The 576,716-nt window shown below is 35.8% G+C and overlaps 33 protein-coding genes, 7 long non-coding RNA genes and 1 other non-coding gene across 91 annotated transcripts; 19 read left to right on the top strand and 22 right to left on the bottom strand.

Moving 5' to 3' along the window:
* Positions 1 to 31,936: 31,936 nt before the first annotated feature.
* LOC135267281 (uncharacterized) lies at positions 31,937 to 32,485 on the bottom strand. Its single transcript, XR_010335687.1, has 2 exons — positions 32,369 to 32,485; positions 31,937 to 32,162 (listed from the first exon to the last, which is right to left on the bottom strand). It is a non-coding gene; the product is annotated as an uncharacterized LOC135267281 (long non-coding RNA).
* On the top strand, positions 32,192 to 36,602 carry LOC656645 (dual specificity protein phosphatase CDC14A). 4 transcript variants are annotated; one of them, XR_511353.3, is made up of 9 exons: positions 32,377 to 32,527; positions 32,793 to 32,875; positions 32,920 to 33,392; positions 33,937 to 34,255; positions 34,302 to 34,440; positions 34,483 to 34,764; positions 34,814 to 34,942; positions 35,096 to 35,167; positions 35,708 to 35,841. XR_511353.3 is itself a non-coding variant. In XM_008192744.3 (8 exons), the coding sequence occupies exons 2-8, from the start codon at positions 32,800 to 32,802 to the stop codon at positions 36,066 to 36,068; spliced, it is 1,779 nt and encodes a 592-aa protein (XP_008190966.1). In that variant the 5' UTR covers positions 32,192 to 32,370; positions 32,793 to 32,799; the 3' UTR covers positions 36,069 to 36,602. The 4 variants fall into 4 exon arrangements, 3 of the variants coding, with proteins under 3 accessions (XP_008190966.1, XP_008190961.1, XP_968252.2); XM_008192744.3 differs by lacking the exons at positions 32,377 to 32,527; positions 35,096 to 35,167 and adding an exon at positions 32,192 to 32,370 and having other exon boundaries at positions 35,708 to 36,602; XM_008192739.2 differs by lacking the exon at positions 35,096 to 35,167 and having other exon boundaries at positions 35,708 to 36,602.
* Positions 36,603 to 36,672: 70 nt separating this feature from the next.
* On the bottom strand, positions 36,673 to 39,203 carry LOC656562 (uncharacterized protein). Of its 3 annotated transcripts, XM_015984404.2 has the most exons (8): positions 39,039 to 39,203; positions 38,738 to 38,987; positions 38,572 to 38,693; positions 38,180 to 38,524; positions 37,901 to 38,036; positions 37,725 to 37,851; positions 37,492 to 37,572; positions 36,673 to 36,933 (listed from the first exon to the last, which is right to left on the bottom strand). In XM_015984404.2, the coding sequence occupies exons 2-8, from the start codon at positions 38,871 to 38,873 to the stop codon at positions 36,831 to 36,833; spliced, it is 1,050 nt and encodes a 349-aa protein (XP_015839890.1). In that variant the 5' UTR covers positions 38,874 to 38,987; positions 39,039 to 39,203; the 3' UTR covers positions 36,673 to 36,830. The 3 variants fall into 3 exon arrangements, with proteins under 3 accessions (XP_015839890.1, XP_968180.1, XP_008190952.1); XM_963087.4 differs by lacking the exon at positions 37,492 to 37,572 and having other exon boundaries at positions 39,039 to 39,202; XM_008192730.3 differs by lacking the exons at positions 36,673 to 36,933; positions 37,492 to 37,572 and adding an exon at positions 37,056 to 37,193 and having other exon boundaries at positions 39,039 to 39,202.
* A 745-nt stretch (positions 39,204 to 39,948) lies between these two features.
* On the top strand, positions 39,949 to 44,709 carry LOC656480 (uncharacterized protein). Its single transcript, XM_963009.4, has 7 exons — positions 39,949 to 40,332; positions 40,380 to 40,611; positions 40,897 to 41,136; positions 41,182 to 41,826; positions 41,872 to 42,021; positions 42,072 to 42,238; positions 42,307 to 44,709. Exons 1-7 carry the CDS (start codon positions 40,153 to 40,155, stop codon positions 44,248 to 44,250), a joined length of 3,558 nt encoding a protein of 1,185 aa, XP_968102.1. The 5' UTR covers positions 39,949 to 40,152; the 3' UTR covers positions 44,251 to 44,709.
* A 26-nt stretch (positions 44,710 to 44,735) lies between these two features.
* Positions 44,736 to 46,623, bottom strand: CycG (Cyclin G). Its single transcript, XM_962933.5, has 5 exons — positions 46,466 to 46,623; positions 46,037 to 46,415; positions 45,648 to 45,926; positions 45,396 to 45,599; positions 44,736 to 45,346 (listed from the first exon to the last, which is right to left on the bottom strand). The coding sequence occupies exons 2-5, from the start codon at positions 46,295 to 46,297 to the stop codon at positions 45,164 to 45,166; spliced, it is 927 nt and encodes a 308-aa protein (XP_968026.1). The 5' UTR covers positions 46,298 to 46,415; positions 46,466 to 46,623; the 3' UTR covers positions 44,736 to 45,163.
* Positions 46,624 to 47,556: 933 nt separating this feature from the next.
* On the bottom strand, positions 47,557 to 85,431 carry LOC656314 (very low-density lipoprotein receptor). Of its 3 annotated transcripts, XM_015984398.2 has the most exons (13): positions 85,198 to 85,430; positions 72,968 to 73,093; positions 52,975 to 53,097; positions 52,804 to 52,926; positions 52,527 to 52,753; positions 52,217 to 52,481; positions 51,227 to 51,478; positions 50,297 to 51,171; positions 49,876 to 50,074; positions 49,730 to 49,801; positions 49,472 to 49,584; positions 49,265 to 49,420; positions 47,557 to 48,344 (listed from the first exon to the last, which is right to left on the bottom strand). In XM_015984398.2, the coding sequence occupies exons 1-13, from the start codon at positions 85,292 to 85,294 to the stop codon at positions 48,297 to 48,299; spliced, it is 2,676 nt and encodes an 891-aa protein (XP_015839884.1). In that variant the 5' UTR covers positions 85,295 to 85,430; the 3' UTR covers positions 47,557 to 48,296. The 3 variants fall into 3 exon arrangements, with proteins under 3 accessions (XP_015839884.1, XP_015839883.1, XP_015839885.1); XM_015984397.2 differs by having other exon boundaries at positions 52,804 to 53,097; positions 85,198 to 85,431; XM_015984399.2 differs by lacking the exon at positions 49,730 to 49,801 and having other exon boundaries at positions 52,804 to 53,097; positions 85,198 to 85,431.
* Positions 85,432 to 88,644: 3,213 nt separating this feature from the next.
* Positions 88,645 to 90,717, bottom strand: LOC656230 (shifted). 3 transcript variants are annotated; one of them, XM_962773.4, is made up of 8 exons: positions 90,508 to 90,714; positions 90,290 to 90,391; positions 90,006 to 90,163; positions 89,566 to 89,952; positions 89,314 to 89,514; positions 89,168 to 89,263; positions 88,914 to 89,120; positions 88,645 to 88,864 (listed from the first exon to the last, which is right to left on the bottom strand). In XM_962773.4, exons 3-8 carry the CDS (start codon positions 90,160 to 90,162, stop codon positions 88,854 to 88,856), a joined length of 1,059 nt encoding a protein of 352 aa, XP_967866.1. In that variant the 5' UTR covers position 90,163; positions 90,290 to 90,391; positions 90,508 to 90,714; the 3' UTR covers positions 88,645 to 88,853. The 3 variants fall into 3 exon arrangements, with proteins under 3 accessions (XP_967866.1, XP_008190892.1, XP_008190898.1); XM_008192670.3 differs by having other exon boundaries at positions 89,314 to 89,952; positions 90,508 to 90,716; XM_008192676.3 differs by lacking the exon at positions 90,290 to 90,391 and having other exon boundaries at positions 89,314 to 89,952; positions 90,508 to 90,717.
* A 1,320-nt stretch (positions 90,718 to 92,037) lies between these two features.
* Positions 92,038 to 135,579, top strand: wry (weary). 2 transcript variants are annotated; one of them, XM_008192660.3, is made up of 13 exons: positions 92,038 to 92,172; positions 96,002 to 96,429; positions 107,988 to 108,232; positions 110,491 to 110,660; positions 121,527 to 121,645; positions 127,697 to 127,850; positions 130,739 to 130,963; positions 133,269 to 133,411; positions 133,472 to 133,594; positions 133,646 to 133,748; positions 133,802 to 133,959; positions 134,312 to 134,424; positions 134,669 to 135,579. In XM_008192660.3, exons 2-13 carry the CDS (start codon positions 96,055 to 96,057, stop codon positions 134,796 to 134,798), a joined length of 2,058 nt encoding a protein of 685 aa, XP_008190882.1. In that variant the 5' UTR covers positions 92,038 to 92,172; positions 96,002 to 96,054; the 3' UTR covers positions 134,799 to 135,579. The 2 variants fall into 2 exon arrangements, with proteins under 2 accessions (XP_008190882.1, XP_015839888.1); XM_015984402.2 differs by having other exon boundaries at positions 133,472 to 133,748.
* On the top strand, positions 104,445 to 107,987 carry LOC107398860 (uncharacterized). Its single transcript, XR_001575594.2, has 3 exons — positions 104,445 to 107,512; positions 107,608 to 107,841; positions 107,900 to 107,987. It is a non-coding gene; the product is annotated as an uncharacterized LOC107398860 (long non-coding RNA).
* LOC103312313 (uncharacterized) lies at positions 115,298 to 118,759 on the bottom strand. The gene is made up of 2 exons (XR_010335696.1): positions 115,526 to 118,759; positions 115,298 to 115,475 (listed from the first exon to the last, which is right to left on the bottom strand). It is a non-coding gene; the product is annotated as an uncharacterized LOC103312313 (transcript).
* LOC135267259 (uncharacterized) lies at positions 124,112 to 125,757 on the bottom strand. The gene is made up of 2 exons (XR_010335654.1): positions 125,651 to 125,757; positions 124,112 to 125,585 (listed from the first exon to the last, which is right to left on the bottom strand). It is a non-coding gene; the product is annotated as an uncharacterized LOC135267259 (long non-coding RNA).
* A 199-nt stretch (positions 135,580 to 135,778) lies between the features above and the next one.
* On the bottom strand, positions 135,779 to 141,059 carry LOC656059 (xanthine dehydrogenase/oxidase). Of its 2 annotated transcripts, XM_015984401.2 has the most exons (15): positions 140,757 to 141,059; positions 140,662 to 140,705; positions 140,437 to 140,609; positions 139,881 to 140,385; positions 139,605 to 139,834; positions 139,454 to 139,556; positions 138,986 to 139,401; positions 138,767 to 138,935; positions 138,601 to 138,719; positions 137,209 to 138,552; positions 137,033 to 137,163; positions 136,638 to 136,987; positions 136,214 to 136,327; positions 136,077 to 136,160; positions 135,779 to 136,027 (listed from the first exon to the last, which is right to left on the bottom strand). In XM_015984401.2, exons 1-14 carry the CDS (start codon positions 140,774 to 140,776, stop codon positions 136,093 to 136,095), a joined length of 3,786 nt encoding a protein of 1,261 aa, XP_015839887.1. In that variant the 5' UTR covers positions 140,777 to 141,059; the 3' UTR covers positions 135,779 to 136,027; positions 136,077 to 136,092. The 2 variants fall into 2 exon arrangements, with proteins under 2 accessions (XP_015839887.1, XP_967707.1); XM_962614.4 differs by lacking the exon at positions 135,779 to 136,027 and having other exon boundaries at positions 136,040 to 136,160.
* A 167-nt stretch (positions 141,060 to 141,226) lies between these two features.
* LOC655982 (uncharacterized) lies at positions 141,227 to 145,987 on the bottom strand. Of its 3 annotated transcripts, none has more exons than XM_064359546.1 (17): positions 145,813 to 145,986; positions 145,728 to 145,767; positions 145,505 to 145,677; positions 144,962 to 145,457; positions 144,682 to 144,911; positions 144,529 to 144,631; positions 144,347 to 144,474; positions 144,017 to 144,301; positions 143,800 to 143,968; positions 142,766 to 143,758; positions 142,534 to 142,721; positions 142,330 to 142,488; positions 142,156 to 142,284; positions 141,980 to 142,110; positions 141,583 to 141,932; positions 141,424 to 141,537; positions 141,227 to 141,374 (listed from the first exon to the last, which is right to left on the bottom strand). In XM_064359546.1, exons 3-17 carry the CDS (start codon positions 145,595 to 145,597, stop codon positions 141,307 to 141,309), a joined length of 3,636 nt encoding a protein of 1,211 aa, XP_064215616.1. In that variant the 5' UTR covers positions 145,598 to 145,677; positions 145,728 to 145,767; positions 145,813 to 145,986; the 3' UTR covers positions 141,227 to 141,306. The 3 variants fall into 3 exon arrangements, with proteins under 3 accessions (XP_064215616.1, XP_008190865.1, XP_064215615.1); XM_008192643.3 differs by having other exon boundaries at positions 145,724 to 145,767; XM_064359545.1 differs by having other exon boundaries at positions 141,232 to 141,384; positions 145,724 to 145,767; positions 145,813 to 145,987.
* Positions 145,988 to 146,480: 493 nt separating this feature from the next.
* LOC135267287 (uncharacterized) lies at positions 146,481 to 146,879 on the bottom strand. The gene is made up of 3 exons (XR_010335697.1): positions 146,763 to 146,879; positions 146,667 to 146,710; positions 146,481 to 146,622 (listed from the first exon to the last, which is right to left on the bottom strand). It is a non-coding gene; the product is annotated as an uncharacterized LOC135267287 (long non-coding RNA).
* Positions 146,880 to 153,393: 6,514 nt separating this feature from the next.
* tos (tosca) lies at positions 153,394 to 156,244 on the top strand. The gene is made up of 5 exons (XM_962378.4): positions 153,394 to 153,730; positions 153,778 to 154,159; positions 154,620 to 154,835; positions 154,884 to 155,165; positions 155,220 to 156,244. The coding sequence occupies exons 1-5, from the start codon at positions 153,570 to 153,572 to the stop codon at positions 155,868 to 155,870; spliced, it is 1,692 nt and encodes a 563-aa protein (XP_967471.1). The 5' UTR covers positions 153,394 to 153,569; the 3' UTR covers positions 155,871 to 156,244.
* A 1,977-nt stretch (positions 156,245 to 158,221) lies between these two features.
* LOC135267289 (carboxypeptidase N subunit 2-like) lies at positions 158,222 to 161,928 on the bottom strand. 2 transcript variants are annotated; one of them, XM_064359578.1, is made up of 3 exons: positions 161,771 to 161,928; positions 161,015 to 161,422; positions 158,222 to 160,962 (listed from the first exon to the last, which is right to left on the bottom strand). In XM_064359578.1, exons 2-3 carry the CDS (start codon positions 161,389 to 161,391, stop codon positions 159,123 to 159,125), a joined length of 2,217 nt encoding a protein of 738 aa, XP_064215648.1. In that variant the 5' UTR covers positions 161,392 to 161,422; positions 161,771 to 161,928; the 3' UTR covers positions 158,222 to 159,122. The 2 variants fall into 2 exon arrangements, with proteins under 2 accessions (XP_064215648.1, XP_064215649.1); XM_064359579.1 differs by lacking the exon at positions 161,771 to 161,928 and adding an exon at positions 161,486 to 161,660.
* A 1,771-nt stretch (positions 161,929 to 163,699) lies between these two features.
* Positions 163,700 to 243,361, bottom strand: LOC655571 (chondroadherin). Of its 4 annotated transcripts, none has more exons than XM_064359580.1 (3): positions 243,205 to 243,361; positions 182,741 to 182,856; positions 163,700 to 165,989 (listed from the first exon to the last, which is right to left on the bottom strand). In XM_064359580.1, exon 3 carries the CDS (start codon positions 165,960 to 165,962, stop codon positions 164,241 to 164,243), a length of 1,722 nt encoding a protein of 573 aa, XP_064215650.1. In that variant the 5' UTR covers positions 165,963 to 165,989; positions 182,741 to 182,856; positions 243,205 to 243,361; the 3' UTR covers positions 163,700 to 164,240. The 4 variants fall into 4 exon arrangements, with proteins under 4 accessions (XP_064215650.1, XP_008190837.3, XP_064215651.1 ...); XM_008192615.3 differs by lacking the exon at positions 243,205 to 243,361 and adding an exon at positions 192,497 to 192,647; XM_064359581.1 differs by lacking the exon at positions 243,205 to 243,361 and adding an exon at positions 192,443 to 192,461.
* Positions 243,362 to 249,594: 6,233 nt separating this feature from the next.
* On the bottom strand, positions 249,595 to 258,166 carry LOC659434 (fibroblast growth factor receptor homolog 1). Of its 3 annotated transcripts, none has more exons than XM_008192524.3 (14): positions 257,662 to 258,166; positions 253,621 to 253,691; positions 253,269 to 253,571; positions 252,863 to 253,219; positions 252,685 to 252,815; positions 252,507 to 252,636; positions 252,153 to 252,461; positions 251,911 to 252,098; positions 251,392 to 251,527; positions 251,230 to 251,341; positions 250,823 to 251,175; positions 250,471 to 250,775; positions 250,178 to 250,415; positions 249,595 to 250,131 (listed from the first exon to the last, which is right to left on the bottom strand). In XM_008192524.3, exons 2-14 carry the CDS (start codon positions 253,682 to 253,684, stop codon positions 249,800 to 249,802), a joined length of 2,958 nt encoding a protein of 985 aa, XP_008190746.1. In that variant the 5' UTR covers positions 253,685 to 253,691; positions 257,662 to 258,166; the 3' UTR covers positions 249,595 to 249,799. The 3 variants fall into 3 exon arrangements, with proteins under 3 accessions (XP_008190746.1, XP_008190748.1, XP_008190747.1); XM_008192526.3 differs by lacking the exon at positions 251,911 to 252,098 and adding an exon at positions 251,653 to 251,813 and having other exon boundaries at positions 257,662 to 258,163; XM_008192525.3 differs by lacking the exon at positions 257,662 to 258,166 and adding an exon at positions 255,430 to 255,563.
* Positions 258,167 to 262,795: 4,629 nt separating this feature from the next.
* Positions 262,796 to 263,491, top strand: LOC659359 (uncharacterized). Its single transcript, XM_965672.1, has one exon. It carries the CDS (start codon positions 262,796 to 262,798, stop codon positions 263,489 to 263,491), a length of 696 nt encoding a protein of 231 aa, XP_970765.1.
* Positions 263,492 to 265,016: 1,525 nt separating this feature from the next.
* Positions 265,017 to 270,174, bottom strand: Synj (Synaptojanin). Its single transcript, XM_965611.4, is given in 16 exon segments — positions 265,017 to 265,898; positions 265,945 to 266,074; positions 266,133 to 266,678; positions 266,727 to 266,864; positions 267,365 to 267,990; positions 268,039 to 268,195; positions 268,242 to 268,394; positions 268,441 to 268,522; positions 268,575 to 268,741; positions 268,791 to 268,964; positions 269,015 to 269,044; positions 269,046 to 269,160; positions 269,209 to 269,373; positions 269,423 to 269,556; positions 269,610 to 269,836; positions 269,886 to 270,174. Coding segments are annotated over 16 exon segments (3,327 nt in total). The 5' UTR covers positions 270,013 to 270,174; the 3' UTR covers positions 265,017 to 265,542.
* A 1,293-nt stretch (positions 270,175 to 271,467) lies between these two features.
* Positions 271,468 to 273,170, top strand: LOC100142046 (uncharacterized protein). Its single transcript, XM_001812107.3, has 2 exons — positions 271,468 to 271,948; positions 272,001 to 273,170. Exons 1-2 carry the CDS (start codon positions 271,674 to 271,676, stop codon positions 273,124 to 273,126), a joined length of 1,401 nt encoding a protein of 466 aa, XP_001812159.2. The 5' UTR covers positions 271,468 to 271,673; the 3' UTR covers positions 273,127 to 273,170.
* Positions 273,171 to 273,573: 403 nt separating this feature from the next.
* On the top strand, positions 273,574 to 274,571 carry LOC103312279 (uncharacterized protein). Its single transcript, XM_008192528.3, has 3 exons — positions 273,574 to 273,814; positions 273,868 to 274,063; positions 274,290 to 274,571. The coding sequence occupies exons 1-3, from the start codon at positions 273,582 to 273,584 to the stop codon at positions 274,494 to 274,496; spliced, it is 636 nt and encodes a 211-aa protein (XP_008190750.2). The 5' UTR covers positions 273,574 to 273,581; the 3' UTR covers positions 274,497 to 274,571.
* Positions 274,572 to 275,415: 844 nt separating this feature from the next.
* LOC103312277 (uncharacterized) lies at positions 275,416 to 283,901 on the top strand. Of its 3 annotated transcripts, XM_008192522.3 has the most exons (10): positions 275,416 to 275,739; positions 279,659 to 279,884; positions 279,939 to 281,546; positions 281,598 to 281,867; positions 281,917 to 282,117; positions 282,165 to 282,450; positions 282,498 to 282,701; positions 282,817 to 282,963; positions 283,005 to 283,291; positions 283,341 to 283,901. In XM_008192522.3, exons 1-10 carry the CDS (start codon positions 275,647 to 275,649, stop codon positions 283,772 to 283,774), a joined length of 3,756 nt encoding a protein of 1,251 aa, XP_008190744.1. In that variant the 5' UTR covers positions 275,416 to 275,646; the 3' UTR covers positions 283,775 to 283,901. The 3 variants fall into 3 exon arrangements, with proteins under 3 accessions (XP_008190744.1, XP_008190743.1, XP_008190742.1); XM_008192521.3 differs by having other exon boundaries at positions 279,939 to 281,867; positions 282,829 to 282,963; XM_008192520.3 differs by having other exon boundaries at positions 275,417 to 275,739; positions 279,939 to 281,867.
* LOC103312276 (major facilitator superfamily domain-containing protein 6) lies at positions 283,877 to 288,427 on the bottom strand. 2 transcript variants are annotated; one of them, XM_015979178.2, is made up of 7 exons: positions 288,170 to 288,427; positions 287,410 to 287,514; positions 287,169 to 287,323; positions 285,619 to 286,691; positions 285,409 to 285,572; positions 284,992 to 285,363; positions 283,877 to 284,939 (listed from the first exon to the last, which is right to left on the bottom strand). In XM_015979178.2, exons 2-7 carry the CDS (start codon positions 287,507 to 287,509, stop codon positions 284,590 to 284,592), a joined length of 2,214 nt encoding a protein of 737 aa, XP_015834664.1. In that variant the 5' UTR covers positions 287,510 to 287,514; positions 288,170 to 288,427; the 3' UTR covers positions 283,877 to 284,589. The 2 variants fall into 2 exon arrangements, with proteins under 2 accessions (XP_015834664.1, XP_015834659.1); XM_015979173.2 differs by having other exon boundaries at positions 287,410 to 287,547.
* A 2,966-nt stretch (positions 288,428 to 291,393) lies between these two features.
* Positions 291,394 to 310,644, bottom strand: tgo (tango). Of its 8 annotated transcripts, none has more exons than XM_064359524.1 (9): positions 310,505 to 310,644; positions 310,218 to 310,266; positions 300,965 to 301,045; positions 296,702 to 296,859; positions 294,561 to 294,881; positions 294,318 to 294,512; positions 293,948 to 294,247; positions 293,615 to 293,899; positions 291,394 to 292,033 (listed from the first exon to the last, which is right to left on the bottom strand). In XM_064359524.1, exons 1-9 carry the CDS (start codon positions 310,539 to 310,541, stop codon positions 291,543 to 291,545), a joined length of 1,917 nt encoding a protein of 638 aa, XP_064215594.1. In that variant the 5' UTR covers positions 310,542 to 310,644; the 3' UTR covers positions 291,394 to 291,542. The 8 variants fall into 8 exon arrangements, with proteins under 8 accessions (XP_064215594.1, XP_008190739.1, XP_015834686.1 ...); XM_008192517.3 differs by having other exon boundaries at positions 293,948 to 294,235; positions 296,702 to 296,862; XM_015979200.2 differs by having other exon boundaries at positions 296,702 to 296,862.
* LOC103312275 (uncharacterized) lies at positions 305,982 to 311,098 on the top strand. Its single transcript, XR_010335689.1, has 3 exons — positions 305,982 to 306,215; positions 310,022 to 310,073; positions 310,231 to 311,098. It is a non-coding gene; the product is annotated as an uncharacterized LOC103312275 (long non-coding RNA).
* A 268-nt stretch (positions 311,099 to 311,366) lies between these two features.
* Positions 311,367 to 411,737, bottom strand: LOC100141763 (agrin). Of its 16 annotated transcripts, none has more exons than XM_015980390.2 (29): positions 411,133 to 411,737; positions 389,121 to 389,150; positions 378,996 to 379,046; positions 353,484 to 353,519; positions 326,332 to 326,541; positions 321,708 to 321,944; positions 321,063 to 321,278; positions 320,571 to 320,999; positions 320,171 to 320,271; positions 319,808 to 319,925; positions 319,259 to 319,498; positions 318,826 to 319,161; positions 318,596 to 318,748; positions 318,279 to 318,542; positions 318,076 to 318,222; positions 317,890 to 318,020; positions 317,724 to 317,832; positions 317,413 to 317,670; positions 317,109 to 317,288; positions 316,503 to 317,061; positions 315,386 to 315,753; positions 313,847 to 314,105; positions 313,620 to 313,784; positions 313,277 to 313,560; positions 313,152 to 313,224; positions 312,957 to 313,097; positions 312,696 to 312,878; positions 312,489 to 312,643; positions 311,367 to 312,440 (listed from the first exon to the last, which is right to left on the bottom strand). In XM_015980390.2, the coding sequence occupies exons 1-29, from the start codon at positions 411,632 to 411,634 to the stop codon at positions 312,286 to 312,288; spliced, it is 6,090 nt and encodes a 2,029-aa protein (XP_015835876.1). In that variant the 5' UTR covers positions 411,635 to 411,737; the 3' UTR covers positions 311,367 to 312,285. The 16 variants fall into 16 exon arrangements, with proteins under 16 accessions (XP_015835876.1, XP_064215345.1, XP_064215346.1 ...); XM_064359275.1 differs by lacking the exons at positions 389,121 to 389,150; positions 411,133 to 411,737 and adding exons at positions 358,428 to 358,678; positions 358,777 to 359,275; XM_064359276.1 differs by lacking the exons at positions 378,996 to 379,046; positions 389,121 to 389,150; positions 411,133 to 411,737 and adding exons at positions 358,428 to 358,678; positions 358,777 to 359,275; positions 375,152 to 375,330 and having other exon boundaries at positions 313,847 to 314,090.
* A 14,348-nt stretch (positions 411,738 to 426,085) lies between these two features.
* On the top strand, positions 426,086 to 430,239 carry LOC103312273 (hypothetical protein). The gene is made up of 4 exons (XM_008192501.3): positions 426,086 to 428,837; positions 428,889 to 428,975; positions 429,022 to 429,111; positions 429,160 to 430,239. Exons 1-4 carry the CDS (start codon positions 428,798 to 428,800, stop codon positions 429,345 to 429,347), a joined length of 405 nt encoding a protein of 134 aa, XP_008190723.1. The 5' UTR covers positions 426,086 to 428,797; the 3' UTR covers positions 429,348 to 430,239.
* A 131-nt stretch (positions 430,240 to 430,370) lies between these two features.
* Positions 430,371 to 431,650, top strand: LOC658555 (phospholipase A1). Its single transcript, XM_964933.5, has 3 exons — positions 430,371 to 430,497; positions 430,565 to 431,480; positions 431,531 to 431,650. The coding sequence occupies exons 1-3, from the start codon at positions 430,443 to 430,445 to the stop codon at positions 431,586 to 431,588; spliced, it is 1,029 nt and encodes a 342-aa protein (XP_970026.1). The 5' UTR covers positions 430,371 to 430,442; the 3' UTR covers positions 431,589 to 431,650.
* A 1,728-nt stretch (positions 431,651 to 433,378) lies between these two features.
* LOC103312272 (uncharacterized protein) lies at positions 433,379 to 435,272 on the bottom strand. The gene is made up of 4 exons (XM_008192499.3): positions 435,140 to 435,272; positions 435,000 to 435,090; positions 434,818 to 434,945; positions 433,379 to 434,760 (listed from the first exon to the last, which is right to left on the bottom strand). The coding sequence occupies exons 1-4, from the start codon at positions 435,239 to 435,241 to the stop codon at positions 434,665 to 434,667; spliced, it is 417 nt and encodes a 138-aa protein (XP_008190721.1). The 5' UTR covers positions 435,242 to 435,272; the 3' UTR covers positions 433,379 to 434,664.
* Positions 433,497 to 434,489, top strand: LOC658481 (inactive pancreatic lipase-related protein 1). Its single transcript, XM_964865.4, has 2 exons — positions 433,497 to 434,335; positions 434,379 to 434,489. Exons 1-2 carry the CDS (start codon positions 433,497 to 433,499, stop codon positions 434,434 to 434,436), a joined length of 897 nt encoding a protein of 298 aa, XP_969958.1. The 3' UTR covers positions 434,437 to 434,489.
* Positions 435,273 to 435,366: 94 nt separating the features above from the next.
* On the top strand, positions 435,367 to 436,823 carry LOC658329 (uncharacterized protein). Its single transcript, XM_964727.4, has 3 exons — positions 435,367 to 435,525; positions 435,572 to 435,849; positions 436,476 to 436,823. The coding sequence occupies exons 1-3, from the start codon at positions 435,367 to 435,369 to the stop codon at positions 436,657 to 436,659; spliced, it is 621 nt and encodes a 206-aa protein (XP_969820.1). The 3' UTR covers positions 436,660 to 436,823.
* LOC103312271 (uncharacterized protein) lies at positions 436,735 to 437,888 on the bottom strand. 2 transcript variants are annotated; one of them, XM_008192498.3, is made up of 3 exons: positions 437,754 to 437,888; positions 437,166 to 437,374; positions 436,735 to 437,119 (listed from the first exon to the last, which is right to left on the bottom strand). In XM_008192498.3, exons 2-3 carry the CDS (start codon positions 437,367 to 437,369, stop codon positions 436,853 to 436,855), a joined length of 471 nt encoding a protein of 156 aa, XP_008190720.1. In that variant the 5' UTR covers positions 437,370 to 437,374; positions 437,754 to 437,888; the 3' UTR covers positions 436,735 to 436,852. The 2 variants fall into 2 exon arrangements, with proteins under 2 accessions (XP_008190720.1, XP_015835927.1); XM_015980441.2 differs by lacking the exon at positions 437,754 to 437,888 and adding an exon at positions 437,443 to 437,581.
* Positions 437,889 to 438,008: 120 nt separating this feature from the next.
* On the top strand, positions 438,009 to 438,689 carry LOC135267226 (uncharacterized). The gene is made up of 2 exons (XR_010335598.1): positions 438,009 to 438,123; positions 438,183 to 438,689. It is a non-coding gene; the product is annotated as an uncharacterized LOC135267226 (long non-coding RNA).
* LOC100141910 (uncharacterized) lies at positions 438,159 to 439,022 on the bottom strand. Its single transcript, XM_001811639.4, has 3 exons — positions 438,704 to 439,022; positions 438,524 to 438,654; positions 438,159 to 438,399 (listed from the first exon to the last, which is right to left on the bottom strand). The coding sequence occupies exons 1-3, from the start codon at positions 438,828 to 438,830 to the stop codon at positions 438,190 to 438,192; spliced, it is 468 nt and encodes a 155-aa protein (XP_001811691.1). The 5' UTR covers positions 438,831 to 439,022; the 3' UTR covers positions 438,159 to 438,189.
* Positions 439,023 to 447,167: 8,145 nt separating this feature from the next.
* Positions 447,168 to 512,734, top strand: LOC658094 (lachesin). 3 transcript variants are annotated; one of them, XR_010335612.1, is made up of 10 exons: positions 447,170 to 447,505; positions 477,418 to 477,524; positions 490,921 to 491,128; positions 491,524 to 491,685; positions 496,510 to 496,638; positions 503,366 to 503,650; positions 505,602 to 505,664; positions 507,341 to 507,493; positions 511,055 to 511,417; positions 511,770 to 512,734. XR_010335612.1 is itself a non-coding variant. In XM_008192495.3 (9 exons), the coding sequence occupies exons 1-9, from the start codon at positions 447,430 to 447,432 to the stop codon at positions 511,147 to 511,149; spliced, it is 1,278 nt and encodes a 425-aa protein (XP_008190717.1). In that variant the 5' UTR covers positions 447,170 to 447,429; the 3' UTR covers positions 511,150 to 512,734. The 3 variants fall into 3 exon arrangements, 2 of the variants coding, with proteins under 2 accessions (XP_008190718.1, XP_008190717.1); XM_008192495.3 differs by having other exon boundaries at positions 511,055 to 512,734; XM_008192496.3 differs by lacking the exon at positions 507,341 to 507,493 and having other exon boundaries at positions 447,168 to 447,505; positions 511,055 to 512,734.
* LOC135267238 (uncharacterized) lies at positions 494,506 to 495,570 on the bottom strand. The gene is made up of 2 exons (XR_010335613.1): positions 495,062 to 495,570; positions 494,506 to 494,857 (listed from the first exon to the last, which is right to left on the bottom strand). It is a non-coding gene; the product is annotated as an uncharacterized LOC135267238 (long non-coding RNA).
* A 23,200-nt stretch (positions 512,735 to 535,934) lies between the features above and the next one.
* On the top strand, positions 535,935 to 538,331 carry LOC658016 (peroxidase). Its single transcript, XM_964430.4, has 8 exons — positions 535,935 to 536,128; positions 536,176 to 536,501; positions 536,550 to 536,716; positions 536,769 to 536,946; positions 536,992 to 537,334; positions 537,510 to 538,036; positions 538,082 to 538,187; positions 538,234 to 538,331. The coding sequence occupies exons 1-8, from the start codon at positions 536,022 to 536,024 to the stop codon at positions 538,289 to 538,291; spliced, it is 1,812 nt and encodes a 603-aa protein (XP_969523.1). The 5' UTR covers positions 535,935 to 536,021; the 3' UTR covers positions 538,292 to 538,331.
* Positions 538,332 to 538,465: 134 nt separating this feature from the next.
* alien lies at positions 538,466 to 540,498 on the top strand. The gene is made up of 8 exons (XM_964360.4): positions 538,466 to 538,694; positions 538,774 to 538,968; positions 539,018 to 539,143; positions 539,190 to 539,532; positions 539,578 to 539,716; positions 539,763 to 539,953; positions 539,998 to 540,139; positions 540,185 to 540,498. The coding sequence occupies exons 1-8, from the start codon at positions 538,641 to 538,643 to the stop codon at positions 540,327 to 540,329; spliced, it is 1,335 nt and encodes a 444-aa protein (XP_969453.1). The 5' UTR covers positions 538,466 to 538,640; the 3' UTR covers positions 540,330 to 540,498.
* A 66-nt stretch (positions 540,499 to 540,564) lies between these two features.
* On the top strand, positions 540,565 to 543,881 carry LOC657857 (protein ABHD8). Of its 4 annotated transcripts, none has more exons than XM_008192493.3 (6): positions 540,565 to 540,771; positions 540,819 to 541,232; positions 541,280 to 541,499; positions 541,548 to 541,798; positions 542,478 to 542,862; positions 542,911 to 543,881. In XM_008192493.3, the coding sequence occupies exons 2-6, from the start codon at positions 540,904 to 540,906 to the stop codon at positions 543,022 to 543,024; spliced, it is 1,299 nt and encodes a 432-aa protein (XP_008190715.1). In that variant the 5' UTR covers positions 540,565 to 540,771; positions 540,819 to 540,903; the 3' UTR covers positions 543,025 to 543,881. The 4 variants fall into 4 exon arrangements, with proteins under 4 accessions (XP_008190715.1, XP_015835690.1, XP_969381.1 ...); XM_015980204.2 differs by having other exon boundaries at positions 540,566 to 540,771; positions 540,835 to 541,232; positions 541,271 to 541,499; XM_964288.5 differs by having other exon boundaries at positions 540,567 to 540,771; positions 541,271 to 541,499.
* A 22-nt stretch (positions 543,882 to 543,903) lies between these two features.
* wal (walrus) lies at positions 543,904 to 545,235 on the bottom strand. Its single transcript, XM_964213.5, has 4 exons — positions 545,077 to 545,235; positions 544,607 to 545,024; positions 544,187 to 544,554; positions 543,904 to 544,139 (listed from the first exon to the last, which is right to left on the bottom strand). Exons 1-4 carry the CDS (start codon positions 545,110 to 545,112, stop codon positions 543,960 to 543,962), a joined length of 1,002 nt encoding a protein of 333 aa, XP_969306.1. The 5' UTR covers positions 545,113 to 545,235; the 3' UTR covers positions 543,904 to 543,959.
* Between the last annotated feature and the right edge of the window lie 31,481 nt (positions 545,236 to 576,716).

Below are 576,716 nucleotides of genomic sequence, written 5' to 3' on the forward strand. Positions count from 1 at the left end.
ATGATTATTTCAAATGAAGGGAATAAAGGAATTATTGGTTTGTGAAATGAAAAAATAGTACACAAAAATCAAAGCTTTTTCACTTGGCGTTAAATAAATGCTCTTACCTTTTGTACTGCATCTGCTACCATTTGTAGCAAAACCTAAAAAATAAATTAAAAACACAACCAACAAAAAAATTAATTTGTAGGAAAGTTACAACAAGCGACTTTAATAAATATTATACAGAATAAAGGATACACAATACGTTTGAAATTATTGGTTTGTGAAATAAATAAATACGACACAGCAATAAAATACACCTACCTTCATATCGCTTCCACGTTGGCTACCGTTTGTAGCATTAAAAAAAATAATAATAAAAATGAAACCAAAAAAATGTTTATTTGCATTAAATTTTGAGCAGCCACTTTCATTCATTGAAATTAAAGACAAAATTACGTGGCAATAAATTATTTGAGTGTTTTATTTTATTTATAGTTACTGTATTTAAAATGTGTCACTCAAAATATCACTTTTCAACACCGCATTTAAAGATTTTAATTGCAATTAAGTTTTATGAAATTATTGGTTTGTGAAATAAATAAATACGACACAGCAATAAAATACACCTACCTTCATATCGCTTCCACGTTGGCTACCGTTTGTAGCATTAAAAAAAATTAAAAACAACACCAATAAAAAATCTTTATTTGCATGAAAATTACAACAAGCGACATAATTTTACGGCTGTAAAAAACAGTCAACAATGTTATATTTAAGGATTGCTCTAATTGGTCAAATTAGTCAATAACTAATTTGTCCGGCAAGAACCACGTGGAGGTTTAGAGCATTCTTGCCAGGAAAAAAGGATATAAGGATGAGGTAAACAATGATTATTTCAAATGAAGGGAATAAAGGAATTATTGGTTTGTGAAATGAAAAAATAGTACACAAAAATCAAAGCTTTTTCACTTGGCGTTAAATAAATGCTCTTACCTTTTGTACTGCATCTGCTACCATTTGTAGCAAAACCTAAAAAATAAATTAAAAACACAACCAACAAAAAAATTAATTTGTAGGAAAGTTACAACAAGCGACTTTAATAAATATTATACAGAATAAAGGATACACAATACGTTTGAAATTATTGGTTTGTGAAATAAATAAATACGACACAGCAATAAAATACACCTACCTTCATATCGCTTCCACGTTGGCTACCGTTTGTAGCATTAAAAAAAATAATAATAAAAATGAAACCAAAAAAATGTTTATTTGCATTAAATTTTGAGCAGCCACTTTCATTCATTGAAATTAAAGACAAAATTACGTGGCAATAAATTATTTGAGTGTTTTATTTCATTTATAGTTACTGTATTTAAAATGTGTCACTCAAAATATCACTTTTCAACACCGCATTTAAAGATTTTAATTGCAATTAAGTTTTATGAAATTATTGGTTTGAGAAATAAATAAATACGACACAGCAATAAAATACACCTACCTTCATATCGCTTCCACGTTGGCTACCGTTTGTAGCATTAAAAAAAATAATAATAAAAATGAAACCAAAAAAATGTTTATTTGCATTAAATTTTGAGCAGCCACTTTCATTCATTGAAATTAAAGACAAAATTACGTGGCAATAAATTATTTGAGTGTTTTATTTCATTTATAGTTACTGTATTTAAAATGTGTCACTCAAAATATCACTTTTCAACACCGCATTTAAAGATTTTAATTGCAATTAAGTTTTATGAAATTATTGGTTTGAGAAATAAATAAATACGACACAGCAATAAAATACACCTACCTTCATATCGCTTCCACGTTGGCTACCGTTTGTAGCATTAAAAAAAATAATAATAAAAATGAAACCAAAAAAATGTTTATTTACATTAAATTTTGAGCAGCCACTTTCATTCATTGAAATTAAAGACAAAATTACGTGGCAATAAATTATTTGAGTGTTTTATTTCATTTATAGTTACTGTATTTAAAATGTGTCACTCAAAATATCACTTTTCAACACCGCATTTAAAGATTTTAATTGCAATTAAGTTTTATGAAATTATTGGTTTGTGAAATAAATAAATACGACACAGCAATAAAATACACCTACCTTCATATCGCTTCCACGTTGGCTACCGTTTGTAGCATTAAAAAAAATTAAAAACAACACCAATAAAAAATCTTTATTTGCATGAAAATTACAACAAGCGACATAATTTTACGGCTGTAAAAAACAGTCAACAATGTTATATTTAAGGATTGCTCTAATTGGTCAAATTAGTCAATAACTAATTTGTCCGGCAAGAACCACGTGGAGGTTTAGAGCATTCTTGCCAGGAAAAAAGGATATAAGGATGAGGTAAACAATGATTATTTCAAATGAAGGGAATAAAGGAATTATTGGTTTGTGAAATGAAAAAATAGTACACAAAAATCAAAGCTTTTTCACTTGGCGTTAAATAAATGCTCTTACCTTTTGTACTGCATCTGCTACCATTTGTAGCAAAACCTAAAAAATAAATTAAAAACACAACCAACAAAAAAATTAATTTGTAGGAAAGTTACAACAAGCGACTTTAATAAATATTATACAGAATAAAGGATACACAATACGTTTGAAATTATTGGTTTGTGAAATAAATAAATACGACACAGCAATAAAATACACCTACCTTCATATCGCTTCCACGTTGGCTACCGTTTGTAGCATTAAAAAAAATAATAATAAAAATGAAACCAAAAAAATGTTTATTTGCATTAAATTTTGAGCAGCCACTTTCATTCATTGAAATTAAAGACAAAATTACGTGGCAATAAATTATTTGAGTGTTTTATCTTATTTATAGTTACTGTATTTAAAATGTGTCACTCAAAATATCACTTTTCAACACCGCATTTAAAGATTTTAATTGCATTTAAGTTTTATGAAATTATTGGTTTGAGAAATAAATAAATACGACACAGCAATAAAATACACCTACCTTCATATCGCTTCCACGTTGGCTACCGTTTGTAGCATTAAAAAAAATAATAATAAAAATGAAACCAAAAAAATGTTTATTTGCATTAAATTTTGAGCAGCCACTTTCATTCATTGAAATTAAAGACAAAATTACGTGGCAATTAATTATTTGAGTGTTTTATTTTATTTATAGTTACTGTATTTAAAATGTGTCACTCAAAATATCACTTTTCAACACCGCATTTAAAGATTTTAATTGCATTTAAGTTTTATGAAATTATTGGTTTGAGAAATAAATAAATACGACACAGCAATAAAATACACCTACCTTCATATCGCTTCCACGTTGGCTACCGTTTGTAGCATTAAAAAAAATAATAATAAAAATGAAACCAAAAAAATGTTTATTTGCATTAAATTTTGAGCAGCCACTTTCATTCATTGAAATTAAAGACAAAATTACGTGGCAATAAATTATTTGAGTGTTTTATCTTATTTATAGTTACTGTATTTAAAATGTGTCACTCAAAATATCACTTTTCAACACCGCATTTAAAGATTTTAATTGCATTTAAGTTTTATGAAATTATTGGTTTGAGAAATAAATAAATACGACACAGCAATAAAATACACCTACCTTCATATCGCTTCCACGTTGGCTACCGTTTGTAGCATTAAAAAAAATAATAATAAAAATGAAACCAAAAAAATGTTTATTTGCATTAAATTTTGAGCAGCCACTTTCATTCATTGAAATTAAAGACAAAATTACGTGGCAATTAATTATTTGAGTGTTTTATTTTATTTATAGTTACTGTATTTAAAATGTGTCACTCAAAATATCACTTTTCAACACCGCATTTAAAGATTTTAATTGCAATTAAGTTTTATGAAATTATTGGTTTGTGAAATAAATAAATACGACACAGCAATAAAATACACCTACCTTCATATCGCTTCCACGTTGGCTACCGTTTGTAGCATTAAAAAAAAATAATAATAAAAATGAAACCAAAAAAATGTTTATTTGCATTAAATTTTGAGCAGCCACTTTCATTCATTGAAATTAAAGACAAAATTACGTGGCAATTAATTATTTGAGTGTTTTATTTTATTTATAGTTACTGTATTTAAAATGTGTCACTCAAAATATCACTTTTCAACACCGCATTTAAAGATTTTAATTGCAATTAAGTTTTATGAAATTATTGGTTTGAGAAATAAATAAATACGACACAGCAATAAAATACACCTACCTTCATATCGCTTCCACGTTGGCTACCGTTTGTAGCATTAAAAAAAATAATAATAAAAATGAAACCAAAAAAATGTTTATTTGCATTAAATTTTGAGCAGCCACTTTCATTCATTGAAATTAAAGACAAAATTACGTGGCAATAAATTATTTGAGTGTTTTATTTCATTTATAGTTACTGTATTTAAAATGTGTCACTCAAAATATCACTTTTCAACACCGCATTTAAAGATTTTAATTGCAATTAAGTTTTATGAAATTATTGGTTTGAGAAATAAATAAATACGACACAGCAATAAAATACACCTACCTTCATATCGCTTCCACGTTGGCTACCGTTTGTAGCATTAAAAAAAATAATAATAAAAATGAAACCAAAAAAATGTTTATTTGCATTAAATTTTGAGCAGCCACTTTCATTCATTGAAATTAAAGACAAAATTACGTGGCAATAAATTATTTGAGTGTTTTATTTCATTTATAGTTACTGTATTTAAAATGTGTCACTCAAAATATCACTTTTCAACACCGCATTTAAAGATTTTAATTGCAATTAAGTTTTATGAAATTATTGGTTTGAGAAATAAATAAATACGACACAGCAATAAAATACACCTACCTTCATATCGCTTCCACGTTGGCTACCGTTTGTAGCATTAAAAAAAATAATAATAAAAATGAAACCAAAAAAATGTTTATTTGCATTAAATTTTGAGCAGCCACTTTCATTCATTGAAATTAAAGACAAAATTACGTGGCAATAAATTATTTGAGTGTTTTATTTCATTTATAGTTACTGTATTTAAAATGTGTCACTCAAAATATCACTTTTCAACACCGCATTTAAAGATTTTAATTGCAATTAAGTTTTATGAAATTATTGGTTTGAGAAATAAATAAATACGACACAGCAATAAAATACACCTACCTTCATATCGCTTCCACGTTGGCTACCGTTTGTAGCATTAAAAAAAATAATAATAAAAATGAAACCAAAAAAATGTTTATTTGCATTAAATTTTGAGCAGCCACTTTCATTCATTGAAATTAAAGACAAAATTACGTGGCAATAAATTATTTGAGTGTTTTATTTCATTTATAGTTACTGTATTTAAAATGTGTCACTCAAAATATCACTTTTCAACACCGCATTTAAAGATTTTAATTGCAATTAAGTTTTATGAAATTATTGGTTTGAGAAATAAATAAATACGACACAGCAATAAAATACACCTACCTTCATATCGCTTCCACGTTGGCTACCGTTTGTAGCATTAAAAAAAATAATAATAAAAATGAAACCAAAAAAATGTTTATTTGCATTAAATTTTGAGCAGCCACTTTCATTCATTGAAATTAAAGACAAAATTACGTGGCAATAAATTATTTGAGTGTTTTATCTTATTTATAGTTACTGTATTTAAAATGTGTCACTCAAAATATCACTTTTCAACACCGCATTTAAAGATTTTAATTGCATTTAAGTTTTATGAAATTATTGGTTTGAGAAATAAATAAATACGACACAGCAATAAAATACACCTACCTTCATATCGCTTCCACGTTGGCTACCGTTTGTAGCATTAAAAAAAATAATAATAAAAATGAAACCAAAAAAATGTTTATTTGCATTAAATTTTGAGCAGCCACTTTCATTCATTGAAATTAAAGACAAAATTACGTGGCAATAAATTATTTGAGTGTTTTATTTCATTTATAGTTACTGTATTTAAAATGTGTCACTCAAAATATCACTTTTCAACACCGCATTTAAAGATTTTAATTGCAATTAAGTTTTATGAAATTATTGGTTTGAGAAATAAATAAATACGACACAGCAATAAAATACACCTACCTTCATATCGCTTCCACGTTGGCTACCGTTTGTAGCATTAAAAAAAATAATAATAAAAATGAAACCAAAAAAATGTTTATTTGCATTAAATTTTGAGCAGCCACTTTCATTCATTGAAATTAAAGACAAAATTACGTGGCAATAAATTATTTGAGTGTTTTATTTCATTTATAGTTACTGTATTTAAAATGTGTCACTCAAAATATCACTTTTCAACACCGCATTTAAAGATTTTAATTGCAATTAAGTTTTATGAAATTATTGGTTTGAGAAATAAATAAATACGACACAGCAATAAAATACACCTACCTTCATATCGCTTCCACGTTGGCTACCGTTTGTAGCATTAAAAAAAATAATAATAAAAATGAAACCAAAAAAATGTTTATTTGCATTAAATTTTGAGCAGCCACTTTCATTCATTGAAATTAAAGACAAAATTACGTGGCAATAAATTATTTGAGTGTTTTATTTCATTTATAGTTACTGTATTTAAAATGTGTCACTCAAAATATCACTTTTCAACACCGCATTTAAAGATTTTAATTGCAATTAAGTTTTATGAAATTATTGGTTTGAGAAATAAATAAATACGACACAGCAATAAAATACACCTACCTTCATATCGCTTCCACGTTGGCTACCGTTTGTAGCATTAAAAAAAATAATAATAAAAATGAAACCAAAAAAATGTTTATTTGCATTAAATTTTGAGCAGCCACTTTCATTCATTGAAATTAAAGACAAAATTACGTGGCAATAAATTATTTGAGTGTTTTATTTCATTTATAGTTACTGTATTTAAAATGTGTCACTCAAAATATCACTTTTCAACACCGCATTTAAAGATTTTAATTGCAATTAAGTTTTATGAAATTATTGGTTTGAGAAATAAATAAATACGACACAGCAATAAAATACACCTACCTTCATATCGCTTCCACGTTGGCTACCGTTTGTAGCATTAAAAAAAATAATAATAAAAATGAAACCAAAAAAATGTTTATTTGCATTAAATTTTGAGCAGCCACTTTCATTCATTGAAATTAAAGACAAAATTACGTGGCAATAAATTATTTGAGTGTTTTATCTTATTTATAGTTACTGTATTTAAAATGTGTCACTCAAAATATCACTTTTCAACACCGCATTTAAAGATTTTAATTGCATTTAAGTTTTATGAAATTATTGGTTTGAGAAATAAATAAATACGACACAGCAATAAAATACACCTACCTTCATATCGCTTCCACGTTGGCTACCGTTTGTAGCATTAAAAAAAATAATAATAAAAATGAAACCAAAAAAATGTTTATTTGCATTAAATTTTGAGCAGCCACTTTCATTCATTGAAATTAAAGACAAAATTACGTGGCAATAAATTATTTGAGTGTTTTATTTCATTTATAGTTACTGTATTTAAAATGTGTCACTCAAAATATCACTTTTCAACACCGCATTTAAAGATTTTAATTGCAATTAAGTTTTATGAAATTATTGGTTTGAGAAATAAATAAATACGACACAGCAATAAAATACACCTACCTTCATATCGCTTCCACGTTGGCTACCGTTTGTAGCATTAAAAAAAATAATAATAAAAATGAAACCAAAAAAATGTTTATTTGCATTAAATTTTGAGCAGCCACTTTCATTCATTGAAATTAAAGACAAAATTACGTGGCAATAAATTATTTGAGTGTTTTATTTCATTTATAGTTACTGTATTTAAAATGTGTCACTCAAAATATCACTTTTCAACACCGCATTTAAAGATTTTAATTGCAATTAAGTTTTATGAAATTATTGGTTTGAGAAATAAATAAATACGACACAGCAATAAAATACACCTACCTTCATATCGCTTCCACGTTGGCTACCGTTTGTAGCATTAAAAAAAATAATAATAAAAATGAAACCAAAAAAATGTTTATTTGCATTAAATTTTGAGCAGCCACTTTCATTCATTGAAATTAAAGACAAAATTACGTGGCAATAAATTATTTGAGTGTTTTATTTCATTTATAGTTACTGTATTTAAAATGTGTCACTCAAAATATCACTTTTCAACACCGCATTTAAAGATTTTAATTGCAATTAAGTTTTATGAAATTATTGGTTTGAGAAATAAATAAATACGACACAGCAATAAAATACACCTACCTTCATATCGCTTCCACGTTGGCTACCGTTTGTAGCATTAAAAAAAATAATAATAAAAATGAAACCAAAAAAATGTTTATTTGCATTAAATTTTGAGCAGCCACTTTCATTCATTGAAATTAAAGACAAAATTACGTGGCAATAAATTATTTGAGTGTTTTATTTCATTTATAGTTACTGTATTTAAAATGTGTCACTCAAAATATCACTTTTCAACACCGCATTTAAAGATTTTAATTGCAATTAAGTTTTATGAAATTATTGGTTTGAGAAATAAATAAATACGACACAGCAATAAAATACACCTACCTTCATATCGCTTCCACGTTGGCTACCGTTTGTAGCATTAAAAAAAATAATAATAAAAATGAAACCAAAAAAATGTTTATTTGCATTAAATTTTGAGCAGCCACTTTCATTCATTGAAATTAAAGACAAAATTACGTGGCAATAAATTATTTGAGTGTTTTATTTCATTTATAGTTACTGTATTTAAAATGTGTCACTCAAAATATCACTTTTCAACACCGCATTTAAAGATTTTAATTGCAATTAAGTTTTATGAAATTATTGGTTTGAGAAATAAATAAATACGACACAGCAATAAAATACACCTACCTTCATATCGCTTCCACGTTGGCTACCGTTTGTAGCATTAAAAAAAATAATAATAAAAATGAAACCAAAAAAATGTTTATTTGCATTAAATTTTGAGCAGCCACTTTCATTCATTGAAATTAAAGACAAAATTACGTGGCAATAAATTATTTGAGTGTTTTATTTCATTTATAGTTACTGTATTTAAAATGTGTCACTCAAAATATCACTTTTCAACACCGCATTTAAAGATTTTAATTGCAATTAAGTTTTATGAAATTATTGGTTTGAGAAATAAATAAATACGACACAGCAATAAAATACACCTACCTTCATATCGCTTCCACGTTGGCTACCGTTTGTAGCATTAAAAAAAATAATAATAAAAATGAAACCAAAAAAATGTTTATTTGCATTAAATTTTGAGCAGCCACTTTCATTCATTGAAATTAAAGACAAAATTACGTGGCAATAAATTATTTGAGTGTTTTATTTCATTTATAGTTACTGTATTTAAAATGTGTCACTCAAAATATCACTTTTCAACACCGCATTTAAAGATTTTAATTGCAATTAAGTTTTATGAAATTATTGGTTTGAGAAATAAATAAATACGACACAGCAATAAAATACACCTACCTTCATATCGCTTCCACGTTGGCTACCGTTTGTAGCATTAAAAAAAATAATAATAAAAATGAAACCAAAAAAATGTTTATTTGCATTAAATTTTGAGCAGCCACTTTCATTCATTGAAATTAAAGACAAAATTACGTGGCAATAAATTATTTGAGTGTTTTATTTCATTTATAGTTACTGTATTTAAAATGTGTCACTCAAAATATCACTTTTCAACACCGCATTTAAAGATTTTAATTGCAATTAAGTTTTATGAAATTATTGGTTTGAGAAATAAATAAATACGACACAGCAATAAAATACACCTACCTTCATATCGCTTCCACGTTGGCTACCGTTTGTAGCATTAAAAAAAATAATAATAAAAATGAAACCAAAAAAATGTTTATTTGCATTAAATTTTGAGCAGCCACTTTCATTCATTGAAATTAAAGACAAAATTACGTGGCAATAAATTATTTGAGTGTTTTATTTTATTTATAGTTACTGTATTTAAAATGTGTCACTCAAAATATCACTTTTCAACACCGCATTTAAAGATTTTAATTGCATTTAAGTTTTATGAAATTATTGGTTTGAGAAATAAATAAATACGACACAGCAATAAAATACACCTACCTTCATATCGCTTCCACGTTGGCTACCGTTTGTAGCATTAAAAAAAATAATAATAAAAATGAAACCAAAAAAATGTTTATTTGCATTAAATTTTGAGCAGCCACTTTCATTCATTGAAATTAAAGACAAAATTACGTGGCAATAAATTATTTGAGTGTTTTATTTCATTTATAGTTACTGTATTTAAAATGTGTCACTCAAAATATCACTTTTCAACACCGCATTTAAAGATTTTAATTGCAATTAAGTTTTATGAAATTATTGGTTTGAGAAATAAATAAATACGACACAGCAATAAAATACACCTACCTTCATATCGCTTCCACGTTGGCTACCGTTTGTAGCATTAAAAAAAATAATAATAAAAATGAAACCAAAAAAATGTTTATTTGCATTAAATTTTGAGCAGCCACTTTCATTCATTGAAATTAAAGACAAAATTACGTGGCAATAAATTATTTGAGTGTTTTATTTCATTTATAGTTACTGTATTTAAAATGTGTCACTCAAAATATCACTTTTCAACACCGCATTTAAAGATTTTAATTGCATTTAAGTTTTATGAAATTATTGGTTTGAGAAATAAATAAATACGACACAGCAATAAAATACACCTACCTTCATATCGCTTCCACGTTGGCTACCGTTTGTAGCATTAAAAAAAATAATAATAAAAATGAAACCAAAAAAATGTTTATTTGCATTAAATTTTGAGCAGCCACTTTCATTCATTGAAATTAAAGACAAAATTACGTGGCAATAAATTATTTGAGTGTTTTATCTTATTTATAGTTACTGTATTTAAAATGTGTCACTCAAAATATCACTTTTCAACACCGCATTTAAAGATTTTAATTGCATTTAAGTTTTATGAAATTATTGGTTTGAGAAATAAATAAATACGACACAGCAATAAAATACACCTACCTTCATATCGCTTCCACGTTGGCTACCGTTTGTAGCATTAAAAAAAATAATAATAAAAATGAAACCAAAAAAATGTTTATTTGCATTAAATTTTGAGCAGCCACTTTCATTCATTGAAATTAAAGACAAAATTACGTGGCAATAAATTATTTGAGTGTTTTATTTCATTTATAGTTACTGTATTTAAAATGTGTCACTCAAAATATCACTTTTCAACACCGCATTTAAAGATTTTAATTGCAATTAAGTTTTATGAAATTATTGGTTTGAGAAATAAATAAATACGACACAGCAATAAAATACACCTACCTTCATATCGCTTCCACGTTGGCTACCGTTTGTAGCATTAAAAAAAATAATAATAAAAATGAAACCAAAAAAATGTTTATTTGCATTAAATTTTGAGCAGCCACTTTCATTCATTGAAATTAAAGACAAAATTACGTGGCAATAAATTATTTGAGTGTTTTATTTCATTTATAGTTACTGTATTTAAAATGTGTCACTCAAAATATCACTTTTCAACACCGCATTTAAAGATTTTAATTGCAATTAAGTTTTATGAAATTATTGGTTTGAGAAATAAATAAATACGACACAGCAATAAAATACACCTACCTTCATATCGCTTCCACGTTGGCTACCGTTTGTAGCATTAAAAAAAATAATAATAAAAATGAAACCAAAAAAATGTTTATTTGCATTAAATTTTGAGCAGCCACTTTCATTCATTGAAATTAAAGACAAAATTACGTGGCAATAAATTATTTGAGTGTTTTATTTCATTTATAGTTACTGTATTTAAAATGTGTCACTCAAAATATCACTTTTCAACACCGCATTTAAAGATTTTAATTGCAATTAAGTTTTATGAAATTATTGGTTTGAGAAATAAATAAATACGACACAGCAATAAAATACACCTACCTTCATATCGCTTCCACGTTGGCTACCGTTTGTAGCATTAAAAAAAATAATAATAAAAATGAAACCAAAAAAATGTTTATTTGCATTAAATTTTGAGCAGCCACTTTCATTCATTGAAATTAAAGACAAAATTACGTGGCAATAAATTATTTGAGTGTTTTATTTCATTTATAGTTACTGTATTTAAAATGTGTCACTCAAAATATCACTTTTCAACACCGCATTTAAAGATTTTAATTGCAATTAAGTTTTATGAAATTATTGGTTTGAGAAATAAATAAATACGACACAGCAATAAAATACACCTACCTTCATATCGCTTCCACGTTGGCTACCGTTTGTAGCATTAAAAAAAATAATAATAAAAATGAAACCAAAAAAATGTTTATTTGCATTAAATTTTGAGCAGCCACTTTCATTCATTGAAATTAAAGACAAAATTACGTGGCAATAAATTATTTGAGTGTTTTATTTTATTTATAGTTACTGTATTTAAAATGTGTCACTCAAAATATCACTTTTCAACACCGCATTTAAAGATTTTAATTGCATTTAAGTTTTATGAAATTATTGGTTTGAGAAATAAATAAATACGACACAGCAATAAAATACACCTACCTTCATATCGCTTCCACGTTGGCTACCGTTTGTAGCATTAAAAAAAATAATAATAAAAATGAAACCAAAAAAATGTTTATTTGCATTAAATTTTGAGCAGCCACTTTCATTCATTGAAATTAAAGACAAAATTACGTGGCAATAAATTATTTGAGTGTTTTATTTCATTTATAGTTACTGTATTTAAAATGTGTCACTCAAAATATCACTTTTCAACACCGCATTTAAAGATTTTAATTGCAATTAAGTTTTATGAAATTATTGGTTTGAGAAATAAATAAATACGACACAGCAATAAAATACACCTACCTTCATATCGCTTCCACGTTGGCTACCGTTTGTAGCATTAAAAAAAATAATAATAAAAATGAAACCAAAAAAATGTTTATTTGCATTAAATTTTGAGCAGCCACTTTCATTCATTGAAATTAAAGACAAAATTACGTGGCAATTAATTATTTGAGTGTTTTATTTTATTTATAGTTACTGTATTTAAAATGTGTCACTCAAAATATCACTTTTCAACACCGCATTTAAAGATTTTAATTGCAATTAAGTTTTATGAAATTATTGGTTTGAGAAATAAATAAATACGACACAGCAATAAAATACACCTACCTTCATATCGCTTCCACGTTGGCTACCGTTTGTAGCATTAAAAAAAATTAAAAACAACACCAATAAAAAATCTTTATTTGCATGAAAATTACAACAAGCGACATAATTTTACGGCTGTAAAAAACAGTCAACAATGTTATATTTAAGGATTGCTCTAATTGGTCAAATTAGTCAATAACTAATTTGTCCGGCAAGAACCACGTGGAGGTTTAGAGCATTCTTGCCAGGAAAAAAGGATATAAGGATGAGGTAAACAATGATTATTTCAAATGAAGGGAATAAAGGAATTATTGGTTTGTGAAATGAAAAAATAGTACACAAAAATCAAAGCTTTTTCACTTGGCGTTAAATAAATGCTCTTACCTTTTGTACTGCATCTGCTACCATTTGTAGCAAAACCTAAAAAATAAATTAAAAACACAACCAACAAAAAAATTAATTTGTAGGAAAGTTACAACAAGCGACTTTAATAAATATTATACAGAATAAAGGATACACAATACGTTTGAAATTATTGGTTTGTGAAATAAATAAATACGACACAGCAATAAAATACACCTACCTTCATATCGCTTCCACGTTGGCTACCGTTTGTAGCATTAAAAAAAAAATAATAAAAATGAAACCAAAAAAATGTTTATTTGCATCAAATTTTGAGCAGCCACTTTCATTCATTGAAATTAAAGACAAAATTACGTGGCAATAAATTATTTGAGTGTTTTATTTCATTTATAGTTACTGTATTTAAAATGTGTCACTCAAAATATCACTTTTCAACACCGCATTTAAAGATTTTAATTGCAATTAAGTTTTATGAAATTATTGGTTTGAGAAATAAATAAATACGACACAGCAATAAAATACACCTACCTTCATATCGCTTCCACGTTGGCTACCGTTTGTAGCATTAAAAAAAAAATAATAAAAATGAAACCAAAAAAATGTTTATTTGCATCAAATTTTGAGCAGCCACTTTCATTCATTGAAATTAAAGACAAAATTACGTGGCAATAAATTATTTGAGTGTTTTATTTCATTTATAGTTACTGTATTTAAAATGTGTCACTCAAAATATCACTTTTCAACACCGCATTTAAAGATTTTAATTGCAATTAAGTTTTATGAAATTATTGGTTTGAGAAATAAATAAATACGACACAGCAATAAAATACACCTACCTTCATATCGCTTCCACGTTGGCTACCGTTTGTAGCATTAAAAAAAAAATAATAAAAATGAAACCAAAAAAATGTTTATTTGCATCAAATTTTAAGCAGCCACTTTCATTCATTGAAATTAAAGACAAAATTACGTGGCAATAAATTATTTGAGTGTTTTATTTCATTTATAGTTACTGTATTTAAAATGTGTCACTCAAAATATCACTTTTCAACACCGCATTTAAAGATTTTAATTGCAATTAAGTTTTATGAAATTATTGGTTTGAGAAATAAATAAATACGACACAGCAATAAAATACACCTACCTTCATATCGCTTCCACGTTGGCTACCGTTTGTAGCATTAAAAAAAAAATAATAAAAATGAAACCAAAAAAATGTTTATTTGCATCAAATTTTGAGCAGCCACTTTCATTCATTGAAATTAAAGACAAAATTACGTGGCAATAAATTATTTGAGTGTTTTATTTCATTTATAGTTACTGTATTTAAAATGTGTCACTCAAAATATCACTTTTCAACACCGCATTTAAAGATTTTAATTGCAATTAAGTTTTATGAAATTATTGGTTTGAGAAATAAATAAATACGACACAGCAATAAAATACACCTACCTTCATATCGCTTCCACGTTGGCTACCGTTTGTAGCATTAAAAAAAATAATAATAAAAATGAAACCAAAAAAATGTTTATTTGCATTAAATTTTGAGCAGCCACTTTCATTCATTGAAATTAAAGACAAAATTACGTGGCAATAAATTATTTGAGTGTTTTATTTCATTTATAGTTACTGTATTTAAAATGTGTCACTCAAAATATCACTTTTCAACACCGCATTTAAAGATTTTAATTGCAATTAAGTTTTATGAAATTATTGGTTTGAGAAATAAATAAATACGACACAGCAATAAAATACACCTACCTTCATATCGCTTCCACGTTGGCTACCGTTTGTAGCATTAAAAAAAATTAAAAACAACACCAATAAAAAATCTTTATTTGCATGAAAATTACAACAAGCGACATAATTTTACGGCTGTAAAAAACAGTCAACAATGTTATATTTAAGGATTGCTCTAATTGGTCAAATTAGTCAATAACTAATTTGTCCGGCAAGAACCACGTGGAGGTTTAGAGCATTCTTGCCAGGAAAAAAGGATATAAGGATGAGGTAAACAATGATTATTTCAAATGAAGGGAATAAAGGAATTATTGGTTTGTGAAATGAAAAAATAGTACACAAAAATCAAAGCTTTTTCACTTGGCGTTAAATAAATGCTCTTACCTTTTGTACTGCATCTGCTACCATTTGTAGCAAAACCTAAAAAATAAATTAAAAACACAACCAACAAAAAAATTAATTTGTAGGAAAGTTACAACAAGCGACTTTAATAAATATTATACAGAATAAAGGATACACAATACGTTTGAAATTATTGGTTTGTGAAATAAATAAATACGACACAGCAATAAAATACACCTACCTTCATATCGCTTCCACGTTGGCTACCGTTTGTAGCATTAAAAAAAAAATAATAATAAAAATGAAACCAAAAAAATGTTTATTTGCATTAAATTTTGAGCAGCCACTTTCATTCATTGAAATTAAAGACAAAATTACGTGGCAATTAATTATTTGAGTGTTTTATTTTATTTATAGTTACTGTATTTAAAATGTGTCACTCAAAATATAACTTTTCAACACCGCATTTAAAGATTTTAATTGCAATTAAGTTTTATGAAATTATTGGTTTGTGAAATAAATAAATACGACACAGCAATAAAATACACCTACCTTCATATCGCTTCCACGTTGGCTACCGTTTGTAGCATTAAAAAAAATTAAAAACAACACCAATAAAAAATCTTTATTTGCATGAAAATTACAACAAGCGACATAATTTTACGGCTGTAAAAAACAGTCAACAATGTTATATTTAAGGATTGCTCTAATTGGTCAAATTAGTCAATAACTAATTTGTCCGGCAAGAACCACGTGGAGGTTTAGAGCATTCTTGCCAGGAAAAAAGGATATAAGGATGAGGTAAACAATGATTATTTCAAATGAAGGGAATAAAGGAATTATTGGTTTGTGAAATGAAAAAATAGTACACAAAAATCAAAGCTTTTTCACTTGGCGTTAAATAAATGCTCTTACCTTTTGTACTGCATCTGCTACCATTTGTAGCAAAACCTAAAAAATAAATTAAAAACACAACCAACAAAAAAATTAATTTGTAGGAAAGTTACAACAAGCGACTTTAATAAATATTATACAGAATAAAGGATACACAATACGTTTGAAATTATTGGTTTGTGAAATAAATAAATACGACACAGCAATAAAATACACCTACCTTCATATCGCTTCCACGTTGGCTACCGTTTGTAGCATTAAAAAAAATAATAATAAAAATGAAACCAAAAAAATGTTTATTTGCATTAAATTTTGAGCAGCCACTTTCATTCATTGAAATTAAAGACAAAATTACGTGGCAATAAATTATTTGAGTGTTTTATTTCATTTATAGTTACTGTATTTAAAATGTGTCACTCAAAATATCACTTTTCAACACCGCATTTAAAGATTTTAATTGCAATTAAGTTTTATGAAATTATTGGTTTGAGAAATAAATAAATACGACACAGCAATAAAATACACCTACCTTCATATCGCTTCCACGTTGGCTACCGTTTGTAGCATTAAAAAAAATTAAAAACAACACCAATAAAAAATCTTTATTTGCATGAAAATTACAACAAGCGACATAATTTTACGGCTGTAAAAAACAGTCAACAATGTTATATTTAAGGATTGCTCTAATTGGTCAAATTAGTCAATAACTAATTTGTCCGGCAAGAACCACGTGGAGGTTTAGAGCATTCTTGCCAGGAAAAAAGGATATAAGGATGAGGTAAACAATGATTATTTCAAATGAAGGGAATAAAGGAATTATTGGTTTGTGAAATGAAAAAATAGTACACAAAAATCAAAGCTTTTTCACTTGGCGTTAAATAAATGCTCTTACCTTTTGTACTGCATCTGCTACCATTTGTAGCAAAACCTAAAAAATAAATTAAAAACACAACCAACAAAAAAATTAATTTGTAGGAAAGTTACAACAAGCGACTTTAATAAATATTATACAGAATAAAGGATACACAATACGTTTGAAATTATTGGTTTGTGAAATAAATAAATACGACACAGCAATAAAATACACCTACCTTCATATCGCTTCCACGTTGGCTACCGTTTGTAGCATTAAAAAAAAATAATAAAAATGAAACCAAAAAAATGTTTATTTGCATCAAATTTTGAGCAGCCACTTTCATTCATTGAAATTAAAGACAAAATTACGTGGCAATAAATTATTTGAGTGTTTTATTTCATTTATAGTTACTGTATTTAAAATGTGTCACTCAAAATATCACTTTTCAACACCGCATTTAAAGATTTTAATTGCATTTAAGTTTTATGAAATTATTGGTTTGTGAAATAAATAAATACGACACAGCAATAAAATACACCTACCTTCATATCGCTTCCACGTTGGCTACCGTTTGTAGCATTAAAAAAAAAATAATAAAAATGAAACCAAAAAAATGTTTATTTGCATTAAATTTTGAGCAGCCACTTTCATTCATTGAAATTAAAGACAAAATTACGTGGCAATAAATTATTTGAGTGTTTTATTTCATTTATAGTTACTGTATTTAAAATGCGTCACTCAAAATGTCACTTTCAACACCGCATTTAAAGATTTTAATTGCAATTAAGTTTTATGAAATTATTGGTTTGTGAAATAAATAAATACGACACAGCAATAAAATACACCTACCTTCATATCGCTTCCACGTTGGCTACCGTTTGTAGCATTAAAAAAAATTAAAAACAACACCAATAAAAAATCTTTATTTGCATGAAAATTACAACAAGCGACATAATTTTACGGCTGTAAAAAACAGTCAACAATGTTATATTTAAGGATTGCTCTAATTGGTCAAATTAGTCAATAACTAATTTGTCCGGCAAGAACCACGTGGAGGTTTAGAGCATTCTTGCCAGGAAAAAAGGATATAAGGATGAGGTAAACAATGATTATTTCAAATGAAGGGAATAAAGGAATTATTGGTTTGTGAAATGAAAAAATAGTACACAAAAATCAAAGCTTTTTCACTTGGCGTTAAATAAATGCTCTTACCTTTTGTACTGCATCTGCTACCATTTGTAGCAAAACCTAAAAAATAAATTAAAAACACAACCAACAAAAAAATTAATTTGTAGGAAAGTTACAACAAGCGACTTTAATAAATATTATACAGAATAAAGGATACACAATACGTTTGAAATTATTGGTTTGTGAAATAAATAAATACGACACAGCAATAAAATACACCTACCTTCATATCGCTTCCACGTTGGCTACCGTTTGTAGCATTAAAAAAAATAATAATAAAAATGAAACCAAAAAAATGTTTATTTGCATTAAATTTTGAGCAGCCACTTTCATTCATTGAAATTAAAGACAAAATTACGTGGCAATAAATTATTTGAGTGTTTTATTTTATTTATAGTTACTGTATTTAAAATGTGTCACTCAAAATATCACTTTTCAACACCGCATTTAAAGATTTTAATTGCATTTAAGTTTTATGAAATTATTGGTTTGTGAAATAAATAAATACGACACAGCAATAAAATACACCTACCTTCATATCGCTTCCACGTTGGCTACCGTTTGTAGCATTAAAAAAAAAATAATAAAAATGAAACCAAAAAAATGTTTATTTGCATTAAATTTTGAGCAGCCACTTTCATTCATTGAAATTAAAGACAAAATTACGTGGCAATAAATTATTTGAGTGTTTTATTTTATTTATAGTTACTGTATTTAAAATGCGTCACTCAAAATGTCACTTTCAACACCGCATTTAAAGATTTTAATTGCAATTAAGTTTTATGAAATTATTGGTTTGAGAAATAAATAAATACGACACAGCAATAAAATACACCTACCTTCATATCGCTTCCACGTTGGCTACCGTTTGTAGCATTAAAAAAAAAATAATAATAAAAATGAAACCAAAAAAATGTTTATTTGCATTAAATTTTGAGCAGCCACTTTCATTCATTGAAATTAAAGACAAAATTACGTGGCAATTAATTATTTGAGTGTTTTATTTTATTTATAGTTACTGTATTTAAAATGTGTCACTCAAAATATAACTTTTCAACACCGCATTTAAAGATTTTAATTGCAATTAAGTTTTATGAAATTATTGGTTTGTGAAATAAATAAATACGACACAGCAATAAAATACACCTACCTTCATATCGCTTCCACGTTGGCTACCGTTTGTAGCATTAAAAAAAATTAAAAACAACACCAATAAAAAATCTTTATTTGCATGAAAATTACAACAAGCGACATAATTTTACGGCTGTAAAAAACAGTCAACAATGTTATATTTAAGGATTGCTCTAATTGGTCAAATTAGTCAATAACTAATTTGTCCGGCAAGAACCACGTGGAGGTTTAGAGCATTCTTGCCAGGAAAAAAGGATATAAGGATGAGGTAAACAATGATTATTTCAAATGAAGGGAATAAAGGAATTATTGGTTTGTGAAATGAAAAAATAGTACACAAAAATCAAAGCTTTTTCACTTGGCGTTAAATAAATGCTCTTACCTTTTGTACTGCATCTGCTACCATTTGTAGCAAAACCTAAAAAATAAATTAAAAACACAACCAACAAAAAAATTAATTTGTAGGAAAGTTACAACAAGCGACTTTAATAAATATTATACAGAATAAAGGATACACAATACGTTTGAAATTATTGGTTTGTGAAATAAATAAATACGACACAGCAATAAAATACACCTACCTTCATATCGCTTCCACGTTGGCTACCGTTTGTAGCATTAAAAAAAATAATAATAAAAATGAAACCAAAAAAATGTTTATTTGCATTAAATTTTGAGCAGCCACTTTCATTCATTGAAATTAAAGACAAAATTACGTGGCAATAAATTATTTGAGTGTTTTATTTCATTTATAGTTACTGTATTTAAAATGTGTCACTCAAAATATCACTTTTCAACACCGCATTTAAAGATTTTAATTGCAATTAAGTTTTATGAAATTATTGGTTTGAGAAATAAATAAATACGACACAGCAATAAAATACACCTACCTTCATATCGCTTCCACGTTGGCTACCGTTTGTAGCATTAAAAAAAATTAAAAACAACACCAATAAAAAATCTTTATTTGCATGAAAATTACAACAAGCGACATAATTTTACGGCTGTAAAAAACAGTCAACAATGTTATATTTAAGGATTGCTCTAATTGGTCAAATTAGTCAATAACTAATTTGTCCGGCAAGAACCACGTGGAGGTTTAGAGCATTCTTGCCAGGAAAAAAGGATATAAGGATGAGGTAAACAATGATTATTTCAAATGAAGGGAATAAAGGAATTATTGGTTTGTGAAATGAAAAAATAGTACACAAAAATCAAAGCTTTTTCACTTGGCGTTAAATAAATGCTCTTACCTTTTGTACTGCATCTGCTACCATTTGTAGCAAAACCTAAAAAATAAATTAAAAACACAACCAACAAAAAAATTAATTTGTAGGAAAGTTACAACAAGCGACTTTAATAAATATTATACAGAATAAAGGATACACAATACGTTTGAAATTATTGGTTTGTGAAATAAATAAATACGACACAGCAATAAAATACACCTACCTTCATATCGCTTCCACGTTGGCTACCGTTTGTAGCATTAAAAAAAAATAATAAAAATGAAACCAAAAAAATGTTTATTTGCATCAAATTTTGAGCAGCCACTTTCATTCATTGAAATTAAAGACAAAATTACGTGGCAATAAATTATTTGAGTGTTTTATTTCATTTATAGTTACTGTATTTAAAATGTGTCACTCAAAATATCACTTTTCAACACCGCATTTAAAGATTTTAATTGCAATTAAGTTTTATGAAATTATTGGTTTGAGAAATAAATAAATACGACACAGCAATAAAATACACCTACCTTCATATCGCTTCCACGTTGGCTACCGTTTGTAGCATTAAAAAAAAAATAATAAAAATGAAACCAAAAAAATGTTTATTTGCATTAAATTTTGAGCAGCCACTTTCATTCATTGAAATTAAAGACAAAATTACGTGGCAATAAATTATTTGAGTGTTTTATTTTATTTATAGTTACTGTATTTAAAATGTGTCACTCAAAATATCACTTTTCAACACCGCATTTAAAGATTTTAATTGCATTTAAGTTTTATGAAATTATTGGTTTGTGAAATAAATAAATACGACACAGCAATAAAATACACCTACCTTCATATCGCTTCCACGTTGGCTACCGTTTGTAGCATTAAAAAAAAAATAATAAAAATGAAACCAAAAAAATGTTTATTTGCATTAAATTTTGAGCAGCCACTTTCATTCATTGAAATTAAAGACAAAATTACGTGGCAATAAATTATTTGAGTGTTTTATTTCATTTATAGTTACTGTATTTAAAATGCGTCACTCAAAATGTCACTTTCAACACCGCATTTAAAGATTTTAATTGCAATTAAGTTTTATGAAATTATTGGTTTGTGAAATAAATAAATACGACACAGCAATAAAATACACCTACCTTCATATCGCTTCCACGTTGGCTACCGTTTGTAGCATTAAAAAAAATTAAAAACAACACCAATAAAAAATCTTTATTTGCATGAAAATTACAACAAGCGACATAATTTTACGGCTGTAAAAAACAGTCAACAATGTTATATTTAAGGATTGCTCTAATTGGTCAAATTAGTCAATAACTAATTTGTCCGGCAAGAACCACGTGGAGGTTTAGAGCATTCTTGCCAGGAAAAAAGGATATAAGGATGAGGTAAACAATGATTATTTCAAATGAAGGGAATAAAGGAATTATTGGTTTGTGAAATGAAAAAATAGTACACAAAAATCAAAGCTTTTTCACTTGGCGTTAAATAAATGCTCTTACCTTTTGTACTGCATCTGCTACCATTTGTAGCAAAACCTAAAAAATAAATTAAAAACACAACCAACAAAAAAATTAATTTGTAGGAAAGTTACAACAAGCGACTTTAATAAATATTATACAGAATAAAGGATACACAATACGTTTGAAATTATTGGTTTGTGAAATAAATAAATACGACACAGCAATAAAATACACCTACCTTCATATCGCTTCCACGTTGGCTACCGTTTGTAGCATTAAAAAAAATAATAATAAAAATGAAACCAAAAAAATGTTTATTTGCATTAAATTTTGAGCAGCCACTTTCATTCATTGAAATTAAAGACAAAATTACGTGGCAATAAATTATTTGAGTGTTTTATTTCATTTATAGTTACTGTATTTAAAATGTGTCACTCAAAATATCACTTTTCAACACCGCATTTAAAGATTTTAATTGCATTTAAGTTTTATGAAATTATTGGTTTGTGAAATAAATAAATACGACACAGCAATAAAATACACCTACCTTCATATCGCTTCCACGTTGGCTACCGTTTGTAGCATTAAAAAAAAAATAATAAAAATGAAACCAAAAAAATGTTTATTTGCATTAAATTTTGAGCAGCCACTTTCATTCATTGAAATTAAAGACAAAATTACGTGGCAATAAATTATTTGAGTGTTTTATTTTATTTATAGTTACTGTATTTAAAATGTGTCACTCAAAATATCACTTTTCAACACCGCATTTAAAGATTTTAATTGCAATTAAGTTTTATGAAATTATTGGTTTGTGAAATAAATAAATACGACACAGCAATAAAATACACCTACCTTCATATCGCTTCCACGTTGGCTACCGTTTGTAGCATTAAAAAAAATTAAAAACAACACCAATAAAAAATCTTTATTTGCATGAAAATTACAACAAGCGACATAATTTTACGGCTGTAAAAAACAGTCAACAATGTTATATTTAAGGATTGCTCTAATTGGTCAAATTAGTCAATAACTAATTTGTCCGGCAAGAACCACGTGGAGGTTTAGAGCATTCTTGCCAGGAAAAAAGGATATAAGGATGAGGTAAACAATGATTATTTCAAATGAAGGGAATAAAGGAATTATTGGTTTGTGAAATGAAAAAATAGTACACAAAAATCAAAGCTTTTTCACTTGGCGTTAAATAAATGCTCTTACCTTTTGTACTGCATCTGCTACCATTTGTAGCAAAACCTAAAAAATAAATTAAAAACACAACCAACAAAAAAATTAATTTGTAGGAAAGTTACAACAAGCGACTTTAATAAATATTATACAGAATAAAGGATACACAATACGTTTGAAATTATTGGTTTGTGAAATAAATAAATACGACACAGCAATAAAATACACCTACCTTCATATCGCTTCCACGTTGGCTACCGTTTGTAGCATTAAAAAAAATAATAATAAAAATGAAACCAAAAAAATGTTTATTTGCATTAAATTTTGAGCAGCCACTTTCATTCATTGAAATTAAAGACAAAATTACGTGGCAATAAATTATTTGAGTGTTTTATTTCATTTATAGTTACTGTATTTAAAATGTGTCACTCAAAATATCACTTTTCAACACCGCATTTAAAGATTTTAATTGCAATTAAGTTTTATGAAATTATTGGTTTGAGAAATAAATAAATACGACACAGCAATAAAATACACCTACCTTCATATCGCTTCCACGTTGGCTACCGTTTGTAGCATTAAAAAAAATTAAAAACAACACCAATAAAAAATCTTTATTTGCATGAAAATTACAACAAGCGACATAATTTTACGGCTGTAAAAAACAGTCAACAATGTTATATTTAAGGATTGCTCTAATTGGTCAAATTAGTCAATAACTAATTTGTCCGGCAAGAACCACGTGGAGGTTTAGAGCATTCTTGCCAGGAAAAAAGGATATAAGGATGAGGTAAACAATGATTATTTCAAATGAAGGGAATAAAGGAATTATTGGTTTGTGAAATGAAAAAATAGTACACAAAAATCAAAGCTTTTTCACTTGGCGTTAAATAAATGCTCTTACCTTTTGTACTGCATCTGCTACCATTTGTAGCAAAACCTAAAAAATAAATTAAAAACACAACCAACAAAAAAATTAATTTGTAGGAAAGTTACAACAAGCGACTTTAATAAATATTATACAGAATAAAGGATACACAATACGTTTGAAATTATTGGTTTGTGAAATAAATAAATACGACACAGCAATAAAATACACCTACCTTCATATCGCTTCCACGTTGGCTACCGTTTGTAGCATTAAAAAAAAATAATAAAAATGAAACCAAAAAAATGTTTATTTGCATCAAATTTTGAGCAGCCACTTTCATTCATTGAAATTAAAGACAAAATTACGTGGCAATAAATTATTTGAGTGTTTTATTTCATTTATAGTTACTGTATTTAAAATGTGTCACTCAAAATATCACTTTTCAACACCGCATTTAAAGATTTTAATTGCAATTAAGTTTTATGAAATTATTGGTTTGAGAAATAAATAAATACGACACAGCAATAAAATACACCTACCTTCATATCGCTTCCACGTTGGCTACCGTTTGTAGCATTAAAAAAAAAATAATAAAAATGAAACCAAAAAAATGTTTATTTGCATTAAATTTTGAGCAGCCACTTTCATTCATTGAAATTAAAGACAAAATTACGTGGCAATAAATTATTTGAGTGTTTTATTTTATTTATAGTTACTGTATTTAAAATGTGTCACTCAAAATATCACTTTTCAACACCGCATTTAAAGATTTTAATTGCATTTAAGTTTTATGAAATTATTGGTTTGTGAAATAAATAAATACGACACAGCAATAAAATACACCTACCTTCATATCGCTTCCACGTTGGCTACCGTTTGTAGCATTAAAAAAAAAATAATAAAAATGAAACCAAAAAAATGTTTATTTGCATTAAATTTTGAGCAGCCACTTTCATTCATTGAAATTAAAGACAAAATTACGTGGCAATAAATTATTTGAGTGTTTTATTTCATTTATAGTTACTGTATTTAAAATGCGTCACTCAAAATGTCACTTTCAACACCGCATTTAAAGATTTTAATTGCAATTAAGTTTTATGAAATTATTGGTTTGTGAAATAAATAAATACGACACAGCAATAAAATACACCTACCTTCATATCGCTTCCACGTTGGCTACCGTTTGTAGCATTAAAAAAAATTAAAAACAACACCAATAAAAAATCTTTATTTGCATGAAAATTACAACAAGCGACATAATTTTACGGCTGTAAAAAACAGTCAACAATGTTATATTTAAGGATTGCTCTAATTGGTCAAATTAGTCAATAACTAATTTGTCCGGCAAGAACCACGTGGAGGTTTAGAGCATTCTTGCCAGGAAAAAAGGATATAAGGATGAGGTAAACAATGATTATTTCAAATGAAGGGAATAAAGGAATTATTGGTTTGTGAAATGAAAAAATAGTACACAAAAATCAAAGCTTTTTCACTTGGCGTTAAATAAATGCTCTTACCTTTTGTACTGCATCTGCTACCATTTGTAGCAAAACCTAAAAAATAAATTAAAAACACAACCAACAAAAAAATTAATTTGTAGGAAAGTTACAACAAGCGACTTTAATAAATATTATACAGAATAAAGGATACACAATACGTTTGAAATTATTGGTTTGTGAAATAAATAAATACGACACAGCAATAAAATACACCTACCTTCATATCGCTTCCACGTTGGCTACCGTTTGTAGCATTAAAAAAAATAATAATAAAAATGAAACCAAAAAAATGTTTATTTGCATTAAATTTTGAGCAGCCACTTTCATTCATTGAAATTAAAGACAAAATTACGTGGCAATAAATTATTTGAGTGTTTTATTTTATTTATAGTTACTGTATTTAAAATGTGTCACTCAAAATATCACTTTTCAACACCGCATTTAAAGATTTTAATTGCATTTAAGTTTTATGAAATTATTGGTTTGTGAAATAAATAAATACGACACAGCAATAAAATACACCTACCTTCATATCGCTTCCACGTTGGCTACCGTTTGTAGCATTAAAAAAAAAATAATAAAAATGAAACCAAAAAAATGTTTATTTGCATTAAATTTTGAGCAGCCACTTTCATTCATTGAAATTAAAGACAAAATTACGTGGCAATAAATTATTTGAGTGTTTTATTTTATTTATAGTTACTGTATTTAAAATGTGTCACTCAAAATATCACTTTTCAACACCGCATTTAAAGATTTTAATTGCAATTAAGTTTTATGAAATTATTGGTTTGTGAAATAAATAAATACGACACAGCAATAAAATACACCTACCTTCATATCGCTTCCACGTTGGCTACCGTTTGTAGCATTAAAAAAAATTAAAAACAACACCAATAAAAAATCTTTATTTGCATGAAAATTACAACAAGCGACATAATTTTACGGCTGTAAAAAACAGTCAACAATGTTATATTTAAGGATTGCTCTAATTGGTCAAATTAGTCAATAACTAATTTGTCCGGCAAGAACCACGTGGAGGTTTAGAGCATTCTTGCCAGGAAAAAAGGATATAAGGATGAGGTAAACAATGATTATTTCAAATGAAGGGAATAAAGGAATTATTGGTTTGTGAAATGAAAAAATAGTACACAAAAATCAAAGCTTTTTCACTTGGCGTTAAATAAATGCTCTTACCTTTTGTACTGCATCTGCTACCATTTGTAGCAAAACCTAAAAAATAAATTAAAAACACAACCAACAAAAAAATTAATTTGTAGGAAAGTTACAACAAGCGACTTTAATAAATATTATACAGAATAAAGGATACACAATACGTTTGAAATTATTGGTTTGTGAAATAAATAAATACGACACAGCAATAAAATACACCTACCTTCATATCGCTTCCACGTTGGCTACCGTTTGTAGCATTAAAAAAAAAATAATAAAAATGAAACCAAAAAAATGTTTATTTGCATCAAATTTTGAGCAGCCACTTTCATTCATTGAAATTAAAGACAAAATTACGTGGCAATAAATTATTTGAGTGTTTTATTTCATTTATAGTTACTGTATTTAAAATGTGTCACTCAAAATATCACTTTTCAACACCGCATTTAAAGATTTTAATTGCAATTAAGTTTTATGAAATTATTGGTTTGAGAAATAAATAAATACGACACAGCAATAAAATACACCTACCTTCATATCGCTTCCACGTTGGCTACCGTTTGTAGCATTAAAAAAAATAATAATAAAAATGAAACCAAAAAAATGTTTATTTGCATTAAATTTTGAGCAGCCACTTTCATTCATTGAAATTAAAGACAAAATTACGTGGCAATAAATTATTTGAGTGTTTTATTTTATTTATAGTTACTGTATTTAAAATGTGTCACTCAAAATATCACTTTTCAACACCGCATTTAAAGATTTTAATTGCAATTAAGTTTTATGAAATTATTGGTTTGTGAAATAAATAAATACGACACAGCAATAAAATACACCTACCTTCATATCGCTTCCACGTTGGCTACCGTTTGTAGCATTAAAAAAAATTAAAAACAACACCAATAAAAAATCTTTATTTGCATGAAAATTACAACAAGCGACATAATTTTACGGCTGTAAAAAACAGTCAACAATGTTATATTTAAGGATTGCTCTAATTGGTCAAATTAGTCAATAACTAATTTGTCCGGCAAGAACCACGTGGAGGTTTAGAGCATTCTTGCCAGGAAAAAAGGATATAAGGATGAGGTAAACAATGATTATTTCAAATGAAGGGAATAAAGGAATTATTGGTTTGTGAAATGAAAAAATAGTACACAAAAATCAAAGCTTTTTCACTTGGCGTTAAATAAATGCTCTTACCTTTTGTACTGCATCTGCTACCATTTGTAGCAAAACCTAAAAAATAAATTAAAAACACAACCAACAAAAAAATTAATTTGTAGGAAAGTTACAACAAGCGACTTTAATAAATATTATACAGAATAAAGGATACACAATACGTTTGAAATTATTGGTTTGTGAAATAAATAAATACGACACAGCAATAAAATACACCTACCTTCATATCGCTTCCACGTTGGCTACCGTTTGTAGCATTAAAAAAAATAATAATAAAAATGAAACCAAAAAAATGTTTATTTGCATTAAATTTTGAGCAGCCACTTTCATTCATTGAAATTAAAGACAAAATTACGTGGCAATAAATTATTTGAGTGTTTTATTTTATTTATAGTTACTGTATTTAAAATGTGTCACTCAAAATATCACTTTTCAACACCGCATTTAAAGATTTTAATTGCATTTAAGTTTTATGAAATTATTGGTTTGTGAAATAAATAAATACGACACAGCAATAAAATACACCTACCTTCATATCGCTTCCACGTTGGCTACCGTTTGTAGCATTAAAAAAAAAATAATAAAAATGAAACCAAAAAAATGTTTATTTGCATTAAATTTTGAGCAGCCACTTTCATTCATTGAAATTAAAGACAAAATTACGTGGCAATAAATTATTTGAGTGTTTTATTTTATTTATAGTTACTGTATTTAAAATGTGTCACTCAAAATATCACTTTTCAACACCGCATTTAAAGATTTTAATTGCATTTAAGTTTTATGAAATTATTGGTTTGTGAAATAAATAAATACGACACAGCAATAAAATACACCTACCTTCATATCGCTTCCACGTTGGCTACCGTTTGTAGCATTAAAAAAAAAATAATAAAAATGAAACCAAAAAAATGTTTATTTGCATTAAATTTTGAGCAGCCACTTTCATTCATTGAAATTAAAGACAAAATTACGTGGCAATAAATTATTTGAGTGTTTTATTTTATTTATAGTTACTGTATTTAAAATGTGTCACTCAAAATATCACTTTTCAACACCGCATTTAAAGATTTTAATTGCATTTAAGTTTTATGAAATTATTGGTTTGTGAAATAAATAAATACGACACAGCAATAAAATACACCTACCTTCATATCGCTTTCACGTTGGCTACCGTTTGTAGCATTAAAAAAAATAATAATAAAAATGAAACCAAAAAAATGTTTATTTGCATTAAATTTTGAGCAGCCACTTTCATTCATTGAAATTAAAGACAAAATTACGTGGCAATAAATTATTTGAGTGTTTTATTTTATTTATAGTTACTGTATTTAAAATGTGTCACTCAAAATATCACTTTTCAACACCGCATTTAAAGATTTTAATTGCATTTAAGTTTTATGAAATTATTGGTTTGTGAAATAAATAAATACGACACAGCAATAAAATACACCTACCTTCATATCGCTTCCACGTTGGCTACCGTTTGTAGCATTAAAAAAAATAATAATAAAAATGAAACCAAAAAAATGTTTATTTGCATTAAATTTTGAGCAGCCACTTTCATTCATTGAAATTAAAGACAAAATTACGTGGCAATAAATTATTTGAGTGTTTTATTTTATTTATAGTTACTGTATTTAAAATGTGTCACTCAAAATATCACTTTTCAACACCGCATTTAAAGATTTTAATTGCATTTAAGTTTTATGAAATTATTGGTTTGTGAAATAAATAAATACGACACAGCAATAAAATACACCTACCTTCATATCGCTTCCACGTTGGCTACCGTTTGTAGCATTAAAAAAAATAATAATAAAAATGAAACCAAAAAAATGTTTATTTGCATTAAATTTTGAGCAGCCACTTTCATTCATTGAAATTAAAGACAAAATTACGTGGCAATTAATTATTTGAGTGGTTTATTTTATTTATAGTTACTGTATTTAAAATGCGTCACTCAAAATGTCACTTTCAACACCGCATTTAAAGATTTTAATTGCAATTAAGTTTTATGAAATTATTGGTTTGTGAAATAAATAAATACGACACAGCAATAAAATACACCTACCTTCATATCGCTTCCACGTTGGCTACCGTTTGTAGCATTAAAAAAAATAATAATAAAAATGAAACCAAAAAAATGTTTATTTGCATTAAATTTTGAGCAGCCACTTTCATTCATTGAAATTAAAGACAAAATTACGTGGCAATTAATTATTTGAGTGGTTTATTTTATTTATAGTTACTGTATTTAAAATGCGTCACTCAAAATGTCACTTTCAACACCGCATTTAAAGATTTTAATTGCAATTAAGTTTTATGAAATTATTGGTTTGTGAAATGAATAAATACGACACAGCAATAAAATACACCTACCTTCATATCGCTTCCACGTTGGCTACCGTTTGTAGCATTAAAAAAATAATAATAAAAATGAAACCAAAAAAATGTTTATTTGCATTAAATTTTGAGCAGCCACTTTCATTCATTGAAATTAAAGACAAAATTACGTGGCAATAAATTATTCGAGTGTTTTATTTTATTTATAGTTACTGTATTTAAAATGTGTCACTCAAAATATCACTTTTCAACACCGCATTTAAAGATTTTAATTGCATTTAAATTTTATGAAATTATTGGTTTGTGAAATAAATAAATACGACACAGCAATAAAATACACCTACCTTCATATCGCTTCCACGTTGGCTACCGTTTGTAGCATTAAAAAAAATAATAATAAAAATGAAACCAAAAAAATGTTTATTTGCATTAAATTTTGAGCAAGCCACTTTCATTCATTGAAATTAAAGACAAAATTATTACGTGGCAATAAATTATTTGAGTGTTTGATAATAATTTTATTTACTGTATTTAAAATGTGTCACTCAAACGCGATCACTAGCCACCGAATTGAAAATTTAAACCGGAAAATTTAGATTTGCTTGAACACACGTCCGTTCGCGACAACGGCAAGTAACAAACTGAATAAATTGAACGAAACCGCACAATACACAATAATTTAAATAAACCGACTCACCTCGCTTCGCCTCGCCTCCCGCTCCCGCTCCCGATCTGACCCGTACCACTGCTCGCTGTCGACTGAACCGCCCTCGCCGCCTGCGCCGCACACCTAACCTCGGATGTGACGTCATCACACGTCTAAAACAGGTCATAACCAGAAACATTCACTGTCCAAATCCGTCAAATTTAGAAACATTCATACACAGAATTATTCAAAATAGAACAGTATTGATCTAGAAAAATTAATTATGACAAATGTATTTGTCTATAAACGTCTAAAATTATAAAAGTTTCGCATGCAGTTAATGGCAAAATAAAAATGCACTTTTATATTTAAACAGTAACTGGCAATGTGAAATTTTAGTGCGAAAATTAGTGGTAGAGCTCGGAAACTCTGTAAACGACCACGATAGGCGGAGCCAATGCGTACTTCATCGAGTGAGGAGATCGAGCAGTGGCGTAGCAAAAAACTATTCTATGATCAAGAAGGGTTTGAGATTCATAATTTGTAGTAGTTAAAATTTCCTCTATTCAATAATTGCAAGATGAAATAGTAAAAATCATATCTAATGCTAATACACGTTGATTTCCTAGAAATACAAAGCAGAGAGGTCGAATAAATAAAAATACACAATGAGTAAAGAGTAAAAACGCGTTTATTGCAAAAAATGTTTCTACTGGTATCTTTACTATAACTGGTAATATTGAAATGTTAAACTTTAAGACGAATTCCCTACACATGTAAGTACACGCCACGCCACTGTTTTCTGCCAACACCCCTAATTTAAAGATTGGACTCGTCCGAGACGAGTTTTCGTCTCTGCGCACTCCTACCACCGTGGACGATCTGTCATTTCGCGGACTCTACAAATAAATGTTAAACTGGTTACATACCCGTAAATTAAAGTTTAGTGATTATCATTTTCCCCCAAATACATTTTTTCTTAACAAACAAATTGTTTATCGAAATTGCGGACCAGACAGCCCATGGGGTTGACCAAATAAGTTAGTTTTGGTCAAAATTGGGCAATTTTGTCGCGAAAATGCGCGAGAATTTGTGAAAATCATACCGGTTGGTGCCCCTGATGTCGTTGATGTCGCCATTTTATTGATAAGTTTCTTGGATTAGATTTGGTGGTTGTTGTGTTATTAAACAAAAAATGTAAACGTTTTTTAAGCCAGTTTTTGCTTGAAAACAAAGTGAATTTGGCGACGTACCAACGAAATTGGTACGTTTTGTTTCAACTTCATTTCAGGCATTCGTAACGGAACTCTCACTACGATTTGAATTTATTTTTGTTTACTTTTTTTCGGTTGAAAATAACCAACAGCAAATAACCCCCAAGTTCAATTAACATAACAGATCTTGCACTTATTTCCTTGTTTTCCCCTGTTTGTCCGCCCACATTAGAAAAAAATTACACCTACTGGCGTGTGTGGGCTTCAAATAAAGCAATGTTTGTAAGCACACTCCTAATTAGCGGCATTTTAAAGATCACATATGAAGAGGAAGAGGGCAACTAAGAAAATGGAAGACTTTTCCAACGTTCTGGTCAACACTGGCGAATTCATACCAGGTAAGCTGGAAACTTGATAACTCACAGGTTAACATCGATTTTAGGACGACTTTATTTCGTCACACTTAACACTAACGTGGCCCCGAAATCCACCTCAACCGTTCACTATTTCGCCGTGGACACGGAGAAGTGCTACGACAGCTTCTACAATGACTTTGGCCCCCTAAACCTAGCGATTCTGTTTCACTACTGCGGGAAATTGGACCGGAAACTGTCGAATGGCACTCTCCAGAATAAGAAAATCGTTCACTACACGGGCCTTGATGAGCAAAACCGCGTCAACGCCGCGTTTCTCATAGGGGCCTATGCTGTTATTAAGCTGGATTACGACCCAGAACAGGCCTACAAGGTGCTCACAAGGGGGGCCCAACAAAGCTATATCGAATTCAGAGACGCCTCGATTGGAGAGCCCTACACCCTCTCCCTGCTTGACTGCCTCAAGGCCGTCAAAAAGGCCCTCGACTGCGGCTTCTTCGACTTTGAGAACTTCGATTTTTTCGAATATGAACACTACGAGGTACGTGCTTAATTTCCTAACTTATAATTTATAATCATCGACACAACGTTATTACAATTATTGTGCGGTAAAAGTCGAAGGTACAATTTTTTTTTTGAGTTTTCAACTCGGGAATAGCGCAATCTAGTGATGATCACATACGGGGGTGTCCCAGAAAGTTGGACCTTTAAATAATCGAAAAATAAACATTTTTTTTACAAAGACCATATATACTACCTCCCTGCATCACCTAAAATTATTTTTAAATATACAGGCTTCAGAAATGACCTACAATACAGTTTTGTTTTTTTTTTTAATGGAACACCTTAAATTTTATTGCATTTTTGTAAATAACTTTTAATACTGGTGATTTTGATCTAAACGTCTTATGTTAAGGAAAAGTGATAAATAAATAGAAATTATATTCGAGAAGATTACCAATTTTCAACCAGACAATGTTTTGTATTTTTTGCAGACGATATTTGTTAAGGTTATCTAAGCAAGGATAAAAAATAATAAAACCACAATTTTCACCTAAGTAAATAACTATTTCATTCCGTTCCAGAGGGTGGAAAACGGCGATTTGAACTGGATCGTTCCGGAGAAGTTCATCGCGTTCTGTGGGCCCCACCACAAGTCGATCATTGACAAGGGATACCCCATCCATTCCCCCGAGACATACTTCGCGTATTTCCGCAGACACAACGTCACAACCGTCATACGCCTAAACAAAAAGGCTTACGATTCGAATCGCTTCGTGCAGGCGGGTTTTGACCACAAAGACTTGTTTTTTATAGACGGGGGAATCCCCAATGACCGAATTTTGAATAAATTTATTTCGATTTGTGAGAACGCAAAAGGTGTGATAGCCGTTCATTGCAAAGGTAAGTGGCGCCAACGCAAAAACGTGGTCTAATTCACTGTGATTAGCGGGACTTGGACGCACTGGAACGTTAATTGCGTGTTATATTATGAAGCATTACAAATTCACGGCGCAAGAGGCCATCGCCTGGATCAGGATTTGTCGGCCTGGGTCCATAATAGCCCACCAGCAAACTTGGTTGCTAGAGTAAGTCGGGAAAATTTTAGAAATTGGTAATTTTTTGTGCAGAAAACAGGAACAATTGTGGGCTGCGGGCGACGAATACCGACAACAAATGAAAATGACGCGGCCTATAAAACACGAGGTGGGGATTTACGGCCTACGCTCGATAAATAACAACAAAACCAAGTCGAATGATAACGTGACGGGGATCATGAAAAAGGTTGATTCCATGGAAATCAGCGATGATAAAGACTTTGAGTCTGAAGAAAATAAAATAACGCAAGGGGACCGACTGAACGAAATCAAGGCGCAAAGGGCCAAAGGCAAGCCGCCCCTTCTATCAAATTTGTGAGTTTTGTTCCACGACTCGATCATTTATTTATCAATTTTTCCGAAGGACCGAACGTAAAGCGTTCCGCTCAAAAGTAATCGTAAACACTCCAACCACATCTCCCGTCCGAGTGGGGAGAATAATGACAAACACAAGCAAGAGCACAACTTCGACTACTAGAGTTCTAACAAAAAGGTTTGTTTAGGGTCATTCTAGCTTTCTCCAGTGTTATCATCACTATCACAAACTAGCATGACTTTTCTCCCCAATGCATGATCTAATCACAACGGGAAAATATTGATACACTAATAACCAAAATTTCGATTTTAAACCATCTTTTCCCTCCAGCCATATTAAGTAAAAGGGGTGGAAACGTGAAAATTGGCCGAAGCTGAACCAGATTTCCAAATTTCCGAACGAGTAAGTTGGACCAAAAACCGAAAATCGAGTGGAGTAAGATTTTGGCATGTCACCTCCCATACTATTAATAATCACCCAGTATTGGAAATTTGACTACAAATCCCGAAATTGCAAACGCTAATTCCGCACTAAAAACTTCAGTTTTTCATTTCAACACTCGTTTGAACCGTTTTTCTCGCGCTAAATCTACAGTCGAATTTTGATAAGTCGCAAAAAACATTTAAGTATCGTTTGTCTTTTTGATAACCTGAACTGTTTGGCTAGCAACTCCTAGTTGAGTTATTGAAGTTCGACTGTAAAAATTTGTAAGTTTTGGCGGAATTACTTTTGGGCGGTTGTTCAGGCTTGCGGTGGGTGTAGTGAGTAAAATCGGCTATCAATAAGTTCCTGTGTGTGTTCAGTGGTGTGGATTGTGTAATTTGATCTGATTTTGGCGTAGATTAGCGGTAGTTTTATGTAGCGCATGCTTACAGTGCACGGAGAGCTTTTTAAATATCGTAGATCGAATAATTGCAATCCGCGTTGTGGTTTTGTTAACAGAAACGAGTTGAACGAAAGTCAGTCGTCGCGTCGTTGCAGCCAACGAAAAGTCAACGCTTCGCTTATAACCCTCGGAAAAAATAAAGTACCGGAGGCGAAATCGTTGCCGAAGAAAAAAGAAAATTTAAGTTGGTTGATTAAAAATGGCGCACATGAAACTAACGTTGCTAAGTGCAGTTCTGATAATAAAGTTGAAAATACGGTAAAACGCTGTAAAAGAACGCTTGCCTTGGAGAAAGATAAAGCAAGTCCACGTTCGGTTAAAGTGTTGCGGAGGTCGCATGGACAGACGTCGAAAGACACTAAAAAGTCGGATGGGAAATTACATTTGCCATCGGTCAAAATCAATAAAACGATTTAACTTTTTCGTTTGTGTACATAACATTAAACTGTTGAAAGTTCAAAGTTTAATTGTAAACACTTTGTTTCTAAATATTCACACAAACACTCAGTGTTAGTACTTAAAATGCTATAAGTGTGGCTAGACTAGTAATGCCAGTATTATTTTTTGTACAAGGTTTTACGAAATTCTCAGCTTTAATCTCTTCAAACCTGGACTGAGTGTTTCTTTTGTTTACAAAAACTGTACATAGATGTTGAAATACTTTAAATAAATGTCTATTTTAAGTTAAATTTTGGACTGTTAATAAATATAAATATTGTTTATAATTAGCAGTACACGTTTTTATATAACTCACTAAACTATTCGTTTCGTTATTAATACGTTTCTTTATTATAGAAACCAACACGAATGTATGCTTTAATTGCCATGTTAGTGTCTAGGTTTTCACTGTTACAATTTCAACTTTTTTTTGTAATGAAATTGTAAATTCATCTTTGTAATCATTGTTCAGTATTTTTTGAATCAGTTTTGTCAATAAATGTTTCATTGCCATGCCTTGTTTCTCTACCCTTAAAGAAAAAACGGAAATTTAGAAAATTAGTTTATTGAGTAAAAAACGAAATAACTGGGATAAACCAGTCAAACTATATTTTGAACGAAAAACATCGTTAAAACATAACACAGGAACAATGTTAGTGCTTTGGCGTTAAAGTAACTGTAAGCACAATTTACGTGGAACTATGCATATTATAAAAAATCGAGAAGTTTTCTTAACATTGACTATGAAGCATAATAGTTTGCTTCTTCATCTAAGTTATGATTAAGAAGCCCTTCTCTGTCTTCGTCCATATGCCTTTGAGGGAACGTAACCCCGTCGCCCAAACTAAACAACAGAACAACAATTACATTTAAATCTAAGTAACAAACGGATCAAAGCTGCAACTAATCTAGGCTCCGGGAATGGTTAATGAAATGTTCTGTTACCAATAATAATAAAAACGAAACTAAATTATAAAAACGTTTATTACAAAAGAAAAAACTAAATGGTTGTTAACAACATATAAGTACAATTTCTGTCGAATTAATTATGTAACTATGTGTCCGTGGTTGAGCTTGCTTGTCTCTGAATCAACCTCTCGACTGCTGTTTAACAAAATTCAATTTTCATGTTAAAACAAAAGCTATCACAAAAAGCCTCATGCACAAACTACAATTAGCCAGAATTAGCGAAAGGTTAGTCGTACCAACACCTCGTAATTTAATGTTTTGTGTGTAATCAATAAAACTGGGTAAAACAGACTGAATTTATTAAAAAAAATACATGAGTGATGGAGTTAGTAAAAAATAACAACAAATTAATTAACTGAAAAAAATCAGGTGTCAGGCATCAAACTAATAACACTTGCTTTAGCTAGCGTTAGCTAATATTTATACGTCTAACCTGTTCTGTGTGTTCTCCATGGACTGATAAGAATTCGCCTGATGACGTGAGTTTAGCGGGAATTCAATACCGTCACCCAAACTACAAAAACAAAAGACTTAAAAACCAAACTCAAATTTCAATCCCCGTAACGGTGTTGGTCACACACGAATTAAACGTTTTTATATTTTAGTTAATAGAAAACAAAAAATAAAACGTGGGCCAGTGTTAATGTCAGTGCAATGATTACGTACCTAGTCTTAATCGGAATAAACCAAGTCCGAGGATTATCACCGAAAACCTCCTGGAAATTGTTATACCGTCCCAGATTAAAACCCCTCTTATCCGGACCGCTTCGGAAAATCGGCGGACGAAATGCTTCTACGGTTTTTACCACTCTAGTGCCACAATAACCAAACGAACGACTTACCGAGAGTTGTTCGATTCTCACTAACCAGGTAACAGTGGTAACAAAACAACGAGACCAGACTTACTCCAAACATGATCGCCACGAAGAACAGAAACAGAATGTGAAACCGCCCGTTCCCTTTCCCCTCCAGCGTGCCCTAAAACCCACAAATCACCATTGCCCACTGCGAAAGTTTCCATAAAGATTGCAAAAATATTATATAAATATTATTTAAATGTGTTAAGCACCCCCTGTGTTTTAAATAAGACGCTGAATAATACTCCCCTCGGCTGCACCTACCCTCCAAAACTCGATGAAATAGGGGAGAGACGTCAAGGCGACGTACACGCAATAGAACAGCGCGTAGCCCAAGAACAACAAGAAAAACTTATAATTTGTGAAACAAACACAATTGTTGATCCAGGGACAGTGATGGTCCATTTTGAGGACGCACTCGCCACAAACGGAGCAATGGTGAGCCCTGTCGGGCTTAATGACCCTACACTTGTCGCAAAAGCGGGGAAAATGTTGGACGTTTACGTTGGTGTTCGGCAAATGCCGCGAGACATTTTCCAAAATTTGGCGTTGCGCTTCCGCCGATTCGGTCACTGTGAGTGTGTGAAAGTCAGCGTCGTCGATTTTGTACTAAAAGCAAGTGTTAGACGAGCCGCCACTGGGATTCACTCACTCACTTTGATCGGCACGCGCCCGATTTCCGTGAAAATCGTCTGCCAGTAAGACCAGCACAGCATTATAAAAAATATATGGTAGAATACTAGGAAAATCACTTGTTTTGGGGTTGATTCGACAATCGCTAAAACAGGAATTAGCAACACAGCACAGCCGCTGGACTAGTACCTAGACAAAGCTGGACAACGTAGGCATAGTAGGACCACGCGATTATGCAAACTATGAATAAGACTGGTGTCCACTTGAGGGCCTTGATGCACCAGAAGCATGGTCCCCTGTTGTTAATTGTTGTGGGGCCTGCCATTTTCCCTAAACCTAGTTTTGATTTGTTTCAATTACGTTGAGGCATTTCAAAGGCTAATGAGATCGCACGGACACCTCCAGGCATCACAAAGGGGCGGGGCTCTAGGCAACTAACCTAAAAATACGACCGCCACTATTGTGACTCTATTACGACAAGCGCACTCACGAGTCATTCCCAACTCACTTCATTCACATAGTTCTTTGGAATTTCATTAATTAAACCACACACCTAACGCACACATCAACAATTTTTTATTTGCTATTTAGGAAAATGTCACCAAAATGGAGGTGCCATCTACCTCCAAAAAAAACCCTAGCCACGCAACTCAAAATTAATGGAAATATATTAAACGGTTAAATCAACTGATACAGGCTGCGTCCTATTATTACAAAACTCATAAACAACAAAAAAATATTTTTTTGCGATTGTCTTCGGTCCGGTCAATTTTTATATCGGTGAAGATCGCATCAAAAATGGTGCTGGACCATGAATATTACAGTCGACCAGATAATCGCTGCGCGATTATCTCATTTCACACCGGGAAAATTATCAAAATAATCGGAAATTCTTATAAAAACATCAATAAGCTGTTACGCTGACTTGCATATCACATTTATAGAACATCTCCTGACCAGTCTAATGTGTTTCTATTACAAATTAAAACTTAAAACTGTATTTAATTTCTGCATTTTTTATTCTCATATTCAAGAAATGCAAACCCCGTTATATCCTGCCATTTTCTTTATTTTTGCAGGAGATTAAGCCCTTCGATAGGGCCTTCGACTGTAAAAAAATCATGTTCGGACAAACACCCCTTGGGACCTTAATGAATTTTTAAAGATTCTTTTTGGTGCTATGTTCACCAATATCCACGTAACAACTATGCGGCGCAAAAAACAAAACGCATAATCCGATTTTCTAACAGCTACAGTTTTCAAAATATTTTTTCGGCAAAAAAACCCACTGATCTATTTTAATACAACGTAATGTAACAAAATTATAGTGATTTATTTTTAGTTAGAATAAATTATTGATGGCACCAGATTTGATCTTATGAGACTTCGAGATTCGTGAACAACATCCGAACATCGCCGTCATTTTGTTTGTTTACTGTTTAGAGGTTTAATTCTATCTGCCTAAAAAATGGGTAGATAATAAGAAAATTCACAGTAAAACCAGTAATAATTCACTAAAATGGGATGAGGTTGAAAGTTCGGTAGCTCCAGCATGAATTAGGGTGTCCTCTTTGGCTAAATTCACTATATAACCCTTATCAATAATGAGTAGTGTTAGTGAATATAATAGTGCGTTTAAAAGTTTAGCTTTAGTTTTGTTAATTATACCAATCTGTGTCTTTACAAGCGAATTAAATGATGTGTGGATGCGAAATGTTTCGAAAGAATTGGGTGAAGACTTGGGTATAATAAAAAACGAGGAATTGGGGATTAGTTACATCAAGGTGAGATGAATTCCTTATCTAATTGGTGTAAACCTTTTCTCTTTCAGAAATTGTACAAAACGTTTAATTACACCTCGGCTATCATTGATGCCAACAAGACGGTAAACGAAATTGTTTATAAACTAGAGAGGAAAATAGACGACATTTTTTCCGCGCTACTGACCACTAAAGCGGCAATTCAGAATTTGCAAATGCTGAATTACACACTCAAAATACGCTCTACTCTCCTCCCATGTATCAAAAATCAAACGGATAAGAGTGAAGAAGCAATAATATCATGTGAGTTTTTGCAATTTCTCAAATTTAAAAATAGTTACTACGTTGAAAAACCATGTTTGCATTATCCACCCACGCTGCGTTAGCACTTAATTAATTTGGTAAAGACTACGAGTTGAAAGCGTGTCAAATGAATGGCCGGGTAATCACTTGATAATTTTTTTCCAAGTCCAACGCATTCATAGAAATCGTTTTTTGTTACCAAAAAACATTCACGTTTATCCATTCATTCACAAATCGCTTCATTGATGTCTCGGGACGTACAATCAATGACACGGCAAATTTTAGTGTTGGACAAGATTAAAACCCATGTGATTACAAAGAATGACACCAAACAGCAGTATTTTATTTCAACGTCTGATCTCCAGTGCCATTATTCGCCTTTTATTAATTGCGAGAGAATTGACCACATGTTGTTGTGGAAAAATTTCATGTCTCGAAACAATTATGCTTCCAAAAACATTGTCCTGTTGCTGGACCATGGGGGCTCGCTCAACAAGCGCCACTTTGCCATAGTTTTATCAATTGGTAAGTCGCCAAAAAGTGGGAATTTGTCGTTAACGGAATTTATAGCCAAACAAATTGTTGAAAATTTGGACGAAGACGATAAAATCGCCATACTTGCCATATCAAACGACTGGTCATCTCCGCTCTTAAATGAGGAGTGTCCGGTGACAAACCAAGTTCCTTCAGTTGTTGACGACGTTCCGAACTTTACTCACGTTACCGCCAGTAGGAAGAAGTTATTGTACAATTTTATCGACGGCATGCACAAAGGGAGCGGTGCCACAAACCACTCGTTGGGTCTCCAGAAAGCTTTAAAAGTAATCGAGAACAGCCAGATACAAAACGAAACTGTGATGATTCTGTACATAAGCCGGGGTTTACTGTCGTCGTTGACGGAGGCCAAAGCCGTGCTTGAGACAATAGTGGAGGCTTCGCAAAATATCTCCTGTCCGTTTGTTATCAACACGTGTGCCGTTATTGACGATAGTAGACCCACTATTTACGAAACGCAATTCCTCGAAGACATTGCGTTACAAAATTACCAAAAGTATAACATCTCGCATCCCGGGAACGTATTCAGAGGGATTATGGTGCCGATTAATTCGACGGAAACGGTGGGCTTTGCCTTGGCTCGCTTTTACATGGACTATAATCAAAACTATAACTTGCAAAAACTGATTTCGCTTCCAACGTGGGATGAAAGATCGAACGGTAATACTAACACTACCATTCTAGTTCCTAATTTTTTACTTCAAGACTTGACAATCTCCTTTTCGTTGGGGTACTTACACAACAGTAATTTTGGGTTGTTGGGCCTTGATGTTTATTTTGCCAGTTGGGCCAGAGAACTTATTTATTTCAGCAATTCGCACAAAAACTACTACGCTTTTTTGACCGATATGGCAGGTAATAATGTATTTACCCGCCTGTCCATTGTTTCATTTTTTCTTTACCAGGACGGGTTATCTTACATCCGAAATTCGCATCAGTTATGTCAGTAAAACGGCAATTACAGTACGTCGATATATCATATTTCGAAAACGTTGCATATCCACATATTGTTAAAAAGAGACTTTTGAACGAACGTGAAGGGTTTCAATTAACTACTCAGTTTGGATCACCTGTAAGTCCTCAGTCTTGTGCAGGTTCTTCCGTCTTCTATATACAGGGTATATAGAAAGTTTGTTTTAGGTCAAATGGACTTGGAAGCGAGTGGGTGATTGGTTTATCGTGTGCATAGTCACACACGAGTCACCAACACCTCTCAAGCCTCACCACATCACGTGGCCTTTTAATACGTCGGACGACTACAGTATTAGACTTGTGTACCGACATTTATTGCCGTCTGAATCAAATTTATGTCGCCATTTCAACCAAGCTGCAACTCTGGACGCTGGTTCCCTCTACTTGAGTTCGTCGTGCTTCCAATCCGAAAAAAAGACAATCGAGGAGGACCTCCATATAACAAAAAACAATACTCAGCAATTGGAAGATTTGGGCTTGAAGCCTGAAATCAAGGACGAAGTGGCAGCTCTTGCTTATATTTTGAGTTTTTTGCGCAGCCAACACTTGTCTAGCTTCAAATCGAAGTATATAGTTCGCCGGTATGTGGCCTCCTACAGCGGCGTACTTCAAATGTTTCCGGGCAGTATCCTCGATCAAGGTCTAGATCCGACGAAGCGAGCCTGGTTTGTGCAAGCTGTTGAGCACAAGTCGAAGATTATTATGATTCCGCCGTATTTGGACGAAGGCGGCGCTGGTTATATTGTGACAATTGCCTACGCCACCTCGGATGTGGTTGTGGCACTTGATGTTAGTTACGGATTTGTGTTCCGCACACTTTTGAAACGTATGCCCTTTTGTTTGGCCACAAATGTCACTTGTTTTCTGATGGATGATCGGGGGTACTTGATTTATCATCCGAATTTGATAAATCCGAACGAGCACGGGCCGGTTGAGAAGCAACATATTGTGCATAAAGAATCACTGGTTGCTAATGATATTTTGAGCCATAAATATTTCATTAAGAAGGTGCTATGTAACAGTTACGGGAGTGGCACCGTCCAGAGGTACTACAAGCTAAATACTAGTTACAGCGATGTTTTGGTTAGTTCGGTCCAGGGAGAGCATTGCGTCAGTTACCACATAGCTGCGATACGAAATAGCAACGTTTTCGTTGGGATGGTTAACGCGACTTGTAACGTCGTGGTTACATTCTGTCCGTGTAGTATCGTGGACCGGTTATGTCTGAACTGCAACCGCATGGAACAAAAAGAATGTGAATGTCCGTGCGAGTGTCCGTTAGAACAGCTCAAATGTACGGACTATAACCACAGTAACAATCCGGTTTGTAACTGGTTTCCGGAGCACGTGACTCTCAAAGCTCGCTTTGTTGAGGATGCCACAAGTGAGATGAAGTCATGCTTTCCGGCCAGTTGCAAGCGCGAGAAAACTCATTTGAGGTGTCTTGGAGTAACCGGTTGCGAATGGTGCAAGTATGATATTGATGGTAGTCCACTGGAGAGTCCGTTTTGCGCCTCCATGGCCACTTGTTTCAATGGAATCATCGGGTCTGTGACACCCTACAGGAACTCCCTCCACGAAATTGATCTTCCAGAAGAGTCCTTCAGTGTGCCCATAAGTGTCATAACTTTGTTCATATTCGGAGTCCTCCTCCTCCTTTGTATGTTCTACGTGTATCATCGCTCTCTGGCGCCGCAAGCCACCGAAAGATTGTACCTTTCGTCCACTCAGGAGAATCATTTACGAATGAGTGATCTTAATTTGAGTGATAATTACCACGCTATGGGCAACCATAGAGATAAGTTGCTTCACGAGGACAAGCCGGATCCGATTTCGCCATACTGTGTGTCGAGCAATTACAAGAGAACGACTTTGGCGGCGGATTCGGATCATGGCTACTCGACGATGACTCAACATGACGAGTCCGAGCATATGTCTTTGGCTCCGGTTGAGTTTGATTCGTTGGATGACGATTTGGGGTCGGACAGTGTTTCCACTCATATCAGTGTGCCAAATAAGGGACATGTCGAACCAGCGCAGTTCACATGTATTCCCAGAAACAAATGTATTGTGGTTCCAGTCACGGTCCACAGAAACATGGAAACGACGTAACAGTAGATAATAGCTTACTTAATAATGCCTGTGTATATTTCTGCACCAGTATATTTATTTCCGTAGTGTACTTAATTGTATATTTTGTAAAATTTATTTATTTTAACTGTAGTTTTACCCTTGTAGCTTAATTTGGTATCCATCCATCGTGCGCATATAAAGGACTTACAAATTTTTTACATTACTTAACCGCCACACGTCCATGTTTGTACAAAATTTGTTATATTTGGACTTTGCGATAAATTGTTTGAGACATTCTGTGCCTTAGCTCCGTTTCAATGTTTGTTTCCTTTGCCACTTTCGAGTAATTTGTCGGAAATGTCCCATTTTGACTGTTATTGAAAAAATTGTTACGGATTATTGTGCAATACAAACGTTCAATCGTAGCTATCCATTGCATAAAGTGTACCTGTTTTTAAGGTTTGTGTACTTTTTTAAAAATAAATTCTGTTCAATTGATTGTGGTTTTTTAATAAGAGTCAACGTAATTTTAAGATTTTATTGAGAATGTTATAATTGGCAAATTTACTGTCCGACAGAAATGGTAACGGCACGACTAGTATTATTAAATTTATTTTTGAATTCTACATAACACTTTTAAATAAAATGGCACAAACTAATTAAATGCATAGTTCACGCCTACTTCAAGGAAAACGTAAAGCTGTACTTAAGATATTAAGCTATGTACCTAGCCAACATCTTTAGCATTGACATTTATTATAAAATTATTAAATAAAAATTTAACTATAAAAAGAATTGGTTTACAGTTCCTAAACATGGAATCACACTTAAACGAAAGCAACATTTACAAACAAATAAATTACTGGGGTGTAAACAAAACCAATTCTCTCGTTTTTTGATTTTTTTCAAACGTTTTTGTTTTTTGTTGTTTTTTTTTTTCATATAAAGTGTTTCACTCTTCTGTGATAGTATTGAGCATAGAATAATAATTCTGACTAAACTTAGACAAGGCAAGTGTGGAGATAGAAAAGCGCCAAGTCAATTTCTGACAATGAGTTGTCTTCGTCCTCCTGTCGTACTCCTTCAAGACGTTTGTGATGTTTTCAAAACAAGTCTTGTAATCACTTGAGTTAATCTAAAAAAAATCAATAAAAAACACGGTCAATTTTGGGCAAACATCTTACGTTGCATAACGTCTGAAGTTCAATCATCACTGCCAAAATATAGAACATTTCCGTTGAGTAATAATTGGACTTTTTGGGATTTTCCTTCGACAAAAAGCGATCCATTTCGAAGTGGATAAACGCTAAAGCGAGGACTGATGGTTTAAAAGCTGCACACGACGAATCGCAAAGTAGTATTTCGAGTCTTGTACATAGTTGTTGCCACTAAAAATGACTCTACCTAACTGGAATTTAATCAGGGGAACAACAAACCTGCAACATCCTGTTAAGCAAGCCCTGGATTTTAAACTGTACGGCGATGTATTTGAAAATGTCCATGAAGACTTGCAATTGGTCTAAATGATTGCAGTTTGTTAGGCTTCCCAAGTTAAGTTTTTCGGTGATTATTGCACTCATACGTTCCATATCTTTGACAGAACATTTGCTTTGAGACAGCAGCACTAAGTGACTAGTATTGATCTTAAAGCCGTGATTTTGGGCCGCCAGGTTGAAGCAACTCACAGTCAAGCAGGGGAGAAATTTTTCCTGGACCTGGCGAATAAAAACAATAGAGATAATGATAATTTTATCTAGATGATGCAATATTAGAGTTTAATGAAACAAACAAAAACAATTTTGTTTTTGTATGAAAATAATCTTACTTTCATGCGCGCCAAAAAGTTGTCAAGGTAGTAGACAGCGGAAAAAAAGACGCCTTCAGGGGCATCAAACCAAACTTTGAGAAACCTCAAAACGTGCGCGGCACCATCCCTGGCAGACATTGTAACTTCCCAAGGCTTCCTCTCAGCGTAGTTGCAGATAAACTGACTCTCATTACTTAGGGCTTCTTCGAGTTTGAAGATGATGTTTTTGATACCAGCATCCGGCATAGGCCAGCTCCTCCCTTTGCTATGTTTGTCCATCTTACTGAATGTACCTTACTTGAGAATACTTCTTATGCAAGAATCTTCATAAATAATTGTACACCATTACTCAACTTTAACAAGTCTAAACCAGCAAAAGTAGAAGCAGGCCTAGAACCTGTACAAACATGTTAGACATCGGTTTTTCGACGGGATTTTACTACATACCCGGATGCTTGAAGAAATTCGCTTGAAATAACTGCTTTTACGCGTTTATTTCTAACTGCTCCAGCGATCCAATCTACACATTAACGTACAAAACACAAAATGCGAAATGAAAGATCAAAATGACGTCATAATAAAACCGTTGAGCAACACGATTCTAGAAATCCCGCAACACGAACTCGAACTCCGGTTGCTGCGAATTTTGGAAATTATGGAACCAAGCGATTTTTGCTTAAACTTTGTACTTTTTAGCCAAACAATCGACAAAAATAAACGTTTCTCAAGGCTAAAATTGTTTAAATCTTTTTGTTTTTAAGTTTCGCCATTTTTTTTCCTTTTTTTATAACCACATAATTTTTCACTAATTATTATTTTTTAATAAAAAAAAACTAATAATAAAACGTGTTTAAAAAACGCTTAGTATTTACACATTTTATTCACTCGGTATAAAATACGAAATTGGATTAACTTTTTAATGAAAAAACTTAATAAAAGAATTTTTGGGTTTTCCTTTTTTGGTACAAAAGCTCGAAGCACTTAAAGTGTTTGATCATTGCTGATTCATTATTGTCTTATTTTTTTTTTTAAAGACTAATTACTGATTAGTAATAACTGTCACTTTTAATAATTGATTTTTCTTGTGTAAATTACCTCAGGCCTTATTTAATAAAGGGATTTTTAGCAGAAGCAAAAAGTTAATATAAAGCTTGTTATTTTAAATAACACTTTGTACGGGAAAATAGAATCCTGTTATGTAAAGCACTAAAAACAAACAGTTTTTAGTTTTGATTAAATAAATTAATATTTAATTTAGGAATTTTAGGATCAAACGAATTTGAATTAGTCGTCACTTACTTTGCAATTCCAAAAGTCGCAATTTGCATTAATTATGTTTTGTAAACCGGCCTTTAGAATTTAAAATAAAAAACGAGAGTAAATTGGTGGTCAGACTGAGTTGTTTGGAAATTTTATCCTTAAAAAAAGTTTACAAAACAACAGCTGGAAAGTTTTCGATTTACTAGTTTAAATAACGGAATATTTATAAATGCCGCGTTTGGTTTTTTAAAGGGGAGGCGTACGGAATAAAAAACGCATTATCTTGTACATATATTTATTTAAATTTTAATAATTACACAAATAAAACAAAAAGTTAGGATGTGATAAATAATCTAGACAGTAAAAATGTAAATTCCTAGAAAATTGAAAAGGAATACAAACAATATAATCACAGAATTTTAGAGCTACATTAGTATATGTTTATGACTGAAATATACAACTTTTTACATTTTGATTTCTCGCAGTAAAATAGTTACAAGCTTAACATCGTAGTGTAATAAATAATTTAACAATACAAACATTTCTAAAAAATTTAATATATACAAACATGAGCAATGAAAATAGATAAATTAAAAATATCGAGGTACGAATTCGAAAAATAAACTTAACATTGGAGAAAACGTGACTATTAAAAATTACAATTGGCTTAGATTAATTGCTAATACGACTCTTTGGACAAATTAACCATACCTCTCGAATCTCACTCACTTTCATCCAAATCGTTAAAATCCCATTTTCCACTGAGATCACAAATAGTAAATTAGGAAATCAGTTTACGAAAAATTTTGACAAATTCCTCTGGACTTTCGCAATGAACTTAATTCAGTCTGTGGTTTGACACGAAACTGGAATTTTAACAACACACTAATAGTTAGTTCTTTTTACGATGGTACAATAAATACACATCTATACAAAAAGAAATGATGACTTTGTCAAATTAAATCTAAGTCTTTAATTTCACTGTAATTGAGCACTTTGAGTAAAAAAATTTCACTGTTTAAACATTGTCATTTTGGTTGTTGGCACCTGTTAGAGGCTGTTGAGCCTGGAACACAAAATAAACCATTAGAAAAACATTTTTACACCTCTAAAACTACAAAATAATGATGCGAACGACCAAAAACAAAACCTTGTCTGGGCGGAAAAAAATAACAAAACATGTTACGGTTTAGTTTAGTTATTGATTTTAAGTGATGTGTTTATTATATTCCTGCGTCAGACGAAGCTTCATTATTGGACTAGTCTCTACATTGTCTACTCTGCTGAACATAAAAGTAGAAAAATGAAGATACTCACCAAGTATCGAATTCATGACGCGTGAAACAAAACAAAAAATACTAACGATATCTGAATGATGCAATGGTTAGAAGTGACGCACAATTTTATATAAAGAAAGCATCTGCCTTGCGAGCAAATGATTTCTTTGAACAAGTACTTTCTATAATAAGAGTTACAACTAACGGACTGTTTTTATATGTTATATATACAACAATACAACAAGTTAAAGCACACATACATAAAGTTAACTACAAATGTTATAGAAGGTGTAGTAGTTAATTAACATAGCTTAAAATAAGCTATTTTATGTTGGCACAGCGTTTTTATCAATAAAGTTGATTACAAAAATATTAGTTTGCAATCCAATTAGAAGCTAATACTGATGGACAAGAATATATTACCTATTAGTAAAAATGTTATGCTATTAACACTTCAAGTCTTAAGTGCGTTAATCTTCACTTATTTTAACCTAGTCAGTAATTCACTTTGATTTGAGCATGCCTTTGTACGAAACTGTTTTTCTTGGCAAAAATAAATCAGAGATGCTGTCATTTCATTCAATGATTCAAAATAAACGTGAATGATTAAATTTTCATGCAACACATGAATACTGAATATGTTAAAAGTCATTTAATGGACTGATTATCTGGATGTTATATTATTGTAATCCAACGTGAGTGCCCTTACCTCTTCACCAACTGTACTTAAATACGGTCGGGATGGCGGATATTGGTTTTTCTCTAAGGAAAATTGATCTTCGGTTGTTTTACGATAAACAGGATTATCGAAATTCATAGACGTCATGTTACGTTTCACATATTTTCTATACAGGAAGTACACCACCTGACACCAAAAAACAATCAGATCAAAAATTACAACTCGGAAGTTACTTACAACACCGATTATGACTATCACGGCAAAAGATATTCCAATTACAATAACAGCAACAGCACCGTCATCGGAACTTTCAGGGACTACGTTAGTTGTGTGCGACTTGTTAGTTGTACCTAAAACGGAAACAATCATAGTAAAGCCTCAAAAAATCAAAACACTCAAAGAAAAGAAAGGAAAAAGAAGCCAAAAACAAAGAGTGATCAAACAAGCAAAAGTGCCGAAAAGACCATCACCAACAAACCAAACTTTTGTACTCACTTTCAGTCATATAATCTGACATTGATGAATAATCTGTATAAGTTATAGAATTTACGGTGGTCGTATATGTTTCTGTTAAATACAAAAATAAAATAAATAAAACAAATCAAATCAAAAATTAATACAGACAACAGAAATTAACTCACCGTCTTGAACGCAAGTCAATCCATCTTTCAACATCCTTAAGTTCTCGGGACATGCACAGGAAATACGCGGAGATTTCGCGTTTATTTGGGGCGCAGGCAAGCACAGGTGCGAACAATGCCCGTTCACCGCCTGGCAATGGTTCTCCCCATCGGGCTGGCGGTAAGGGTGGTAGACGTGGATGACCATCGGGTTCTGGATCTAACAGTAAAAGTATAATACGTGCGCAGGCTTATTTAAACAACTTGAAAAAGTTATAGAAAATTTTAGATACCTGTCTGAAATTAATATAAAAAAGGGCAATTTAAACCTTTTTTAATAAAATGTAGCATTTTTTCTTTAAAAAATTGGTTAGATTGAACAAAATAAACCGAAAAATGCAAGTTTGAAAGTCGAGTCGTGGTGGCTGCACCTAGAACTTACCATAGCAGTGGCTGTAACGGGTTGTACGTCGCTTCCGGTGAATTTGTTGGCTTTGAAAACGGCGGCTTTATCCCAGTCGGTCCAATAGACCCAATCTTCGAAGGTAGTGATCGAAAATGGATGTCTGAGAGAATCCGGCGAGAAGAGTATAAGTCTCCTGTTCCTTCCATTATAATCACAGGAGGAAATCACATTTAGCTTAGCATCGACCCAATAGACCCGTTTTTTGACTAAATCCAGAGTCAATCCATTGGGCCATTTAACGTCATATGTTACAATAGCCTGTCTGTGTGATCCGTCCATGCCCGATCTTTCAATTTTTGGGTCACTTCCCCAATCCGTCCAGAACATCCAGCCTTCCAAAGGGTTAAGTGCGAGCGCTCTGGGTTCTTCTAATTCGTCTTTGATTAAAACTTTGCGCATTTTCCCATCGAAATTCGCCAGTTCTATTGTGTTCTTCCCGGTATCTGTCCAATAGATGTGGTTGTAGATCCAGTCAACCGCGAGGCCGTCTGAAGTCGTTATGTCATTACTGATCACGACCGACCTCTCATTTCCTTCATCAATCGGAGCTTTGTATATCTTTTTGTCCGTGACGTCGCTCCAGAAGATCATTCCAGTCCGAAAGACAAAATCGAGCGCTGTGGCCGAATTCGTCTCATTCACAATACTGGTCATTTCGTGATGATCCAAAGAAATCTTCCGGATGTCCCTCCTCCGGGCGAAGAGCAGGGAGGCGTGCCCTTCGATTGCTTTGCACTTGGTAAGGTCGCGAGGGTCGCGCATGTACCCGCTCTGGCAATCGCACTTGAAGCCCCCTTTATCATTGATACAAATCTGCGAACAACTGCCCGGAATCTCGCACTCATTGATATCTGCGAATTTCAACCGGAACTCATTACACGGAACCTGCTCCTTGCCGCAACTTACCTTTACACGTCCTGTTATCAACCAGTTTGTAGCCATGGTTACAGTCGCAGTAAAACGACGATGGAGTGTCGACACAACGCTGGCTACAACCCCCATTATTTTCATTGCATTCATTAATCCCACATCGGCCAACTGGCTCGTCCTCGCCGTCAGGACAATGCTGACGCTTATCGCAAACTTGGGAGAGAGGTATGCAATTACCTCCGCCGCAATCGAACTCCGTCTTCGGGTCGCACTTCGGCGCCGGAGAGCCTGACAACAACACCTCCGTCAACAATCACCCACCGCTTTTCGCACAATTACCAAGTTATAATTATTTACCACGATTATTTTTTCCTAACAAACGAATCACTCGTTCAAAAACTGCGATACATAACTTTAGAGACTGTGTTTCCATCACTACCTACACACGAAACTATTGAATTATTTATTGCAGCGGAATAAAGATTAACGAAGAAATTAAAAAATAAATTATGTGTCTCACTGTAATTTTTTTCGGTAACTCAATATTATTAATTAATTAATATTGGACATAAGAAATGTAAAAAATATGAAATAATAATAAGCAAAGAGAAAAATATGGTAGCTGTTTAACACCAAGTGCTCACCCTGTAGGTACATATTTTTGAAGAGAACAAAGACAGAAGTATGCGTTTAAAAAGTGGAATTATACGGAATTATTGTGTCGTTTGTTGCTCGAAAATATGAGCGATGGGCGTTTGCGAGCAATTCTGCATCGAGTGTTTCACCGTTGAATTAGGTAGGGAATTTTAAATTAATTGGATCTGAATCAACAATTAAGTTAGCTCGCGCAAAATGGCTTCTATTTGAAATAAAATTCATTCGGTGCGTCTCCGTTATTCTTATTAAGTAAATGAAGAGAGATCCTTTGAAATTCGTGGAACATCCTTGCGGTGCGTCGTTTCAAAGCCACCATTTGTGATTTTCGAGGAAAAATGTAGCATTGAAGTGCACAAACAAGTCACTTACCACAATTGAGTTCGTCGCTGCCGTCTGGACATTCCGGATGTCCCGAACAATGTAAATGTCCTGCAATACACGAGCGATCCTTACACTGGAACTGATCGGCTCTACAAGTGATGTTTTGACAATTGTCGGGAGACTCGTCGGAGCCATCGGGGCAGTCCCTTGTACCATCACACAACCAGCCTTTGTGGATGCAAGTTAAATGATCTCCGCACTCGTACTCTTCGGAGAGGCAGAAGGAACTGCTAGTCGCCATTTTCGGGCATCCCTGGAATTATAAATGAGCAAAAATTTTTTTTGAGTGCATCGTTACTTGTTCATCTTTTCCATCGACGCAGTCATACTCGCCGTCGCACCTCCACTTGCTCGTGATACAAAAGTTTTCAGCGCATTGAAACTCCGAATCGGGGGCACAAGTGACAGGCGGACAATCCTTCTCATCCGAGTTATCTCCGCAGTCGTTATCTAAATCACAAACCCATCTTTTCTGTATACATTTCCCGTTTTTACAAGTGAACTCATCCGATCTACAAGTCTCATCTGAAACAATTTCGATCGTTTCGTGTTTAGGGGATTATTAAACATCTTACTGCACGCTTTCTCGTCACTGCCGTCGGAACAGTCGGGGTTGTCATCGCACATCCATGTTAGGGGAACGCATTCACCTGACGCCGAGCGACATGTGAACTCGTCAACGCCGCACACTTTTTGTTCTGGAAGGAAAATTAAAATTTTCGAAACACACGCCGAAAGGGACTTACGACAAACATGCTCATCTTCGTCGCTGCCGTCGTTACAGTCTTGTTCGTGATCACATTGCCAATGGGCCGGTATACAGCGACCACTGCTGCATCGGAACTCATTTTTTTCACACGTTTTATTCTCTGAAAAGAAACACAAATCCAATAAACAAACGTGACGAATTGCTAACGAACACAAATTTGCTCTTTGTTAGCCACGAGGTACGCGAACCCTCGAGCTTATTCCCACACTGCTGCAGCAGGGCGTTTTTCAGTAATCTCCGAGTGCGCGGCTTCAGCCGCAACTTACAAATCTTATTTTCCAAGGATTATAAACTATTAGTATTAGGAGTCTGCTAATAATGTAATTAGTACGTAAATAAAAAAGTACAAAATTTGTAGCCATGGAAAGCTGATATCAATTTAAATGTTTATTTTAATTTATTATATTTTTTTGGAAAAATTCCACGGAAAGGGGCAACAATTAACACTGTTTTTTACATCAATATGCTACAGGGGGTGAGCTGAAGTTGATTTTTTGCATTAAACCAAAAGAATATGTTGTCCAGTTCCCTGTCTTAAAACATTCCGGAGAATGGAGTTTGAGATCCTGGAGCATCCTCTATATACTCCAAATGTGGCGATCTCTTATTTGTTTGGATCGAAGTCGATCAGGATATTTTAAAGCTTTTAGAAATTGGTTAGCCGCTTTTTAATAATTTTTAAAATAAAGATAACAAATTGCGGATAAATACCCCGTCCTCGTATTTTGTTGTTGTTTGGTGACTTGTTTACGTTTTGTGCAAATCTGCCATTGGCCAAGTCTGTTTTCGAGACATTTGGCGACACTTGATTGCTTATTATCAGCAGTCTTATTTTAGTGATTTTTTATCAAAGGAAGAAATTGTTTGCGTAATACCATTAACTCATTTTATTTTGAAAGTCGTAAAGCTGATGATTATCGGGGTGGTAGTCGCGAAACTTTTTTAATAAGATGCCTTTGAAATTGCGGTTTAATCTCCCTTTCGTCAAGTTATACGTAGAAACGATTAAAAAGTGTAATTAGTTATTTTGTTCGATGGCGAGTAATCTCCGCTGCATAATGTTTCCATTATTGTCCTGAAGACGTTTTGCAAGTTCATCGTGCCAATACCTAGCAACACGAGCGAATAAACTGGTGATAAAAATATTGAGAAAAAACTGACCCCGTCAAGTAATTAATTTAGAAATTGGCGCTCAAAATCACAACTTGTGATATTAAGGTGTGAAGGAGACTCGGGTTTAATGGAATTTGACACCGGAGGTCAACTCAATTCGAACACGGATTTGAACTGTTCGTCTCCACTTTAAATAATATTTTGATAAATTGAAATTGTTATTATTTGAAAATCAATTAAGAGTAGTGACCTTTTTATCGTCACGGTTTTCAAGGATTTGTCGAAGTTGTTTCGTGACGGCTCCCAAAATATTTTCGGATGTGTGAGATAAATTACCCACTTTATTACAGTTTTAATAATGTTGTGTGGGTACGCCGTTTGAAAGTTTAATCAGTGAATTACTGGTTGCCTTCCCGCCGCGAAATTTTATTAACAAAAAGAGAGATTACCGTGATTTGATCGTGAGTCGCATATAAAAGGTCGTAATTTCAATCCGGGTGTAAAACAAGCTTCAACAATTCATGTTATTGAAACTCTGGGTATTTGCACGTTTGTAAGACGTTAAATTAATTAATTGGGGTTGTTGAGTTTCGCCAAGTGAATTCGGGAGATACTTGTTTATAATTATATGTGATGAAAGCCTTGAATTTGTCGAAATTCGGCCAATTAAAAATTGAATAAATTCGTGTCACGTTTTGGACAAGGAGTAATATGTTCTAATAACCATGAAAAGGTTGGAGTTCAGGGAGCGCGGACACATTTCAAAGGCTTATCTGCGAAATGGTTGCAGAAGTCTGATACTGTGTCCAACTGACAGCCTTGACAGTATTATTACGGAGATAATGCTAATCTATCTGCGCCAAAAAGACACACCAACCCAAATTACTTCCACCATTGTCATAAAAGATACACCTATGCCAGGCTTCCCGACTTCCTTCCTTGCACGAGTTTTATTAAATATCAATTAGAAGTAAAAGCGATCAAGCATATCGAAAACATCATACGACTGTAATTAAGTAGTTTAGTAAACATATTCTTGCAAAAGCTGGCTTTATAATTATAGATAATGCGTCTAAATAATTACTAAAATCGACATAGCGCCACCATTAACGTCACGAGACAAAACATAATTTGCGTACACTTTCTATTTATTATTATTTTTGTCTCTTTCCTTTCAGTTTTTTCAACTTTGCTTTCAACGCTTAGTAGCGAGTTACCCAATTAAACAATAAAATTCAATAAATCAAACTTGTAAATGTTGCGCTCCCTTTGTTATCCACTAATCAATTAATCTGATGGTGTTCAAGTCAAAAATGGCGCTTCTGGCTTTAATTTTGTTGGTTTATTTGCACCTCGGGGGTGTCACCGCTGATAAATCGCATGTGGCGGCATTCATTAATTTCGCAATTTTTTGCACAAGATTTACCACCTCAAAGCCACTCAACAAAGAAAGATATAATATTGATCCAAGTTGATCAAGCCGAGCAAGACTCAAAATTTCTAATTTAATTTTCTCGCTCCTTGTATCATCTCATTTCTTTATTCATTAATTTTTGGAAGAAGTTTGGAATGATTGAACCCGAGTGGTGGAAGTTGTGTTGGCATCTTTCAAACCGGAATACAATCAGTCTCCTAAACCGCGACAATTCTGGAGTTTCCGTCGGTAAAGTGGCCGTGTTTGCAACTTGAGCGAATTATATAATTAAAGGGAGCCGAGTTAATAGCCAGTCTTAGTGCAGCTTGCTTAGGAATGATTTGAGTCGTCGACTTGTTTCGAGAACTGTTTCATTCCAACAGAACAATACCAACCACACATCGGCAAAACAACGGCTCAAAATTATTAATAAACTTAACTTTGAGCCAAGCCGAGGTGTTAAGTTAACGATATCGCCACGAATTCGTACTTATTCAAGAGGAAGCGGAATATAACATCGATTATCGCGGCAAAAGATAGAAAAGGGGAAAAAGCCATTCCAACTCCCGAATTTTGCGTAATTACGGGTTATGCAGATGCCAATTCTCACAAAAAATATTTTTTAATTACACGAGATGACAGTTCGAATAGTTGCGAGGTCCAGCTATCGAATTGTCCCCCCAGTGATAAATCTTGGAGTTGTGGGCCTTTTTGTTTGAGTCCCACGTCCGCCTGACGCGGGTGTTATTGTAGAAAAATTGTAAGTTCGTTCGTATTTTCCCAGGATGTGTTTGAAAGTTGCCGAAGTTGAAATACGCTGACTTGGAGTCGATATGAAATATTATATATTTAAAAAGTTTAGCTAAGTCGTGCCCCGTTTCCTAGAATATCAAATATTAACAATGGCGTTCGATTTACATCGCAAATTAAATTTAAAATTCATTACGTGTCGAGCGGAAATTGACCGAAATTTCGCGCAAATAGAAAATTGAATTTGTAGAAAAATCGTGAAACTTTAATTACAAATCGAGCGTTTTTTTAATATCGGCGAGGATTAGTTTTTAATATCGCAGCCATTTTGGACAAATATTGATACTTTCAGGACGTTGAGTTTGAAAACTTGGCAAAATAAACATGCTGCTCCTAGCAACGTGATAATATTGTGTTTCACCGGATCAAATTAAATTAAAATTAACTTTTAATTAAATGTCAGCAAAAATATAGCAAATTTTCATTTGGCCACAACAGATTTTCAGCAAATTACTTCTTTCATTAAAATTTATATTAGCCCGGTAACTCGGGCCATTATTTTTACTTAAGTGATATTAAACTTCTTCGACTCTTTTTTACCATTACTTTATTGCGTCCCACGGTAGCGAATTGACAGTTGGTACACCTGGGGCCACGTTTCTGCCAGACCATTAACCGAAAACACGAAACAATTTTCTCTACCATTTTATTTCATTTGAGTTCTACATAAATGTTTCGACCTTAACCTATCGGCCGGTTATCACTCCATTGTCAAGTTCGATGCTGGATGCCATAATTTCTCAGTACGGCATAAAAATGACTTATATGAGCACTAAATCAGAAGTACATTGGCGCTTTTGATGCAAATCACGCAGTCGTATTCAACAATTTGAAATCTAATCATAAAATGTTTCAATTAAATTCAATTCCCCCGTCTAATTTACTAGATAATAAAAGATGTTTACGTGTACTAATCGCGTGCAGTGAATTTAAAATACAGTCGGATTTGAAATTGTGTTTCGTCGTTTTATAGCTGACGAATGAATAGGGCTTTAGCTGTGTGAGCTTTAATTTAACTTAATTTTATAAATCACTTTGTAATTTGTGGCTGAAATGTATCGGCCTTTGATAATTCCGATTGCAATGAGGGAAGCCAACAGTAAGATCGACTAGATTGTTTCCCAATCCCATAAATCAATAGAGGAGACTTCCCCAAACACATAACATTACCCCAAATATCGAAAAAGCTGAATCAGCTTGATTGTCGGACTAACAATCATCTGATGGTGGCTCGTTAAGGATTATTCTTCAATCATAGTGAAAAATAATTAACATGGGGTGTGCAAAATTATGCTCAAGTCTGGCTGATTCGTGGATTCAATGGAGCACGTTCGCAGATAACCCCTTTTAGTCAATTCATAGCCGCCGCTCTTTACAGTTCGACAGGGAAACAAAAAGAAAAACTCACAAGGGTTGATGTTATTCCACGAAACGCAAACGCATCAACTCAAAGCGGTTTTTCCAAAAAGACACATTTAAATATTTGGAAATTTACTTTCCAACTTTCTCTAACTTTCCCTTCCATGAATTTCCAAAGTAAATCCTTCTAATTGAAATTTCATCCGTTTATGAGGGAAAAATTACGATCAAATCTGAATTAAGCGAAACTTTACGTTTCTGAAACCCGGGCTCTTCATTTGAGCGTTTTCGTCAATAACTTCGGTTAATTGCACGATTTTTGGGTGTAACCCCATATCTGCTGTATCGCATTCAAATCAAGATATCTCGTCATTATTCATGTTTGCTCATTTCCCCTGCTATTACCTTAGTTGAGACTGGGGCTCATGACATCCGAGTTTGATGGAATAATCGTAAACTTTGTCAATGGATCAGAGGTAAAAAGTCGGATCAAATAGATACTATCGAGGAAACATCAAACAGTGTTGCGATCATTCAGATAATTAGCGGCTTTGTAAATTATTAACGGGACCAATAATGGCTTATCCATTAATTGATACACTATTTAGCAGGCAGGATGTACCGCCACTGGAAAAACTTATGTTACATTACATGATTTATTATGTATTTAAAATTAGCAATTCAACAATAAATTATTGCTCCACTTTCATTTGACTTGTCGTGAATTCCTTAACAAGTGACATGAGTTAAGTAACATTAAAACTGAAGAGAAAAAATGGGTATTTAAGGGCTAGATCAGCGAAAACAGCAAATTAAAATGCTGCTCCCAACATGTACATTGAATTTTCCTTTAGGAAAATAAATGAAAAAATACGGCAAACGTGTGTTTTCCAAACGCAAATTTGCATCACGATCAATGTTTATTTTAATTTTATAAACGGCAGTTAAACACGAGCTTTCAGTGTTTTCTTAATAAATACGCGCCTTTTGTTAATAATCTGTGAAGTTTTCCACTATCCCGTGAAGAAGTTTTATATTAATAATTCCAAAGAAATAAAAGGACCTTTTGTCAAAACGACGCCGCATCTGCTGGACAAAGCAACAAACGAAACTTTGATGTCTGTTAGACACCTCCGACCCTATGCCCGCCGCCTCCGCCGCCCCCAACCTAGCCGATCCGTTTTCACTTTAGCTCGACAATGACTCCGAGTGAATCCTTTTATCGACTCATTTTCGCACTAGAAATTTTATATATAATGGACGCATCCAAACTGATATCATGGAAATAAAATATCTATTGGAAATGTAGTGCGGACAAAAAATTCGAAATCTCGTTACACGGAGAGCACCGGTGAAATTGTATGTTATGCATTGAAATAAAACGGGAGCTGGATAGAATTGATACAAGTTTATGAAAGTCCCGTCTCGACCAACACAAAATCAAAATTCAATAAATCAGGGAAATCGCAGACGATCTTCTGGCGCCAAGCGAAAATTTTCCGACATTAATTACGGCAATCAACGAAAATACTGATAAAAGTTTACTATGAGGTGAAGCGATACGTGACACCCTGTATCTCAATGAAATTAATTTTGGAGCAAAAAACAAAATTTAATTGATTTTATCACCACTTAACGACCGATTTGCGACACACAAGTCAAAAATAGGCTCAGTTATCCTAATGTGTTGCAAAAATATTTTCGAAAATTTTAAAAACTGACCTTCCACCAGGGCCGTGACGGCGTAGACGTTGAGGAGGGCCACGATGGCAATTTTGAGGATTAAATCCATTGTCACAATAATTGATGTGCACACCACGAGAGTTGTCAGGAATTTGAGTGTGGATGTGGAGTACTCCGGTTCTTGATGTTCTGTATGCTCCCTATTACTATCAAACCGATAACATATTGACTCGCTTAGCGCACATCAAGTGCAGAAACATAAGCTGAATGGACAGTATAAGTGGTGCATTGCATTTCACAGCCTCCGGCTCTTTTTCGTACTGTATCTGATGTAATTCTCCAACATATTGACTTGACAATTTGTACACAAATCCACGTGGTCCGCGTAATTTATGGCCTACGACACACCCCTCGGACTTCTATTGACGCAACTATTAGACTGATGCGTAGATTGATACGTCCTTATAGACACGCGTTCGGGGTCTTCAAAATTACGAAAAGGTCACAACCGATAACGGTTTTGCAGCGCAAATCTGCGAAAAATCTAAGGCCGTGCTGCGGAAGCCCATTTTTGTGTTGTTAATATAGTGAGAACAATAGACTTCATTAGCTTTTGTGCCAATTTCGTGTATCAAGCTCGAGACGTGGAACTTTGAAAATTCTCACCTTATTGATCGTGTGTTTTCTAGTTGTCAACCTACATCAAAATTTGCGCTCAAGATCCATACAAAGATTAAAACTTCCCCTGCGTGTAATTTACTCACACCTAAATAAGCATTTAAGAGGGTTAACTGAGTTTTTGTAATGAAGTTTCAACAATGTAATGTGTCGTACTCGGAGATTACGACAAAAAGTATATTAATGGTTCTATAGGCTTATAGTTAGACGCGCCGACAATGCGTCCTTTGATCCGTCCAAGACGAGACATCGTTTATCGATTGATACAAAATTTTGGCACAAAGTCAGAGCGATTTGTTACCCAATAACATTTCCAGACTTTTAAAATTTAAATACCCGTGTTGACTTATCATGCCACTGATAATATTTATCGACAAGAATGGGGGCACTGACATCTCGTGCAAATATCCCAATGTTTATGTTCACCGAAATAAATAATCATTTGCGAGTTTGCTCCTCTTTCGGCTTTTTTCACGCAATTATTCGCCGTTCTAATTTTCGTTCCTACCCTCGTTACGGAATATTATTTCTTGCTCAAGTAACTGCATAAACGACTCGGTTTGTTAGTCTATTTGTGCGAAAAAATCGAAAAAGTAATTCAGCCTCGGTTTGACCAAACGGTTAAAACTTTTCCGAGTCGAATTTAGGAAGGAATGTCGCTATCCTTTGCGGTCTGTCCCTTTCCGAACGCGGAAGTCGGTGCCCAACAAGGAAAAGAAAAAACCAGCCGCTGAATTAAAACTTTTATTTGAGAAATTTGCAACTCGTTAAACCATATTGGCCGATCGCTGTAAAAATGCGAAAATTGCATCATCTAGAGTTCATCGAATTCAGTTTCAAGGCGAGGCACGGTGCAGACGGCGAATTATGTCTTTTTACCTTTTAACTGGAAGCTGATGCAACCGAAAGACTATGAATATCAGATAAAGGCTGTGGAAAATTATCGAAAAATTACAGTGCAAGGATTGTAATCAAAGATAATTGCCTCCAATAGTTTCCTGAAACGTTTCAAACTTAATTATCTCAAAAAGCACAATATATTTAAATGGGAGAGCGAGTTTATTTTCGTTTCGTTCCAGGTGCCTCCACTAAATTCAAACGACTATTCGACTTTGGTCGTACTATTTAATTAAAACGTGGGTGGAGCGAAATCATGACAAATGCCCTTTCCAACCCTTAACACCCAGTTGCTAGTCGCTGTGTAAATAATTTTAACATTTAATTATAGACAAATATTGAATAATTCCTATTTCAAACACGAATTTCATACATTGATAAAACCCAACTCGATTTATTATTTCTATTTTTAGCAATAATCCTACAAATTCTAAAATCTTGAAAATATAGCGTTCATTAATTAAAATTAATTTAGACGAATTTTCAGCACGTAAAGGGTGCCGATATTGGCACAAAAATTTCGTGCTCGAGGTATCCTAAAAATGAAATTAATTATCTCGCTTTATAAAATATTTCTTGATTTGAACTGCAAACTCAAGTAGACGTATGTGGTGTCGAATTTTTAATTAAAACGGCGCTTCCCTCGTGATGTAAACATCAATACAATTAAGTAAAATTGCCTCCCTTATTTTAAGTGTAATTTAAATTGTAAATCGTCACCCCGAAACTCAATTGCTAGTTAATTTGGTGAAGCCCTAATTTGATGGCAATTACTTTTTATTCTTGACATTGTTTTCCTTGTCAACTCATTAGTATTTGAAGTCTTTGAAATGTTTTTGGGGAAGTTTTCCCTTTGTTTTTCTAGAGGGGTAATTTTTAAACACCTGACTTACACTAATTTGTGAAATAAGCGACCCTATTTCTGTAGTTGTAACTGAGAGAAAATCGATTTTAGCGACATCACAATGAATTAGGGTTAAAAGAACAAATGAACGTTAATGACGCTTCAAAAATTGATTGCCGATATTTTTCACCCGTTGTTAATCTAAAAAAGTACACGGAAAACTCCATTTACATGCTAATCCCACCAAATTAAATACGCAAAATCACAGGAACAAAAATTTACTTTTGGAAGAAAATAAAACTTCGGATATAGGTCCGAATATGAAAGCGTCATTTTTCTACTTTTTTCCCTCCAGTATCGCTTTAAGGCAGGACACCGAGTATTTAAACAACCAGATGGCGTGACGATACACCGCTTCAAGGGTTTACAACTTTTATTTACGACTGTCATAGAAATTGTTACAATTTAACCACACTTTGGCGTCGTGAAAAGAATGTGAAAAATTTGTCAGGTGTTTGGCAAAAGCTGGCCATACGTCATGTTTACCAAAGCTAACTCCAATTACACTTTTTGAAAGACACGATATAAATCTCTATTGTGTTCCTGTCATTTTTCACAAATAATTTATGTATTTAAGGCAAAACATTTTCCTCACGTGACAAGGAATTATTGTGCCCAACATTTATGTCGGGCTGTAAAACCAATAAATCCCAATGAATTTTTGCACAAACCAAATCAAGTCACAAAATGCGTTTAATACTTTCAAGGCGAGGAAAAAATATTTATTTGGGTGTGTCTACGTGGCTAATCGTTTTAGCTCCGTCATCAATTATTGCGGAAGCTCCTAAAGCTGTCAATTGCAAGATGCATGTGAATATCGGGCTATGCATTCGAACCCTTGCTGATCAAACTATTACTGAACTGTAACCGCGACCGTATATAAGGACAAGTGAAATGGGCCGCTCTAAGACCACAATTTAATTAAAACACGACAATTAATTATAATCGTTTCGGCACAAAATCTATACTAATTTGAAATGCTGCCTTTTACACGATTGGCTGCGAAAATTATAGTCCAGTTCCTATTAGTAGGCACGCCACAAGGATAATCACTGATTAGGCTGCATGAGAAGCTGTGTTGGCATTATTTAGTTGTTCAATTAATTCATTATATCCATGCTACAATTACATTTAGCACGTGAAACAGTGTCAGAACTTGTAACATCCAAACGTATGCAGCATTGTTTGTAACACGTCTTTGATACTTCCAAATGTCTAAGTTCTAGTTTACTGGAGATAAGCCACCCACGGGGAAATAGAACTTGCTCCATTGTGTTGCAAAAAATGACTAAAGTAAGTTAAAACGGTAACTAGCTTCATTTAGCGGAAATTGTTTAATAAAGTAGCCTTTCGATGTCCATTTTGTTAATTTTAGCGTCGCGTGGTTGCAGATAAGTGTCGTTTAGTTGCAAATTCAAGGTGAGGATGGAGAATTACAAAGCGCGAAATCCTCTTTCCTGACGTTTCATTAAGTTTCACGTAATAATTATGAGACTTAACGTTGCGTGGTGGTGTCAAAAATTGATTATAATAGAATTTAAATAGCGAGGTTCTAAGCGAAATCAGCAAGTTCGTCTCGTCGCATAAAACGTAGCGAAACTTCGCTGTTATTGGATGTAAATAAAACAGTGCCTTTCAAATCTTTACATTTTTCATAGAAGAGAAAATCGCATTAAATATTCAATTCGCATAGAAGCAGACATCTGTAATATCTTATCCCGAGCAATCTTTTCTTTATTAAAATCTTTTCAATCTTTTCATTTGCTTTATTTCATCCCTTGACTTTATTAACGTCAATTTTAAACCAGCACTGACCAGCTAATGTAAAATTCCCTGTCTCGAAAAAATGTAATAAAAACTTTGCTCACATTGTCCTGCAAGAATCGTGAGTTCGTGCTTTAAGTTATTATGAGTTTTCTTTGGTAAGTTTTTAACTCCGTCTTAACCCTTTGTGGAAAACATCGTGCGCATATGCTTTGATGGGAGTACTAGGAGAGCAAGGATTTTTAATAAGTATGCCTCTGAGGTAGGTCCGTAAAATTTACAGTGCACTAACATGAACTGTCAAATTAACTTCTCCAAAGAGATTGTAAGACGGGCCGTTTAGTCTTCATATTACATTACCACATCTAATGGTTTATACGTTTTATAAACCTCTAGAATACTTGAAGAGACGCTTCTATTGCCAATTATAACGAGACAATTTAATTTCATGTTGAAGTTTAGTACGGGCTCAGTATTACCTAATAAGGTAGACTTTAGAGAACCTCACTTAGTATTCAACTTGTTCGGTATAATATTGTCGAAGTATTATTTAAAGGCTAAATGCTCGTTAATTAAAACGCAAAACGGTTGGTTATCTTTACCACGAACTTACTAAACTGCTTTCAATATATTGATTTATACGGTCCCAAAAATGAAAGTGTTTCCTTTGAAATTTAGTGTGATTGTAATTTCAGTTCAATAACTCGAATAAAAATGATTTGCAGCTGAATTGAATATTGTATTAAATGTAAAATCAGAGTTGGAACAGTTTCGTAATTAAGGTAAATATTACATGAATCTCCCGGATTTTTTGCTTCTGAAAAATGGGATGGAAATTAGCTGAACGTGTTTATCAATAATTTATGCTGCGCTAGTGTTTACCGAGGGTCTACAGAACAAGGCATGCTTCTTATCAAATTATTATCTTCTTGAGAGATTTCCTGTCATGCCGCATTTCCAGCTCTGAAATCCCTACTTGTATGGATATCGTGCCGAATAATTATAATCCCCAAAAAGAGCATCGCACTTTGATGATTTGCGGATTCTGCATTATGTATAAGTGTCAGTCGTCAATCAACATTAAAGACGTGGGGTTTCACGGTTAAATCATGGCAATAAAAATTCTCAAAGTCAAAGCTTTTTGAACTCCTCGCTGCCTGATAAATAATTTATTACATGTATATTCTCAAAGATTCAATTTATTGGAGGTGTATCCCGCAAATAGGGCATTTTGTAAGCCCTGCTAGTGAATATGTGGAGAAAATTGCGTGATTACATATGCAGCCAATGTTACATTTCCATCAGGCGTCTTGTGTACTTGTTGCTGGTTTATATTTCATGATGAGCGAAAACGGTTGTTTATTTAGCAGGAGTTCGCGCAAAACGGGCTGGGATTTTCGAAAATTGTCACGATTGCGAAACGACAGGTCACACAAGTTAACGCGCGAATTCCGACGATTTACGGGCCCCACACCAATCGATCTCCGCAAAAATCCGAACTTGGAATCATGTGTCACACTTGCCAAGTTTGATAATTTTTTTCTTCGCAACTTTTGCCGGTTTTGTCATCCTGTCAAAAGTTTTCATGATAGCGGCTCACCTAATTCGTTTCCGGAAATAAAGTCGACGGATATTCCACTTCAAAATTTTTTAATTCAATTTGCTAAACAAGTCTTTACAACATTCAGTAAGCTTGGTTGCATAGCTACCAAATAAAATGGAATCCTCTAACAAGCGATCGCTCAAATCAGACTTCTTCGAAATAACAACTTATTTTTACGCAGTATTCGAAAACAATTTTTTGGAGGCAAACATTTACCCGTAAATAATTCACGAACGAAACATTTTTTCTTTCCACCGTTCATCAGCTTGGAACGTGATCTAGGAAACATTCTAACTTCGCTAAAAGCTGATTGATTTTCACCAAATCTGGCGTGAGTAAGTTAGGGATATAATAGCATCCAGTCCTTGGAAAATCAAATGGATTTCGCTGCTACTCCGTTTTTATTTCCCAAATTAAACACCAACCTTATCTTTCTAATGTACAACCTTCTTTTTAATTAACATTGTTCCGTTTCAGAAAAAAGCAACAAATCACCCACCACTTTCCCAAAATCCATTATCAATTAAATTATATCACAACATGGCTAATATGGCTAATTATGATTTATTGAAATTTGTTACAGCAGTGTTCACAATACGTAGAACAAATCGTTATGCTTTGTTGTATAGAACTAGAGATAAAACATTTCAGTCGATACGAATAAAAATAAAACAAACATACACAAGCAAAATCGGGTTTATTGTTGTCTCAAAGTATTAATTTTAATCTTAAAAATAAAACTCAACGTACGTTACTCCAATTATTTATATTTTTAGAGATGTATAGATAATTCTGAAGCAAATAAATATTTGGCGTATGACCAACCACGTTTTTCGTGTCCAAAATTAATTATTTGCATCATTACTTGCTATAATTGAATTTTAGAAAGTCAACATTCGCCCCCTCAATTCAAAAATTTGGAAACACCACCAAAACACAACAATTTCTGAAACCGGTAACGATTTGCGAGAACAACGAGCGCGGATCGGAACGTTTAAAAATTTATTTGTTTCTTATTGCTTTGGCTGTTATTGCAATATAATACAAACTTTTATTTCAAAGTTTCCTTCAATGTAACTAACAATACATGCAGCATCTGAATTTATTATGAAGCAACTTTTGCAGCAATAAAAATGTTTTCTGTGCCATAGTTTGAGTTCTATGAAATATTACATTATTTTTCATAATAAAGTTTTATTGAGTTGTTCAGCTGCGGTATGTAACAATGTCTAAAACTGGACAGTAGTTTTCTGATTGGAAATAAATAACACTTGTTCTTTTTATAGTGGACATTTCTATTATTAGAAAAACATTATTGCTTTCACCTTTAGAAGTCATTTGCTGCGATAATGCAGAATTCTAAATGATTTTATTCTGGAACAAACAGGGTCAATGCAAAAATGTTTGACCTTTGTTGTCTTAGGCAATGAATGAGTAGGTAAATCTTAAATTAGCAAAGTCACTCGTCGCAAGAATGTATTACCAATATTTGAATAAATCGAGTCAAAATGTTTGCTTGTTGAAGTTATTAAGTAACCATTAACCTTTACTACGAGATTCAAATATACAACAGTCCCTATTTGAATATTTCATTGTTGTAAGAGTCGTGTCGCTCGTTCCCACCTGCAAGAAATGGATTAGGAGAGCGAAGTTGAAAAACTCCCAACCTTCAAGTGGAGTAAATGCAATTTTAATAGCAGCGAGTGAGAGGTAAATTAACAAAAAATACAACCCTCTGGAGAGCGTTGACGTCAGGTTTGATTCCCGCTTTTTTGACGAGATGAAACTTCTTTTCGCAATGGCATACTTTAAAATCAAACAGCTCGAAGGAGTCGAAGGTTTATTGTTAGTGCATGCAAAGCGCGGTTTGTGCAGATCGATCGATCTGGGATGTGATGTTGTCAAGTTTCGTTTGAAAAAAATTCAACTTTAATGGCCCGCAGCGGAGGAGTTTATTATCAGTTGGGGAAGTTCTGCATTAGCGACGTACAATTGTACGTGTAAATTGTTTATGGTGCGGATTAAGTCATTGAGTGAAAGAAATGGCGTCTGGAATCGCATCGGACTTGTTTGAAAGCGTTATTCTTCGTTATCTTTACACTCCTCTGAAACTTACAAAAATAATTCCCCATTCCCGCGTTTATTTGGATTTACACGCAGCCGGATGTGTCTACGAGGTTTCAACTTTTTATCCAATTATGCGGCCAAAGAGGGCATTATTGCTCCTTTCAGTGCTTCCGCCGGTCCATTTGGCCACAATTACTGAGACCACGCGTCGTATTTGCATAATCAAACTATCCAGAAACATTTCAGGACATCATGACCCCACCATAAGCGCAAACAGATCATTTCACCCGATACAAGAACGGCGACTTTAATCACTAATAAACAACCCTGCGGCTTCGGAAAGTGCAATTCCGCTCGGATGCTAATCAATTTGAATGAAAATGGCGCGAGTTCTGCCATATATAATTAATGAAAATTTGTGTTAATTGTATTATTCTCGGCAGAATAAATTAGGCATCAATAATTCACTGTTAAGAGTGCGTGTTCCAATTTAAATCGAGCGAACTTATTAACTATGGCAGCTGCGTCGAAAAGGTCAAGTAACAAAACATTTTCAATAATTCATCGGCCCTAAAAAGGGCTAAGCTAATTATTAATATTTATGCGATCAACTCGATTACAAGCGAAATTTACAAAGCAAAATCAGAAGTAAGAAAGATTACGATCTCGGCATTCTGAAAGGCAATTTTCGCTTCGAGCTTCAAGCGTAAGAGTTTTAATTGACTATTTCCCACCATGCTAATTTCTTAATGGAATTAACGAAATCAAATTGTAACCCATCGATAACTAACAAACTCCGAACTAACTCAACAAAACTAAAACAAAAGTGGAGCATCTCCCTAATATCCAAAGCCACTATTCGGTAATTACAAATGCGAAAGTTCAAAATTCTAGTTAAAAATTCCAACGGATTTGAGCTAGAATGAAGAAACCTTTTCGTCTCGAGAGACTTATAAAAGTCGGACTGTTTTTCTCCGGATGTCGATAAACCAAAAGAAAAAACCGAATTTTCAAATTTAATTCATCAGTAAAATTACAGATTAGACGAATCGCTGAACATAAATTACGAAACAAGAAAACCGCAGGATTAAAAAAAATCCCAGCTCTATTTCGGTATTTCCGAGTTAATACCGCGCCAGGAGTGGGTGAAAGAAGTGTCGAAATCCCGATATTTGATTAATCCTTGGCGCGAGTATACTTTTGAATGGGAATTATCCCTCCTGATGGAGCAATATTGAGTTATTGCAACCCTCATACGGCAATATTTTTCAATTACAGACGACACTATTTGAATAGGTTTCTCCTGGCTAAATCTGGTGTATTCGTCAACAAAATTTCACTTCCGGTTACAGGCCCGATTGAATTTCAACGAGGTGATAAATCCTGCGCCTATTCTATTTTTTGATAGAATCCACTGATTTTAAATTAGCTTAGCGTTGTAATTTCTATCAAGATGAGCACCGGCTTTCGGTGAATTGTTTGGTTTGTGTCAAGACAAAATAAACGAATTTTGTTTTGTTTTTCTTTGTAAGCCATTGTTCGAATAAAAGACAAACATCGTAAATCCTTATTTATTGGTATAGTGAAGTCTTGAGGTTTTTTTTGAGAGAGAGATTCACTTTGAAATTCCCTTGCACGGAAAGAGTCAAAAGCATAAAAATTTTAAGATACCTACCGTGCGCTATTCTCCTTTGAAAAATACGCTAAAACCGGCTTGTTCTCGACTTCTCCCTAAGCAACGTTTTAATTAAAATACGGTTTTTGATAATATTCCAAGCTACAGGTGCAAATGTAGTAAAATGAAAAAGATCGTATCAGAGTTTTCCGTAACTCACTCCTACACGTTACACAAACAAAATTAAGACAAAAACAGAACTCTGTTATCTATTTTCAGCATCGTGTTGCCGCGTACATATCATATTTTATTGAAATTTACACCTTGTTGATATTTTGGGTTCGACTAGAATTAGGTCAATATTTGTAAAATGTCTTTTTTCATGTTGGAGGCAAATATTTTATTTTGAAGAAAAGAAGCACTTCTCACGAACGCAATATCCCTGAATGAGTTCAATTGTGCTGTAGTCCATCAAAAGGGTAACATTTAAGTGAGTTTCTGTGTTTGGGGAATGATTAAAAATTTGGACGAGTGAAAAAACGAAACGCGCTCTAAAGAGTCCGATTAATTGTTTTGTTTGTCATCAGCTATTGCGAATCCCTGATTTAGAAAGTAATTGATGCGTGTCAACCGCAATAATAGTGGTAATATTTACACGAAGTAACACTGATGGACTATTAGGAGAATTTAACCTGAGCTTTGACCTGTGGCAATTAGAGCTTAATACTAAACCGATGTTGAACGTGTCGAGGTGAAAATCCATAGTCGATGTTAACGTATCACTTTTGAATCCGACTCGATTTCGCTGTCAAAATCAATAAAACGAAATTGTGGAGACTAATAGCTTGATTGATTTCTCGAATGTGCAACTGTTTAAGGCGCTGTTAGTGTTTTAAAACTCGATGTAAACTCCTTCAATCTGTTTTAGATTACTTTTCAGTGCGTCTTCAATTTTGTTACCGAGTGAGGATGGCTTTGGATGATCCAGGATCTCAACAAAATGATCCAGAAATCCCAGGCCTCTTACATTTTAGACACTATTACAGAGCTATTACTTTCAGTTGAGTTGTTTACAAAATTTTCTCTATTATATAAATTGTCCTCGTTTTATTTTTTATTACGTCGTAATCCTCTTTTACACCCAAGCATAATCAAGTTCATACGTAATGCACACCAGCAATAATTCACAAACTTTGTCGGCCATCCCAGAATAGAACAAACCACAGCCGTGTATGTATCTTTAATACTAATAGCTTAGCAGGTATTACAACGCGTTTTATCTCCGCAGTTCAAAAATTTTGGCGTCCCAGCACCAAATAATTTCCTGATGATTCGAGTTTGTTTTTATTTCGTTCCGTTGATTTTAACCCTTCGTCTGTTTCCGGTGTCTTCCGTTTTATATCTTTATTTTTGTCGTAAATCCAACCCTTCTGAAGTTGTAAGCTTGAAATTGTCGGCATTCGGGTCGAAGCCGGATCTTTCCGGGTGTTTCGTGCATAGAACTCAGCGGTATGGCGGTGGTTAATGCTACAAAACTCTACGTTCGATTTTTTCACAAAATGCCGCCAGATATCCACGGAACTATGCTATGCGCTTTGCAAAAAAGTTAACTCAAAGTTGAAATTTACGGTAAAATAATGCCAACATTACGTTTCGTATTTTCCACACCATAGGCTAAGTACTCTAAGATCGTAGAGCCGGCATAAGCCATATTTTTAGGTCATTGGTTAATCTTTGTGGTCTATGGTTATAAATGGGACAACCCTTAACGTTTACAATAAACCGGAAGGATTTATGCGCTGTTTCCCGGCATATTCCAGAACACTAACGATCTTAATTATGCTATTGAATAGTAATTACAATTTTCTTTTCGTTTCAACAGTTTAGGCTTAAAACACGTTCGAACTGCTCCTCAAAACTAAACCGTGAATAGCACTGAAACTTTACACTAAAAGTGTATTAGCATAATTAGTTTGAAGAAACAAAATTATATGTTCTACGAAATATGCAAACATAAAACTACGAAACTTGGAAATCGTGTTTTCAAACAATTGTACACAATGCCATTATGCAACTTCAACTTTCAATTAGAATATCTAAATATTTTCGTACGAAACTTACAACTTATTAAAGAAATTTTAAGCACTTAGTGAGCAGTTCGCAAAATAAAACTGCACCTTTTAAATGAGTACAATTATTTCGTCTAGATTTTTAAAACAATTTAAAACTGCAATATTCGTCACAAAAGAAAAACTTGTTATTTAAAATAATAAACACATCTGTTGGAAAGTTAAATGTCAATTTACAATGATTCGGAGACCTCCAGAGCCCCATATGGTCTCTGGTGTTGTTATTAAGTAATCAATTGTTTTAAAATGAGCCTTGAAACTTTTTTCATTAAAACCTTGGATATCAGAAACATCGTGACAATTAATAAAATTTTCAGCAGGACGGTGCTCCGGGTGGTATAATACGCCTGCTTAAGATTTATTAAACGAGCTTATACAAGAAAATAAGAACTCTGAAAAAGCTAATAAGATATTTCAGAGATGTTGCGAATCAAATGAACATTTATAAAATACGGAATCGTTTATCGTTCAAAAGCGTCTACCATTCTTTTCCCTTTTCCATATAATTTTTGAATAGATCAATAAATAATGTATCTTTTGAGGATTTATTTTGTAAGATTCTGTGCTCGTCCTGCATTCAGGTATGAAAGCTGTGCACGTTAGAAACTGAAGAAATTTCTCTTCTTGTGATTACATTCTAATTATAAATTTTCTGACGGAATATTAAAAAGGTACGATCTCAAACGAGACAACACTCTTGTCATTTCCTATTTAATCTTCTTCAAAGATTCGCTGTTCTAAAATTTCGCTTTGAACGGAAGCAAATACTGTTAGTAAAAATTTTACGGAAATATGATATCGAAAATTGTGCTCGGAAAGGGAATACGTAATTAGGATAATTGACTCTTGTAGGGATTGCGCAAATCCTGGGTAACAATACATAAAAAAATACAAATTAAATCGTGTCCCGATAGGTGAGCCTTATTGGTGCTCCATCTATACACAAGCTGTCCTCCGAGAGCCCTAACAACTTACAATCTTGTTATACATCACACGCTATCACTTAAAGCACGTAATATATGGTGGTGTAGGAAAAAACTACCACGGAATATAAATTCTGATTAAAACCAACAGCAGAGCTTGTGTCGGAAAGCGCCATAAATGAAGATCACAGATTCGAAAAAAATTAACACACTTGTCATTCTCAAACAAAGCCCTCGATCAATTAACGTTAAAGCTGCTTAAAAACAGCTGCAAGTCAATAGAATAATGGTTCTGGGTCGGCGAGCCCTTAAAAAACCCCAAGCGATTTTAATAGATTGTCCGTAAAAAACCGCAGAGATATCGCCATAAAACTTTTACTGGGGCCTGAATGGAGGCTCATCCATTTCTCGCCGATACTCTTCCGATATGTTTTAATAATCTCCCCAGCAAAAACCGAACTATTAATCGGAAGAATCTGAATAAATTTCGGATGCCGGATTTCCCCTCGTCCCTAAAAATCCGTCAAAACATCCGCCTGAAAATTTTACTAGCTTTTAGGCTGATCCCGAAGATAAAGCCGTCCTCTTCCCATCGATACCTTTACGCATTAATTTTTGATAAATCTCTTTGTGAAACTCTCCGGCGAGTGCTCGTTTGTACGAGGATATTCCGTTTAATGAAGTAATCATAAAACCCATTCATACATGCTCTCTTGACAATTCCAAGATTGATTGGGTCACACTGGTTTTTTGCCTTGTGGTGGAAGCACAAGGCTAGTTATAATTTCGCCAAATCCTCGTTCTAGTGAAATTAATTTACGGCACGCACCAAACCTCGACGGTGAGAACGCTAAGAAAACAATGTCTTGGAGGTGTTATCCAAGCTGTTGGAAATTTTAATTTTGCCGAGATGAAGAGGATATTCTCTTTGAGATTATTATTCTTAAGTTGAGTGATCTTTCGTTTAATTTATATTCATAAGAGACGAAACAAAATCGATGGAGTACTTACTTGGGCATTCTTTGACGCCTTCGTCTGATCCGTCTTCACAATCGTCGTCACCGTCGCAGACGTACGATATCGGGATGCATTTTTTGTTGGCACAAGCAAACTGCCTTATCGAACAGGCAACAGCATCTGCAAGAAAAGTCCAAGATTTTATATTAAAATACAAACTAGCAACAAATCATGGGGTTTGACAGAGAAATATGGCGCGTCTGCTATAATTACGTTACGACTCCATTTTTTTCTAATAACTTGTTACAAGACGGGAGCTTCGGATAATCTCCCATTTTCATATAAATTGGAATGAGATTACATGAAGCAAAAGTTGAAAATGTCAAATTTTTTCGCGTAATTTTTCATGGAAATACCTAAAACACAAATACAACACGAAATTGTTTGCCAGACAGATTTGTATTGGTCACAGCCACCAAATACTAAGTTATCGCTTCGGTTGTCGTTTTGCTACCCTCATATATTTCAAACTGTGTAGAACAGCTTAGAATTTGAATTAGGGCAAGATCGAAAAATCGTGATCGCGTACGGACCGAAAAATTACACAAAACATGCATTTCAGGAGACAAACTAATTAAGAACTATAATTAAGTACGTCAATCAAAAATGCTATTAATTCTAGCCAGATCGTGAGCTAAATGCAAATTAGGAAGATTTTATGAAATGACATTGTTCACTGCAATGAGTTTATGCTGCGTTACACGGCTCCAGACAATCGATTATTCAGAAAATTTCATTTTAAAACAGACCGGTGCCGTTGCACCGTGCTATTATTTTAAATTTTGACTTAAATTAATGACACATCAAATGTCAAAAACTCTAGCATCCGTGCAGACCCTGACCAGATTCAGGCTGACCTTTGCTGTTTTTAGTCTCGTCGCGTTTCGGTGATAGTCCAATGAATATACTCAACTGAAAACAACTTTGGAATAGTATATTCAGGAGTTCTAATTTTTAGTTGAAGTAATACTCAACTCAGTAACATGACTGCAGCGCTCGGTAAATAGAATGTAACTCAGAAACCGAGTATTTAAACAGATTCAGAACTCACTCTAATTGTGGTCAGGTACCAATCGATTAGCCTGTTTTTGCAATTAACTGTATTAAAAATCCTTGCTTCCAAAGTGCCTCACTTGAATTTATCCAGATGTTCGAAAAGAGCGTCTATATTTGAATTCAATCCGTATAAAGATCAAACAATTTTGTAGCCCAATGCATCATAAGAAATTTGTAGACTGGTTCATGCAAACATCAATATTGCTCCTTTGAATATTCTTTCATTCAATTACCGTAAAAATACACAAACGTTCGCTTGTCCCAAAGCATGTTTTTTTTAATCCGCAAAAATATCTCTCGGTCTGAGACGACAACATTGCTAAGTCGGTAAAAGATTTCGCTAACATACATAGATAACAAAATGCGTTTTGCAATAAAAATAAACATTTCCCTCCTTGTCTGCTATTCGCCAGGGAGCAAGGGAGAATTGGCTGCAACTCTGTGGCTAAAACCACATCACCGGTAAGGAAACGGTACCCCATAAATCACAGTCATTGCAGTAGTGTCTCAAATTGTGATCTGTGGTCGTCCATTAAGCCTTTTTATAAATTCGAACTGTTGGAGTAATTCAACTATTCGACCAGTATCAGACGAAAAAGGGCCGAATTCGTTCGAAAAGGAAAACAAGAAACGTAAGCTAAAAAACTCGTTAGCAGAATTCGGCCTTTGATTAAAATCATCGTTCGAACTTTCCTGCGATAGATTCGATCTGGCGGTGTGAGTTAATTTATTGTATATTTTGCTCCAGCGTATTAAAATTTTTATGTTTCTTATTAGCAAGACGCGCTTTTCGTGGATCGATGGAGTGCCTCAAATGCAGGGCTGAGATGAGTTCGTACAAAAAATTTTAAACTTGAATAGCCTCAGCTTTATTATCGATCGTGTAAAGTTGCGGTTTGCACCATTCTATTCCAGCCGTCAACTTTCATCAATTGACAATATCAGACTCAAAAAGTGTATTAAAACTGCTTTGAAAGTCATTCCAATTTCAAGGAGCGAGGAAAGCCTTAATTTTATCTTATCGACAACAAAAAAATTGGATTCATCAAGTGATGGATTGGCAAGCTCCATTACAATACTACATCGATTTTACAAGCCATCGACGTTTCCCGACAATTTCAATTAATGCCAGATTTTCGATAAATAAATGAAATCGGAAAATTGTTTAAAAACCAGTTTTTAGTTTTTATATATCGTCCAAATAATCCGGTTTGCAAGTACCACACAGCGTCCTTGCTATTATCACACCAGTAAATCAAGGAAAACACTGCACACGATACACGAACAGGATTTATTCATTTGCATGATAAACAATTAATAATTTGGTGCGAGCCAACAATATTGTGCATTACGAGATGTTTGACGCAACCTCACCCACCAGAATAAATAATCCAACCCTCAAAATTACCGCTTATTCAGCTGCAAATTTCTGCAATCGTTTGCGTTAATACTTCCAAGTCGGCAAAAACAAATTTTGTTGTAAGAACACAGGGTGCTAAATTGTTAAATACCATCGATTGGGGTAAATTGTACCCTACTATAATATTCAGTGCCTGAATTTTGATGTTTGAAATACGCCAGCGTCATTTCTTCGAAAGCTCTCTGGTGTCACTGTTTTCAAACTTCTGTTTATTGGATAAAACAACCTTATTAAATTGCAGCATGTTATGAAAATATAACACCACCATCAATCAATTGGCGGGAAATTCGCGTCGCGTGAAATCACGTGTCAAATTCGCGCCTATCTCGTTTTTTTTTTTTTTTTGGTTGAAATATGCATATACGTAAAAATTACACAAAAGTTTCATTTATGTCAAAATCCGAGTTTATCATCGGTTTAATTGAGATCTCCGCTAAATAAACACCTACACAAATCAAATTAAAAACGCAAAAGCATTTTTAGCAGAATTAAACAAACCCGGCGTCGATGTTTGAAATTGACTTAATTCAAATCTAAAATTTAATAAAGCTCTCACATAATATTCATCCCCTAAGCCGAATTAAATTCCACCGATAGACACGGCCATCAAATTGAACAAAAATGAGCTGAGTTTTAAATTTCATAAAGTTGACAAGCTGCTTGTTGAGCACATATTTTGACGCTAAACCGCCAATAAATATTGTTTGCTTGAAATAATTGATTTTTAAACCCAAAATTGAGATTACACACACAACACACGTTCGTTCGGTTATTGATTTTTATATTTCATTCGAGAATAAAATATTGATTTAAAGACACTCGAATTTGAAAGCTTTCCATAAATTTGCATGACATTAGGGGGTGTCGAATTGCATAAATACTGACGGGTAAAAACGTGATTGAAGGCGCAGCCGAAGAAGAACCTAAATATTTTTTGGAGATTTATTAATGCCTCAATTATTTTATGTTATAAATTACCAGACAATGTAGCATTCAGTCGAAATCTGCGAAAGCACGCAGGGTAAAAGAATGCGGTTTGCACAGATCAATAGAGGCAGCACATACGAAACGCAGCATTTAAAATAAATCGATAAAAAATTAAACGGAGACGGTTTAGAAATTTGTGAAATTAAGTTTAACCGCCCATTATAGAAGACCTAAATATGAATTTTGACGTTTAAGGGCGCTTATTACACTTGAAGAGGGTCTGAAGTTTTCCTAGCCTTTACGATTCAAAGAACCCAATTACAGTTCCTTTGTAATGGATTTTTCTAAATGAATTAGTTGATTTATATCGGTTTTAAATAAAGTCGTTTTATTTATGACAACTCCCAAAGGAATACTTTGCGTTCCCTCTTCACTTTAATCTTCGTCAATTCCAACCTGGAACATGTCTTTATCAATTTGCAAAAACCGGAATCGCTGTTTCAAAATAATTTCATTAAGGTCCCAGCAATTTAAAGTAATGTACGAGACGATCCATATTTACAATTACAATTCAACGTGTTGTTTTTAATGCAATTATGTAAAATTTTAATAAAAGCATCTTTTTTGCTTCACAGCAACTGTAGAATTTTAGCACAATAATTGCGAGCTCTTATTAATATTCAGACAATCCGAATATCCATAATAATGAAGGAAAAGGGTCAAGTATTTCGGCTTGAAGTGTTTGTGAGAGCGTAATTTCAACAGTAGAAAACGTTAAAACTATTCCTCAGGAAAATGACTTCTTGAATTTTAATCCTCGACTGGGATTCTAAGTGCACACAATCAAATCATCAATTAAATTATTATTAATTACGTCAATTCATTATTCAGATTATACGCGTTTTTTCAGCTAAATTAGGAAATTTGATTCTGTAACAAACACTACGATTACGAAAATAAAGCGCTTTCAGGACATCCGATAATTATTTCAGTCAAGCTTAAAATATGCGAAAGGTTCAAAGAGCGTGCGAATATTAAAAATAAACACACAAAAATACCTTGGATAAATTAGCAAAAACTGTTTTTCCAATAGGCAATTCGCCGAATCAAACGCACTTCTATCTCTTATTTGAACCCATCAAGCTCACCAGTTGGTCGAATTACGGATATTTTAATACAAATATAAAATATGCCATTGTCAAAATCACCAAGAGCCTTTATAATGCCTATTAAAAGGAAATTGCAACGTGAATTTATATCGGAGGCTTTATGTCCTTATTAGAGCCTTCAACAAAGGAACTTTGTTTCAGACTTTGTTTCATGGCAACGTTTGTGAAATGGTTTCAATAACAACCCCAAATGACAAACAAATTATGACCACAGTTATTTTCTGTCACTTGGGAAAAACGCCATCTCGGGAAGCCTCCCATCCTGGTTAAAAATCAATAAATCTCTCCAAACACATCAACAAAATTACATTCAATCAAGTTTATACATATAAAATATCAATCACGTTTCCCGCGTTAGAATTTTTATTGTTCCTAATAAAACAAAAGCCGACATCGATACAGATTGCTGAAAATTAATTACACCAGGCTCACATTTCGCAACAGTTTTGTTAATTAAAATCAAAAAGCTCCTTATTGAAGCTCTCCAAATAACACTGTAAACTAATCTTGTTATACAACACACTAATTTGTAACTTTGCTTTAAAAATAATAAACAAATATGGCACGTAAAACACCACATTTAAAAGCAAAATTACGAACTTTTTCGTTGTTTTAATGCAGGTAACCTCGTTAGTATAGCTGGGAAGAGAGAGAAAAAAATTCACTGCATAATTTAAATCTATCTAATTAGCGGCTATGTCGTAAACTTAAATTGCATTTTTACCCGATTCTGTTCCACTAGAAAGAAATCCGATTAATTTAAAATTAAAAAAGCGTCTTCGGTACTATAAGGTATGTATTTGGTGTTAAAAAGAGTTTGAAAATGCCTTCAAAGCGATTGATTCAACAACTAACAGGAATGTTAGCTGTTTGAAAAAGTTGTCGGTGACTCCTCTACACAATCAATTAAAAGTTTTCTTTGTTCCTTTAGTAGAGACGCAGTCGCATATCTTCCCTTGTGTGGTAGTTTCGTTTGAAAACTGCAATATGGTCGATACTTTGTTGTATTTCGGAAATAAACAAACTTGGCTGGTAAAAAACCGTCCAAGTTGTAAATGCCAGTAATCGTTATCATTGGTTTTTGGACTTCAAAGGGCTTAGTGAAAAAAACAAAGGGCTGTAATGGCAATGTTATTGATCATTGTTCATTCCCCAAGCACCTTCAATCAATTTAGTCCCAGCAAAGGTAAAAAAGAGAATGTTTAAAGTTTCGTGAAGCGTGTGACTGAAAGTAACGCGTTAAAACACAAACACTACCTTGTTGGGTCGGTGTACACACAAGTTTTGTTTGATTTGAAACATTAATTAGTAAGCATAACAGCTGTTAAAAGCTAGTTGTTGTAAATTTATTGCTGTAAGTTGTGTATATGAATGAGCTTCAGTGTTAATCATAAAAAGTCTCAATTCGGCGCCTCATTTTCATTTATGATAACAGTCGAGCACGCTCGTATTTTTAAAAATCGCGCAAATCCCTGATGGTGTTTTTAACGAAGTTACGAAACCGACGCAGCTAGTATTTCGAGAAGGAAAATCCAATTTCGCGGACGTTTGAAGTTTAATTCCGACAATAGGTACAGTAATCTTCATTATTAATGCTCGTATTGGTACGATAGCGTTCCAAATTAATGTCAAAGTGACGTCAGGCGGTTCAAAACGCGGCGGGAAATTCAATTAATTGCCTAATCTCGCGGACGTGACCATAAACGAAATTTTAATAAAGAGTGTGAACGAAATAATCACATTCCAGGTGGATTATTTTTACGTGATTACGGTGCATTTGTGCCCTTCCTTCTTGAATAATTCAAACAAAACCTGTGTGTAATTATTGTTAATGTTACAGCCCTGCAACCGATCCTAATTTGGTATTCAAATGTTCTACAACATTATGGACACAGAACAATTTCCTACTAAATGACGCAATATTATTCGAAAATATGAATTCGCCCGTCTTTACATAAAAATGCCACACTATCGACCAACCTTTTATGTTGATTATTGCAAAACAAACCTCTCAAAACACCCTTAATAGAATAACATATTAGAAAATTTCATTTCTGTATGTTCGCTTTTATTCGATCAGTTTTTCGGATTGAGGCAATTTGCGTTCAAACAGAGCTTTTATCTGATTTTTTCGCCAAAGTAATAAATCAAACTTTGATGGATTTCAAAGCTCCTCGCCACTACATTATACGAAAGTAAATCCGATTAGAAATACTCCGATCGTAATTACTTCGTCCCCAATATTTTTCACTTCATAATAAGAAGATTGCTCTAATAACTTCTCGTAAACGGAACCATACAAAATTATAACATGTAATAAGAGTTTTATGGCAAATAATGACATAAAGGCATTACGGCTCATGTCAGTTCATTTTTAAACAACATAAACAGGAACGTACTTTTTATTTTTAACTCCCTAGTGACATAAATAAAAATACAGCGTTTTCAACACTTTTAATCAATTTTTATTTTTGTAGTCGAGTCTAGTAATAAATAGGGTTTATTTTATGACATCTTTCTGCTTTATTAATAGCAGCAATCTTAGTAAATCATTCCATAAAAAATCAAACTCCCTTAAAAATTATGAACAGGAGAAAGCTTTTTACTTCGGGAAAAGTCAGTTAGACACAACGGAACTTTTAATTGCTATTTCATGAAATTAACTACTTTCTTGTGGATGCTTTATCTAAGCTCTTCGAAAGTCGCTTTACTGTAAACACATTAAAACAACAAGATATTTAATTATCACAATCACTCCATCGATAATAATTAGTGATATTATCAGGCTGCCGCTAGTTTGATGTTATTAATATGAAACAATCCAAGATATTAAGATAATTGTAAATGATTAGATCTTTGTAACGTTAAAAATGAATTGTCAAACAAACTACTACCCTGTAAAAAACCTTTTAAAATAAATGGAAAAGAATGTGTTTCATAATTATAATAACACACTGTGTACACATGCACAAGACACTGAAGTACACAACCACCATAATTTCAGAAATTACTTAGTAACAAGATTTACAGTCCTGAAAAGAAAAAATTCAATGCAGTCGTGTTTTGTTTTTTAAAAAAGCACTCTAGTTGCTTCCAAGTTAGAACCCTAAGTAGCAGAAGTGTTGAACTACGCAACTAAACGGTTGGAAATTATCACAATATTATGCTTTGGCAGCACAGCTTCCTTGCTGTTTATATAATGTGGAGTTTGAAAAATTCCGACTTGATTATTGGCTATCTAAACTTTGCATTTCGCAGATCAATAGAGTACGAGAAAATAACTTTAGAGGAAAAAATGTAACTCCAAATGCGAGTGAGTCTTTATTATTCATGATATCGAGTTGCGGTTTTCACCACTCAGGCCCATTAATCAACTTCGATCGTCCCGAATACTTAGAAGTTAAAAAATTATTCGTCTTGTTATTACGTTTCAGTGTTATTCTTTGACAATGTTATATCAATTGATTGTGTTCGCCCAGTTAAACACAACAACTTGTAACTTCTTTATTATTAGTTAGACAAGAAATTTTCACCCTCACTCAAGCGTGCTCTCATAAAAAGTTTGTTTCGAGAGGAATATGCACTAAACTTTTACATTATACTACACTTAACATCAAATTTCAACAAAACTTTTATCTTATTAAATTACTATTAAGGAAAAAACGAGTTACAATAATAGAATCCATTTTCTTGGAAACAAAGGAAGTTTATTAAATTTCCTGTCAATAAATAGACGCGTAATGAAGGCAGGATATTGTGCTGAAAAGTTCTAGGTTTTTGATCCTTCCACAATTTAATGCAACGTCAGAGCACAATTAAAAGCGATGATAGAGTGCAATAGAGCCAAATTAAGGTCATTTTAATTATAGAAATTAGATTGGACGAGGTGGAGACGGGGAAAATTTGATTCTGTTGAGAGGTATCACGATGCAATCACAATCGCGCCCCGTCTCCCTATTTTTGAAGCATTTAAGCCGGTTTTAAAATTTACGTCGGCATTCATTTAGATTTATAAAGTGTAATTAAACACAATGTATTCCCTAATAACAATCCTCAGGAGCAATTAATTTCAATGTTGAAAACAGTTTTAACTGTCCTATTTAAAATTTGTTAACAAGTTTACTTACTTGAAATTAAACAACTAATGAAAATCTATTTCCCTTAAAACAATTATGGTTTCATTGGCACAACAAGTTTGCCAACTTAGTTTCGAGAAGAAAACCGCAAACGGTCACAAGACCACCAGGATCTCAACCCCAACCATATTTTTCAGACTATGACACCTGCCATAGACACTAACTAAGTTACGCTCCCAGTCATATTTGCCTTTCACTAATCTTATTGCTAAACATATCGAATCTCCCTTCAACGTACAATATCATCTCTAATTGTAATATTCTCAAATTACAACGTTAATTTCGCTCCACGTAAACAATATACAACAAATATAATAAGGTACGCCTAAAGATCCAACTTTATATCAAATTTCGAAGCACTAATTAGCTCCACAAGGAAGTTCAGTCAAAATGGCGACCTTCGGATTATGGAAATAGGAAGTGATACGTAATATTCATTCATCATGTGATTTCTAACTTCAGTTCTCAACATAAACAATTATCAAACAGTAAAAATGTATTTTAAACCAGCAAATATAATCCAGTCGGCAATACCCGGTTTATCGATTGATTAATTTGCATCCACGACAGAAAACCACTATAACAAATAACAATACAACAAAACGGTTATCAAATTTAATAATTGCTGGTGAAAAATCTAGATGCGGTTATTGATAATGATCCGATATGAATTAATTACGCAGAATAATTAAATAAAAGCTAATTAAACTGCACAAAAAGATAATAATGATTAATTATTTCCACTATTGTTTATTTTGAATAAGTTAAAGGTAGTAAAATAATGCGCGTTTCGAATTTATATAACATTGTAACTTATTGTTCCCGAAATAACCCAACTCAAACTGACCGAATACTTTCTTTAATATGCGTGGGCCTTTAAAAACAATCGAGACACAACCGGCGTATTTTTTGCTTTGTTTGTTCACTCGAAATCAAGTAATCAATAATAAAAATAAACATCTCGAACGGCCTTACTCCTCTTTTAATTAAAATTTTATTCATAAAAATGTTTTACAAGTTTATGCATGTATTCCCGGCAAGTTCTTTTCACGAAATATTTACGGAATATTTTATCAGTTGATTTAGTTTATTTGCCATATTTGGAAAATAAACAACACTGAACATCGGCCGGAGAATTCGTTCGAGGAAAAAGACCAAACTTGTGCTCGGGCCTCGTTTTGTAAAAATGTACAATAATGGAGTTATTGTCCCTCATTTGTGTATCTTTCCATCGCTGAAATGTGGAAAATCCCAACCTGGACACATTTTAAAAACGTCGTCATTGCATATTAACGAGATAATGATATCTTGCGCTATTCATGATCGACATTTCACCATTATTACTCGACGCTTTTATCGCGGCCCACCTGAGCATTTAACGCATTTTGATTTTTTGACTTTCGGTTCGACACGAAATTTTTCACGCGATTATGTGGACATCAGCGCTGGCGGTCTTTGCCGGCTGCCTACCTGGTTTTCTGTACCTGAGTAGACTCAAGCCTCATTTTCAATAATAATAAAATAAGAGAGAATTGGGCTCGGAATCGATCAGATAAACAAAAACACTTTAGAAGTAGTAAAAAAAAAATAATAAAAACAATAACAAAACACAAAAATAAAAATTATAACATTAATCAACAGAAAATTTCGATTTATTTTGACATTTCGAATCTAAACCTGCACCTGAACACGTTTAAAAGAATGTCGTTGGAATGATAATGTCATACGTACTGTAAATAAAATTTAAAAAATTTTGCTATTTTTATAATAGTATATTTTATTGTTTTGCAATAAACTTTAGTAAAATTTATACAATTTTGTTTTAGAATTCTGGAAAACAATCAGCGTCTCACTTTTTTTAGTAAAACTGCATTTCTATTTTTCTAATGTGTGAAATACGTCATAAAAATATTTTTTTTTAATTGGTAACTTTGATTTTCTTTATTTTCTTCATCCCACATCCCACAACCCATCATGGACGACTTTCTTAGTTAGAATTTGCCATTTTCCTGTACAAATTTTGATTAAGCATTCACTTTTTTACACTCGAAAACCCTTAGTTTTCAGCAAAAAAAGAGCATAATTTTATGGATGATTCGCTTAAAAAACAAGCAGTTCCGAAAAAAAAAATCATTACAGCCCTAAGACACTTTTTACAGTTGATTGGTTGAAGGTCCTTTGTCTTCAGCAAAAATCAGGATTTTAAGGAAGGTTCGCCTAAAATAAGCCAATTCCGAAATAGTTTAAGAAAAGAAAAAAATATATTACGGCCGTAAAAAACGATTGCCGTTTCAATATTTTTCAGTCGAAGGAAAAATATTTCCAAAATGTTAAACTATTCTTAAAAAAAACAAAAAAAAATAATGGCAATAAGAAGCGAAAATCAAAAATCAGAATTTACAGAAGGTTCGCTTAAAAATAAGCCAATTCCAAAATGGTTTAAGAAAACAAAAAAATATATTACGGCCGTAAAAGCGATTGTCGTTTCAATATTTTTCAGTAGAAAGGAAAATTTCCAAAATGCTAAAATATTCTTAAAAAAACAAAAACAAAAATCATGGCAATAAAAAAAATCAGAAATGTCCAAACAAATCAAAATGTGATTGTAGAAATCGATCAATTTATTATACATTTAACGGGTTTTTGAGACCGCCTGTTCAGTTATAGGGTTAAAAATCCTTATAACAGTACTGCATAAAACATTCGTGCTTTGTAATATGCAATACTCATAAAATAGTAATTCGGGTTAATCTGAAAAATTAAAAGTGCGTGACTAATTTGCTAAAAACGTGAATTTCTCGGTGCAAAGAAAGCATCCTGAGCAAATTTCGATTAGATGTGAATAAACCCGGAATACATAAATTTTATTGTCACACGCCTCAGTGTAATAAAATTGTCTTAACATTTACAAGTTAAAATATACGTTAAAATAGGTAAAATAAACCGTAACAATGAAGGTTAAATTGATAGTACCGTGACATAATTATGCCCGAAAGCAGAAAAAACGCTTATAACAATTATTAATGACCGGTGCGTTACTACGATATACAATAATAGTTTGTTTACAAACATTGTATTAAATTTCAAAACAGTTTACCTCTTGTAAAGCCGAAACTCACGTGTTGTGTAATTGAATATGTATAGTTGTTCCGAAGATTGTTAGCACTGTGCGATAAAAAAGTGGAATTAAGAAGCGCGAGAAAAAGCGCGAAAAAAGTTGGCGCTAATCGCAAGAGTATTTTAATATCAGAATTCGGAATAGCCGTAGAAATGCGGCGCTAATGGGCATAGAAATTTTTTGGAAGTATTTGTTATTTCATTCGTGTAAGACTGGCGCGTCTGTGTAAGGTTAGGTTTGTGATTTTTGTAGGTTCACGCAGGTAAATAATAGAGATCAGGTGATGTGACGTGAGCGACGGTGTAAGTGCGCTTAATTTCGTGTCCTTAGGCAAAAATCGCGACTTCACCCTCGGCCCTCTGCGGCCGGGGACGGAGGGTTGGAGCGCTCAAACTTACCCTGGTCGTTAAATTCCGAATTGGCCAAAGAAGCACCGATTAGACAACACAAAACCAAGCTGCATGCAACGGAAACATCGCATATTCGCGGCAGCATTTTCTTAAGGGTGGGCTCGCACGTGCTTTACGACATAACCAATTTTTCTCTGCACCGACTATGCTTATTTCTATGCAGACGACCGTCTGCCGTGCACAAGACCCACCTTCGTCGAAGACTGACGTGCTTTGAGACTGCGCAACACCGCCCTTGCCAGCAAATGCTCAGCGGCACAATTCAAAGCTGTTTTGTGGAGCCCCACCACTGTCCATGCGCAATATCTTGATTAGTTTTTTGATAAAAACATATTAACAGCCCGCCTTAAGGACCTATAGGTTTTTGGCGAAAGAACTTGCGAGAGCGCGGCTTTCATTCATTGATGCGGGAAATGGGAGAAAAAAGCACAAAGTGCGAGGATTTTAAACTTGGATGAATGGCGTGAGCCAGTGGTTTTTTATTACGTGTTGCGTAATAAAAAATCACACGATTCAGTTCACAGAAATTTTTAGCAGCACGTGGGATAGACGCTCCAATTGTCAACAATGCACAATGCGACAGTCGGGATTTCGACAAATACGAGCTTAATTTTATGGATTCCCAACTGCGGCAAGAATTTTCCGATCGAAAAATCATTTCAATACAAACACATGAGTCACGATGATTTTTAAGGAAATTTTCCAAAATGCTAGATTATTTCGTAACAAAATCAATCGGAATCAAATTAACCAATTCAAATAAATGAAAACACGCGGATTATTGTTTGCAAAAATTTCATTTGCAAACGAAGTCCATGTATTCAAAATAGAATAAAAATAAATAGCGCGGAATCCGCCTGCACATATGTCTACTCAAACAATTGCTATTCTGCCGCATTTAATTTCATGTTTGAATTGTAAATATCGAATCAATTCAAATTCGACACTTTTGCATCTACAGTAGAAGCCCGATTATCCGGAACAAAAACACATTTTATTATTCGAAATTCAGCGAAAATCAATCAAAGCTTTGGCTAGTCTTGCTGCATTTCCCCAAACATTCACAACATGGACTGAGTGGAACGGGCAAATGCCACAGCGACTGACGTCTTGCTCCTTTTAAAAGGACGAGCGATATTACATACCTTTACCCACTTCATATTACGTTAAGCAACTGAAACAATAAAAATAATACTTAGTCTTGCTTTTAAATGAAAATATATTAACCGGAACAGGTCCCGAAAATTTACAGAACCGTAAAATTTGGCTAATTATGCAAAACAAAATGTTTGTGATCAGACTGCGACACAGGAATTGCCAAGTATCATCGATAAGTTGCACACGTTCGGCGCATCTCTCACACGTACGTACATGCATACATTTATGCATTTACATGATGTAGGTACTGCAGGCAAAACACTACCTACATGATCTAATCATAAGCCACGCCGAATAAGTTTCCAAAAATGAGCTCGGTTTAATTTCAGTGATTGTAATTAGAGTTTACAATTTATGGTATGTGTTAAGGTGTAGGATGCTGCGTACCGTGGGTGGCTCTGTATATAGCATAAATTAATCGCGGTAATTTATGAGGACGATTTGTTTGATCAAGCTGAGAGACTGTTTTGAAAGACAAATACAACGTCCGTTTTTGTTTTCTTCCTGAACTGTCGTTTTCTGCGGTTTCATCGCCAGATTACGTGAACAAACATGTGGCCTCGTTAATGCAAATTGGGTTTTAATAGTTAGATTAGGTTAGTTAGTTGGGTCATGTCGATATTGTTTTGTCCTTTGATTTATTGACTTAAATATTCTCTCGTCAGAAATAATTTAAAAGTCGGTGTTAATCCTGCGCCATGCACACTTGAACCACATCCATGCATCAATAAATGCCAACTTTAGTATTCTTTACATGAATTATCAATTTAGTGGTATTATAGTCCCGGCGAAAAATTTACGACCTATAAATATTAAACTTAGTTAAGTGCGAATAAAATTATTTCAAGTTTATTGCAGAATTTATAACAAGGAAGCGTGTAATAAATAGATTTTTATTGTTCCGTAGACAATTACCTGAAACATTGTTAGGGGAAACTGCATTAGCTAATGGAAAAACTCTGTATGCAATATTTAGAGTAGGACCGGCGACAATACTAATTCGAAAATCATTTATTTTTATTAAAAATTTTGACGCTAAAATCGACCCACGTAGTGCAAGGTTGATAACAAGGCCTTGAATAGCTTAAATCGGGTGATAACAGCACTCGAGCGTGATTTACTTTATTAATAATATGAGTAAAATTATTCAGGTATATCTATGAATGATTCGGTATTAATTTTATCGCACTGTCATTCCGCAAAAATTGAAGATGAATTGACAAAAATGTCCAAGAACGGCCAGAAATCTTTTTATTAAGCTTTTGAATTTTTTCTAGAATTTCTCATTTGACCAAACCCTAAATTTTCTAAAAATTTCTTTATAATTTCCTTGTCTTATTTAAATGATTTCCCCACTTTTGTATACCGATTTTCTCTGCGGTTGCTTTTGATTGATTAAAAAAGTGTAAATACCGAAAAATTTTAATCGCATATTGGACGCGATTTGTTCAGCAAACGGTCATTTCCGTACGTTTTGTTTTTTTGGTTATTAAATTATTAACGCTCTTTTGGTGAGCAAAAAACACCTAAATGTAATTAAATGTGTTTTCGCAAGCAAGGCAACCTTGCGTGTTATTTACTTGAAGACCTTTCCAATTATTGTGATCAATTGCAGTCGCTTGACGCAAATTGAATTGAATTTGTTGTATAGTTTTCAATGAAAAAAAATTGTAAATGGCCTGTGGCCGCTCCATCGGGAATTCTTCCAATATACAACGCAATATTTGCTGTGATATAATCACGAAGAGAGTAAACTCTCTATTCATCAGTTCCACTGCAATAACTGCTTCATCAACGCACCGCTTTGGGCACTGTAGACAAAATGTAACTTCAAAAACGGCCTTGATTGATGGTTGATTGGAAAAATCTTGATGAAATTAGCTAAACTGGATCAGTTTTTTAAATAACCGCAATCAAAGTTCATTCATATTTTCTCGGTAAAAAACTGGTGGATATAAACAAGAAAATAAAATTTCCAATCAGCGATTATAATTAAGCGTTTTATAGTTCCGTAATGATTCAATTATTGTGTACAGCTAGGAAAAAATGCGCTGACGCTCGAGAATTATCCGCTCTCGCCGGTCAGCTCTATTCAATATGCAGTGAATAAGCGACGAAATTGTCAATAATGACACAATCCACTGTCCTTAATTCAGGTAGAATGCGAACTTCCAACTCAATTAAAAATGTCCAGTGCAGTCTGATTGCACTCGACGTTATCAAATTAATTATCAAAGTTATGATCCGGGCGCTTGGTCAGGTCAAACAAACACGGGGTCAAGCGGTTTTGCCAATTTTATTAAAATAGTTAAAAAAATACACATATTCTATATCACAAGCGATTGTCATACAAAACACTTAATTACAAACAAAAGCTTACATTAAAAATATACTATATATAAAATACAAACTTTACAAAATAATTTTAGTATAACAAAGTGATTAAAAAATCAGTGTTCGTCGTTACAACAATATGGCAAAGTCAGTTACATTGTCACTGAAAAAAAACCGGTTAGAACATTTCAATATGGCGACGTTGGACTTACTGTGATGGCAAAGTCGTCCGTACCATCCCGGGTCGCAAACGCACGTGTTGTCCACACAGGTGCCGTGTTTGCAGGCCAGTTTGCAGCTGCTTCTGTGCGGTTTTGCCTTGCCAATTTCGCAATGGTCGCCGCGGAATCCTTGGGGACATCGGCATTTGTTGATGCCGCGGCATTTCCCGCCGTTGAGGCAAGGGATGATGCATTTGGCTGCGGAAAATAAGTCATTTTTGCTTTTTTAACACTGGGATACTTACAATATTCGCAGTGGGGCCCGTAGTAGCCTTTGGAGCACTCGCAGGTGTCTTTCTGGACGCACTTCCCGCCGTTCAGGCACTTCTCGCCGCAAATACCTGTTAATGTTTCAGTTAGGCAGAGACAAAGGGCGGAAATGCGCATTTACCTCCTTCGCAGTGTCTGCCTTGGAATCCCGGGGGGCAGCTGCAAATGCCAGGAGAAGTGCAGTTTCCGCCGTTCATGCACTGCGGATAGCACAGTGCAGTTTGACAGTACTGTCCCATGTACCCTTCTGAGCATTGACAAATTTTTTCGTTATTGCACCAGCCTTGGTTGGCACATTTTTTATCACACTCAGGGTCAGGATCTATAATTTTTAATTCTTTATAACTGTATAAGACATTTTTTATGTTATTACTTCTCTGGGAACATTCTTTACGTAGTTTGAGACGCAAAGGCGTCCCATTGAGAGGTTTTCCCTTTCTACTTTCAATCAAAAGCCCTATTCCAAAGGGGGCAACCCCTGAACTGTTCCCTAAACATGGCAATAAAATACTAAATTCTTTAGGCCGTTTCGGCACTCTTCCTTTTGTTTTAATTGATATCACTGGAGCTTCTAAAATACTCTCATCAAATGACTGTAATCGATCAAAATTATAATAATACTTCTTCATCCCTGCTTTCCAAGTAAAATTAACATAACTAACTTCAGAAGGTATGACTGGTAAGTATTTTTCAAAGTTCGGATCTAATATGTATGGCAGTACATTGCCATTCACAATTGCGTAGATTTCCATCGACATACCTAAATAAGAAGCATTTTATAACTGGTTTAGGGTAAGGAGGGTAATGACGTACCACTGAACATTTTGACCTGTTTCTCGTCAATCCATAGGGCTAGGTCCCCGTTATTTCGGGGGTCGTTTTTAGGGTCATTGCGGGATGAGACACGAGTTACAGTCAGTAGAAAGGCGAAAACCAGCAATTTCAACATTGCAATTATCTTCAGCAACATGCTAAAACAAAAATAACATCTTACCGACATGTATTTTTAACTTCTGTAGCAACCTTGATTATTAATAGAAAGATTGCGAGAAAAAGAATTTCTTTTATTAACCAAACTGAATCAAATTTAAAATTACCATTAATAACGTAAGCTTCATTCCTCTTGAGAGTGCCAGAAATTTAGCACAAAGTTTAATGGATGGCAGAAAGCTACATTAAAGCAAATTGCGCCTGGTTTCCTATAAATCAAAGCGTTTTTAGAAGCATTTATTTACATTTCTAATGCTAATTCTACCCCAGATACAATAGCCAAAGCATTACTCTATAAATAGACACAAAACAAACCAAAACTTACCTATAGCGATCTATTCAAACTAATATTAAATTAAAGATGGAGAAGCGCAGCTCGGCAGAAATGCAGTAGTTTACTTAAGGCGACCATTCAAATTCAAGTTATGTTTGATTTACGATAATTCTCAGAAAATACAATGTAAATACAACTGATGTCACTCCCTTCCATGGATACAATACGTTTCTATAATATATGCATGCACCAAGTTCCGGCATTGGCAGCGACCTCTACTAAAAATGGCTTTCAAAACCAGCAGGCAACTTCCAAAGCTTGCGTGGTACAGCAGCACTAGTCGCTTAACAAGTGCCGCCAAAAATCAAATCTCACTCAGAGTTATCTAATATATAATATATATATTATAAATATATAATAATAAGATATATATATATATATATATATATAATCATTATATATAATATATATTATACATATAATATTTTTAATATTGTCATTATAAGTAAGTTTTTCTTCTTTCTATCTTCTATTAAAATCAAGTAGGTACTAAGCTTTGCTATTAGTGATAAAAGTGTTGTTATATATCTTAGAACATTTGCTTCTGGTGTTGTGTTTTTTATGAGAGAGAGGATCCAACTCCGATGGAGGTTCTGGTTTGTTGGTGCCGCGGAAGAGGTCGCTGGTTTGTGTTTGCTCAGATACAAAAGCGCGTTTCAAATCCGAAAATGCGAGAAATAAGGGTAGTTGCCTTCGGCTTATTGGGGATGTTTTGTTGTTGTCTGTTAGATGACGCTTTGCGTATTTAGTGGGTATGGGCGTAGGGGGCGTTAAAATTTTGATAAATTTGAAATTAGTTAAATTGGTCGTTAGTTTTTGGATATAAGCGGGAAATAAATTGGTTGGGGGAATGTGCGGAATAGGGTAGGTAAGTAGTGTGCTCGTAAAGATAATGAATGTAATAAAATCAAGTTTGTGGGTAGCGCCGGATATAAAGTTTTCCTGGCGGAATATGTGACTTAAGTTATTAGGGAATTCCCTTAAATCCCCACGCAGAAAAGCGCGTGAATGTCATTTAAAGTGTCTGTATTAGCAGCATCTGGTTTTGGGAGCGGTATCGTCACAGATTAAATATTTGTGGTTTCGCTGTTCTGAATGTTAAAGTGGTTTGTTTTATGGCAGATCATCAAGTGTCTATAAACTGGTCGTATTGAGACGACTGGAATTAGGAAAGTATTAAATAGTCGAAGTTTCAACAGTTGGGAGCGGATTAATTTGAAATATCGCGGAATTTCAATGAGCCTCCCCTAAAGGATCTCATCACAATTGCTAATAATAAATTTAAAATAACGTCTCAATCCTGCTGTGATGCACCGAGTTTCAATAATGGATGAGGCTATTTACATTTTGAATGTTTATTAACGGCTTGGCGATTTTTCATATCGGGGGTTGGGACTTTCAACCTCTTATCGGGCACTGCATGAAACTGTGTCAATTTAAGCGAGTGTGTGACGTCGCAGGATGCAGGAAAGGCGTCTACCGATCCAGCAGGAATAGGGCGCAGAATCCCAATCTCGCACGGATTCTGCGTTGGACCAATATTCATCGGGAATTATATGAAATGTTCACCAGAAGGTAATATTCAGGCAGTTCTGTTCTCTCGGTAGCAAAGCGCGTGTGTTTGTTTACGCAGGGCCGTTATCGGCGAGGTTATCGGTAAGTTGCAATGACAACTCTGAAATATTGCAAATTGAAACAGGACCAAACTTTCATGTATATTTCCGACGATTTCCCTCTTTTATTCCAAAAATTTAATTCGCGAAACTTGACAAAAAGCGGCTCGCACAACACGTGCTCATTTACTCGGCTATAACTCAAACCGCAATGTTTTGATAAATGAAGGATTAGAAGAAGTTTCAAAGTTGATTTATAGGTGCGCGGTTGCATTTGAACGGTTATATAAGCGACCGACACCACCAATTCGACCATTTATTAATCAGGGCCGTCAAATTTGTCAAAATTTTTCAAAGCCGCTTCATATTTTTTTAATGCACTCTACTTTAATGAGGTTTTAAGACGAAACTTGTTTTGGCAAATGGGCTGGAAAATCACTTTTCAACATTTAATAAACTAAATGGAACTTCAATTGCACAACTAATGCTCTTATCTTAAATTAAGGCGCGCCCTTTTACGGCTCTCCGGGAGAAAAATTCATTTTTAATTAATTAATTATGTGATAATTAAGTTAGGTGTGTGTTTTTGTAATAACATTTGTAAGTACTTTTCTGTTGGAAAATTAGCATACTTTTACAGCACATCGAGAATTTTAAAGCCGATGTGCACACGGTTGGTTTAAATGGCGTTAAATATGATTTACATATAGTTTTCGCGAATATCCTCCGTTATAGGAGAGTGCTAAAAGCCGGAAAATTCCGGCTGTTAAAGCGATCATCTCCAAATAAAAAATACGAATAAATTAGTATGAATAATAACGTGTTTTATTTTCTTCTTTCCAACAATTACAATGTCTTAACAACCATTAATTTTAATATTTATAACGGCTATTAATGGGGTAGGTATTAATTATTATGAAAAAGAACGCGCTCGTTTTGCTTCCTCTTAAACTGTTTTAATTTAAACTTCTTTGATACTGCAGAGATTCTCTTAAATTTCCCCAACTCTTTTATTCAGATTTTCGTGGATGAAAATGTTTAATTTTCTCTTTACACTAATTAAGTTAAAGCAATTTGCAATGGATGTTTATATTAATGTTGGAACTTTGTATGCGCTTTACCATACATAACTGTCAGCACCAATCAGTCGAAAGATGAAACGGCACGAATTTGTTCAGCGAACATTACATTTAATGAAATATCCAAAAGGCTGACACTACGTCTTAATTAAGCCCCTAACAAATTATACACAGCATAAATCCAGACGCCCTAACTCAAAAATTACACGGCCAGGCGCGAAACAAATGCTACATCTGTCAGGTGATTATATAACTCTAAGAGCCACTTGGCTGATGTCTGCAAGGAAACTCATCGAACCATATATTATAGTGTCACGGATACTCGAGATTTAGATCGTGGTCGGTTGGTTACATTGGACTGGATTTTTTTCGTATAATAGACGACATTCATAGCATGGGAGTCTCACTAAGACGATTAGGCGACGATTCAATATCCCCGACGACCACTAAATAAAATTTAGTTCGGCTTCGCTCAACTCAAACGGAAATTTTTGTGCCCATTTTAAGGGGTTTTGATGCTGTGGATATGTTCGAAGAATCTCTTAATGAATTATTTTTAATAGCACGGGAGTTTGCTTTTCATTTCGGTTGAATAATATTAGCACCAGTGAGGGCGATGTGTTGTTTAAGTAGTGAATATGTGGAGCATACAAATTATAAATAAATGTTTAACTTGCTCCCAAAAATGTGCCAAACATCAACACTTTTCCATGCAAATGTTTTGTTTCATTTTTTAGGTAAAATTAGAACAAACAGATTCTGTTTCACGTTAGCTGAATTACGGAAGTTCGTACTTCATTGTAGTTTGCGAATTGGAACTGCAAGCGTAATTTATGTAGAGAATATCTAGCCGATTCGTACTCTATTACTTACTGAAATAGTCTAATAATTTATAATTTTAAACCGAATTGTTTGGGAGCTTCCGGCGAAAAATGGTGGATGCGCCGGGATAATATCCATTTAAGCCGAAAGTTTGATTTAGTGATATGTGTGTCGGAGTATGATCGACTAATGCAATTTTTTCACATTTCGGATGAGCATCATGTTTGTTCAGTAATGCATAAAGCAATATGTACACGATGTTAGTCAGCAGTATTTGTGTGTGCATTGACTTGTGCATTACCTGTATTGCATATGTATCCCCATAGCCAGATTACAAATTATTAGTGCATGGCGTGTCTGATAAACGCACGAGATAAACAACGTTCGGCTGTCGATAACTGTTTTTGAAAAATTTGGTGGATGCGCCGGGCTGCGCCATTTTAAGAATTAGAATCGCGATAGTGTCATTGTAAAAAGTGAGCGAATCTGTCATTTGTGTGCGTTATCAGGCCCCTGTCTGCTAAAATCTGGTTTGTCGAATTTTTTCGAAAGAGAGTCGATGTTAAACGGATTATTTCGTCAGGGTAATTGTGAGTGGGCTTAGGAATGAATTACCTTAATTCGATGGTAAGGACGAGATTGAAATTATAGGAGTTGTGTAATAAATCGCTGAGAATATTGTTTCAGGGGGTTAAATTTGTTGAACAAGGAGCGTAAAGGGAGTGTATAGGATCCTTAGGGTGAATTCGAAACCTTTTTGCGAAGGGGCGTGATACATCTAATGCATTAATTCCAGTCTCTCGCCTTCACTCCCTATACTTCTCGGCATTGATGGTACTTCGGAAGCAAGAGAAGGTGAAAGGGATTTTCAAGTGCATAAGCGAATACCCGGCTTGTTTCTTATTGCGCTTTCAGCGACATGTGATTAAAATTGATAATCAATGAGGAGCACTAAGAGATTACCGCCTAATAAAGGGCGCGGAGGTTATATACCCCTTGCTGATTTAATTAACGGTCCTAATTGATCTGTCACGAATTTTGTTTATCAACCACTACGCAACAACGAACATTCATAAATGAAAAGATAATGTTCCAAAAAATAGTGGGTCAACCAATCGATAATGGCTATAGCAAGATAAATAAAATTTGTTCTATAAACATCATCTCTTTTTGTTGCTTGGACTCGATAAAGTGATTAAATATTTAGCTGATGCAAAATTTCAATTTTGTCACCGTGGACTAATCACACTCTGATAAACACGTTTTCAGATAATTTCGCCAAAACTGAAACTCGTTCGTTACATTTGACTGCCTGTCGCTGCTTCAGCACATCAAATCCACATTGTGAAGGGAAGGGAAAATTAATAATTTTTTACACCATGTTGTAACCGAGACTCTTGTCGAAATTGTCGATTATGTTTTGATTTGAACTCTTGCCCATATAGTTTCAGCACCTCATTTGAATTAATGCTTTGAAAAATTAAACCGCTGAAATAATCGGGCATTTAAAACCGAATAAGCGTCTTACAACTTAAAATTTGTTGCTTGAATTAGCGCGAAAAGATACGGCCTAATTTCGGATTCGCCAGTAACGTTTTACCGGTCTCGCCATTTAGGCGCCAGGATCACAATTTAACTCGGAATTAATTCCTCTGTACACTTAAAATTAGCCATTGTTTAATTGAACGTACTGATGGCTTTTAATGATTATGCGAGAATTTAATAATTAACTTATGTTTTCGTTTAGTACTGGTCGAGTTATTTAATTAAAATCCAGTAAGGTTGTGCATCCCGTACACTTTGACTTCTTTTAACCATTTCAAGCGTGGTTAATTTTAACCAAAAATTTATCAACTCATGTGAAAACCGTCGACCGGAACTTGTAAATAATTTCCTTGGCGGGGTTTCTGCTATCCCGGCGCCTCCACCATTTTTCCACGCTTCGGCTGAATGTGTTTCTCGTTGTTGCAGGAGTCCGCAGATGCGACTAAATTAGGTGAAAAGTGTAAATCGACTTAATCAAAATGAAATATCGGATCTTAATCGCGTCACTCTTCTTTTTCCCCTCGAGCGACTCTTTCTCGACTCAAAACCCGAATGTGACTTTAATTCCAAGCACTCCGGCCACAAGCTCGACTCAAAGCGTCACGGAAAGCAAGGCGGATCCGGTTGGCAACAGTCCGGTCACTTCTCCGGTGCCAACGACGACATCAGCAAATTTCAACCTAAATACCACGACGGAAATCACCGAAACACGGCCGCAGTATCCGCCTTTGCACCGAGTTCTCACACCTATCGAGGAAAAAATCCAGGCACTTGCCTGCGATGTGCCCGTTTTACCCACGGAATATCGCATCTGGAAGGGAAACGAGACGCACGAGCTTTTATTGCCGATAACGGTAAGTAGTAGAGTTGACTATATCTCCGCATATTTCACACGTCGCTACAACAAATTGGCCCGGGCGTTATCAGCCCGATTAATGCCGCCACCAAAATTTTCGATAATAGCGCACGACGTCCCGGAATTAACCAATTCCGAGGGGAATCAAGACAACAAGAGTTTTTTAATTGCAGCCAAACTCTTTTAACCGTAATATTTTGCGAAAGTTTAATGCGAAACTAAAAAATTAAAATTTGCCAAAATTATTTGTGCATTTTGAGATGCAAAAATAAGCCATTTAAATGCAACTGCTATGTAGAAGCTCTCTACTATTTTACAAATTTAAATTATATTCGCTCTGTTGGTTTGCTCTGCTTATAAAATAGCTGAAAATTTGGCTAATCAGCCTATAAAAATGCAAGTTGAGTTGTGAAAAATATTAGTAAGTGTAATTAAATTGTTCGGTTAATGAATATTGAGAGAGTGGGTGTGCTTTTACGTAACGTTTCAACTCCGAAATGTAAGGAACACAGGATTTTCGCGGCCTATAACACCCCAGGGGGTGGCTGATTGGTTGTCAAGTTAGCTGATATTATTTTTGAATAATTCGGGCGCTTGAAAGGCGTAAAGTTAATTAATATTATTTGAGTTGTTTTAGAGAAAGGAAGGGAAACTCCCTCCAGTGTTTTTAATCCAGCATCCGCAGAATCTATAACACGGTATTCTCCGCAGCGTTTAACATCGCGAAGTTGCCGCCAACAAAACTGCCTCTAAGGCTTTGGTTTTGCCTTCTATAAATTAAACGCTTCGGTTTGTGTGCGGTTTCTGTTTCCTTCCATTAAATTTTTGCGGAGAAAGTCGAGAAATGCACTTCCTGGGAAAGCGCGCATTCTTCGACTTTCCGACCGGATGTAAATAACCGTCTCGGTGATTTTTATTTAACAAGTGGCGCGTCGATTCGTTTCATTGCTAATTAAGAGCAATTAACGAAAAATGAAAGCTGTAATCTCAGTTCTAATGTCAGACAACCGCTGTGAATGGGAGTTGAATCCACAAACTTCGGTATTTAATCCAACACTTTACCAGAGGCCATAACGAGATAGCGCGATAATCTTCGTGCCAACTAGTCTACTGATAGCTAGGTACTGATATCGAAGATTGCGGCTTCCAGTTGCGTTCAAAGGAGTTTTTTCCCTTTCCGATTGCTTTACTGTTCTCCGGAATCAGCTTTGTCAAAAGCAGACCCTAATTATTAAAATAACATAAACCAAACGCACGCCTAACTATTCCGTTTAATTAGTTTTGGAATTTTCCACCAATTCACGGTTTTATTTTAATTAACTGCGGTTATAGGACTTTACGTTGCTCACAAGAACACACGCCTCGAGTAATTGCGTTTGTGTCTCTACTAAATTTCTAAATTACTTACGGGCGCTATTCTTACACTCAAAACACATCAGTACAATTGCGACTAACAAGCACGGCGAGCCAGTTTGATACTTGCTTGACAGAAGTAAGCAAATTTTTTGCTTCAAGGGTGTATTAATTAATTGCAATGAAGCCGCAGTTGAAAAATTGATCCAAATTGGCGGTTACATAATAATAATAACGCAAAATGAAAAATGTTTACTTTATCAAACATAATAAGTTGATCCAAAAGAGCGGAAAATTGGAAATTCCTTCGCAAACAAATAATTTGCTTTATTACTCGTACAGACATAAAAATAAAATGATAAAATGATTAAAAATACAATATCTTTCACATTCCCTGCAGCAAAATCTTTTCCTGCGTAATTTTTTTCCTTCAAGCAATTACACCAAAGCTATCAACATAATTGAAAATATTGCCGGAAAGATACGAGCACGTATTAAAATAATTCCCTTGCTAAGTTGGCAATCAAAAGTTTCATCAATTAGGAGTAATGAAACTAATTTGTTTCTTTTATTTATGTTTGGTGCTTTGATGTAGGTAGCGTTCAAATTTAATCGAATTTGGTCATTAAACCGGACGTAAAAAATTCAGATATATTAGATGAAAAAAGCTGATTTACTAAATACAATAACACGAGTCAAAAGAGCGGAAAATTGGAAATTTGTTTATAAAATGAGAAGATGATAAAAATGACGTGGATTGGCCCTGGCGGCTGAAGTTGATTAGCGATTGTTAAAAATTCATTCGTGTTAATTAATTTTCAAATTATGTTAATCAAATATTGGTTTAACCGCAGAAGTTAATATCGTTGGAAGGTGCTTTTCTAAACAAAATTTCTCTTAAAGTTACGTAGAAAATTATTGTTGTTAACAAGTTTATAATTAAAATATACATGATGTTAAAGAAAATTAGGTTAAATTTAAGGTGAGTAAATCTATGAAAGGAGGGTTGAAAAAGCCAGAATTGAACGAATAAATTTTGTATAATCGCCTTTGTCACCCCGAGAATTTAGTCGTCTCATTTTCATAATTCATGGCGATTTCTTTCGCATCTTTTCATTATAAAACCGCTTAATTTGGATATTTTTGAATATTATATTGATTGAGTGAAACTTTTGCAATAAATAATTCTACTTGTCAGAAGTTTCGTGCAAGGGTTTGTGTTTAGTGACACAGACAAATGGCAATTGCATTCAGATTTGACTCCTTTATTGTTAACATTAAAATAATTGCACTTGAAGCGAAATAAATTATTCGAAATCTTGGCATTAATTCTAAAAAGTAAAGGAAGTTATTAAAGGTTATTACTTTTAAATTGAATATTAACTCCGACGGTTTCCCGAAGGACTTGCTTTTGAATCTAGCACCTTTAATTTCAAATTTCAACTTATTTCATATAGAGTTATTAATTGAGTGCATTGAGAGCCAAAGTAAAGTATAAAACTTAGTTATCGGTTGAACTCTGATTAACTTTAAATGAAAGTTAATCATAATGGAGTAAATTTGACTCTTATGAGGTTGTTTTTCTTGCGCTGATGTAAAAGTTTTTAACAAAGTTGTGCTTCATCAGGACGACATTTGCATCGGTAATCTATACTCCCTGACGCGAGCTTTGAAAGCTCTAGTGAAAAACGCAAAAGCTCAAAGTCAAAGAAATCACCCGTCGATGATTTTTTAATTGGTTGTTTGTCTCGTAAGAAGTTCAAAGTGTGCGTTCTGTTGTAAACAATTTATTATGCAGCGAATGCAGACGGTAGAAATCCTGATAACTTAATATTCATACATCACGTTTCGCGCTAGCGCTGCACATAAATGCTGCAATAAAACTTATTCCCTCTTGCTGATGAGTGAATAAAATCGTGGATGGGATAAGTAAGTATTTTATTTAAAAAGTTTTATTTGCACGGAGGATCATCCATCATGGCTTTCTGGGGACGTTAGGTGTCAGAAACTCTCAAACGGCGGTCAGGTTTGAAAATTAATCCTGTCAGGAGGCCTCTACGCAGGATAACCATTTAAATGAAAAATAACCCCTACTACTTTGTATAAGATGCTCGTATATCCCGTAATACTGACACTATCTATTTAAACATGTTTTGTACGTATATTTCGCGAGGCCAATTTGCGTTTTTGCCATAATCATTTCACACATAGTCACCTACTCGGACAATTTATCTTCTCACTATTCACCCGCGCACAAAAATTTTATCTCGCGAAATACAAAACGAGACGGAAAAAGTATCCGACGTCTTTCAAACGCGATGTCCATAAACCAATATTCCACCATAAACGTGATTAATCTTTCAAACGGCATATTTCATGAATATAAAAATACCCAAAAGCGAGTAAATTATGAAAATTCATATATATCTTAGTCTGGAGCACTCCTAAGTCGATATAAAACCCTTAAAATATACACGATGCAGTATTTCTTTCCTGAATACGCTACTCCTGAAACGAAGCCTTCCGAAACACTCCAACACCATAGTAATAAAACCTAATTTCTTAACTTTCTCGTAAATTACACGCAGAATACAATAATGTTAATCTGCTCATAAATTCAGCGCGATTCATTCGAAAAAATTACATCCAATACCAATCTCCGCAATACACCCATTACAAATCTACACTTTTCATCTCACGAATTTTTATTCCCACTTTAGATATTTCTTCACTCGCAATACACCATATTTATTTCTTCCAATGTTTCTACTTTGCAGTTATGAGACTGTTTCCGCTCTAGCACGCATTCTGTGATAATGCAATAATACACAATAGACGTTTCAGCCCGAATCGACTTTATTTTCATTACGCGAAAAAGATCTCATCTCCTACAAAAAACCAACTCAATTAGCAATTGACTGCAAATCATTTTTAAAGTAAATGTTTGAGAGCAATTTTCTTGGCACCGTTCACAAAAACAGTCCAGCACTATTTTAGTAAAATAAATTGACTTAATTAACTTTTCCATGTTTCAATTCGAGATACCAAAATACACAAATTGGTGGAAGTTCTATGAATCCAACAAAATTAATTATTTTTATCATTAATTCAAATGATAAAATCACGGAGATTGGGTTGACTGTTTACGACTTCGAAATAAGTTCGTCTAGACGGAAAATCGAACGAAAACTAAATGAATAAACTGACTAAATGGATTTTATGAATAAAATCCTCTTAATAATGTCATTTAAAATAATTAATATAAAATTTCTATGTAAACGCGATTTGCGCACATGCATGTTTGATCAATAAATTGTAATGTTCTTTACTTGCCATTAAAAATTGTTAAATGGGAATTGCATTAAATATGTGATGCAGCGAATCTCTTGCGCTTTTGAAATTATTGAAAAAGTTTCTTGTTTTTTACTTTTATAAACGAACGTGACATTTTCTAGTGATGTGTGCCAAAGAACAAATCGATGGCTAAGTGTACGACTATGTTGAGTGCTTTCTCGAGATGTACAGCTCCAAAGTGTCACTTATTAATCTAAAATAGTTAACGTTGTAATTTCATCCAAGTGCAAGGAATTTGCAATTTTAAACTTATTTTTAATGCACTTGTCGGCTCGGTTTTATTTATGAAAGCAATTTTGAAATGAAATTGTGCAAATAATAAAGATAAAAGGTGCTAAACTTAATATGGCAAACACGGTACATTTAGATATATGAAACAATATACATATCTTGCCATTTGTTTTATTTTTGAAAGAAAATTTAATCAGTTTTCTCGGGAGCGAAGTCTACATTTCCGTCTATGATTATTGCAATTTTGTCTAACGAGGTTAGTTTTAATCTCGTGTTTCACGTATGTGTTTTTATCGAATATCGAGCTTTTTAAGCGAAATAAATTTAATTTGAAATCCGCGCAAGAAAGCTTAGCGGGGCAACCGGTTTATTCCGGGAGTGTTACAATTAATGTGTTTTTAAATTAGTGCGGATTATGCCTCCCTCACTCCCTTATAAATGCAAATTGTGTTCCATGATCTTTGATGGTTCCAACAATACGTAATAAGCTTCCAGGTGAGACAATGTCGGGGTTATTGCCTGGCTGTTTCGCTGCATCGTTGAATTAAAATTTTCTTTTTAACGGCAGACGATATGACGTGATAATATTTTATCGAATGAGAAATAGCCGCATTTCTCGCCACAGGTATGCGAAACTAAACATATGTCGGGAGGCATATAATATATGGTACCCCGAGGTGCTTATTTGCAGGAATCAGGCCGTAACTGGTTTTATTTGCGATGGCCTGTGATCCTTTCTGGTAATCCGGGCATTACCGGCCATATGACATGTAAAAATATCGTAAAATTTTTATTGTGGCAAGATGGCGCCGGCCACCATTTAATGCAGTAATCTTCTTGTGGTCGATCTGAACCGGATCGTTTAATTCCGGGGAGTAAATCTGGGGAATCAAGAAATTTTCTTGCGATTTAACGTGATTTATGTCTGAAATAATAATTTAAGGAAATCCTTTCTATCCTGAGGTAGCATTTGATGGGATGGCAGGGCCGGTGCAATTTATTCAATTCCGTGCGAATGGTTCTGGGGCAATAAACAGGAAATTTAATTTAAATATAGCTTAGCATAAATCATTAACTAGTCTGGCAACTATACAACTTCGGTAGGCTTTAGTGTCTATGTCGACATTGTTCCTCATACATCAAGATTCCAGGAGCTTGTAGCATAAATTAGCCCTATAAAATACCGGATATCCATGAACAACACGAAACTTGGAATCTGCGTTAATACTAAGAAACACGCCGCTTTGAAACGGTTGTAAGTATACCTGGTGTTACAACTTCATTAGAAATCCTACAATAACGATGTTAATTAAACGAAAACAATTGCTAATTTAACTTGAACGCACTAAATTTACTTAATTTCCTGGACTATTTCTATAAGCTAAAGCCTACTTATGGAGGACATTTGTTTCAATTAAATTACCTTCCAAGAAATTGAAATTACAACAAATAAAGCTGCGGGTCCTATTCCGGTTAACTAAATTACCGACATGCAATGCTGAAACGGAAACCTGAAATCAAATATTGTGTTCTCTCGGATACCCGGCTAAACTATCACAAAGACACGCTAATTACAGTCTTATGTGACTTTGCTACCTTCTGTTACTACCACCAAAAAACACCAAATCGGCTCATTTTCAATCTCATTTAACCACCGTTTAATGATTTCAGCCTTCATTTATTTCATTTTCGTGATTGAAATCGCTACATTTTTCGGATTCAGGCCCCAGGTCGTTAATTTTTTGTACATTACACTGATCATTCTGCAGTTTATCATTATATTTGTTGGTACAAGTAATTAAAACAAACAGATTAGGTTCTCCCAAAATAATTAAAAACTAACGGTCCGGATATTTTATATTTATACATTTTATTCATTTTTAACGGTCAGTACAAGCGATTGAACAAACAAATAATTAAAAATTAATAGGGAATGAAGCTTTAATAATTCTTCGTTTGGCAAAGTGAATAGATAGTTAAGTATTCATAATCTATGCAATTAATAATTTTCGCTCTGTAAATTACAGATATTTCGTGTAGTCGGCGGTTATTTATGCAAGCTGCTATTCATTAATCACAACATATTATAATAGCATCCGAATAACAAAAATATTTTCAGGTAATTAATTACGGTGAGATTTTAAATAGTGAAATATTCCTTCCACATCAAACAAATTAGACTGCGATGGCAATTTTAAACTATAAATTACCTTTAATAGCTACTTGTGGTCTCACAAAGGATTTTATGGATTTGGCGCACTACAAAGTTAATATAGAATCCATTCATTACAGGCTAGTCAAGAGTTTTTAATATCTCTTTGTGAATACAAAATGAATTTTTTCCAATATGTGATAACAAAATGCATCTGCATTGGAGCAGCATTTTTCTAATCGTTTCAATACCTGTCTGTGTTTGCTGAAATCCTTGAAATGGTGCGCTCTATTTTCGAAGTAAATGCCTTGTAAAATCAATTGGACTGTGACGAATAGTTCCAGTAGCAGTTTCCACAAATATCAGCTTTGTGTTCAAAATGTTTGCAATGGAGCTAAATAACATTATCCACTAATGCAGCAGTGATTTAGCAGTAGTTTGTTTTTTATGCGTTAATTCGGTTTAACAGCTTCGCTGAAATTCGTTTTGATAAACGATTCCTTCTTTGTTTGGAGGGATGCAAATTTATGGGCATTTCGCGGTTATGGTGCCAAACATCGGTGTTAGATTGGTGACATCTTCTTTTAGAAATTGAACTCAAACCGAACTCGAACAAGAACGGAACTTCTAGTAAATAATATAATATTCCGACCACGATCTCAACTTTATTCTTCAAGCTCACAGAAAGAGCGAATAAAAAGTGAAGTGACAAGGGCGGAATTATTATTACAAAAAGGTTTGCGAGTAGATATTTCTTTCCAAATTTATACAATCTTATTATTTTGATTGGTTTATTTTTCCCAGAGGGGTTTATGATTGCGCTTTAATTATCGTTTGTTTTACTCGGACAAATTTATACAACACTCTAATACAAATACGTGCACCACCTATACAAATCCCAATTTAAACACAACGTTAGATTTATTGTCCTCAGCTCGACAACAAAACCTACTCCAACGTATTTGTTTTTCGGTTTTTGTAACACGCCAAACCTTTTTACCTTTGCGAAATTTGAAAGTATCACAGCCAAAAAACATTATTTCGTTTGTGATATGATCTCGTATTTGTTGAAACGAGCTTGCAGAACCTGCATGTGCACCATACTAATTATATGATAGTGCTATTGCACCAAACAAAAATACAATACCAGCTGCAATCTAGTAAAACTTTGGATTTTATTTCGCAATCAGGATAATGCGATTTTTTAAAATTACAAACTTCAAAATGAATTCTGCCAGAGGTTAACTGTGTCTGATCCATGTCCATAGCATGATGGGGAAGTTATTAAACCGGTAGGTGCACTGTAGTGAGTTTTAAATAGCTTTCATAACAAGCGAGTGCATTTTAACAGTCTCATTTCGGCAACATCAAAACAAAGAGGAACACTTCCATTATTTAACGCTTCTATTGTTCTTATTTTACAAAACCCTTTACTTTCACTAATTAGTTTGCTCCGTCCAATAGTTTCGCCCGACTTCTAGTTTGAAGCTTTTGTCGATAACAGTCACCTTATTTTCCAACACTCTTAATTAACAAAATTTATCACCTTCCTCGTTATTAATCGTCTTTATGATTTATCCACTTTTGTTTATTACGACAAGCTGACTCGCAAATATTTCATTAAATGGCAGTATCAGCATAATAAAAATTAACTCTTTTATACTTGCTTCGCCTTTGAGCTTTCATCTTTTTGTGAATTATTTGCCTTTCACGGTAAAAACAGTTTTGTTGATAACATAAACGTCCCTCGTTATACCCAAATTGTCAGCAAATGATGTTAAGAAATATCAGGATTATTAATATTGCGCCTACACTAGGTAACAAAAGACTGTCTCGTAAATTAATTGACAAGGGCTCTATATTAAAAGTTGCGAAATTAATTAAGGTAAATGACACTTTTAACTCGATAATTGATTACGTTCATTTTGCTTATTCGCACATTTTGTAATATTGCCTGGCAAGATTAATTTATTCCGAAACTGGGAACATCTGTATGTATTATACGCAACTCATATTTTAGCGCAATATTTGAGAGGAGCTAAGCCGAAATTGCGGTACTCTTTTGATATCTAATCACGGCTTCTCGTGAACGAAAGAATTTATTGCACATTTGCTCATAACGCATTATAATTACTTATTAATATTGAATTCTGTCGTCATTAATCAGATTTGCAAGTTTGCATAATGAGGTTTGGAATGAGAGCGTAAGACTGGACAATAATGGATCAATATTGCATGTCCGTGGTGGACTTGGTATAAAATAAAGTGGAGTGAGATTGAGATAAATTTCTTTTGTGATGGGGATGGTGCGGTTCTTTTTTTTTAATTTGAGTAAGTGACCTTTGAGGAAGAAACGTGGAATGTGCAGGAGTCTTGAGATAAAAGCTTAATAACGATTTAGATGTATGAAGTGTCTTTGACGTAGTGGGAAAGCTCCCTTTGTGCAGTTGCGGTTGCATATGCACAATCCTAATTATGTGCCTGTAGAATGGAATTTAGCTAAGCTCATAATGGGAAAGAAATGGAGTTTTAAAGCGAAAATAGGAGAACGTATTTAGTAAACAGTAACATAACGCAGAATAAGTGCCGGAGGCTTAGCATATATTGCAGCCGACTTTCCGGCATGTAAGCTAATAGTGTTGTATAATTGATGTATAATTTGGGGCCCAGGTAAACTTTCCACATAACTGTAGATATTCATCGTTGAGAATAAATTAGTCTAGGGTGTGAAATAGTTGGTTTGTATTAATTTTGACAAACAATGCTATTAAGTTTTCAGTGGATATCGACCCATTTCCATGGTTATGGCTCATGATACTGAGCGGTTTTTGGTTAATTAATAAAACATGCAAGTGCGCAATCTAAATTGACAACGTTAACCCTCGGCGGCGGCAAGAAGCGGCACCGATTTTCTAAATTGCGAACTTGTCGACAATGGCGCGACTTAGCACTGAGTCAAAGGTGATTTATTGTTTATTGTGTTTTTCTTTAGGCGCAGAAGTTTGTCCTTAATATTGATTGGGACTATTTTCCATCACATATCGTTCACGGCTAAAATCACCACTGATCTCGGCCGAGTGGCCAACGTTTTACGCTTCACGGGTGGCCGCATTGAAGACTCTAAATGCGATGCTTGCGTCGCTCCAACCCATCACTTTATATTCTCAATTTTAAACCCGCTATTAAGGCACTAGAAAAACTGGCCACTTCAACAGGAATTTCAATGAAACACGGATTCCGGACGACGACCTGCTCGGCACAAAATTCCTTTTTGATTTTAACACCAGATACCGACAAGTCCTGCCCGATTTTCCCTTTAAACATTTTCCGTTTTATTGCCTTCAGCCCAAATCATGGGAAACATACACCCAACCACTCCAGACTTTTATCGCACTTGCGTCTCCAGGACCTCGATTATTCCGATGGTAATTGAAAAAACTTCTACACAAATAATAGAATTAAAACGAAGATCCTGTTTCTCCACTTTTCCCTCTTGTTTTCTGACACTTAACTCTCATCCATTTAATACCGCCACCTTTTCCTAATTTCTTGAATTTCTTGTCACGAGCTCACTACTTTGCTTCATACAAAATGAGCAAAAATTTGCGGCTACTTTTTCAACAGGGTCGCTAGGTTAATTAGAATTTTATTGATTTTAGACTTTTATTACAAAGCGACTTTAGAAAACGTTTAGACCTGACTAACAGTCTGTTCGGTTTTTTATCACACTTCAAATGTACGACGACGAGAAACAACACTACCCGAGTATTTTTCTTTACAACTTGGGTCGATCGAGATCCAGACGTGTACTGCAGTTACGATGCAAGAAGTCAATGAACAAATTAAACATAGTTAAATCCTTCAGTTTGAACAAAAGATGTGGTTAGCATATTCCCGGGAATTACAACCAACAATGAGCTTAATAATAAATTACGCCGATGTAAATACTCACATATTTATGACTCTTACCGTGCGGGTTGTTTTCACATAGGTAACAACAAAATTTAATATTATATGTAGCTGTTTGATGTATTATAAATTTTGTTTTGGGAAAAATAATTCCAACAAATGGAATAAAATATGTAGACATTTGGCAGCGTGGACCTTTAGAGATTATGTAGTATTAGCGATAAAAGCCTTTGCTATTAACACAGACTTGGCATCGGTTCAGAATTAACAAAAGTTCCAATATGAAAATAATTTTTTATTATGTTCCAACGAACATATCGGGAACACCTACCCTCGCATAATCATTAACTGAAAGAAAGTGCGTCCACGTGCTCGAGTGGCTTGAGATAAGCTATCTGTGTTGTTATAAGGGTTAGTTTATGATTGTTTAGCCCGTGAGGGTTTTGCAGCACTTATAAATCTGTTGTAGCTGACGTGTGATGTTTTGTTGTTAATGATTTCATTAGAATTAGCTACGGGTGGAAGGAATAGAATTTAACACTCGTCCTTGAGCACAGGTCCCGACGGACTGTTCTCAAACGTCGGTGGGATCTAAGAAGTTGGGTCAAGGGAATTCGACTGAACCTAGTATACTGAATACTACTGAAACATCGAATTGCCCTCATTCTACGGCGCTGAGCTGGGACGGCTCAATCGAGATACAAAGCGGAGATGTTCTTTTAGTCCGAATTGATGATTCCCATCTCATTCAGCATAACGCAATTATGAACCAGAGCAACGACACTGACCACACTCTAAACAGGTAAGGACAAAGGATGCGAAATAAAGCGGATTCGTCTCTCCGTCCACTAATACGCAGATATTCATTAAATGGAGATGAAGGTTTCTTTGTGGTCTTTTTGCCCCTCGATTGACATCCACTTCCTCTCATTGTTTTATTTTTTTCTCAAATTCGGGGCGCTTTGTCCTAATCTTTTGTTCGGTGTTTAATTATAATGTATTTTGTTTTGTTAATTTTGACATACCTGGGGTTGGGGCCTGAAAAGGTTTCTTTGTGGCTCCCTCGGGAGGCCGAGGTTTCATTTTTCCGGAGCTTATCAAACCAATTGCTGGGAAATTAATAAACTTGCGTTCAATTGTTCAAAATTTAAGGCGATGTATTAGGAGAGAAATAAAAAGTGGCAGTAAAGAAGCACTTTCATTCTCGCCGTATCCTCTTTGTTTATGTTTTCATTTTCATAGCAAGAGACTAGCGGCAGTAATGCGTCGGAGCATTTCAACCCCCCTTGGCACCATATCGCATAAAACGTAATAAATTCACTCACTGCACAAACAAGAAATGACGTTATTCTTATTTACTGCATAGCGTTTTCGGATTGATAAATGCTCTAATTTTTTATCGCACAACATTCGGTTTTATGTGGCGTTATTTAAAATTTCGGCTCGATTTAATGCTTTAAGCGGTGGGAATTAAAAGGACGACTGTTACCCCAAGTATCAATATGTAGATACTGCACTCATAAATAACAATTAATGACCAAGAAGCAATAAGCCTGCAACGTGAGCACACCACTAGTTAGAATTATTTTTATTATACCGCCAACATAAGCAATATATTTTCCTTAACGTCCAGGAGGCAGCAGGAAATTATTCACATTGGCCTGGAATTGGAGAAACCGAACAACTCAATAGTTGTTAAAAATTTTCACAAGAATACGGAGCAACAATAGTTGGGAGTTTAGAAGTGGAAGCGTGGGTTCGAAGTTTATTTTGGTCAACGTTTCTCTTTGGAGACACTTCGATGCATGCGTTGGCCTTATTATATCCACAGGGGCTTTAAGTATTGTTGTTATCAGCTGGATACTTGGCTAAAAGTGAATTTAGATGGAAATTTATTAAGTTAGGACTAGTTCTGCGTTGAGTAATTTCGCTAGAAAAAATTGTTTCTCTTATCACCCCCAACTTTAAAACAATAAAGATGAAATATGCACGTGATACTGTTTTTTCCTTTCCACATAATTTTATCAGGCAAAGTTGTGCTAAACTTCTTGAAAGTAGATGATGTAATTTTAAAGGCAAAACTTCGTGACGTGGTGTATGTTTTTTGAAATTTTGGAGTATTTCGAAGCCGACTCGTATCGTAAATCTTGTTGTGTGCGAGTGGATTTTAATAATTCAAATTTAATCATTAAACTTCACTAATTCGTATTTTTTCGAAAGCAGGGGATGAAACTTGGAGAATTTGTGGTGCTAATTGCACCAAAGGGAGCGTCTTTAATGTGTTGCCTCCCAGGACTCGCACCACGTTCGCCACATTCTCTCCCATTATACACACAAGACGAAATAAATAATCAAATAAAACTTTTCCATGTGGGTGCCCCGCTTTCTCGAAAATTTATAAGATCAAGTAAAAATATTTTGTGACTTTCTGGAACCATAAATTTATGAAGGAATTGGCAAACTCGTTGCGGAAAGAATGGGAAAATTCCAGTTGCAGGTAGAGCCTTGTCAATGCGAGTCGGCAGCAATATTGTAGCGATATTTTTCTCGTAAAAAACGTCATTTGCGTTTGTGAATAAATCAACACTTGCGTGTCTTTTTTTCTTAAGGGAGATCTTGTAATGAGATACATCCTGGAAACGAAGTGGAAAATGACTTTAATATTGTACATCACCTTCATCATCGTAAACCAATTCTCGGGAGAATTGTTCCTACTTTATGATAGAAGGCTTGCAATACGCCAGATGCCCCAAGGGTAATGCTTCTAAAAGGTCAGTTGAGTTTCGGGTGAATTCGCGTTAAATATTTTTCGTCTTGGACCGAAAACTGTTGTAATTCCGGTCGAAGCAATTGCATTCATTACTTTCGTGAATATTTAACTATGATATTTCCGGGTTTCATCCGGATAAATCTTTTTAGTTAATAAAAGTTTCTTCTGCAATAAACCTCCAACTTTGTCTTACTTTATAGACTAGTAACCTCTCGGGTCTTGTATTTAAGCTCTGCTTCCACTATTTTACAATTTCATAGTGAAACAATGGTGTTTTGCCTTTTTTATAGGTTAATGCACGAACCAACGACCGCCGTTTATCAAGTGACCAGAACGGGGCACGACCATTGCGATGTCACCGAAGGAATTTTACTAGACATCACTCCTTTAAAAGTGGATAACCAGAAAGTCGTTACGTTGTACGACAAGGATTTAACGTTGGGTATCAATCTTCTTATTGGTAAGTCCCCGGAAATCATTACTTTACCCTTCACTTACAAAACACTGCTCCTTAATCCCGGCATTGACAGCAGAAATATAAAAAGAAACTTCTCATTTCTTCCAATATTCACTCGCTGGAGGTAAATTATTCGAACGAAACTGAACATAGTGAAATATTTGATTGTAACTTCGTTAGGTCTTAACGACCCTGACGCGTCAAAATTTAACAGCAATCATCACTACTAATAAGGCCCCTATAGTACACAGCCACTTTTAAGGTAAAACACCCCGATTTTCAAGGTAGTTAAAAAAAGTAAAAATATTAAGCAAATTAGCCCCGGTTTTCAAGGTAATCTAAAAAACTAATAAGGCCCCATAGCACACAGCTATTTTTTAAGTAAAACGCCCTGATTTTCAAGGGTAAACAAAAAAGCAAAAAAAAACGTTAAAACACCCCGATTTTCCAGGTAGTTAAAAAAGTAAAAAATATCAAGCAAAATAACCCGGTTTTCAAGGTAATCTAAAAAAAAGCACAAAAACACCCCGATTTTCAAGGGTAAACTAAAAATCAGAAAAAATTGTGAAAACACCCCCGTTTTAAAGGTATATTTTAAAATTAACATTTTTAAGGAAAAGCACCCCGATTTTCAAGGGTAAACTGAAAAGAAAAAATTAAAGAATACAAATCCGGTTCGTTAATAAATACTGTTTTGACATCAATTTTCTTGACGCCCTGTTTTAGGGTGTCTGGAAAATCTATCTTTTTAAGGCCAACAACCTGATTTTCAAGGTAACTCAAAAAATGCAAAATTTATAAGGTCTCCCTCAGAACAATTTGTTTTTTTAAAGCATTTTGCCCTCTTTCTATTGGGGCTGGGGGCCATTTCAGCACACATATGAATATACGATTTCGGTCTAACAAATTCGGCCAAGAAAATTCACCTTTTTGAAAACACTTAAAATACGCGAAAATCTCTTTTTATTACATAGGTACTGTAGTGAGACCGTGATTGGTGATGGTTGATTGATGTTTAAATGATTTACAACTTATTTAATTTATTTATTTAATTAATCTTGAATTTTACTTTTGTGTTTTTTTTTTGAAATGATTTGGCTCGTCTAGTTAATTAATCCGCTACATGATCATTTCACTTACCTACGTTGTGTTGTTTTGATGTACGAAGTCACTCTTATAGTGATATCCCAATTTGATCTTAATTCTTATCAGAAAGGGTTCAGGATTTATCCGTAACGCAAGTCCGGATTCAAAGTAGTGTCAAAACGCCTGGGAGAAGAAATTTAAACCACAAGTTCCCTCCAAAGTTATTTATTACAAGAAGGATGAATATTCCGTTGGATGGATTACAATAATCAATGGTTATGAAAGTTTGATCAAATTTGGCCAATTGTTATTTGTGTTTGTATCGTAATGTCGTCAAAACATACCTCAGAGTCGTAACCACAATTCGTTTGATCCAACTAAATAGTTTCGAAGTTGCTGAGTGATACGAAAAGGTTTTATTGATATGATATGACGTTAATATTTAACATGAGTTAATTTAATTCGATAATGTCCAAATAAATTAACCTACGTTTCAGATGATATTGTTCGAACTCATAGGATCCAGGCAATTGACAACGCGTTTCTAAATTACTTGTACCAAAGGCGGATTATAACATGCTCGCGGAATCTTTGATACGTGCATCGCATTGAATTTTGCGCCCTAGTGCCGAAACTCCGTCTCCGGTAAAAGTCAGGTGATCAACACCTAGGACAAATTCCGAACAAACCCGGACATACAAGCTTTTACAAATCAATCTGAATAAATGTAGAAGTAATTTCTCTTTACGGGTTTCACGTACACGAGCTTTGACAAAGACTTGTCCAGAACTTTGCCATTTCGCGATATCAGTTTATTACAGATAACCACGGATGATTATGTCTGCTCGATCGTCCGTAGTAGCCTGCAAGTACGTGGAAGTACTTGCCGTTGGGACGGGAATTACAACGTCCATTCTAAGTACAACGGGCGGAAACTACGACCTGCCACCGCGTCTTAGACCTTGTTAAAGTTGGGGAAGAGCGTCCCCGAGGATTACGACTCTTCCCATGAAGATGGCCAACTCACGAGCCTGTAATTTCTGATCTGGACACAAAAGAGAAACACTCTTTTGCTTTATCGCCTAACGCGTTGCGGAAGAGAAATCGTTCTACTCTAAACCTATCCTTAACTAGCAACAAATCCTTCTATTTCGTAAGGTTTTGGTGTATGCAACCTTAAATTATCTGTGTACAACAGTTTGAATAGCACCGTGGGTTTTGGATTTAGACTTTTGTTGTAGTTGAATATTTGTTTGATGCCGTTTCACTCAAATTTGTCGTAACAGATTTATAAGTTAGAAGCAAAGAATATAAAGAACTTTTAATATTGTAATTTATAAGGTGTGATGGTTGAATTGAAAAATATGAAATTGTTTGATGCGAGTTATTTTAAGTAGAAAACGATTTATTTAAAATTTATATAGCTGACGTAGTACGAAGCACAAGAATTTAAATAATTACTGGTCTTTTCGGCATTTCCGATGCTTAATAACTTGGTGGTTACGAGAGAATTTATGAAATGAATGATAATGATCACTATTTCGAAATGACTTAAATGATTTAATATTATAATATTAAATGAATAAAAATTAATTAATCCTTTTGAGGGCCTACCTAGAAATTTTAATCCTCCTAACGCAGGGTGTTAGCTGCTTCCCAAGTGTTGCAGTTCGCAGCACTACCTAATCGAACGAACACTAAACTTGTCTCGTTTTTAACTTACTCACTAATCACTAACGCTATCACTTAATTCAAGAATTTAAATTAATTTAATTTAAATTACGATTAAATGCACTTAGTACAATTTAGACACTAAAAGGCAAACGAAGATGTTTTTTAAATTTATAAAAATTTAAAGGACAACACGACAATCGACTACCTCGAAAGAAAGTCAAAAATCCAATCCCTCCCAAAGTCAAGGGCTCATCTTGCGTAAGCTACACTAACTCGCTTACCCCACTACCCTTGTTAAGTAGTTTCCACATATGCGAAATTTTGCAAATTTGACTCTTATGATGTCTTGGCATTTGATCAAACCTTGTTTAACTTTCTAAATATTATTATTAATTAGCAGCTGGGGTGTTTTTCGATTAACAATTTCATTATAATTTAACATTAAATTTGGTAATCGTCGGTCTGAACTGAATACAATACAAGAACGCTATGGAATTTCCCCAAATATCCTGAAAGAGAAATTAAACTCCAAAATTGGTTGTTGTCAGGTCTGAAGTTGTTTTTGAGAACACAATGAAATGAATTTTGTGTAACAACAAATTTTGTTTGTTTAAATAACACAGAAAATATAGGGAAGAACCCCGTGAGGAAACTGTAATTTTGGTCGTACTACCCCTTGTTAGATGTCGCCCCCAGTACTACACCGGTACTATTTTAACATTTCCGCGTTTTTCTCCAATTTCCTTAGGGATTTTCCTGTCTACTTTCCTCTTAGGATTATGTTAGTATCGGGCAGCAATCGTGTCATGCAATTTTTTTGCTTACAATAATTTAATTAAATAGAATGATTTATACATCCGAATTTCGACGGCTGCGCCTTAAATATTAGGGTTAAATTTTACATCAAAATGTTCAGAAAAATTACGCGTGTTTTTCTAAACTACTGGTTTCGTGATCTGATTTTGATTTAACAAAGAAATCGTTAATTACGCTGCAATTTCTTATAAGGAATGCACATGTGTGCTTGTAATTTGATATTCTTTTAAAGGCTCTGTTCTGTAACGAATTTGTCAACACCCCCTATTCAAGCGGCACTTGACCAGCGTCGTTTTGGCTATACTAATCTAGTTAACAGACATGAATTTCAATCGACCAATTCGTTCTTGAAGTTTTGCAACAATTTGTTAACAATTACGCCGAATAAAATGAATTATTCAATTTTATTCGATGACTGAAGTACACTGCATAAAGACTCAACTTTTTGGTACGAAACATTTCGGGAATTTTGAATAAGATGAAATTTTGATTCTTTCTCGAGTTGTTTACTGATCATCAACGTGTCTTAAATTGGCTCATAACTTCCTTTCTTTTTGAAACGTGACTAGTTAATTTCTAAACAAAATATTGGATTTAATTTTAGGTTTATCAATAAATTTTGGCTATTTTAAACAAAAGTAAATTAATTATGCTTTTGTGAGAAAATCATTGGATTACCTGGGCGACTGTGGTGCAGAGCCAGGCCGTCGCCAACCCCCATATCTTTGCATATCCACTTGTTAAAACACATGGCCTTTCGACCACCCAATTTGGCGATTTATAACGTTTTTAACAGTTCTTGGAAAGTTTCGTGGGAACGAAAATTTTCTAAACATTTTAATGCTAACAAAGGAATAAATAAGTTAAATTAAAATTTGTTGAAAACTTTTGAATTGAAGTTGAATTAATATTGCCAAAGAACTAAACGTTTAAACTGACTCCGAATATTTTGCTCTGGTTAATAAAATAAAATTTTAAATACCGCGATCATCACAGTACCATAATTGTTAACAAAAAGATTTGTGCTCTTCTTGAAGATTGGAAAAACATCACTTCATCAAAACTCATTTTCATACTACAAATTTTTTTTATTATTGTACATTTTTTTACATTATTTTATTATTGTACAGTATTGTATTATTTTATTATTGTACATTTTCAACTCCAGAGTCAACGGTTGCAGATGTGGAGCTTGAAGAGGTCGCAGAGGCACTTTCATCTCCACTCGAACTCTCTTCAGCTCTGCAAGAATAAAACAACCAATATAATTACCTACCGTTTTTTTCACTTACAAATTAAGTTTGCCCAGGAACTCCAGCTTCTGATCCGCCGAGTCGAATATTAACTGAATCTTTAGTGACGGATGCAGGGCAATTACCACCCAGTTGAATCCGCTAGATTCGAGGCGTTGGGGAGGTATCCTAAATCCCATAAGCCCCCCTTCAAATAAGGGGAAAGGATTGATTGATATTACGCCATTGGCGGCCACAACACTTGTTCGCATAGGCAGGGCACTTATTAACAATGTACAGTTGCCTACAAAAGCTATCGCCATCGCTGCTTTCTTTCTACTAATTTGAAACTGTTTAAATTCCTCAACGAGATATGTTTTTATCCCATATGTCTTATCTTCCATTTTTTGTTATAGACAAAATTTTTAGCGATTAGATAGCTGCGTTCAACACAGTCACACAAAACCACAGCACAAAACCCAAAACGCCGGACGCTCACAGTCAAAGAATATAAAGGTTAAGAAGTGACAGCGCCGTGTTATTTTGAGGAAACAAATTAATGCTGATAGCGCTACGTGCGGTCGGGTGAGAAACTAAATCCACCATATTGGAAATTGAAAAACCGCGCGCAATTTGAACATTGCGTATTTTATGTATGTACCCTTATTAGTTTGCATTACTGGTTTTATACAAAAATTGAATAAATATACCCAAAGTTTGTATATACAACCTGTAAAATTATTATCACTAAACACGGGACTAACAAATTTACACTATTTAAAAAAAACGGTTTTATTAATTATAGTAGTGCAAAATACATTCTAAAGTAAAACATATTGTGTAATTTTCTCATGCACAACTTAATTTTAACAGTCCACAAAACTAGCACTTTACTTTTCCGTTTTATAAAACACTTCCAGTCTCACATAACATTCAAAGTGCACTTTACGAAGGTACAGGGGGAATTTGAAGGCATATACACTCTGACTTCTTGAATAATTGCGTTCCGTGATGAGGCAAACGCGATTTTCACACAAGAACCAACCTAAACGACAACATGCTGATCTGTGACCAAAGCCAGTCTCACGACCACACATGACACACAAAAACATTATTTTAAATAAACCGTCAATGTTGTCAACCGTTTTACAAAACTGCGCATGCTAATTGTGCTTTAAGCCTTATATGGGTTGACATTGTTGACAGTCCAGGGTGAACACACAGCGCGAAATTTAAAACATGTTTCCTCTTTCTCTATACAAGCGACACCCCCCCGTGCCCCGCCCTCCAAAGAAGTTTCGCCTTGACACCCTTGACGGTTGGCGCTTGGTGAAACAAGGCTGCCAACAGCGCCAAATTTTAAATTTTAATACCAATGCCTCCAATGCCGAGCCGATGGACAAAATTGATTGAGGGGAAAATGGGAAAACCGCCAAAAAAATCGCCAATCGCCAACTAATTATTTTGGACGCCTAATTGATTGCTGAAATCGCCCAATCTGGTCAATCTGCATGAGAGAAAATCTCGCGACAAAAAAACTTTACCGTACAAAAATCCCTAAATAGTAAGACGGCAGTGGCCCAGTGGCGTTGCTGAAGGAGAGTCCAATAACTTTTTTCGAGTTTTTTTCAATTTTTTTCATTCAGTTCACTTGTTCAACATTGATGATATTGAATGCATTTAAAAATTAAAATTTGTTAAACGGTAAATTCAAAATAGGTTCATTTAGGGAGAAAATAATATAAGGATTAATATCCAAGTCTTTGTTCGTCTTCGACTCTGGACCGGCTCTGATGGACTTTTCTAAAATATTATTTATACTATCGGAATTAATCTGTTCGGACGTTTCATAGTTTAATGTAAATCCTTTTATTTTACAAACAACTTTACCTGTGTTGGTTTTATAACAATAACTCTTTGGGCCTGTTGATATCCATTCTATTATCCATACGCCTTTACCTAATTCGTCTGTCCAATCCCCCAATAGACAGCCTGTTTTAACAGTGTTTTTTCCATCATCTATATATACAATACTATCTGTATCATAATATGCTACGCTTTTTCCTAATTTATCTAACATTTCGTACAATCTTAGTCTAGCATTTGCAGTTGTAAAAGCAGCTATAAATATATTGGTATTGAAATCATTTTCTATATAGCAATCTTTTAACTTATAATCAATTTGTAACATATTTTCATTTATATCGTTTATGCGTATGTTATCAAGTTTGTCGTCAAATAAAATTTCATAAAACCTTTTAACATCCGTAACATATTCTGTTGCACCCATATTTTGTCTTTGCCCAAATTTACCCCATAAGGAATTTAAGCATATTTTCGCAACAGCTCTCTTTCCAGGATTATTTTCTATTTTACCCAATTCGATACCTAGAATTTCTTTTACGGCTTTTCTATATTCTTCTTCTGATTCAAAATCATCCTGCCAAGGGCTTGTTTCTAATTTAATTTTCATAAACTCTTTCACATATCCTTTAAATAAATTTGATGATTTTTTGTAAAAATGCCAAACCTCATCAATAGTTATTATTTTGTACCCCTTTTCAATGGCTTCTTTTACTTCGTTGGTACACCAGGTTCCTCTGATAATTCTTTGAGATTCTGTATGAGAACATTTATCTTTTTGATTATTTAATTTGGCACACAATTGACATAATGGAAATGTTAGTTTTTCATCACCAGATTTGGTTTTATTCTTAACAGGTAAAACGGGGTGATACAAACCTTTTGGTGGTAAAATTGCACATTTTATTAAACCATACCAATTTAACACATTTTTAATAGCAAATCATAAATTATATATTTTCTACAAGAAATATGTCTGGATTGTTAATTTAAAAGACATGAGCTATGATAATAAACCAAAATTAATTACAGATTATTTAACTTTTTTACCAGATAATTTTCAAGAAATATCACAAATTTATCAGAGACCAGATGGAACTATTTTGTTAACAACAAACAACTTATATTATATTATTGATTTTCCTAATTTCGTTGTTAAAAACGGTTATAATGGAAGATCTATCACAAGTTTGGGTGTTCCTAGTGGAAAGAAAATTAATGCAATATTTAGTACTTATTCTGGTCAAACTTATATATTTTATGGCAACACAATGTTTATACAATTTGATGAATGTCTGCTTAGACCTAAGAAACATGGTATGATAGCTGAATTGTTTTCTAGTATTCCTTCTAATGTTGATAAAGCCTTTAGATATATTAATGGAAAAATTTATTTCTTTAAAGACAATAATTACTACGAGTATCATGAATTTTTGCAAACGACAAAATCGTATAAATTTGATTTATATATTTTTGAAATTAAATGTAGTATTATAGATAAGATTATGATTTTACTAAATAAACTTAAATAATTTTTCTTTTAAATGGAAGGTGACATACTTATAAATTTGAAAGAGACTGGAATATCTACTCTTTGTTGTAAAGTAAACGGGGAAGAATTTAAATTTGATATAATTGAAAATGAGCACATTGAATTACTTCGAAAAGTTAGTGTCATTATACTTATAAAATTACCTCCAGAAGTAGCACATAAACATCTGAATAAATTTTTGAAATTCGTCTAATTTGGTAAATTAATTTTTCATATCAAACTTAATAGTTAATAATTATTTTTTTTTTAATAAATGACAGAACCAAAAGAAATTAAATCAATCAGTGAACAACTGAAAGTTGATTGGAAATGCATATCACGCTATCAAAAATTATCTGAAGATTTTATTAGAGAATTTCAAGATAAAGTTGATTGGAAAAATATTTCAGAAAATCAGGAATTATCAGAAGAATTTATAAGAGAATTTCAAAATAAAGTTGATTGGGATTATATATCATGGAAACAAAAATTATCTGAAGATTTTATAAAAGAATTTCAAGATAAAGTTAATTGGGTGTTTATATCACGCGAACAAAAATTATCCGAAAGTTTTATTAGAGAATTTCAAGATAAAGTTCATTGGACTTTAATATCAGCCAACTAAAAATTATCTGAAGAATTTATTAGAGAATTTCAAGATAACGTTGAATGGATTTCAATATCTGAGGATCAGAAATTATCAGAAGAATTTATTAGAGAATTTCATGATAAAGTTGATTGGAAAAATATTTCAGAAAATCAGGAATTATCAGAAGAATTTATAAGAGAATTCCATGATAAACTTGATTGGTGTTAATTCTATTTCCATTTATTTATGGGCTTTATCAAAAAAGTTGAGTATATTAGACAGGGTGTTTTATAACCGGACCTAAAACCAAAGCAAAATGATTAAGAAAACTAAGTATTCTATCTACCTTGAAATCGAGACATTTTCACATTTTTTTCTGCTTTTCTATTTACCCTTGAAAAATCAGACTATTTTGTTGAAAATTAAACTTTTTACAATTACCTTGAAAATCGGGGTGTTTTACCCTAAAAAGTGCCGTGTCCCAAACTGTCTTGAAAAAACAGGCTATTTTGTTTAAAATTCGGACGAAGACCTCATGAGCGTAGCGAATTTTATTACTTCTACTCGTAGTTACCCTTGAAAATCGGGCGTGTTTTCGCGGTTTTTTTTTGCTTTTTTTTGTTTATCCTTGAAAATCGGGGTGTTTTGCTTGAAATTTTGATGTTTTTTAAGCACACGGGAAAATCGGGGGTATTTTAATGATTATTTTAACTTTTTTAACTACCTGGAAAATCGGGTTATTTTGCTTGATATTTTTTACTTTTTTTAACTACCTGGAAAACCAGGGTGTTTTGCTTGATATTTTTAGCTTTCTTAACTACATTGAAAATCATGGTGTTTTCCTTAAAAAAATGAAGTGTGCCTGATTTTCGCAATATTTTCTGCTTTTCTATTTACCCTTGAAAATCCGGTCATTTTCGCAATATTTTCTACTTTTCTATTTGTCCTTGAAAATTGGGTCATTTTGCTTGAAATATTTACTTTTTTTTAGATTACCTTGAAAATCGGGTTATTTTGCTTGATATTTTTAATTTTTTTAACTACCTGGAAAATCGGGGTGTTTTAACGTTTTTTTTTGCTTTTTTGTTTACCCTTGAGAATCAGGGCGTTTTACTTAAAAAATAGCTGTGTGCTATGGGGCCTTATTAGTTTTTTTAGATTACCTTGAAAACCGGGGCTAATTTGCTTAATATTTTTACTTTTTTTAACTACCTTGAAAATCGGGGTGTTTTACCTTAAAAGTGGCTGTGTACTATAGGGGCTTTATTAGTAGTATCATCTGCTAACTCAATAAGGTTGAAAAACTTATAATTAAGTCAGCGAAATTTTCACTAATCTAATTATTTGCAATATCGCTCGAGTTAATTATCAATCATCTTATAATGGCTAATGCTCTACAACTCAGGCAACTAGAACACGAGCGCGTGTTTACCTCCAAAAGCACGCCAATTTCAACCTCTCTCAAGCACACTCAAAAGAAAATCTAAAACTGGATACACTTCCATACACTTTGCTATCATTTATGTCAATAGCACTAATATTAATGGTGTGCACTCGAAATTTTACACAGCAATTTGAGTCTTGTTTGATGACTCCATCGAATCGAGAGAACCCGTCGCGTTCAAAGCGTCAACATCCATAAACAACGCGAACGTGCACTTTTTTATTCATTTGCTTTTGCTCATACTTTAAGAAGTCGATCAAGTCTTGCCACCTAATGGAAATGGAGTATCGCTCCAACAATTCACTTACTTTTAAATTGTGGCTTTCCGGTGAAAAAAAGGATTCGTTTTCCCAAACCCCGTTTTGTGGGGATAATATGACTTGCACATTCCAAGCTTGATTTAGTTTTTTCCCTAGCTGGGATGTTATTCGAAACGAGGTTCGGGTTCGCGGATCCGCTCTTGTTAGTGCACGAAACGAGCAAAATTCTGGTCAAAAACGTCAGCCCGAGTTTCATTAAAAGAGGAGGCAACAGCTTGAGCACTTAGGTGGAGTTCGAAATTTCTAAATAAAAATGTGGAGTGTGCGGTTTAAATCTGATGAAGTAGTGCAATAAATGCAAACATTCGTTACAGTTGTCTCGGAATTGTGGGGGAATCAGTGTATTCGATTGAAAGTCACTGTGAAATCTGACAACTGTGGGGAGAGCGAAGACTGCTCCGGGAAAGGCATCTGTTATTCCAACGATTCGATGGTAAGTCTTACTCTAATCTTGATTTGTACAAATAAATAAACGCGGATAGTCGATAACTCTTTGTACGGGCGGATAAGAAAAGAGGACCTTTAAGACATCAACGGGCAATTAGTCTTGGAGTCCTTTGGACCTGATGAATCGGCTCGGGCGCGTAAAACCTCCATCGATCACACAATGCCGACTTTTCCTCCACAAAGGTATCATTTTGCGAAAATTCACTTTTAAAATACGACAATCGCCACTTATTGTCTCGTCACCGCGAATTTCTGACGTTTTATTAAATCCCTTCAAACAGTTCCCTAGATAGGGCTATATATTAAGCGCCACTTGTGTTCGATCTATACTTTGGCACGTGACTTGTATGTTTGGCCCCCGAGCTTCCAAATTTACAGCCTCACCTTCGGTTTTTCGTAGATTTGTGCTGATAGCGAGAATTATTTCTAATAATAGCAACCTTATATCGCACCATCAGAATTCATTGAGCGCATCCTCGAGCCCAAAGTGCTAAAAGATGTGATCACCGCCCTAGAAACAACACATATTGCATTAGGCTCACCCTTCTTCCCTTTATTATCGCTTTTAATCAAGATCCCTCTCATCGAGGCCGCAACAATCCAAATTTTGTTTATGATATTGCGTTTTTCCCCAAGCACGCAACGCCGTATTACGCACTAAATCTTTTATTTTTTAAGTGAGGAGTATAATAGTGAGAGACTCATCTTCCTGTCTCCATTCTTAAGCGAGTTGTGACAGAATGAACGATGGGAAAATTTCGAGTTTGAGAATCACTTATTACATGGGAGGGGAATACGAAGCTAATACATTTTGGGTAAAAAGATTTTACGCAGATTTTGCATGTTAGGAATTCTTTCTCGCAGCAAGAAATTTCTACTATCACTATTAATCACAAGATTAGAAAATCGATGTTTCTGGGTCAACACTGACAGTTTTTAATCTCTTCTTTTTCGTTTTTTCGTGATTGACACACAATCTATAACAATGAACATGCAGTAGATAATTTGAAACAGCCCTAACACGGAAATAATTACTTGGACCGTACTTCAACAGGGTGTGAATAGAATTTTTGCTTGTTGGCCAGATTCGAATTAAATTTATTAGGTAACAAATCTGCTTTATTACTTGTCAGGAGAGGAATGTTATGGTGCTTTACGCATCCTCCTGTCTCAATTTTGAAGCGCGTTATGACAGGATGAAGGATTGAGGAATTTCAAGTTTGAGGGCTACATTTTATAATATTTTATGACTTATAAAAGCTCGCCTCTTTATATAAAAATTTGAATGCTACATAGACGAGATTTTCATTTCAGCCAGTCAGATTAAAATCAATTTTTTCCGAGGATACTGTACACGTTCCGAACTCGTAATATGTTTTATTAACAATAATGTTTTATAGACCACGTCGTGTCTTCGCCTTTAATTTTATTAGCCCAACTTTTCACAACAAGACGTGAAAGTTTTTATGGCAATTTTTATTTGCATAATAAAAATTGGAGTTTTCTTTGAAGTCCCGGTCTAAATGGCACAATTAACCGATTTAAAGTTTCATTTTGAAAGAAATGTTTTTTCGAAAATGCATGGTAGAACGGGTAAACTCATTAAAATGAAAATATTCCCTTTGGTAGAAGCATCCTTATTTAAAATGTTTATGATTTCATACAAGATGGTGATGAGAAAAGAGCAACGTTTTTAAATTTTACCTTTCAACGAGCATAAGCTTTACATATTTTATAAGACTTCTCACTTGAATTTTAAAATTCCCCATCTGTACTCTGTTACGGCTACTCCCCCCAAATTATTTATTCCGGGGAGCAAATCTTAATCCAAACATTGAGATCATTTGCGGCCTTAAATAATTTATCTTCTCTTAATTAAATGCTTTATTTTATTTATACTGAGCTGAGCGCGTCGCCAGCTCGTGACCCATTTACAAAATTACTTACCTTTTTACACTCACTTAAATAACCCCCACAAATGAGTTCGTTTTAGTGTTGGGGCATAACATAAAATGACAGTAGGAAATTTAAAAGATTGCGCTAAGATGGACGTCAAACTGTCGCAGATTGTGCCGTGCTGCAGACACAATAATAAAATGGATTGTTTTCCTAGACAGGTTAAGAATGAGTGTAATCGATATTACTAAAATGTCCAGTTAAACAATTCTGTCCTTTTAGTTAGGGCGACTAAATAAATTACTGCTGGCATGTGCTACTGTCAGTTCTTATCTAGATCGACTTTTCTGTCGATTTAGCTGCTTCTGTAACGTTTCCGATTTCTTGTTTCGGGAGGCCAGCTTCCGTTTTTCACTTCTGTAGGATGAAGTCCGAGCGGTCATAATTTTTTTTTTATTTTTATATTTTAATTTAATGGTAGTTTGTTTGTTTTTTTTACTTTTCGTCATAGATTAGCATGTAGATAATTAGGGTAATTAGTCAGTAAAGCTCCGAAAAGACCCCGAGACTTTTATTTCGAGAAACATAAACACTTGAGCCTAATTTATTAGCTAGTCAGGGTGACAAGCAGACCACCCCAAGTCGACCGTGAGAAAGACGCCTTCGAATATGCAATTTTGCATATGAGTTTTTAGTTTTCACCCACACTTTAGAGAGGTAGTGTGAGCTAGAGTCAGTTCCAAGTTAGAGTGACTTAAAGTAATTGCTTAAGTGAATCAAGGTGAGTTATCACTGAGTAATCCCAGTTTGTTGGTGTGTGAGGTTTTTCAATCCAATAAGGTGTAGAGATTTATGATAATTACCATATCAACGGTAGGGTGAGTCGTTCAATCATTATTTTAATTGCTGCGGTGTTGATTTTATAATTGTTGATAACGTTCATCAGAAACCTGCGTGAGTATTGAGTACAATATCAAACTGAAGTTGAATTAATGCGCTATTCATCAGTTGATAGTTTATTTAATTGGTTGATACTAAAGTTGGTGATATTTGATGAGAATGATATTGAATTGAGAGTTGACGAACTATGAATAAGATTGAGTTGAGCCCCGACATGTCGAGCTAAACTTTGTTAGTCTGTCTATCCTTAATTAATCCACGGTTAAGCTTGAGGCGGGGCGGCGCTCGAAAATGCCCATTGCACGCCGAGATTAACCCAACAGGGGACGCTGGAGGGTCGCGGCGTCGCGAGGCCTCCAGGTCTGGTTTATGTTTATTTGTGGACGCGGGGGATCACTAGGCAGCCGCGTTCATTGCACCCCCAGGTCTAGGTTGCAGAATAGGTCGTGGGGAGAGCGCTGGAAGGTGATCATTGCACTTGCTCGTTGGTCCGTGAGACGGCTTCGGCTATGAGGTTAAGGGACTTGTTCACCACCTGCACTATGAAGAGGGCTTCCATTGCACGCTCAGGGCTATGTGTGATTAGCAGTTGAGCAGGTTAGCCAAAAAGGTGTTCATTGCACTGCCCGGAACCGCCCCTGAGATACGGCTGCGGCCATGAGGTTTATAGGGACTTGTTCACCACCTGCACTATGAAGAGGGCCTCCATTGCACGCTTAGGGCTATGTTTGATTAGCAGCTGAGCAGGTTGGCCAAAAAGGTGATCATTGCACTGCCCGGAACCGCCCCCTTTTTATGTTGGTCATAGGCGAGTACCATGAACATAATATCCATTGCACGCTTGGTGTTGAATGACCTGCGGGTCTCGAAGTAGACGCTGGACGGATATTACCGGGGTACTCATTGCACAACCTAAGACAAGTGGTGGATGACAAGGCAGCGTTGCCTATTGCACGTCAGAACCGCGAGGTGGTCTCTCGATTGCTGCTGATCCAGAGACAAGCGGGCTGGATGGTATCTATGAGCAAAGGGGTAACCCTTTGCCTGGTTTCCCCTATGCTCCTGGAGTCCTATTGACCAGGACTGCGACTGTTAACCTTTTGAACCCCTTGGACAGAGCTCAACCGATTCTATTCGAATTACATATTTTATTGATGGTAGATTTGCATAATTATTTTGGGTTAACGACTGTTACATTTATTGGTTCACAAATGGCGATTGTGGACGTCTCACTCTGATGGACTGGATTACTCACACCCCCATTTTATTTTTCAGACGTTGTCTTAACTAAAATTGATGACCTGACCCCGATACCTCGGCACCAGCTCTCCTGACAGGATTATTTAAAGTGGTTGAGTACTTTCAAAGTTAGTAAAGTAGTGAGTTGCTAAAATTGCCGCCGGTCCAAAGATTTTCCTGATATTTGATAAGCATATGTTTGTAATTTGCGATAATTACGCTTCTGTACAAAAATCGGTTCATCAAAGGCCATTGTGATGGATTTTGCACGTGTTCAAATTAGCTGTTATTTTGCGTTTCAAAAATGGCCCTACACTTCTTTGATTATTATTTGGGTCACATCTGCGCTGATTTTATTTAGGGTTGTTTAATTAGATAGTCGCATTCGTTATATAGGTAGGGTCCAACCTAGAACGTGACATATATAAATTGTCTCATCCAAGATTTGTTCCCAACTTGTTTACTTCAAAGCTACGTATCATCCGAGCCCGAGCGAAGAAAAACAAATCAATGTTTTGTCTAGAAGAGAGTACAGAACTTTTCGGCATTATTGCTTTACTAATTGCTTGTTACTGAGATCTCCTTTTTCGTGAAGAGCTTTTTTTAATGTCTAGGTATCCAAGCATTTACCTTTTCCGATTGAAAATCATTATTCATGACGAGCAAATCCGTAATAAGAGCTTCAAATCGCCAATTAAGCCAAACAAAACACAATAATTGAAAATGTCAATCAAAAAACAGTAATCGTACCGCTTAAAGACCACTTAATTAACTCCGAGAAATGGTGGCAGTTCTTTAAACGTGCTTGCGAGTTGTGATACTCTATTCTGTTTCTATTAATCAAACTTTCTGCTACAAGAACTAAAAGCAATTGCACTTGATTATATGCTTCTGGGGTGGTAAATACAAACAAATCTAAACCTCTATCCTTCAAAGCCGAACCGCACGCTCAGCAACCAATCTGAATACGGACAGTTTAGTTTAGCTCTTCTGTGGCAACAAGCCGTCATTTATTAGGACTGTTTCATTAAAACTTTACGAGTCAAGTTGGTTTTTCCAAATAGTCAATTGCACTCGAGAGTTGATATCTTAATATAAGAGGATGTGTTGTTTTATCTTTTGCTTGACATGACAGAAATCCGAGAGTGCGCTTGCCTGGAAAATTCCTGCTGTCCTGTCTTGTTGTGTAGAATAAAATTTTAATCCGTTTTATATTTATTTCGTGACAAAGTGAGCTCACTTGATAATTAGATAATTAAGCTCGTAACGATCTAAGTTTTAGGAAAACAGTGACCTGAAAAATAATTGTGACGATAACGAGCTTAAAAACGAGAGATATTTTGATACGCATTCGGGATATTTGCTCTACAAACACGCCCCGCTAAACATTCATCTGTAAATGTACATATTAGGGCATAGCTCGCGTTGGACTTCATAACGAATATTTTTGGCCGGAATTACATTTGATGGCTAAAAACGGGGAAAGTTCTTTTCAGAGTATTTCAGACAAATCACTTTGATTGTACTCTTGAACACTTGGTTTAGCTCACTTCCTCCGAACGTTAAATAAGGTTTAGCTATGAGAACAAATGACAACAACAAACGCTGGAGTCATTTCGAAAGCAAATTCAATAAAAGGAGATTGCGGCGTTTTCGACTCAGGTCGGGGGACGACTTTATTCCAGAGTCCACCCTCAAGATATTTGCATTTATTCCGAGCCGGTCCGTACACTATACAGTCACATTCTCAAAAAAGTAGCTACGTACCGACTTTATTGAAATCAAACCCGGTCTATTCGATCTAGTTTTAATTAAACAGGATTGGAAACGTGAATAGAAAACGGAAAATGGCCGCGAATGCAGCTAATACATAATTAAAAAGACTTGAAGAAGGGAAGTGGTATCAAAAGTCGTTATTGTGTCATTGTCGATGGATGGATGGATGAATAATTTAGGGCGCAATTCATGTCAGTAATGAGGACATGTGGTGGTTATTTTGCAGGACGGATATGAGTGCCAATGCTGTCTTGGTTTTGTCGGCCAACATTGCGAAGAGCAGGACGCTTGTTATCCGTCTCGGTGCAAAAATAATGGAATCTGTGTGGATATTTCCCAAGGACATGAAGGATCGACTTTTCAATGCCTGTGTCCTTATGGTGAGTAAACTTATGAATATCTAAGTAATATATGTATATTCAGCGAGCGTATTTTCCATAAGAAAATTGCACTTTTTGTTCGACACCTTGTTAAAATCCAGCGTAATTCACTCAATCGGGCGAATTTTAAATAACACCCTCAAAGCAAGCCCGGCGCTGTTTTAAATTCAGATTAATACCGAATTATTCAGTGCTACACCGGGCAAAGAACGGCAAAAATATTTTGCGAAAAAACCAACTAAAACTAAGTAAAAACACAATTAATTCGTGGGGAATGTTTCGGGCAAGTTTGACTGCTAATTATACGGAATGATAATAAAATAAATGATTAGCCCCGTGCTCCCTTTAAGAAGTTTCATTAAACTCGATGGGAAATAAAAAGCTTTTAAAAGTTTCCCCTTCACATGATAAGGATCATTTATTTTTAGCACTGATTTAGTCGGCATTGCTCGGAAATCTTTTCGTTAGGAATTGATGAAAAAAAGTTGCTTTTAAGTTAAAATGACATTCGCGAGTAGTTTTATGAGCCCAATCGCGCACTCGGGGCAAAGTGTATGTACCTTTGAAGACTCGCAAGGTGGCATGTTCGGTGCATGTAAATTATTTGGACAAGTTGAGGGAAAGTTTCGCATAAAATATGGAACTTCAGATTCGTACCCTGACCACAACTCGCAAACTAAATAAGAAAGTTGAAGCGAATTTATGTGTTGGTCTAAATCGTTTCCTTATTTTCATATTTTCGTTTCCTGGAAATTCACGGATTTGTCAGCGGCGAGTAATAAAATTCCTTTTAAGTGAACGGAGTTTAATTAACGGATGAGTTTAATCGATTTTTGTCAAGTCGGTGCCAAAGATCTATAAAACTAATTAATTCTCATAATAGGGTTAATTAAGGGAGAAGATTCGGTTTATTTCCGGCGCGAAATACCGCCGATATATCTCGAACTGTAGTGCGAACTAATAAAAATTGACATTTCTATGACGACAAATAAAAGATAAGGGCGCTGCGACGCCACCGACGGCGACGCCAGGGCCAATGATTGGAATACAAGTGGAAATTTTACAAACACATGTAACACTTAACTCGACCCTTGTGAAATTTTAACAAAGAAAATTCTTCTATTTTGCAACTACTGGTCAATAGGTTTGTTTTGAAATGTTGTCCGCTATTGGTCGGTTCTTCGGTCGATGATGCAAGGGTCAGACCACAACTTCAGAACTTTGCGACCAATTTCAAATAATAACCGATTCATTAATTGACATGTATTGTCGACGATACAAAATTATATAACCTAGACATAAATTACGATTGGTAATTGAACGGATGGATGATTTCGAAAATTTATGGGTTCATGCCGAGCCGATATTGTTAACGCAGCTCATTGAACTGATTGAAGTGCTTAAAGCTACTTACTCAGAATCTCTACAAGATCACTCCGCCAATATTCAATCAGCTTAGATTTTTCATACACACGCAATCTTGGAGAAAAATAATTACAGTGCGCTTGGCGCCAGATGCTTTAAACTGCTTTTATTATGAACCGCTGGCGTAAATAATCGAATTCTTTGAGCCTTATCGCCGCATACAAATAACGCAAAATGCCTCCTGTCTAAATTAAGTGGACATAATTGATGGATACGTCGCGAGGAAGTTCGAAAGTCGTCGAAGTTTGTAAGTAATCCTCTCTCAGGTTGCTCAGAAAGTGTTGAATGAACACATGACTTTTCAAGCTTTCTGTTCTCTTGGTTTCCCTTGCGAATACCTAACTTCATGGTTTTGGTATTTGAATGTCACACATTATTACATTTTAAACAAGTTTGGAAGACGCCGCCTAAATATATTGCGTTGCTCGCCTGCAACCGATTCAATTTCTAGATTAAATTTTTAATACATGGGTCAAACACGACGAATTAGCCGCAATTTAAATTAATTCTATGTGTACGAGATTTTTAATAAAAGGGTCTCATGTTTCAAATGAAAAAACACATCCGTTCTGAGCTATTTGCATACACGGGAGCCTTTCGAAGAGCTCGATTTTTATTCCTCAAACACATGGAAATGATAAATCATGTTTTATTATTTCTTCGTTCGATAAATTGTACACTATTGAAAACTGCACGAATTGAAACGCAAGCACCATATAACATGGTTTTATTTTTTGAAGTCTTTTTAATTAGTACATATATTCATTAACGTGTTCACTTTATCAATAACTAAAAGCAAAATTTAATTTTATAAATCCATTTCAGTGGAAATTGGTTTTGTTTCAGATGTTCAAACTAGTTTGAATGCGCATTGATAATTATTGGCATATTTAATAATATTTTGATATCAATAATAAATAAATAATTTTATTGTTACATGTTTGAAAGCTTTGACCCAAAAAATTCGAGATAATAGTTTCTGGAACATCGGAAGTTTACAACGGAAGGATCGGGAATATAAGCGACCGGAAAAATGGCTTTAGAGCAAACTTTACAAAAATAGCTTTCCCTTATCTGGAGGTTTATTCGCTTGGTTGCAATTTTAATTAGTTGAAAAATATCAAATTTCGGCTTGCAAATAACATTGACCGCAGCATTAAACTTTGAAAACATATTTGAAATCCTCTCCATCCAACATTTTCGCCACAACTCCAATATACTCCGAATTTAAGTCTTAAAAAATTTATTTCAGGAGCGTAAAGGCTACAGTATTCCCCGAGCTATGCTCAGCTTATAAAAACCACAACTTAATTTAAAATTTATGTATATCTGATTATGTAGGACGCTAAATGCAAAGTAATTCTGATAAGTTTGGGGGAAGTTTTTACGTTTTTAATAATTTATCGGCTGAATTGGAAATGTGGCGCATTGTTGTTGTTAATATTTGAAACACCCCTTTCCAGGTTATACCGGAAAAACGTGCGAAGATCAAACGAATGCCTGCCTATCGATGCCTTGCCAGAACGGCGCTACGTGCATCGGGAATGTCACCCAGTTTAAATGCGAGTGTCTTACGGGATTTTCAGGACCGCTGTGCCAACACAGCCACAACGACTGCGAATCCTCACCTTGCGTCCACGGGATATGTGTCAATCAAGAGGAAGGGTATAAATGCTTTTGCCAGCCAGGTGAGTCCTCTCAACGGGATGCTCCGTAATGACTTCATTTCAACACGTTTTTTCACATTTACACAAAAACTGCGGCGTTAGTTTGTTTGAACCAGGAACATAAATGAGAAAAATACGCTTTTGTAACTGCCAGTTAAGTTTACCGTAAGTTGAGACGTGCTAATTGATTTAGAGAAGAAATATTTTCGCTAATTCGGAGCGAGGTGTAGGTCAGAGGCCTACCGGGCGTCGTATTTTTGCGATGATTTTGTTATTCAATTATGCTGGAATTAAGTACAAATTACTTTCGAGTTGAAACTTCAAAGCTGTTTTCACTTGAGAGAAGTGTAGGAATGCGTACTTTATTAATTTAGCGAGTACCCGGGCTTCTGAGAAGTTTGGTGGCCATTTTTGCTTGATCAGTCAAACCTATCTAAATCGATTTTCCTAACAATTTAGCTTTAATAGTAAACGTCTTTTATTGTCGAATTTCTCCTAGACCGTTATTTAATTTCATTAAAGGAAATTGTGTGCAATTTAGATTATCTTTACAAGAGGAAATAGAGGGAAGAAAATAAATTGGGGGCGTTAACTGGACGTTCTGCTCTGGCTTTCAGCCCGGCTTTGATTTTTCTTAAATTAGTAATCCGGCGCTTCCAACTGTTTAATTATTAAATTATTGCTTCTGGAGCCACAAAACTAATCCGTCTCTCCGACTCGACAGCTGCTTATATATCTCGGTTCATCCCTCAGTTGCGTCCTTTCATCCCCCTCTCACAAGCTTTTTTTAAATAATACGTTCCTCCGCTGCGGGAATTGCACCATTATCACTTTCCAAGCTTTCCAAAAACAAAACAGTTTTATCTCCATGCGTTTTAAAATTGTGTCAAGCGACACAATAGTTGAAAGTTTTCGCAACATTGACGTATTTCAAATTGGAACAAATAATACTTGGAAAGCTAAATGTCAACACGCTCGAATTTTTATTTGTCATTTATTACATTCAGATGAAACCTTATGGAAAACATATTTCAAGCAGTGAAAAGATAAAAACTTCGGATTGAAAAACTAGCTACACAACTCTTTCAAATGTTGCAAGCTAAACACATCGTGAAAAGAACCTATTTTTCAATATAGACCTTGTTTGTAAAGAAAGTATTCATCTTGCGAGTATAACTCACAATGAGCTATGCGACCCACAACCAACAAATTACGATGATACATAATGCCTTTGAGCTCGACCCAAAATAAGAGAATTTCATACCCGATTGGCGGAGTTTGCTGATGTTTCAACTTTAGGTTCGGGACATCAAACTCCCTCTTTGACTAAGAAAATCTCTCAATTGTTCAAATTCAATTTGAAAGGTTCAAGGCCCGAATTCGACAAATTCGACACAAAAAACATAATTAGCATTCCCTTCCCATCAATACTCAAATTCCGCAAATTTAGCTCGCTTCTCCAGCATTTCCTAAACAATAATAAATTGAACATTTTTCCATTTCACTTTGAAATTACTTTTGCAAAACCTGGATTTTTGTTTCGTTGGCAATTTGCGCCAGTGCCACTTTTGCGACATGATTCGCTTCCAATTAGGACTTTCATAAAAGTTGGAGCATGAAAGGATTGTAGGAATCTTTAAAATTTCGCATTTATTTTTTCCGAATGTGAATAAAATAGATTTGATGAGGAGACAAGAAAGTTGCTTCATTTCGACTTGGCGTTTTGTTTTGAAGTAAGTTAAGCTCATTTGAAATGAAAACGTCTGTGTTAGTTGGTTAGTTGTCAAAGTTTTCAAGTATTTTTAGTGATGTAGGAACTAATTAAGTTTGTTTCGAGGTCCAAGTTAAGTTTAAAAGATTTAATATTGCAGTTAATGAAATAATGGCTGTCTGGGTAAAACAAATGGAATTTTCGAAGCGGGCGTTTAATGAACGCGAGTTAATATTTTTGGCGGTTGTGGCACTAAAAATTTATTCAATAAAGTGGAAGCGAGACACAAAGGAATTGTTTTTGAGCGTGGGGATGTAATAACATGTTAATGCCGATCAGACGGCAAGAAAATTGAGAGATAGGGTAACATTGCATTGTGCATTGTAATAAACAAGTATTAGATGTAGTACGGTAGGGCAGGGTTGATAATGAAGTTTATTCCCTTCAGATTGCGTTTTATATTACATTAGCTGAGACATTATGGTAATTCCGGGAGACTAGCGATGTGATATTTAAGTTTTCATAGGATCGAGTAAAATCACTAATTAAGAAGCAGAAAAGGAAAATCGGGTTGGAAACTAATTCCCGCTTGATTAATCCGAATAATTGTTCAAGGATTTACTGGAACTCACTGCGAGTACGAGTATAATGAATGTCAATCGTCTCCGTGCACAAATGGGGGCACTTGTACCGATCACGTGGGACATTATACGTGTACTTGTGGCCGGGGCTTTACCGGGCGGAGGTGTCACATTAAGGTACAGATTTTGATCGAATCTCGCCGGGAAATAGCAATTAAATATGAATTATTCCACCAGGTGGACCTTTGCCAGCCCAATCCTTGCCCTGAGCCACGCTACTGCGTGGACCACGGCAATAACTACTCCTGCGAGTGTCCTAAAGGCTATTCGGGCCCCGATTGTTTAATTCCATCTCGGGCGGTAAGCTCAAATCAGATTGAACTTATCAGACTTATTTCAACGCACTTGAAGGCTTGCAGCACCAATCCCTGCACGAACGGGGGAACTTGCTGGAGCAACATGGACTCATTTTATTGTGCTTGTAAACCCGGCTACACTGGCAAAACTTGCGAAGGTTATTAACTCACTCCAATGGAATATCTGATATTAAAATAAATACTCTTCCAGATGAGTTTGTTGTTGAAACAATAACGAACGTTGATACTATCAACAAAGAGAATGAACTCGATCTGCAAATGCCGATCTCTATTCATCTTGATCATCTGCATAATGTTTATATCGCTGCTGGAACGCTAGCCTGCGCCTTTGTTATTGTGGCACTCATCGTAAGTATAAAAGCCCAAGAAATAAACTTTTACCCACACCAGAAGTCGCAACTATTTCCACTACTGCTGCACATTTCAATACACTTTGTCTTTTTACTAGCCCTCGAACAAACTTTCCGACACATTTAACGGGCGAGTGTCGTTTTTTGCCATTTGAACAGAAATTACAAAATTGAGACAGAAGTCCATTCAGTTTTCATTTTTGGCGGTAGAGGAAGTGATCGGGTTTTATGTCGGCGCCGCTGCTCGTTTTTTCGGCACACTTCTTGCCGGCGGGTCGGTTGTCGTAAATAAATGAAATGATAAATTTCCGCCATCTAAAGAAATATTACACATTAATCTGTCCGTGTAGGTGACAGTTTGCCACTGCCGGGTGAACAAAACGTATAAGCGTTTTATTTCGCGGGCGTATCCGCTGTGGGGTTGCAGGAAGAGGGTGTCCCAGCCGTCGGCCTCGACCAATAGGTGAGTACACCACTTTAACGACTCTCCATTCTCTCTAATTAGCACTAGATGAAGCCGCTGTCACGGCCACATGAATCACTACTCTCCAATACACTCATCAAAATAACGATCGGAATCAATTCAAATCAAAACATTTCGATTTGTTTAGATGGCACGGTTTGAGTGGATTGGAGAGTTGTAGACACTCAGGGACATCTGTCAGATGCGGTTGTTTTCTTTGATAATTCATTTTCTTTGGGGGTAGCGAATGGTTTAGCGGGAAGGACAAGGCGGCCACGGCAACTCCTAGTCGCAGTTTACCGTCGTTGGATGCGACTGATATGTACTACACTTTGGATTTCAGCGAGAGTCAATGCTCGCCATTGATCCAGTAATTGGCTTGTAATTGTAGATTTTGTAAGCCGTTTTACAAAAGTTTATTTCCAACTCGATATCACATTCAGTGTTATTTGTGTTACTTGTAGCTTTTTTGTGTGGAATCATCGCTGCATTTACTCGTTACCCTGATGCACCAACAAAATTTATTGCCGTTTCTACACGTTTATTGCGTATTTATATGTACATACAAAATAATACTCAAATGAAGAACGAATTTGCTGAAGGAGGTACTCATTGTTGATTGAATCGACTTAGATTTGGAGTTTTATTTAGGCAAAAAGTTGTTTCGTTATAGTTTTAAAGTATAAACATTGCTCAAAGTGCTTTGCGAAATTTTGATAGTAGTCGTTGAGCAATTATATATACAAAAAGACAGTAATTGTTAGATTTTTTGACATGTGCTCAACCTAGTCTTAATAAGTACTTGCATTTTGTAGCAGATATTACGAAATGTTTCATAGTCTCGATTGCTTTAATTTGGTGATAATTTGCTGATGCTGAACCGAAGTGTTGTAAAGTATGAACCTAACCGAACCTAACCTAACCATGTGCCAAATATAGAATGTATGTAGTTTAAGTATCACTTGTATCTCGACTTTATCATATAAATGGGGCTTTAAAAATTGTTACTGTAAATAAAACTTATTATGTAGATGTTTCTACTTTCCACAGTGCAATGCCATTCCATCCATATAATCGATCACTTGTTCATCACCAATCTGTTTTTAAAGCATATGATATTGGAAATTTCCTGTTTCTAATAAAGTATGTCTAAAAGGGCGCTGTTTTATTTACCCCAATCCAAACAAACCAATCGGCTGTTTTTTGTTGTTTCAAAAAAGCCTTTATAAAAAGATGATAGCGCTGGTATTGTCAGTTTTACGTTGTCTTTTGTACGCTCGTATGTTGTCGTAAAACAGTTCCACCAAAATGTATCGACCAGCCCCAGGTAATAAATAAAATCACATATCGGACACTCGCTTGACCAGCTCTTTCATTAGGTAAACATGTTTTCAAAATTCGGATTGCCGGTGCCGATGCGGACTACATCGAAATAGAAATGGATTCTCACAACTTGTCTTATAGAACCCTAATGGAAAGATGTTGTCTCGAATTGAATATTGATGGAAGTCAAGTTGAGAGAATACGGAAAATGCCCGATGTCAGGGTGCGATCGGATGAAGATGTTGGGAGGTTTAATACTTTCGAATCTTTCGAAATTTGCCTAAAGAAAATAAACGGATTATGAAGTAATTTATTTTACGCAAATTTACATAACCAATAAAATCTTCACAAAATATATTGCGCGTAATCATTCTTGCTGTTCATAAAAACGTTCTCCACATTCGTAGTCCCGTCTGTAAGAGCATAATTAGCAAAAAAATAACAATTTGGTTGGGGATCACGTCACCAAAAGGAAACCATTTTGAAGTAGCTTTCCCCGAATCCAATCTGGCCGAAGCTACGGCATTTCGAATTGCCAATGGAACCGATATCGTCATACACAAAGGAGGTTCCGCAGTCGCTGTTGAATGGAAAATTTATAAAAGAAATAAAAATAAGCCCATTTGGCAATAACGGAAGGGGAGATAACTGTTATGTGCACAAGTAATGTCCGCTTTAGCCTTGGGAACACTACAGTTATTTCAGTTTGATTCCGCTTGGTCACTCCCTTACCAAACAGGCCATATTGATTAGATATCAAATGCCAAAGGACACGTATTGTCAAGATTGCCATCAAATAAAATATTAGATTTATTACGACGGCGATTTTAGTAGTCTCAACCGTTCCGCGTTATTTATAGCCATACAGACTTACTGCAAGAAGCAATTACCTTTCGACTTCAATACACCCACAGGATTCGGATTATCCTTCGGGAATTTTACGCGAAAATCGACCGGAATATCTTTCGGTCCTGGCGGATAATAAGTCCAAGTGTTATTGGTTAAAATCTTGCCCTCGTAATTGTAAACAATTTTTTCGGTCGTATAATAACCCATTCCCATCACGAAAGCACCCTCGACTTGACCTATGTCAATAGCAGGACTCATTGATTGTCCCGTATCTTCAATTAAATCGACTCTTGAAATTATATGTTGTCCGGTTAAAACATCGACAAGTACTTCAGTCGCACAAACTCCATAAATTAGATACGTATTCACATTTGGCTCGTTAGGCGAAAACCTAGAAAAACGTAATAAGGAAAAATCATTTGACCAAAAAAATTACAATCCAATTGCCGATAAATTGACATAATCATTAAAACAAGCCTTAATCCAGTCCTCCCAAGTCCCGTTAGGATTTTCGTCTTGATACGGTTGGATCCGAATTAATAACTGATCGCAAGCTTGAATCACGCCCTAAAAGACGAATCAAAAACGAATCAATTTTCAAATCCAACCTACGTAGCAAACGGCCTCTGAAGTGACACTACCGCCAGTTGTCGTGTTATTTGGCGCAATAAAACTATTGCTAGGCAAAACCGCAACTTTTTCTAACGGAATCCCAAGTTTGTAAGCACACACTTGTGCCGCCTTGGTGTTGATCCCTTGCCCGACTTCAATCCCACCGTGGGAAATTTGCACAGTACCATCGCCGTGGAAAATTGAAACCATCACAGAAAACGGGCCTCCAACGTCCAAAAAATACGCCATTGGTACCACGGATAAACCTTTCTTTTTCCACCGATTTTCCTGGTTGAAAGTCGCAATTTCCTGCTTCCTTTTCTCTATATCAGCCCAGGTTTTTAGGTCGTTGACGTATTTCAAAAGCTGGGAGTCTTTCGGAAAATTTGCGATCCGCAAATCGAGAGGATCCACTCCGATTTCGTAAGCCACATGCTCCATTATCGATTCAATGGAGGCCAAGCCTTCGGTCGAGCCTGGAGCTCGAGCCCACGTGTTCGTGTGCGTGTCTGTCACGACGACGTCCATGTGTATGGCAAAAGTGTCATTAACGTAATTAGCCGTGAACAGGTTGAGTAACTCTTCGGCTCCGATTTCGTTAACCATGGCTCCTAAATCGGAGTAGTGGGTGCAAGTCAAATACTGGATGACTCCTTGGTCGTTGACTCCCACTTCGTAGTCGGTAGAAAGCGGCCACCTTTTCCCAATTGCCACCATGTTTTCCTGCAGCGAGAGGGACAATTTCACCGGCTGTCTCAGTTTCCACGCAGCCAAGGCGGCCGCACAGGACACTAAGCCGTTTCTGCTGATTTTGGCACCAAAGGCGCCGCCGAGTCTCCGAACTGTTACGTTAATTTTGTTGTTCTGGATTTGGAGCATGCGGGCGATGGCTGACTGAATCTGGTCCATCCACTGGGACGACGGGTAAACGTCCAACCCATTCTCGTTGGGTATCACGTTGCAGCATTGCGTCTCCATGTGGAAGTGGTACTGGTGGTAGATATCGAATGACCCAGTCACCACGTGTGTGACATCGTCGCCTTTTCGTGTTGGTGTTATTGTTTTGATTTCTTGGATGCGGTCAGTTCGACCAGCTGCCAGAACCTGACGAACTGACAGGAGAGGACCCACAGTTGGGGGATCGTACGTCACTTCAACCAAACTTGCGGCCTCTTTCAGAACGCTGGTGTTAGTTCCGACCAAAATTCCGATCGGTTGTTCGTAATACAGGACACGGCCGCTGCAAAATATTTCTTCCTTTGCTGGAAATATGTCAGTGGGGGTGAAATTATTGTCTCCGGGAATATCGTTCTTGCTGTAAAACGCAACAATGCCTTCGACTTCCTACAAATAACACTAAATTCAAATAATAACGTATTATACAACAAGTACCAAAGCTTTGCTTGCGTCAATTGTTTTTATTGTGGAATTTGGTGGCGCTTCAGCCAGGATCAAAGTGCCGTGCAACTGATGAGGCACTTCTGGCATATCGTGGATGTACTGCGCTTGGCCTAAAATTTCGAATCAAATTTTCGGCAAACTCAAATTCGGAAATTACCAGAAGTTTGGGCAAGTGCTTCCAATTTTGGCACGGCTTCGGTGAGTGGATACAATGACTCATTGGTTTCGTAGTCTTGTGTCCCTGAAGAAACTGGTCTTGTGAGCACAGGACCTCCTGATACATTTTTGGGGGATAGTTTATCAGGCGGAGCAACTGTTAATACTGCCTGAAATACAGAAATTAAAAAAAAAATGATAATGTATCCTCCCAACACACTTTGTAGAAAAGTGCAATTGCTAGTTGTTTCCTAAATTCCGGTGTCGGGTCCGGTGGAATAACATCGGTGATCAATTCCTTGGAAAGGGTTGCAAAAACTTGCTGAAGAGTGTTATTATCGAACAAGTTTTTCCCTGCTAGAAGCTTTTCCGACTCAGATGCGTGAATAAACGTCGGATTTATGTTTCCGTACACGATAGTCGCAGACTCAAGTATCGAATCAGTACTGAATTTGAAGAAAAACCCGGCATTTACATGCGCGTGCGAATTTTGGGCCCTCGGCATGATTTTATAACTAACGTACTTAACCGTGTCTGGATAGCTGGGAAAAGTGATAGTTTTTAAAACTTTCAGCGTCATATCGTAATTAATAAAGTCATGAGGGGTTAGCTCAACTTCTTTTCCATCAGTTCCAACTAAAATTCGTAGTGAATTTATTGCACCCTTGGGTCGGATAGATTTATTTACCAACTGTAAACGTGGCACCGATTGTTTCCAATATGAGAAAAACATCGGATGGGAAATCGTGAATGTCGTGTTTCATCATTAGATTTCCGGCCAGCGTTCCCACCTAAAATAGTGACATGGAAGAGGGCCGGAAAATTTAATTAAAACTCACATTCCTCACAGGGACGTTTGCGACTAAGTCAATATGATTAGCTAATTGTTTTAAGTAAGAGAATTGCGAGTTTTTATCCCCAACTTGGTTGAAAAGTTCCATCGCTGTTGTAAGACTAGTACCAGCGCCTAAGACAAAAGTCGTGTCTTTGACTTCTTGAACTTTCAGTTCCGGGACCGAATTCACGTCGATGTAAACACATACAGTGGTCCCATATGATTTAAATACTCCTGAAATTTTAACTTGAGTCAGAATTTTGCGCGGGGCTGAAGCTACCTTTGGCTGTGTTCCCCCCGACTAGCTTATAAGTGAGATCTTTCGACTGGTTCATGATAGTGAGCAAATCTTGTAAAGTGTAAACTTTAATCCATTTTGATTCCGCAAATTCCAAACAAAACGGCTCTCGATCACATTTTGTTATACGTTTCTTTCCACATTTATCATCCTTACACAGTCTTAAGTCTTCTATATCAGGATATTTGCCAAGTATTTCCGAACTAGCATCTGTGCAAAGCGATTTAAAAGCGGAAAGTATTGGTCTATAACCGGTACACCGACATATGTTGCCACCAAATGAATTTTCAACTTCTTCCATTGTTAGTTTCCCCGATTCGTACAACGCATACATGTTCATCACCATTCCAGGCGAACAAAAACCGCATTGCGTGCCATTATATTTCGCCAGAACTTCTTGAATTGGGTGATAACCGCTTAAAGGATTTCCGATTCCTTCGATTGTGTAAATTCGCCAGCCATTACACGATAAAAGCGGAACCAAACACTAGGATCAAGACAAATTAGAAGGAAGAGATTGAAAGGGCGAACATTCTACCGAATTCACCGCCAGGTAGATGTCTTTTTCCGTCGTGGGGTCCACATTGTACAGCACAACGACGCAAGACCCACAACCCCCTTCATAGCATAAGGACTTGGTCCCAGTCAATTGCAGAGTGTCACGAATGTACGAATTGAGGGACGTATTAGGGGTGACTTCATCGGTTTTAACTAAACGGGACGTGTTATTTATTACTGTTATCGTTTGTATTACTAAACTTACCGGTATACTCGACATCCTGTATATACAGTTTAATTTCGCCAACCCTTTAATTTTTTTTATTTAGAAAAGAGATAAAACTGGGCAAAAATACTCACTTTTTTAGCCCAGTAGCCATTTTAAAACCAGTTTATCGAAATTAATATTTTAGTCCAAGTTTAACATATTGGATACAAGGTGATTACTAGGTTTATAGTTAGTCACTCACCTGTTTATATATCTACGATTATTTGAAAGAAGATAGACGATGTGCGACGTTTTTATTTATCTTTCCAGTTAGTTGACCTCACCGGGGATTAAAAATCTTAAACTTTATCAGATATTTTTCTATTAGTTCCTTTGTTTCCAAAAATTAATCAATAGCATATACTTGAACCTTTATCTCTTAGATCTGTATAAGTACTAACCACTCGGCTCTATTATTGACTGTAATAACTCTAAAACAGGATGCGGTTATTATTAATAAAACGTATAATGAAAATGCATTTGATTTAATACTGAACATTTTATTTGATCAACACATAAATGATAAATTAATAAAACAAACAATTTTATTAGTTTACTTGTATTTTTTGCAAACAAGTGAAAATAAATATTTCACTGATAACTCCACTAGTTAGAAATCTTTTATCAGTGCATAAACAAATTTCACAAAACATATTGCGAGTAACTATTCGAGCTGTTCATGAAAACATTTTCGACATTAGTTGGCCCATCTGCAAAAATCTTGCGAAAGTTCAAACACTAAAATTAATAACAAATTACCAAAGGGAAACCACTTTGTATTGGCAGCATCTGCGTCGAGTCTAGCAGAGGCCACAGCGTTTCGAATTGCCAAAGGAACTGCTATTGTGAGACAAACCGCAGGCTCGCCGGTCGCTAAATAAAAATTTTGCAAAACCATTTTTTATAATTTAGAGCTACCTTTCGACTTTAGGACTCCAACAGGGTTGGGATTATTTTTCGGAAACTTGACGTTAAACTCAACCGGGATGTCCTTAGCACCCGGGGGATGATAAGTCCAAGTGTTGTTGGTCAAAATTTTGCCCTCGTAATTAAAAACAATGTGTTCCATTGTGTAGTACCCCATTCCCATAACAAAGGCGCCCTCGATTTGCCCAATGTCGATTTCGGGGCTCATTGACTGTCCGGTGTCTTCGACTAGGTCGACTCGGGACACTATGTGTTGCCCTGTCAAAATGTCGACCAAAACTTCACACGCACAGATACCGTAGATGGGGTACGAGGCCACGTTTGGCTCTTTGGGCGAAAACCTGGAACAAGGAAGCAGAATTTTGACACAACTTAGCGGCGGTGTTACTGGCCACTCGCCGATAGGTTGACATAGTCTTCGAAACACTTCTGGATTAGCTCTTCCCAAGTCACTTTTCCAGACTGCTCGCGATACGGTTCAATTCGGGCCAGGAGTTGGTCACAAGCTTGAATAACTCCCTAAAACCAATTGCGGTCACTTTTCCCCAAAATGAATTTTCTTACATAGCAAACTGCCTCAGAAGTGATGCTACTACCGGTCAGCATTGAGTTAGGTGCCACGAAACTGTTACTCGGAATCACCGAAACCTTCTCAAGAGGGATGCCTAGTTTGTAGGCACACACTTGTGCAGCCTAAAATAGCAAAATTTTGACTAGATTTACGGTTGTTGGACGCACTTTTGTGTTAATTCCTTGTCCAATTTCAACCCCTCCGTGTGATATCTGGACGGAGCCATCGCCGTGGAAAATAGACACTGTGGTAGCAAAGGGACCAGCTAGGTTCAATTCGTAGTCCATGGGGACCACAGCAAGGCCCTTTTTCTTCCATCTGTTATTCTGAAATAACTTGTAACTACTTTCACAAACAAATAAATAGTGTACCTGGTTAAAAGTCTCAATTTCTTTTTTTCTCTGATCAAGATTAGCCCACGATTTAATGTCATTGACATATTTTACAAGCGGTGAGTTTTTTGGAAAATTTGCAAGCCGTACTTGTAAGGGATCAACATTGACAACATAGGAAATGTGCTCAATTATGGCCTCAATTGCCGCAAGGCCTTCAGTGGTCCCTACAATTTTTTTCAAAAGCTGGTCAAAATTTTTGCTCACTTACCTGGGGCCCTAGCCCAGGTATTAGTATGAGTGTCTGTGATTGCTTTATTCATTTGAATGTGAAAAGTCTCAGGGTTATAACTAGCCATGAACAGGTTTAAAAGTTCGCCTGTACCATCCTCGTTACTTATGGCGCCAACATCAGAATAGTGGGTGCAGTCAAGGTACTGTATGACCCCCTTATCATCAACACCGACTTCGTAGTCAGTTGAAAGCGGCCACCGTTTGCCGATTGCGGCGATGTTGGTGCTCAAAGGCAGCGATAATTTGACCGGTTTTCGTAATTTCCAAGACGCCAAAGCAGCAGCACATGAAACCAGCCCATTTCGACTGATTTTGGCCCCGAAAGCGCCCCCACATCGGCGCACAAAAACATTGATTTTGTTATTTGGGATTTTGAGCATGTTTGCGGCCGAGACTTGGGTCAAATCCATCCACTGGCTTGAGGGGTAGATATCAAGCCCATCCTCGGTTGGTACAACATTGCAACATTGAGTTTCCATATGGAAATGGTACTGGTGGTGGATATCAAAAGTCCCTTTTATTACGTGTTTGATGTCATTGCCGCGTCGTTTCGGTTTGATTGTCTTGGTTTCTAGAATTCGGTCTTTTCGGCCCGCTTTCAAAATTTGGCGTACTGATAGTAACGGTTCAACATTTGGCCCGTCATAAGTCACTTCCACGAGCTTAACAGCCGCTTGGACGGCTTGAAAATTTTTGCCAACTAAAATGCCCAATGGTTGTTCGTAATATTGAACTCTGCCACTGCAAAAAATTTCTTCCTTTGCTACGATATAAGCGATATTGAGAGGGGTGAAGTTGTTGTCACCGGGAATATCGTCTTTGCTGAAAAAAGCAACAATGTCGTCTTGTTCTAGCGCTTTTTTGGGGTTGATGTTTTTGATTATTGAGTTTGGAGGTGATTCTGCAAGTACCAGGGCACCAAATAATTGGTTGGGTAGGTCTGGCATGTCGTCAATGTATTGGGCTTGACCTGCAAATTTGTTAATTCGGGGAGCACTATTTTTTTAATACCTGATGTCTGGGCTAGGGCTTCTAATTTTGGAATTGGTTGAGTGAGAGGATACAAAGACTTCTTGGTGTCGTAGTCTTGTACTCCTTTTGAAATTGGCCGTTGCAACAGTGAACCACCCGATTTATTTTTTAGTGTTGTTTTATCAGACGGCGCAATACTCAAAATTGCCTGTTAATTGGAATTTAAAAATGGTAAAACCCCAAGTGTGAAAATTACTTTATAAAATAATGCTACGGCCAATTTTTTTCGAAATTCTGGACTAGGATCGGGTGGTATCAAGTTTGGATCCAACTCTTTTGACAAAATACCATAAGCTTGTTGCAACACGCTATTGTCAAACAAATGTTTGCCCACTAGAAATTTCTCAGTTTCAGTGGCGTGAACAAAGGTGGGGTTGATATTTCCATAAATGATGCGAGCTTCTTGTATTAAATCTTTATCAAATTTAAACAGAAAACCGGCGTTGACATGTGCGTGCGTATTCTGGGCTCTGGGCATTATCTAAAAAATAATATAAACTCTGATTCACCTCGAAATATTTATTACCTTGTAGCTCACAAACTTAACATTACTTGCAAACTCGGGAAAGATAATATTTTGCAGAATTTTTAATTTCATGTCACTTTTAATAAAATCGAGAGGACTTAACGTCGTCTCTTGCCCATTTATTAAAGCTACAATTAATTACAATTGTTTTAATCAATTTTTACGTAAACGAGCGAGTTTACCAATAGTGAACTGGACACCCACTGTTTCCAGTATTAGAAAAACATCCGAAGGAAAGTCGTTATGATCATGTTTCATCATTAAATTTCCAGCTAAAGTACCTTTCTAAAACATTAAATTTGTAATGGAGTAATTGCAAATTTAATTTTACTCACATTTCTCACTGGAACATTAGCTACTAAATCAATATGTTGGGCCAACTGTTTCAAGTAAACAAAATTAGGATTTTTTCTTGACGTTTCGGTAAAAATTTCTATTGCATTTGTAAGTGTAGTGTTAGCCCCCAAAACAAGTGAATTATTTTTAAAGTCTTGGGATGTAAGTTCAGGAATTGAAGTTACATCTACGTAAAGATCGACAGGTTGTGAGTAAGTTTTGAACACTCCTGTAATAATTTTTACTTCGTCGAATAATAATATAATTGAATAAATAGACCTTGGGCTGTGTTCCCAGCAACTAGTTTATAATTCAAACTCGAGTAAGAATACAACGTTGAAAATAAATCCCTCAAAGTGTACACTTTAATCCATCTTGAACCCCCCACGAGGTGATAGAACGGCTCCTCCAAAATCTCGACACATTTCTTTTCGCAATTTTTTCGCTGACAAACCCTCAAATCCTCAATGTCCGGGGACCGCATTTCGGGACACGCATCAGTGCAAAGAGACTTAAAAGCCGCAAGTATGGACCTGTACCCCGTGCACCTGCAAATGTTCCCCCCAAACGAATTCTCGACTTCCTCCTTTGTCAATTTTCCCGACTCGTATAAAGCGTACATATTCATAACCATGCCAGGGGAGCAAAAACCGCATTGAGTGCCGTTGAATTTAGCTAGGATTTGCTGAACAGGGTGGTAGCCCACAAGTGGGCTCCCTATACCCTCAACTGTGTAAATCCTCCAACCGTTACATGACAAAATTGGAATCAGGCACTAGAAGCAAAATCTAAGGCCAAACTCTTCGATTTGATTTGTTATACAGAATTGACAGCCAAAAATGAGTCTTTTTGGGTGAGTGGGTCCCTTTTTTGCAAAACAACGACACAAGAGCCGCAACCGCCCTCATGGCACATTGCTTTAGTTCCGGTTAAGTTTAAATTTTGTCGCAGGTACGAGTTTAAAGTGGTGTCAGGGTTGATGCTATCTGTTTTGACTGAATTATCAAATTAGTGTTTGCCTGAACTTTTTTATTTACGTACCGACATGCTCGGTGTCGTGCAGATGAAACCTGATTTCATCAAGTCTAAAAAATTTTTTTCAGCTTTTGCAAAATTTTTATAATACGTACTTTTTTATGGGAACCGATTGTGCTGTTCCCATTTTGTCACTAAACAAACCACGTTGCCCGAACTAGTTCAAGAGTTCACGGTAACTGATCGCAACCGGTTGGCTTTCACGCTTTAGTGGCAGAAGGAAAGGTTTCAAAACTCAATTTCTAATAGTTTATTGACCGGTTGAATAAATTTACCAAACATACTGACTATATTTATTCAAACTGTTGAGAAAATCATTTTCGACGTCAGTGGTACCATCTGGAGAGAAAGTACTAGAACTTTGGAAGAACTACTGAAGACTTCATCTATGGGGTACCACTTGGTGCTAGAAGGGCTAGCGTCGGTGCGAGCAGAGGCTAAAGCGTTTCGGATTGGCAAGGGCACGGATATTGCCAGGCATATGGCAGGTTCTCCTGTGCCCTTTGATCCCAAAACACCGACAGGATTTGAATTATTTTTGGGAAATTTCACTCTAAAGTCAACTGGGATGACTTGGGCGCCCGGACGCCAGTAATTCCAAGTCCTGTTGGTCAAAATTTTTCCCTCATACACTCAATTGTAAAAATTCGCCAGTCGTTGCATGACAACAGCGGGACTAAACACTTAAAATTAAAAGTTTAGTAACTTGTTTTGGGTGAGGAACAAATACCGAGTTTACAGCCACGTAGTTAGCTTTTTCAGTAATCGGGTCTGTGTTTTGTAAAACGACAACACAAGCTCTACAGCCACCCTCGTAACACATCCCTTTAGTGCCTGTGAGGTTTAAATAGTTTCGAACGTATTCGTTTAAGGATGTCGAAGGGGTGACACGGTTTCAGTTTTGACTAGAACTTTTTCTATGATTTATGTTTGTATTTTTAGGACTCACCGGAATGTTCATTGTCTTGCAAATAAAATTTTATTGTCTTGATTCTAAAAATAAAAATTAATTTTTGTCACCTCTGCCTTTATTATTTTTACATACCTTTTCACTTTATTTTCTGGCGGGATCGACTGTGCGGCTCCCATTTTTATTAAAAAACAACAATTATTACAGGAGTGCAATTTTCGGCTCCTGATAAGCAGCAATGAAAATGAAACTTTTAATTCTTGTATTTGCGCAAATTCAGCTTTTAAGCAGTAAAGGTCGAGTGTTATTACAAACAGATCGACTTATCGTATTTGATTCGATTTAAAATTCAATTAATCAAAGAAAAAACGAACTTTAAATAAGCAATGCTTACAAAGCTTTTTTAGTTTTTGCCTTCCCAAGTACGTTTTCGAATTAAAATCAAATCACAGTTCAGAAGGAAAAATTACTAGTTCAAATATTCCTAAACAGGAAAAAAAATAACATTTCATATATTGACGTCCACCAGGCCCTAGGTACCGACCGTCTTTTACAAATGTTTTATAAAAAAATTTTTAATTCTTAAGTCACTTAAGGATTCAACGCTAAAGTTTGAAGTTATTTTTCTTCACTTTTACGGTCATTTCTTTTTCTCTCAAAACAAAAGGTATTTTCCTTTTACGTACTTAATCATTTTGCCGCATTATTTTCTTATTTCTCTCTGTTTTATGCTCCGCTTTACATTTATATGTCTATGTATCTCTCAGTCTCTTATTTTTGTTTACGTGTTGTTTCACTTACCTTTTCTATACTTTTTTTTCATAGAAAAATTCTTACACCTGATCCGGGGTTCGAACCCCCGACCTCCACCGCCGAAAGTGGCGCTTATACCACTGGGCCACGAGGCCCTAGGTACTGACCGTCTTTTGCAGATATTTTAACACAAACTTTTTAAATCCATCAACATTACAAACTAAATAATTGCAATAATTCACATAATACGCAAATACTTTCAGTTCAAAAGTCGGCGAATTAGCTCGAGAAAGCATTTTTTTCCACTTTTTTCAATTTAATTCTCTAATTTTTCATGAGATTCCATCAAAAGATACCGGGCGTATAAGTCAACTAGTTTAAAGTTATATTTCACCTTTACGTTCATCTCTTTTTCTCTCAAAACAAAAGGTATTTTCCTTTTACGTTCTTATTCATTTCGCCGCATTATTTTCTTATTTCTCTCTGTTTTATGCTCTGCTTTACATGTATATGTCTATGTTTCTCTCAGTCTCTTATTTTTGTTTACGTGTTGTTTCACTTACCTTTTCTATACTTTTTTTCATAGAAAAATTCTTACACCTGATCCGGGGTTCGAACCCCCGACCTCCACCGCCGAAAGTGGCGCTTATACCACTAGGCCACGAGGCCCTAGGTACTGACCGTCTTTTGCAGATATTTTAACACAAACTTTTTAAATCCATCAACATTACAAACTAAATAATTGCAATAATTCACATAATACGCAAATACTTTCAGTTCAAAAGTCGGCGAATTAGCTCGAGAAAGCATTTTTTTCCACTTTTTTCAATTTAATTCTCTAATTTCTCATCAGATTCTATCAAAAGATACCGGGCGTATAAGTCAACTAAAGTTTAAAGTTATATTTCACCTTTACGTTCATCTCTTTTTCTCTCAAAACAAAAAGTACGTTTACAATTTGGTGCCTTTACGTACTTTTACATTTTTGCTGCATTATTTTCTTATTTCTCTCAGTTTTATACTCTGCTTTACGTTTATTCGTCTATATGTCCTCTCAATCTCTTATTTTTGTTTACGTGTTGTTTCACTTACCTTTTCTAAACTTTTTTTCATAGAAAAATTCTTACACCTGATCCGGGGTTCGAACCCCCGACCTCCACCGCCGAAAGTGGCGCTTATACCACTGGGCCACGAGGCCCTAGGTACTGACCGTCTTTTGCAGATATTTTAACACAAACTTTTTAAATCCATCAACATTACAAACTAAATAATTGCAATAATAATTCACATAATACGCAAATACTTTCAGTTCAAAAGTCGGCGAATTAGCTCGAGAAAGCATTTTTTCCATATTTTTCAATTTAATTTTCTAATTTTTCATCAGATTCCATCAAAAGATACCGGGCGTATAAGTCAACTAAAGTTTAAAGTTATATTTCACCTTTACGTTCATCTCTTTTTCTCTCAAAACAAAAGGTATTTTCCTTTTACGTACTTATTCATTTCGCCGCATTATTTTCTTATTTCTCTCTGTTTTATGCTCCGCTTTACATTTATATGTCTATGTTTCTCTCAGTCTCTTATTTTTGTTTACGTGTTGTTTCACTTACCTTTTCAAAACTTTTTTTCATAGAAAAATTCTTACACCTGATCCGGGGTTCGAACCCCCGACCTCCACCGCCGAAAGTGGCGCTTATACCACTAGGCCACGAGGCCCTAGGTACTGACCGTCTTTTGCAGATATTTTAACACAAACTTTTTAAATCCATCAACATTACAAACTAAATAATTGCAATAATTCACATAATACGCAAATACTTTCAGTTCAAAAGTCGGCGAATTAGCTCGAGAAAGCATTTTTTTCCACTTTTTTCAATTTAATTCTCTAATTTCTCATCAGATTCCATCAAAAGATACCGGGCGTATAAGTCAACTAAAGTTTAAAGTTATATTTCACCTTTACGTTCATCTCTTTTTCTCTCAAAACAAAAAGTACGTTTACAATTTGGTGCCTTTACGTACTTTTACATTTTTGCTGCATTATTTTCTTATTTCTCTCAGTTTTATACTCTGCTTTACGTTTATTCGTCTATATGTTCTCTCAATCTCTTATTTTTGTTTACGTGTTGTTTCACTTACCTTTTCTAAACTTTTTTTCATAGAAAAATTCTTACACCTGATCCGGGGTTCGAACCCCCGACCTCCACCGCCGAAAGTGGCGCTTATACCACTGGGCCACGAGGCCCTAGGTACTGACCGTCTTTTGCAGATATTTTAACACAAACTTTTTAAATCCATCAACATTACAAACTAAATAATTGCAATAATAATTCACATAATACGCAAATACTTTCAGTTCAAAAGTCGGCGAATTAGCTCGAGAAAGCATTTTTTCCATATTTTTCAATTTAATTTTCTAATTTTTCATCAGATTCCATCAAAAGATACCGGGCGTATAAGTCAACTAAAGTTTAAAGTTATATTTCACCTTTACGTTCATCTCTTTTTCTCTCAAAACAAAAGGTATTTTCCTTTTACGTACTTATTCATTTCGCCGCATTATTTTCTTATTTCTCTCTGTTTTATGCTCCGCTTTACATTTATATGTCTATGTTTCTCTCAGTCTCTTATTTTTGTTTACGTGTTGTTTCACTTACCTTTTCAAAACTTTTTTTCATAGAAAAATTCTTACACCTGATCCGGGGTTCGAACCCCCGACCTCCACCGCCGAAAGTGGCGCTTATACCACTAGGCCACGAGGCCCTAGGTACTGACCGTCTTTTGCAGATATTTTAACACAAACTTTTTAAATCCATCAACATTACAAACTAAATAATTGCAATAATTCACATAATACGCAAATACTTTCAGTTCAAAAGTCGGCGAATTAGCTCGAGAAAGCATTTTTTCCACTTTTTTCAATTTAATTCTCTAATTTTTCATCAGATTCCATCAAAAGATACCGGGCGTATAAGTCAACTAAAGTTTAAAGTTATATTTCACCTTTACGTTCATCTTTTTTTCTCTAAAAACAAAAGGTATTTTCCTTTTACGTTCTTATTCATTTCGCCGCATTATTTTCTTATTTCTCTCTGTTTTATGCTCTGCTTTACATGTATATGTCTATGTTTCTCTCAGTCTCTTATTTTTGTTTACGTGTTGTTTCACTTACCTTTTCTATACTTTTTTTCATAGAAAAATTCTTACACCTGATCCGGGGTTCGAACCCCCGACCTCCACCGCCGAAAGTGGCGCTTATACCACTAGGCCACGAGGCCCTAGGTACTGACCGTCTTTTGCAGATATTTTAACACAAACTTTTTAAATCCATCAACATTACAAACTAAATAATTGCAATAATTCACATAATACGCAAATACTTTCAGTTCAAAAGTCGGCGAATTAGCTCGAGAAAGCATTTTTTCCACTTTTTTCAATTTAATTCTCTAATTTCTCATCAGATTCCATCAAAAGATACCGGGCGTATAAGTCAACTAAAGTTTAAAGTTATATTTCACCTTTACGTTCATCTCTTTTTCTCTCAAAACAAAAAGTACGTTTACAATTTGGTGCCTTTACGTACTTTTACATTTTTGCTGCATTATTTTCTTATTTCTTTCAGTTTTATGCTCCGCTTTACGTTTATTCGTCTATGTGTTCTCTCAATCTCTTATTTTTGTTTACGTGTTGTTTCACTTACCTTTTCTAAACTTTTTTTCATAGAAAAATTCTTACACCTGATCCGGGGTTCGAACCCCCGACCTCCACCGCCGAAAGTGGCGCTTATACCACTAGGCCACGAGGCCCTAGGTACTGACCGTCTTTTGCAGATATTTTAACACAAACTTTTTAAATCCATCAACATTACAAACTAAATAATTGCAATAATTCACATAATACGCAAATACTTTCAGTTCAAAAGTCGGCGAATTAGCTCGAGAATGCATTTTTTTCCACTTTTTTCAATTTAATTCTCTAATTTTTCATGAGATTCCATCAAAAGATACCGGGCGTATAAGTCAACTAGTTTAAAGTTATATTTCACCTTTACGTTCATCTCTTTTTCTCTCAAAACAAAAGGTATTTTCCTTTTACGTTCTTATTCATTTCGCCGCATTATTTTCTTATTTCTCTCTGTTTTATGCTCTGCTTTACATGTATATGTCTATGTTTCTCTCAGTCTCTTATTTTTGTTTACGTGTTGTTTCACTTACCTTTTCTATACTTTTTTTCATAGAAAAATTCTTACACCTGATCCGGGGTTCGAACCCCCGACCTCCACCGCCGAAAGTGGCGCTTATACCACTAGGCCACGAGGCCCTAGGTACTGACCGTCTTTTGCAGATATTTTAACACAAACTTTTTAAATCCATCAACATTACAAACTAAATAATTGCAATAATTCACATAATACGCAAATACTTTCAGTTCAAAAGTCGGCGAATTAGCTCGAGAAAGCATTTTTTCCACTTTTTTCAATTTAATTCTCTAATTTCTCATCAGATTCCATCAAAAGATACCGGGCGTATAAGTCAACTAAAGTTTAAAGTTATATTTCACCTTTACGTTCATCTCTTTTTCTCTCAAAACAAAAAGTACGTTTACAATTTGGTGCCTTTACGTACTTTTACATTTTTGCTGCATTATTTTCTTATTTCTCTCAGTTTTATGCTCCGCTTTACGTTTATTCGTCTATGTGTTCTCTCAATCTCTTATTTTTGTTTACGTGTTGTTTCACTTACCTTTTCTATACTTTTTTTCATAGAAAAATTCTTACACCTGATCCGGGGTTCGAACCCCCGACCTCCACCGCCGAAAGTGGCGCTTATACCACTAGGCCACGAGGCCCTAGGTACTGACCGTCTTTTGCAGATATTTTAACACAAACTTTTTAAATAAACCAACATTACAAACTATATAATTGCAATAATTCACCTAAAACGCAAATATATTCAGTACAAAAGTCAGCAAATTAGCTCGAGAAAATATGTTCTTCCACTTTTTTTTAATTTAATTCTGTAATTTTTCACCAGATTTCATGAAAAGATACCGGGCGTATAAATTGATTCTACAATTTTAAAATTGCTTTTACCTTTTTTGTGACTTTCAGCACGTTTTTGTTCGAGAATAGACTTATATTCTCTATAAATCACCAAATTTGTGTATTTTCTAGTCAAAAATAGTGGACGTGCGCAAATCCTACTGAATTCGCAGTGGCCATGATTTTTATTAACAATGTTTCTTTGGAACTTTACTAAACAAACTCAGTTAACTAACAATTTTTAGAGATAAATTAAATATTTTCGTTCAATTTTTTGAAAATTAAAATTTTGGAGTTATTTGAAGGTATTTTCTCTTTATTAAGGTGTGCTTTTACGTTTACAATTTGGCGCCTTTACGTATTTTTACATTTTGTCGCATTATTTTCTTATTTGTTCTCTCTATCTCTTATTTTTGTTTTAATTTTACCGGCAAAATTTTCGAATTTTTATGCCTTGTTTTAAATCTGAATGTTGATTTTAAGTTCAAAACAGTTTTTTTGTTTATGCTTAATACTTTTACTTAATAACAAGAAACTTTAAATTTTAAAATTCAAACTCCACATCCAACTTAACATCGTGCGCCACCTATGCACGAGTGGAAAATGTACAGAAAGGAAACTGCACCAACAACATAATTTTTTCTATTTATGTAACTCAGCAAATTGGCAATTTTCTATATGTTTTTTATTATTTACATACGATCCATTTGTTTTGTAGTGATAGTTTTTAAATTGTTAATCCCAATATTACAATACATTGTCGCCATATATTCAACACCAAATTCCTTAAAATTGTAGCTCACCTTTTATTGACTTATTTAATTCTAGATTAATTGTATTCGTTTTTAAATAAAAGAGTAGGTGTGGAATGCAGAAAAAATACCAATTTTTTCTTCAAAACATTTTCATATTCCTTTTTTAATAAATATTTGAGCTTTAGTCTAGTAGGCCATGATTTCATCTCCTAAAGTCACTAGTGAGGCGGCGCCACCTCTGTTTGTAAACAACATTTGGAGGGAAAGTAGTAGAAATGTGAGCTGAGTTTTTAGCTGCTTATTGCCCTTTAGAATCTTTAGATTGCTCAAAAAATTTGTGTTAGTGTTTCGTTAGTATTCCTTAGTGTTAGATTCAACAATTAAATAGTCGCAATGGGAGTTACACAACTCTTGCCCTTCCTGGCGAAGAGCACCCGGCCTTGCCATATCTCCGAGTTTCGGGGGCGCACAGTGGCCATCGACAGCTACTGCTGGCTTCATCGAGGTGCCCGAGGCTGTGCCATGCAATTGGCAAAGAACGAGGACGTCGATTCGTAAGTGAAACTTCGGGTAGGTTAGGGGGTTCATTTCCTAGGTTTAGGTACGTGCACTACTGCATGAAGTACATCAAGACGCTCCTCAGCCATGACATTAGACCTATAATGGTGTTTGACGGTCGGCACTTGCCGGCTAAAATGAAGACTGAAGAAAAAAGACGCGAATCGAAAAAACTGGCCCGAAAACAGGGCATGGAGTGTCTCAGATTGGGGCACACCAGCGACGCTTACAAGTTTTTCGCGCAGTCGATCGACGTCACCCCCGAAATGGCCCTAAAGCTTATTAGAGAGTGCAGGAAACTGCATATTGATTGCATTGTCGCCCCCTATGAGGCCGACGCCCAGTTGGCCTACTTGAACATAAAGGGGTTCGCGGACTGCGTTATAACCGAGGACTCCGACTTGCTCTTGTTCGGATGCCTCAAAGTAAGTCATGTCGCAAAGGCCCATTTACTGCACTCCTGAATACTACTACCTAAACATTGAATGCAACTACTTTCAGTACTGTTTTCAGTACAAAAGCAATCAATTATTTACAATACAGTAAAAACTCTTAACAACGGATCATGGGGAACCTTTAATTGTCCGCTGTGGAGAGGTGTCCGCTAATAAGAGGTGGAAATTTTAATATAGGTTTTATGTTCCTACAAATATGTCCGTTTAAAGGGGTGTTCGTTAAGGGAGATTTCACTGTAGTGCAAATATTATCATTTACGAGATAAATTTTTGCTTTCGTTGAGATTTTTCAGGAGTGGAAATGTATACTACTATATTCGCGGTTATGGCATTATTCTCTAGGTGAAGCGAAATTTTGGAGCCAAGTATCCTAGCGAATAATGGCTGCCATAATCGCCTATAGTAATATACTATGTGTTCTTTTCTGTAGGTCATGTATAAGATGGATTCACATGGGCAGGGGCAACTTGTTGAGGCCGACAAGATCCACATTTCAATGAAAATGAAGCAAGCGTGCTTCACTATGGAGAAGTTTCGTTACATGTGCATTTTGTCAGGCTGCGATTATTTAGATTCTCTTCCGGGAATCGGGCTTCGAAAGGCCTTGAAATTTATATCCATGACGGCGGAGACTAACCCGAATATAGTACGTTTTTTTGCCATGTTTTGATCAACAAACTGACATAAAATTTAGTTTTTAGACAAATTAGCGCGCTACTTGAAGATGCCTTCACTCATTGTGACTGATGAGTATAAACAGAATTTCCTAGTCGCTAACGCAACATTTTTGCATCAGATTGTATTTGACCCAATTCAAAGGAAATTAGTCCCTTTGACGCCGGTCACTACCGATGTTGACTACTGTCAAAACGCAGGGGAATTTTTTGACCCAAACACGGCCTTCCAATTGGCTTTGGGCAACCTGAATCCCCTCACGTTGCAGCCAATAGATAACTGGACTCCCACCAAAGGCATTGTAAGCATTTCGTTTTCGGCAAACAACCAGAAACCACTAATTTTGTTTGAGCAGGTGAGTGATTTCAGTATTTGGTCGCAAAGGTTCCGATTCCGCTCTCCGCCTCGTCGAGCCGCACCAGCGGCAAGTGCGTCGATTTCAACGCCCTTGTTCAAGTTCGAAACCTTTGATCGCGCTGCCATTGAAGCATCATTGGCGCAACACGACCAAGAAGTAGAGAAAGAGCTCGCTTTCTACAACATGCCTCCACCCGCCAGTGAGCAAAAAATGGATGTGGACAGCATCGAATCTCGCGAGTCGAGCTCTTCCGGCTCGCCCGTCTTGAATAAGAACCCATTTATGAAAAAGAAACTCAGCAAATTTCAGTCGACTAGCGCGAGCATGCCGAGAGTTGTTAGTCGCTTCTTCTCGTCATCTGATGGCTCGGAGAATGTCGATAGCTCCCCCTCGTCCGTGCAAACTCCCGAAAGTACTAGTCCTGTCATTTTGACGCCTGATAGTGGTAGCCCTTCCGAAGGCATTTCGACGCTTGTAGAATGCGAATGCATTCTAGAAGTGGAAGACTCGGTTTTGCTCAGCGTCGAAAATTTGCCAAATACTGAGCGCAAGCGGCGCAGTGAAGATGAACATGGTGGCAAACCGGGAAAAAAGGCCAAAAGACAACCTACGATTCAAGAAATGTTCAAGAAAATGCAGACTCGTTAAACATTTCTTCTAGTTCCTTAAATTACCAAAGAGCTTTAAATCAAAGTATTATTCCATTTTTAGTTTTTAGTCTTAAGACTTGTGATGATATTATTTTGTGATTTACTTTTTTGCATTTTTCACTTTTTGAAAGTTTTTGGTATTATTCGTTCAAATCATTTTAATAGTTGCTAAACAGTGGTTATGTACTCCAATATTGAAATTTCACTCCACTCGTTTTCATTGCAGTTTTAATAAATTAACTATGTATTTGTTCCAGTTACTCATGCCAAAGGAGTTTAGGCTAAGAATTTTGTTACATTAATATATATTTTTTTAATCGTTCGAATGTTCCACGTTTTGAAAGTTTTTAAATAAATTAATCTTTGAAATAATCACTCGTTTTTTATTAAACCTTACCTTACCTTTCCTTTCTATTTATATTTTTCAAGTAATTATAAAATTATTTACAACTATATTTATAGTTGTTACGTATTCGCATAATGCAGTTTATCAAGCAACTGGTTTTCATCGTAATTTTTATCTTTTAATATCGATATATTCAATCGTATTATAAATACATAGAACTGATCTACAACAAATTTTATAGAAATATTTCAACCTAGCACTTAAAATCTCTCTTATTAAGACATTATTAAAAAATATTTTGGTTCTATAAGTGGAAGGTAACGACTATAAATTTGAAAGACGATGGAATATCTACAGTTTGTTGCATATCAAATGACGAAGACATTCTGTTTGATATGACAGAAGGTGAAGTGTACTCAAGGGGCTCATATACTACTAATATTTGTTCCTACTTTCATCAAAAATTCCCATAGTTGTTCGCGAGGTAAACTAAAAATTGCAAAAAATCTGGATTTTGTTCGTCCTGCTGAAGTATTTCTAAAGTATCACTTGACATTATAATTTAGCATTTCTCCATTTCTGGAAAATAAATACCAAGTAATTGTTTCATTTAAACATAGATATTACTATATAGTTATAAAACTAGTGAAAATAATTAGTCTCCCTATACTAATTTTTGTTTAGCTATTATTTTGTTTTATATTAATTTTAGTTACGTACTTATTTGGCAAAATGTATTTTTTACATCGTACAAAATAAGTAATTTGGACGATGATAATATTTATGTGGACGGTTCGTTTTCAAAAACGTAATTTAAGGACAATTTCGAAATTCTACCTGAACGCCTACTTTTATTTTTAGCTAGGTGCCTTTAGGCTACAGTCTAGTTATCTATTAATATTTGGTAAAAGTTAAATGTGCGAGAATGTAAATGGTGGAGAGCATTAGGGCAAAATGTAGCTTCTCTTGAATTTATGTGGTCGGAGCAATGAATCCTCTCCACCTCTATTAACTAAATTAAAAAGAATAACAATGAAACACTTGAAGTTTTATCGTTCTTCGGCTAAAACAGTTTAGAAGTGAACATTTTTCCCGATTCCCGAAATCCATTCGGCCTTCGTTTCCGCTATCTGGACAGCTTGTCAATTCTGAGATAAGGCCAGGTATTTTAAAGTACTTTGCATCCCCGGCTGCAATTACTACCTGGTTATTGTGCCGTCCAGCACCCTGTTTAGTATTGGCACAACCCCAGTCGTGCGAACATCTCGAAGGTAAGCCCTTTTATTATTTTTGTCTTATAATTAACTCCCCCGAATTCAGATGGTGTTAACAAAGCGAACCCTTGCCTTTGCGACTTTGGTCCTAATTTCGTCCGTCGCAACAAGCCCCACGGAAAATCCCACCAAGAAGGATGACAGAACTGAAGTAGCGGGTCTTAACTGGTCATTTTATAAGTTTGCGGCAATTAGCGCCGTGGTATTAGTGGCCGGAGTTGGGTTTGCCGGTCTCTTGTCCCTTCTGTTATTACCGTTTACTCATAATGTGTGCTTTCTGCTCGGAACTTGTGATACGCTAGATGTTTGGGAGCAATTTTCTCTCCCGCGGAAAGTCAACAAGAGGTCTATTGAATACCTGGAGCCGATGATCACCACTCTCGCAAACGCTTACGAGAAATACGCAGACAAGGATGTAAAAAAAAAGTCCAGGAAACTCAGATCTTGAAAACGATTGCTTTCTCTATACAAATTGTTCCACTGGCTATTAATATTATACGAATTGCGACTGTTGTGTATTATTTAGTGATCCAATTGTTCAAGTTAGTGAGGGATTTTCTTGTTTTAGCTAGGAATTGGTACGGTTAAGATTGTAACTTTTCAAGTATCGAATAAATAAAATTATGAACGATTACTAAGTGTATTCTTTCCGATTGATTTCACTCAATTCGCTCAACTGTGCTATTATTTAATTATAGGGGAAGGAAGAAGGGAAATGAAAGACGACGCTTGAAAAAGGTACGTTTTAATACTGTGACAAATTACAACAATCTAATTACGCAATTGCAGTACAAAAATAAAACAAGATGCACTTATCAACTACAATAGGAAAAAAGGGACGCGTCTACCATGTAAATAAATTCATAAAATCAGCCTACAATTTCCTTGTTAAGATAATATGAAAATTGTCGTGTTGACATCATCTCGTTAAATTTTTCGAAAATTAGTTTCGGTCCATCCTGTAGGTGTCCCTGTTATCGGCGAGTAGGTGGTTGGGTTTAAGGGGCGCGTGTTCTAATTAGGAGAGGCAGAAGGGCCGAAACAAGGGCTGTTCACGTTCCACTTGCAATTACAGGAACTGCTGGAAACCCGCCCTCTATGACAGGGTAAGAGGTGGTCGTGGCCATTTTCGAGTTATAGCCGGTATAGCATTACATATTCCCTTTACTAAAAGGAGTTCAATTTAAAAATCGCCTTGGGCAACGAACATAATTCGAAGGGTCATAGAAAAAAAGATCGTAGTGCACGCACCAATTTGCATAGTTATTGTGATACGGAGGGGATCACACAAATAGGTGCGCAAAACAACCACGTTTATTATAAATGAATAGTTTATTAGCATAGAAAATAACAGCCACACCCAGTTAAATACAAAATCAACAAAAAACAGTCTTGAAAAAACGCAGTTCTCCGATTAACACGTCTACGTAATTAAACAAATACCTTTCACACTTATTGTTTACATCTCTATAATTGTTTTCTATGAAATTGCTGACTCGTGATTAACACAATTAACGGAAGTTTATTATTACGTCTTGGAGAAAACCAGCCTCTGTTGGCTAAACCTTGGGCACTATTAAGGAACGATTGGATGTATCACAACTAAACTACAGGAAAAAATCTCTCGCGTTTAATTATTTTTGTCGGGGGTTGTTCTGGGCGTTCGCCGCTTCTTCGTAAAAACAAAGGCAATTCCGACGATCGTCATTAGGGTGATATAGACAGCGGCAGCGCTGATGGCGGCCGCGGCCCAAGTGTTGGGCTCTAATTCCGATCTACGGTAATTCAGATCAGCGGCACGTGGAGACCTTTGCAAAACAGGGAGTTGCTCGCATCCCGATTCGCGCACATATTTGGCCCACGTACGGTTGGTGGAGGTTAGAACCCTTTGCGGCTTGATGAAGGGTCTGCGGCCGCGAACCGTTTTGGTGATAATGGGCAAAGGCTGCGAGGTGTCGTAATTGCACACAAGCAGTTTTTTGCGCTTGTTGGTTTTGCCCACCGTCACGTGCTCGGCTGCGATGGTTGAGCCCTCCAAAATGCCGAGACTGCCCTTTTCCAAATTGGCCCAATCCCATAATTCGGCAACGGTGCAGTCGCACCTCCAGGGATTGCCGATTAGTTTTAGTTTTTCCACGTTGGGATTTAAATAGATTGTCTTCGGAGAGAATGAGGATAATTTATTGTGCCTCAAATCGAGCACTTTTAGTTTAGGTAGTAATTCAAGGAATTGTAAATTATCGGCTGAGGAGAAATGGTTTCCGCTTAAAATCAATGTGGTGATATTTCTAGTCCAATAGAACGCATCCGGTGGCAGGAACGTCAAATTACAATTGCTCAGATCTAAAGTTAGCAGTCTTGATAATTGTCGAGGTAAAAGAGGGCCTGATTTCGATACTTGGAGCGGATTTCCGGCCAATTGTAGTTCGGTTAAATCGGTGTATGTCAAGTTATTGAAGAATAACGTTGCGTTGATCGATCGTCTTAAGCCGCAAGAATTTAATTCTAAACTTTCGAGTCTAGTTAAGTTGCCAAAAAGACCGGCCTCTAAGTTATTCAAGTCGTTTCCGGAAAGTACTAATCGTTTCATATTTGTCATTTTTGAGAATGACGTCGGGGCTATGTATGATAAATTACTGTAACCCATATTTAAGTATTCTAATTTATCGAGAGGCGTCAATAATTTGACGAATGCGTCATTGAGAGGATTATGGGAAATATCGAGTTCTTGTAGACTTTTGAAGTTACGGAAAGTATCCGGTAGACGAGTTAATCCACAATTACTTAAAGAGAGTCGCTCTAGATTTGATAATGGAGCCAAAGCAACCAATAAGTCGGACGCGAATAGGGAATTTCCTGATAGGAACAAACTACGAATTTTCGTCGCGTTCACGAAAGCATCTTCCGATAGAGGCAATGTTAAATTGCAGAAAGACAGATCTAGTGAGTCCAGTTGTTGGAGTTTGCCGACGGTTTGTGATACATCAAAATCGTTGAGCTCATTCTGGGCCAGAATTAGCGTCCTTAGATAAGTGTTGTTACGGAAGACAGATTCCGGCAAGTGACGAATTTGTGAATTCCGGAGATCGAGATACTCCAATCGGGGGAGATAATCGAGGACTGACGACCAATCAGTAGTAAGCATGTTAGCGCTTAATTCTAGATTTTTTAGATTTTCCAAAGAATTGAAGGCGTAATTTGCAATGTAAGTCAAATTGCAGCCGTTCATTTTCAGCGTTTCCAGACTAGACAAAGGCTCGAAGACTTTATTATCTATCACGCCTAAGGGATTTCCGGATAAGTCGAGCGTACTCAGTGCGGTAATATTGGCGAAGAAAAGTGGATTTAAATATTTTAGCCCGCAGTTGCTAATGTCCAAATAAAGCAATGACTTGATGGATAAAAAGATCCCATCGACCGGCTCTAGCGGATTCCCTTGAAGTTCTAAAGTGATAAAGCCCGGCGAATCACTGAAAATAACCTTCTGGAACCTCATCCACCCAATCATTCTCTGCTACTTACTCGAAGCAATCAGGCTCGACTCTGGTTATCATATTTCCCGAAAAATCGGCATCGATCAGGTAGTTAAGTCCTGCGAACGACTCCTTCTTCAGCTCAGTCATGAGATTGTCCGCGAGCTGCAACCGCCGCATTTTGATGTCGTGCGGAAACGGCCCGACGTCAGTTATTTGATTGTTGTTCAAGTCCAAGACGTAAACACTCAGACTCAACTCATCGTACGGTATCTCGGTTAGGTTGCTATCGGAACAATCCGTCACCCAATTGATCCGGAAGTAATGGCAATCGCAATCGTCCGGACATTCAAGTTCCGCCAACTGACCATTAAAACACAAACTGAGACCGATGCATAGAGCGTTTAATAAGACCACCAACTTCATCCTCGCAAATTCAGACGTGACGACAAACGTTCTGCAACAAACAATGGAAACCACCAACTATTATCTCCAATATCTCACGGGAATAACTATATACCCCTCGGTACCGCCTTTCAATTTTCACGCTACCCGTCTCGAACCTAGCTGTCAATTTTAGCAATTTGTGTAAAAATCCAGTCCTGACTCATACGGTCTAATTAAACTTCTGGATTTAACAGGTAATAACTTTGAAAATCGTGTGACGCGGTTTGCTGCGTGCGCACTTCGCTCAAAACCGGCGCATTGGACTAACCTCACAGAAAACAAACCCTGGATTTGGGTCTATGTTTTCTTATTTTTCTCTTATAAAAATTCATTTAGTGGAAAGGGAACAATGTCTTACCGGATACTGCACCAATATGCACTTCACAAAGCTCACCAAACGCATGACAACGCCACAAATGTTAACTGAGCTGAATAATGCACGAGCGTCGATCCATTTTGCAGGAGCAGCAGGAGTGGAAGCTTCGACATTCACGAAGGAACACGAAGTTATGCTTACACGATCACATCATTTATATGACAATGTAAATGGACACAAATTGAATTTGCCTTGTTTGGATTAGTAATTAGATGGGAGATATGCAGATAGTTGACGGACGTATTTTTTCCCAAGTGGGTTTAACGAGCCGAAACGCGGCAAGGGGTTTGACGCACGAGGAAAATAAGAAAGACAAAAATTAAAATCCGACTTGCCGCAGGCCGAATAATAATGATATTAATAAAGGAATGATTTTCTTTGTTACTTATTTATTCTGCAATGTTTTGTGTACGTGCTCGTAAGTTCCGAGTTCTTTGGTCACGTCAGAAAGTCTCCGAAGACTGGTAATTACGTATCTGCGTTCTTGAGCAATGCTGGATTTTTGCGTTGTGCCCTTATTCATTAATTAATTTTCAACAGAGAGATTATATATCAAACATCGATAATAGGCAGCCTCCTACTTATCCCGTTTTCTTTTCCGGCTCTCTTTGATGTATCTCTTCTTTTAAAAGCGGATACGTTTTGTGCATGAATTTCATAGTTAGTTTCACCTTTCGCGTTTAATTAACGTTACAAAAATAGTGACATTTCGTTTGGAGGCTGCGTTTTTTACGATTCCGCGCAAAATTATTTTAACAATGACTAAACTAGGAACTGGCGTTACTCCACTTTAAAGCGTGAATAAATGAGATTTCACGCTTGAAGAGCTAATGGTCAGTAAGGTTGTAGCATCATCAACCGGTCTACCTTGCTTTATCAGCTGATTTTGTCAAAGGTCGTTCACGTGTGATGTTCCTTATTCTTTCAGACTAAGCATAATTATGCTCACCTTGTTAGCATTCCTTATTAACATTTTTTACGTCTCCTAAGTACCCTACCAATTAAAATTAATTCCGAAACACCTTTTCGTTTATTTTTAGGAGTCCCGTGGGTAATTCCTTACTTAACATTAAATGTAATTAAAAAGTGAATTCAATTTAGAGCGCTTAATTGCTAAAGAAACGCCAAACACAAACAGGAGCGCCTTCTAATAAGAAGAAAACTGACTTATTAGCCACGCCAGAAAACCGCTCGTGTTCTAGAATAAAAATCGGCGATATTTCGATTGTGACAGTGATTGCGGATGTCGCGTAATTTGTTGGAAGGTCGTTTACATGCGACAATGGTAAATAATGAGTGGTTTCGCAACGGATTTTTGATTCCGTTGGCTTAAATAATACAGTCAGCGAGGGTTAAATTAGGCTATTGTGGTAGTTATTTTTTTAAGAGAGTGGCGGAAGCGGCAGAAAAGAAGAATAAACATACATATGCAAGACTCCTTTTCCGGCTTCATCAATATGCGAATGGATGGTTGTTAAACAAAGGCATGAATGTGCGGTCGATACAACAATTTACATTTCCAGCAGCTCTTAGTGTTTGACAATTTTCGTGATGAAACTGGAGTGACCTCATAAAAAAGAGTGCAAGAAAGTGAAAGTGGCATCCCTTTGATCTAGATGGAAATGACAATTGTTTAATTAAGCAGCAGGTTTACTAAATAGTACTAGATGCTGCTGAATATGCATGAAGTTGGGAAGAACATTGTTTTCACCTGTCTACAATCGTGATACTTGGAAATAATTTAATGTGGGGTCTGATCGATAACTGAAGTCGGGATGAAGTGTTATCTGTGTGAGAGTGTGTGCCGGTGGAAGAAAGGAAAATAATGAGAGAGGTGTTTTCGTAATTGTTTATTTCTTATAATTTAATAAACATTATGTAACGTATGGAGGAGGAAGTAAATAGTAGTAGTCATAATTAAGAACAGGTATTATTGTGAACAAATGTACACATGACAATATTTTGATTTTGTTAAATCTATATATGTAGTAAAATATTTTACTGCGTGTGTAAAGGTTCCTAAAGTAAATTGTGTTAGAACAGCTATACATGGTCCAGTACCGCGGTTGACAGCATGAAAGATCAGAAGAAAAATGAAGAGTAGTCAAATGCAATAAGATATTGCAGTCGGTTCGGATAATCTTTATTGCTTTAGTTTGTCACAACTTTACACATCATCATTAATTTAAAGCTATTTGACACATTTTGGAGTAGCAAAAACGGACACTTTAAAAACGAATCAGTCTTTTTGAATCTGTACTGAGTTGAATGTGAATCGAGCTCGATGAAAAGCTCCTGGCAGAGCGTTTTGTATCCAGACCGAGTCGAGCTCTTGGCATATAACATATGATACACGTGTTCTATAAAATATAAATGCAGGCGCACTCGCCAAATTTCTATACCCGAATTTTAGGAAGAACCTAGCGATCCGCACAAACAGATCACACTGGAGTTACACGTAGACGATATGAGGCCTCGTCTTGTTGTTTAAATCTAAATGTTCATAAATGTTCATATTGCCGGCACAGTCCGCGCTGTAGGGGTCCCAGGAGGGCAACGTGCGGTAGTCGTGATGTATGAGAGGTGGCGCGATCATGCACTTATCTGTCCTTATGTTCTCGAAAGGTTCACTCCTTCCGTTCGAACAAGCTCCGACGCTTTTATTCCGACACCTGCTCTCGACTCCTGCAAGTTCCTTCTCCTTGGCACATGCCCTCTTTATCGGGCCCCAATACAACAAACCGCCGACTATAACGACTATAAATAGGGCCGTTAGTGTTGCCGAAACGGCTGCAATCCAGCTGACAGAACAGTCCACTTGGGACTCGGTCGCGTCTGCCAAGAGGACATCACTCAAAGGCTCCGGACCGGCACATCTTATATCCTCCAAGTCTACAACCAATTCCCCGGGACTTACACCTTCTTCTTCCTCCGACGTGTCGTTACCCAAATCAAACAGTCGTTTCGATTTTTGCTCTTGAATCAAATGCCAGAGCCACGACAAAGAACAGTTACACTCCAAAGGGTTTCCGGCTAATTTCAAAACACGTAACTGGTCTAAAGGGAAATGGGTCACTTCTATGTTTGTTAATCGGTTGTTACGTACAGACAAGTGAGTAACACGGGGATTGCCATGAAATAACCTTGTTGGTAATCTATCTACCGCTATGTTATCGTCAAGCCAAACTCTCTCAAGGTTTATGTTGTCGACGAATGCTCTCGTGTCTATCCTCTCGAGGATTTCTTGGCGATCTAATCTAAGGAAACGCAAATGGAAGAGTCCTTTAAAAGCGACCGGTGGGACGGTACTTATGAAATTACCGCTCAACTTTAATTTTGTTATGTTTGATAATTTCGTCAGTGACGGCGTTGGTATTACTGTAAAGTTATTATCACTTAGATCTAGATGGTCTAGAGCCAAAAGACCCGATAAAGACGATTGATGTATCTCATTGATAAGATTCTTTTGTAGCAGTAGAGTTCGTAATTCGGGAAGGGGCGGCATTTGATTTTCCTTGATAGATTTGATAAGGTTACTAGCAAGTGATACAAATCTCAGATTAAGAGTATCAGTCAATGCCCCCGTTGGTAACTCCAGAAAGAGATTATGGTCCAGAAGTAGTTCTTGTAAATGTTTAGCAGATTTAAAGATCCCTTCTTCTAAGTAAACCAGTCGATTTTGTGATAGTTTGAGTACTTGAAGGGAGTGCAATTCCCTAAAAGTCTCCGATTTGAGTTCTTCTAATTTATTGTGGCTGAGGTCAAGACTGGTGACAGCCCTGAGCCCTTTGAACGAATCCTTGGATATCTTCTCGATGTCATTTCTGCTGAGATTGAGTTGTTTGAGATTATGTTGCATATCAAAGTTTGACGATCCGAGATTTTTGATCTTGTTGGACGACAGATCAAGCGTTACTAGAAAGTTGTAGAATCGAAAAGTGAAGGAGACGTGTGTGATTTTGTTGTCGGAAAGGTCGATATGTCGTACTTCGGGGTTGAGCTGGATGGGGACGACTTCGAGAGCTGCTGAGCCACAAGAAGCGGTGAGAGTGTCGTCGTTGCAGTGGCACCTCGCAGGACAGATGGCTCCGTCGCTGGCAGATCCGATCGTCGCCAGCACCAGCATGGTAGGTAGCGTCTGCCACCACATGGGCCGGGTCTTCTCACCCCCCATGCCAGGCTCGACGCTCCGTCATGGGATCTGAAACAACAAGTCGAGTTAGTGCATGTCATCAACGACGAGCCTCGTTTTGATGCCGTTGCCAGGAGACGCGTAATGTCCTCCCCGCCCTTATCCGTTCCGGTCACGGGAATTAAGACAAATGACTATACAAAAACCAGGAGATACTGCATACTTGATAAGGATTTGATGGCGGCGCATCTAGCGGACGAAGAAATTGATTATCAGCAGGCCCGGAGCGGCCCCAACGAGCCAATCTACTTGATAAATTCCCTGAAAAATTGCTCCGGACCGGAGTCACTGTTTTCGCAATACTGGGTCAATTTTACGGGAATGCGGCCCTGGCTGCCGTTCGGTAACGTTGCAGCAATTAAAATAAGTGACTCAAACTGTAATATAGCAATTTCAGGAAATTACTTCCACTTGACTCGGATTGAACATAGGCGGAAGAAAAACGACGCTCCTACGAAAAGTCTGCATTGATGACTTTTTGGATGAAGAAGTGGCGCCATTCATCTTAGCCGTCAGTTTCCTGAATTGTCACGTAATAACCTACAAGTAGTCATAATGATGTTTGCTACCGATCGGCAAAACCGTCTCGGGAAATATAATGGCGTATAAACATTTCATGAGATCGGAACGTCGATTTCAAGTTTCCCGTGTAACTAAAATATATGGCTTAATCGAGCGGGTTCATCGCGTTCATCTCCTTCATCCATTCGTCAAGCTTCATCTAGCCCAGATAAACTAGCACTCGCCGAAAATATGAATTATGATTCTACTTCAGACCGACGAAAAATCCTTACGATTTTTCATTTCTCCTTTCGCTTATATATTCTTTTCCAATTTATTTTCCCTTATACTATCTATCATTAGCCACATAAAACACATTGATATACGATTTAAGAACACGCTCCGCTATTTCATAATAAATCTGCCAATATTAAAACCAAACAACCCGACCGCTTCCTTCAGCCATTCTCAAAAATACCCCATGCTTCAATTCCCAAATGTAATTGAAAATGAATAGATTACGATAAAATCATTGAAGTGATAAGAAAAAAACGTAATTGTGTGAGCACAGGGTTTGCTTGCTCGTCCTGGTCTTCCGAGCCTCCCCGCCGTGTGTCTTTATTAGGCCTACGCATCGCAAAGTATTGTAAATACACCGCGGCAAGACGGAATATATGAAATATCGAAGGAATGCCTTATGTTAAATCGTCGAGGGGCACACCGAATCTTTTCAGAGTTGGAGATTGAAAGAAAGTTGTTTGAAAGTGACGAGAAAATTGAGCTTGGGACGAGTTTTTGATCGTAGGCAACATTAGCCACTAGAGAGCTATTCGTTACAGCTGGGTCATCACGTTTTCTGTCTACGAATTCACCATTTTTTTCAACACTGAGAAAACTCGCACGCATTATCTCCCTTCAACCATACCATTTCGCTACATTACAACTTCACTAATTACCGAAATAAAACAATTTTTAACGCAATCAAAGCACTAACAACAGGGATTTTGCTCCCGAGTTGGCTCAAGCATACGCAAATGTTGCCCCAATTTACATATTTAATTCAGTTAATATAAGGGGAAGACGGAGCACGGTTTTATTTAAATCGGGCAGAGACCAGTTCTTGCCGTTTTTGCTAATCTGTGATTAATAGCAATAGTGATTGATTGCATAGACAAAAGAAAAGCCGATTTGTCACTATTATCGACGCGTTAACTTAGCCGAAAATTATAAAATGTTTTCCCGGCTCAGTCAATTAATTTTCGCAGCACTAAAGCTAGAAAATTTCTGGTGTGGAGGGAGGATTTACCCAAAGAATCCTATTTTTGGCGGGCTAGTGTGCTTGTTGAGTACTAAACAGGTGGAATCGTGTTTGATATCGATTTAATTATCGTGAAAGTTCACCCATCTCTAGTGATTTCTAGGACAACTAGTTATATACCCGTCAGCTGCACCGATTTAAATTGAATTGTACTTATTCGTAGTGAAGAGAATTTGAATTTGATGGTGGTTAAAAATGTTTTAAAAGCTAGTAGATTCTATTCAACATTAATTTTCTCAAAGGATACACAACAATTGAGAATAGAAATTGAATATATAGTCGAGTTAACACGTTTTATCAGCAACTTAGACTGTGATTTGCTGAATTATGGCGCATAACTTATAGTCACAGTCTAATTTTAGCGGTGTAATAATAGTTGGCCATTAGCTTAGCCATGCATATGGTTACTGCTAACTGAATACTATAGAAAATGAGTGGCCGGAAGGATGGTGTAAGAAGTTAATGAGATAATAGATTTTCCAGTGAAATTTCCAGGGAAATAGCAGCTAAATTGCGGAAAAACGGGCTCGAGAAATTATATTCAAAGTATGGGTGCGCGTTTTTTCGTCTCAATTTTGCGAAAAATTTGTGTTTGATGTCCTTGGTGGTAAAATTATTTGTGGTTTGTGAAATGTTTGCGGTTGTTGTAATGTAGACAATATCGGGTGATCGTTAGTCCGAGTATCGGTTTGGTGTAATTCGGCGCGTAATTCTGCGGCCGGTTGTCCTTCCGGGTGGAAGTATCAGTAGTTTCCTCGTCCCTGATGGATGCCATGCCAGTCTCGAAACTGCTAAGTCGGAAGGCCGGCAAGCCTTTAAAGCTCCAGACAAATCGTTGTTTTATAGCGGAGCTCGCGTTAATTCCATTTGAAGGATGTGCGCCATAAATCCGGATAATTGTTATCAGAAAGAAAAAACGCTGTTAATTCCGGGACATGGCCTCCGCTCCAATTCCAAAACCGATAGTTTTCTTCCCCAACTTGGTATCTGTTCTGTCTATTCATTACCCGTCGTTATCTGGGATTAGTCGCGGCTGCGATTAATTGCACGCACCCTTTCTGTCTCCTGCCTTCTTATCGAACCAATGTATTCACATTCCACTGACGATACTTTTTGCCGGATTCGCACATCCGCCATCGGGGATACCCGACACTTAATGCACGCTTAACGACTTTATTGACCTCACCCTCTTTCCACACTTACACGGCCATGCAATGTCGATATTACCGAAACTAAACAAAATGAAAGTGAATGAAACTGGACTGGACGTAATTGAATTCATTCAAAACATAATTTCGAATCTTTCTACCAAACGCCCAATCTAATACAACGACCAACCGCACTCTTTCTGCTTTATTTTCACACAAGAACTCTATTGACCCGCGATCACGAGCTCCACTGCGAAAAACTGCACCTTGCAACGCTTTTTCTCTCCACTCAAAAAACATATTTACTACGTGCTGGGTTCCAAAGTTATGTCCTAAGACATAATAATAATTAACGCCAGTTTCACTGTCAAAGACATTCATTAATCAAAGATCGAGTATTTATTTATTAAAATAGAAAATAAGTACAATTCGCAACTTCTTGAAACACTGCTTCAAAAGAACTTGCAGTTCAGCAGGTTGCATGTGCGCAAATGACGTTCTACAAGACATGCCATATTGTTGAATGCAACTCAAGAGCAATATTTTAGAGTTCTTAAGGATTTATCTTTTTCCAAAAAAAGACATTCTCATTCAGAACCGGCACATTCTTGGTCTTCCTACATTATATGGTGTTGATGTTTTCATATTCTTGGTAATATTACGCTTTACGCGTGTAGCGGCTTCCCAAAAATGTCTTTTGGAATGGAATTATGAGCCATTTTAACGAGTAAAGTAACAATCAGCTTGACGTTTCGTTGGCAATTCGAAATGGGACCTAAATTTTTTCTTAATTTAATGGGCTTGTTGGGTTTCAAAATCTTCTAACCAAAAGAAGCGCATTAAAATTGATTCGAAATTGCTGGGCACGGTCAAGGCCAGGGGAAATTTAAATATTTGAAGTTAAAATTTTGAAGTTTTGGACGTGGCTGTATATTTATATAAAGTTTTGAGGGTCGGTTTGTGCCAAAGTTAGTCGTTCTTTGTGTTTTCCCAGTATTTTGTTATCGGTTGGGGTGCGCATTGCCGATTGGTTATTTTGTGTTGTTTCTTAATGCGGTTTTCGTTGATATTAAAAAGTGGGTGCATTGTTTTCTTTAGGGGTTTGAGTTTGGTCGCCTGCGTCCGGATAAAGCAAGCAAAAGGAGGACATAATGGTAGTCCTAATGCAATGTAATAATTTATCCGCGCTTGGGTCCGGCCATACCGGCCGACATTATTGGGCAATAGAAAACAGTTTAGTGGCGTCTTGTTTAGGTGGATTAATGCCGAATAAAAAACAAGACGTTGGTGAATCGTTCAAGCGAATGCTGAGCCTAACGACAAGCGGTTTAAGGAAGCCATTTCGTGGGAGATTTTCAGATTTTCAGCATTTCATCTGGCACCTTATCTCTTTTCCCGTTCATGAAAGAGTCGCCACTTAGGGTGCGGAATTGCTTTAGACGCAATTTACTATTATCCTGCGACCGATGCAATGGCCGGCCTCCACCCCCTGCTCGCTAACCCGGTCACGTGCCCTTAATTTGCCTGACTCGATTACTTTGTAAGCTACTTCGCAATTGCGTAAGTTTTAATTTGTCGGTTTCGAGTCCATAAATACGGCCTGCTGATCGACCGCCCCAGCTTTACCGACTCCAATTCGATTATTACCCCGACATTAACACTAAATACGCACAAACAACGCGGCGAAACTTATTAAAAGCTGCCATTATTTACGAACGAAATTTAAACAATCCACTTCAATCATCTGCTACACCATTGCCTTCTATATTATTATTTCCAATTACGCTGAGTGCATAATTTAATTACTTTTAAAAGTTTACTAAGTTATTAAACAGGGATTCCGAAAATACTCGGCCACAATTGCGATTTTTTAATTAATTAAGTACAAGCACCTCCGCCTACCACCTCATTTCTCAATTTACTAAATTCACTATATGCAGGTGCACGGAAACACCTCTAAGTAAATGGAATATAATTGGATATCTCAAGGGTTCCCCCTCACACTAACACAAAAAAACGAGACATCCCGAGGGACGTGCAACTATTTTCGTATGGGTGAGGTAAAGCCTCTCCGGTGCCTTGCGTTTATCTTACACCAAAACCATACACGCTCACATATTTCTTGCACTATAATTTTTTAACCATCCTCTTACCCTAATTTATAACCCTATTGTTTATTATCTCATTATGTTACGGCGCCGTCCTCGAGACGCTCCCCCAGCAACACCAAATCACCTTTTTAGCACAAAAACAATCCTGATAATTGAAGACGCTACAGCACAAACTTAACCAATGCTGTTTATTGAGCTAGCCCTTGTTTAAATATTTTTTCAGCCAATATTGTCTGAGAAATCACTGTTTTATTATCGTATGATAATGAGCCGCCTATATTGGTTTCCCGAGATAACGTTTCTCGATATTATAGTTTAAAGTGTTTGAACTTGGTGAATTAATTGAATATACGTTGCAATAAGACCGAATATTTGGTGAATATTCAGAGCATATCTGCAGTGGCAGCGGGAGAAAGATATTCTAACAAAACACCGAATGTAAGCCACTTCTTGGTCAGTTTGCACATCCTTTCCGTAATTTGAAATCAATACGTAAAATATTGTCGACGATATTGCATTGTTGTCTGCCGTTGCGACGAAGCTGAGCTTTTCCTTTTTTCGGTCCGAGCTCGTGTAACATGTAACTAATCTCCCGATTTGTTAAAATGGGACAATTATCGGATTAAGTATATATCTTCGTCGATAAATCACGTTCGGACACTTAGTGAACTATCTAGTTAGCGTCAATTAATTTGACTTTAATTAATACACATTTTGACAGTTACTGTCAAACGTTCCGAACATCTGATTTATGAAAATCTCGTTTGATATCGTCAATCCAAGTTCAGCTCCACACTATGATTAAAAAGTTTCAACTCCGGAATTTGTTTAATTAATAAAATATTCAGACGGTTGGAAGAACGAAGCGCCACGGTAAAAACCAAATTGCTTGTATTTCGTTGCTTTAGACGGCATTATTCTACAAGTACATTGTTGGAGAATTACATTATTAGATGACGTCTGCTATGGGAGTCTCGTACCTACGTACATATTTAACAATAAACAGGAAAACAATGACTCTAATTGAAACATCCCTAGTGCAAAAGAGGACGACTAGTTAAGGCTAACCTCGTTTGGAAGCTGAAATAAAATGTCTCCAAGAAATGACAAAGCAATGCACTTTTGGAAATTACTCCACTGCCATTATTTTTACTTCCTTTACTTTTAATTATAATAAGCCGTTGTGTAAGCTGTGGAATGTGTATCGAATCGTTGATAGAGACCGAAGTTTTGTGTTAATTGGTTGGGTTTGGTGGCAGCCGGCGTTTAATTCGCGTAATTGGTAAGAAAAATAGCGTTGTTTGAGTTGTCTTCCTGGTGTCAGCATTGTTATTTATTGTGTAAATGGGTCGGTGGAGCAAATTTGTGTTGGGTGGGGTGACATCCTGCTCCTGAAACTAATTGAAATGGTTCCTTTGGAGGCGTCGCAATGCATGTGACACTCGAGCTCGCAGGTCGGCACCAGCAAACAGTAATGTCGGTTGCAGTGAATTTGCGGGTCACGTTCCCTCCGTAACGGCGGTAACCCCTGCGGCTTACTCTCAATTACGGACATATCAAGTTCTTCAGTCCCGCGCGAGCCGTGACTCCTTTTATCCCTGAGTCAATCAGTGGCGGCTGGACAAGCCGGGCAAAGCGCCATTTTCACGAAATAAAAATATGTAGTCATCCAGGTCACGTGAGGGCTTTGTTTCGGCGCTATTTCGGGCGTGGAGCAGAAAAGGCGCTTCTTCAGCAACTCGGAGATAACCCGACGACCTTCACATTTCAAATATCCGATCTATTGTAACGACGGAGATATATAGCACTTGGGATAAATTGATTTTTGCTCCTCCTTTACGAGAATTACCGACTTTATGTTTATAATAAAAATTTATCGCCGCTTATCAAAGGCTACAAATTTAAAAGTTGGACCTTGCGAAGTTACGACGTTCCACACAATTAAAAACAATGATTAACTTTTTGACACGTTTACGATATTTTCAGTTAGATTCTCGGAGGGAGGAAATGGAATGACGGATATCTACCAACTCAGATTTAGATCGTATCATATTTATACATTTCGTTCCGCTTTATCTTTAAAGCAGAGGATGAGACTTTCTCTGATAATGTTTTCGACGGGATTCAACCTTTACGTTCTGAATTTACCAAATAAAACGCTTTCTCAACGTTGGGACAAAATATATTTAAATAGACGCACGTGTGCGGAATTTTTTTATTGCCACAAAGAAATCTAAACCACAAAGTGAAACTCACTTATTTACTTTTATAGACCCCATATGGAGAAAAATATTCTCTGCATTTATATTTTCCAATAGACCTGTCAGCGTTGTAATCTAATAAAAATACCAAATATTTATTATTACATTACTTGTTTCAACATCTTAATTAGAAACGATAAATAAGATCCATCACGTTATATATTTTCTACAATCCTTCGTGTTGTGGCGCTGTTCACACCAGCTATACATCATAAGAAAATACAGCTCTATCTCCACTACAGCAAATTCCTGCTAAACACACAGTCTGTTACAGAGCTAATTGCATTTGTCCTGCTCCGAAAGGAGTGACAAAATTTTCTCAGAAAAGAGCGAAAACCAAACGCAGCCTCGTAATTACAGACACGTCGGGTGGCTAGAAAAAAATCATCCCATCCGGCACACGCTTGCTATATCAGAAATTTAAGCATTATTAAACCACCGAACAATCTAAACAGATTCGTTTTTCTAGCCACCCGGTATTTTTGACGCATGATTAAAATGCAGCAGAAAGCTCATGTTTATGTATGTGGTACATAAAAATCTAATTTTGAAAACAAAAACCAGCGTCATTATAATTCACTTACTTTCATATGTGTGCAATTTTATTAAAAGTCATGCAGAATTTTTTGCGTTGTTTTTATCCAAAGTGAAATGGAGACGTAAAAGAGTTAATTAAGTTTAGTCAGAAAAATATATTTTTTTATCACCAAAGTAGCAAATTCGCCGGAAAAACCATGTGATGAACATTTTGCGATTTTCGGCTTTGTTTCACCCCCATATTCTAGAAATCTAAAAGGCCTCATATTTGGGAAATTCAATATTTGTTTGAAACTTTTTTGTATTGTCTGACATAAAAGAGGCTGATTGTCCGATGACAATAAGCGGTTGTGTGCGTTGCAAAGGTATTTAAATTAGTCGGTGATTTAGTGTCGCATGTTTACGGGATTTTGTGAAGTCAGCTGTCGTCGTTAGTATCCTTTTGGTTGAATTTGGATTTTCTAAATACAGTCTCTTGGAATAAATGTCGGCGTTGAGTGAAAAAAAGCGCGTTGTTGTTTTTTGTTGAGTATTAACGCAGCTTGAGGTGCATTGTGACGTCGTTGTCTGCGAGACAAGATGATAGATGGAGCGCGAGTGGAGTAATCCTCTGCTACGCTTCATCCGTATCACAGCAGTAGATAGCAGGAATCGTGTCGCGAAGTCCGCGCCGAAGCGTCAACAACACTAACTGTGAAAATTGCGATCCGGAGAATAGACTTATAAATCTAAATGACTGCGTTGGCATAATGAAGCGCTTTCAAGCCGGCTCCCTACCACGAGGCGATGTTTTCATTTCCACAATTAATCATCTCCATCTCTATCGAAAATCTAGCGGAGGGCCTCGCATTCACACTCGCTCGAACCAGTCCTGGCTAACGACATCCTTCATCCCGACGACAATCTGGAACGTCTTCCCCCATTTCTTATTTCCAAACTTCACCCTTCCCGGCACTTTCCCTAATCATTTCGAGTTTCAAATTACGCACCCGAACCGATCGCCCGACATGTTAATAACCCAAGAATATTTTCCACAAAATGACATTTACCGCGAAAAAGTCGAAAAACGTGCTTTTATGCACCAATATGATATTTTTATTTTGTGCAAAACAAACTCCATGACATGCGTTAATAAAGCAGCTTGCAGTTAAGAAGGGGTTTAATTAAGAGCAGTCCTAAATAGGGATTAGGGGATTCGAATGGTTATTGATTGTGTTGGGGCAATTTTTATAACTCGTGACCGAATCCTCGTCTTTAGTGAGCTTTTAAAGCCGTGCATATTTATATCGGTTCGGTTTATTCAAATTACCACAAAAAGCGCATTTCCAGCCGTGCGACTGATATTGGAAAACGCGTCCCTAAACCACAAAGGATCAGATCACCACAATATTATCCTGGTAATTCAAAACTAGAGCTTTTAGCAAGTTTTTAGTGTCCTTTCAAACAAGGGGATCAAGCTAATAAAATTCCCAACAAAAATCCGTCACGAAAACAAGAATAATTCGTGATAAAAGAAAGATCCGGAACCGTTTCTGTATATAGAATATACAGTTCAATAAAATAGCTGCTCTGAATACTTAAACTAATTGGATGACTTTTTCCCGATGCAGGATCTCACAGATTCTACATCCACCTGAGGGCTTATTTTCATAAAATAATGAAAATGCTTTATCAACAAAAACAAATTTTCGAGCTTAATCTCCTAATTTAGAAAAAAATATAAAAGACTTCCAGTTCAGTAATTCCATTAGCGGAAATTCCTTGATATCACAATACAATTTAATATTTCCCTGGATGGGGGATTAGCGCATCGAGGGTCAAGAGTGAGTCGGAATATTACATATTTGTAAGCAAAGGCTCTCAAACGTGGCGATAAAACGGACATTTCATCTCCATATTTTAACTCGTGACGCTCTATACGACCAAAAATCAATGCGGACGTGAAGCTTAAATCTGAAATTTTCACAAGCACTTTTATTTTATGGCCACTCGTGTTATCTTTCAATTTATAAAACTATAACATGGCGAAATTTATTGTTTTATATGGCGGCACCAATCGATGCAAGATTTTCCACAAACGCTAATTTCCATTAAAAAATTCGTAATTGTTTCGAGTTTGCAAATAAGTTTTTAAAACTTCCTGCCGATTCGAACAATTACGATTCTTTCATAAATTTACAGATTAATGTAACGTCAAAGCTCGGGTTTTTCTTTTAATTTTAAATCATGTTGGAGTTCGTACAACAAGCCGTTGACGTTGACAAATTACGTCGAAATTTACTGTTTATGTATTTTGCTCTAAATATTGCTTGCAACAATCGACATTTTATTAATGATCCGACCCCGACCACGAATTGATTAAACCTCAATTTTACAACCGAAACTGAGAGCCACACTTGGATAAAAAGACAAGAATTTAAATAACTTTGAAGAGATTTTTACGACCACTTTTCTCCCAAAAGTTTTTTTCATGCGTACGGATCCAGATTTTATTGTAGCTTCTAAACGTTTATTCGAATATTTTTGCGTCCCTCCTTAAAAATGATTAGTGCCAACGCTGAATTTGAGATGACCTCGTAGGTCGTAAAAATGTATGCATCTTTTTAGATTAATCCATTATGTCAAATGTAGCTCCCAACATACGGTCCTAAAAATATCCCCTGTCTATTTATTACCCAGAAACAAGACACATTTTATTGGACAATTTAGCCGAGATTAAATGGGTAGTGACTCCCGATGCCAAAATTTTGTAAACATGTTGTAAACTTTCTTGATGGCTTGGAGCTGGGAGGAATGTGATATTTTTTCAAGAGAAATATTTCCATTTCGATTGATGCATCGCTGCAAATGGAAACAAAAAGGGAACATATACGAGCTCCGACTGGAAATGATATTTAACGCGAGCGAAACACTGACATGCATTAACATAATACATTTCAAACTATTCTGATGATATTAGAAACAGGAGCTGAGTCAAAGGAATAAGACGTTTCATTTGTAATAAATGCGTCCATTTTTTGGAATGACTTTCATTCAAGAAAATTAATGATGTTCGAATGTGTGCTGTAAACTTTCAACACATCTATTAATCATCAACCGAGCCATCGACTAAAACACTTTTCAATATGCTGCGTACCGCGCTGAATTTTTCCTGATTAATCCGAGCATTTGGCATGATTTATCGGCGTGTCTAAGACCCCTAAACACGGCATAGATAATTAAATGACTGTCCCCGAAATAAAAGAAATTTATTTGCATTGTCCCTGCCTAATGGCCTGTTTGTGGTATTTAGGGCCGTTCTTTCGTTATTTGTCTTGTTTTATTAGCGCGGTGTCGATTTTTTTCGGAAAAAATTTAATCAAACTTTGACCAGAGTTTGGGACATGACTTGAAGGCCTAGAATTTACTTATGTATTGTCTGAAAGACCTGACTGTGACACCAATGAGATTCTAATATTGAATGGATTCCATTGAAAATAAAATGTTGACCCGAATTCCCTCATTTCTCTTCCGACGACTTACTAAATTAATTTTCTGCGAAATGTTTTGATATTCGACTCGAGAGACGAGCCTTAATTAGTGCATATTTTACATTTGTTATTTGCTTTTTTAGTTTTTAGGTCAGTCGAATGCAGCGTTTGTTTCCAATATTACCTACTCCACCGTATTTCTCTGCTATGATTTTATGAAATTTGTCGCTTTCGTCACAAGTTTGTATCCTGACGCACGCTGCTCCGAATTTCCTCCTCATATTTATATGATAAATAGCGTCTCGGATATTTAAAGTGTGACACCTGTTTTTACCTTATGAACGATACTTTTTCACAAGAGCGTTTTCCGTTCAAATTTCAACAGTTCATTGTTTCATTGTGAGATAATAGCTTACATAGCGCGTTAATAGATTATTGTCTAATTCATGAATGCTATTGTAGTCTCGACAACTGCCGCTTCTATTTTATTTAAAGACTTTTGTAAGGTAATATTTATTTACACTGAAATCCCATTATATTGCCGATCGAAGCTTTTGCTGACTGGATTTTTTCCAGCTTTTGTAGAATGTTTAATTGAATAGTGGTGGATTGTGGATGTATCGGCTTTTTTCACGTTGCATTGACTCGGTGATTTTTAAATTTTTGATGGCGAGCATTTGGTTCACCCATCGATTATCTTGATAATGGAGTGACTTATAACACGAAAAAACAATGCTTTTCCAATTAATCGTCTTCCACATGTTATTTTTGTGAAACGTGGTTGGTCTTCGCCTTGTGACAAAATTGGTGCATAATGAATGTAGGTGGTGTGGTTGTGGTGATTATTTTGAAGAATGCTTGTGGTGTATTGTGGGGTGTGCGTTGAATTTGTAGTGTTGTCGTAAGGCAAAGAAGTACGAGTGTAAATTCCGCGAGGGCGTAATTTCGTTATTCATCAACAGGCAGACCGGCAGTCTCGGTGTCATTACGATTGTGTATTATGCTGGAATCTGAGGGGTTGTCTCGGGGCGACATGATGTAATTCCCCGAAATATCGCGCAGGGTGGTGGCGGCGGCGGTGCGCCTTAGGTGGGCAACTATGCAAAATGGGCTATTATAAATGCCGTTTTATAAATTGCATTTTACAAGTCAGCGGGCACGACTCACATGCATGGCCGAGATCCGGCAGTTTTCCTTTACGGATGAGGTCCGCTCGAGAGGACACACACTGAAAAAGCGTGCCTCTCCTCCAACAACTAGATTTTTATCGCCGAATCGGATCAGACGGCAGGGATATTCGCCATTATGATGATATTCGATTTGGATCCGCGCTGCGCGATTTCCACGGCATCATATGGTCGGTCAATCGGAAATCCCTACGGATACGGCTCGTAAAATCAAAAGCTATGAATTAAACAGAGAACGCTTAAATCACAACTCTACTATTTCAAAGCTCGTTTCCATCCTCTTTAAAACCGGCACTAAAACACTCCTCAAATCAATCAATCTTCCTTCTCTATTAACTTTATGCTGCACCGATAACGTCCTGATATCTTCGCTTTCTTACAACTGCCCTGACACTACTCCTATCATAAATCACACCTAATCACCAACATCTAACTCTTTGATAAACGAAATCGCGCACCAGAAGCGACAACCGCTCAACCACACAAAACCCCACCGAAAACAAACAGCTATAAATAAGAAACAGAAAATGCCAACAGAAAAATACAGAGGAACTCTTACTTGCATCTTTAAACAGTGCGCCCTTGTCACTCCAATTGACCATTTCCTCCAACATTTCTAAAGTATATGCAAATTAAGTAAATAAAATTTTAATTTTAACATTTAGCAATCACGAAAAAATGCGCCATACAATTTTGGTGTTGCATTTCTTGGTAACAGAAGCTAACCGGTTTGGCGTAAAGTGGGATGGAGGGTTGTTTTTGGTTGCCACCAAAAAAGGTAATTACGCGTTGTGTGTGTGGCGGCGGCGATTGTGTGTGTAAGTGTATCGGCATGAGAAATGAGTTTGTTTAGTTTCGTCAGTGTGGCATAATGATGATCCATAGGATCGTTTAATGGTTGCGAGGGTCTTACGCATGTAGTTAGTTTTTGGTCCGCTGCTAGGCAGAGAATGTGGTTTTGCTAAGACAACAGTTGTAAATTTATAGGGTGTTTACTTAGGTTTTATGTGTAGACAAAGGGAACCACAATAATGGGAGCAAAGTTAGTCTATCCCGCGCGAATCTCTCGTTAGTCGATTTTTTCGTTGTTGATTGGTCCGATTTATGTCGAAGACAGCTAGGGTGCGAATTCTCACGCACCGTTTTACTCATTAATTATATAGCGGGAAGAAGCGACTCGTGCAACCGGCAAACCTCAATTACACCATTCCAGCAATTCCGGTGGTGATCGGTGACGGTCTTTGTCTCATTCCTCATAATTGTATTAGTCAGGATCAGTCTGTTGTTTCCCTAGTGGCGCATCGCTCACCGTCTCCACTGACCCTTTGCTCGCTTCGAATACAGATCACGCAACTTTGAACATCAATTAGTCGCACACCCCTATATTAATATCAGGATGAGGACGACAACCGTATCCGCTAAATACCTGGACTTCGCGTCTAAACGCCTGCCTAACTAATCACGGGATATAGCCTAATTTCAAACAATCGGTTATACACAATTCAAAGCTCCTGCTGCGGTACACCGGTCAGATCATCCCTCGGGGCCGCATTGACTTAGAAAGATCCACCGGGAATCCAAATTCTCACCACTAACACAATTTTTTCATCTCGCCTCTTTCACACATCGATAGTTTCACTCACGCAACATCTGCCACATTATCCGCACTAAGCGCGTAAAAATTACGCAAAAAAGAAATTTGGAAGGGAAGTCCTGCTCTTTAAAATTCTCCTCTACTCTCTAAAGAAATTATCTCAAGCTTAAAATTTTGGGGTCTGTTAATTTAACACTGTTAACACTCTTTCCTAAATGCCACAAACAATGTAAAAATATTTTTTCAAACTGCAGTTATCGGTTATAAGGAGAAATTCAACAATTTTTCAACAAGTCTAAATGTTTTGAAAACGGCTAAACTTAGTATAAGGAAAGCTGAGTAATCAGTTAATCCAAAACTCCAATATAACTTTCTTTTTAAAGTAACAAAGTTTTTGCCCACTTCTGGCATAATCGTGACAATGTTTCATTAAGCGGGACCTAATAAATTATGAATTATGATTGCATACAGGTTTTCAGATAATAATCGTTGGAAAATGTGAAGTTTAGGTGGAACAAGCTGCATACAAAAATTCAGACACTTGCATAGCTCTCGCACACAGTATTTTCTTCTCTAACGATGTAAAATTTAAGCATCTCCTACTAGAATTTGAAATTTCGGATAAGCGAGGTTTGCTGCGGCGTGACAGTGGTGCATTTTTGCGTTAGAGTATTGCGTTTACGTGTCGGAAAGTTCTTAGTTTAGCTTTTAGCGACAGATTGAAGACAATTTGGTTGTAAATAGTGAGCGAAGTGACAGAGTGATGGACGGGACGAGTGAAAAACGGATATATGGGCCGTCAAAAATTGTCTTCGTTATAACATCTGGTCTTACCCAAGCCGTCGGACGTGTTTTTATTTGTAACTTTTGTTGGATTCTCACACGACGGTATAAAAGAGTTGGGAGTTGGTTAACGAATGTTTCGGGAAAGTTGTTTCGTTGATAAAATTAAAAGTGTCGATTTTTCATGATGGTGGAGCGACGGTTTTGACATAAGGTTGGCTTCCCGATGGAAAAACAATCTCTAAGCTGCTAATTAGATTCAGATTGGAGTTCAGAGAGATTAATTACGCGGATTTGGGAAAAATTCAAAGTGTTTTTTGCAACATCTGGATATAAATCACAACAAAATATAGAAGTAAATGTGCATTAAGAGGGACTGGCACTTTCCCTTTTGTATGGAGGGAGATTTGAGATCTGTCAACGCAGATTTTAATTGCATTCATTTTGAATCTCACCCTGCTACAAATTATTTATGCAGAGTATCCCAACGACACGAAAATGTGCGCTCACGATTTTCATATTTCAGTTCACAGCAATACAGTTTTATCACATAGATTAACTCGGTTTTTTCGGAGTGAATTTCGGCTTAAGAATGAGTTTGTTAGGACTATGACGTTACAAATGAGTGTTTAGTGTCAATGCGTGTTTAAACAAAGGAGCTAATTTCGCGTGTAGCCTGACTTTATCAATAGGACTTATTTAAATGCACGTGGAATTTCGTGCTTAAGAATAAATGAACGTCATTAATCAAAAACAATACAGCGGGAATAAGTTGTTAACTTAATTGTGACTAGGATTCGGCGATAAATCTAGCTGGGAGCGTGCCGTTTTCGCGCACTCTTATCAAACCGCACTCGAAACCAAAAGAAATCACAATCTGCATCGGCATTTTCTGAAAGATCCCAGTTTCAGATCAAACCCTCGATATTTCTATTTGTAATCTCTTTTGAACGAGTTGCCGAGGCGTCTATCAAGATCCCTTGCGGCCTCCTTCCGTTTCACGTATCAAGTTCCGACCTTGCATACTTACTCAGGTCCGGACTTAACAACTCCCTCGATAAAATTTAAACAACCACAAATTTCCCAACTATTTTTATTGAAAACACTTCACCTATTTATTTTAACTTCAAGCTCATCGTGAACATATTCAAACTTTACGAGTTAAGAAACTTCATCCGGAAGTCATAGGAAATAACGAAATAAATATAACTGATTGCTTCTCGAGAGACTAAATTTTTGGAGAAGACGATCCGTTATTATGACCCATTATTTCCCAGCTTCGACGGATAACTTCAGATTTACAAATCGGTCGCTTTCAGCTGCTACATAATTATTCACGCAACAACTACCTTTTAACTCAAACGAAGAGGCAAAATTACGCGAGCACAAATTTAGAAGACTGCAAAAATTACACTTTATTACAAAAAGCACACACATGTCGGCGATTGCTGAGGTTTGTGCAAAACTAAGCGGGCAATATTAAAACTTTTTCTCCACTTTGTTTTCAATTAATTTGTAAGTCGGCGTAAACTCGTTCCCACGTTTATATTTAGATTGAGGAAGAAGTAGTGCAATGGGGAAAGAGTTGTTCGTGACGCCGCGATTGAGAATCGTAAAAAAATTAATTAAGCGAAAATAAACGAGATGGAGTTTGAATATAAGCGTATTTGGCGTGGAAGTTGTTTGGTGTTCTTTTGATGTATGAAAACCGACTTTGTGTCTGAATAAATTTAATAGAAATGTGGAATAGCCGTCGGCCGGCGTGTTGGATTCAAATAGTTTTGTAACGTTGTGTTTGCTAAGTAGACGTGATTTAGGCGGATGAAAATTTAAAATTAATTTGGGCTTACCTTTTCTATTTGTTCATCTGATTGCAAAACGATGTTATAGTCAATCCACTTATATCCGCCGCAGATATGGATTCAGGTGAAAGCGGCGTTTCAGTCGGAGGCTTTGTTCTGTTCACCTGAAACAAGCAATATATTTTAGGGCTAGTCCTTTATTTGCAGCATTGGCGCGGCTTGTTTCTGGTTTGATTTGGCGTGATCGCGGTTTGACGGTTGCAAAATGTTTCGCACGAGTGGAACTTTTGCAGGGAAAGGAGGTTAAACACAGACCTAAATGATAACAACATAACTTAATAACGGACCGTTCGATGAGTTTAGGCAACGTTAATAAGTTTACAGAGCGCCATTAAACTTGTAAATGAAGCTCCATTGGGATGCTGGAATAGTTACCGACAACACAATCATACGCGTAACGCGATTTCCGGATTACTCATTCACTCCGGGTTGCATTCTATTACGGCCAGTCTCCACCATAATCCTTCCATGTTACTGCATTCTTAACTCCCTTTTCGGCTTTCTTGTCAATGCAATCATCTCTCACTATGAGCTCGTAATTTAGCGTGACCCCAACCATAAACACAACGATCGCTCTTTATATTTTTTACAGTTTATTTTCACCCTAGAGTCATTTTTATGTTTTATGTACACGCACGACGTGTCCATATTTCTTGCCTTATGGAGTGGGACTTAACACATTGCGAAATATGGATGCACACTCCACACCTCCCCGACCTTTAAAAACACAAACGCATCCCATATTTATATTCCTAATGCACGCTCGCTACCCCAACAACTTCCAAACTAAAGCGCAAATATTTACCGAATACAAATCACACCGGAACCTACCCATTTCCAAAAAATACGCACTCCGAAAGTTCAGACTCACCATCACATTTTTTTGGAAAAAGTTTTTCGGACCATTCTAGACGAAATCCAAATACGCAAAGTTAACACCAATTTTGACATGCTTTTGGTTCAATTCAGAAACATCAAGCAAAAAATTGAGTTTTCGACACAAAGACGTACTAAAACGTAATGTACAAATGTAAGTAGTTTGTCTTCTTTTTACTTCTACTGGAAAAGTAGCAAAAATCGCGCGAAAATATTTATTTATTCTCGCGGTGGGTAAAAAATCACGAAGAGGGTTGTGCAGTCGTGCGAAGGCATTTTGACTAATCGTCGTAGGGTCGGCAAACGTGATATTTACAATGTGGATGAAAAATAGTTTTGTTCATTAGGTGTCGGGTCTGTTTGAAGCGAATGTGTTTCGCTGTGACAAAACTCGTACGCCTTTTCAGGAAAAGTGTTGTGGAAAATGTTGGTGGGGAAATAAAACTCGATTCAACATTGAATTCCCAATAAAACGAGAATGGTTAACCTAACAAAAGCACTTTGCAATTTTGTCCCATTGTTGAATTATTGCAGTTGTAACCTATCAGAGAGACTGCACAAGTATTGAACAATTACTCTAATTTAAATTGAATCGAGTGATAAATTTATTATTTCGCCGGTAGATATGTAAATGGAAATGTACTTTTTAAAGCCACATGGTGGTGAAAAATTTAATTTATTTTTTAGCCGCGTCCCGGCCTGGCATTTGTCTTTTGTTTGCGTCGTGAATAATTAAGCAAAATCGTACTTGCAACACAAATTTGTTGGTTAAATTTGAAATTTCGCAATCATCGATTCGGACAATATTTATCTTGATTTGCATGGAATTGCTGCGAAATTTGTTTAATTATACACTTTTCTGTTTACTCGGAACATTTTGAATCAATGCGAAAACGCCGGATTGGGATAAAGAAAGTTATTATCTAACTAGTCGGTCATTCCGACAGGTCGATTACAAATACAAGAGCGTGAAAGCTCGTCACTGGGACTATTATGATTACAGATTATCCTCTTATCGGTCGAGACAATCCTGCGAACACGAAGTATCAAGTAATTGCGAAAGTTTTCTACCCTAATCAGAAGCTCAAACGACTCAAATAATAATTCTATTTCGTCAAATTTGCGATGAATGTCTTGTCACGTTGTCAATAAATTAAGCCGGACGAGAGTGGATTATGAAAGATTAAAAAGAGATTTCGTCAGCTTTTATCATATTTTACAGGTTTGGCAGCCGGTAGGAAGTATACCGTTGCTATAAATCACAATCTAACTCGAAAATTCTGTCATTAATATGAAACTTTAACACCGTTGGAAGTAAATATGATAAAATGTAAATCACGTGAAAATTCGGCAAAAATATTCTTAAGTCTGGGAAAGTTACGTTCTTTTTTAAATGTAGGCCTGCATGGAGCTTTCCATGAGTTATGACCGGCTTATAAATATCTATTAAAACTTTTCTTCAAGTTTTTAAAGCGTGGAAATTAGGAAAAAACCTTTTGCCCGAATGACCGGCTTGTTAATCGAATAGTTTGTCTATGGAAATTCTTGTAAACCGACATTAAAGGTCAGATATTAAATTTGGAAGTTCGAGCCTCTGAATTCCTGTAAACTTCGGTCTTAAATACTTTTCTACACGAAACTATAATCCCAAAGGTCAGATTGTTGTACCTTATTTGTTTCTCTGACGAGGCCATAAAGCCGTTCATTCTCTTGACTATCGCTCCGGTTCTAATTAATATTTTCATGTCGAATAAGAATTTAATTAGGTCATTACTGTGACACTCTTGTGATAAATGACGCTAACAAGGTTAATTTATATTTCGATACTTAATTATTTTTCCATTGTTTAAACGAGTTTCTTTATTGAAAATGCTATCAAAAAGAAAATAATTAATTTTTCACTTTTACAGCGAAACAACACTAATAAATTAGCTCTGATAATACACTTTGCCAAGTATTATTACCCCAAATGTTTCATTAATAAATCATTCCCCATCTAATTATCGCCCAATAATGAAAATCAAATATCGAGCAGCTTGACCCCTTTTAACCCGAATTTTTATTACACTGCAGCGACTTTTTCATCACCATTTCTAAAATTATCCACGTGATAATTAAAATTTGCATTAATACATCAAAACTATTAAAATCGTGTTATTGCAGAATACTAAATATAAATAGGTATACCATTTCAATTGGAATTGAAGTAATTGTGAAAAACGGAATGTGAAAAAATGCTAATGGATGTTATAAAATTTTGTTTCAAAATATTGGAATTAACTAGAACCGCTTGGATTTGCAGTGGAAATTTAAAAATCGTGAAAACTAAACAATATCATGGACAATGAAAACAATGTAAACATACTTAGAATATGTAAATTGTAAAAAATAACATTGGGGAAGCGCCTCATTTCGAGAAATTGAAATGAAGTCAACTCTCAAGCAAGGATTCAGCTTGAAACGTTCTGGAAAGGACGCGCATTTATTCTGAATAAATTTCACCTAATAACACAACTAGACATGCTCCAGTATTAATTAACTTTTTACTAGCACTGTTTACGCAAAAATTTGCAAATCTAAGGTATACGTTCTGCAAATTGAATTGATAGGCAGCAAGGAATGTAAACCCTTTGCAAATGAAATTATGTTTGGGTCTGTGTATCTGCAGTGTATGAACGGGAACGAACGTAATATATTACTGGTGAAAAGTTAAATTTGGCGAGGACCTTAATAGGTTCCAGGTAATTGGAATTAGCAAAGCTGAATGTCCGTACAATGAAGGGTTCTCACAAGTTTGACGTTTTAATGCAAATTTCACACTCATGGAAAAACTTGAACGCCGTGCCGGGGGTTTAACTTCTTGCCTACTCAAGAAACGTGTTTGTTTGTTAGTAAAATCTATAAAACTAATCTGGGAAGACTGGTCCCAAAATTTCAATCTCTGTAATTACTGCGATCGTTTTTATTGTGATTTGTGGAATGTCTGGAGCAGTGTACTTCCCTGAATTAAAAAATCAGGCAATTTTTCCGTGCACGATGCGATTGTTCTGGCGAGTTTGATCTGAAATTAGTGGAACGTGACTGAAGTATGTGGGTGAAGTTTGGAAGTTAATAATCGTTAAGCGGTGCGTTATCGTTCATAAAAAGCAAGTCGATTGGCCAAATTATGTCGGACTTGTTGGTGCTTGAAGTATGTGGCATATGAGTGTCACACCGCGCTGATGATCGTTAGGAGGTCTCGTGTGGTTATAGGTCGTATTTCTTGCAAGTTGCAGTGCATAGTTGCGGGTGCGATTCCGAGCATTGAATGTGACATATGCTCCTGCATCGATCCATCATGGCCGGGCTGTAGGACGCAACTATAAATTCCTGGGGAATGACAAACGAGCGAACGGTTGACGAGTGACACGTATAGGGAGCAGGCGGCAGCTAACGTACTTGGTTAAACGCGGTGCAGCTGTACAAACATCTCTAATTAGAGGCGGGCGAAGTCCCTCGGCAAACCGCCGCGTCAAATTCGCGAAACAACTGTCACCCAAGAAAATACAGATCCGTGCAGAATGCGGCGCCATCGCCATCGCCGGCGCGCCCAAGACCCACATCACCTCTCAACCAACTCACCGCATAATTTATTCGCATCCTTCGTCACAATTTACACCAATTTTTACCCGACCCCGGCGGACCGCCGACTGCCCGCGCCCTTTCCTCCGATTAACTTTAAATTAATCCCACAATTTTCACTTTCTTACAACTCGAACGCAAAAAGACACCAAATTTTAGTGAAGGAACTAATCTCCTGATGTCTCACATGTTTCGCGAAACAGAAAAACTTATTTCAGCGTCGAGCAAACACAAAATCTTTAGTCGGTGAATGCTTGTTATAGTGGAGTTCTACTGTGTAGCTGCTGTTATCCATCTTGGAAATAAAGGCTGAACGGTGAAATGTCGAAAAATCAGAAACATTTTATATTTTCCGATTTATGTGAAAGTTAGATTTTTGATCAGAAATATTGTCGTTACAAATACGGGTTCTGATTTTTTGGTGCGGTTTTCTCAATTTTTTCGTGATTTGTTTTCATTTTACAAATTTTTTAGTTTCAATTTTCTATTTGCGCTCATTCGATTTCAGTTTAACAAAAAAAAAATAGAAAATTCCATGCAACTTTGACGTCATTTCTAAAAAAGTGCAAAGGTTCAGTTATTATGCAAATATAAGGTACTTAAATTTTGAAAAATTTAAATAAACTCGAACCAAACAAATTAGAACAGTCAAATACTTGACAAAACTTCAGCCTTTGTTTGAGGAACCAAAAATGAAATGATGGTGTCAAGTTGCGAAATAAAAATGATGGGACAAGCAGCCACTTCTATTTCGGTATGACTTCGGGAGCAATCTCGAATTTGCAGCTTGTGGCTCGGTTAACGGCTTTGGTATTGGGATTAGTGGCTGTGGTGGCACATGAATCTTGGCGTCCATTCTAAAGCACAAGGGCCGTCAGCTTGACAAGTCTGGCCGGTCAGTTTTGAATGGGAAAAAGGACGGGAAGGGTGTTGTGCACCGTCGCCTTATCGACCGCTCAACCCAAGCCTATCAAACTCCCGAATTCTTATTTCCATATCATGATAGATTTTACTATCCTCACCCCACATCCTTTTGCATCGAGTCGTGAAGCTGCAAGACTTCTTAAAGCATTGCCCTTCCCAGATTTGAATTTATTCATGCAATTGTATCCCAAAACTCAAAAAATCGAATGGAACCCACCACGCAAACTAAGCCTGGATTTGGTCAAATTAACGCGGTTGATCTGGGTCGGAAGATTATTCAGAAATCGATATTGAAACAGCGGTACCAGAAGTTGGAAAAATGTTATGCAAAATTATCGTTTCAATAAATCAAACCTACTTTTTATTATTTAGTTCAGTAAGCGGGATTAAATTTCATGGATGTTGTAGCATTTAGCGATCAATGAGGCTTTATGTGGTAGGTACACTTCAGTTCTTGATGAAATTTGGATAATGCCGAAGCATGTAACAATGCTAAATAAATACATTTTAATCGAGAATGTTTGGCTGTTAATTATCTCACAAAAAAATGAAAAGTTTTAATCAAATTGGGGATGAGAGGTAGGGATGGTGAGATGCAACTTAGTTACAGAGTTACAATATTGGATTTTTCATGCAGTCGGTGCAATGTGTATTTGATGGTTGGTGTAACATGTGAAAAGGCAGAATAATTAAGTTGCTGTGGAACAATCTGCATGAAAGTGTATTACATATGTCTCTGTCTGGGTTTCTAGCAATATCAGAAACTTTCGTGTGGAGATTAAAATAGAAAAGTTAAATTTTCTCTAAAATAGTCACAAATCTTGTCATAACCAGATTTAAGTGCTGTGTCGTAAACCCTGTCGGAGAATAACCCCACCACAAAATGATCAAAAACTTTCGGCGAGACTTTACAACTCGAAAAACTTTCCCGATGATCAATAGAAGTTTGACACTCCCTCAATTAAAACCAGCAATAAATAAGATTTGATTAGAATCACGGAAGTTGTTAAATAGAAGTGATCTTTGTATAAACCGGCAAACTGTTGCTTTCGAATTGAATCATGGTTGAGTGTATTTATTTTTGATAAAGCTTGCGTTTCGAAAAGGATTAATAAAGATTAAAGAGGCGGTGAAGAAGTTGTCGGATTTCAGAGCCGGTTATTGTTACGTCGGGATGAATATTAAATAGACAACAATAAATTGTGTGTTAAAATCCGCAAAAACGCGCTGTCACGAACCTAAGAACGTTTTTATGTCTTTGAACGTGACACCGGCCTTACGGACGACGTGCATAGCTGAGATTCTGGCTCAGTGTTTGCAACTTCCATGCTCAAGAGGTTTTCTATTCGACCCTTGTGATAAATACCTGGATTCCCGATAAAAAACTAACAAAAACATTGCCAATCGACAAACTTTAATAAAACGTCCGAATCCACAAACTTGCAATTTTTAGACGATCGCAGATAAATTTCTTTACGGCGCCTTTTGCCACATCAGCGGAGCCCTAACTCCATTTAATGGGCAGACGTTTTATTTTATCAACTTATTTAGCTTGCCGATTATCCAGAAAACCGCTGCAGAAAACTCTAATCGATCATCTATAAGCACCCGGTGATAATATCGTGTAATTACAAGTAGTGGTTTAAAGCCAGCATTTGCAATTTAAAATATGAGTTTGTTTCGGTGCACATGTACATAAATAATTTGTGTGAAGTAAATGTATGAAGCGTATGTTGTTTTAAATGTTTGTGTGTTAATCATAAAGTTTTAAATTACATTTTAACTAGTTTAGCGTTTATCCTTGGTCGAGTGTTTATCAGATGTTGTAAAATGCGTTCTGACTCTTGCACACTTGACCTTTGGTAATGTCAGTAAAGCTCGGCATCTCAATTTGCATAGAGCAACCGGTATCGGAGTGAGCTGAAAAGAACTGCTTTCGTTTCAGCCGTGATTCCAACAATTAAAATAAACTCCTCGAATCCAGAGGAGTGTTGGAATAGTGTCATTTGTATTGATTTTTCACGCATATCTATCCCATGTAGTGTCTGTGGCGACTTGCTTTGTCTGTGAATTGCAGAATTTATTTTAGAAGATAACATTGAAAATTATTCTTGGCGAAGTCTCGCGAAAAATGAAAATTTCAACAGTGGGAATCCATTCCAAAACAAGAAAATAATAAATTCGACATAAAGTATTTGGCACCATTTCAAATTCATATTGGGAACATGTACTCTTAATGGAACCCAAGCAGAATTTATTGTTAACTGGCGACTAGTTTACAAAAACGTTGACCAGATTCTGGTGGCATTCGAGCGCTAGAAATAGCGAGAAAATTGTTAGCATAATTACCACATCAGGGGGATTAACTTCAGATATTTACTAGTAGAGGATCATCTAATCACGCTGCTAATCACGTAATTAATTGGACAAGTTGAGTACAGCTCCCCACTCCCCTAAAATTAAACCGAGCCCACCCGGCCAGAAAAATCAAACCTAACCACACCTCCCAACTTTTCGTGCTCGTCAGCAAGCTCTGTCAAAAACTATTCCAGACATCCATAAAACATTTCATTCATTTCGCAGGCTGACGTGACCCGTTCAATTATCAAACAGTATCACCACACGTAAATTATTTCCGAGTTAATTGAAAAATGATCTCGAAACGGCATTCCGGTATCCGACACTTATCATAATTTCGGCTGATTAGGGTCACGTCTCGTGTCTAACAAGCCACGATGTAATTATATTTTTGCAATTACGTGAGAAGGGGCGCCGAAATTTAAACACGACCATAAACATAAACGCGTTGTATATCACTTTAAAGCTTTATGAAAGTTGAGTGAAGCGGTAAAAAAGAAAATTGAAATGTCTTTTCACGAGATAAAGGTAAAATTTAAATAATAAATCAAGAGCCTTAATTTTTCCCTCGCACACCCTCGCGTTTTCCCCAACAAGACAAAATAAATATTTTTTACGATCCCTAGACCCGCAACTAAAAATTATTTGTTTCGATGACAAAACCAGATTCCTCGGTGAAATGTGGTGGAGGCGCCGGGTCAAGTTTTTGACGTTTGTTTGATCAGAATTTGGCTTTTTGATTTCGCTGATAAATTGTTATGCGGAAAATGATTGCATTAAAACGGTTGATCAGTTCTGTTTTTTGTGCTTTTATGTGAAAAATTGGATTGGTTGTGTGAAGTAAGTGAAATATCAGTTTTGTTTGGCGTAGTTGGGATAAATTTTTTGTTTGTATATTTGCGGTTTGATTCTGGTTAGGTGTTTGAAGGAGGAAATTGTGTAATCGGTGCAAACGAATTTAATTTAAAAGCATAGTTTGGTGAAACCAAATGTTTACTTTGTTGTTGAATAATAATATCGATCGGCTACATTCAGCGAATTCAATCCCCAATTATCTGGAAGGCTTGGGTAGTTTTTAAGGTGGTAGAGGGAGCATTTATAACAATTCGCGGCACACACGAATTTCATTATTTTACCCTTGGAACGTCTAAATTCTCCAAGTGAGTGAAACTTCCCCTAACAATAGATGATAGCTTGAGTTGTCCGCAACGGAAATTAAGCAATTTGGAGGGAAAAGTACTTTTTAAAAAGAGCATCGTTGTTGAAGTGGAAATAACCGCTAAGTATCACACATTTGTTGCAAAACAATTTCACTTAAAAAAGTTTCCTTCGATACGCGAATTTTCCGCAAGAAACGTTTCGGGAACACTTAATTGTGTTATAAAATTAAAAGTGTGAAAGGAGTTTAATCCGGGGATGATGTATTAGGGAGCGTTTAAAAATAGTCCATTGTGAGGCGTGGCGATCAACCAAAAAACTTAATCTAAAATTTAAATGGAACCTTTTGAAAGGTTTCTGTTTATATCTTCGCTCACAATAAATCGCGTATCTCCAATCGATTTTATTATGGAAGAAACGAAGTGTTTTCCAAAGTTAAAAGCCCCATTCACCAATTTCAGGCCGGCAGGGATGATACCTTTATCCTCAACTGAATGAACGCTCGGACAAGCCGAAATGCGAATAAAGCTGCAATAAACACAGGCAAACAGTGCGGCTCGACCGCAACACGGATCACGGATATACAGGTTTTTGGTTTCAGACATCACGCTGGAACTCGCACTGGATCACGCAATACCGCTAAGGCCCCCCAAGAGGGATGTTACTCCACATGCACTCGCTATTCAAAACATCAAAATCAAAAATCCACCGTTAATAAGTCCCTTCACACTCTCAGAAACGATTTTTGCTCACCCACACACTTTATAATAGCTTTACAGAAACGAAACGGCCCACAGGAATACTCACTCATTTCCCACAGGACACGGGGGCACGAAACGACCGACAACTGCACAAAATTTCAATTACTCGTTTTCTGAATACAGAAAAACACAATATCATTACCAAAACTCGACCAACATGCTGATAACCTTTAACCAATTCGCGAAAATTCCGAATAATCTTGAAATTACAGACAGATAACTCGCAATTTCACGCAATTTACTCGGCAACCACCTTATAAATAATTGTCCACCTTATAGATTTTTTTATTTATTTCCAAGCTTTGTATCATTTATTAAATTTAACATTTTGTTCATGAGAGCCAAAATTTTAGACGAACTTTTATACGACAGAATGCTTAGTTTATCCGGAATCGAATAAAGATCTGAACCGCATCTGATTTCAAAAACCAATAGTCACACAAAATTTGCTACTAAATACTGTTTTTCACTACACATGGAAATGTAAAATTTTTTTTAAAAAACTGTTGCTAGTCCTAGAATTACGTTTATTTACTCATAAACTCAAATGGATTTATAGTAGACCTAAGATCCAAAATGATTTTTTATGGGATTCGAGATTCTGCGCTAATTTCGAATCCGAATTTAGATTTGACAGAAACGTGCACGTTTTCCGCATCGAAAGTTAGGAGAATGTTGTGGTAAATGATGAATTCGTAGTCCTGCATAATTTTGTTTGAGCATTTCCTGTGGACGGGTTAGGACAAAATGCTGGTATCAGAAATAATTAAAAGAGTCAAGGGCTTGTATTGCCAGTTTTATTATTAATTACGAGTGAGTCGGTAACAACATCGCTTGATTGTGTATTTTGAGAATAAACCCCTGTTTTAGAACAGCACAGGTTTTATACAAAGCTGTTTTATTGGTAAGCTTTGAATCGGAAACTAGGGGAAAATCAAACAAAGAATGTTGCTTTATTGTATTAATTACGCCCTACTTACACTACTAGAAACATTATTAACTTATTAATTTCTGTTTTGCCGTCACGGAAAAGACGGGGCCGGAATTATAATGCCGTTCAAGAAGAAACGGAAATTGTTGAAAGCTCTTCAAGGTGATGTATAATATATCAGAATAAATCTGATTATCGTTGTAATTGTGTGATCACCGTAATCGGATTGGGTCAGACCGACTTAAAAAGTCGCTGTTTGATGCAATACCAATTAAGATTTTTATTAAAACAGTGCTATGTGACAGCCATTATTTTATACGTCATACAGACAGAGTTTACAAAGACTCAATTTTCATCACGCCACGGTCCTGTTCATTTTAGATAGAGCGTTGTATCTCATTATATTTCATTTGAGTATCCACGGACACTGTCCAATATTTGCATATTAAATGTCAAACTGACATGACATCCTTCATTGTGTTTCATAAACGAAGAATTAATGTATAGCTACTTTGAAAAGGTGAAGTCATTTCCAGCCCAAACAGTTTTTTGAGTGATTATCCCGCATTGATCCGTTTTTGGAATCCTTTCAGCAAGTTGTCACTTTGTCCCGAATGGTTAATTTAGCTTTGATCCTTTCAATCGTAATCCTGCGAGGAAACAGATCGGCAGTCACATTTGTTTGGTCATTTCCGAAAATCCCCAATTTTTCTTATTATTACAGGTATCGGAGACAAGAGGCTGCGCCTTGCAATATTCTCGGAATGTTTTCTTGTTATCGCTGTGTCATTTTCGTATACAGAGTCTATCTTGGAACTATGCGAGATGTTATAACGGGAGATATCAAAAACGGTTATCGCAGGATTGTATGACGTCGTTTAAGAATATTTGAGAATATTATTACTTAGCCGGCTTTGGCGACAAACTTAGATTAAATAATCTGATGGTGGCGGCTTACGCCGACGAAACATGGCGTTTATTGGATGTTTTATGCACGCAAAGAAACATCATTCTTCAGGATTTTGTTTATTTCGTCTTCCACGTTCAGATAGCGGCGTGATTGATTGGAAGATTCGTTTAGTTTTAAATCTCCTCGCAAAGTTTTAAATAAAAATATCCGCCTTGTTTCTCAATTTATAACAAACTTTCATGAACATTTATTACCTTGAAAGTGTCCATAAACCATAATTAAGTCAATTTTGTGCTTCTTCGTGTTTTAAAGAAAGATTTTTGAATTTAATGAAAGTGAAAGGTCGGCAATTTACGTGACGTTAACTGACACCTGACGTTTTAATTAAATCGTTTGTTTATTTTATAAACTGTTTCAAGCATTCACAATTTTTTAAAGCCTGAAACAAAACGAATTGGGAAATGAGCCAGGAGTGGCGTGACGTCAGACTTTTTCATCAATTTCATTTGGGAGATTCCGCTAATGGCATTTAGAAAAAATATTCCAAGTTTGGGTGGCTTTCAAAAGTTTCGAAATTATTTAAAAATTAAGTTTAATATTTCAGCCGAGTTTAGGAACAGGATCAATCAATAACGAACAATCAGTGGGGACAAACTTTAAAACTTTATCATTAAAACAATCCCATTTCCCCGTTCTGTTAGTTTTTTAATGTTGTCTGCGAGAGCTTTTTACTGGCAATCTCAAACAAGCTTCTACCATTCCGATAATTCCTTTGTGGCCACTTGAACTCGGTTTAATAATCCAAATAGTTAATAGTGTTGTGGACTAGATGTAAGATAAGCAAAGCTGGAACTGGTGCGAGCGGGGCAAGCAAATTTTGCGAATTGCGCTCCCTTAAGATCATTTAATAATTAACGAAAAATCGATTCGATGATAAAAATAATTAAGTGTAAACTTTTGTTGCGTGGTATCCGGGGTTTCGTGCTACGTGCATAGTATTGAACGGCGTATAATTACGCATGCGGCGAAAGAATTAATATTTTAATACATAATTGTATTAAAATTTTTATGTAAATGTTAATTAGCGTCGCCGGTAATTTCAAACTATCCGGGTCCGGTATGAATTCGTGAGTAGTGCGCTCGTATAATTCTTGATTAAACCGCTAAAACTAAAACAAACTTAGAAGTGCTATGTCACGTATCTTTTTTATTTTTGCATTCAAATAAAACTTAAACTTGTTTGGCAGTTCTTGGATTTTTATAGCCCAATTTTGGCGTTTTTTCGGGCGACATCATTAAAATTTGCGGCATGCCTTTCTCTCATAATAAATAAGCTAAGAGACAAAAACATGACAGAGATTAAATTATGATTCGTAAAAAACTAAGTAGTAAAACGAGTGACACATTCCAGCTGAAATTTTAAAGCTTGCAGTTTTATTATGATACAGCGTGGTTATATATGCAAGTTGAATCATGTTGCACCAGAAACAAAAATTGTCTTCCGTTATTAACGGTCGGGTAATTTTTCATCCCCCTGACAAAAGAGAACAAGCAACTATTAGCTCGAAACTTATCTAAAGATTTGTGGAATATTCCGGGATGAAAGCGGGGTTTCGGGATAACATAAACGTTACCAATTCTATATGTTTGCATATAAATAGAACACATTTATCTGTCTAAATTTGTCAGCCACTGTTTATTCCATAAATGGTTTGTGGTTCTCCCTTAACCGTTCGCTAACAGTGTTCTGTTTAAAGTGATTACAAAGTTTTAGGCAGAGATGGATGTTGCCCACGTTACTCCACTTCCAAACATTTACAATTTTCGTGTAATTACAAAAACCCGCATCATTTCGCAATTGACACAATTTTCCGCCTAATTAAAGGCGTGATAAAAATTGCGGGATCTTTGCGTGTCAGGTGAGGGTTTTATCGGACTGTTCAATACAGATTATCTGTTTGTTTGAGGTGCATTAACAGTAATTGTTGCGTAAAATCGAATCGCTGGATAATAAAACTCAACCAGTATCAATCACGTCCCAAATTAATGCTTAATTTAGTATACAGTTTCCTTTTCTCGTTACCATTAATATTTTTTTAATTCTTAATTAAGAGGAAGTAAATATCTCCGCAAAGCCCTTGAGTAAAAACAAGAAGGAATATTGTTTATTGCCGCTTGTTTCCTCCAGAAGGATAAAAGTAATTTAAAAAAAGTAATTAATGAGTTTGTGCAAATATTTTTGCCGCTATGTGTTGGAAATTTAAGCGACCCTTTTGCTGTTCATCTCGTCGAGATTTTTCTTTAAACTTGAAAGCAAAACGCTGACAAATAAATTTTAACGAAATTATTTTGTCACAAACATAGAAATATGAATTGTAATTGATTTCTTTTTCCCTCTGTGAGTATGAGTAAATAATGGAGGATTTAAACGGCGGTTGGGGCTAAAACAATTTTGAATAATTAAGGGATTATTACATTTTTTAATTGCTATTGCATGCCACAATTAAATTTAATAAAACTGTTTCACGTATGAAAATAAAATAAAATCGCTGGCTTAATTAAATATACTATTCGAAATACGTTTCAATTAACAATAAATAATATCGGAAAACAGTAAATGTGTTTTGTTTAAAGATATTAAAATACGCTCGATGAATTTTACGACTGGTAAATATTTCATACCTTTTTTCACTGAAATTATCATCATGTTGCTAGTAATTTCCGCCGAGTCATATTTAGAAGAGATTCTCTACGAAGATAAACGGTATCGGAGCCGAATCTCCAAAGAAATTCATAGTAAAACGGAGCAACTGATACATAAATAATTTATAATCAATAATTGCGAAGATCATGATAATGCAGAGGAAGAGAACTAAAATAATGTTCCGCAGCTGCTAAAATCGTTAGCACGTAGTAGGTACTTTATTTTTGTTTAAATAATCTTGTATCGATTTGTCTACAAAGATAAATAAAACGGGGCATAGCACAGTACACAAAGAACACTGGAAATAAGCTGCGAAATATATCATAAATAAGCAGCAATAAATATTCTTTGAAATTATTGGTTCTATTTTGTATCTCCCCCAATCTCTCCGTGTTCACTTCGGGGTAAGCGGCCATAAATGTTATTTATTTTTAAAAAGATTAAATACAAAATTTCGAAACTGTATTGAAATTTTGCAATACTATTCCAACTTATGTTTTTGGTAAGTGAAAAAACGTTCTTATTTATGAGTGTGAGCATCGCGAGAAGACCGGAAAATATCACTTTTGTCTGTGGAAGTTTTAATACTTTCGGTTCGTTTTGGTTTTGTTATCGAAAATAATAAAATATGCTAGTCTCTCTTAAATCATTGGTTTTTCAAGAGCTTCGGGAGCCCGACTTTTTGGTTTCGTATGGAGAGCTGTAGGTGTGCTTCTGGAAACAGAGCTTTGGCCCTGAACTGTGTCGTGTATCGTTTAACATCAAACTGTCAAATTACTAATCTAGAGGACACGAACCATCCATTTGCGGAAATGTATTATTGAAAATATTTTTCTCTATTTCGAGTCGAGCGCAATTTGCGTATCAGTTATCACTGCGTCAGTTTTCATTATCACCCTCTGGAATAACATCTGATTGTTGAACAATAACACTTGGCGGAAACGACGTCATGAATAAAAAGAAAAATATCGCCGCAACCCTACGTTGTAACCATCTCGCAGAATTGGGGGCAAAAATTGTTTTTATGTATATATTCCCCTTATGCTGTCGACATGGTGTTTTCAGCTGTGATACCGGCATAAAAGAAAAGTGGAAATGTTCTTTGACGTGAGCTCAAGAAATGAAAATATCATGATTCGAGCTGGCAGGATATACCGAGTGGTTGAGTCAACTAGTTGCGTCATTAATTTTGCATTTAAACGAAATAATTCGGTCCAGATCCAGAGTCTGGTTATGCTGAAAGCTTGTCTGGAAATAGTTGTTGAGAAAGTTTATTGGTGTGGATCGAAGCATTTCTGGGAAACTTAGTGGGAGTAGAACAACTCCACTCAAAAATAATTAGTAGGAAATAGGAGTTTGTCCTATCCTTTTGTGTCGCGCCCGCAAAATTTCCAAATCATAACAGCCTTGGTGTGAATTTATCGGTTTAATTAATCACGAAAGCAATGCCTCCACATTTTAATGCCATTAATTCCGTTTTTAGTGTGAGCGGAATATTTTCTATTTATTTAATGACCTACACTCGCCATATTCAGCGTTTCTCAAACGGAAAATTTATTATTCTCGGCTATATAAATTCTGAAAGTTATTGGCAAAACTTTTATTACACACACTTTAATTTATCATATACTAATAAAACCCATCGAAAAAAATCAAGTTTGTTTCGGAGCACTTTTAAACTACCTTCAAAGATATTTTTATTCAAAGTAAGCTTCCAACTATTTTCCAAACTTTCGTAAACCGAGTTTGGAAACACCGTGAAAATTTAAATACTAAAGCACTTACAAAAAATCAAGTTTTTACCACATACCGGGTGAACCAACTAAAATATTCCTGCGTTCGGCAAACCGCGATTAATTATTATTGTGAGATCCTTCGCACATGCTTCACTATTATCTAATTAAAATTGGAATTGCATGCAATTCTCTTTGGATATGGCAACAATTAAACCATAAATGCTTCTATGAAAGTGAAATAGCGGGAGACAATGACTCGATCGATAATAAAAAAGAATTTAAGACATTTTAATTTTTTAACAATTAACGACCGTGAACAAATTACAGGGAAACTTTCCTTTTTGATTTATTATTGATACGTACAAAGTTCTGGTTTCTTGAATGAAAAAAGAAGAGTGTCTGTAAGCATGTGTTAATTAGTTTCGCGAAAGGATAAGTGCATTTACAATTGTTAAGCCTATAATACTCTTAGCGAGGATACTTTTGATCCCTTTCACTTAGCATTCCGCCAATCCATGCAAATAAAAAAATCAATTCAAAGACGGATTTATGACGTTGATAAAACGCTATTTCCCATTAATCTTAAACGATACGAATTTTACATATAACACGAAACGATTTTAGTTCAACAAGTTTGAAAAAAGTCGAAAATGTAGTTTGCATGAAATTAGCTTATATGGATCGTTAACGTTTCGCTCTTAATCTATATTATTAATTGTCGCAGTAAGATGGCGCCCTAAAAAAGGACCTGCTTCCATTACAACCGTCATCATCATCATTTACTAACAATTACAGGTCATTCAGCAAACGTCCATTTACTTTTCGGGCTATACATCTTCCAGGCCAATTTCAACCCGGGCTTTACAGAACGACAATTAGCCCCAAAGTTATATTCAAACCTGCAAAATTTATCCGATTCGTTACTCCACTAGGAGTTATCAGATTCCATTCGAGCAAATAATTATTATATGTAAAGATAATTAGACACCTAACTAACTAGAACTATCCGTTATACCACTGTATCTGCAATTCCAGATTTAAATAATTTATTTATAGTCACGCATGCGGTAATAACGATAATAACTCTAATATTTCCGTCGCCTGATACGAATCTAATTTACTACTTTTGTAGTTTGTTATTTATTTCTAATAATTAATTAAAGGATGATTGATTCGGGTCGTTACGTGTGATGGAGATGGATTCGTTTTATTTTTCTCGTCGTGAAGTTTAGTTTTACACAATTAGGGAAATCAAACAATTGGCGTTTTCCGCGTTGTTTGACGCACCGGAAAATAGAGCATGCGATATAAAAAGCAAAAAACCATAAAGCTCTGCCGACAAATGGAAGCTCGAGGGTGACGAAGCGAATGTTTCTGGTATAAATTTTTGTTTTGAGGTTTAAATGTCCCGTGAACATCGGTTGATTTTATTTCGGTCGGGAGGCAAACAACCGCCATAGTAATAAATTTCGTTAGCAGTGTGGTAGTCAATTTTAGTCGGATAATTAAGAGAACGTCATGAGGACCTTTTAAGTCGGCTAAAATCGATGGAATTACTCGGGAGACAAGGGAAGAGGAGAGAGAGCGATTATATACATTCATAACTGACACACGTAAACAATCGCGGGCAAGAGTGTCTGAATCCGGAACACATACGAGTCAAATGGATCGAAAACTGAGTCGGAACTCAAAAGTGATAGCGATAGTGAAACTTTGATTTATCCTTCTGTTTATGTTCACTTTCGGAACATTAAATAAAAAGTTCAAATGGAATTGAACTCCTTTTATTCACTTTATCGCCGAACTTGTCACGATGTTTCACCACGGCTCCGCTCTATTTACTCATATAAAGCTAAATTGGCCGAAATTTACACGCCAGTGTGCTGACCTATAAATCCGTTTTTCGCCGATTTATTGGCAAAAAATATCCACGATAATTAGAACTAATGCAACCACTGGTTCTGTCACCAACTTAAATTAACAGCACTAACAATGAATAACTTGTGCTCTACATCTCAATTCCGAAATTATCGATACTCGCTTTTATGAATCGATGTCATTAATAGTTTCGACTAGTCGGAGTTATTCACAGAGAAATGCACCACCACTAATAACCCAACTCCGGGAGTATTTCTAAGGAATTTCGGGAATTCACATTTGACAAGAAACGCTTCTTTTCATAAACTATTCCAACAATAAACAAGATTAACTTGCGTGACATTTGACCCACGGTTCTGTTAAATGACACAAATCGCATTCGATGTTTTCGGCACTTTTTTATCAAAGTGTTGTCAGAAATGATTACAGTAACTCAACCACTAACAGACTTTCTTGTTTGGAATTTCTGAAGAATTCGACAGAATAGATAGGCAATATATTACACTTCCTGACAAATTGAACCGAATAATTTCTTTTCCACCCGAACCCAATGGATTTATCAACTTCACGCTTTTTTGTCTATTGAAATCTTAAAACAATTTTTATTCCAACGGCATGCGTAACTTCACTCATCCACTTATTATGCAACGTTACGAACCCCTCTTTTCATTACAAATGGCTTGTCACTCCCTTTTGTACTATTGATGATGTGTGTTTCTCAATACAACAAATCACTTACAGAGAATAATCTAGAGTAATGTTTCTCAACCGGTGTTCCGCGAAATTCTGCCATTGTTTGCTACAATACCGCAACGATTTATCGAGAAAAGTTTAACAGTCGCGCCACAATGAATACAACAAGCGAAATTACAAATTTAATTAAGACAGCTAATAGAAATTTTAAACGGTAGTTATTTCGCCCGGCGCATCCACCATTTTTGCACCCACGATAATAAGAGCTATTCAAATTTTGGGTCGTCTGCGCCATTTATTTTTGGTGATGGGTCAATTTGTCGTGCGTGTGATATTGGTGGCATACCGATCGAAAAAGCGGCCAGCATTTTTGACTTGACGGAATACAAATGGAATAAGTTGGAGATGAATGGTGTTCCGATGTATGTAAAAAATTCGGAGGCACTTAGCTGGTTTAAGTGTGTAGGATTTCTAATAAATGTGAAATATGGTGTGTTGAAAATTTGCCGGCGCATCCGGCAATTTATGTAACCGGTGTGGATGGCTGTGAGGAATTGCGATTAAGTTTTTTCTCTCATCTTTGATATTGTTGAGTCGGAGAATCAGATTTGGGGATTTGAGATATGCATAAATTTCGCTAGGAGCGTGTAGGCAAATGCAATTTTGCGACGGTAGAGATTTTGGTTTCGAGTGGTTTTGGCTTAAATCTGGGTGAAGTTTGTTGTAATGATTGCGGAAAATGCACGAGTCGTTTTGGATGCGAACGGTACATCGGAGAGTAGTTTAAAAATAATGGAATTATTATGTGAATTGGATATTCGGAGGAGGCGGCAGAGATGCACGGCTTTTACCTTATGATGTCGAATCCGGTGGTTGCAGGCGATGAAATTCAAAGTTGACATTTGATTTCAATGCGAGGAGTGGCTGAAGTGTAAACGATAGAAATACATCCGTCGAAATCCCCTCGAGTGGATTCGTTACATACATGAATAGTGCAACGGTTAGTGTTTGACTACCAGGGCTGCAATCCTCGCAATGGTCTCAATCAATTTCATTTCTACGCGAACCGCTTTAATTTTCATAGAGAATTCGGAGCGATCGTGAATTTGACAGAACCGCCCGGAACTGTTATTTTCTTTTAAACGTTCGGGGTCTAGTGCTGTTCAATGAGGCATCGAACGTCGCTGAGATTAGGCAATAAAGCGAAGCGGTTAAATAAAACGGCCCAGCCACAATATGTTTTACCGAATCAGACACAAAAGCAACCGAAGCTCTCCTACACCACGTCCAATAAAATTTCTAACATACATTACGTGAATATTACATACGCGTTAAAGCCACCACACATAAACCTCCTGTCGTAACGATAAAATATATTGTTAGATTGTTTTATTTTATGTAGATGAGGTAATCAAACGAAGAATTTAACCGATTCATAGTCAGGATAGGTAACATGAACGTTATAATCGTAAAACTGTTCACCAGCTAACTGGAAAATGCCGGGTGTTATGTAAGTAAATGGCCATACGTTAGTGGAGCTTTTCGAATACCGAACTATCTTCATAACAATCAGAACTCAAGAACACTTGCCATTTGTCATAGTGAAAAATTTTATTCATTAAAAAAATTCATAAAAATTCATATTACACTAACATTTAACGAGATTTATAGTTATAACATTTTTTGCAAAAAATTAAGATAGATATTTCTTAAAGTGGAAAATTTTATTCCCTAAAAAAATTCATAAAAAAAAAACTAAAAGTCGTAGAGCATTGCGGTTTGTTCGATTGAATTCTACGGCTCATTTTACATATTATATCAATTTTTCACAAGAATTAAAAATTTAAAATTTTTTGCCTAAATTTAGGATAGCCATTTGTCATAGTGGAAAATTTTATCCAACAAAAAAATTCATAACTCGAAAACTAAAAGTCGTAGAGCAATGCGGTTTGTTTCATTGAATTCAGCGGCTCATTTTCTGTATTATGCCAACTTTTCACGAGATTTAAAATTTTCAATTTTTTTGCTAAAATTTTCTGAGTAATAATACACTTCCTTCAAAGAGGTGAAAAAAATTTTTTTATTTAAATCTCACTCCAGTAAATTTTTATGGACTTCTACATGTCTTAACAACCCACAAAAGTTGTTAAAAGTCCACAAAAAGTCCATATGTTCGATTTTTTGATGTTTGATTTTTTCAATTTTCGTCACAGTTTTTGTCGGTTTTGGGTACCCGGAACATTTCTCGAGCAATAGCTCCGGAACTATTAGAGATAACCCCATGAAGTGTATTATCGTTAGAAAGCTCTTTAAATTATCTATTTTTTTCAAAAAAGATTATTGTTCTCCGACTAATAGTTTTCGAGTAAACTGCTGTTAAATGCAAAAACTGGCAAAATTTTAAAAAATTCATAACTAAAAAACTATTGGGAATTTGGCAATTTTCTCGATGCCAATCGATTCCCCGGATCATTTTGCATAGGTATAGATCAAAACAGTTTCACTTTTTAAAATAGTTTAGCCGTAAATAATAAAATAAGAAAAAATTAAAAAACGTTAACACCCCCCCCTTAGAAATCGGTCAATTTTAAAGTGTCTCAAAATCAAATAAAACCGACTCTATCTTATAGATTTTGATGTGCTCTTTCCGATCTAAAAAGGCGTTTTCTCCTAGCTCTTTTAGTTTGGCCGTAATCGGCGTTTGAAAATTGAAATTTTTTTTGCGAGATATCGCCTTGAGTCCTATGCCATTTTGTAGAGTTTTTTATTCCGGTTATCCTCCATTTTTCCGTTTCTCGATAACTCTAATAGTTTCGCCGTAATTAGCGATTGAAAATTGAAAAAAAGTGAAAATGGAAACCTTTTTTTGCGTTTTTCTCGAAAACTGTAAGACTTAGAGCAACGAACAAAAAACCATCTGATAGCGCTTAATTTTCTCAATTTTTTCGATTAAACCCGGAGCCGCTCCGGGCAACGGTTCCGGCTACAGAGGCGATCAAAGTTTTTCACTAAAAAAATTCATAAAAAAAAAACTAAAAGTCGTAGAGCATTGCGGTTTGTTCGATTGAATTCTACGGCTCATTTTACATATTATATCAATTTTTCACAAAAATTAAAAATTTAAAATTTTTTGCCTAAATTTAGGGTAGCCATTTGTCATAGTGGAAAATTTTATCCAACAAAAAAATTCATAACTCGAAAACTAAAAGTCGTAGAGCAATGCGGTTTGTTCCATTGAATTCAGCGGCTCATTTTCTGTATTACACTAACATTTAACGAGATTTATAGTTATAACATTTTTTGCAAAAAATTAAGATAGATATTTCTTAAAGTGGAAAATTTTATTCCCTAAAAAAATTCATAAAAAAAAAACTAAAAGTCGTAGAGCATTGCGGTTTGTTCGATTGAATTCTACGGCTCATTTTACATATTATATCAATTTTTCACAAGAATTAAAAATTTAAAATTTTTTGCCTAAATTTAGGATAGCCATTTGTCATAGTGGAAAATTTTATCCAACAAAAAAATTCATAACTCGAAAACTAAAAGTCGTAGAGCAATGCGGTTTGTTCCATTGAATTCAGCGGCTCATTTTCTGTATTACACTAACATTTAACGAGATTTATAGTTATAACATTTTTTGCAAAAAATTAAGATAGATATTTCTTAAAGTGGAAAATTTTATTCCCTAAAAAAATTCATAAAAAAAAAACTAAAAGTCGTAGAGCATTGCGGTTTGTTCGATTGAATTCTACGGCTCATTTTACATATTATATCAATTTTTCACAAGAATTAAAAATTTAAAATTTTTTGCCTAAATTTAGGATAGCCATTTGTCATAGTGGAAAATTTTATCCAACAAAAAAATTCATAACTCGAAAACTAAAAGTCGTAGAGCAATGCGGTTTGTTCCATTGAATTCAGCGGCTCATTTTCTGTATTATGCCAACTTTTCACGAGATTTAAAATTTTCAATTTTTTTGCTAAAATTTTCTGAGTAATAATTATACACTTCCTTCAAAGAGGTGAAAAAAAATTTTTTATTTAAATCTCACTCCAGTAAATTTTTATGGACTTCTACATGTCTTAACAACCCACAAAAGTTGTTAAAAGTCCACAAAAAGTCCATATGTTCGATTTTTTGATGTTTGATTTTTTCAATTTTCGTCACAGTTTTTGTCGGTTTTGGGTACCCGGAACATTTCTCGAGCAATAGCTCCGGAACTATTAGAGATAACCCCATGAAGTGTATTATCGTTAGAAAGCTCTTTAAATTATCTATTTTTTTCAAAAAAGATTATTGTTCTCCGACTAATAGTTTTCGAGTAAACTGCTGTTAAATGCAAAAACTGGTAAAATTTTAAAAAATTCATAACTAAAAAACTATTGGGAATTTGGCAATTTTCTCGATGCCAATCGATTCCCCGGATCATTTTGCATAGGTATAGATCAAAACAGTTTCACTTTTTAAAATAGTTTAGCCGTAAATAATAAAATTAAAAAAAATTAAAAAACGTTAACACCCCCCCCTTAGAAATCGGTCAATTTTAAAGTGTCTCAAAATCAAATAAAACCGACTCTATCTTATAGATTTTGATGTGCTCTTTCCGATCTAAAAAGGCGTTTTCTCCTAGCTCTTTTAGTTTGGCCGTAATCGGCGTTTGAAAATTGAAAATTTTTTTGCGAGATATCGCCTTGAGTCCTATGCCATTTTGTAGAGTTTTTTATTCCGGTTATCCTCCATTTTTCCGTTTCTCGATAACTCTAATAGTTTCGCCGTAATTAGCGATTGAAAATTGAAAAAAAGTGAAAATGGAAACCTTTTTTTGCGTTTTTCTCGAAAACTGTAAGACTTAGAGCAACGAACAAAAAACCATCTGATAGCGCTTAATTTTCTCAATTTTTTCGATTAAACCCGGAGACGCTCCGGGCAACGGTTCCGGCTACAGAGGCGATCAAAGTTTTTCACTAAAAAAATTCATAAAAAAAAAACTAAAAGTCGTAGAGCATTGCGGTTTGTTTGATTGAATTCTACGGCTCATTTTACATATTATATCAATTTTTCACAAGAATTAAAAATTTAAAATTTTTTGTTTAAATTTAGGGTAGCCATTTGTCATAGTGGAAAATTTTATCCAACAAAAAAATTCATAACTCGAAAACTAAAAGTCGTAGAGCAATGCGGTTTGTTCCATTGAATTCAGCGGCTCATTTTCTGTATTATGCCAACTTTTCACGAGATTTAAAATTTTCAATTTTTTTGCTAAAATTTTCTGAGTAATAATACACTTCCTTCAAAGAGGTGAAAAAATTTTTTTTATTTAAATCTCACTCCAGTAAATTTTTATGGACTTCTACATGTCTTAACAACCCACAAAAGTTGTTAAAAGTCCACAAAAAGTCCATATGTTCGATTTTTTGATGTTTGATTTTTTCAATTTTCGTCACAGTTTTTGTCGGTTTTGGGTACCCGGAACATTTCTCGAGCAATAGCTCCGGAACTATTAGAGATAACCCCATGAAGTGTATTATCGTTAGAAAGCTCTTTAAATTATCTATTTTTTTCAAAAAAGATTATTGTTCTCCGACTAATAGTTTTCGAGTAAACTGCTGTTAAATGCAAAAACTGGTAAAATTTTAAAAAATTCATAACTAAAAAACTATTGGGAATTTGGCAATTTTCTCGATGCCAATCGATTCCCCGGATCATTTTGCATAGGTATAGATCAAAACAGTTTCACTTTTTAAAATAGTTTAGCCGTAAATAATAAAATAAAAAAAAATTAAAAAACGTTAACACCCCCCCCTTAGAAATCGGTCAATTTTAAAGTGTCTCAAAATCAAATAAAACCGACTCTATCTTATAGATTTTGATGTGCTCTTTCCGATCTAAAAAAGCGTTTTCTCCAAGCTCTTTTAGTTTGGCCGTAATCGGCGTTTGAAAATTGAAAATTTTTTTGCGAGATATCGCCTTGAGTCCTATGCCATTTTGTAGAGTTTTTTATTCCGGTTATCCTCCATTTTTCCGTTTCTCGATAACTCTAATAGTTTCGCCGTAATTAGCGATTGAAAATTGAAAAAAAGTGAAAATGGAAACCTTTTTTTGCGTTTTTCTCGAAAACTGTAAGACTTAGAGCAACGAACAGAAAACCATCTGATAGCGCTTAATTTTCTCAATTTTTTCGATTAAACCCGGAGCCGCTCCGGGCAACGGTTCCGGCTACAGAGGCGATCAAAGTTTTTCACTAAAAAAATTCATAAAAAAAAACTAAAAGTCGTAGAGCATTGCGGTTTGTTCGATTGAATTCTACGGCTCATTTTACATATTATATCAATTTTTCACAAGAATTAAAAATTTAAAATTTTTTGCCTAAATTTAGGGTAGCCATTTGTCATTGTGGAAAATTTTATCCAACAAAAAAATTCATAACTCGAAAACTAAAAGTCGTAGAGCAATGCGGTTTGTTCCATTGAATTCAGCGGCTCATTTTCTGTATTACACTAACATTTAACGAGATTTATAGTTATAACATTTTTTGCAAAAAATTAAGATAGATATTTCTTAAAGTGGAAAATTTTATTCCCTAAAAAAATTCATAAAAAAAAAACTAAAAGTCGTAGAGCATTGCGGTTTGTTCGATTGAATTCTACGGCTCATTTTACATATTATATCAATTTTTCACAAGAATTAAAAATTTAAAATTTTTTGCCTAAATTTAGGGTAGCCATTTGTCATAGTGGAAAATTTTATCCAACAAAAAAATTCATAACTCGAAAACTAAAAGTCGTAGAGCAATGCGGTTTGTTCCATTGAATTCAGCGGCTCATTTTCTGTATTATGCCAACTTTTCACGAGATTTAAAATTTTCAATTTTTTTGCTAAAATTTTCTGAGTAATAATACACTTCCTTCAAAGAGGTGAAAAAAAATTTTTTATTTAAATCTCACTCCAGTAAATTTTTATGGACTTCTACATGTCTTAACAACCCACAAAAGTTGTTAAAAGTCCACAAAAAGTCCATATGTTCGATTTTTTGATGTTTGATTTTTTCAATTTTCGTCACAGTTTTTGTCGGTTTTGGGTACCCGGAACATTTCTCGAGCAATAGCTCCGGAACTATTAGAGATAACCCCATGAAGTGTATTATCGTTAGAAAGCTCTTTAAATTATCTATTTTTTTCAAAAAAGATTATTGTTCTCCGACTAATAGTTTTCGAGTAAACTGCTGTTAAATGCAAAAACTGGTAAAATTTTAAAAAATTCATAACTGAAAAACTATTGGGAATTTGGCAATTTTCTCGATGCGAATCGATTCCCCGGATCATTTTGCATAGGTATAGATCAAAACAGTTTCACTTTTTAAAATAGTTTAGCCGTAAATAATAAAATAAAAAAAAATTAAAAAACGTTAACACCCCCCCCTTAGAAATCGGTCAATTTTAAAGTGTCTCAAAATCAAATAAAACCGACTCTATCTTATAGATTTTGATGTGCTCTTTCCGATCTAAAAAAGCGTTTTCTCCAAGCTCTTTTAGTTTGGCCGTAATCGGCGTTTGAAAATTGAAAATTTTTTTGCGAGATATCGCCTTGAGTCCTATGCCATTTTGTAGAGTTTTTTATTCCGGTTATCCTCCATTTTTCCGTTTCTCGATAACTCTAATAGTTTCGCCGTAATTAGCGATTGAAAATTGAAAAAAAGTGAAAATGGAAACCTTTTTTTGCGTTTTTCTCGAAAACTGTAAGACTTAGAGCAACGAACAGAAAACCATCTGATAGCGCTTAATTTTCTCAATTTTTTCGATTAAACCCGGAGCCGCTCCGGGCAACGGTTCCGGCTACAGAGGCGATCAAAGTTTTTCACTAAAAAAATTCATAAAAAAAAAACTAAAAGTCGTAGAGCATTGCGGTTTGTTCGATTGAATTCTACGGCTCATTTTACATATTATATCAATTTTTCACAAGAATTAAAAATTTAAAATTTTTTGCCTAAATTTAGGGTAGCCATTTGTCATAGTGGAAAATTTTATCCAACAAAAAAATTCATAACTCGAAAACTAAAAGTCGTAGAGCAATGCGGTTTGTTCCATTGAATTCAGCGGCTCATTTTCTGTATTACGCTAACATTTAACGAGATTTATAGTTATAACATTTTTTGCAAAAAATTAAGATAGATATTTCTTAAAGTGGAAAATTTTATTCCCTAAAAAAATTCATAAAAAAAAAACTAAAAGTCGTAGAGCATTGCGGTTTGTTCGATTGAATTCTACGGCTCATTTTACATATTATATCAATTTTTCACAAGAATTAAAAATTTAAAATTTTTTGCCTAAATTTAGGGTAGCCATTTGTCATAGTGGAAAATTTTATCCAACAAAAAAATTCATAACTCGAAAACTAAAAGTCGTAGAGCAATGCGGTTTGTTCCATTGAATTCAGCGGCTCATTTTCTGTATTATGCCAACTTTTCACGAGATTTAAAATTTTCAATTTTTTTGCTAAAATTTTCTGAGTAATAATACACTTCCTTCAAAGAGGTGAAAAAAAATTTTTTATTTAAATCTCACTCCAGTAAATTTTTATGGACTTCTACATGTCTTAACAACCCACAAAAGTTGTTAAAAGTCCACAAAAAGTCCATATGTTCGATTTTTTGATGTTTGATTTTTTCAATTTTCGTCACAGTTTTTGTCGGTTTTGGGTACCCGGAACATTTCTCGAGCAATAGCTCCGGAACTATTAGAGATAACCCCATGAAGTGTATTATCGTTAGAAAGCTCTTTAAATTATCTATTTTTTTCGAAAAAGATTATTGTTCTCCGACTAATAGTTTTCGAGTAAACTGCTGTTAAATGCAAAAACTGGTAAAATTTTAAAAAATTCATAACTAAAAAACTATTGGGAATTTGGCAATTTTCTCGATGCCAATCGATTCCCCGGATCATTTTGCATAGGTATAGATCAAAACAGTTTCACTTTTTAAAATAGTTTAGCCGTAAATAATAAAATAAAAAAAAATTAAAAAAAGTTAACACCCCCCCCTTAGAAATCGGTTAATTTTAAAGTGTCTCAAAATCAAATAAAACCGATTCTATCTTATAGATTTTAATGTGCCCTTTCCGATCTAAAACAGCGTTTTCTCCTAGCTCTTTTAGTTTGGCCGTAATCGGCGTTTAAAAATTGAAAATTTTTTTGCGAGATATCGCCTTGAGTCCTATGCCATTTTGTAGAGTTTTTTATTCCGGTTATCCTCCATTTTTCCGTTTCTCGATAACTCTAATAGTTTCGCCGTAATTAGCGATTGAAAATTGAAAAAAAGTGAAAATGGAAACCTTTTTTTGCGTTTTTCTCGAAAACTGTAAGACTTAGAGCAACGAACAAAAACCATCTGATAGCGCTTAATTTTCTCTATTTTTTCGATTAAACCCGGAGCCGCTCCGGGCAACGGTTCCGGCTACAGAGGCGATCAAAGTTTTTCACTAAAAAAATTCATAAAAAAAAAACTAAAAGTCGTAGAGCATTGCGGTTTGTTCGATTGAATTCTACGGCTCATTTTACATATTATATCAATTTTTCACAAGAATTAAAAATTTAAAATTTTTTGCCTAAATTTAGGATAGCCATTTGTCATAGTGGAAAATTTTATCCAACAAAAAAATTCATAACTCGAAAACTAAAAGTCGTAGAGCAATGCGGTTTGTTCCATTGAATTCAGCGGCTCATTTTCTGTATTATGCTAACTTTTCACGAGATTTAAAATTTTCAATTTTTTTGCTAAAATTTTCTGAGTAATAATACACTTCCTTCAAAGAGGTGAAAAAATTTTTTTTATTTAAATCTCACTCCAGTAAATTTTTATGGACTTCTACATGTCTTAACAACCCACAAAAGTTGTTAAAAGTCCACAAAAAGTCCATATGTTCGATTTTTTGATGTTTGATTTTTTCAATTTTCGTCACAGTTTTTGTCGGTTTTGGGTACCCGGAACATTTCTCGAGCAATAGCTCCGGAACTATTAGAGATAACCCCTTGAAGTGTATTATCGTTAGAAAGCTCTTTAAATTATCTATTTTTTTCAAAAAAGATTATTGTTCTCCGACTAATAGTTTTCGAGTAAACTGCTGTTAAATGCAAAAACTGGTAAAATTTTAAAAAATTCATAACTAAAAAACTATTGGGAATTTGGCAATTTTCTCGATGCCAATCGATTTCCCGGATCATTTTGCATAGGTGTAGATCAAAACAGTTTCACTTTTTAAAATAGTTTAGCCGTAAATAATAAAATAAAAAAAAATTAAAAAACGTTAACACGCCCCCTCAGAAATCGGTCAATTTTAAAGTGTCTCAAAATCAAATAAAACCGACTCTATCTTATAGATTTTGATGTGCTCTTTCCGATCTAAAAAAGCGTTTTCTCCTAGCTCTTTTAGTTTGGCCGTAATCGGCGTTTGAAAATTGAAAATTTTTTTGCGAGATATCGCCTTGAGTCCTATGCCATTTTGTAGAGTTTTTTATTCCGGTTATCCTCCATTTTTCCGTTTCTCGATAGCTCTAATAGTTTCGCCGTAATTAGCGATTGAAAATTGAAAAAAAGTGAAAATGGAAACCTTTTTTTGCGTTTTTCTCGAAAACTGTAAGACTTAGAGCAACGAACAAAAAACCATCTGATAGCGCTTAATTTTCTCAATTTTTTCTATTAAACCCGGAGCCGCTCCGGGCAACGGTTCCGGCTACAGAGGCGATCAAAGTTTTTCACTAAAAAAATTCATAAAAAAAAACTAAAAGTCGTAGAGCATTGCGGTTTGTTCGATTGAATTCTACGGCTCATTTTACATATTATATCAATTTTTCACAAGAATTAAAAATTTAAAATTTTTTGCCTAAATTTAGGGTAGCCATTTGTCATAGTGGAGAATTTTATCCAACAAAAAAATTCATAACTCGAAAACTAAAAGTCGTAGAGCAATGCGGTTTGTTCCATTGAATTCAGCGGCTCATTTTCTGTATTACACTAACATTTAACGAGATTTATAGTTATAACATTTTTTGCAAAAAATTAAGATAGATATTTCTTAAAGTGGAAAATTTTATTCCCTAAAAAAATTCATAAAAAAAAAACTAAAAGTCGTAGAGCATTGCGGTTTGTTCGATTGAATTCTACGGCTCATTTTACATATTATATCAATTTTTCACAAGAATTAAAAATTTAAAATTTTTTGCCTAAATTTAGGGTAGCCATTTGTCATAGTGGAAAATTTTATCCAACAAAAAAATTCATAACTCGAAAACTAAAAGTCGTAGAGCAATGCGGTTTGTTCCATTGAATTCAGCGGCTCATTTTCTGTATTATGCCAACTTTTCACGAGATTTAAAATTTTCAATTTTTTTGCTAAAATTTTCTGAGTAATAATACACTTCCTTCAAAGAGGTGAAAAAATTTTTTTTATTTAAATCTCACTCCAGTAAATTTTTATGGACTTCTACATGTCTTAACAACCCACAAAAGTTGTTAAAAGTCCACAAAAAGTCCATATGTTCGATTTTTTGATGTTTGATTTTTTCAATTTTCGTCACAGTTTTTGTCGGTTTTGGGTACCCGGAACATTTCTCGAGCAATAGCTCCGGAACTATTAGAGATAACCCCATGAAGTGTATTATCGTTAGAAAGCTCTTTAAATTATCTATTTTTTTCAAAAAAGATTATTGTTCTCCGACTAATAGTTTTCGAGTAAACTGCTGTTAAATGCAAAAACTGGTAAAATTTTAAAAAATTCATAACTAAAAAACTATTGGGAATTTGGCAATTTTCTCGATGCCAATCGATTCCCCGGATCATTTTGCATAGGTATAGATCAAAACAGTTTCACTTTTTAGAATAGTTTAGCCGTAAATAATAAAATAAAAAAAAATTAAAAAAAGTTAACACCCCCCCTTAGAAATCGGTCAATTTTAAAGTGTCTCAAAATCAAATAAAACCGACTCTATCTTATAGATTTTGATGTGCTCTTTCCGATCTAAAAAAGCGTTTTCTCCTAGCTCTTTTAGTTTGGCCGTAATCGGCGTTTGAAAATTGAAAATTTTTTTGCGAGATATCGCCTTGAGTCCTATGCCATTTTGTAGAGTTTTTTATTCCGGTTATCCTCCATTTTTCCGTTTCTTGATAACTCTAATAGTTTCGCCGTAATTAGCGATTGAAAATTGAAAAAAAGTGAAAATGGAAACCTTTTTTTGCGTTTTTCTCGAAAACTGTAAGACTTAGAGCAACGAACAAAAAACCATCTGATAGCGCTTAATTTTCTCTATTTTTTCGATTAAACCCGGAGCCGCTCCGGGCAACGGTTCCGGCTACAGAGGCGATCAAAGTTTTTCACTAAAAAAATTCATAAAAAAAAAACTAAAAGTCGTAGAGCATTGCGGTTTGTTCGATTGAATTCTACGGCTCATTTTACATATTATATCAATTTTTCACAAGAATTAAAAATTTAAAATTTTTTGTTTAAATTTAGGGTAGCCATTTGTCATAGTGGAAAATTTTATCCAACAAAAAAATTCATAACTCGAAAACTAAAAGTCGTAGAGCAATGCGGTTTGTTCCATTGAATTCAGCGGCTCATTTTCTGTATTACACTAACATTTAACGAGATTTATAGTTATAACATTTTTTGCAAAAAATTAAGATAGATATTTCTTAAAGTGGAAAATTTTATTCCCTAAAAAAATTCATAAAAAAAAAACTAAAAGTCGTAGAGCATTGCGGTTTGTTCGATTGAATTCTACGGCTCATTTTACATATTATATCAATTTTTCACAAGAATTAAAAATTTAAAATTTTTTGCCTAAATTTAGGGTAGCCATTTGTCATAGTGGAAAATTTTATCCAACAAAAAAATTCATAACTCGAAAACTAAAAGTCGTAGAGCAATGCGGTTTGTTCCATTGAATTCAGCGGCTCATTTTCTGTATTATGCCAACTTTTCACGAGATTTAAAATTTTCAATTTTTTTGCTAAAATTTTCTGAGTAATAATACACTTCCTTCAAAGAGGTGAAAAAAAATTTTTTATTTAAATCTCACTCCAGTAAATTTTTATGGACTTCTACATGTCTTAACAACCCACAAAAGTTGTTAAAAGTCCACAAAAAGTCCATATGTTCGATTTTTTGATGTTTGATTTTTTCAATTTTCGTCACAGTTTTTGTCGGTTTTGGGTACCCGGAACATTTCTCGAGCAATAGCTCCGGAACTATTAGAGATAACCCCATGAAGTGTATTATCGTTAGAAAGCTCTTTAAATTATCTATTTTTTTCAAAAAAGATTATTGTTCTCCGACTAATAGTTTTCGAGTAAACTGCTGTTAAATGCAAAAACTGGTAAAATTTTAAAAAATTCATAACTGAAAAACTATTGGGAATTTGGCAATTTTCTCGATGCGAATCGATTCCCCGGATCATTTTGCATAGGTATAGATCAAAACAGTTTCACTTTTTAAAATAGTTTAGCCGTAAATAATAAAATAAAAAAAAATTAAAAAACGTTAACACCCCCCCCTTAGAAATCGGTCAATTTTAAAGTGTCTCAAAATCAAATAAAACCGACTCTATCTTATAGATTTTGATGTGCTCTTTCCGATCTAAAAAAGCGTTTTCTCCAAGCTCTTTTAGTTTGGCCGTAATCGGCGTTTGAAAATTGAAAATTTTTTTGCGAGATATCGCCTTGAGTCCTATGCCATTTTGTAGAGTTTTTTATTCCGGTTATCCTCCATTTTTCCGTTTCTCGATAACTCTAATAGTTTCGCCGTAATTAGCGATTGAAAATTGAAAAAAAGTGAAAATGGAAACCTTTTTTTGCGTTTTTCTCGAAAACTGTAAGACTTAGAGCAACGAACAGAAAACCATCTGATAGCGCTTAATTTTCTCAATTTTTTCGATTAAACCCGGAGCCGCTCCGGGCAACGGTTCCGGCTACAGAGGCGATCAAAGTTTTTCACTAAAAAAATTCATAAAAAAAAAACTAAAAGTCGTAGAGCATTGCGGTTTGTTCGATTGAATTCTACGGCTCATTTTACATATTATATCAATTTTTCACAAGAATTAAAAATTTAAAATTTTTTGCCTAAATTTGGGGTAGCCATTTGTCATAGTGGAAAATTTTATCCAACAAAAAAATTCATAACTCGAAAACTAAAAGTCGTAGAGCAATGCGGTTTGTTCCATTGAATTCAGCGGCTCATTTTCTGTATTACACTAACATTTAACGAGATTTATAGTTATAACATTTTTTGCAAAAAATTAAGATAGATATTTCTTAAAGTGGAAAATTTTATTCCCTAAAAAAATTCATAAAAAAAAAACTAAAAGTCGTAGAGCATTGCGGTTTGTTCGATTGAATTCTACGGCTCATTTTACATATTATATCAATTTTTCACAAGAATTAAAAATTTAAAATTTTTTGCCTAAATTTAGGGTAGCCATTTGTCATAGTGGAAAATTTTATCCAACAAAAAAATTCATAACTCGAAAACTAAAAGTCGTAGAGCAATGCGGTTTGTTCCATTGAATTCAGCGGCTCATTTTCTGTATTACACTAACATTTAACGAGATTTATAGTTATAACATTTTTTGCAAAAAATTAAGATAGATATTTCTTAAAGTGGAAGATTTTATTCCCTAAAAAAATTCATAAAAAAAAAACTAAAAGTCGTAGAGCATTGCGGTTTGTTCGATTGAATTCTACGGCTCATTTTACATATTATATCAATTTTTCACAAGAATTAAAAATTTAAAATTTTTTGCCTAAATTTAGGGTAGCCATTTGTCATAGTGGAAAATTTTATCCAACAAAAAAATTCATAACTCGAAAACTAAAAGTCGTAGAGCAATGCGGTTTGTTCCATTGAATTCAGCGGCTCATTTTCTGTATTATGCCAACTTTTCACGAGATTTAAAATTTTCAATTTTTTTGCTAAAATTTTCTGAGTAATAATACACTTCCTTCAAAGAGGTGAAAAAAAAATTTTTATTTAAATCTCACTCCAGTAAATTTTTATGGACTTCTACATGTCTTAACAACCCACAAAAGTTGTTAAAAGTCCACAAAAAGTCCATATGTTCGATTTTTTGATGTTTGATTTTTCCAATTTTCGTCACAGTTTTTGTCGGTTTTGGGTACCCGGAACATTTCTCGAGCAATAGCTCCGGAACTATTAGAGATAACCCCATGAAGTGTATTATCGTTAGAAAGCTCTTTAAATTATCTATTTTTTTCAAAAAAGATTATTGTTCTCCGACTAATAGTTTTCGAGTAAACTGCTGTTAAATGCAAAAACTGGTAAAATTTTAAAAAATTCATAACTAAAAAACTATTGGGAATTTGGCAATTTTCTCGATGCCAATCGATTTCCCGGATCATTTTGCATAGGTATAGATCAAAACAGTTTCACTTTTTAAAATAGTTTAGCCGTAAATAATAAAATAAAAAAAAATTAAAAAACGTTAACACCCCCCCCTTAGAAATCGGTCAATTTTAAAGTGTCTCAAAATCAAATAAAACCGACTCTATCTTATAGATTTTGATGTGCTCTTTCCGATCTAAAAAGGCGTTTTCTCCTAGCTCTTTTAGTTTGGCCGTAATCGGCGTTTGAAAATTGAAAATTTTTTTGCGAGATATTGCCTTGAGTCCTATGCCATTTTGTAGAGTTTTTTATTCCGGTTATCCTCCATTTTTCCGTTTCTCGATAACTCTAATAGTTTCGCCGTAATTAGCGATTGAAAATTGAAAAAAAGTGAAAATGGAAACCTTTTTTTGCGTTTTTCTCGAAAACTGTAAGACTTAGAGCAACGAACAAAAAACCATCTGATAGCGCTTAATTTTCTCAATTTTTTCGATTAAACCCGGAGCCGCTCCGGGCAACGGTTCCGGCTACAGAGGCGATCAAAGTTTTTCACTAAAAAAATTCATAAAAAAAAAACTAAAAGTCGTAGAGCATTGCGGTTTGTTCGATTGAATTCTACGGCTCATTTTACATATTATATCAATTTTTCACAAGAATTAAAAATTTAAAATTTTTTGCCTAAATTTAGGATAGCCATTTGTCATAGTGGAAAATTTTATCCAACAAAAAAATTCATAACTCGAAAACTAAAAGTCGTAGAGCAATGCGGTTTGTTCCATTGAATTCAGCGGCTCATTTTCTGTATTATGCCAACTTTTCACGAGATTTAAAATTTTCAATTTTTTTGCTAAAATTTTCTGAGTAATAATACACTTCCTTCAAAGAGGTGAAAAAAAATTTTTTATTTAAATCTCACTCCAGTAAATTTTTATGGACTTCTACATGTCTTAACAACCCACAAAAGTTGTTAAAAGTCCACAAAAAGTCCATATGTTCGATTTTTTGATGTTTGATTTTTTCAATTTTCGTCACAGTTTTTGTCGGTTTTGGGTACCCGGAACATTTCTCGAGCAATAGCTCCGGAACTATTAGAGATAACCCCATGAAGTGTATTATCGTTAGAAAGCTCTTTAAATTATCTATTTTTTTCGAAAAAGATTATTGTTCTCCGACTAATAGTTTTCGAGTAAACTGCTGTTAAATGCAAAAACTGGTAAAATTTTAAAAAATTCATAACTAAAAAACTATTGGGAATTTGGCAATTTTCTCGATGCCAATCGATTCCCCGGATCATTTTGCATAGGTATAGATCAAAACAGTTTCACTTTTTAAAATAGTTTAGCCGTAAATAATAAAATAAAAAAAAATTAAAAAAAGTTAACACCCCCCCCTTAGAAATCGGTTAATTTTAAAGTGTCTCAAAATCAAATAAAACCGATTCTATCTTATAGATTTTAATGTGCCCTTTCCGATCTAAAACAGCGTTTTCTCCTAGCTCTTTTAGTTTGGCCGTAATCGGCGTTTGAAAATTGAAAATTTTTTTGCGAGATATCGCCTTGAGTCCTATGCCATTTTGTAGAGTTTTTTATTCCGGTTATCCTCCATTTTTCCGTTTCTTGATAACTCTAATAGTTTCGCCGTAATTAGCGATTGAAAATTGAAAAAAAGTGAAAATGGAAACCTTTTTTTGCGTTTTTCTCGAAAACTGTAAGACTTAGAGCAACGAACAAAAAACCATCTGATAGCGCTTAATTTTCTCTATTTTTTCGATTAAACCCGGAGCCGCTCCGGGCAACGGTTCCGGCTACAGAGGCGATCAAAGTTTTTCACTAAAAAAATTCATAAAAAAAAAACTAAAAGTCGTAGAGCATTGCGGTTTGTTCGATTGAATTCTACGGCTCATTTTACATATTATATCAATTTTTCACAAGAATTAAAAATTTAAAATTTTTTGTTTAAATTTAGGGTAGCCATTTGTCATAGTGGAAAATTTTATCCAACAAAAAAATTCATAACTCGAAAACTAAAAGTCGTAGAGCAATGCGGTTTGTTCCATTGAATTCAGCGGCTCATTTTCTGTATTACACTAACATTTAACGAGATTTATAGTTATAACATTTTTTGCAAAAAATTAAGATAGATATTTCTTAAAGTGGAAAATTTTATTCCCTAAAAAAATTCATAAAAAAAAAACTAAAAGTCGTAGAGCATTGCGGTTTGTTCGATTGAATTCTACGGCTCATTTTACATATTATATCAATTTTTCACAAGAATTAAAAATTTAAAATTTTTTGCCTAAATTTAGGGTAGCCATTTGTCATAGTGGAAAATTTTATCCAACAAAAAAATTCATAACTCGAAAACTAAAAGTCGTAGAGCAATGCGGTTTGTTCCATTGAATTCAGCGGCTCATTTTCTGTATTACACTAACATTTAACGAGATTTATAGTTATAACATTTTTTGCAAAAAATTAAGATAGATATTTCTTAAAGTGGAAAATTTTATTCCCTAAAAAAATTCATAAAAAAAAAACTAAAAGTCGTAGAGCATTGCGGTTTGTTCGATTGAATTCTACGGCTCATTTTACATATTATATCAATTTTTCACAAGAATTAAAAATTTAAAATTTTTTGCCTAAATTTAGGGTAGCCATTTGTCATAGTGGAAAATTTTATCCAACAAAAAAATTCATAACTCGAAAACTAAAAGTCGTAGAGCAATGCGGTTTGTTCCATTGAATTCAGCGGCTCATTTTCTGTATTATGCCAACTTTTCACGAGATTTAAAATTTTCAATTTTTTTGCTAAAATTTTCTGAGTAATAATACACTTCCTTCAAAGAGGTGAAAAAATTTTTTTTATTTAAATCTCACTCCAGTAAATTTTTATGGACTTCTACATGTCTTAACAACCCACAAAAGTTGTTAAAAGTCCACAAAAAGTCCATATGTTCGATTTTTTGATGTTTGATTTTTTCAATTTTCGTCACAGTTTTTGTCGGTTTTGGGTACCCGGAACATTTCTCGAGCAATAGCTCCGGAACTATTAGAGATAACCCCATGAAGTGTATTATCGTTAGAAAGCTCTTTAAATTATCTATTTTTTTCAAAAAAGATTATTGTTCTCCGACTAATAGTTTTCGAGTAAACTGCTGTTAAATGCAAAAACTGGTAAAATTTTAAAAAATTCATAACTAAAAAACTATTGGGAATTTGGCAATTTTCTCGATGCCAATCGATTCCCCGGATCATTTTGCATAGGTATAGATCAAAACAGTTTCACTTTTTAGAATAGTTTAGCCGTAAATAATAAAATAAAAAAAAATTAAAAAAAGTTAACACCCCCCCTTAGAAATCGGTCAATTTTAAAGTGTCTCAAAATCAAATAAAACCGACTCTATCTTATAGATTTTGATGTGCTCTTTCCGATCTAAAAAAGCGTTTTCTCCTAGCTCTTTTAGTTTGGCCGTAATCGGCGTTTGAAAATTGAAAATTTTTTTGCGAGATATCGCCTTGAGTCCTATGCCATTTTGTAGAGTTTTTTATTCCGGTTATCCTCCATTTTTCCGTTTCTTGATAACTCTAATAGTTTCGCCGTAATTAGCGATTGAAAATTGAAAAAAAGTGAAAATGGAAACCTTTTTTTGCGTTTTTCTCGAAAACTGTAAGACTTAGAGCAACGAACAAAAAACCATCTGATAGCGCTTAATTTTCTCTATTTTTTCGATTAAACCCGGAGCCGCTCCGGGCAACGGTTCCGGCTACAGAGGCGATCAAAGTTTTTCACTAAAAAAATTCATAAAAAAAAAACTAAAAGTCGTAGAGCATTGCGGTTTGTTCGATTGAATTCTACGGCTCATTTTACATATTATATCAATTTTTCACAAGAATTAAAAATTTAAAATTTTTTGTTTAAATTTAGGGTAGCCATTTGTCATAGTGGAAAATTTTATCCAACAAAAAAATTCATAACTCGAAAACTAAAAGTCGTAGAGCAATGCGGTTTGTTCCATTGAATTCAGCGGCTCATTTTCTGTATTACACTAACATTTAACGAGATTTATAGTTATAACATTTTTTGCAAAAAATTAAGATAGATATTTCTTAAAGTGGAAAATTTTATTCCCTAAAAAAATTCATAAAAAAAAAACTAAAAGTCGTAGAGCATTGCGGTTTGTTCGATTGAATTCTACGGCTCATTTTACATATTATATCAATTTTTCACAAGAATTAAAAATTTAAAATTTTTTGCCTAAATTTAGGGTAGCCATTTGTCATAGTGGAAAATTTTATCCAACAAAAAAATTCATAACTCGAAAACTAAAAGTCGTAGAGCAATGCGGTTTGTTCCATTGAATTCAGCGGCTCATTTTCTGTATTATGCCAACTTTTCACGAGATTTAAAATTTTCAATTTTTTTGCTAAAATTTTCTGAGTAATAATACACTTCCTTCAAAGAGGTGAAAAAAAATTTTTTATTTAAATCTCACTCCAGTAAATTTTTATGGACTTCTACATGTCTTAACAACCCACAAAAGTTGTTAAAAGTCCACAAAAAGTCCATATGTTCGATTTTTTGATGTTTGATTTTTTCAATTTTCGTCACAGTTTTTGTCGGTTTTGGGTACCCGGAACATTTCTCGAGCAATAGCTCCGGAACTATTAGAGATAACCCCATGAAGTGTATTATCGTTAGAAAGCTCTTTAAATTATCTATTTTTTTCAAAAAAGATTATTGTTCTCCGACTAATAGTTTTCGAGTAAACTGCTGTTAAATGCAAAAACTGGTAAAATTTTAAAAAATTCATAACTGAAAAACTATTGGGAATTTGGCAATTTTCTCGATGCGAATCGATTCCCCGGATCATTTTGCATAGGTATAGATCAAAACAGTTTCACTTTTTAAAATAGTTTAGCCGTAAATAATAAAATAAAAAAAAATTAAAAAACGTTAACACCCCCCCCTTAGAAATCGGTCAATTTTAAAGTGTCTCAAAATCAAATAAAACCGACTCTATCTTATAGATTTTGATGTGCTCTTTCCGATCTAAAAAAGCGTTTTCTCCAAGCTCTTTTAGTTTGGCCGTAATCGGCGTTTGAAAATTGAAAATTTTTTTGCGAGATATCGCCTTGAGTCCTATGCCATTTTGTAGAGTTTTTTATTCCGGTTATCCTCCATTTTTCCGTTTCTCGATAACTCTAATAGTTTCGCCGTAATTAGCGATTGAAAATTGAAAAAAAGTGAAAATGGAAACCTTTTTTTGCGTTTTTCTCGAAAACTGTAAGACTTAGAGCAACGAACAGAAAACCATCTGATAGCGCTTAATTTTCTCAATTTTTTCGATTAAACCCGGAGCCGCTCCGGGCAACGGTTCCGGCTACAGAGGCGATCAAAGTTTTTCACTAAAAAAATTCATAAAAAAAAAACTAAAAGTCGTAGAGCATTGCGGTTTGTTCGATTGAATTCTACGGCTCATTTTACATATTATATCAATTTTTCACAAGAATTAAAAATTTAAAATTTTTTGCCTAAATTTGGGGTAGCCATTTGTCATAGTGGAAAATTTTATCCAACAAAAAAATTCATAACTCGAAAACTAAAAGTCGTAGAGCAATGCGGTTTGTTCCATTGAATTCAGCGGCTCATTTTCTGTATTACACTAACATTTAACGAGATTTATAGTTATAACATTTTTTGCAAAAAATTAAGATAGATATTTCTTAAAGTGGAAAATTTTATTCCCTAAAAAAATTCATAAAAAAAAAACTAAAAGTCGTAGAGCATTGCGGTTTGTTCGATTGAATTCTACGGCTCATTTTACATATTATATCAATTTTTCACAAGAATTAAAAATTTAAAATTTTTTGCCTAAATTTAGGGTAGCCATTTGTCATAGTGGAAAATTTTATCCAACAAAAAAATTCATAACTCGAAAACTAAAAGTCGTAGAGCAATGCGGTTTGTTCCATTGAATTCAGCGGCTCATTTTCTGTATTACACTAACATTTAACGAGATTTATAGTTATAACATTTTTTGCAAAAAATTAAGATAGATATTTCTTAAAGTGGAAGATTTTATTCCCTAAAAAAATTCATAAAAAAAAAACTAAAAGTCGTAGAGCATTGCGGTTTGTTCGATTGAATTCTACGGCTCATTTTACATATTATATCAATTTTTCACAAGAATTAAAAATTTAAAATTTTTTGCCTAAATTTAGGGTAGCCATTTGTCATAGTGGAAAATTTTATCCAACAAAAAAATTCATAACTCGAAAACTAAAAGTCGTAGAGCAATGCGGTTTGTTCCATTGAATTCAGCGGCTCATTTTCTGTATTATGCCAACTTTTCACGAGATTTAAAATTTTCAATTTTTTTGCTAAAATTTTCTGAGTAATAATACACTTCCTTCAAAGAGGTGAAAAAAAAATTTTTATTTAAATCTCACTCCAGTAAATTTTTATGGACTTCTACATGTCTTAACAACCCACAAAAGTTGTTAAAAGTCCACAAAAAGTCCATATGTTCGATTTTTTGATGTTTGATTTTTCCAATTTTCGTCACAGTTTTTGTCGGTTTTGGGTACCCGGAACATTTCTCGAGCAATAGCTCCGGAACTATTAGAGATAACCCCATGAAGTGTATTATCGTTAGAAAGCTCTTTAAATTATCTATTTTTTTCAAAAAAGATTATTGTTCTCCGACTAATAGTTTTCGAGTAAACTGCTGTTAAATGCAAAAACTGGTAAAATTTTAAAAAATTCATAACTAAAAAACTATTGGGAATTTGGCAATTTTCTCGATGCCAATCGATTTCCCGGATCATTTTGCATAGGTATAGATCAAAACAGTTTCACTTTTTAAAATAGTTTAGCCGTAAATAATAAAATAAAAAAAAATTAAAAAACGTTAACACCCCCCCCTTAGAAATCGGTCAATTTTAAAGTGTCTCAAAATCAAATAAAACCGACTCTATCTTATAGATTTTGATGTGCTCTTTCCGATCTAAAAAGGCGTTTTCTCCTAGCTCTTTTAGTTTGGCCGTAATCGGCGTTTGAAAATTGAAAATTTTTTTGCGAGATATTGCCTTGAGTCCTATGCCATTTTGTAGAGTTTTTTATTCCGGTTATCCTCCATTTTTCCGTTTCTCGATAACTCTAATAGTTTCGCCGTAATTAGCGATTGAAAATTGAAAAAAAGTGAAAATGGAAACCTTTTTTTGCGTTTTTCTCGAAAACTGTAAGACTTAGAGCAACGAACAAAAAACCATCTGATAGCGCTTAATTTTCTCAATTTTTTCGATTAAACCCGGAGCCGCTCCGGGCAACGGTTCCGGCTACAGAGGCGATCAAAGTTTTTCACTAAAAAAATTCATAAAAAAAAAACTAAAAGTCGTAGAGCATTGCGGTTTGTTCGATTGAATTCTACGGCTCATTTTACATATTATATCAATTTTTCACAAGAATTAAAAATTTAAAATTTTTTGCCTAAATTTAGGATAGCCATTTGTCATAGTGGAAAATTTTATCCAACAAAAAAATTCATAACTCGAAAACTAAAAGTCGTAGAGCAATGCGGTTTGTTCCATTGAATTCAGCGGCTCATTTTCTGTATTATGCCAACTTTTCACGAGATTTAAAATTTTCAATTTTTTTGCTAAAATTTTCTGAGTAATAATACACTTCCTTCAAAGAGGTGAAAAAAAATTTTTTATTTAAATCTCACTCCAGTAAATTTTTATGGACTTCTACATGTCTTAACAACCCACAAAAGTTGTTAAAAGTCCACAAAAAGTCCATATGTTCGATTTTTTGATGTTTGATTTTTTCAATTTTCGTCACAGTTTTTGTCGGTTTTGGGTACCCGGAACATTTCTCGAGCAATAGCTCCGGAACTATTAGAGATAACCCCATGAAGTGTATTATCGTTAGAAAGCTCTTTAAATTATCTATTTTTTTCGAAAAAGATTATTGTTCTCCGACTAATAGTTTTCGAGTAAACTGCTGTTAAATGCAAAAACTGGTAAAATTTTAAAAAATTCATAACTAAAAAACTATTGGGAATTTGGCAATTTTCTCGATGCCAATCGATTCCCCGGATCATTTTGCATAGGTATAGATCAAAACAGTTTCACTTTTTAAAATAGTTTAGCCGTAAATAATAAAATAAAAAAAAATTAAAAAAAGTTAACACCCCCCCCTTAGAAATCGGTTAATTTTAAAGTGTCTCAAAATCAAATAAAACCGATTCTATCTTATAGATTTTAATGTGCCCTTTCCGATCTAAAACAGCGTTTTCTCCTAGCTCTTTTAGTTTGGCCGTAATCGGCGTTTAAAAATTGAAAATTTTTTTGCGAGATATCGCCTTGAGTCCTATGCCATTTTGTAGAGTTTTTTATTCCGGTTATCCTCCATTTTTCCGTTTCTCGATAACTCTAATAGTTTCGCCGTAATTAGCGATTGAAAATTGAAAAAAAGTGAAAATGGAAACCTTTTTTTGCGTTTTTCTCGAAAACTGTAAGACTTAGAGCAACGAACAAAAACCATCTGATAGCGCTTAATTTTCTCTATTTTTTCGATTAAACCCGGAGCCGCTCCGGGCAACGGTTCCGGCTACAGAGGCGATCAAAGTTTTTCACTAAAAAAATTCATAAAAAAAAAACTAAAAGTCGTAGAGCATTGCGGTTTGTTCGATTGAATTCTACGGCTCATTTTACATATTATATCAATTTTTCACAAGAATTAAAAATTTAAAATTTTTTGCCTAAATTTAGGATAGCCATTTGTCATAGTGGAAAATTTTATCCAACAAAAAAATTCATAACTCGAAAACTAAAAGTCGTAGAGCAATGCGGTTTGTTCCATTGAATTCAGCGGCTCATTTTCTGTATTATGCTAACTTTTCACGAGATTTAAAATTTTCAATTTTTTTGCTAAAATTTTCTGAGTAATAATACACTTCCTTCAAAGAGGTGAAAAAATTTTTTTTATTTAAATCTCACTCCAGTAAATTTTTATGGACTTCTACATGTCTTAACAACCCACAAAAGTTGTTAAAAGTCCACAAAAAGTCCATATGTTCGATTTTTTGATGTTTGATTTTTTCAATTTTCGTCACAGTTTTTGTCGGTTTTGGGTACCCGGAACATTTCTCGAGCAATAGCTCCGGAACTATTAGAGATAACCCCTTGAAGTGTATTATCGTTAGAAAGCTCTTTAAATTATCTATTTTTTTCAAAAAAGATTATTGTTCTCCGACTAATAGTTTTCGAGTAAACTGCTGTTAAATGCAAAAACTGGTAAAATTTTAAAAAATTCATAACTAAAAAACTATTGGGAATTTGGCAATTTTCTCGATGCCAATCGATTTCCCGGATCATTTTGCATAGGTGTAGATCAAAACAGTTTCACTTTTTAAAATAGTTTAGCCGTAAATAATAAAATAAAAAAAAATTAAAAAACGTTAACACGCCCCCTCAGAAATCGGTTAATTTTAAAGTGTCTCAAAATCAAATAAAACCGACTCTATCTTATAGATTTTGATGTGCTCTTTCCGATCTAAAAAAGCGTTTTCTCCTAGCTCTTTTAGTTTGGCCGTAATCGGCGTTTGAAAATTGAAAATTTTTTTGCGAGATATCGCCTTGAGTCCTATGCCATTTTGTAGAGTTTTTTATTCCGGTTATCCTCCATTTTTCCGTTTCTCGATAGCTCTAATAGTTTCGCCGTAATTAGCGATTGAAAATTGAAAAAAAGTGAAAATGGAAACCTTTTTTTGCGTTTTTCTCGAAAACTGTAAGACTTAGAGCAACGAACAAAAAACCATCTGATAGCGCTTAATTTTCTCAATTTTTTCGATTAAACCCGGAGCCGCTCCGGGCAACGGTTCCGGCTACAGAGGCGATCAAAGTTTTTCACTAAAAAAATTCATAAAAAAAAAACTAAAAGTCGTAGAGCATTGCGGTTTGTTCGATTGAATTCTACGGCTCATTTTACATATTATATCAATTTTTCACAAGAATTAAAAATTTAAAATTTTTTGCCTAAATTTAGGGTAGCCATTTGTCATAGTGGAAAATTTTATCCAACAAAAAAATTCATAACTCGAAAACTAAAAGTCGTAGAGCAATGCGGTTTGTTCCATTGAATTCAGCGGCTCATTTTCTGTATTATGCCAACTTTTCACGAGATTTAAAATTTTCAATGTTTTTGCTAAAATTTTCTGAGTAATAATACACTTCCTTCAAAGAGGTGAAAAAAATTTTTTTATTTAAATCTCACTCCAGTAAATTTTTATGGACTTCTACATGTCTTAACAACCCACAAAAGTTGTTAAAAGTCCACAAAAAGTCCATATGTTCGATTTTTTGATGTTTGATTTTTTCAATTTTCGTCACAGTTTTTGTCGGTTTTGGGTACCCGGAACATTTCTCGAGCAATAGCTCCGGAACTATTAGAGATAACCCCATGAAGTGTATTATCGTTAGAAAGCTCTTTAAATTATCTATTTTTTTCAAAAAAGATTATTGTTCTCCGACTAATAGTTTTCGAGTAAACTGCTGTTAAATGCAAAAACTGGTAAAATTTTAAAAAATTCATAACTAAAAAACTATTGGGAATTTGGCAATTTTCTCGATGCCAATCGATTCCCCGGATCATTTTGCATAGGTATAGATCAAAACAGTTTCACTTTTTAGAATAGTTTAGCCGTAAATAATAAAATAAAAAAAAATTAAAAAAAGTTAACACCCCCCCTTAGAAATCGGTCAATTTTAAAGTGTCTCAAAATCAAATAAAACCGACTCTATCTTATAGATTTTGATGTGCTCTTTCCGATCTAAAAAAGCGTTTTCTCCTAGCTCTTTTAGTTTGGCCGTAATCGGCGTTTGAAAATTGAAAATTTTTTTGCGAGATATCGCCTTGAGTCCTATGCCATTTTGTAGAGTTTTTTATTCCGGTTATCCTCCATTTTTCCGTTTCTTGATAACTCTAATAGTTTCGCCGTAATTAGCGATTGAAAATTGAAAAAAAGTGAAAATGGAAACCTTTTTTTGCGTTTTTCTCGAAAACTGTAAGACTTAGAGCAACGAACAAAAAACCATCTGATAGCGCTTAATTTTCTCTATTTTTTCGATTAAACCCGGAGCCGCTCCGGGCAACGGTTCCGGCTACAGAGGCGATCAAAGTTTTTCACTAAAAAAATTCATAAAAAAAAAACTAAAAGTCGTAGAGCATTGCGGTTTGTTCGATTGAATTCTACGGCTCATTTTACATATTATATCAATTTTTCACAAGAATTAAAAATTTAAAATTTTTTGTTTAAATTTAGGGTAGCCATTTGTCATAGTGGAAAATTTTATCCAACAAAAAAATTCATAACTCGAAAACTAAAAGTCGTAGAGCAATGCGGTTTGTTCCATTGAATTCAGCGGCTCATTTTCTGTATTACACTAACATTTAACGAGATTTATAGTTATAACATTTTTTGCAAAAAATTAAGATAGATATTTCTTAAAGTGGAAAATTTTATTCCCTAAAAAAATTCATAAAAAAAAAACTAAAAGTCGTAGAGCATTGCGGTTTGTTCGATTGAATTCTACGGCTCATTTTACATATTATATCAATTTTTCACAAGAATTAAAAATTTAAAATTTTTTGCCTAAATTTAGGGTAGCCATTTGTCATAGTGGAAAATTTTATCCAACAAAAAAATTCATAACTCGAAAACTAAAAGTCGTAGAGCAATGCGGTTTGTTCCATTGAATTCAGCGGCTCATTTTCTGTATTACACTAACATTTAACGAGATTTATAGTTATAACATTTTTTGCAAAAAATTAAGATAGATATTTCTTAAAGTGGAAAATTTTATTCCCTAAAAAAATTCATAAAAAAAAAACTAAAAGTCGTAGAGCATTGCGGTTTGTTCGATTGAATTCTACGGCTCATTTTACATATTATATCAATTTTTCACAAGAATTAAAAATTTAAAATTTTTTGCCTAAATTTAGGGTAGCCATTTGTCATAGTGGAAAATTTTATCCAACAAAAAAATTCATAACTCGAAAACTAAAAGTCGTAGAGCAATGCGGTTTGTTCCATTGAATTCAGCGGCTCATTTTCTGTATTATGCCAACTTTTCACGAGATTTAAAATTTTCAATTTTTTTGCTAAAATTTTCTGAGTAATAATACACTTCCTTCAAAGAGGTGAAAAAATTTTTTTTATTTAAATCTCACTCCAGTAAATTTTTATGGACTTCTACATGTCTTAACAACCCACAAAAGTTGTTAAAAGTCCACAAAAAGTCCATATGTTCGATTTTTTGATGTTTGATTTTTTCAATTTTCGTCACAGTTTTTGTCGGTTTTGGGTACCCGGAACATTTCTCGAGCAATAGCTCCGGAACTATTAGAGATAACCCCATGAAGTGTATTATCGTTAGAAAGCTCTTTAAATTATCTATTTTTTTCAAAAAAGATTATTGTTCTCCGACTAATAGTTTTCGAGTAAACTGCTGTTAAATGCAAAAACTGGTAAAATTTTAAAAAATTCATAACTAAAAAACTATTGGGAATTTGGCAATTTTCTCGATGCCAATCGATTCCCCGGATCATTTTGCATAGGTATAGATCAAAACAGTTTCACTTTTTAGAATAGTTTAGCCGTAAATAATAAAATAAAAAAAAATTAAAAAAAGTTAACACCCCCCCTTAGAAATCGGTCAATTTTAAAGTGTCTCAAAATCAAATAAAACCGACTCTATCTTATAGATTTTGATGTGCTCTTTCCGATCTAAAAAAGCGTTTTCTCCTAGCTCTTTTAGTTTGGCCGTAATCGGCGTTTGAAAATTGAAAATTTTTTTGCGAGATATCGCCTTGAGTCCTATGCCATTTTGTAGAGTTTTTTATTCCGGTTATCCTCCATTTTTCCGTTTCTCGATAACTCTAATAGTTTCGCCGTAATTAGCGATTGAAAATTGAAAAAAAGTGAAAATGGAAACCTTTTTTTGCGTTTTTCTCGAAAACTGTAAGACTTAGAGCAACGAACAAAAAACCATCTGATAGCGCTTAATTTTCTCTATTTTTTCGATTAAACCCGGAGCCGCTCCGGGCAACGGTTCCGGCTACAGAGGCGATCAAAGTTTTTCACTAAAAAAATTCATAAAAAAAAAACTAAAAGTCGTAGAGCATTGCGGTTTGTTCGATTGAATTCTACGGCTCATTTTACATATTATATCAATTTTTCACAAAAATTAAAAATTTAAAATTTTTTGCCTAAATTTAGGGTAGCCATTTGTCGTAGTGGAAAATTTTATCCAACAAAAAAATTCATAACTCGAAAACTAAAAGTCGTAGAGCAATGCGGTTTGTTCCATTGAATTCAGCGGCTCATTTTCTGTATTATGCCAACTTTTTACGAGATTTAAAATTTTCAATTTTTTTGCTAAAATTTTCTGAGTAATAATACACTTCCTTCAAAGAGGTGAAAAAATTTTTTTTATTTAAATCTCACTCCAGTAAATTTTTATGGACTTCTACATGTCTTAACAACCCACAAAAGTTGTTAAAAGTCCACAAAAAGTCCATATGTTCGATTTTTTGATGTTTGATTTTTTCATTTTTCGTCACAGTTTTTGTCGGTTTTGGGTACCCGGAACATTTCTCGAGCAATAGCTCCGGAACTATTAGAGATAACCCCATGAAGTGTATTATCGTTAGAAAGCTCTTTCAATTATCTATTTTTTTCAAAAAAGATTATTGTTCTCCGACTAATAGTTTTTGAGTAAACTGCTGTTAAATGAAAAACTGGTAAAATTTTAAAAAATTCATAACTAAAAAACTATTGGGAATTTGGCAATTTTCTCGATGCCAATCGATTCCCCGGATCATTTTGCATAGGTATAGATCAAAACAGTTTCATTTTTTAGAATAGTTTAGCCGTAAATAATAAAATAAATAAAATTTTAAAAAGGTTAACACCCCCCCCTTAGAAATCGGTCAATTTTAAAGTGTCTCAAAATCAAATAAAACCGATTCTATCTTATAGATTTTGATGTGCTCTTTCCGATCTAAAAAAGCGTTTTCTCCTAGCTCTTTTAGTTTGGCCGTAATCGGCGTTTGAAAATTGAAAATTTTTTGCGAGATATCGCCTCAATTTTGTGAGTATTAATTTATTATTAATGTTAACTCGCTGCAAAAAATTGTTACTTCTTATGTCATTTTAAAATGTTGCTGATCAAAAAATTGCAAAAATGTCACTAGTTCTATTTTGAGACAAACTTTTAGCAGATTAAAAAATAACTTCACGATTTTTGGGAAACAATTCCACGGAATAAAGACAAACCAAGATTAGGAGACTAAATTTCTTTTTATTGCGAATGTTTCAAAGCCTTGTGGTGCAGACTGAACATGCGAGGATACCGAAACAAAATTTAGAAGTGATTCATTTAGGATGAAATAAACCGTGTTACAACACTATTGTAATGTTAATCCTTTTTAAATTACTGAAGAATTTAAGTATGACGCATTCGTTTCTACAGATCTGTCTTTGGAATGCAAAAAATATATTTCAATTTACTAACCGTAAACATTTAGTTTAGTTTAGATGCATTATAAGATGTAGTAGTGTATTTTTTTGGTAAGAATTTATTTTTTAAGTTAAGAATTAGTTAGCGTTTGGTTCCGTGGGGCGGCGATTGCAAGATGCGTTCTGTAATATCACAGTAATGAAAAGTCAATCTTGACGTTTTGGGCGTGGAGAGTGGGTTAGATAGGGCAATAAAGCGAAGCGGTAGGGCCGCATGCAATATGTTTAGCGGAATGAGACAGAGGAAAGTGGAGGAGTTCCGGCGGAGCTAGCCATTGGGCATCCCGTGTTCCGATTCCGGTGCAGCAGAAGTGCACACGTTACACGCTCGGCGACGCCGTTTCAAAGTTGATGAAAAATAACCGGACCGGAATTAACTAATAAATATTCGACGATATTGAATTAGCTTGATACGGGAACCACAGAGAGATCCAATTTAGAAATAATTCTCGGTTCACCAAATCCACCGCTAAACTTTCGCCGAAAGCAGCTAATCTAGCGCCGGAATTTGCGTTTCCGAGTTACGGAAAGTGAAACAACCTGTGCTGTTCCGGCACTCAACCTTTGCGACCTTCAGGCTTCAATCTCGGCCAACAATGGCCGGGGAATAATTTAATTGGGGGAATTATTGAAATTGTGACTGGTTGAGTTGAGCGCCTCTATGTGTACACATCAGATAGGGGACGTCACGGGACGTCAAACAACCTACGTCTATCTAAGGTTAACAAGAGGAAATCTCCGAAATGTATGCAAATGACGCGCGCCACTTAGTCGAGCGCTTCATGTTAATTTGTTGGTGTTATTACTGGATAAGATTGCTCAAACATGCTATTTGATAGTCCCCTTTAGGAAAACATCAGATAAGAGTCGTTCAATTCAACAGTGGCAGCGGAGCCCCCGCCGCCGTCGCGCCGTCTCGATATCGCCTCCAAAAACGGCGATTCTGCTCTAAATGAAATAGGTTTGTTGCAATGAGAACTTCTGCATTCAGCCGATAAGGTCGTTGCTACATAAAAACGCACCAGATTGATGATTTAGAGGTGAAAGCGTGCTCAACGACGAAAACTGATTCGACGAGATCTCCGAGATGCTTTACGGGTGACGAAAACGCCCCAAAGAATGCCCTGCAGCTCCAGCGCGGCCGTGTAATGAGCTGTCGACCGACCGACGCCTTCTTTTAAATCATTCCTTCATTTCAGTTTCCATTAATTCGTAATTTAAATTTACACCGAACTAGATTTAAATGAATACAAAGGTAGCCCGGCCTCAGCAACCCCGCCATTGTACAGCTTGCCCAAAATACCAAATATTTAGGGGACCGCCAAATCAGACGAAAAACGCATTAACTGTTCTCTTACTGTTGGAGCAGATAGCGCACACAATTGTCGCAATTTTAACTTATGACAGGTGTATCTCTTCATGTTAACTGTCTGGCAAACAATACATTAAATTACGTAAATCCGTCTATGTATGGTATATTCGCAATTATATCTCCATCGTAAACTTACTGGCAATGTTGTAAACTTATAACAAACTTGTTAATGTTGCTTTGTTCAAGTTCGTATTAAGAACGTACACATTGTCTTATAATTGACTGCCATAAATTTAGATGATCATAAAAACCGTATAACTGAGGCTTTAAACAGATTGCCTTATTCATGTATAATTAAGACATCGTTATTTTTCAAATAAATTCAAAAATACCGTAAAACCGAAGCTAAAAATATACTGCTGCTTAAAACCGATATGAGAGTATTAAAGGATTGTCTTCCACTCAAATTTTATTGTGCGCTTTGTATTTTTTACAAACAATATTTTAATCTTTCGCCATTTGCGACAGCATGCAGATACACTGCTACAAAACGTTTTATGTCTCGATCTATACATTGAACTGGAAAGGGATTAAATTCTTTATTGGCGGGAAGTTATTAGCATTTTTATGCGCTTTTTGCGTACATGTGGATGGTTAATTCGCCAACTCCGATTTGACTAATTTATCGAAATTTGGGGGAAGAAACGGGGAGCTTGTTGATTATTTATGTTCTGTTGACAGAGGAATAGGGTTGATTCGTTTACTTAATTGCGTAAATGAGAAAACAGGCGCTGCGTTGCGTTCGCCCAATCAATATTGTCCAAAAATTGGGGATTTTCTTGTTATCATCCCACCGGAGGCCAGGTGTTTTAATTAATTTAAAAAGAGCACGAAAACTAATTTATCAAGGTGCAGACGGAACTCAATTTACGGCAAAAAGGACAATGATGGATTAAAGGCAAAATGCGCTCGTTGCATCTATGAAATGGCTCGACAATTTCTAATTAGAGCGAAGAATTTTCACCCATGACAATTCAAAATCCTGATTGTGCCGGCTTTCAATCAACACCAACTCGCGTCAAACTTTTTAATTCTATTAAATGAATAGTTAATTAAAACCCCGTTTGAGTAAACTCCTAAAACCGACCATAACCATCATTTACTGGTGCTTATTTCACCGTCTCTTTACGGTCGCCAGGTGGAGCGCCTATAACTCTAACCCTATACAGTTGCGACACTTGAATTAGCAAAAAAGGGACGGTTTTTTGCTCGTTTAAAATTTTCCCTATCGTCAACCGTTTCTCAAATAAACTTGAAAAAATCACTGCAATTTTAACGCACCCGCTAGGAAAAAACTATAATTTACAGCGCCCGCATCGCTGTGAATAGCAAATTGGACTGTTTAAAATTTCTCGGAGATTAGCAAAAAATCCACGAGGTCTGACCAGAATTCGTATTCTTCTGTAAATAAATAAGAGCGGTTTAACAGACTGCGAACTCTATAAATAGGGGAGCATTAAAATGAGTTTTAGAGGCTCTTTAGACACCAAACGTGGTCGTGATGATGATAAATCAGGGCTACGAGAATATCGACAACACACTTATCGCTTGTTTTATTGCCATTTAGTATATTTTCGTTGGTTGTTCAAAAGTTGAGACACATTAGGATAAGATAACGACCGGCCATAAACATAAAAATTTTGGAGAAAATCACTTGCCTGGGGAATGATTAAAAAATGATTATTTTAGGTCATGTTAAGTTCTGTGGGCCTCTCGAGCTTGTTTATGCATCAAAAACTGCGCGCAAACTTATAAAAGAGCTCTCGAGACCACTTAAATTCGGATGTAATATGAGTGTATAGTTTAAAGAAAAGTTCCAGTTGTTCGAGGCTACTTCGTAACACAATTTCAGTTCTTGGGATTCAGTGTGTGAATATTGCGATAATTACACACGGTTCGTTCTTTCGGGGAAAAAAGAACACGATAAGCGCGACAAAGTAAACCTTTTACAATGACGTCCGGTTGATTATTTAGGACTGGTAGTTTAAAATGCGAACGGAAACCAAATAAGTACGTAATCTCAACGTGACAGTCCGACAAAACAAATACTGCCGGTTTCTGTTTGCGCCCCGCTCGTAAATACTGAAACGTTATTGAAACGGCGGAATTAAATTGAGATTTTGTACGATTGCTGTTCAACGGACGAACGGACATTCAATGTCGCGATGGCGCGTTTCAACCTTTAGATTGAAAGAAAATGAAGCAGCGCAAACCGTTCATAAAACGAAACGTTAAACACGAATTAAGACGAGTTTTATTGAAAATCCAGCGGCAAAAAATCGGAATTAACCAGAAAGACGTGTGGGAATGTGATGGAATCCATTTGTTGTTTATTAAACTTATGTTTAAAATTTAATTCTGATAATGGATTTGAGTTAGTTCCGCTGAAACCGAGAGCTGAATTCGGATTTCTCCTGTTTTGATTCGTACCTAGTGGAATCGTCTCTAAGTTCAGTGCTCTCCAATTAATACGTTTCGTCAAAATCCTGCGAACATTAAATATTTATGGAAATAAGCAGGAATGTAAATGCCGTCTTAGTGAATACTTGGAGTTGGTCGGAAAAGGGGCGCATCACAATTAATAATCTTGTCTTTAATTTTTTAATAGGAGCACTAATTGAAAAAAGCAACGCCGAAGGGAAACTAAGCAATTCATTTTCACGAATGAATAATGTTGTGTTAGAAAATTCGACCCAAATGGCTGTTTAAGTTGAGTATGTGCCAACGAAACGGATTTCGCTTGTTGAAAAACAAATGAAGATAACGGGTTTATTTTGGAAAATTTGTATTGTGTAATGCCAACGGCCACTGTCCCGTCTAATAATAACAGACAATGAGCGGTGCTTAACAAGAAGATGGGGCCAGAGTTGTCGCGAATTTTCATGTCGGACGTAAAATATGCAGTTGCTGTATTTATAATGTTGACATCATAAATTAGGCCTGGTGTAAATATAAAAAGCATGATATATGCTGGTCGTTTTGTAAACCGAAAGGCATAAATTACTTTGATTATAGTCCCGCGTTATTGTGGTTCACGAGCCGCCGCTGCGTTTGATACGAAAAGATGTTAAAAGTAGATGTAATGAGTGTATGGTGTGTCGTGTTAAATAATTTATTACTCGCGCCTTGACATTTTGTACCTTCATTTAAACACGGAGCACGGTGGCAGAGTGCGGATGATTTATCAAGTGGGCTGTGGACCGCCCATCGGACTATTCCTGGTTATGGTATGATGATGCTGACGGCTGGAAGTTCCATTATCATTTTCGGTACTCTAATGATTCGCGTCGTGGCGCACAGCGACTATATTCGACACGAGTCTAGAGCCGGCTGTGTATCTGATGCTCCTTTATTGGCTCCGGAAGACTCTCAAAATGCCATCAAGAGGCGCTGCGTATACAATCTGCCCATAATTAGAAAAAACCGACACTGCCAGCTGCTGAACAGGGAATAAACCTAATTTATCTCGAACGAAAATGTTCACCCCCAAGTCCAGCCGTCTAATCACACATAAACACAAGACGATTGATTCTCCCTAGTGATTAACACGCGCGCGAAAGCGCTCCGAGTCTGGATCCACCTCCCGCCCGTCGTATAATTGGTTGCCTACTTTCCAGGCGTTTTGTAATTGTGATTTGAGCGATGCTATCGCTAATAGAGTCGGTATCTTTATTAGAAATAAGTCATGTTGAATTTGAAATCGGTCGAGGCGCCCCACGAGACACAAAATAAACCGAGGCCGGTATATTTGAGCTTGGAACAATTGACGAAGATAACGAGAAAATCTACGCTTGGAGGGGGACAGATGAACGTCTCGCGGAAATATGAATCTTGCGTCGAACACAAAGTCAGATGGTAGAAAATCACGAACTCAACTCTCGGAAATACCGAACGATAAATACAACGCCCCTGAAAATCTCCCGGACTTTGCTTCGCATAAACGTTTTGTTTTGATAACAAAAGACCGATTCGGATGAAGCCTGTAATATGGGAGTAATAAATATAGGGTCGATTCAGTATATTTTAACAAACTAGCGCTTGTACAGAGCTCGAACAACAGCAAGACTCGGCAATTAATTTGATTGAGGGTGATATTTTAAAAATGGTGAAAAAATTCGAGCCATGTATTGAATCTCGGCATCGCTGCTTGGAGGTTTTTATCAGCGTATTAGCCGTTACAAAACCTCGTCCACAACACACGCTAACAATATTTACCGGGTAATTCCGAGAACGAGTGAAATTGTTTCATTTTAATGCCACGATTTCTGTTGACTTTGATGAATTACTGTTCACTTTACCTCCCCCCTTTCCACACGCAACAATTTCAATTGTAATAAAATCCTCTCCTACTTTCGCATTACCCAAACAAATTAAAACACCTCTTCATCCATTATCTAACCGTTCCGGCAGTTATCGCTTTATCATACATCCATTTCATTACACACAACGTTTTTCCAGCGGCAATCACGCAAACACAGCTTCTGTAAATACTCCTTACGAACGTTGTTTGTCTTACCTGGATCACAATTCGCAAGGCCTCCATTTATTTACAAATTACCTGCCTTCAAGTTTAACGTATCTGTTGACTCGCATCGCGCAGAAATGAATCTTGATTTAATAAACCCCATTCTACTATTCCAACAAATGATTCAATCCCCAAGGCGATTCCAAATTATTAACATCAAACAGCCCAATTAGAATTTCGGAATGATCTTTCATAAAATCACATTTCCACCTCACACAGACACCGGTTTTAATATCCACATGTAGCTTACTTTCCCGCTGTGTCACTTCCCTTTTCCAATTAGAACGCTGGAATTTTTCGTTTGAATGTAATCGTTTTCCGTATCAAAACGTGAAATGTTGTGTACGCCACTTTTGTTCTATTTGCCCGGCGCATCCACCAATTTGTAAATCCGTTGGAACGCTTGTCAGAAGTCGCGATTAAGTTTTTGTTACAAATTTTATATTTGATATTGTTGAAGGCCTTTACGCGACTTGATAGCTCCAACACAAATACTGCAGGTTTACATAGTTGCAGTCAACTTCCGTAATAGCGCAAACTTCAAATTTAAAATGTTGTTTTGCAGAAAAAACTAATCCATTTACCAAAGTTGCGAAAACCCCGATTTTCGCTCGTGTATGTTCTGCTGGCATAATTAAACATGTACTAAATAAATAGTAGAGCTCCGGCCCCAAATTTTAAAATGTATTTACTCAAATATATTAACTTGTAAATCAAAAGCACGGAATTTGTAAAATTTCCCGACTTTGTAATTAAGAGTCGTTAGCAGTAATTTGGCGTCATTTCCTGCGCAATCGGAAAAACTGGAGAAAATTATCGTTAATTAGACCCGGAAGGACTTTTTCCAAATAGTTGCGCCCTTTCAATTTCTAACAACCCTGTGTATATATGGAACAAAATTTGGTCGTAATAAAAGAAACTTGTTTTAAATTTTTTTCCAATGCATATCAAATAAACTCCTTTGTCTTTACAAAACATGAAATTGCTTTTCAGGCTCGCAAATGTTCTCATCACTTTTTGATTATTTGCAACATGGGGAGACGAAATAAAACTCAAAAGTGAAATTCTAAATTTGTTTAAAATATTTTCGTTAGGATAATGAAAATACAATTTTGTGTACAGTCAATAATTATTTCATACGTTTAGTTTATTGATGTTATAATTATTTTCGTCCTATTTAAACACCATAAATAATTACGGTTTATCAATTGCATTAAAACATACATGGAATGATGAGATAAATTTGTGATAATGGGATTAAAATAAATTTCTGAAATTTTTATTAATTAGGGGATGATTTGTGACGGCGTAGGTATTTCCACGAGTTGAGTGGAGTTAATTTGTCGCAAACCGATATAGGTTTATGAACCGCGTCTGTTTGCTCTTGAATCCAGCATCGAGAGTAATTTGAAATAACAAGAGAACGAAATAGGAGCGTATCCAAAACCGGTGTTCCCTATCCGGGCGTACGTGAATATTAATAAGGAGCTTTGGTATTGTTTCATGTTTGGTATAGCGCGAAAATCCGCAGATGCAGCAATGACAGCTGAATATTTCGGCATGCGATTGTAGTAGAGAAGATTGATTCAGAATCGATATCGTTCCTTGGAGACTCGCCGGAGTTAAAAAGGTGGAATATTAGCCAAGGGCTATTATCATATGACACATAACAAGAATCCCCTTTTAAAAGCCTGGGACACGAAACGCATTGCGAAAAGGGGGAATGGTTACGGGCTATTAGCTGCATCGGTTCCATAATTATTAAACAATTTGACGATAACACCGGGGGCATTTGGTGTAAGGTTTGGACATTCCTTGCGCTTCCCGTTCAGCTAATTGTTCCATCTTGCATCTCATATTCGCATAACGAACTAATTAACTCTGGCGGTTAATCGGTATTGAGTTACTTTAATTACGGGTAACAGGGACGTTCTATCAACAGCTGCGACAAGATGTCGCGATAGCAACACATTTTTCGAAGATTATCGACCCGGGTTCCAACACTCACACAAATAAAATTATTTACCTAATGAAAAACAAACTTTTAGCTGAGTCGAATCCCAAGCCACAAAGCTCATTATTTTTACCCTGAATATCAATTTTACACACTCTGAATGTCCGATTTAACCTCATCTTAGTTCTAATTTTAGAAATATCGATCAATATGTTCACTCCTAATTAACTAGTTCGTGTCTAACTATACAAATAGTACAAATAGTCCGCGCTGCATAATTACACTGCCAAAATTGCCAGTTATGTGTTTAGTCTATTGGGATACAATTTTTTTACAAAGCTCGCGTCATAACCACGCGCGATAAAAAATTATTATAAAGGGACTTTGTTTGATGGAACTCATAAAACCGTATTGAGTTTGTTCAGATTCTGAAATAGCATGGGAATGTAGGTTATCTGTTTACCGGAAAATGCAATAAATTATTGCTATGCCCAACAATTTTCGTACTTGTAGTTTTCATCGTTTTGACTACACTTATTCGCTGTCATATCATTCATCATGCTCGCACCGACATATAAATAATGGCCTATTTCTGCACGATTTTCAAAATTCTGACATTATGCCACTATATTATCCCGATCACGGAAATCACTAGCACTACTTTAAAGCGGATAATTCTCTCTATCACTACATATATCAGACAGAAATGAGGATTCCGAAGCTTTGCCATGAAAATCAATAGCGGATTCTGGGTATCTAAAGACCGGGTTTTAATGGAGAAAAATTTAACCGCAAAATGATGGCTCTCCCCGTAAGGTGGATCACACTCTATCAAAACCTTACAAAAAATACTTTTGTTCTGATGGTATTAAAAAAAACAAATCTGGTCATGTGCTAGTTTTTAAATAAATTATTGTTCAATTCTTGATCCGCTCTGTTGCTAATGTTTCTGATAAACAATGCGAAACGTGTTTGTTTCTAAGATATAGTTTGATAGTTGTCTCTATTTGCAACAAAAATGTGATTCAGGTAGTTAGCGGAAATTGTCTCTAGTTAGTAGATTATAATTGTGGTTCGTTTAAGCTCACTGTCTGAGTTTGTTCTCGTTGGTTGTGTAATGAATGCGTGGAGTGGCATTATCAAAACATTGAGAATGTAACTGAAAGTTGTGGAGTTTGAATTGCAATTTAAAAGTTAGTGGAAGTAAGTGTGTCCGTTCCGTCCGAGTTGATAAACTAAACTTAAATTTTTTGCATGGGTTAAAGTTTCAGCGTGACTGGGGAATGGGTTATTATTGATTGGTTAGTCGGTTTATCGGTTGTATAGTTAATGAAGAGCGTCGGATGCGTATTGGGGTAAGAATAAAGACTTGCGGTCCCGTGGGCTTTTGGATGGGTTGGCGGCGTTTTTGCTGTCGGCTCATTTATCGAATTAAAGAGGCGCCGCCAGTGTCCAAATGGGGTAGACGTCGTGGGGGATTAAATGAGCCGGGTCCCAGCAGCGGCCACCTGCGGCCAGAGCGGTTTTATAGCCCCACGCGCCCCACACCTGAGCTAGAGAACTAGTCTAGTTCGAGTTCGAGATGATTTCGTAAGTCAGCGCCTGCGTGCATCGTCATTCATATTGACATCCCGAGAGTATTGCGGTTGAGGAGAAGAGAAACGCTTCCAGAAGTGGTACAGTTAATCAATTTGTAAGCCGCATTTCCGACACCGGTCCATGCCAACAGGACATGCCGCACGTGTGCATTAATTACCTGCCGTTCGGCATTATCCTGCAGGACGTCCTCTTTCACTCCGATCGCTTCCAGATCGAATAGTTCGCAGTAATTAAAACACTCTAATTGTCCTCACCGAACGCTTTGTATAAATAGTTAGCGTTCTTCGCTTGCCCTCTTTAATTAAACGCCAAAATTAACTTTTTTCCCTTTGCAAAAATCAAGAATTTTAATCAAACTCATTTCCATAACACTTACCCCTCGATGCACGGCCATCTACAATTTCGTGCATGTACAATAAACTCGCAAAACTACACCAAAAATTTTCGCACATTAAACATTCTCTAAGAAACGGAGCTGCATGTCAACAACACACCCTTTCATCCCGTTATTATAAATTCTATCAAAGGCAATTGGGATTAAAGTAAGAAGCCTTCATGGAGCAAAGGCGAAACACAGCATCAAAAGATTTTTTATACCAGCCATGACTATGCTAGTGGTGATAATGCTTTACACTTTCTTCCACCCCTCCCACAAATTTTTCAAAACACGACACTACATCCTCATAATCGTGATTTATCGAAAATTGTAAATATCTGTTATTTCTTCTACATTTCCAAACAATGTGGTAATAAAATAAAATAATGAGCGAAACATGATCTGCTTCCACTGTAATGAGTTTGAATAATTAATACGGTAGTGCGATCACTTGAATATTTGGATAGTTTAGTGTTGCTTATTGAAAAATTAATTCGCAAAATGATAGTTTGAACTGATTTCTGCAAAGTTGTAAAAATGTGGGTTAGTTCGGCGCTTTTCCCCAATCGATGGCAGCATTTTTCATGACAATTCCTGCGAGGAAATACTATGCTAATTACCCCATTGTATTGCAACACTTTCACGACCTTTAAATTAATTTCCTATTCAACATTGTTTCCAACTCCTTAACACACATCATGCTAACGTCACTTCCTCGATATTTCACCCCGATTAATTCTTCACTTCATTCAAAATTCCAACAAAAATATGCGAGGCAAGAAACACTCAAACCGATTTACAAATGTCAGAAGCAGGTAATATTTGTGAAACAGAGCATTCAACGAAACGTACGATTTCAGAATCGAATAATTTCGTCGATTCTTGTATTCTTTTCTCTATTTCGCCGTCGGTGGACGCTTTCACCCTTAGATTAAAACTCAAACGCCAATGTATCACTGCAAATATTCACTCTAACCCAATCGAAATTACCCACCAATGTTTACTATACTCTATCAAACAATTACAACACAAACTGAAATTAATTTACAGCTTACAGGACAGTAAATAATATTAGAGTTTTATTTCGAGGTTCGAAGATAAACAGTGGTATTGATTTGGGAAAAGCTAAATATTTTATGTACATGAATAAAATAATTTGTTTCCGTAATTGGTTTTGCAATTAAAATTTGAATAACTGGCAGGCTGGTCAAATTTCGTGCTGTTGTTTTTTGTGCTGTTATTCTTAATATTCGTTTTGTAATCCGGTCGTTGGGCGTTAAAAAGTCCTTTCAAAGCGAATTGATCTCATGTGGGAGGCAATAAAGACTGTCAATATTCAGTGGTCTAGTGGTGCTTGTTACAGATTCGGCCGTTCGAACGTCAGGACTATGTGCACGAGCCGATAAAGTAATATTAATGAGTTTGGGCCCCTCGCGGTTCTATCTGACATTCAGCAGGCTGGCAAGTCTGTAATGCTGGATTTCCAGCGATACAATTTCGCACTTACCAACATCTGTTACTTGCATTTTAAAAAGCAAAGGGTTAATCAAGGGACGCGACAAAATGAAATAATTTCGAGGGGGGATTTTTTAATGTGCGATCACCTATATAAAGTTTCGATGGGATTAGGTGTAAATACAGCGGAAAATGGTTTGGGTGGTCCTCTTGTTTTAATCAAGTGCAATCCTCGCAGCAATCTGCTCAATTACTGTTTTAACCCTCGTGGGGCCAACTGAGCTAGTCGCTAAACCCATCAAGCCTTATTTTTCTAAAAACAACTTCGATACCCCTCAACATTCCGTTCTATTCTCTGCACATGGTGAACGGCACAAAGAGATATTTGTAAGTTTGAAACTAAACACGAAAAAACTTCCAAATACTGAGAGGAACAAGTGTTAATAAAGAAGCCCACATTTCAATTTGAAGTGATTAATACGTTTGATTTTTTAATGCCGGGAATAGTTTGGTTACACGAGTCGACAAATGTATGTTTGTTGCTTATTTTTAGCCGCCACAATGCGCAACGTGCGTATTTTAAGCTCGTCACCTTGGAGGGATATTTGCACCAGGCGCAAATGTCCCCCCGGACGTAAATCGGCACTTACCGGTCAGCGCAGCCGATGCGGAAAGTGTGTTGTTATCGTCAGGTGTTCGCAGTCACGCGGCGAGCTTACGAACTGTCTGAACAACGCGCTATCAGCGACTAAAAGCCGCTAGAGTCGGAGCGTTTGGGCGACCCCTGAGCGTCGGTGGCGGTCGGCGGTGGTCGGCGTCCCGCGCACTGCTCTAGCGCCGCCCGGCGCCTATTTGGACCCCCAAAAAAAGGCGACAAACTCATGTGCGTCTCGTTAAGGTCTCATTAACCTGGACTGCCCGACGACCACCCCTCCAAATTACCCGAAAGCCCCGATACCACCCAGAGAAAAGATAACGCGCATTCAAATACAAGAATTTCTTATCGCGTTTATGACGCTTTTAGAGAAGACGGAGCTAATAGCCAGGTAGAGAGAGCAGTTGGAGATATGACCGGATGTGAGAAGACTTTGTGACCGTCATGACAATGACGACGAGACGGGAGAATTAAGCGACGGACAGGCACGGACCGGCCCGGACGACATCACTCACCGGCTTCCGGGGATCACAGGCGGCACTATTTAACACCAACTGCTCCAAAAAGGGACCCTTCTCTCTTTCTTCCATTAAATATCGGAAGAGTATATTTTTCTTTACAGTAAATTCAGTGATGTATTAGAGGTTTTAAGTCAAATATTTCACTTCTTAAGAAAAATTTTGACTTTTTCTTCTTTTGTTTTTGTTGGCCCAAAACGAATAATCGCACAATCTTTGGCAAAGGCGTTAGAAATATGGTAATGTCTATGAATGGCAAAAAATTTGATACTTTTTTACCGCAAAGTTTTTTGCATTAAGTGAGTTTCTGACTCAAAAAATCCAAAATTGGCCAAAAATTATTTCAAAAACTAAGGTGAAGCGACTATTTTATTTGCATCTAAGGCGAAATTCCCTTCGGTGAGAAAGACCGGTTCTTAAACCAATTCACTGTTGTCTCATTTGTCCCAAAAATAAGTTATTGACAAATAAAAAAATTAAAATCACCTACTTGTTTATCTGGTGCACAAAAAAATTGTAGGACGATTGAAGCATCTAAACTCAACAAAAAATTCTTGTTTTCTATTACATTTGGGTTCGAAAATCATGGATAAATTCGTGTTATTCGATTATTCGGGTTAAAATCGTGGATTCTTGCTATGAGTTCGTATTGAAACTCAAATATTTCGCAAGTTTTTCTGCAAAAACTCAATTGTTTTGCAAGATTTTTCCACAAAATTCAAAAATTCAACACAAATTTTTATACCTTTTTAGCTGTTATCTTGAACATTTAAAATTTATGAGTTCTTATTTAGACATTTTAATGACAGATAAGTTTAAGTTTTTGACAAAATGTAGTTCGTGTTGTTCGTTTGTTTCATTTTGTAATAAAATTTATTAATTTAATACATATCTCTGTTTTTGTACAACCATTTTTGAAACATAAATAAGATTTTTAACTTCCTAAAAATCCGATCTGTTTGCCGTTAATAGCAAAACCATCACCAATTTTGTGGTGTTCTCGGCGCCAGTCGACTCCTCGAGCAGTTTTCTTGCGCAACGTTCAAAACATCTAGATTTTGCGGTATTTTTCGCCGAAATTACCGAAAGGGTTTAGGCGTGCTTTTGTCTGAGCTCTTAGTCTCACAGCTTTTTAACCAGTGGCATGACTGGATTACAGAAAAAAGTGTGTGAGACAAGAGTCGGTCATAATTCAGAAATATTCAACTTTAGCATCTTTAATAAATTCATACTTATTACGGCTATTAAGCGTTCATTTTTAATTAAATCCGACATTTGTAGACTATAAAAAGTTGAAAATAGTTGGTTGAAGTTCGTGCTCCAATTAGATCACGCCCTAGTTAAAAACGTTGTAAATAGGATTTATAATCCCCTAATTAACTCTTAAAAACGGTTATTTGTCAGGTTTCAAACGTTTGAAAAAAGCATTTTCTTTCGGTGGGTGGTTCGAAGTCGAAGTGATGGCAAGGCGATTTATTGTTTTAAATTTTGACAATACATTTTCGGTGTAAAATTTATGTGAATAGTAAACGCCGTATAAAAGGTATTGTATAGATTTTCTAGTCAGTTTTGTTCACACCGATTCGATTCAAGTGCCTTTATGTTCCATATCTTGGTGTATTTTTGTGTTCAATGACGGAATAATTTAGACATGTGTAACATTGTAGTTCCACGTGCAATAAATTTTATAGAAATATGGCGACGACCAGGCGATTTCTTCTTCTTTATATCCTTTCGAGTGTCTTCTATTTTCCCAGTTATGCGTGGTAGTGATGTACAATCGCATATATGTTCATAAAGTTGTATATTTACGATTGTGTTCTCTTTTATTAACTGTTGGTAATATTTCTTGCATCCGAAGTTTATTTTTAAAGACGCTTCACAAATAATTACTTATTCTTCCAGTAATATTTTATTTATGACAGTAAATTCTGGATGGCAGCAAGCTTTAAAATGAATGCATAATAAAAGGGTAGTTTTTATGTGCGCTTTCATGTGAATCTCTCGAATTTATTTTTCCTGACATTAACGAGTGGTGCGGAAACGATGACTCGTTCTTGACGGCTAAAACGAAAAGTCCGGCCCTGAGTCCTTCGAAGTGTCGAACGTGCCTAGCGCCCCAGGTATCCGCCTCAGACGGCCTTCCGTTTAACATGCAAACGAGTGCATCGACTTCTTCTCGAGTCGGTGTTTATCAAGCGCATTGGCCCGCGAGATCCGCCAAATACCTGACCAGAAAAGCGAAATTAGACGGAAAGAACGGTCAGCGCTTATTGGCGCTCAGGTCCTCGGCCGTTTGTCTAATATAATGACGGAGGTCCTTGTCAAGCATACACAATGAAGCCCCTACACACGACTACACATGTAGGTCTCTGGAATCTGCAACGGGCGTGTCGCTGTTCACCAGATTTCCTAGTCCGGTCTAATTATTGCCCCCACAGCACCGCCTTTAACGACTTACTGATTTTATGCAACATACAACTACCCCATAAAACATAAGATAAAGTACACGGAAACTTACAACCCTCATAAATTTAATGTCTATTACCACGCCCGGCATAAATAAAATTGTTTTATTTTTCAACGACAATTTACTCAAATTGCCCACGAAAAACTCGAGGCGACGTATTAACACTATTATTCACCCTTTCCGACCACCGAAGGCCAAAGATTTAGTACCGAACGATGACTAAAGCCACAGCCAAGTTCGAGTTTATACGCTACATTGTTTCCAAAAATAATAAAAATCTAACTACGTGAAAGAAGTATTGTACGAGCTTCGTACGCCACTGGCAAGCCTTTGTGTAGGATTCAATCCGATCGTCTTATTCAAATTGTTGGTCTGCAACCAACTATGTCTACAGACCGTCAAACCTGGATTAGATGAGCAACTTAAAAAAATGTTTTGTAGGTATTTCCGGGTTTTGTTTTAGGAAATGATTTAATAATGGTTAAAAGTAAAATTTATGGCTTAGTTAAATTGGAGAATAGCGATGCAAAGGGATGGTGAAAAAGTAATTATCATTCCCAATCCCACAGGAGTTAATTCGTAGTTGAATAGTAAAGGGAGAGAAAATTAAAGTTTGTTACAAATGTCGTGAAAACTCCTGTTTGTAGTTACATTTCAATTATTTGTCGTATTTTTGTCCTTAAATAAAATAAAGAATTGTCAACAATTTGTGCGAACGAGCTCTAGGTAAACATTGCAAAATTACAATAGCAGTTGTTTTTTAATTACCGGCGCCGGGAAGGAAACGGTGGATTTAGGAAAAAATCCCGTTTACCATTGAGCGGTTTAATTGAGCCCGCGCTGAAAGCCAAATATATTATTAAGTGCTAAATTTTATAAAGCCATAATTCATCGAGGGTTGTGTACGTGTATCTCATATATTTAGCCCGAGTATCGCACTTGTCTTCGAAGCAAACGATATACGTGAGAAATTACAGCTTGCCGTGAAACGAAACTTTCCTCCAACCAGGATGGAAAAAATTCGGGAGTCACCTTAGGCGATCATAATTTACTTGTCTCGCTAACACCGACATATTATTTACGGCCGATAGATAGGGGTGATTTGTGACAGCGTGACATTTCCCACCCCTAATTATTCCAAACATAACCGATCAAATTGACCGGTCACCCTTTTCTCTGTCTTAATTACCCTAAATAAGAGGAGAGGGTTAAATGGAATAGAATATTGCTTTTTTGAGACTTGCTGTTCACTCGATAAAGTTCATCGTCAATGCGCAGTAATTTTCATTAGCACCCTGATTGTTAATTCAAGCTACGTAAATTGTACCCCAAAATCAAGAAACTCGCCGTCTACATTTACATACAAAACTAATAGAAATGCGAATTAGCCAATTGTAAATCTCTCAGGACGCATACATTTGCCAAATTTATTAATTAATATTCGATATTTAACACAACTCGGAACTTTTTCGCATTAACATAGTCGCCAAAAGACGCCTTCATTAACCAGCAGACTTTATGATTAAATTTGCAATTATTTTTGGAATAGTCAGAATATCAACACGTAATTAGCAAAGTGACTTTCGCTGGGGAGCCGCAACAAAATATAAATCACGTTTTAGTGAATCACGAACCCAATTACATCATACATTAAAAAAATAAGAAAACAAATACCATATTTATTTTTTACGGCGTTCTAATGCTAGAACAATTCGCAGTTTGAAATGAATTAATAGTCGATAAGGCAACAGTCGGAAGTGTTTAATTGTTGTATTTCGCGGCAAGCGGGAGTGGGTTGTTTACTAACCTAATTTGGAGCATCGAAATTCGGAAAGAGCCGAGGTAATAAGTGAGAGCTGTCAGAGTAGTCAAGTGCAAAATTTTATTTGGTGTGAATCAGTGACAATAAAGGTGTCGTAAAATAGTGGCACTCTTTTACAGCCGAAAGAAAATTATCGAATGGGGGAAATAAAGTCGTAATTACATGATCAAGCTGCTTTATTTCAGGATTCGAAGGAATTTCAGACATACGCAGGACACGTCTCGCATTACTACGTGACATTTCCACACGTCTCTTCTTCAGTGAAAAAAGAGCCGTTCCCTAAGCTCGGTCGTGTTCTGTCTCGATATTAGGAATATGTCGTAGATAAATAACAATAACTTTCACTTTGGAAGTAATCGGAATTAAAATGGTGGATGCGCCGGGCGTACACAATCGTTTTATTTCGGGCGAAATTATGAAATTTTTATGTTGCTGTGGGTAATTCCGGCGGTCTCCGCGGACTCATTAATCAGAGATGAAGGTGGAGAACCGTCTTAATTAAGCATGGACATACCCCACAACAAAACGGCTTCGATTCCGAATCGGTTTTTCTAATTATGTAATTAAGTGAAATGACGTCCGCCCGTTGCGTGAGTAATTGTATGTAGCGACACTATCAATGCGAGGGGATCTGAACGGGTTCTCCCTTGATTAGCGAACGAAAATTCACAAAGTTAAAATGGAAGCATCTTTGAATTGTTACTTTTAGCGAGCCATGAATTATTGTTTTACAACCTTAGATGCAAATTGGTGAATGCGAGCTCCAATTTATAATCGTAAAGCAGAGCGCATATTTGTGCCTCCTGAATCTAAAGTAGTTTTACGATACGACTGTCAACGATTCAACAAAGTATGCAAAATCCACCCATAACTCTTTTTTGTTGCTTCACTTTAATAAGAAAACCAATTTTGACGTGTATTTTTCAAAAGTTTGATGGATGCTGGATTAGATGGAATCCGCGGTATTTGAGCAAATTGCTTGCATTGCAGTTCAGCCAAACAATCCACAATTCATCTCCAAATAAAACTGTTTAATTAGAGTTTTAAGGCTGCCGTCACTTTGTTGATTACACATAACTCGAAAAACTATCAAATGCCGTAATTACGAAAATATTTCACGAACCGCAATCCACTTTATGTCTCGGCTATAATTTTCAGTGATGAATAGCGCCAAGTGGGCTAAATATACCATATCTTTACACCAAATTTTTTACGCTAGAATAGATTGAAATTTTATTACAACGCTTGGGTTACCATAAATTTTATTTTTATTATTTCAGCCGAGATAAATAAAACCACGCACAAGCTTCATTTCAACAACTACCTAAACATTTAATTATCTTACACCTTTCACTGCGTTGACAAATTACTGCAATTTACGGTAATTAATTTACCAATTCGTAGCAATTATTGGTTGGAATTTCTCTCTAATTAAGGTTCCTTGATGACGTTTACTCGAAAGGAAGCTCTCCCAACTGATATATTCCTACAGAATTTATCCCAACCGTTTAGAACCGGCTCAAGAAATAACCCCAATTAAATCAGCATCCCGTCATTGGCGACAGAAAATACACGTGAGTTACGAAATTTTATTAATACATAAATTTACAGTCTTAACCTTAACGTAACCACTTAACACTAAAATTGCATTTTCTTTGGTGGTATTAATAAAACGTGAACTGAAAACCATGAAATACACATGTGTAACATTTACCTCCGATTAGATTACAAAATAGTAACACATTTAGTAAAAAACGAGTCCGAATTTGGAATCAGTCAATCACGAAAGCTGCACGTTATTGAGACACTGACTAGTTAGACTATCGAAAGGGAAATCCTCCTCGTCGCCGCTCGATTCCTGGCTCGATGGAGGAGTGTCCAATTGGGGGAGCCCCAAATCTAGGTACTCTTCATTCGCTGTGATTGTCAAAATTCTGTCAAGGTCCTCCACCAGTTGCGAAAAAGTGGGCCTTTCGTTCGGTTTGTAGCTCCAACATTCGCGCATCAACATGTAAATTTCCAACGAACAACAGGGCGGCTTTTCCATACGGTGCCCATTACGTAACAGCTGGAAGAGTTTTTCGACACTCGGGACAGACGGATATGGAGTACCTGTCATTTGCTCACAATTACGAATTTTTTGCTAAATTTTACAAACCTCCAAGTGTCATTATCTCCCACAGCAGGATGCCGTACGACCAAACGTCTGACTGGGTGGTGTACACCCTGTGGAAAAGGGCCTCGGGCGCCATCCATTTAACCGGAAGTCGACCATCGGTTGTTTTTCTGTAATAATCGTTACAGTGGATGTCCCGGGCCAGGCCAAAGTCAGCAATTTTCAAAAAATAGTCATCGCTCACTAAAACGTTCCGCGCAGCTAAATCTCGATGAATACACTGGAATTAAATACAATTATTGCGTTTTATTAAAATAAATTTGAAAAGTTGTTACTCGTCGCGATGCCAAATATTCCATTCCTCGTGCCACCTGATAGGCAAAAGACACCAAATCTTTCTGAGTCAAGGTTTTCTTCTCTTTTTCTTCAAGTCCGATCGCTGGTTCGTAACCAGATGATGGTCTGTGTTGGCGAAGAAAATCCCTCAAGTTGCCATAAGGAGCGTATTCTACCACAACGTATAAGGGCCCACCCTGGGTACAACAGCCCAGCAAATTAATAATATTGTTGTGTTTGCCTATCATTTTCATCATTTCCATTTCCGACACCAAGTCCATCATTTCGTTGTCAGTGTGACCCTCTACCAATAAAAATGAATGATTTTGTTGACAAGAGCGTTTTATTTACCTTTCAACATTTTTACCGCGACTATACTTGATGCCCCAGGTTTGAGCAAACCTACAGCTTCAGCTTTGACTACTTTACCAAAAGCTCCCTCGCCTAAACTTTTCCCGAGACAAAGCATTGATCTTGGAATTTCCCAGTCGGAGTCCATTGGTAGCTCATACTCAGAGATCATTCCGTCTCCGGAATTGTTGTTTTGACTTTTTTGTTTTTCTATTTTAACGACCGGCATTAACAAAGGTTCGGAGACATCCTCGTTGGTGTTTTGTATTTTTTCAATAATAACTTTCTTAGTCCATTGAGTTACAACAGCTGCACGAACTGTTTCGATATCAATCATTTTTTTCTGCTTTTCACTACAATGAAAAACATGAAAACAATGTTTGTGTAATTATAATTACTCAACGTACATCTTCAACTTTCTAAAGAATAGTAGGACCAGGGTTCCAAAGGCAATTATTGTAAAGAAAATGATCAGAGCAGTGTAGACAATGTAATTATTTTTTGGTTCAACTTCTAAGCCTTGAAATTGTGTTTTTAGAAAAGAAATTGTTGGAAAATGCGTAACTTACTATCTACAACTTTTAGATATCCTTTTGAGGCCGTTTGGCCTAAGCTATTAGCTGCAATGCATACGTACCAGCCCTCGTCTTGATAAGTTACATTTTTTATTTCGTACACTTCAGGGCTGTCAGTGTCGCCACTTTTCTATTATTGGGAAAAAAATGTTGCAATTAGAAAAACAACGAGGGAGTTATTGCTCAGTGAAAAGTGCGGGTTAGAGTGTTAATGGGATTGAAAAATCGAAATTTGGTTAAGAGAAAGAAAAATACCTGTAGCACCACAACCGCACTCTTATTTGGGTATTCCCTAGTCCACTGAATAAAAGGGTTTAGATCAGCAAGGAAGGTACATGTGAGATTTATACTTGTGCCCACAACCGCAGTCGTGTTTTCTAATGGATGTGTAAGAACAGGTTTGTTGTGATAGCGTTCTAGAAAAGAAATGATTGATAAAAACCGCGAAAACCAGGAGTTTGAGAAGCAGAAAGCATTGGTTCCACCACCACCGCCCACAACCGTTTTATGTACCTTTAAAACGCTTTTGTTATAATTAGTGAAATTTTCGTAATTTTCCGATTCGTTGTATCGCACCCATTGTATAAACGGTTCTAGATCCGCGATCATTTGAGGACACTCAAATGTCGCGTTGGTGTTTACCAAAACTGTGAGGTTTTGCGGATAACCATCTTTAATATATGGTTTTGACGGGAAACGTTCTATTTAAATCATTTTACTCAACTTTCGCAAAACGGCAGGAAACTAAGACTTACCGATAACGTCAACTCTGTACGTAAAATTAATACAACCCAGTTCGTTGCACACTACACAAGTGTAGTCACCGGTGTCACCAGTGACGAGGTCCTCCAAAGTCAAGCTCCAGTGTTGGTACCGAATATCGCCCAACTGGCGGTTTGGAGGCTTGTCGTCTTTGTACCAAGTGATGTTGGGAGTTGGGTTACCCCCAGCTTTGCATTTGAGGTTCACCATGTTACCAGCTGGTTTCACCTGCATTTTGGACATTTTTTTCGGGTTCACCCAATAGGGGGCTTTCTTCTCCGTTTCACGTTTTTTCCGAAGAGCTAGAATTTACGTCACAAAAATATTTCCTCCAATAAAGTACTTACAGGATGCAGGCACAGTGTTCTCCTCCTCTTCACTATCTATAACCGTTAAATACCAGCTAACTCTTTGACACCTGTACCACCCTTCGTCTTCCTGAGATATATTGTCAATATTGAGGCACCTGGTATTATTCTAGCAAAATAAAAATTTATTTTTGGCAAGTGCTGATCGGAAACCTACTTTGATGACCTGATTTGTGCCATTTGGGTACGTCCTTACCCAAGCCGCCCCCGCTCTGCAGGCTAGAGTTACATTAGAACCCGAAACTACAGCGGATTTTTTTGAATAAATAGCATTGGAACCACAAAGTTCTGGAAAAAAATATTAAACTTAATTCTGGTTTAACAAACCAACAAACCCTTCGTCGATAAAGTAAACGTGTGATTGATACAATCCATAGAATTGCAAGCCACACAAGTATAATTTCCTGAATCTCCTCGATTGAAGTTTTTTACGAGCATTGACCACCGACTTTGAACAATTTTTCTCCGACTTTTCGCCAATGCTTCGCCATTTTTGTACCAGGATATAGTAGGACTAGGAGTTCCAAACGTTCTACAATTTAAAATTACTCGTCTATTGATCCGTACTGATAATGTTTTCGGCATTTTATTCGGTCTACGAAAGTGTAGCTTCACTTTTTGGGTCCGAAAGGAATCGGAAGTGGTTTTTTCTTCGAGATCATTGTTAGCAAAACTTTTTGCATAAAATGGTTCTAGAAGGTCGAGGTTACGTCCCGTGAGGCTTCATTTTGATGAACTTACCAACAACGAGGTTGTAATTGTGATGGATGCAGCTGACTTCGTTACAAACAAGACATTTGTACAAACCGTTGTCTTCAGATTGGAGGTTTAGGATTTTAAGGTTTTGGTGAATGAGGTGATACTTTTTATTGCTTTGGGTGATGAGGTTGGTGCCTTTGTACCATGAAATCTGGGGTTTTGGGGTACCTTTAGCCCCACATTTAAGTATACTAGATTGGCCTTGCCTTCCTGATACTAGAACAGGTAAGTTGCGTTTTGTAAAATATGGCGCATTGTCTTCGGTTTGATTTGAAGATGTGTGTGCTGGAATGGGACAATTACTTGTGTTACAAGCCTCTAGTGAGCTCCTTACGGTTTGATATCAGTGCCTTGGTGCAAGTCGCAAAGGCGAAGAGGTACCAAATATTGAGGATCATGATGTCTCTGAAAGAAGAGTTGCGTTTATTTTGAGGAACGGAAAAGCTTTTCGTGTCTCAGCTTGAGTGAAATAAATCTTATTAATGTCGTTAAGCTTTCACTAAATAGGTTTATGAAAAAATGTCACTAGTCCGCGATCCGTATAATAATTTAGAGGATTAATTTTAACCACGTCGCATCTGCCAAGCGCTGATTTTTTAAATTTAGCTCGAATCTTGAAGTTTGAGGTAAATTCGGCTTGAATTAACGTAATTAAAAGTTGTGACAAAGTCGAGGGTGTTTTTTCAGGTGTCGCGAGATTAATAATTCCATCCGCTGATTATGTAATTAAGACAAATTGTCTTGCATCTGTATAAATATTTTGGAGATGATTTGACAAATTCTCGAGTTGGCGAGACCTGGACCGCAGGTAGTGCAGCATTGGAGGGACAAGGAATGGTTATTGCTGACTAAAAACAGGCACACGTGTTTACCACATGTGCAGAACAGTAGACGGAACGGGCTAGGAGCGTATTTCCGTTACAAGTCTACCAACTTCTTCACCTCGCTGGCTTCGACGTGTTTTAATATTTAGAGCCCAATCGGGTTTATGAGGGATTATTAATAAGATTATTGCTTCAAAGTCAGATCTTGACCCGGAGATCAAAGCTTAGAGCTTCCAGAAACTCCCGAGTTTCATTCGTTTAGACAGCTTACACATAAATGTCTTTGTTGGCTGTTATTTCTTAAATTATTCAATCTAATCTAAAAAGGGACAATCGGAATGGCGTCACGTATGCACGAAGGTCGCGCCGAACAATAAATGGAAACGTTCTTGATGAATTTTAAAAGATCGGCTTGATCACACTAGGGATTTAATCACCGAACTGACCTAAATACATGGATGCTGGATGAAATAAACAGTTTTTCTCAAAGAATTCTTTGTAGCTGGGCAAAGCGAAGAAAAAGTGTGCCTCTCTGAGCACGGCGTCATAAAGCAATTTACAACAATTCAATGGAGTTACAAAGTCAGAAGTCTCTTCGGTACGAGATGACCGGAAATAAGGGATGTTGCCTTGTTGCCAACTCGCACAGCGCAAAATGGACATATGCTCGACCTAGAATTTTTACTACGTTGACTTCATTGTTATTGTTAAGACATTTGAATAATTTCCGATCTATTTAAAACGCGGGTTTACATCAATTACGGGATATCCGTGTCTAATTTATTTCTATTTTGGTGCGCTTGCAACGATTTCTGGTCATTTTCAACCTTGGAAATCAATCATAAACCAGACGTCAAACAATCCATATTTTAAAACGCGTTTCGGAGAAACTGTAAGTACCCAATTGCAAGTATTGCACATTCTGTGAAAATCAATGCAAATTGTAAAACAAATGGGAGGAAGTTTCCAGTATTTTTTGCGGCTGGCCTGCTGCCAGAGGGTTTCTTAAAATCCGTCTGAGATACATTTGTCAGAATAAATCACTATTAGAGCGTGGAATTTTAATAATTAGGTTATTGTTAAGTCGGTAATATTTCACTATGGTCAAAAAAGCCATATGGCCCTTTATCATCCCAGCTAAGACGTGTTCCTGTGCGGGCCCCGTCGTAAATTAATAGAGCCCCTTATTATATCAGATGTTATCTCGCTCCTGTAGAAAGCACAGACACGGGCCCTACACAGGTCTATTTATTCTCTTCTTCCTACCATGCAGTGTCATCCCATTTAAATAAATCCCACGCAATTCGAAGTCGACTTACCCACGACGCGGACCACACACTTTTCCAATTCGGATCGATCCGCCAATAAAACACTAATTTCAACACCACGGATCCGCGATTTCCCGCACACCCGACATTTTTCCCGTCAATTGTTCGCCCAAGAACAATGTTATTGTGCCCAGTTTGGCGCTCTGACGTACATGACAACGCTCGAAATTTTAAATAATGTACCCTGACACCCGTCCCAAACCTCAAGGGAAGCTATAGTTCATCACGCTTCTGCTCAACTACGTCCATCATAACACTATAAATAGCCAAAAATCCATAAAAATTTTAATGCTATTTTGTTATGTTCCCCGCTATTTTTACATTTTTGCCTCAATTCAACAATCAGAGATACATAAATCACCGATGCCCCTCACACAAGTTTGTCACTCTCCTATCTATTTAAAATTTATTACACAACGTGCATGAATTATACGACACTTCCCCCGCATACTGAAATCAAAATTTTTCGAAAAATCCACCTTTTCATTCGGGTGATTGACTCCGGCTGCTATTTTCGACGCGAATTCCGCATATGAAACACGGAAAAATTATTCACATTAACAGCCGGAAGTTTCTAAACAGTTGGAATTTTTCAATTATATTTTTCTTTTCGTCCAATTAATATAGCTAGTCACGAAAATACCTGTCACTTAAAATAGCCTGATATCCGAATTAAAAAAAATATTTGTCACGTGCATACAAGCTATTAGACTTTGTCTCACATTCGGGGTGGGATGAGAGCAATAAAGCTAACGCCGTTTTTAATTTACTACCCATTATTTGGGGAACAAAACAGAATAAGTGTTGAAATCTGATACAAATGGCTGTTTAGAAGCTAAAAGCTTGTGACAGATGATAAACATCGACGATCGGTAGATAAAATCTAAAGAAAAAATTTATGACATCAGATACACTACAAAATCCAACGTCGTGTGTAATTATCCTAGATCATTAATTTTCCACGTTTATGTTCAAGACACACTGCAGCTACACGGGGCTTAATCTCAGTTTTACTGCACAGAACAGTCAATCAAAATTGTTTAACATACAGCTTTTTGCAATTACTTCTCAGTTTCTCTCGTATTTATTTCACGTGCTAAAGGGCGGAAAACGATTTTACTCGTTTCACAACACGTTCTAAAAAATGCTAATTGAGTTAACCCAAAGGTGCTAAGTGACAATTTTAATTGTTCTAATATTATTTGAAAAATGATACAACGAACTTGCGCGTCCGGCCGGTTTCTTGATAATAGATAATAATTTCTGTCTTGGCCGATTTTGATCAGTGATTAGGGCGGAATTAAGAGGTGGGTTTTTTGGATTAATGCTGGGGTTGTAAAGTGTTTATTGTGTTGACACAGCTGCTTGAGTAATGGCTATTTAAATGTCTGGGCAATTTGTAGTGGAATGAAGTGATTTAGTGGAAACTAAACGAGTTGTGCGTAATCCGACACCGAGAACTTTTGGCGGTATTTTATCCTGGCCCATGAACCGCTTGGACACAACCACCGGATATAATTTAACAAGCAATTCAAACCTCAACTTATTAAGATGCAGTGCGACTAACTCACTCGGACCTATTTAGTATTCGAGTTGTATACAGTGTGTACCTTGCGAATGATTATGACGAGAACAATAGCCTTAAATAAAAATAAACCATTAGCATTCCTATTCGATAGTTGGAGCTTTTGCTCCGCGGCTGGTTGTCAATTTTAATCAAAAGTGCAGCTAGTAGACTAGGATCAAAGATGCGAAAATAAACCGAAATCCAGTTCATCGAAATTAATTTTTTCAGCGTAAACAAGCCGATTTTTAGGATGTTATGATTGGATTAAGCGTCGATGGATGAGGAGCAGTAATGGAAGCTAAGTGCAGCTCCTGATAAACAGATAAACAAGTGTTAGTCCCTTGGAACCTAAAACTATTAAATGCAACAATGAATCATTCATGTGCGAGGATTTTTGAATACATTATAGTGAATATGTCTTTTAGTATTGACCACACGAGTGCCATTTGTAAACCACAATAACGTAACAATTACGCAACGATTGGCCGTTGTATGATAATCGTAAGGACGCACATGGCCCATCGGAAATTTTTCCAAGATTCGATTAGTAAAGCGCTGGCGGGTCCAAAATCCCCGATTTGCATGGCGTCGCTGGACCGATGCCTTATCAATTGTCGGTAATTCGGCTTAATTGACTCAATTGGAGCCCAACTCACCCATCAGAATCGGTCGCAAATCGTCCAGAGTGCACAAAATCACTTCTATTTCGGTCCAAGATCACTCCGCACTCCTCTAGCTCCGCTCAAAACTGGCCGGGTTTAATCCCTCGGAAGGACCGCATTTTCGAAACATGCGGGTTTATGAATGAAAATAAAGGTTGACACGCGCGGACAATAGGCTGCGATTTACTCTCTGACTTTACTCTGGCACTCTCTGAGGAGTACTACGGACGCAGACGACGTCTGGCGTGGGCGAGATGCGACTTCTGTTCTGTTCTTAACTACAAGTCTATTTCTACCACTACTGTATACCACGAGCGGACGGATAAACAAACTACGGCACACTTCGCCAATGCGAAAACACAAAACAATTACACCAAACGACTTAAGTCACATCGGCTTAAGTCAATAAACACACCGAAATGACGACATGATCCTATTAACCGACCCAAAGTTGGAAAACCATTAAGCGCAACAAAACCAACTAAACTTAGAACTGCTCTTTTCGACTTTTTGCGCTGAACTTGAAACAAGGACAACGATTGCAGCAACACTTGGATTGTCTTTCAAGCGATAATTCTGCAGTTAGTATTCCTTTGTCTGCTTAAGTTTCAAAACACTGACTAAACCAAAGGACTAACACACCAAAACAAACGCATAAAACAATTGGTTTGTCGGGTGTGACAAATACATTATTGAAGTGTTCGACATCAAAATCTGAAATCACGGGAGGGCCCAAAGTACTCGGATTTTGTTCTAAAGCAGACGTTAAAGCGCGCTTTGTTTTATTCAAAATAATAGATCAAGTGATGGCTTTCTGACAGCAAGGGCAAATTGTTTTCCCAGTTTATCTTCTTGAATTTTGTTGTAACCTGGACCGTTTTTCAATTTTATATTTTTTTGATGGTTGGTTTTCTCTGTGTTGCATACCTTCAATAAGATTTCGGCCAGTAATGGGTACTTTATTATCGGATCAAAGACCTATTCAAATGATAAGCCGGATAAAGCTATAAATTTCTGTAAATTTTTGTTAAAACCTTGTGACAATATTCTTTGTAGTTCGTCCAAAAAAGGCAATGTAATCGTTAATATAATAATATTTTTTCCAAATATCTTTTCCAAATTTTACTCATAGTTCGGGAAATTTCAGTCAGCTCTTGGTGTCTAACACGTTCGTGACCAAAACCGGGCAAACAAACGCAATAAAATAATTCGTTCGCTCTGACTTCAGTCGTGTGACATATCGTTGTAAATATCAGAACTTGGTAACTTTGTAGTAAAATTTTTTACTTAGTCTCGAAGTTCGTAAGTGGTCATCTGGATGCCAATCAAATTTTAGTTTGTTATTGTTGAATTTGATAGCTGACTGATCCTGAAACATGTTTTACGATCTTGACAGCTGGTATTGATTTCAATTTCAATTTTCAAACATCCAACAATAATAAATTTAAGAAAATGGGGAGAGAAAAACACGTTTATGATATTTTGCAAGTCTTTATTAAACACAGTCATGGGTGCAAGTTTTTATTTTACAGTTAATTGTGTCTGTGTTCCCTCTTTTAATTTATTTACACCTACGAATCGCTAGAATTGTGGTAATTCAACCACGCAAATGTCGATTTCTCTAAATAAAATACCTCCTTCGCACAAACTAGTTAAACAGTTAACAGCACTTCAAAGTCACTTAAATTTATGAAATTATTGCATAAGTTAAGTCGTGTAAATCGGTACTTTCTTCCGTAAGCTACAAAAATAGAAGACGGAACAAATGATAAATTTTTGAGAAAGCAAGATTATTTTTCTAATGAAAGCGTTGGGGCCCATGTATTGGCGGTGTGTACAATTATTTTTGAACTGAGCAGTGTTGAAATTGATATATGAGTAACGTACTAAAGAAATTGATTATTCATAAAGGGTAAGGATTGTAAACGGACGTCGAGGTACTATATTTAACGTCACTCCAACATTCGCGAATCTGTTTATAGTCGATGTAGAAACATGAGTTCAGGGAACAATATCTGACGTATCCGCTCCATTAAAATTCAATAGTTAAAAGTGCCATAATAATAAAAAAGCGACAAACGATATTTTTAAATAAAACTTAACGAGCGTTCTCCCACAAGAAAATGCAGGTAAAAAAAGGTAAGAGGATACCAAAATAACCCAAACCGGAAACGGGAAACACCGCACGCGCCTTTCATATCTCTGTGCTGGATGTCACAGTATACGATGTGTCTAATACCAGCAAGTCTACAAGCACAGGTGCATCCCGGGTTTTAAAGACTGCCGCCGGAATTGCTTTCAGCGCGGTATATTATATGCCTTCGGCTGTTTTTCCAGGGCTGATTCTTAATTAACCTCAACCTTGAATTCCGACGGAAAAAAGGAACCCTCGTCGTGTATTTATACTCTTTTATTTTCGTCTATTACGGCTTTTTCACGAATGACGTCACGGGCAAGATCGCGCAAAAACTTCACTTTAAATTTCTATAACAACCCATCAGGGAAAGATGATGGGATTTTCCCTTTACCGGATACGTGACTACATTTGTACCAAGCAAATTTTACACAGCTGTGGCCGTAGCACAAATCGGATAATTCTCCACCAGACCCACACTTCTTGTGCCATAAGAATTAAAACCGTTCCAACATTGGATAAAATTATTAAACATTATTCAGGGGCGTCCAGACAATACACGCCTCCAACGCACAATAATACGCCCAGATTTTTTATAAAACAACGGACAAATAAAACATACTTTGCACATTTATTAAATCCATAAATGCACTTTCAGACGATCAAATAGTCATATTTGAAATTATTCAGCCGTTTTAATAAATTAATAGCTTGTACAGTTATTGACGAATTTAATCACTAATCAATTATGAACCGCACGCCACTGTAGCGGTTTCAGCCAAATTCATATTTGGCGCCACTGCAGCTCCATAAAATCCTTTATAGCTAAAAACAGACACATACCAAAATATTGATTCAAATTTAACACAAATGTTAATCTTTAAACTATTAATGATGAGTAAATGAGCTATTGACGTAGTTTTTGCATTGATTCTATTCTTGACTCCAAACGCGCTCCCTAAAATGCACAGCACGTATTATTTAACAAACTGAATTGTTATACAGATCTGGAATAGAAGCTAATAAAAAATTACAGACAACTTTATTAAATGCCGCACGCCACTGTGACGCCAGATTTTCCAAATTGAAAATTCAAGTTAATTAAAAACATCAACTTTGTGTCAATTTTAATTAAGTTCGTAGAATGTTAGTCATATTTTGTACGACAGGAATGCAGCAATGTCTTCATATTTAACAAATTTTCAGGAAAAATTTGTGAAAAATTGCAAATAGAATTTATCGTGCGATGATAGTCAACTTTTTTAATCCGAACTTCCTGTACTTAACACCAAAAATCCTGCTCGACTATTTCACACCATTTTGTAATTATTATTTTTGCAAGGTAGGCGGAGAAAGCTTCAATCGGTGTACGTGTTTTTTGTCCCTTAAACCCAAACTGTGGCCAATAAAATATGAAAACCGGTTTGGTTTCCCAGAACTGCAATGAAACTAATGTTTGGCATTGGCCCTTGCAGTGCACCAATCAATTAAAAAATAAGCGGCCAATCAAGTTCAAGACAAACAACTTCCAACATTTCCTTGCAATAAAATGGTAATTACGATGAGATTTTTTTTAACTCCGATTGGACATGTTGATAGAAGGAAGCCCCCATAAAAATCAATGTTCTTTCGATTGCTGCTGAAAAAATAGTGGCATTCCATTTGAAAAAAAGACTTGCAGCCGTTTTTTATTATTTTCCAAAAATAGTGCTGGCACTGTGACGCCAGATTTTCCAAATTGTGACACCACTGAAAATTCAAATTAATTAAAAACCTAAAGTTTGTGTTAATTTTAATTAAATTCCTAAAACGTTAGCAACACATTGTACGGTGGGAACGCAACAATGATTTGTATATCGTCATATTTAAGTAATTTATAGGAAAAACTGATTAAAATTGTATAAAACAAGTGAAAAAGTACAAATAAAATCTTGCGAGTATAGCGAAACTTCTTTAATCCGAACCTCATGTACCTACTAATCCGAACGTCTTCTGCTTAACACCATAAAATTGATAAAAGCCCCAATAAAAATCGATGTTCTTTCGATTGCCGTTGAAAAAATTGTGGAAAAAACAGAGTTGCGGTCGGTTTTTTTATTATTTTCGAAAAATCAAGCTGGCTTTGTAATTTGACAGGTGCCGATCTTGAGCCACCTTGGAAAATTCTACAAACCTTCAATTATCATTACCAAATACAACACTTATCATAAAAGATTATTGAGCTGTGATTTTCTGGATGGACAATTATTTTCGTTCACGTCACAATAATAATTTTTTTTGCCACACTAATAATTTTTTTGCCATGAACACGGACTCCATATTGTATGGTTGGCTGACGCCTGCGTAGTCAAATGGCGGGCTATAGTTTTGATCCAATTTTGTTTTATTGTTAAGCAGAGCTTACACAAAAAAATACCTGGTAAAATATAAACTTGTAATTAAGAAATTAATTAGTCCAAGAACAGTCAAACAATTGCTAAGTGAACGCATTATGAACAACACAGTCTTACGTCACAACTGCGTAGTAAAATGGCGCTCTAGATATTAACCATTTTTTTGTGAAGCCAATTAAAAAAAACCCATAATTAAATAGCGAATCAATTTAGTAGCCGGTAAGAGCTTGTTAATTTAACAGAAGTTGTTTAATTACAAATTTTGTTATGAACACAGTTGCGTCGCGTAATGGTGGTTGACGCGTGCGTCGTCAAATGACGCTCTAAAATTCCGATCAAAATTTCTTATTTTGTGCCAATAAGCAATGATAGAGTATTTAATAAAATATAACTTTGCAAATTGGGAATTAATTAGTTAAGCCGTTAGCTATTTCGACGCCAAAAATTCATATATACCGCGCTATGACCACAGTTGCTACTTTGACTTTTTCCCGAGACCACTCAGTAGCTGACGCCTGCGTACCAAAATGGCGCTCTAGACATTGAATTCAAGAATCGTGTTTGTGAAAAAAGTGAAAGTAAAACCGCAAATTTGCAAAAAATGGATAAGCGCAACGTGATGCCAAACTACCCCCCTGCCCCCAGCACCAGCTACGGGGAGCAGTACTACATCGTGAGAGTGGCTAACTTGGATTTCGGAACCACGGAAGCCACCCTGAAGAGTTTCTTTTCGAGCTGCGGCGACGTCCACGAATGCGTTATTTCGCGCAATATCGACACCAACACCAGCCGCGGCATCGGGCATGTGAAGTATCTCCGCGTGCGGGATGCTCTGGAGGCCGCCCGCAACCTCAACGGCGAAGTGCTGGACGGGCGCACTTTGCACGTTTATCTGCATGATAAGGCGTTGAGACGCCGTCTTGCCCAGCAGATCCGCGACCGCGCGAAACGCCGCTGCGAGACCGCTTCTGCCGACAACAAGCCGCCCGCCTTCACCGTCAAGATCACCAATTTGAATTACAAGATCGATGAGGAGGACTTGAAGAAGATTTTCTCCGGCATTGGCCCCATTGCCGACATCTACGTCCCGCGCTTACGCTACACGCACCTCAACAGGGGGTTCGCTTTTGTGAGATTCCACCGCGAAGCGGACGCGCTTTATGCGATCTCTAAATTGGATAGAAAAGAGGTACAAGGCCGGAACATGTGTCTTGCCATGGCTAGACTTGGCGCGCCGCCCCCGTTCCGCAAATATGCCCACGGGACCTTCGACCGCTTCCGTCGCAGGAAGTTCTAGGAGCATGGGATTCACTGCCGGCTGCTGCCGCACCCCCACAACAGAGGGCGCCGATTATGTGTTCAAATTTCTAGTCCTCTGGATGGTATTTGCTCAAAGTAAATTATTGTTCCTAATGTTGTTTAATCTGTTACTTATTTTTAAAATAATTGTAGCATGATTCCGTTTCTTATTTTGTTATGTTTGATATCGTTCCATAACTTATTCATTGTTCACTTGTTCATGTTTTCGGAGTTTAATAAAGTATTTTTTCAATTGTTTTGTATTATTTCATATTTGCAAACACGTAGTCATACTTAATCTTACACGGCGGCGCCCCTACTTGCTACACTTCTTCACTCTAACTCATTACTTCTTCAGAAAAAAAAAACAAATATAAATGTTTACCTTTGCGTTTCAGATTCTGAGAATGATTCAGTAAAATAATAAAATTAAAGAAAGAACATTTAAAATGTGCAGGAGCATAATGTTTTAAAGATCAAATTTGGTTTTTCCCCGGGTTTTTCTGTTTAACACTTTCTGTTTAACTTTCCTCTTTACACCACTTTTTGTGGTTCTGATAGTTTCTATTTTAATTTTTCTTAAAAAATACGGACAACCAAACCAACCGAGTTCCACTGTATTTAAAATTATGAAATGGATAAAAAAATAACCTCCTATGGTGAAAAATAAACATAAATCCTTAAATCCCAATATTCGAGCATCGACTATTTGAAACCATTTTGTAATTATTATTTTGCAAGGTAGGCGGAGAAAGCTTCAATCGCTATACGTGTTTTTTGTCCCTTATTAAACCCGAACTGTGGCCAATAAAAATTGAAAACCGGTTTGGTTTCCCAGAACTGCAATGAAACTAGTATTTGTCATTGGCCCTTGTCGCGTACCAATCAATTAAAAAATATGCGTCCAATCAAGTTCAAGACGAACAACTTTCAACAATTAGTAAAATTAAATAAACTAAAAGGTACACAGAGTAGTATAAAATCAAGTGTTTTGTGTCTAAACTATGTACCTTACGAAAAAAACAATTAGTACATCATCAAAATTATGATCAATTTTCAAGAATAAAATTTTTCAAAATTCCTTTTGGTTTTAGAATTATTAAAAAAAATTTTTCAACAAATTTTGAAATTCTAAAAATTAATAAGTACCTACATAATAATTGCTATTTAGCTGTTTAGTTAACCCTTAATAGTGTTTCTTCAAGCTACCAAATTTCGTCATCATATTGTATTTAATATTGTTTTGTCTTGTCTCAACTAAAAATTTTATTTTTAATTTATTACAAAAAGAAAAAAATCTTTTTTGTTTATTGTTTTTTTGTATAATTCGCTCCATTCACCCTGGCGCCGCGCTCGTTGAGTACAACCTAGGTGCCCAGTTGGATAATCCGGCCCTGCTAGCGTAAGTGTTTACGTAAGAATTTATTACTTACGTGTGATTGCTTTAATTGCATTTGAACTACTACATTTTATCTCAGTGCAATCTTATACATATCGAAAAAGGTTAGAGGTGAAAAAAACATTTTTATACTTTTGATAATCGGTTTATTTAATACTAAGAAAAGAACAATACTAAATATAAATTTAAACAAATGATATAAACATTTACATGAAAATTTTCTAAATATCAACATGTTTTACAGCATATTGGATGCAAATGCAGCATCTGTGTATTCTAAATATCTTTTATTTGCTTATGTGTTTTAAACTATTTAGTAGAAAACAATAAGCAACAGTAAAATTTCAATAGAATTATCTGAAATTCTTAACACGCAACATAAACTAGTTTTCCAAAACACATAAAGCACTAATTCTTGAATTTGCTGTTACAACTTGTGCTCGCCGCGTTTTGATTATCAACAATAATAAATAATATGGAATGTTCCCTAGCAGTCATTTCATAGAAAATAGGAACTAAACAAATCCGAAGCAAGAAAACTAATAACATCTAATAACAGCCAAGCTACAGTCACAGTCTAAGGCAAGAAAAGAAACCAGAATTTTACCTCGCGGCCACGGAAACGCAAACTTTGATCTGACTAGGAAAACTTATTGACGTGGCCGCGCAGGAAGAGGAGGGGGCGGTGCGGACCGGGCAGGTACAGGGGGCGGTTCTCTTTGTGGCGTAGGAGGCGCCGGTTCCGGCCGTGGGGGCGGCGGCGGCGGCCCTTGCGGCTCAGGCGCGCTCACAATATCGTCGTTGATCTCTTCGTAAATACCGGTGTCCTCTGGCAATTCAGGGGGCGGCATACTAGGGGGTGCGGATGAATTCGCCGTCGGGAGGCTTATCACCCCCACTCTGGGGGGCGGCCGCTTGGGCGTCGCCGGGGACTTCACCGACGGCGGCGGGGGGCGGCTGGGAGGCGCCCCCGACCGAGACGCCTTCACTTCTGGAATGCCTAAACCTACCAAAGCTTAAGTCAAGTCATTTTGGCCCCCATTTTCACTTACAGTTGTAGTCGGACTGGGTGGGGGAGGTGTACAAGGGGACGGTGTTGCTGGAGCACAGACCAACCTCCTCCTTCGCTTGCTCCACCCAGTTAGGGGTTTTCAATGATAGGGTTAAGTTATATTCGGGAATCTGTAAAATTAATAAATTTAAGTCAATTAGACGGAACATATGATATTTGATAACACACCCGTCCTTGCGTCTTGTTCATAATTTTGAGTACGGATTGGCCGTCCCGGAAAGTGATCCACATGGTATCGGCGATGAATCGCACCAAAATCGCTTCACCAAATTGAGTGAAGTCGTCCAGAAGTGTTGCGACAAGTTGGTCGTCGAAAACTTCATCGTTTTGAGACGAGTCCTCATAATGGACTATTATAGTACCATCAGGAGGCCCCATGTCAGCTATTACTTCGTAAAACATATTTTGTCGCTTCGTTTCATCAATTTTTCGAGCGGTTATATCGATAATTGCGATAACCGGTCTATGGTCACTTTGTTTCAATTCGGCGCGGCCATAGAACACTAATTTACCAGGATTTGAATCTTCTAATTGACTTGTAATAGCTAAAGATTGCTTGCGTCTCCGCCAAAGAACACGGTCTGTCCACGCTGGTGCTCGACACTTTTCACTAGTGTCATAATCGTCGCTAAATAAATCATACTTGTACGTAGGCGGAAACGTAATTTTTCCTTCAGTAAAATCCTTAAACACGTTTCCTTCTTGTTGTTGTTTCTAAAAAAAAACAGTGAAAACTCCCCAACTGTCTCAATTATGAATTACCATCAGTTGGTCATTCTCTAGAATCCGGTCATAGTCACCCAACTTTACTGATTCCTTTATTTCATCTTTATCCATGTCAACTCTGTAGTTAAAGTCGCCACACCAAAATAAATACTCGTGCGAATTCAAAGACCGGCTCTACGATAACTTAGTCAGAAGGTGTTTAAGGCTGAATTATACTAAGAATAGTCGCCTGCACTTGAAAAGAACCAGTCCACCAAGTGTTTAAATAAAAAAAAATATTAAACCATTACATCATAAGTCAGTTAGTCTCTCTCGTTAGTCATTATAAACGAAGAATGTAATTTTTTCAAGAATTTTCCCATTTTTGTAAAGCGATAAATTTTAATATTTACATTTTATTTTTGCAGAAATGAATTTTAGCAATAAATAAAGTTATTTATCTATCATGAGAATTATGGGATGTTAATAACATTAAACAACGTACTGTCCCTCGGGCCTAGCGGCCGTCTGGACAGTACACCCGTTGCCCACGTTCATTGAGACCCTTGTTATATAAATAACTATTAAACTATAGAATGTCAACATAAAAAGATTTACTATTTATCTAAAAAATTCACTTGTAACTTTCGTTTAAATGCAGGCGACCGCAACTTTAATCTGCGGTCGGTACTTACCATCGGGAACGTAATTTTCCGCGTAATTTCATTATAATCGGCATTTCTCTCGCTAACTTGCGACTGTCCGGCTGCAAAATGTGCACAAACGAAGCACAAAGACGTTGCGTGAAACACCAGTCTGATGGCAGCGGCCCCCTTATTGCCCGTATGCCCGCCTAGACCGGTTTTAACCGAGTCGACCGCAACGTCGCGGATGTAAGGCACATGTTCAGGCCTTACAAAAACGTACAAGCACACCCCAACTAATTGCTGATATGTGACCAAGACGTAAGGGCGATCCCGCGACAACACCTTCTGCAACTCCGTCGCCCAAGACTTCGCGTTTTCGCTGCTGGTGTTAACGATATTGGCGGCGTTCAAATCGACAATTTCCTCAAAACCAATCGCGTAGATATCGACAGGAATTGATTTATTTTCGTCGGTGTATCCCGTATCGACTAGCGCTCCGGGATTTTTTATATGAGGGTCCAGTAACCAATCAGATAGTTTGATATCTTTGAACACGACACTGCGGAAGTGTTTGCCGCCGTTGACATTGTATGTCCCGACGGCTATACGTATAGGGAGAGGGTCGGTATACTCGGTGTATCGTTTGCACATTTCCCGCAGGACGTGGGGTGGCGCTGGAACAAGGGCTGTTAGTTGTTTGGTTTTGTGACTGGGGGGTTTACCGTGGAGGGTGTTATACGGGAGGAGGGTTCGTGCCCGATCGGCAAGTTCCGTCGATAGAGTGGAGCCCACGAGCAAAATGTCGATCGCTTCTTGTTTGGAGTTGTCGAGGAGGTTGTTCTGGATTGTTCTAGCTGCGGATCGGGCCCCATCCATTAGCTACACTCAAATAACTATTAAGAAACAATTGAAAGGGTCACGTCACCTTTGATCCGCCTTGTATGGCGCCAGTCCCGGCGTAAATCTTACTAATTTCGTTCCCGTTATTGATCCACATTTGCTTGAAAACCTCCTCAAACCGCGAAACGGTTTGCTTCTTATCAACTAACTGCATCGCCTGCAGTTGTCTGCCTAAAATCTACGACTCGTGTTACTTCAAGCTTGGAAGTTAGTCAGTTAGTTACCTCTAACCCGAAAAACGTTTGAACACAATTAGTCCTATCTAAACAGTCTAAACAATTTGTTCGGATTGTGCCCGTTTGTAAGCTACAAATTATTAGTTGAGACGCTCACAACCTACGGACAAGCCAACACCTACCTGTATATTGTACTCCCAATTGCGTGGTAGAACGAAAATTCTTGTAATTGTTCGTCGACTTTGGCTTTAAGTTTTTGTAAATTTGCTTGGTTCCCACCGCGGCATTCCTGGTGGTAGTCAAACACGATATGCGGAATGTCGGTATGACATGATTCTTTGTGGTGTTTCTAAAATCGCAAAATGAGCCAAAACTCGCTCACCAAAGAGCAAAGTTACTTGAAATTCCTGACTTAAGGTAGCTTCGCCTTCCTTGCTACCAATCAAACTGGTGCCCAAAAGATTGACAATGACCTGTTTCCCGTATCTCTCTTTGATGGTCTTCATGTGGCGATCAAACGCAGCCTTTGAGGCTTCATACCCGCGCGAAATCCGAACTTTATGCGAACCTACCTACAAATAAAAACAAAATAATCGAAGGAGATGCGGGTTTTCAAACGTACTTGTACTCCCGGTTGTTCCCAAAAAAGCGGGTACCGAACCTCTAGTCTGCAAATACGAAGACACTTCATTTTCTAAATAAATAACTTGCTCCGTTTCGACAAAATTCGCAACGTGGCCTTCATCATTACTCCCTCTCACATTGAATCTACAATAGTTGGTTTAGAAAATGTATGATTACTTGACCATCGGAAACCTCGTCCCGGCTCTTTCACAGCTTAGGCGCGAAACAACAGCAGCTAAAGCCTTCCTGTGTCCGACGTAGACCGTCCTGACTTCAACCGATCCACACATGGCCCTCACCAGCCACGAATTACAATCAACCCCGAATCTAACTAAGTGAACGTGTAACATCCGGTTCCTAAAATACAAAATTTCGAAAAAAAGAGCAGTGGTTTAAAAACACATACCAGAAAAATCTATGATCAGTTGTGATAGTTTTATGCCGCCTTTGCGCACACAAAGTCAAGTCCAGTTGACTACCACCGGGCGTCCCAGAGTACCATGAGAAGTAAAAAGTTCCAGAATTGAGCAATTTGCGCACCTGAAACCGCAACGCATGATGGTAGATAAAATACAGTATGTCACACAACCCACTTCGGCTATTCTATCCTCGTTTTGTTGGTAGTGCAAAGGAACAAACTGCGTTTGTGTTATTCTAAAAATCTCCGAATCCCCGATTTTCCCCACTGAGAAACACCCAGTGACCATGACAAGGTATAGGACTGTCGAGTCTCCGGAATAGAGCTGGAGGACCCCTAAACAGCCATAAGCATCTAATATTTTGGTGTACTCCTTTTTGACGACTTCCATTTCCGGTGTGGCTGAAATAACGGCATTTAGAGGGCGTGAATCAGTTCCAGAGTCACTTACAAAGGACAGCCACAGCTTGGGATTCGAAAAGTAAAGTCTCATCTTTGCCCCTTCGTTGCAATAGGACACTATGGGGATTAGGAGGCTTAGATTTTTCAAGAACGGAAAAGCCCTTATACATAGCCATGGTGGAGATTCGCTTATTCGATCATTTTATTGGCGATTTTACACTGACTACAGCTGATCTGTTGATATTCGAGCACATACACCCCCTAATCCTAACCAAAATCAATTCCACTTGCGTCGCCGTAGAAAGAAACTCGAGTTTATGTAGCATGACAGTAATGCTACGTTTACGAAACGTAAAGTTATGTAACGCAAGGGGTTCAAGTGTAGGCAAACTGCCGCACAAGCCGGTTTAGCAGTTGCATAGCATCAAGGGTAGGGCCGCTTCGACAGCGCATCCATATCCTATCACATAACTCCATATAGTCTATGTTATAAATAATACCTAAGGGAAAGGTCGCAGGAGGTTTTGTTGATTCTTAAAATTAGGGAGCAGTGATCTAATAATTGCCTAATTACCGTTTCTTGTTGTTCTAGCCTAGAATATACACCTTTTCCAAAATGAGAAAACATTAGAATTGCAAATGATGACACCTAATTAGAGTTACTTAAGAACAGTTAGGGACTACAAACTTCGATGTTGCTAATTTTGGATACCTTTTTTGTAACGCTCTTATTAAAACATCCCATTCTACAACAAAACACGAAATTCCTCAATTTATATCGATTTTACGCTAACCTGGCACAAACACTATTTATTAAATACTTTCCTACTATTTATTATACCACTTATAATTTCAAAAAAGGACCATAAGAGGCCTTCCTGAAAAGATTTTCCAATTCCGATGACGCGCTGTACCTATGAATTTTAGCGGAGCTTGATTTTCTAAACGATTGCTAAAATTACATTACGACTTACGTTCGATATAATTTAAAAGGCTAGCAAAATCCAGACATGAAATATACTATCAAATTTTTAATTGTCCGTCCAGCTACTTTTTCACATTTCCGCCCCTATTTTTTTAATTATTTAAGACATTTTTGCACTTGTATGTTTCAGAGAAGACAATAAATCGTATTTACAAAACAAAGACTGTATTTTTGTAACAATGAAAAAGAAATAAAAATTGCACAATGCAAATCTAAAACAAAACAAACGACACGACCACGACACTCGTGTCACTTATTTTAAACATATTATGACCTCGAGACGAAGGTTCTATCACAAGATGAAGATCTGCGATGAGGAGAAGCTACAATTAATTATCCATCATGTAGTTAATACTTATTTATAGATAGTCGTTTTTTTAGTAGATTGTTATATATTTTATTGGCGAGGAATAACAACCTACACTTCAAGTTTTCGATTTTCGATTTATGGCTGCCCCAGAAACTCATAAATCTTTGTAACTACACAATTGTCGTATAAGCAAATGTCATAAATTTTTATGATCGGATTGATGTTTACTATCATACCACGTGAAGCTCAAAATTTGCGAATTTTCGAAAAATAGGTCTTGTTGTGGAATGTCTGCGTGGTGTGATAGATTTAGCATGAATGTGATTAGCAAGTAATTTATCAATTGTTGGGTTATTCGGGCTATTTATTAGTTTAATTATAACATATTAGTGAATATGGGTGACAAAATTGCGTAATTATTGACTTTGAGACGAACAACGGTTAAAAAAATATATGGGACACGTGGATTTGGTAAAAAATCGAATAACTGTAACAACAATAACTTAACCAATTATCACATTGGCAATGTTTGCAAAACAGGGATGAAATATAGACTCTTTCATTTAGTTCTTCTTGAATGTTTGAATCGTCAATCGCATGCGACGCTTCGCCAAATTAAGTGCAGAAAAATGATCTTAAACTATGTCATCCTCCTCGCGTGTGCGTTAATGGTACATTGCAAAAACATCCCCGACAATAACACCGCTATTATATCAACGTATGCCAAAGTGGCGCACTGGGGCGCCGTTCCATCCACGACGCAAAAACCGCAATCCGAGGGTAGAAGTCACAACGGCCAAACCCTATGGACCCACAGGTAAATCACCCAAAATCAAAAATCCCTCAGAAATAAAGTCCAAATTTTTTAGATCGGACGTTAACATAATTGGTGGTCAAAACCTAAAATCGTCGAAACCCTCCGTAGTCTACCAATACCCCGTCCAAAAAGTCGGCAAAGTCAAACCCGAAACTGTCCCAGCAGTTGGCGAAGTCCAAGAACGATTCAACCCCCGCCCTTACTTCGACTACACCCAAGTGCCGTCAAAACCCAAAAACGACCCAAAACCGAAGGACTCGCCCCCAACCCCAACTTTCGACAGTTTTCCCGTCTTTAACAAACCGCAGTCCCCGCCCCCGACCGATCTTTACTCCTCACAGTACAACTCGTACAACCCTCCCCACACAGGTCCTGTCGCACCTCCTGACGACAAACCTGATGTGGCTTACCCCCCAAACGGTCCTCCACCTCCCGACAACACCGACGCTACTCCTGACGACTCCAATGGCTATTCGTACAACCCACCCCAAGACACGCCTCCGGAACTTCACGGACCGCCTGCGTATCCATCGCTTGGACCCCCATTAGCCCCCAATGACGACCACTACCCCCCAAACGACAACAATGGGCATAAGGAGCAAGTCTACTACCCTCCCTCTGGCAATGGTGATAACGGCCACCAAGAGACCATTCTCGACCATCCTCCTCCCGGCTGGGAGGATGGTAAAGACATGGGGGGACCCCCGGCACCACCCCAAATGAACGGCCACGACATGGCCGAACACGACCTATCGCCACCCCCATCCCCCGATTTTGGCGGCCAATTTCCCCAATATCTCTACAACGGGCCAAATGGAGGCCATGGTCACGATATTGACTATGACTTTGACCACCACCACGTCTACAAGGAAATCACCACGACGGAAGCCCCCGAAGACGAACGTGTCAATAAGGGGCACTATAGTTACTATTATTTAGGCAGAAAATTGTGGTACATCCCTTTGTACTTTAGTGTTTATTTTATTATTTATGTAACAGTCCTAATTCTTAAATCGATCGCCAGACACAAAATACAGTTCAAACATGAGCATTTTCATCGAGATATGTCAAAAGATATGGACCACCATGGTCGGTCGCTGAAGATTGACGAACTCCATGAAAATGTTACTGAGGGGATTGAGAAAACTAGGAGGAAAATTGCTTTTGTCGCCATGTAAATGAACTTGTAAAAACTAGTTATAATAAAGATTTTGACACAAAATATGGGTTTTTATTTAGAAGTTTAGTACAGTCTTATAGAGAGTACAGTAAAAAGAGAGAGAGAATTTAAATGAAGTCTTGTTGCCGACGTCTGGACCTCCAGGGCCGGGGGCCGGAGCGGGGCTAGATAAATATTTGCCGAACAAATCAGGCGTGCTCTATATGTGGGCGAAGTTTCCCTTTTGTTTAAATTCGCCTATAAATTAGGAAATGTGTTTTGAAAACGTCGTTTCATTTATAAATACCGTATTTTAATTATCGCGTATGGTTTTACTCCAGTTTATTAATCTGTGTATATATAACTAACAGAATTCCAGCATTATTTGTGATTGCAATTATTACCTAATTCCGTTAGCCATATATGTGCTAAATTATTATAATTACCACACTTTTGAGACGTCTCCTTGAAATAATGATAGTCTCATTCGAGATTTACGACGACAAAGACATTTTTTCATTGTTTTTTCCCCAAATCGTTCCCTCTGAAAATCTGAACTTAGCCGGAGGTGAATCAGTGACAATGTTGTCTAGTTCCAGTGTAAAATTTTTCGTGGTTGTGTTTTTCGTGGACTTATCGCTCGCCAAAGCGACCAACTACCCTCTAGCGACGACGGTACAGCCGACCGAAACGTCGACAAAATCAAGGTATTTATCGCAATTAAAATGCTTTCCATGAGAATGAACGCGATTTCGATTAGATATGAGCAAGGCTTGGAGGACTACGACGAAGCCCAAGCTCGAGAAGGGAGAGGCATGATGGAATACGACGACCACGACCCGCATGATCACGATCACGATATGCAAGAGCAAAAAGCTGTCAAAGACGACCCCTGGAGCGGGTACTACGATTTTATTATAAACGAGGGCTCGTTCAAGTTTTGGGCCGCCTTCCAGGTATGCATTTCATTCAAAAACGGCTCACGTCTGGGCTTCCCCAGGAAGCCAGCGCCGGTACCTGCCTATTAATATAATTTTTTAATTGGACGTTTGATACGTCTTTGTGTTAGACTGGCGATTTTATCGCGCACAAAAGAATTAATCAAATTCTCATCATTTTAATAGCTAATTATTCATATGTTTCAAGCAATTATAATGTCATTTATAATTTTTTGCTTTTCAGCTTGTAACTGCTCTCCTGCTAGTCTATTCGGCATTCGCGGCTGTTTACTATGCAAAATTCAATGTCATTACTACAGATTATGATTATTACGACGGTTTCTTTGGAAGGTCAAATCAGGAATCATCCTCCAGCAGTTTATGGTCAGGTTTATCAGCTCAAACATTTCAAAGGATATTCGACGCTTTATCTTCGAAGAAATATTCATAAATGTAGACAACGAAAAGGCAGGCACGCTCCGTGTTTGGGCTTTTCGTACGTATAAATAAATAGTTGAGTTTTTAAAATTTGTATTTTATTTATAACCAGTCAAGTATTTGGTAACGGTACCGGGAAACAGTTTTTGTGTTTTGAGCGGACTGCAAAATACGACAGAGCAAGTAAAGCGTTGCAGGAATCTCATCATTCACATAAAAATCTTTCGCACTTGTGATCTGATACTGACTCGTCCAATTAAACCCTATTATAATTGACGATTAATTACCATACAATAATAGGTAATTTTTCAATTACATCTGGAATGTTCCCCAGTAAAAGACGTGGTCACTGCGTTCTGCAACTGGCCTCACTGCCGCCTAATAGGCATACTTATATTATTATATACATCCTCGTAGTTTCAATTAGGCGCACGTTGTAACAGTTACTTACCTGAAAAGAATAGTCATAATAGTAGATCACAAAGATCGGACGAAACGACTCCACGCTGCCTAACAGTAAACCAAATCCGGAATCCCTTATAAGTCCAACGAAACTTTGGTATTACCGAAAGTGAATTGATTGGAGAATGTTATAATTTGTAATGGCAGCGTGGGTATGTGGTGGAGACGCATAAGTATCCGCGATAACCTGTGCAGTGGGTACTTGGCGTGCGGTTTGGTGCCATTGAACCCGCTCTAAGGCACTTCCTCTACATTGTCGTCTCTACTCTCTATCCTCGGCTCATGCCAGGCAAACCCTGGAACCCTTGTCGAAATTTTCGAAAAATCGGCGCCTTTCAGCTTGTTAACACGGCGTTCCCACGCGTTGTTTAGCAAATTAATAGAGTACTATTGTAAGCAAACACGGCAAATAAGAAGAGTAAATCCCAGCGCACTCGCGTCTATGATAAATAAATCAAAAGGCTCACGCAACGGGGAAATCTTCTCAAAAAGCTCCCACGTTATCTAAAAAATGCATCGAAATTTTGCTAGAATCGCCTATCAGGTTCGCTTAAGACGCCTAAGCGCTGCAGGTGTAAGAAGATCGGAGATGGAAGTCAGAGAAGCTCAGAGTTTCTGGGGGCTTCGGCGCGTTCACATGGCTGCGGTAAAGAACTAGACGAGGTTTGACAGTGACCATGCTTGCAGTTTTGTGATAAGTGATGGAGACTTTTGGTGTTTCGGGGACACCCCAGAAGTTTCGAACCGGCAATTTTCATAATGTACCCTGTCACAGAAACTTGCGACAAATCGGGGTAAGTACCCAAAGCCCCGACTCTACCCTTGCCCAGGACGAGATGTATTGTCATGATGTCTAATGCATATGATTTTTGTCTTTCCCTTCAAGGTCTTGCCTCAATTTTGTTTCCTGTTTGGCGCAAATCAATAAAGTTCAATCTCATTAATGTCGGTAATTCAATGTACAGTAAGTGGATTATGAATTGGCAACATGTGGTCGAGGTGCAAGTTAATTGCAGCGCGATTTTTCCATAAATCTGCTAACTCCGTTAACGCTTTCAAGATTGGGTCTGAGTGGGCAAATATTGTCAAGGTTCACACGGGTTGACACAGGTGTAGCCGCGTTAAATAAATCTTGACCTACCTAAACACTGATTGTCGTCTAGTTTAGGAACGTGACGGGTTTTTGCCGATTTTCCCATAGAATGTGGGTATCAGGCAAGAGAGATATTGGCTGAGTCTTTTGTCTGAGGCACCGGAAGATCATTTAAATTTTTATTGTTGGCAGTTCCTCTCAGATCACGGCCAAAAATACCAGCCTTGGTATCGCTGTCACTGCATAAAGAAGATGAAGCTACAAAATTTTAATCAGCGTTTTTTTACCTTCCGACTCTTCAATATTTTTACGCTACGATGAAGCTAAATTAAGTGTTTTTTTCTCAATTATTTTCGTTTGGTTAAACATCAATACAAGGAGGATACCGCTGAATAATAACCAGCGATCATTTTGTGTAAAAATTTAAATTACAAAGTAGCGATGAGATTTCACAAAACTGACAACCATGATAACTAAATTACTCGGATTTTTCTTTAACTAAATCCGAATTAGAATTGCAAAAACTGATAACTAGTACTCGAATTGCAAATATCCAATTTCCCACTAAAACGCCTCATTTAATTCCAATTACAACGCATTTATCACTACGTTACGCGGGGAATATTTTTCCACGGCGCAGCTTCCATTTTTCACAGCCATTTGAGCCACTCAATTTGATTTTATTTGAAGAAAGGTAAAGTGAGTACTCATTCGCGTGTTTTTGTTTAAATAAAACCATTAGAAACATATTATCACTTTCAGACTAAACGAGACAAATAAAACATCTTTATTGCAAAATTTTATTGCTCCTGCTCGCACAGAAGCACATAATCTAATCGCGACACGAAAAATAAATCTCGGAGATAATTAATGTCCGATGGCAACAATTTGTTTCCTCAGGTGGTCGCAATAAAGTAAAATTTTGAACTAGTAGTTCGAATATGTCTTTGTTTGGTCAGTTTTATACGTTTATTATGTCCAATAAAAGCAGCTTAAGTCAACATTTGACTTGTAGTTATGTCACACACGAGAGAAGACCTGGCTTGAAAACAATATCATTGTTTAAGTTCTAGCGTATAGAATATTAAAATGTGTGGCAATGCACGGTTAAGCGCTTATCATTTTATTTCGTTCCACCTGAATACGTCATAAAACCCGACAAAACTCTAAAAGCTTCACCAGCGTTGTAGGTTTTGATTAATTCAACGTTTCATGTGTGCCGTTAGAGCGCTGTAATAAACTAAGGCGTGATAAATTCTTGCGTGTTCTTATCATTGTTTCTATTTAAAGACCACCACCGAATGATCGCAGATGAATGATGCGATAGAATCCAGGGTCAGAGGATCCTGGCAGTGACCGTAGAACTATATGAAGAGAGTGCACAATGCCGGCCTTGGCTCTGCTAAATCCACATTCTCCGAGATTCTTCATTTTTGGTCCAAATTAAAAATTCAGGCCGATGAACCTCTTATGGCCGAAAAATTACCTTTAATTAACACCGAATTTATGACGGATTTGTTTATGGACGGCCAATTATGACAAATTGGACGTTTCCGGAATTTAAGCGGATGGCCGATGTAAATCAGCAAACGCGAAGGTCTTCCAATGCTTGACAAACCGAAATAATTACAGCCGGCTGGTGCACAAGAAAATGCTTAAACATTTTTAAATCTACTTCCATTCAACAATTATGGGCCCTGAAATGCGTTTGATTGACCATGCAATCATATATCGCTGCAGCGAATTTCAGACAAACGCCCGTTAATGTTGATTTCTAGACCAATGACTTTGCTACTAGCGGAAAAAATTGCTAAAATAAAACGGTTTTTTGGTTTTATTTTTGGTTTGCAACTCAAATTAAAAATTCAAGTGTTTTCTTCTCGGTTTTAACTCGCCGCATGTATTAAATTTGTAGTTATTTCCATTGATTAAAAATGTAGATAATGAGTGTGCAGGTCTGGCTGAGACGGCCTGTGGAGGGTGTCGGCGTGTCCGCGTCTTTGTGCGTTTTTGCAAAATCTCGCGGTATGCGTAATGATAATGAAGGCAATAAGATTAGTGTGACGTAGTCTTAAAGAATCGAAGAATAAGTGCGAGTGCAGCAATTAAACCGGTCGTCGGTTGGCGGTCGTCAGAATGGACTAATGTAGAAAATCGCGTGTAGATGATGGGGGTAAGAACCTTGCAAGGTCGATTGCTCATCTCGATGGATCTTCAGTTGTCTTTTAAATAGCGGACGCAGAGAAAAGATCGCTTTTGGTTGGCCTAAAAGCCGCAACAATTACAATTTATCACATTGTTGGGCGCCAAAAACCAAGACCACCCGTGTTATTGCTGGAAATCGCTAATTGTTCTGCCCTACGTTCCCGAGATGCCTTCGAGGGACTTATTAAAATACCCGGGACATATAATATGCCGAAAGTATTTGGTTTTCATTAGCTACAAAAACCTCATCGAGATTTGTCAACACGACGGGAAAAATCACGCAGTCATGACTGTACCCAAAACGGTACTCGCTGTAATTTGTGAGAATTCACGTTTTATTTTATAACAACGTGAGAAAACGGAAATCTTGCAGGCTAATTAATTATTCGAATTTATTTGTAGCAGACTTCGTAACGGGACTCGATTCTAATGCCTCCAAAGGTACCATCTCTAACTTTATTAGATTTGTCTGGAAAAATTTGTGAATCCTCTCAAGCATAAAATAAGATTAATATCGTTTGAGGCCGGCTAGGGCGTTGCCTCCATATTATATAACGGGTTTAAATGTTTACGGATAAAGTTCTATAATCTGCATCATCTTAATTTGATGCGTTTTACGACCACTTTAACCGAAAACTGGTCACAATTAAATCAATTTCGTCACGCCGCTTTTAAATCAACATAAATTCTCGAAAAACTGTTGATTAATTGAGACTGGACCTGTTCCGGATATCAGAGTCAGAGATTCCGGATTACACGACGAATCGAATTATCTTGTTTTAATTAAAACTTAGAAACTGCGGATAACTCGGATTTGCGGATGATCGAGCTGAAGCGTACTGTACTTTTAAAATCGGTCACATGATTATTAATCGCATTTTTGCAAATCAGCCTCTGATATTACCTGCCATTACATGTAACTGTAGCTGTAGTTAAATAGGTAAAAAGAGATAATTTTGATAAAATCACCTAACCGTAAACAAAATCCATGATCAGATGATCAGTTTGAAATTCTTTGTTGCATTAAAACACCGCTTAAGCAGCAACAAAGAGCCTTACGATTGAATTCTCTACGCATTTCAACCCGACATAATTATTTCAAGTACGGACAAAAAGAACTTAACGATACATTAAGTTACGAACCTCGACTCCTTCGAATAAATGTGTCCTATATGCGTCTAGCTTTGACACTTCCTTGGGTAAATGAACTTTTTATTTCCGTTATAATACAGTGAAATATGAAACAATTTGTAAAAACAAAACGACATCGAGTTTACTGTTACCTGACATGAAACAATAAATTTGTTGCCCTTGTCAAATTATAGCAATCATTTCAAGTTTTTTAATGACCGTCGTGTCATCATTTCTTAACCCGATCGTGACACTCTTCATCAATAATCTCGATTCGGTTTCAGAATGATTACGCAATGCCGGTTTGTAATCGCCGGTCAACCCCTTCGGTTCACACCCTGTGGCAGGAGAGAATGTCACCAAGGTCTTGCACTGAACGCAAATCAAGAGGCCGATTATGTTCGGTCGCTTTAGCTATAGCCTCTTTTCTCGTCTTCGTTGCAGTATTGTCTATTGCAGGAATGGCTCTCTACATGGGGGCGTTACATACCGAACCTCCTAGTAGCAACAGTGAGTTGTGCATGCACGCATTAGAAAAACCTGCAAGTAATTCTCCTCTTCCAGATATTATTTCTTTTAGTTGTAGTGCAAAAATTCTAAGGGGCGACCGCTTTACTGGCGCCCTGCAGGAAAAAGCTCGTAGATATAGGCTGCAACTAGAAACACTCTATCAGAGGAGTGTCCTAGGGCCGGCCTTGACGTCCTGTATAGTAGAGAAATTTGGAAACGATACCGTAACAGTATTCTTCAAACTAGCATTTAACAAAAAGAAAATTTCGAAAAATGTATCAAACCTTGAAAAAACTATCCGAGATATACTAATAACTGACGCAATATCTCGAAAACCCGTCTTCAGAATGATACGTTTTGACCCGAAAAGTATAGAAATTAAACAAATTAGAGACGTAGATACGTACCAAAGAAGTGCTACAAAACCAAAAGACACAAAAAATAAAACAAGCGTCGTCCTTAAAACACCTCGCAAGAACACAACACTTACAACAACCCTACCTGTTAAGAAAAAAACCGACGAGATTGAAATCAAAGAAGAGGATTTACCAGTAGTTCAAGGCTCGTTTAAAATAAGTAAGACCGACGCTGACATTACTGAAAAAAAGACTGAAAACGTGTCTACCCCCAAACCCAAAATCACCACACAAGCGACGAAAACGACCACAATTAAAGAAACCTCAGTCACAAGTGCCTTATACAAAATCGCTGCCATAGAAAAACTGAGCAAAACTAGTACAGGTACACCCTCGACTAGCACAACGACTAAGAACCCCCTTTTCTCCAACCCTCAAGTCTTTAATGAGCAACCCTGGATTCCCATAATACCCGACTTAACCCCAATCACAGTTCCTACAACAAAGCCTCCTCAAATTCCGCCAAAACAACCAATCTATACGAGTTTCACAAACCCTAGTTTATCGTACCATAACATCGATATGGAACCTCTCGGTTCAACAAGCCTCAAAGGTCACCCAATTCCCGTTAACAAAATTCCGCAAGTGACTGAACCTTCTGTTTTTGAAACCTCGAAAAAACCAACTGAGAATTCTGGTTTTGTTGAAATTGAGACAGTCAAGTACGTCCCTGGATCGTCCGGCGATAAAATGAAGCAACAAAACATGTTGAAAAATCTTTCAAGCATTTTTCACGACTTAGCATCGACGTTAAAAATACCGGAAATGAATGTTAGCAAAAACGAGACGTTTTTGGGAGTTGCTGATGAGGATAGTGTGGGAGAAGGACAAGTGGAAGTTGTCGAAGCTGATGAGGAAACTTTGATGATGCAAACGACAAAGTTGCCTTTAGTGACGCTGATCCCCGTCAAGTCAAATTCCGGGATTGGACGGCCGTTGAGAAAGCGTCCGTTTAGAAATGAGGAAAATTCAACGGGTGACGTATCGGTTGAAAACCGGAGTTTTCCGGGATCGACCCGCTTGAATGATTTTTCCGCTCTGGAGAAAAATCCTTTGAAATTTATTGAGACTGAAGTAGTGACGTCGGTTAGTTCCGAAGTGAATAAAGTCAAGTTGAATAAAAATCAACTCGAGGACTTTAAAATAGTCGGAGTACTTAATTTCGCAACCGAAGCATCGGATACGTCCGAGGAACTCTTGAGGAATCCGAAAATGGATCCACAATCCAATCGAACGGAAGTTTTACGTAAGCATGAGCCCAGCAGCGAAATAACAGTTTACGCAACAAATTCTTCAGTTTCGAGCAACCGAAAAGAGGCAAACTTTAACATCCTGACTCCCGAGAAACTAAAACAACTATCCGAAATAAGCAAAATCCACGATAATTTAACCGTAATCGATAAGGAACCGGTTATTTCAAACAAAGCAATATCGTCGAGCTACACCGTTAATCACTCCGGCTTCAAAATCCTAACTAAAACTTTCAACAAAATCGATGAATTACCCAAAGATACTAAACTTAATGGCTACAATAACCTTGCGTTTACGGCCATCTCCAATAAAACAGGTAAGACCTAAACAATTTAACTTTAGCTTTTTTTACGTGTCAGTTCCAGAGTGTGGTAACTTAACGATAAAATGTGGCGACGGCCAATGCCTGCCCGAAACAACCAAATGCAACCAACTAATTGATTGCAACGACGGCAAAGATGAACAAGACTGCAACTGCGCCGATTATCTCAGATCTCAGTACCTCCTCAGGAAAATCTGCGACGGAGTCGTCGACTGTTGGGACTACTCGGACGAAAACCAATGCGGTAATAACCACCACCCCCACTTCAAAATTCTGACCAAAATCCCACAGAGTGGTGCGAACCCCAACAATACGTCTGCAGCAACTCGAAGATGTGCATCGACAAGACCAAAATTTGCGACGGCCTTCGCGACTGCCCGCAAGGCGACGACGAGCGACAGTGTGTCACAATTGCCGAAAACATCGACGCGGCCGACGAGTTCCCCTACACTTCCGAGGGGCTCCTCATGGTGCGGAAATTCGGGTCGTGGGGCAAGCTCTGCGTCGAAAATTTGCGCAACCTTGTTTTCCCGATCCTAGACTTGGGCAAAGCCGTTTGCAAATCAATGACTTATCAGTAAGTTTTATGACCAAAAGAAGCCTCTTGTAATTGGCAATTGGTAGGTTTCTTGATTCCGTCAAAAGTGTCACTGAGACGGACGAGCGGACACCGTCGAGATATTTCGAAATGGACTATACTTTTGAGAATAGCAGTAAATACAGTTTGTCTTTTTCGGAAACTGGGTGTGAGACTCGCAAGGTTGTGCGCGTGCGGTGCCAGGCGCTCGAATGCGGGGCTAGGCCCCAGGCCGTGAAGCACATCGCGAGGTAAATACCCCAGTCGAGGGGTAAACCGCCACCGAAATTTTTCCCGAGACTTCCTTTTGATTTCCTGTGCGGTTTACCCCTCGTCCCGCGTTCACTTGTGCCTCAACTGAAACAGGCGAGCTTATAGGATTGTCGGAGGAGGCAATGCGGGTCTAGGGTCATGGCCGTGGCAAGCAGCCCTTTACAAAGAAGGCGAATTCCAGTGCGGCGCTACGTTGCTCTCCGACACTTGGCTGGTTTCCGCAGGACACTGCTTCTACCAGTACGATTTAGACCCCTCATTGTCGCATAATCCCGCTTTAGTTCGCAGGACGAGCACTGGGTGGCCCGCCTGGGGGCCCTGCGGAGGGGCACCGCCCTGCCGTCGCCCTACGAGCAGCTGCGCCCCATTACCCGAATAATCGTCCATCCCGGATACGTGGATTCCGGTTTTATAAACGACATATCTTTGCTAAAAATGGAATTTCCGGTTATTTTCAGCGATTACGTGCGCCCGATCTGCTTGCCCCCGCCGGGTCAAATGGTGCCCGATGGCAGGTTGTGTACGGTTGTGGGCTGGGGTCAACTGTTCGAAGTCGGCAGAATATTCCGTGAGTTATCCCGACTTGTCTCAATTTGCAATAATCGTTTAAATTCCAGCTGACACATTACAAGAGGTTCTTGTTCCTGTAATATCAACCGCTGAGTGTCGTAAAAGAACGGTTTTTCTTCCTCTGTATAAAATAACAGATGACATGTTCTGCGCCGGCTACGAGCGAGGGGGCCGCGATGCGTGTCTCGGCGACTCCGGGGGGCCCCTCATGTGCCCCGAACCCGACGGCAAATGGCTCCTGCAGGGGATCACGAGCAACGGCTACGGGTGCGCGAGGGCCAACAGGCCGGGCGTCTACACCAAAGTGGCCAATTATGTCACTTGGATCGAGGCTCATATGAGCAGAGACGACCACAATAGTACAAAGAAGAAGAGTGTCTGCTTGGGACACCGGTGCCCTCTGGGCGAATGCCTGCCCAAAAGCAGGCTGTGCAATGGGTACATCGAATGTAGTGATGGAAGCGACGAAAGAGACTGTTAATTAATTCTTGAGTGTGATATGAACTGTATTTATGTACATAGCGTGCCTTACGTACTTACTTTTTGATATTTTTGTATTTATGAGGATATTTATAGACGTGTCTTTAGAAATAAAAACTTTTTTATTATATTGACAACATTTTTTTACAATTATTCGCTATATCACAGATTTAAGAGCTGTTCTGCTAGCACTGTCAACTGACAGACCCTGCTTTACGTACAAAGTGTGTGATTAGAATAACTAAATATACAAATTACCTACGACGCAAAAATAATTAATATGGTTTAAACGACCGAAATATTAATTAGGAACTAAGTACAGGTCAGCCAGTTCAATTGGGTCCGGAAGCAAATACAAGATAATGAAAGACCGGTTTTTCGGTCGGAAACTAAAAATTTAATGTTAAAAGCAATGTACGTTATTTATAAGGTCAGTTAGTCGACCGGCCAAAACCCGTTAAGTTTCCTTTTATGGAAATATTTAAACTTAATAATTTATACTCGTGCTTGTTATACAATTATATGTTCGCATCCTGGAAGGAGACGTCAAAACAAACGTTTCTTATGCAACGGTTTCAATTTCGCCGAAAACACTTTCGCAGTCGTTGTTGTAACCCTAAACCATGAGCCCCGATTGAACCGCTGACTTGCAATAACATTGTGTTAATTAAATTACATACAATAATAATAACAAACGGTGGAAAATCCGTTGAAATCACTAGATATAATTGGACTTTTCACTACTTTAACCTTGTCAAGTACAGAACAAATGTCTAGACTAGCCATGAAATATGTTCAAATACTGGAAAATAACGATTAGCTCGTGTTGGGATTGACGTCTTTGTTTTTCTCTTGATTCGTTTCTTCCGTAAATTCGGTGTCTTCGAAAGCAGGGTTCGCCAAAGCGTCTTCGTATACAGCAGGAACGTCATGATGGGCAGGAGCCTTGGCGTTTAAATCAACATCGACGAAGCCTTGCGGTGGTTTTTCAACATCTTTTTTTGTAATATCTGTACCGGCAGATGGTCTCTTCTTCATATACAAGTGATAAAATGCAAAATAGGCTAAACCGGTAGCCGCGGTAAACATTGCAAATCTTTGAAACGTTGACCGAATTCCATACATTTTAATCATATGCCCACCAATCAAACTACCAATGCCTTTACCTAAAACAAACATTTTGAAATTGTAACACCACGAAGGAGACTTGTGACTAACCAACTGCAAAATACAAGCCTCCTAATAATCCTTGTATGGTGGTGTCAGTAGTCACAGTCGATAACTTCGCAGCGTAAGTTACAGCAGCCGTGAAACTTAAACCGAAAGTAACCGATTCCATTGCCTCAAAAATCAGGCACAACCAAGGATTGTAAATAAGAGAGTAACCAATTAATCTGACGGCGTAGAAAGCGAAACCTATAAAAATAACGTTGGCATGTCCAATCTTCTTAATTATAGGCCCAGACAAAACTAAGAGTGGAATCCCAACAAGACCACCAACTGTTATAGTTAGACCCATCAAAGATTTAGAACCACCTAAATCTTGCAACAACCAAAACAAGAAACTCTCAATGTAACCCCACGCCGAGCCTGGAAACACAAATTTAGCACTAAACAAACCTAAAACCCACAAACCTAATATCAAGCACGCCACGAAAAGCACAATCAGTTCCATTTTTCTAAGTACCGCCAACACGTCCGAAATTACACTTTGCGCCGGCTTCTTGAACTCCAAATTAATGAAAAGCATCAGAAAACCACTCACGATTTTAAGTGTTGCGTAAAAGAAGAAAATTGGGCTAAAATACCAAAATACAACTTGGTTCCCAATTTTTGGAGACTTACGTAAAGTCCGTATACCCTTTCCCGCGACTGGCAAAGTCGATGAAAAACCCCGACAGCGGCGAGCTAATCATGCCACCAATCGTTGCGTAAATCCTTTGCAGCCCGTAATCGGCCTTATGCTCCCGCAGGATCGCGATCACCGCCCCTTCAAACATCGCGAAGGAGGTGCCGCTCACAATCCCAATAAACACCCGAATTACTAGATACGACCAAAACGTCAGTTGCATGTCAAGCTCGATGACTCTGTTTTGGTTCGAACAGACTTTTTTCCGGTCCCCTGTCACCAAACACCGCGTTGAGCAGCTCCCCAGCTCCAGGTGTTTGGAAACCTCGCTCGAGTTTGCTTTTCTTATTGGGATATTAACAGTGATGTGGAGTCCAGGTTGGGCAAAACCTGTCAAGCAAGACGTGTTGCGGCTCTTATCAAGCGCCAAATCGTAGATTTGGCGTTCCTCAAGTGTGTCGTCTTCGGAGGTTTCAACCGGGTGCAGGATTCCTCCGAACTTGGGGCCCAGTTTCAGGCCGAAGAGATCAATAGAGCTGCGGGTGCCAAAAACACAGTCTATCGACGAATTCGAGGAGAGGTCGCAGGAAAAATTAAAAAGGCTCGCCGTCGGGAAATAGTACGAGTTTTTGGCGAGTCGCCGGATTGATGTTAGGAATCGGTCGTTGTTTTTTAGCGTTTTGTGGTTGAGGCTTTCGGAGATTAGTTCCGGGATATGTATGTCGTCTTCTGTTAAGGTGTAGGTGTAGGTGTGTGTTGAGTTCTTCTCGAGGTTGTATAACTGCAGACTGTAGGTGTTTGTTTTAAGAATCGCCTCGGTCTGGTTTTCTGCTAGAACAGCATGACAAGCAAAACCGCAAGATTCAAGCTGAAGGTCCGTGCGATTTTGGTTTCCTAACGGTGTGCACTGATGGTGTTGGTAGAGTGACAGAGACAGAGGGCTGCCTGTACTGCAAGACATTCCAAATACTACTCGGTCAGGATAAGTTATTGTGATTCTACCGACTGGGACTAGCAACAAGAGGAGAGCCGAGGCTCCGCCGATGGCCGAAAACAGGGCCAACATCACCTGAAAGGACATTTTGCGTGATCTGTCTGGAATTTAAGACCGGGAGGAAGCCCAGCTTCCGCGCAAATGCAAATACAAGTTTTGGCAAATTCATAACAAACTTTTGTTTATGAAATGTGGATTATGGTGGCTGAGAGCGGGCTTTAATTCTGAGCAAATAATGATAAAAACGGGGCGTGATCGGGCACCTTGACTTATCCTATTGGCAATAACTGCATGGAATAATTGTTTGTTGTGTGATTATACAGTGTGCTATCGATGTTGCGCAAAGTGATTTAGATGCGATACGTCAGAGGCGTCCTCAACATTTAACGCGGCCGCAAGGCTCCCGAATTTTCCCCATTTTGCACAGGTGTGCGAAGTATTGATGATATGGCAGTTGCGAAACGAGTAATTACGAAAGTGGTTACTTTGTTATGATAATTGGTCCTTGAAGAGTTTTGTTTGAGATGGAAATTCCGCGCGACTCGTCCTTACCCTAAAGTTGCCAATCTTGTCGGCAATCAGTCCTGCCAAAGGCGGCATCAAAACAGCTATAACAGGTGCCACAGCGGACATCGTCGCCGCTTCTTCAACGTTTATCCCCAACTCGCGCATGTGGATGGTCAAATATGGGTACAAGACCAGCACGGCTATAATTAAAAACAATGAATCGAAAAAAATAAATAAACAAACGCTAAGGTCAAATTTGGCGGATCCGTGAATTGTTTTGACTTACTTGAGGAATGCATGAAAAACAGCAGCTTGAGTGGCAGGAGCTGCTTCTGCTGGAAATCTTTCGATATCCGGCGAAAAAATAGCTTGAAGTAGTTGTTCATTGCGTCTGAAAGTACGAATGGTATCGAGTTACGTTGAACTGAAATCGTAGATGAATGGGAGTCAAGTGACAGAATTTTGTTTAATTTTTATCACACAAATAATAACAAAGTTCAGTTGGAAATATTTCTTGAGAGGATATCACCGTTATAAAATTGATGAGGAGAGCGTCAACAAACATTATTAAATTAGCTGAAGGTGAATTTGCTATTGTATAATTTGATGCGTTGCCTTTCTCTTTTAGAGATGTATCAACCGTATTGATATTGCAAAAATATCTATACCGGCAAAATTCATGTCAATGTTAAAAGTTTCAAGGAATTTGCAATTTCTTCAGCATAGACGGAAAACTACAAATTATGGAGGGGCTCTAGAAAAGTATGTTAATCGTCCATTATTCGTTTAATTGTTTATTAACGTGACTAAACCAATATTATGTGGTATGTAATGACTTCGATAAGAAAATTTGCTTTGGTACCAATCCTTCAAACGAGTGATTAACTAATTTAAAATAAATCTCTCGGCTTTGATATTTTACTTTCTACTGCGAAAATAAAGCAGTGAAATTGGAACACGATACGGAAAAATCTGTTCGGTAACGAATGGCAATCGAGGGTTGTTTTGGCGGGTAAAGTCTCAATTTGAAAAAACTGGAAACTTACCTTAATAACACCAAACTTGCCGGATTTCTATAACGAGTCACTTTAAACTTCACAATTTGATTAAATCAGATGCAAATAACAATAGTTTAGAGCACACCTAGAAATACAATTTGAAACTCGAAGCGGATGAAAGCAATTGGTGAGTGTGTAATCGAACAGTGACGGTTCAGAAGGCAAGTTGCGACCATACTAGTTTGGAACTCGCGTTGCCATCATGCTTCTCACTAAGAGTCGCCGATTTCATTACGATTACTGTAATTATACTCTGTGATATGATGGCAAGTCTGACCTAGGTCAGGCCGAACCTGTCCTCTCTTCGCAAATTGTATTTGCATTTCCCTACCGTTAGTACTTTCCGCATAACATTGACCGGAATACAAAAAGAAAAGCCATTTATCTAGGCTACAACTCCCAAATTATGCAATTCGGCTCATTCTGACACTAGAATTAAATAAAGGTGGAGTCTAATTTACATAGACGCTTGATAAACCTGAATTTTTCGCCAGTGTCAAGACTGCGCATGGAGTGTCAATTTGACTGGATTTTGAAAAGCTATGGAACATTCCGACGACCGCAGACGCGGAAGCATTCCTCAAGTTTCATTCAATAATATTTACTTTTCATTTAAGGAACTTTGGTTATATAAGAGAAAATTACGATTCAGGCTTGGAAAGCGCGTCTTACGTTCATTATTGTTATTGCCGCCATCCTAGCTTTTGTTATTTATTTGTTTATTCGCGTAATAACATTCACTTATACAGTCTTAATCCTAACATCCGCAAGTAAAGATTTTAATTGCTTTAATAGATTTGTTCCTGTACTTTTCTGATAAATGTCACAAAGACATTAATTACCGCCAGAACCGGACGGGGCAGTCGGGAATCTAATGTCTCTTTATTTGGTCAAGGAAAACGTCAGTGTTTTAGGCAGGCTGGATAGTAATAAATATCTTTATTTATAAATCTCTTACAGTCACTTAGATCTACAGAATTTTAATATTAATATTTTTTAGCTTTTTTTGTATTTCAGTTTATAAATTTTTTAGTTTTTCATTCTCTTAGTGTATAGGTTTCTTATTTAGAATCTAATTTTTCAATTATTAGTGTTTTTCTTTTCCAGTTCTATATTTTTTCACTTTCTTCAATTTCAGTCTCAAGATTTTTTAGGCTTTCGTGTTTTTAGTTTCTCAGTGGTTAAGTTTCTTTGTCAGTGTTTGAGTTTTTAATTTTTGAAAATATGCATAAGCACACCAATACTATATTAAATCATTTTTTAACTTTAAACAAGTTTTGTATCTTACAAAATTTTTGTATATCAGGGTTGATTTTGGAATAAAAAAATATTAACCATTTTATTCGCATTATGGCCAATTCCCGTTCTGTGAAAAAAACCGCCCTTAAACCGGTTTACTGGTCTTATTTATTCCTGGAGTGGGTAATTTGACCGATAAAAATATAAAATTACCTCCTTCTTGTTTATCTAGTGCACAAAAAATTGCAAAACGATTGAAGCGTTTGTCATTGGATATCGGAGTGGGATATAGGATAACGGACCAATCATAAGGCGATTAAAACTGAGCAAAAAATTCTATGATTATTTTAAAAATGTCGTTCAAACCATCTAGATTTTTGTTAATTTTTTAAGAAAATTTCAAGTTTTCTATTATACTTGGGTTTAAAAATCGTGAATAAATTATGTATCAATTTGTTTTTGACAAAGATTGATTCTCGTAATTAGTTCAGTCTTCAAGATAAAACATTTCGCTCATTTTTCACCATAAACTCAATTGTTTCGCATGATTTCCTTACAAAACTCAAAAATGTACCAAGTTAGGTCAAAAATCTTTTTAGTTTTAGTTATTAAGTTGGACATTTGAAACTTATGAGTTAATCTTGAGAAGCAAAAACCAAAAATCAGCTATTTCATTAAAATTTTTCAAATCATTCAACTTTTAACAAAGTTTTATTTTTTTATGATCTCAGGCTTCACAAAAAGTGTTTTTTTTTTGCAAAACATTGCATTAAAAACTTAGTGAATACAGAACTCTAAAGTAGCTTAATAAAAATTAGAAAAACGTAGAAAAAAAAACACGTCAGGTCAAAATATGTACCAAACGGATTTGGTTCACTTAGCACATATAATTTTGCTCTGTATTTAAATGGGTGACTTCATTATTAGGTATTTTTCTTATCGGTACATGAATTGCAAAAAACAGTTAATTATTTTAATATGATTTTTGTATTTGGTTGGGAAATTATTGAATAAAATTCAAACATACGAAAGTGTATTATTCTAACACGTGTAAAAAATCGGAAAGGGTCTTGTGTGTTGTGGATTCCTCAGATCTTCGGCGTCACTCTTCACAGGCCCTATTGTTCGGGTAATTATAGTTTAAGTCTATATTCATATCTGATTTGCAACGAGAACACATATTTTTTCTTGTGATATTTTTATGTATGATAATAAAGGTTTTTTATTCTGTGAATTACTGATTTATTGTTTGTTTTGTTGTTGTATTTATAGTATCTTTATTGATGTGGTAATTTACGCAGTGTGTTATTTTTTCACTTCTGTAAAAAACCTTGTGGTTGGGGTTATAAGCCGTTTGAGCATAAACAGACCCGAAACCAGCCCTTGCAGTTCGTTTGCAGAATGTAAAGATATTTATTTTTATTTTAAAAATGTAGACTAGTGTTCAATAGCTAGGCAACATATAAAATCACTTGTCGCACAATATGCTGCCTACACCTCAGTCCATAAGACAACTCTTAAGTCCCGCCCCTTTCACTTGTAACTCAAAAAATTGTTTCATTTTTACAACAACTTAATTACAAAATTAGTTATTTAAATGACTTTCAAGTGAATTACGCATTTTTATACAAGTTCTCATAGCATTATTCTCTTTACACATGAAATATGTTGCACAAAGAGAAAAAATGTATACATAATTCTCGTCATTACGTAATAAAAAGCGATTGTGTTTAAAAAACTCCACAACTGTAAGGCAAAATAGTTTATTTTGTTGATGGCACGCTTGTAACAATTGCCAATTTACAAAAAAAGTAGAAAAAGCGGAGAACAAATTGCTTGTTTCTCGGAATCTAAACTCAAGTATTTACTCAACAATTACCTACTACGAAGCGTATCACTGTAGCTCGCAGTAGTCACAGTTGACTAGACACGGTACAGGTCACCACCATCCCACCCCGAAATAACGTGATAAATAAGTGTACTAAAATCGTATTGTTTAATTTACAAAATAAATACACTTTAGCACTACATTGACAATACATCCAATAACAAAAAGAAAAAATTACAATGGGTCTTATAATCAGTTCAAAAACAATTGCTGAAGTTGCACGATAAAATATAACTACTCGAAGGTAGTGTTGAACATGTTCAAATCCTCAAACGAAGCGGCGCCCCCTTGATCGAGCATCTGCAGCATGTCGCTGAGCTCGTGGGGCTGCGGTTGCGGGGGCGGCCCCGAGCCGCTCGAGCCGGGCCCCCCCGACTCCGAGGTCTGGCTGGAGCTGCCCTGCCAGGCGTTCCACTGGTAGGAGGGGCCGGGGGCGGCGCTGGCCCGCGACCCGCCACTCAGCTGCGTGTAGGTGGGGCCGGGGGACCGCGGGCTGGGCTGGTTGTACTGGTACCCGTCGGCCGCCGGTTGCGCCTGGCGCAGCGTCCAAGCCGCGGCGGCGGGCGTCGGGCTCGTGGTGCTGCCCTTGGTCAGGCGGCCCAACACCCCGGCGCTGCTGCTGCTCGCGGTGGCTTGCGGCGAGCCGTAGGCGATGGGGGACGCCGTCGGCTCGTAGTTGCTATATACATTCTGGCCGCTGCTAGGGCGCGCCGTCTGCTGAGGGTCTGAAACAACACATTTCCTCTATGACACACTCGAAAATATAACAATATTACAATCATAATTGCCTTTATTAAAGAAAAACAAATTCTAAAATAACATACATACAAAGAGAAAAATACAGAGCTAAGAATTGGGGAACTACAAGCCTGGAGAGAATAAGAGAGTACTAACAGAAAAAGTATATAAAACAGACAATCAGAAGACACAATGAAGAAAAAAGAGAAAACAATGGGCGGCGATACGAGAAATAAGAACAAGGAGAAAAAAGAGGTAGGAGAACAAATAAGCACGTAAAAAAAGAGAAAGAATAGAAAAAAGAATAAACAAAAAAAAATAAATACAAAAACAAATGAGAAAAAGTAAAGAATAGACAACAGAGTGAAAAGAGATTAGTATTAATAGATAGAGAATAGATAGGAAAACAACGAAAAAATTAAGAATATACTTTTTCTACAATATTCTTGTTTGATTTCTCAGTAATAATAATAAAACAACATTCGTAACGTATTAGTAAATATAGTGGTGTACGGTTATAACGAACTCAACGACCTCAGAAAATCATCAAAATCAGTTAAACGTGTTGACAAAAAGACAGAACAGAGTTTTAAATCATAACTGCATAAAGGAAGAAGAAAAAATGGAGAAAATATTAGACAAGTGACGGAAGATACTGGGAAGAGAACAATAGCAATAAGAAGATATAATAGAAGACGGGTAACGCAAGCTAAATAAGCACGTAAAAAAGCACATAACAATAGAAAAGATAGAGAATGGAGACAGAATAAAAGAATAAAGAAAAGTATAAACAAAAGAAAAACAAAACAAAGTCGGATATAATTTGTTACCTAGGAAGGTAAATAAAATTATCTACCTATGAAGGTCATTAAAAAATTCGGAAGAAACCGAAGTTATCATTTTGGCCTTTTTTGATGTGAGGTGTTTAGAGTATTTTCAAAAAGTTAATTCCTATTACGTTTAGAGTCGTAAAACTTATCAGTTATACCACATTCCTGATGGACGGAATAGTCGATGCCACTTTTCTGAAGGCCAAAGAATATGTTGGAAACAAGAGCACCAAGGTAAGTAATAATGTTTTTAATAGACACAATTATTTTGTTATGTTTTGCCATTAAAATGAATAAATTGTTTTGAATTTTTTCATTACCCATGAGACAGAATAAACACAAAGTATTTTGATTCATTAATAAAACTTGGTTAAAAAAATTGTTGAGTGGAAGCTTCGCCGAGGATTATTTCCACAAAAAGTGTTTAATAACAGTAATTTGTAATACAAATGAGACGCTGGTAAAAAAACACTTCATATTAAATTAGAGTATTTTTAGGAATTGTTGTATTAGGAACACGTGCCAATTACGGTTAGATAAAATCGAGACCATGAGACGTTGCGTCTTATCGTTTCCAAATTTCGTCCTAGGATTCTAAACAGATAATACGATTCGTAGAGTACCTTAACTGTTATCGTTTTTTCGGAAGCATGAGCTAATTAATAAAAAAAGAGCGTGTAATGATAATGACCGGCTAATGATTTCCTTTCACACATTTACCGTTACGTCCGTACTCACTTTGAATGTGTGTAGAGGGCAGCATGTGCGAGTAGAGTCCCGCGTCTCTGCGCTGCAAGCTGTAATCAAGCCCCGGCTGCTGATAGGCAACTTGCTCGGTTTCAGTGGTGCCCTCTTGGCCACTGTGTAGCGATTTCGCCGTGGTGTTTGTACAGACGATGTACTCAACATCGTCGGTGTAGGGGTTGAGGAAGGCGAAAGCGCTGGTGCGCAACCACACCCATTCCCTGTTTTTGGCTCGGAATCTGTACATGACGGACAGGACTTGTCCCTTTAGCTTCAGAACTGGAAGACGGGAGTTAGCTTGGCGTTGGTTCTACTTGGAGTGCGTACCTTGTTCGAAACTGTCTTTCATATGAGTTTGATCCTCGGGATGAAAGAACTCGAAGCAGCTCTTTCCTAAGAGTTCGGGCGGGGAGTAGCCCAGCAAACCGATGACTCGTTGATCGACGAAACTAAATTTGCCGTCCATGGAATGTCGCGAGATGAACTCGGCCGCACTGTTTGATCCTGACAGGTCACTAGTGTTGGGAGTTGAGGTCACTTGGAGGCGCCCTATGGCAACAAGACAGCAATGCGAAGTGTGGATCTCGTCCTCGGTCTGGCGCTCCATTTGCACTCCTGTGAACATGTCTGATATTTTTCCCCATTTAGAGTAGACTTACATTGCTGAGCAATATCTAGTGTAAAGTACTGTACTTACCTGTGGGCGGCCAGTTTTTTATATAGCCTGTACAGTGAACGACGGCGTAATTCTGACCGTCCCTCCCAGGCCCTAAACTATTTCGTTGCTTCAATCTATTCAAGTGGCCCACGGCCATGTTTTCGGGCGTCAGGTTTCCGACTTTCATGCGGCAAATGAAACCCCTACGAGAGCCCATACAGAGGCGCATCGAGGCTATAAATAAATAAATGTAACCAAAATCGAGTCCAAGCCAATACATACATTGGTGCCCCTCTTTCTTGACTGTACCAGTCTTCAAATCGAGGATTCTCCCCGTGTTTTGAGGTTCTTGCGTCGACAACTGTTCTCGGACTTTTTCGACGTCTTCAGGGTGGATGTTGTCGTATAAGCAGGACCCGTACCAGTCGCTCTGTGAGTAATTAAGAACAGGAGCGACTGAATCGGAAACATATATTACTCTTCCGGTATCACAGCTTACAACGAATAAAAACCCGTCGGCAGCTTCTAAAATAAGATGCTTCAATTCCTGATCGGTCAGGAATGAAGGTTTGTACGTTCCATCAGCACTGGTATTGCCCGTCCCTAAAGAAACAAAAGGCTCTTTCTTAATTCAAGTTTATTTAAAAAATTAAAAATGGCATTTATTTGCTGTTGATAGTGTCAAAAAAATACATATGTGATGACAAGGAATCTGATAAGTTTCCTTATCTCTACGTGTCTTAGGACCATTACCCGTTAAGAAATGTCAATATTCCCTTTCAAGCGCCGATAAGTTAATATCGTCGAAATGAATAATTAAATAGAGTCGAGTATGAATACGGTTTCCGTCGAATAAAAGAGACGGAAAAACAGTTTACTATTGTTTATATATTACACGGAAAAACATGAAGTCATGTTCTGAAATACAAGCACAAAGTTACAAAGTAACAAACATCGGAGCAGTTCTAAAGTAACTGAAAATAAATTAGAAAAATCGTATTCAAGTTATTTGTAACCTTTTCGTAATAAAGATTTCACTGGCGAAAGAAAAAGCAACGCAAATCAAAGTGGAAAATTTACAACAGTTAAAGATGAATTATTTAGAAATCGTTTATTATTCAAGAAGGTGTTCATGTTAAAACGGACGTCGTCTATTGTTTTGTAATTTATATTCTATGAACGGCTGTATAAAATCGGTACTTTTGGAAATACCTGTAATAACAGCGACGATACGTTCCACATATAGCAACAAACAATTCCATAAAAAATAAAACGGTTAGAATTGTTGAAATAATTGAATCGTTTGTAAGTCTGCAATAATTTATTGAATGGAACAACAATTCCAACAACAAACAAATATTTTAGCGACCATTCTTGGAATCCTTTATCGGATATGCAAAACGCTAACTGCATAAAAATTAGTTTCGAACGCACACTGCCTCCTTTGTATGACCAATTTCCATAGCCACACCATCCTTCTGTTGTACGTTCCGTCGGCCGTTTCGAAACTTATCATTATCAAATCATTCACCACGCAAAGTTATTAATATCGAAATTATATTTTGATACGTACAATCACCCTAATTACTTAATAGCTATTCGAGAAACCATCATTATAACGTTCGTGTTGGAGAATTCGGCCAGACGAAGTACCGTATTTTTACACCGCTTTTGAGATAATCCCTCCGTTTTTTCAACACAATACAGCCCGCATCAGACTTTCTACCAATCGAACTACACCAACATTAGTAACAAAATAACACGCTCTTATCGCAGTCTGAGATAGATGCCGACGACACCCCTCGAGAGACATAAACGGCATGTATCTGAGACTAGTGTTTAGTGATTAGTAAAAAATGGTAGATACAGGCACACCCTATGGACCTTTCCTACGGTTGATTGTTTCGTTGCTAGAAAAGGCCCATGGTAATGTGTCTAATGACATGCAAACTTAAGGTCTGCTCATTACCGTTTAAATGGCCAGAGCTTTTAATGGGATCTCCGCAGATCAAAGAACACGTCGCTGTCGTCTTCTCTTTAGTCAATTCCACCTCTGGAAATGATAAGACATTTGATGCAATCAGTGGATGAAAAGCAAAGTTACAAAATGTTTATTGCATCTGTTTAAGAAAAGAGAGAGTCATGTTTTTGTATTACCGAGAACACGGCAGTGATGTTTTCGCCTTAGTTATTTTTACGATTAAATAATAAGGGCATTAATCCTGGTTAGCGAGAGTGAGCATTCTGTGGCCCATAACTAACATGATAGCATCAGTTTGTGCACGGGCCGTGTAAGCAGCTACGCCAGGTACATAAAGCTACCAGCGTCGAGACCACCGTTACGAACGCGGTTTTGTCATTATGGTCCTCGCGGGAAAATTCCCAGATTCCTCATCAAGACACCCAACGCGGGCCATACTCACCTCGGAGGGCCTTCATGTGGGCTACGGCCATCCGGAGGATCGTGAGCTTGTCGGGCTTCCTTGCGAGGGCGCTGCAGGTGGGCACCATGTCCGACAGCTCCGTGATGTAGGCCGTCATCTTGTTCCGCCTCCGGCGTTCAATTTCGCAATGATTCTCCCTACAGTAAGTTGCAAGAAAAGTCACAGGTCATTACATTTTTTTTCCCAAGTAAACCATCACTACTTAGAACTAGTTAGACTTCATGCGAGACTTTACCAAAAGGAAACGCTGAATATTTCAGGACTCGCCTCATGTCCTGCACTTTATAGGTCCAAACAGCGGCGACGCTTCGGTTCGTCAAGTGAGATTACCGGTATTTCCGTTGAACGTTTTACGACTTTGCCGCCGAGTAAATTATCCGGACACCATAAAACTAACTTGCCGGAATCGATATCACTGATGTCATGCCGCAAACGGGCCCTTGCAACAACTCACCCCATTTACGCCAAAATAATACACACAATAAACTCCAGTACCACAGTACTACAACTACGATCGGACTACCCAACCCAATCTTCCACCCTTTTATCTTCACATTAATTATTTTTAAGAATGATTCTAATATGATAGAGGACACTTGGTTCTCTTGTTGACATAAAAATATACTTCCTTAATTAGTCAAGAAGATGCTACGGATGATCACTATATAGTACGTCATATTATGTCTACTGTAACCGCCAAGAACAGAAAGCATTTAAGTAATAATGCAATCCCAAGGAAGAAAAAAGTACAATTAACGAAATTCAATGTGTTGAGAGGTTTTTTTCTAAACTCAAAATTGATCAAAATATATGATAGGTGAATTAATGTTAAGGTATGGAGTTGACGAATCGACTTTCGGTGCTTATGAAATTACTGTTTTCCAAGCAAATAGGAACTAGTTCTTGAAAACAGCGAAGAAAATTCTTAAAATTTCTTGAGGGACGCTTAAAGTATAGTGAGGTGTGTGAGAATGAGCAAATTCCTCTAATTCCAGCATGGGCTGGTGGGTTGTCCCTGATGATAAGTAAGCGTGGCACGTTAATGCCTTTGTTTGTAATTAGACAAATAACCCATGTATGAAAATAACAAGTTGGCAATTATTTAGCGTTCGTACGTTAACGGTGTTTTAACGCCCTAGCTGGCAGTGATGATTAATAGTAATGAGTAAAGACGTTATTTCATCAGAGTTTGTCCGTGGCGTTCTAAAAGTACCAGTATTGCGGTAAATAATCAATAATTGAGGAGAAACTAAATAACAATGATTACCCCTGCAGACGTGGAGTCGCGGCCCATCGGCCGCTACGGCGGTAGAACCACAGAGCCGCAGACCGGCTAATGGTCGTAATGGAGATTACAAAGGCACACATAATCGCAGACTCCGACCATCTACTCGGTCCCATTATGTAGCATCGCCACCGACACCCGTCTTTACCGACTTAATGAAATTCGGGATTTGAAGCCGTCATGCGAAAAATCGCACAATAATCGAGTGAACAAATAACATAATAACTCGGTCGGCTTGACGCGAGCTTTTCTGATAGAGGCAATTAACATTTATGCTAAATATTTCAGCAAGTTCTCACGATTACTTAACCATCAGGGAGTAGTAGGCAGTGGTAATGCAGAACCGCTTTGAAAATATCGCATGCTGATGATTGGCACTTTCTAAAACGTTCAACTTCAATTTTCTGAACCAATTACAACCAAACTTCGAACAGATTATAGACGAGTATCTTAAGTAACGAGCTCATTTTTCTACCAAATTTGCTCAATTTATATCCTCTTTTTGCCTTCCGTGTCGGGAGGGCTGGAATTCGCTACTTTGGCCATGACATATTCCACTTTCAGTTACTCTTTCACACAACTATAAATACGAACTTTGTGCATTATCATCGTTGCGATATTGCCTGACCACATAAAAATAAATATAGCTATTTCGAAAAACACAACAATAGATTTGCAATTCTATAAGTCTTATTTCAAACGGACTGCCTGCACCCATCTCATACTATAAAGTGATTAATACCTATAATTAATCACCAGCCATGTAATACTCGTTTCCCATTACCACTCGCTGATAATCCACACAATCACGAGATTTTTATACGGAATATATGCATTTTTGCAAATCATACATTTTTTCAACGTGACGACGCACCAACACCTGTCCTAGCATCAAATTCAATTTTGTTGACAACACCACAACACCTATGCACAAATTGCGAAAGAGCGCACGCCAAAACACAAAGTCAGCACCTTCACAGCCACAATAGAGATGCCACTATGAATATCCATCTAATTACTCGATACCATTATGTGATGAATTATTAAATTATTGCCTGACGATGGCCATTAGAAAAAAGCCGAAACATTTAGCAATTTAACTGAACATTTTAAGAGAAAAAGACCAATTAAATTTCCGTTACTATCTCACACAAAGATGGATGATTCAATAAGAAGCAAAAGTGGTGGACAGTCTTCAAAAATTTTGTTGCAAGTATCTATTGATTAGTACCTTTGGAAACAAATTGTGCTCATGACAATAAACAAGAGTAGTAAGTACGTGAATTGGTTCCGGCAAAAGTCCGAGTCAAAGTTCTAAAAAATAAACAAGACGAAACCTAAATGAAAATAGAGGAAAAAGCGAATTCTATGTTGATTGAGTCCTGTAGCTGGTTGTTGATTGGCTGTCGTCAGTTGGTCCGTTTTGAGTGAGTGTGTAAAAAAGTGCGACAAATTGAAAAGTTTTTGAGCGTCCGATGATGTAGTATAGCTGCGTGAAAAAATGGCTCGTTTCGTGCATGTCGGATCGAAGAGTATTGGTGGAGTGGCAACGATGGCCTAGGGCCGCTTCCCATAGCGCTTTGGCGAATCGATTTGCTCGCGAAAGAGTTCGTCTAGGGGCCGTAATTGAAAATCGCGAAGATTGGGACACTAGGAAATGTAAGAGAGTACGATCAGATCGCGAGAGCGCAGCGCGGAGCTCGCCGGTGTTCCACTGGGTGAGCGGGCGGGGACGGAGGCTCGGCAGCGTGGGAACCTCTGGTCGACGGTCTGTGTTCTGTGGTCGATGGTCGCCTCCCCCGCGGCGGGTCACGACTGCTCGGGAACACGATGCTCCCTTTTAATGCACGGCCCTGGCCGACCTCCGATGGATGCAGCGCTCGCTCAGCGCTCTCCAAATGCCAACGCTCGGAGAACGTCACCGTCTTGGCCGGCCGTCGAAATCTCCCGCGAGATGTATCGCGACCACCCGCACCAGATACTCTTCCAAGAACAAAGCCATGCGGAAGCGGGCACGAGGTCAGAGAACCCACTTTTGGCAACTGACCATTAGCCATTTTGACTACAACTAACGCAACGGTGCAGGGCCGGATCACGGCGGTGCCCGATACGCTCAGAAAGCACTCAAGTACTGGACTTTGTCAGAAGCACGGAGCAGCTCCTCTTTTACTCAAAACTCAAAAACCAAAAATTTCAGAAACAAATCTCTTTGCCTTTACCGCCCAAAAATATAAGATTTCAATGCGGAAGAAACTTGTGAAAGTTTTGAGAGCTTTTTAGCTTTTTAGATGATTTACTGCCAATAAACGTGATAAAAACAAAAATTTGTTCGTGTTTATCATTTTTTTCTCTGATAGGTCTCCCAATTTAAGTTTATTCAGATTTCCCTTCAGAGCATCATTTACTTTACTTATTTGCAATATTTAGTAAAAACAACACGTTGTACACAATTCTAAACTATATAGGAAAGTGATAATGTAAATATCGTTTTTTTTTATAGAAAGTTTATTGTATCCATTGTAATTGGAATCATTTGTTTGATACTTTTTATTATTTTTCACATAGTAGTAATTAGTGTTTTTTTTTCAATTTTTTTTGTTTGGCGCTGGGTTATAGCCCATCGGGAGTGGTGGGCAGTCCGGCCCTGGGCGCGAGTCACGTGGAGTGAGTTGTTGCGCGATGGGGCTGATCTCAATTGGAACGACTGGCAATAATTCACCGAATCAGTTCCATCTGAAATATTTAGTAATTTGGATAGTGCTCGGGGCCGCATTGTTCCATGGTGGCCATCATATTTCTCCGATCGATTCAATAGAAATGAAGATATTGAGCCGGTAATTTTTCGACGATCTTCTATATCCCCGAGCAATTAAAGATAATAAATGGTTTATTTTTCGGTCGAGCGATTGTTGGAACTTTACGAGTTTCGTTGTTGCTTTCGTAGAGTTGATAGTTACCTTGCAAAACGCTCCTTGTCTTGTATTGTGTCGTCTTCCATCCTTGTGTATTTGTTGCCGCTTGGGTCGTCTTCATCTGACCTGGAAGGGCAGAGAGTTGGGTTTTAGTCAGGTTGAAACGTTCCAATAATGCTAAATTTTTGATTAGGGTAGGCATGAACGTGCGTCGTGACGGGAGAGACTCGTGTGAGCTCCCGTTGGCCAGAGGCAATCGTTTAATGCCCACCTAATTCAACCTCAGCCGATCTTTTGTCTGCTAATTAATTATCAACAAGCAGAACATGAGTTTGCATTTACGTCCACCAAAATTGATACGTACACCTTCCGACAACCAAAATAATCACACAATAGGCGACGCGTGTCGGCTGTGGGAATCTTTCTTCTTTATAGGCATAATCAAAACATGCTTTCATTTGTCAGCGGCTTGAGATAACAAACAATTAATGATTCTGTCATAATTAGCGGCTATTTTTCGACACTGTAATTTATAATTGCGGTTTGCGAGCGCCATTAATCACACACTGTTTGCTTTTCGGGGATCAGAGGAGCGTAACATAATTTCGAGAATAGGGACTCATTTGTGGCGCCAATTGGTACTTTCTACTGAACTATGTAGGTTAGAAAATCCATAGTCTTTGTTAAAGCATTTATCGATGACCATTGCTTAGCGTAACAATTATACATCCAACAATGCCAGCACGACATGAAATTTACAAAGAGTTTGACGTGCGGCACAAGGCATGAATTTTTTCCTCCATAACGTGAAAAGATCCAACAAATAGTTAAATGCCATTTGCTACGTATCAACGATTCGCGTGTCTTTAAATATCAAGCGCCATTATTGTAGTATCTCATATTCATAGTTTTATTTGAACCATTGCTTTTTATGTTGTAATAAACGGAATGACCTTAACGAATACTCAGCCGACATAAAAAAGTAACTACATTTGTTGCTTCCACCCATTTTTACAATCCAACTGTTTTAATTTCCATAAGCAGTAAAAGCCGAAGGAATCGATCGATGGTGGAGTAATTATCTTAAAAGATCGTTGATTGTGTTGGAGTTCAAAGACCACCCTTTTATCATAACTCGTCGGAGATCCAGCAAAGGCGAGAACTAATTTTGTAAGCCCCGCAGCGGAGGCAAGATATTTACAAGTTGTGAGAATACAAAATGTCAGTTACATCATCGCAATATTTTTAATTATATGCTTCTAATATGTTTATAAATATTATAATTATGAATTACAACAGCGTTCGTCATTGTTCGATCGGTAAACAGATTAATTCGTTTTGGAAAAAATCCCTTCGGACGGCTGGAACAGTACGTGGGAGTGTTTTATTTGCACAAGCCAATTGTAATTGTTCACAATTTGTTGAAATAGATATATAAAACGGATGATGGTCGGCAATTGGTCCATATTGTCTCGATTATCGCGGTAAGTTCGCACGTCCCGATCGGTGATATCGTTCGAAACGGTTGCTATAAATGATAAAGCGAGTAACGCGATGGGGTTGGAGAGTTTGGAATGATGGCGGTATCTGAGGGCTGGGAGAGCGGGGCATACTATCGTCCGATTTACGGTTTACTAATGAGACCTTTATCGGGCCATCGTAGCACGTAACACAGATTTAGAACTACAACACAGTAACTCTACAGTAAATAGCAGATACCATGCGCCCTTTCTGTTGCAAAATTTTAGGTAAATAATGCACTCTGTTTGCCGGTGTTCTTCACCGATCGACCCCTCGACAACTTAGTCTTCATTAGCCGCCGAATTCCCTATTCCGGCAACGAATCCTTCGGAACCTAGCGCCATTTTTACTCATTAAAAGGTTTTCAACCGATAAAGCTCAGACGTGGACTGATAAACCCAACGCCGCCACCGAACTTGACGATACTGCCGCCACAAACTTCTCCATAACTTACACAACTTTTTTTTAATTGCTACTTTCAATTTAAAACGCGACAGCGGAGATACGCCTAACTGTAAAGCTAATGGCTTCTCAAATCTTCATCCCGTTACCAGGACCAAACGTTTTTCACCAAAGGTCAAAAAGCTAACTCTGGGAGACGCAGAGCAAAAAGAAAAAACCTTCGATAAGAAGCATAATTAAAATACATTGTTTTGAAATGAGCCGAGTAGAAAAGCTGATAAAGCATTCTGTTCGTGCTAGTTACACACATGTTTAATAAACAGCACCTTTATTAGGTTAATTATACACAATGCATTTGGAAATACGGAGTGACAAAGTCAAACAACCGTCATCGAGCCAGAAATGTGACAGATCGGTGACCTAACTAAAGCTCGAATTTGGGGCGAAGGCGGAACAATTTGCCAAGTTTTTAAAAAAGTGGTTAACTAACTCGCCGAGCTTTCGCACGCTGCAAGCTCGTTGAAATATTTTAGCGACAAGTTGCGAAAAAATGTAGTTTTATTGGGGCAAGTCATTCGTTGCAGTAACAATCCCCAGGAGAAGACTAAACAAATGCGTAGCTTGGAACAATAATCTGCCCGAGTTGGCTGTAATGCTGGCTTTACAGCTAGCATTTTTTAAATGAAATCGGAGCTAGCGTAAGCGAGCATTCTTGTTCGCGAAAAAAGATGGAACGGTATATCGACGAAAATTACAATTGCAAACTCGGCCGCGTTTGGAAAAACTTGTGAAACTCCCTCAACTATCCATTATAGGCTTGACATAACAATAGTATTGGAATTTGTGTACCCGAGAAAGTCGGACGTTGGAACAAGTTCAGGTAATGTCCAATAAATTTAAGGAGTAAAACAGGGTTTGGGCCATTGTTGACGAAACTTCAATGGCGACTTCCTCTGTCAACCCGGACTTGAGTTACCGAACATGTAGACGATTTTACTACTGCAGGAAATGAGATAGAGACAACATGTAAATAAAGTAATAAAAGACCAAACGCATCACGCATAAATATTTTTATCGCTTAAAAAATCTTTCTCAGGTAAAACTAACGTTGCTAGAATTCTGATCATTTAACCCCTTATTTTCGACGAACTATCGTTGCAGTTAATTGCAGCCGGCCATTGTAAATCATATCGACTACAAATTAAAACTGAATTTTAACGGTAAAGGTCGATTATTATCACATCATGATTCAGATTTATCGGTGCACATCCATTCCGCCTTCATTAAAATGGTTCGAGCTACAAGCAACCGATTGTTCTTCCGTAATTTTATCTCCTTGTTAAGTATTTCCAAATCTAATCCCTTATCATTCCTGACCCGATTCCAAAGTTTAGTACAAAATTTATGAACGGTCAGCAGGATAAACCTCGAGGGATTATAGCCCATAAAAAATATTTTAGATAGTGAAAACGACACGCTCACCCTTCGAAATTGAAACAATTGCAAATTAACAAGTCTCTCCCAATCATACCTCCAAACGACTTTTTAATGAATTTTCGTCTGACGCAAATACCAGACAAGAGAACAGTGGAAAACTTGTTGGTATTTAAGAAATCAACGTTACTCCACAACTAACCCCCCAAACTTTCTAAGGGTGGGCTATTTTTAAATTAGATTCCCCTTTGTCGTGCTTTATTTAGCAATGAAAATTTATGTTTATGAGCTTTAGATACTCGGCCACGTGACGGCGAGCTTTGATAAATTGACCGATCGACTCAGCGCCAAGAAGCGAACCAGTGGTCCCACAATAATTACTGAGCCCTCGATTGACCAAAAATTTATTTTTTACACATTTTTAGTTTCGTTAAAGCAAAATTTGAGACAAAACTATTAATTTTCTCTGCACCACGGACTATATGAGAGGGTGAACAACATCTAATGAACTCTACTATGGACATATATACGGATTTAGCACATCATAAAAAGTATATACAAGGTGAAATAAAGTAAACATCGGTAGAGCTATGTCGGCAAAAAGTAGGCATTGAAATGAAACAATAGAATAGAGTTGGACCCAAAATAGATCCTTGGGGGTATCCCCACATTTCTAAAGCGGATTTCACACAATTTTTGACCACCCCCACAAGCATATTACGTGAAATAAAAAAATTAGACAAAAGGGTGAACATCAAAAAAAAATATTTTAAAGGAACACTAACTAGAATGTTATTTTTCCCAGTTAATAAATATCATTAAAGAACAGATTTTATTGTATTTATCAATTTTACCATTTTCGTATTTAATACAACAAAATTCAAAAAGCACATTTTGGTCGACTTGTTACGTGTTGAAAACGTGTCTTTACCAAAATGTAGGTTTAGTGACTATAAAGTCACAAGTATATTTGGATCAGATTAATCAAACGTTGTAATTTTTTAATTAGAGCAATTTGTTTCAAGACAGCTGCTTCACAATTAGCACAATTTTGTGATGTTTCATAAGGACCCACCATTTATCGTATTTTTGAAAACAATTTTTCCGTATAGAAAACAAGCAAAATATGAAATTGGACCCAGCGCAGATTATGGAGGAGATTTCTCTTTAAAACGCACCAATTATCTTGCAGTTCTGACTGTTATTATGTCGTTATTTTTTCAAGCGACGTGAGGATCTTTTGAAATTTGTTTCACTATTTTAATTAATTTACGAAGAGCGGGAACGGTTTTGTGTTTTTCCTGAATTTTGGTGGAGCTTTGCTGTCACGTGTTACCTTCGCCTCTTGGAGTAGTGCGCGACCGGCGTGGGCTCCTGGCCCATGGGCACGGGCGCGACTTGGGGGTGGTGTGGCGGCGGCGGATGGGGCTGGAGGTAGGTGGGGGGCGGCGCATAGTGCGGGGGGCCGCCCCCGGCATACGCGTACATATCCACTGTGGCGGCACTGCTGCACCCGGAGTACGGAAACAGAGTGGCGTCGCGACGTCTTCACAGGGGGCAGCGGGCAGTGGCGTGCTTCCGCTCTCTCGACAGGCACATGGCACGGGGGCACCGGCGGGAGGCACAGAACGACGCGCTCAGAACACTGTCGCGGACTGACGATGCGGCGATGGCGGCCAACATGACTACGGCCGACGGAGAGTCGGAGAGATGAGCATTGGTGGGGTATGCCGAGATTTTAACTACATGCAGGTACGCCGCCCGCTCCGAGGCAAGGGCCCGCAGCCGCCGCGAATCATCGCTTTCTGCCCGAGCTTAGTGCTCAACAGCCCTCGGAGGTTTCCTCCTCGCCGCGCGGAGCAAACACGCGATCCTTACGCACGGTACGCGCTTTCACTACCCCTAGTGCACATGTGACCGACGGGGAGCACACACGACTGTGAGTACTCTTGCGGCTAACACATCCACACCACGACCGATTCAGGGAACAAAATTTTGGACGGTCAGCGCGATTTTAACAAACTTATTCAACGCAAAATTCAAATTTTCGGTTTTTCTCACTGACGCTACCGACGGTCGCAGGATAAAATCCAATAGAAACAAAATACGCGTCAAATACACACATCCAAATAGAATTTGCTGAACGATTGCTGTTTTAATATTTTTTCTTTCTTGTGTTGCCGGTAATTTTGCATTTCTTATTTTTTTAAACAGATATTTCAGGAAGCAAAGTTTCGATTCTCCGTCCATATTGTTCGTTTTTGCGCCATTCCATGTGGAATTATATTGATAAAAAAATAAAATGAAAAATTAAATGAAAAAGATTGAAAAATTGACAATGAGTCTCCTTTCATTTTTTACGTTTCTCTTTACTTTGACAATAATTCTGAAACTTTTTTATATCTTATAACTCTAAATTTTTAAATAAAAATCTTTGAAATAGGTCATTACTTGAAATTCCAATTCAATGTGTTTTCAGTTTTGAATATACAAAGTGAAAAAAGAGTCTAAAAATATTTTTTTCCAAATATTAAAAATTAATAAATTTTTACGCAGAAACCAGCATTTGCTAATAAATACCTTATATTTCTCTCTTTGCATGCGAATATTTTCAGTAATTTCTTAATTAATGAATTAGTACTCCCTTCCTTAAAAAAATATTATTTTGTATTATTAATTTTGTGCAAAAAAATCGTAGAAAATTGGCGCTAGCTCCCAGAATTCAGTACTAAATAAATAAAAAATTGAAATAAAGATAACTGGGGCTAATCACATTTTTTTTAATTATTGGTTTGTTTTAGAATAATACATATTAGTACAAATTTCCATTAATTAATATTTTAATATTCCTAATTAATTATTATTTATTATAAGGAGTTGTAGAAAAGTTCTGGAAAAAACTACATAGAGAAAAGTATTACGCATTTATTTAGTAACACACCCTGCTTTCTGTGTGATTAGTAGTTTTTAAGATACAGTACTGTAGTCTTGTGGAAAACTATATTTTCCTAATAATTTTCTTTTAAATGTACCGATCTTCTTTTTACTTTTTTACATTTTACTTTAAGGATGTTTCTTGAGATGCGTTTCCTTAGCACGAAAAGCCAACCGATTCAGATCTTCTATACGTAATTATTAAACCAAATACGTATATTATAGTCAGTAATTTTCATCTTGAACGCGTTATGTCACTACTTTTTGTAGTTCGCCCAAGAAAATATTCCCATAATTTCAGAATTACAGAAATTTTCCAATAATTTTAGTATATAAAGTTTTTTAAAAATATACGATTCGGTTTATATTTAATGTATTTTGCAACAAAAGAGTTTTTTTTTGTTGCAGATTTAAAATGGAAGAGGACAATCATCTAAATTAAAGCAATTTGTGGGGTTTTAATTTTTTTAATTTCAAAATTTACGCACATTGCCTTGTAGGGCAATAACATAAAATACTGTTGACTGCTGACGTACTACAACTGTTAAAATTAAATAATAATCAAATTAAATAAAATCTAAAAATAGTCGGTATATAATGCTGAATTCCAAAATAAAAATTTCGGAATACTCAGCTCGCCCGTTGGTTTTTAAAATTTGAAATACTGTTTTCTATCAAGCTTGTCGGCAATCCTCTATAATTAAATTATAGCGTTGAAAAATCACGATAAAATGTGTGCGAGGCGCTTTCCATGCGTTTTCTCTTTAATTATTGGGGTGTCCAAAAGTTGCGGCAAAGCTTTTCATTTATCTAACAGCTAAGTCGCTCCGATGTATTCGTCAAGAAAAATCAATAGTCGTAACGCTTACAGGTTTTTATTTAAGAAATGTGCTACAAAGTGCTTTTTATGAGGGGAAAACTTCTAAATAGTGCTAAAGACGTGCCGTAAAAATGGCTATCAAGATGAAATTTTGCACTAATTAATGTGCATAGCTGATTTTTGAAACACATCACGTAAATTGATTCGAAACCGCAAAAAAGTACAAAATAATATTTAATTACTAAATAGGTCCGGCCAGTATCTCAAGTCACTGGAAAACCGCAAATACTCAAGGAAGTTGGTAATAAAACAGAATTTCATCACTTGAAATTGAAAGTAATTTGAATATAAGAAAAATATCGAAAAAGAATTTTTTCTACTGTAATCAAGTAGACTTCACAAAACGGAACGCGGGATGTCCTAAAAATAAAGGACAGGAAACCGCAATTTTTTATTACGTTTTGTAATTTGTTGAAACCATAAAACATTTATTACATTTACAGCTATAATTTGTTATCACAAGTGTAACACATAATATGTTTTTTTTCTTAGGAAAGCATGCACAAAAGCAATTATATTAACATATCTATTACTATTTTGGTCTTAAATTGTTGTCAAATAAATACAACAATAAATATTTGAATTGCTATTGTTCCGACCAGATAAATCAAAATTCATTCAAGTGGAAAAATGGTATGTTCAGTTTGACCTTATACAATTCGGAATAACTTACACATTTCTAATACATGATTGCGTCATTTTTAGCGCTTAATCATTTTTTTAATCATCGTTAATTACTGATCTCGGTTGAAAAAAGCTCGTTCCGGGATGATCAATTATGAATTAGCCTTGATTAATACATTCATAATATAATTTTCAACCAGCGCGCAGGGGTTGTTTACACAGCGAAAGGTCTATTTACGTGCACATTATTTGATTAAAAGTGAGGTCACAAGCCTCGGAGTCTATTTCTAATCTCCGCAAAAATGGAAGAAAAAGTTCATTTTGCAGGACATTGGTAGTCTCGATTGTTCGTGCAGTAACGGTGATAAATTGGTAAACAGTAGAACGACAAAGAAACATTTCAGTTCAAAGAACCGAGTTTTAAGGACATGTCCAGAGTCGAAATAAAAATTAAATAAAGTTCCGTAGTGATGTATGAATGGGCCACCACCACATGGGCCTTTTCAACGAGTTGTAAAATACTGTCAGACAGGCAGGTAGTTCACGGGTCTAGTACCGTTATAATTTATCACCTGTCGTGTTTTTGGTCACTGGGAATGATGGATCCCCGAAGACTACAAGAACTGTGTTAAATATTTCCGCCCCCGTCATTTCCCAGGATCAGGGCCATAAAAGTGTAAATGATTCTTCGAGGTTATTCTTTGACTAATCCGCCAAATAAAAGAATATATTCTGAATTATTGTAGGGACGGTCGCACCTTTGCCGCGTCACAAAACCTTGTCCCTTTGTGCCGTCGTTAATAATTCCTGTCCGTCTACACACTCTAATCTTCTTATCTCTTTGAAAGCAATTGCGTTAAAAAAGAAACACCAAGATACAATCTTGCTAAATTATTGTTCTGAAAGACAAAACTCTTGTGTCTGAATCCGTCTAACTGCGTCGCATTTCAAAATATCCAGGGATCATCTAAAGCTTTACAAATGACATGTCTATGAAGATGAGGCAGGATAACAGAGTTTTATTCTCCCCTTAGCCGCCCCGAATTTTTTAATTGCCTTTTTCCTATCCACGCGATAGGATCGAATTTTTCGATACTTTACAACAGAATATGACACGTACGTACAAATTACAATCTAATAACAAGAAAATAATGAAGCTGGTAAGACACGATAAACACGAGATCGTACCATTTTTAATATAAGTGAGAGCGTTACCCGCTATTTATTAACTGATAAGACCTAATAACGGACTTATCATAATTGAATCTCGAAAACACTCTACTTTGGTCTGGTTTTTTTCTTTGTAGACACTACCAAGCTTGTGCCGAAAGTCCCGACTCGAAAACAGTAATTAACTAAGTAAGTCATCAACGACATCTGGCGTTGCATCAACACACTTACTGTAGAACTCTACACAAAATCATGCAACATACATTCATAAATATTTATTACAGAATTAATATTCATACATAAGATATTTTGATGTATGTAGCCATAACTCACCCTATGCTTCCAGCTCTACGCTTTTGGATACACTTCGTAGGATCAGCACCTTAAAAAACAGCCCAAATATTAAACGCAGCTTTAAATAGCCCCAAAAAGGGGGGCAATTCGTGGAAATGACGTTGATCACACATATTTTTCACGCGTTACTTGGAATTTGCCAAATTAAAGTAGGATACAAATGAGAGAGATTAAGAAAAAGGGAAAAATAGTCTACAAGCGGAAGTGACAAAAAATGACGACTGTATTATTTTAAGGGCAGAACGAAAAAATCCTATAATACTAACCTGGTACCGAATGTGTAACAGCTGACATCTGTATCATAAACCATGCGTTTTATTCTACAACTATATTATTAAAAACACGAAACACTAACTTAGATTTGTGTTAAAATCAAAATTTACAGGCATTGACTAAATTAAACTAGACTGTTTACAACACAACGGCCGCCATGTTAGAAAAACTGTTAGGGTGGGAGAGTCTGCCATTTTATTAAGGGTAGTTCACAGCCAACTTAGTGCAGAGTTGCCCTTTAATTCTTATTTTAACTACAACCGTAATTCCGCAACCGATTTTCGGTCAATCACCGAAACGACCTAAATTACGCTCGGACTTTTTTTTAGGTGTTTTAGGGGAACTCTGTGTTTACTTTTTGTTAAACGGTTCTGGTTTTTTAGGTGTGAAGCGACATAGCCGCGCCATCTATTGATATGGACTGGAAGAGTTTCACCAAGCGAAGACACCTATCCACATCTACCTCCTGTTACCAGTGATATTGAATTCTCTTGAGTTGATGGCGCTGTGGTTCACTTTTCAGAAATTTATCTGATTATGTTTACTGTATTTTTATTTAAATTTTCAATAAAGTAAAATCCTCTTGAGTGCCTTTTATTTAAACTAGGTACGTAAGTAACAGTTAATATTGATTTTCTTCTACATATTAAGCGTAAGGGAAAAACACGTAAGTAATATAGAAATAGAAATTAAATTAAATAATTAAATTTTTTTACTTCGTTTTTAACTTATCTTAAATTTTTGTCTAAAATCTTTAGCACTTCGTTTTTCCTGGAAAGGCTTTATTTTGTTAAAAATTTTGAAATTCTTTAAACTGTTTTTCTGGTAGGGTTTGTGGGAATGAAATGAAGAAACTAGTAGGAAAAAAATATATTTTGTAGCATTTATAGTACAGAGGTCTACAATAGAAACAATCAGTATACTAAACAAAACTTATCATTATAATTAATTTAGCTCATCAATCTATTCATTACGTAATAAAATTTTTACTATAAATTAACATTACCTAAAATAACTATCATTTCGTATTGGCTATTTACATAACATACAAGCATATTAACTCCTCTTATGTACCATAAAAATTATTGCCAGAAAACAAGTAATTCGACTTAATCAGTAGTTACAGATATGAAGTTCACACAGTTGTTACTGGAATCGGGTAACATCTAAACATTTTCAAGATAATAAATTTCAACATTGGCCATACAAACAATTTTAGTCCACATTTCTTATTTAAGCATTCATTATAAGTATCAAATTAAAGCCTCAACTATCGATAAAGTGTCAGTCCACGAGAACTTAGAAATGGCAGGTTTTACGTCGTCCTTTACAAAATCCAAGACCTAATTCGGAAATAAATACAAGACTAGATACAAACAGCTTTGTAAAAACACTCCTATTTACCGTGTCTATTTAATACATTGACTGCCAACTTCGAAAGATATGTTTTAATCCAAATTACAACTACTAGGAACAAAAAATATTTGTACACTTTTAATTGGCTCCAATGTTTCCAGTCTCTAATGCTTACAACTGAAGACATTTGAAAAATTAAGTAAAAACTTCCCGTTTGATATGTTAGTAGGTAATTATTGTACTGGCAGCCAATGTTTCAAAGTTGCTACATAAAACTGCTGTAATTTATTAACAGTACATTTATATACAACATCATCTCTAAGCTAAATTCTGTAAATGGAAAATTGAGGAGTACAATATATCAGTCTCACAGTTTTAAATTATTTAATATTGCGCCGTGCAACATAATTTACATCATTTAAATTTCGTTATCGTGGCAGAAGTTAACTTTATTTAATTCATTATTTGAAACCATATCTAAGGGTTTTGCGTTAACTAAAATATGTTGGATGCATCCTTCGAAGCCTTTGTAGTACGCCGAAGGTAGGCCTTGGGGCAGATTCGCCGTACCACCTTTAAAAAAATCAAAAAATCCCCACGTTACAGTCATCATCGTCATACCTATCCATAATTTAGAATTCGTTCTCAGTGAAATGGCACCGTATTTCGAGAGGCCCTTAATAGGCGGCTCCCCGTCGATTGATATAAAACCTACTCGTTTCCGTCTCCTTACTTGGATTGTATGCCACTTGCCGTCGTCGATTTTCGTCTTCGATCTGAAAAACATTCGCTTTGGAGTTAAGCCAAGCGCAAAGCGCGGGGAAATACCTGATTGCCCAGAAGACATCTTGCTTGCCTAAATTATAACTAATTTCAGGGTAACCATTAACAACAGCTATAGAAAAATAGTCTTCTCTTATACTTCTACTTTTACTCCTCCACAAGAGAAGAGCGTCGCTGGCAAAGGTGCGCAATTTGATTTCGTATCTGTTGCCACGTTCCGGTTTTCGTCTGAAAAGTGTTTGTGGTAGAAAAAACGCAAGTGTAACACGTTCCGCGGATTAGTTTCGTTAGTTGTTAAGGCCCTACCTAGCGGTATCGTAAAAATCGAAGTAGTATTCTTCGTCGTCGTAAGCGTCGTAAGTGTTATTATCGACGACGTCTTCTTCAATATTGTCAATATCGTCCTCTTCGTTGTCGGGATATTCATCACTTATTGTTAAATTGTGACTGTTAGTACAGTTTGGGGTTAGTTTGGTTAATAACGGGAGGAGAAATTGTTACCTTCTGTATCCTCTGTTCCTAAATTGGAGAAAAGTGGCACCGTTGAATTTAATAGCGGGGGTTTCTTCTTGAGCTGAAATTTTTTCGTTGGAATTCGTGAATTAGGGGGGATGAGGGTGACTTACATATCTCGCAATATTTTCCCTTTGTGTTAGAAGGGCATTTGCATATAAACTGATCGAGTTCTGGTACACATAGGCCGTTATTTAGGCAAGGATTTTTGGAAATGGGACATGGTAATCCGTCATATGAGCCGACATTGAATGCGCATCCGTTTCTATTAGAATCAAAAGAGCAATCCGGCAATTTAGCCGAAATGGGAAGGGGTTTTCCATTTAGGAGAATCCTTTGTATTACGCCCTTATATCCCTTAGATGCGCCAGATAAACGATGCACTTCATCCCACTCCCTGAAACGTATACAGCAGCCGATGATCGAGCCACACCATTTTACAAATAAGTTTATTACGATAAAGATCCGATGTAGAACGGCAATTCCAGATTAAGTTCTGTTAGTGGCGTGCCGGAATAACCACGAACTATGCTAGAATTATCCAATTGTAAAATTCCTTCTCGTCCGTCTCGGAAAATACGGGCCCAATGCCACTTCCCAATATTTACAGTCTCTTTAGTTCTGCAACATTTGAGAAACATCGCGAGTAATTAAGTTCTAGCGTCTCGCGAAAAATCACTTACGTTAAATTCGCAATTCCGCTTCCCAAATTGAATCTAAATTGTAAATGACCACGTGCTAAGTTCAACGAAATAAAATCACCGCGGCCATTCTTCAGTTGCCCGTTATACAATATCAGACCGTTTGCTGCCTTTGGCATAAAATACACCTCAATCGAAAACGTCTTCCTAACACCCTCTAATCGAGGAAGTCGGATATAACTTGACCCACTAAATTCCGGATTTACTATACCCATATATTTATCTTCTGAAACAGAACAAACTTAAATTCATACCACCCCGCCTTAATTCATTCATTTACTGCTTACGCAAACAATGACCTATTAGTATGCGGACACACATGGCGCCCTTTTTCATACAGCCCACGCAAACGACCAAACATCAACACAGACATTGCATTAACAATATTTTTTAAAAAACCGGTTTGGCGACTAAACCGGTTTATGTTAGATGACGTGTTTATAAAACCGGTTCTTGGATTCATCATGTGCCAAAAGAATTACGAGTACGCGACTGCAGTTTACAACTTAAGGACGAGGCCAATTATTTCGTTTGCATAAATTGTAATTCAGATTAGTCACTGTGTCGTAATGCTGCTTTATATATCAAGTGTAGTAAAGCTGTGACATTTTATTTCTCTTTATTACCATACCAAATGTACACTCTTATTTAAGCACTTGAAGCAAGTGGGATAGCTACAGGTGTCTCAACGGATCAGGAAAAAAAGATTGAATTGACTGAATTTTCCTCTCTGCAAAGTCTGGATATCGGATGTAAGAACACCATTTTTTTTTAATTACGAGGCAGGTAATAAATTTCATTTTTGACGTTTACTGCAAGACGAATAATTCTTTGTTTTTTAATTTCTCAGCATGAGTATCTAACTAAGATTAACAGTTCAGAAGTGTACGCGTTGTAATATAGCCAACCCTTGCCGGCAAGAAATTATTCTAGACCGTCTCTTTGGTCGATGGTTCTGGTTTAATACAATTTGTTATCTCTTAACAAATTGTGTAGAACAACTTCAGCCATAAACGTATGAAAATTTACTTCTCTCTTGTCCAGAATATTGATCCTCCTTGAATTAAGATCGCGGCGGTTTCATAACAACAGGATAAGGGAAACTAGGACATGTTTTTACAATAAGATTACATACTCCAACCGTTAAAGAACCTACTTTATGCGATTTCGGGATAGAATGTAAACTTGAACTTTCCCTCGCTCTTCCAAACATACGATAACGCCAGTAAACAATTTTGCATACGCGCTCGTAGCAGGAAGAATTACAATACGCGACAAGATTTCAACAAGGAAACAAATTGGTCCTTATTCATTCGTATTACAGATTTGTAAAGTTGTGTGCGGTGTTTACCGATTTCGCGAAAAATTGTAGTCGTGACGGCTTTGTTTTATTATTGTTATTAATAATTCTGAGTTAATTTGTAAAAATCGGGCAAACAGCGCGCGTGTAAATTGATTATTCGGCGGGCGCTCGTGGAAGTGGGGCAGTAAAACCGGAAGGCCATTAAAAGTTTAACTTACCCATTTCGCACCGAGTTCCGGTCCGTCCAGGTGGACATTCGCAGATGTAAGCGTCGGGGCTGAGTGGCGTGCACGTCGATCCGAATTTGCAAGGGTTGGATCTGCAAGGCTCGATCGGCTTCTCGCAGAACTCGCCCCGATAATGAGGGCCGCATTCGCATCGGTACGTTTCAGGTGTAATTAGGGCGCACTTGGCGTCGTTGGCACAGGGCGCCGCCGAGCAGGGGCTGTCACCGCACTCGGATACCGCCTCAGCGCCCAAGACCCAATCGTCTCTGTTGACGTGCAGCTCGATCGGTCTTCGTCCAATTTTTAATTTTCTGATGCAGCCCCGAAAACCCTTCGCGGTGCCGATATTTTCGTAAACTCTGCGCCGCAAAACAATTCATAAATTAACAATACGATCGATCTTATTAAAAAGGCATGCAATCATGAACAAACCTCGAGCTGTATGAACCAAAACCGAACAACTTTTCCGATCAATTATTACTAAATTTGCTCTACCGAGGTTCTAATACGGAGGTCTGCCGGCCTAAAAAATTAATAATTGATTCAATTAACAAACTAGCACGGATACAGTATTTGATTAGAAGCCACCGATATGCGCTCAACTGTTCCTGTTTTATCAACTTGACTATAACTAATCAAACACAACTCTGCTCGCAACTATTTCACCACAATTTAACCCCGAGGCTACATGAATCTTGTACTAAGTCATATTTAAGACTCTGGAATTCGGGAGATCTATGTCAGATCGCAGATTGTTTCAGTTATTACACAATCAATCCGGCTTTGATTCATTCCCGACATTCGGATATGCCATCTCTCCGACTCAAACAATAAAACTCATAAAAAAGAGCTGATTTCATTCCAGTTGCTTTTGTTTAAGAGACACTCAACTTCGTTCCTTCGGAACACAAAAACTCATAAGTTGCCGATGGTTAATAAAGGAAATCACAAATATAAACTCTCTGGTACTTATCACTTGTTTTTTTGCTGCGTAGGTTCGCGAGGTTTAATTTGACGGTGGTCTTAGAATTCGTTTTAATTAAATAAATAAGTTAAGTGCTTATCAAAGTTTGTTCAGGTTTGCGTAGCGCGCGTAAAAATATGTTACCTTGTGTAGTTAGAGGGTAGAAATCCGACGTATGTATCTTCAAGTAAATCGAGAGCTTTGAGTGTGCCTTTGGCCTGTCCGGCCACGTCTTCCCCTTCATCAAGTTTGAGTATTCCGTCTCTGTGATATCTCTTAATGACGACTCGGTGGAAGACGCCGAGCTGTATTTTGTCGACTGAACGGATAAGAACGTGTCCGTTGCCTAGATTGTATTTGAATTCGACAAATCCGTTGACGATGGCAAGAGAAACGAAATCGCCCAACCCGTCAGGTTTCTGCTGGTTATAGAGCAGCAATCCGTCGTGGGAATGCGTTTTGAACTCGACTTCGATGCTAAGTTTGTGGTAGGCTTTGAGAGGTTTGAGTTTGACGTAAGAACGCCCATGGAAAGCTGGAGTGTTGTATTGTTTGTGAATGACTTCGGTTTCGCAAAGAGACCCCGTAAAGTTTGTCTCGCAAACGCAAGTGAACGTGGCGGCGGGAAGATCAACACAAGTGCTACCATGATGACAGGGGGATGAGCTACATGCACGATATTCATCGGTCGGATTCGGATCAGCTGGAAGCAGCCGTTAGGTCAACACGTCGACAACCTGAAACCCTTACCTATGCACTCTTGTCGGTCGGACGATTCAGAGTGATTCGGAAGACAAGTGCACGCTCCTGATACGCAGTGGCTATACATTATCATGCAATCGGAGTTATCGGAACAGAGATCCCCGAGAAGGGCTGTTATTACGCGAACGGTTGCGGGGGTCGGACGGTAAGCCGGGGCGTAGTTTCCACCTATATAGAGATAACGACACGTCTTTTATCTAGTCATTTTATTGAAACTGTTTACAGCACAAATGCTACATTATGTCTACGTTAATTTTTATTGATACAATCGTTTAGGGCATATCAGTCTCACCGCGGGTATTGTAAATGGCGTTAGGTCCTGTAGCAGATACGTTTATTTCGAATGCGGCTTTATTATCTGTTTCAGCGGGATAAGAGACTCCTTGAACGGGTCGCATAATAGATCCGCTGCTCCCGTAGTAGTAACGAGGATCGGGAACTAGTAAATGTCGTGTCGATTTTGATAAAGGCGAATTAGAATCGTCGGGTTGTGTAAACTGGAGAGGAGTATAACGACGAATTGGCCAATCCGTACTTGGAAACATATCATCTATAAAATCAATCTTTCAATAAGCAAGCCCGAAGCTCCCAATGCTAATTCACCTTTACACGTCCCGAACGCTTGGACGACTATATCTTTTTGCGTCCGACATGCGACTTGTCGCAACTCGCACGCCGACGCGTACGTCTGTCCGTCACTTCCACACACGACCTGTAAAATTTAGATTTGTCGAAAATAAATGACACAAGCATTATTCCAAGAACGTACTTGAGCGTCATTTTCTTGAGGGCATTCGGTATGACATTCACATATAGCAAATCCACCCCGTTCGACGCATGTTGCTCCAAAATAACAAGTCAATTCTTTGCACGTCGTCGGGGGCGACGTAGTCAGATCCGCTGTGGAATTTCAATTGAAATGAAATATGTCACTTAAATCCATTATCATTCATACCTGGTACGCACCCGTTCGGTCCTAAGACCTTGTCATGGCTGGTGCATACTGTGCATTTTTGGCCTTGCACCCCCGGGTTGCACACACATCTCCCCGTCATCTGCTCGCAATCGTCTCGCACGGAGCCGAACGTCGAACAACCGCACGCTATCAACACCAACATCGATGTTTCCTTCTGTTTTATCAACAAATAAGAGACTTACGGATGCAACCGTGATAGCCGGAGGAGATTTTCGGTAAACCCCAATATCCAGGTTCGCATCGATCACATTTGGCACCTCCTACGCCCGGTCTACACCGACACTGTTGCGTTTCGGGATCGCACGTGTCGGAATATGAGCCGAGTTTATTGCAGCCGCAGAGGGAAGGACATCCGGCGTGATTAGGGCCTTGGGCGGCGGTTTTTCCGTCAGGACAACACCCGTGCCAGCTATCCTCGCAGCTCTTTTGCTCTAAAAGGCCCTGGTCTGGAAAGAGGGTTTTGATTTGATCGCTGGCTGCCGATCGGCCGGAGGTTTACCTTTTGGACAACAACGGGAAAACCGCGTGGTTTGATGGCAGTAGCTGCCGGAAGGGCAATCTTGTCTTTTCGGGCCGCTTCCGCAATCTAATTCCTTTCCTGTGAGGGGGTCTGTTAATGGTTTTTCGCCATTGCATGGTTTTACCTCCATTCCTGCGTAGAAATTTGATTTGATCGTGTAATGGATAAATTAGACGTAATGAATGAAATTAGTATGGTGTTAATCAAACCTTGACAGAGATCGAGTGGCCTCAACCGCAACTCCTCCTGCCTTTGACACGCTTCCATCTTCATAGCGCAAAGCGAAGGATAGATTTGCAAATCGGAGGCGCATACTGGTTTCGAGGCAGAGACGAGTGCGGCACTGGCACAATCGAACTGACAGGTGCAACGTGGGAAGTTGTCTGGACCTAACTCGCACGTGGCTTCGAAATCGCAATGAATATCACGGCAGGCTTCTTTCTCGACCGTCGATAAGTCTGGAATTGTATTCTCCGGACCGACAGTGTCTAGATCCGTGCCCGGGCCGATGTTGTTAGTTTGAGCCGTGAAGGGGGAAAGAGTTGCTGGAGAGGATGTTAGATCGTTGTTAATGAGTTTCATTAGTCGGTTGCTCGGTAAAGGGAGTATAAAACAAGAACATGACAACTTGTGAGAACTTACTACTGAGAGATCCTGCTACTGGGAATTTCTCGCGACAGTCGCCATAGAACACTACGCTCAAGGGGGGAGAATTTGTCGGCTGTAAACACATCGCTTTCTGCAATTCGCACTCGTTGGGGAACGTCATCATGTTTGATGCACACACCGGCTCATCGCCGGAACCTTCGCAATTCGTCGGACATACGCATTTGCCCGCTTCGCATCTACCCCCGTATTTACATTCCACTCCCTGACATAGATCTGAAATTATCGACCTATTACTACCACCCGACTTTTTTATTAAATCTATTGTTTCCACAATTTTAATCAGAACAAAACAATTATTCCTCTCAGCAGGGCACCTCCATCAATAAAACCACCCCCTGCTGGCCGACTTCTCGATTAGACTTCCATCACACGTTTCATTAAAAGAGCCGACCCGCCACATCTTCATCTCAAAGAAACACAAATCTTTGTCCCCAAAAAATTAAACCCCACCGACGCGTGCAATGTTTTACGAATGGCATGGATTTGCGAAATTAATTAGTAATGTGAGGGTGGTTAACTTACCGCAGTTTCCCTTATACGCGACCAAAATGAACTGCTTCATTTTGCAAGAGGTCATGCGAAGTTCGCATTCGTTTGCGTAAGTCACTCCATCTGTTCCACAAACCGTTCCGTCGTTGAGCTTTAGGGAACAAATGTGTTTAACTATCATCTATACACTAGCCGGTAATATCTGAACAAGAACGGAATATAAATACACGATTTCAATAAATCGGAACGTGTTCCAAATCTACATGGGTTCATTTAAATAAAACTCTTTTTCATTACTGAAATTTCGCAAAGCTGACCGTCGTCAAGTTTAAACGGCGATTGTTAAAAGCTTTGAATTTATACTCCGCTATTGTGAGTTTGTTTTTTTTTTTGTACCTCAGGGTCCGTACATGACTTGGGGCAAACACAACGTCCCTCAGTTGCACTATCGCGCTCGCAAACGGAGTAAAAATCGCATTTTTTAGTCTCGCAACCGTCTGGAACAAATGAATGTGATTTGAAGTCTCTTCAAAATTATTTATTGGAAGCTCCAACACTTGTCAGCTTGGAATAAAAAATCATGTGCAAAATTTCGAGAGGATTTGTGGGTTTTAGTCGAGAAAATGCGTAAAAATAATGTTGGGAGCAAACGTATCCGACCGAGAGATGTAGATATTTCCTGGAAACATAAAACTGCGCCTTGGGGCACTTATATAATATACTGTGTCTGTTTATTTTGAAGACTAATATAAGACGTTACCCAATATAGCAGTAAGATATGAAACTTTAAACTTACTACAAGGACCGTCGTAAAGGACTGTAATATTGCGCGGATGCTTGCAAGCTTCCAGTCTTAGCTTACATTCGTTGCCATACGAAATACCGTCGGATCCACAGACGGGTTCGAATTCGGCCGGACAGACGGGACACTCGCAGTGGGCAACACCGAATCGTTCGACGCAGGTCGCTCCATTTTGACACTGGTACTCGCTACACGGGCCTTTCTCCCCGCAAACGCCACTGTAAGATATCTCAATAGTGGTCCGAGTCAGACAAGCCGTTCTTTTCAATTCGCATTCAGATGGGAAAGTTCGGCCGTCTTTCGAACAAACGGGCCTCATGATAGGCTCGCAAGACGGCGGGCATTGACAGCGGGCGATGCCGAATTTATTTATCGCACATTCCTCCCCTAAGGTGCACCGCACGCTCATGCACGGGTTTATGCCTGGAAGAAAGCGAGACGTTTTTTATTTTCGCGATGTTCGATTGTCCGGATGAGTCATTAAACCTGAGCTGCATTTTCCGCGATATATGATATGGAGGTTTTTCCGGGCCCTGCAGGCTTCCTGCCGCAGCGTGCACTCATTGGAGTAGGTTTTTCCGTCCGATCCGCAAACCGGAGTAAATTCTAAAGGACAACTGTCCCCACATCTACAAACAGGATTGCGATGTTCGTCCAACTGGCATACTTCGGGTTCTGCACATTCCACTCCGGCACAAGGATCTGGAGCAATTTAAAATAATGAATTAAGTGGCCGGAGAGGGTCAATTAAGCACATTTAATCGAATATTTACGAGGGAGATGCAACATTTAGTAGAGGACGATTTTCTAAAAGGACGATTAATCCCATTTCCGATCTGTAGTTTTTTCTTCGAATTTAATTATGTAATTGTGCACGACGGCGTAAACCGTTTTGTCTTAAAGCGATTGCCAGTTGCTCGCTGATGCGAGTCTTACTCTCGCAAAAGTTAAAATGAAAAAGTTGAAAAAATTTCCCAGCTATCTCAACTTCTATAAAAAAGTTTCGGCGCAACTTATACACTTTAAAGCATTTAAAATATCATTTTGTGTAGTATGTTTAGGCTGGCAGATTTCTTTCACATCTAAGCTCATTTTGTATTAAAAAAAGTTGGCTTATTAAAAGACTCTCACCGCACTTTCCGAGAAACTTGATGGTGATGTTTGTGTTGGAAGTGCAGGCGGCTTTTTGCAGCTCGCATTGGTTTCGATAGTCGATCCCGTCGCTTCCACAGACTGGACGCGAGGTGGTATGATCTCCATAGCTGGGGCATTTATCCGGACAGACACAGCTGGCATTGCGGCCATCAGGGGAAACCACACATCGAGCCCCAAAACCGCATTGCTTGTCTCTACATGGATCGTTTTGTTCTGAAATTCAGAAAAAAGTTCATGCATATCAATCGAATTCAGCTTAAACATGAACAAACTCCCATTCCAAACGAAGACTTCCTCCAGTCATGCGCACCAACTAACGGAGTTTAAAACTTTCAACTTACCCTTAGGGAATACGTAGCAACATAACGATATGTCAATGCGACTATTTAGAAGTATTAACAATGACAAGTAGTTTAGCTTTAGCTTGAGACTAGCCATTGGAATGGGAGAAATTTATCACAAGTTATTCCTGAGCGGATAATTCAAAAACTACTGACTAATTGGCTAATTAAGATTCTTGCCGAGCTAGTAACGAAATTTTTATTGTAAAAATGCCCCTCTTGGGTACAAGCCCTGTGATGTTGAAAAATTTTATTCCTGAAAAGTTGCTAGACTAGAGGCAAAACATGAGCAAAACTCCTGAAATATTGAAAGAGTTTCAGCGATAGTTTGGAGGAGGTGATGAAATGTATCAAAAGGTCTTATTCCAGCTTTATGTATAATGTAAACAGGTGCAAGAGGTGTGTGTCTGATTTAATTCGAGTGGTGTTATAAGGACTAGATCCCGAGATCCAGACACATTTCAGGACTTTGGTGCCACGATACTGTACGAAGTAATACGATCGATTACGAGGTAATGCGAACGCGCGAACACCACAGGGGTCTAAACGTCACTGAGGTAAGTATCCTGTGCTTCGGCTTTGAAACAGACTAACTTGCACTGCAGGTAGCGTTGACTGCACACAGCAGAGCAGGCGCCATATTGATTTTAAGCTCGCAAAGCTCCACAAGAGACTATGTCGCATAGGTGGCCAGCAACGTTTTGCTTTGTTCTGATAAATTTCTATAATCTACTACAAATTCTACCTGCTGCGGCTATCTGTCTTACTTTTAGACGCAAATAGGCTTTTTATACTGCCTTGCCACCAGTTTAATGCAATATTTCAAAAACGCTGTTAACACTCACTTGAAAACTTGCTCTTTTGATAGATGGCAACCAACAGAAGGTTTGCGACCCAACTTTCCCTCTGACAAAGCAAAAACATTAAAACTTTTTCCCGAACTTATGGGACCGAAATTAATAACTCCCAAATTATTAAGCCTGACTCGATACCAAAAAATGGATATTCGAGACAGCCTGTATAAGCAGGAGGCTCAAAGAGTTTTTAATAAATTTGTGCTCTGTAAAGTCAAGCAGAAATTCCATAAATTTAAATAACAAAACTGCCCGAAAAAAATGTTATGCTATCTGAAAGAAATGTGTTTATCCACATCGATTTGAATAAATGAGTTGGTAAATATTCAAGGAGTCTCCGCTCTGCACTTTATAATTACCATCTTCTCCAACTTTTTAATCTAAAATTAAGATGAGCAGCTAAATGAACATTTTCAAGACTGACATAATATGCAAGTCGAGCAGCTAATTAACGTAATATTGTCTTATGCGGTTCTTCGTTATCATAACCACATTCCACAATTGCAAAATGTTATAACAACGATAATTATATATAAATAAAATCCAGGAGATTAGTTTCCGCTAAAATAAACGAATCGCTCCTCTCCTCACTCCACCGTCGGAAACTTACAAGGAATTAGATTTCATCCGTGCGCTATTAAACTTTTCTAGACTCTTTTTTAACAAAAACATCAACTCCACTTTTCGCCGGTTAGCGTTATTTATACGTGAATAAGTCAGAAATTTAGTTAAAGCTCCTTTTTATCACTATTCAAGCATATTTCAAAGGAAGATTTAAAACTTTTGAGAAATAAGAAAAAGCGACAATGGCAAATTAAAAACAAAATCGAACAAAGTCATTGTATTGGAAATGAGTTGTCGAAAAGCGACAGGATATGATAAAATTACAGCCAAATGATTAAGAAGGGGAAATGGGAGCGAGGCAGCTGATTAAGCATTTGATGAAACTTACAAAGACAAAAAATACACAGAAATGGCAGGTGGTTGCAATCATTTCCGTATTAAAGTGAAGGAAAATCTGTTATTTGTATAAAGATCGGCATGAAAACGGCGGAATTAAACACTAAAAGACCATTTGCTTTGAAAGAAATCAAAGGGCTTGGAATTTAATTTCCGTTGCAACTCGATAAGGATCATACAGATCGCGATATAGTGTAAAAATTTCTGGGATTAAAAATTATCCTAGAACGAAAAACATTAATTTAGTTGATGGATTTCAGAGGCCGAGGATCTGTGTCAACAAAATATTTAATTTCTAGAGGAAAATATTTAATATGCAGAGAATGTTGCTTAACCAATTTTTCTTTTCCAGGTTATTTGTTTTGCGTTTTTGTGCATAAAACTGTTATTAGTTTGAGAAAAATGCTCGCGCGGCATAAATAGCAATTTTTGTGATTAATTGGAATCAATATGGCGAGCCATAAATCGCAAGTTTCTAATATGGAGCGGTTGCGGTAATATCAGCAGTTTGATAGAGTTCCGGCCGGTTAAATGTTTATATATAGGGAAATGTAAGAAGAGATAATTCCCTTCTAGGTCCTTTATAACGAGATAATATTTTTACGAGGTCACACGCTGGGCAGTAACTATCCATTTAAGGACCTGCGAGTCGAGAAATAGTGCCTGTTTAGTCTCGAGGGAAATGAGAGCCTCACATATTTGGCATTATCTCTAGAAAATATGTTCAAAACTCGGGGGATGGTCATCGTTATACTTTTTCATTTCATAATAAGATTACGTCCTTTGAATCTACCCTAATGAGTTTAAGACGTTATTACTTCTAAGAGGATTAACCAGAGCATTTTATATCTCAATTAAAGTTACGTGCATTGCGAGATTTATAATCACCATTTCATATCTCCGAACGAAACTTCCCGATGCGCAAAACTCGATAAAACTTGACAAATAATCGGCGACCGACGCGACATTACCGAATTAATTTTTAAGCGACTACAGGAAAACTAAATTTTGTGAAAATTTTATCGCCCTGACACGGCACGTACTTAACTCACATCACTGCCGTTTTGGAAGTAAGCTCATAAAAAATTCTGCAACTTTGTTCCCATTTCGAAAATGTTAAAACGCTGCGTAGAATTCGGGCCGCTTCACCTCTAATCCTCATTGTTAAATGGCTTTAGCTTTTATTTGGGTAATTGTGTGCGAGAATATCAATAATTCACCCTTTTCTTTCGGGATTTACATGGGTTTCTCTATTTTAACATGAAACGGATCGTGGATTAATCGTAGTTAATTTTAATTAAATAAAGCATGCCTCGTATTGAGGCTAATATTGTTAATTCGAACTTTTTGATAAGTGTGTTATTTAAAACCTGTGCTGACACTGTGCTGGAACGGTGCCAAATAAATGTATCTGGTTTGACAAATGCGAAAGAAAACTTTTTTCATTTCATATCGTTTAAAATACTGTCGGCGGAAGAATTTGATTAAAGTATAAAGTGAAATTTGCCAAGAAAATATTTGTTGAACACTGCAACTCACTTTAGTTGCTAGTTCGCGATTTTTATTCAGACTAGGAAAAAACCGTTTTAATTAAACTCGTTAAATATCAACACAAAGATTACGCTTTGTTTACAAAATACTAAACATATCTAACTTGTTTCATGCGATAATTTATATGGACATAACTAACAAACTTGCAACAATACAAAACAAAGTTTGACAATCACTAGGTGATAAAATGTTTTGTTTACTAAAGCGACACGAAGTACGGTTTCAGATTAACGAATAAAAAGTCGACGACTCAACGGCACGAGTTGTTATTTATAATGCGTGATTTAATATTCACGAGCAATTATTTACTCTTCATTCGGTTAGATTAAAGCAGAAATGTGGGATTTCATTTTCCTGAAACTCACAATCCGGGATTCATAGCGTTAATAGCTTCACATGAATAAATCTCTAATTTAAGTAAATAAAACGCCAGAAAAGGAACAGATTTAAAGCCACCAACTCAATTTTAATTCATTTACTTAAAAGATAAGAAAACGCTAACATTTTATAAGCATTTCTGTATCAAACTCTGGCAGCTTGCAAGTGTCTCATTCACAGCACCTAAATTAATTTTTTAGCTCCTCGAATTGAACAAGGAGCCGTGGCGGTGCAAAACGCGCACTTGTAAAATAATTACAAAATGGGCGTAAATTTTAAAAGGCAAATATTTGCCTGGTGCTGGACAGCAACTAAAATTTTAATTTAGGGGAGTGTGGCAGTGGTTGTCATTTCGTGTGTAAATCGATAGTCTTTTGATCCAGGAAGCAATTAATTCGTGCTAGAATTTGCATGGTCTTGTTATACAAGCAAATATTTTTTTGATAGTTCCATCCAAGCTGTTACATGCAAAATAAGCAAAACATGCCCGGTTTTAGTTGTCAAAATGTCGCTTACCGCATTCCCCATCATGTTTAACCCTGGTGTTAAGTCGAGCTTTGCAAGATGCCACACGAAGTTGACAGCGATTAGCGTAAGTCTTTCCATCAGTTCCGCAGACGAGGTCGACCTTCTGCTTGCAATGGGTTGGACATTGGCACATGGCCCTGCCGTCGGGGCCGGTGATGCACTGGGCCCCCCAAGCGCAGAATGTCTTCTCGCAGGGCTCTAAATCGAACGGTTAGGGTTAGTATCATGCAAATTTCATGTTAATTGGATGGTTAGTGGACGATTTAGAGTTATGACTTTGGAAATGTGAAATATCATCGCGTGAGATTCGATACGAAATTAACACACACATTCATCACATATTAATGCGATTCGTTTTAAAAATATATTCTAATGAGGTCAGCTGTATGGCATTTAGCGCATACATTATACTATATATCTACACAAATAAAGCATTTACATTTAACTGAAAGGAAAGTTAATTGCGCTTCGTTTCCTGCAAATGTTTCATTTGTTTGAAGAGCCCCATTGTAATGGTCAATTATTCAACGACAATTTATCGATAAAACATGGGTAATTTAATAACGCATTAGTAATTTACCACCTCAAATAACACACCAAATTGCCAAAACAACCAACAGATGTTTGATTCTCTTCTCCAATGCGCTATGGTTCCGAACAATAGATGTGAAATTTAAAAGTCAAACCTCGCATGCGTGAGCGACTGAAGGACATTTTTCCTTTAATTATCAGCAAACTAAAATTAACTGTATGGCACCTGAGGGAGTATTCTAAAGCCTTACAGAAACATATCGAATAAATTGTGAAACAGCGTTTTGCATCAGTTAAAGTTTTAAAAGCATTTGAGCTCATTTTGTTTTTTTGGTGGATGCGCCGGGATAATTCAAAACGTAATTACTTTAAACAATTATTGTACATTAGCAAAACAACAAAATATAAATAACGTTAGTTTATTTTGACAAAAACTGCGGCGTATGAAGTCAGAGTGATAAAAATTTCAAATTGCAATTATTGAAGTGGAGAGTTAATCATGTATAAACTGTATCAGTTAAAAACTAAAGCGGCAATCAGTTAAAAGTGGCCACTGCTGTACGTCAGTTTCGCATTTTTTTCGATAAATTTGCGCTAAATGTAATTAAGTTTCTGTGTGAGGTTTAGTTTGCTTAGGTAGTTAAAAATTCAGTTTAATAAATGATCCCCGAGAGAAGTTAATCTGGCCGTGACCACACTAATTTTCTTGCTTAACCCTCTATTGTTGAATCTATTTTATTTAAAGTGCTTGCCGTGATAAATCCCGTCGGTTGGCTTATAAATTATACATAAACATTTAGTACGAGGATATTAACGAATGTTTGCCGTGTTATTAAACAACTGTTAGTACTTGCGTTAATTATTTTAATATTTCCACGCAAATATGCAAATACGATTTTGGTACGCAACATTAATATCTCGGAGAAGCGCTTTGTCGTGCCGGAATTAAATATGAACGTTATTTATTAGAGAAAATATTTGTTTCCAGACGCCTGAAATGACGCGTGTCTATTCACCATGACATAAATGTCATTTAACAAGCATCAGCATGCTAGACATATCAACGCAGGTGAGTGGTATGTAGAGCTTGTGGAATTCCGAGATATGTCAAATTACAAGACTGTATTCAGGTATCTCCCTCTGGTGCCATGTGTCTTCATTCAAGATCCAATACGATTTTTGTCGAGATATTACTTTTAAAAATGCAATGTGACATAGCACACTTGATATTTTGGTAGAACACATGCATAATAAAAAAACAAAACAAAAATACATTGCTCTACCTCGTTCTGGCGTCAACTCTCGCTTCAAATATTTAAACGGACTCGACCCACAAACACTAAATTTAAAATCAAAACACGGCCACAACTATTGCAGTAAAATATTCGCTTCACAATTGGTGGATGCGCCGGGAAAAATCACACGCTTTAGACGGTTGCAAGTATAAACTAATTGATTTAAAAGTGAAAACTGGTAAATGTTGTGCCGAGTTAATCGACAATTGAAACTAGACGAAAATCGGTTTAATTTTTTCAATGACTGGTGTTAGTTGGCATTTTGTGGCCTCACTTTCAAAACTTTTAAATGCACCGCGAAAATAACAAACACTAGATGGTTGTAAGTCAACATTAATTGATTTATAAGTGAAAAACTGGAATAGGCTTGCGATAGTTTGGTGGATGCGCCAAACGTAGAACCAGACAAAAACAGGTTTAATTTTTGAATAAAGTGTTCTTGCATGATTGGTGTTTAGTTGGTATTTTGTGGCCTCACTTGATTAGCACTATTATGTGTTCATTATTGCAGAAAAGCTATTGATTTGCTGCATCATTTAGCTTGGAATGGTATGAGAGGGTTATCAGTGGGTTATGTAAGGGTGTCGGGAAGTTGTGGGTCCGTTCCCATTTATTGTCAGGGTTTTATTATTTGGCATTTTTATATGGTCAGTCATTCGAAAAAGCGAAAACCGCTTATTTTTGGAGTGGTGTATCGTCCGTATAAATTGGTTAGATCTCGAGTTTTCTTTATTCGTTATATTACGGTGCAGGGGTGGATCTGAACTTCCGCAATAAGAATTTTTTTCTATAATATCAGGAGTGGAAGAAATGGAAAATCCGGTCCTGTAGTCATTGTTATATCGGGAAATTGATCGAGTCTAGTGATTGATTTGCGGTTTAGTTTAGTTTGTGATTTAAAACAAAAATGTTTGGACAGATTTCATCGGAATTGAGATTGGCAGTGAACCAATTCTCTGTTGGAGTTTATTAGTGACCGATGTGTCGTCAATAAAGTGGCTCAAGCTCAGATTACAATATTTAATTAGAGCACTCAATGAAAACTTGACTGTAACTGTATTAATTAACTCGTTCAAACAATATTAAAGACTCTGAAGAGATAATTAATCTCATTAATAAATAGGAAGGATAAGACTATCAGAGCCTTAAGTTGGTTTTATTGGATTAGAGAACTTTGTTTTAGTTTAATAAATTTAGCCAATCAAGAGTTGGCGAATAATTCGTCGTTATTGGTAAGAATCGTGGCGATGGAAGTTTCTTATTTCTTTCGAAAAGTAGCGCATAATTTTATCGCCGCTTGGCTTGAAGACGGGCGCCCTGGTCGTGACCAGCATTAATATTAAATTTCGTGCATAAAAATAAAAACAGTTCAAAAAAGGAAATTGATATAAGATATCAAAGAAATTTAATAAACCATCGGGATTTAAACGAATTTTTTCTTCTCTTCCCTGATTTAATAATCCCACCCCTCGTTGTTTTTCAGTACGCAAAGCGATGCATTTCCCAGAAAATCCACATACTCCCCATACCTGAACAGAGGGTCGTCTGTGATTAATTAAACGCACGTCTCACCATATATCAAAAGCTTCTGTATACTAAAATACCGCATGTTTCCCTGATGAGACATTTCGTGACGCTAACACTTCAAGTAATTCCCGATAGTTCGGCTACACACACACACCTCCCCATTTAAACAGCATACAAAACAGATTTACGAGTCAAACCCAATCGATATTTTAACAAGTGAGCACTTGCTGAAAACGTTACAACAAAAAATTATAATATCATTTATCATCGTAATTTATTCGTTATTCGCCCTGGATGAGAAGACTCGCCAAAACTGACAACAACCCTCATGACGGTTGTGTATGCGACGATGAATACGAATATGAAATATAGATCTAGCGACCCAGATAAATGTACCAGCTGTGAACTTATACCCTTAAAATTTATCAATTGAAAACTACCCCCGCTAAAATAGATATACGATTCCAATAAATCTTAGCCACCATTCGCAAAATTACCATCCCGAGATGAATCTCGACAAAATTATGGAGATTTTTCACCACGCGCCTCCAAACAACCCTTATACAGTGTGTTTTTACCCAAACACGCTATTATTTATTTCATTAATAATTATTTCCGCGTGGGGTTTAATTTTTTGTATTTTCTGTTCAAAGGCTGCCGCTTTTTTATCGGGAGCCGCGAGATGTATTTTCATTAGGAAAGTTTGTAGTTTGGAAGTAATGCTCGTAGTTTTGCGTCTTTTTTCCACATGGTATGATATTCCTTTGACGCAATTAGAATTTTCGATAAATTCGCTTTGATTCGAAGGAATGTAATCGGATCGAGAAAATCCATTCCAGAGGCATTTTTTCATCTACTTGATCAGAGTAACCCACATCACATACCTCATTACCTTTATAAAGATAAGTGAAAGAGAACGAGAAAACGCAAAGCTATTCTTGATCCAGTTGGCTGCTCGGTATCACCAGTCCAATTACTGACAAACCAATTAGATTTAACTGGCCGTACCTGTAAGTCACTAAGCTTCGCAATCAGGCTGGTATTTGGCGTTATTTGGAGAGAAATTCACCACCGGGACACTTTAGCGATGCAGTCGTTTTACTTTTCCGGCTAACGATCAAAACACAGAGTGAGTATTGATGTTTCTCGCATTTAATTAATAAATAACTGGCTACATAATTTATTAATTACTGAAAATGAGTATCAGGAGCTGCGCCAATGGCCTCCATACACGAATATTTAACAAAATTGTGAATTATGAAAAATTCTTGTGAAAGTTTATTAATCATGCGGAATGTCGTGGTGACCTTTTCGGGGCTGGACAGCAAAAAATGTGGCGAGCCTGCTTCGGAGATCACTCATTTGGTTTGCGAAAAGTTTGGAGATTCTTGAGGAGTTTGGCGTGATATTTCGGTATTAGAAATCAATAGTAACATGTTGGTGTGAATGTAATATATGAAATTTATTAGTCGACAGTTCGACAAGTCATTTGTCGCAGATTTCATTAAACAACTTAATGAGCAAAGAATGTTGTCGAAGGTGCGAGAATGTCACACTCTACTAAATTTGGAGGAAATTTATGGACCGGGGAGAGGTAGATCCGCTTAGTTCTGCGCCTTGTCTAACTTACATGTCTATAAATCTTTATAATTTGCCAGGGAATAGTGTAGCATTCACATCCATTCCAACTTACCAGCTCGCTAGTGCTGAATGTGACGTAATACATCACTCCACTCTTTACACATAAAAACACCTTTACTCCCGGGATTACACAAAATTTATTCAAATTATTCTAATAGCGACATCATTCCGTCATAAAAGCCGTGATACTACTCCATCTCTCCTACTATTTACAACTAACCAAAACTAATGATTTTCTTCGTTCTTACACTCTCTCTTATTCCCTGCGAGCAAATTTGAATAATGATACATAAACCTCCCGCTTTTAAAAATTAAAATATTATTTCTGATGTTCTTTCCCGGTTTTCCATGTTTTCTCTTTAGGACCACTATCATCCATTTTATCCGCGAGCTTTTGTCATTTAATATTTCATTGCTGGATCTTCTTGTCGGCTGCAGGCTGCTACTTTTTATTAAGTGGTCAAATATTTTTTCCTAATTTTTCATGCCGCCCCTAAATCAATTCAATTTTTCGGCCGGTTTTACCGAAACTTGTCAAAAATTTCTAATTAACTTTAGACGGCACGGTAATAGTCTCTATAATAATAAAAAAGTGTGTTGCTTTTCGTTTATGAGAAATTCCTTTAGCCGGCTTTTCCATTTTCCTTTATAATACAATCATAAAATTGTGGGAGTATTAAAATCGTTTTCGATTTCGGTTTCTGTTTCGTTTTCTGTGAGCGTAGAGCTAGAACAGAGCCCGTATATCCCGTGAGATTTTCTAAGTGTCAAGTTTCAGTAAGATGGGCAAAATACAAATAAATTTTCCTAATCACGTATTTTGCAGTTTGGCAAGTTTTCGTTTGTGTTTTTCGAGTAAATATTATATCAGATCGAGTTGAGTATTTGTTGAACGTTCACGTATTCAATATAAATTTTAAGCAACAAAAATGTCGAGCCGTGACTGAAATGCGAATGTCGAAATTTTTGTTTCCCCAATTCGGAATTAACACGGGGTGTGTATATGAAAAGTTAGTGTGTAACGATGGGAGTTTGGTTTAATTTCGTGAATAATGGAGAAAATTGAGTGTTTGTTCCCGGTTGTCAGTATCAGATATTAGTGGTCGAGGACGAAATAATGTAAGCAGATATTTCATTTTGTGAATCGGTCTTTGATGTAGCGGCATTAGTTTTCGCGTGGACAGAATTCCGATGAAATAATTTAATTTTTGCGGCGTATTTACCAGGAACAATAGGATTTAATTAGAAAATCACTCGGGGAGCCATGCAGCTGAAAGCATTTTGTTTAGCTGTTAAAACATGCCAATCAGGCGCGAGTCCAGTTAATGACAGGTGAATTACACTTTGTTGAATGATACGATACAGGACCCTTCACACTTCAGCTTAACACGCCCTCATCAGGTTCACAACCAAAGCACACACATACAAACCGTTATATTTTGAACGCTAATTATAACTTGAATATATTATCAAAGCTTTATGTGTTTAGGATCCCGGATCCCTACAAATTTATTTCCCCACCTTACAATGTATATACATTTTACCGCATAAAATGAAAATCACTCTCAATTTACACCCCAAAACGACCACCGAAACTTTCGCTCACATCCCGTTTTATCCCACATGACAAAGTTCAAGCGCTGCATCTCGGTCACGACATTTCTACAAACGCGAAACGAACGCCCGCACCTGAGCTGGACACATTCGACTAATTAAACTTTTATAGCATTCCTTCCTGAGCTAATAACTCCATCGCTGTCTATCACCATCCTCAGACATCCTTTAATTGTTTTTATTATACGTCACTCAGAAACGCTCCCTCCAGCTCGGAGCCATCCAAACACGCGAAAATAGTAAACCAAAGCTCCAAATCCAAAAGTTTGTGTGCGTTTCCGGAGTTAGATTTTTTTCTTGGTTGCACCAAAAAAACATACAAAGCGTGGAAGAAAGGGCCAATAACAAATTAAGCTGCACATTTTATCCTGCGCCAATTATTAACTGCAATGAGATAAAATATTTATGTGTACACTAACCGATAAAAGTAATGACGTAACGGCTCCTGGAAAACAGCCAATAAAATTTGCATACGCCATTGCACGAATTAGATTTTGTCTATGCTGCACCAACCATGTTACATCAATTGCATTTATTTGCAATGTCCCTACGAAATTTCACAAATTTAATAATACCATTTCATAAAACCGTAGTGGCGCGTATAAAAGAATTTTCTCAGCATTTTTACCAATAAAATTTTATATTTATCGTTAAAACAACTACTCGATCTTCATCCAATGCGACGTCTTCTCACATTTATCTCAGCTAGTATTTCTTTATATGGGGAAAAACGCGCTCACACGCTCCGCGAGTAAAATGTTAAAAATTATAAAAATGATTATAAAGTCGTTCAACATTTTAATGCCTTTAATATCTAAGGATTTTTGGTGGAGCGTCTGTGAATGTTAAGTAGTTCCATAAAGCGAGGCTTTATGAAAATTTCCGCGTTTATTGTTAATATTGGTAGTGCTGTAAAAATAAAAAACCAGTTTCATAAATCGATATGACAGTGTAAAAGCGGCCGAAGAGGGTGTGAATCTTCGAATTTATCCCGCTTTTACCTTTTGACACGGACTATTAAGCTGTAAAGCTTTCCTGTGCTTTTAATCCCATTTATGAAAAACCGTATATTTGTGGAAATAGATTTTCTAGTGTATCCAGCGTGTGCAACAATCTCTTATTACAACAAAAGCACGACCGCATTTTCCATAACCGGAGATACGTACAGTTTATAAGCATCTAAAATAAATTAAAACTATGGAATGTGTACTCGCAGGTCTGCAATATAATTCCGCAATTTTTGCAATTTAGAAATGTCTGTATTTTATGACTTGAACAGCATGTTAGTATTGTAATAAAACTAGAGTACGGTGCTATTGACTTAAAAATCGATAACACAAATAAAATTTGAGATAATTCTCGAATAGCGACAGCTGCTTTAAATATTTCGTTGTTTTGTTTCAATAATTTAAAATTTTAGTTTTATTCGTGATGAAAAATAAAGGTCGAGGAATACAGTCTCGTAAACTAAAGCTGCCGCCAGACTGTAGTTATAACAGACTGTAGTAAAATGAGCAGGAAAATTTTCGAATTCCGTGCGACTGAAGTAACTACATTCATGAGTTTGCACGCTAGTTTTTACCTGATTTAAAAAATCGCCTTTTTTCTCGTTGTGTATTTGGGTAATTGAATTGCCAAACATTCAGAATGAGCGAGAAAAGCAAATAAACGTTGATAACACAGGATCCGGTTCTGATTGCATTATTTCAAAATTGAAATTATTAATAGTCCCGAGTTGAAAAAAGCACGTCGATTTCGTTGGGAAACAGATCCAATATAAATTTACTTTTTTAAAGAGAGGCTTCCGCCACCGGATTTCGAGCCTGAAAGAATTATGTACACCCAAGAAGGGATCGCCGGATAAATAAAATATAAATAATTAAATACCTAGTCAACATAGGGCCGTATTTCTTGTAAATGAGACATTTTCCATGCCGATGTAAATTGAAGTACAATAAATTTTTGACCGCGTCAAGCTTTGCTGTTTTCCGCGTTTCTACGTCGGAAAAAATGCGTCCATGATATATGGAAGAGCGTTAGAGGTTTCGCCCGAATTGTGGGCCCATAAAACCGGATCAAATTTAGTAACAAATTCTTAAATGAAGTGTGCACGAATGCTATTGATTTCCTGTTTTATTTAATTGAGAAAGTTTTATCGATAGTGAATGTTAAGCGTCAGCAGAACGTACAAGAAAATCAAATGTGAAATAAAAGAAGTTAAGTTGTAACCCATCTCTTTGTTTCACTTATCTATCGCAAAGTCGACGAAGTCTTGTACGTGAGAATAATAACCATGTTAGAGCAAGTCAGCAGTGTGCCGCCTTTACCTTGTCGACAAATGGCAATACCGGAATTTCACCGACGAATTTCCAGGAGGTATGTTGTCTGGAAAGTTAATAGCGACGCCGAACAACTTGCTCGAATTTTTATCCCCACGTGGAGGGCAAACAATGAGTACGTGCGCGGACCTCCTCCTCCCACACTTAAAAATTAATCTCTATTGTTGGCCGCATAACTAAATCGAAGCGCTAAGTAAATGCGGGAAGAGTTTGTCGGCTGAAAATCGCATTAAACGACTTTTAGCTTAAGTGTGTTATAAATATTGAATGTGAAATTGAGAGAATTTATGAGAGAGGCGGAGGATAAAAAAGGGAGTTCCGGAGTCTGTTGCAAATTCAACTTGTTTGTCCACTCTATTGAGCAGATTAAGTTTGTCAGGAGAATGATGGCGGTTGTAGGTCAGGAGCCTGAGTAAATCAGAGTGACAGCTCGGGATTATGATATTGACCGGTCGAATGTTTATTCATTATGCACAAAGATCGTTCAAGAATAATAGGCTGATGCCTTGTTGGACAGAAAATCATTAATGTCGCCGTTTCAGCTTCATTAAGAGCCTAACGACTATTCGCCATAAATATTCTTCAGTCTTTAAATACATCTGGTCGTGTTCCCCGACTTCATTACGTTCCTTAATTGTTAATAAAATTTCGTTATGTTTTTTCAGCGTGCGTTAGAGGGAACGAAACGATTTTATTAGTAGCGCGCTTGATAATCCATCCTTGAGGTGGTCATAGATTTAAGGATGTGATAAAGCAAAATAATGGAGTGAAACGTCGATATCTTCATCGCTCCGAAAAGACTTTTACTAATCCCATGAATTTGTAGCTGGGAACTTTCGGATTGGGCTTTCCTACTTGTATGAAATACTTCGGAAAAAGCACAAGTTTTGCTTAAAAACAATTTAGATTGGATTTTAGTGAGTAATCTTCTTGGTGTAAAACATATGCGGAGCTGAAACCGACGCAGAATTCCTCCGTAATGCTTTAAGCTTAGGTTAATCCGAACGACATGAGATATAAATTGAGGTTTGCGCGATTTCGACAAAATCAAATATTTATGTTTTTAATAGATTGTTTTGTTGCCGCTTAATTATAACTATCAATCTCTGGCGAGACACAAAGAAAATCGATTTATGATTTGTGGTGTTTTGATCACATGTGAAACCAACATCTGGTAAACTCCAGGACGCTGTTTTTTCAAAGGAAATCCACGATTAGCACAATCCCCTCAACTTAAATTATCAGGAACGATGATTTGCACAACCTTCGGCTTATGACGCCGCTCGAGGTGTAAATGATGCGAAATAAAAAGTGCTACGGTCAAGATACTAAACGAATTTAATAGTAAATATTGCTTCTACGTGACGTCCTTTATAAGTACCCTCCATTCCGCACCAACAAATTTCTAAGACATCAATCAATACCGCCAGAAATGTGTGACCAGTTTTTTCCTAATAATTCGAATAAAGTGAGACGAAACAAAATAAAATGGAGTGAAGACACAAAAATGCATTCCCGGCTTTGAGTGAATAGAACTTTCATTTAGAACACTTCATTCGTCATTAATAGGCTTCTTTAAGGTGTCGAACGTGATGAATATGATATTCAACCAAATATTCGTCGGTTATTGATTTTTCCGACAGAAAGGTTTCATCAAAATTTTTCTTATTGTGGGATTGAAAACTTTAATTAGTCTTTAGATTTTTCGGGAACGAGTATAATAAGTACAACATATTCAGTTGCATTTAGGTCACGCATTGTTAGTGAGATTTTATACAACAATACACACATATTGATTGTTTGGATGCTATTATACAAGTTATTGTATTTTACGGCAATAAAAGTTTTAATAAAACATTTATTGCACATGATTTGTTTATTATGGCAGTTTCAATCTGAAAGAGTGAATTTTTTAAGGCGGCATATGGAGACCAACAGGTTGACCTGCTTTAATGAGGAAATTTAAATATTAGGAGAAGCAATGTATGCATGATCTTTATTTGGCTTGAGTAAATTTATCGTCGTAGGAAACAATTTTATTACTTTGGTACGATTTTATGCAGCGTGTTAATATAGGAGTGTCGTTTTTCTACGAGAACGTGAGGGTAGTGCAAAGTAATTTTTGCATGCAGATTGCACAATAGATTATTATTGTTCCGTTTATTAATTATGCAAAACAGCTGTGTTTTCATTAGAATTAATTGCAAATGAACTAGAAAAAATTGCAAGAACTGTGTTGGTTGTGTAGACGGTAATTGTTATGAAGCATTATTAAACTTTTGTGCGCATTGTAAGAAATCGTTTCGGAATTCGCGTTGAATGCATGGGGGATTTTTGCTTGGTTCTATTTATTCTGGTTAAGTGTCGGAGGAGGCAAACCTAAGCTATTTCGTTGATAAATTCATCGGATAAATTACTGAGTTTATCATTAGGTAATTCTTCAGTGTAGCGTTCACTGATAGTACACATAGGGCTGATGCTTTGATTAATTACTTGGCACTTGACGCCCCTATTCCTCTTATAAAAATTATTTTCAATATTTAGATAGCTAATCAAAATCGATGCTGTTTTAGACCGACTTTAAAGCAAACAAATAGACAAGATATATCAAAGAAAGCTTGGTTAAGGACATTTAGAAACGAATGCCGGTACTTTAAGAAGGAAGGAACTGGGATAAGATGAGATAAACGATAGAGTGAGTGGATTGAACAGCGAAATAAAGTGATGAGAAAATTTCAAAGTTGGAAAGAAGACAATTACTGCTAAAGTGAGATAAAGCCGTCCCTATGTACATAAAGTGCTATAAAAACATTTGCCACATGGCGAAAAAAGCTCAACACCCAGCTAAAATTTTCGAAAAAAATATTTCAAGTACGTAGCACCACTTCATCATTTTTAAGTAGTGCTTTAATTTGTTTCGTGAAATTAGGCGAAGGGTTTGTTGCTACAAAGGGAAAGGAAACCCCGCTTTAGGCCTACAAGGTGAAATACAAAACGTTGATTTCTAATGTAAAGACTGAAACGTGATCTGGTTTTGAAAACAACAAGCGTATTGTATCTCGTAAAATAAATAATCGATTATTTATAGAAGCAAACACCTGGAAAAGAAATTCCTCACTAATTTGTCGTTAAATCCGTCGACTCGAAATAGGTGGATAATTAACAACCAACTCAATCGGCTCAGCCCCTTGTTGTTTGCTTTCGCAAGAGTATTTGAAAAAAATAAATAAACTGGCTTTTTCATTAGAATCAACATCCGATTGTATGATTCCGGCAAATTGAATAAGTTAGTGATTTACAAGGATCGTTTCGAATTTATCAATCATGTCTGACAATACGAACGTGCACCCTTGTCTTGTCTAAAGTTGTTACAAATTTCAACTGCTATTTCACGAGATAATTAAGCGTGTCAGTGCAACATTGCTTCTACCAGTATCATCAAACTCAACCCTAACATCCTAATTCGCACGAACTTTTTCGTAGCTACTTTTTAACATAAACAGATGCATTATTATCCTGAATTATCTCCGAGAATAATCGCTGTTGTGCACGTATTAAAATTCCGAAGATTTACACTCTTTTACATAATGGGCCAACGTCACGAAATACCAGCCTATAAAATTTATTAGCAACTCTAACTGTGTAGCGTTTTAAATTTGTGTTAACACCTTACTTAGCGCCAATTAAAGATTTTCCTTTCGGCGAGCTTTTATCTCGGTTTGTTCTTTTCCACTTCTCTTATTAGATTCGATAAATATATCAAGGAAATTTTTCGATGTATGTGTGTCCTTAACACACCACTTTAAAGCCAAAACGTAACGGTTTGCAGTTGATTTATTGATGTTCCTTCGCTGCTTCGGCGACACACGAAACTAGACTTTAGGAGCGAATTTAGCTCGGACAACAGTTTGTGACCAATCCAATTCCAATGTAATGCCTTTCTCAGCTCCCAAATCATTTCGTCGAGAACACATCTTTATTAATAAATTAATCTCGCAACAAGTAAGGCATAAAAAGCCTAATTTACTAATGGACGGACGAAATCGAGTTTCCGCGGCCAGGTAGTGTTTGAATGAGTTTAAAAAATTGCTGTCAACTTAATGGAAACATTTTAGTGGGGACATGTAACAGAAAGTGATATTTATGATACAAAGCTGACTTTTAGATTTGTTGGAAAAACTTTTGCACAAATTCTCTCGGGTTTGGTGCATATCTTAAATACAAGCGCCACCTGCGGCCATATATTTTGTAGAAAGTATTCCAACTTTGAAAGACAATCCTGTTTAAAAAGAATCCCATAATCAATGGCATATTAAGTGCACAAACCTGCCGATACATTTGGAAAAAATTCACTAAAAAGTGAAAAGTTTGGGAAAGTTTGCTTTTTTACAAGTAGATAATTGTGTTGAAGTTTTATGAATCCGAAAGTTCTTTCGGTATTGGAGGCTGCAACATAGGAGAGGTTGCACATTTTTCAATCAATAAAACCATCGCTGCCGTTGGCAGGACGCGCCCCTCAATAATTAATGAGCGAGTGTCGGTCTTATCACTCGTGAAACTACTCCGCTATAACCTGCACTACTCAAACACTCGTTTAGCCCTGCTTTACCAAGAGCAACTTCATAATTACAGCGAAATCTTTGCTAACCGAAATTAATTCTCTCCACTCTGAATGGAGGCTCAAATCCGCGTCTATAATCGCTCTTAAAATTTGTTTCCCAACTTCCGGTTACACTGGGCAAAAACCCAGCCTCTGCCATTTTTTATTTCCCGGCCATCGCGCGCACTGACCGAAAGGGGCACTTTATGGGGCACCTTCCCATTTAACAAGATCGGAGTAGCTTCGTTACCTTTTGTTACCCCTAACGTCATTATAGCGCCCCGTATCATTTACCAAATTTTGCCCATAAACAAGTGCGGCGATTCTTTTGTGGCGGCGAATGAAACCATTCGTTACGAGGCAAAGTGAGTCCCTTTCTTTGATTATGGGGAGAGGAGCGACGTCTTAAATCCTGGTCGCAATTTGTGAGTTTAAATTATGCACGGTGTTCTATGGTGTGCGAAATAGAATTGGCTTATGTAAAAGCATAACTGGAAAGTGCGGTGCGTCTAGACGGTTGACAAATGCATCCCGTTAACCCCGTTAGAGGAGTTTATCCGTTGTTTTTCTCTGACCGATCTTTCGCACCTCGACTGACACCATTTTCTACCTGCCTGCTCCCTATTCTTACTAATTTATGTCAGCTCTAACAGATCGCACTCATCGATCATGATTTCCCGGATATCTTCCGCAGATTAAATTATACCCGCAACGGCCCCAAAACCATCCACAACAAATCGACCGGCAAATTAGCGCAATTGCGAGACAATAACCCAGTTTTCGGGACGGCACTACCTCGTAAATTGACTATCCCAAAGTGCATTCCGACACTCCGCACTCTCGTCTACACTTATTTTTCATTCTGATTTCTGAAATGTAAGGAAGGAAGAGAGGAAATTGTGTGCGAATTGCTCACTATATAATCCAATTCTACGTCCCGTGCTCCCGCGAATTTTCATCCTCCGCAATAATAGCCTGATGAACATGAGCAAACCAGTTTTTCACACCACGATTGACGCTATCGACACGTAAAATATTTCAAAAAAATCCGCTTTATTCAACTCATTGCTAAAATTCACAAAGCCATTCTCGACCTTATCGTGCACACAAATTGAAGGGACGGCACGAGATCTGTCGTAAACTTTAGGTTCTTTGTTGCCCTGACTTTATAGCCCACTAAATTACTGACCACTCATCGCCAAATCCACCACTCAATTGCTGCAATTATACGCTGACCATCATTGCAATAACAAGAAAAAAACAGTGACAGACACGGTGTAAAACTTTTGAAAATACTCTTTTATTACGTCCATCTACCATTTACCAATCTTTAGATAAGCTTGATAGAAATATAAAATTATCTGTTGTCTCACCTTCGCCAAATCTATCAGGAGAGTCGAAAAGAACCTGCTTTAAGTTATAATAAAATTAACAAGAGTCACAAGAGTCTTGAGTCTCGTCATTATAGTAATAATACTAACAATTTCTTTTCCTAGTTACGATAGTATGGCCAGTTTTATTGTGAATTATTGAATAAAATCCTTTGTAGCTGTAATCACAATTACCTACAAAATTGAGTTTGTCAAATAAATATCATAATAATTTAATATACAAGGTGAGTCATTGATACGGGCATTTCTTTTTGGTAAACTTTGAACAACCATAACTTGATTTTTTCAAATAGCACCCAGTATTTTATTACTGAGTATTATTCAGCATCTCATTTTACATCTTTTTCACTGTTTAATTTTTTTCCAAAAGTTAATAGTTCCGGAGATAATTCGGTTTTTCTGAAAAATGCACATAAAATCCCTTGTGTGCCAGGTAAAACAATACATTCTGACATAACAACATCAGACTGGCGTTTTTTGTAAATTTTTTATTTTAATTTTAATTTTAATACTATTTTAATAATAAAAAACTATTACTGCATGTCCTGCACAAATGGTGGATGCGCCGGGATAATATTGAAGTCTTTGAAGTTTTGAGTACAGTTGCAGTTTCCGTCTCTTTGTAATTAAGTAATTACTTATTTTGTACAAGCCCACAATGAAAGATTTTACTTTGAATCGGCTAAAGTAATCGTCCGAATGATATGAATTAAAACTCCAGTCTCCAGAGCGCGTACGTTTGGTTGCGTGTCTGCTAATTTTTAGAGGAAATCGTGCATTCTGACGGCTGTAATTATGAAGTTATGTGGGACTGTAATAAGTGTCTGGTGTTTGGAGAATAAATAAGAAGTGAAAAATGTTGTTCAAGGCGGGGAACGATTTATGCCGAATACATATTAAGAAAGTCTAATTTACTTGGCTAATTTAACATTTAATGTCAAAGACAGACGGCGTTCGTCTGCGGCCCAACTTTGCGGAAGTATTTTATATGCGACAGCCAATAAGAAAGCGCGCTTGTTCTGGTAGCATTTGGGTTTATCCAGAAGTCGTACTGATAATTTACAAGGGCCGGTGATGTGTGTGTGTCGGGAAGTAAATAATTTTGATCGGTCATAATGTCCGGGCAATTAATCCGCGTTGAGCGAATTGAAAGGGCGAGATGATCGCGCGAAAAGAGAGACGGGAGTTAAATAAGATTGGAAATAAAGATAGAAAGGGACAAAACAAGAGAGTTTTCTTATGATAATGGCGGCTGAAGGAACGGGGAATAAGTAAAAATTATGCAGTTCCATAGCCGACATCGGATAAGGCAAAGACATTTCCAGGACGCCCCACTCCCGGCTCCCCGGCCGGCAGATTGATTCATTTTCGATGAGATTTCAAGTAGAATTGAACGAGCCGAACCTCCAGGATGATAGAATACAAATAAGGACTGCACCAGATAGACAACTCTCGAACACCATCAATTACTAATGCAGATCGCCGAAAGGAAATATTTTCTATTAGGGCTATTGTTGGCTGCAGAAGAAGGCAATTAATCGTGCTCGGGAGCAAGGAAAAATCACTCGTCCAATTTAATCGAGTTAAATCGAGCAATTTTTCCGAAATTTTAGGCCAAAACTATGATTAGGCGTTGGGAAGCCGCCGCGGGTTGAGGGAATTAATCAACCAAATGGACATTCTAATAGGAAACTCCCTTTATCTTCCCTACATGGACCAATTTATATTGATTATGTAAACCGAACGCAACATTCAAATGCTGCTCTTATCACAAGCTATTAACATTTAAATAAATAGCCCGTAAAGAAAAGATTTTTAATGTTTTTCCGCGTCCCCTATTTGCATTTGGTAATTCCGGTGGCGGCGTGTGCAACTTTTGCGAAAAAGCCAGCTTTGAGACGAGCTCACGCTCCAGCTATGTAATAATTCTAGTAATAATAACTAACATATCTCGCACGATCACGTATTTAATCGTAATGCAGATCATTCTCACAGGTGCGAGCATTGGCAGTAGAGCTTATTGCCTATATCGTGATTGATTTGTGTGCACACGATACTATTTGGCATGTTAGTTAAACCGTTTGTAAATATTCGGACCGATGCTTCTTCGTGTTTGTATTTTAATCGAGATAGAGGCTTGTCGTTGCCGATGAATTCAACACTGAATTTATTTTCCTGGCCAAATTCAATCGAGATTTGAACGAAATGATATCGGATTTGGTGTCACAAATGACTGAGAAGAATTTCATCAATGAACAATCATTCATAGATCAATTTTAATTACGTCAAAAAGTCCCACTGCCATAAATTCGGCTCAGTCCCTTGTGTGTCGTTCGCGTCATTTTAACAGACCCTTTTTAAAGAAAAATGATAATACATATTTATTCCTAATCATTTTCCAACGACGACAAACACGAAAATACCGTATTACTGAAAGGATAGATCAAATCCTCGCCGAAAGTCGTTCCTTTTTTGACCTGATCAAGTTTCCGGATTACAGCCGGCGTCGCTCGATTTGTTGACTTGACGTCCCACTTTTTACTGTGTAACCTCCCAAATATGTTATGAGATTCGACTCGTCAAACGGAGTCCTGATTAATTGAAAAATCGTATTCATATTTGCAAAATTGTTAAACCCGGACACAACAATAATAAACTGAAATGACTCAAGAACAGACAATTCCCGTTTTGTGTATATGCCTTGTGGTAACGTCAAATTTATTTTGTAATAAAACCAACACAAATATGTTCAAAGGACACCGCAAACAAAGGAAAATCACATCAAAAAATGATATCAAGTGCTGAAGCATACACGGCTTCCAGGGATGGTGCGTGCCTCACCATCTGATCTCTCCGAGCCCGGATAAGGTAAAGCAGAAATCACAAAAATTGATTGCTTATAAATAAATAATTTCACAAATAACATAAATTCGGTTTTGGTTCTTTTTACAACGAAAAGTTGAATTTATTTAGCAATTCGAGTCGGTTTCAAATATATGGCCAATGATCACAGCTTATGGTTTTTTTATAAGTTATATTTATAAATTTAAAGCGACTTTAAGCGGAAGCGAGGGACACCAATTCCCGGGGGTGTAGTTGGCGACAAGTTACCTGCCCCAGATCTGTCTGGGGAAATACCAATAAAATTACACCTAAAGAGCATTATTTGCATGCGCAAAAATTGCGAATTTTTCTTCGGAACGAATGGCCTGACGAACATTTCGGTATTTGAGGGTCAGTCGTTTCGGAGACGCATGACGTCACGTAGCCTAGGCCTGGCAATGTCCAGACCTTAATTGAAGAAAATTCTTACCGTGAAGAATGTTTGGCCAGGCTTTGAGCCCGGTGTTAATTTGTCAATTCCGTTTGGTTTCCTGAGTTCTGTTATTAATGAGTAAGTGATGACAACAGGTTTCTCATACATATTCCAGTGTTTTGTTCGTGACAAAGAGCGTTTATTTGGAAACAATTTGCTTTTATGCACAGTTCCGTGGGTTGAATACATCCCGCAATAACCTCATTTGGGAGATTGTTTCTAGCATTAACGGTAGTGTGCGCAGCAAAAATAATTGATGGAAGATAAATTAATTCCGAGTGTGGTGACTTGAGCTGAACTGTTATTAAATTTTGAGAACCTACTAGCCAATATATATTCAAAATTTCGCTTCAATAATTCAATTCTATCTCCAACACGTATCTGCTAAAATCCGGAGTCGAGTGAATTGCGGTGAAGACGTGTTTCTTTCGCATTACCCTGCCATCGGGGGTAAATAATTTAATTATATATTCGAAGGTAATATAAAATTGGAGTTAATCTGTGCGTTTTGGGGAGCGTTCGACTGTGCTCCTTGAGGAGTCGGCGCAAAAATCGATATCGAGTGGATTAAACCGTAACGACCTAATTGAGTAGTCCCGGTATTGTGGAAGGTGAAAAATTATGACTGCTCCGAATGTCACTAACTGAAACTTGATTATTTACTGACACCGAACGTGCTTGTGAAAGAGCGCACTTTACAAGCTAATGGTCCAACTTCACTGTTGTAAAGTGAAAACTTTCTACATTAATCTATTACAGAGGAGAGCCGTCTTAGCAGAACATGTGGCTGGAAAAGTTCTTTTGCTGCAATCAACCACACGTCATGCGTGATGTCTAACTGTTACCTCCGGATTTTCTCTCAAGAGTCTCCAGGCATTTAATATTCATCGACGACGGCGCTTGCACTCAAATTACTGTTTTAAGTCCAATGATGGCGACGATGCCCTAACACAATTATTGTTTTGTCACTTACAACTAGTTACCCAAAACCAATTAAATAGTTTAATTGACAATTAAGTCGGCTTAGCATGATAATACGATTGCATTTAATTTTACTGTTATTTTACTGTCAGTCAACAATTAACTAAACTGTTTATTTTACCAATCCCAAATCGCAGCTGAACTTGCTACGCATATAATTAATTACAACACGTGAACTCGATACTAACGCCTCCAGCACGGGAGACGATTTTTTAAATTTCAGACTATCCCCTCTGGATCTTACACGATACAGCTGCGAAAGGACTTTAAGGATTTGACCTACGCACCTATTACAATTTATTACCAACAGACTCCACATATCGAAATTTTCTGCACAGAAATATGCGGATAACGGGGCAATAACAGAAACTCAAGTATTTGGGTCGACTCCTTAAGAATGCTCTTTTAGCTTGTCTTGTTCTTTCCGCTCATTTACCTTAATTGCTTTTATTTAATTTTTAATAACTCACAGGATTTTATTCTTGTACTTTTTACCTTCGGGCTAATTCTCTTTTAGAAGTGATTATCTTTTATTATTATTGTACGGAGGTGGAAAGGATCCTACTTAAGGAGATATGTGAAAACATTTGCCCTAATCTTACATTGTCCCTTTACGTGCTCGTGCCACCACAACCAATTCCTCTAATTAAATTACCTTCCCCACAACAAAACATTTTCTTCAATTTCGAATTAATTAATTATAAAAAGCTCATCTTTTTTCGACATTAAAAGAACCCCGTAATGAACCAAAATAAAAACACTGAAAAGATTTTATAAACCGAGTTCGCTAAAACCGTGTACTTTTCAATTAGACATCACTTCGAGCTAAAGTATAAATTCAGGGATATAGAAGGAGAAATAAATTCCTGCCAAAGAAACAAAGATAATCTCTGCGACCGTCAATACTCAGCTGCACTCTAAAAATAAAACCCGTTGAAACCATGAATAAGGTGTGTAAAAATAAGTAGCTGCGCCTTTTTAATCCATGTCCGAGCTAATTAATCACAACGACGAAAAATAAATCAAAACTAACGATGTTCAACAACGAGAACACGAATAACGATTCGGCAAAAAATGTGCGGACATAGCTGAAATATTTACATGACGGTTTTTAATAAATTAGAGTGTGCTCTTGTAGATACGCAATTAATTATGTGAGTTTTTTAATTACGGCGGATCGATGATTTTGGCAATTAGTGGCCGTCGCATAAATTGAGTAAAACTTGCAAATTCGACTGCAGTTATTATTAGCGAGCGCAATTAATATTCATGGAATTTGGTTGGTAATTTTTTAGCGGGTAATGCAATTTCCTAGTAGTGAATGGTGTCTTCCTGCGCGTAACAGTATAAAAAGAAGTTCAATCAAGATTAGAGAGCAAAGAAATTGGGTTAGAACAGGACACGGTGTGTAAAAAGTGTATAAAAAGGCAGGCGCAAGCCGGCGTTTAAGTGCAAAGAGGGTGATTGATAATATAAAGTGATTGATTGAATGTAAACTCGTTGTTCTCTTAGTTAAAGCTCGATTCTTTTAAATGCGTGATGTAAATGCACGGGAATGTATAATGACTCCCCTTATCGGTCATCAACCCGATGGTCTCACTTTTACATTCCCGTTCCGGTTGCACGAGAAAATTCTATTTCCTGTCCGACGATCACTTAATAGAAAATACTTTTCAAAATCGTTTGTTTTCAATTAGGATTTAATGAAGAAAACGCGCACTGTGATTATGGCGCAGCGTTACGAACAGGAAAATTGGAAAATGAGATTAGTTCTATATTTGCGTTTTTCGAACCAATTTGTTGCTTTGTTTGCTTTTCTACTGCCAACTGAAATTAACGAATCTTCAACTTTCTCGAAGGTCAGGATCACAAACGCAATTAACCTTCAACGTTTTCGTTTCCGGCCGTTGCCCGGTATTAATAACTCCTTCACAAGCACACAGTAGACTGAAACAGACAGTATTAAAACGCTTTCGTTTGTTTACACGTGCTTGAGAGCTCCTTATTAATGTATCGATCGACTCAATTTTTGGCACTAAATCATCGACTTCGATTTATTGGAAAACTTTGTACGCTCTAACTAATATCAATTAAGCCAACAAGGGCTCCAGATGATTTACCTGAAATTTTCAATAAACTACGCGACATACCAAATTCCTACTGAAATAACGCTCGAGTTACTAATCGAGTCGAGGAACTAGAAATAAAGAATGTCGCGGGAAGGAAGGAAAGTATCATATAAGAATGAAGTACTCTGGGGTGTTGTAAGGCAAGTTCTGCGTTGTCGAATATACGGGAAATCATCAGCAACAACTCCGCAGTGTCTGGGAATAGAACTCCACATAAAAAATTGCCGTAATAACAGGAATATGTGTCTCTAACCAGAAAGGTCACTACTCGTGGGAATTTTAATTGGCTAGGGCCTGCGGCAGAGTCATTCCACCACAATAATACTTTCATACAGCAGCACCCGCACGTGTAAAACAAATTAAAAAAATCACGAGTACTTAGAGACCTGCTATCGACTCATAACTCCCGATAAGGCAATTTCAGCAATTCACCCGTTGTAAACTCACAAGTGCCACTTTCGTTTATCAATTAATTACAGTCTCGTCGAACAAATAAAATACATTGTTTCAAGCCGAGAACTCTCGACTCTTTTTACTACGTAACGCGAAGATTTCATAATCGTAGCCATGTCAGCATCCGGCCAGAATTAACTCGACAATTTATATTCCACGCAAGCTTTCTAACTCCAACATTTTGTATAACAATATTAGTTAATGATTGATACAAAATTACGAAACAACTTGGAGACGTTCCAAGTTGGATCTATTGCAATCTAATAGTAAACAAATTTGAATGACAGCTTTAATAATATTTTTATGCCAGAATTAATCTACGATCTGATGTAGCGATCGATGCCCAAACCACCAAATTCTACACCGATAAAATACCAAAAGTTGCAAATTGTTTTAAAACGGCCAAATTTTTTACTTGTGCTATTTATAACACTGATGGAACGTCACGTATTTCTTGCGCAGATTGATACAATTAAAAGTAAATTCGGTCTGGCACAAGTCGAAGCAATTAACCCCCAAATCTATTTTAAGAATGTTTCGTACTTTTTCGATCAATTAAAAAGTTTCTTTTAACACAGCAAACGTTACATTACTTGACATAATCCCGTAATTGTTCGATCGATTTAAAAAAACTGCACCCTCCTGCTGCGATCATTAATATAATCATTTAAGACCATTACTTCAGCATCAGTGCTCTTTCCTCTTTATTTGGAATTCAAGAGATAAGAGATAATGCTCAAATTTCAAGAATCGTTTCACGATTTAGTACATCCAAGTATAATAGTTTTTTAAATACGAATTTTTTCACAACAAATCATTAAAGTATAGAGAATCGGATTATTAGTCCTTGAACTGGTCTCAGTTTGAAGAAATTGAGGTAAAAGCGACTGCGAAAACGCCAGTAAGGCTCTTATTTCCGGCACCAGATAAAAGATAAGTGACCCTTTTTAAAAACTTTGTTGTAATCTGACTTCAGTGCAGCTAAAGGTTGCCAAATTTCTGAAAAAATAGCATCGTATCGCGGGTAAAAATGGTGGATGCGCCGGGAGAAACTATTAAATTGAAAAATTCGTCAATAACATTTGTTAAAACTGTTATTGTTTTCTATCCAGTGAAACCCACTTTGTAGCCTGGTCAAGTGTTTTGCTCGTGTTGTTACTCACAACATGCAATAAATGGATATAAACTCGTTTGGCTCATTTTCGGGACGGATTTAATTTTGTTTGTCAGAAAAGCACTGTGCACGAGTTTAGTGTTATGTATTACATGTTGAAGAGATAATCTTGACGTTCGTCTTTATTACGATTAATGGTCTAGATAGACTGGTATAAAAATTGTTTCGATCGTTGAGCGTTGTTGCATTGCAACAAACTGCTGAGCAGTCTGCAGTTTAGAGAATAGTTGTTAACTTCAACGGTTAGAGCTTGAACTTCTCGATCTGATTACTGTTTGGGCCATCAAAGCAAATCACGATGGCCATCGATTAAAGCGCTGTGACAGCAGTAAAAACCCGCTGTGTAAACAGCAGTCTAAAATAACAAAAACTAACTGATTTCAAAACTGATTAAATAATTGTGTGCCCGGCGCATCCACCATTTCGCCTCCGCGTAGGTGTATACTAATAAATTGGAAATAAATTTTTCGGGGCTATTATACTAGTGAAATGGACTGCTAGTGAGGTGTGTATTTGGCATTGTGCATGCAAGGAAATAATAAAGTATTGCCTCGAATGAAATCGATTTAAGTACATCCGTTTTTCCTTTTTTCCCGAAGCACTCCTAATATCATTTGTATAAAAGTATTTCCACGGCAAGCTCTTAATGTTGATTGTCATTCATTACGTGGTGCATGTCGTAACGTATTTTGTCGCGCTTTACGCTAAGTATAATTAAATCATTAAAAAGTAGCGCTTCCTCAAAATTTAACACGTTAGCAAAATTCCTTGAACATTTGTAAAATACTTTAGTCGGAAGTTAAATACATTCTAAATATTAAATCTCCTTTAATCCGAGACGACGCGCGTTATCAAGCCGAGGGTAGTTAATTATCCCCCTTATCTCTCTAATTTAATAAAAAAACTTAAAAACTTAATAGAACAAAATGTTGCGATATTTATTAGAACAGGCGGTAGTTTTATTAATAAAGTTAAATTAAAAAACTTTTACCTCATGCCGTAACTGAATATCCAATTAACATGAAATAATAATTGAGATAAATTTTTCAAAAAAAGAGTATACATTTCATCGGAAAATTAAATTATTACACGTCATCAATAATTCATCCGTAATATTTCCATATTATTCTAAAAATGGTGCTCTTTATTTGATTAAGCCAAATGAAAGCTCTCAGTGTCACCGAGCTTTTAATGTCAATAACATTTGCAGTGGAAGTGAATTTTTAATTAATTTTAAAAAACGAAACGCTTCCAAAGAAAGTTTGAAATATGGCAAAAAGTGTTTCCCGAACCACGAAACTTCATTTATTTACATTTATTTCTTGCGATAAATTGTGGAAAATATGTTTATCGAACAAATACTCCAAATCGTAAAATTTTTATCGATAAACGAAACGCTAATTATTATAGATTTTGCATTAGTTTGCTAATGCGTTCAACAGATGTTGCCAGAAAAATTGGAACTGTTTTAGTTGCTTTGTTATAGGAGAGTCTCAAACTGAATACAAATAAATAATAAAGCAAGTAAGTTTAATTTGTAAGCAATTGGGCGAAATATCACAACTTTATTCAATCCTGTGCCGATAAAAAAGTCGAATTATGTCACCACTATGAAACATTTATTTTTAAAGCTTGATAAACATATATTTGAATTTTGAGCTGTTTGCGCGTAAATGACATGCGGCATCTCCCATCAGCCCTCTTCCGTTGGTAATCCTCGCAAATGGCATTTTTATATAATCGTATCCGCTGTGTATTACGTCCAATAACAAAACTGACAATATATTCATATATTCGTATTGTATTTATAAATCACGGCGCCGTACATCATAAAAGCTTTATTTAACAACTGATAAATGAATATTGATAGCTTCCATAAATGCGTATGAAAAGTATTATTTCGAAAGTGATTTTTCGAAAATGCATTTCCACGAGCAAGCCGCTACACGCCGAGAATTAAATCGTTATCTCTCGTCAAGTAAACGGCGACGTTATCATTAATTTTCGTCAAAATAAAGTGTTCCCATATGGTCACTCTGACGCGGCACATTCAAAATCATTTAGGTCATTTAATGGAAGCAATGTTGGCAGTTTCCATCTAATGATTGCGAACGCACAAACTACAATTATGTATTTGCGTTTTATTAATGGGCCAAGGGAGAATATACGGTCGAGGGTAATATATAACTTGTACATTTCTAACAGTCTCCCAGGTCATTTTAAATTTGCTTCAGAAATTCTTCTTCATAAAGCAACAACAATAAATTTTCTTTACCAAAAATATTTGCACGATAAATTAGAGAAAACTCATCAAACTTTGCCAAACTCGGAAACTAACTTCCGAAATGAATATTCTCACAATTAGACAATTAGGAGCTACGGTATCAAGGACACAGTTCCGAAACCACACATCAAAAGACGCAGGGAAGAAGGAAATATCAAAGAAATGCATATAAAATACCTGTGTATTCTCTAGAGTCTCCAAAACCGATTTTTTGAAAGGAACCGTTTACTCTAAATGCAAATTGCAATTGAAATACGTGCTGACAGCTGACGAATTTATAATTAAGAATTTGGAGATCAAAGAGCTTCACGTATTAGATTCATAAACGGCGATGAGCTGCATCGATCGGCTTTATTTTTATACTCTATCTTTAATAAATTATGAATAAGAAAAGCATTTCTGACAAAGGAACAGCTCGCAAAAACAGAAAGGCTAGCCTGGAATTCATCCATTATTATTAAAATGATCCCCATATCAAATTTTAAATTTAGCAGTAATCAATTCCACCTTTTATTTGTACAAAACGTTATTTATTCCCGGTTGCACCCGTGTAAAATATATTTGCCAAAACCATCCATTTCAAACCAATTTTAAACTTTAGATAAATATAATTACGTTTGTTGACTCGACCAATTTCCCCCCAAGTAATTTGCTTTGGTAAATAAAAAAATTAAGCGGGTTTGGTCTTGTTCACTGTAACGAAAACTGAATCGCTTGATAAATAAAGAAAATTAAAGCGTTCAAGCGAGGCATTTTTGTTGTTTAGTTGTTCGCCGTCAGTGGCTATACGTCCAAAGCAATTTTTCGATGCCTTTCACCCCTCCGTCATCATTAGTTTTGACGCTAATGACATGTAATTTTATATATCGTTTTATTCATCTGTGGCGAGTTAGGCTTTCTAATTAAACCTTTCGGTCTGAGGGGACCCTCGAGCTTATAAAACCGAAACTGTAAATTGGATGCACTTTCAGCCGGGATATTATGGAGAAACCGAGACACCTGTTTTGTCAAATTGTTAGCAGATTTTTCAAACGTGCATTTCCAATGTTACAGTGGTTTATCTGTGGTTCAAAATCCGACTAACGTTTGAAAAGCGATTATTCCGATATGTTTAATTAAATTTAAATAGGGAATAATTTTAATATTAATTTACAATAGTCAAAAATGGTGGAGGCGCTGGGATACAGCTCCAATTTATTTATTCATTTTGTTCAAACATTGTTTGTTGTCAAAATTAATAAATCAATATAATAAAATGGTTTATATTTTCAAGTGGCGCAAACATAAAAGTAGTTATTGATTAGTTTAATTTTCAGCGGCGAGGATTTATGTTCCTCTACACCACTGAGACGTGTGTGATACTTTTGTGTTACGTTATAGTCGTGTTAAATGTCAAGTTATTGCGGTTTTTAATGGCCGTAATTTTTATTACGTTTTCCTGCAATTAAAAATTTTTACCAAAATATAATCTTTCGACGTACTAAATTACAATTAGGTAGGTGAAATTGCGACCCGGTGGAGTAATAAACAGTTGTTATACAGGCCAGTGAAAGAGAGAAAAAAATCTGAGTAAAATCTACATTTAGTTAAAAATAATCACTTTGTACTCTTAGCGAGTTCCAAAAATGAATAAAACCATATGGGTGAAATTATATTTTCATGGATTTAGCAAGTTTGAAATATAGGGCAGATGCATAGTTAATATTTTCGAGAAGTCGGTTGCAACTAAGTTTGCAATGAATACCTCGTGTAATAATTTGCATATACAGGCAACGAGTCTTTCATATTTTAATATTTGCCGAAATTATGCTAATGAGACATCGATTTTAATCTAAAGCAGCGCCATAAATTCAAATCCGACTTACCTTCAATGTAGTGCTGTCGAGGTTTGTGCATCAGATCTGAAACAAGAAGAGTTGCTAATTTCGTATTTTTCCAAACGGGAACTCGAATAAAGACATCAGTAAGAGGGTAAACATGTTTACGTGAGTGGCAAATCTGCATTTGGTGCAGAGATTCGAAAAAGGATTCTCTCGAAAATGCTTGTCGATTTAACCGAGAGAACAATGATACTAAGTAGTGAAAGAAGTGCAATAAGTGCAAATGTGTTTGTAACAAACACTAATGCATATGCGGACTGTGTTCGAGGCTAATTAAAAGCGCTGCCACCATCTCACGTCTTTATTACCGCAATAAATTACCATTTGTTTCACTGTGGAGCCGTGAGGACTTTTTTCAAATACGCATAAAATTAGAGCGAGTTTATGGCCCCTGGCTAGAATAGCCCGTCACAATAATTGTTTCCAGAAATTCCCCCAAGACGTAATGTTTTACATGTTGACAGACAAAGCGAGAGCTGAAAAAATTTTCAATTTTTATTTTTCGAACTTGTCTCAAGGGGACGACTTCCAACCCCGAAACATTTGGCTGCTGCCACATTACGTGACACAAAACTCCAGTTATCTAAATTGAAATTAAATCAATTGGCACGGATTAAAACTGCTTTATCATGCAGTCCATAATCGCTAGAACTTGTTTGGAGCTTCGGTTACTTGTCTTCCCAGATAGGTATCCCAATTTCTGCGTATCACAAGCAATTAATCTCGCTCAGATGGAACCACCACATGTCGATAAACCGACGTGATCCGATAAATATTTTTGTTTGTGTGGACGTATTTTAAGATTGAACGCGGATGAAGATAAAATTTGCGGTATAATTTTTCAGTGTCATTCCGTATGTTCAGGTAACCTGAAATTAGTTGGGTTATTTTCGTAATAAATGTCTCGGTGATAAATCTTTTGTTACGTTGAGAGCTACGATGTTATCAAGAGACCCGAAGAAAATCAATTTCATGGCTATAAACCGAATCAATCAGCTAGGGAAATTATTGTAATTTATTTATGCATTGTCCGTTTATTACATATTTAAATGCGATTTATGTAAAGTATGTCTGATTGGAGAAAAGGGGTGTAGTCGGAATGTATCGATCACCAAATAAATCTCGAGACCGTAAATAAAATATTGTCAGAATTTGGGATAATCGAGATTACTCCAGATAACTTCACAATTGAGGAATGTTCTAAAGTAACTTCATCAAAAAGTAATTAAAGTTTATTTTGAAAGAAAATGAGATGCCGTTCGAAAGCATTTTTTGAGTTATGGAATTGATGTTGTCATTGAACGATTAGGCTTAAGTACGTTTGTTGGATGCATTTCGTGAAAGCCATAAAAGCTTTTGTGTGTGTCGAGTGAAACTTCATCAAAATAAAAGTAACTTTTATTTACAATAGCAATAAAACTGATTGGGCACTTCACGCCTTAACAATATGCTTTTATGCAAAGTTGAGTGACATAAGCGAAATGAGAAAACTTGGAAAAGTGGAATATAACGGTAGAGAAAGTGCGGATTAGATCTAAAGCTGTGTAAGCTAAAATGCTACGATATGAACTTATAGAAGCTGCTTCGAAACGATAAGTCACTGTAATAAACTGAAGATGCGGCAGCATTTTCAAACAGACACTTACATCAAGAAATGGAAAGTTTCTCGGCTGATTTACGAACTTATCCGCCTTTATTCGACCAAACCGGACACAAAAGCTTCACATTTAACATAAACTGTTTTCAAATTTCTCAACTCGAGCAATTCCCGTTTAAGCGTCTTTTGTAAAAAGTCGGATCAGAATAGAACCTATCAGCTCGTTCTTTTTAAACCATATAGTTATCGGTTTTTACACGATTGTGTTCTATACACAAAACAATTTTTACTCGCACATCGCGGAAAATATGTTCCCATACACGAGCCAGACTGAAGCACTTTATTTTCCACCACTGCTTACAATATAATTTCAAAGCAAAAAAATCTTTTATCTTCCACAAGCAAGCTGAAAGCCTTTCAATTCAAACTTCAAAACCATGTATACATTATTCTAACGCAACTACGAAATATCAATTAAATTAAATCGTTCTAATGCCCAGAGCGAGGCATTTTTTACCGAACATAATTAACGTTATCCTCTGACTGAATAAGAGCACATTCAATTTATACTTCTATAAGGTAAAATAGCTTAAGGAAAACCAAGATCAGAGCCCTTACTCAAAACGATCTCCCGTTAGCGTTGAGCGTCATGAGCAGGTTAATAAAGGAGAAGATGAATTGTTATATTGCCTCGAGGAGGTTATATTTCTCATGCAAGTGTCTCAAGTTATTTGCTTAATATGAGCATAAGAAACACCCACCTTAATAATTGCTCCACTGGACTCTAAACGATAGTAAAAACATTTCCACTCTCCGTCTCACATGCAAAGGCGCTAAGCGCGTCTAAGTTGAGTTTTCGCAAATGCAAATTTCGCAGCAAGCTTTCACGAGCTCCACTACTTTTATTGGAAAAGGGAAAAATGGTGTGTCTTGACAATGGCGGGATATTTGTTTATTTACGAGGCATTGTTTGTCGAGATAAAAGTTGGACGTTTAGCTTTAGATTAGTCGATAAAAACAATAATTATGATGATATATGAGCTATTTAATGGAAAAGCTCCGTTGAAAGCGTAAGCTGGGCAACATCAGGTTTCAAAAACGTAAATATTTTCAATTGTGCTTTTTGGAGCTATACATTAGCAAACCGGACAGTGGAAGGGTGAATAGGGAACACATAAACCGACACGTGCTACACAGTGCCATTATATAGACATCACGATTTATACGATAAGGGTGATCGATGTGCATGGACGCCTGATTACTTCTATCTACGAACTCACTATTTACACCCTCTCCACACAATGCGTACCTAACTGAAATACCCGTCAATAATTATTGGCTTGCATGCAAGAAAATCGATATTAATTAATAAAGCGAAAGCTCAAGAACCTCGACCGCGAGTCGATCCGGCGCGTTTATCCCACCAACCAACTGTCGATAAACGAATTAAAATATATACTGTTATCAAGCCCATAAACAAACTTTGAAAACAGCCCGACTGTCCTTCATGTTGTAAATTGGTCCGGGCATATCGAACACGAAATTTATGTCTCTGCATGGTTTTTGGTTCATTAATCCGATTTCAGCCGGCTTTCCGATAACAACTGATCGCTTAAAATTGTTTCGTGCAGCTGGAAATTTATTCTATTAAAAGAAAGTAATCAACAGCGATCTTTGGTTAGCGATTCGACTCGTGTTGGAAACAGATTTATTTAAATTGGGTATTAAGTCAATTATGAGACATTACACCGTGTCAGCAGCACGTGAGTCCATTAATTTTCGTAAAGACAAAAACAGTTGGCGTTGTTCTTGCATCCACGTAAGGGGCAAAGAGTTGATGAGAGAACGGCGAAAAGGCGACGTGACGAATGTGCTTCCACAGCTTGACCTCACTCTAAGACTTTAAAACGTCTCTCTAACATTTTTATTTATGAGTTATTACTTAAAAAATGCGCGACTTTCAAAGCTGAGGAAGCGAATAGAAGATAAGGACCATTATACAAACAACTCTATTGACCAGAAAGACGCCAAGAGCCCACATTCGCTCAAAAGAAATAAATCTTCAAACGAAAATGTGCCAGTTGAAAGTTAGCACACTCGCCGGAATGTTTCAAGCTTATTAAAATTATATTCGACTTAGAGTCTTAGAGTTATTTTAAATTTCCCGCATTCCGCACTCTAATAACTTTCAAATAATTTCATTTAGAAACGTATTAACTTCAACTTAATTTTGAGTTAATATTACCTGTGGCGTACCTAATATTAACCATGCATAAGTCCGTGATGTTCGTGCTCACGCCTGACTTGTGCTATGATACAATATCAGGCGATTAGTTCTACCTAGACCCCTAAACTTGGGAGAAAGCGCTACGCAGCTTGGCAATTACCAAAGCTACAACGGACGATGCTTAATCAAGAACTTCTAATGACACACCTATTAACTAAATTAACAAACTCGTGTAACCGATTAACGGTGTCACCATAAACGCTACTCCCACACTGCAGCAATATTACAGAACTAGAAGCAATAACCAGCATTTTTCGCAACTGCATTCAAGCTAATTCACACGCTATTTTTATACATCCCGTTATCCATCGGGGTTTTGTATTTTTTACAAAACTACAAATCAGGTCCATACGTGCCACAAACATCTACTAAAGTGCAGAAATATAACATTTAGCGTTTTTCCTCAAACTCCCGGTAGGATTATTTCGAAGTTGTCCTTTATTTAAATGATTTGTTCTAAGTTAAATGAGATAGTTTGTTCTTTAATTTATAAAAAATGCACGTCTTTACTTAAAAGAATGTATTTTTTGCGGTTGAATTCCAATAAGTCTAATTTCTTGATATCTCGAACTTCTGGAGCACGGCTTATGCCGGAAAGGTGGGATTCCATATGATATTTTCTTATCTTTGATTTGATTAGTATAGTGTGCGTCCTGTGTGTTAGGACAGGTTTGGGTGAAGAAAAATAAAGTTTTGTTGAAAGTGTTTTATTTAGTTCGTTGCATGTTTAACAGAATTAAAAAAAATAACACCGTGTGTCTTTTTTTAAATGTGCAACCTGTTTCGCTCTTATATCTGCGAATTTTCAAGCAGCCGGGCCGTCTAGTTTCCATGCGGTCGTTCTGTTCGTAAGTTATTGAAATAAAAATCAATGTTGTGTTGTATGTGGCCGATTTAAGTGAAAGTACAATATCATAAATAAATGTAGGTAGTGTGGAAGTTATGTTTGGTCTAGTTGCGAGCGCATGTTCTGGCAAATGTGCAAACTACAAGCAAACATCGAAACTTTGAGTAAACATGCAGACATAAAAACATTTCAACGTACAGTTGAAGTATAGTAGAATCCCGGAGACCAATACGAAAACCACAACGAGTAAGACTAAAATGAGCAGGAGGATAGTGGGCCGACACCAGGAGATTAAGCAGGAGTTCCTGTTCGAAGGAGTGGTGGTCGTCGACCTCGAGCCGAAGCACCAACCACACGAGTATGATTCAGCAGGAGCCGCTTCCTGCCCTCGTCGCAGGACGCTACTATCGCCCGCTGCGTTCACCACAACGCCGGGATACACGTTCGCCCTGAAACCGTCAACTTGAGCCCGAATCGGAGGCGGTTTCGGGATTCCTCAGTGCAGGTTAAATGTGACTTTAACCTGGAGTGAGGAACGAGCGCGGACCTGGGGATGAAGCCGTCCTCGTCCTCGTCGGCCCGGAGCGTGGCGTCGTTGTAGACGCCGTAGGAGGCCACCATGCTCGCCGCCGACTGGGGGCCGTTCGTGTACCTCATGGCGGGTTCAGCCGCTCCTGCAGACTTCGACCAGCACCAGCAGGAATGTCTCTGTTCTTTATCGACCGTCGCGGCCGAACTGCTGCCATATGTGGTAGTTTCCCTTACGTACCAAGAGTCACTATACGTCTGGGGCGATTTAGACTGACGGCAATTCGTATTGTCACGTGTCGCGTAGTAATTCGTATTTATTCCCGTTTCTCCTTTGTAATTAATTTTGTTAGCGCTCAAAACCATTCTTCACACATTTTTCACTTTTGTTTTATCGCCGCGAAGACATCACAAACGTAAACGTATGTAACGCAACATTTTTGTCGTACAACAACAAATTAAAGGTTTTTAAGCACATGACCGGTAGTTTTTGCTTAGCGCCATTCCTTTTCCAGCATCTGCAAAATAAACACATGGGAATCGTTATTAAGGAAATGCAGCTAATTAACATCCACTCTCGCCGGCCAAAAAATCAACAATAAAACGCAAATTTTTCATTTAATTAAAAATAGTTGGCTCGCTGCTCTCTCAAACGGGACTTCCTTGCATTCGAGGGCGCGTAAAAAATTGATTTTGTGTATTTTTAGCGAAATATTTTAGAGTCAATAATGCCGGGTAATAGGTAATTTTATTTCAATCAAAATCCGTGATGTTTCCTCGTTCGAACTCGTCCCCGATTTCGCGACCTGACAACATCCAGACTTACATTTATTCCAAATGTTTGTACAAGAAAAGTATACAAGAACGCATTTTAAATAAGTTTAATAAAAAGAAACAACAAATTCTGTTTATTTTATATTGAAACGAGTATCTCGTGCCGCCAGTATTAGATGTAATTTTAACTCATCGGACCGTTAAAAGGTGGGGCTGCGCTTAATAAATAAACTTAAAAAGTCGGATATTTAATTGAAACGACGCTCCTACGAAACTAAAAATTCTGTTGATTTAATAATCACGTTATTAATTGAACAACTTTGTTCAGGGTTAAGTAACGCAGCACATTTCCGCTTCCCTGTGTAACTTTAAAAACTACTTGACACGATGAGTAATGCTACCTTTATTTCACCACGTTATCAGCAAGCATGATATTCGTGCTGTTACTTTTATCACAGCTTTGATAATTACTCGATTTTTAAACATTATACTTTCGGGGTGGTAAATTGCGAACTTGATCTCATTCCGTGTTCAGCATTTGTTTTTTGAATCGATTCCGGTAAACACATGTTGAGTGGTTAGATTGTTTCTCTTTTAATTAGTGATCGAGAATGTAATTGTTTGGTGTCCGGCCAGATTTGGAATTTCTGTGAGGTGATTTGTCCCGGTTTGTAACTTAATTAAAAACGATTGCTGTTTAGGATGGAATTTATATGTATGGGGAGAAGTCGTATAAACTACGTGCAGATTCATGTAAGAATCTAGCGCGCCACCTGATATCGGTGTCCCGAAACTCGTTAACATGCTGTCATGTTGACTGTCATGCTGTTTTACTTAACACGAATAAACGAAATATATCACAAGGGTCTGTCGAGTTTTCGACTAAGAACTTGAGATAAGGAAAGAAATTAATTAAAATGTCGCTGCTGTAATATCACTACAAGTTAAATATTTATTGTTTGTAATAATTTTTCAGCTGGCAATTAAAACAATTTCAAAATCCCAGCTGTTAAGTCTTGATTAAATTGTATCACTATCTCGTAGATTGCATTTTGCGGAGATAATACATCACAATAGAAAATTGCCGTATTATAAAGCTTTAGTGGCCGATAAAATAAAATTCTACCTTAAACCTTCAAATGAAAAGTATTCATCAATATATCTCTCGAGCATAGTGCAGCTTTATCGCAACATGTAACAAACACAAAAACTACAAAGTTGCGATGAGAGTATCCTAGGACAGATAACATTATCCGTGGAACGCTACAGAGGCTACGCTGATGCAGTTGCAGCTGTCATACATACACTATACGACAAAATTAATGACCAACAAACCCTTCGGCAATTTTCCCAAAATTAACACTCCAACAAAATTGGGCGATCAATAATTTTTAAATTCCGACATTGATTTATTCCCCGAGATAAATTTCGACGTTTGTTTTTTAAAAACTGCAATTACTCAAACTTTTTTCATTTACGTTCAATTTTCTTCAAGACGTTGCATCCCTCGAAAAATAACCTTCTGTCAGTCGTATTGATACATGTTTCACAATTTTTCATTTATCACAAAAGTGAAATAATTGAAAAAAGCAAAAGTACATCGGCGAAAATTTAATATTGTAGAGTGTTTACAAGAAAATGTATCATTTGTGGCTTTAGAGCCGTGAGATAAAGTATTTATGCGAAATCATATTTGTATTGATTCGAATTTGTCTGGTCCTGTTGGTTTTATTTGCTGTCGTTCAATAATTTTGTCGTCTATGTGACGAGACCGGTCGAGTGCTTTTTGGTTTTGTCTCGCCACGTCGCAATAAAAGGTGGCGTACTACATGTGTATGTCGCTGAAATAATCTTGTTACGCGCAAAATAAATAGTCGGGGCAGATAAATAGCGAGGTTCATCAAGTGTGGAGCTCATTAAGTCGTCTCTATGGTGCAATAGATTATTCGTTTTCGTAGTAGCGCAGGGACTGCGCTTCATTGATCAACGCTTATTGCTCTTCATTACAAGAGTGCAGCAGTGCGATCCCCGATTTCATCGCTATTCAAAGGAGCGAAATTTACGCGAATGAGCAGCATAACAGCATTCCGGACCACAATGGTGCCATAAGTATCGGATTCTTGCTCGGTCCGTGTATTTCCGCATCGACACATGTATCTTCCGAGCTGGCGCCCAGCGTCCCAGCCACTATACCGTGGCTTCCATCAATCTTGCTCTCCGTCACGGACCATTTATCTCCGTATTTTTCGCCTGTCCTTGCCTTACCTTGCAACCAAATGTTTCCAACTTCGAGAATTGCCGATCACGTATGTTCTTTTGTTTGCTTTTAAACAACCAAGAATAACCTTTTAAATATATTGAGCATATGGATGAAACGCCTGCGACCTACTGATAGCGCAGACACGAAACTAACCGGAACACCTACTTTTCTTCTTCCGCACTTCCCCAATTTAATTTTTTCACAATCAATACGCCCTACCCCAAGCCTCAACACGCGACTCTCTTCTACCCCACACAGACTCAATCGTTCCTCAAAGCCTACTTATGCCACGTATTAATAAAGAAAACTGCAAGTGACTCCCTATTCACATTTTCTGAAAAATAAAACCAAAACGTACAGCAATGTTGTATTTTCAACAGAATAATTTTGAAAAAGTTCTTTTAGCCAAGCTAAAGTGTAAAGTTACACGATTCATATTATGAACTTGATACATTTATAAAATGAAACACCAGTGTAGTTTTACCTTTTAGATCAAGGTAATTTTTTCCAAGAAAGTTTCCATTACGTCAGGTACTTTTATACGCCAATAATCTATTTTGACTTCCGAAATTGGAAATAAACACTTTTACTTGACTCGATTTTACGATCGGTAAATGCAAAGCATCTCAAATTTTATCGATCGAAAAACTGCTCCACAACTACAACAATATAAATTCATAATCAAATCGTCTATTCACATTTTCTGCCATAACGTATTATATATCTTGACGCTTCTCAGCTCAATAAACGTATTCACACTATCATATTATATATCCTTCTTCCTTTGCAGTCGTTTAGTTACAAATGTTAACTCACGTTTCACTTAGAGCAACCGCCGGGAGTTATTTACCTCTTTCTGGCTAAATCAAATTCTGACAAAATTTTGCAAATACTCGTGGAAGTCGGACAGTTTGTCAAACACACAGAAGGAAATGGAATTTCAGTGACTTGTCACAGGTGATCGATTTGGGCAAAAATAGAAAGCAATTTTACTAACTGAATTAGAACCGAAATAACAAGCTAGGGTCGCTGTAATATCTGTTTCTGGCAATTAGTTTCGCGTATTGGTGTCGGGTTACGTTGTTAAACCCACACGGAAAAGTTGCGAAATGCGTGGAACAAGTGAGCTGGATTTGTAGGGGAAGATGTTCGAAGCAAACTGGGTTAAAAAATAACTTAAATCGTACATTATTGTTTTAATAATGTCAGACTAACACGAATAGCACGAACGAATGCACACGTATGCGGTATTAAAATATTATTTCGAAGAAAATTTGATTTTCGTGGCTAGGATTGCCTCGAGTGCTTTATTGAGGTTGTACCTAATTCCGCGACAAGCAAGCGAAATGATGTTATGTTGCTATACGGTGGAACATTGATAACTTTCCTGATTCTCAAAACAACACTTCAATTCTACACTTCGTTTAAGTTCCAACGCAACTTGATCAAGTCGCTTCTAACGCTCCAATAAGTTAAGGTCGAGTACAGGCCCAAAGAACCAAAGGAGATGACGGTTTAAATCTGATCTGTCGTATTGATCTCTTTGCAGGTGACAGTCTAACGGGAAAATTAATTATTGCTAAATTTGCTTTGTTTTATCTTGAAACTCATTACCTCAGCACAGTTTGTAAACCCCTATATAGTGATTAATTTTTACTTTGATCCAGGCTTTGAAATATTTATACTATTTTTAAATAAAACGGATCTGTCCGCTTTTATTAAAACTCTTTTGAATAATGGATGCAAATTTGAACAAAGCGCCCCATTTTTTCCCGATACAAACGTCTTCGTCAAAAGAATAGTCTAAACGTAATTTGTGTGTAAAATATCCGAGTCTAAGTAATATAACGGCATCAGAGCAAATCGTTTTAGAGCCACCACCCCCAGTAAACGAAGTTATGTAGTTTTACGTGTTTTGAGAGAAGGAGGGCCGAGAGTTATGCAAATCACTTTCCAACATATAAAATTTATTTTTATCACATAATTGCGGCCCGAAATTTGGACAACTTCGTTAAAGTGATTAAAAGGGTTCCGCGCTTAAACTAGTACTTGAAGGAAACGCGTGATTTGTCGTTTTGCTTGCCAGAAAAGCGAATTTTTTCCCACATAACTTGACTGCCGCCTGAATTATTAATACCGCGAGCTGAAAATGCATCACTTCCACTTCTGCTGCTTGTTTATATTATTATGCAATGAAATTTTGAGCGAATATGCGGATCTCGTAAATTTTCAGGTCTGAAATGAACCATAACCAGGTATTTTCTAGCAAGATGCAACCATCGAGCTCAAATAAAGGCGAGATTCGCATTTCTATGCCTTGCAAATTGTGACTGGCGACGATTATGAGAACACAATTAAGTCATTTAGCAATTTTCACGTGAACATTATTGACACGTAAAATGCAATGTCCGAACTGGATTTATTGTTAATAAATCCCGAAAGCAAATTGCTGTTGCACGAGATTTATAAACTTGGAAGATGTCAGGTAAAATTTCAATTAAAAGTTGGAGACGTCGTACCAAACACATTCTACAACGTCTTATGAAACGTGATATTGCAGAAAAAATCGTACTTGAAAATAACAAAACCGCTGAAATTCGAGATCATTGTCGAAAGTTTCAATTCGGCGACATTATTATAATCACCGTCTAAGAGAGAAAATTTTGCGTACTTATAATGGGATGTTTGAACAGCGTTCCTACCGCTATTTAATTGTGCGGCGTTTCGTGATGTGTCTATTGTTTAATTGTTAGGGGAGTCTTGTGGTTGCTCTCTAACAACTTTCATTTTCGGCGGAATTATTCAAATTGATTTAATTTGTTCACTGTTTACATGACAATACACGAATTTATTTCGCCGAATTTTTGACTTAACTACACATTATGCTAATTTCCAACTACACCGGAATACGCAACTCGCTTGCCTCCTTTTTAATAGGATTAAGCTGAACGCTATTTTCTTTCAAACTTCTAACGTCAATATGATATTTGAGAAGCTTTCTAATGGGACCAAATTTATCCCCGGCCTTATAAAATATCAGGTTTGCGTATTCACTCTTCTTTGTATTCAAATTGAGCTTTCATTTTTATTTAATAAATTTTGGATGAGTGAAAAAATTCTAGAAGAAAGGGTTAAGTGCACGATAGAGTTGTCTGAATTATCCAAAAAGGGAAACCTAAAACCTCACGACAAACCCAGCTCACAACCGATGTCTACAATTTTAGATTCATAAAAATAATCCCCAATACTGTTTCACGACAGTTATTGCTATCTACTTGAAAATCCTCCCACGTACACACTACCACTTTTTATTACTATTTTCTTGAATCCTCTGTACAGTACGGTCGGAAGATAATGCCAACATAAACGAGTTTCTACGAGTTACTACTAAAATAATTAAATTTCGTACAAACTCTCTGTCCAAATTTGTGTGAATAATTTTCTAATTAAGTTGTAATTTGATAATTCAATTCCTGTATATGGTGTGTTTACAAATTATGATAATTTGTTTGTTTGTTGATATTTTTGGGACAGCATTAGCTAGAAATGACCAGCAATTTACCACAATAAAATTAACATAGGAAATCTATAACCACACTTGGCGTAGTCTCTTGATATCAACTGTCATAAATAGAATTTTTGGTGACAAATATCCGACGTATCACGCACGCCGCAAAATACCGGACTAATACTTTTAATAAAAATAGTTTTGTTGTGATATTCGATGATTAATAATTCTGTCGAAAATAAGCTTTTTAAAAATTCACCAGCGGTGGAACCTTTCATGATTTATTAAATACTCCCTTTTGCGATAAAATTCCAAATGTATTGGTTTGAACAAATCCGATAAAAAAATAAAAGCTCACATTAAAAAAATAATAACGTTTAATCTCCCCCTCAATTAAAAAAATCACAATTAACGAAATCTGCTTTCGCTCCGCTCGGATTTAGCTTGACTTTAGTGTGAATAACATTCGCAATTTTGGTTATCATTTCTGTTCTTATGACTGTTCTGTTCCTTCTGCTACATCACTCCGTAACAGGCAATTCCGGAGTTCTGGATGCTCTCACATAAAGTACTCGATATATCATTGAATCCCAAAGCACGTCCTAAAAAAATGAAACTCCAAAGCATGTAAATTGTAATGACTTTGGAAAAGCCATTATAAACAAAAGAACTTCCAGTTTGACCGGAAATGGAAATTGTGGTTTAAAATTGAGTTAAAGAGTTATTATTCATTCGGACAAACCGTCACTTCGTTTCAAAGATAAGAAAGAAATACAACGGGAAATCGAGGAAATTTGTGTTGTTCGCTTTAATTGATATCCTTTGTAATTAGTCTGGTATAAAAGTGTTGTGTAGGAATCAATACCTTTGATCCTCTCGGAAGCTTCCCTTACAACAATTAGACCGATAATGATTTTCTTTCACAAAGGTTTTCGCCTCCAATGCTAATCTCTACGTCAGATAATCACAACACAGACATTTCCCTTACTTTTGTCTTTTTGTTGTGTTTTACTTCTAGTTGAATTCAGGTTAACGTCAACTCAGCACTTGGCTCGAAATAATTAATGTCGTTTAACAAAAGAGACCGGTTATTGATGCAACGAAACGGCTTCACCATTTCAAATTGGCAAACACTTGTTAGAAAACGCTCGCTCAACGTGAATATATTATATTAATTGTCTCGTCTAACACATGTACCGCCGATTGTTTCTCCAGACACCTCGCAAAAAGCTCGTTCTTTCGAGCTTAGGAGCGTTCTACTAAAGGTTAACAGACGTGATTAGGAAACACTGCTGCGTTCCATATTACGAAAGGTTAATAACAAAGTGGTTGCGGTCCAACCTTTCTATGACCTAGCGCGATAAGGTCTGTGCTTTGTAAGCTAGGTACGCGGTGTCTCGCGAGGAGCGCCCTCTATTTGCCCCTCTCCCAAACCCTATATTGGTATAGCTTGTGCTTATCTTAAACACTGCCACTCTACATGCCGAGATATTTCGAATTAGACTTTTCCCCTTGTTTTTTCTGCCTGACAAAACAATATAATTTATTAGAGACGCAGTCCTCGTTGCCGGTGTTGTTATAGTTTGAGCGTGGATTTGTGTGCATTTTTCATAAACAATAGGTTAGGTAAATGAAGAGTTTTAATATTGTATGGCGCAGTCGGTAGGAAGTTGCATGCCGTCGCTCAACTTGTTTAAATAAAAGGAGTCGTACAGCAAAGTTTGTTGTGTTTTCTATACAAGTCAAAGCAATAAAGCTGAAGAGCGTTTAAATCAACAAAAACAGCTAGTTGGAGAAGAATAATTAAAATGAGATTAAACGTGAAGTAGACGGTGATATGGCCTTCATGTATTATGCGCAGTTTGTCACAGTCAAATGGACTACTAATGTTAGTAGCTATTAACTTTCATTATGTATACGACTGTTAAGTTGCAGTCTATGTATAATGGTATAAAACGTCCGCCTGATACTAGGGAAGTGAGAACATGTTATACCTCACGGTTCATGTTTGCTGATAAGTTATCAAATAATTTGAGCGAAATACGAATTTTACTCCATTTTTATGTAAATGAGCGGTTTTCAGCTAAATTAAACAATAAATGAGGGGAACCAAGCCGCGGATTTAAAAGCAAAGATTTAGTGTGTATGGATTAGGTATTTTCTAGGGACTTATGGGGGAAAATATTCAAATTGCGGTGAATTGATTATGCGTTGGTTGATATTTTCAATTTAAGGTCGTCATGGTGACTTAGTCTTGCTCGCCTGGTAACGGAATCCCACTTAACACGAATTGAATAATAATAAATTATCGCCTCACCCCTACAAATACATATGTTATTTTCTAATTTAATTGAGTAATAACTCATGACTGTGAAGAGACGCAGCTTCAAGCTAAACTCACATTTCATTGTCAACCGATGTGATCTGTTTGCTTACAATTTATCAAAATATTATTGTGTACAGAATATACATCAGTTTAGAAAGCTTCCCCTAGAGAAACATCTCAGTTAACTTTGTAGTACGTCTAAAATTATATCACAATATTTTCTTGAATACTCCTTATCGACTTCAATTAATCTTTCCATTTATTTATCAAAATTGATTTTTATTGTTTGTAACGCTTACCTGGAGGTACCACCAGATTCCTCCTTTTTTCGCCAAGAATCCATTAACATTGATGATATCTCCCGACAAAAAACCTGCACGCAAACACCTTTTCCGCTAGTTTCCTTATCGACGTTCCTCCATCAATAATTGATTAGTCGTCTTATTGTTTTATGTAAACACATCGACTTATCAACCCCTATTACTGCTTCAACAGCTCAAGCACGAAACTCTCCAATCTGGCCAAAACCCGGCGCATCCACCAAAAATACAAGCACTTGCTTAAACGGTTGCTTAGTTACTCTGAGATAAGATCAATTTGCCTCCATGTATTTAATTTACCAAAGTGTATTTGCTCGAATTTTCAATAAGCAAACACACACGACGAGGTATTTCTATACCAATCTACCTAAATTTAAACCAAATAATAAATGGCACGCTATTTTTGCATTTATGGTGAGTCTAAAAAAAGCAGCAAAGTTAAGTGACTCTATTCTTAGATTTGATTCACAAAGTCAAGTTCATACAGTGTAAATTTTTCCGCAAGTGCATTTTGGTGGATGCGCCGGGATAATATTAAAAATTAGTTACCTTCCGTGTTTGACGCAGTTCTTATCTCAACAAAAATACATTCGCCTTTAATTAGGACGAAATGTTGGCGAACAAGATTGTCTGATGGAGAAAGTTGATAATTGTCATTATTCAAAGGTTTGTACAGTTGGGATGACATCCATCAACACAACCGCTTCTAATTTGGAAGTTTTGGAGTTTGGACCGGTGGAAAATTGTTTTTGTGTTAAGTAAGATTTGATAAGGAGTGTGTGGAAGTTTTTGCGAGTGTAACGAGAGAAATAAAGTGTCGGAAAAGTGGGTCGCCATCTATTTATTAAGGCGTAAGCGCCTTATCTGCTGCAAGAGATCAAACAATGGGAGACGGTTGACACCTCATGGTCATTACAATAATTTAGAGCATCTTCAACGCGAGCCGTATTTTTCCGGGAAGTTCAGTGAGACAGGTTTTTGTTCACTTCACATTAGTTTTTCGTAATAATGGATTAAGGTTATTGTATGACCGCAAAGCGGCAGCACCGTACCACGAGTCCTGGTAAAATAAACATTACGGAGTACATTGTATAGCGCTTTTTGTTTTCCGTGCGGCGGTGTAATTAGTTAAACGCGCAGTGCTCATAAACGCTGAAGTCGCTGGCACGTATGGGTTAAGTCTAAACGTGTCGTATTTTTAAAACAAATCGATATTACTTAATCAACAAGCGAATGCGCACAAATCGACTCAAACATTTCTATCGCTTAATCTTAAACGGATAAAACATGACTAACAACTTCCTTCACGGATGTTCATACTTCATATTTCCAAACGTCGGTTTATATTGTAATGAAGAAACCGTAAACCATCCGCATAAACTTAAGCCGTAAACTTTTTACGACGTCTTACCTATTACATTGAATCATTCTAATTTTCTCCCACTCGCTGCAAATTTATTTAAAATCTGATAGTTTAACTCTACAACACATTAAATAATTCCATTCAACTGAAACTTTATCTGCGCCCGTCTTCCGACAACCGCGCCATCTACAAATTGTCTCCGTTTGCCCGACTCAAAAAAATCATAATAAAACTTCCCCAGAAATGGGTCAAGTTAAATTATGCAAACCAAAAATACCCAATTCAATACTGTTAAACTTAATTTTACGGAAAAACTTCCAAACTTAAACTACCTAACTTCCATTCAATCTTTCAACTGAAACTATTTCAAACTCAGCATAGCCAAAGAAATTTCCATCAGTCCACACATTTTAATAATAAAACAAAACGCTATATCAACAGCAAAATTTACAATCCGTTTGCTCGAAATGAAACAGACTAATTACAACTTAAGTCAAGTTTCAGCATGCAACTTTCTATATCATATTATGCATTTAATATTAAGTGTGGAATGGAAAAACGCACGCACATAACTGTTGATAAAAGAGAAATCGATAGCAAAATACCAAAGATTAGTAAATTTCCAATTTGTTCCTTTTATAAGTCGTTTAAATTTTTCGGGAAGTAATGTAAGGATCAAAAGCTTTCCTCTAAGAAAAACAATTGAAAAATTGCTTTTTCCACACTTTCCCTTCGCACCTTGTTATTGTTAACGATTTCTGATCGGTTCGCTTAACTCGACAAAATAAATAAGAGTTTACTTTTGAAAAAATAATACTTTTCCAGATGCAAACGTAATGCAAGAGTGGCTTTGCATATACGAGGATTAAACCTGGAGTAATACTGGAAAATGCTGCTCGTTTTGTTACATTTATTCTGATCCCCTACCTACAAGACTATTAAAAATATTAGGGACAGATTCATTTCTTTTAATTTGAAAGAATTTCCGAGAGTAATGAAATTGCAAAACAGAAAATAATTTGATTTTATCCACTTGTGCGTTTAACAAAAGAAATATTGTCTGAAGTTGAAGGAATGTAAAGTATTTGGTACAAAAGACAACAGAAATCGAGTACAAAGAAGGCAGGAGTTAAATTGGATGACCTGCCATATAGATTTGACGGAGAAAGTTATAAACATAGCTTATATTAATTTGAGTGGTTTTTGGGCATCTGGTGGAAATAATTGTTGTATTTCGGTCGCATTGTGACCCATTCCTGGGAGCATCTCACTTGAAAAAGCGTGAAATTACGAGTTAAAAAGAATGCAGAAAGTGGCATAGTGGTCTCTAGAGTGAAGAGAAAAGCCAGTTCCGTTGTACACAGACACTTCATTATCATTGCGGCATCCTCGTTTGTAGTATGTTATATCATGGAATATTTGAAGCCTCAGCAAAAGGCTGAAATTTTTATCGCGTCGGGGATATTCAGATATTGCACATCAAATAAACACGCCGTTCCTCGCGCCCATCCATATAATTGATCTCCCTTCTTACTAGTCCTCTAACGTCGTCAAATCCCCCGCGCTCCATGCGTTTTACTTTGTAAATTGTAATTTACATACGCTCCTTATTATCTTGTGTATACTTCAAATGTATGTGAAAGCCACTTCGTCTTAACCCATGCTCTACCGCAGTCTACTCTACGCGGAAAATCAACATATCATATATTAAACCCGGATGAATCCGGGAGAAAAGCTCGCCATGATGAGAAACAGAGATTTGACTTTTTAATTACACACAAGCACGCAGATCCCAACTTAACCATTATCCGCACATAAACATAACAAGTCTTATCTTAAACTTTCTTTGTTCAACAACAAAAAATCCCCACGTAAGCCAAAAAGACGTCGTTTGTTTTTGTTTATATTTAGAATTACGATGCTCGATACCGAGAAAGTTTGATACTGCTCCAAAGTGTGCAAATAGATCTCCTGACTTTGAACATAAAATTTAAAGAAACGCCAACAAAACGCTCACAGCTATTTTCAATTCCTTTCATCAAAGACCTACTTATCCGAAAATTAACATCCAATACACAAAAATAATAAATGAGACGTTTTAAAAGGAAGGATGTGGAAATTAAATTCGATCTATCCTTAACCACGTGTCATTTAAAATTTAGCGTTCTTTCTTGTTTCAGACATCGCAGAGTTATTATTTACGCATTGTTCCCGTCTACGTCTAAAATGCCAGAAGCGGGGTTTCAATTATTAAATTGCTATAGTTTGACTGTTTCAAGAATCTTCCAAATTAGACGAGATTTTTTCTCAAAGCCATTAAACGCGTTTAATAACTTTATATTTGGCTATTAATATTGTTAAAGCAGATAGCACTCAAAGGCGACGCAAAAATTCAACTTCCGCCTCTCATATTCGCCTCTTTAAGTTTGTAATTTATCTATCATCGATAATATTGAAGAAGGGCCTACCCTTGCATAAGTTTCGGTTGTTTGGAAGGGTGGCGCATAGGACAGGACGTGAAGTCGTCAACTCTAAAAAGCAAAAGCAAAACTCCTCCAGATTTGCGTCGTCACAAAGATAAGTCTTTTTTTATTAAACTCGGGAATAAAACTTTCCAAAAGCTCCACTCATAATTTTATTATTTTTCTAGTCTCATCAACTCGCAAATATCGAATTTAACTTGCGATGCATTTAATTTTGATAAAACAATTTCCCGTCATGGGAAATACCACCTGACGGAACCGAAAGTTTAAAATTTTCTGAATGATTTCGTTTTTCTAAACTTTGATACAACTGACTGAAAAACACAAAATTCGCTCCATACGGAACTAATGGAATATGTCGTTTTAAAGTTTTATAGTTGTATAAAACTCGGATTGCTGGCAATAGTCTCCAAGTAACAATAAACAACGAACGAGGAAAGAATTATTTGTTTTTATACGAAACGTAATAAGAGAAAAACTCAAAATATCAACTATGATAATAAAAGAAGAAAGTAGGTACATCAAACAGAACATATATTTTTTCTCACAAATATACTTCCGTGTCGTAATAATTTTACAGAAAATATAAAATTTTCCACGTCGGAGCAAAGTTCTAGAAATCAATGAAATTCCAAATTGTGTACATTAGATTAATGTGCTCGGGTGGTTAAATGTTTTACGTTTAGATAGAGCGAAAGCAAAGAAGGGCAGTGGAATCATGAGACAAACAAACACATCAAGTTTTTGTCCTTTAAAGCCGAGTAAACGAATACTTTTAAGTGCTCTTTGTTTGTCAGGTTAATAGCATTAGGTTGCAAGCGAATTGAACATTGAAATAAATAAAATATGCTTTTAAGTTGTGTCAATAATCAATATTGTCAAAGTGAAAAACTAGCCCAAGGAACAGTGTTTCTTTAATTTGACAAAACATTTGTTCGCTAGTAATGCAATTAGGCGGAGTAGTAGCTGTGTTCGCGTTCGTCAGAATGAGCTCAAGTATCGACACGGACAGCCCCCTAACATCAAGTCGTCGGCTACACATGAATGCGTCGATACAGGGTGAAGAGGTCGGACGTAACAAGGGTCAATTGTAACAAATCAGTGCAGATTTAAATCACAAACCGGTTTCGATTATTACCAAACCGGTTGTTGCACGCCGTCAGAACCGGTTTATAATTAAACAAAACCGGTTCTGCTGGTCTTAAGCGTCGGAGGCTAAATAAATAAGGATGGCGGTATTAACATCATCCTGACGAGTAGCATGCGAGTGATTTAGCCTAATATCCTCTATCATTACCGGTTGCGCTCACGTTTAGTACGTCGGCTTATTTTTGATAAGTTCATTCCGTAAATTATTAAAGACGTAATCCCCGGACGGCGGACAACTACTAAAGTACATATGAGTAACCCCCATGCGCCAATTTAGCCTTCTCCCAAACACCTCCATATGCTCGAGAACAATATCAAAGTCGGAAAACATATTTACGAAGTTAGTGGTGTACAAGACGTGAACTCGGGACACATAGTGAATATCAAATAAGAAGTTGAAGACTTCAGTAGCAGCTGGCAACGACCTGTCAACCGCATTTCTCGCTGGTCCTTTCTAAGCGTCCCACCTCCCTGCGGCTACGGTATGACGCGAATCGACAATTTCAAACTATCCTTCTCCCTTTCTAAACTCGTTTTCTTTAAATTGTGCACGAAACCTATATTACATGCCACCTTTGTCATCCAATCACTGATCTATCACCGCCACCGAAATAATTGCTAAATAATTCCACCGGCCCCAGCTGCCGACAAGCGCCTCCACCATTTCTAGCCTCAAGAAACCCTCTTTTTACAAACAGATTCGGCGACCCTCCCAAATCCCAAATATATGTAGATCTAGAGCGATTACATTACAAGAACTCATTTTTAATGTTACTTCACATCCGAATGCATGCTGAAAATTTTAATAAAGAAACTTCATTCACTGTGTGTAGCTAAATTTATGCAAACATTTATTACAACTGAATTGATCCATGGAAAGACATTGATTTCGAACGTAAAACTGCACAACAGTTGTAGATTATAGATCAACAACGAACTAGGAAACACCAAGATAAAGATTAAAGTCTTTAATTTGTTCGAAAGCAAAGAGATGTAGCGCTGTTTGAATATCGAAAACTACGGTTTGTGTGACAAATGCCGAAGTTTTTGCGCTCGTACATTTTTGATAGGAAATGTATCAATAGAAAGTATGAAAACATCAGCTATTGATTTATACAAAGTAATACAGTTTACATATTTAATTAAAATTTCCAATTTTAAGCCCCCTTTATACCGATAACTTTAATAAAAACTTCATTTCCGTACTCGTTGAAATTTTAATTTGAAATATTGCCTACGAACGTGGCTCATTTAAAAAACAAAGCTAGTTCAAAAGAGTCGTCTTCATGCAGGCATTTGGTGTTTTAGGTAATTCAAGATTCATTAATGAGTGAGAGGAATTAATGATTTACGCTGTAGTAAGAGTGTTGAATTATGAATATAATTATTTATCAATAAGTTTAGTGGTGTGTAGAGCTGTATTGATTTGAGTTAATCTATTAGAGGGGATTATGGAGAAACCTTTCGTATTCAAGTTCAGGTGGCCGTCGACAGGGATTTCACGCGGGCAATGAAATAAATCGACCTATTTTGATCACTCACTAGAGATACTATCCCCGGTTTTTCCTTTTGAAATTCCAGGAGAAAAAATTATAATAAAAATTTAACACACACTCGCATTTTAAATTAGAGCACGAAATTAAGTAGCAAAAAATGCGAAGTAAAACTTTTTAAAATTAGGTTTGCAGGAAACAACGCAAGTATAATGTGTTTATACAGAAAAAAGCAACATTAGGAATAATTTACAAAGTTTATCCTTAATTGCAGCAAAATCATTTTTAGCACCAACTGTAAATTTTTTATGGGTGCTATTACACATCTTTATTGTACAAAACTTCAGAACATACCTGTATAATTAAATTGCACGGTCATTAAAAATTTTACTACGAATAAATTTTGGAATTTCTTTATTTCAGCCCGAAAACAAGTCCGCTATTTTCCGGCAAGCCCCTGTACTACTATTAAAAATCCTACAGCCCGGAAAATGAAACAAAATCCATTAATCACATATTTCGTTTTCTATTAATTAACATTGCATGATTAATTACAATAATTAATGGCGCCAATTTACGGTGTCAATCGTATCGTTATTAATTTTTTAAAGCTGCGAAATAGAGCCACCCGTTGGCGTTTTTAATGTCAATTTAGTCGTTTTTTGGCCGGACTCGCACCCACACTTCAGGCAAACTTTCGAAAGTTCCACTTACCCACCTGAAAACCCCCGATTCGTGCCTCCAAACCGCGCAAATAAAAAATTTCCAGCCGAAAAGCTGCGAGTGTTAGCAAGTCATTTTTCTCAATATCACGAAACACGTGGTAAGCGCGCGCGAACGATATCCTGCTAAAAGCTCACGTCCTTTCGGGTTGCAAGCTCGCGGGAGACTGGCGCTGTAGTCGGAGGCTTTCAGGACGGTGGGGGCGACGCCTTCGTCGGACCCCGGCGGTCACTTTGACACATATCAAGTGAAAACGTCCTTTTGTTGCTATTGTTGCAATTCAACTTAGGTTTATTCCGTTACGACTCAATCGGACACTGAACCAAATCACTTAATGCATCGCAATCGACCAACAAATCCGATCGAACCACTTGTTTTCCTACAATATCGCAGCCAAACCGATCACCAAGGTGCCGCAAACCACAAACAACCTAAAGACGCATTACAACACCTATTTACGACGACACCCAACCCACGAATTTAATAAAAATCCGAACGAGTCGCGTCCTAACAAAACAACAGTCGGGCCATTTTTAAATGCACACACGCTTATTTATGCGCAAACTTAATCGGATTTATTAATGGCTTAAAATCTGAAAGGTGTGACAATCCCCACTTAGAAAATTAGCTCCGTTTTTAATTATATAAAACACCCACACGCTTAATGGGTTAATTACTAAAAAGCTCGATCACGCCGGTAGATTATTGTAAATGATACCAGTTCCAATTAATCGGATAATTCTCCGTTACTTCAAGTTTGATCAACTTACTGTGAAGAAAATTCGCAAAAATTTGAAGAAGTAAGACGATGAGGGTTGGTGTTACTGTGGAAAATTTAATGAGAAACGGCAAAAATCCCAGCTTAGGCTCGGAATGGAACTTCGTTGATCAAGTTTGGTAATTGTGATTATTGGCAGCCATCTTTAATTATGTCGTTTGTTTTCTTTGAGACATCGACAACACGTGACTCCGCAATGCGACTTACAAGCTCACCCCTATCGATTGATTTAGAGATTCAGTTGAGACACTTTACCCCAAACAGATTTGACCTTGCAAGTTACAATTTTCATATTATATATCAAAAGTGACAGCTCCAAAAATCCGAACTTGAATAATAAATGAAACGAAAAGCAAGTTTGTGTGTCAGATTAAACTGTTTTTCGAGTCCAAGAATCTAAAATAAATTTTTTGATCGAAGTTAGTTGGAGTTGTGAATTCTATTGAAGCTAATTCAAATTATCGACAAGTTAAATGCCTCATTGGAAACTTAACTAGGAAACAAGTTTAATAACGGCAACTTCTATTAATGAATTGCTCAACAACAAAATGTTACAAAGTTAATTCGAAGTAGTCTAAGCCCGATCGGTGAATTCGCGTTAATTCGATCCATTTTGAAGAGTGAACTTATCAACAATTTCATCAATCTGCCAATAATTGGACTACCCTCATTAAATCAGCAGTTTTCGAGCGTTGGAGCAATCTAATGCTGTATCTAATTGTAACTGACGAGGGAGATGAAGGAGGAGGATACGGATTAATTAGCTTCGGCATACATTCCGTCCAGCAAGAACAAACACCAACACAATGGGTTTTAGACGCTTTGATCCATCTCTCATGTACCTTAGATTAGCCAAAATATGTAGCTACCAGACAAACAAGCGCCTCGATCTGCGCTAATACCCGTGTTAATAAATATTTAATCGAACGCCGATGAATATTTAAAAATATACAAAAATTTTATTAATTATTCATTCACCTTTAACTGTTTCCCAAAACCGGGAGGACAGTTCATGTAACGAATTGCTGTTTGACGTTCATGGTTTATTCATAAATTTTAGGCAAATACAAAACGGTGGCTTGTTGATACTGCGCACAAAAATATTTAAATAACTAAACCAAAATGATCATTTTCGAGCCAAGAAAAACCTTGCACAAATTTTGGCAAAAATTAAAACGCGTGTTTGGTGAATGTTTTAATTCCCAGCTCTTCGCAGTTGATCGATTCAGCCCAAGGCATTCAATTGGATTTTGCGTTTGGAAATGTTTCGTCAACATTTTTATTTAGTTCCTGATTCTTGAATAATTTTACTCTGAAAACTTAATCACATTTAATGGTGATATTAATGTCAACTTGGTAAATATTCCGTCATAAAAGTAAGAGAATAAAGTTAAGCTGATTATCCACAGTCAACTTCTAGATATTACGGAAGAGCTCACTACTTAATACTTTAAAGAGAGATTTCATCTAACTACTCAACTACCTATAAGCATACTAAATCTATACGCCCGTAATATTAAGGACTTAGAATGGAATTCCTTCGAAAATAGTAAATGTGACAATATTTTTTTGTAAAACAATCTCGGCGGAATAAATTATTGAGTGGCTACGAGAAGTAGGATTAAGTGTCCAAACAAACAAATAATTTATTAACGAACGGCTATCACGAATAGTGAGGTGAAAATAAATATCGTTAAAAAATGAAGAAATAAATAATTGATGTGATGTGTACGTGATCGTTGTGCGTCAAAAACGTAATTTGGTCGCTAATTCGAGTGTAAATAATAAATGTGTTAGAGAATTCGGTTCGAGTAAGTTGTGATTGGAGACGCTGTATTGAATCATTAAGGTTAAATTCGGAGTTGTAACATGTGTAGCGTGCATGATTATCGCATATTCAGATCGATAACAATTGCGGTTTGCATCATGAATGGGTATTTGCGGTATCGTTAAGAATTCATATGTGAAAAATCGCTTTCCGCTTGTAATATATAAATAGAAGCGTGAACGGAATTCGGTAACAGTGGTGTTTAATCTGCGAGCTTGTTAGGGCAAGCTGTGTCGTTTAACCGCCAAAACGAATCAGCAAAATGGCTGTTAGAAACTAAGTTGGATCGAAAAACTTGAAGAGAATAGGGCTTTTAAAGGTAACGGCTATTAAATTAACCAATCGAGGCTAAAAGCCAAGTAATGAAGTCAAATATGGACTTTATTGAAATCTCCCGTTTGTCCTTATGTAGGAATGTCTGTTTTGCTAAAGCTGGAGCTAATAGACTTTGGTAGTGTTGTATAATGAAGTATGCATTTGGTATACTGGGGATATTAACCAACATAAGGATAACGCGCGTGACTGAGATAGATAAGGAGCTCCCGTTTCAGGAATTCCTATTATCTTCACCAGAGTAGCAGCCACACTTCGTCCTCAGTATGCCAAGATGTCCAATGTTAACACTATACAAAAAACAATTTCGAATACCTCCCGAGTATGCGTTTTTGTTCTCTTTCCACCCAAACCCCCAAAAAACACTAATTCAAATAAACTCCCCTAAAACATCGAGCCCAGTTTTTGTCAGCCGCGACCCATATAAATAAATTTTAAACCATAATTACGCAAAGCTCGCAACTATGACACTCCAATATACCTAAATGTTTAAATGTGTCAGTTACGGCCGTATATTTAGCAACAGCATTGAATTGCGTTATATCAAAGCGGTTGAATTGATTCATTAAACGTCATAGCCGGTTAAACCGGGCTCTATTACTCCTTCCGTTCAAATTTCATTTAATTGCTGCCTTAAATTTGTTGCTTTACTCGTGCGCCAGCTGATGTGGTTACCACGACACTCAATAATTTTTAAACAATTTCCCGCATCGATTCAACCGCCAAACTACCATAGAAATTTTAGTCACATAATGACCTCAATTTCTTTGCTGATTGTTTAACACTCTCTGGAATTGTTCCAAATTCTATAACAGCCAATTTAATAGCGAATGGCGTTGATAGAGGTCGTTAGGTGCCGTTTTTCTCTTCTCACGAACACTTAGATATGCTAAAACTTACTTGCATGCTGCTGACTGGCCAAACTACTGTCCAAGAACTCCCTATTTTTATCTGGAAACAAAAAAATCCATTTTATTCTCGCTCGAGAATAAATTCATAAAAATAGTCTTATTATTTGACGTTCCTCCTCCAGCACGCCTCTTTAAACTCAGATATAATCACAAAACATAATTACGACTGAGAAGTTCAACTTGAAGATGACAGGTAATTATTAATCGTCAGCAATTCAAAGAAACAGAAAACTCCTTTGATTCTTCTCCCTCTCGCAATTTTTACATTCTGATGCTAATAAGGGGTTAGTGCGCCGATGGCTCGATGCTCCCAACAAATCCTCAACAATTTCAATAAAATTTAAATCAACTATATTAATATATTTAATTTCAGATTCCATCACGATGGAATTTCTTCACACCTATTTCCCAATTTTCACTACGCCCGAACGTAATTTGCGTCATGCAATTTACATAATTTTATCACTCACACATACATGCGGTGACGCGACTAAACCATTTTTTCGATAGCAAAAATTGCACCACAAAACCAAAAACTCATCTAAAACCAGGTCTCTTCTATCCACTGAATTCGAAAAAGTCGGTATCCTTTCTAAATATAATTTAGAGCTGTGATTTGTTTCGTATTTGAAGGCGCGAAGTCTTATAACTGTATATAATAAATAAGCAGTTTTGCATAAACAATAGCTCAAAGTGGGGTCATTTCAATTTCACACGATGCGAACACGGTGAAATACGTAAATTAAATAGATTAGCGAAGTGGCTCATAGCTAGAAACATATCACATGCGCCTAAATTTTTAATCGTCCATTTTGGTGCGTCAACAGGTGTCACGGTAAAATTAAAAAATAATGAAGTGTCGATTTTAGACGTCAAGATAAAGTAACGTACAAAAATTAATATTCTGGAAGAATATTGAGAAAGTTGCGGCGCTCAAAACGCGTTCGAGCGTCTCAAACGATTTCACCTAACAAACCTTCAGTAAATTGACTAAATTACTATTAAATTAGCTATCAAACTTAATTTAATTCAATTATTGATCGCGTCTGAGTGGATTTTTTGCCCAATTATAGAAACGTCCTGGAGCGCGCCTTATTCGGAAAAAACAAGAGATCATCTAACAAATAAATAATGTGTTTGGAAACAATCTTAGAAAAGTTTCGAAGCTTATTGTGAGTAAAATAACTTTAAGTATAGGGCCATCTTTATTCCTTAGGGAAAAGAGCTCGCCAGGCGCATTTTTTCTTTAGCTGGATTTCGATTAAACTTGAACACAATGATAATATTTCAAAATTCGTTCATTCCGAATTCAGGCCGGGTAAGCACTAAACAATTAGGCATTCAATCAGACGAAAACACGAGTCATTTTTTATGTGCGGAAAATCGATTAATAGCCAAGACCCAAGGGTCTCTTGAGAGTTTTTTATTTCGCCGAGGAAAGTCTGTTTTATTGTTGTAGTGTCCAGAAATTACGAGCTTTAGAAGTTAATTGTACAGCCCCTAATATAACTTCCGATTCGGATTGACAACAATAAAGCAAACGAGGAAATGTTAAATTAACGTGATAAAAATGATGTTTAAAATAAGAAGCGCGATATCGGATGTTATCAGAGTGCTCATCCATGTTTGTGACGCACGAGTTCCCGGAATGGCAACCAAAACTTAGAAATAAAAAGTTTGGTGGCGGCACCGTTCGGTTTAATGCAATTTCTGTGTTTGTTCAAGATAATTTTATTGTATAGTAATGAGTTACATAAGAGCTGAATTAATTAACAGTGGCGATTAGGAACGGCTGCGAAATATGCAAAGTTTCCGAAATAATGCTAAAGTATATATAGTAGAAGTTCATTATGAATTGGGGAATGTAGGGCGCTAACTAATTTCAAAGCTCCTTCGGCGCCAATGCTCCACGGCCTGGTGGAGAGAATAGCTTCTATTTTTCTCGTGTAATTCCATTTCGAAGGACTTTCAATAAGCCTTTCTACAGTGACCCTTCTTCAGTGATCCTGGGAGGCTGAGCTGCACCAGCCTAAGCCCCTCGGGCCTCTCAGCTGCATGTGAAGCACGCGCCCTTGAAGGATGGCACGACAGACGAGTATAATTGCGCCTGGACGTGATCAGAGTTTAACATAAGACGCGATCATCGCTCCAAAAAACGCTAAATTTGATTTTTTAAAAGACTACAACAATTAGCACGCCACTGACGCGCCAAAACCATTACTCCAACAACAATTAACTCAAGAATAATAAGCCGCATCGCTGCGACCGGAATAGTTAAAACCGATGAAATGGCGCAAAGCCCGCAAAAAGTGTCTTCTATACACGCATATTTGCAAAAAATATTAATTCCATTAATTAAACTAGGGGAGAGTGGGCCAAGTCGCGCGACATATATTTAATTTTTTGTTGTGTGTTTGTGCGATTGATTATGTTTGAGAAGGTGATTTTGATTAGATGTTCGTGTACCGACGTCGTAATTTCAATTAGGTGTGGAAGCGATTTCCGTTGTTAGGATGCGCGCTTGCCGAATTTCGCACCTAAAACAGTAAACAGCGTCTCCAAGCCAAACAGTTCTTTGTTGGAGTTTAGTGAATTACAAACGTTGAAGTTTATCGAACACGTGGGATACGAATTCCAGATATTTTAAGTCGTGTGGAAAGAATGAATAATGAACGATTGGCGCGAAATTTATGACGGGTCTCCCAAAACTCTAAGATATCTAGATTCATAGCGTAGTGAAATAAATTGATGTAGATGTTCAAAATGTATTATGTTGGACATGAACAAATTTGCAAGTTTTATTTTTACTTCTTTAAAGAAATAATTCACATAAAAACTTGGAGAATCTTGACTAGAGAAAAATCTTTGGTCAAAGATCACATTTCTCAGAGGTAAGCTCCCTGGGGTAACCTAGAGGATGGTATAAATAGAATTATAAAACTTCATCACGACACACGCAAACACAAATTGAATTTTGGCGAACCCTTACCTTGGCAATTATCTCAGTTTAAGAATTACAATGGCGGCTTTGTGGTGACCGTACATCAAACCTCAACTCTTTCAAAGGAGCGAGTTTTAAAAGTAATTGCGACGGGTATCTCGACTCCATATCTAACTTATTGCCTTCCATTACGTACCATTTCTCAATTCGGGGACGTTATAAAAGAGGGTCGTGAGAAATAGCTTATTTGCAAACTGTTTCTCTGATCTTAAGAGTGCCAGGTTAACAGACAAGCGAAATTTATTCGGCCATATTGCGTGTGAACTTCCGATTTCATGGTTCAAAAACACGATAAAGATGTTGCGCCGAATTTCTGCTAATATAAACATAGCGTGTGTGCATCTAATATGTGGAACTCGGCTAAAATTCAATATTCGGAAATCTACTTATCTAATTATAGTTAGTTGTAGGTTGTAGTGTACCAACAAACCCTAATTTAATTCTATGTTTCCATTAATATTATGCAAAACGTCGAAATGAGCTCAAAGATTCGCGGAAATTGTAATTCAGCGAATGCGTAAACTCATGTCGAACATAATAGTTTCACAGTGGCTTGTGTAAACTTACACGGACGTCAAGATAGGGTATCTGATTTTATATCAGGCTTGCGTCAGGAGCAGCTGAGACGAGAATCAAATCTGAACTGTACGTGTCCTGTACTGATTTTAAAAGGATGGCTTGTTGGCTGAAGGCTGACGTTAACATCCAGGCAATTCGCGTTATCTATTCTTAAATAAACTGATGAAAACGTACAATTGTCATAAAGCCTTTAATAATTAACTTCTAAGACTAGGAGATATATAATCACGATCTTACGACCATCAACTTGCTCAACCTTACCCACTTTCACCCCGGCTAAATTGTCGAATCACCGTATTTTAGCAAAATCACAATTCCGTTGAACTCAAATGAGTCATTAGTGCTCTAGAATTCGGCGGGCTGAGGAAACAGCAAAGTACTTAAATTTATTTGGTTATGGATTCACTAGGATTACAATATCTTACTGTAGGCAATACAAGAAATTTTACGACGCCACTTAACTTAAGTGCCAGCGAAAATTTCGATAATTATCAATCAGAATTTCCCCTTTTTATTAATTGTATCGAACCTGAAACGTACCCTCATTATCTCCGAATTAAAGCGCCTAATCATATTACGATACGATTTCGTTTTAATTTAAGAATATCGATTCGTCTAAATGATTTCTGCAAGGCTAAATAAATTTCATTATCTCATCGATCTAGCGCTTTAAATAAAAGTAAATTACAAGCAACGAACAGCAAACACATTACTCTTGAAGCAAATATTTGATTTGCGGAAAACCTATTTTCACGAGGTTTGCTGAAATCATCAGTATTTTACATCTATTTTATTCTTTAACGCCTATCTGACCATTCATGCATCAGTTAGCGTAATTTACGAACAAAAAACCTACAAATAAGCAATTCCAGACTCTATTAAACCGGCACTCGGAAAAATAATTTCCTAATTGCTTATATCAAATCCCGCTATACTAATAGCGTTGTTGATCCCTTTACGCTTTTGCTGTCGTAAACTTATATATAAGACAAGATAAACCGAAAGATTAAATAAGATCCGTCGAAGATAAACCGAAAATTCGAACTTGAGACTGTTTGCTAAATATAAATAGGCCCACCATTTCGATACTCAGATCGATCTGGAAATTCAGTAATTGTCTGTCCAGAGCATAACATTCAATTACGTTTCTAATAAATTACTTTCAAAACAACGAAAGGGTTAATGTTTGATGGAGACAAATTTCAACGAACGACGTCCTGGGATAGACCGTATCATTCTGCTACAAGAAAGCGACAACTGGTGGTACCTCAGGGACCTCGTCAGACCTGTAGTGACATTTCGTTCCGTTCCCTCCACAATACGACCCTTTCACGGCTTCTTCTAACACACAACAGCTAGTTCGAGCCGCCGCTGACCCCGGACTCAGCGCCCCTAATGAGGTCGCACAGACCTCACCCCCAGCTTCATAATTCTAATCACCGATGTCAAAGAAACCAACAAAAACGAGTGAATATTTGTTTCTTGCGGCCGAAAAGCAGGAAGTTTAAGGGTGGATGTGTTCGATTAATCGTCCATAAAACTGCAATTATGGTGCAGTGTAAAGTATGGTCTGGCACAGCGATACAAGCTACTAATTATCGGCAAAATTGTTTTCGAGTGCCCGAAAAAACTGTCGAACAATTGAATTTCAATTAAAAGGCGATTAGTTTACAATCAATTATGGCATGAATTCGATAATCGTAAATATTTATACTTGATGTTAGCGGAAAAAATTTATACACAGTTGGAATATTTGCATTCACATTTGCAGTCTGTATTTGCTTCTAAATGATCATTACGTTTAACTAATGACTGGTAGTGGGAATCAAACAAATTTAATGAATTTTCGAACGAAGTTTAGCAGTGAAATGCAATATTTTAGATAAGCAAGACACGTAAAAACTGCCACAAGAGACAAGATGAAATATCATCCCTTCCGGGAATAATAGTGTAAAAGGCTGCAGAAAAAATAAATTCGGAGGCTTAGTGGGTAATTGCAAGAAAAAATATCAACTCTATGCGGGCGTCGTTTAGGAATATGTTTGTTAGTCACCGAGCACTACTAAAAATAACCATCAAAATTTCAGGACGTGGCAGGACTAGGATAATTACTAGTGGAGAGGGTGCTAAATCGATTGTTGGTTGAATGGTGTTTACTTTGTTGGAGGGAATTAAAGATAACACTCTGAGTTTTTTGTAATTTAATAGGAAAGTTACTAGGTAAATCTTTAATTACGTTAGAGTACAAATACCCACAAAATTCAGTGAACCCAAAACTCAATTTTCTGGGTTCGAAAGCTTTATATTAATCATACAAACTTCAGGCGGCGACTTAAGTTAATGAAAATTCAATTTTAATGTTCGAATTATGTAAATTTATTTCAAAAAATTGCGGAAAACTTTTGTTTTGATCGCGGAGTTAATTCAAGCCGACGACGATATAATTGTCGGGTTACGAGTACACTGTCAAACTGTGTTACCGAAATAAAACAATGGTTATTGGCAAAGTTTGAAGAGATCTTGTGGTTTGTTCTGATAAGTAGATTATGAGGACTACCGGCCGACCCCTTTTGAACTCCGTGCTTGGCACCTCTACAGAAACCGATATCCAATTAGGATTACGCCGTACAGTTTGATGTTATCGAAACTACGAGTAGGATGCCCTATTTCTCCAACGTCAAGCCATACCTTCACACAATTCGATAAATTGAATAAAAACGAGCGCCGAATTAGCAGCAACTTTCCTCAGAGTTAAATCATAAAACGCTGATTCCGCCAATTTTTCAACCGAAATTTCCAATAGCACCCTTCAAATAAAGCGATGCTGGAATTTGACACTTGATAAACATTTTATAAGCTAAATGAATTTGATTTTCATGTAAGTTTATTATGATTGATATGTGCAAACGACGACTTCGAAATATAGGAAATTGCCGATCGAAGCTCTACGCTTTACGTTCATGGAAATGTCCTCTTTCTCTGATTACTTATCATATATAATGTATAAAATGTTCGTTTTTGGTGAATATTTTAGTTACACACCTGTGTACTATCGACGTCCTGACCTACAATATTTTGCTCCTCCCATCTTTTTTCCCTCCACGATTAAAAAATCTTCAATAAATAAATTATATTACAATTCGACTTGTTTTCAAGCTAAACCGTACCGGGATTAGAATCAGATAACGCGTGGTTTAGTATCGACAAGCAATTCTAATTCACTATGACCGGGACATTTATTCTCGGTCACACGCATTTGATACGAAAACTATTTGATTAGAATAATTTGCGGAAATGGCTACTCTAACTGCTATTACTGTAATTATTCGGACTCTTCAAATCCATTTCCTCAAAATTCGTTCCAAAATTGGAACCGAGCTGTGTATTTTATTACAGTCTAGATGGAGAAGCATAAACTAAAAATTACTCCGAAAACTATTATTTTAAAAGAAACTAAGTACCTACTTTTCAGAGTGCCCTATTTTTTGTAAATAGTATTAGCAAGGAACGCTTGGCTCCTTACTTTCTATTCACTCTGTATAAAGATCCTCCCATGTAAAGGCTTTTCAGGCTTTTTGTGTTGCCAAGGGTTTGGATAAAAATAGCCATTTATGTAACCAATTAGAAACGTCAGACTTTCTGTAATAACAAGCTTCACAAAACCCTATTTCCTATTACAGATTGACGCACAAGATTCTTGATATTCTTTCTAGTTCTCGTAAGTTGAGAAGGTTGTGTTACTTATATCTCCTATAACAGATATGTGGAAAATGACCCCGCTCCAATTGCATACAATTTCGTAACGAAAATAATAAGTCATCTTTTAATTATGTGTCAGATTGAAATATAAACTACGTGTTCTTTACAATTTTTTAAATAGAAAAATGTGATATCCTGATTTTACAAATTAATTTCAATCTAAACCAAGCGGGATGAAGTTCTCCCTCCTTATGTGCGAAGTTTTGCTGGTTAATTTAGTATTTTTGTTGGTAATTGAATTGAGCGTGTTGTGGTTGTGTGAGTATGTTGAGGGAGGGTAACAATGAATTGATAAGAGTTAGCGTTGCACATTCCGTGTTCGTGCAATGGCTTTGTTGATTTTAGGCAAAGCAGTTTAATCTAAATGTGTGTGTATTCGGCAGCGTTTCGAGAGTAGAGCGTGATTGCCCCATAGCGCCCGACTCAATTTGACGTTGTAAAGTAATGCAAATGATAGTCAAGTGAAACGAGCAGAAATTCGCGGCCAACTAATCCGGAGTCTTATCCTGAAGTAAGTTCGTCAACTACCTTTAATAAGTGGTACAAACCTGGAAAGTGAGCTTTAATGAATCAGGGGTACGGATATTGCAATGTCTGCGCCCTTCTCTCAACCAGTACTTCAGTCGGCTCAATTGCATGCCATTACACACAACATTCAGCATTCTACAATGATACACAACTCATGAGGAATTTAATCAGCGATACGGCTTATTACAATCGATCGGCAACATTTCTTAAACAAAGGGATGAAAAACTTAATAAAAGTACTACGCGAGATATTAAATTACAAATTTTAATACCTGCGGGACAGAAGGCGGCTCTGTGCAACTAGTATGTAAAAGAAGTCGGTACCAGGCAGCCTGTCTTCTTAATAAGATTCACAAACTTTCATAACACCACGTCTTCGTCTTTTTCTCAAACTTTCCAAACGTCGCTTATTATAATTTCTTAACGTCAACTCGAACGACATCAATCTATACAATCCCCAACCAATTACCACCATTCTATCAATCATCCTCCATTTCGTTCGAATTAAAAACTCAAAAACGCGTGTGTTAAACAACTCGAGCATTGCGATGAAAACGCAGCAGAAACGGAGAAAAGACCACCGTGACAGAGATGAGAAATCAGGCATGAAATGTCACGAAAATTAGGACGGAAATTTTCACGTGCGAGCGAAATGCATTAGATTTCCCACTGTCAAAAATCGCGAAGGGAAATAAAAATAATACTATTTTGGTACGAAATTGATTGAAGTGAATATTTCATTGCGGCGGTTTGTCGGACAAAGGTGATGTCGATATTGAATAAAGAAAGTGAGTTCAGGCTTTCGGGGTTAATGTCAACAATTTCTTTAATACATCTCGGGGGATGAATTAGGCAAAGTCCGGATTTATGGATGTGGGTGCGAAAGGTTGTCGGAGTCGTTTATTTGACGATGAAAAAGAATCGATGTGGTGTTGTTCATTTTGAAGTTAATGTATGCTGTGTAAGTAGATTTGAGTCTATAAATTTCCAAGCAAGACGGGAAAGGGCAAAGGAACCGTTAGTGAGGTCGTCATAGAGATTTTAGGGTCGAAATGTACACAGGAAGGGATCAACAAGAGAGCCGATGGAGAATATATTTAATTTATTATTCATAACAATTGTGTAACAGTTGTCATTTACATGTTTGATTAGCGGATCAATCAGGAGCGGGATGAAAATAAGTCGGAGCTACGAGTAGAAAACGTCGTCCGAGATCGAAAGGAGCAAGTTGTTTTGTTTTGCCTTGGGTCGGTTAGGGCGAAGTTAATCCTATGGGAGTTGGAGTGACGTCAGGACAATTAGAAATTGTGGTCGCAATCCTCCACTGCTCGTTCACAATAAAGCTGGGAATACAAGCACAAACCCAACGAATTCATTTCTTACTAATAGTATGAATAAGATTAGGTACATTCAAATTTACAAGAGTCATTATGCTCTGAAGCAGTTCTCCCGATTTGAATTCATCCGATTCCAACTTCTCGTTGCTTTTGATAAAAAGCGCATTTTCTCAACTTACTTCTTCACTTATCTTAAATTTATTTAGCTCCTTGGTGAAAGTTTGTTTGGGCGTCGAACCTTATTATTCGTTTTGCCTCATGAAATTTGTCGAATTTCAGATTCCTTGATTGAGCTGTTTAGAAAAAGTGCGTACTTTACTCAACTGGATTCGAACCCTCTATTCCGAGCCGCTTTTAGTTTACTCTCAAACATGCGGGTTGAATTTGACACTCCCCTTGAGGTCTGATATTCCAGTACTAGCACCCACTTCTTTGATGTGCAGTTTATTATTTAAACACAGGATCTTTGCTCTATACTAGTCTACTCTATTTCCATTTTCCATAATCTGGCACACCTTTGTTGTTGTCTAAATATACATTTGCGTGTTTTTATCAAAGTTTCCTAATACCTACACACGCTTCAGATATTTTTACTCAAACACAAAACAAACTTCGCACCCCCTATTTTGATATTTTACCTAAAAAATTAATTTGCCTCGAAACAACCAATAGGCTTTTTTATACCTTGGGCGAAAAGATAACAAAGGAAAAATTTCTTTTCTTGTAAATGTTCCCCAGCATTTCAGAAAATGCTTAAAAAGCCGATTAAAAGCTATGTACACCTACATCTAGGTAAGACAAGAAAGTCGTCCCGAGCTAACGACTTCTGTTTCCTTAATTAAGTTAGTACAGTCATTTGGCATAGTTTAGTATATTAATTAGACTAGAACTAACTTCATTTCAAACTTACCATTAAGGAAAAAAGAGACTTTGAATTTGGCTGAAAACAAAAGAATGGCCGATTATTAATAAATCCAGAAACGTGAACCGGGCATCCACAAAAATACGACTACAGTTATTAGAATTTTTGTGGGCACCCGATAATTAAATAGGGTGTGTTTTGTTATATTAATCGTGCCTTGTACGTGTAAATTAGTTAAAACCTCAAACTCGAATGTGTAAACCGTATCAAGGAAAACAGGCTTTTAGTTCAAAATAATTTAATCTATACGAGGCTAAGAACCAAGCTGAACATCGCTATTGTACACTTATACAACCCACAATACAGTTAGGCGAATGCGTGGTGGCTTTTAAGACTACGCACCGTCTATCTCGCCTGATAAATACGGGCAAGAAGCGGATTAAAGACAATTTCCGATCACGTGTAAAACCAATTTATAAGTTGATTCGATTTAAGAAATGCAATTAAATGTTAACTCCGTTAAGTCAGAATTGACGGAAAATAAAATAATAGGAATTATGGCTTGTGGTGGTTAATTGCGCGATCAAAATTCTGCAGTTTGGTTTAGAGGTGACTTAAGTTATTAAACCCGCAGTGGTGACATTATTTTGTACATTATTAGTGGCTGCGAGCTCGTTACGGACTGTGGCCGTAATAACAAAATTATGGTTTCAATACCGATTTGGCGCACTAAGTATATTTCTTTGTTTTAGCTTAGTAGTCTCGCGAATACATAAAAAATTAATTTAAAGAACATTACTCCCTAAAATCGCAACTTTAGCAATTTCCCAAGTTTCCCGAGCTTAAAAGGAAAATTCGCAACACAATGAGACTGAGTAAATCCTTGTAATTTTTCGATCTTAATTTAATATAACAATAAATTTTAAAATCGATACTGGTGTCACAGTGGCCGCTTTGTTATAAATACCTGAAGAAAAGTGAGAATAAAAAACAAAATCGACAAAGGGCTCGTAGCTTGAAAATAGAACTTTCAATAAGTGTTCAGTGATTGTCACCTTTATCAAGGCCCGGTGTACGACAGCATATACCGTGCATTCTGTGCCTTTGAGCGATTTCCGGGAAAGATGGGTCTCTATGACCTCCCACACAATAGGGAGTTGTATTATGTGACAGTTTTGAAAAACTGGAAAAACACTTATGTAACCCCAATTAACGGAGCAAAATCAGTCTCACAATACGCACAAACCCTTGCTTTGGCGCTTTGGTAAATAAAATCGGTCTATCGAACCCTTCAAACTTTCAACTTACAAACAAATTTCTTATTCGTACATGAAAACTCACTTAAAACCAAGTTCATGTTAGCATATGTAGATTGCGTAGGTACGTCATCTTTCATACAATACCACTTTATATTTCCGTATCACAAACCCAAAGAATGACTAATGTACTAATGGAAATGTGAAGGCACTATTATAAATTACTAATCGTAGAAAAAATTATTTGTGGGTTTTACAGACTCCGATGATTGCTTTCGCAGACCGTGCAACTCCTATTTCTATTTTCTCCTCATGTACTTTGCGAGTGCATTTATGATTTATTTCGTGCATCGCAAACTTTTAAAATCTGACTGGATGTCCCCGTAATCTGATCTTGACATACTTAAGATTATATTTCTTGAAACTTGTCGGTGATAAAGTTTGGATTATAAGAGTCAAGATTCGAACTGAGTGCTGTATTAAGTTTTATAAAGTGTTGATAAAATCCATATTCGGGTGAAGCTTTTACCTTTTAGGTGATTCACGGTAGAAAGTTATGTTTAATTAATAAAAACTTTGTATCGATTTACGAGGCCCGATAGCGTTTATTGCATCTTTGGTATTGATTTGGTGGCATTCACGCAGCAAATGTGGACAATGATAGCATAATTAATCTTCTCGTATGTATAATATATAACAAACACGTCAAAACATAAACGATTAAGTGCTTTGATGGAAAACTCTTTGAAAATATATGTGCTTTATTTAATTTATTTATGGAGGAAAGTTTTTCTATAAAACTTTTCAGTATCTACATGTGGCATTTAATTAAAGTCGCAGATTGATTGATTAAAAAAATGACGAGGACAATATTAAAAGACACGAGAAAAACTCATTAATTTTTCGAAAAACGTCCTGTAAATCTCTGGTATTGGTGCGGGCTGTTTTATTTTTATATTCTTAACGACTACTAATTAAAGTGACATAACATTTAAAATGCAAAGAGAACCAGTAGGATGTCCACTAATGATCCAGCTGACATATTTATACGATGATTTGAATATCACACATCCGAGCATCTAACTGCAATCCATGAGCATTACAAATTACGCAAAGTGTTGTGTGAAAATAGCGATAAGCGGAATAGTTGGTTTGTTTGTTAAATTAGAACAAAACGTTTTTGATTTATAAAAATGTGAGTAGCGTAGGACTTTTGCGGACGATTTATCTGAAACTCCTCTGGAAATGACAAATAATAGAAGCACAGTTCTTGTCAGTATGGCCTCCGTTCGGCGCACAGCTTATCATGAAGCTGAATCCAGAACCCATAGCGAAATTTTCATGAGGATTTGGCAAACTTCTACAAACGATGATAGGCGTCAGTTTACGCTTTTCGTGACAAGCTCATAATTTTAAAAAATGCTTTACTTCACCGGGGTTTGTATTCATATTGCTACGTGTCTCCTTTTAACCGTGAAATGAAAGAAACACATTTCGCATCAAATGATACGCAAAGCTCTATTCGCTTCGAGCTATTTTCAAAAATTAAAACCAAAGTCGGTACACTATTTATCTGGATAAGGCCGAGCTAAAGCGTTATTTAAAATTAAACGAGAAAACGAATCAAATGTGCCTCTCGCTGGTATTTGTATTCTTCTCCGGCGACGCACATTTATAAGACCACCCCCTAAACATTCTATTCAACGTTGGAGACACATTACCCATTGTTGTCCCTAATAAAGGTAACATAATGTCTTACATCACCGATTTTACCACCAACATGTAAAAAATGTAGGCGGAGTGTAAATTATACACGCGGCCAGTCACGGCCTGCAATTGATTCCCATATTACGGTTTTTCATAATGTATTTTATTGCGTCATTATGTTTACAGGGGAGAGATAACTTGGAATTTTTTCCTTGTCGACGAAATAAAACAAAATCACAAAATATTAGACAATAAAACTCGTTCATTAAGTCAATAAATTTCGATATTTCTAAGATGCGACATGATCCTTCACTTAGACCTTTTACGGTTTTATTTTATTTACTTTTTAAGATTTACTGTCGAGATTCACGAAATTTTACGGCTTTTTTGTTACAAGATGTAATTAAAACACTTCCATTTCCACAAGAATTAACAATCTCTCTATTTGATTAAACGATATCCAATATGTCGAGAATGAAAGACAAATGTGATTCACGTTCCGGCAATGTTTGAATGTTTGTACAAGTTGATTGCTGACTGCTTGATTCCAAGTATATTTTATCATTTATCATCAACAAATCCGGAACTTCGGCCAAAAATCGATCAATTTGGAGAATTTTTTCAACACGAAATGATTCATTTTGTCTGGTAGGCTCCTCTAAAATTTGCGGCTTGTCTGGCACAGCTTTAAAGCTCATTGTGCATTATGTGGGAAGCCGTTTGTGAGAATGGACACACCTAGCCCAATAAAAAATAAATTTTTAGGGCGGCTAATGTATTCAAGGGTAGATTTAAACACTTTAAATGCTACATTAACGTTAAAATGTTTTATTAACAAAGGACAATAAAAACAAACAGTTTAAAACCGAATTCCGAGTTTATGCGATGATTTATTCAAACATAATGGCTCTGAATAAAAACGTCACTACTTTAGTTTATAGTCGTTATATATTTTTTGGTGTTTCTAAACCGACAAAAGCTGGACATTAACCAAAATTTCGACAACAATTTATCGCAGATCTAGCTCGGACTTTGAGATAAAATATGTGCATTTTGCGTGTCCGCCGCACTAAAATTTTGTGTAAAGGAGGTGCTATCGGCCATTCGTCTCCCGCCCATCTATTAAATTAACCGTCATGTTAATGTCACTTGAGCTTGGGCATTACCAATGTCTAATAACAAATCTGGCCTTAGCGACTTTGCGTAAGCGCTAAAACAAATGTTTAATTCTCCTTTCACGTTATTTGTCTCGGCAGTTACAAACTACTCGTATTTCGAGCAACAAAAGATGATTTGTTATGCGTATTGTCTGGCCTCCTTCTTTTATGCATCGAAGACAGCGGTACATAATATACGAGGGTTACGCCAACTTTTACGAATCGCCTCGAACCGAACAAATATTGAGTAATACTGCTCAAAACTGGATTACGTAAAGCACTTTCGGGACGCCTTAAATGACCGAAAACAATACTTAAACCTTGTAAGTCGCAAAATTGCAACGTGATTATTGCCGCTTAGGGCGACGCTGAAACAGAAGTGTCTTTTCACGCATACGCTACACTAACCGTAATGGAGTAATACGGCCAAAAAAGACAACGCAACCACAGACCCATTATAAAGTAATTCACCATTAAAATGACAAAGCAAGGACGCCGGACTTAAGGTCGGCTCCAGATCGATTCACTATTATGGAGCAACAATACCCCAATCATTATACTCCGGAATCCGGAATTAAACAATTGAAAATCGGTTTTAAACAAGTAACCGGCTTGTGCAAGTTCTGGCAAGCTCATAATTCACCTATTTCTAATTCCGGTTGCATATAATCCAATCTAAAGTGCGAAACAAGACTGATTGTGCGCGACATATAAATCATGTTACTAAATGTGCAAACTTCGAGATATCGAAATAAGCTATTGGAAAAACTAAGCACGCTTGAAATCGATGCGCAACACAACTTTGATGATTTTCAGCGAATTTCTATGATCGACGCTGTCGTAGATTCAATAAACGAGGGATAAAAATCGGAGCGCTGCTGCAGAATCAAGCGTTACTTAATTTCGGCTAATTAACCACCAAACGGTGGTTTGGTCCTAGTTTTATTAGTGCGATTCCATGATCCCGTTGATCTACACAAACGTGCCTATTTCCATCATTCTGTCATATAGGATTTTCAGTTTAATGTTAAGGTGATGTATCTCCACGTTTATCTAACTTGTCTCTTGTTTAATCCAAACATTAATCAATCCATCCACCTGCCACCGTGTTGTCCTCGATGTGTTTACTGTCCCTGATTTTTGTTATTGTGTGCGTGTTAAATAGTCCCTAAGGTATCGAATGGTAAAAAGCATGTTGACATTTTCGATTGCTTCCGCTAACAGAGAGCCAGATGCAGGATACCGACTTGACCGATCTGAACACCGTTGAAAATATTTAGGTCTTGGAGCGGCTAATGTCGGTTTTTAATAACGTTTTTAATCTGAATTATTTAGCATATTTATGCATATTATTTGAGGAGAATAAATAACGCGACACCGCAAATTGGCTAAAATCGATATTAAGTTGTTGAGAGACACTGGATTAATTTTGGGATTTAAAGAGTACTTGAATTCGATCACTTAGTGCAGAAGTGGTCTAAACTATAACTTAGTTTCCGAATTTTTCTTATCAGTTTCCCTCCACTCAGTTTTGCATTAATTACTAGAGTTGAGCATTAGGTAATAAAACAAAACCATAAACCTACAGTAGAGCATAATACAGAAACATAAGTAATTAATTTTCTTTATGACTGCCTTAGATAGTTAACGTGGCACTAACTTACTCCAATCAAACTAAGGGTTAACCCTTACCGCCGAAGGATCTGCACAATTTTTGCGTTGTAAATAAATCGTTAATTAGGCGCACCGTAACGAGCAAAACTCAAAGTGGAAAAATAATAATAATAAAAAACGGCGTTGAAATGGGGACATAGATCACCGGTGTTCTTTATACTGATTGGAGGATTTGTAGAACGTCGTAAATAACTGGGGTATGCTTCACCTGATTCGGGTCTCCCTTACAACCCCGATGGCCCCACTGCCTCCTCTGACACCCATACTACGCCCACGTTATATATAGCTTTACAGTGACTGTTGACTGCATTTTCATTTAGTTTTGCTTTCTTTTAAACATTTCCAACCTGTTACATAAATTCTATCAGCGAAGTAAGAAACAATTCAGATCAAATTTTTAAAGTCTTTCAAGCAGAATTGTTCGTTATTTGTTCGATGCGTTGTTGTTTTGCATTATTCGTTTCGGAAGTTGGCGAAACTTCGATGCCACGCCAGTAAATAAATGATTTGAATGTGGGGTAATTTATTAGTTTTGGGAACAGTGTAATTATGCATATTAATATTGATTTTATGCATAAATTGACCGTAAATAATAGAATTTTCTGCTTGATATACCCTGACTCTTATCTAAATATATTATGTTAATGCACTAAATCGTATACAAACGTGAAGTTTGATTTATTGTTTATTAATGGACTGAATCGGAAACATTGTGTTAGTAAGTGAGAAAAACCGTGTTTGTTTAAATGTTGTGTTTAAATATCACGTCAACGGTTTTATCTAAATATCTAAAAACCTCGTTAATGACGAAGTAGGACAAAATAAAGCAATTAAAGGGAAATATAACGCTCAAAATCTAGATAAAAATCAAATAATGAGCTTTAGAGAGAGACCGAGAAGTTTAATTTAACAAAACGTTCAAGGAAGCTTGATATTTTGTAGTGAAAACTAAAATCGTGTAATTGAACAAATTTGTTCCCAGAAAATTCCGTTCGAGTCAGTGTTTTCCGTTCGTTTCCGGGAAAAAGTTTAATAGCAAACTATAATTAAAACTACAATTTTAATATTGAATGTTTTTCTTTACAAAATTCAAATGAGAGATATAATTAACAATTAAATTAACACTCGGTTTAATCCAAGACTGCTAATGCTGTAATTGCATATTAAATTTTTGGTCTCTCCCTTTTCACATTTTTCTCATTTCCTAATTAAACGGAAAATTGCTTTTAGAAATATAAAGTATAAAGCGGTCTGTTCTTTTTGTCAACTTCCCCTCCTAAAGATTAATATTATCTTTTTGATTTCAAGAAGAGAAAGCAAAATCCATTTACATCATTTTTGTTATTACTCGAAAAAAATTAATAAAAAAATCTAATTAGGCCATGATCTACTTTCCTAATTGCTACAAAATTCAATTACTGCAACGTTGTATAAAAATCGCGCGAACTTAAAACGACTCTCCATTTTATTAAATTCACATTCCACTTACAAATTACTCGACTGATATCCACTCGAATCCCGCACCTCGCAATTTTGTCCCTAGTGGCCAGATATATTACAAAACCCAGAATGCTCTGTTACCTAGCAATACAACTTGCTCCTATTGATTCCCCGGAAATTGATGCATTTTTCCAATTCCTCAACTAATTCACTAATTCATCAGTTCCAAGAAACAACGGAAAATGCTACGAAAGGGATAAATTACACCGAATTTATTACTTCGCAAGACGGAAAGTGGACTGGTTTAAGATTAAGAGGTTACATCTTAGAATATTATTACTTCATCAACACCCAAACCCCATTCGCACACCAACGGGAAAGTGCCGTAGCTCGGCCGAATTGATTTCCTCGAGCTCGGGCGCAACTTCGAGACATTTTTCACACACTAGTGACCAAAAGCAGCTTAATTTAGGCAAAAATTTCAAATTTATGTGTATCAATAACGGGGCTCTATTTGCGAAAGTTGTAAAAACTGCAAGGAAAAAATGGCAGTGTAGTCTGATTTGTAGCGTTAGCGATTCATCAATCTTGAAAATCGGCTACAGGAAATGCAATAAAAAAGGTAAATCAGGGAGAATTTATTACCGTCATAGTGTAGTAGCTTATCTAAATTAACGGTTTCCAGTTTATTGCGTTTATACCAAAATTATATGAAATAATCAGGTCTTAAACGCATATCCTGAAGCTACTATTATTCGTTTATCAGAAGTTTGAAAGAAAGTTAGAGCGTTTAATATTTAAAAGGCTCGAAGCAAGGATGCCTGTTGATAAGTAATAATTTATTTTGAGTACAATTACCGCTCCAGCGTAATGATTCTTTCATGGGTTTATAAATGTTTGATGGTAAATTTTGGCACACTATTACTCGAATGGTTGTTGTTGGTGAGATTTGAAGGGTGACTATAAATGTTTGAAGAATGGGTTATTAATACATAAATTATGAGAGCTATCTGAATGGCTATAAATACGGTTTAAATTGGTTGTGGTAATATTTAATAATTACCCCAATGTCCGTCCGATAAAACGTGGCTGATGTCATAAACGCCACATAAAATCCAACAAATCGTACCATATGGTTTTACTAGAACCTATAAAGCAAACACCATTAGCGAGACATCGTACGAACAGGTAATTTTAATATAATCATCGGTTTAATTTAATGCTCAAGTTTGCGATATTTACGAAAGCTCTCTGTTTGTATATTTCCAATAAATATTTTCTATTTCTCACAGATGGTTTTTGATATTCATCAAATGAGGTGAAATGCATTTCCGTGGGCGTCACTAGACATTCCATGCACGCAGTAACGCCGTGAGACGTTATTTCATTTCTTGGTTTCAGTCTTTTACCTTGTCCAAGACGAATTTCCCGACCTGACATTCCGAAATATTTGTTGACAAGCACTGCCCGCGCAAAAACCCATCACAACATCTTCATAATGATCCCATCTGCCGAAATTAATTATCATTTGAATAATTATGTTAAGACATCATTTAAGGAGAAAAGTCGTACGTCATGTCTCTGCAAACTGACACAACGCAAGACATAAATCAAAACTCCCAGCCACAATATAATTTTAAACACCCTCTTTGCCATTAATGACTGCACGATTTAATTGTAATGAAAGCGTAATTGTCAGTGTAACCATCAATCACCGGCTGTATTTCTTCTGCAGCTGCTGTAAGTGATTTCTGCAAGCTTTAAGAAAAAACCCTCCGCGTGTGAATTGCGCGATCGTGTTTATTCCTGCTCGTCCCAATGTAGGTGGTCTTGTTGACCTTTTATTTTCGTGCCATTATATGGCGCTTGAAAGTATTAAATGTGTGCGATATATTAGACTTATAAACCCATTGTCGTGCGTCCAGGACGCCTCGATGGGCTTTATTTCCGTTCAGTGCATTCGTTACGTGGTCACGTGTTAATATTTATTCCGAATTGTATTTATGAACCGGGGGATGCGTATTTGTACTGCCAACCTACTAAAAACGTGACAATTCTGTTTTGATACAGGTGTCAAGCGCCAACGCAAAGCTCACATTAACATTGTACGTTATGTTAAGAAGACGTCACTGGAAAAAGGGAGCGGTGTCCCCGAACGCTCCTAAAAAACTATAATATAAATCTCTCGATTCCCAATGCTTGTCCAGATAAACAAATGAATTACTACGAAATTGTCCTTTAAAGGTAGTGCCATAAAGATTACCACAACATGATAACCCGATAAAAAGAAATTCCAATACCGGCTCAGCTTTTGAGAAAATTCACCCAACTGCGAATCTATCACCGAAGCATTGTTTGTCGACACGCTCAATTACATTAAAACACCAGATAAGATTCTCTTCATTAAGACTAGCGAATTCAATTAACTTATCTGTAAGACGTGTAGTATCTTTTGTTAGGCAAAATCGGCCAATTAAGCAAACTGTCATTATGATCGTCGAGACCACACCAGAAACCGACTCCTATCGTGCAGAAATATCAGGTAACCAAAAACTAGCTCTAAAAGTCATTTATAGGATCTAACCATATCCTCGAGCAATTAACACAAGATCGATGGACGAGATCGAATCACAGCCAAAGCTTAGAAATTTTCTGTCGTTGCCACCTGTTTACAAGCCAGTGTGTTATACTTGTACGTCATTAAAAAGTGGCAATTATGTGCCTACAAGTGATGGCCGCTACTAATCAAGCAAACAAGCCGACTGGTGCACCTAGAATTTTGTTAATTTAGCCCAAGCAACAGCATTTTTGGCCATAATTGGAGTCGATTAATCAAAGCATCAATTAACAGTATTAGTTTAACAGAATGTTAGTTTATTCAAAACATCGTGTAAGCAATTTTCCTTTTCGTCTCTGAAATATTTTGATATCAATCTTTGTAAAAGTGGATGCTTCGCATTGTGTTCTTTCATATTATGCCATGAGATAAATCGTTTTGTTAGTCGGCAGATACAGTGCACCACGAGCAAATGTGATTAATAAGAAATATGTGTAACAGATATTTAATCAGAACAATATTATCTGCGAATCGCGTACAATATGTATAATTATAAATTGTGATGCACCCTGAGGGTTGCAGCATCATATCAATTGTTTTAGCATAATTTCAATATTCGTGTTTTTGACACCTAATCTATGAGAGTATTAATTTAATAGTTGAAACGTTGAATGCACAATAACCGATTAAAATTGGCGAAATTTGATTAAAATGCAATCACTTTTGGCCACATCAAGGAGTCAAATTTGATTGATTTTGATGTGTTAATAATATGACGTCGCTTCCCAATGATGTCAGAATATGAGAAAGAGCTGTCGAGTTCAATTTTAAGTCGTTTTGGACACGCAGGGGTTTCGACCTACAGAATGCTTGTCAGCAATGCATTGATGTCAACCGCACCTGCTGTCTAGGAGATAGTTGTCAATTATAAAAAGATCAATATCCGACCCATACTGCGCCAAATTATAAAACCTAATTTTTATACGGGGAGCACGATTTTCACGAGATACATAAATTAATATTCAAAAAAGATGACATCTTTCGACCATTATTAATCACACGAATATCGCTTCCAATTAATCTTTTTGCCAACCTGAGGCTGAAACTCACGATTTTACACGATCGATTATACGCATTACAATTGATTAATAATATACATGCACTGTATAATGAGGGAAAATTTTAATCTGACCAGTAGCACAGGTTTCGGTTGAAAAAAGCTGTCGCTGTCCACTCCCACATTGCAGCCGATGAGAAAAACCACATCCATCAATTTCTACGCCAATAAACTAATTTGACGCTTTATTTTATGCCTTGTAACGTTTTGTCCACTATACACACTATTACAAGCTTATTTATTACGTTGTACTTTCCTTTAGCGTATTATAACAAATCAGAGGAAGGTGAGAGATACTCGGAAAAATAAATAATTAAATTCTTGAATTACCCACTAAATTTATTCTATTCCGTATTAAAACCACGTTAGTGTCCAGTCGACGTCAGATTTATCGACTAGCGTAGGATTTCCCATATGCACCATTGTTTTCTAGTATTGGCTCAGTTCTACCCGTTTCCTCTAAATTCCTCATAAGGCTTGTAATTAAATCCGAAAATAATAAATTCCCACCATGTGTGGAAATCTCAAACGATATGATGATAAACTCCCAAAAATTATAATAACCATAAAAATTATTTATAGTACAGAGACTCGGTCTTTATGATCAATTAGTACCGCGCTTATCGCAGCACCTACGCCATTTATTAAATATTCGGTCACCTCTCATGCAACGAAATAAATAAAACTCGTAATCTCGCGGGAGGGAAATAATTTATTTTTCGAATCGGTACAATTAAGTCGTTCCAATTGTAAAATACATATTTGTGACTGCGAGTAATTTATTGCCGACTGTGGGAGTCTCCATTTGTTGTGCTATCGAGCAAGATTCTTCTGTCTATCGCCATCTCTCGGCAAATAATTCTTGCGAGTTTTTTCAAGTCAGGTTAACCGGACCACGCTTGATTACGGACGACATGTACAAATTTATGTCGCACGCTGCTTTTGCTCAACATTTTCCCTGATATTTGCTTTATCTAAATATCACGCCTCATCACCTCGGCGATAAGTTTCTGTAAAAACAGGATCATTATCGAGCGCTTCGTCTTGTTGAAATTTTGAAACAAGTATCCGTCTGCCCACGACCACGAATAAGAAAAAATTGCTTAAACTGGTCGCTTTAAGCTGGTCTGGAATGAGATGGGGTGGTTTGATTTGTTTAAAAGCTTGTCTTCTTATAATAGGTTTGATTTGGGAGAAAATATGATACTAGGTTGGTAATAATCCGCTTTTACAGTGACATGTGTCACGGGTGATTACCGCCTGCTATATATAGGAGTCTAGTAGAGTTGGCCACTTTATAGTGGTATAATTTGTTGGCTGAGATAATTGCAACAGGAAACTTAATATTATATTAGCAGAAAACTCTATGGTAAATAGGAATAGAGTCATTAAATTCGAATATTTATAGCGGCTGTTATAATAACCATGTAATTATAATATCATTTCACGTTTTATGTAAGGGAGTTTATTTCCTTTTTCCACAATAAATAAGAAATAATGATGGAGAATGTGGAGTAATTTTTGTTCTATTTATTGTGGCACTAATCATGATTAATAATAAATGCTGGCCAGTAAGAGTTTTCAACACATTGTAAAGTTAGAGTTTATGATTATAAGTTGCATTTGACTCCATTATCATAATATCCAGTGCAGAAGTTTAGTCTAGTTTAAATAAAAATGAAACTTGTTACATTAGTAGAACGTAATTTAATTTAAATTCAATTCCCATCTTCACTAGCAGCACAATAAGACAAGTGCAGTTTAAAAGTTCCTGAAGAAAAATTCAAAGTAACAAATAGCCAGCTCAGCTGTGCAGTAAATTTTAAACCCTACAACTGTAACAAAATTAAAAATTCACTTTCAAAAGAATGATCGTTGGATCTTTTGAATATTAATGGAGTTAGAAACTCGCTCGATAAAACTCCCCAAAGACTAGCAAATAACAAAATTAACGAGCATAAGTTTTTGAAATTTGTCATGACCGACAATGGGCAATATTAATTATTCTGAAATTGTTAAGGGGACAAAATTTATTATATTAGCTTTCACTTCATTTATTTATATGCATGGCAATCCCACGCCGATTTTACGCTTTGATAAAAATTCTTATTGTTACGTACCCGTTACTCGTAATATACATTAAATTATTCCGCCGCGCATTCATTACAAATTTGTCTCAATAATTTAAATACAGAATTTAAAAAATTCTCAACGCTCGAATAAAGCCAATAAATAATACATCGATAAAATCACTAGTAATTGGTATTTTAAACGCGTTATTGTGTACAGCTTGAAAACATGTGAGACTTAAACCACCCAAAGTCAAATATGTTAAGTGGTATGTGGGCAGCACAGGTGCTACGAAAGGGTCCGAACAGGGTTTACGATAATTAAACAAAGGCTGCGTTCAAGTAATTGCCGCTATTATTTATTTCTCATTAATTAGTTGCATATTTTATTGAAACAAAAAAGCATTCCTCGCGAAACTTGTAATTTATCGACACAAGTGCGTTTTCGTCGCTCCAAGCATCGATCACTGAAACAATCAATGTCTTAAATCATATCAATAACGCCGGAATATTATAATATAATAATACGCCACCGGTCCGAGCGGCTCTTTTCAGATGCCAGATAGACAGTTATTAACATATGTTTACAAGGGAGATAAAAATATTTATTTCTTTTGACCAGATCATTTTACATAATATGAGCCGTTTTAAATCGTTACACAGATTTCAAAACGTGTTTAACATTTATAGTTTCACTTATATCACGCATGTCCATCAGGACCCTACGTGCGATTTTAAAAAGACATTATGCTAATATTGCTTCAAGAAATAGTTGAGTCTATTAAACAGAGGAATTTTAATTCGATATTTGCACAAGACACGTGCAAGAGAAAACGCACACAAAGAAACCTGGCGCCGCTTTTTCTCTAATCGTGCCAAATTGAGACTTCAAACCTATACGTAGGATGACAATCTAGCATTATAACTGTACGTCTTCATCAATATGCAAGATTATTAATTAGGCGTAATTAGGAAAATTAAGAGACTTGCATGCTACCGGATCAATTAAATCCTCATTAAAATATTCGGCGGTGCAGATATATGTTTGTGTCACTATCGATTTAACCACGCTGTTGTTTTTCCTTTTCTCATCCTTGATAATCCTAAGTCAATTATGCTAATTACCGGACAAAATCCGACATATGTAAATCGAAATGCTAAGGAAAATTCCTCCACTTGATTAAGTTCGATAAAAACACACTCCTTAGATTTCCCCTTTAATTGCCATAATTCGAATCGTCACGCTGGAAAGATATACAGCACAATACGCAATAAATAATAAAACAAAGCGACGTTAGACAATTTGGGATTTTTCGCTGCGTCGGAACGAAAGAAATAATCGGAGCTAGTCAAAGGGTGACGGTCTGTATTTGTCGCGAGTAAATAATGCAAACAGCTTGCTGTAATTTGTTTGGTTGTAATTAAAACGTAATTTACTACTTGAAATTTTGCCCTTGTCCGGCAACTGCACAATCAACATTTGCCTAAATTAACAATAAATCCATCCTAAAGGGAAATTTTGTGAGTGACGGATCGATGCAGTTTTTCACTGCCACTTAAGGATTTAATCACAAGTGGCACTTATTTTAATAGTGTGGAGTACCTCAATTATGGCTGAGAAAGGCGGTGTGTGTGATACCAAATGGCGTTACTGACATGTTTATTTCGAATTCGTTCGCGCCACTTTCAAAAACTACCGGAAAAACTTGTAATAATTAATTAGAAGATTAAAAGTTCTCATGTTAGACTTCAGTGGTTTTATTAGATAATATATTTCAGTTAGCCACGGGTTAAGCCAACGTCAAGTAGTAGGAAACGAATGGCTTGTTTTACCTAAACAACATTACGTTAGAAATAGCTTACATTTAAAGGAAAATACTAGATCCATTAGTCAGGGAGCGTGCGTTAAAAATCGCCCTTTGTCTCCTATCTGTTAACTTTTTTGGACCCTACTCAACCTCCACGATTAACATTAAATTCACCAACAGGTTGGTTCACACAGTACAAATCCATCATTTTGACAAATCACGATTGAGCGATTTCACAGCCTCTTTAATTAATTACACCGTGGGGCCTAAAACATATTCAAGACAAGTAGGCGGCGACCCAAGAGTTAGCCTTGTCACTATTGTAATGTCGCAAATGCATTATTTTATTTTTTCACAAAACAACTCGCAGCTGCGCGAACTGTAAAAAGTAAAAATGACGCGACGATTATTTTAAACATCCCACTTGCGATAGGATTCGCGACAAATTCAGGAAGACGGGGAAATATATTTCATTATTGCCTGACTCGTCTTCGGATGTTTAAGTTTGCGCGAACTAACTTGAATTATTCCATTGAGGCTGTTTGTCTTTTTTGTCCCTGTTTATACATGAGCGTTATTAAAGTGGATAAACAAAAGACGACTTGGATTTAATTGAATGTCATTTATTCGGATAATTTAATAATAATTTAGCGAATATTCAAAAGTACTAATTAATAAATTGCAAAGGGTCCTAATTACCGCTGACTGCTATCGACGGATTAAAACTAATTGGCACATTCGTCAATTATGCACAAATAAAAAATAGGTGCATCAAATAACCTGTTTGCAAGCATAATTTGTTTTGGTAAAATGGAACAGCAATTTTTGAAAGTAATCCACTTTTCACAGCGGCAATTAATTTTTCTAATTTGCATAGCGGGTAAAATCAATGACCGGTTTCTCGCGATTAAGTACCGTCTCAGCCACCGTTTTAAACAATACTGAATAAAAAATGGCACAGAGGTGTGTAACGGTGGCATAAACATCGTTAAGCTTCCAGCTTAGAAGAGATATACACTAAATATTTTAAGACACTTTGCAGATAAGAAATATTTCCCCTCATACCACAGAATGTTTGTGGTAATAAAATAACAAAGTTGGAAAGTTGTTTTTTCCCGGCCTTACCGCCATTAATATATAAGTTTGTGTTAATAAACATGGAATTCTGACTGAATTCTAGTTTCGGTAGCAGCGATTAAAATGAGAAAAAGTGGGAAAGTATTTATTTTATTTAGCCGTGTTTATCTTGACCATCGGCTCTAATGGAAATAGTAGGGGAAACCGGACCCGATCGAGCCGCGGTCGCTCTTCATAGCTATGACAAAATTATTTCGGAAATAGTTAGTCGTTATTTATACCGTGTAGTCCGTGTAGTCGAGTAGTGTTTTTAAATTTTATTAGAGACGAGTAGAATGGATGTAGTGGATTGTAGCATGTAAGACTAATCAGCCTACACTCTGGTTCTGTGTGGGATGCAGTCGAACCGCCCGACCGCTCACTGTCAGACGTTCATTTCAATTTCATGTTGATTTCATCAATAATCATTCTCTCTTATCTTTATTTTCTTAAGTTGTTTTACTTAAACACTCCGAGAGTAAATTATTGGGCTTCCATGTGTTAAAACACACTCGCGTAAATTTCACTTCGATTCGTAGAGTTGTGTCCGAAACGCCGCCTATCGTTGCAATTATTTCGAAGATCATTCAGCCGATAAGCCCGCGATATTCCCCATATTTAACTCCAATTACTCCACTTGGAACAGTAGTGTTGAATTCTCCCATTTAGATGTTTATTTATTGTCACGTTTTACGGCCCCTTTTATTCCCTCATTTACAACGGCAACTTGTCTTGATCCGTTACAATTCTATTTTTATCAGGATACTCCTAATTAATCTTTATAGCGAATTATTTCCCTCTGCGCGTCGTTATTATTAATGCGGGAAGTAATGAATTCACAAATGCAACCATTTTTCTTCGTACACAAAGAACATTGTGTCTGTTCCACACAGATTCCATCATTAATAAAAACATCCAAATGTGACTGAAACACATCTAAGACATTCTCATTTGCGTGTTCGCTTAATATACAACATAAATCCAATCGGCTTAAAAATCACCCCAAAAAATGCTGTTTATGTGCTTAACACGATCAAAAGTATTCTTCAGGCTCAGGTGTCTGGTCGTTGCGAAAGTCGTAATATAGAGACAAGGTCATCTGTGGAGTTTATAATCGCATTTTACCTTGATAGAGACGGCAAAGGCATAAACAGGCATAATTTTGCACTTCACTCGTAGCCCTCAGGTACGAACCGACGCATTGTCTACGCTGCATCTAAAATTGCTGACTTATTTACAAGATTTTACAACTTCACTGTCTTAGCAGCTGTTTTAACAGTCCTTGTAAAATTGACAATATATTTCGAGACGGGCATAAACCTGAACAATGAGCTTTCGAGCAATATAAAAATGTTCCAATGCCCTCATCGTACTCCACACAGACCTTATTTTTCTCTTTCGGAACTAAACCTGTTCCAAGACCCCAATTAATTAAAAATGTATCATTTTTGACCGGATCATAAATTAAAACTGCAACGATTAACTCTTGGAAACTTCACCCCAGATGAATTAATGGACGAATCAAACCAGACACTTGTCTTGGGAATATAAATCTGCCTAGGAAAGAATAGAACGATGATGACTACCGGCACCGTGCGCTCGCCACAGAGTAATAAAACTACCATAAATTTGATCTAAACATTTTATGTTCCCGTATATTGTGTACTAAGTCTCGATGTTTAAAACGCGTAATTAGCAAACAATCGATTAGGGATTTCTCGTGATAAATCAGATACAGAAACGAAGAATCCGTAATGAAATTCTGCATGACAGTGATATGAATCCGGCCGGAGCCGGAAAATCCTTCAATTAATTGGAGTGTGCCAGATATAAATTTCCTTTAGAAATTCGTGTTGATCTGTTATGTAGAGCAGGCAAAGAATGACTGTAGGTGTAACAGGTAAGTCATGTCCGAGTCTTAATATGAGACCGTCACGCCTTTAGTTTCGAATGAAGAAGTCGAGCTTTAAACATTGCCTAATAATGCCGTAACAGCAGTTTACCAGTGATCTGGTCGTGGTACAATGCCTTAATCGAAAAAAATCATTCCAACTAGCACATTTCCAATCCCACACGACCCATAAAGACGTCCCAATAAAATTCCTCTCTGTTTACACAAAAAACAATCGTACGAGTGCACCGCTTTATTAATAATTAATTATGGCTTATGTGGGATCCTGTAGAAAACCGTAAGCTCAAACTTTCTTATGCTACACGACTTATAAATTATTCCCAGCTTGCATGAATATTACAATAGCGCCCACCTTGCTATGCATCAACACAACATTTTCACCAACCACACGACCATATAATATAAGAAAAAACTCGCAAGGCGCGCACTAATTTTATAAATTTATAGAGATGGTTAATTTTTACAAATTAATTCAAATTAGACGCTTGTAACCGCGTGATTTGTGTGCAGGAAACGGCTCCATTTTACACCAGATACAATGCGGAGCCATCTATAATTCCTAATTCTCAGGTGCAAATTGACACATATTACAGTTTATAAGGTGGCACTGTAATTATTTTTGTGAGCTTCTCGCGTTATAAATAAAATACTTTACGAGCGGCTCGAACCGGTCAAACTCCTGGATAATTATAACTATATTGTTGACAAATTCCATTTCGATTTATGGGACGTAACTGGATTAGTGGTTCGATGGCGGATTGAATTTAAATTTTTCGACCAGTTCCCTCCAACATTGACATAAATCTTGGCGTTTATGTGAATCATCCCTGACAAATGAAAACGTCCGACCGTCTTCAACAATACTGTTCGAATTAAATTTATTTACAGCGAGCTCGATACCTAAATTATAACCCAATATAAAGATCTGACACAATTTAAGTGTCCATTTTATAGTTTGTTTAAGCCAGTATATCAAAGTGGCAGTGTTGTAAATTTCCTTTTCTCCAAATGCATAAAAGAAGCCACGATTTTTATAATCACGCCATAAATAAGGAAAAATCGCAACGATTTATCGTGCTAATATTTAGAAGTTTGCTCAAGATGCGTGTAAATAACTTGCGACATGAGCACAACACCGAAAGGCCTGTTACTGTTGCGAGAGTAATAAAGCGGGAGTTTTATCGTGATTGTTTACTAAAATCGAGTTTTGTTCTGTTAATATTTTCGACGTGGATTTTCGAATAAATGTGTCGTTAAGTTTTTATGCCTAACCACTGCCACAAATTAGTTAAGGTAACTGTTATGGTGCCACGCACCTACACGTTTCCTAATTTCTACAACTATTTATAGTGGTGTCTAATTTAGCTCACAATAAATACACCTAGTCAAAAAAACTTGCGAGTATTTAGTATTCACGAATTCATTTCACGGGTGTCCGTTTCCGTTAAAATTCTATTACGGTAACGGTAGTTGGACTTTTCCGTCAATAAATTCCCAACCCAACATAATTGTTGGGTGATGTCCCAGCGGGAAGCTTCAGTATTACAGATATTGAAATGGTGTTTTATCAGGGTCGCGGATGACCTATAAGTGCACCGAATTTGCATTATTATAGTTAATTTATGGAAAGCTACGTTCAGATGTGGCCAAATTTCAAAGCCTAGGAATTACCAGCTACATCCCTTAAAATGAAACATTAAAAGCGAATTTCGTTGAAAATATTGTTATTAAGTAGTACGTGTGGTGCAACAATGAATAATTAGCAGAGTGCGTCATTGTAACTCTCTCGAACAAATGTTTCTTGTAGGAGAACCGGACTAGAAGTGATGAGTTGGATTTAATCGCATGATAAAATAGTAAAGTTTCGAGATGAATCATTTTTAATGTTCGATTAGTATGAGGAATGAAATTTAGTGAAGTAATAAATCGATTTTTGAGCGGTTGTGCTTAAGGGATAACGAATGCCGTAATGAAAAAGTTGGAAGGTTGTAATTAATTGTTTCGGCAATAACAATCAAAGCATGCAAATAAAAATGTAAGTGCTTGCGCGAAAAGGTTATATATTATTTTCGGTGTAGTCCGAGTATACGAGCCTCAATATAAATATCAGTATAGCGGACTACTTTATAAAGATACCTGGAGCGAATTAAAAAGTGTGTGCCGTAATTTACAATATTTTTTCGAAACACGTCGTAAATGGAACTAGCCGGGGACGTAAAATCATACATTTAGCGTTATTTATTGCATCGGTTATGGCCAAATTGTTGGTGAAATAATAAAGATTTCATTGTAATATCAGCTTCATATTTTATAGGTTGTTAATTTTTTTGTTTGTTTGGCTATCCCGAAGGTAAAGGTAAATAAAGCTTGTAATTACCGACAAACGATTAATTATCAATTAAATGATGGCCATAAATAAGGCCCTACATACCTGTTCTAGATGGCGCCACATGTTTTACATATCAAGGTAACTCTATACACGCCGTATTACCCGAATACACCGATAATGCTAAATTAAATCACTCAATTAATATTTAAATAACAACGCTTACACCTGCCGACATTCAGACTTGCAGCATTTGTTAACAAGACCATGTGCTAAAACGTAAAAATCTTATAAACACTGTTTTTCATTATCCGAGCGACAACTTTGAAAAATTGTAATTATCGAGCTTCAAGGATGCAATAAAATATTTTAAATCGTCTCAAATTAAACGTAAAGTTCCCAGTTTTACATAAAATAATTGGATTTCCATTATCAAACTCCATAAATAACCCGATCCAGGTTACTCTATTACATAATAATTGACAACAAAACAACACAACACGTGTGCTACATCTAACGGACAATGTAATCGTTACACTAATTTATGCTTACAATAAACCCAGCTCCAGCTCTAATCAGGACGATGCGAGCGAAAAATCCACATTCAAGCGCCGAAAGCTCCGACACAGCTACTGTATTTAACACAGGAAATTCGTAAAATTTCTATAATCACAGCGGGCTCAAATTTATAGCAACATTTTCTAATACTCCCTAGCGCGATAATATGCCTGTCACATAAACGTAAGATACTGAATTGAGCCCAGGAGCCGATCATGTTACACTCTTTTACAATACACTTTTTCACCTTTGCTGTAACCTTTCCCACACGAGCATATTTTCAAAAATTTCATTCGGCGCCTCTCTCACTGCGACATTTAACTTTGGGCAAATTTCAGATTAAAAACCACCGTTTCTAACAATCGTCCCACGCCATCAAAATTTCAATACAATTTTGGCGAGATGATGCAATGGCGCTTTGTTTACTTATTTTCGTATAGAACCATGGCGCTTGAATAGTGTTATTGTTTCAAAGACCACCTGAAAGCTGTGTGGTGGCCTGCACTCAATTTTTCGAGTGGTAAATTGCAAAATAATGAGATGAAAATACGTTTTCGTATCTCATCGACGCTTTATAATTTATTAGGTGTTGGTATTTTATTAAAAATGAGCAAGCGCAAATTGAGTGTCACAAAATGTCTAAAACAACATTTTTGTCTTCTGGCGATACGAAAAGGTCAGAGACTGGCTGCAACGGTTGCCGCCAAAGTTCAGCCTCAGGAAGTAAAAATGCAAATTTTACAACTCCATGTGAGGAGCAATTTTATTATTTTTCCCGTAATTACTCGACCCAAAATCGGCCCGCCCACAAAAATTCGCGATTTTTAAATGACAACACGACAAGAATTAATTGCACCTCTAAGCGTAATTATATGGCACAAGCACTTACAGTGACTGGTAATTTCATTAAGTGCATATAAAACACAAGTCAATTACGGCGTTTCTGTAGGTTTTGTTGCGCTCCACGTTGCGAAAAACCTGATAATTAGACTAAGTGTCACAATAACACCACAGAAGGGCGCATAATGAAATCAATTTAATCCATTTTGACGGAGCCTCATCGGGGGGCGACCGCTGCGATTATTTATTGCTAAAATCTGGCCAGGATTTATATTTTTCCTAACAATTGCCATAAATCTGGACGTAGCGTGCGAGAATGAAACACGATTTAAACTAGGATTGCGCCGAGCGCAAGCTCGGCTTAACTCCTTTAAACTGTGCTAAACGCCAGGTACAGGTACTTAAATAACATAAAAATGTTTGGATTTTAAGGGGCAAAAGCCACACTTAATCGATGAAATTGATTGAATTTTTGTGTGGATTTGGTGTTGTGGTGATTCTGGGATTTTCCCGCGTCACTTACCTTTAGTGGCGGCGGTAACCCTGTCAAGATTGGTTAAAGTAACTGGTACGGGGTTAATAGTGAGTTGCACATCCGCGTCGAGCTTTTGCGGTTTTCGTCCAATAAAGATCGCCGTGTACCTATATCTTAAAACTTGTCGACACTTAACTCCTTCGCCGTCATATAATGTTTTGAGCACTCTCACTTCCTGATTGTCGCTGAGGCCGGCGTTGTTTTTGAAATAGCGCCTGACATAAACGCTGAAGACAATAGTGCGGTTGTCGAGGAATCGTATGTCACTCGTCACTTTCCCCGTGAAGACGAAATTGGCGAGATCGATCTGTTTTTGGAGTTTATCCTCGCTCTTAATTATATGCTCGTCGTATTTGCATCGGGGCAGGAAGACGGGGTGCGCTGAAATTTGGCGGCGTGCCAGCGCCGAGGCATGGCTGTGCAGCCAGAGGGTGGCGAGGAGGAACAGTCGCAGGATTGTGGCACGTGGCCTACACCCTTTCAGTGCCATGGCAAGAAACACGCACGACTAAAGACGCGGCATGACTGGCTCAACACTCTACCACGCACGGTACCGCTCCTTCCTTCAGCTAGCTTAGCACTAACATCTTAAAAGATTTCCTATCATAGCTGGACCCCATTGCTCATACCCACAGCCCACACATTCAAATTAGACTTTAATTAACCGGTTAATGTTTACACGATCTTTACTTCAATAACAAACCTTATACAGATACTCAGCCCTCGGACACTTTTACCTCATTTACCGAACTTAAGACTTCAAACAAATCATCATGCCATAATTACGCTATTTAGACCGAAAACACACTACCATAACTCTTCGCCTCTTCACACTTCACCCACAAACACACACCTAGTCATCCGATCGTTTAAATCTCATAAAATCTTTCATTACTTGTACCAGATCACTTGAATATTTCAAAAACAGGACGCCATAAAATCGCAATTTTAACCCCACTCGCGCCATCACATAAAAGGCATAAAACACAAATTAAAAACCTCACCAGACAATCTTGCAAAACTAACCGGTGCAAGAGAAAAATATAAAATTTGAAATCTCTTAGACAATACTTATTTATGTATCATGGTAAAGTGAGAGCAAGTTGTCATTTGCGAGAACGTTAATTTCTCGACCCACATACATAAAGGATTTAAGGATTTTGTTTTATGCTGGCCTCCAAAAACCATTAAAGCATACAAGATTTAAAAGAATATGAGTTAAATTCTATGTAATAAAAGTAAAAGGTGCCTAAGCAAGTTGTAATTTGTAATATGCACACTCTTTCATAATATAAAATTGTAAATGTAAACGTTTTGTAACTATTAGAAAATTGAATGAATGACATTTTTTATTTTTGTATTCTTAAAGATTCTACTGAGAAAAAAGTGGCTAGAACCTCCTTATGTCGATTTTAAAAAATAGTAAAATAGTCGATCACCTGTAGATCGCACGAACGTTTAAAATATGCTTGGCATGGAAGGATAATAGCTCCGGGCATCACACATCCACCAAGATTAAAAAGCTCGACGATAAATAGTTTTCGAGTGCTTTTTTACAATAATTCTACAGTGTAGACCTGGCAGTCATTACAGTTTATATTTTTTTCGCTAAAATTTCCTGAGTAATAACACTTACCTTCAAAGAGGTGAAAAAAAAATTATTTTAAACACACTCCAGTAAATTTTTATGGACTTCTACATGTCTTAACAACCCACAAAAGTTGTTAAAAGTCCACAAAAAGTCCATATGTTTGATTTTTTGATGTTTGATTTTTTCAATTTTCGTCGCAGTTTTTGTCGGTTTTGGGTACCCGGAACATTTCTCGAGCAATAGCTCCGGAACTATTAAAGATAACCCCATGAAGTGTATTATCGTTGGAAAGCTCTTTAAATTATCTATTTTTTTCAAAAAAGATTATTGTTCTCCGACTAATAGTTTTCGAGCAAACTGCTGCTAAATGCAATAATTGGTAAAATTTTTAAAAATTCATAACTAAAAAACTATTGAGAATTTGGCAATTTTCTTGATGCCAATCGATTCCCCGGATCATTTTGCATAGGTATGGATCAAAACAGTTCCACTTTTTAGAATAGTTTAGCCGTAAATGATAAAATAAAAAAAATTAAAAAAAAGTTAACACCCCCCCCTTAGAAATCGGTCAATTTTAAAGTGTCTTAAAATCAAATAAAACCGATTCTATCTTATAGATTTTGATGTGCTCTTTCCGATCTAAAAAAGCGTTTTCTCCTAGCTCTTTTAGTTTGGCCGTAATCGGCGTTTGAAAATTGAAAATTTTTTTGCGAGATATCGCTTTGAGTCCTATGCCATTTTGTAGAGTTTTTTATTCCGGTTATTCTCTATTTTTCCGTTTCTCGATAACTCTAATAGTTTCGCCGTAATTAGCGATTGAAAATTGAAAAAAAGTGAAAATGGAAACCTTTTTTTGCGTTTTTCTCGGAAACTGTAAGACTTAGAGCAACGAACAAAATACCATCTGATAGCGCTTAATTTTCTCTATTTTTTCGATTAAACCCGGAGCCGCTCCGGGCAACGGTTCCGGCTACAGAGGCGATCAAAGTTTTTCACTAAAAAAATTCATAAAAAAAAAACTAAAAGTCGTAGAGCATTGCGGTTTGTTCGATTGAATTCTACGGCTCATTTTACATATTATATCGATTTTTCACAAGAATTAAAAATTTAAAAATTTTTGCCTAAATTTAGGGTAGCCATTTGTCATAGTGAAAAATTTTATTCAATAAAAAAATTCATAACTCGAAAACTAAAAGTCGTAGAGCAGTGCGGTTTGTTCTATTGGATTCAGCGGCTTTTTTTCTTTATTATACTAATTTTTCACGCAATTTAAAATTTTCATTTTTTTTGCTCAAATTTCCTGAGTAATACACACTTACCTTCAAAAAGATGAAAAAAAATTTTTTTTTTAAACTTACTCCAGTAAATTTTTATGGACTTCTACATGTCTTAACAACCCACAAAAGTTGTTAAAAGTCCACAAAAAGTCCATATGTTCAATTTTTTGATGTTTGATTTTTTCAATTTTCGTCGCAGTTTTTGTCGGTTTTGGGTACCCGGAACATTTCTCGAGCAATAGCTCCGGAACTATTAGAGGTAACCCCATGAAGTGTATTATCGTTGGAAAGCTCTTTAAATTATCTATTTTTTTCAAAAAAGATTATTGTTCTCCGACTAATAGTTCTCGAGCAAATTGCTGCTAAATCCAAAAATTGGTAAAATTTTAAAAAATTCATAACTAAAAAACTATTGGGAATTTGGCAATTTTCTCGATGCCAATCGATTCCCCGGATCATTTTGCATAGGTATGGATCAAAACAGTTCCACTTTTTACAATAGTTTAGCCGTAAATGAGAAAATAAAAAGAATTAAAAAAAAGTTAACACCCCCCCCTTAAAATCGGTCAATTTTTAAAGTGTCTCAAAATCAACTGAAACCTATTCTATCTTATAGATTTTGATGTGCTCTTTACGATCGAACAAACCGTTTTCTTCTAGCTCTTTTAGTTTGGCCGTAATCGGCGTTTGAAAATTGAAAAATTTTTTGGGAGATATCGCCTTGAGTCCTATGCCATTTTGTAGAGTTTTTTATTCCGGTTGTCCTCCATTTTTCCGTTTCTCGATAACTCTAATAGTTTCGCCGTAATTAGCGATTGAAAATTGAAAAAAAGTGAAAATGGAAACCTTTTTTTGCGTTTTTCTCGGAAACTGTAAGACTTAGAGCAACGAACAAAATACCATCTGATAGCGCTTAATTTTCTCTATTTTTTCGATTAAACCCGGAGCCGCTCCGGGCAACGGTTCCGGCTACAGAGGCGATCAAAGTTTTTCACTAAAAAAATTCATAAAAAAAAAAATAAAAGTCGTAGAGTATTGCGGTTTGTTCGATTGAATTCTACGGCTTATTTTACATATTATATCGATTTTTCACAAGAATTAAAAATTTAAAAATTTTTGCCTAAATTTAGGGTAGCCATTTGTCATAGTGAAAAATTTTATTCAATAAAAAAATTCATAACTCGAAAACTAAAAGTCGTAGAGCAGTGCGGTTTGTTCTATTGGATTCAGCGGCTTTTTTTCTTTATTATACTAATTTTTCACGCAATTTAAAATTTTCATTTTTTTTGCTCAAATTTCCTGAGTAATACACACTTACCTTCAAAAAGATGAAAAAAAAAATTTTTTTTTAAACTTACTCCAGTAAATTTTTATGGACTTCTACATGTCTTAACAACCCACAAAAGTTGTTAAAAGTCCACAAAAAGTCCATATGTTCAATTTTTTGATGTTTGATTTTTTCAATTTTCGTCGCAGTTTTTGTCGGTTTTGGGTACCCGGAACATTTCTCGAGCAATAGCTCCGGAACTATTAGAGGTAACCCCATGAAGTGTATTATCGTTGGAAAGCTCTTTAAATTATCTATTTTTTTCAAAAAAGATTATTGTTCTCCGACTAATAGTTCTCGAGCAAATTGCTGCTAAATCCAAAAATTGGTAAAATTTTAAAAAATTCATAACTAAAAAACTATTGGGAATTTGGCAATTTTCTCGATGCCAATCGATTCCCCGGATCATTTTGCATAGGTATGGATCAAAACAGTTCCACTTTTTACAATAGTTTAGCCGTAAATGAGAAAATAAAAAAAATTAAAAAAAAGTTAACACCCCCCCCTTAAAATCGGTCAATTTTTAAAGTGTCTCAAAATCAAATGAAACCTATTCTATCTCATAGATTTTGATGTGCTCTTTACGATCGAACAAACCGTTTTCTTCTAGCTCTTTTAGTTTGGCCGTAATCGGCGTTTGAAAATTGAAAAATTTTTTGGGAGATATCGCCTTGAGTCCTATGCCATTTTGTAGAGTTTTTTATTCCGGTTGTCCTCCATTTTTCCGTTTCTCGATAACTCTAATAGTTTCGCCGTAATTAGCGATTGAAAATTGAAAAAAAGTGAAAATGGAAACCTTTTTTTGCGTTTTTCTCGGAAACTGTAAGACTTAGAGCAACGAACAAAATACCATCTGATAGCGCTTAATTTTCTCTATTTTTTCGATTAAACCCGGAGCCGCTCCGGGCAACGGTTCCGGCTACAGAGGCGATCAAAGTTTTTCACTAAAAAAATTTATAAAAAAAAAACCAAAAGTCGTAGAGCATTGCGGTTTGTTCGATTGAATTCTACGGCTCATTTTACATGTTATATCGATTTTTCACAAGAATTAAAAATTTAAAAATTTTTGCCTAAATTTAGGGTAGCCATTTGTCATAGTGAAAAATTTTATTCAATAAAAAAATTCATAACTCGAAAACTAAAAGTCGTAGAGCAGTGCGGTTTGTTCTATTGGATTCAGCGGCTTTTTTTCTTTATTATACTAATTTTTCACGCAATTTAAAATTTTCATTTTTTTTGCTCAAATTTCCTGAGTAATACACACTTACCTTCAAAAAGATGAAAAAAAAAATTTTTTTTAAACTTACTCCAGTAAATTTTTATGGACTTCTACATGTCTTAACAACCCACAAAAGTTGTTAAAAGTCCACAAAAAGTCCATATGTTCAATTTTTTGATGTTTGATTTTTTCAATTTTCGTCGCAGTTTTTGTCGGTTTTGGGTACCCGGAACATTTCTCGAGCAATAGCTCCGGAACTATTAGAGGTAACCCCATGAAGTGTATTATCGTTGGAAAGCTCTTTAAATTATCTATTTTTTTCAAAAAAGATTATTGTTCTCCGACTAATAGTTCTCGAGCAAATTGCTGCTAAATCCAAAAATTGGTAAAATTTTAAAAAATTCATAACTAAAAAACTATTGGGAATTTGGCAATTTTCTCGATGCCAATCGATTCCCCGGATCATTTTGCATAGGTATGGATCAAAACAGTTCCACTTTTTACAATAGTTTAGCCGTAAATGAGAAAATAAAAAAAATTAAAAAAAAGTTAACACCCCCCCCTTAAAATCGGTCAATTTTTAAAGTGTCTCAAAATCAACTGAAACCTATTCTATCTTATAGATTTTGATGTGCTCTTTACGATCGAACAAACCGTTTTCTTCTAGCTCTTTTAGTTTGGCCGTAATCGGCGTTTGAAAATTGAAAAATTTTTTGGGAGATATCGCCTTGAGTCCTATGCCATTTTGTAGAGTTTTTTATTCCGGTTGTCCTCCATTTTTCCGTTTCTCGATAACTCTAATAGTTTCGCCGTAATTAGCGATTGAAAATTGAAAAAAAGTGAAAATGGAAACCTTTTTTTGCGTTTTTCTCGGAAACTGTAAGACTTAGAGCAACGAACAAAATACCATCTGATAGCGCTTAATTTTCTCTATTTTTTCGATTAAACCCGGAGCCGCTCCGGGCAACGGTTCCGGCTACAGAGGCGATCAAAGTTTTTCACTAAAAAAATTCATAAAAAAAAAATAAAAGTCGTAGAGTATTGCGGTTTGTTCGATTGAATTCTACGGCTTATTTTACATATTATATCGATTTTTCACAAGAATTAAAAATTTAAAAATTTTTGCCTAAATTTAGGGTAGCCATTTGTCATAGTGAAAAATTTTATTCAATAAAAAAATTCATAACTCGAAAACTAAAAGTCGTAGAGCAGTGCGGTTTGTTCTATTGGATTCAGCGGCTTTTTTTCTTTATTATACTAATTTTTCACGCAATTTAAAATTTTTATTTTTTTTGCTCAAATTTCCTGAGTAATACACACTTACCTTCAAAAAGATGAAAAAAAAATTTTTTTTTAAACTTACTCCAGTAAATTTTTATGGACTTCTACATGTCTTAACAACCCACAAAAGTTGTTAAAAGTCCACAAAAAGTCCATATGTTCAATTTTTTGATGTTTGATTTTTTCAATTTTCGTCGCAGTTTTTGTCGGTTTTGGGTACCCGGAACATTTCTCGAGCAATAGCTCCGGAACTATTAGAGGTAACCCCATGAAGTGTATTATCGTTGGAAAGCTCTTTAAATTATCTATTTTTTTTTTAAAAGATTATTGTTTTCCGACTAATAGTTTTCGAGCAAGCTGCTGCTAAACGCAAAAATTGGTAAAATTTTAAAAAATTCATAACTAAAAAACTATTGGGAATTTGGCAATTTTCTTGACGCCAATCGATTCCCCGGATCATTTTGCATAGGTATAGATCAAAATAGTTCCACTTTTTAGACTAGTTTAACCGTAAATGATAAAATAAAATAAAAATAATAAAAAGTAGTTATAAAGGGGGGGGTGCCCTTAGAAATCGGTCAATTTTAAAGTGTCTCAAAATCAAATAAAACCGATTCTATTTTATAGATTTTGATGTGCTCTTTCCGATCTAAAAAAGCGTTTTCTCCTAGCTCTTTTAGTTTGGCCGTAATCGGCGTTTGAAAATTGAAAAATTTTTTGCGAGATATCGCCTTGAGTCCTATGCCATTTTGTAGAGTTTTTTATTCCGGTTATCCTCCATTTTTCCGTTTCTCGATAACTCTAATAGTTTCTACATGTCCGCGAGACAAAATTTCGTTCTTTGCACAACCACTTTTTAGTCTGTCCTTTACAAGACGTAGTTACGTTTATATTATTATATAAAGTTTTATATAATATTATGTAATTAGGAAATTTTGTGTCCGTTGTGAAGAAGTGCCCGTTTTTCGGACGTTAAGATTTCACTGTAATAATAATACTTCAGAAATCCGATTCGTTTAGTCCTATTTTGAATGCTTAATCCGGCCTTAACTCACCTTGCATATTCTACTTTTTTGAAATATTCCTATTTTTACAAACATGACAAGATAATGCAATGATCTTCCATTCCATGAAGCTTTTGTGTTAATTAAACGCGATTTATTTTCACGCACATGTAGCGCTGAGTTGATGACGGTACTCTTGAATGTCTGAATAATTAAAAAATCTTATTAGATTATTACATCATATTGTAATACATAAATATAATTGAACAAACAGAGATTACACAAATATTGTTTTAGTGGCTGATACAAATTAGAATAAGTGATTTCATTAATTTAAACAGTCGTAAAACAGAACATTGTTAGTTTCACCGGCCGGAATTTCGATAATATTAATTGAATTCAGTGATTGTAGCTATCAATGTAATAAATCACGTGGAGCTGATAGGATCCTTTTGTTGGCCAATAAAAGAAAATAAATGAAAAGTGAGCTGATTTCATGTTTGTCAAGGGAAATTTTTCTCATCCATGTATGGAAGAAAATTACTAAAGCGATCACGAAATCAACTAAGAGCACCAGAATCAACACTGCGGCAAATTATAGTCATAATGTAATAGCTTAATAAAAGCCACAACCGAAGACCTGTAATTTGAATATTAGGCATTTTTAATGATTGTTGTAATTATCTCCAAAAGGTGAGTAAATTTTCGACGCGGTTTCGGATGGGGCGGCATCCGCTGCATAACACACCGAAGAATAAGCATTAGTTTATTGACAGGTTGTTACAAATTGTACATTACCGTGTTTGACATGCTATTTATCTGCTTACATGCAGGACCATATGTAGCAAGTTGCGCTACCGGGGCGCACAGTTCAGAGTTCATGTATATTTACATAATACCCATAATTCATCTATTATTTTATATAATACGATACACAACATGATTAATGCCATTACACTAGTGCACCAGTCGAGACATATTTATATTTGAACGATCTCTAAATCATCACCAACAAATTTCATCGATTTCGACCCACACGCATTTTTTCCAAAGAATTCCGCAGAGGTCCACTTTAAATCCTCTTCTATTTATTAACCATACATGTACCTGGAATTTTACGATTAGATGACCCACACAAATATGTTATTGTACATGGACGTCAAATAAATAAGGAAGCTAATAACTTGCGGCTTCCTTATTCGTTGAATTCGATGCAACAAAGTGGTCGAAATGCCGCATAAATATTATTGTAGAAACTTCGTGTGGCATTTCCGGTCATTTTCCCACTTTTGTCTTGCTTGAAATTAAATCTGTATCTGTGAGGTGTGGTCAGTTGCCAAAATAATAGCAAGCAGTTCCGACTTCAATTAAATTGGTTGCGGGTTTAGTGCGACCAAATAGACTAACTACGTGTTACACATTAAATTAATAGATGTTAACAAGCGTTTTATAGTTTAATAATTCAGCGCAAATTACAGTAGTAAATATTTCAAAGGGCCTAAACAGGTAAATCATTGTCAAGTATTCTATGACGTAATTTAGTAAATTATGTACAATTATGCAACCTCGGCCATACTGAATCCTCTGTTATGGTACAAATGTTAGCGGCAAATTAACGAGAACCGCATTAACTATTTTAATTAAATATTTAGCCGGCTCTGTAACGCTATGGTCGAATTTTTAACACACACAAAGCGCACCCAACCCTCTTCCAACCTTTCAAATAACCAAGAACCGAAGTGGTAGACTGTGTTTACTTTTGAACTTCGGTCATGACTTGGCAACTTCTTTTATATCCCTCTTGTAGGATTCACACAATATCTCTATCAGAGGAGGGCTTGATGGTCGTGGGCGTCTCAAATTAAGCAATTAAACTTGACGATTTCCAAATAATTCCTAAACCAATTAATTCGAAATTTCTGTGTTTTCGTAGAGGATTTGTCAGACAATGCCCTACCATTTCGTTATTAAATTTAATTCATAGTAGTAGTTTGCAGACATACAATAGCACTGTACTTACACGTCATACCTTCCTCTAATTGAATAAATTACCACACAATACATACAATCTCGGCGGTGAGTTTTCAGGTGCTAGATCAATAAAGATTCAAGTGCCAATTTCGACTGTCAAGTGAATTGTTAGAAAAATTTATTTTGTGTGTTTTTATCGCTCTGTAGTGTCGAATAAAAATTAAAATTACTGGTGACGGGGTAACGGCGCAATAAATTTTTCCCTGTAATGAGCGTGATCACACCATTTTAAGCAGTAATGTTAATAGGTATTGAATTAAAGGGTTTCTGACTAATTTAGAAGCAATAAACTGCAGCTTTTAGAGCTTTAGTATTATTAGCTCTAGCTTTTAATTAATCGATTATAATTATACGGTTCAAGTGATAATTCGGTTTCATTACAAAGTACTTATCGATTTTAATAAACTTTGTATAAAAATTTCATTCGTGCCATAAAGCGCTAGGAAATAAGTACGTTAGCAGTGGTATCATTGCTGTAATTACCTTTCAAGCGTAGTGCGCGTATCCTTGCTCAAAGCAGCTCCTTCGTCCTGTCTAATCAACTATTGGAAGCGGAGTTTTACTGTTCTATTAGCATTTATCGATTAGTCACGGTTGATTTAAGCGCAAACTTAACTGATTTAATTCGACCATTGAAAGTCGACTATTTTGATTTTCTCTGAGCAGAAGTTTACAGTAAACGAACACGAATTTGTCACAGGTAATCGTACTGAATACAAATTATAGATTTCTCAAGATGAAAAATGAGGATCGGATGGAACAAGTCGTATTGGAGTCATTACCTTGTCCGGGTTTTTCATTGCGCGTACCCAACAACTATTAATCTTACTCAATTAGTATTAATCGATATAAAAAGTAATGATATGTCTACAGTCCACTTTCGTGTGGCAACGAAGCTCAAACGCTTCTTCTGTAATTGATTGATACATTAGGAGTTTTTCAGGGAGGGACGATATTAAATTTTTAAGATTAGCTGTAAAAGCGCCTGTTGATACGTGTTATAGCCATCCACTTGTCAAAACTGTCCATAATAATATATCTTGTTTTAATTGCACTATAAAAATAATCTAAAAGCATAATTGTGGAACGCTTTCGAGTAAAAATTGACCGGCTCATCCTCGGATACGTGTGACAAGAACTTGGTGGTGATCCTATTTGTCAGTGCTGACTTGTGTGGGCATTATAGTACGTGTTTACAAAGCCCTGTTCATGAATATCGAATGTTAAGGTGTGATCTTTCAAACTACCAACTTTACTATATTTGGAATTATTACAAGTACCCGTCCAATACACTTAATTGGCGTCCCCAAAACCATCCCAGGAATCTCCCAACAATGGCCCACTCATTGGACTTTTTCGGATAATTCAATCTCAAGATGAAAATACTCAATCAATTTTAATAAAGCGGAAACATGTTCTGAACTCAACTCGCACAGATTGCATCCTGATAAATCGTCACACTTTTGATTCAGCAAACTTAATTAATGATAATTACATTAATTACGGTTTATACCAGAATACGACGCGCCATTTTCTAATTGCATGACATATTACTTCATTTAATGCGTTATCTCCCACTTAAAAAAATCGCAACGCGAAATCATGTTCATTATTTATCATTACAAACATTAACACCGCATTAACATATAATAAAATAACAATTTAAACTTCTCCGAGGCGTAATTGCCTTTTATTTATTGCTACATGCACACGCATTGATTGACATCGAGGAAATTCACCTCTCGATTGGAACCTCTTTTTCAGTATTTCCAAACAACTAATAACTACATTGCACGCAAAATATTTCAATAAATTCCATTATTCGGATTGTAATAACGCCGGAGTTATGTTATTGTTTGATTCTTCAAAACGCAGAGTTATAAACTCTTGTTTTACTTTTATGTATGGCATTATATACCCATAAATACACGCATTAAGCCTTAAACAGTACACGTACGATAATAAATATTAATATCATTAATAAAACCCAACAAAATAATATTTACGCGAAAATAGCTGTGCTAAACAACTGAAATAAAATACAATTTAAAACAAATTACCATTAATTATTATTGAACAAGTCCCATAGTTTGTACACATCAAAGCTGGGCGGGCAAAATTTATTTTAATAAAAACGGGCGGTGATTTAGGGCGCTAATATCGTATGAATAAATTCTAGTCCCCTTTTTGAGGAAAGGTCCGAACGCACATATTTGACTGTCTTGGAACTGTTTGAGAGCGTAAAATTTATAGCAGTGTCAATACGCTCCATTGTCCGAATTTTATAGTGTATGTTTAGTTGTTTTAGTGCAACATTTGGTAAATCTGCGAATGCCGAACTTCCTTTTCGATGAGGCTAGGCACAAATTGGTAAATACTTCCACCCATGTTTGTTTTACCTATAAAGTGAGAGTCGTGGGAATTCCGCATGTAAACCGAAATATAATGTAAATCACGCTGATGTATATGGCACTCTAACTAGCTTCTGTTTGAAAAGCGTTATTTACACTTGGGAAGAATTGTTATTTCAGTTATTACTCAACGCAATTAGAAAATCGCCGCTGCTACTGCAGTTACTTCGTCAAATATTCGCGCAAAAATCGAAGCTCGAACAGAGAAATCTATTTAATTGTGCAAGGAATATTTATGGAACAAGTCGTAAGCTCTAGCGTGCATTGTATACTGTTATTACGATGACATTTATGAGTTACTTAGCCTGCGAATTACGTACTAATGCCACTCAAAAATGTGCATTTTTGCGGCAAGAGTGGCGCTTGCAGGACTAGGAGGAAAAAATAATTTGGCATATTTTTGCAGCGCTACGCCCCCTGTAGAGTGGGTTATTAGTACGATCGGTCCCGTGTGTCTCTCGGAATGGTCATACATCTCGTGTAAAAATATTCAGCGGTGTCTTTGAAGCACAATTTTATGAATTTTTGTAGGCAGGTTATAATTAGAATTGTGCAATGGTAAGTGAACATTTTTCAAAAGTTGCGCAACAGTTTGACAGGAAGGAGGGATGTGGACTGTGGTGTGTAATGAAGTTGTTGAAAATATTAATGAAAGTAGGAGCTACTGTTAGCGGCCCCTCCTTCTCGAACCGATCGTTAAGTTAAATGCCTATAAACATTAGTTCGACGCAATTAAGATGATTTCTGATGCAAGGCGTACCATGTATTATCCAAGGTTCGAAGTACAATAGTAATAGTAAAAAGCTCTTCGGGATAATCGAGGGAGTAGAAGTTGGTGGTTGCGGTGGGCGTGTCTTGGTCAGTGATGTTGTATTTGTGGTTGATTGTGACAATAGAACGGGTTCAAAACGGTGGTTATTTATTCGCTTTATAGAAATGAATTACGCCGGCAGCATTAGATTCATGAACTTGATTCATAAATTATATTAGAACTTTACAAATGTGTGATGTCACACAATCATAAATTCAGGCTTTGTAATCGTCAGGTCTCGTTAGCGAGAGAATTGCCACAATATTGAATTGTGTATGACTTGAGTTACAATAACCGATCAAGTGGGTGCACGAAATCAGTGGTCTTCCGAACCACTCCTGTAATTAATTACGGCCGACAGCTTCACGAATGGCAACCACAGACGTCTTAAATATTAGAACGAGTGGGATTCCTTTTGTGTTGAATCAATCATCGGTAATAGGCAGTGTGTGCAACCTGTTATTATGTCCTCACAACTGTGGCCGTAAACGAACAATGTAATTGACAGCGAAAAAGCGGCTATTACTTGTATTCCAATACATGCGAAAGCTCTATTCAACCGTTGTAAAGTATTACCGCTAACCAGCACTATCAATACGATTTACTACAATTCAAATTTCAATCACAATGACCAAATTACTGCCACTTTGTTGACTCTGGCATGATTCCCATGGCCATTTCCCGACTTCTTCGAATTTATTTTCATGTGTAATTTACTCACTTCATAACGTACTGCTTTCCAACCTGCCCACACTGCTACAAATCATCGAGGAGCAGGGAGAAGCCGTGTCGGCGGCTCCAAACACCAGAAACAAGAAAGTGCAACATACAACGGATATACACAAACGAGACATTTTGCACGGGAAATATTTTAGAATTTTGATCATAACGTGGGCGGTAAGTCCGGAATAACGACCTCGTGAAGCAACAGACAATCCAGAGTGGTGAAACCATGCTCGCACCGTTTCCACTTATACAGGATTATCCTTTTGTGCGCGAAAATCACAATTTGAATGCGATTGAAGTGCGATTTTTTCGCATTCGAAAGGAGAGTGTTGCGGTGATTCTGTGAAGTTGGAGCCGTCCCTGAGTCCGACATTGGTACGACGTGTGTAGTCGAGCGTTTCCCCTGTCGTCTCAGTTGTAGTAAAGCCTTAGGTGAAGCAATAATTTCCCAATCGAAGTGGATCCGCGATCGATCCTGGGACCAAATTGATCGGTCATACCGCTTATTTACAACGCAAACTACCCTTTTGCCATCACTTGAGAAAATCGGTGCCTTAGAAGCGTCGATACGAAACCAACAAATCACATGTGGATATGGCGGGCGCCATGACAAAGAACTTCTAAACAAAGACAGGAACACGTAGGAGTCAGAAGTGCATATTTTATTACTTATTGGCAGGATAGCGGAGTGTGGTTCGCTCGATCGAAAAACTAAAGCCTTTCTGACACGTGAACGGTGATACACAAACAAATGCTGTTTTTAATCACATTTATTTATTCATGCACTTGAATTATCCTAAGCAAACAGCGCTGTATCAGAACCGTGTCTTACTCGATTCTGGTACCCCAAAGGAAATATTATTGATCACGTATCAATTTCATACTGTACACACATTATGTTATATTAGCTCAGTATACAACCAACAACTATTCAAACATTCGACTGCGAACTCCCAACGATCAAAACATTGCCATTTCGGAGCCAAAAACTAAAACGACATAACGAAAACAAGAAACTTGCTATAATATTCATAACGGAACCGAATGTCCAGACACAAACTGGGCAAAAACTGTTACTCAAACTTTCACAAGGAAAATTACATTCGCGTCCCGTCAAAAATGTGCATAAACTGAATATGTGAAATCGCTGCATTATTTATACAACTTATCTAAACATTTTGATTTTATCTCCATAACTATAACCACAAAACGCAGTTTTGTTGTGTACTGATGCTATTTAGATTATTTCCACTACTGTACGTTAAATCAACACTTCATTCAGAAACGAATTTGTTGATTAAAATCAATAATTAATCATTCAGCCAAATAAAACAACAATACAGAAGGCTAAATCCCCATTTTCATCCGACTTCCATCTAGAATTTTGTTGATACATCAGAGGAATGATTTGCGTTATACACCAAACCTGCTTATTCAAAATTCCTCCTCTATTCCAATGATTATCTCTTTGACCAATTTGTTCAAATTTACAGTAAACATTTATTGGATACAAGAAATTCGACGTCTTCTAAAAGGATTCAGTTCAAGGACGATCGCTTTAAAAAACCACTGGACCGTTAAAAAGAATCGACGACAGTTTTCTGGTTTGCACGAAATTTTCGACGTAATAAAAGTCGTTACTGTCTTATTAAAGACTTTGTATCGATTGTCGTTTAATTCCTCTTTGTTTCGGCCGTTTCAAATCACTCTCTATATTGAAGCGATTTAATGGGGACAACGGCCCAAAGTAAAATTTTAAAGAAAAGTGGATAATTGACGTCGGCACAGTGCATTCAGTGTGTATCGTCGTTCCTTTTGCGGAGATATTTGATTTTGAAACAAAACTGTGAAGACACATGTCTAATTAGTGATGGCAAAACCTCTTCATGTTTGTCTTAGTGTTTGTTTAGAACCAACTGCAAAGTACATTTAAAAGCTTTTTGCCTAAAAACAATGATAATGGGTAGAAGTTCCAGGTACATGCAAGTGCACAAACACGAAATAATTTCGTTTTGGCCGAATAACATTTCTCGACTGCATTTCACAATCAGAAGCAACGTTAAGTAAATTGACCCAATTAGGACGGAAAAAATGAGAGCGAAGTTGCATTAAATCACGAATAATATTAATAATTAGTATAGCAAAACGTGCTCATTTTGTTGTTGTCACAACGCGATAGACAAATGTTTTGACAAAATGTTTGCTGATTGAATTATGGCGAAACAAGTAAAAATGATATGAAGTTTTGCGTTGTTGTAAACGAGTTATTTAGCGGCAGATTGCCTAAATGGCGAATGCAATCAAAATTACTTCATTCGAGACTATGGAAACGTTTAGCAACAATTAACCACCCAATTGAAATTTGTTTTGGCAGTGCTGAGTTAATTCATTTAAGTGTCTCTGGTTCATAACTGCACTGCTGCAACTAACTGGCAGAATTATTTTCAAACCGGTAAGATATTTGTTAAAATGTCACCGAATGAACGATTATATTACGGACATAGATCGGTCAGCTATTATCACCTGTTCGACTCCGCATGGCGCCTTTTCAGCCCACACAGTCTTTCTCTCGCAAGCTATTTTACAACTGCTCTCACATTTAACTTTTCATAATTGGATGTTATAAGCGACTTAACATTCCTAATTAAGATACGAGAGAAATTCCCACTATGCAAAAATCCGGAAATGCTGAGTTTTTCTAGCACACGGCATTATTTACGACCGAATCGCTGGACTAGTCCGAGGGCCCAGCGGGGGCCTCTCCAAGGCTCTTGCACCGACCTTTTTCGGCCATTAATTATCCATTTGATGAAAGGTTTAATCGACTTTCGTTTCCAATCGCCGAAAAAATAAATCACGATATTAGTTGTTTTGCAAATGCAAATCTTAAACAAATCCAAGGGCGAAAAAGCTCCAAATTCGGATGTTTGATGTGGTTTGAACGGGTTAATGTTGTTTCACTTGTTGGCTTGACTTTGTTTTATGGGTGACAAAAAGTGAAACGTGGATGTGTCTGGGTTTCCAATGTTTGAGTTGGTTCGTAGTTGTCAACCCTTTTTCCGGTTTGATAAATTTTCATCAAAGTGAAAATTTCGGTGTAAAGGTGGTGTAAAGGTGCGAGAACATTGTAGGGCTGAATTGTTACCCCACATGTACAACTGTAAATCAGCTAGTCTATCTATTTGTAGACAGTCCAGGGTAACGTTAAGTGACTAATGGTGTCACAAGTTCCTTTAATTAATTCACCACACCGCTGTTGATAACGTAGATAAGACCTCCCTTGTCACACTGACAAACCCTAGAGCTTGACACTGTAGTAATTATAGGACGATCCACAGAATGCCTCCATTATTTCTTTATCTTGATTTACCTACGAAAATCAACTTCCTAAATTAAACCGAGACATTTGCCATCGACGTGTCCAATATCCCGCCCATTAATCAACAATTTGACACCCCATTTCGCTCACAACCTCCACCGCGACCCTTTTTATTTATTCTTTTAACTACACGTAAGAAAAAAGCGTTCCAGACTTCCCCTAGATAGGGCAAATATTCTCGTTATTCCTTGTTATCAAAACACCTCTGTCACAATTTTTCCCGATCTGTCTTGTCAGATTTGCATTGATGGGAGCGATGTCAACGATTTACAATAGCCGATTTTCCCCTCGTTTGCCAACAAAATTTAACTTAATCCAATAAATTGTAACAATAAGTAAATCACCTGCTAACACCACTTTCAAATGAAATATTTTGTGTTTGTGTGGATAATATTCCACGGTGAAAGGAAATATGTACTCATTGTGCTTTTATATGCTTTTAATATAATGCCAATTCAGATTAAATAGTTAATAACATGCGATGTCGTACTAGCATTGCATGACTTTCCACTTAATGAAAATAATACCAATTATGAATTTCCGAGTAACAGTTTTATTATTACTCTTTTATTGGCTTGTGATTGACCACATCCAACATGTTAGTTTTGGTTGGCCTGTGCCTGTTGTTAATTTCCCGTAAATATTTTGCAAATTTAATATTTGGAAAATTTGTCCTTAAATTTTCAGACGGCAGCGCTACAATTGCAGAGTCGTGTCAGTGTTCGGGCCTGACTTGCATTTGCTGCGGCTCAATCCCAGCGATTCAGAACAATGGTAAAATAATTTTTGCGAAAATGCGTGCTTTATGGTGATTTCTTAGCTTGTTTGGAGGCGGTCTACGATCCGCATAATTTGGAACTGGATTTGAATTTCCTCGCAAACGGCGAGTCGGTGTATAAGACCAAAATAAGTATGTCCATTTTCAGTTTCGAAAATCGATTGTGTTAAATTGTTGTAGACTCGGGGAATTTTCCGATCTGTGCGCCCGTTTTTCCTCCGGCATGTTGGGCTTTCAATCGCATACATATAGATAAAGACAATGCCCAAGTCTGTTCCGAAGTTAGGATTGGACCAGTGCCCATTCTGAAAGTGCCCTGTCTCGCATACGCCGGAGGCAATCTCATTGCAAGTCCCAACATATACTGATTTTTTCCGACTGAACTAATGAACATTGTGCAACAAAACGATACTACTATTCTAATCCACCACACTTATCACGGACAAAAGCCGGGCAAAAATTATCTCCCTTGTTTTGCAACGCGGATTTATAAAGATTATTCCATTATTTTAACAATGACGGATTTGACTACGCCAAATTAATTTTAACAAAAACAGGACAATTAAAAACCTTGCACACATGTGAATGCAAGCTTGCACGCACAACTCGGCCTATTTTTAAGTTTGACTGGCATTTGCTGCGACCATGGCCACAAACGATAATTCACCGAACGACGAGCAATTTGGAAAAAGTGAAAATACGGTAGATACAAGCTCAAATGCTTATATTCCAAGATAAAAGCTCGCTGTTTCATTATTCCGTGCGTTCTATTGAAACGAAACGAGTTGAAATATCAGTTTGTTCTACATAAAGACATAAATTATAAATGTTACTTTGCTACATTATTTCCTTGCTGATGTAAACATTGTTTTAAAAAATCGATTAATGTTCATGTTTTCGAGAAGATCGTAACTATTCAGCTAAATACGGACAAAATTCCTGTAATTCCTCTTAATCTAGCTTTGTTTGCTTATAGAAAATATGCATTTGTTTGCACGATCCAGATAGGCTTGAGATAACATCAAGTACCTATTCTTTTTTCGGCATCTTTTGAATGAAATTCTATTTTAGGAGGCTTCCGTGTTAGGGAAATTTCCGATATTCCAATTTATAAATAAATAATCAAAAATATAAAACGCATTTTATTTAATTGCACTCCTGTTACAGCAAAATAAACAATAAATTCCATTGTTTTACACATACAAAAATATTTCACTTTTGTGTCGTCATAATTACAAAACATATTTATGGCAAAATAAATGGATTAAATTCTCCGTATTTCGACACACGGGGAGAGTTCAATGGTAAAAGTCACCACACGTTTTTTTCAAATCCCTTGAGATTAAACTGTCACAAACAATTAGATAATTAAATTACAATAAACGATTTTTTATCAGATTTTGACTGATAACAGTAACATATAAATTACCAAGCTGCTCAAAGCTTGGCAAAATCGAGTCAAAATGAAACTTCTCACAACTATCCTTCTTTTGCTCCCTTTCGCCCTCACAGGCCCTGGTAAGTATTACAGTTTTTTGAAACTAACGACCAGATCAGTCAATAATTATCTATTCCTTTCGTCAAGTTGAGCCGGTCAGACGATACGTAGTCGAGGAAAATAACCCGGAGTTCAAACGATACATTTACGTTGAAAATAAGAATGGCCAGTTTGAAGAAATCGACTTGCTGGCCGTTGATCCTGAAGAAGTCCAATTCAAAGTGGTCCAATCGGACGTCGAGTATGACCTATACACGCGAAAAAGCCAAGACTACCCTGACGTAGTCACAAACGGAAATGTGGACCAACTTGCGAAGTCCCATTTCGACCCCAAAAAGATCACCGTTTTCGTGGCCCACGGCTGGAACAACAATCGCAATTCCGCGGTCAACACCCACATCCGACAGACAATTTTCACCCATCACGACGTCAATTTATTCATAGTTGACTGGAGCGGCCCCGCGAACAAATTCTACCTCACTGCCAAAAACTCCGTAGTTCCGGTTGGCGAATACGTCGGTGATTTCATCACAAAAATCCAAAACGCGTACGGCTTGGACGGCTCCAAATTCGTCCTGATTGGGCACAGTCTTGGGGCACACGTGGTTGGCAGTGCGGGGGCCACGGCCCAGGGAAAACTCGCCCATATCATAGGACTTGACCCCGCGGGACCCCTCTTCTCGCTCAAACACCCCGAAAATCGCTTGGACATCTCGGACGGAGAGTTCGTCCAAATTATCCACACCAATGGCAATTTGCTCGGTTTTGCCAGCTCGATCGGGGATGTTGATTATTTCCCCAACGGGGGCATGTCCCAGCCTGGGTGTGGGTGGGATCTGGCCGGCACTTGTGCCCACAGCAAGGCCTATTTGTACTTGGCCGAGGCTTTGAGCCGAGGCCCGGTTTTCCAAGGAGTCCTTTGCTCGGGTTATAAGGACTTCCAAAAGGGACGATGCGCCGATAATCCCAAGGCTGTCATGGGACAACTTAGTATCCCAACAAGGTTTGTAATTTTTTATTTTTTTGTAGCGTAATTTTATTGGGATTTTCCAGCAATCTCGGCGATTACTATTTGGACACCAACTCAGACCAACCCTTCGGACGACATTAATTTAGCTAATGCTACACTTTATATTGTTGTATTTGTTCAAAAATACATTATTTCTAAGTAAACATTTTTTTATTATGCTTCCGCCACCAAAACACTTTCCAATTTTGACCACATAACTTACACAAATACCGTAATTAACTGATTAACGCCGATTTTGTAAGTGCTTCGCTATAATCGGCGCTTGATAATGATAAGTCATAAATCATGAATTATCAAAAAAGTTTAAAAAACTAACGAAAATCAATAATAATAATACTACAAAAAAAATAATAAACAGTAACTCTGTAGATCTAAGTGACTGAAAGAGTGATAAATTAAAAACTACACACCTTCAAAGTAAGAACATTAAGAAAATGGAAAACTGAAATTATAAGACAGTAAAACAACAAAAAACTGTTTAAGAAATGAATATGAAATATGAAAAATTAAGAAAGTAAAAAGCTTAAATACTGAGAATAAACTTAAGAACTGTGTGACTGACACTGGAACACTGGAAGCCTGAGAACTTAAAAAAATAAGAAGTTCGTTAAAAGTTGAATAACTTGAAAAAGTTAAATGAAATACTAAACTTTTGTTTTTGCTTCTCAAAGATCATTAAATTGTTTAAATAAAAACATAATTTTTAATTTTTTGTGAGGGAATATTGCAAAACAATTGAATTTTTGCAGCAAAATTTGCGAAATGTTTTGAGTTTGAATACGATCTAATTACGAGAATCAATCCTAATTAAAAACAAATCAATTCACAATTTATCCACGATTTTTAAACCCAAGTGTAACGAAAACCTGAAATGTTCTTCGAAAACAGCGAAATTCCAGTTGGTTTGGCCGACATTTACAAAATAATCAAACACAGTTTTTTGCCCAGATTTCAGCGCCTTATGATTGGTGCGTTTTACAGTTGGGAGTGTAATACCCCACCGCTATATCCAGTGACAAGCGCTTCAATCGTCTTGCAATTTTTTGTGCACCAGATAAACAAGTAGGAGGTAACTTTATATTTTTATTGGTCACATTACTCACTCCAGGAATAAATACGATACTAGGAAACCTGTTTTAGGGCTGGTCTTTTCACAGAACGTAATCTCGCCTTAAATGCGAATAAAATGGTCGAATCTGCTTAGTCTTTGAAATAATTTGATTTTTTTGGCAAAAACACGCTTCATTTTAATTTATTAAATTATTACACACAAACTAAGAATGCTAGAAAAGCAAGTAGTAATAGTATAGGAAATTTACCTACACTGTCTGCCGGTTTGAAAAAAAATATATAATTATAATAATTAAAATAGGTACATAAATTTTTAAAATCAAAATTAACTGCAGTTTTGACACTACGTAATTTATTTTTTATTTATTATTAAAAAGTACAAAATTACTTCTGCAAATCCTACTGACTGCGCCAATTAGAAATAAGACAAAAACGGCAGCAAACGTTTGTGTAAATAACTATTCTTATTATCAAATTTCCCCGAAATTGTGTATATTTACAACAATAGCGCCATCTGAAAGAGCCACAAGAACTCCTCACGATCAATAACTGAAGGCCGCAGTTCTGCGTGTGTTCTTGTTCCCAGCAAACAACAGCAGAGGACAGCACAAAGCTTCATTTGGAATTTAACTTTCAAAGCTCCAATTTCGAAAACTAGAAAATATTTTTTTCCTTGCTAAATAATCGAGTGACGCCATACCATAAATTAAAAATCTTATTTTTTGCATGAGAGCAAAGTTTCGGAATTAAGATTTTGTCTCTTCTGGGGTTTAAAAACGTCAAAGAAATATACGACTGGATTAGTTTTTATCACGTTTGATTTATTATTAACTTGATAGTTTTATTATCATTGAAAATCGGATTGGCGGAGAGATATAAAAAGAAACAATTTTAAAACAATGTAGTACAAAAAATACAATGAGAGTGTTGTGTTTTCTTGTCGCCCTGTTTGTCGGCACCTTCGGGGATCCTGAAGTGGCAATTCGCGCAACACCCGACGATGTCACTTACTACCTTTACACTAAACATAATGTAGATGCAGGCCACAGTTTCCAAAGACTTAGCTCGAGTCTTCCTCATTTCGACGCGAAAAAACAAACTTATATTTTGATCCACGGCTGGATGGATGGCTACAATGCCAGTGTTAACAACTACGTCAAATCTGCGCTTTTGCAAATCCACGATGTTAACATTTTTGTCGTGGACTGGAGCCCCATTGCCAAAACTCTCTACTCAACAGCTCGCAATTCTGTCACAAGTATCGGACAATTTGTCGGTGATTTCGTCAACGATCTGATCGAAACTTATGGTGTTAGTAGCTCCAAAATTGTTTTAATTGGACACAGTCTCGGTGCCCACATTGCCGGAAATGCTGGAAGCGGGGTGAAAACCCCAGTGGGGCACATTATCGGGTTGGACCCCGCAGGGCCTGGATTTTCGTTGGAAGAGACGGGAGATCGCCTTGATCCAAGTGACGGGCAATACGTGCAAGTTATTCACACGCATGGGCGTCTTCTGGGTTTTAGTTTTTCTATTGGACATGTTGATTATTTCCCCAATGGTGGAAAGGTACAAGCTGGGTGCGGACTCGATCTTGCTGGTGCTTGTTCACACGCTAGATCTTTCCAATATCTGGCCGAAGCGATAACTGGCGGAGAATTTGTAGCAACGAAATGTGATAACTATTCGGACTATCAAAACGGTAAATGCGCAAACAACCAAAAGGCACTTATGGGCTCTCTGGTCGCCGACCAAAGGTAACTATCGAAAATTTTGACCGAAAACAATGTTTTGTTGTAGCGTTTTCGGAGATTATTTCTTGGACACCAACAAAGCAGAGCCATTTGCCCAAGGATAGACGACTCCACCGTTGTACAAATGATAAAACAATAAATAATTTACGAAAACAAATGCGTTCTTCTTTCAAAACTCAACCGTGTTTTAGACAACTATTGAGACGCTTTGTTTAGTTTTTTTGAATGCAAGTCACAAAAAAATAGAACAATTGTTGTTTAAAATAATAAATATCGAAAAAACTGTCGCGATAACAAAGTTACACGAAAGAAATTTGATATTGTAGTTATCGCTAAGTGTTTTGAATTTCATTCAACAATTTGCGTCTCACTTCTTCTAACGTGATGCTACCTTGTATTTTTAAGACTTTATTTCTTGATTTGAAACCCTAGAAACAAACTTTGATAGCAATTCTTCTGTGGAATGTAACTACCCAGTTACTAACCCTATCTAACGTAACATCACTTTTTCTGAGCCCTAATACAGACGCCATGTACTTTACTAATTCGGTATTTGCCTCGCCCTCACTTGGGGGTGCATTAATTTGGACTCCAACTCCGTCTGAGTTAATGCCTTTAAAAAACGAAGTATATATATACTTAAGTGGAAACATAATAAAAATTTTACCGGTTATAGCGTTTTGTTTTGCCCCTGGTTTGGCTAGTACTGAAATAATTATATTTTTTGACTTATTTAAAGTGATGGGGCCTTCTTCCTCCTAAAATTGTGTTATTGTCAGTTTTTGTTTCGAAATAGAAAAGTTATACTTTTGTTACTACTTCTTTTTCCTTCTGAGTACTTTTACTTTTAGCTTTTTTCGACATTTCTCTAACGAAATTTCGCCTTTTACTGAAAAACTGACAAATCATGAGAATTTCTAACACTCTTCTAATGCTTGAAATGAGGTTATGTAACACCAGCGATAAGTGACAGGTTGAGGTTACATATTTATTTACAAAAGTATTACTTTACATTTACATTGAATGACAAAAAAATGCCAAAAAAATTCTCCACCGAAAATACCAAAGCTGTGGCAGCACGCGAACGTAAAAAAGCTGCAAAAGACGCCGAAGTGGCCAAAAAACAGCAACAATTAGAAGAAGCCTACTGGCAAGATGACGACAAATTAATCAAAAAGAAGCAACAGAGAAAGGTATAGCCGCTAAAAAGCCGTTTTGTTTCTAATTTAACTACGTTAGGAGGAGCAAGAACGTAAAAGGGAGCAACAATTAGCCAAAAAACAGGAAGCCAAGCAGCTCCTGGAACAGGAAATGAGCTCTATTAAAAAAGCCGGAAAGCCTGCGCCGCCACCCAAAGTGACACGATCCCAAATTTCGGACACCATAGCCAAAAAAGAGCCAGAAAAGAAGGAAAAAGTTGTAACGCATCTGGACGAACCCTTGCAGGAAAACATCAACAGGCTCAAGATTGAGGGGGAGGAGGCCAGGACTGTGGACGAGGCCATTGGAATATTGAGGTATCATTTTTTTTTGCTTTTTTACATTCGAGATTTTTAATTTAATTATATAAAGTCGCCGGTTGAAATGGGGCGGTGGTGCTTCGATTATCCGATCTTTGATAATCCGTTACACCTACGGGTGTGCAAATTAACAAAAACGTGTTTCTACAAAAAACAAGAAAAATATGAATTTGTAAATAAGTGCTGTATAGCTTTGTTTTAAAATTTTCAATTTTCATACCACCGTCTCGATAATACAAGTTTTTTTCAGATGCGAGAGGTCTCACCTAACCGGATTATTGATACTCCACTGTATTTCATTTATTACAGTAAATAATATTAATTAATTAATTAATACCAAAGTTATGTAGGTAACAAGTACCTACGTATATAGTAGTATTTAAATGTACTATTCAGATTCTGTGTTAATTAATACTCGTAATAAGGGTGGAAGGAGAGATTAATACTCCTTTTCAAAAACAAATTTTATTATTTTATTGAAATACGACGAAATTTAAACGTAACGGCGTCGGGGTCGGGTCGCCATTTTGTCGTGTTTTCGTGAAGTGGTAAACATCCTTGGTACATTTTTGTGTTTTTTTTTTATTTTTATCAACCTTATTATTCAAAATAATTATTTTAAGCTCGAAACCGGATGATATCGACAAGCACCCCGAGCGTCGGATGAAGTCTGCATTTACAGCGTACGAGACGAGACGTCTGGAGGAACTGAAGGCTGAAAACCCCACACTTCGCCTGTCCCAGTTGAAGCAAATGATATTCAAAGAGTGGCAAAAATCGCCGGAGAATCCTCTGAATAAACAATAATGTCGCAACCAAGTGATCATCATCGTGAATATGCCGAAATAATTTCTTACGCACTAACCTACTTATACTTGACGCTTTATTGTTTTACCGGTTTTATTAGACGAATTGTTATGAAGTCAGTGTATTTTGTTGGTACCGTTAATAGATAATTTATGACACACAAATATTTCATTTCATTGCATAACCCTATAAATCATGTCGCGTTTCGTGTGGGTAAGGCTGGAGGAGGGACGTCGGGAATGTTTGGGTTTCTCTTCAGGTTTGCGATCTCGTGTTTAGGATCATCGGCTTTTTGGTAAATTTCTTCGGGTAGTGTTTTTGGCTTTTCGGGCTGAGTTTCCTGCGCGTAGTAGCCCGGAGGGGCGTAGGCGTATGGTACGAACCGCTCCACAGGTAGTGGTTGTAGCGCACTTTGTAACTCCTCATTTTCTGGTTTGCCTACTTTCGGTGGTGTCGCAACCTTAAAATAACAACTCGTGCTGTTCTCCTGGCAGAGTCTCACTTACGAAGGTGGCGATCGGCGATTGATAGAAAAAGGGCGGTAGTGCTATTCCGAGGGATGTTGTCCTCAACACCGGCTCGTAGACGGGGAGGGCATGACTAGGGGATAAATTCTTCTTCGTGCTTATCAAAACGTTGTATATCTTTGGGGTTCTCGGATCAGCACGTACCAGGAATAACAGTGCTGACAATGAAAACAATCTGTACATAGTATCTGCAAAAAGACATTGAATTAAAGGTCACCGCCTTCATCAAGCAGATCTCCGAATTTTTTAGGTAAACCTGTTTGAGTAATGATGCAGTGAGACTAATCTCTAGTTACGGTTGGCTACGCTCTTCAGTAACGTGGATTCAATGATTTTCGCAGGAACTGAGTAATGCTGAATTTAATTTTTGCCAAACCGCACGTCCCGATTATAATTGCAAATCGGAGACTGTAATTGATCCAGTTTTTCGGCTGCGTGTTAATTACACCAAGGGTGATTAATTGTTAATTTACACAGGCCACTGAATGGACGATTTATGAAAAGGTCGCCGGTGGACTTAGCGCACTTGGAAAAATTGAATGAACACTAGCACATGTTATTGTTTACCTTGTATAAATTGTTTCACGTCACAACTGCAAATAATTGCCTTGATAGAACAGAGAGGTCTTATATAGTTCTTGAGGTTGTTCTTTGTGCCGCTCAACTATTCGTGTTCACTTGTGAAGTACATTTTTCAGATAAATCCCTTCACTGGGAGCCTTGCATACGACCAAGGTATTTGCAATTAATTACGTTGTTGTGATCACTCCGAGTAAATTTTCCCACGGATGAATGAAAATTTTTTTGATGGACCTGACTTAGGCGTGGGCCTGATGAAATATTCCAAGGAAAAAGGCATTAGCCAACTGGAAGGAGTGTCGGAAATCATCCGAGCCAGGTGCACATTGTCTCAGTACCAAGCCTCTTACCAATTCAAGTACGAGCGGGAGATAAGGTGACAAGAAAAACTAGTTTAATTCGCAAGAATTTATTCAGGAAAAAATCAAACAGCGTTTTCGGTTTTGTTCTTCAACTCGTAGCCGAAGATTTGCACAAAGAAATGGAATCCTTTCCCGTATTCGGTTTCCACGTTGAATTCGATGTAGTTGTGTCCGACTCCGCCTCCCGCATACGACGGGTACCCTCCTTCGCCATTGGGCACTTCGTCGTAGATATTGGCACAAGTGATGTAAACCTCACCTTCCACATTGATCTAAAAAACGACACGTGCTCTTAATAAGGTCACCCGAAGCACAATTTGTTCCTATCGCACCCACAATCGGTTCGGAAATCGTAACCTTGTCACTATTTCCAAACCCTACCAAAAGTCAACCTACTCTTATTCCGGCACCGACGTGACTTTTTCCGTCATTATACAGTATGATATTCTCCTGGTGGAGGACACTGTCGGTGGGTTTGCACCGCCCGACGAGCAGATTGTGCGGCTTTTTTAATACTTGGTGTACGACTGCAAATATTTTGATAAAAAGGATTCTAAGGGTTGTTTTATTACTCACTCGAACCCCGAGCCACTTTTCGCGTTTTTATTGTCGTATAAGCTGATGGTGCAGAAATGGGATCCACTGCTGGTGCACACTTGATGAAAGAAATAAACGCCAAAAAAACGATCACCCGGATATACATTCTCGGAAGATCTTAGGACTGGGTTTAGTGAAGAATTAATAGGATGGACAAAGGGTTATCGACTGACCCCGAGATACGACGCTTTTGTTCCGATTGACAAAAATTGTGTCAAACATTTTTATTTTCGTCCAAACATCATCATTTTATTCATTTTAAATAAACGTATTAAAAAAACGAAATAACAATTTTGGGAAGAATAATTTGAAACGGGATAACGTGGTGCGTAGCGCCGCCACCTGCGACCAAATAAATAGTTAAAAGATCAAGTGACCTGCGTTCGAAACCGTCTTGTTTCAGCAACGGCGGCTAGATGGTGCTATTTGGTGTCTTTTTTTCTGAAAATTTTCCAAAACAGAAGTTTTTGATTTTATAAATTTCTTTCACTTCACTTATATTACTACAGCATTCATCAATAATTGGCCTTGATGTTGCGGAAATTCCGCTTAAGTGATTTATTTCGTCGCTAAATGTGTTTGCAACCGGAAATCGTAATTTTGCCTAGTGGATATTTAGTTTGTTTTTTGGAAAAATCTCGGTTATTATTTCGCGCTCCATTGGGACAGTAATAAATGGGTTTCATTTTCTAGCGCGAGCTTTTGTTGTTTTTCGAGCGTCGTGCTTTGTTTTAAATAGTTTAATAAAATTTAAAGGTTTAATGAGGTAATTTAAGTGGTGAGTAAAATAAGTGGATTGAGTTTGGAAATATTATCCTGGGCGCCAGTAAAAGGCGTCATGTACCTCGAATGCAGATTATTTGGGAGAAGTGGCGTATTTTGCGTCAATAAACGGACGGTACGCAAGGCATTCGTTTGGATTACCGCTAATAAAAACAAATGTTTAAGTATTAGATTAAAGGTTTAAATAAAGACTCCTTTTTTGTAATGGGCGTAGGTATTAATGAAGACGTATTGGAAAATTTATTGCCGAGCCAACAAAAATATATATTATAATTAAAATGAGAGATTTTTATTAAGCGTTTACATTTGCGCCGGCGAATTGTTCCTTTTTTATTAATTTAAAGATAATTTTGCATTCGACCGTTTCACTTTATATTAATAGCCTCACTAACACAGCTCAAGCGTCAAATAATTGGATTGCTTAAACAAAAACACGTTTCATCACCAATTGACGCTAAAACGCGCGGTAAAGCCTAACATTTTTATTTCATTTTAATGAAGTTTCTTCAAAACATAATCACGCCGAAACGCATCCGATTCCTGCAATTCTTTTCTAAATCAAAATTTATCGCCCAAAATAAAACAGAAATGACTTCATCCAACTTTTCACACGCTCACGGGACACCACCTCTACGTTAATCCTAGAGCGACACTAAAACTCCAAAGTATGTTTTATAAAATATTCAGAAAAAATAAAACCGAAATGGTTATCACATAATAAAATTGGCCGGAAGTTTGGATAGGCCATCGTGTATCATGAGAACGGTTAATTATCCGGCAATTGTAACTGACTGGTATGTAGTGTTGTAGTTGGCGATTGATTAAAATAGTTTAGTTTGTTCGACAGCCTGTTGGTTATTTAAGTGATGTTATAGCAGCAAAGTAGTAAAGTCTGTTTTCTGCGAAATATTTTTATTTTGCTTTTGAGCGTTATAATGCAAGCTGGCATGCATATAGCTGTGCGTTGGGCATTAAACGACAAGAGAAAACGTACAACAAATATGTAAATGCAAATTCTATTAGCTATTTAGAAGCAAAGAACCGTCTTTTATTTGGACGTGCATTTGCACGAGCAAGTTTTTTATTGTTTGAAAGCCGGGACTTGGACAAATGTAACATAAAAATCCTTAATTTAGCAAAATGATAAACGGATCAAAATGACGGTTGGCCGCATTTCTGCGTTAATAAATATTAACATTAACACCAATCATTCTTTATCCGCGTTGTGCTCGTTGGAAACTGACGTTCGTGATATACAGTCTACTTGTATTAGAAGTTCGCTTTATTATTTATGTTTAGCTGTGATGTATGATTCTATATTTCTCAGAGAATATAAGTTAACATCTGTAGATCACCTGACGCGTTGCAAAAGCGATCCATGATATTGAATTCGGATAGCGTGAATAATACATACAATAATTGGATTTCAGAGGGGGTGGTGGCTAAGCTATATCAGAAATAATCTGAGCATACACGTACTCTCGTTCCGATTACATGATTCGTCACGTACGCGGAATTAAAAATCGCCCCAAAAATATTAAATTTGCTTTAGCCGACAAGAATAGAATCAGTACAGTGTTCCATTCGGCGAAAAAACGGCTTTTTAAGTCGCTAATGAAGGCCTGATAGATCGCCTTATTCTATTAGCACCATCAATCAATAGGCGAGGAATTTTTTCCGATTTAAATTAACCGGACGACTTGAAAAATTCGCTCCGTATTGATTGGCCACTCTCAATTATGCAAACCAATTAGTGATCTCTTTTGTTTTGAAACTAGTTTGATCTAGTTTTAGAATTTATGGACCTATCAACCGAACAAAAAGTCCGAATCGAACTTTTTACAATTTTATGCAAATAACTTTGATTTTTATCGATGACGCGTTATCTCTCTTGCATGTTTCACTGACTACGGCGTAAAGTTCAGTTAGCACAGATGAAGAGTTTACAACATGGTTTGACCGTATATTACCAGGATAAGGTTTACGAGTTAAACTATGAGGAATATTATGATGTGTTCGCCAATGACAAACGACACTTTTTAAACGCACAACTCGACTTTAATTACACCACGAAAATTACCCCACATTACTATTTTTATTAAATTTTATAGCTTTATCGCTAATTGAAAACTCCACATTCAAACACTAACGATTTACACAAAACAATTTTCTTTTTAATATTCCATCACACGAAACACGCGAACATTTTCATTACAAAAATTACACCTTTTTAACAGCCCACCATTAAAAAATCATGCTACGCCAACAAGAAACTTAAACAGCTTAATCCAACTACAGATTTATCACCACTGAAATATTTTTCTCCCAAAATTTCCACTTATCTTCAGAACTTGTTGTTGGTATTTTCATGGATTTTCACCGCGGCTGAAATGGCGGAAATAAAGCCAAAAATTATACTAAAACAGCAAACACACATGAAAATTACAACAATATATGGCGGCTAAATACATAAATTTTTTCCTATCTTTGTTCTCATCTTTCAGCGAACAAGAGGACGCTACCATTAATTAAGTATATTAAAAAATGTCACAATCGGAGCTGAAAAATTCTCCCGCTTTATTTAACCGACTACATCCTTCTATTCCCTTTTACCCTCACAAGACCAATTAAGCTTCAATCAAATAACTGACATCAAAAAATAATTGGCAGTTTAAAAAATTATATATTTCCACGATATTTTAGCGCCCGCGGCCTCACTATTGTGGGCCCATAATAACTTTGATTTTTACTTTTTTTTTCAGAAACCGTCTTTGTACAACAGTTTAAAAAAATAACTATAAAGAAAACAGATTCAATGTAATTCCCACCGTTTGTGAAATAAATAATCAAAAAATAAATAAACGTTTGGTCTTTGCTGAAATGTTAAGTATGTGTGTTCTCCAATTGGATTTGGTGTCCACAGGGCTCTACGTGGGGCCAATGGTGTGCGTGTTAGTTGGGCTATAAAAGTGGGTTTGTATTTATCCTGCGGGCGTGGAAGAGGTTGGCTGTCGGCGAGACCTGTTTGCGATTTTTTGTGGTAATACCGTCTATAGCAGGAGTATTTGTGCGGCGGGGTGCTCTTATGAAGATTGTGTCCAGAAGGCAATATGCATTTTGCGTGATTCATGGCTCTTTCTTCGCGAGAATGGTCGAGAGGGGTTGGTTGAGTTTATGACTTCAGTGCAAGTGGAAACGTCTGAAATAAGTCGGGAGTTTTGCGAGTTCTCCGATCTTATTTAGAAGACGCATTGGAGGAAATGACAAATGCGGCCGGTAAAAATGTACAAGTAGCATAACTGCGAACTATTACCCTTAGTTCGCATGATGGTAGAACAGAGGGCGACGGCAAAACGTAAGATGGATAGGTCGTACATGCTGTGACCCGGATGAATGTTTGATGGCCCAGCACTACTGCCACTATATGTGGATTGCCGTCTCGAGCTCAAGCATGTCTTATGCAGCGGCTACATGCATAATCCAAAAGCTTCCATCCCGGGATTCTCTCGCTGCTTTTCTACAGTTTGAGCCACTGGAACATCCGTTTAGAGCGGTACCGACCCGATAATTAGTGCGCTCCGACTCGATCAACCTCTTAAATATACATTTCTAACCTCGCTGAAATCCACTGAATCCGCACCAAGACACTCAACTCAACTCATCCCGACTATATTACTTTCTTTGTATAATACAGACGACCAAACTTAACGTACGTTTACGTCCTTACCCACTTTATGATCACATTCAACGGACCGCCTCTTTAAATTTGATTTTATTACAATAGATGCACACAACTTTATTGCCCATGACTAACATCGGACAAAATGATCGTATTTCATAAACACAAAAATTGAATTTATCGCGAACTCCAGCCAAGATCACGTGGCCTTAATCCCCTTGAGACCACGTGCTTTCAACGCGTATCAATTGTTTGTATCAGAAATGATTTCAAAAATACAACCCTATCTAGAAGAATTAGAAATTATACAATTGGTTCAACAGCGACTCGGGTTTCACAAAATTTTTAAAAATCCAGTAAAGAACATTTTCCCAAAAGATTCATTGGAAAACCAAAATAGAGGAGGGTTTCCCAGTAAGCCTGAATAGATCCAGGATCCATCCCAATATGCAATTCTACTATTGAGTAGTGTATAACATGGGTTTTTCTGCCCCGATTTTTAAGGTATATTAAAAACAGTTAAGGCTCTAGACCCTCTGGGAGCTGGCGCATACGTTTTACGTGTAAACTGTTTTCACTGTTTTTAGCCGCAAATTTAGACTTGAAGAGTTTCTTGACATTTGCAGTGTTTCTTTATAAGTAAATGTAGGTCGAAGAGTCATTTTTGATTGAAATAAATGCCTAGATATTTTTTTATTAAATAAAATAAAATAAAATTAAATTAAATAAAATTCGAATGCGTAGCTAGCTGGAAGAAGATTTATGACGGGTTTAGGACGCACTGCTGGAGGTAACCACCATTGGGGTGACCCACAAGATAATAATTTTATTGCATTTGTTCAAGACAGAGAAATGTATCGGCACAAATAGGAATTTTAGTGATTTCTCTAATAGTGGTATAAAATTAAAGCACATGATTTCGGAATTAATTTTTTTAATAAAATAATTAGGTACCTATAGATTTGCATTACGTTTTTCTTGTAGACACTGCTATCAAGGTATCTTATGAGATTTTGAAATACGAGTAATCACGCTCGCTATTTTTTTGAATACTTTTAACAATAAAATTATTCTTGTTTTAAAAAAAAATTAAAAAAGATGATTAAAACTTTGGTTGTACTTAGCTTCGTTCTGCACAGGTTTTGTGATAGAACTACTGAGCTCCCTCACCACGACAAGGTGTCAACCCACTGAGGAAGTTTTTTTTTACTTTTATTGTTCAAATTAAAAATTATAATTATTATTAAAATGCTTATCATCATATTATGTATTTATGTAAAAATCTCTAAAACTAAACTTGAAATATTATTTACAAATCCTTTTTTATTATGCTGCGTAATGGTAAATTGCGACTATGTCTTGAATCAATTATTTCTGGTAACATGGCATTCATATAAAAATTTTCAAGACAATCTATCATTCTTCCGTTCCAATGTTTACTATCGTCTTTCTCAATAATACAATATTTTAAATCTGTAGAGGTGTACACTATAAAATAACAAGTTTGGCGATTAGTAATGTGGAGCTGACCTTGTACTTGATACATGTAATTATCTTTTTCTTTTAAAACTATTTTACTATCATCTTGAGAATCTATTTCTAAGTATTTAATCAATTTTTGTTCTATGGCAGTCTTAATATTTGTGTTTCTTGCGCTAAATGGACATTTAATTTCAACAATATCATTTGAACCCACTAACCCATCTGGTGTTGCACCTAAAAATTTTTTTTCTTTATCAACAAAAAAGCCGCATGAATCTACCTTTATACCTGTGATCTGTTCAAACTTCTCCTTTGCTTTCTCTTCATTATCAATTCCCCACTGTAGTGGTTCGGGTAATTTTTGAAATTTAGATAATCCCACACGATACAAGATATCTTTTTCAGCATTTGCTGTATTGGTCGTACATTACATATTAATAATCTGTCTTTGTTGCACTGTGGCGGTCGAAGAAAGAACGACATTTTACAGTGATACATGGTTTTTTGAACTGATAAGTTCTAAAATCTGAATTGCTTGGCAGCTTCTTAAATGCCTCTATTTATACAGAAGTAGAAACACAAGTAGTCGGAATCAGAAACACGCACTACCATCTTACGGAGAAACTTTCAATGTAAATCACTGCTACATCACCAGTACCCAGTACTGTTGAACCAAGCAGGAAATCTCAAGGTACTCGGAATTTCTGGACGTAAGAGAAAAACTCTTCACTGATTGATGACGTTGTTGCTATTGTCACATACGCGAAGGTGGAGGCGCCGTTGTGACTTATGGTGGAGGCGCCGTTGTGAATTCAGAGATTACTTTTTATAAAATTACGTGGACCCAGTTCTTGAATTCGATCATTTGTCCATTCGTTTTTTTGTGTACCGTTGGATTTTTCTTCTTGGATCATAGTGTACATAGGTACACAAAGTTTCCAAAAACGTAATTTAATTTAAAATAGTGAAATCTTTCTACAGTAAAACCTTTAATGGGAGGTGGAAATTTTAATATACAAAAATGTCCGTTGTGAAGAGGTGTCCGTTATTCGGAAGTGTCCATTAAGAGAGGTTTTACTGTGTCACATGGTGGTACATTTTGGATAGAAAGGAAAACTCCGAAACAAAAAAGTTTAGAAAAAAATGAGTAGTTTGTAACTTTAACATTTTAGCGAAAACTTAAAAAATAATGTTTTCCTTAGTACAAAAATACATATTTGTATCTATAACACTAAACAAGCGTATTTTAGCTAAATTATTAATTTAGCTACTCATTTTTTCAATCATTTATTTAGCTGTAATATCATAAATTTGTATTTTTTTAATATAAATCATAGACATTTACTATGCTTATGACATATATCAGGTGTCAAGAAACTGGATCCGTGCGAAATAAAAAGAGCTAAGCTTATTTTTTTCTAGGAGTTGTCTGAAATTTGTAGAAATTTTGGATGGTTTAAGGAAACGTATTGTCATATAATATAATTTCTGATAAGCGGTAGCTAAAGGCTCCACAAAATTTTGTTATTTCAGACTGTTAAAGAACATCAGTTATGTTTATCTGCCTTGTATGTGCGTACATACATATGTGGCATGTGTACAAACCTGTTTAAAAAAATTTTGTTCATGGAGAACATTTTTTTATTATTCGGTAAAAACTTAAAAAATTTAATGAAATGGGTGGTCATTTTAAACATCTCCTGTACATCGGTTTTTGTGTTCTGACTCAAAATGTATCAATCTAGTCTTAGTTTAAAAATAAACATTAAAATTTGTGTTGCGTATTTCACACAACATTAGAATCATTAGTCAAAGGGTACATGTAAAAAATAATAAACACTTAAATTCCGAGTGAAACTACTATTTATTGAGGAGATTTCTAGGAGATTGTTACAAACGGATAGGTGGCTGGTTAAAAAATTACCCTGTACGTAAAAGGCATATTGATTATTTTAAAAATAGTAAAGTGGCGCGTAGGTATAACATTTACTAGGATAAATATTAAATGATGTGAGCAAGCAAGTGTACGAAAAAGTGTTGCAGTCGGAGACGTTTTGGTAGGTAAATGAACTGGGACAAGTAGTTCGAGAGGGGTTGTAGATTTAAGAGAAGTTGAAACGGTTTTGAATCGGGTTTTGGTTGGAAGTGATTAGGCGAGTGTCTCGCTGTTTAGTGAAGGAGTGAGCAAACAGTTGTAAGTTTTTTATTGTTGCAGAGAATTTGCAGTTCGTATCGAGTGCGACGTCCTCCTGAGAGGGTTGTTGATCGTATGTATGTCTTGGTACAAAAAGGGTCTGGAAGATTGTTTCGTGCAGTGCATTTGAGAAGTGGTTTGGGTATGAGTGTGGCTCTCCACGGAGCTTTGCTCCAGTTGTGTCTGTTATTGGTGTAAAATTGAAAGTCTGGCAAGGCGATACCCGGTCATGCGGCGCTCTAAGATGCGATTTATTAGCGGGTGACTGTCATATACAAATAGCGCGAGATCAATGATTGACGCCGAAAGTTAGCGATCGAGCTTAAAAGCATGTGGCATCAGACGCACGCGGCAGCGCAGTTGAGCTTACGAGATTCTCTGTCCGCATGTTTCCGCACAGTTGCAGTCCGACTGTGCCCTTCGCCGGATAATTCGCGACGCTGCGTCACGTGCCGACGTCTTCTCACGCACCCGTCTCCCGAGTGCGAGTGATTTTTCACGCACAGATGTTTTAGTGGCGCTAAGCCGGACCCGTCTCAAGGTGCGGACACGCAAGTGACTTATGCGATGGTGGTGAAGCGGAAACAGCACAACCGGTACTTAGCCATCGGTATTGTGTACATCGCCACTATCATCAGTCAGGGTGAGTGTCCGTCGGTTAAGTGCAGCCCCGTATAATCACGATGAGAACAGGGCAGCTCGTAATTGCATAAATTAAATTGCAAATTCCGACCGGCAACATCCAAAAGCGAATTAAGCCACTTAACACGTGACCAATTTTCGTTTTATTCGCACCTTAGAAACGCACCGGACTGACCCGGAATCAAAACACTCCGCCTTATACTCTGTCTTAACCAGGATTGAGCGCAAACACCTGCACCCAAACAATTCCCTCCCACTTTCTTTAAATAAACTCAGCTAACAAATTTTACACAATTGTAAACACCCTAAGATTTAACCCTTTTACACTCCAGCTTTAGCGCCTTTGAAGTGCTAATTGACGGTGCCGACCAACTTTTTTAAGCATTTTTAACGCGTTATATCGCTCGCGTAGATAGAGTTAATAACGGAAGAATACATTACCCATTACACGATCCAACACCAAAACTATTAAAATCGATTTGGTTTAAAAAATTACGAAAAAAGTTGTTGAGGAAAATATATTCGCACGGAGAAATCAAAATTGTTTTTGAATTCTTGAGGTGGTTGGGATTAATTTTTTGTCAGTCACGCCGCCCCCGATGGCGCGCCGCTGGTGTAATGATCGCAATCAGTTAAGGGTGTGTTTGCTTGGAATAAAAAAATCCTTGAAATGTGCCGAAGGGTTAAGTGAGTAAAGCGAAACCATGAATACTGTTTTTATTATGACCGTGTAGCCTGTGATTTAATTCGTTTGACGCCGTTTGTTCCAGTGAAACTGCAATGAGTAAAAATGCTAATTACAATGAACTAAATAATTAAACGCTCGTTGAGATTGAAATGCCGCTAGCGGTCGGAAATTCGCCGATTTTAATATTAGTTTTCAGCAACCTAGAGTTTTTGCCCACACCTGCGCTTGCATGCCGCCAAAGTAATTGCACTCATTATTTGGATGGCACACGAAAATTGATTACACCTCGAAATCAAAAGAAACAAAGGCGGAGTGATATTTATTTAAAACAAAACAGGTATTACGAAGTTAATTTGTCTTTTACATCTTTGGAAACTTAAATACGTCTCAGTTATGACGTTGAATGAGCCGTGAAACAAATTCACCAAAGATTACATTAAATTTATTGCTCTTAGAATCATAAAGAAAAGGTGGAGGTATTTTCCGTACTCTCTTTCACAACTGGCTGACTTCGTTCAACTTATTTACATTAAACTAACACCTAGTGGCTTAATAATTAAAAAGTTGAAAGCTGCTTTTGACGTAAACTACTTCAACAGGAATTTAGAGATTTTTTAACGTGTTGCTAAATATAGTGGAGTCTTTGTCAACGCAAATAATATCATTTTCAATGTTGAGAGCATTTCAACTCTTTCTAAATCTTAAAATTTAATTCCGCTCGAATTTTATAGTTTTATGTTTCGCAATGAGCACTGAATATTTTATAACTAGAGATGGGATTTCAAGATATAAAATTGTAAAAGAGGAAATAAACTACGAAGGGAAAAACTCGAGGATAAAAAGATTAAACGTATTACGCCCTCTAAGACTTTCAGTGCAACATATTTTGTTTAAAAAGCCTGAAATGTGCCGCAGCAGTGTTTTATTCGAGTAGATTATTAACATATTATTAAAAGCTTAATATGAATATGAAGGTGGTCGCTGTAAGTTCGCAAAACAAGTGTGAATTCTGTATGAATATTTACATTAAATTAGGCTGATACACAGCAAGCTTACTGCAAACAACGTGAATAAACAACTAATTTCCATGTATATATAGAGGAGGTGCGTAGATGGGTTGTTGAATTAATTTAAAAATTAAAATCTCACTAACAAAGTTGTACGATGTCTTTAAAACTAATCAAACTGATTGCTGGACTAACATTCCCGATCTATAAATTGTTCAATAATTCAATCTTCTTGAAAAACAAACCGAACTCTGTTTGATTGGTAGTTTTCTGGAAATGTCGTGAACAAACGTAATTTCAATTTGTTTGGATAGTAGCACTAAGACCAAATTAATATTGGACAAATGAAATTATCAGGGAAATTTAATTAAAATTCCAGATTGTCTTAAAAATCATAATTAATTGTTAATTAATGTTTAAAATACTACTAAGCTCGCCCCTAACAAGTTTGGTTTTCATGGAAATGAGTTATGACTGGAAGTAAAAACCTCGTGAAATATCCAAATGTAAATTTGTCTCCATTAGATATAATCGCTCCAAGAACCGTGTTAGAATTATTTTTTAATTTAAACGTGCATGCAGCACTTTGTAATAAGTTATCAAAAAGCATGATAACCCCCGCTATCGCTGTTTGTAATAATTAAAAACTTCACTTAAATTTTGAACGAACGCGAAATACGCATACGAAATTACAAATTATGCGCAAATGAACAAATTTCCCAAATCGATTCGGTGAAATTATTTTAGCACGTTACACTTCCCGAGCTTGGCAAAGTTTTTCTTGCGCTCGAAATATTAAATTATGTTTTAATATTTTTAATATTCCCAGCATTACATGCATTTTTTTCAAGTAAAACAATTTTCCTGTATTTCGGTTATATTTTTGTTTTATACGACTTCTTCAATGTTTCCAGTGTTTTGTAATTGAATAAATAATTGCTTTCAAAGTGCTTTTATCCATACGTTCTTTGAGGAATTGCTCGCAGCCTGGAACCGATACTGATTTTCTAACATTAGCATTAACTTTGTGTTACAATACATGTTTAATACTTTTTCTTTTAATTAAAACTTTCTAATTAAAATAGTGGCAAGAGGTTCGAGCAAGGCAGAACTCTATTAATGAATTAATATTATATTTTTTCTTGCGGGCCTTTTTAGTTTAGTTTAGTTCTGCCAGAGCGAATGTGCTAAACTTTATGACCCGATGTAGATTTAGTTTATTTGTCCCAAGCAACTGCACCGACTAATGTTATGCAATTTGGGGTCGCCATTCTCACGGTCTCTTTATCATTGCAGACATGTTCAGTGTTAGACCAGTTTTGCTAACCTGGTTTAATTTTTGCTAAAAATCGGGGCAGTAATTGTTGCTTAATAGTTCGGTCGAGGTCGGAGCATAAAAAATGGATGGAAGGAAATGGCCACAAAGCCCTGCGCCGGCACTAAAATTGGGGATATTAATTTACAAATTTATTGTACTTTAAGACGGAGCGCAACATCACGAATATTCCTAATCGGGAAGAACAAATAAATGTAACGGGATAATCGATAGTCGACGAAATTGGGTCTATTTATATTTGGTACTAGGTTTAATATATGAAATTAATTTTCGGATGACATGCGACTATAAATTATTTGATTCAGTTCGATGCAGATAATTTAAAATTGAATAATTTCGATGGCTTTTAAAAATTGATGTTAACTGATAAAATATTCAAAAACTGATGAGATTTTCTTAGTTATATAGAAAAGTCGTAAAATATATTTTATGCCCGATATAAACCTTATTGTGATCGAATAAAAATGTGCTGCTATAAAGATTGACATATAGAGAAACTAGGAATATATTTCTGGATGTTTTATTAATATTACCCTCATATATGCGGTAGCTCATTAAATTGACTATTTTATAAAAGGTTTATATAGGCTCGCAACGAACAATTGTATGACTATTGCCAAGAATATCCTCACTCACGCTTCATAAATAACTAAACTGGGGTGAAAACGTATGCTACATTTAAGGAAACCACTCCGAGTTTTTTTGCAAAGTAAGACAAATGTACGAAAGTACGCCAAAGTTAATTCTTTATATGTTGGCCGCGTTTTATGACAAGTCCCTTGTAATGCTTATAACATATTTATTTAGATTGTCCTGGTGTGTAGAATGTTACGAGGCTATTCCCGAACTCACTGTAATTTAGGGTTACTTCCTCAAACAACTTTATTGTTTCTATTAAAATAGACACGTGCCATAAACTCCATGTATAAAAATTACTTTGTATTTTCAACCACTTAACTCGTTTTAGCATTCAACTGTTACTGTTTTATTGCTCTCTATTTTAATTTATCGCCCCGTTTACTAAACAGCCACAAAACTGACACATTTCGAATTCCGACTTTGATTATAATTTAACTACAATTTAACCACATTCCACACTTCCGGAGATAAGGCAATTTTTCCCAACCGAATCTGACACCTACACGCGCCTTATCATTGTCAATTCATTCGGAATTTTGATGAAAGCGAACTTATAAAAAATACATTTTGCCCAATGCCCAACAAAACCGAAAATTATTTACAAGTTTCTCGAATTACGCCTCGCAGGTGTCGTAAACTGGCTTTATATTTTCACACCGGATAACTAATTTTTGCGGCGCTTTATCCAAAACTGAACTAAATAAAGCTGGTTTTTGATATTGAAGCGGCCGATAAAATCTCTCTTTTGAGCAAGCTGCTGATAAAAAATTCATTACAAAAGTTTTTCAGATTGACTTTGGCCCACTAAATATTGATGTTAGGAAAGTTTAATACTAACGCGTCTATAATCGGTGACATTTTGTGATTTGAGTCATTGCTTTGCATTTTTGTGGCAACAGATATAATTATGTGTCAACAACCTTTTTCCATTGCCTAAATATCAGCGTCGCTGACGCGGGTGGACTTTATTAATGATATAAAATTGTGGGGATTGCGACTAATTAAGCTTTTTCAATAACAATTCATCAAAGTTAATGAGCAAAAATTTTTCACCTAATACAGATCACTGATCGCAATCGCAAATGTTCGAAATAAACGCTCCCGGAAATATTTTCGGATTACAGCCATTCAAATATCGCATTGTCTGAGGAAACGACAAAGACGGAACAAAAAGTTTGCGGAAAATAGATAATCATTTCATGATGGCTGGAAGTTTTAGTTACCGAGTTCATTAATGTGATATTTGAACTTTTCGCCATATTATGTTTGTAGGCTTCCAAAACTATCAAGTTTATCATTTCAATTACAAATTACTTAAAATAATTTATTAGAAGTTTTTGTGCGCCGAATAATTAATTTCTCCTAATATATAATAATGTCAAAAACTGCGGCAACGTTTTCATTGTTTGTTTTAATTATATTTTAATGACTAATTATGACCCGAGTCTTTATGTTAAATATAACAATGAATCTCGAGTAACCCTTTTTTATTCATTGTTGATCTTGCACAAACAATTTCGGACAACACATAGGTAGCTAGCACTGACACGAAACGAACTGACAGAAATCACCGAATTGATGCGATTCCCCGGATTCAACTAGCACCAAACTGCGATAAAAATACCAAAGGAGCATTTGCATCAATCATAGTAAATTAATACCGACCCACATCGAGTTTAATGTTGTAGAATGGTTGCTAATTGATGATAAAAGGGGTAACACACATAATTTTCCAACAGGTAGAGGAACCTCGGGAAATCGTTACGCGCGTTTTTATATACGTTTCCCGGAACCGAGTGTCTGTGCCTATAGGCAGTCACAAATTCCTGAGGATGTATTGATACACGCCGCTTCAGCGAAAGGGTAAATCTTGCCTTTATCGCTGATTCAAAACTAATCGGTGCCATTTTTGTATATTACGCTTTTCGCTCCAAAAGTCATGTTGACAGATGATTAGTAATATTATCAGCAAGACTCAATGCGGGCACGCGAAAAATACATTACATGCCGTGATTTATTATGTCATTATTTTAAATAAAAATTTCAATGTGGATCATCATGTGACCCACTTCAATCAATCCCGCAAATAAAACTTTGATTCGGATTTGCACACTGTGTTGCTTGCGCTGATTCCGCTATTTCTATGCAAGATGCAATTTAGACGAGTCTATTAAAGTGGGATAATTATGGCGAGAACGAGTTGTTACGCGGTGTTTATGGACTGCATCGACTGCTAACTCGAAAGGACTTCATCTGAACGCAATCACCACTATCACAACAAATCAATAAAAATGTGTAAGGGGGCATAAAAAATGAAAAAAGCTCCAATAAAAATCAAAAATAAGCAAAGGGGGCATTTTTTGTTTTTGTAAAGTGTGTAGTTTAACTGGTTTCGGGATAGAGTGGGTTGAAAATAATTTATTATTTAAATCTGGTGGGATTTGGTAGAGCAATGGGGCCCAGTGTTTGACGACCGCTTGATGCAGTGGGGGTGTGGAATTCGTAATGACAAGCCGAGCCGGAAAAGTAGCGAGTGAGAATAGAACCGCCCCCAATACTATCAAGCACTTGAGCAGTTTCGTGTATTAGGACATGCACTAGTTGTGGTCACATCTAGCGCCTTAACACCGTGCGATATTAAGTAAACAGATTAGTTTATTATCCGGTTATATTCCATTTTAATACCGTTGGTCAACAGTTCAGATATAATTAATGTGGAGATTATTATTCCTACTGGTTCATTATTCGTTGCGTCGTAACCGTCGTAATCTGCTCGGTACTCTTCAGACCGCCCTTGTTGATATTGTTAATACAATTACTTTTAATAACACTCCAACCCTTACACCACAAATACACGACTAAACCCCACCGACGCATGTTCACACATCATTCTACCAAATTTTACATAAAACTCAATAAACACAACGACTCTTTTTAACGACTCTATTTACGCCGCCGAAATATTCACCCTATCACCAAACACCGAAGATTATTCCGCCACATTTCTTTATTTTTTCCCGCTTTTAAATATTTCACACACGAATTCGTACACCACATAAAATTCTAATAAAATCCACTATCGTTGATCAACATTTTATATCCAGTCTTGCACACTCATATAAATATTCCTTCTTCATGCATTTTATAAACTTAACCGCCATTTTATTCGCCCAATCTTAACCGACTCAACAAAATTGAAACCGAAGTAACAGAGCAGACAAATCGGAACCATCACGTATTGATCATTCACCGACGACGGAAATTGTTGCAAAAGCAAATTAAAACAAAAATTAAAAACAAATTATTTGATATCGTTGCTCGTAATGGAGCTGTCAGAACAGAAACCCAACTTTGCTCTATTTTGTTCCACATAAGCCTAACAAAGCAACATTATTTACCAATTTTTCAGCAAATTCATTCCGAGTGATAAAATATTGTTAATACCGACTTGACGTCAGGGCCGAAAGTGTTGAGATTCGTGTTTCCTCGATACTTATCAGCGAATTAACAGGTCGCGTGAGTTTCTGACAATGGGTCTCACGATTATTGCCGTAGGCACTATCACTAATTATAATGTTAGGCTTGTGTGCGCTCTTGAAATATTGGCTAAAGTCCTCCGAGTTTTAAAATTGCTTGAATAAAACGCGCTTGCAAATATTGTGCATTAAAAGTGCAACAAACTCATAATAATTCATAACAAAACAACGCTTGACACACCGCAACACATTAATGATTCCACAGCGTTTGCTACTGAGCCGAATAAATAAAACAATTTTTCAGAAGGAAAGTTTAAATTGCATTGTGAAAATCGTAAATGTCAATCATGGTTCTACAGTTCGGAGGCTAAATCCTTTGAGAAATGATGAATTTTAAACATGCATTTAATGATTATCCGTCGACTCCTGACGCAATTTTTATAAGACGTGCTCTAGAAACATATTGTTATAGAATAAGAGGAGGTAACTGCATTGGAAGAACAAGAACACGGCCCTTGACTGTAAATAGCTGATTATGAGGAAACAACGCTCAAATCGGCAAATACTCGCAGAAAGCGAAATCTTGCATTCGGATAATTACAAAGCTACTTTTGTTATTTTTTATTGCAAGGTTTGCTTAACAATCGGTTTAGTTTACACTTGCTCCAAGTTTCGAACTCCTAACTATCGGAGTATTAAAAGTTGGAATTTGTTCTAGCTGATTTGTTATTTAGAGTTTCACAATTGCAATTGTGTATTGTTGAAAAATTTGTAAACGGGAAGTTGATCCAGCCTAGTGCAAGCCATTAATAACAACTAACCCATATTTGAGTCATCGTGGGAGGAAAACAAAACGAACGATATGTAGCTAGTACCGGGGCTACATCCATCATAAGTCGGTGATGGTGATGCATTCCAACGCAGAGCCTAGCCTATGCAATAGTAACACAAGTCGGGAGATTGATCTGGTCGCAGGTGTCAAATTCAGCAAGGATTCATCATGCATTTCGGTCACGATTCGCACATTTCCAACGTATGTAGTTCAGGAAAGACATTTATATATCTACAATTTTTTATGTGTCATGGGAGTTTACATAATACTTTATTATCCCCACTCGAAGCTTGAATGGATGAGGCGATGAATGATTTGACTTAGCCCCATATTCATATTTAATTTATTGCCCAGTAATGACGTCTTTATTTATTTATCAGCCAATATCGTTTGCATTATTCGCATGAATTATGAAAGCCGCAGAACCTGTCAACAATCAACATCAAACATCAATTATACCATTATTAGCAACCATCAATAAAATGCGACACTGTTAACAAGCATTTTTTTATCTTATTAAACTTGAAAACCTAACAAATCCCAACCATCTGCCGCATGAATTTTGCTCTTGACACATCTCAGAATAAAACTCCCGAGAATAACCGGACCACAAGGATCACACCGGATTTTTCACTAACGTCGACGGAAACAAATAATTTCTTCACAATTACACACAACACTCAAGTCTATTTGCATGTCTTACACAAGCGTCTAAATTGGTTAAAAAGCGGCTGTTGTGTATCTTAATTTAGCCCGATCGTGTATCTGTTTTACTCCATTCGCAGGCCTATCACAAACTTTGATCTCTAATATCTGGGAGAGCATTAGCGCTATTGATCATCAAAGATAAGAAAAATTGGACATCGAACCAGAAGTTATATTACAACGGACAAAGGTCTCACGACACCCTTGTTGTTCCTTCTAATAAGTCGAGGATATAAAGCGACTTTTGCGAAAATGCGCTCTCAAAAATTCCTTTTAAAATTAGCTGTTAAGTCAGTAATCCGTAACATCAATTTATAAGACAACTCATTCAGAATCTATAACTGAGCGGATAATATGACATCAGCTTTTTTGTGATGGGTTTTGAAGACCCTTTACTTTAAAATTAGAAGGCTAAAGATAGAGTACGGGGCTCATCAAACTGGGATCAATTTAATCAATACTCGGCCGGTTTTTAAAATTGCTAAAACTAGTTTAAAGTCGAAAGTTTATCATTTTTAAGAGCGACCAGAGATGCGAAGAATCGTTACACCTTTAACCTGCCTGACCTCGGACCTATCGAAAACATTTGGAATAGTTTCAAGACCTATTAAATAGTCATCAGTCGTGCGAACTTTCGGAGTTTGTGAGAGAACGTGCTTTAGGTACGTATTGATAATGCAATAAACCGTGCGCCGAAGAGGTAAGAGAGCTATACTTGAAAACAAGAGACACTTTATTCGTTTCTAAACGGCTGATTATGCGACTTAGCGGAATTATCCGAGTAATTTCATTTTTTGTGTCCATTGCAGACACTCTGCATTGTTTAATTAGTTTCCAGCTTTCAGAAAACAGAGACGCTTTTTTGGCGGAGGCGCCGGGCTATTCTCTTATTATTTCAACGCATTGATTCCTTTGCGGTTGGCAATTTCGGTTCTGTTCTTATTTGTTTGAGAAATCGTGTGTTATCAAACACAAGTGTGTTTTTATGACAGTTTGACTTTATATGGGCTAGAAAGATTGATGTTCTTGAAATCGCAACGTGTTTGGAATATTACAATTTGGAAAAGGGAGTCTCAAGGCGTCGATTTTTTCTCTCAATGAATTAAAACCGCTTGACACTAAGATGACGTAGCAGAGGTGCGACCTTTCTCCAAAGGAAGTTTTTATGCGAACACCTGCTGCACAAATCTCGGTTTGATATCAAGAGTAAAAATTAAAGAACCAGTTGTTTAGCATGAAAATTATTGGTTTTACGACCAAATCGATCGTAATGGATTGGATCTGTTAGAAGGGACGAAGATGTCGCTCTGGAAGTAAAAATTTTATGATCGGGCTTAATTAAACTGCGCCAGAGTTGATCAATTAATGCGAAAGTTTCTGATAAACATCGTAGTGTTAATTACGCGTTTTTGTTATGTCAGAAAAATGGCCTTAGTGGGGCGTTTGTGTTTATACTAAACGGGAGCAATTTAAACGAGTTAGAATTTTAGGGCGGGCTGGATGGCAGTAAAAAGCTGCTTTCCGGAGTGCAGGGCCTTTTATAGTGCAAGCTCCATATTGTGTTGATTGAAGATGCCGCGGTTTTTTAAATTGTCTGCTTTTCGTTAAGGGTTTAAACACAATTATCCTTTACGACCTACTCTACTAAAGAGAAATACTGGCGCGGCGTTTCCTTTGCGAATATTATCTCTAATATTTTGACGGATTAAAAATATTGCGGGGGCGTTATCTAATTGAACTGCTCGTGTTTGTTTGGGAAAATAACTTGTGTGCAAATTACTTGTAAATTGAGATAAAGAATTAACACAAGTTCGGTTGGTGGGAAAATGCGACGCTTTCTGGCGGTGGAGTATCTAACAAGAGTTTGTCTTGGGCCGTTACTTACGCTATAATACTAGGTCACAGTCTGTGAAAAATAACGCGGCCGTTTGCAACACAGAAGGTTGGGATTAAGACACTTGATATTAATTTCCCTAGTGTACAATACATTTTATTAGTTGTTTCTCTCTTCAGGCTGGCACTTTCTTGCACGTGTAATGCAGTTAATTGCGAAATGCATAAATATTTAAGCTTATTTTAACAACAAACAAACGACGCGCTTTAATAAAAACCGTTTATTTACATTTAAAAAATTTACAGCCCTCGCACCACAAATTTATTAAATATACACGCAATCATTATAAGGGTGTCGTAGAAATGTTTACCGGGACGCAAAATAATTAACAATTAGTCTTTGTTAATTTGAAAACTATTATATCCAACATATTATCGCGCATAATCAACGCTAGTTCTATGTTAATGTCATGATTATTTTGCGACAATAGGTGTATTACTAAAGCAGCTGTCAGATACATGAATGCAACCGTACTGGTTTGCTTACCGCACACATACGGCTCTATTTAACGTATGTCACAATCAACTTGCTAAAATCCGCTTAAAATATGGCAATCAGGAGAAATGCAACATTTTAATGAAGCCGCAACTTTTTAACACTAAATTTAACAGCAAATATGCAATCGACCACAGCGCGGTTAAATCCCATCACAACTAAATAAACCTTTATTTCCAATAACACACCATTCAACCACCAATCTTCGCACTTCATATTCATACAAAGCGAACAACATAATACGCCATAAATCACTCAATCAAATCAGCCAAATTTGCTTCTGTGTCACAAGACGTATGAATGAAAAAAGGCGCAGTGGTCGAGTAACCTTGAGACAACTCGCCGTGAAGTCTCGGAAAGTTGAGCCAACAGAACCCATTTCGTGTTTGAGTACGTCCCTTGCCAGCCCTAATCAACATAAATTATTTAAAAAGCTTTATGATTTTTTTACCGCCTTCCTGCAGTGTTTTAAATACTGCAGGTCCGCAGGATCGTCATTAATTTATTTCGAGTTGTATCGTTTTTTATTATTCGAAACTTCTGATGGAATAAAGATGGATTTCAGTTTCGCGACTCGAGACGCGCTGCGGCTGTGTTGGATTTTAGGGAGAATTGGACAAACCACTGCAAAGTTGAAACTTACCACAAAAGCTTTTAAGTCACACCAATCGTGATGGTTTGTCCTTTTATCCCCAAAAAAGTAAATAAGCATCATTTTTTCTTGTGACTGCTTGAAAAATGGCCGCTTTAATTAAATGGCGCGGAGAAGGGACGGGAATTTATCTAATTAATTATGGATTGGTCGCGATTAATTCCATTCCAAGAAATAATCGATGTTTTTTACGTTTCTTTCCGGCTATGAAATTTTTAGCAAGTTCGATTTTTTGTTTGTCCTTATAAAGAGGATTAAGTATTTTCAGCGGTTAAATTCGTTCCAAGTCTTAAAAGATTACATTTGGAAAACAAGGGAAAATCTATAAGCCGTGATTATTTTTCGGTAATTAAATTTTTAGGGTAAAATATTTCGGCTTATAGTGGCACAGCGAGGCGCTTTAACAAACAAAAAGGAGTGGGATAATGGGAAACATTTTGGATGAATTTTTTTAAGGCGGCGTTTGTTGGGAATATAAGAAGATTGGGAATAATTCAGGCGTTGGTGTAACTGTAGGTACATTCTGATTCAAATGAAATGGCCAAGAACACCCGGCATTTAGCAAAATCGCTCGCATGATGAAAAATTGAAAGTTTGCGTAATAAATTCTCTGTTACACGGGTGTAATAAATTTTAATTAAATTAATATGAAACCGTTCAATAATAAGTCTACTGAGTTTGGATGTAATAATTAATATTTACGTTTTTGGAGGTTATCAGAGGGATTTCCTTGTTATTAATATAATTAATGAATGTGTAATTAAATTAATTTAACGCTGTACTCGTAATAAAGTGGGGTCGTATTTTTGATCTGTTTTATGTTTGTCGTCCTCAGGATAATTAATCGAGGCTAATCATAGAGTGATGACAATGTACGAGAGTGTTTACAAAATTATTAGTGTAGGATGATCTGTACTGTAATGTCTCGGAATTGATAATAAGCTGTGCCAACCCGCAGATCATGGATATGAATAAGGGTTAGGGCTTATGAGACACATGTTGTTTACACACATAAGTGACTACCAAACAAATTGAGATACAAGAGTGAGCTGAATCCACATTCTAAATAAATCAAAATTGAAATTATTTGAGAGGAAAAGAAAAACAAACAATCGAACTGGGTATATGGCTATTTACATTAGGACTCGGTCAGGACGAAAATCCCCTGCGTAATAATTTATTTATTGGCTGATACAAAACAAATTTTATTAAGCCTATACTGTGTTTCATTATTTTTTCACTGGTGCCTGGTTAATTTCGTTCGAGGCCAAACTTTCGACCATTAATTTCGCCAGACGAGGACTTGAAGAAAGTATGAATTATTAGGCAATTAGTAGGCGAACTTCTTAGGTATCATAATTTCGCGTATGAAGTAATCGTTGTTAGTGGCGACAAATGTATGCTGGCGAACCGCTATCACATCGGCCCAGTGTACACTTTATTCAGAACAAATGTTTCAACTGACATAATCTAAAGTGCTATATTACATATACCAGCCGCACGGCCCGACCAGCGATTCACATAAATAATAAACTTTCCTAAATACATTAGTCTTAATTATGCTCAAATTAATAACGCGCTCCTCACTAAGTCACAGCCGACACAAAAACCCCAATTGTCACCCCAACTTTACTCTCAGAACAATTTTTAGTTCCACCTTCAGATTTGGTTACTTAGCGCTGATTGCGACTGCGGTGTTGACTATTTTTCTTTTCAAGTCTCATTACAAATAGAAAATGTACTTCGGGAATGCTCCTCCGAACGCATGATTTATGTCACTGCTGTCATACTACACCATTTAAAATATTGCATTGCAAGTTAGAGCAGAAGGCATGTATTTTTAATGAAATCGATACTAAGAGAAAAAATTTAATTTATTAAATAGCACTCCATGTTTGAATTTACAAATATTTCAGTGACAGTAATTCGACAGAGAATTGCGCCAAGTACGATTTTTTTAATAGTGGAATCACTCCTATTAAAATGGGACGAGACGATCGGTGTTGAATAACGTAAGGGTTGGTATGACATGTGTTTGTGTATTCAATAGGCGACTTTCTCTTGCTTAGATCAGGAAATATGGATCCCTAAATATTGACGTATCTTCCTCGTGAATAATGGGAATTCTGGAGCGCCACAAAAAGAAAAATTCCTCCCGAATGTTAAAAGTTAACAAAAATACGTTTATTACATTTGTAAGACGTATTTTCGGTTATTTACTTCAATAAAGAAACAGTTCACCAGCAAAGATGCGGCTTCCGCTTAGGCAATATGCCACTAAATAGAAACTCACGGACGCGGAAACGACCTTAATGATTTTGCCTCAGTACAAATAAAGTTAAACATTTGTTGAAACAAAAAGTAATACACCAACTACACATAATTGCAAGAAATTTCCTAATGGTCTGACTCACAATCCGACGTTATCTTTTTGATTCGTAAAAAGCGGCTTCTGTTACAAATTCAATTTATCATAACTGAAATATTTCGATGCAACTGGTCTATCAACACGTCGAACTTAACACCGCGGGTTACACCTAACTTCATCAATCTTCACAAAGAGAACACTTAGCTTCATCACTCCTCAGCAAAGGTGTTTATACAAATTTCTAGTTTAGTCGAACGGTCGTGAAAATAATAATTGAAGCCACAAATTCCAAAACTCGGCTTTGACGTTATAACATCATAAACTTTCGATATTAAACTAGATAATTATACCGTTAAAATTCACTATACCGCCGCTTTATTACCCAATGTATCTGACTGTCACTGGAAAGAATCGCCGCAAACTAACGTCCTACGCAGGGTGAGCCCTATTTTGGAAAATACCGTATTTCTGTGAGGCGCTGCTCACGAAAGAACGAATCGGGAAACAAGCAATTTCCGCTCATTTGCGAAATAATTAAGTCATAGACTATAAGCACGTCTCTAGAAAATAGGTTGACCCCAGTTGCACCAGTGCAAAGTAGCGAGATATCCTGAACATGTAGTCGTGTTCAGCATACGGTATGCTCTTAAAGCGACAACTGGTACCAGCATCATGCGGCACTTTGAAGAGCTCTTGAGTACACGAGAGCGTCGAAAGGCCTATCCCTCCTAAGCTCTGTTTATTCGAGAGTAAATACTTTCCACACTTGGCTGCAGAATTTTCCACGTCTGACCATAAAAACGACACTAATCTCCGTCTATGTAATTATCCTTTGACTTATCTCTTCATTTTTAACTTGACGCTGGATTCGCGCCGGTCGATAGCGGACGGCACGACAAAAATACTAGTTAATCACTTGCAAGACTTTCAATTTTATACGAAATCTCTTCGGCATTTTTCCCGGCGCCTCCACCAATTTTAGCATCATGGCTCATACGGGACGGGAATTAAATTACCAGAAAGTTGCTATCTTCCTCATTGTCCGCTTAAGAATTCCATTTGATTAGCCAAATAGTGCTAAATCACGTTTTATTCGGCGAGGTGTTCACAAATTCTAATTGCATATTCATGCATGCGAGCCACACCTTAACAAATAATTTAAATATTGTGTTTTTTATTAATGCAAATACAGGTTTTTGAATCGTTAAGTATTCCGGAGCGTCTTTTGGTTCCAACCGCGAGCGGCTGTGCTGAAATAAAAATGTTTGTTTTGAAGCTATCCTCTTGTGCCATAAATTTTGCGAGTTAATATGAGCTTTGTTGATTGGTAAGAATTTTTAATAAGCCGGCGGTGGTGTCCATAATTGATCATCAATGTGAATTTCGAGTTAAAAAAGTGGATATGAAGAGTCGAGAGCTAGCAGATATTTGCCCGTCTGCACATAAACGTATATTAAGCGAATACGAGCGTTTCCTCTCTTAAGTTGAGTTTTATGTTCGATTTTTTCATTGGGACATTATGAAATATCATTTTTCGGCCGATATTTTTATACGAAAATTTATTCTTTTTGCGAATGTTCCTAAATATTGAAAGATCAGAAGTTAATTCGCTCCAAATCCCTATTATTCCGAATAGATTGGTCGCGACGTTTTAGTGCAAGAGTTTCGTTGCGAGGTCCCCATAACTTATGTGAACGGAAAGCGATTTTTGAAGTGCATTTATGTTGAAATATCTATTCTTTATATCTAAAACACATGCTATATCGGGTGCTTTTAAACTTTTCTGCTGGCGGCACGAAATTTTAACCCCGTTCTCATAAAACTTGAATGTTCTATGATAGCACAAATTTATTAGCTCTCTTTTCGACAAACTGTGTCCTGTGTTGATGCAAATTTATACCAGATTCTACAGCTTACATCAGTATTTATTCAAGCTCCCTCAAGAGCAATCACAATACATATGGAGGCACCACGTGACCACTCAAAATCAATAATGTTCCTCAAGGCTCTTCTCTAAGACCCATCCTGTTATTATTTTTCTACCAGTCAGTTAGGCAATTAGCCAACACAGCTACTTTGATATCAAGAGAGGAGAGACATGTATTCTTTTCAGAAAATTTTGACATTAAAAAGGCTTTGAAAGAAAACTAGTCAGATTATGTCTGCGGAAGCCTCCAAATAAAAATGAATGTCACAACAATAATAATGTGTGAAAAAATGTTCAGAATATTGTTGTCAATAACAGAACTGTAAATAATTATTTGTCCTTACCCTTATCTCATGGAATCAGTTTTGAATATCTAAAAAATGTACATTTAATATTTATTCCAATAAAACTTATACAATTTATCGCTGATTTCTACTAATAAATTTTGATAGTTTTATTGAATTTTTTGAACATCACGTTGTAAAGGTGTGTGTGTTTGCGAGAGGGAATATTTTTTGTCTCTCGGGAGGAAATGGCGTTCTTTCATTGAATATTTGTAGGGTGGAAAGCGATATTTTCTGATGGGGCCGTCGAAAACGCGTATTTGTGTACCTGATTGTCGCACGGTTCGTTAGTTTCAATGTCGTTGCCCTTTGCAGATCAAACAATTAAGTTATTTAGGGCTGGAAGTATTGGTGAAAATTAAATGAGTGCCTATAGATTTTCTGGGACAATACCACAGTATGAGTGCGCTTTAAATAGATTAACAGCTATGTCCACTCTGTAAAGAAACAAATCCAGTGCGGGTTTCGCAACAATAGCCGCTTTTATTGGGCTAATATTTCTTTGTCTTGCCTTTGGAAATTTATACGAATTAAGTATAGTGTTCGAGTCTTATAGAAAACGAAGTATATAAATTGAGCAAGGATCGCTAGTTTAAAGGAAAGAATAAGTGCTAGTTAAGTATATTTTAAAACTATGTTTGAGCTTTGAGCAATCATTTTAAGCTCAGGTGTTTCTGAAGGTATGTTTGGGTGCTCGGGAATGAAATGTGAGGCACTTCATTGGAATATTTATAACATATCATTCAATAGGATATATTTTCTAGTCCATATCTGATATTAACTTTAAAATAGGTGCGCTATTAGAAGATTGGTAGACATTGGAAAGTAATAAAACGCATCATTCCAGTCACAACTCGGTGAATTTAAAATTCGGCGAGTTTCAATAAATTTACAAAACAGGACGTTTCACTTTGGTTTTTGCATTTTTCATTTCGCTAGGAAAGAGGCCACAAATCTATGCATGAACAAATATTTATCAACCGTAAGTTTCAGTGCTTTCAGGAATGACTGACCCCGTAAAGTGCGACCGAAATTCGCCGAGACCACCTGCAGAACCGACAAATTTCCCGGGAAGCGAGCCATATCCCGAATGGGTTATATCCTTTATGGCCTATGTTTATGGCTTTATATTTTTCAGTACGCCTATATTCAAAGTATTAACATTACGATTGCACGTCACAAGGCCGAACAAAAAAATCGCCCCTAACGAACGATCCAAATAAAATTTCCTAGTCGAGAGGCTCGCATTTATTTAGGCGAGATCTCGTTTTTCTAAAACAGTTCTACCGTAAAAACTGATGTTGAAGTTTGTTACCCATCATAAAAAATATTAATCGAGACTCGAGTCTTGGAATGTCTTGAAACGTCATTTAAACGTCACCGGGAATATATCTCGCATTCTCTCAAAGGAACAGAAAACACACAAAATGTAAATAAGTATAACGTAACCAAAACACTACACATTAGTCACCCAAGCACAGAACAATAAGTCATCTACATCATTTCCCAGCGAACTCGTTTTTATGACACAGTCACAAATTCTCATGCAAAATGGACCGCTTTTGTAATTATGTCACATATTTCCAAAACGGACCTACTGCCATTACGCGATTCGTTTTAACGGCTCCAAACGACCAGCCCTTCAAGTATTATAATCTGCAAATCAATACTGCTAGCAACAATTATTTGCTAGATAAACGCTTGTGAAATGGAGTATGTGGCAGGATCTCCCGGTCCCAGGTGAATGAGGAAATGGTCGGAGATTTGAAAGCCCGATACGAAAGAAGCATTTTTAGAAAGGGGATAATTTCCTTAGTTTCAAGTACCCGAGTGATAGACATCGTAAATCATTCGTTAACTTAATCGAACGGAGACAACCGAATGAAAATTACACGTGACCTCGAACCTAATGTCGGTAATTTGGGTGCAAGAAGGTAGGTGAACCCTTACGTTTGAGGGTTGCCTCCTGACCAGACAGCCGATGCCAAACCCAAAAACCGTTTCTGTTGGGTGTATTACGAGCCACATTAAGTGACGATTTGGTTGTCAAGTGAATTATGAGAAGTTAACGACACTGGCAAGCGTTGCAGCTATTTTGATGGAATGTGTTATCCTATGGAATTACGGCGAGTCGCTTTAGCCGTTTCGCGCTTTATATCCTTAACCAAGAAATTACTTTTTAATTGATTCTTATCGCCCCTTTCAACTTAATTCCGCGATAACGTGCTGATTTCAATTGAAAGCGTTTTATCGTATCAATTGGAGTTGTTTTTTTATGGATGCGGTGAAAAATCGGAACTAGAAAACCCGATATATGTCGGCAATTAGTTAAATTGGTAAATATTTATTTAAAGCAATATCAACGGTGCATTAGTATAATGGCAAAACAATGCCTGTACATTTACGCTATTAGAACGTAAGTTATTAATTAGTTAATATATAATATTGATTTAAAGCTCTTTGTGAATGTAATTTATGCATGAAACTATTATTAAATTTTCGTCGAGATACCTAAACAAATTACTTTTCATTCCCTTTCAAGGAAATCGGTTTTTGTACGACATGGAGCTTTTGGAAACTTCACCAAACTTATTTTAATTTATTAGAAGTATATTTTATTTTTTAAACCTACGAGCTTTAATTAGGCTTTGTGATTGCAAAACTCTTTCATCAAGTTGGATAATTACGAATTTTTAAACAAGGGTTAAGTCCAACTAAAAACTTTTCAAATAAATAAGCTGTGTAGCTTTCTTTGATAGAACAGAAGATATTGATAATGAGATTGAAACGAGGCATCTAAAATTGAATTTGTAAATAAAGTACGGTTACGGAGTCACATTGACTGTTAACATGAAAGAAAGCTATTAAAATTTACAGAATGAGCAGCATTGGAATAATTTGGTTTATTTCTGTAAAAAGTTCCGTTTAGATATTTAATCACGGTGATGCACGACATCAATTTATCGGTTTTGCTAATTTCAAAGTTTCGCTTAAATTTATGTAGGCAGACAAATAACCGACTCCCTCCGAGGCATAATACAGAAATTACCATTCTTTTTACTCGCACTGAAATACTGTTTTATCTTCACAACCGTTAATCACGTGATTACCAGAGAGAACATCTTCACCTTTTCCAGTGCCTATTCTGATGAGCGTGTTATAAGTAACGAAAGAGCTTATTCTCTGCCAACACTTGCTACATGATTACACAATGTTTTTGTTGCACTTATTGTCTTCCTCGTTATGTTCTTCAAGTTTAATTTGTGTTACGTGTTGCGTACGATGCGCCAGTTTCCTACTTAGATTCGGGCGTCGAAATGACGCAGTAATTCCTGCACGCCACCATTTTTCTCTGACACTTGCAGTTTGTCGGGAATGTAACTGTAATCGATTTATGACGCTTGCCGACACCTACAACTCATTCCTAACATTTCCTGAAACGATAAGCTCTCAAGAATCTCAATTGCACGTATTAGAGCGGTGATCGATTGGGTTAATTGCGGCCTTTTCTAGTTTTTTAATTAGCCGCGCTGAATAATACACATTAGGACGCGCTCATTAGACGGGGATTTTGTTGTAGTCCTTCGAGGGTTGGATGTATAGAGTGAGCTCCAGAACACGTGTTTCCTGCTTTCGGCTTTACATGCATGTTATATTAAAATACATTGTTATGACAGCTTTGGGACTATGCAACATATTTAACATAGTGCGCTCATTCCGTATGCAAAACTTGAATCTACCATAAGTGGCAGTATCCCGGTTGCATCCTTCTTCGACTAATCCCGAGAATTAAGCCGGGAGACAAATTATTCGTAATTTATCGATGATTACGTAGAATTACTTGCATCGCTACAATAATACCGGGATCACATCCGTAAGAAAATAAAGCGCGCCTTTGTATCCATTCCGTTTCTCTTTCGTTTATGTGGGCCCGATGAGTCGTAACGGCGCTAATTTCGAGTTGAAACACCTGAATGTATTTCCTGAAACGTGCATGTAATTATTGCACGTAATTCGATTAACACTTGCTAATTTGGAATGGTGCACTAACAAATTACTGGACAAAACTTAATAACCTTGGAATGTCGTTAGTTCACGGCTCACGAGACCGACGGAAATGTCTAGTTTTAGTGTCGCAAACATGGCGTATTTTCCTACAAAGTATACTGGAGGAGCACGCTGTTACCTTGCAAAATATGTAAATTCAGTTAAACTGTTTTACATATATCGTAGATGCGTAAACCTACTAAACCATGTGATAACCTACAATTTGATTAAAATGTTAACACATCCAGACCTCAACTCTTACACTTAAATCCACCGATTTTCAACCCGAATAATGGCCTCAATCAAAACTTTTCAACTAATCAACTACTGCCCACTTCCACGATTTATTGAAATTACTTTCTCTAAACCATTTGTCACCTGTCACACATGCATTTGGCCGTTTAGAACCATCCAGCGCTTTTGACAGCTTAAATATCCAAAAGATGGATTATTACCTATTGTTAATATGAACTGTTTTTTTCATATAACATATTCGAGCGAATATCCCGACCAGATTTGAAAACTTTGTGTTATAAAATAATGCGATGAGCGAATTTATTTATTTGAATGTAGTGTCATTTATTAAATTGCGTATTAATTCCCGGCAGCGCGACATTTTTGCAAAAATAATTATATTTATCCCACGATTTGTGCGCTCCGCGAGTCGATACAGCGTTTTTGGTCTTTTTTCCGTAAATTTTAACAGGGTTGAGTAGCTTGTTAAAGTATCGACTTTCGCAATTTACATCGCAGCATATGTGGAACCCATTTTTGGTAAGTACACGGTGGTCGCCTCCGGGGCCTAATTGTTAGATAATTGAGCGCTATAGGTCCAAAGGGGAGGTGATTAGACCTGAATAGAACGACTCAACATTGTGACGGTTCGAACTAACCGAGTCCCACACGATTCTTATCTACCCTTATTTGTTCAGAACGCTGTTTACACGGCAATTTCTGTCATTAGAAATTTAAAATTCTTTTTCATCGCCGATAGTGCCGTTCGGGGTGGACAGACGTGGCCTTGGCTTAACTAGAACCGAAAGCGAAAACTCCCCCGAGCCTGATTTCTTCCGCACTCATATGTGCGCACCCGTCCCACTTTTCCAGAATCGAATCGTCAAATCACACTCCGACCTAATTGTTTGGAGATTCCGTCGGGACATTAAGAGAATTCACTCAAAACAACGTCGACGTCGACTCCTGATACACCTGAATTTTATTTATGAATCAATAGCCTTCACATTGATAGATTGCCCGGACCTAACTCCAACGCCCGTCAAATTGATTTTAATACCGGCTGACAGAATTAAATAACTAAACGAGTTTAATGTTATAACTCGGCCGACTGGCGATTAGAGATTTTTAAATGCAATGAGGACGTGGAGGGACAGGGCTACATTTTTATGGCACGTCCGAGTAATGATTTAATTGCCGTTATTTGCAAGTGTAAGCGCTTCGGAACGACCGAAGCCTCAGTCGTGAATTTCGATGTTTGTTAAATTTTATGAGGTTTTTGCTTGTTAAGTTCGCATGCATTCGATTGAAATCGTGTTAGTTATTACATTTAATCAAGCGAATTTTGATTTTCATTAAAAATTCTTATCGCTCGGGCTATCACAGGGGCGGAATGGCGTGTGTTGGAGCGGCCACTTTAACTAAATAAATCGTTCGGTCAGTGTTGTAATACATGAAAATAGCGGAAAATAGACTAGGTGTTTTAATATTGGAAGAGTTTGGGAAGAAAAGTCATCAAAAAACTTTGACGAAAGAAAAGTAATTGGCGCCATGTTGGACAGATTGTAATACACGTAAACCATTTACAATCCTTTTATTTATCCTTCCTGACAGCTTGGAATCGATGTGTTTAAAGTTCTCTGATTACGTACGCGAAATACGAGCTTAATGAATTTCACGGCTGCGATTTATCTTCATCTGCAGTTCTAACTGTATGCAGTATATGAACGAAATTGTCGGAAATAAAGGAAGTGGAAAGGTGGAACAACAACGTAAGCAGAGAGAAAGTCGCCAAGATCTAATTTTCCCTAAGTCACTTCGTTCCTCGGAGAGTTGCAACCACAACACGTCGCAGTTTACTCATGCAAAATACAATATTCCGTACGAGACATAATAGAACCGTCGCTAATGTGACTCTGTAATCGTGCCCCGGTATTAGATGCATCGTACGTACGCCGGTAATTGATGTGTGCTTTACACAAATTTTCTTTCAAGCCTGCTCGTCGCCGATTTGTGACAATAACGTTACCTTCAATTGCAAAAATATTTGTTGCTGTTTGGTAATAACTTAATTGTTCTCGAAGATTAGAGTTGTCTCGAGTTAATGTTGGTTAGAATAGCAAGTAAACCGTGCGTAAGGAAACGGGAAAACGAAAAGAAGAGGTCGAGATTCTTAAATGTTTCACTAGTTTAATCGCTTCTTGAACGCAATCTAAATTAAGAATTTAAATTCCTGGGCTTGGTAAATATTTGCAAGTATCCGCATGGCGGGTTTTGTGCGTTTTTTTAGTGTCTAGGGTAGTAATCGGTGTGAAATGAAATAATCAGAGCAATTGTCTTTGGATTTATACGTAAAACAATCGTTCGATGAGAATTAGAAGTTTGTAGGCACTTTGCGAAAGGAAGACGTATTACAGTTGCTTTAATACTACCCTAATCCCTAACATGAACGTTTCAAATAAATAATGTTTAAAGGTAGAGAAGCGGGTGTAAAGTTATTATGACAGGCTGTGCGTGCGAGCGATGTAGGGACAGGTCGGCAAATCGAGAATAAAAAACTTTTCCTACATATTTCATCCGCGATCAAATTTCAATTACTCGTAGAAAAAATTCATTTCGATTACTCCTTTAAATTTATTCGAAGAAAGCGTTTTATCAAAGTTAAGGTTTTGTTTAAAACATACGCTTTAAAACAAGTGGCGGAGGAATTTTTAAAAGATTTAAATCAGCTAAAAGTTGTCTTGAAATACTTGAAAGTGAAAAGGTCCATTAAAAGCTTAAAGCTGTGTTATCAATCAGCTTACAATAAAAAGATCGATAATTTCCCCGACTAAGGGAAGCAAAAAAGAAATTAAATCATTATGATTCGAGCTTTTTAAAGAATTCTACAACTCCTTTCTCTTATTAGCAATTAATTTTCAACGATTTGACAAGTTTTGCACTTGCATTCGTGCTTTTTTCGCCCCTTCGGCTTACTCCAACTTGATCGTGACGTGTCACTGTATAAGTTATGGCCGGGTAAAGACATGTGTAAAACAGAAAAGGCCCTACCCCGTTCTTGAGAATATTAGACAGAACGACGATATATCATAGAGTGGAAGACAGGAGCTCCTATCGATGACAGCACCGCCTATACCATCCTCACCCATCAATTTCTCGCAACTTTAATTTTATTGATAACATCTGTTTGGCTGGGTTTATATAATTATAATTGAATTATATTCACACTGCGATGAGCTAACCGTTGAATGAATTTGATTTCTATTCAACTTCGAACCGGTATTGACAATCAGTTTGTATATTCAATTATAATAACAATAATAACTGTACAAATTATTAATTATTGAATTACACATAACCGCCACACGATTCGCGTGTTTATTTGAGTGTCGTTGTGTGGGTAACAACCAAAGCTTGTTCACTCAATACAAAATTAATAAATCCAATTATTACAAAACGCTTTCGCACACAAAAAATAAAAAATTAAATTACAAGAAAAATGAAATGGAATATAAAATGCGGTATTTGCTTTGATAAAATATTGTAAATGCAATTGCACAAAATGAAAACGAAACGTTATAGAAAAATTGCAAACAAAATAATTTATAGTGCTATTTTATTTTATGATTCGATTTTTTTCCCATCTTTGCTTTGGAATGATGAATCGAGCTTTTGTGTAATTTAAATATAAATTAAAACGTAACCGAAACGCTTACATTATGATTTGCAGCACATGTTTGGAGAACCTAACGTACGAAATTATATACAATGTTGTCGACATTTTATTTGCTCTGTTTATTTAGTCAATAAAGTAACATTTGTTTTCATAATGACCGTATTAATTGCATAAAATAATATTTTCTTGTTTCCGCCAGTACAGTTTCGTATTAAATCCAGATTCAGCAATCAGTGAGATGTTTGTCAATAGTCTCGTTTTAATTAAAACCATTTTTGAGAGCGAAATATCAAATCAATAAAATAATCATAACCCAGCGAAAAACTGTTGTCTGTAATTAACTTTATTAAGTCTCAAAGTACATAATCTTACCAGTTTCCGCTCCTAATGAACGCGAGAATTTAGTGCTTAATTAACGCCTGTTAAGACAATTATCTTTTAGTTAATTATAATAATTATTGTACACAGCGACATTCATTAATGACCAAACAATATCATTTTTGATTCCGACAAAGTATCCCGTTTTATCTAATTTCAGTTTTTTGCGCCCCATGCATAAATTACGGTTGAACTTTGAGCTCTTATCGGGACCATTTAAAGCTAATTTCAGTCGAGAATTGCGGATAATTGCAATTATTACTTTATATCTATACATTTTTACACAAAACATCGTTCATGCAGGTTAGAGACCAATTAATGATGTTGAGTGGAAAACTTTTCTGATATTTTCTGTTTGCTTCGCTTTGAATTAAACAGCTCGGCTTTTTAAGAGATGACAAGATGAAATTTTTTGATCTTCAAACTTCCGTAAGAGTGAAGATCTCTTTGAAACACATTGATTTAAATATATTGCTTTTAGTCTTATTAATTTTAATTCACTTTTGGTGGATGCGCCGGGATAATGTCGCTGCATAATTTGTTGTTTGTTTTGAAAGCTTGCCACTAGATCGGTAAAAGCTTTGTAGTGACTTGTGTTAATCCAGTTGTTAGTTTTGTAATGGAGCGCCGTTATCAATTAGAGTTAGAGTTGAAACAGTAACAATAGAAAAATTCAGTGCACAAGACCCCGGAGGATAGAAAACTTAGAAGAGTATATAGATCGATCCCAAGCTGATCGGGAGTTGTGATGTAAGCGGTCTCCGTCATTCATCGTGTTCCTCATGAGTGCACATTTCTGTACCGGTCGTCGCCCGCCTCTCTGTAAACTTTGCATGAAACCTCTTACAGGGTAAAGATCTATTCTACTGGAATAAATAGGTGAATCCCTTTTTTTGTTCGAGTTCCAGAAGAAAAATAGGTTACGTCCTAGTGTAATAAATATATTGAATCAGTATACAGCGCGTTAGCGCTCCCCAAATACGCATCGTGTATCAAAGCGAAAATAATAAATATCATCTTGCATAGATTTTATATTCAATTCGGCTAAAGTAATAAAGCGGCCGTGCGTAAAATCGCCAAGTCAGGCCAAAATGCAAATTCCCTCACACAAAATAGCCATTCAAACATGTCACGAGGTTTTCACTCGAAAGAAATAACGCAATTCGATAAAGTTACCCCGCACTTTTGCCTACACCAATTTAGAACAATAGTTCCTCCTCCGACAAAAAACAAACCCCGAAATCAATTTAACAAAATCATTAATCATTTATGTGTGAAATTCGATCAATTTTCAGATAGTATTAAGCTCGGAATAAATGATTTTTTCACTAGGAAAACTATTATCGGCCGTAATAGAATTTCCCAACTCTAATAATAAACTAACATCAGCTTTAATGCATTCGTTTCTTTTCTAACGACAAAAGCTATTAATACAATAAATTAGATGAAGCGATTAAATTGCGGAATCCCTTAGTCAATTCGAGTAGAATGGAAAAGGATGGCATAAAATCACAAAAACGATCTCCTGAAAATCCGGTTGTAAATTTCTGACAAGTAGTGGAGATACATTTACGCCCCAGCGATATGACACTGTGTTAAATTACGCTGAGCTAGTAACTGATCCTGCTCTATTTCACAGCAACGCTCCTACCTACATAACCCTACTCACTACCCTTAACTTCAACACACCAATTACTTTTACTTTTACCCTCTCGCAAATATAATAGCTCTACATAGATTAACCAAAACACGACGAACCGCCCTCGCTTACAATTAGAACAGAAAAGAAATAACTCCACACGCAACCTCCACACCTCCGCACAAATTATACAAAACAAAATGGAAAATATTTGCTTTTGCATCTTTTATTTTATTCCAACATGCAAAGCGCAAAATTAATTAAAACACCTAATTTCAGAATTGAAAAATAGTGACATATTTGTAATATGTGTAAACAGAACTAATTAGCTTTGCTTCAGTATTTTTATTTCTTTCAGTGTTTGGCTTTAAAGTTTGTCGGAAAAATTAGGAACTTTAAGCGCTGCTAAGCTAGTTTTTAGCGGGAAGGATTGGGAAGATGGTATCAGGATACATAAGTTTTACCGAACTGAACAATTGATTTTTCCAATTGCACGTGTCTTGAGCTGGCGGAATATAAATTTTTGTTATGTTTGTGTTTTGGAAGCGTCAGATAAGCGTTGATTTGGTCATATTGAAATTTTCAATTTATTCGGGAGAAATAGCGCAACCAGTAATAATTCGGGAAACCATATCCATTCTTTAAAATAACACTTTTGTAGACGAACTTTATTGACAAAATCCCCCATAACTAAAAATTTGCAATTTATGACCGACCCCTGTCAGTGCGTGAGCACACAAACAGGATAGACGAACAATGTTCCATTTTAAAAATTCAGTTTTAGTTGTTTTAAATGTACGGAGCGAAAAAGGGATCTTTTAAAATAGAAAAATTGATTCGAATTTATGTGACTGATTTAATAATGAACCGGCACAAATTTAGGAAGGATGTGTTTTTTCATATTTAATTTATAGTGATTTTATATTTATGGGTTATAAATAGAAGTAGTGCCAGGTTTTCGAAATCTTCCGGAATTTATACCTTCATCTCGATACCTTTTAGTGTATTGCCAATATAAATATGTAATCGATACGTGAAAGTACTTTACGTCGGAAAAGCAGTTGTAGCAGCCAACTTCCGGTCTCTGATCGAGAGAAGATTCTCCGACTAACCCCACAGTTTGATATAAGTATAGATCGGTCAATTTACTCAACTCTCTTTTGTTCCTACTTTTTTGCATCAAACGTATCTCACAAATGTTGTAAATAATTCGAGAATAATTTACTAAACTCCATTTTCAAATAAAGAATACAAAACTAGATAAAATGTTTCACCGAAACCTTCCTTACAAAAGACTTATTTATTTCTACCAGAGCGATTTCACTGCTGCATCGAGAAATATATGTACTTTTCGCCGTTACAATAAAATGCATTCTTCTTAACCCAACTTCCATAACCTACAAAGAATTATCCTCGCCATCACATGTATAAAAATGTCTACACTTAGTCTTCTCGGAGCTTAAATTAAGAATCTGAAGCGCGAAATTTACCCGCTTGGCATGCATTATTACGTAATGCATTTCTCCCCAGCCCGGCGTTTCATTTTTCAGGTGCACATTCCACAATGCCCTTTTAGCATTTATCATTATGTTATTGCTTCAAAGCTGCACTTTGATCATCTTCCTCGACAGAATTTTTATAATTTTGTTCCCTGGCAAATAGGAATTACAGTATCTTGATGAAATCTCGGCGATTTCGCTCTTTCTGGTGGCTAATTGTGTAGAAGTCAATTCGGTTAACAACAGTAATAAGGTCGGAGTTGGTGTTTAAGTGATCGGTCTTGTGCAGGTAATGCCTGCGTTGCGTGCCGTTTGATGTAAACGAGTTGAATTTAGCCGTGCTCTGTTCAAATTTGAGTCTAGCAACAATAACATTCTAGCAATAATTTAACGAAAAGCGTACGCGGTCCAGCATAAATGACTAAAGCTTGTAATGCCCGCGTGTGGTTGATTTTGATGGATGGCGTAATCAAGGAGAGGACTGGCTAATTTAGTGTACAACAGTATCTGAGCAGAAACACATAATTCTGTATACAGCCTTCCTGGTCAATCTTTTTCCCCTTCGTGCGCCTCAAAATAGATCGCAACACACTAGAAATACCCTGATAAATGATCCGTTTTAAGGGACCAACTTGTACAAATCCGGTACCGTTCAATCAACGTTACATTGGGAACGATGCAGCGGTTTATGTTAAGTTTCGTCAAGGGGATGATTTACTCACATGCGTAATTACTCTCGGCCGTTAGATGTGATGAAAAATAATTCTAGTTCCTGGCGAGAATCAATTTTTTCGCGAAGGGGTGCTGGATTGATTCGGACGCATTAACCCTTCGGTTCGTGATAAATCGGGGGAATTTATAGTTTTTAACACCTTTTGGTAAAAAATTAAACGCGCGACAAGTTTCATTTAGAAACGCGCTATGAAGGATTAAAGCTGATTATTTAGAGCATCCTGTGTATTACTGCTGTTACTTGAATGCGAAGCAGCTCAGTCATTTTTCTTCATTTCTCACAACTCATGTATTTTTTCTTACATAATCCATCATTTTCAGTTTCCTTGTATTTCGCAAAACATAATCGTTTTCATATCTAGCAAATAAAAGTAAGCGTTAAAATTTATGAATAAACGTTGAAATAAAAGCATCATATTTATTATTGACCAGGCATTCATATTTTATATTTATATACAAGCAATCTGATATTGGCACCATAAAACACATTAAGTGGTCACTTCAAATATAAAGGATAGAATAACAAGCACATAAAGTGGGAAAGGACTGCTTTTTTCTCCGCTCTTCGAACGAAATCGATTCCGTAATCTCCTTTGAGGGGTTTACCTCTATGTCTCCCGAATGCAGTTCCATCTTCGTACTACCCATATTGTATTCTCCCCTACCTTAATGACATTTTAGTTTCATCAATCCTTAATAAACGTTCACTTAATTTACTTTTATTATTGGGGGTTTTCAGAAACCGCCGCTTAAAAAATCACTCCCGGCTTAATCCCGTTATTTGTATAATCCACATTAATTTGACATTGTGACTAATGAAACGCCGACAGTTACAATTTTCTCATTTGTTATCCCATAACGACAGTTGTTATAGACGTTCTATTCACTGCGTCACCTGTATCGACAAATTTCAAACTTGATTGCATGATAAACACTAAATAAATGCACGACTTTTATTAAAACTATGAGAAAAGAAAAATTAAAATTTTAATTTCATCATGGCCTTTGAAGCTCTCGCGCAAACAATCTCCCCTCTTACGAATAATCTTCTCCCAGGTGCTTACTTAATAAATACAAAGCCCGTAATTACAATTTTTGTAAAAATAAACAGAGTTATTGATGACATCTTTTTTGAACGATATGAGCCATCAAATCTGGGAGTTGGGTAAGAGGAAAACTTGTCCACTTTTCGTTAACGTTTAAGTTTCAGACAGCTTGAAAGTCGCAGAGTATTTAAGACTTAAAGAAAACAAGCTTGCTCGCTAGACTGGAAGTTATTTTCTATATTATATATTTTTCCCAACAATTTCATTGCGATTGTTTAAATTGTATCGTTCTGTTGCAGCGATGACAGATGATCCTCGATTCGCAGAGCCCATCCCTAACGTTACAGTGGCCTTAGGAAGAGACGCTAGTTTACCGTGTGTTGTAGAAAATCTCGGTACATACAAGGTAAGATTTTATTTCCGACAACTAATTTATGACAGTCGTCCCGGTATCGATGACACGTCGACACCACTATACGACAATTTCTTTTTATTGTCACCAACACAATTTCCTACTTTTATTTCTAAGGTGCAAGACACTTTATCGATATTACCATCCTCCCTCACACATGTTATCAGCTCAAGAAAAACGCTTGTTTTCGACACACCCCACCAAGATCTGTTCATTTACCTCCGCCGAAGATCCAATTTATTATTCATATATACATATTAATTTAAACCCCGTATTCATACACGTCGAACTCGCATTAGTAAAGCAAAGCACAGAAAGCTTATTACTTCAATTAATGCGTTAAGCTTAAATTAACAATCTCATTTATTAGAGTTTAATTAATTTGTTTACATGCAGTGTGGATGCGGCCGGATAACCATAAATCATACAGAAAAAATAAATGCGATTGAAACTGAATTAAAATAAGTGTTGGCGAGAGGAAGTGGCTAAATCAAAAGAGTGTGGCCGGTGGAAATCTCGAGGGATCATCGTTGATGCTTCACCAGATTTTATACGTTTTTCTCTGGGGGCTAAGAAATAGCAAAAATAAAAACACGCTGAAATTAATTCGGTACATATGTAGCGACGGTACAAGAAAATTTAATGAGGTATTGCAGTTGTTTGTGAAATGGATAAATGGTGGATGCGCCGGGCTACTCATTAGCAAATTAATTAATTTCAGTACTTGCAAAATCAAAATTAATTAATTTATGTTTAATTATTTATTAGTGTACTTACTGTTTTTTCGGAGTAAATTTTCCGTTAGAATGAATTTAAATAATTGCAGCCGAGTTAAATAAATCTGTCCAGTGCGCGATTGTCTATATTTTAACGTCTAATGAGCAAATGTAATTAGTAGAATTTACATGACTAAAAATTTGATGAATCCGAATGTTTTTACATGCCGTTATTGGACTCGGTTCACAATTGTATTTGCATGATTTGTTGAACTATAATGTAAATTTAGTAAAATTAGAGCATTATTTACGATTACCGCAACTGCCCAAAATAAATACCTGAATTTATACGATAGCATATATCCTATTATTTGTTTTATTGGCAGCAATTTTTTTATGACAGTTGCTATTAAATATTGAATGTACATCAATAATGACGTAATCATGCAGTGCCGTTATGGAGTTATAAACTAAATTCCTGCATCTGACAACATCGGTTATTTATAATTGTTAATTGAAATTATTTTAATATTTAAATTAATTGAGTGATAAACATAACTAATAGGATATATTTCATGATCGTTTGATTTAGTGAAAGATGGAATGGAATCGGCATTATAAAGCATTTGAAGGCAATAACTCAAAGTAATTGGTGAATTAAAATGTCCCATTAAAATAACTTATGTGTATGTAAGGAAATTACGAAATCCCGTTAAATATAAGTAGTATATCTCTCCATTAACAAGGTGCTTGAGGCTCTAATTTAGGCATGCAATGTAAATATCTAAGATAAGTTACATTATTTCCTACCCCATCTAATCTTCGCTAAGACGAAGACTGGGCCCATTTGAGCTCAGGATTTGCTGCGTTAATCGTTCCAAGATTGCTGTCACGGTCGTACTCGAAATTGTTATCATACGTACGATAAGTTTGAAACGGCTGAGATTTATAAACACGACTTTGCAGGCCATGAATGAGTTTTTCCCACGATAACTGTATCCATTATACTCACCTCTATCAAAAGTTATAATTAACTTCATCAAAAATAAAATTTGAATAGCTAGTCTTTGTAAAGTTTTTCAATTAAAAACCATTCTTAGATCCCGAAGAGGTCAAGTATCTAATCCAGGAGGCTTCTTTTAATTTTGAGATTATTCCCGGGCGAAATCCCGGACAACTGATCACTGTTCATATTGTAATAAATCTCTGATTTGTAACGCGCATAAGCCAACATCCATCTTAGCAGATTACCCGATGCGTCGTTGCACGAATGAACATTGTAAAGAATGAAGCAGACATAAATAATGGCACTATTTTTATTTATTTGCTCCTTTGACGGGAAAATTTCGAGCAATTTGTGTTAAAATAATAAGTGGAGGAAATAATCCAATAAAGGGGCGTGAAGGTGTTTTACTTGCTTAATTTTCGTAGTTTCCATGCAAATATGAGATTCGCAGTATACACTAATTAGAACAACATGATCAACATACTTGAGTGAAGCCTTAGATTTCCGGTTGTGACACGAAATGTTCGTAGTTAAATTAGTTCTTATCATACTCTCATTTGTAGACCTGTTCCAATACACAACACCGCGCTGAAATAACTGCAGACTTAATTAAATTAGAGGTCGCACTTATTTTATCTTGTTTTCGATAACTGCAGGAAATTGCGAAAAGTCTTCCCAAATCGAAAAATCTTCACGTACTCGAATCGAATATGTATCAGGTTATAAAAAGGTCCTTTATTCGAATCGGAAGATTTTATGGATAAGGTTTAGTGCATTTTCGTGATGATTTTGTTTGTAAAAATTTCGTGTTGGGGAGGGCCCTGCTTAAATATTCCTTATCCCGAATTGGGTGTAGTGGGCTTAACCACTATAAAAACCACAATAATCGCTCGAAATAACGTATGGCTAAGGGCTCCACCCCATCCGTTATTGCCTCGGCAACGGCACTTGCCGCGTTGTTCAACTTTAATTTACAGTCTGCGACTACTCTTCGAATTATACCCAACCGGCAAAACTGGAAACGCGTTTAAACCGAGGCAAATTGTTCAGAAGACGCAAAACCACTGGCCTGTACACCGTACCAGTTAATTGCTTTGAGAAATTTGACACTCAAAACTACAATTCGTCTAATTGATCAACGTCGCTGCATCCGCTGATAATCAACAAGTTAGTCGAAACATTTATACAGCGCTTTGCGGCCTAACAACTACTCTTTCTGCGCCTTGGTGACTTCATTGCTCGTTTAGTTTGATTACAGCCAGCTTCTTCGAGATAATGGCCAGTCGGGTCTTTTCGTATTTTTCTTCTTTTCATATCTAAGTTTTCAAATGAAAAAATCCACCTTATCTGCCCGAGCAAATATGAGATAATATATAAGAACGAGAACATTCGCGCTTAATTCCTGATATAAATATATTTTGATGGGCTCCCCAAAATCATTTTAAACCGGCCTGACCCAAGGGATTTTATCTCGCAAAACAATACAACCCAATTTTCGAAACGCCCCGTACAAGATTTCACCTCGTTGATTTTAAAATGCAATTCTCACGATTCATATCCAATGCACACGAGGAATTTTTTCATAAAATCACGTGTTTAATATGAAATTGCTTCTCACACCTAATCCGATTTATGTCTTAACCTTAAGTTTTTCTTTTATTGATTAGGCAAACATTTCATCGGATTGTCTACCGGAAGACGTATTCTCTTTGATAAACACCTCTCCAGAGACTTACTGTTGGGGAGTTCCGCTACATAAAGGGTGTTTTTTCCATGTTTTTTTCGATTAAACGCAATATTTATACAACGAAAAATACTCCTCCAAACTGAATTAAACTTATCCAAATAAATAAGAAAACAACGCTTTTATTACACGGGCACTGGCGCTAAACACGTTTTAATCTATAAAAAGCAGAATATTTCATCAGGTTTATGTGGTTGGAAAAAATGATTATATTACTTAAAAGTTGTTGGTTCGTCGAGATTTAATGAAAAATAATGTTGTGAATGAAAGTGGGAAAGCTTTTAAGAGATAGTATCGGCCAATTAATTTAAAGCTAGCAATATTTTACTTTCGTGTTGATTTAAGAGAAAGTCTAGTCTTAATTGGAACACATCAGAGGGCGAAACAAAGAGATTCTATTATGCGATTCGAGTGCGAATAAAATAATTCCTATTTAAATTTGTGTTGAATATTCGCGAATGCAAAGTCGGAAGTGATCACTTCCCGGACACGTTGAAATAAAATGTTCGCAATGATATTGCGGCAAAGCACATTCTTATACTTATTTACATTTATATCTAAAGTCAAGTTTATTATAAATATTCACGAGCAATTGCAATAAAACGTGGTGCAGTAAATCTCTCCGCATGCGCCAATGTGGATTTAGTTTACAGCCATTGCGTTATCCCGCCTGAAATTCGCCACAGTTATTCCGCGGCCCGGCGAGGGATTTCGACAAAATTTGTTTCGCTGGCTAATTTTCTTAAAATAATTATGCAAACCCCTCGCGACATTAAACGCGACAATTTGTATTAAAGCCGCAAATTCGGCTTTTTCAACTTCGAATTCGGTTCTTACGCTCGACAAAAGTTGAGCATGACAAATGTATCGATAGAGGCCTTTCCGACACGGAGGGAACAAACCACAATTCATACTCAAGACAGTTTCGCTGCCATTATGGCGCGAAGAATCGCGAACGGTTGCGGCTTCTCCTCTGTATAAATATTAACGGATTTCGACTCACATAACGTCGACTTAATGCACCCGACAACGACGACGACTAATTTATTTATTATTATTTCGCTGAATTGCACTGCCATTTCACGGATGCTACAACAACCGCGTCTAACCTTTCCTTCAAACGAACAAGTGCTCCACTCCATTATTAAATCGAACCGAGGCTTAATTGCAAACCGTCTGATAAATTCTTTTTAAACTAGTCTTAATCGTGCATGGAACGATGCATTTATTGAATTTAGATTATAGAATTTTTAAGCAGGAAAAATAACATTCAAGAGCGATGAGGAGATATCAACGACTGGCATAAATTTTTAATCCGAAAAGGTCACAAGTTGTGCGACTTAGAAAATAGTTACTTTGGAAATAAATCTAACAAAACATTTATGTTGAACTTTTATGGCAACTTGTTACGCTGAAAGTTTAAAAAATGTGTGAAACTTCGGAAAGTTGCAACACACATCCAGTAAATAACCGGCGTAATTAGTAATCATGTTTTAAAATATAAATTAAAGTGTGTTTAATTTTAAGTGGCATTTAATTCGCTTAATTCGCACAACAAAGGCATGCAAATGAGCATAAATCAGTTCACTGTAGCTATATTTGCGCACACATTATCCATTCGATTATCCCTCTATGTGTCGGTAAAACATGAAGCAAAAATGCGGTTCGTCACAAGTTTTTCTTGGCTGTTAATTTCAGTGGCGCGGCGTAAATTTATAAAATTGTTTCCGGTTTGAATAAAATGTTGGTCTTTTGGGGGTAGTGGGTGTTATCATCGTGGCACAGGTCTGTTTTTGCAGTCGCGTTTTGCTGCTAGAACAATGGCGGAGTTATGGGGGTTGTTCGGGTTACGCTCCGTGCCCAAATTAGCCAACAAATAATAAGGAGTATTTGTTGAAGAACCTGAAGACGACGGCCTGCACGGCTTGCTTTAGGTATTTATCAAGGAAACTTTGGTGTCGGATATTGGAGCGCAGCTGTATTTCCCGAGTTATGATAATGCATCCTCCATTAACATAAAACACATAACTAAAAGCGCGCTACAAATTCGGCTTTGTTCGCGAGATTACCTGTCGCAATTAGCGCCAGGTGTCAACTGCCACACGACTGACAAAACCCGATTTGATCTGACACTCGCTGCGCAAATCGCGACACTACACACTCAAGATTACAACAGAATTTACCACTTCTTAACCCGAATTATCATAAAACGGAAGACGCATTAATCTCATTAGGTTTAACTGAATTTATACAATAAACTCCGAATTAGGCCACGCAGCGTCCCAAGGCGACGCTTTGGGACCCATCCAACATATTTTTCACACCTTCAACATAATCACACCAATTTAAACCAGGAAGACAAAAAGAAAAAAAGGAACAACACATTTTGCTGACTTCGCGGAATCAGCCCCTCAACTTCTTCAATTTGTGTGGGACTAGGCATATAATTAAGATTAAAATTATAATTTGTATTCAAAAGTGATTAAATTCACAAAATACGCAAATAAACATAAATTTGTAATACCTACCTATGTTTAAGTTGGTGTTTTTTCTTGAAAATTTTGTAAAATATGGTAAAAAGGTATAAATTTGTTAATATCTTGTATTGCTACTCTCTAAAAAATAAGGTTTTTTTTATTTCAAATCAGTTCTTCCTCGGAATTAAACTATTGGGCTCCAAATAATTTTTACTTTAAGAAGAAAGTGTTTTTAGTTCTTACGCTTTACGTGTACGTTTTAAGTCATATTACGTTCTTTTTCTTATATTTACTTGATAATCACGTTAATTGAACGATATTTATATTTTAATAAATAAGTTGTGGTCTTATATTTACAATTTTGCGCTTTATGTACTCATCTTTCGCTGCATTATTTTCTTATTTCTGCCTGTTGTTGTTTTCTTACACTTCTTTGTAAATGTTTACGTCATGTTTTATTTATTTTTACTTTTAAGTGAAAGTTAAATTAAGTTTTTCAAGCTTCCATTGCTTTTTTCGGTCATAAACTCATCTATTTTGCAAAATTTAAAATACCAAGTTGGGTCAAAAAATATGATTTTCTAAATAAATTTAATTAGCAAGCTTTAATTAGCTTGTAAAATACTAAACAACAAATTAGGTCTAATTCGGTCTAAAAAACAATTTCTTGAAGCGTGTTTGCGTCTTAGCACCTTTTTCAATTTGAGACGCTTAAGTTTTCTCCAAATTGTATCAAAAAGCACTAAATAAGGAAAAGGAGACAATGTTCTGAAATTTTTCAAGCGTGTAAGCTTTTTTCGAGAAATTCTGAAAAAATTAAGTCCAAAACCGCCGTTTTTTAAGCATTTTTATACAAAAACTACTACAGCAACTTCACCATTGTACAATTTTTTTATTTTTCAATCCTCTACTCACCTATTTCTGAAAATCAAAAAATAATAAACTAGGTCGAAAAAGACCATTTTTTTCTTTGTTCAAACCGTTTCTGCACTTTTTCAGACTGAAACACATATGTTTTGCAAAATTTTGATCAAAATTTACTGAATCGTTGTTCATTTTTAAGCAAGAAACTCATTTTTTTATTTATACAACAAGTTTTTGATTGATTTGCTTATGCGAAAACAAATTTCATATTTGGTGGCCAATTTTGCATTAGATGTTTGAATTAAATTTTTTTCTTGAAAATTTTAAACCATTTATCTACCATTAGACAATTTTTTTAATATTGTAAAATGATAGAAATTTGTTAATATTTTATACAGCTACTGTCTAAAAAATAAAAGTTTGCTTTCCTCAGTTTTTGTTCGTTCTTTTTCTTATGTATTTCCAAATTGATTAAACAATATTTATACTTCTATTAAGTTGTGGTTACCTTTGACGCCTTTATGTCAAAGTGCTTACCTCTTACTGCATCATTTTCTTATTATTATTATCTATGTATTACTTTCTTATTCTTATTATTTTTTTCTTCTTTCTTTTTAGACTCGAACGTCCCACTTAATGTCTAATTAAATCAATATTACAAACTATACTTGCTTTAGTTAGCCTAAAACGCAAATATTTTACACAAATTAGTTCAAAAGTCGGCAAATTTGGTCGAAGAAAACAAGCAACAAATTTTTGATTTGCCACTCAAAGCGCGTCCTTTTCACCGAGTTTTTTGGAATTCAATTTCTTACTGTTTTATCTGTTTTTCTTAATCTTTCTGTTCCTGTTTACTTAAATAAATCCATTTAAAATGGCAGAACTAAGTTGATTTGGCCTGTTTAGAATTAGAACGCTTTGGTCTTCTGCGTCCAAAATGTGTTCTAAGTTAGTTGTTTCAGTCTCTTTGCAGATTTTTTAAAAATTTAAACCGCTTCAGAGTTTGAGAGCCGCTGATGTGGGGGCCGTTCCAGCGCTGGCATCTCTGGAGTGCGCTTTATTTTTGCGTTTTTCGGTGGATTGCTTCGGGCAATTAGGGGCAGGTGTCAAGTGAGTCTGTCGTCTCCCGGATTTGATCTGACAGCCGTTACATATTCCTGCATTTAGCAGGCGAGTTTAACAGAATGCAGTGCCAGCACTTTGGGGAAGCCGCAGCGGTAATGATGTAGTGTGCGGTCGGGCCCGAGGTGATGGCAGGAACTGTGATATTCAGCAACCGGGAGGAGTTCTCACAATGTTGTTAAAAGATGTAAATTTGGAGGTTGTGTATATGCGTTGCGGAAATTCTTCTGGCTTGGGGCTCACCCTGTTTATTCTCCAAATAAGTTTGTAAATATTTCAACTTTCTAATAACGTATTGTAACTTGTTCGAGTTCCACATAAATTTTATTTATGCTAACACAAACACATGTTTACGAATAAGACGCACTCCTCTCCCTTATTTCCATACCACTCAGCATCACTGTTCTAACAAAAAGCGCTTTTTACATCAAAACACAACACCACCAAATTCACAAACGCGAATACACCGAAAAACGCTCTCTGTGTCAGGTCTAGTCAGCGAGCATTTACGTTGGAAATTATTAATTCACAACTAAATTAAATATTATCAAAACTTTTTGAATATTCGTTAAACAAAATCCATATGTTTAATTAAAACCCTTTTATATATTAATAACATTTAAAAATCGCGCATAAATAATCTAGTTTCAAAGGTAGCTTTGGCTAATTTCCGTTTGTTTTCTTTGTGGGTACGCCACCGATTTAAGTAATTTGGCATAGGATAACAAAGATGGCAGTAGTGGATTAATTAAATATTCCACGCTATATATAACATGATAATGAAGTTTAATACAGAGTTCAGACTAGAGAAATTCACATGGCAGCTCGGAGCTTAGTAGACAATAAAATGTGCAATGTAATAAATTACCAAGTTTTAGTTATTAAACTATTTACAATTCCTCTACTTTCAGTGTAATTGCTAATCGATCCATTTGGGCCAACAAATCGCTGCAATTTAAAAATGAAAAACGAGACAGTTTTCAATTTTTTGTTACGAAACCTATTTTTGATTACAAAATGTCTCTCGAGACACTATATCATCGGACTTAAGTTACGATGTCTCTGGTGTTTACAGTATTGTGACGTTTAGAAATACCTCAATTTGAAGCAGACGGTGAACATGTAATTCCTTGTCACAAGCTAAATGCTTCTGTCTTATTAATAAAGTAATCAATACTCCAAGATATTGTTCTGACTTCGACTGATTCTAAATATTTACATACCTACTACAATCTGGCTCTAAGCCGTGCCCAATAATTATGTTGACTTTAGTTGTGATGACTGTGCAAACATGTGCCCATATTTGTGAAAAATATCAATGAATCAAATGATTAAATTAATTTGTTTCGCTTAAGAACTCAACGCGCACGAGATGAATGAATTGCTTGATTCATTAGCCATAATATAGCACTAATGTCACTGGCACGTAATGTTTGATTAATAAACGGGCGCTTAATATAAACTCGGCACTAGAGAGTGGCAATTAGAGCTAGCACCTGTTTTCGTAAAAAATGTTGTACAAAGCGGTGCGATAAAATCAATAAGGCGAAATGGGTTTTTGAGGCACTTGCTTCAGACTATTATTTTATCTTGCAATGTTTACTGAAGCCAAGCCACCACACTGCAATCACCATTTCCCCCGTGAATGGAGAGTCCTCGAGTAAGAGTCAATCCGCAATCGGCCTAAGGGTAGATACTATTCAACCTCTCTCGTTTCCTTTTTATACTAGATACAAACAATACTGTCGTTATTGCTTGCTAAATGGATTACAAAATTTATTTTCAACTAAATAAACATTGACAGACACTTTGGAACAAGTTTGAATTATTTTACGCCACCTTGCATGGACCATCCGTTATTACAGTCATATATCAGACCTCTCCAAGGAACACAATGTCCGTTAATTTCTCTTTACACTTTATTGTTTGTTTTGCTATTATATTTACTTGGCGGGCCTAGACTCGTTAGAAGGGTGCAGCGCCTCACTTTCACCGACACAAAATGCCTAATAACCAAATAATTACCCACATTCCTCCTAATTCAAGCTCGGATCACCAGAAGATTTTTGATTTGATCCGCCGGAAATAGACTTCCTGAGATTCCGCGAAAACCAACCATAAAATTGCGCAATTTTCCTGACATGACAACTATTATTTTCGGCGTAATTTCTCCCATTGCCAATACAAATCACGCACAGAACTAGTTTGCTTCCAGACGGAACAAGTTTTGGGACATGCTGTATAATATTAAACGAGTCCCAGCGTTCAGTGCAAATTTTTGCAATTACGGGTGAAATTTTCAGCTGAAATGATTCATCACGTTTGTTGTAACAGGCACATGTCGGTCAGTAATTGCTCCCTCAACTAACAATAATGATTCACTGGTTTAATATTGTGTATACGTTTTGAGTGTAAGGGATCGGAGGCATAAATCATTACTATTTACTTACAATCACATGTAAATGGAAATTACAAGATTATGTTTGTGAAACCACTGTGCATTACGTTATCTCATTAAAGTAAATAATAGGTAATACAGCGATATCGCTACGGAGGGCGTTCAACCCCTTCCAGGCTATTACAATCAAATTGTAACGTCAAGTTGAGATGCAATTCAATATCAGGAAGCAAATTCATGATTTTGGTGTTTTCTAGCATCCTCGAATAGGAATTACATTAAAGAATTTTCTTTTATCATTTATTGTATAAACGGAAATGACATTTTGTTATTCGGTAATATTTGGATATCCGAGAAAAGCAATTTTCTACTTTATCTACCGGAATAAATTGAAAATATCACAATTAAAATAAGTTGGGAACCTTTCAAAAGCCATATTGAGTTTTCGTGTAATCCGATAGCCGCTATTTTTCCCCTTGCAGTGATCTATAACAGTTTCATAAATTTGTTGCTCCTGCAGTGTGGTATATGCGGACTTTAAACCATTATGATTTTAAAATAAGAAGTAATAATTAGCAAAATACCATCTTCTAACTTAATAAATATAAATTACTCGCTTATCAGCGTGTTAATCAAATTATTGAAATCCCGGTTTATTTTTACTTCATTGAGATTTTCAACAGCCTAATTGGTGAAATGGCGATTTGTAAACCAGATTTATTATTATCAAGTCAAATTATTTTTAGAATGTTTAAAAAGGCCACTGCTTTCTCTCGTTTGCGGTCGCGGATTATCGTTTTGACGGTAGTGAGCTCAAAAATTATTTAATATAGGGTAATTCAGGGAGAGATGACCCACTTTTTTTAAAATTACAAAAAAATAATTTTTGACACTACAGAGGCGATATTTTTTTATTTAGAACAAATACATAACTACATTTCTGTTGAGAACAGGTAATTAACAATTTATCGAAAGCTTAAAATAAAGATAAAAAATTAGGTGTTGGGCTATCTTTACCATAATGCCAGGGTGACCTGACCTGACCTGACTCACTAACTAAGATATTTAAACGGTTTTAAGTCATCCGTCACACATGCTCAGTTTGAAACAATCCCTCATAGAACACCACTTACAATTGATATATTCAATCCAGTCCACTTTTACCAACAGATTCGATATTTTTACTTGAATCCTTTGTTTCAAAATTGAATAAAGATTTTTCTGACTGAATTATCTATTTTTTTTAAATAAGCGGTTTTACTATTCGTTTTATTTCTTTTACACTATTTGCTTTTCACTTTTGCTTATGTGCTTCCTTCTCCGGTTGTTAAATAAAGAGTGGTATTGCGGTATCTTATATAAAATTGGGTCATCTCGCCCATTCTTGCGGAAGAGATGGCCCGCTGATTTTTTTGTTTAAAAAATAAAGGTAACCTTATCTTCATAACTGGAACATACTGAAAGTATGATGAAACAGTTATAAATCAATGAGAAGAATTCGTTTAGGATTTTTTTCAAAAAAGAAACCATGGTCTAGCTAACGATAATAAATTTTAAGCATGTATTAAAACTTATATTAGCGCGTTTACATATTACTATTGATAATGACATAAGCACTATTTCCTGGTGTGACAAACAGGCGTCTAATTTGCCTTGTAACAGAATAATGTCAATGGGTAATCTTACCCGCTGGCTTATCTTTACCGGAATTACCCTATTATTGTCTTACTTAAAATCAAGTTGAAATAAAACATAGAAAGCCTATTTGTGTGTTTAATTAATGTTTTTCAAACTTCCTTTAAAAAATGAGAAATGGTTTGTTAAATCTCAGCTTTCCTCTGCGCTTATTCCTCGATTTTTTCTTTTTTTTATTTTTTTTTGCAAAGTTACTATAAGAGTAAGGTTTGTCTTGATTTCTGTTTTATATTTTCGTGCTCTATGTTATGTCGCTTTTATGTTTGGGGCCTTTTTGCATTATTTTGACGGATCCATCACTTATGACAGCATTTTCAATAAATTTAGTGGCACATCATGCAATGAGATAAGATCTTGTTTTGCGTAATGTAAATAATGATACTCAAAACTCAAAAAACACAGCCCAATATTCGGTAAAAATTTGAAATAAATAGAAGGTGTTGCCTTCTAAATTTTTGCAGTGGTTTGTATTACAAAGGATGCTACAATTTTCAAACGTACACTAAAAGGTGTTCCCTTGTAAATAAAAATTGACCCGTGTGGAATTTTTTGTTAAATTTTTGAAACGTTTAGTTGAGGCGGTTCCACCCTTTATTTCGGTAAACGTAGACAAAGTTAATGTTCACTTAAAAAATAGTCAATCCGCTGTTTTAAATGATTGCTTAAGTAGCGCTTTTATTTTTTAAGAGCTCGGATACTTGGCTGTAACTGAGAACATTTGAAAAAAAGTCCAGGAACAGTGGCTAAAGTGGTTGAAAGGCATTATTGAAAGAAACGTTCCTGTTCGTGTTTTGACGACATAACAGTCCGGAGTGTAGTAATGTTTTTGTTTGACGTAGTGATAAACCGTTAAATGTGCAGTTGATGGTCCTTTCATCAAGAGAAAATTAACATAATGGGTAATGAGAAACGTTTGTGGTTTAAGTTACAATGAGAATTGCGAATGGGAGAACAAGATCGTGTAGGTTGATTTGATTGCGTTGGTGCATTAGGTTTGCAATTAGAAGATATAGTGACTATCTAACGCTTGCAGGAATATATGAATGGCTGATTGTGGTTAAGACTCGGCTAGCGCAGCGAATTATTTAATCTCGCAGATTGACATCCATGTTTATTTATTTATCCCGGCTGAAACATCGGACGTAACTTTATTTAAAACACATTCCTCATCAGTTTTGCCCAGGTTTATATTGGTTCAGAGAATGTAACATCTGTTCTTTTGAACTTCTGGTGTAACGTCAGATGGCGGATGCGCAGCTAATCTGCATTACATGACGCGATCATGTTGGCTCCTGTCCAACGTCTATCTACTTGGTGTCTCGAAAATATAACTTTATTCCTCCACTTACATATATTACACATTTTCAGGTCGCTTGGATACACATAGACCGACAAATGATTTTGACAATTCACCGTCACGTCATCTCCAGAGTGCCGCGATTCAGCGTGTCCCACGATAATGCCAAGACGTGGCTTCTGCACGTCAGTAGCGTACAAAAAGAAGACCGGGGTTACTACATGTGCCAAGTTAACACAAATCCCATGATTAGCCAAGTAGGATATCTGCAAGTAGTCGGTGAGTAATCCCTCCAATTATAACCGCCAACTGAGTAACCAATTTTAATCACGACTGTCAACTCGTTAAAAATTATTTGCCGTGGTAAAACAAGCCAACCGCTTGTTTTTTTTAACTCAAAGGACGTAATTAACCTGTATGGAGCGTGTGCATGGTGACGAACATGCCTCCCGACGACTAATTTCAAATGAATTGATTTGTGGATGCTCTCTTGAAAAAATAGTGTTTTAACGGTAGTTACATTCGATTGGGAAGATTTTAGGGGAAAGATAAACGTCTGGAGCTAAATGAGGAGATAAAAAGGGGCATCACTGGGAAACGAAATTGATTTCACCACGCACGTTATCCAATTGAAAATAAATGAGTGTTTTAATTTCATCGCATTCTTATTACAGTTCCTCCGAATATCATTGATGCAGAAAGCACGCAATCCACAGTGGCTGTTCGTGAAAACCAGAATATAAGCTTGACGTGCAAGGCGGACGGTTTTCCCACGCCTAAAATCATGTGGAGAAGAGAGGATAGTCAAGCTATAACCGTCGAACGTCGTAAGAAAGGTAAGCTGCCAGCTAAATGGATATTTTGATTACTACCGCTCTTAATTAAAGACCCAATTTATTTACATTATGCTTGGTCAGATTTTACAAGGCTGCTTAGTCTGTTTGTAAACTCACGCTGGGCACAATTTCGACAACAGTCTTGTTTAAAACTGCACCATTTTTCCGCCCTTTGACTATATATCAACATCAGACAACAAAGCTCTACAAATAAATCATTTTTCATGAAACTATGTGGCGTTTATTAACACACAACGAGGTAAATTAATTCGTTTGATAATCGCAATCTATAGGTTTTAAATATTGCGGCCAAAGCTAGATTAAATTTATCTACAGAGACTCTGTATATATAAATAAACAATGTTTTGTAAACAGAATCTGTTGACTGAATCGGAGAATAATATTTATTTGATTGTTAATAGCGAATGGCATACGAAACAACGTTTGTGTTTGTGATATTCGACAAATTCCGTGTAAAACTTTCATACACGCATCCTAATTTTATCATCCCCTAAGATTGAAATACAATTTGTGACACGGTTAGAATGTTTACAAGAGGCGAGCTCCTCAAACAAACGTTCGCTTTTACGAGTATTATGATATAGTTACTCCTCAAAATTTACCAACCCAATCTAAAGCACAATTGCCTGATACGTTTCAACTACCACCTTAGAGGGTTTACTTAATTAATGCGGTGTGGCAACTTCTATGCTACTAACGTGGTTTAATTTATATAGTGGATAACTAGCGAGGTTAATGTGCGAAGTAAACGTAATTTACGTTCGCTTTCATAAGAAAAAATATTATGATTAATTTACAATTCAGATTAAATTGTTTTTTAAGAGCTAAAAAGTGAAAACGAAAAAAGGAAAAAGGGCAACGATTCGTAAAACGTTGTTTTCTTTATACCTGTGTTCGTAATAAGACAAAATCGACACATTCGCATCCTGGAAAAACTTGGGTCCAATCGAAGCGAAAATTCTATCCTCGAGCAGTCAAGTGATCATCTTGAAAAAATCCGAGACGTCCAAGCCTTCGCAAACACAATTGATTTCGCTCAAACAACATATTTAGAACGAAATTTCCCCATTTGCTGTGTAATTACTAATAAAATTTAACTTCAATTTTAAGTTCTATTTGCAATTTCATTTCCTTTAGCAGACTAGGAAGTAAATTAAACACCGTATTAGGCCAAAGACGTTGATAAAATAAGTCGCTTTGAAACTCACTCTGGTAATTTTAATATAATTTCCGAGACTGTTCCAGATACGATTGTTTTGTCTCCAAAACTAGCCCCGCATTTAGAATCACCTTTTAGTTACTATCGCGCAAAATGCCATATTTTCCTAAACAATAAAAAAGTTAACAAAAAATAACCCCCGTAAAAGACATACAACAACTGATACAGGGCAAGCTGATAAACGAGAGCAAAAGGCTCTCGAGAGTGTCGTTTCGTTCGTGGGTCGTCCGCGCACAGAATGTCAACTTAGCAAGAACCACATAAATCTGAAATGGTTTACCAAAGCCGCGATTTAATCGAATTGCTTAATATTGACAACGCGTGCTAAATTCCTATGCGAAGGAGTAGCGCACAGGTTGGGATTCCATCAGCTTCAGATTAATTAAAAGACTTAAGCCAAACACGTGCCATTTTATTAAGACCATTAGTTCGATCAGGACGCACTTTGTTCCAAACCTCGCTACAACGCGACTTCATTTTTAAATTTTGTTGTCCCGTCCAGACACGCGATAAAATTATTGATAGACATCATTAAGAACGGTTTACAACACCCCAGAGCCCTCAGTGATATTCTCAACGACCACTTTTAATAACTTCATCAGTAACACTAGCAACTCCTAATGCCTATACATCTTTTTTCGACACGCTATAATAAGGGACATCGGTCTCCACCATCTAGATGACATCTTTCCCACAGCCGGACATAACAATTAATTACATAAGTTCCAAGTGTCACTTACGTTATTTATCTCAATTTCTTAGAAATATCAGGTTTGTGGTTCACGCAGACTAATAGCTTCCGGCATTTTTAGTTCTAGTAAGCGGAAAAGTTAATAGGAAGTTTAACGACTTATTTTAAATAAAACACTGGAACAAACGAGTTGTGATAGACAGCAAACCAATTTTTAATAAGCGAGTAAATGGTGCTGAAGCAGACATGCGGCATGAAAATTTTAACAAAATTTCTGATGTTTTGGAACAACAAAAAGCACAAAACGGTTTTGAGTTATTCCATTTATACAGTTAGGTCGGCGCTGACCCGGCGCATCCACCATTTTTCAAAATGATTTTAATTTCAGTCTTCATACGTGGAAATTTTCTCCTGTGTTTACAGGAGTTTTCCGAACGAAATAAATATTTGTTTAGCAAAAAATGTGAGTTATAAATAACTTCGGTTAATTTCCTCTTTCCGGTGTTGCGGCCTTATTATTTTCCTGAAGAAGCAAAGTATTACTTGGGGCATTAAAAATTGCGCCGTTTAAAAATGATCATACATTATTAACTCTCCAAACTTGTTAAAATTTAAGCCTGACCTGAATTTGAGCAAGTAGTAGAAAACTGTAGCATCTAAACTCCCGCCGCCGTTTTGTTGTATGAAAGGACAATATTTTAGGTTGTTCTCTTATTCAGCGCAAAACAAAGAAAATACTTTTAACGTTATTGTGGCGTGTTAGGTTCTAAGAAGCGTATAGTGCAGTGGCGCTTTGAGCTTTTATGCAAATTTTGAACCCGAAATGACTTTTGTGTTGCATTTGTATTTTTCAATGAAATAGGAGTTAATTTAAGGAAAAGCGTTTGCATGAATCGTTTGTAGGTTTATTGAGTTGCAGTAAAAATAATGCGATTCTGGCGTCAGTAGCTTCGCTACAATGGGGTGCTATCAGGTGCCGGGGTGCGAAGCTTACAACCCTGCCTGCCTGGCCTGTTAAATATTGCAACAGCTAATCTAGCACTGGGGTTGGTGGCAGCAAGCATGCGCGTTCTAAAATTCCATACCGCGATATCAGTTATGCAGATAAAGTGTGGAAAGATGCTGTTAGTCTCCTATTTAGAGTAGTTGCTTAGTTGTCGAAGCCGATTGGGTTGATTTTGTTCTGTAGGATGGTAACTGATAAGAAGCGAAATGGGCCATGTGAGCAGCCGGTCGGTAATCTGAAACATTGCGGCATCAAATATATTCTAATTCAGTCGACAAGGTTTTCGTGTTAACATTTCAGGTTTCCATTTGTGTAATATTTTTGATTTATTTGCGAATATTCCGGCAAAAATGATATGTTGCTATTATAACATCATCCTTTTATGGGGCGGGATTAGTTTGTCTGCGCTCGACTGTGTTAGGATTAATATTATACTCGCCTTAATTAGTTTGATAAAATGCGACGTGCATTCACGCTCTCACGTACAATTCCAGCTACAACTGAACTGTTTTACACGTTCTTCGTCATGCGAACATAACATGAGGAACAATGGCCAATGAAAATTAACATATGCTTTGAATATAATGTGCTAATTCCCCACGGACATCTTCAACTGCATAAAATTATGTTTACCCATTTTAAAATGATCTAATTGCCATTTCGCCCACTCATGCAAAAAATTATCGGTTTCACACTAACTACGCGCGTAAACATTTACTTAGCATTCTCAAAACACAACACAGAATTTTAACAAATTATTTTTCCCCAACTGACTAACGCAACTTTGCCCAAGTAACGAGAAATCGATGAGCCAAACTTATAATTTTATAACGAGGATTACCAACATCCCGCCACAATGAATAACAAAATTTTTGTCATTAAACTTTCCGCCACTACCCACACCGATAGCGATTTAACCAAACCAGATAAACGGAGCTTATTACAAAACTAAAACACGTGCCAATTGAGTCAGACATTTTTAACCCACTACTATCATTTCGTTTGAGTTGCAAACTTTAATGAAAATTCAAAGCCGGAGTTTGAGCGAAGAATTCCCGAGTTTTGTTTTTACACAAATATAATAATATTTAGTCGGTTAATGAAATACAAAAGAATTTGCGGAAATTGATGTGGGAGTGAAAATATGCGGTTAAATGCTAAATTAATTTAAAGCTGCCGAATCCTTTTGTCAGTCAAATTCATAAATTCTTTACGTCAAATATTTTTATTATTTAAGAAGAAAGATTTTAAAGCTAATAACGGGAAAACTTCAAGTTTTGTTTAAGACGAACGTCGGGAAATCATTCCTGACTGTGTTATTTAGCTCTAAAAATTTGACCCAAATGATTTCTTTGTCTGAAATATTACTTTATGAAATGTTTTCAAAGTCGTCTTCATAAACATATTTATGAAATAATCACAACAGAAATTTCAATCTCGTGCTCTATCCAAAAATTATATTAACATTTAGCCCGAAATTCGCGTTATCCAATTGTACTCCGCCGTTTGGCTAAGAGAACGGTTTACTTATTAACTACCCACAGTCGTGTATTTATAATAATTCACTGGTAATAAATCCCTGGGGGTTAAACGTTTATTACGACTCGAACAACTTCCTTTTAATTACGAATGGAAATGTAAAAAGTGCCGAATAAAATCTTCATGTCTGAATGAAATATTTAAACGCGCTTCCTGTCTCCAAATTTCGAATTTTCTATCAGTGCCATGGAAAAAATGCCTTAATGAATTTTAATACATGCACCCTTGGCTTAAAGAGAGCTTTGGGGGGTTTTTCGTCGACATTCGCTCCGACGAAAGCACTTCAAAGTGACCAACTAGCTCTCATAGTGTAATTTTCTTGTTTATTGCAATATTTATTTATTACAGTGAACGTATACGACGGGGAGCAATTGAATCTCACCCGCATCAGCAGAACGGAAATGGGCGCCTATCTTTGCATAGCTACGAATGGAGTGCCTCCATCTGTGAGCAAACGAATCATCGTGGACGTTGAATGTAAGTAAATGTCGCATATTTCCCTAATAATTCGCAATTATTTACGCCGTAAAAATTTTACGATGAAATATTGGAGACCTCCAAGTGCCGCCACAGTTTTCAAACTGCATCGTAGGTGGCGAATTTAATTGTTTGCTTTTGCTTTTGGAAATATTTAATATACAAACTGGGGATCAATCGAGGCATTAATTGAAAATTTTATGTCGGGAAAGCGATAGGCCGGCCTTTCATCTAAAATGATTATGTAAGCCGGAACAAAAGGAAAGTTATATGGGATTTTATTGGCGGCGAAGGATCCTTGAATAATTTTAATAATATCGAAGGCCGATTGTTATTCTAGTGTTAATTATGTAAAATGTGCGCGAGCCGAAGTGAAATGGAGGCAGTTTGTGTAAATACAAGATGCAGTGGCTAAATTGGCTCTGCGTAAACAAATTCTTCCCTTATTTGTCAATTAATCGGCATCTTTATTTCTTGATTCAAAAAGCGCTTAGACGTAAAATATGCGCATCGCTTGTTCCTTGTATGAACCATTATTTAAATTTGATCGATCGAGTTTGAAGGGTGATGCAAGTAAAGTCGATTTTTCAAAAGTAATATGAATAAAATAAATTTTACGAACGCGCATAAGTTTAAGTGATATATTTCTAGCACGCCGTTATCAAATATCAATTTGTGTAATATAAGGCAAATTTACTATCCTATATTTCGTAGGAAGTCGAGTAGAAATTAGTGGAGGACCGAGGGAAATTTATAACCTTCTTTGCTTTAGCAGAGGCTGATGTTGCTTTAATACATTTGAAAAATACACAAAACATTAAGTTTTTACCCCAATTCAACATGTAATTTCGAATGTTCCATTTTAGCCCGCAAGAACAAGCAAAATTAGTAGAGTACTTTGTAAAATAAATTGTTTTGTCTGCTGAAATGCCAGCTTGACTAATGAATATATGTTGGACTTGAGAAAAATTTTAAGTAACGAAAATAATTTACCGACAAACTTTGCTCCCTTTATTCGCCCCTCTTTGCGCAAATTTCGGGCAAATCCACACAAACAACATCGAGCACATTCCTGTCGAAGTCACAACATTAAAATCTCGTTTGCGCCGCTAGTCGTACTATCACGAAATTAAAACACCGAAATTTATAATCGCTGGTATGATTGGCAATTACGTGCGATGTCTTCACCGACGGCCATAATTTACTTGTTAAAATACACCTGAGACTCACTCCTTAACACGTAGATAGTCCACTTTAGTAGTCTGGAGATGTAGACAGTCACGAAGAGGCAAAGCGTAAATCTGTTGAATATTTACAAACAACGTTTAGTCTGATGACTCGGAAAACGTCTTCACTAATTTAATCGATTGCTGCTTTGCTAAAGAATTCAAGCCAATCAAATAAACTTAGATAAAAGTTAATAATGTGAAAGCAAACATCAAAAAATAAAATTTCTATTAATGATATATAGCGAAAGAGATAGACTTGATAAATTTTCGATGTGAGTAGAGACGTCAGATCAATTTCACGAGAAGAGCAGCGCACTGTCAAGTCTAAATGAATTGATGATGAAGAAAAGCCTTGAAATATAATTGTGCCAACTATTCACATTATGATTTGATGAAAAATGGAGCATAATTGAAATACAAAAATAGACGTAAATTGGCGCTTTTATTAAATTTTCGGTTGAAATGCATCTAACTTTATATTAAATGAGAAAATCGAACGGTGGAAAAGAATCCATTAACTTTGCAACTACTATCATAAATGTTCCTTGCGTCTGCTTTAGTAATATTAGTCCTAGGTATTGCAAGAAAACCGTTTCGTTTACTACTATGATTATCATTGCCCGGCATAATGCTCGTATTGTGTATACTCGATATAGTACATTGTATATCTTTTAACATAAAACTACCATTTCACATTTAATTGAAAACGCTACACTTTACTACTTATACGGCCGGAGTAAATAAATTCAGGCCTGTAATTGGTCATGAAAAATTGATTCGGACAACACTTTAACTACAGTTGATAGGCCAATCAATCAACGACTCAACTTTTGTACCTCCCCCAAACTGGCCTAATATAAGCAATTTTCATAATCCCAGTCTGGAAGACACTAATTTGACAGCAATTGTTTTCGAATAGATATTAACCAAAATTCTATTAAAAACTTCGCTTTGAAACTTTCAAATCTTCATTTGGGTGTTAATTTGCGTTGTGTTTGATGTTGGAGCGAAATCTGTGGGCCGGCAGTAATATTTGCTGGAATCGAGTCAAAGTCGAAGATATAAAGGCAATGGTGTGTGGAGGTTTGAAAGAATTACGTCAATTCATTTTATCGCAACCGTCTATACACAGCAAGATATGGTTTCGGGCATTTGAATTTTATATGAAATCGTTATGATTCGGTAAAGAGGTAATAAAACAAACAAAACGTATATTCCCCGGTAACGGCAAAGCAATGGGCTAGTCAATACGATATATGCACTGATATGTAACGCGTCTAATGGTTTGTAAGCGATAAGTGGCGATATTGAAAATCGATTTTATTTATATATTTGTGTGCATCCGACGCCTTTCCCGATTTCCTCGAGCTCCTCCGTCATTTCGGAGGACCACGAGATAATCCCGAGATAAACACGCTTCACACGATCTTATTGTTTTGCATTCTCTGCGCACGTAACACACGGCACGTGAATTAGTCGTTACCCCGAATAAAATTGCATCTCTCAATATTAATTACTCATTTATAAATTATCCCATGGAAGAGGGGAATTCAAGTATTACAAAGTTTCGTGAACAAGGGTTCCTTAGTTGTCCTTGGGGAAATAGCACCCGGCTACTGTTCCGCAGGGACGTAGGTATACACCTTGTATTCGGTAATTTGCATGAAAATTTATGTTATTGTTAACGAGAAATGTATTTAAGATTCTCAACAAACTCGCATTTACACACTGTGAAGTATATTTTTAAAATGAGAGGGAGAAGGCGTTCATTTCGTACGTGAGCGAAAATATTACCAAAAAAAGGAATTGTTGTTTAATGTTTCCACGACTGCATTTATAAAACATTATTTCTTTAATTAAGCCGAAAGCGTATGAAATTTTATACTTCATTTGCTCTCCGAGCCAGGATTCTATGCACTGACACGACCAAATTCAAATTGAAAGTTTGGATTAATCATTTTTTGCGTGAAAAGGATCTCGTGATGGCCGTTTGGTAATTTGGTGGAGAGTACTAGAAATAACTGATGTCCATTTCTGCTGCACTCTCCATTATCTCTTGAAATAGGTCCGGGTCTAGTAGCTTCAATCAACGTGTATAATTGATGCACTGTCGTATACAAGAGTATTACACTGGTGTCGTATTGCAGCGTCCTTTACGAAACGTTTAAAAAAAATTGTTGCTGCCAGCGTCCGGACCTGCTAATTAGTTTGACGATTTTGCGGCAGTTATTGGAGATTAATTGTGTCGGGAAGGATAATTGAATCCTTGCGTCAGTTTTGTTGTCGTTTAGATCTGTAACGTAATTAAGTCTAAACCCCGATTTGAATGATTCGAGCAAGTAAATAAATAAGTGATTAATGTTAAAAGTGGAGGGTTCCGGCTTAGCGAGGGAGGATCGTGCATATCCTCGGATCATGATGGTGTGAATATACTTTTGAAATTCAAGAGTCTCGAGTTCAAGTTGAGTTCTCGCGTGACTGCCTAACAGGTGTATGTAAATGTCGGCGAATGTCGGCGAGCGGTCGATAAGTTAGCGCCTTTACTATTTACCAAATTTTCAACTTTTAAACTAGTCGAATGGAACCTTGTTCAAAGATAATGTATTCAAAGTGCTTACATGGCGAAAGCCAAATATATATTTCGGCAAAACCGCAACTTATGCCAAGTTGTTCGTCTCCGGATAAGTACGCACATACCTGTATCCCCGCATCCTAAACTAACTTAATTTGTTCGCGCAAATAACTCGATTAAATTAATTAAACGCTTGAAACCTTTGTCGGGTTAACGGATTTTTTGTCATTTGTGCGAAAATACTCAAAGATTATTCGACCGATTCAGTTAATTCGAAAATACCTTTAATTCGACTAAATATTTCCGATTGTCTCTGGTAAATTTCCGAGCGAAAATTGTCGTCCATCTGGACAATGATGAGAGTATTCCGATGCTTCAAAAGCACTATATTAGTACATTCCTCACTGGCGGTAAAATTTGAAACACGTCCAGCATTTCAAATATGAAGCTAATGTAGTTCGCCTCTTTATTATTTGGATAAATGCGCTAATGTTCAATGACAATTCGAGGATCTCTCGAATTTTAGCTGCACCCTCACCTCAACCATGCAACACAACGCCAAATAGCACAACAAAAGGCCTCACTGCAATCTTTTCACCTCCAGAAACATCTTGACACGTATTGTAGCAAACGCGAGAAATTTATCGTTGAAAACAACAAATTCCGTTTATTCTCAAATTAGAAAAATGGCAAAGGACTCCGATGGTCGCAGAGCAAGCCCGCATGGACCGAAATATTTGTTTTGGGTTATATGCAAATTATAAAATAATTTAATTCGAAATTAACTAGAACGTGGTGGAACGAAACATTTGTTATTTTCGCATGACTCCAAAATTTATTTTTGTTTAGTTTGAAAACAATAAAAACTCAGTATAATTAAAACAAATTCGGCTAAGTTTACCCAAACGAACTGGTCTTGCAGAAACATTAACATAAAATACATAATTAGCGCTAATTACTAGACATTTTTACTTGAAAATAAGTTTTTATTTCGCGCGTACTTAACATGCAACGCGCTTTTAGGGAAACATCGATAAAGCGATCTGAAAGAAATTTAATTTCTCGCAAGCGAAAAACGACTACTTGTAATGCGATCGAGTAAGATAAATATACATGAATAAATCTTTGTTAAATCGTAAGTGATTTCTTGAAATATGTACCAAAGTCTTTGTTTCTGAAAACTAATTTTTTGCGCTATTAGGTCGCGAGAATTCGAAGAAAACGGTTTGTTTATTGTTAAGTATTCACGAGTATTGTTAATTCTGCCACTCATGGTTTTATCGCTTATGGTTAGTTTACCTGCCTATCGATTTAATTAAAAAATAATGAAGCTGTGCAACTGGAATTGTGTACACAAAAGCAGCACTGACCGTTACAAATAAACCCAGAACTGGCCATAAATCGTATTCATTTATAATTTAGCTTTCTTCTTGAAGCATAAAAATGATTTAGGTATAGCGGGGTAATTTAGCATTTTTAGTTTTTCTTAGTTTACTTGGAATCTTAAAATATTTTCCACTTTTATGTATTTCCGTACAGCATCAGGAAAGATCTGTTGTTTTCCATTTTCATGATAAATAGCCATTTCAGATGTATTTCCTCGAAATGTTCGTTGCAGTAGACTAAGACTAGCGAAAGTGAGCTTATTTTTCATCTTCATAATCTGACAAGTTTGAGAAAAATATGTATATTTGCCACTAATAGACTTAACGTACAAGGTAAGCCCCAAACCATTTTTCTTAATCGGCAATCACTCTACGTGAAAAATTAAAAAAACCTCCTGACGAAGTAAATCAACCACCAAGGGACTTTCGGCAAATAAGCCAACATCTAGGGCCCAAATCAATACAATTTCTAGGAAAAAAAGAACCGCCAAACCGAAATCTTGTTCTCCAATTAATGAATGGTTTAAAATCATTGATTGTGTTTGTTATAGCTGTTCAATTTTTGAACAACCAGCCAAATGAAACATCAATCACAATTAGCACAATACCCCATAACGAAATGTAATGAGAATTATTTTCAAATTAAATAGCGCAAAGCCGGAAACGTGGCAAAATTATTGATGAGTTGAAATGCAAAAGGAGGGTGCATGGAACGGTCAATTTCGTAAGATAAAAAGCCAGCAACAGTAGATATTTCTTTGTTAGGATTCCGTTGCTGGGCGATTTTTCTTCCTCTGCCGCTCGACGTTTGTTTGCAAAAATACACCCGTCATGACTAATTTCGCCAGTCGATTACTTTTCTTGATAATAAAGGTGATGATGAAACTTTGTTGCGCTTATTTATGAGGAAAATTAAGACGAGGTTATCGCCCCCTTGCGATTCTGTAGAGGACAATAAAATGCAAGATAATTTTTTAGCGGCGCTTCTTAAAATAAACTGCTTTATTTTTCATTGCAGGGATTAATATTCATAATTTATTAATCATATTTTTAAAGTACATCTAAGACTTTAAGATCTCTGGAAAGTTTCCTGTATTTACTCCCAGCTGTATATCACCGTGTATTAAACTTTTTCGTGATGCATGGCCTAATTACCAAAGATCAGTTTGCAGTGTTTGTGGTGCGACATTAGGACGGGCTTAGATTTCCTTTTTCTTTTCATCCGCTTTGCAAAGAAATATATTTTCTCGCTAACGCTTTTGCCATGTTGTACATGTAATATTTTGTGACATGTCCAACGTGTAGCTATTTCTCATCGGGTCACTTCTGTATCTACCCCGGCAATAAACCTTGAAGGAAATATTTTTCACAATTTCCCCGAGTAAAAATAAACTCATTCGCATTTCCTCGTAACTATTTTAATACATTTCGTGAATGTTTCCCAGCGGTTAACAAGCACCGATATATTTTGTTTAGAATAAAGATTCGGATCGTGATTCGTTTTCGCTTTCGCATTTGTAAATAAATGTGTTTTGTTACAGTTTCTCCGATGATTTGGGTTCCAAATCAGTTGGTCGGGGCACCAGCCGGCACGGATGTCACAATAGACTGCCATACAGAGGCATACCCAAGAGCCATTAGCTATTGGGTATACGACAACGTCATGCTCCTGCCTACGAAGAAGTATGGAACTGAAACGACTGAAAACAGCTACAGGGCGCACATGAAATTGTCAGTGCGAAACCTCCAACCCGGAGACTTCGGTAACTATCGATGCATCTCCAAGAATTCTCTTGGGGAAACGGAAGGATCCATCCGACTATACGGTAAATAAAATATTCGTATATCTGCTTAACTCGCAAACGAGTTTGTCCATACCCTTCCACTTTCGCTAAAACAACCCATCTCTGCCCATTAATTGGTGCATCAATACTTCCGCTGATTTTAAAACCCAAACACGACGCAAAGTACACCTAACAAATTTATAAACTACTTAAGCTCATTAGCAAGCTGTTTAGCCATTCTCTTTGTTGTATTAGATACTCAGCTTTAGACTCTACGTGCAAAATTAATTATCTCCTCCAGGAAATACTTATCATGTCCCCACTACCGATTTGACTTGTAAAATATCCACTATTTTTGCAATAAATCGATGAACTTTTGATCGACTATGATTCCGCCTTAAAAAATGGCTTTTGAACGCAGCACAAATTTTATTTTAAGAAAATTGTTGGAAATTGCTTTTTCCCGCTATGATAACAGATCTCTGCTACACCACTTTCGACAGCAAGTTTTCGGATAGATACTCCATCAATATTAAAGTGGAGAAAATTGCGACAGTTAATTATCCCAGTCATATAAATCCATTTTTGCGGCATTAAGGCTACCTATAAAAAATATCAAAGTGTTCGTTGAATTCAGAAAAGTAATTTATTTTGATAAAATGTTGTTCTCATCGTGGTCTATAAATCTCTCTTGAGAAAACGCTCATATGCCTGTCTACCTAATGTCCGTTACGAACGAAAATTTAACTTTCGATGGGACTAAGAATAAGCCTTTATGGCTCGGAGGGCGCGACAAAAAATAAATTCCGGATTAGCGGCCGTCGCTTTTTCCGTATGTTTTGGCGTTTTTTCAAACAAAATCTCTCAACCTTTTTATATTCATAATGTTATATTCCGGCACATTCTCAGGACTGCATCCAGCAACGAAAAGCATAATTAGAGGAGCACTAAGCATCAGAGCTTTCGTTATTAACGCTTCTAAATGGAAACCGCATTTTTCCTGTATCGCGAATGTTCGCACGGTTAATAATTCACTCAAATACGAGCTTGCAGCATTATGCGATTTTTACTATTTCGCTTAACATTACGCCGAATTTGGCCGAAATTAATCAGCTTTTCGGCGTTGTTAAATGGAAAAATATGGTTCTGACATCGATCTGAAATCACTCAAGCGGAAATTTACATAAAAGACGACTTGACTCCAACTTTAAACTTCGTCGATAAATTATCGATAGTCATTTTATGAAGCTAAAGACTGTCACATATCGATTTAATAATTACTTAATATATGCCGATCACTTAATCATTTTTAATTATGGGGCGAATTAAATTAACGTTTTTTCAGTTACGATTGTACGTAAATGTAACTTCGTTACTGCAGCGGATTGCGCGAAAGTGTACGGTTTCCGTTTTTGTAAACAGAATAAAAGAAAACCCGGTTTACGTTTTACATTTTAAGCCCGATAAATCGTAAATTACAGATCCAGTGAAATAAGGCAACTCATTAATTAATCGTCTTTTTTACTTTTTATAAAGAGCTGATGCTGCAATTCCTTGCCTTGGGAACTATGCAGAATACTTTTATCTGAAACAAGTCAATAGAAGTTTTTTCATCTTAATAAAAGTCTACTTAAAATCCAAGTCAATATTCGGTGACTTTGCCTAATTTGTGTCGCAACACAAAGCGATAAAAAGAAGAGAGAATATTAGGGTAGTCGGCCGTTTTAATTAATTAAAATTAAGATGTAAATTCGGTAATTTTTGTTAATGAGGTAACAGAGTTGTGAACAGAGAAATTTGCATAATTTCACCCCGCCGTTTATTTGGAGATAACGATCGGATTGTGTGCTTAAAAAACTGTAAAGCTACTACCGACACATGCAGAATACCGGTCTTTTGTCATTGCAGGGCTTTTAGCGATTTTCATTCCCTCTAATATATTAAATTTTATATCGTGTACTAAATTAAATGCTAAAAAATTGTCTTGTTCCAGAAATACCTATGCCATCAACTCCTCCGCGAGCCACCGAAATGAAAAGCAATTCCAACAAGGAGAGTAAGTATAAAGTTGCATGAATACATATTAAAAATCCTTTCCTCAAATGCACGAGTAGTATGATAGTCTCATTAAATGCTAAAACCGGTTTCGCTAGTGCATTTAAACCGGTTTTTAGCTTTTAATTAGCTAGGAAAAAACCGGTTTTGGATAAATAACGTCGAAGGGTAAGTGACCATTGGTCGGATTGGATTCTAGTTTTTCGGCATTCATCGCTTTATTCCGGATGAATTTATGACGTTACTTAATTAGATGTTTCCAGCTCGCGGGCATTAATCTTGTGCGAATACTAATGGCATCGTCCGTGCGGACGCAAAAGCCTCCGCGTTTTAATCGCATAAAAACATAGCCGCTGTTAGTTGAAATGTTCTGTACACGCAAGCGCTGGGACACGTTCAAATAAATTCAAAGTTTATTCATTCTCTTTTAAAAATAGTACATTGTATTGTTAATAGTTTGGTGTATTTTATAATGCTATTTCAAATTCAGACTGCATACGAGACAGTATCGCAGCGGAACAATAAATTCTTTCCTCTATAAAACTTACATTACACCTTGGCTCAAATAGGTGCACATGTAGTGTGAATCAATTATATATAGAATCTACAGTTAAATATTTATTGGATGCGGCAAAGGTTGTTGCAAAACTTACTCGATGGACCCCAGGATTGATTAATCATGCAATTACAACACTGCTCAAAAAACGCCAATTACACTGAATAACTAACGACCTGAAAAGAGCTAAATGTGAGTGCGAAGGCGCAAATTTATTCGAAAGAACGCGCAATCAATGATCAACCAATTCCATTCCCCAATCATATGGTACACTCGATCTTGCAAGAACTATCGACTGAATAATACAAACAGAACAAACTCATCTATCTTTTCAGCCTTATTTGCGCGCATCCTTTTTTACTTTCTTTCTGTTCAACATTCAAGAAAACACTTATTTCTCGTCTCAACTACCTTAACCACTCTTCAGGCACGTTTTCCAAAGACAACAACAAGATCAAGCGGCTTAGACAACAAGTAAGGACTATTTTTCCTACTTAGCTATCTATCATCAGAGATTGTTTTATAAACAAAGGTATGAGCGAAAGTCAGTCAGTGATATAGTGCTTTTCTCCAATCGTGATTCCTGTTCTTGCTGAGTTACGATTGGGAAAGTTTCCGGTTTTGCCTGCGAAGGTTTTAATTGATTTTTTGTGGAAGGGTTAGAGGAGGATAAGTCAAAGCGGGACAATAACGCAGTGTTTATGACTTTGGGTTTGAAGTTTTCAAAGTTGAATGGTTGAAGAGGACATATTTCGCAATGTATATAGGTGGCAATGTATATGCAATGATAAATATCCTCGAAGAGAAAGAAGCAACTTCGGCATTACAATAACGCGCCGCTGTAATGGCCAAAGTTAGGGTTAAGACAGGGCGCAACTTATTCTCTGCGGTGATATTCAGCAACACAATGAAAGCATACTTTTTGTGAGCTCACCTTACGCGAGATGAGTAGAACAGAGTTCAAAGTGTGTTTCTATTCTCCAGGGCAATCGTGCTAACTTTGAAGAACACGCTGTGTAAGACCAATAAGTGCTCCATATTTTACTGTTCCAGACCGACGTACACAAACTCGATACGCTTTTTAATTTCAAGGGGGTGCTGACGGGTGGTTCTTATTGCAGGCGCGGGGAAGCGCAACATCAGCAGGCCGATTATTCCGGACGAAAGGCCCAAAGTTGTAATGGTATCCTCCTCGGAGAAGGACGTCTTGCAACCAGGGCCCGCCGTCGAAACCGGGTTGGGACTTTACACACCTCCAGGGCCGCAAGGATCAGGTACAGGTCCCGGCTTTCTTGCACTCGCACGCACTCGCACCCAAACCTCTCAAATCTCGCTTTCGACCAGTTCCGAAGAGTTGCCCACAGTGGACCGGGGTCCTGTGGGCAGCTGCAGGAGGGGTCGAATTGAATAAATTTGAGGATGTGTGTCACTTGCTTCCACCAGCACTTGTGTTTTTCCCTGCGAACCGGACGTGTCTTAACGGGAATTATCTATCAGAATGGTGCAGCCGGTGTCTTATTGATCTAGGGAATTATCCATATTTCTAGCCATTCGAATGTTGCTTGTAAACCACTGTAATTTGAACCACCTGTTACGCTGACGTGCAGCTAAAATTTAATTCGACATTTTCAAATTTTCAATATGTGCCTTGAAAGAACGTGAAAGATCAAAATTTCTTGCACGTCCACACTAAACATATATCCTCCCTTAGATTTACTATAATGTGGGTCGGTTATACCCAACTTTCGTTTTGCGAGTACAGATGGCTAATAATATTAAACTTTCCTACTCCATTTATATCGTAATAATAAATTCAGCCGCGATACCTAATGCATTTCACCCCCAAACATTTCCCATATTAAATATTAACCGCATTCTCTAATCCGAACATTGTTATGTGTTACATAAGTCTAATTATCATCCCATTATTTCGAACTGTTACCCAAATACATCAATGATATACGGACCTATTAATCACTAATTATTACCCACTGAACAAGTTACCTTAAACTTGAGACAAAACACAAATGAAGCGAAATAATTTTGCCCAAACCACGTTGCTGCGGAACATAGAAACACACTAAAATTTTATCGAGACACGAGTTTTACTTTTAGGGCTTATAATTGCCGAACTAATTATGCGTGCTCCAATATGCGAGGAGAATTGTGTTTTCTACTTTTCTATCCATAATGCATGTCCCGAGTAATGTCACTTTTGTTTTAAAACGTTCCCAGAGGGAAATCAAAGAATTTTCAGAACATTGAGATGCGCTCCTTGCCATTGATCGCACACCTTTCTCATCCTTGCGAAAAAAACGTACACACGTAATTGAATTGAATTTATTTGTAATTGCGTTTTGTTCTATTTGTCGCCGTGCATGTTTTTCCGGCTAAATTATTAAGGATTTGGGAGGATAAAATTCAAGAAATGTTGCTCCCAAAATATCGATCGCATGTTTAAATAATGTCTATTGATTTTCTTTATTTTTGAGAGAAATATTTTGTATACCCAAGTGCACAGGAGTCACATCTATTGCAATAAGTGAACCTTGCTAGCAGTGGCGTATCGTACATAAGTCATGCGGTTTTATGTAAATTTCTTAGAAAGAATGGAATGGAAAACAAACATGACTTATTCAGAATGGGAGACAAATTTTAGCAATTGGTGTGTTAAAACTAGCGAAATTTATTGTTTCGTAGTTTTGTTTGCGTGGTTGAGAATTATTCGAGAATTTGATGAAGTTAATTTTAATTTGAATTGTCTGGTGTGACTGGGCATCGAATCTAGCCGAAATATTTCGAGGTGAGGGCACCAGTAGAATCCGAACATTCTTGTGGAATGGCTATGTGCAGATTAGGACCAATAATAATTGTCGTCCAGTTGAATTTCCAATACAAAAGAGTTCGTCAGCGAATCAGTGCGCCCGAATAATTTCGTAATTGGTAATATTGGAAAATCGGAAATGAAATTAATCGCGATTTTTCTAGTCGACTAAACCGCCAGTTTTAGTGTTGTAACTAATATCCAACTAATATCGCTTAAGTGAAATCTGTGGCATAGGGTTCGGATTAAACTTTACACTAAACAATTGCTTGTAGGTTAGTCTAGAGGAACACAAATTTACCAACATAAACTTCCTCTTAATATCAAATAACAAATTGTTTATTTCGAAAATTGGAAACTGGTATTGTGTTTACACTCGCGTCGAAACGTTTTAATTCAGATTTGGCGCGAGCTTGTGCTATAACCGAAAACGTTTTTCCCTGATTAATATCGATGCTTACTTTGTGTCATTTGCTTACAATCAGTTGTGTGGAAATGAAGAACACAATTAGGTTTCCAGCGCGCTTTGGCAGCACACGCTCTTCTTGTACGCGCCTTATGGTATCGCCGATTGTTTTCCAATATCTGCCGAAATATCGCTCTTTCTTTTACACAAAATCACAACACGGTCTTTATTGTATTGGTGAGGAAAATGTCATTATCCCGGCTCGTTTTATACATTAGATATTTATCAATGTTGACTTGAAAAAGTTGACAATAAACTAGCAAATACAATTCATCGAAGAGATTGATTTTTTAATGTCGGATTGGGACGGGAAATTGAACTTTATGCCTAAGGCCACAGTGCTACAGAACGAACCGACCTTGTAACTAATTTAATCGAGGTATTACTAATGGCAACTGATATTTTTATGTACTGCGACTTGTTTTCGCAATTTCCTAACCCAAATTGGAAAAACCCAATGCACATTTTCCCCCAGTGCAGTCGACAATGGAGACTTGCTATCGCGGAACAAAATCCGGCTCCGAAATATTTATGAAGTAAATTTGTTGGAAGTTTATGAATGCATGATAAATCAATTGAAAGTCGAAATGCAAGTCGTTTATTGACATTTGAACCTTTTATATTACTCAAATTTAAACGATTCACTTTACATTTAAATGCAGCTTCCTGACGTACTTGACTATGTTTGGAACGGAGATGGATTTTTAAATAAGCTCTTAGCCTCACCGAGGTAAATATTTCGAGAGGACTACTTCGCGGTTTCTTTCCCTCATTCAAAAATCATTATTTCCAGCGCGCCAACTCAAAAAGAATTATTCGCCTCAATTAACGGAACTTTCGCCAACTTTAAACACATCAAATAAACGTACACACGTTTTCACCCAAATCCTTTTTTTAATTGTATGCAAATTTCAAATCCTGGCTAGATTTTACCCGCAGCTTGGAAAAGTTTTTAAGCCAACGAGTCGTGAAATTATGAACAGCATTCTACTGCTTAAGACAGAATTATAGAGAGTGTAAGACGTTTACTTTGAAAACAAATGAAGAATCGCGACTAATCCCGCTATTATACTCCCGAAAAATTTCGAGGTCCTTGCACCTAAACAGATTCACGCTAACAGGCCGTTATTCAGCGAACCTGTTGGCCACTAAATCACTTTAGTTGTTTGGAGTAGCTCGCGTTTTAATTAAAATTTTCCTTAAATTAAGATGCATGAAAATTGCAATAAAATCGATTAACCGGCTTGGAATGAGCGGAATCGCAACAAAATAATAGCAAGTTGTTTGGTGAGTTGCGAGCTTTTGTCCTGTTGTTGATGTGGCGAAGTTTTTTGCACACGAGGTCGGGATCATTAATCGATGTGATAGTTGGAAGAGTTGCAAAGTTAGGACAATTAATTTTCGATTGTTCGAAATAAAGTAGAGGGAATGCATTTTCGCTCACTAATTTGAATATCCGAAGTGCATGCAAGAAACGATCGAATGAATTCGAACAAGAGTGATGAATAGGCATTGATTTTATGATATATCTGCTTTTTGTTCCAGGATGTGTCAGCATGGCAAGGTGGGCAGTCCCTCAGTTTGCAGCTGTGATTCTTCACTGTTTTTTGTCGGGCACGTTTTCCCTTTCTCAAAATTAATGTACCATATCAAATAATCCAGCTCAAAACCAACAAAATACAATTCCATTTGCTCAGCTTTTTCCTACATTTTCCGTTTTTACGTAACCATCATCGGAGCATTCCATTGCCAACATATCAGTAATTGTAACGATTATTTTACGTCCTAAATTCAAAGCAAAACATATTTTTTATATAGACATTTACAAGTGTTATGATATCTTACGCCCGACCGAGAATCACAATTCAAATTTCCACGCCGTTCAGCTGTACGCTGACCATTATTTAGGTAAGTAAACATATCTCAACAACGAAAATTGGTAACATATCATGACACTCCAGCGGATTATTTAGAATGGTTATTTCCACTTTTTGTGTTGAATTTTTTAAACAAATTTAAACTAGTTTAGTCGTTCCGCACACATAAAATCGACAATATAAATCGTACGCATTTGCTTTGAACACATGAAAAATAAAATAAAGCTTGTCTCACTGAGAAAAAGCTTGAAATAAATAGAACATAAATTCAAAAGCACGCTGTTTGATCAAGCGCAAAAAGTGGAGCTAGAAATTCTAAAGAAAACACACTATTTACATTTAGCACTCTTTTAGTAACCACATTTGAATTTTTTAATTTCAAGCAAATTTCCGTTGAAAAGACAAATACCGTCAATAGTACATATCTACGCGTCTATGGCTATTTTGTAAAAGAGAAGTTCGCGTAATTGTGGATGCACTGAACAGACAATCTAAATCCACGTAAATTCATTCAAGAAAGAATTGTTACTTGCTAAACAATGTGCTGATTTCAAAGTGTGTTAGCTCTTTAAAACTTATATATTTGTACATAAATTATAACATAAAGCTTACTGTAAAATATATGTATTTAGCGCCTAAGACAACAACTCTCATTTTATCTGCAGTATTATACATGTTTGTAAGAATAAATTAAACGATGTTTTGCTTTCACTCTCGTTTCCATCAAATGTGAAAGTCTAATTTTGTACATAGATTTGTATAGTGTTATTTTGTATTGGAATCAAAATTAACTAAAAAGCGCCATTGTTTACGCCAGAAAAACCGAAATGTTTATTTTTATGTTCGCCACCTAGTCAGCTCGATAATGAATTTGTTTGTGTGCAAACTGTAATAAATAACGAAAAATTATGTCATGACGATGAATTTTGCGACAAAATTTTTCGTACCTGTATTGTTTCAAGTGCCAAAATAATGAATAATTTATTATATTTAGAGATTTGATACTACCGAAATTTTTGTTTACAATCTAGTCACTCCTGATGTGCAGGTGATGTACCGTTGCATCGTTATTTTCGGCCAAATTGAATTTTACGACGCGACGCGACATCATCAGCTGCCAAATTACGAAGCATTTGTAAACAGAAAATTTCCCAAAACAATGTTTAAATTATTTATAAGTAAACTGAATGGGAGAAAAATTAATGTCAACGAATATGTGTTGAGATGTTTATTTGACTGTACATATTTCCGAAATGTGAGTTCCGTTTGGTTTCTGTTTATTTACGAACTGAAATGTTATTGTTTCTAAGATTGTCTAATAAGGTAATATAAATAAGTTAAACAGAAATTCATTTTATTGCCCCCGTTCGCACCCACTCACTACGTGACAACACTTCCCCTGCAACGCACTACTTAATGAAAGATAATACCCCAAGTTTGGTTGTTGGGTTAAGTCGACGACACTATTCCTGAGATTATAGCGCAATTTTCTCCAATCTTTAGCTAAACGTTGAGTCTGCATTGCAATATAAGTAGAACGGATAGAAACGATTTTCGCTTGTTGGGTTCAACCTTCAAATAAAACCTCATGAAACAGTCGCCTGCTTCCTTTTCTGGCTTGTGTCACTTCCGGTCCTTGTGTCTGGGCATACGAAGACCAGAAAGCAGTCAATACCACGTCTGAAACGCGCTCCGAAATCAAACACGCTGTTTACCTTCCACCTATAGACATAAGCCGACATTTAAACTCTTCTAATATATTTCGGCCGAAACTGAAGTCACACCAAAATTCATCGACCTCTAATTGAATAACGCGGACTCCCATTAAAACGCAACATCCCCGTGCTATAAAGCCAAAGCCTTAAAGCTCCTCTATGCAAAAAACTCGTCGTTAATGTCGTTTCCATTTAGCGAAATCCGCACCGACGTTTTAAAATGTTTTTGGAGATATTCTAACCAGCGACAACCCAAAGTAACAAATAAATAAATTCAGCCGATACAATCCGACGCGGACGGAGCCTAAACACTAAACGAAACAATCGCTTCCAACCCTAATCCAAAAATACACACAATTACAAGCACAGCCAATTTCGATTGTTCTTAAGAGGTGCGGCTGTATTAAAATAATTGGATTTAACCAAATTTCAATTTTTGCCAATGTGCAACATCAAATAAGGGTTAGAGTTTCCGATAATGGTAACCATTGATTTTGCTAAATTATACACGCACCTAAATGTAGTAATATGTTTGAAATTTAAATTAAACACTATTTATCCGAAAGTGGTAAACATAAATGCAAATTTGGCCTGTAATGAATTTTATTAAAACTTAAAACTATGGTTGTTGCACTAAAACGGAGAAAATTGCTGTTTCCATAATAACGCCCCTATTAAAAAATATACGTCTTCGGTGATGACCATTCTTGCTAAAATTGCCACTAAACGGACGTATCCACATTATAATTCCTCGTAAGTTATTTTTTAATTCCCCCTCTTGATGTTTCAATTTAATTTAACACTCGAAAGTAAAATAAAAAGCTCCAGATTTAAAACTACAAAGCTAGCAAGTTTTACGGCACAGTGGCGTTTAACTTTCGTAAATCTTGAAAGTGGTATGACTGACGTCCAATTACATGCGCTTTCTCCACCAACACATAAAATTGATTTACTCGAAATTTAAACCGACACGTGAACCGCGCCGATAAATTTGATTTAAGCGATATACAGGGTGAGTCAAGCTTTGTTGGGTTTTTTGTGTGAAATTAATTAATGTCGGTGTGATGAAATTAATTGTCGCGGATTAATAAATGATATATCGACAGGCTTCAAACAGTGGGTTATTGTGCTGTGGGTGGCAGCAATCAAGTATACGACGTTTATGACAAAAGCGGCAATTTTAAGTGCTCATTCTTGACACATGTATGTAAATGCGGTAATTTGTCAGGCGTCCGAAGTGGTATACATAGACGTGAATGTGACGCAATAAAATACAACATCGTATCACTACACGAGTCGCCGCAATTTCAGTTGAACGTTTGCGGAATATGTGAAAGGGGCATTATAGTTTCGCATGTGTGTATGGCACGCATGAAGACGTTCGAGCACATCGGCGCTTCCAACGAAAAACTGGGGGCAATTTTCTCAATCAAACACACTGGTCTGAATCAACCGATGTAATGAGAAAAGTTTTCTTGATTTAATTATCTATGACAGCGTGAAATGTAAATTATGTAAATATAATAAAGCTTAATTTGGAGATATTGAATTATGCAAAAGATACAAATATTATATCCAGTGCAGCCCTATTGCCCTCTGACGGGAAATTAGCTTCCATAGACCGTTTTGGCGCGGGATTACGTCACTAATTGAGACGTGCTTTAGTTTCAACTCCCCTATGAATAAAAGAATATATATAACCTTTTATTACAAAACTTCGATTTCAGTTTAATCACGGAATAATCCCCTACTATCTCAAAATTCGATTTCTTATTTCTTTACAAATACCCTTTTAATCCGCAACACATACTAATATTCCTCCACGTGTCACAAACACTCATCTTACCCTCACTCCCCATTTTTCAGCCCCGATCTTACATGTAAAAATTACGACTGCGATAGATTATCACACTTAACTATCTCTATCGCCCTTCTTTGCCCCAATTCCACAATTTTATAAATAATCCCAGAAAAACTCGACAATTTTTCTTTTAAATTAATCTGACATTAGCCCCTTACCCATTAATGACTCCTCTCACTCACTCACCCAGCCTCCCTCTCCCTTCCACCAAGTCGAAAAACTTGGCGACGCTCATACATCCGGTTCCATTATACATGCGTGAAATCTACTCAAAGTCTAAGTTTAACCAATGCTTCTGTGGTTGTTTAATCGTTCCAACTCCGATGTTATAACGTATTTCAACAGTCTAGACGAGATTATAATTAATTGAAAAGTTCACCACACATTTTTACCCACTCAATAACACACCAAACAAATCCGCACAATTCGCCCCGTTTACGCTTCACCCAAAATTACCACTGTATTTAGCAAATTTGTTCAGCGCGTTCTTATTACGTTTATTTCAAATCGGCGGCTCGACCATCAATTAAAAATTTTTAATCAACAACATTTCAAGACAGCGCACAAAAAAGTTTCAATTCCGGTCAAAAATTTCGACCGCATTTGCCCGGCGCATCCACCATTTTTCACTATTGTCAACTGTAGCAAGTCCACCTTATAGTTACTTAATAAACTAATTTCTCAATAAAAGTGATTAATAATCGATACTGTAATTCCAAATTAAACTAATCTGATTGCAATTAAATGTTCCGTAAACCTACTTTCAAACAAACCAACAATTTTTCGACCTTCTAAAGTGTCGAAACGACGCGTCAAACTTGATTTTTTTATTTTCACTTGTCTTTTAAGACAGTTAATAAATGTTTATTAATTTAAAAAAAAATTTTTAATTATTATCTCTTGGGGTGTTAGGTGTTGTTAAGCTTATTTTCAATAATAGTCAAAATTTTAATCGAGTTATTTCCATAAACGAATTATTTGTTGATAACTTTTATTTTAATTATAGGAATTTTTTGAAACATTTACTCAACCAAAACGTTAAATGTACAGGGTGTCAATAGTGGGTTATTTCTGATTTTTTTTGTTATGCAACCAATAGATTTCAGAAAACCAGATTCGTTAAAAAATTTCAAAATTAATTCACGATTACAATGTTCTGGGTATTGTCAAGTTTGTCTTGGCAGTTTTACTAAAATTTTATTATAGATTATTATTATCTAAACGATAAAAAACAATGTTGAATTAATGTTTTTAAAAATTTAACGAAGTTCCAAGTGGTGAGTGCAATTAGTATGTCAGAAATAACCCACTATTGACTCACTCTGTATTGTCTGATTAATAACTGAAACGATTAAAAATATAGAAGTTTTTGCTCGAAATTTTAAAAATAAACTACTTATAAAAACGATCAAATTTTTTATTATAAGTTGAGATAGCAAAAGGATCCTTTTACAGTCTAAGTCTTTCATAAAAATACAATAGCGAGAACAATAAGAATTGATAGTTTTTGAAAATTATTTCTACGGTAAAAAATTTCGCCAAAAGTTAATTAAATAAAACTGTTTTTTAACTGTCACGTGATTTTTTCCAACAAAATCTTTTACTTTACTTCAAAATGTTATAATAAAAATTTAATTAATTTTTGATTTCTTTCATTAATTTGCAATAACATTTTAATCTAAATGAAATAAGAATCCGTGTTTTACCATGCTTGTTATTCGGCAAATTTTAATCGCATATTAAAATGTATTTTGTATCAGCCACATAATAAACTAGATTTGCAAAAAACAGGCAAATACATTTTGTGACATTTTCTCAAAGTGTCGACACCTTGCGTCGCGACGAACTTGAAAACTGTTTTATTCTTTATTTGTCCAAACCAACCAATTCCAACAAAAAATTTTTAAGCATTTCAAAAGGCAATAAGCGAGATGTGAAGCATCATTCAAAACTAGTTACGACCTCTAATGATTTTTACCTCAAATGTTTTATTGAAGTAAAATTACGCTGACATGAATTAAATTTTTAAACAACAAAATCACAAAAAATATGAAAAATTGTGTATTAGTGACGTATTCACACATAATGTATTAGACAAAATTATTTATAAATATTCAGGTTAACGTACGGTCAACGAAAATAATTTGTAAGTAAGGTTCCGTTCAGTTTTATCCCGGCGCATCCACCAATTTTGATTGCTAGTTCTGGAAAGTCGCAATTCGTTTCAAAGCGGCAGTGAATAATTAAAATGTTTTAATAAAACTATTTTTCAACCTCTAATTACATATAACAAACTAACTAACTTTACATCAATATTTCCCGGCGCATCCACCATTTTTATTTTCCCACAAGTAAAGTTCGGACTTAAAAAAATTGGGGAGGTGAAATAACGGCGCAAGATGGTGGTGTCGTCTGTGCGATTCTGGCGAGGGAAATTTGAGGATGTCCGTCCCGAAGGGCCAGCCGTCGGAAAGTGTGGATAAGATGACGAGCGGAGGTGACATCATGGGCCATTTGAGTGACCTTAGCAATTAGCAGGGCTTGTAAATCCGTAACAGTAATGTCGCGTCTCTATTGAAGCGTAAACGGCGTCGGTAATAAGACGTATTAAAGGGAGAATACGGTCAAACGATAAAAATATAACACGTGAAACATTAATAATCCAAGAAAGATCCTAGTTGAGTTGAATGTTAAAATCTAGGAGCTCCACAGGGAGTCCGTAAGCTTCGGTCGTTGCACACGATCGGATCGCCGCCGCCAATCACGTGTTCGGCCTAGCTTGTGCAGTAAACAGCGCCGCCAATGCTCCCAGAAATCACATCAATACTTAATATGCAATTTGCGGTTTGTAAAAAATTCATACGACTTGGCCAGTCCCGCGTGAGTTATAAGTTACGTGCAACGGGCGGCTCTATACCGAAAATCCACTATAAAATCGAAAAAATGCATCCATTTGGGTCACAGGCCGTAAGTTTGGCTTAGGTGACCGTAACAAGTGCATACCTAAGCAGTATTGGTAATTTAGACCGTTAGCACGGACCCAGCCGATTTTAATACGTTTGTGGGTGTCTGTTGTCTCGGCATCTCCGCTGCCTTTAAATCAGCAAGCTTTATGTGCTGACGATTTACATGTCAAACAATTGTATATTAGATTTCCTTCCGTGTTGTGATAACATCCTAATGAATTTATGGAATAAATTAAATTCACTTATTAATTCCCAATGGAAGAATCGGGAGAAACCAATTTGATACCATCATATTAAAGTTTTCCTTCAAAACTCATATCTGGTCCTGAATACGAAATTAATACTCCGCAACACACAGAAGCCGTTTTAATTCGAAACAGATTTAAATCAAATCAAAACCCGGGCTCATATAGCACATTTCGTTCTTCTTAATTCCTTTGACTTCCAGTCTTATTCAATTACACTTAATCGATCCCACAATGATTTATAAAAAATTTCAAACGCTTGTGAGCGATTTTGTCTTCCGACTGAAGGTACAACAAACCCGACGACAGCTATTGTGAAACATTTACAATGGGACTCTTATATTCACTTCCAGCGAGTTTTTAAATAACTCTTCGAAAATCAATGTTTTCTTTAATCACTCAGGAAGGATTTTGTTTGATTATTTAAAATATCTTTTATGAGACGACCACTTTAGGAACAAACCCCCAAAACATCACAAGCTTTTAACACACTTACAAATACTTGTTTAACTTGGCAAACTTTTTACTAGTTCAACATGTTTATTTAAGCTTTTTCTTTCGAGTAAATAAATCTGTCTGAGAGTGCTTTCCGACCGGTATTCAAAACTTGGAATTTAATTTGTAATTTATTAACTAAAACAAAAACTAGAAATCGCTACAATTAAAACATGGCCCATTGTGGCAATAAGAAATATTTTGAGTTTAATTCAATCCGAGCGGAGCACGCGGAAAGGGCGAGACCTTAACAAATAGAGTTAGCGAAATAGCATGGATGTCCACCGTGAGTGCGTTTAATATTCTCGTGGCATTCGATAAAATTAGCTCCTAAATGCTAATTAGTGGAGTTGTGCGATAAAATCAAAGAAAGTCCCCCGTTGGAGGCTAGACGCCGGGTGCATTAATTATGTTCCTGGGCGTACGAGGGAATGAAGTCGCGAATTTTATTAATATGAAGGTGCGCGCAGACAGAATGAAGTGCAGCAATTAAGTTAATACAGCAATAAGAGTGCAAATGGTAAATGTTATGGTTATTATTTCGCGAAACCAGGAAGCGTTTAGTAAATCACGAGTAGCGCGAGTTTTATATGGTCCGGAATGAGGCGAATGTGCTCCGGCGAGGAAGAGGGTCGAAGAAACAAGCCTGAATTAATGAGTGGTAACATTTCCAAGTGTAAAGTTGTTGCTTTGAGCAGATGTGTGCGTAAGTATTTACCCAGGCGGAGAGTTAGAAGATCTCGCCGGCTTAAGAGGATCGCACTTAAATTTTGTTTTAGCATTTTTATTTAAACCAGAAAAGGCTAATGAGCGAATTTCGCATCAACAAACCAACAATACCAAGAAAACTTTTCCCGACCATAAAAGACAAGCATGCTCGACGATAAGTGCCGCTTTAACCCTTGCATTTTCAATTCAAATTTTACTCTTGCGGTATCAACTTTCGCAATTAAAATCCATAAAAACTTCGAAATTCATCACATTAAATATGTAGTGTGCAATACGTCGCGGTAACGACTCGCCGGCCTTCTAACACTAGAAAATTTAAATTTGCCTGCAACACCGATAAATTATAATTAATCCGACTGAAAAATTATTCGCGGAACGCATGAGGCGCCGGGATATGTCGGATAACAGGCAACATTGATTCGATCGTCATAAATTCCCTTGAAAATAGAGAGAACCACACGAGATCCTCGCATTTGTCTAAAATTGGATCAAATTCACGTGATGTATGCTGATTCTTGATAAATTGACTCCAAGTGGCCATGTTTGTATCCTACGCGAAAAAATTGAAAATTATTTTGCCCCATAAATCTGGGAGATTTGATAATGGGAAAAGTTTTTTGTCAAATGTAGCGTCATGAAAACTAATTGCGTAATAAATGAAGAGCTTGTAATTTATTGATTGAAAACTTAATTTATAGTCGCAGGGAAAACGGAGCCGAGGGTTTTCTAATAAAGATAAAACACGGGATAACGAGGTTATTATTTTGGTTATTGATCATATAAATACAAAGATTCATATATCGCGCCGTAAAATGAATGAAACAATTCTCTTAAATTTAATTACGAAATTGCAAAGTACCGCGCCGAACAAAGCCGAAATTTTTATAGGGGCGCTAAAATAAATGTATTATGAAAACAAATTTAATGGATGTCATTAAGTGATAAATTTAAATGTCCCCGTTGTAATGGAATATTGCATGGCATCGATAGCGGCGTTATCTTATAATGTAATCGATGCTTCAACTAAATTAATAATGCTACACAGCTACCACACATTAGAGCACTAGTCCAAAACGAAAAACCCAAAAGCGATTTATTATTCGACACAACCGCTAAATATTTACATAAAAATGTGCAAATTAAAGACGTCGGCACACCGACTGAATGTCGAACTAGCCGCAAGAAAAATAATTCCGTAAAAATAATAACTCGCAATCGACGAACTCGTGAATAATATCAAAAAGGAAACCACCGATGGCACTTTGTTACGAGTTTGCAAAGTTAATACCGAGAACTGGGAAGTTAGCTCATCATAAGAGACTCGCTGAATAGGGAAAACACCATCAACAATAAAAGCTAGTCATTTCCAGCGAATACTCAACCTACTCAATTACCATTTTTTATTTTTCTAAAGCATAACCGACAATTTGCCTAATTCGGGAACTTCCAACTTACGTCGCCAGCCTCCAACAAGTTGCCCAATCAATTTCGCCAACCGAATCATTCTCCGTTTATGATAAACTATACAGAAGGCCAAAACCCGCGTTAAAATTCAGCGACGGTTTTCGGAAAACAAACAATGAAGTAACGAGATAGAGGAATGGAATAAAATTAAAAAGTGGTTTTGGGTGATGGGTTGTTGTGGGTGATCCCTTGCTAAGCATGCAATTAGAAAATCTGCAGCCGGATATCGAGCGAGCGGGTCTACTAAATATGCAGGATCGGCGACACCTATACATCAGAGAAACCTGGTTGTGATAGTGTGTCAGGCATACCAACCGTTTCCTAGATTGGAGAAAAGGATGTGGGTCGTTGTGACGGTCAGTACCGGATAAGTAACTGTTTTAGGATTCATTTAATGGGTGGCTATTTAATGCGAGAAGCAGTTGTGTGTTAATCAATCGTAGGGGCGTGTGGTAGTCGCCCTTTGATCTCCACCCTGTCTTGTTTACCGACCCGGCCGTCACTATGACGCAAACTTAGCGAAAGTTTTAAATATTCAACGCCCGTTCGCGAGCAACAAACACATCGGTAATTAAAATTGAGAATGCAGTTGTAATTTTAAACATTTAGGGTAAATGCAAGACAACGAATATGCAGATTAATCATTATATCCTCCGTTGTATGATTTAATAAGTGTCTTGAGAATAAGCCAACATCCTCGACTCATTAGACCAATGAATATTTCTCAAGGCCCAACGGAAACTTACTAACGAGTTGCTTTATTTACAAGCTAAACGTCACTTTTATTGCACCAACCGACCGCCAGAAACGAATTTTTAAATGTACTCGCTGCAAAGGGAGTTAAATTAACTCCGCCAATATTTAAAAATCTTAAATTATCCCGCTCGACTTGGGATTAAGCTACTTTTTCACCTCGCTAATAACTTATTCCAGCGCAAAGACACGATTATTATTTACAAACACACAAGACTTGTTTCGTGCCTTTACGGCATTTATCTTATTCAGTTAGGGAACAAGCTCACTATTAGAGCCAACCAAGAGGCCCGAACAAACTCACTCCTTCCCCGAGGACCAAGTAGGTACATATTACAACTGCAGGTAATTTCTGCGAATCAGTAATGCCCCAAGGAAAAGTCAACATCTGACAGCCACATTTGAAAAAAGCATCGGATGTTCGGTTTATTAGTTTTGATTATTTTGGTGGATGCGCCGGGTCAGCTGGCGAGAGCAATAGATGAATTTCAGAGTTTTATCTCGCACTGACAATACATTGACACTTGGTAAACTGCGCAATTTGCATATTATGAATATTTGATTTAAAAACTGGAAGGCATGTTTGCGTGCTTAAAAATTTCGGACATTCGTGTATAAATAAATAGGAAATGAATGTGATATTGTCAATTAGTGGATGTTGCTGATATATTCGTAACAGAGCAACAAACTTCACTAAACCGACTAAATAGTGACAGTGTGATAGTCCCGTTTTAATTCAGTTCCGCATTATCTCCGGTCTGAGAATCGAACTCAATCCTTCTAACCCTCGGGCTCAACTACATAATTCGAAATGCAGAATAGATTAAATACTATCTTAGCACTCATCCTGGTAGCCCGTTTGTTTGAGAATCGTTAAACCAATTTTGAATTCTTAAAATGTGATTGTTTACATAAATCGATGTGATAATAAAGGGATTACAGTTTAATGAAAATACGACAAACCATTCATCTAACCCAAATTTCATCAAAAATCAGGCGAATAAAAATCGCAAGCTCGTAAATTACACCAACCAAACAGAGGCTAATACTTTGCACAAATTTAACTTTGCATCGCTTCAATAGAACGGCTTAAGGCTTATTGTATTGACCAGTTTTGATATTGTTGAAGTAAATACATCGTTTACTATAGTTGATTCATCCACTGCATCAAAAATCAACTAATCTAATTCCGATGATTGATAAACAACAAGTTTAATATCAGAGCCACGCTTACTCTAGTTTTATCAAACTCGAGCAAGTTATAAACTTAAAATTAATTTTTAAGGAACTGTCGACTCCAACCGACTTCTAACAATACAACCTTATTAGTTACCGAGTTTTCAAATTTACATCCTTATTATTCAAATTGTGATACAAGTTATCAAAAAACTTCCGTTTGAGAAAAACTCACCGGAATTGCCCATAAATGGATTTTTGTTTACTTTGCTCCGTAACATATTTCTTGCATTATAAACTAGGTTTCACAGCTAATAATAATTCATGTTTGTTAATTACGAAATAAAGGAGATGGAGCACCGCTCTCACTAACCTCAAAGGCCTGAAACTCCTAGAAAGGACACATACAACATTATTTAATAAACATACAACAGATGTCAAATGTCCAAAGGGTACTGATAATTTACTCATTTAAATGCTCCTCTGTTTAGTTAAATTAATCAGGACTTTACGTCTCTTTTACGGCAAATATAAAACCCATCTCGTGCTCTCAAGAAATTCCCTGATTATTTACGAAACGGAGTGGCAAAAACATGACGAGGTTTTGTCATTCCGGCCACAAATCTCCTATTAATCCGACAAGTCTTTTCGTGGTTTTTTATTAAAAGTAATTGTTTGCTCGTTACTTGGAGTTTTGTTGCATTTCATAAAACTTTTTTGAATTATGCTCGCATTAAATATTCCATTAGTTGTACCGATCTGTTTATGACCAACAGAAGCATTATAATACAAATTACGGCAACATCCGTCGTTATTGCTCTACCGAAAGCAATAATAAAGCAAATATTTTGTGCTATTGTCATTTGGTGCAGCAACATAAAACACTGAGCAAAAATGAGAAAGACCTACACCCTAAAAAGCACTCGAGCGAAATCTGTTTAAGCCGATTTTATACTCCTTTCCACTTTCAATTAATTTTAGTTTATTACCTACTTTAAATAAATCTTGATTTAAATTTTTTATTGCTACAGGCCGATCGGGCCGTACAACCGGTAAATCTTTAACTAGACGATAAGAGGTTTCCAAATCAAAATTTACTTAACAGGATCAGAGATGAGATTAAAGTATTGTGAAACAGAGTAAGTTTAAAGGGTTACAAAACCCCTTGCGAGTTAAATCCAATTTAACTACTTACGTGGCTCGATTTTTACGAGAACCAAAAAATAATTATCTATTATTTATCCAAGTGCCGAAGTGTAACAACTTGCGAAACTTTTTATCATGTTACAATACAGGAGTACAAAAACAAGAAAACTCTCTCGAGTTCAATGGCTGGAGAAAGTTCAAAGCAAAACTTCGAACGTTCTCGACTAGATTTTTCAATTATTTTGATAGTTCGGTGTTTAAAAGTGCGAGTCCCCTATCTGATTGTAATTAGTTGGTAACGTGTTACAACAGAGTGATCAGCATCGCTCCATTATTTAGCAAACAATAGTCCATAAAGCACGATGTGAAAAGCTTTGTACTAAGTATCGATATTGATGTATATATTATTTCACAAGAGAGCCACTTGTCAACTTGGGCAATGCACCCATGGGAACTTTACGGCCGAAATCGTTGCCATGTAAATTTTTGATTACCTGCATTTTAAACGCCCTACGTGGATTGAATACTAAAATTGCCTCCCTACCTTATGGAATTTTATCAATAAAATATTGCGCCCGTTTGATATTTTTCTATTCGTGTCATTAAACGCTGTGCAAACAATGAACCAATCGATAATTTTGTACAAACAGGAACTGGATAAAACAACATAGACAACAAATTTGAAATTCGGTAACGCAACACAAGAGAGGCATAAACATACATCCACCTTTTAAACGTTCTCACTTTCCCTAAAGGACACATCGATTCTTAGTTCAATTTATAACACGCTCCACTGCATTATCGAAGACTTCACGTTTTCTTTTCGATTACAACGGAGCGAAACTCGCCCCTCACAAAAATTTCAAATCGATTTTAATTAACTACTCACATATTGACACTTTTAGTTATTAACTTACGGGGAATATTCTCATCTAGATAGCAAGCTTTTCTTGCTAATCATGACGGACCACAATCTCGTCAAGTTGCTGAATGGAAAACCACCCTGTTGGAAACATAGATAGCAGCTTTTAACCTAATCTAGCGATGCATGCAGTTAACAAATTGGTGTTAATTATTATATGCCATCATATTGCGAAACGTACAAAACAGCCTTTCAATTAAAATGTCATCAAGGTACGTCTTCGCATCAATTTACAAGAAATATTACTAAATTAAATTGATACGTTTTGCTTCACTTAAGATTAAAGGAGCTAATGTATGCTACACCGACGTCAACCAACATTTCCTTCATGCGCCAGCCTAATTATAGAACACAAACAAACACAACCAAACTTAACCTTTAATTCAACAAATCCAAATTGTTGTTTTGACCGATTTCCCGTTAAAGTGGCAGGCATTAGCTATGTATATTGAAACATAATTTAAGGTTTTGGTGGATGCGCCGGGCTAAAATACAAAAATTAATTTGTTTGTTTGGAAAATAAAATGTTGGAGTAGCCAATTAGTCTTGTCTGGAAACACAAATGAGCGAATTAAATTGAAATAAATAAAAACGTGGTTGCGTGACTCAAGATAAAGAGATCTTGCCGGTGATGTTTTTTATCTTAAAAATTCAAAGAAACGTTTTCCTTTTAATTTGCGTTATTTTAATCCCGTTTATGTGTGATTTAGTTGTGCTGGAAGTATCGCCTCTTTGGTATGTTTCGAGATGAGATTCATCAAAATGGCGTCTTTCCTTTGGATGGATCTTTTGTTTTATTCATGAGGACGAACACGCGACAGGTAACTATTGAGCTAGAGCCTAGAGTAAGGTTTTGTAAGTCTTCGAGAGATATAGCACCCTAAGTACATTCTATTTGTAAATTGTTTCTCCGGTCTCTTTATCTTCTGCGGCTATTCCCGGCCTAGAATTACAACAATTCATCTTAGCAGTCTCGTATCTCAAGTTTGCGAAATAAAGAATTCATAAAATATGGAAGGTCGTTTAATTATTTAAGGGGTGCATTGATGAGGCGAGCTCGACTCGTGTAAGTTTCATTTTTATTGCGGCCTCCTGAACACGTAAGAAGTGACATATGGAATTTTCATAAGACAAAAACATTCTACTTTTTGCGATTTAGGTAATGAAATGGATCATTTAAGCATCGGATTAACTAGTCACTTGCCAGATGTAACTCCATCTGGATTAGTGGCGTCTCTGCAATGGGAGAACGACAAGAAATATATGATTAATTGAATCCTTGCTTGTCTTTCAAACACAAAATCACACTAATTTAGCCGTTTCATTTATACCCACTTACCGGAATTGCTTTAATTTCATTAGTCTCCTCCGCTTGCATCCATGCACTAACCCGCACTATTAACAAGGGGCCTATTTTAATTTCGGAGGACAGGTGGGATGACGAAGTGTGAGAAAATGTTGAAATGACGTGTATTGATAAATTGCCTTGAAAAATGGATACATTACACGATGTAACATTTTAACTTGTCACAAAATATGCTTATAGTAGTAAACGGCAGTTTTTACCACAAGTGCACAACTCTACTGCTAACATTTGTAAGCGGCCAATTTCCTTGAAAGCATCTAAAATGGTACAGGTAACACAGACGAGATGTGTAGCTGATCCTTTAAAAATGTAGTGGTGGGTCGAGCCGGGTCAAAACGTGAAAAATAAACTCTTATGTCTGCCTCCCACACAAGGAATCTTAAACATTTAGAATAGGAGGAACGAAATGACGTGATTGGCTCCGGGATGATTTTCACCATAAATCGATCCCGCTTGAACGGTATTTAGAAATATTGCAATCACTTAAATTTTATTGGCGTTGTCATATATTGGAGATTTTCTGATAGCACTCAAGCCGATCTCTAATGACTCAGCGCGATGTAAGGACACCGCAGACTTGAAATTGAACGAGCCCTCACCCCGAAATGAACACTCGCACCTTCTAAATATTTAGAACGTTACAAAAGGACGCTCAACAAAGCAAAATCGCAAAAAGGGATGCATGTGATCCAACGTGAATAAGACTCCATTCACCAAAGGAGCCACTGCTGCAATCACTGTGATTACTAAGCATGAACATACACGGCACATCTTTCAAGAAATTATTTCGAATATTTGCTGAATAAGCATGCGTTTTTGCACCTCCCCTATTAAACCCAAATATCAACAAAAGCACCACCTGCTTGCCATGCCCCGATTGATTCATCCACCCAAGGTGGCTGAAAACACTGAAAAGGCCCCCGGTATTTTTTAATAAAAGCTTTCCTTAATATAACATTTGGTTGACCCAAACGTCACAGCTGTAACCGATTTTTCGGACACGATATAATAGCCAGACGTAATTAAAAGTAAATTAATTTGAATCAGAATAAAATTTTCCGGCTATAATTAACGGGAAATGCTGTTTATTGGACTAATTCCTTTAAAAAGAAATAACCACCTGTAACGCAGCTATTACCATCATTGTCCTACCCTTCGCATTTAAATCTGATTATCAAGTTCGTTACATTGCCAACCCTCGCTGTAAACATCGTCAACAGTTCCGATTAAAACGAGAACTCAAAATATTTCACCGGCGAAAAAATTGTACATTTTTGAACCCGCTTGAGGATAATTGATCGCTTTTTCTCTTTCGCTATTTGAGGTTTTGTTCAAAGGCAACCAGTAATCGGGGAAAATAAAGCATAATCAATTTCGGGACCGACAAAGAAAATTCTTATTTTTGTGGTATTTTACTCAAGTGTATAAAATAGAGGCCGAACCCTCTTCCAGATAACCGACTATTCAATATGTCTACTCAGCTAATAGATTTTGCTTAGTGGTCCTTAAACTGTTATTTTACGCTGACGTACGATGCTCAACCGGACCAGAACTGTATAACATTAAAATTCACACCGTCAGCTTTAAACCGTTTCGTTAATCGGATTTTTCGACTCAATAACAACACTTTTCAAAACTAATTTAAAGAAGAAATTTTCAATCAAGCGCCAGGCAGTTGCAGCGTAGTCTAATGTCAATACGTACCGAGAAACAAATCACCTATTCCAGAGTGATATTACGATATTTGAAGCAAATTACATTTAAAGTTGAAGACTTGGCTAACAAAAGTTAGTTCCGTAATACAGTTTCAAGTTAAAATTGCAGATTAAAGGCGAGTAAAGTATTTGCGAATCCCAGTTAATTACCGCCACAGTAGTGGCAAAAAACGATTGGGATAATGGTAAAGTTGATATGAAAAAGTGTTATTATGTTTCATTAGCTGTAGAAATAAAATTATCAGTTTGGATTGTTTTATTACTGTTTGAAATGAAAGCAGCGGACATATTCCCGTTCATGGAAAAACAATTAACTTCGTTACAAAACATTGTACGTTAATAATTGAACATGAAACTCAAATTGAAACGTATGCTGATTCAGCTATAGCTCGTAATTGACCGCTCATCTAATAAAATTCTGCAGCAATGAAATAGGCAATGCTTCAATTGACCAAACCGAAACCGCCGCACGTGACTCTCAGTTACTTGGTTAATTTTAACACTTCCAGCACTGATTTGTAACAATGTATCAACTTTGATGAAACTTCATCAGCCAAATTTAACGAATTCCTCCTCAGGGAATTCCGATGAGTCAGCATCTCATCCGATCAAAATTTAGCAATTTATGACAAAATAAATTTACTTAATTAAATGTCGTGTCGTGGTCCAGTGTATTCTGTCTCGTCCAGAGCGACTAAACCGCTGAAAATGTTGTGCGCAATTATAAAACTTTGTTCAGAATTTGTTTACTCTCATTTTTACCGTTTGACAAAAATCCTTCCGGTGACAGGCATAATAAAGTTAAAGTAGCCTCAAGTAAAATAAAGTTCCAGCTTGTTTATAGACAGGTTTTCAATGGTAACAAGCTCCAACCCGAAAAAGCGTTTTTAACCCCGACTAATATAATTAAATATCAGAGTTGCAATGATTCAGCTGAAGTTACGAGCTGAACTCACTACAATTGTGCTACAATAAAAATAAAAACCGAGGTGAGCCAGATTTCATTAACACACGTAAGATCGTGAAAGCGCAATCCAGAGCCAGTGTTTGGCTTATCCGGGAACGTATGATGTCATTCCGAAGTTAATTGAAAGCAGCAAGAACTGCTCAATGAAGTAATATGCGACTTGCCACATGACTCTACTTAAATCAGACCGGATTTAACGACTTAAGCTCCGGAAAATTATGCGGTCATTTCGGGACTCAACCGACGCCCAAAGATGCCTCGCGAATCAATCATGGAGGATGTCACCAGCTTTATTCCTTTTATTTAAACAAACTTGGGGAAATCCAGCCCCGTTTTCTCTCTTTTTGGGAAACTGCCCGGCTTAGGAGACGCTTTGTCGACGTGCCGACATTTTTCATAAGCGACAGACTCGCCGGAAAATGATCCCAACACGTGATTAACCATGTTAATCCACATCTAGCCGAATTTCCACTTGGACCAAACACCGGCGCTTGTTTTAAATTTGAACATTGATTTAAAACATCGGCGTCGAGGTGTGCTAATTGCGTGGCTATTTTTCGGCTGTGCCGATAGATGCAATTTGTGCGTGATGCGTGGGCTTGCGGGAGATTTATCAACTTATATTAGGTAGTTGACGTGTTTTGAATTTTGTATAAGACGGATTCTGGTGTAGATATTTGCTCAGTGGAGTGCATTTGGATGAAGTGATACGCTGAATCTGTAGTTCGAGAGTTGCTTATTAATCTATTATGTTATTGTTTACTACATTCGGTATGAAATTACATGGAATATTCGAAGCAGTAATCGAAGCCTGAACAGAGGGGCCGGCCTTCTCATGCATGCCAAATTTGTTTATACGAGAATTAATAACTAATCTTTGTTAATTGAACACAAATGGTAAACACTAGCCAATCATTTATATTTCGTTAATCGTGGCTCGATTTAACGAGCAATTACGCAAACATCTTCCTCCAACTTGTTAGTCTCACCATAAAGCAAGCTAAGTTGCTCGTTTTAATTACGTCTAGTGCCGGACGAATAAATTTGAAATTTTTTTTTTTTTTAATAATAATAATATTTATTTTCAACAGGTGAAACACCCAATTACAGAAAATAAACTTAAACTTAATGATCGTGCTGCATGCAAAAACTAATAATTTAAATAAACTAAAACAAACTAATTATAATACTATAATAATAAATTCAGAAACAAGAACTAAAATTAAATTTTACCTAGCCACTAAAGTAACTAATTATATGATTTTTAATGTAATTAAATGAATGAAAATGAATATCACAACTACTGGTAATTTTGTTAAAATTACTATACATTACATATAAAGGTGATTTTAATAGAACATTCGTATTACAACTGCAACTGTAAAAAGTCATGGGATGCCGTGAGTTAATTCTAGGAACCAGAAAAATTATCTTATTAACAAGAGCAATACAGTCAATCTTGTTGTTTAGTAATTTATGTAAAAATGCAATACTTGAGATAATTCTCCTAATTTCTAGAGAATTGATATTAAATGTCCTTAAAAGCACTAGTTGGTCACATCCCCTATCGGGGTAATTTTTAAAAGAAATATACCATAGCAGCTTCAAAAATTTTCTTTGGACTGATTCAATACTATTTATGTTTGTGGCATATATAGGTGACCAAATAATTGCACAATATTCTAACTTGGAGCGTACAAGGGCAAAAAATAAAACTTTTAAGGCTCTTAAATTAGTAAACTCTCTACAGTTGCGATAAATAAATCCTAAAATTTTATACGCGCTATTATCAATATTTGTAATATGATTCACAAATAAAAGTTTGTTATCAAAGGTAACTCCTAGATCTTTAAATGTGTCTGTTCTTTGTAAAATGTGACCACTAACATTATAACTATACATGATCGGAATTTTCCTATTTGTGTAAGACATAATAAAGCATTTAGATATATTTAGGTTTAGCCTATTAGCTTCGCACCACTGGAGGAGATTGTTGATGTTATTCTGCAAGACTTGACAATCATTATCGGTTTTTATGATATTATAAAGCTTAAGGTCATCAGCAAATAGAAGACTGTTACAAGTTACTGCTGCAGTAATATCGTTTATAAATAATAGAAAAAGTAAAGGACCTAAATTTGAGCCTTGCGGCACTCCGTTGGTACGAAGCTAGAAGATAAACAATCCCTGTATCTCACAAAGTGTTCACGATTAACAAGATAGGAAGTTAAGAGATCAAGTAGGAAGCTACTGAAACCTATGTGCCGTAATTTATCGAGAAGTATAAAATAATCCATTTGGTCAAACGCCTTCTGAAAGTCCGTGTACACTACGTCGACTTGCCTATTTACATCTAGCTCTACAGCGACATCTTGAGTGAAATGTAACAAATTTGTCACGGTAGACCGTTTCTTCATAAAACCATGCTGAGTAGGTGTTATAATGTGTTTGATGTTTGGGTAAATTCTTCTGTCTCAAAAATTTTGGCAAAGTTAGATAGCAGTGCGATGGGTCTATAGTTATGAACAACAGAAATATCACCTTTTTTAAATACCGGGCAAATAATAGATTTTTTCCAAACTGCAGGAAAAGTAGAGGTTTTAACAATAAGATTGAATAAATAAAAAAGAGGTTTGACAAAAATATGAGCACAGTCTTTGACGAGGAAACTTGGAATGCCATCAACACCAGAGGTAAACGAATCTTTTGACCGTACTAACGCTTGGAAAATTTCTTCTTCAGTAATGTTATCTATAGAGACCGTGATGTTATTAATCGGTGAGGAAGCATCGTTTTTGTTTACAGTCTGCTGGGACTGAATATACACACTAATTTTTGTCGCAAGCCACGGGATTTTCGGCATATTGCCTACTTTATTGTTGCGTTTGTATTTGATAGGTTTAGGGGCTATACCCAGTTTTATTTTGATTTTATATTTTGCAATAACAGACTAATAAATGCGAAAATCATTATGATAAAAGGACCGATCCTTTTCGGGTTGTTAAGTTTGCGCTCGAGCTGCAAGATACAAAGCTCGGGCCTAGAAGGGCTGTTTGACTGTAAGCACCGCGTGCTTGTGACATGTGATGGCGACACCTGTAAGTTGTGGATATGTGTTGATATAAAGGACCCGATGCATTTTACGAATAAATAAAATTTCCCGCGTTTCCTCGCCCAGATTTGGACATAAAATTAGAATTAGTCCCAATCAAACGTTCGCTGGTTTACTAATGTTTATGCAAATTTATTTTGACGCAAACAGATGAAAAACGCAACCACATTAATAATTTATTCGTGACAAGCTAACATGCAATAAAAAATATGAACATCTGTTACCTATCATGAGAAATGCTTTTGTTTTATGTTTAAATGAAAATTGATGTTTTTTTTGGAGTGCGTATGAGCGACATAATCACAACGAATGTTAGATCGTTAGGATTCTAAATTTACTAAAACGTTAAAAACGTAATCATAATCTATGTCAGAGGGTGAGCTTGGATTACCCCGTTTGGCTGAAAACTAATCTTTCCGAGTTTTCCACGTTTGAGTTCACCATAGGTGTATAATTGGTTGCATAAACGGATTTTCTTATATGAAAATTTGTCATAAAGTTGGGAAATCCGGGAAAGGCCGTTTTTGTCACGTCCACCTGTGGTTCTTGATAAGAGACGAAGGACGTGCCAGTTTTGGTGGCACTCCAACAATCCAAGCTTGCATTGACTATTTGGAAATATTGTTACGATTGTTCTGTTTGTTGTTAGTTGGAATAGTTTGTCGCAATGTACTCCAAAGATAGTATTGATTTTTAGTCCTGACACGGATATTGCCAAATACCACATGCATTTTTTAGTAGGATGATGATAATTTTGTACGAAAAATTGATAATTTCGGATTGCCCACCAGAAAGACTATTCGCTAAAGCTTTACGGATAATGTTGGAAATTTTGGTGAAATATCACAAACGAGTACCAGAATCGATAAATATTTTATGCGCGAAGTATGAGGGTTTGGGGGTTGTTTTGGACTGGTCATTATTTATATTAAAGTGAATAAATAACGCAGTTTTGATGATTTATATAAATAATAAATTAATTGCTTATATTTGATAATTAATTAAAACGTGACATCAAAGCGTTTTTGTTTTCACAAGGTGGTGCCAAATAAAACAGAAAAGTATGTAGTGCACGCACAAACCAAATATTTGGTTGAATAATAAATGAAATGTGTGTACGAGTCGTGCAGTCTTTATTTAGCTAAATGAAATTATATATAAGTGTTCGTTCGAAAATAATGGCTAATAATATAAACCCGTTGAAATTTAAATTGAATTTAATAATTCAATGCACACTTCAGAAACGTTTTTCAATAGTGGCACGGGCGATCCTTTGGGAAATTTTCGAATATTCCTCGGGGCCAGTCCAGCCCTGAACGATTCCGAGACCACGAAAGTAGTACACGGACTGTTGCACCACTTCAGCACCTATTTTGACCAGCATTTTAACAAAAATTTCGGACGCGTGTCCCGGCGAAACAATCGATTAAACGGCGGTTGTGATTAGGGGGATCAACAATGCACAGGAAATAAAGCAAGTGGAATGACACGATAAAGCTTCCTTTGCGTTTGCGAGCCTTTAGCCAGAAACCAGTACGCACAGTTCGTTGTTTATGTTATTAACGCCGGACCATTCATCCTAGCTCTAGACAGATACAGAGCTTAATAAAAGAGTAAGCAACCACCGTAAAGGAATAAAACGTCACCAAGAGGAAAACGCGCAGAGGAGAGCAATTTCAAACATATTGCATTATATTGTGGACGGTGTAGCATCGCACCCGAGGGCCCCCGGCGTAATTGATCGCGGAATTTGACACCAACTTTTAAATTCCGGCCTAGAGGACCGGCCCAGTAATATGTTTATTACGAATTCAATGAGGGGAGCCGGCTCGGTGCAATTTTTTCCGAAAGTGCCTTGTTTCTTTTTATATAAATTTCGTCCAGTGTGACAGTTACGTCCACTTGACTTGCCTGTTTCGTACTAGGCTGGGCCTGTGGCAGCCCGACTTAATAAGAATAGGTTAACGACAACGGTAGTTTCATGGAAAATGAACTTGAACGCGTTTCGTGTAGCAGTTTATTTCATGCTTAGAGTTTACAATAAAGTTGAGTGATGATGAGAAATGCGAACATTTTTCTCCGTTGTCAAGTAGCGCAAAGCCGTTCAGGCGTTCACGGTAGTGTATAAAGCCGCAATATATTTCCTATTTCCAAGATGTTTTTCTATGTCCTTCAAGGATTCTCCATCATATCATAAATCAGGATTAACCTTGTAACCACCATGGAGACACGCGACGCACCCCATGGCCCAGCACACGACCACCAGCTAAAGTTTAAACCCACCTTTACAAAAGCTGCAACAGCAACGCACTGCTAACACAACCAACACCACCAGTTATTACCTTTTTTATTTTTGGAAAGCTCTTATCTACGTAGATCAGCTCGTACATTAAATTATTGGACTCCTCAAGCAAAAATCAGTTAAAAATCACTAAAACCACACCTGTCGACAATTCTCAAGACGAATGTGTTAAAAACAGCTAAAAACATCGTTTTCAACAAGCGTTCCATGCTGCGCAAACCCTCGTTCAAATAAATACATTGATGTTGGTGTGTTTTCATAAAAATGGACTTTGTAGTTTCTAAATAAAATGTTAAAAATGTGGTGTTTGGTTCGTCTATAATTTGAGTCGGTGAAAATTTTTACTAATAATATCGTTGCAGTTCTGTGAAATAAAACCGGATTCTCGAGCTGTTTCTCAATTTGTATTGGGCGTAAGGCGAGTTTAAAAGGGACAAAAAAGTCGTACGGCTTGAAGTTATCCCCGCCCACTGTGCAAAAATAATAATTACAAAATGGTGACAAAAATAGTCTAGAATTGACTCCACTTTTGTGTTTAATATTTCTGCTGCTACAATTTCTGTAGGCTTACAAGTCAATCGGACTTAAAGAACTTTGAAAAGCACGGTTGAAAATCTAGAGTTTTGTTCGCCTTGAATTTGATTGGACGTGCGGTTTTAGGTAATTGATTTGTACATTATAAGAGACAATGGCAATTATTTGCATTTCACTGTCGTGTGAAAACTAAAAAAAATATTAGCCACAATTAAATTAACCGGACAACAAAAGAAATCGTATCGAATGCAGTTATCACCTGCAACTTTGCAACAGTAATAATTAAATTACACTTAAATTAATGGAAATGATTGAAATATCCATGTTTCATAAAAAATTAAACATGTCTACCTATTAGAAGTTGTTTTCAGTTAGAATTTAGAAACTGTGATATTTTTTTGGCCATGTAAAAACGTTTATCCGGTAAAAAATTAAGAATACATAGTAAAAATGTAAAATGTAAAAATTCACTTTCTTTGTAGCAGTAATTTATTTAGTGCCTTAAAATACCAAACTGGTTAATTACTAATTTTTGTTTGTAATTTTAAAAAGTAAAAAAAATTGTAGAAACAAATATAGAAATGTAAAAGTAGAAGCAATTACGCAAATTATTTCTTGAAACTTTACTTAATAAATAATAAACAGTAATGCATTTCTACAGACTCTTTAAACAACGCAATATACAAACCTTGATGCACTTATTTTATCTTAATGCCAAAATATAGGTACGCCGATTTAATCTGTATTTTGCTCGAAAATAATCTTTTCAAGATTGTACAGCATGATTCACATAAGTAAATATGCCTTTTTACGCCAAATCTTTTTAGAGCAGCCACTATTAGTGACAAGATTACATCTTGATTTAAGGATACAAGTACAAGAGTCACTTGACACTATCTTATTTTATTTGTTTGCATTTTGAAAACAATATCCATTGCACAATGTCCATGTTTGGTTAAATGTGCCACCAAAAGGCTTGGGGCTTTTGCCACATAAAAAACCACTAATAATGCAATTTTGCCAAGTCAGTAAAAACAAACGCTGACACTTGATGTCATTGGTCTAAGTATTGTAATAACCACTAATGCAAAATCAAGCGCAAAAATAAAGATAAGATACATCTTCAAAGTATAAAAGGGGTCAACCCACTTTGCTACAAATCGCACGATGAAGTTCACCATCTCGTGCATTTTTCTGTGTGTTTGCGCCCAAACTCTTGCATTTGAAGCCCCAATCCACCCTTTGTACACCGTCGATGCGACCAAAACCTTCGGGTATGTTTAAACTATTGCCAAATTTCCCCCCCTAACCCAGATTCTAGTGACTCAAGCGAATACGACACTTGCGATTTAACCCCTCCGGAGTGTGACCCCCAGTATAAATACCGCTCTTTCGACGGCTCATGCAATAATCTGAAACACCCGGTATGGGGAATGGTGAAATCAGCTTTTGCCCGTGTTTTTCCCCCGCGATATAGTGACGGGAAGGAGTTACCTCCTGTTGCAAGTGACGGAGGAGAGTTGCCTAACGCTAGACATATCGTCACTTCTGTTTTTGACGACAAGGACGTGCCGGACACAGTGTCGCTAATTGTAGCCCAATGGGCACAATTCATTGCCCATGACTTTGCCGTCGGAGTCCCCAAAAGTACCAAATTAAAACTTCCGGACTTAAAACACTAATCAAGGTTTTTAGCCGGAGTTGATGATTGTTGCGCGTCGGATGATCCTCTCGTTTGCTTATCTATTCCGATACCTGAAGACGACGCTTTCTACTCGCAATATAACAAAACTTGTTTAAGTATGACACGGACTCAGACGACTTTGACGGGGGATTGCGACCCCCAAGGGCCGAAACAACAAGTAGGAACAGAAATTTAAAAATAAAAAAAAATAATAAAAAATAAAATTGTAGATTAATGGAGTTAGTCATGGGCTTGATGGTTCCCAAATTTATGGTTCCGACCCCGAAACTGCCTCCTCTTTGCGGGAACATAAAGGTGGTCGGATGTTGGTACGACAAAAAGCCGATGGTCGCTGTTTTTTACCATCCAAAGGGTCGTGCTATAATTCGGATGTTTGCTATGTTGCAGGTTGTCTTTTTTATTACTTTTGTCAAATAGTTATGTTGTTTTCAGGAGAGTCTCGTGTCAATCAAAACACTCAATTGACAATCATGCATACTATGCTGGTGAGGGAACATAACAGAATTGCTGATATTTTGGCCAGTCTTCACCCGGAATGGGATGATGAAACTGTCTATCAGGAAACTCGAAGCATTGTCGTAGCTGAATACCTCCACATCACCTATAACCACTTCCTGCCGAATATATTAAATGAGAATTTCATGATTAGAAACGAACTCAGGTCGAGAAATCAAGGATATCACAAATATGACGAAGAAATTCCCAATATTGTTCTCATAAGTTTCAGTAATCCCGCCTTTAGGATTTTCCATTCCGGTCTACAGGGAGTTATAGGGTAAAAATATATTATCTAATGAATAGGCGTCGACTTAACAACCTTGTTTATCACAAGAAGTTGTAATTTTGAATAAATTAAGCAAATGCAGTCGTATACACAAACATGGGTCCTTCGAGCCGGATATAGTCGGCGTCCATGGTTTAGTGTCACCACTGTAGCTCTCTGATTTCAGTCTGTACAACTACCATTTGGACCCAACCTCGCACATTAATCTAACGGATTACATGAACTCGCCCGGAATTTTGGAAGAAGAGAACCACTTCGACGAATTAATCTTGGGCGTAATCACCCAACCCATGCAAACGATTGACACCTTCTACACGTCCCAAATCGACGGCAAGTTGTTCCATTTCGGCAAACCGTACGGTGCTGACTTGAACGCTCTGGACATCCAGAGAGCAAGAGACCATGCAGTCCCCGGTTACCCTACCGTTCTGTACGGCTGTAGGGGAATCGAAGTGAGGGATTTTGACGACTTGGCCGCAATTTGGCCCGAGAAGCACATCAAAACCGTGCGAAATATCTACAAGTCGGTCGACGACATCGATCTGTTCGTTGGCGTTAACTTTGAGAATAAGCCAGAAGGGCACAGAATGAGCCCGGTCTTGGAGTGTCTGATCGGGGAACAGTTCTACAGGTGGAAGAACGGTGACAGGTTTTGGTACGAGGTTGAAAACCAACCCCATTCCTTCACTCCAGGTGATTAACCCAAACTTTATTATTCAACACTGATGAAATTTTTAGCACAACTTGATGAAATAAGACAGGCGACGCTGTCGCGCCTCGTTTGCGACACCAGTGACTATATCGTGAACATAACAGTAAATGCGTGGAAGCCACCGGGGGACAAGTACGTTTTTGTTCTTTTAACCCCGTTTTTGCAACTTATGTTCCAGTAACCCGATTGTTCCATGCGAAAACGTCCCGTCGATTGATCTCTCAAAATGGCTTTAATGTATTACACAATTCCAAAAATAAACAATACTAAGGAAAATTAGTTTCATTTATTTAAAATCTAGCGCGTTGCACATGCGCAGGTTTTATCAATGGACCGACGCCACTGTTTTAAAATCGATAACAATTTTATTATCAATCAAAAATGCGCGTCTCATTGTACTAAATAAATAAATCTTCGCAATAATTTAGTTGTTATAGCCCCAAATAATTGCCGACTCGGGTCCGCCACTGTCACCTGTCAGTGGTTTAAAAAACCGAAGCTGTCAGTTTGTCAGCGAAAAACTGGACAAAAACTAGTTTTAAACATAATTAAAAGTGAAAAACATTGAACTGAAAATCCGGGACCATGTCTGATGCTGAGGACGATTTTATGTGCGAAGATGAGGAGGATTATGGCTTGGTAGGTGTTACCTAACCTCAAATTCGGGAAAAAAATTGTTTGTACTATTTATAACAATGCTTGTTTACCATTTTTTTAGGAATATTCAGAGGATAGTAATTCGGAACCGGACGTGGATCTGGAAAATCAGTACTATAATAGCAAATCTTTGAAAGAAGAGGAGCCCAAAGCGGCGCTAGCTTCTTTCCAGAAAGTCCTGGACCTGGAAAGCGGCGAGAAAGGCGAGTGGGGCTTCAAAGCCCTCAAACAAATGATCAAAATTAATTTTAAACTGGTATTTTGTGCCACTCATGTTGTACTTGTTTGCTCATTTTTTATTGAAGGGTAATTTTGAAGAAATGATGACGCGCTACAAGCAATTACTGACTTACATTAAAAGTGCAGTCACTAGAAACCACAGCGAGAAATCAATCAACTCAATCTTAGACTACATCTCAACGTCGAAAAACGTAGTACATATTGCTAATTAACCAACCGTTGTAATTGATTTTTTAGATGGAACTGCTGCAAAACTTTTACGAAACCACTCTCGAGGCGCTTAAAGACGCGAAAAACGACCGATTATGGTTTAAAACTAACACGAAATTAGGGAAACTTTACTACGACCGCGGCGACTTCAACAAACTTGCTAAAATTTTGAAACAGTTACACCAGTCTTGCCAGACCGACGACGGTGAAGACGACTTGAAAAAGGGCACACAGCTGCTGGAAATCTACGCTCTGGAGATCCAAATGTACACAGCGCAGAAGAACAACAAAAAACTCAAAACATTGTACGAGCAGTCGCTCCACATTAAATCAGCAATACCTCACCCACTTATCATGGGCGTGATTCGAGGTACGGGGGTTTTCCCTTGCGTAAAAAACTAATCGTTTTGTTTAGAATGCGGCGGCAAGATGCATCTGCGCGAGGACGAGTTCGAAAAAGCCCACACTGACTTCTTTGAAGCTTTCAAAAATTACGACGAGTCGGGCAGCCCCCGGAGAACCACGTGTCTCAAATATCTAGTGCTTGCAAACATGTAACAATTTCACATCGTTGGTGCCTTTACGTAGTTGATTTTTCAGGCTGATGAAATCAGGGATTAACCCGTTTGACTCTCAGGAAGCTAAACCGTACAAAAATGATCCCGAAATTCTCGCAATGACGAATTTAGTAAATGCTTACCAAACCAATGATATTAACGAGTTTGAGTCAATCCTGAAGCAGAACCGGCAGAATATTATGGACGATCCGTTCATTAGGGAACATATTGAAGGTTGCTTCCGTTCTTATGTTTTCTCCTTTAATTTTTATTTGCAGATTTGTTGCGCAACATCCGGACCCAAGTTTTGATCAAGTTAATTAAGCCCTACACTCGGATTCAGATCCCGTTTATTTCAACCGAGTTAAACATTGATGTATCGGAAGTAGAAAATCTCTTAGTTTCATGCATCTTAGATAAGTAGGTTTTCACGTTTTGTGGCCGTTTTTTCACGAGTGATTTCAGTACGATTGAAGGAAGAATAGATCAGGTCAATCAAGTGTTGTTCCTAGAGCGGGCTGCGGTGAACATGGCGCGGTACAACGCTCTGGACCGATGGACTAACCAGTTGAACACCCTCCACTTGTCAATAATCAACAAAATGGCTTAACATTTTGATTATTTTTTCCTACTAACAGTGATTAAGTCCGCGAAAATGTGATACGTTTACATGTTAACTAGTAGTATCACTAAACATATTTATTTTAACATTAGTTAGGAAATTCGTTACTTTCTGTTCAGATGTATTGCTCTAACCCGTAATAAAGTTTCATTTCAAACTCGGCGCCTTGTCCACTCCTACCAACTGCGCCCACCAACTCGGAAGTCTCCAAACGTGACCTTTGTTTTTGTTGGCGAATTTTTAAATTAATTCAATAAATTTGCAATACAATTATGCAAACAGGTGGTTGAGCAGTTGTGTCCCAGAAATGATTTAAATCCGCTTGAAAACTGCGAAAAAACTCGCACAGTTACGACAACCTGGAGACGAAAAATGCCAAGCAACTGTTTTTATTCATTTGAGCCACTACTTAAGTAAGACAAGCTCACAGGTACGTGTTTGTACTTATTTTATCACTTAAACCCAGCTAAATTTCAGTCGGAATTATTCAAAGTTCAAGCTCTAATTGACCTAACTGTGTGGGCTGGGTTAATAAAATTAAAAATGGGCATAACGTGACGAAATGAGCGAGCAACAGTCGTGTTATTGTGCCCCATGCCAGGAGTTCTTGTCCATTTGTACCATCAAACGGCCCGTGTACCCCCTAGACCCCGTGGCCCCCGACCACAGCGAGTTCTTTTTGATCGATTCAAACGTACGCATCCGTGTCGTGCACGTAGCACCGGAAAACGGGCTCAAACTGCCAAATCTGGACCTCCACCAAGGCGCAAAGCGCAGCTCGTTGTCCGAAGAGTACTGGTTTACGAAATGGAACAAGCCCCTGAAAATCGGCATTTGTCGGTGCTCCTTCCGGCGGTCGTTCCGACTCTCAGTGGCGGAGAACCGGGACAGGTGAGTTGGCAGCCGGTGGCCGACTTGAGCCCCTTTAGTGCTTCCAGTTTTGAAGCAGCCCCCAAGCGCATCGTCGACGTCGAGAGCTTCGTCGAGCGGATCATCCAAGACACGATTTTCGAGGCCTTTCAGGAGTACTACGTTTTGAGGAACCAAAACGGCGTTATCAACCTAGCGTATCAGAAAAGTGAGGACGACGGCGTGGTTTTGCGAAAGCCGGTCACGCGCCAACCCAAACAATGCCTCCATAAAAAATACGCGCAAAAAGTATTGTAATCAACGCGAAATTATTCAATCCTCAAATTTCTGTTACAGAAGCCTGTTATTATTTTGTTTCATGGTATTGGCAATTCCGCTGACGTTTGGTGGCCGGTTATCCATACCTTGGCCAATAAAGGATATGAGGTCATTGCCCCCGATATGTTGGGGCATGGCTTCAGCTCAGCCCCCAATAAACCGAATTCCTACACTTTTCATAATTTGTTAATACATGCAATCACGATTTTCGACCACTACACGGCTTCCGACGACAAGCGGAAGTGCATTCTCATCGGACACTCCTACGGGTGAGTGCCCCTTGCACCCCATAGTAGCAATAAAGAGAAACAGAAGCGGCAAAATAGCTAATACTACGTAATCTTAACAAGTCAATAAATACATGGCATTTGTATTTTTGATGAAATAACAATTAAAATAACAATAAAAAATATATATTCGTTATAACCATAGAAGGCGTGAGCCGCGAAAAGTTCTTCGATTTTTTTTAACTTAAAACGCAATTCCTTAAAAAAATAGCTTAATGTATAAACCCAAAAAATAATTAAAAATAACAGTCAGGTAAAGAGAAAATACTGAAAAGATGTAGAAGTATCACCTATAAAAAAACAAAAAGCACGTGTATGTAAATTTTTTCAGGCAATTTTCATAACTAGAGTAACAACACGGTAAATGTAAAGTTTAATGCAATAAATAACTTACAAACGCTTCATAATTTTTAATGGCGGTTTTCCCGCTATCAAAACATAAAGTAGCGCAATTTTAAATTGATGTATATGACAAAAACGCTTTGTTAATAAAGTTTTTAATTTTTTTCTTTCATTCGGTTATAATCTTACCAATTATGATTGATTACAATTATTACTCCTCAATTACTATAATTTTTCAATTACAGTTAACTGTAAACTGCTCAATGAAATATTATAAAAGTTGTTGAATTTACAAAATTCTGGGAGCAATTTTTTCCAGTTGTAGCATCGTCACAGCCCTCTACCGCCACAGGGCGCCCCAAATCTCGCAGTTAATCTTAATCAGTGGCGGCGGGCCTACACCTCTGGCAGCTCCGGTCAAAAACAGCGAAATTTCGCCATTTGGGTGCATCCACACCCTATTCAAGCCGCTACTTTTCTGTGGCTTGAAACGGAGTTTCCTGTTTTCTTCCCGTGGAAAGCATTTCGAGGTTTGTGAGGGCGAGTCGGCCATACCTCCTCGAATCCTGGAATACATCTCAAGGGGGCAAAACTGGCCGGAGGGCGACGCTGCCTTCCATAGGCGCATCCTTGTGCCCACGTTACTCGTGCATGGGCTGCAGGATAAAAACGTTACGCTTGTACAACAATGTGAGATGGAGAGGGTTTGTTTCGTGGTTTTGAGGGGGCACTGCGATAGTTGACTGTTTTAGACCATACCGAGGGCCTTTCTGGAACTGATCCCAAATGCGGGGCATATGGCCATGATCGAAACGCCGGAGCATCTCAGCCATATGATCTTGTGTTTTATTGACACCTGGAGCTAATTATCTGATATTTATTTTTATTTATTTTTATACTTTTTACCAGAGCCGGATCGAGACACAGTTTCACCTGTTTTACAGTAGGTGAAAGTCTTAGTGAGGCGGAAAAGTACATTTAAAATTTTTATTACAATTACAAAATTTTACGATTTTTATTTAACTTGTTTTGTTGTCTGTGTTATATCTTTCGGGTTAAATGTGAGAAATTTCTGTTATCCAAATGAGCTGAAATTTTGCATACACACGTAATCTCCGTACTATTTAGTTAATTAGCCCTTAATAATAAAAATTATTAATAATTGTATTCTTGCGGATGATAATATATTCTTTGTCATGTAGATGCTATTAGTAAAATAATTCTAAAATATTTATTATGCAATGTTTTAGTGGAAGTAAATTGTGAAATGTTTGAAAAAGCTTGTACTAAAATTTACTTACCTATAACGGTCTTTTTACCGCTTTACACCTTATCAAAATTCTAAAGTTGTAGATAAATTTCAGAGAAAACATAATTAACCATTTTTAATTCTTTTTTACTTTTAACAGCTAATCATTTTCAATTCATTATTTCCTTAATGGTTTACAAAACTGTTAGCACTTTTTCTGTTTAGTGTTATGTAACCTTTGTTGAATAATTATTACTCCTGTTAAAAAACCAAATTTATTAACAAAAATCGTAAATACACATTTGGCGCCCTTTGTGTGGGCCCCTCACCCTCGATCCGGCCCTGGTTTTATTGTTTGACGAACTTCAGCCTGAATTAACTATGTGATATAAGAAGTGCAAGTATTAATCCGTCCGATAACGTAACGAAGTATTATTTTTTACTCACTTTAATAAAGTTTTTCAACCGAATAAATGCGTTTAATTGAAACCCCCAATCAGTGTTTTATAGTAACAAGTTTATTTTCAAAAATATAATCTTTACAAAACGTTTTTAAGACAATTTGCTGGTCAGTTCTGGCACGGCTTTGAACAAATCAGCGACCAATCCGTAATCGGCGACCTGGAAAATTGGAGCTTCCGGGTCCTTGTTGATTGCGACGATAGTTTTGCTGTCCTTCATCCCAGCCAAGTGCTGGATGGCCCCCGAAATGCCCACAGCGATGTACAAATCCTAGAGAAAAAATAATTACGTGCCCTTTGAACCCGTGGCGAACATACCGGTGCGACGATTTTGCCAGTCTGTCCAACTTGAAGATCGTTCGGAACGAACCCTGCGTCCACAGCGGCCCTGGAAGCCCCCACGGCGGCATTCAACTTGTCGGCAAGATCGTACAAAAGCTTGAAATTGTCGCCCGATTTCAGCCCACGGCCCCCACTGACCACCACCTTGGCACTGGTTAACTCAGGCCGGTCGGACTTGCTCAACTGTTGCCCCACGAAGACAGTCATGTCGGTGGCGCAGCCGTCGGTGGGCACAGTCTCGGTCTTGGCCGAGCCCCCTTCCAGCTTATCGGCCTCGAAACTGGTCCCTCGGACGCTTATTATTTTGATGGGGTCGTTGGCTTTCATAGTCTGGATTGCGTTGCCTTTGAAGGAGGCATTCAGCAATTTTAATTTTTTGGGGGTTGTTATTATTACCTGCATAGATGCTCCGCACGAAGGTGTCGGGGGACTTGATCCCGATGACGTCAGACACGGGGGAGACGTCCAGCTTGGCAGCAACCCGGGGCAAAAGGGCCTTTCCGAAGGCGGAAGCCCCGGCTATGATGTGGGTGTAATTGAACTGTTTTTGCGTTGAGATGATGAGAGGGGTCAGGCTTTCGGCCGTGAAGCCGTTAAAGGCATCGCTCTCCGCGATGAGGATTTTCGAAAGTCCGTTTGCTTTTGCTAGGGCTTCCGCCGCAGGGCCGCATTTTGTGCCGGCGACAAGGACGGAGATTTCGCCCCCGATTTTCTTAGCTGCAGTCAACGCATTTTGCGTAATGGGGTTAAGGCCCTTGTTGTCGTGCTCGGCGATAATTAGGGTACTTTGCAGGCGTTTCAAATGATTGGAAAACTAAAAACTGATCAGTGAGCAAGATGTTATATAACCACAATTATATAAATACCTGGGACGTTAACTGACGCGAACAATTCGAAAACATTTTGCTAAGTCTACAAATTCTTCTACTTTATTAATTATTTAATGATTTTATCAAAGTACATAGAGTTCAAAGTACACCTGACAGTGACAGATGTAGTGTTGCCAGTTCAACAAAACTAAATTAACCAAATGCTAGATACCACTAATTTTCGCACTAAAATTTCACATTGCCAGTTTCTGTTTAAATATAAACATGCATTTTTATTTTTCCATTAACTGCATGCGAAACTTTTATAATTTTAGACGTTTATAGACAAATACATTTGTCATAATTAATTTTTCTAGATCAATACTGTTCTATTTTGAATAATTCTGTGTATGAATGTTTCTAAATTTGACGGATTTGGACAGTGAGTGTTTCTGGTTATGATTTGTTTTAGACGTGTGATGACGTCACATCCGAGGTTAGGTGTGCGGCGCAGGCGGCGAGGGCGGTTCAGTCGACAGCGAGCAGTGGTGCGGGTCAGATCGGGAGCGGGAGCGGGAGGCGAGGCGAAGCGAGGTGAGTCGGTTTATTTAAATTATTGTGTATTGTGCGGTTTCGTTCAATTTATTCAGTTTGTTACTTGCCGTTGTCGCGAACGGACGTGTGTTCAAGCAAATCTAAATTTTCCGGTTTAAATTTTCAATTCGGTGGCTAGTGATCGCGTTTGAGTGACACATTTTAAATACAGTAAATAAAATTATTATCAAACACTCAAATAATTTATTGCCACGTAATAATTTTGTCTTTAATTTCAATGAATGAAAGTGGCTTGCTCAAAATTTAATGCAAATAAACATTTTTTTGGTTTCATTTTTATTATTATTTTTTTTAATGCTACAAACGGTAGCCAACGTGGAAGCGATATGAAGGTAGGTGTATTTTATTGCTGTGTCGTATTTATTTATTTCACAAACCAATAATTTCATAAAACTTAAATGCAATTAAAATCTTTAAATGCGGTGTTGAAAAGTGATATTTTGAGTGACACATTTTAAATACAGTAACTATAAATAAAATAAAACACTCAAATAATTAATTGCCACGTAATAATTTTGTCTTTAATTTCAATGAATGAAAGTGGCTTGCTCAAAATTTAATGCAAATAAACATTTTTTTGGTTTCATTTTTATTATTATTTTTTTTAATGCTACAAACGGTAGCCAACGTGGAAGCGATATGAAGGTAGGTGTATTTTATTGCTGTGTCGTATTTATTTATTTCACAAACCAATAATTTCAAACGTATTGTGTATTTTTTATTTTGTTTAATATTGACAAACGTTGCTTGTTGTAACTTTCATGCAAATAAAGATTTTTATTGGTGTTGTTTTAATTTTTTAAATGTCTTGCTACAAACAGTAGCCAACGCAGAAGCCATATGAAGGTAGGTGCATTTTTTTGCGTTTTATCTTGTGATGTGTTGGTTTAATAGCTTGTGTGCCATATATTATACCGTATTGTGTATCCTTTATTCTGTATAATATTTATTAAAGTCGCTTGTTGTAACTTTCCTACAAATTAATTTTTTTGTTGGTTGTGTTTTTAATTTATTTTTTAGGTTTTGCTACAAATGGTAGCAGATGCAGTACAAAAGGTAAGAGCATTTATTTAACGCCAAGTGAAAAAGCTTTGATTTTTGTGTACTATTTTTTCATTTCACAAACCAATAATTCCTTTATTCCCTTCATTTGAAATAATCATTGTTTACCTCATCCTTATATCCTTTTTTCCTGGCAAGAATGCTCTAAACCTCCACGTGGTTCTTGCCGGACAAATTAGTTATTGACTAATTTGACCAATTAGAGCAATCCTTAAATATAACATTGTTGACTGTTTTTTACAGCCGTAAAATTATGTCGCTTGTTGTAATTTTCATGCAAATAAAGATTTTTTATTGGTGTTGTTTTTAATTTTTTTTAATGCTACAAACGGTAGCCAACGTGGAAGCGATATGAAGGTAGGTGTATTTTATTGCTGTGTCGTATTTATTTATTTCTCAAACCAATAATTTCATAAAACTTAATTGCAATTAAAATCTTTAAATGCGGTGTTGAAAGTGACATTTTGAGTGACGCATTTTAGATACAGAAATTATAAATAAAATAAAACACTCAAATAATTTATTGCCACGTAATTTTGTCTTTAATTTCAATGAATGAAAGTGGCTGCTCAAAATTTAATGCAAATAAACATTTTTTTGGTTTCATTTTTATTATTATTTTTTTTAATGCTACAAACGGTAGCCAACGTGGAAGCGATATGAAGGTAGGTGTATTTTATTGCTGTGTCGTATTTATTTATTTCTCAAACCAATAATTTCATAAAACTTAAATGCAATTAAAATCTTTAAATGCGGTGTTGAAAAGTGATATTTTGAGTGACACATTTTAAATACAGTAACTATAAATGAAATAAAACACTCAAATAATTTATTGCCACGTAATTTTGTCTTTAATTTCAATGAATGAAAGTGGCTGCTGAAAATTTAATGCAAATAAACATTTTTTTGGTTTCATTTTTATTATTATTTTTTTTAGTGCTACAAACGGTAGCCAACGTGGAAGCGATATGAAGGTAGGTGTATTTTATTGCTGTGTCGTATTTATTTATTTCACAAACCAATAATTTCATAAAACTTAATTGCAATTAAAATCTTTAAATGCGGTGTTGAAAAGTGATATTTTGAGTGACACATTTTAAATACAGGAAATAAAACACTCAAATAATTTATTGCCACGTAATTTTGTCTTTAATTTCAATGAATGAAAGTGGCTGCTCAAAATTTAATGCAAATAAACATTTTTTTGGTTTCATTTTTATTATTATTTTTTTTAATGCTACAAACGGTAGCCAACGTGGAAGCGATATGAAGGTAGGTGTATTTTATTGCTGTGTCGTATTTATTTATTTCACAAACCAATAATTTCAAACGTATTGTGTATTTTTTATTTTGTTTAATATTGACAAACGTTGCTTGTTGTAACTTTCCTACAAATTAATTTTTTTGTTGGTTGTGTTTTTAATTTATTTTTTAGGTTTTGCTACAAATGGTAGCAGATGCAGTACAAAAGGTAAGAGCATTTATTTAACGCCAAGTGAAAAAGCTTTGATTTTTGTGTACTATTTTTTCATTTCACAAACCAATAATTCCTTTATTCCCTTCATTTGAAATAATCATTGTTTACCTCATCCTTATATCCTTTTTTCCTGGCAAGAATGCTCTAAACCTCCACGTGGTTCTTGCCGGACAAATTAGTTATTGACTAATTTGACCAATTAGAGCAATCCTTAAATATAACATTGTTGACTGTTTTTTACAGCCGTAAAATTATGTCGCTTGTTGTAATTTTCATGCAAATAAAGATTTTTTATTGGTGTTGTTTTTAAAGTGATATTTTGAGTGACACATTTTAAATACAGTAACTATAAATGAAATAAAACACTCAAATAATTTATTGCCACGTAATTTTGTCTTTAATTTCAATGAATGAAAGTGGCTGCTCAAAATTTAATGCAAATAAACATTTTTTTGGTTTCATTTTTATTATTATTTTTTTTAATGCTACAAACGGTAGCCAACGTGGAAGCGATATGAAGGTAGGTGTATTTTATTGCTGTGTCGTATTTATTTATTTCACAAACCAATAATTTCATAAAACTTAATTGCAATTAAAATCTTTAAATGCGGTGTTGAAAAGTGATATTTTGAGTGACACATTTTAAATACAGGAAATAAAACACTCAAATAATTTATTGCCACGTAATTTTGTCTTTAATTTCAATGAATGAAAGTGGCTGCTCAAAATTTAATGCAAATAAACATTTTTTTGGTTTCATTTTTATTATTATTTTTTTTAATGCTACAAACGGTAGCCAACGTGGAAGCGATATGAAGGTAGGTGTATTTTATTGCTGTGTCGTATTTATTTATTTCACAAACCAATAATTTCATAAAACTTAATTGCAATTAAAATCTTTAAATGCGGTGTTGAAAAGTGATATTTTGAGTGACACATTTTAAATACAGGAAATAAAACACTCAAATAATTTATTGCCACGTAATTTTGTCTTTAATTTCAATGAATGAAAGTGGCTGCTCAAAATTTAATGCAAATAAACATTTTTTTGGTTTCATTTTTATTATTATTTTTTTTAATGCTACAAACGGTAGCCAACGTGGAAGCGATATGAAGGTAGGTGTATTTTATTGCTGTGTCGTATTTATTTATTTCACAAACCAATAATTTCATAAAACTTAAATGCAATTAAAATCTTTAAATGCGGTGTTGAAAAGTGATATTTTGAGTGACACATTTTAAATACAGTAACTATAAATAAAATAAAACACTCAAATAATTAATTGCCACGTAATAATTTTGTCTTTAATTTCAATGAATGAAAGTGGCTGCTCAAAATTTAATGCAAATAAACATTTTTTTGGTTTCATTTTTATTATTATTTTTTTTAATGCTACAAACGGTAGCCAACGTGGAAGCGATATGAAGGTAGGTGTATTTTATTGCTGTGTCGTATTTATTTATTTCACAAACCAATAATTTCATAAAACTTAAATGCAATTAAAATCTTTAAATGCGGTGTTGAAAAGTGATATTTTGAGTGACACATTTTAAATACAGTAACTATAAATAAAATAAAACACTCAAATAATTTATTGCCACGTAATTTTGTCTTTAATTTCAATGAATGAAAGTGGCTGCTCAAAATTTAATGCAAATAAACATTTTTTTGGTTTCATTTTTATTATTATTTTTTTTAATGCTACAAACGGTAGCCAAAGTGGAAGCGATATGAAGGTAGGTGTATTTTATTGCTGTGTCGTATTTATTTATTTCACAAACCAATAATTTCATAAAACTTAAATGCAATTAAAATCTTTAAATGCGGTGTTGAAAAGTGATATTTTGAGTGACACATTTTAAATACAGTAACTATAAATGAAATAAAACACTCAAATAATTTATTGCCACGTAATAATTTTGTCTTTAATTTCAATGAATGAAAGTGGCTGCTCAAAATTTAATGCAAATAAACATTTTTTTGGTTTCATTTTTATTATTATTTTTTTTAATGCTACAAACGGTAGCCAACGTGGAAGCGATATGAAGGTAGGTGTATTTTATTGCTGTGTCGTATTTATTTATTTCACAAACCAATAATTTCATAAAACTTAAATGCAATTAAAATCTTTAAATGCGGTGTTGAAAAGTGATATTTTGAGTGACACATTTTAAATACAGTAACTATAAATGAAATAAAACACTCAAATAATTTATTGCCACGTAATAATTTTGTCTTTAATTTCAATGAATGAAAGTGGCTGCTCAAAATTTAATGCAAATAAACATTTTTTTGGTTTCATTTTTATTATTATTTTTTTTAATGCTACAAACGGTAGCCAACGTGGAAGCGATATGAAGGTAGGTGTATTTTATTGCTGTGTCGTATTTATTTATTTCACAAACCAATAATTTCATAAAACTTAATTGCAATTAAAATCTTTAAATGCGGTGTTGAAAAGTGATATTTTGAGTGACACATTTTAAATACAGGAAATAAAACACTCAAATAATTTATTGCCACGTAATTTTGTCTTTAATTTCAATGAATGAAAGTGGCTGCTCAAAATTTAATGCAAATAAACATTTTTTTGGTTTCATTTTTATTATTATTTTTTTTAATGCTACAAACGGTAGCCAACGTGGAAGCGATATGAAGGTAGGTGTATTTTATTGCTGTGTCGTATTTATTTATTTCACAAACCAATAATTTCATAAAACTTAAATGCAATTAAAATCTTTAAATGCGGTGTTGAAAAGTGATATTTTGAGTGACACATTTTAAATACAGTAACTATAAATGAAATAAAACACTCAAATAATTTATTGCCACGTAATTTTGTCTTTAATTTCAATGAATGAAAGTGGCTGCTCAAAATTTAATGCAAATAAACATTTTTTTGGTTTCATTTTTATTATTATTTTTTTTAATGCTACAAACGGTAGCCAACGTGGAAGCGATATGAAGGTAGGTGTATTTTATTGCTGTGTCGTATTTATTTATTTCTCAAACCAATAATTTCATAAAACTTAAATGCAATTAAAATCTTTAAATGCGGTGTTGAAAAGTGATATTTTGAGTGACACATTTTAAATACAGTAACTATAAATAAAATAAAACACTCAAATAATTAATTGCCACGTAATAATTTTGTCTTTAATTTCAATGAATGAAAGTGGCTTGCTCAAAATTTAATGCAAATAAACATTTTTTTGGTTTCATTTTTATTATTATTTTTTTTAATGCTACAAACGGTAGCCAACGTGGAAGCGATATGAAGGTAGGTGTATTTTATTGCTGTGTCGTATTTATTTATTTCACAAACCAATAATTTCATAAAACTTAAATGCAATTAAAATCTTTAAATGCGGTGTTGAAAAGTGATATTTTGAGTGACACATTTTAAATACAGTAACTATAAATGAAATAAAACACTCAAATAATTTATTGCCACGTAATTTTGTCTTTAATTTCAATGAATGAAAGTGGCTGCTCAAAATTTAATGCAAATAAACATTTTTTTGGTTTCATTTTTATTATTATTTTTTTTAATGCTACAAACGGTAGCCAACGTGGAAGCGATATGAAGGTAGGTGTATTTTATTGCTGTGTCGTATTTATTTATTTCTCAAACCAATAATTTCATAAAACTTAAATGCAATTAAAATCTTTAAATGCGGTGTTGAAAAGTGATATTTTGAGTGACACATTTTAAATACAGTAACTATAAATAAAATAAAACACTCAAATAATTAATTGCCACGTAATAATTTTGTCTTTAATTTCAATGAATGAAAGTGGCTTGCTCAAAATTTAATGCAAATAAACATTTTTTTGGTTTCATTTTTATTATTATTTTTTTTAATGCTACAAACGGTAGCCAACGTGGAAGCGATATGAAGGTAGGTGTATTTTATTGCTGTGTCGTATTTATTTATTTCACAAACCAATAATTTCATAAAACTTAAATGCAATTAAAATCTTTAAATGCGGTGTTGAAAAGTGATATTTTGAGTGACACATTTTAAATACAGTAACTATAAATGAAATAAAACACTCAAATAATTTATTGCCACGTAATTTTGTCTTTAATTTCAATGAATGAAAGTGGCTGCTCAAAATTTAATGCAAATAAACATTTTTTTGGTTTCATTTTTATTATTATTTTTTTTAATGCTACAAACGGTAGCCAACGTGGAAGCGATATGAAGGTAGGTGTATTTTATTGCTGTGTCGTATTTATTTATTTCACAAACCAATAATTTCATAAAACTTAATTGCAATTAAAATCTTTAAATGCGGTGTTGAAAAGTGATATTTTGAGTGACACATTTTAAATACAGGAAATAAAACACGCAAATAATTTATTGCCACGTAATTTTGTCTTTAATTTCAATGAATGAAAGTGGCTGCTCAAAATTTAATGCAAATAAACATTTTTTTGGTTTCATTTTTATTATTATTTTTTTTAATGCTACAAACGGTAGCCAACGTGGAAGCGATATGAAGGTAGGTGTATTTTATTGCTGTGTCGTATTTATTTATTTCACAAACCAATAATTTCATAAAACTTAAATGCAATTAAAATCTTTAAATGCGGTGTTGAAAAGTGATATTTTGAGTGACACATTTTAAATACAGTAACTATAAATAAAATAAAACACTCAAATAATTAATTGCCACGTAATAATTTTGTCTTTAATTTCAATGAATGAAAGTGGCTGCTCAAAATTTAATGCAAATAAACATTTTTTTGGTTTCATTTTTATTATTATTTTTTTTAATGCTACAAACGGTAGCCAACGTGGAAGCGATATGAAGGTAGGTGTATTTTATTGCTGTGTCGTATTTATTTATTTCACAAACCAATAATTTCATAAAACTTAAATGCAATTAAAATCTTTAAATGCGGTGTTGAAAAGTGATATTTTGAGTGACACATTTTAAATACAGTAACTATAAATGAAATAAAACACTCAAATAATTTATTGCCACGTAATTTTGTCTTTAATTTCAATGAATGAAAGTGGCTGCTCAAAATTTAATGCAAATAAACATTTTTTTGGTTTCATTTTTATTATTATTTTTTTTAATGCTACAAACGGTAGCCAACGTGGAAGCGATATGAAGGTAGGTGTATTTTATTGCTGTGTCGTATTTATTTATTTCACAAACCAATAATTTCATAAAACTTAATTGCAATTAAAATCTTTAAATGCGGTGTTGAAAAGTGATATTTTGAGTGACACATTTTAAATACAGTAACTATAAATGAAATAAAACACTCAAATAATTTATTGCCACGTAATAATTTTGTCTTTAATTTCAATGAATGAAAGTGGCTGCTCAAAATTTAATGCAAATAAACATTTTTTTGGTTTCATTTTTATTATTATTTTTTTTAATGCTACAAACGGTAGCCAAAGTGGAAGCGATATGAAGGTAGGTGTATTTTATTGCTGTGTCGTATTTATTTATTTCACAAACCAATAATTTCATAAAACTTAAATGCAATTAAAATCTTTAAATGCGGTGTTGAAAAGTGATATTTTGAGTGACACATTTTAAATACAGTAACTATAAATAAAATAAAACACTCAAATAATTTATTGCCACGTAATTTTGTCTTTAATTTCAATGAATGAAAGTGGCTGCTCAAAATTTAATGCAAATAAACATTTTTTTGGTTTCATTTTTATTATTATTTTTTTTAATGCTACAAACGGTAGCCAAAGTGGAAGCGATATGAAGGTAGGTGTATTTTATTGCTGTGTCGTATTTATTTATTTCACAAACCAATAATTTCATAAAACTTAAATGCAATTAAAATCTTTAAATGCGGTGTTGAAAAGTGATATTTTGAGTGACACATTTTAAATACAGTAACTATAAATAAAATAAAACACTCAAATAATTTATTGCCACGTAATTTTGTCTTTAATTTCAATGAATGAAAGTGGCTGCTCAAAATTTAATGCAAATAAACATTTTTTTGGTTTCATTTTTATTATTATTTTTTTTAATGCTACAAACGGTAGCCAACGTGGAAGCGATATGAAGGTAGGTGTATTTTATTGCTGTGTCGTATTTATTTATTTCTCAAACCAATAATTTCATAAAACTTAAATGCAATTAAAATCTTTAAATGCGGTGTTGAAAAGTGATATTTTGAGTGACACATTTTAAATACAGTAACTATAAATGAAATAAAACACTCAAATAATTTATTGCCACGTAATTTTGTCTTTAATTTCAATGAATGAAAGTGGCTGCTCAAAATTTAATGCAAATAAACATTTTTTTGGTTTCATTTTTATTATTATTTTTTTTAATGCTACAAACGGTAGCCAACGTGGAAGCGATATGAAGGTAGGTGTATTTTATTGCTGTGTCGTATTTATTTATTTCACAAACCAATAATTTCATAAAACTTAAATGCAATTAAAATCTTTAAATGCGGTGTTGAAAAGTGATATTTTGAGTGACACATTTTAAATACAGTAACTATAAATAAAATAAAACACTCAAATAATTTATTGCCACGTAATAATTTTGTCTTTAATTTCAATGAATGAAAGTGGCTGCTCAAAATTTAATGCAAATAAACATTTTTTTGGTTTCATTTTTATTATTATTTTTTTTAATGCTACAAACGGTAGCCAACGTGGAAGCGATATGAAGGTAGGTGTATTTTATTGCTGTGTCGTATTTATTTATTTCACAAACCAATAATTTCATAAAACTTAAATGCAATTAAAATCTTTAAATGCGGTGTTGAAAAGTGATATTTTGAGTGACACATTTTAAATACAGTAACTATAAATAAAATAAAACACTCAAATAATTTATTGCCACGTAATTTTGTCTTTAATTTCAATGAATGAAAGTGGCTGCTCAAAATTTAATGCAAATAAACATTTTTTTGGTTTCATTTTTATTATTATTTTTTTTAATGCTACAAACGGTAGCCAACGTGGAAGCGATATGAAGGTAGGTGTATTTTATTGCTGTGTCGTATTTATTTATTTCACAAACCAATAATTTCATAAAACTTAAATGCAATTAAAATCTTTAAATGCGGTGTTGAAAAGTGATATTTTGAGTGACACATTTTAAATACAGTAACTATAAATGAAATAAAACACTCAAATAATTTATTGCCACGTAATTTTGTCTTTAATTTCAATGAATGAAAGTGGCTGCTCAAAATTTAATGCAAATAAACATTTTTTTGGTTTCATTTTTATTATTATTTTTTTTAATGCTACAAACGGTAGCCAACGTGGAAGCGATATGAAGGTAGGTGTATTTTATTGCTGTGTCGTATTTATTTATTTCACAAACCAATAATTTCATAAAACTTAATTGCAATTAAAATCTTTAAATGCGGTGTTGAAAAGTGATATTTTGAGTGACACATTTTAAATACAGTAACTATAAATGAAATAAAACACTCAAATAATTTATTGCCACGTAATAATTTTGTCTTTAATTTCAATGAATGAAAGTGGCTGCTCAAAATTTAATGCAAATAAACATTTTTTTGGTTTCATTTTTATTATTATTTTTTTTAATGCTACAAACGGTAGCCAAAGTGGAAGCGATATGAAGGTAGGTGTATTTTATTGCTGTGTCGTATTTATTTATTTCACAAACCAATAATTTCATAAAACTTAAATGCAATTAAAATCTTTAAATGCGGTGTTGAAAAGTGATATTTTGAGTGACACATTTTAAATACAGTAACTATAAATGAAATAAAACACTCAAATAATTTATTGCCACGTAATAATTTTGTCTTTAATTTCAATGAATGAAAGTGGCTGCTCAAAATTTAATGCAAATAAACATTTTTTTGGTTTCATTTTTATTATTATTTTTTTTAATGCTACAAACGGTAGCCAACGTGGAAGCGATATGAAGGTAGGTGTATTTTATTGCTGTGTCGTATTTATTTATTTCACAAACCAATAATTTCATAAAACTTAAATGCAATTAAAATCTTTAAATGCGGTGTTGAAAAGTGATATTTTGAGTGACACATTTTAAATACAGTAACTATAAATAAAATAAAACACTCAAATAATTAATTGCCACGTAATAATTTTGTCTTTAATTTCAATGAATGAAAGTGGCTGCTCAAAATTTAATGCAAATAAACATTTTTTTGGTTTCATTTTTATTATTATTTTTTTTAATGCTACAAACGGTAGCCAACGTGGAAGCGATATGAAGGTAGGTGTATTTTATTGCTGTGTCGTATTTATTTATTTCACAAACCAATAATTTCATAAAACTTAAATGCAATTAAAATCTTTAAATGCGGTGTTGAAAAGTGATATTTTGAGTGACACATTTTAAATACAGTAACTATAAATAAAATAAAACACTCAAATAATTTATTGCCACGTAATTTTGTCTTTAATTTCAATGAATGAAAGTGGCTGCTCAAAATTTAATGCAAATAAACATTTTTTTGGTTTCATTTTTATTATTATTTTTTTTAATGCTACAAACGGTAGCCAACGTGGAAGCGATATGAAGGTAGGTGTATTTTATTGCTGTGTCGTATTTATTTATTTCACAAACCAATAATTTCATAAAACTTAAATGCAATTAAAATCTTTAAATGCGGTGTTGAAAAGTGATATTTTGAGTGACACATTTTAAATACAGTAACTATAAATGAAATAAAACACTCAAATAATTTATTGCCACGTAATTTTGTCTTTAATTTCAATGAATGAAAGTGGCTGCTCAAAATTTAATGCAAATAAACATTTTTTTGGTTTCATTTTTATTATTATTTTTTTTAATGCTACAAACGGTAGCCAACGTGGAAGCGATATGAAGGTAGGTGTATTTTATTGCTGTGTCGTATTTATTTATTTCACAAACCAATAATTTCATAAAACTTAATTGCAATTAAAATCTTTAAATGCGGTGTTGAAAAGTGATATTTTGAGTGACACATTTTAAATACAGTAACTATAAATGAAATAAAACACTCAAATAATTTATTGCCACGTAATAATTTTGTCTTTAATTTCAATGAATGAAAGTGGCTGCTCAAAATTTAATGCAAATAAACATTTTTTTGGTTTCATTTTTATTATTATTTTTTTTAATGCTACAAACGGTAGCCAAAGTGGAAGCGATATGAAGGTAGGTGTATTTTATTGCTGTGTCGTATTTATTTATTTCACAAACCAATAATTTCATAAAACTTAAATGCAATTAAAATCTTTAAATGCGGTGTTGAAAAGTGATATTTTGAGTGACACATTTTAAATACAGTAACTATAAATGAAATAAAACACTCAAATAATTTATTGCCACGTAATAATTTTGTCTTTAATTTCAATGAATGAAAGTGGCTGCTCAAAATTTAATGCAAATAAACATTTTTTTGGTTTCATTTTTATTATTATTTTTTTTAATGCTACAAACGGTAGCCAACGTGGAAGCGATATGAAGGTAGGTGTATTTTATTGCTGTGTCGTATTTATTTATTTCACAAACCAATAATTTCATAAAACTTAAATGCAATTAAAATCTTTAAATGCGGTGTTGAAAAGTGATATTTTGAGTGACACATTTTAAATACAGTAACTATAAATAAAATAAAACACTCAAATAATTAATTGCCACGTAATAATTTTGTCTTTAATTTCAATGAATGAAAGTGGCTGCTCAAAATTTAATGCAAATAAACATTTTTTTGGTTTCATTTTTATTATTATTTTTTTTAATGCTACAAACGGTAGCCAACGTGGAAGCGATATGAAGGTAGGTGTATTTTATTGCTGTGTCGTATTTATTTATTTCACAAACCAATAATTTCATAAAACTTAAATGCAATTAAAATCTTTAAATGCGGTGTTGAAAAGTGATATTTTGAGTGACACATTTTAAATACAGTAACTATAAATAAAATAAAACACTCAAATAATTTATTGCCACGTAATTTTGTCTTTAATTTCAATGAATGAAAGTGGCTGCTCAAAATTTAATGCAAATAAACATTTTTTTGGTTTCATTTTTATTATTATTTTTTTTAATGCTACAAACGGTAGCCAACGTGGAAGCGATATGAAGGTAGGTGTATTTTATTGCTGTGTCGTATTTATTTATTTCTCAAACCAATAATTTCATAAAACTTAAATGCAATTAAAATCTTTAAATGCGGTGTTGAAAAGTGATATTTTGAGTGACACATTTTAAATACAGTAACTATAAATAAAATAAAACACTCAAATAATTAATTGCCACGTAATAATTTTGTCTTTAATTTCAATGAATGAAAGTGGCTGCTCAAAATTTAATGCAAATAAACATTTTTTTGGTTTCATTTTTATTATTATTTTTTTTAATGCTACAAACGGTAGCCAACGTGGAAGCGATATGAAGGTAGGTGTATTTTATTGCTGTGTCGTATTTATTTATTTCACAAACCAATAATTTCATAAAACTTAATTGCAATTAAAATCTTTAAATGCGGTGTTGAAAAGTGATATTTTGAGTGACACATTTTAAATACAGGAAATAAAACACTCAAATAATTTATTGCCACGTAATTTTGTCTTTAATTTCAATGAATGAAAGTGGCTGCTCAAAATTTAATGCAAATAAACATTTTTTTGGTTTCATTTTTATTATTATTTTTTTTAATGCTACAAACGGTAGCCAACGTGGAAGCGATATGAAGGTAGGTGTATTTTATTGCTGTGTCGTATTTATTTATTTCACAAACCAATAATTTCATAAAACTTAAATGCAATTAAAATCTTTAAATGCGGTGTTGAAAAGTGATATTTTGAGTGACACATTTTAAATACAGTAACTATAAATAAAATAAAACACTCAAATAATTTATTGCCACGTAATTTTGTCTTTAATTTCAATGAATGAAAGTGGCTGCTCAAAATTTAATGCAAATAAACATTTTTTTGGTTTCATTTTTATTATTATTTTTTTTAATGCTACAAACGGTAGCCAACGTGGAAGCGATATGAAGGTAGGTGTATTTTATTGCTGTGTCGTATTTATTTATTTCTCAAACCAATAATTTCATAAAACTTAAATGCAATTAAAATCTTTAAATGCGGTGTTGAAAAGTGATATTTTGAGTGACACATTTTAAATACAGTAACTATAAATGAAATAAAACACTCAAATAATTTATTGCCACGTAATAATTTTGTCTTTAATTTCAATGAATGAAAGTGGCTGCTCAAAATTTAATGCAAATAAACATTTTTTTGGTTTCATTTTTATTATTATTTTTTTTAATGCTACAAACGGTAGCCAACGTGGAAGCGATATGAAGGTAGGTGTATTTTATTGCTGTGTCGTATTTATTTATTTCACAAACCAATAATTTCATAAAACTTAAATGCAATTAAAATCTTTAAATGCGGTGTTGAAAAGTGATATTTTGAGTGACACATTTTAAATACAGTAACTATAAATAAAATAAAACACTCAAATAATTAATTGCCACGTAATAATTTTGTCTTTAATTTCAATGAATGAAAGTGGCTGCTCAAAATTTAATGCAAATAAACATTTTTTTGGTTTCATTTTTATTATTATTTTTTTTAATGCTACAAACGGTAGCCAACGTGGAAGCGATATGAAGGTAGGTGTATTTTATTGCTGTGTCGTATTTATTTATTTCACAAACCAATAATTTCATAAAACTTAATTGCAATTAAAATCTTTAAATGCGGTGTTGAAAAGTGATATTTTGAGTGACACATTTTAAATACAGGAAATAAAACACTCAAATAATTTATTGCCACGTAATTTTGTCTTTAATTTCAATGAATGAAAGTGGCTGCTCAAAATTTAATGCAAATAAACATTTTTTTGGTTTCATTTTTATTATTATTTTTTTTAATGCTACAAACGGTAGCCAACGTGGAAGCGATATGAAGGTAGGTGTATTTTATTGCTGTGTCGTATTTATTTATTTCACAAACCAATAATTTCATAAAACTTAAATGCAATTAAAATCTTTAAATGCGGTGTTGAAAAGTGATATTTTGAGTGACACATTTTAAATACAGTAACTATAAATGAAATAAAACACTCAAATAATTTATTGCCACGTAATTTTGTCTTTAATTTCAATGAATGAAAGTGGCTGCTCAAAATTTAATGCAAATAAACATTTTTTTGGTTTCATTTTTATTATTATTTTTTTTAATGCTACAAACGGTAGCCAACGTGGAAGCGATATGAAGGTAGGTGTATTTTATTGCTGTGTCGTATTTATTTATTTCACAAACCAATAATTTCATAAAACTTAAATGCAATTAAAATCTTTAAATGCGGTGTTGAAAAGTGATATTTTGAGTGACACATTTTAAATACAGTAACTATAAATGAAATAAAACACTCAAATAATTTATTGCCACGTAATTTTGTCTTTAATTTCAATGAATGAAAGTGGCTGCTCAAAATTTAATGCAAATAAACATTTTTTTGGTTTCATTTTTATTATTATTTTTTTTAATGCTACAAACGGTAGCCAACGTGGAAGCGATATGAAGGTAGGTGTATTTTATTGCTGTGTCGTATTTATTTATTTCACAAACCAATAATTTCATAAAACTTAAATGCAATTAAAATCTTTAAATGCGGTGTTGAAAAGTGATATTTTGAGTGACACATTTTAAATACAGTAACTATAAATAAAATAAAACACTCAAATAATTAATTGCCACGTAATAATTTTGTCTTTAATTTCAATGAATGAAAGTGGCTGCTCAAAATTTAATGCAAATAAACATTTTTTTGGTTTCATTTTTATTATTATTTTTTTTAATGCTACAAACGGTAGCCAACGTGGAAGCGATATGAAGGTAGGTGTATTTTATTGCTGTGTCGTATTTATTTATTTCACAAACCAATAATTTCATAAAACTTAAATGCAATTAAAATCTTTAAATGCGGTGTTGAAAAGTGATATTTTGAGTGACACATTTTAAATACAGTAACTATAAATAAAATAAAACACTCAAATAATTTATTGCCACGTAATTTTGTCTTTAATTTCAATGAATGAAAGTGGCTGCTCAAAATTTAATGCAAATAAACATTTTTTTGGTTTCATTTTTATTATTATTTTTTTTAATGCTACAAACGGTAGCCAACGTGGAAGCGATATGAAGGTAGGTGTATTTTATTGCTGTGTCGTATTTATTTATTTCACAAACCAATAATTTCATAAAACTTAAATGCAATTAAAATCTTTAAATGCGGTGTTGAAAAGTGATATTTTGAGTGACACATTTTAAATACAGTAACTATAAATAAAATAAAACACTCAAATAATTTATTGCCACGTAATTTTGTCTTTAATTTCAATGAATGAAAGTGGCTGCTCAAAATTTAATGCAAATAAACATTTTTTTGGTTTCATTTTTATTATTATTTTTTTTAATGCTACAAACGGTAGCCAACGTGGAAGCGATATGAAGGTAGGTGTATTTTATTGCTGTGTCGTATTTATTTATTTCACAAACCAATAATTTCATAAAACTTAAATGCAATTAAAATCTTTAAATGCGGTGTTGAAAAGTGATATTTTGAGTGACACATTTTAAATACAGTAACTATAAATGAAATAAAACACTCAAATAATTTATTGCCACGTAATTTTGTCTTTAATTTCAATGAATGAAAGTGGCTGCTCAAAATTTAATGCAAATAAACATTTTTTTGGTTTCATTTTTATTATTATTTTTTTTAATGCTACAAACGGTAGCCAAAGTGGAAGCGATATGAAGGTAGGTGTATTTTATTGCTGTGTCGTATTTATTTATTTCACAAACCAATAATTTCATAAAACTTAAATGCAATTAAAATCTTTAAATGCGGTGTTGAAAAGTGATATTTTGAGTGACACATTTTAAATACAGTAACTATAAATGAAATAAAACACTCAAATAATTTATTGCCACGTAATAATTTTGTCTTTAATTTCAATGAATGAAAGTGGCTGCTCAAAATTTAATGCAAATAAACATTTTTTTGGTTTCATTTTTATTATTATTTTTTTTAATGCTACAAACGGTAGCCAACGTGGAAGCGATATGAAGGTAGGTGTATTTTATTGCTGTGTCGTATTTATTTATTTCTCAAACCAATAATTTCATAAAACTTAAATGCAATTAAAATCTTTAAATGCGGTGTTGAAAAGTGATATTTTGAGTGACACATTTTAAATACAGTAACTATAAATAAAATAAAACACTCAAATAATTTATTGCCACGTAATAATTTTGTCTTTAATTTCAATGAATGAAAGTGGCTGCTCAAAATTTAATGCAAATAAACATTTTTTTGGTTTCATTTTTATTATTATTTTTTTTAATGCTACAAACGGTAGCCAACGTGGAAGCGATATGAAGGTAGGTGTATTTTATTGCTGTGTCGTATTTATTTATTTCTCAAACCAATAATTTCATAAAACTTAAATGCAATTAAAATCTTTAAATGCGGTGTTGAAAAGTGATATTTTGAGTGACACATTTTAAATACAGTAACTATAAATGAAATAAAACACTCAAATAATTTATTGCCACGTAATAATTTTGTCTTTAATTTCAATGAATGAAAGTGGCTGCTCAAAATTTAATGCAAATAAACATTTTTTTGGTTTCATTTTTATTATTATTTTTTTTAATGCTACAAACGGTAGCCAACGTGGAAGCGATATGAAGGTAGGTGTATTTTATTGCTGTGTCGTATTTATTTATTTCACAAACCAATAATTTCATAAAACTTAATTGCAATTAAAATCTTTAAATGCGGTGTTGAAAAGTGATATTTTGAGTGACACATTTTAAATACAGGAAATAAAACACTCAAATAATTTATTGCCACGTAATTTTGTCTTTAATTTCAATGAATGAAAGTGGCTGCTCAAAATTTAATGCAAATAAACATTTTTTTGGTTTCATTTTTATTATTATTTTTTTTAATGCTACAAACGGTAGCCAACGTGGAAGCGATATGAAGGTAGGTGTATTTTATTGCTGTGTCGTATTTATTTATTTCACAAACCAATAATTTCATAAAACTTAAATGCAATTAAAATCTTTAAATGCGGTGTTGAAAAGTGATATTTTGAGTGACACATTTTAAATACAGTAACTATAAATGAAATAAAACACTCAAATAATTTATTGCCACGTAATTTTGTCTTTAATTTCAATGAATGAAAGTGGCTGCTCAAAATTTAATGCAAATAAACATTTTTTTGGTTTCATTTTTATTATTATTTTTTTTAATGCTACAAACGGTAGCCAACGTGGAAGCGATATGAAGGTAGGTGTATTTTATTGCTGTGTCGTATTTATTTATTTCACAAACCAATAATTTCATAAAACTTAAATGCAATTAAAATCCTTAAATGCGGTGTTGAAAAGTGATATTTTGAGTGACACATTTTAAATACAGTAACTATAAATAAAATAAAACACTCAAATAATTAATTGCCACGTAATAATTTTGTCTTTAATTTCAATGAATGAAAGTGGCTGCTCAAAATTTAATGCAAATAAACATTTTTTTGGTTTCATTTTTATTATTATTTTTTTTAATGCTACAAACGGTAGCCAACGTGGAAGCGATATGAAGGTAGGTGTATTTTATTGCTGTGTCGTATTTATTTATTTCACAAACCAATAATTTCATAAAACTTAAATGCAATTAAAATCTTTAAATGCGGTGTTGAAAAGTGATATTTTGAGTGACACATTTTAAATACAGTAACTATAAATAAAATAAAACACTCAAATAATTAATTGCCACGTAATAATTTTGTCTTTAATTTCAATGAATGAAAGTGGCTTGCTCAAAATTTAATGCAAATAAACATTTTTTTGGTTTCATTTTTATTATTATTTTTTTTAATGCTACAAACGGTAGCCAACGTGGAAGCGATATGAAGGTAGGTGTATTTTATTGCTGTGTCGTATTTATTTATTTCACAAACCAATAATTTCATAAAACTTAATTGCAATTAAAATCTTTAAATGCGGTGTTGAAAAGTGATATTTTGAGTGACACATTTTAAATACAGTAACTATAAATAAAATAAAACACTCAAATAATTTATTGCCACGTAATTTTGTCTTTAATTTCAATGAATGAAAGTGGCTGCTCAAAATTTAATGCAAATAAACATTTTTTTGGTTTCATTTTTATTATTATTTTTTTTAATGCTACAAACGGTAGCCAACGTGGAAGCGATATGAAGGTAGGTGTATTTTATTGCTGTGTCGTATTTATTTATTTCTCAAACCAATAATTTCATAAAACTTAAATGCAATTAAAATCTTTAAATGCGGTGTTGAAAAGTGATATTTTGAGTGACACATTTTAAATACAGTAACTATAAATGAAATAAAACACTCAAATAATTTATTGCCACGTAATAATTTTGTCTTTAATTTCAATGAATGAAAGTGGCTGCTCAAAATTTAATGCAAATAAACATTTTTTTGGTTTCATTTTTATTATTATTTTTTTTAATGCTACAAACGGTAGCCAACGTGGAAGCGATATGAAGGTAGGTGTATTTTATTGCTGTGTCGTATTTATTTATTTCTCAAACCAATAATTTCATAAAACTTAAATGCAATTAAAATCTTTAAATGCGGTGTTGAAAAGTGATATTTTGAGTGACACATTTTAAATACAGTAACTATAAATAAAATAAAACACTCAAATAATTTATTGCCACGTAATAATTTTGTCTTTAATTTCAATGAATGAAAGTGGCTGCTCAAAATTTAATGCAAATAAACATTTTTTTGGTTTCATTTTTATTATTATTTTTTTTAATGCTACAAACGGTAGCCAACGTGGAAGCGATATGAAGGTAGGTGTATTTTATTGCTGTGTCGTATTTATTTATTTCTCAAACCAATAATTTCATAAAACTTAAATGCAATTAAAATCTTTAAATGCGGTGTTGAAAAGTGATATTTTGAGTGACACATTTTAAATACAGTAACTATAAATGAAATAAAACACTCAAATAATTTATTGCCACGTAATAATTTTGTCTTTAATTTCAATGAATGAAAGTGGCTGCTCAAAATTTAATGCAAATAAACATTTTTTTGGTTTCATTTTTATTATTATTTTTTTTAATGCTACAAACGGTAGCCAACGTGGAAGCGATATGAAGGTAGGTGTATTTTATTGCTGTGTCGTATTTATTTATTTCACAAACCAATAATTTCATAAAACTTAATTGCAATTAAAATCTTTAAATGCGGTGTTGAAAAGTGATATTTTGAGTGACACATTTTAAATACAGGAAATAAAACACTCAAATAATTTATTGCCACGTAATTTTGTCTTTAATTTCAATGAATGAAAGTGGCTGCTCAAAATTTAATGCAAATAAACATTTTTTTGGTTTCATTTTTATTATTATTTTTTTTAATGCTACAAACGGTAGCCAACGTGGAAGCGATATGAAGGTAGGTGTATTTTATTGCTGTGTCGTATTTATTTATTTCACAAACCAATAATTTCATAAAACTTAAATGCAATTAAAATCTTTAAATGCGGTGTTGAAAAGTGATATTTTGAGTGACACATTTTAAATACAGTAACTATAAATGAAATAAAACACTCAAATAATTTATTGCCACGTAATTTTGTCTTTAATTTCAATGAATGAAAGTGGCTGCTCAAAATTTAATGCAAATAAACATTTTTTTGGTTTCATTTTTATTATTATTTTTTTTAATGCTACAAACGGTAGCCAACGTGGAAGCGATATGAAGGTAGGTGTATTTTATTGCTGTGTCGTATTTATTTATTTCACAAACCAATAATTTCATAAAACTTAAATGCAATTAAAATCCTTAAATGCGGTGTTGAAAAGTGATATTTTGAGTGACACATTTTAAATACAGTAACTATAAATAAAATAAAACACTCAAATAATTAATTGCCACGTAATAATTTTGTCTTTAATTTCAATGAATGAAAGTGGCTGCTCAAAATTTAATGCAAATAAACATTTTTTTGGTTTCATTTTTATTATTATTTTTTTTAATGCTACAAACGGTAGCCAACGTGGAAGCGATATGAAGGTAGGTGTATTTTATTGCTGTGTCGTATTTATTTATTTCACAAACCAATAATTTCATAAAACTTAAATGCAATTAAAATCTTTAAATGCGGTGTTGAAAAGTGATATTTTGAGTGACACATTTTAAATACAGTAACTATAAATAAAATAAAACACTCAAATAATTAATTGCCACGTAATAATTTTGTCTTTAATTTCAATGAATGAAAGTGGCTTGCTCAAAATTTAATGCAAATAAACATTTTTTTGGTTTCATTTTTATTATTATTTTTTTTAATGCTACAAACGGTAGCCAACGTGGAAGCGATATGAAGGTAGGTGTATTTTATTGCTGTGTCGTATTTATTTATTTCACAAACCAATAATTTCATAAAACTTAATTGCAATTAAAATCTTTAAATGCGGTGTTGAAAAGTGATATTTTGAGTGACACATTTTAAATACAGGAAATAAAACACTCAAATAATTTATTGCCACGTAATTTTGTCTTTAATTTCAATGAATGAAAGTGGCTGCTCAAAATTTAATGCAAATAAACATTTTTTTGGTTTCATTTTTATTATTATTTTTTTTAATGCTACAAACGGTAGCCAACGTGGAAGCGATATGAAGGTAGGTGTATTTTATTGCTGTGTCGTATTTATTTATTTCACAAACCAATAATTTCATAAAACTTAAATGCAATTAAAATCTTTAAATGCGGTGTTGAAAAGTGATATTTTGAGTGACACATTTTAAATACAGTAACTATAAATAAAATAAAACACTCAAATAATTAATTGCCACGTAATAATTTTGTCTTTAATTTCAATGAATGAAAGTGGCTTGCTCAAAATTTAATGCAAATAAACATTTTTTTGGTTTCATTTTTATTATTATTTTTTTTAATGCTACAAACGGTAGCCAACGTGGAAGCGATATGAAGGTAGGTGTATTTTATTGCTGTGTCGTATTTATTTATTTCTCAAACCAATAATTTCATAAAACTTAAATGCAATTAAAATCTTTAAATGCGGTGTTGAAAAGTGATATTTTGAGTGACACATTTTAAATACAGTAACTATAAATGAAATAAAACACTCAAATAATTTATTGCCACGTAATTTTGTCTTTAATTTCAATGAATGAAAGTGGCTGCTCAAAATTTAATGCAAATAAACATTTTTTTGGTTTCATTTTTATTATTATTTTTTTTAATGCTACAAACGGTAGCCAACGTGGAAGCGATATGAAGGTAGGTGTATTTTATTGCTGTGTCGTATTTATTTATTTCTCAAACCAATAATTTCATAAAACTTAATTGCAATTAAAATCTTTAAATGCGGTGTTGAAAAGTGATATTTTGAGTGACACATTTTAAATACAGGAAATAAAACACTCAAATAATTTATTGCCACGTAATTTTGTCTTTAATTTCAATGAATGAAAGTGGCTGCTCAAAATTTAATGCAAATAAACATTTTTTTGGTTTCATTTTTATTATTATTTTTTTTAATGCTACAAACGGTAGCCAACGTGGAAGCGATATGAAGGTAGGTGTATTTTATTGCTGTGTCGTATTTATTTATTTCACAAACCAATAATTTCATAAAACTTAATTGCAATTAAAATCTTTAAATGCGGTGTTGAAAAGTGATATTTTGAGTGACACATTTTAAATACAGGAAATAAAACACTCAAATAATTTATTGCCACGTAATTTTGTCTTTAATTTCAATGAATGAAAGTGGCTGCTCAAAATTTAATGCAAATAAACATTTTTTTGGTTTCATTTTTATTATTATTTTTTTTAATGCTACAAACGGTAGCCAACGTGGAAGCGATATGAAGGTAGGTGTATTTTATTGCTGTGTCGTATTTATTTATTTCACAAACCAATAATTTCATAAAACTTAAATGCAATTAAAATCTTTAAATGCGGTGTTGAAAAGTGATATTTTGAGTGACACATTTTAAATACAGTAACTATAAATAAAATAAAACACTCAAATAATTAATTGCCACGTAATAATTTTGTCTTTAATTTCAATGAATGAAAGTGGCTTGCTCAAAATTTAATGCAAATAAACATTTTTTTGGTTTCATTTTTATTATTATTTTTTTTAATGCTACAAACGGTAGCCAACGTGGAAGCGATATGAAGGTAGGTGTATTTTATTGCTGTGTCGTATTTATTTATTTCACAAACCAATAATTTCATAAAACTTAATTGCAATTAAAATCTTTAAATGCGGTGTTGAAAAGTGATATTTTGAGTGACACATTTTAAATACAGGAAATAAAACACTCAAATAATTTATTGCCACGTAATTTTGTCTTTAATTTCAATGAATGAAAGTGGCTGCTCAAAATTTAATGCAAATAAACATTTTTTTGGTTTCATTTTTATTATTATTTTTTTTAATGCTACAAACGGTAGCCAACGTGGAAGCGATATGAAGGTAGGTGTATTTTATTGCTGTGTCGTATTTATTTATTTCACAAACCAATAATTTCATAAAACTTAAATGCAATTAAAATCTTTAAATGCGGTGTTGAAAAGTGATATTTTGAGTGACACATTTTAAATACAGTAACTATAAATAAAATAAAACACTCAAATAATTAATTGCCACGTAATAATTTTGTCTTTAATTTCAATGAATGAAAGTGGCTTGCTCAAAATTTAATGCAAATAAACATTTTTTTGGTTTCATTTTTATTATTATTTTTTTTAATGCTACAAACGGTAGCCAACGTGGAAGCGATATGAAGGTAGGTGTATTTTATTGCTGTGTCGTATTTATTTATTTCACAAACCAATAATTTCATAAAACTTAAATGCAATTAAAATCTTTAAATGCGGTGTTGAAAAGTGATATTTTGAGTGACACATTTTAAATACAGTAACTATAAATAAAATAAAACACTCAAATAATTAATTGCCACGTAATAATTTTGTCTTTAATTTCAATGAATGAAAGTGGCTTGCTCAAAATTTAATGCAAATAAACATTTTTTTGGTTTCATTTTTATTATTATTTTTTTTAATGCTACAAACGGTAGCCAACGTGGAAGCGATATGAAGGTAGGTGTATTTTATTGCTGTGTCGTATTTATTTATTTCACAAACCAATAATTTCATAAAACTTAAATGCAATTAAAATCTTTAAATGCGGTGTTGAAAAGTGATATTTTGAGTGACACATTTTAAATACAGTAACTATAAATAAAATAAAACACTCAAATAATTAATTGCCACGTAATAATTTTGTCTTTAATTTCAATGAATGAAAGTGGCTTGCTCAAAATTTAATGCAAATAAACATTTTTTTGGTTTCATTTTTATTATTATTTTTTTTAATGCTACAAACGGTAGCCAACGTGGAAGCGATATGAAGGTAGGTGTATTTTATTGCTGTGTCGTATTTATTTATTTCACAAACCAATAATTTCATAAAACTTAATTGCAATTAAAATCTTTAAATGCGGTGTTGAAAAGTGATATTTTGAGTGACACATTTTAAATACAGGAAATAAAACACTCAAATAATTTATTGCCACGTAATTTTGTCTTTAATTTCAATGAATGAAAGTGGCTGCTCAAAATTTAATGCAAATAAACATTTTTTTGGTTTCATTTTTATTATTATTTTTTTTAATGCTACAAACGGTAGCCAACGTGGAAGCGATATGAAGGTAGGTGTATTTTATTGCTGTGTCGTATTTATTTATTTCACAAACCAATAATTTCAAACGTATTGTGTATTTTTTATTTTGTTTAATATTGACAAACGTTGCTTGTTGTAACTTTCATGCAAATAAAGATTTTTATTGGTGTTGTTTTAATTTTTTAAATGTCTTGCTACAAACAGTAGCCAACGCAGAAGCCATATGAAGGTAGGTGCATTTTTTTGCGTTTTATCTTGTGATGTGTTGATTTAATAGCTTGTGTGCCATATATTATACCGTATTGTGTATCCTTTATTCTGTATAATATTTATTAAAGTCGCTTGTTGTAACTTTCCTACAAATTAATTTTTTTGTTGGTTGTGTTTTTAATTTATTTTTTAGGTTTTGCTACAAATGGTAGCAGATGCAGTACAAAAGGTAAGAGCATTTATTTAACGCCAAGTGAAAAAGCTTTGATTTTTGTGTACTATTTTTTCATTTCACAAACCAATAATTCCTTTATTCCCTTCATTTGAAATAATCATTGTTTACCTCATCCTTATATCCTTTTTTCCTGGCAAGAATGCTCTAAACCTCCACGTGGTTCTTGCCGGACAAATTAGTTATTGACTAATTTGACCAATTAGAGCAATCCTTAAATATAACATTGTTGACTGTTTTTTACAGCCGTAAAATTATGTCGCTTGTTGTAATTTTCATGCAAATAAAGATTTTTTATTGGTGTTGTTTTTAATTTTTTTTAATGCTACAAACGGTAGCCAACGTGGAAGCGATATGAAGATAGGTGTATTTTATTGCTGTGTCGTATTTATTTATTTCACAAACCAATAATTTCATAAAACTTAAATGCAATTAAAATCTTTAAATGCGGTGTTGAAAAGTGATATTTTGAGTGACACATTTTAAATACAGTAACTATAAATGAAATAAAACACTCAAATAATCTATTGCCACGTAATTTTGTCTTTAATTTCAATGAATGAAAGTGGCTGCTCAAAATTTAATGCAAATAAACATTTTTTTGGTTTCATTTTTATTATTATTTTTTTTAATGCTACAAACGGTAGCCAACGTGGAAGCGATATGAAGGTAGGTGTATTTTATTGCTGTGTCGTATTTATTTATTTCTCAAACCAATAATTTCATAAAACTTAAATGCAATTAAAATCTTTAAATGCGGTGTTGAAAAGTGATATTTTGAGTGACACATTTTAAATACAGTAACTATAAATGAAATAAAACACTCAAATAATTTATTGCCACGTAATTTTGTCTTTAATTTCAATGAATGAAAGTGGCTGCTCAAAATTTAATGCAAATAAACATTTTTTTGGTTTCATTTTTATTATTATTTTTTTTAATGCTACAAACGGTAGCCAACGTGGAAGCGATATGAAGGTAGGTGTATTTTATTGCTGTGTCGTATTTATTTATTTCACAAACCAATAATTTCATAAAACTTAATTGCAATTAAAATCTTTAAATGCGGTGTTGAAAAGTGATATTTTGAGTGACACATTTTAAATACAGGAAATAAAACACTCAAATAATTTATTGCCACGTAATAATTTTGTCTTTAATTTCAATGAATGAAAGTGGCTGCTCAAAATTTAATGCAAATAAACATTTTTTTGGTTTCATTTTTATTATTATTTTTTTTAATGCTACAAACGGTAGCCAACGTGGAAGCGATATGAAGGTAGGTGTATTTTATTGCTGTGTCGTATTTATTTATTTCACAAACCAATAATTTCATAAAACTTAATTGCAATTAAAATCTTTAAATGCGGTGTTGAAAAGTGATATTTTGAGTGACACATTTTAAATACAGGAAATAAAACACTCAAATAATTTATTGCCACGTAATTTTGTCTTTAATTTCAATGAATGAAAGTGGCTGCTCAAAATTTAATGCAAATAAACATTTTTTTGGTTTCATTTTTATTATTATTTTTTTTAATGCTACAAACGGTAGCCAACGTGGAAGCGATATGAAGGTAGGTGTATTTTATTGCTGTGTCGTATTTATTTATTTCACAAACCAATAATTTCATAAAACTTAAATGCAATTAAAATCTTTAAATGCGGTGTTGAAAAGTGATATTTTGAGTGACACATTTTAAATACAGTAACTATAAATGAAATAAAACACTCAAATAATTTATTGCCACGTAATTTTGTCTTTAATTTCAATGAATGAAAGTGGCTGCTCAAAATTTAATGCAAATAAACATTTTTTTGGTTTCATTTTTATTATTATTTTTTTTAATGCTACAAACGGTAGCCAACGTGGAAGCGATATGAAGGTAGGTGTATTTTATTGCTGTGTCGTATTTATTTATTTCACAAACCAATAATTTCATAAAACTTAATTGCAATTAAAATCTTTAAATGCGGTGTTGAAAAGTGATATTTTGAGTGACACATTTTAAATACAGGAAATAAAACACTCAAATAATTTATTGCCACGTAATTTTGTCTTTAATTTCAATGAATGAAAGTGGCTGCTCAAAATTTAATGCAAATAAACATTTTTTTGGTTTCATTTTTATTATTATTTTTTTTAATGCTACAAACGGTAGCCAACGTGGAAGCGATATGAAGGTAGGTGTATTTTATTGCTGTGTCGTATTTATTTATTTCACAAACCAATAATTTCATAAAACTTAAATGCAATTAAAATCGTTAAATGCGGTGTTGAAAAGTGATATTTTGAGTGACACATTTTAAATACAGTAACTATAAATAAAATAAAACACTCAAATAATTAATTGCCACGTAATAATTTTGTCTTTAATTTCAATGAATGAAAGTGGCTTGCTCAAAATTTAATGCAAATAAACATTTTTTTGGTTTCATTTTTATTATTATTTTTTTTAATGCTACAAACGGTAGCCAACGTGGAAGCGATATGAAGGTAGGTGTATTTTATTGCTGTGTCGTATTTATTTATTTCACAAACCAATAATTTCATAAAACTTAATTGCAATTAAAATCTTTAAATGCGGTGTTGAAAAGTGATATTTTGAGTGACACATTTTAAATACAGGAAATAAAACACTCAAATAATTTATTGCCACGTAATTTTGTCTTTAATTTCAATGAATGAAAGTGGCTGCTCAAAATTTAATGCAAATAAACATTTTTTTGGTTTCATTTTTATTATTATTTTTTTTAATGCTACAAACGGTAGCCAACGTGGAAGCGATATGAAGGTAGGTGTATTTTATTGCTGTGTCGTATTTATTTATTTCACAAACCAATAATTTCATAAAACTTAAATGCAATTAAAATCTTTAAATGCGGTGTTGAAAAGTGATATTTTGTGTGACACATTTTAAATACAGTAACTATAAATGAAATAAAACACTCAAATAATTTATTGCCACGTAATTTTGTCTTTAATTTCAATGAATGAAAGTGGCTGCTCAAAATTTAATGCAAATAAACATTTTTTTGGTTTCATTTTTATTATTATTTTTTTTAATGCTACAAACGGTAGCCAACGTGGAAGCGATATGAAGGTAGGTGTATTTTATTGCTGTGTCGTATTTATTTATTTCACAAACCAATAATTTCATAAAACTTAAATGCAATTAAAATCTTTAAATGCGGTGTTGAAAAGTGATATTTTGAGTGACACATTTTAAATACAGTAACTATAAATGAAATAAAACACTCAAATAATTTATTGCCACGTAATTTTGTCTTTAATTTCAATGAATGAAAGTGGCTGCTCAAAATTTAATGCAAATAAACATTTTTTTGGTTTCATTTTTATTATTATTTTTTTTAATGCTACAAACGGTAGCCAACGTGGAAGCGATATGAAGGTAGGTGTATTTTATTGCTGTGTCGTATTTATTTATTTCACAAACCAATAATTTCATAAAACTTAAATGCAATTAAAATCTTTAAATGCGGTGTTGAAAAGTGATATTTTGTGTGACACATTTTAAATACAGTAACTATAAATGAAATAAAACACTCAAATAATTTATTGCCACGTAATTTTGTCTTTAATTTCAATGAATGAAAGTGGCTGCTCAAAATTTAATGCAAATAAACATTTTTTTGGTTTCATTTTTATTATTATTTTTTTTAATGCTACAAACGGTAGCCAACGTGGAAGCGATATGAAGGTAGGTGTATTTTATTGCTGTGTCGTATTTATTTATTTCACAAACCAATAAGTTCATAAAACTTAATTGCAATTAAAATCTTTAAATGCGGTGTTGAAAAGTGATATTTTGAGTGACACATTTTAAATACAGTAACTATAAATGAAATAAAACACTCAAATAATTTATTGCCACGTAATTTTGTCTTTAATTTCAATGAATGAAAGTGGCTGCTCAAAATTTAATGCAAATAAACATTTTTTTGGTTTCATTTTTATTATTATTTTTTTTAATGCTACAAACGGTAGCCAACGTGGAAGCGATATGAAGGTAGGTGTATTTTATTGCTGTGTCGTATTTATTTATTTCACAAACCAATAATTTCATAAAACTTAAATGCAATTAAAATCGTTAAATGCGGTGTTGAAAAGTGATATTTTGAGTGACACATTTTAAATACAGTAACTATAAATGAAATAAAACACTCAAATAATTTATTGCCACGTAATTTTGTCTTTAATTTCAATGAATGAAAGTGGCTGCTCAAAATTTAATGCAAATAAACATTTTTTTGGTTTCATTTTTATTATTATTTTTTTTAATGCTACAAACGGTAGCCAACGTGGAAGCGATATGAAGGTAGGTGTATTTTATTGCTGTGTCGTATTTATTTATTTCACAAACCAATAATTTCATAAAACTTAAATGCAATTAAAATCTTTAAATGCGGTGTTGAAAAGTGATATTTTGTGTGACACATTTTAAATACAGTAACTATAAATGAAATAAAACACTCAAATAATTTATTGCCACGTAATTTTGTCTTTAATTTCAATGAATGAAAGTGGCTGCTCAAAATTTAATGCAAATAAACATTTTTTTGGTTTCATTTTTATTATTATTTTTTTTAATGCTACAAACGGTAGCCAACGTGGAAGCGATATGAAGGTAGGTGTATTTTATTGCTGTGTCGTATTTATTTATTTCACAAACCAATAATTTCAAACGTATTGTGTATTTTTTATTTTGTTTAATATTGACAAACGTTGCCTGTTGTAACTTTCATGCAAATAAAGATTTTTATTGGTGTTGTTTTAATTTTTTAAATGTCTTGCTACAAACAGTAGCCAACGCAGAAGCCATATGAAGGTAGGTGCATTTTTTTGCGTTTTATCTTGTGATGTGTTGATTTAATAGCTTGTGTGCCATATATTATACCGTATTGTGTATCCTTTATTCTGTATAATATTTATTAAAGTCGCTTGTTGTAACTTTCCTACAAATTAATTTTTTTGTTGGTTGTGTTTTTAATTTATTTTTTAGGTTTTGCTACAAATGGTAGCAGATGCAGTACAAAAGGTAAGAGCATTTATTTAACGCCAAGTGAAAAAGCTTTGATTTTTGTGTACTATTTTTTCATTTCACAAACCAATAATTCCTTTATTCCCTTCATTTGAAATAATCATTGTTTACCTCATCCTTATATCCTTTTTTCCTGGCAAGAATGCTCTAAACCTCCACGTGGTTCTTGCCGGACAAATTAGTTATTGACTAATTTGACCAATTAGAGCAATCCTTAAATATAACATTGTTGACTGTTTTTTACAGCCGTAAAATTATGTCGCTTGTTGTAATTTTCATGCAAATAAAGATTTTTTATTGGTGTTGTTTTTAATTTTTTTTAATGCTACAAACGGTAGCCAACGTGGAAGCGATATGAAGGTAGGTGTATTTTATTGCTGTGTCGTATTTATTTATTTCACAAACCAATAATTTCATAAAACTTAAATGCAATTAAAATCTTTAAATGCGGTGTTGAAAAGTGATATTTTGTGTGACACATTTTAAATACAGTAACTATAAATGAAATAAAACACTCAAATAATTTATTGCCACGTAATTTTGTCTTTAATTTCAATGAATGAAAGTGGCTGCTCAAAATTTAATGCAAATAAACATTTTTTTGGTTTCATTTTTATTATTATTTTTTTTAATGCTACAAACGGTAGCCAACGTGGAAGCGATATGAAGGTAGGTGTATTTTATTGCTGTGTCGTATTTATTTATTTCACAAACCAATAATTTCAAACGTATTGTGTATTTTTTATTTTGTTTAATATTGACAAACGTTGCCTGTTGTAACTTTCATGCAAATAAAGATTTTTATTGGTGTTGTTTTAATTTTTTAAATGTCTTGCTACAAACAGTAGCCAACGCAGAAGCCATATGAAGGTAGGTGCATTTTTTTGCGTTTTATCTTGTGATGTGTTGATTTAATAGCTTGTGTGCCATATATTATACCGTATTGTGTATCCTTTATTCTGTATAATATTTATTAAAGTCGCTTGTTGTAACTTTCCTACAAATTAATTTTTTTGTTGGTTGTGTTTTTAATTTATTTTTTAGGTTTTGCTACAAATGGTAGCAGATGCAGTACAAAAGGTAAGAGCATTTATTTAACGCCAAGTGAAAAAGCTTTGATTTTTGTGTACTATTTTTTCATTTCACAAACCAATAATTCCTTTATTCCCTTCATTTGAAATAATCATTGTTTACCTCATCCTTATATCCTTTTTTCCTGGCAAGAATGCTCTAAACCTCCACGTGGTTCTTGCCGGACAA

The sequence above is a fragment of the Tribolium castaneum genome, chromosome 10 (genome assembly GCF_031307605.1).
Source record: "Tribolium castaneum strain GA2 chromosome 10, icTriCast1.1, whole genome shotgun sequence".
Taxonomy (NCBI): domain Eukaryota; kingdom Metazoa; phylum Arthropoda; class Insecta; order Coleoptera; family Tenebrionidae; genus Tribolium; species Tribolium castaneum.

Bases quoted from the DNA above. Each gene is read 5' to 3' on its own strand.
- LOC658094 (XM_008192495.3), top strand. From the start codon at position 447,430: ATGGTGGTGAAGCGGAAACAGCACAACCGGTACTTAGCCATCGGTATT. The intron at 447,506-477,417 runs GTGAGTGTCCGT...GTTCTGTTGCAG, and splicing joins CGCCACTATCATCAGTCAGG to CGATGACAGATGATCCTCGA. The intron at 503,651-505,601 runs GTAAATAAAATA...GTCTTGTTCCAG, and splicing joins AGGATCCATCCGACTATACG to AAATACCTATGCCATCAACT.
- LOC103312271 (XM_008192498.3), bottom strand. From the start codon at position 437,369: ATGTACAGATTGTTTTCATTGTCAGCACTGTTATTCCTGGTACGTGCT. The intron at 437,120-437,165 runs GTAAGTGAGACT...TGTTATTTTAAG, and splicing joins AATCGCCGATCGCCACCTTC to GTTGCGACACCACCGAAAGT.
- LOC656230 (XM_008192676.3), bottom strand. From the start codon at position 90,162: ATGTTGCTGAAGATAATTGCAATGTTGAAATTGCTGGTTTTCGCCTTT. The intron at 89,953-90,005 runs GTACGTCATTAC...CTTCTTATTTAG, and splicing joins ACAGGTCAAAATGTTCAGTG to GTATGTCGATGGAAATCTAC. The intron at 89,121-89,167 runs GTAAGTATCCCA...TATTTTCCGCAG, and splicing joins CGGGCCCCACTGCGAATATT to CCAAATGCATCATCCCTTGC.
- LOC103312276 (XM_015979178.2), bottom strand. From the start codon at position 287,509: ATGAACAACTACTTCAAGCTATTTTTTCGCCGGATATCGAAAGATTTC. The intron at 287,324-287,409 runs GTAAGTCAAAAC...TTTTAATTATAG, and splicing joins GTTTTTCATGCATTCCTCAA to CCGTGCTGGTCTTGTACCCA. The intron at 285,573-285,618 runs GTAAGTCTCCAA...TTGGTATTTTAG, and splicing joins AAAGGGTATACGGACTTTAC to CCCAATTTTCTTCTTTTACG.
- LOC103312279 (XM_008192528.3), top strand. From the start codon at position 273,582: ATGATAGTCTCATTCGAGATTTACGACGACAAAGACATTTTTTCATTG. The intron at 273,815-273,867 runs GTATTTATCGCA...GATTTCGATTAG, and splicing joins GAAACGTCGACAAAATCAAG to ATATGAGCAAGGCTTGGAGG. The intron at 274,064-274,289 runs GTATGCATTTCA...TTTGCTTTTCAG, and splicing joins AGTTTTGGGCCGCCTTCCAG to CTTGTAACTGCTCTCCTGCT.
- tgo (XM_064359522.1), bottom strand. From the start codon at position 305,754: ATGCCGGGGGCGGCCCCCCGCACTATGCGCCGCCCCCCACCTACCTCC. The intron at 296,873-300,964 runs GTAACTATCAAC...TGACTTTTCTTG, and splicing joins GACAAGGAGCGTTTTGCAAG to CAACTTACTGTAGGGAGAAT. The intron at 294,882-296,701 runs GTGAGTATGGCC...TTGTTTCTTTAG, and splicing joins CCACATGAAGGCCCTCCGAG to GGACGGGCAATACCAGTGCT.
- LOC103312272 (XM_008192499.3), bottom strand. From the start codon at position 435,241: ATGATTTGTCAGTTTTTCAGTAAAAGGCGAAATTTCGTTAGAGAAATG. The intron at 435,091-435,139 runs GTATAACTTTTC...ACACAATTTTAG, and splicing joins AAAAAGAAGTAGTAACAAAA to GAGGAAGAAGGCCCCATCAC. The intron at 434,946-434,999 runs GTAAAATTTTTA...CGTTTTTTAAAG, and splicing joins AAAACAAAACGCTATAACCG to GCATTAACTCAGACGGAGTT.
- LOC658481 (XM_964865.4), top strand. From the start codon at position 433,497: ATGAGAGTGTTGTGTTTTCTTGTCGCCCTGTTTGTCGGCACCTTCGGG. The intron at 434,336-434,378 runs GTAACTATCGAA...GTTTTGTTGTAG, and splicing joins TCTCTGGTCGCCGACCAAAG to CGTTTTCGGAGATTATTTCT.
- LOC656480 (XM_963009.4), top strand. From the start codon at position 40,153: ATGAGTAGTGTTAGTGAATATAATAGTGCGTTTAAAAGTTTAGCTTTA. The intron at 40,333-40,379 runs GTGAGATGAATT...TTTCTCTTTCAG, and splicing joins TGGGGATTAGTTACATCAAG to AAATTGTACAAAACGTTTAA. The intron at 42,239-42,306 runs GTAAGTCCTCAG...AGTTTGTTTTAG, and splicing joins CTACTCAGTTTGGATCACCT to GTCAAATGGACTTGGAAGCG.
- LOC655571 (XM_064359580.1), bottom strand. From the start codon at position 165,962: ATGGGGGGTGAGAAGACCCGGCCCATGTGGTGGCAGACGCTACCTACC.
- LOC656059 (XM_015984401.2), bottom strand. From the start codon at position 140,776: ATGGCTACTGGGCTAAAAAA. The intron at 137,164-137,208 runs GTAGGTTGGATT...TTCGTCTTTTAG, and splicing joins CTTCAGAGGCCGTTTGCTAC to GGCGTGATTCAAGCTTGCGA. The intron at 136,161-136,213 runs GTGACGTGATCC...ATGCTCTTACAG, and splicing joins TTCAAAATGGTTTCCTTTTG to ACGGGACTACGAATGTGGAG.
- LOC656314 (XM_015984397.2), bottom strand. From the start codon at position 85,294: ATGCTGCCGCGAATATGCGATGTTTCCGTTGCATGCAGCTTGGTTTTG. The intron at 51,479-52,216 runs GTAAGTGACTTG...TGTTGTTGTCAG, and splicing joins CAGCGACGAACTCAATTGTG to GCTCTCCGGCGCCGAAGTGC. The intron at 49,585-49,729 runs GTGAGTACAAAA...TTTCCGTTTTAG, and splicing joins GTCAGATTATATGACTGAAA to GTACAACTAACAAGTCGCAC.
- tos (XM_962378.4), top strand. From the start codon at position 153,570: ATGGGAGTTACACAACTCTTGCCCTTCCTGGCGAAGAGCACCCGGCCT. The intron at 153,731-153,777 runs GTAAGTGAAACT...TCCTAGGTTTAG, and splicing joins AAGAACGAGGACGTCGATTC to GTACGTGCACTACTGCATGA. The intron at 155,166-155,219 runs GTAAGCATTTCG...TTGTTTGAGCAG, and splicing joins GGACTCCCACCAAAGGCATT to GTGAGTGATTTCAGTATTTG.
- LOC100141910 (XM_001811639.4), bottom strand. From the start codon at position 438,830: ATGTATATCCGGGTGATCGTTTTTTTGGCGTTTATTTCTTTCATCAAG. The intron at 438,655-438,703 runs GTGAGTAATAAA...AAATATTTGCAG, and splicing joins AAAAGTGGCTCGGGGTTCGA to TCGTACACCAAGTATTAAAA. The intron at 438,400-438,523 runs GTAGGTTGACTT...GTCGTTTTTTAG, and splicing joins ACGTCGGTGCCGGAATAAGA to ATCAATGTGGAAGGTGAGGT.
- LOC659359 (XM_965672.1), top strand. From the start codon at position 262,796: ATGGATAAGCGCAACGTGATGCCAAACTACCCCCCTGCCCCCAGCACC.
- LOC100141763 (XM_064359275.1), bottom strand. From the start codon at position 359,123: ATGGTTTTGAGCGCTAACAAAATTAATTACAAAGGAGAAACGGGAATA. The intron at 318,749-318,825 runs GTTTGATTAACA...ATTTCTACGCAG, and splicing joins GCCACTCGATCTCTGTCAAG to GAATGGAGGTAAAACCATGC. The intron at 315,754-316,502 runs GTAACATATTTT...TTTGCGGCGCAG, and splicing joins CTACCCTCTAACTACACAAG to AGTTTACGAAAATATCGGCA.
- wry (XM_015984402.2), top strand. From the start codon at position 96,055: ATGAAATATCGGATCTTAATCGCGTCACTCTTCTTTTTCCCCTCGAGC. The intron at 130,964-133,268 runs GTGAGTCCTCTC...TAATTGTTCAAG, and splicing joins TAAATGCTTTTGCCAGCCAG to GATTTACTGGAACTCACTGC. The intron at 133,960-134,311 runs GTAAGTATAAAA...CTGTCCGTGTAG, and splicing joins TTGTTATTGTGGCACTCATC to GTGACAGTTTGCCACTGCCG.
- wal (XM_964213.5), bottom strand. From the start codon at position 545,112: ATGTTTTCGAATTGTTCGCGTCAGTTAACGTCCCAG. The intron at 545,025-545,076 runs GTATTTATATAA...ATCAGTTTTTAG, and splicing joins CGCGTCAGTTAACGTCCCAG to TTTTCCAATCATTTGAAACG. The intron at 544,140-544,186 runs GTATGTTCGCCA...TTTTTTCTCTAG, and splicing joins CTGGCAAAATCGTCGCACCG to GATTTGTACATCGCTGTGGG.
- LOC135267289 (XM_064359578.1), bottom strand. From the start codon at position 161,391: ATGAAGTTGGTGGTCTTATTAAACGCTCTATGCATCGGTCTCAGTTTG. The intron at 160,963-161,014 runs GTAAGTAGCAGA...GGTTATTTTCAG, and splicing joins GTCGAGCCTGATTGCTTCGA to TGATTCGCCGGGCTTTATCA.
- CycG (XM_962933.5), bottom strand. From the start codon at position 46,297: ATGGACAAACATAGCAAAGGGAGGAGCTGGCCTATGCCGGATGCTGGT. The intron at 45,927-46,036 runs GTAAGATTATTT...TTTATTCGCCAG, and splicing joins ACTTTTTGGCGCGCATGAAA to GTCCAGGAAAAATTTCTCCC. The intron at 45,347-45,395 runs GTAAGATGTTTG...GATTTTTTTTAG, and splicing joins AACTTCAGACGTTATGCAAC to ATTAACTCAAGTGATTACAA.
- LOC103312273 (XM_008192501.3), top strand. From the start codon at position 428,798: ATGTTAGTTTTGGTTGGCCTGTGCCTGTTGTTAATTTCCC. The intron at 428,838-428,888 runs GTAAATATTTTG...TTAAATTTTCAG, and splicing joins GTGCCTGTTGTTAATTTCCC to ACGGCAGCGCTACAATTGCA. The intron at 429,112-429,159 runs GTATGTCCATTT...AAATTGTTGTAG, and splicing joins GGTGTATAAGACCAAAATAA to ACTCGGGGAATTTTCCGATC.
- LOC658329 (XM_964727.4), top strand. From the start codon at position 435,367: ATGCCAAAAAAATTCTCCACCGAAAATACCAAAGCTGTGGCAGCACGC. The intron at 435,526-435,571 runs GTATAGCCGCTA...TAACTACGTTAG, and splicing joins AAAAGAAGCAACAGAGAAAG to GAGGAGCAAGAACGTAAAAG. The intron at 435,850-436,475 runs GTATCATTTTTT...AATTATTTTAAG, and splicing joins GAGGCCATTGGAATATTGAG to CTCGAAACCGGATGATATCG.
- LOC103312277 (XM_008192520.3), top strand. From the start codon at position 275,647: ATGGAGACTTTTGGTGTTTCGGGGACACCCCAGAAGTTTCGAACCGGC. The intron at 282,451-282,497 runs GTAAGTTTTATG...GGCAATTGGTAG, and splicing joins TGCAAATCAATGACTTATCA to GTTTCTTGATTCCGTCAAAA. The intron at 283,292-283,340 runs GTGAGTTATCCC...TTTAAATTCCAG, and splicing joins CGAAGTCGGCAGAATATTCC to CTGACACATTACAAGAGGTT.
- alien (XM_964360.4), top strand. From the start codon at position 538,641: ATGTCTGATGCTGAGGACGATTTTATGTGCGAAGATGAGGAGGATTAT. The intron at 538,695-538,773 runs GTAGGTGTTACC...CCATTTTTTTAG, and splicing joins ATGAGGAGGATTATGGCTTG to GAATATTCAGAGGATAGTAA. The intron at 539,717-539,762 runs GTAACAATTTCA...TTGATTTTTCAG, and splicing joins TATCTAGTGCTTGCAAACAT to GCTGATGAAATCAGGGATTA.
- LOC657857 (XM_015980204.2), top strand. From the start codon at position 540,904: ATGAGCGAGCAACAGTCGTGTTATTGTGCCCCATGCCAGGAGTTCTTG. The intron at 541,233-541,270 runs GTGAGTTGGCAG...GAGCCCCTTTAG, and splicing joins GTGGCGGAGAACCGGGACAG to TGCTTCCAGTTTTGAAGCAG. The intron at 542,863-542,910 runs GTTTGTTTCGTG...TGACTGTTTTAG, and splicing joins AACAATGTGAGATGGAGAGG to ACCATACCGAGGGCCTTTCT.
- LOC655982 (XM_008192643.3), bottom strand. From the start codon at position 145,844: ATGGGAACAGCACAATCGGTTCCCATAAAAAA. The intron at 142,285-142,329 runs GTGCGTCCAACA...TTGCTATTTTAG, and splicing joins GACAAGGAATTAACACAAAA to GCTGCACAAGTGTGTGCCTA. The intron at 141,375-141,423 runs GTAATTTGTTAT...AGATTTTTGCAG, and splicing joins TACAAAGTGGTTTCCCTTTG to ATGGGCCAACTAATGTCGAA.
- LOC658016 (XM_964430.4), top strand. From the start codon at position 536,022: ATGAAGTTCACCATCTCGTGCATTTTTCTGTGTGTTTGCGCCCAAACT. The intron at 537,335-537,509 runs GTAAAAATATAT...CTCTGATTTCAG, and splicing joins GGTCTACAGGGAGTTATAGG to TCTGTACAACTACCATTTGG. The intron at 538,037-538,081 runs GTGATTAACCCA...TGAAATTTTTAG, and splicing joins ACCCCATTCCTTCACTCCAG to CACAACTTGATGAAATAAGA.
- LOC659434 (XM_008192524.3), bottom strand. From the start codon at position 253,684: ATGATCCTCAATATTTGGTACCTCTTCGCCTTTGCGACTTGCACCAAG. The intron at 251,528-251,910 runs GTACATAAAACG...TCCCAATAATAG, and splicing joins ATAACAAAAGCGTTTTAAAG to AAAAGTGGCGACACTGACAG. The intron at 250,776-250,822 runs GTAAATAAAACG...TTTTATTGGTAG, and splicing joins CGCGGTAAAAATGTTGAAAG to AGGGTCACACTGACAACGAA.
- LOC656562 (XM_015984404.2), bottom strand. From the start codon at position 38,873: ATGGCAGGCCCCACAACAATTAACAACAGGGGACCATGCTTCTGGTGC. The intron at 37,573-37,724 runs GTACGTAATCAT...TTGTTTTTGTAG, and splicing joins TTTATTCCGATTAAGACTAG to TTTGGGTGACGGTATTGAAT. The intron at 36,934-37,491 runs GTTAGACGTATA...TCTGTTGTTTAG, and splicing joins ATGGAGAACACACAGAACAG to TTTGGGCGACGGGGTTACGT.
- LOC656645 (XM_008192744.3), top strand. From the start codon at position 32,800: ATGAAGAGGAAGAGGGCAACTAAGAAAATGGAAGACTTTTCCAACGTT. The intron at 33,393-33,936 runs GTACGTGCTTAA...ATTCCGTTCCAG, and splicing joins TCGAATATGAACACTACGAG to AGGGTGGAAAACGGCGATTT. The intron at 34,256-34,301 runs GTAAGTGGCGCC...CACTGTGATTAG, and splicing joins GATAGCCGTTCATTGCAAAG to CGGGACTTGGACGCACTGGA.
- LOC100142046 (XM_001812107.3), top strand. From the start codon at position 271,674: ATGAAATATAGACTCTTTCATTTAGTTCTTCTTGAATGTTTGAATCGT. The intron at 271,949-272,000 runs GTAAATCACCCA...CAAATTTTTTAG, and splicing joins CAAACCCTATGGACCCACAG to ATCGGACGTTAACATAATTG.
- LOC658555 (XM_964933.5), top strand. From the start codon at position 430,443: ATGAAACTTCTCACAACTATCCTTCTTTTGCTCCCTTTCGCCCTCACA. The intron at 430,498-430,564 runs GTAAGTATTACA...CCTTTCGTCAAG, and splicing joins TTTCGCCCTCACAGGCCCTG to TTGAGCCGGTCAGACGATAC. The intron at 431,481-431,530 runs GTTTGTAATTTT...GGGATTTTCCAG, and splicing joins CAACTTAGTATCCCAACAAG to CAATCTCGGCGATTACTATT.